This window comes from Pinus tabuliformis, chromosome 8 (genome assembly GCF_031772625.1).
Source record: "Pinus tabuliformis cultivar Carrire ecotype Pingquan chromosome 8, CPIR1, whole genome shotgun sequence".
In the NCBI taxonomy this organism is placed as follows: Eukaryota; Viridiplantae; Streptophyta; class Pinopsida; order Pinales; family Pinaceae; genus Pinus; species Pinus tabuliformis.
Genome location: NC_142294.1, coordinates 1,393,283,499 through 1,393,860,214, shown reverse-complemented (window position 1 = coordinate 1,393,860,214; position 576,716 = coordinate 1,393,283,499). Strand labels below are relative to the sequence as shown.

Sequence of the window (576,716 nt, the reverse complement as noted above, 5' to 3'; positions counted from 1 at the left end):
TAGACTGATGGTTACATGATTATGTGCTTATGTATCATATGTCTATATGTTGTTATGATTATGTTATACATGTATCACGTTGATTTGGTGATCTTGCAGATGAGATATCCTCCCTGAACTATGCTAAGGTACGTTGGTTTATTGTGATTTGGTTTAGCTGACATAGTATGCCTTGTAGGAAAGAGATCAAAATGGATAGCAATATGGTAGACTACAAAGACTCTCCCTATGAATTTATGAGCAACATGGTGTTGGGCTCTCTTTTGATTTGGCATATACATTAAGAAGCTTGAAGAAAGAGACAAGGAGTTGTAAGGTAGACAATGACACGATCATGTAGGCACAAGAGAAACAAGCAGAGCTTAATGCAATATTATTTCAAAGTTCGTCAAAATTGCAGCAACATGGACCACTTCGGAACAACCATGAGCAGGAGGACAAAACTAATGGGGCATATGGAAGTAGGTCTTATGTTGGTCACAGGTCAGACAAAGATGACAGAATTAGAGATGGTAGGTTGTTGGACACTCCAGATAGGAGAGGTGATGGACATAGGTATTATTCTACTTCTGGTTTTGATAGGCATCATGATCGTCATCGTTATCATCCTTACAAGAGGAGTGATAGGGGATACTTGTCAGATGAGTTTAAGAAAGCAAAGCCACCTACATTTGATGGAGATATGAAGAAATCACAGGATGTAGAGGCATGGTTGCTTGGTATGAAGAAGTTCTTCAGATTGCATGACTATTCATAAAACATGAAAGCAAAGATAGCCACTTTCAATCTCAAAGGTAAAATAGATATTTGGTGGGAAGATGTGAAAAATGTTAAAGGTATACATGAGGACAATTTGATTGGGAATGAGTTTGGGAGGCTTTTAAAGAAGAATTATTTGTCGAAGAGATACTTTGATGATAGAGCTAAGGATTTTTATGAGTTGTGGATGGGTTCCATTACAGATGATGAGTATACTAGTAGGTTCTTGGAGTTGTTGAGATATGTTCCTTACCTCAAGGAGGAGAAGGCCAAGGTTAAGAGATTCATCAGTGGACTGCCAGTAGCATACAAAGACCAAATTGAGTTCAATGAGCCTAGATCATTGAAGGAGGCCATCCGAAAGTTGAAACATTGTTATGAGCAGTTGAAGCGCAAAGTTGAGCATAAGCATGACTTGAAAAGAAATGAGAAATTTAAAGGAAAATGGCCACCAAAGCAAGGAAGACCTTAAGATGCAAGCGAGAAAGAAAATGTAGTTCCTTACAAGAGGTTCAATACAACTGAGAAAGGACATGGAGAACAACAACCTAGAGGTGGTGGTAAGGAACCATTACAATGTTGGATATGTGGTAAGGATCATTGTAAGAGGGATTGTCCATAATATTAGAGTGGTGGTATACCCCAGATCTACAATGCTCAGGAAGCGCATATAGCTGGTGATGTGGGAAATAGCATTCCTCATATCTATGCAGCTGTGGAAAGCAAGCAGGTGGATCATCAGGCATCTATCATTGAGATGGACGATAAGCTTTGTGATCAAGTTGTTTCTATTTTGATTGATATTGGATCTAACTATAGTTATATTAATCCTGACTTGGTGGATAAGTGTGGTTTGAGAAAAGAAGTGCATGCAAAATCTTGGTTGGTACAGTTGGCTACAGGTACAAAGAAGAGAGTTCACCATTGGGTAAGAGCTTGTGCATTTGAGTTAAATGGTATGCCTACAACAACACATTTGAATGTACTACCATTGGGATCGTATAATATGCTTTTGGGTATGGATTGGTTGTACCTTCATAGGACCAAAGTGGATTGCTTCAACAAGGCCATTGAGTGTGTGGATGATAGTGGGGAAAAGAGAACTTTGTAGGGGAAGAAGAAGCCTACATCAGTGAGGATGGTTACCGCTATGTAGGCTAAGTGTAGTTGCAAAAAAGGTTGTGTGATGTTTGCAGTGCACATTTCTAGTGACAAAGGTAAGGAAGTTGGGGATGAAGATGTTTTGAGCAGATACTCAGTTCTACAACAGTTTCAGAATGTATTTCCTGAGGATATTATAGAGTTTCCACCTCACAGGGAGGTAGACTTTTCTATTGAGTTGGTGCCAAGGGCAACTCTAGCATCAAAGGCACCTTACTGGATGAGCACACCTGAGTTGGTAGAGTTGAAGTTACAGTTAAAGGAGATGCTTAACAAGGGATACATTAGGCCATGTGTATCGCCTTGGGGTGCACTAGTTTTGTTCGTAAAGAATAAATATGGTACTCTTATATTGTGCATTGATTACAGGCACCTGAACAAGGTAACGATCAAGAACAGGTACCCATTATTGAGGATCGATGATTTGTTTGATAATTTTAAGGGAGCAACGATGTTCTCTAAGATTGACTTGAGATCGGGATACCATCAGGTACACATCAAGGAAGAGGATATTTTCAAGACTGCGTTTAGGACCAGGTATGGGCATTATGAGTTTGTTGTTGTTCCATTCGGTTTGACTAATGCTCCAAATACATTTATGTGTTTGATGAATAGTGTGTTGCGTCCTTATCTGGGCAAGTTTGTTATTATGTTCATTGATGACATAATGTTATATTCTAAAAATGAGGAAGAACATGCCGAGCATTTAGCAACAGTGTTGAGATTACTAAGAGAGCATCAGTTGTATGCTAATCTTAGAAAGTACAACTTCTTTCAGACTGAGGCACATTATGTGGGGTATGTTGTCTCCAAGGAATGGATTGCAGTAGATCCAGAAAAGATAAGGGCCATCACGGAGTGGGTAGCTCCTAACGATGTGGATGAGGTGAGATCATTCATGGGATTGGCAGGTTACTACATGAGGTTCATCAAGAACTTCTCACACATTGCATATCCTATCACATCATTGCAACGGAAAGTTAATAAGTTTGAATGGACAGAAGAATGTGCAACTAGTTTTGAGAAAATCAAGCAGTTATTGACACATGCACCTGTACTAAAGATTGCAGATTTGGACAAAGAGTTCGTAGTGTGTACAAATAATTGAAAGAGAGGACTTGGTGGAGTTCTCATGCAATAAGGATAGGTAGTGTGCTACGAGGCACCGAAACTGAATGAGCACGAGCATAACTATCTGATGCATGATCTTGAACTAGCAGTGATCATACATGCATTCAAGATGTGGAGGCACTATATTCTTGGCAGGAGGTATGTATGAATGAGTGATCATATTGGGTTGAGGTATTTGTTTGACCAGCCAAATTTAAACGCCAGGCAAGCAAGATGGTTGGCCACCCTCAGTGAGTTTGACTTGGAGATCAGATACATCAAAGGGAAGGAGAACCAGGTTATGGATGCTCTTAGCAGGAAGGTACATGTAAATCATATAGCAGTTATGAGTTCTTATGGGATAGAGTTACAGGATAGGATCTTGGAGGCATGACAACGGGATGACAAGTTCATGGAGATCATGCACAAGTTACAACATAGTATAGGTATAGGTACATGTATAGGTGATCAGGATGTAGACTACTCGTCTCGTGGCATATGGTTTGGTGAGATTCAGGGACATGATCTATGTATCGAATTGCAGTGAGCTCAAGAAGCTTATCTTGAGGGAGTTTCACATCAAGCCATACTTAGGTCACCCAGGATATCAGAAGACATTGACGGTGGTAAAGAAGTTCTACTATTGGTTGAATCTGAAGAAGGAAGTGGCAGAGTTCGTGGCTAGATGTTTAGATTGTTAGTAGGTAAAGGCATAATGTAAGCATCCAGGTGGTCTACTACAACCTATATCGATTCCGAAATGGAAATGGGAGGTCATTTCCATGGATTTAATTACAGGTTTTCCAAGGATAGTGAGACAACATGATTATATTATGGTCATGGTCGACAGGTTGAGTAAGGTAGCTCACTTCATTCCAATGAAGACTACATATTCAGCCAGTGAGGTAGCACAATTATTCATCAGAAAGATAGTTAGATTACATGGTGTTCCGAAGAAGATTGTGTCAGATCAGGATGTGAAGTTCACTTCCAAGTTCTAGAAGGAGCTATTTGCAAGATGGGGTACAAAGTTGGCGTTTAGTACAACTTATCATCCGCAAACAGATGGTCAGACAAAGATGGTCAACAAGATCTTGGAGGATATGATGAGGATATATGTTATGCACCAACAGAGGAAATGAGAGGAGTATCTTCCATTGGTTTAGTTTGCATACAACAATGGTCATCAGGATTCATTGAGGATGAGTCCTTTCGAGGCATTGTATGGGAAAAGTTGTAATACTCCCATCAACTGGAATGATCCAATGAACATGATACTTATTGGACCAGATATCTTGGCAAACATGGAATAAGAAATGCAAAATCTAAAGGCAACACAGGATAGACAAAAGAGTTATGTAGATCAACACAGGGTGTTCAAGGAGTTTCAAGTTGGGGAGTATGTGTATTTGTGCATCAATATCAAGAAGAGCTCTTTGAGGATTGGATCATGTGCCAAGTTGGCACCATGGTATTGCGGACCTTTTGAGTACTTGAGAGGATTGGACCAGTGGCCTATCGACTTGCATTGCCTCCAATAGTGAAATTCCATGATGTTTTCCATATTTGATTGCTTAAGATGTATATAAAGGATGTTGATCATTTTATTGATTGGTATATATTGCAGGTGGAGAAAGAATGATAGTTCTAGTCGGAGCCTCAGTGCATATTGCAGCGGAAGCATCTCCTTCTCAGGAATAGAGCCATAGAGCAAGTTAAAGTGCAATAGAAGCACTTTGGGCCTAAAGAAGCTACATGGGAGATGGCAGATCAGATGTGGGCCCTGTATCCTTCATTGTTTGTCGGTTGAGGCAAAGAAATTTTGGTTTGATGTGGTATATGTTTGGAATATTTTTTGTTAATGTTTTGGTATATGTATGTATGTATATGGATGTAAATACCACCATAAGCTATGTTATAAAGCTCCAATAAGCAGCATGGTTGTTATCTTGTCGTGTTGTCATGATGATTTGCTTTTGAGCAAGTCTTTCATTGTAAATACTACAATGAGCTAAGTTATAAAGCTCCATGGGAAATATGTTTGTTTTTGAGCGGTTTTGTTGAGGTCTTCATTTGGTTTAACAACGAGGATGGTGTTTCCCAAGGGGGAGGGTTTTGTAACAACCCTGGTGAAAATTTCATGTAATAAAATTCAATAAAGGCAAAATAAGACCACGGTTAAGGGACACTTATACCAAGCTTAATGTTGGGCAAAGATATCTTAGTGGGCATCACTAAATGTGTTTTTGGCTAAGGAAATTGGAAAAGTGTTATGAAACCAACTCACAAAAAGATAGAAAAGAAAGATCAACGCCTTAGAATTTAACCTCTTCGAGGGGGCAACCTCCTTTACATTACACAAATGAACAATTATTAGATGATACAAATGACAAAACCTGCTTTCTATATATAGGAGTCTAAGGGGTCACAATATAACCAAAGTCGACCTAACAATAATAATATAAGGGCACAAAAATAAGAATAGTGGGCTTCAATGGGGCACAATAATAACAACATGGGGACAATAGGGGCACAACAATAACAATAAGGGATACAATGACAATAGTAATGGGGGAATCACTAGTATTATAGGGACCTAACATGCCCCTCTTCTTCAAAAAAGTGTTGTCCTCAATGCTTGAGTAGTTTTAGATGCTTCTGTATAAAATTCTCATCCTCCCATGTGGAATCTTCAACGGGTAAGTTATTCCACTTGTTGAGATACTTTGAAATTGATAGATTTCGTAGCTGTCGAGTTCTTGTTTCTTTGACTGCTTCAGGTTTCAATATTATTTTTCCTTCCTCATCAAGTTCTGGAAATATTGTTTAAACTGGGAGCTTGTCACCTATAACCTTCTTTAAGCATGACAAATGGAAAACTTGGTGCACTCGGGAAGCTGCAGGAAGCTCCAATTTGTATGCCATGGTACCTATCTTTTGCAACACCTTGTACGGACCATAATACTTTGGTGATAATTTATTATCCTTTTTAGCTTGCTTGAGGGACATTTTTTTATATGGTTTTAGTCGTAGGAATACCCAATCACCTACATCAAAACTTCTTTCACTGTGATGTTGATCTGCCTGTTGTTTCATTCTATTTTGCGCCAAGGTGAGGTTATGCTTTAAGAGTTGGAGAACTTGTTGTTGATGCTTGATGCGATCTTCCACTGCTTGAACCTTAGAATTTAAATATGATGTGATGGATGGTGGATGATATCCATAAAGTGCCATAAATGGGGTCATTTTTGTTGTTGTATGGATGGAAGTGTTATACCACCATTCAACCAGAGGAAACTATTTGATCCATTGTGTTTGTTTATCAGATACAAAGCAACGAAGATATCCTTCCAAACATTTGTTTACTATCTCAGTTTTCCCATCAGATTGAGGGTGATAATACAAGCTATGAGCTAACTGAGTACCAAGACAAGAAAATAATTTTGTCCAAAAATTTCCAGTGAAAATGGGATCTCTGTCGCTTACAATAATATTTGGGTTTCCATGTAGCTTATGTATTGTTTCCATAAATGCAATAGAAATTGTACTTGCTTTAAATGGATGAGATAATGCACAAAAGTGTGCATACTTGGTAAGTCTATCAACTACCACCATGATAACACTCTTTCCTTCGGACTTGGTTAAACCTGTGATAAAATCCATTGAAACTTCCTCCCAACGTTGGCATGGAATGGATAAAGGTTGTAATAGACCTGGGGTCTTAATTGTTTCAACTTTATTTTGTTGGCAAACCAAACATTCCACCACAAACTTTTGAATATCCGATTTAAGGCCATCCCAAAAAAATTCCTTCTTAACCCTGTGGTAAGTTTTTAGAAATCCTAAGTGCCCTCCTAAGGGAGAGGTGTGTAATTCCCTAAGAATATTTTGTTTGAGTTGGGAATTCTTACATAGGTATAGCTGATCATTGTACCATAACGAATCATTTTTCCAGCTAAATGTATCAAATGTACTGGGATCTTGTTGTAACTTTTGAATGAGTGCCCACACTTCTTCGTCATTCTTCCATTCATCCCCTTGCTTCGTTTATCCAATCTTGTTGGATAATAGAAATGGCACAAAGAAATGCTTCCACATTCTTATCCTTTCTTGAGAGTGCATCTGCCACAACATTTTGCTTCCCTTTTTTTGTAGATGATTTCAAATTCATAACCCAACATCTTTGTGACCCATTTTTTCTGCTCTTCTAAAGATAATCTTTGTTCTAAAAAGCATTTAAGACTATCATGATCTGTTTTTACCTTGAAGTGACTTCCCATTAGGTAGGGTCGTCATTTATTAAGTGCATTTAGTATTGCCAACATTTCCTTCTCATAAATAGCTTTGTGTAAATACTTTCCTTTGATTGGACGGCTTTCGAAAGAAATGGGTCTTTCTTCTTGCATTAAAATAACACCAATTCCATTTCCTGGGGCATCACATTCCACAATAAAGGTTTTTGTGAAGTCTAGTGTAGCTAAGACCGGTGCTTGGAACGTTGCCTCTTTAAGATGTTTAGAGGCCTTCGTTGCTTTTGGAGTCCATGAGAATGCATCTTTCTTCAATAATGTTGTTGGAGGTGCTTCTATTCTCCCATAATTCTTAACAAACCTGTGAAAATACCTTGTCAACACGAGAAATACTCATAGATACTTTATGGATGTGTGGATTTTCCATTCCCTAATGGTTTTAATTTTGCTAGGGTCTACCTGAACACCTTCATGAGATACAATATGACCTAGATATTCCACCTCTTGTACTCCAAAGAAACATTTGGAGCTTTTTGCATATAATTGTTTATCTTCCAATAGTTTGAGCACCCTGTCAACATGTTGAACATGATCCTTCCAAGACTTGTTGTAGATTAGTATATCATCAAAAAATACTAACACAAATTTTCTAAGGAAGGGTTTGAAAATGGAATTCATCAAACCTTGAAATGTAGAAGGTGCATTGGTAAGGCCAAAAGGCATGACCAAAAATTCATAATGACCCTCATGAGTTATAAATGTTGTTTTTGGAATGTCTTCAGCCTTCATTCTAATTTGATGATATCCTGAACGAGGATCCAACTTGGTGAAGTAAATTGATCCATGCAATTCATCCAATAATTCATCAATGACAGGAATGGGAAATTTATCTTTAATAGTGAGCTTGTTGAGCTCCCTATAATCTGGACACATGCGCCATGATCCATCCTTCTTGTGAACCAGTACTATTGGAGCAAAGAAAGAACTTTGACTAGGTTGAATTATACCTCCCTTAGCATTTCTGAAACCATACATTCAATTTCACTCTTTTGGGCATAGGGATATCTGTAAGGCCTGATGTTTGAAGGAACACTTCCTGGAATCAAATGAATAGCATGATCATGATCACGAATAGGTGGGAGGCCTTTGGGAGTCTCAAAAACCTTGGAATGATTGTCCAAGACTTTTTGGAGATCTGGAGAAATAGATGATTTCGATGTGGGAACTTCTAGTGAACATAATTGTGCAATTATGCCTCATTGTTCTTTCTTTAGAAGTTTTGTCATTTTGTTAGAGCTGATTATCCTTCCATGTTTCCTTGTGATACCCCTTAATTCAACTTCCTTTCCTTTAGAAGAAAATTTCATGAAAAGTTCTTGAAAATTAAAAGCTATTGAACCCAAGGATTGTAGCCATTGGACTCCTAGTACAACATTAGCACCACCCATTGGAATGGAAAGCATTGGGCTATTCAATACATATTCTCCCATGGATAGCTTGATATTATGGCACTCTCCTGAGCAAGTTATGGTTCCTCCACTTGCAACCATCACTTGACACTCTAGTGTTGGATATAGGAAGCAATTCAATTCCTTGGCTATCTTACAATGAATAAAATTATGGGTACTACCCGAATCAATCAACACTATTACCTCTTTCTTCTTGATATTCCCTCCTATATTGATAGTTTGAGGAGTGGTAATTCCAGCCAATGCATTACAAGATATGGTCGGATTCATTTCTTCTTTCTATAGGGTTTGTTCCTGGTGTATATCCTCTTCTTTTGATGTTTCTTCTTCCTTTTCTTCCTCCTCTTCACAATCTATGTAAAATAGTTTCTTCTTAGCACACTTATGACCTTTAGTGTATCTTCTATCACAACTGTAACAAATCCCTTTTGCTCTTTTTTCTTCAAATTGTTGTGGTGTCAACCTTGTAGGTTGTGGATGGCTAGGGGAAACAACACTTCCATCTTTATGATTGTGAGTGGTAGGCTTCCTTATTGCCATAATTTTGCTTTCCATTTTTCTTGCCAACCTAAACGCCTTCTCCAATGAATCAGGTTCCCAAAGGCGAACCTCATGTTGGATGTTATACTTTAAAGTCCCTATGAACACATCAATCCTATGCTCCTCTAGAATATCTTTTACCCTTATATTCAATTTTTGGAAGTCCTCAATATGCTCCATCATTGAGCCCTTTTGTTTGAGATTTATCAATTGGCTAAAAAAATTATTGTTTTTATATCCTCATAATGTGCTATCATTTCATCCATAAAAATAGCCCAAGTGACAATTTGTTTACAAGAGCAAAGCCATCAATACCATACAAACTGATTTGGTTCCAAATATAAAGTTGCAATGCGTACCTTTTGTGTGTTTTGGACATTATGGAGATCAAAAAATTGCTCCATTCGTAGTATCCATGTTGCGGGATCCTTGCCATCAAACTTCCTCATATCGATCTTTGGGACATGGTGGTTCTTCGATCCAACGTTAGAGTCTATGAAATCATGATTAACATTTATTTTGTTCTCATCATGTGTTTCCTTTACTACCCTTTCGCCATTAGTAAGCCTTTATTGTAGAAATTTTGTCAAATCTTTCATCTTAGCTTCCACGCCTTTCTTTAAATCATCCATCTTAGCTTCCACGCCATCCATCTTAGCTTCCACGCCTTTCTTTAAATCATCCATCTTAGCTTCCACGCCATCCATCTTAGCTTCCATGTCATTCATCTTAGCTTCTATGCCTTTCTTTAAACCATCCATCTTAGCTTCTACGCCTTTCTTTAAACTATCCATCTTAGCTTCTACGCCTTTCTTTAAACTATCCATCTTAGCTTCTACGTCTTTCTTTAAACCATCCATCTTAGATTCTGTTACTTTTTGTGCAAGTGAAATTTGTTGCACTTGGTCTCGTAATTTTGACATATCATGTTGCATTTCTTCCTCTTCTTCATGAGTCATGCTAAAGCTTTTAGGTTGCTTACTAGGTGTTTCCATTTTATTTCTTTGGGGCATCAATTACTGATAATAATGCTTCACTATGCCCTTTGAATTCCTTCAAACTAATTTTTCAAACCAAACTTATGCAATTTTTTTTTAAAACTACACACATTTTTTCACCTTGTAGGAGCTCAATATTGAAACGGCTGTAACTCTGTAATTTCGGATCTCCAAGGTCTAAAATTTTGACCTACAGTATCCCTCTATGCCCTCTTTCTAATGCCACCAGTCTGATCGAAATTGGATTCTCCAAGAAAGAGTTATACCCCACCTCCCAAGATGACCTGCTTATATAATTTTTTAGTAGCGCGAAATTGTATGAAGTGCCACGTGTTACTGTTTCAACCTTCGGATTTAAAAAAAATATACAGAAAAGTAACGCCCGTCCTCTTTCTGTAGCTTCTTACTAAATTTCAATTTGATGCTCAAAGAGAAAGTTATGACGATTTTCCCAAGGTCACTTGTTTAGAATGTAATTTGGGAGTCTGCAAAAACCCTAACTTCCTCAGATTATATCTATGAACATATAGCGAGACAAGATCTAAAATGCGGACCCTAGCTTCACCAACATTTCGACTCAAATGGGTTTTAATTTCAGAGTCTGAAACTTCGTAGAAAAAACGTTATAGCGAAACTTCCACGATGACCTGTTTGAGATGAAATTCTAGAGCTTTCAAAACCCCTAACTTCATCAAATCATATCTCCGAACATATAGAGAGACAAGATCTGAAATTTGGACCTGAGGTTCAAACCGATTTATTCTCAAATGGGTTTTTTTTTAGCTTATGAAACTTCGTAGCGAAAACGTTATAGGGAAAATGCCACGATGACCTGTTTGGAGCAGCGAAACCCTAGAATCCAAAGCTCTGATACCAAATGTTATGAAACCAGCTCACAAAAAGATAGAAAAGAAAGATCAATGCCTTAGAATTCAGCCTCTTCGAGGGGGCAACCTCCTTTAAATTACACAAATGAACAATTCTTGGATGATGCAAATGACAAAACCTTCTTTCTATATATAGGAGTCAAAGGGGTCACAATATAACCAAAGTCGACCTAACAATAATAATATAAGGGCACAAAAATAAGAATAGTGGGCTTCTATGGGGAACAATAATAACAATATGGGGACAATAGCGGCACAACAATAACAATAAGGGATACAATGACAATAGTAATGGGGGAATCACTAGTATTATAGGGACCTAACAAAAAGGCTAAGGCAAAGGCCTTAAAAGGCATTTTTGGCACATTTATTTATGAAAATAAAGGAAATTAGGAGAAAAGTAAGGTGAAAGGTCACATGTTGCATGTGAGGAGGAAAATTAAGGAAAATAATGGAAAATGAAGAAAATAGAGGCCTCATTAATAAAAATTCTTCTGAGGATAAGTTGGTAACCTTTTGTCAGTTCAAGTTTTGGTTCTCTCTCATTACTCTTTCTCTCTCACTCTTGGTCACTTAGAGTTTTCTTGGAGCACTTTAGCTTTGGATCAAGGAAGGAAAAAAAAGAAAATGGAAAGCAAGGATCAAGGAAGGAAGAGCAAGATTAGGTAGCTTCAACAGGAATAATTGTCGGTAACATATTTCATGTGTCATTTCCTCACTAGTTTTGACATGCATGGCTTTGCATGTTGGTCTAGGGTTCTCTTGTTGTCAGTTGCATGGTTTTGTCGGGTTATGACAGTGGTTTTTAGCATAGCCTTGCCTTTTTTCGAATGCCATGGTATGTTGGGGCATTTATATCGGTTTTTGAGATTTGGTTTGTTGTATGGATTTCAGAATCCGGGCCAGAGGTGGTCTCAATGTTAATTCCCAAAGGCCTAGGAATCCCTTGACAGTTTTTGACGGGATACACAATAAAGCCTGAGGGAGAAGTCTTGGTTTAGGGCCTAGTGATCCAGGTTTGGGTTGTGGTAAATCCTGATAAACTAGTCTTCGTTTAGGACCTATTTATCTGGGATTGGATTGCGGTAAAGCCTGAGAGACAAGGAGATGGAAAATTATCAAGGATAGTGATGGATTATGGATGGCATTCCAAGTTCAGTTTGGTTGTGATCGGAGCACTGGTTTTGGTGTGATCACGGTTTGGTGAGAGTGTAGGTGGTTTAACCTCTGGATTCCCTTGTTTTTTTTGGATTCGTTTACCCATAAGATCCCACATTCATGCTTGGAATATGGCACGGGTGTGACTAGCTGTAAGAAAGAATTGGTTCAACCATGTCTACGATCGGGTGGAATGTGGAAGTCCTGAACTTGGTCAGATTTGCCTATGATTACTGAAAGCTAAGTTCTCTTACTTTTTCACCTATTTATATGTGGATTTAATGGTTGTTATATCTTTGTTATTTACATGTTTTTATGTTGTGTATAATCTTGGTTAAATGACTGGTTCATGTCACGGTTATCTCATGTATTTATTTGTAATTTTTAAATTGATGGATGCAAGAACTAATTGATGTTATAACAATTAAATGGAGAAGGTGGTGATCCTTCTTTCCATGTTTCATAGGTGTTTTAAGTCATTCATGCTTAGTCTTGTATCTTATACATGTAGGTTGCATTGATGCCAAGTGTTTGACAGAATGTTAGTCCTGGTTTGGGATGGTTGAGCCTAGTCCCGAGGCTGATTTTCGGTTTAGTAGTCTTGTCATCATGTCTTTGATGGATTATGAAAGTTATAACAAGTTCTGGGCAGTGGCCAAAATTATGGGCTAGAAAAGTGCTTTGAATGTCGCGGACGCTGGCAGAGGTCTAATGGGAAAATTCCCTAGACGGTGGCTTGCAGGCCTGTGAGAGCATCCAAAGGTCCCTCGACGTTGGCATGCCTATAGCATGAGAGTGTCCAGAGGTAAAGAGGCATAAAAGATCAGTGGGACCTAGGGGCAGGATGTCTGAGTGGCCGATATGTCTCTTGGGGTTGTTGTTTTCTAATGTGTAAGGTTGGTTGATGTGTTCCGTCAATTCCATTTCCTTAAGGTCACCAAGGAGGTTGAATCCCTTAAAGTGGCCTCTCTCACTGTATGTTTGCCCCGGTTGGTCAGATACTTGGGTAGATCTTGGAGGAGGGTGGTTACATCCTCCAATATCCTGTTGCCCTCTCTGTCTGTCCATCTATCTATAGATGATAAGTTGTGCTGAAGGCAAAATCTATCCCCGGACCTACAAATAACTCCTTCGAAAACTTGGAAGTGAACTTAGGATCCCTATCTAACACAATATTCCTTGGAACACCATGAGATCTCACTACATCTCTAATGAAGACCTATGCTACATCATTAGCTGAATAAGTAGACTTCACTGGAATTAAGTGCGCTACTTCTGTCAACCTATCAACCACAACCATGATGGAACCATGTTGTCTAGATGTCCTCGGAAAACCTATGATGAAATCCATGGAAATGACCTCCCATTTCCACTCTCGAATCGAAATCGCCTGAAGCATCCCACCTGAATGCTTACACTCTACTTTCACATGCTGACAATCTAAGCATCTAGCCACAAACTCTGCCACTTCCTTCTTCAGATTCGGTCGATGATAAAAATTCTTCACTGCTTTCAACGTCTTCTGGTATCCTGGGTGACCTAAATACACTTTAGCATGAAATTCTCGCAAGATAGTCTTCTTGAGCTGACTGCCATTCGATACATTGATCATGTCCCTAAATCTGACCAAACCATTTGCTGTAAGACAATAGTCCACATCCTTATCACTTGTACCCTGTTGTAACCTATTCATAAGCTCAATGTACCTGTCATCTTGTTGTACTGCCTGTAAAATCTGATCCTATAAGTCTATCCCATAAGATCTCATAGTTGCTATGTGATTCACCTATACTCTCCTACTAAGAGCATCTGCAACCATGTTCTCCTTACCCTTGATGTACCTGATCTCAAAGTCAAACTCACTAATCATGTCCAACCATCTAGCTTTCCTAGCATTCAAATTTGGTTGGTCAAATAGATACCTCATTCCACTGTGATCACCCATTAATAGAAATCTCCTACCAAGAAGATAATGCCTCCACATCTTCAATGCATGGATGATCACTGCCAACTCAAGATCATGTGTCGGATAATTATGCTCATGTTCATTCAGTTTTTGTGACTCATAGCACACTACCTGTCCTTCCTACATTAAGACTCCACCAAGTCCTCTCTTGCAGGCATCTCTACAAACCAAAAACTATTTGTCTGGATTTTCAATATTTAAAATTGGAGCATTTGTCAACAACTGCTTCACTTTCTCAAAATTGGTTGCACATTCCTTGGTCCATTCAAAGTTCTTACCTTGCCTCTACAATGACATAGTATGATATGCAATGCGAGAGAAGTTCCAAAGGAACCTCCTATATTAACCTGTTAGCCCCATAAATGATCTTACCTCATCCACATTTCTCGGAGCCACCCACTCCATGATATCCCTTATTTTCTCTGGATCTATTGTTATGCCTTCCTTGGAAAAACATGTCCCAAGTAATGTACCTCTATCTAAAAGAAATTTCATTTACTAAGATTGACATACAAGTGATGCTCTCTGAGTAATATCAACATTGTTGCTAAGTGCTCGACATGACTTTCCTCATTCTTGGAATATATCAATATATCATCAATGAACACAATAACAAACTTGTCCAAATAAGGACACAACACACTATTCATCAAGCACATAAAAGTAACTAGATCATTAGTCAAACCAAAAGGAACTACAAAAACTCATAATGCCCATATTTGGTCTAGAAAGCAGTCTTGTAAATATTCTCTTCTTTATCCGTACTTGATTGTATTCTGATCTAAAATCAATCTTTGAGAACATCGTTGCTCCCTTCAACTATTCAAACAAGTCATCAATCCTCTACAATGGATACCTATTCTTGACAATCACCTTGTTCAACTACCTATAATCAATACATAACCTGAGAGTACCATCCTTCTTCTTCACAAACAACACCAGTACATCTGAAGGTGATACACTTGGACTTGCATATCCCTTGTCAAGCATTTCCTTCAACTGAAACTTCAACTCTACTAACTCTGGAGTGCTCATCCTATACAGTTCCTTCAACGCTGGTGTTGCCACTGGTACCAACTAAATGGAAAATTCCACTTCTCTGTGACGCGACAACTTTGAAATCTTTGTTGGAAAACATCCTGAAACTACTGTAAGATTGAGTACCTACTTAATACCTCCACATCCTTACCTTTATCACTGGAAATATGTACTGCAAATAATATACACCCTTTTCTATGATTGTGCTTTGCATGCATAGTTGTCACCATCCTAATTGATGTTTCCTTCTTCTTACCCTGCAAGATTCTTAGTTCTCCATTGTCATCCAAATACTAAATGGCCTTGTCATAACAATCCACTTTGGTCCTATGAAGATACAATTAGTACATACCCAAAAGCATATTATATGATCCCAACGGAAATACACTCAAATGTACTAAGGTAGGAATACCATCCAACTCGAATTCACAAGCTCTCACCTAGTGATGCACTATGTTCTTTGTATATGTAGCCAACTTCACTAACCATGATTCTGCATGCACTTCTTTATTCAAACCACACTTATCCACTAGGTCAGGACTAACATAACTATAATTAAATCCAAGATCAATAAAAATAGAAACAACTTGACCACAAAGCTTACCATACATCTTGATAATATATGCCTGGTGATCCATCTGTATGTTATCCAATGTTGCATAGATATAAGGAATGCACTTCCCAAAATCCCCAACTGTTTGTGCCTCCTTTGCACTATATATCTAATGCCTACCATCCTGATTCTATGGAAAATCCCTCTTAAGATGCTCCTTACCACATGTCCAAAACTGCAACCATCCTGTACCATCACCTTTATTTTGTTGCCATCCATGTTGTGACCCATTAAACTTCTTGTAAGGTGCAACATTTTATTTTTCACCTGCATCCTGAGGCCTTGTTCTTTTTGGCAGCCATTTACCTTTAGCCTTGTCTTTCCCTTTCCATCCTTGCTGATATTTTGTCTTGTTGTTTGATTGCTCATAACAATGCTTCAATTTCCCAATGACTTCTTCAAGTGATCGAGGCTCATCATACTCAATATGATCTCTAAATGCTAATGGGAATCCACTGACAAATCTCTAAACTTTGTCCTTCTCATCCTTAAGATACGGTACATGCCTTAATAACTCCATGAACTTGGTCATGTACTCCTCATCTATCATCGATCCCATCTTTAGCTCATCAAACGTCTTGGATTTATTGTCGTAGTACCTCTTTGACAAGTACTTCTTCTTGAAAATATCTTGAATTCATGCCAACTCAAGTCTTCTGTCATGATGTATCTCACCCATTTCACATCTTTCCACCAAATGTCTACTTTCCCTTTGAGGCTGAAGATATCTATTTTGGCCTTCATATTCTCTATGTATTCATGAAACTCAAAGAACTTCATCCCAAGTAGCCATGCCTTTTCATCCTTCGGCTTTTCAAATCTCCATTAAATGTAGGTGACTTAGATTTCTTAAACTCATCTAGAAAATATCCCATGTCACTCCTCTGATACAGATGATAACGATGACGATCATAGTGTCTGTCAAAACCAGAACAAGAATAGAACCTGTGTCCATCACCTCTCCTATCTAGAGTATCTAACATCCTACCATCTCGGATCATGTCATCCCTATCCGACTTGTGCCCACCATGAGATCTACTGCCATATGCCCCATTAGTCTTGTCTGTTGGTAGGATAAATTTCTCCATTTTATAGCCCTTTTTCCCTTCAAAACCATAACCTTATGCCTCTGTTTTAACCTTGCAAACTCCCTTATTCCTGCGCTAGTCCAAGAATTGTATCCCTTCGTGCACTAGATTTATGTTTCATGTTTAAGGGTTATGAATGTGCTTAATTAATCATTTTCATAGATTTTATGCCTTTAAATCTTTGCAACTAATAATTCTCTTCCTAGAAGTATTTGATGGGCAATGAATTAATTATCTTATTAGCATGGTCGAGTGCAGGTAGGATTCCTGCACCACTGGCGAATCTTCAACTACCGTGACAGCTCACCACTCCATGCGGACGCCGTGTTCTGGAACAATTAACTCCAGTTGGGCTCGGAGCATGGAGGAAAATTAGGGATATGGTGGAAATTAGGTCGCCAACTAAATACCTAGAATAGTGTTTTGTTATAGCCGAAAGGCTTAGCATGAGTTGTAGTTGTTATTTTGTTATAGCCAAAAGGCTCAGATTGGAACACTTGTAATTTGGTTATGGCCGCAGGCCTGCATGAATGTATAAAACATAGGAATCAAATAGAAAATGGTAGCAAGCGATAGATATAGCAAGGATACTGTGATTTTGTCCTTTTGTAATTTTGTTTATATCGCTCTCGTTCCGAGATGAATTTGAATTCATGATGTATATTTTCTTATCATTAATAGAAAGGAACTACGCCATGTTTTCTCAATCTTGCACTATAACTCTGTGTTGATGCGTTGATTAAAGAGCCGAGTCTTTACATTTCCTAAATAGGGAAACGAGCTGGTTGGCTAGGGCCTAGCCAACCCAGCTCGTTCTCCCTTGTGTTCTTCTCTTTTTTGATTAAGGTGTGCTAATTATTTTTAATGAAAAGTGTGAAGTAAGCAGATGTTTCTTTTATCTTTCTACAAGGTTTAAATCTGATTTCATTATAGTGTGACGGATCCGTGGTGTGCGAGTTCGATTGAAGTTTAATCTTATGATTTCCTTCTTTGAAGTTTAATCTCGTTTTCTACCTGGATCGTGCAAGCACGCATTCCTGCACTAGTGTGTTTGTAGTTTCGCATATTGATTCTTCCGGTTCATTATAGTAATGGTCTTTTGTTTTTATTTGATAAGTCTTAATGCGATCCTGAAGAGTGTGATTTTTATTAAGTCTTAATGCGATTCTGAAAAGCGTGATTTCCATTCTGAAGTTCTTTTGATATTTTGAATTAAATACACTTCTGAAACAAAACATTGTTGCGACACACACTGGTCTATGCTTGCACTTTATGCTATTTAGGAAAGATTTGATTCATGCGTAATAATTCTTAAAGGAAATATTTATGTGTTTAAAAGGTTATGCATGCAGATCAGTAGTGTGGATAGCTATTACAGGATTGAAGCCTACTGTCACATTTAAATGATCTCTTAGATTACATGCAGAAGTTCCTTAATTAAAAATGTGCTTTGACTTTGGAATTAATTCTTGTTTTAGACATTAAAATATTAGTTGAAGCATCTTTCGGTTTGAGGAATTTACTTTAAAAGTTTTGTTCACCTTTGCAAGCTATTTTTCTTAGTTAACACATTCTTTATTTTCTCGAAAGAAGGATTGGAAAGCTTGGTGCAGGAACCTCTATCACAGTACAGAAATTGATCTCCTGATACAGGAACAGAGTGCTCTAGCCTTGAGGCTTAGATTTCACAATAAAGACATAAATCTTCAGTACAAGTGTAAAATATACTCCCAGCACTTAAACTTTGTTCTGGTACTAGTGCAAGCACATTGCAGAAGTACAAGAATAATAACTTAGTACAGGGAGGAAGATCTAAAAGAAGCCAGATATCTTCAAGGGTCCAATTATTAATCTGGAACACAACTATACTGAAGATAAACATAGATTTACATTTTCAAATATTGTTGCAAGAGGTTTTGAGAATTCGTTTCATTTGTTTTCCTACAAAAGTACTTTCTTTCATATTCCAGCACTAGAATATCTTTGGTGTAAATTGTCGGGTGATCTTTTCTTTTTTATTCTGCAATATTGCAATTAAGGAAGTAGGAATAGAGTTTGGAAAAGTTCATATCATTTATGGCATTTCCTGTGCTTCGTCTCTAAGTTTACGAAACCCCTGGGTTGACAATTAAGTGTTGAAGGAGTCTGCTTGACAACAATTCCTGCACCCAACATTTTGGCGTCGTTGCCGGGGAGGTGATTTGAAATTGGTAAGAACTTTCCATTTTTCTGCAATAGGGGTAAGTCTGCTATTATTTTTTCTGCAGTATGCTTCTATTGTTTTGAGGATTTTACGAGTGCTGATTTTCTTTTCCATTGCAGCAATTAACAGATTCTTTTTCTTTTATAAGCATTTGAATTTTGTTTTTGGATTTGATTTTTTTTAAATGAATGCCTAAGAAAGGTAGGGGTCTGAAGCCCAATAAGGGCCGACAAAATACTGAAAGATCTAAAAACTCTTCTCATATTGGACCTTCTTTTGCAGGTAGGAAGTCCAAGTTAACGCAAACTCATCACGCCGGAACAGTCCACTTGGATTCTAGACACAGTGATTCAGGTGTGACACAACCCGAAAAGGGGAAGAAGGAGGCTAAAGGTGATCGGAAAGTTCAATTCAGCATTAGTCAACCTTCACCTTCTAGAAGTAGTCCGATTGGAGGCACAACAATGGCTGATCATGAAGACCATGCAGAGGGGTCTGGCGAGAACCAGGTAAATGACGAGCAGTCCACTTTTGGATTTCCAATAGTGAACTTGGAAGAGAATGTAAAAATGAAGAATATTTCACCTTTAGCTCTTCCACACTTTCATGGTAAGGTGCATGAAGACCTAGATTCATTTCTTTTTGAATTTGATATATTATGTTGGAGTTATGATTATTCTTCTGATGCCCAGAAATTAAAGTTGTTTCCTACAACTCTCAAGGATTCAGCCTTGCGCTGGTTCATGGGACTAGGAGGAAACACTATAAGTTCTTGGGACCAAATGAAGAGAGTATTTTTGAATAAATATCAGGAATATTATAAAACTACAGAAATGTAGGACGAGATCTTCACCATTGTACAAGGTGATGATGAGATCTTGGAGGATTATTTAGAAAGATTTTTGTATATACTCCAAAGGTCCAAACACAAAATTGATTTAAGTACTATTAGAACCTTGTTCCTATGAGGACTGAGGATTCTAGACATGATCTAAATTTTTTAGGACAAGGAGACATTGCTCAAAAAAAAATTGAACAAATTTGTGACTTGTGCAAGAAGTTCTCCATAAGCCAATCTAGGTCCACTAGTGGAGGTCGAAGCAAAAATAACAAACTGGGATCTACAGATGCTATGATCATTGGCTTGGAGAATAAGATGGACAACATGAAAATTGAAATAATGAATATTGTTAGAAAACAAATAGACTCTTTGAAATTTCAGTAAAAACTAGAAAAAGAACAAGAGTCATTGTCTATTTTTTGTCCAAAGTGTAGAAAGAAGCATCCTTTAAGAGAATGTCCTGCTGATATGAAAAGTGCTAATAAATGTGTGATTTGTGCAGAGAACCATGCCACCGAGGATTGCCCCTCCATACCAGGATTAAAAGTTGTACTCGAAGGAGAGCATTCCGAACCTGAGTCTTTACATGCCATGGGAGCATGAAGGAATTGGCCTCAGGTATGGCTCATGAACCACATTTTTATGGCTATAATTCATCTCCATATTCCTATAATAATAATAATAATAATCACTCTCAACATTGGCATCATGGGAACCATTTCCATCATGGACAGTCCTCTCAACCTTGGCAACAAGGATGGAGAGGGCCAAACCATTCATATCATTCCTATCCTACTCAGATGCCATCATATCCTCCTTCTTATGCACCACACCATATGTCACAACCATATTTTCCCTCTCTACCTCAGCAGAGTTAATCATTGCCACCATTGCCTTTGCCACCACCATTCAGACCACCTCAACTACCTGGTCAACCGGTATCGAATCCTAATAATAATGTGGTACAAATGATTCATTTGGTTGAACCATCCCCTTCCCTACCTATCGAACCTTGTCGGTTGGGATAAATGAGCTTCAATTGACATCAAGAAGGGTAGTTAAACAAGAAAAAAACAAAAACAGTCAACGGTGATTATTAAGGAGAAAAATGAGGAGGTAACTCCTGATCATTCAAAAAACAATATCACCCTCCAGCCCATTCTCATACCTTCAGATTTACAATCTTCTTCAAACCAACCCCCTATCCAGAGCGATTGGCCATGGAGAAGAGCGACCTCAAGTCCACCTTGGCTTCTGAATTAAGGAATCTTTGTATAAAGGTTCCTTTACTTTAGGCTATTCGATAAATTTCCATCTGTACCAATATCATTCGGGAATTATGTCTTAAAAATCTAGGGAGGAAGAGAGTAGAACCTCGGACCATTCAGTTTGTTGGTAGTACAGTTGAGTTGATGATAGGATGTGTATCGATGGAGAAATATACAGATCCTGGAAACCCAGTTGTTTATGTCCAGATAGGTGATATCCTTGTCTCTAATGTATTAATAGACCTAGGGGCGGCCATCAATGTGATGACCAGGAAAACCATGGAACAACTTGGGTTGAGCCACATTCGTCCTACACCTACTGTGCTTGAACTTGCAGACATATCTAAAATCAATCCTAGTGGAGTATTGGATGTCGTGGTTGTCTCTATAGATTCATGGGAATACCCCACGGATTTCATTGTGCTTCAGCCAAAGAATCCCGTGGGAGGACATCCTTTGATTTTGGGGCAACCATGGCTTGCCACAGTTGATGCCTATATTGGATGTCACTCCGGTGACATGTACATTTTACATGGAGACTCTACGAAAAAGGTCACCTTATACCCACCTGCTAGATCTATTCGAGAAGTCAAGGATACCTTATGGTTAGATTATGACAGTAGTGATGAGGAGACCCGACCTATTTCTTCGATTCAGCATCATACTGAGTCTGCTCAAGATGGTGAACTGCGATATTTCTTGAACAATCTAGACACTATGCCTAGTTTTGATAAACTTCATCAGATCTTTATTCTAGATTTTCAAGAAAACTTTGATTCCTAACCTTCCTTATCCTATACTGTGGCATCATGTTCCCGTACTCTTGAGCATGAGACTACTCTTGTTGAAATCAGTCCAGGAAAATCCTTACACATTAGTTCAGAAATGGATTCATCTCAGCCAGAGCAACTTATTACCTTGTTGTGAGATCATTTGGATGCATTTGCTTGGAGTTATGAAGATAGGAAAGGCATTCCTCCTGAGACTTGTACTCATAATATCTATATCCAAGAGGGAGCTTGACCTGTCCGACAACCCCAGAGACGAATGAATCTCACACTAAGAGATATTGTTAAGGAAGAATTACAAAAACTATTAGATGTTAATTTCATCTACCCCATTTCTAATAGCTAATGGGTCTCTCCATTAGTGATAGTCCCTAAGAAAGATGGGAGATGGCATATTTGCATTGACTATCGAGAATTAAACAAAGCCACTCTCAAGGATTACTTTCCCCTTCCTTTCATTGATCAGGTGCTAAATACCCTTTTTTTTTTTAGACAAAGTTCGGGTGCTATATATTAATCTGAAAAAAAGAGAAGGTAGTTCGCCATACATATAGTGCTTCTTGAGCATGCTGGATCCAAGGAATTACAAAAAGTTTCTCTTCCTTGATCCTTTTTCTAGTATTCCTGCCTCTGAGGCTTCTTAAACTACTGTAAATCCGGACAAACTGCAGACACCAAAATTTACAACTACATAACATAATTAATCTATCTCTATGTGACTGATCTTCCTAGCAGTGGACGCTTCTGGGTTAGGATCTGGCTCATTCTGTTTGGCACTCGAAGAGGAAGGAGCATCTTTGAACTTCTTGTCCATCATGGATTTGAGGAATGTAATCGATTCTTCAGCATGGCTACATCTATTGGCTAGGCTGTTAAACTGTTCATATAAGGAGCTGACTCTGTGAAGGAAGAGATTTATCTCAGCCCGATATTTCTCATTAAGAATTCGGTATTGGTCTTCCAGTCTTGTCTCCAGACTTCGCACTTGATCCTCCAGAGCCCTCTGTTGAGCTCGCAGTTCCTCAAATTCACCCTGTAAGTCTCTACAGTGAAAGTAGTCTTCTGAATGCTCCATTGACGCCGAATGGGTCTTGCCTTTTCTGTTCACTACTTTAACACAGGAGCTCAGGTCTCTCTGCTTGTTGTAAGCAACTTCCATAGCGCGCGCAGGGCTGCTGTGATTTTGTTGACTCCCATGGACTGCCTGAGGATAGGCGGATGCAGTTTTGCTCTTCTGCTCGTGGGCAAAGGCTTTCTCAATGTTTTGGAGAGGCATGTAGCCCGATCTATAAATAGAAACTATCCGCAGGCCAGAGGAGCAGGAAGGAGCCCATTTACATCTCCCGATGCTCCAGCTCATGGTCAAAGACTTATCATGAATTGCACAAGTGGTCTGCCGACGAGGACGATTTTCACCTGCGATTCGCTTGATTCCCATACTCTGAGTAGATCTCCCAATCTTGTTTCTGATCAAAATCTTGCCTACCATACCTGTTCTGCCAACTGAATTGATTGTTTGTCTGCTGTCATAGATTCTGTTATCCACGGTACACCTGCTGTTGACTAGATGTGGAATATTCATGGTAACGGTTGCAGGGAGGAATTGTTGTTACAACTCAAAATACCTTTGGGGTGCTCGCAAGCTCTGTTGGCGCACTTGTCAGCCTCCTTATTCAGTCCACGGAGGATATGATAAAAGGTGACTTCTTCCAATGAGGCGCTAAGGATCTGGTTCCTATAGTTTATCTGCTGAAGAAGGATGTTCGGCGAGCTCAGCCTCTGCGCCATGAGTCTAATGATAATTGCTGAGTCCCCAAGCACTATTACCTTCTTTATCCCTAACTTAATCAGCTGAGAGAGGCCCTGGTACAAAGCCAACCCCTCTGCCCTGTTGTTGGACAGCTCCCCCAGTCCCCATTCGAACTGAAGTATTCTTTCTCCGTTAGCATTGCAGATTAGACCCCCTGCACCGGCTTGGCCCGGGTTTGATTTTGAGGCGCCATCAAAGAATAAGTAGAACTTATTACAGTTTCTCAACCAGCTTGCAAATTCCGCTTCCTTTAGTCTCAGCTTCCAACCCCTGTTTGTTTCTTTCGTTTGAGTCTTTCCTTGGCTTAAATCCTGTGCGCTAGTTATGTTCTCTTGGACATAACTGACCAGGTTCCTCTCTTCCATGCTGTAGTTATTCGTCTCTATCCTACCTTTGATGTGGATTGTGACTGTCTCCAACGCTAAGTGCTTTGCCTTGTGACAGATAGCTCTGATATTATAGCCTTTCTCCTGGAAAACCCTTCTATTTCGTGCCAACCAGATGCGCCATAGGAGGGTTAGAGGAATGGCATTCCATATCCTTTGCGTCAATTTGCTACTTTTCTCTTTCCATGGACAATTCTTTCTCCATTTGTGTATTGTATCTGCAATAGTTGCCTGAGGCTCCCATGGAGCATCCCCAATTGAGGCCATCTGTCTCCAGCATTCATCAGCAACCGGGCAATCTATAAACAAGTGTTGTATTGTTTCCTCTGACCTGCAGCAATTCGGACATCTTGATGGTCCCATTATGCCTCTTTTCTTTAAGTTTTCTGCTGTTAGTATTTTCCCTTTCAGAAGCAACCAAATGAAGAATTTGACCTTGGGGGGTGCTTCTGCTCTCCAAACAAGTTTCCATTGGTTCCATATATCCTGAGGGAAGGTGTTGTCACATAGATGCTGGTGCCCCGCTTTGGCCGTGTATTGAGTTCCTGTTGGGTCCCAACGATAACCATCTTGCTTGCCTTTCTGAATCGGTGCTTTGCTGTGAAGGAGGTTCTTTAAGGCAGCAAGACTGGTTTCTAGCTCCCTGGGGAAATCCGGGAACTTCCAACCTATCCAAGCTTGAGATTGGGTGTCCCATTGTGATATTTGATCTAAATACCATATTCCTTTTCCATTTAACCAGTTTATGGCAGGGATTGCCTCCACTTTTGATTCAATTGGATGCTGTCCTAGAATTCTGTCTGTGGAGAAATTGATGCTACTCCCCCCTCCTGGGACTTTTGAGATATTTTGAGACATAAAGGGTATGGCTTTCTTGCAGAGTTGCCAAATTTTTGTACTATCTCTGCTTGGAATATTGGTTTCCAGAAGTTGTTGCCTTGAGCTGTTCAAGTATTTTGCCTCTAATACCTTCTTCCACCATGCTATAGGTCCTGTGATCATTCTCCATATTATTTTAGCTCCAAGAGCCAAATTCAGCAATTTTGGGGATCTTATTCCTAGCCCTCCCCTTTCCTGAGACTGGATGACATTCTTCCAGCTGACAAGGTTGAATTTTCTTTTTTCCGTTTTCCCTCCTTGCCAAAGAAAATGTCTGAGAGCTCTTTCCATTTTAAGATGGAAAACAGCAGGGGCTTGGCATAAAGAAAAACGATAAATGGGAAGAGAGGCCAAACCTAATTTGAGAAGAACAAGCCGTCCTGCTGGGTTCAGCCACATGGTGCCCCATTGTTGGATTTTTCTCTTTATCTTGTCAAGGATTTCGTTCCATGTGCTAGCTTTCAGCGGTCCCATACTTACTGGCATCCCAAGATAGGTGAAGTGGCTCCAGACAAGCTTGTAGGAGACTCCTAATATACTTGCAATGCTATGGATGGTGTGAGTTGAAGTATTCCAACCATATATGCAACTTTTTTGCTGATTGATCTTTCCCCCTGAGTATTCCATGAATTGGTCTAAGATCTTTTTGAAGCACCTTGCTATAGTGGTGGACGCTCCTCCAATCATGAGGGTATCATCCGCAAATTGAGAGTGGTTGATGTTCTTTGTTCCTTGCTCAAATTTGGTGCCCGTGATTAGACCTATTCTCCTATTGAAGTCCAGGATTTGGCTAAGGGACTCGGCCATGAGGATAAACAAGTAAGGAGACAAGGGACAGCCTTGCCTAAGGCCTCTAGAGGATTGAAAGGTAGCGCACGGTCTCCCATTGATCAGAGGAGAGATCCAGGGTTCCGATATACAGGCTTTTATCATAGTGATGAAGGAGGAGTCAAAACCCATTTTGTGAAGGACAGCAAAAAGAAAGGAATGCCTTACCCTGTCAAAGGCATTGGCAAGGTCCAGCTTTAGAACAAATCCTTTCTCCTTTCTGCTTATACTTGAGTGGATAGCCTCTTGCACAAGAAGGATAGAGTCAGAAATGTGCCTATTGGGAAGGAAGCCTCCTTGGTTTTCTGAGATCAGGGATTGAAGATGGGGCTTGAGCCTAGTTGACAGGATTTTTGTGATTATTTTGTATGCTGAATTACATAGAGATATTGGCCGAAATCTTGAAAAGGTGGAGGGTCTATTTTCTTTTGGGATTAAGGCTAGATAGGTGGAGTTGGTAAATCCCCCCATTTTACCTTTCTTTAAAACCCAGCGTATCATCTTGGCGAGATCTTTTTTGATCAGCTGCCAATACTCTCTGTAAAAGCTAATTGGAAACCCATCAGGTCCTAGAGCTTTATCTGGGTGAAGATTCCAAATCGTTTTTTGGATTTCTTCTTCTTCAACTTCTTTCTTGAGTTTGCTGTTCATTTCTTGTGTGACTCCTTTGGATAGATGCTGTAACAAACTTGAGTAGTCCTCCTCACCTTTATCCTCAGTCAGAAGGTTCTTGAAGTGATTGGTGGCTGCTTCCTTTATGGAGTCCTGGGTATTGTAGTTGTACCCTTCACTATCCTTAATTGTGCTCACAGTGTTTCTAGCCTTTCGAACTATAGCCTGCTTATGAAAGTAAGAAGTATTTTTGTCTCCCTCCTTGAGCCAGAGCTGTCTTGACTTCAATCTCCATTTTGTTTCTTCGTCCTTTATAGTTTGTCTCAGCTAAGAGTATAATTTTTGTTCATTCTCTTTGGTTTGCTGGGTCAGCCCAAAGGCTTCAATGTTTCGCTGCACTTCCTCCAGATCATGCTTAATTTTCTTTTTGTTCAACTCAGGCTCTTGGTAACTATTCTTTGCCCAATTTTTTAAAGCTTGTCTTACTCTCTTTAGTTTTGTCTCCCAGATATAAGTTGGGGAGCCTTCCACGTGTTGTATCCAAGCCTGCCACACCACGTCATTTGCTGTGGGAATACGATTCCAAATGGAACAGTATTTGAAAGGAAGAGGTCCAAGCTGACATTGACTATGCAGAGTGAGCGTTATTGGATAATGATCAGAGGCGGAGACATTGAGGATATTTGACTGACCAGTAGTGAAAGTGGACAGGTAAGCTATGCTTATGAGGAACCTGTCAAGGCGCTCCATGATATTGCCGACTCCTATTCTTCTGTTGCTCCAGGTGTATCTTCGATTCTTAGGCCTGATATCTACAAGGTCTTGCTCCTGCATAATGCTCTCAAGTCGATTTCTGAAAGGATCTGGGGTGAAATGTCCCCCTCTTTTCTCGTTTGCATGCAATACCAAGTTTAGATCCCCTGCAATAATGAGATTGTTGTCCCGCTCTTCTTCTATACTAGCTTCCAACGCGTTCCAGCATACTTCTTTCTCTCTATACTGGTTCGGAGCGTATATATTGTAGATTACCACCGCTGCTCCATCTGTCTTACTTTCTAGGTTAGCACGGATCCAGTTCTGGTGTATTCTGGTGGAGTTGCAGTTCCATTTATTACTGTCCCACATTGTTAGAATGCCGCCTGAGGCTCCTCTTGCTTCGCTTGCACATCCACTGTAACGCTTTTGCTGGTTGATGACTTTATTAATTTCTGATTGATCTTGTTTTGTTTCTTGGATAAGAACGATTTCAGGATTTTCACTTTGGATTAAATCCTTGAGGGCTGCTATCTTGGAGGGGTGCCCTAATCCCCTGCTGTTCCAGGATAGCATTTTCATCATGATTTACTGGTTACATGGAGAGGTGCTCGCCTCTCTTTGCCCTTGTTATTATTTTCTTTATCCGAGTGCCCAAGAATAAAGGATTCTATAGGAGTCTGAGAGCCCATTGCAATGTCTTTCTGGGTACTTTCTTCTCTCTGTTGTTTGGCCGATTTTCTGCCAGGCCCATGTTTCTTTGGAACATCGCTGGGCGCCCCATGATCCTTTGATGAACTTCTGGTAATCCTGGTGGAGGGGGAGTCAGGAGAGGGGTGGGAAATGAGGGGGGGAGAGGGGTGAAGAGGAGGGTCAGAGGAGGGGAAATCAGGCACTGATTCTTCCTCAGAGAGGGAAGCGAAGGGATTAGAGGATGGAGGGATGGGAGGATCGGGAATCCGAGGAGGGGAAGAAGGACGATGTAAGGGGGGCTGCTGGGAGGAGGAAGAGGGATGCTGAAGGGAAGAGGGTTGGAGGGGAGGATGCTGATGGGAAGGACCAGGGGCTTCAGAGTCCGAAGTCTTGAGGGGAAGGGATGATTTCTTCCTTTTAACAGTTTCCCATTGCCCATCTTGCTCTTCTGGTTCAACATTAACTATTTTAGGACATCTATTTGCAAAGTGACCATATTCGTGGCATACCTTGCATTTGAAGGGTATTTGCTCGTAATCCAGCTGCTGAATATGGCACCAGTCATCTACTTTCAGTTTGATTGCTTCCGGCAGTCCTCGACCCAGATCAACCTCAACGCAGATCCGCGCACAAGCCTGCATGTTGTCTTTGGGTTCACTGCGGTCTATGTATTTTCCAACCGCGTTCCCTATTGCTTTCACAGAGTCATCCCCCCAGCAGTGAAGCGGGAGATGAGGTAGTCTAACGCAGACTGGAACCGCACTTGGTATATCTAGTTCAGGGTCGAAATCCGGGGTCCATTTATTGAGATAGAGGCCCCTGGAATCCATAAATTAAGGCCCGTTTCTGAATATGAGATATTTATCCTCTTTGGTTTCAAAATGGAAGGTAAAATATCCTCTACCACAGAATCTGATGGATATTTTGCCCTGGATCTTGTCCGACCAATTTCTTTCGACCCATTTTTGCACTGTCTTGGGTGATGGCCATAATCCTATAAATTGTCCGATTAACCCTTTCTCTGCTAAGGAAATGGCTGCCATGCGTGGAATGGTCGAAGGCAGAAGGACTTCCTGTAATACATCCAGCTTCTTCACAAACTTGGTTGTTGTTGGTCTAGGTCTTTGCGGAGGGAGAGATTTCACCAGGTTTGAGAAGGCTCATTGCAGCTCCGGATCCCCACTGGGCGATCCGGAGGATCCATGGTTCAACTCGATCAGTCGGCTCCAGGCAGGCTCAGGCGCAGGCTTCAGGCGCACGCGCAGCAGCAGTCTTCTTTCATACTATTTTACATAACTCGAAGTCCGAAAAAGTACAGATACTACACTTGATCTTAGCCAAAAGGCTGAGAAAGGTATAGGTGCTAAATACCCTTGCCGGTAAAAAGTACTTTTCATTTTTAGATGGATTCATTGGGTATAACCAAATCCAGATCGCACCTTCAGATCAAGACAAAACCACCCTTACACGCCCTCGGGGTAGATTTTCCTATCGAGTGCTTCCTTTCGTGTTGTGTAATGCACCCGCTACCTTTCAAAGGGTTGTGCTGGTTATTTTTGTTGATCTTGAATGTGTTGAGATTTATATGGATGACTTTTCTGTGTTTGGTAACTCATTTGATGAAGCTCTTAAAAATTTAGAAAAAGTGCTTCTATGTTGCCAAGAGCCCATCTTGCTTTGAGTGATAAAAAATGTAGATTAATGTGCAAAGCAGGAGTGGTTCTTGGTCATTTGATTTATGACAAAGGTATTCAGGTAGACCCCACTAAAATTGAAGTTATTATTCGTCTTCCTGCACCCAAAACTCAAAGGGAAGTGAGAGGTTTTCTAGGACATGTTGGTTATTACTATAGATTCATTGAATTTTTCCAATATTTCTACCCCCTTTTTCGACTACTAGCTAAGGATAGTGAATCCACTTGGTCCACAACTTGCCAACAATCATTTGAAACATTGGAGGAAAAATTAGTACAAGCACCAGTTTTGAGAGGACCAAACTGATCCCTACCATTTCATATTTCCTTCGATGCTTCAGACACTGCTATTGGTGCAACCTTAGGACAAGAAGAGAATAAACAATCCTATGTTATTTACTACATCAGTAAAAATTTGTCACCTGTCGAATTTAACTATACAGTGACTGAGAAATAATTTTTAGCCGTTATTTTTGTTATTAATAAATTCAAACATTATATTATAGGATATTAATTTTATGTGCATATTGATCATTCTGCTATAAGATATTTAATGAATAAACCTTTAACTAGTGGTAGAGTGACTAGGTGGTTACTTTTATTACAGGAATTCAATGTTACAATTGTTGATAGGCCAGGAAAGTCTAACGTTGTAGCTGATTATCTTTCTAAATTAAATAATCCTAGCGAAGCAATTCCTATTGATGATGATTTCCCTGACGAACATCTTTTTTCTATGTCAGCAAAATCTCCATGGTTTGCTGACATAGCCAACTATTTAGTCACCAAAAAGACACCACCTCACTTATCTGCTCGTGAAAAGCAGAATATTATTTAGAAACGTGCTTCATATTCTTGGATATAGAGAGACCTCTTTTACACCAGACCAAATTTTGTTATTCGTAGATGTGTAAGAGAGGAACAAATGTTTGATATTTTAAAATCTACCCATGATGAATCTTGCAGTGGCCATTTTTCTGACAAACGAACTGCATATAAAATTTTACGCACTGGCTATTTTTGGCATTCTTTGGTTAAGGATGCCAAACAATATGTTAGACGTTGTGATAGGTTTCAACGAATGGGTCAACCTGTTCAAGCCAATGAAATGCCTTTATGTCCTCAAGTCATGATTAAGCCCTTTGAAAAATAGGTTATTGATTTTGTAGGACCCACAAATCCCACATCTTTAAATAAAAATCATATCTTGGTTTGTACTGATTTTGTTACTAAATGGGTAGAGGTTAAAGCTGTTTCTTTTGCCACTGAAAAAGTTGTTGTTGATTTTTTGTTTAATGAAATTTTTACTAGATCTGGTGTTCCTAGAGAAATTGTTTCTGGCAATGGACTGCAATTTGTTTCTAACTTGGTACAGGAAGTCATGAATCAATATAAAGATTCGACACAGGAAATCAACACCGTACCACCTGTAAGCAAATGGCCAGGTGGAATCCACAAATAAGGTGATTGAATCCATCCTCACCAAAACAATATACGTGCACATGAAGGATTGGGCTAGTCGGTTGCTTGAAGCCTTATGGGCTTATCGAACCACTTGGAGGAACAACATGAGGCATACACCATATGAGTCGGTGTACGGAAAACAAGTCCTTTTTCCGATTGAATTTCAGATAAAGACTTTCAGGACTGCAATTCAGTTGGGTCTAGATCTCTCGAAAGCACAGCAGTAGCGTCTATTATAGCTAAAAGAATTTGATGAATTTCGAAGGGATGTTGTTCAACAGAATATTTTTGTGCATGACACGCAAGAAATGGCATGACAAGTTTATCAGGAAAAAGCAGTTCCAACCAGGTGATTGGGTACTTCTCTATGATTCTAGATTTAAACATTTTAAAGGGAAGTTCCATACTCGTTGGATGGGACCATATGAGGTGATTCAAGTCTTCGACAATGGGGTTGTAGAAGTCAAAACCATCGATGGGCGAGATTCAGTTTTCCTTGTGAATGGGCATAGGCTTAAAGTATATTTTTAGCCCATCACAAAGGAAGACTTCATGCAGCAAGTGCAGTAGCAGTCTGAACTTCAGTTGGTAGGTGGCTATGCCAGCCTATTATGATCTGATTTCTTCTCTCTTGAAATGAAATTTAAGGAAAATCCAAAAAATTATATAAATAATTAAAAATAAAAATAAAAATATTTTTTCCTGTGATTGTGAAAATTAGTTCTACTAACATGATTGCAGAAGGATCAACCTGAAAACCAACTTGCTGGTAGGAAGATCAATTCTAATAAAATGGGACTGTTGCTTCATCTTTAGATGTGTTAACTGTCACCAAGAAGAAGCAGGTTTAAGTACAGGAATCGGGACCTTATCCAAGTTTGGGATCGCTGGCAAGGAAATTTTTATTTCAGGCAACACTCAATTCCCTTTGCATTTATTTTATGGATCATCACTATGCAGGCAGATATCAGGTGAAATTCTGCCTTTCTTTTATTCCCATTTTCGAGAAAAAAAAATTCCCTTATTTTCTTCTTTTTATCCCAAAAGTTTAGCATCCCTTTCTTCAAAGAAATTTCGCTATCCGATTTCGTATTTCCCTATTTTTCCTTGAAATTATTTCCCCAAAAATCCCTTTTCGATTTATCCCTCTTGGTGGTTTCGCTCTTGAATTCCATGTCGTAATTTCCTTCCCGTTCTAAAAATTTACCCTTTTCCCACTTCTTTTTCTCCCTCATGGATTGATTGCAAGATCTGATTTTAACCTACAAATCAGATCGAAAGACATATGTTAACACCAAGGAATGGCGAATAAAATCTCCTTTATATATTCAACAAATCTTTTTTAATCCATTCTATTAATTGTATTCTATCAAACTTCTCTTTTGGCTCCTATTATGCTACAAATATCCCTAGTGTAGGAATGTGTGTTCAAAGTGCAAGCAGATTCGGTGCAGGCATGGGTAGTGCAAGGATGTCTAAAGTGCAAGCACGCTCGGTGCAAGCACGATTCAATGCAAGAATCCTCACTGCTAAGCACGCCCAATTCAAAACACATGTTTCGGTGCAGGAACACCTGGTGCAGAAAAAATGTGTAGTGAAGCTTATCTTTTGTTTCATGAACATTTGTACAGGCAAAACATTTTTGCCACCTGTAGATCATGACATTCAGTTTATATTATGATTAATGCTTTGTTTCATCATTTACTAGATTAGGGTGAAATCATTTAAGTGCAAGGTTATTTTAGGCTATAAAATCTCATCTTTTTAATGAGCACTAAAGTATGTTTTATGTGAAATCATGGAGTAAATGCGAAGCAGTACGATTCTCCTAGAATTTGATATTTACCTTCCCTTGAAAAACTCATCACCTGATAATAATAGCCTCACCCCATGTCTAACCTTGCATGACCGTTATGTGAAATTATTGTCTAAACCGTCGCCTCTTCTAATCATTATAGCTTGCCTGTACCGGCACCAATTCACGTTCGCATCCATGTAATTTTAATGATGAAGCACGACCCTTTGGGGAATGGTTGATATAACGGCGGGTGTGTAGGTCGATCACCATTTGAGTTACTTTTGTTGTAATATATTTTCGAAACAGGGAGTGGGTGAATTTGAACAAACATGGTGCCTGTAAAGATCGAGCCACGATCCATAGAGATGGAACAGACAGCTGAGTACAAGAATAGTCTTGTAATGTTGTAGGAATTCGAGTTCCTCCCATTTCTGCAGAAGTTCGATGGGTTTGACTCAGTTGCGGCAATAGAATTTTTCCGGACCTTCGATTCATTAGAATTTTCAGTAATAGAAGAATCAATATCTCAGGCTACAGGGTTTCCAGTAGTAGGGGAGAAATGGTTCAAGAAGGAAAAGTTAGAAAAGAAACTGTGGCATCGGTTCGTGGTCAACCCAAAGCAGAAGGTAGACTGGAAGAACAACCTCCAGCGAAATGCCATGATAGGGAAGTGGAAGGATCTCCTATATGTGTTGCAGAAGTTCCTTACTTGCAAAGGCCGCTATTCACTAACTTTCCTCTACCACATACGCCTACTCTTACACTTTGAGTCCGGTAAGCTCATCAATTTCCCATATTATTTGCTCAGAAGTTTAGAAAAGATGGCGAAGGGGGTTCAGAAAGGAAAATCCAATCAGGTCGCATGCAGATTATATCACCACGGGCTGATCACAATCTTAGTCAAGAAGGAACTGGAAGCTAGAAGTATGATTTGGGAGGAATTTTTGGAGGAGTTTTGGGGGGCGGAGTGTAGAGAAGTTGACTCAAAAGAGTGCAGAGAAGTTGACCCAGAAGAATAGTGCAGAAAAACTAAAGTCGGCTTTGAAGAGGAGTGCAGGCAAAAACGAGAAATCAGAAACGATGACCCTACGTCCTACTGAGACCAGGAGATCATCCAAGCGAAGAACTACCTCCTCAAGGGCAGGTCGCATTTAATCGACCTTTCTGATACTCTTAGATGACTCACCACCTGCTTCGCCAGGTAAAGATAATATTTTGGTTCTTGCTAAGGCAACAACTCACATAGTAATTGATGGTGACTATGTGGAGAAGGAAGACGACACACCCTTATTGGTCCTCCTTGGCAGAATGAAGAAAAGAAAGGTGATGTTGAGTACAAGTAAGGACCCGATAGAGGGTTAGCTGGATGACAAGGCACAGGGTGCTGAAACCCCCAACGATTTTGAAGAGCAGGGTACTGAAACCCTTGACATGATGAATGAGCAGGGTACTAAAACCCTTGGCACGATGAATGAGCAGGGTGCTGAAACCCTCAATGGTTTTGAAGAATAGGGTACTGAAACCCTTGGTGAGATAGATGAGCAAGGCACTGAAGCCCTTAATAACTCTAAGGAGCAGGGTACTGAAACCCCTGATAAGGTAAAAATGCAGGGCACTGAGACCCTTAGTAACATTGATATTTCGGGTGTCGAAACCCTTGATGATATTACAATGCAGGAATTGAAAGGTGGCCAGGATAATTTCAACCTTGATAATGATGGCACATGTCTAGAGTTGACTGCTGAAAAGTCGGTGCCCAAGGAATTGAGAATGGAGAACTCCACCCTCTGCTTGAACAATCGTATAGAAGAACTCAAGCAACATGTTTATGGCTTGGAGGTGTTAAACCGAGCCATGAAAGAACAACATACATAGCAGAAACGAGCAAACGCAGAGTTGGCAGGGGAGGTGAAGGAACATAAGCGACAAGTTAAGATATGGAAGTATTGGGCTTCGAAGTGTTATGAGCGTCTTAAGAAGGTGACCAAGAAACTTAAAAAGGTTCGAAGCAGGAAGGCAAAGATAATGAAAGCAAGGATCAGTATACAAGTTCAGAATTAAAGGGAGGCCCTTCTGTTTTGTTTTTTTGCAGCAAGGGTTGTGTGAGGAACCACAGCAACTTAAGGAGGGGAGGATGTTGGTAGGATAAATTTCTCCATTTTTAAACCCTTTTTCCCTTTCAAACCACAACTTTATACCTCTGTTTTAACCTTGCAAACTCCCTTATTCCTGCACTAGTCCAAGAATCGTATCCCTTCCTGCACTAGCTTTATGTTTCATGTTTAAGGGTTGCGAATGTTCTTAATTAATCATTTTAGTAGATTATATGCTTTTAAATCTTTGCAACTAATAATTCTCTTCCTAGAAGTATTTGATGGAAAATGAATTAATTATCTTGTTAGCATGGTCGAGTGTAGGTAGGATTCCTGCACTGCTGGCGAATCTTCAACTACCGTGACAACTCACCAGTCCATGCGGACGCCGTGTTCTGGAATGATTAACTCGAGTTGGGCTCGGAGCATGGAGGAAAATCAGGGATATGGTGGAGATTAGGTCGCCGGATGAATACCTAGAATAATGTTTTGTTATAGCCGAAAGGCTTAGCACGAGCTGTTGTTGTTATTTTGTTATAGCCAAAAGGCTCAGATTGGAACGCTCGTTGTAATTTGGTTACGACTGCAGGCCTAAATGAATGTATAAAACGTAGGACTCAGATAGAAAATGGTAGCAAGCGATAGATATAGCAAGGATACTGTGATTTTGTCCTTTTGTAATTTTTCTTATATCACCCTCATTCTGGGCTAGATTCGAATTCATGATGTATATTTGTTGATCATTAATAGAAAGGAACTATGCCATGTTTTCTCAATCTTGCACTGTAACTCTATGTTGATGCGTTGATTAAAGAGCCGAGTCTTTACGTTTCCTAAACAGGGAAACGAGCTGGTTGGCTAGGGCCCAACCAACCCAGCTCGTTCTCCCTTGTGTTCTTCTCTTTTTCGATTAAGGTGTGTTAATTATTTTTAATGCAAAGTGTGAAGTAAGCAGATGTTTCTTTTATCTTTCTGCAAGGTTTAAATCTGATTTCATTACAGTGTGATGGATTCGTGGTGTGCGAGTTCGATTGAAGTTTAATCTTATGATTTCCTTCTTTGAAGTTTAATCTCATTTTCTGCCTGGATCATGCAAGCACGCATTCCTGCACTAGTGCATTTGCAGTTTCGCATATTGATTCTTCCGGTTCATTATAGTAATGGTCTTTTGTTTTTATTTGATAAGTCTTAATGCGATCCTGAAGAGTGTGATTTTTATTAAGTCTTAATGCGATTATGAAAAGCGTGATTTCCATTCTGAAGTTCTTTTGATATTTTGAATTAAATACACTTCTGAAACAAAATGTTGTTGTGACACACACTGGTATGTGCCTGCACTTTATGCTATTTAGGAAAGATCTAATTCATGCGTAATAATTCTTAAAGGAAATCTTTTTGGGTCTAAAAGGTTATGCATGCAGATCAGTAGTGTGGATAGCTATTACAGGATTGAAGCTTGTTGTCACATTTAAATGATCTCTTATATTACATGCATAAGTTCCTTAATTAAAAGTGTGCTTTGACTTTGGAATTAATTTTTGTTTTAGACATTAAAAGATTAGTTGAAGCATATTTTGGTTTGAGGAATTTACTTTAAAAGTTTTGTTCACCTTTGCAAGTTATTTTTCTTAGTTAACACATTCTTTATTTTCTCGAAAGAAGGATTGGAAAGCTTGGTGCAGGAACCTCTATCCCAGTACAAGAATCGATCTCCTGATACAGGAACAAAGTGCTCTAGCCTTGAGGCTTAGAGTTCCTGCATAAAGACATAAATCTTCAGTACAATTGTAAAATATACTCCCAACACTTAAACTTTGTTCTAGTATAAGTGCAAGCACATTGTAGAAGTACAAGAATAATAACTTAGTACAGGGAGGAAGATCTAAAAGGAGCTAGATATCTTCAAGGGTCCAATTATTAATCTGGAACACAACTATACTAAAGATAAACATATATTTACATTTTCAAAGATTGTTGCAAGAGGTTTTGAGAATTCCTTTCATTTGTCTTCCTGCAAAAGTACTTTCTTTCATTTTCCAGCACTAGAAGATATTTGGTGTAAATTGTCGGGTGATATTTTCTTTTTGATTTTGCAAGATTGCAATTAAGGAAGTAGGAATAGAGTTTGGAAAAGTTCATATCATTTCTTGCATTTCCTATGCTTCGTCTCTAAGTTTACGAAACCCCCGGGTTGACAATTAAGTGTTGAAGGAGTCTGCTTGATAGCAATTCCTGCACCCAACACTGTCCTCTTGCCCATGGTTTATCTGAAGCGGTCCCTGTCTTTGCAATTCTGACAAAATATAAAGGATTACTTCATTGACTTATGCTTGTTTCTCTTGTGCCTGCATGATTATGTCATTATTTACCTTGCAACTTCTTAGTTTTGCCTTCAAGCTTCTCAATGTGTCTACTATATCATAAGAGTGTCCAACACCACGCTACTCATCTAATCCATAGGGAGAATCTTGTGAACTGTAGTCTACCATCTTACTAGTCATATTTGATCTTATTCTGACAAGTATACCATGTCAGCTAAACCAAAACATAACATAATCGACATACCTCAATATAGTTCAAGGGAGGATATCTCATCCGCAAGATCAACCATATTATCGAAATACATGTATAAACATAATCATATCAGTATATAAACATCATTTCAACCACTATCTCGTTTCCATGCATGATTGTACCATAACCATGACAATGCATGCATAACTATATATAGACACTGACATGTATATCAATGCATAACCGACATGTAGTCACGACATATACACCCAAAAACAACACCATCAACTTTCACATGGCAACACAACTGCAACCATGTCTACACAACAAGTACATAGACCACAAGCATAAGAACACATATGCCAATCACATGTATGCATTACCAACACATTCCGCCCATCCAGTTCAAGGGGTGAATCATGCTCTGATACCACTCTTTAACACCCTCCTCCCATATTTACCCAAGATAGCCGATCTACTCGGGTAAACATGTGATGAGAGGCTACTATGATGTGATTCAACTCCCCATGTACAGTTAAGGAAGTGGAACCGACAAAACAAAACCATTATGACCTTCCACACATGCTATAGAACCTTCAGGAGCCAACCAACCCTTCCAGGTGACCAACCCCTGAGACAACTTGACATTTTACTGATCTGGACCCTCAGTTGCTCCCATGACAAGCCATGCATGTGATTGAGGTCTTCCAGTCATTCCCACAACAAGGCATTCTAGCGACTATGGAATTTTTCAAACAATTATGTGCCAGCGACCCCAAATTCTGAGCCACTTTTTTAGGGCTATGTCTCAGGCCATTGCTCAGAACTTCATGAAACTTTCATAAATGATAAATAATAATGGAATAAGGCTGCTAATACAATCATTGGTACAAGTACTTGATCTGACCCCTACTAGCCATAACATGAATTTCATCAAACATGTCACAAATATTTAAGCTATAGGTCATAACATCTTAGCATAGGGGTCTCATACTTATATGAGATTCATAGAGAAGCATTATTGCCTTATCACAATAGCTACATTATCATCTATTAGGTCAAATATTTAGTGTACATTCATTTGCTAATCAAAACATGATACGAACCATACATCAATTCTGTCATACAACATACTCATAACCAGCATATAACCAACATAAATGACAAGGATACAACAACCATAAAAATCACATATGAACCAATACATTTACACATGAAATACCAAGGAGAAAGATCTCTTATTAATGAATGCATAATCCAACCAAGTTTGGGACTACCACGAACCACCCAACCATAGATTGGGTTGAACCATATATTTATTTCAGCCAATCACCCCCGTGCCATATTCCAAGCATGAATGTGGGACTCACAAGAAAACCAATCCAGGTTTCCTCAGGCTTTACCGCAATCCCCACTAGATCACTAGGCCCTAAACAAGCATGGATTCCTCTAGATCTCTCCACCTACACCATGAGGAATTTTACTGTCTCCTAGTCTCTAGGCTTTACCGTATATCTTTCCATTCACCAGTCGAGGATTCTTAGGCCTAATTGAGGCTCCACATCCAGGATTTACTGTATATCTCGCCATTCACTAGTCGGGGATTCATAGGCTTGATCGAGGGCACACACCTCTAGGATTTACCATATATCCTGCTATTCACCAGTCGAGGGATTCCTAGGCCCATCAAGGTACATAAAATTTGGCTTTACCACAATCCCACCTTCTCTGGTCCAGGGAATCCTATGCCTTGTGTTCTTCTTCGGAGAACACCTCACTCAGTTTCAAAAACCATCCGACAATCCAACTTAACCAAATAAAAGAGAACCCATCACACCATGGCTTTTGGGAAATGGCAAGGCAAGGCTGAAAATCATTGTCACACTTGGCAGAACCCATGTCAATGGCAGTAAGAGAACCAAATACACACATGCATGTACCATGCATGCCAAATATAGTAAGGAAATCACACGTGCAATTCGATACCTACAAGTAATCTTGTCGTTGCTGCTTGATCCCGCTCTTCCTTGCTTAATCTTTGCTTCCCTTTGCCTTCTTTGCCCTTCCGTTGATTTCCTTGATCCATTGCTATAGTGCTACAAGAATGCTTTGTGTCCAAGAGTGAGAGAGAGAGAGCTCCAAAACTGATATGACAAAAAGGTACCAATTGATCCTCATAAGCCTTTTTATTAATAAGGCCTCTATTTTCTTCATTTTTTTATTATTTTCCTTCATTTTCCTCCTCACGTGCAACCTGTGACCTTTCACCTTCCTTTTATCCTAATTTCTATTATTTTTGTAAATAAAATGCCAATTATTGCCTCATTCCTTTCCAAAACCTTTTCCTTTGCCTTTGCCAATTGCCTTATCCATAATAAACCAAATGAACACCCACACTAGGATGTTTTTCTCAACATTCATCTTGGAATAAGTGTCCCATGACCTTGGTTATTATTTTGCCTTTATTAACTTTATTACATGGAATTTTGACCAGGGTTGCTACATGTCACCTTCAACTCTGCATCCTTATTTACCCATCCCCATGGAAATGGGTTTGGATGATCATGAACTTCTATCCCCAACTTCTTGACCAATTCTACTGTAATGAGATTCGCCTACGATCTTGATTCAAATAGAGCATCAATCTTTGCCTTCTTGACCTATATCTTTATATGGAAGAGTTATGTCATTTCTTTCTCTTGTCGTTGCTAAAGACTACTGAAATTCACCTCCTTCTGCATTGATGTACAAATGCTCTTCTCATCCACATCTAAGCTACTTTCAACTTGGTTTCTTGAGTCAATGGCCATGAGTTTCTTCTTCTTCTTATCTTTATTTTTGTTCTTTGGGTTCAACTCTGGATACAACTTCCAACACTCCTCTTCTATATGGTTTTCAATGCTGTAGTGCTTACTGGGATCTTTGCATTGGTGTGCTATGGTTGTCATTTTTTTTTATCTTTCCCCCTTTCTGCTTATTCTTCCCCTCCTTAGAAGTGTCTTGTTGTTCCTTATTCTTTGATCCACTTGATTGAGCTCTCTTCAAGCCTACATTCTCCAGGTATTGTGCATGTACCCAAGCCTTGTCCAGTGATTTGGGCTTGATCAACATCACTTGCTCCCACATATGGCATTGTAGACCCCCGAAATTCTTGAGGAGTACATTTGGGTTATTAAGGGAGATACCCAACATTATGGCCATCTTTCTGAACTCTGTGTTGTACTCCTGCTCGCTTTTCCCCGACTTTTTCCTGAAGTAGTGCCATCAGATCCACTAGTCCTCTACGTACCCAATAGGGTAAGTAAAATTGTGACTTAATGATGGTTTTGAAGTCCTCCCACTTAGCCATTGGAGGCTCTCCCTCCAACCTCAGGGTATCCATGTAGCTCTCCCACCAAATCGAGGCATGGACCTCTAACTTTAGTTGTGCAAATGAGATTTTTTATCCTTCCTCGATTTGATGGATGTTGTAATACACTTCAAGTTGTTGAAACTATTGATTCGGCTTTAGAGCGTCGAGCTCATTATGGTACAACTTGATATCGACCTTCGCTTCCATTTTAAACAGGGGTTGTGATTGATTCACAACACTCAAACTAGGTTGATCTTTTTCGGGTTCTTTCTTCGGTCGATTCTTCATTTCTTCCCAATCTCCTAATCCCCCCTTTGATTTGTCCTTTGCATTTGAACCCCCATCTTCTCCAAATATCCCAAACTAATTTCTCAAGGCTATCATGAGGAGATTTACATTATGATTTATATCAGTGACTTGTTGTTCCAACAGTGAAAGCCTCTCCTTTGTAGGATCACAAGGTTTATTCATGTTGCTAGCCATGATTATGGTTTTACGACTTTTGAACTAGCCAATCTAGATCCCCTGTAGATCTCCACAATACACCCAAAGAAACCTGCTCTAATACCAATATGATCTGTAAACTATCGTGGATATTTCACTAGACAATTCTTTGAAATAGAGTTAATAAAATTATATTTAAAATCTAAAATTATACACTATCACATTTTTATTATATTTCTATATCTGTAGATTTATTGTTAAAATTGCATGCATGTGAACAAAAATTACGCAAAAAATAGAAAACGGAAAAATAAAAGCTCACACACACATTTGACCCAAGATATGCTCTAGGAAACCCTTTTGAGAGAAAAAAAAATTTGAAGGTGAGACCGCTCCGCTTTCTTTCTCTAAATGAAAATATGGATGTAAGTACAAAGAAATATGGCATGTGGCCCGTGGGATGCTATAGTGCACAAATCCTCTATGTGTGCTCTACCTCCTATCCCTCCTGACTATTTTGCTTAGTTATGGAACAAATGCAATCAAAACAATGGAACCCACTTTCCTCGTAGTGGCTCAATTATAACACATCCCAATCAATGACCAATTTAGAATCACCCATTACTTGTAGCTTTTTTAACCCCCTTTTTGCATGCTAGCTCTAAAAGGAACCAAAGGGTTATGAACTCGGCCTTGTTATTGAAGCCTCTAACTAGATCATATATACTGTACATAAAATTAGATTGGCTAGAATATCATACTACTCCCACAACACAACTAAGTGGGTGGTAGTGACTAGCCATGTCGAAAAACCCCCATGGCACGTCAAAATCCAATTCAAGCATGTGAGTTTTTCTTATAATTTTTTTGCTTTGGCTCTGATATAAATTCCATATTGAGTAAAATGATCCTGGCAGCATAATATTTAGGAGGATCATGTAGGTCATACAAAAGGCACAAATTCCAAGCTCTCCATATACAATTTACAAGTATGTAAGGCAAGCCTTCATAACATCTGATTGACTTGTTTGATGACCATAATCTAAAACAATCTGCAAGAGAATGACCAACCCAAATAGATTTGGGTTTAAATTCTCTCCAGTGATAGTCTGAGAAACATAGCTACATTGAGAAAACATATGCAAAGAATATTTCTCTAGGGATTTACACAAAGGACATATGTTAGGCATAATCCAAGCTCACTTTAAAAGAACATCCCGGGTAAGAAGTTTTCCACTTAGAGTTAGCCAAGAGGAAAGTTTTGTTTTGAATCGATCTCTGACTTTCCAAATCAACTTCCACCTCCATAATTTTGTATCATCCTAGTTAACTTGAATGAGCTTTTGTACCCCAATTTTGTAGTGAATTTCCCAGTTGGTGAATTCTTTGACCAACAAAGTGAGTCTAAGGCATTGCCCTTTAAATGAATAAAGTTTGATGCTAGTAGGTCGATGAATCAACCCTACTCTAATGCAATATTTATGACTAGGCCCACTGAGAGAGCCGAATTCCATCCACTTCTACCTCTGAGCTCAAGAGATTTTCCCTTGGCATCATTTAGAAAGAAAATGTTCTCTTGATGGATCACTTAAAGGAAAAGCTTAGTTAAATGATAATCCTTTCCAGCTCTGATATAAGGGTATTCACTATAACCATCTCCCACCCAATAGCCTAACCATTTTCCAACCAAAGGAATGGCACCCATCAATGCCTTCCACACTGTAAAGCCTTTTGGTGGACTTGTGGGGTTGTGACATCATTGGGAAATACTTGGCTTGAGTTACTTTGCTCCAGAGAGAGTTACCTTAAGAGAGTATCCATAAGGTTATACCTTCAAGAGCTTGGTAAAAGACAATTTTTTTTAACGCCCCATCCATCAAGCTCCTTAGGGGTTGATATTTGAGTACACTTAACCAAATATAAGCTTTTGTAACTCCTAGCATTAGACCATATGAAAAGAAAATTGAATTCTTCTAATCAAGGAAACAATACCTTTTGGAACATGTACAATGTAGGCCAAATAAACTAGAATTCTTTCCAGTATCATATTCATCAAAACCAAACAGCCTCCATGAGAGAGAAATCAAAGTGCCTAAATAGAAACACTTGTTTCCACCTTTTTCACCATTTATAGCCAATTAACCTTCCTGTATTTGTTTTCTTTCAAAAGGAAACCCAGTTACTTGAGTGTGTCTTTCAGCTGCCTTTTTGGATATGGAAAAATTGTTCTTATCTATGAACTTAAGGCCTCTAAAGTTCCATGAGTAGTCAAGCAAGATTTTGTGGCATTAACTTCCATGCCTATGTCTCCTTTTGAATATTTTATGACAAATTAGGTCTCTTTAGCCACTCGAACACAATAAAGAACATCATCAACAAAAATGAGGTCGAAAACTTGAACGAACTCCAATAAATTGATTCCATGTAGAGTACCCAAGGTGTTGGATTCATAAATGAGTCTACTTAATGCTTCGACAAAAATACGAAATAATAAAGGAGAGAGAGGGAAACCTTGACAAAGAACTTTAGAGGCTTGAAAAGATCTAAATGGAGCCCCATTATTAATAACAATAAAATAAACAGACTATATACAACCCATTGTCCAATTACCCACCAAAAGAGCCAAACCCATCTAAATAAGAACAAGTCAAAGAAAGTCCAATCAACTTTGTCATGTGCCTTAGATAAATCTAACTTCAGGATAGCAACACTTAGACTCAATTTCTTGATAGAGTGGAAGAATTTTTTAACCACTACTACTGCATCATGGATTTTCATGTTCTGTCAAAATTCTCTTATGAAATGAAGGAGCTTAAGATAGGTTTTAGCCTTCTAGATATGATTTTAGAAATAATCTTGTAAATAACATTACACCAAGTAATTAAATTGTAGTTTGAGAATGAGGTCCCATCCTGTGTCTTTGGAATGAGATGAAGAAGAGTAGCATTGAAAGAGGCCAATACCTTACCTGGCACCTGAGATTATTTAATTAGCTTAACCAATTCATCATTTATAGTATCAAAGAATCCTAAATAGAATTCAACAGGAAAACCATCTAGTCCTAGGATTTATTTTATCTTTGCATCTATCACAATGCCTCCAACACCTTCAATTTTGTAACTTCTTCAGTCGAGAAAAAAATCTTATTCTTTATAAGTATTGAGGGAAATTTTGAAACAATTTGCATAATGTCATGAATTGGGAAACCTCTAGGAGAATGAAATAGGGATTGGAAAAAATAGGCACCCTCTTCACCCTTGTCATAAAAAAGAGTTGAGGAAACAATCACCCACATCTTTAATTTCCCATATAGTGTTTGCCTACTTATTGAAATTAGCATACCATTAAATTTTTTTTGAATTATTATCCCCCAACTACTCGACATAGCCCTCCTATTTAGTCTCCAACATTCTTCCTAATGGAGAAATATAATGTGTCTCTACTCCTCAAAGGATTTCAACTTGGATAAAGACTTAGAGGAAACATCACCTGATTCTAGTCCCCTATGGGCATCTTCAATTTTCTTCTCCGCAGTTGATGAGGAGGCTAAATATTTGGCATAAAAGTATTTTTTCCCATACCTTGGAGGCTTGCTTGGCAGTCGATAAATGTAGAAAATCCTTGAAATCTTGCAATTTCTAATAAGAGCAAACTAAACACAAAAGACACGAGATTTCTTTACCAAAATTCTGTGGAAAGAAAACAATGAATAGAAACACAATCATGCACGTATAACACAAAATATATCAAGGGAACCTAACCAGGAAAAATCCCTCTTGATTGTTTTAAATCAATTGAGAAATCTAATCTATTACATAGAAATTTCTTCAAGCTTGAAGCTCTGTGCAATACTGATAAACTCTCTCTTAAGGCTTGCCCAACACTTAGGAAATTCATCCTTGCTAGGAGCCTCCTATTTCCTAATGCAACTTTGCCCCTATAGAATGGGAATTTCGCCTATTTCCTTGTGCAATTCCCAAGAGAAATTGTTTTGCTTTCTTCTCAAGCCTCTACACAAAAACCTATGTACAATGAATAAATATATTTGTGCCTTCATTCATTCTCAATAGACAATTCTAATTGCATGACCTGATAGGGCTAAACTAGCAGTTGCAACTGTTACTGTTAACTAAGAGTTAGTTGAGTTAACACAAAGTCAACTACTTAACTAAACTCATGTCTATCTATATTCTAGAACTAGATATGATTCAATTGATAGACACTAAAGTTAACTCCACTAGATAGCTAATTTTATTCATCAATTAGTCCACAACTCACTTAAATCCATCTAACTCGAATTAACTAACAATAACTTAGTGATAGGCCACATCACACATTTTAACTAACAAATAACTCAAGTAACTATGAGACTAAATTCAAATTACTGTATTCAACTAAGGCAAAAGTCAAAGAAGTCATGCCCTGCTACATTTTCAACACTCCCTCTTAGTGAGGAAGGGATTCTTGGAAGATACTTGTCCACTTGGATCTATCTTCAACTCTACCAAGTTCTCCATTATTGTAGTTGCTCCCTATGAACTAGAAGACTTCCCTGCTTTCTTCTGCAAAACTTGCTTTGAAGACCTGTTCTTTCCCACCATGCTCTATGACTTCACCACTTTAGTCATAAGTTCCATGCACCTTGTGTACTTGGGTGTTTGCTTCTTGATGTTAGGAGACCAAATTCTCTTCTAATCTCCCTTAACCAAATCCTTTGTCCATTTGGCTTGTAATATTATGATACTGGAAGTCTCTAACTAGGCGATTTCCTCTACTCACCCTAGGTCATGGTACTCATCATCATCATCATGTTGGTCAGCCCAACTGCCAACTAGCTTAGACTGAAACTTAGATACTAGCTAAGGCTCCATCTTGAGAGCTCTATCCTTCTCTCGCTCAACCACCACATCTCTTCTCTTAAAACTATTTTCCTTGCTACTGAAGGCCATACATGCATCAACCACAAATTTATAGAGGTTGTCGATTCTAACACCAATATGCTTGACTTCTCCTGAAGAATAATGGTTGAGGTAGGCCTTCCCTTTGTTGAATACAACATCGTACACTTTGTCTTCAAGGACTTCTACTGATACAAGGTTTTCTTCAATCCAGGAACGTACATCACTATCTTGAGATGGAGAAGGGAACCATACTCCCTCTTAAATCTTACTGTACCAACTCCTTTAGTCATATATCTTCCATCATCTCCCAGCTTGATATGGAATTGCATGTATTTTTACTCCAAATTATTGAAGAAATATTTATTCCCTGTCATATGGAATGAAGCCCATGAGTCAATGTACCACACATTACCTCAAACTAAGTTTTCCATACAAGTTATTAGAGAGAAATCCAATTCGAATTGAGAAGAGAGTGCTTCTCCTTCTACTGTTGTTGCAACATGCTTGTTGGATTTATTGTTAAGACATTTTGTAGCATAATGTCCAAATTCATGGTAATGAAAACACTTGATCTCACTAAGATCCTTCTTTTCCTTGCCTCCATTCTGACTAGGCTTGATTTGGCCTTGGGGCTTCTTTCCCTTGGATTTCTTCCCTTTGCCAGCTAAGGAAAATTTCTCCTCATCTTTTGTCCAAAATGAGACTTCATCCCTTGTCTTCCTCCTTGTCTCTTCCTACAAACAATCTTACCATAGTCTCTCCCAATTAGGGAGCTTATCTCTGCCATTCACTGCATCTTGGAAACTCTACTTAGATTTGTGGAGCCTAAGAAGAGTAAGGCTCACAAGCTCTGTTGATGGAATTGTCTCTCCAACACCTCCAAGTTTATCCCTCACTTGAGTAAACTTGGATAGATATGTAACAATGGGCTTATCCTTTCCCATTCAAATGTTCCTCAATTTGTTCTTTAATGCTAGTTTTATGGCATCACTACTAATTTCTAAGATATCAGTAAGGGCCTTCCACATCTAGAATGGCATCTCCTTCCCATGAAAATTTGGAACAATGTGGTCTTTGACTCCTTCTAGGATCATCCTTCTAGTTTTGGCAATGTACTTCTTCAATTGAATCAGTTGTTGTGCATCTGATGTAGGAGGTTTAGAATATCAGTCTTGATGTATTCGAAAACCCCGTGATCATTTAACACAACCTCCATTTTTTCCTTCCATGCACAAAAATTCGAAGTCCCTTCTAGGGCATGCTCTGCCTTCAAACCATAGGATGACATGATTCATGCACTTGTAGAATTCTTGCACTAACTAGTCTCCTCTCCAACGCACTTTGAATCTAATCAAGGAACTTGATCTCTATCTTGTTTTCTACTATGATACCATGTAAAAAAACCTTGAAATCTTGCAACTGGCAATGAGAGAAAACTGATCACAAAAGACACAAGATTTCTCTACCAAAATTTTGAGGAAAGAAAACAATGAACAGAAACACAATCACACATAGAACAAAGAATATATCTGGGGAACCCAACTCGGAAAAACCCCTCTTGCTTGTATTAAATCAACTGATCAATCTAATCTATTACATAGAAAATGCTTCAAGCATGAAGCTCTGTGCAATACTTATCAACTCTCTCTCAAGGCTTGCCCAACACTTAGGCAAATCAGCCCTGCTAGGAACCTCCTATTTACTTGTGCAATTCAAGAGAAATTTCTCATCCTACTTCTCAAGCCTCTGCACAAAAACCTATGTACAATGAATACATATATTTGTGCCTTCATTCAATCTCAATAGGTAATTCGAATTGCAGGACCTACAAGGGATAAATTTAGCAGTTGCTAATGTTAATTGAGACTTAGTTGAGTTAACACAAAGTTAACTACTCAGCTAAACTCATGTCTATCTCTATTCTAGAACTAGAGATCAATTAACTAACATACACTAGATTTAACTCCAATAGATAACCGATTTTAGCCATCAACTAATCCACAACTCACTAAAAGCCATCTAACTCGAATTAACTAACAATAACTTTGTGATAGGCCATATCACCCATATTAATTGCAAGCTAAATCAATTAACTATGATACTAAATTCGAATTAGCATCTTTGACTAAGGCACAAGTCAAAGAAGTGATTCCTTGCTACATTTTCAACAAAAAATTATTAACAATTTGACTCATAAGGAGGATGAGGATGACTGAACCAATACCTCCAAGAATTACAAACTAAGGATTAGTAATCATCTTCTTCCAATCACAAGGTATTGAATCAAAAGGGAATGGATTTGGAGCCTCCAAGAGGAGAGAAAGAAAGTAGGATGGGTATATAATCAAAGAGACCCTCTAAAGCCACTGAATACTTTAAACTACACCTTGAGTTTAAAAGGCCTTCCAAAACAAGAAATTGGTCTAAATTCTTGGATACATTATGGTCATTTGAATGCCCATTACTCCATGTGGGCAATAATTTCACCATCTTAATATATATAAGACAATGTTTAATCAAAAAAATTGTTAATAACAAGCTTTGAGGATCTATTCAAGGGCTAGGGCCCCATACTTCCCGTAAAGTGAGTGTAAATTTTAGGTTACTGCCTATGATGGTAAAAGGATCATCCATCGCACCTACAAAATACAAGTTTTCCAAATAAGGAATATGATCAACATAGGGCCCGTAAACGTTAAGCACAAAGAAAGAAAATCCACAATCTTTAACATCCAAGTTTAATAAAATAAGATACAAAAGGATAGATGAAGAAATGTCCATTTAGGCATGGCTCCACCCTATAATTAGATCTCCTAGTAGGCCATTCGCATCAACATGAAAAAAATTCCAATTCTTTAAACTAGACTCGGGCACCTGCCTAACCTTGTCGCCAACACTTATGGTCTCTTAAATTAAAATCAGATTTGGTTTACAACTAGAGATGAGCCTTTTGAGTGCTAGAATGTTGGAAGAATCCCCCAACCCTATCACATTAAAGGATAGAAATATCATGTTCTCCCTTTAGATAGGGAATTTCTAGCTCTAAAGGCCTAGGAGGTAGACACGTGTTTAGCATGCTTGATTTCCACTACTACTTTTTCTTGTGCTTTGTGGAGGTTTGATTTGAGACTACAAAGGTTGTAGGGACCTGGTCCAAAGCCAAACCACCACTATAAGAAATCACCTCCTTCATCTTTCGCTGGGGACAAAGAGCATAATTGTTTTTATTCCCCATATGGGCTTGTAAAAGAGGAACTAATGACAGGTAAGGGGTTGGGGTCAAATCAAAGGAAATAATGGGCTCTAGGACCTCAAGTTAAGGAGAGGATGGGGAAATACCCCAATGGGGCCACAAAATAGTATATCCCTATAGATTTGTGGCAGAGCCCAAAAGGGGGAGACAAAACAAAACTAGAAATAGGGGAAATAGGAGAAAGGGACAAGGGAAGTTGAGCAGAAGAGCACACAACAAACTTCATGCAACCATCTAAAGATAGAGGTGAGGAAGACACCACAACTTTTGAAACAAGGGCATTCAAACTTGATGAATAACCCCTAGGATCCAAACTCGAGACCTCCCTCAAGAAAATGATTTTAGTATGGCATTATGAAAAAAGGGTCAACCTTGATACACTTTGATTGCAAGTTCCCCACCTTATGACAAAGAAAGCACTAAAAGGGAAGTTTCTAATAGTTGACTTTTTAGGTCTAGGTATGATTGTTGGCTTGTTGGGGCCTGACCCAGGTTCAGAAGTGATTTAGCCAAACAAATCCCGAAACTACCGGCCCTTTCGGCAACAATCCGTAGTGTGCGGACTGAGGTCTCACTCGAGGTCGTATGGGAGGGTGCTAGAACCACGTTTCCGCACCCTAGGGATGTCTTGATGAAGGCTGGGAAGTTCGCGAACCAATCCTGCGCACTTGCACTGCTCCGCGCAGCTGTGTGACCTTCGCGTAGGTCTGTAAAGAGTGCGAAGAGGCGCTATCTATATCCCTTGTTCTTACTGTGTTATTAATATAGATTTGACTTAATTTTGTGGGCCCAGTATTCTCATTAATCATTCAACATTTATAACAAGTGCGCACAATCATAAACTGTAAAGAGATGCATAAAAATATAACAGAAGCATAAACATACAGATCTACGAGCAGATGCACAATATTCTAGAATCAACTTATCTTTTATTAACTTATGTTCCGTTACAATCCCAACTCCGCCCTGCGCACTCAGCTGTAGGGGTCCGCGCACACAACTGCGGACTCTACCAGGCCTCTGCACACACAGTTGCAGAGCCTCTTCCTATTCCTACAACCCAAGACTCGGACTTATAGACTCAGATCGAACTCCTTATTCAAAACCCATAACACTTTTGACCAAGACTAAAAACTGACTTCTACACTTAGAGCCTCGCTCTATTTATACATTCAACCATGGGTAGGCCGACACATTCTATATTAAATTACAATGTTTTAGGGCGGACAACCCTAGACTTGCGCGCTCCGCGCCCGCATTTCACGGGGTCTTACATTAATTTTGACCAAAATTCGGGCTACAAGCCCCAAAAATCCACTATGGTGGGGTCCACTGCCCAACAATGACCATCTAGAATCAAGTTGATCTTAGGAAGGAGAACATCCTTTAAATTGACATCAATTTGCGCCTAAGCCCATCTGCATTCCTTCTTGGATTTCCAACTAGGTTCCATGTTGACTAAAGATACAATATTGTTGCCTATAGTAGTCAAAGCCTTAATATTCCAAAAGGGTGGGGGAAAGCTAAGTAGTATTGCCCAAACCTTCAAGACCTCCACTGGTTCCTAAACTAGATCAAAATTGATTGTGCACCTACAAAGAGACAAACTAGTATGATCCCAATTCCAATCTTTTTCCATAATGCAAGAACAATCCATCTCATTATGGAAAATAAAAACTAACCAACCTCTTATCAAAATACGATATGAGGGAACATAACCTATCAATGGTTTCCAAAACTCAGCAACCTAGGAGCCCAAAGTAGAAGCCTTAACTACTTTGTCATAAAAACGACCAACTAGATTCCAACCAGAGTATTCCATTAATTGGGAGACCGCAATGTCTTTACCAACAACTAATCTGACAGACCCCTTGTGATTTTGAATGCACCTTCTCTTCTTTTTCTAACCCTTGCCTTTGATTGTAAATTGGTATTTTCTTCTTCGACCGGGTTGTGACTCTCAGAATCAGAGCTACATTGCACTAAAGATTCCAAATGTGATCCTTGAGTTATACCTTCTAAAGGAGAAGACTTGGGGATAAGACAACTCTCGGGACCACTAAATGTAATAACTGCATCGAGGCCATCTAATAGAAAAGTGTTAAAAGAGGAATCCCTTGGGAAATATATTGCAAGGATTATCGACAAAAATGAAGGGTGTGAAGGATGCTTAGTTTGAGAGTGGAAAACATGATCATGGCTTGGACTAGCTTCATAGTCCATAGTGTTAGTGCACTAGTGATTTGGACCCACTCATCCATAGGATGTCGCTCAGTCCAAAGATCTTTCCAAGTCCATCACAATTTGAACTCACTCATTAGATAGTTATGTGCAATAGGGGAAGGGATTCATCGAAAAGAAAGACATAAAGGAAAAGAACAAAGATAAAAATATGGCCTTGCAAAAAGATCATATTGGTGTTGTGTTGTATCTAGTATCTTTTTTCTTATTCTCAAATAAAAAATGCAAAAAATAAAAATAAATAAATAAAATAATAATATAAAAGAAAAAGAAAAAAGGGGAAAAAAATACTTTTGTATTAATGTTTCAAAAGGGCTAAGCTATGTAAAGTAAAGCTTAGTTTCCACAGTTTCCACATGATTTAATAGTTCAAATAAAAACAAATTATTTAAATAAGAGTGGGCCACCCTACTCGTTATGCAGAGAAGCTAGAGGACACGTAGATATGCACACGCATCGCTATGGTGTGTGTCAGGCTTTGTTTATAACAAGTTCGATGACACAAACCAATTGGATTTTATGCACCAGGGTGCCCCCGTGGACGAGATACACGAAAATCGATGACACAAACCAATTGGATTTTATGCACCAGGGTGCCCCCGTGGACGAGATACACGAAAATCGTTGTTGGGGCAATCGACGGCGGAGATTCACCCCAACAACACTTCCCCGGCTTGCTGCTAACCACCATCGATGCCTCCTAGTAATAAGCGTTTTCCTCCTCTGCAACATCTATACAACAAGCGAGCATGTTATTCACATTAGCATTCAACATCAAGACTTCACTTACGCCAGCCATCCATGTCATATCTCCCATGTCATCATTCCACGTCATTTTCCATTTCATTGGTCCTCTCCATTAATTTCATTTTTTCCCTCCTTGCCTATAAAAAAACCCTCGTTTTCCCATTTGCTTTCACTTTTTACTGTTGTCACACCAGATTTTATTGTCTTCCACAACAACTTCTAGCTCATCACCCAACGTCTACCAATTTTCATTATGGATTTATCCAATAACTTTCCTCTATAAAATTTCCAAAGAATTTTAAAATGTAGAAGAGACTCTCCCTCGTTGGCTGGTCAACCCACGTCCCTCTTAGGCAGTTCCTATTTCTTATCCCATAGAAAAGTTAATGCAGTCTGACATGCAAGGGGAATAGCAGTTTCATTGCATTTATATTTCCCTCAAAGTTGACTTTGGCACTTTAGCAGCAAGGAAACTGCTATTCCCCTTGCATGTCAGACTGCATTAACTTTTCTATGGGATCTGAAATAGGAGTTGCCTCCCTCTTATGGATATGGAAAAGGTTGTTTTTTACCATGTTTGTCGAGTCAATTTAATGAAGTTTCCTCAAGATATCTTACTTAGCCAATTGGAATCAGAAGTGTTCTCCAGGGTATTTAAATAAGGTCTTTTCACTACAATTGTTCCTTAAACGTACCATTTTCCTTAATTTATCACTTGGATAACCTCATCCCTGTACTCCGAGAAGTGTTATGTAATGAATTCACTGGGAGAGAATGTTTTTCAAGTTTCTTCATTATTAATTCATCAAGCTTTGGATTTTCCGCAGTGTGATCAATACACCCCCTTTTCCGATGAAACCCTGTTGTCCACCTTCTAGAATTTGTCAACACAGGATCATAGTAAACTATATGCATACATTATGCCTCTAAGTGAGACTTTGTCTCTAAAACTTTCACAATTCCCTATAACTACTTTTGCTAAGGGTGTTAAACTAGTTTTGCAGATGATTATGAGGATTTTGGGAATGCATGATGATTATGAGGATTTTGGGAATGCATGAGACCTTTGCCGTTGATCGTCAAGCTATAGGAATGTTTCATTTAATGATGTAGTCCAATGTAGTTCTAGATATACCAAGTTTTTTGGAATATTTTGTCCATGCACAACTCTTGAATTCAATATCACAAGGTGTTTTAGATTCCCTTTACTCTTAGTATACCTTCTCTTGTATGTGCATGTGGAAAAATTCATGAACCAGGGCCTTCCTCAAGCAATCTTGCATAATAATCTCAAGTGATTGAATAGAGTCAAAGTATATAGTTTATTTTAAGATATTATATTTTGTAACTTCAAATCATGACATTTTAATTTCTAAGTTTAGTTTTTGAGTCCTCATAAGGACCTAGTAGAACTAGAAGTAGTTTTGAAAGTAGTTCTTGACCGTTAACAATTTTGGTAACTATTCTCAATGTAATATTTCTTTTAAAAGGACATGAGGAACCATTAGAGGAGGTTCTGAATTTTGCCTCAAAGAAGAAAATTTTGTTGGGTAATGTCTCAATACTTTCTTGGAGCAATTAATAAAATCTCTTAGCGATTCTAGATATTTGCAAAAAATGATATGTTCTCTTTGTGTTTCTGTAAGTCATTATGTGTATTTCTTCATATGAGAATGTGTAAAGAAGCAACAGGTCTTTAATAATAATTTACTTTTTCTACTTTTGCTCAAGATAAGTTATAGTACATGTACATTTTTAATTAAAAAGACCTTAAAGAGAACTCCATATTCTAAGCACTTCATCCTCTTAATCTTTCATAATTTTTTGCGAAGCTTGGTGTACAATATTCTGTAATTACAACTTATGCGTTAAGTTTTTTACATCTGTTCTTTCTGACACTCTACTGCAACTTCAAAAATCATTTTCACAGACAGCGTGGCTATCTGGGGAGGATTTAGTTTATCTCCAATAATTTTTCCTGCATTACTTTATAATAAATCATCTCTAAGCAAACCAAGTGAGAAATGGTCAAACAATTTATTTTTTTCATTTTGTTTAATGCGGATGTCCTAGGAATTGGCCTCTTCTCAACCAGAGGTTGTCTCTAAGGAAACAACATGTTGAAAAATCTAATAAATAGTCGACAACCCGGAAAAATAAAGCATCCCATTCTGAATTAACCCTTTGCTTCCCAAGTTAATTTATTAAATAAGAAATCGAGACATGTGTATTCTATTTTGCGATTGTTATAATTTGAATTCAAATACCTCTTTAATTTTATTAAATAGTGTGTTATGAACCTTGTTTTAAATCAGGGAGATTTGGAAATCACATGAGCCTTTCATGGCATGAGATGAAACTTCTATAGTTTTATTATTTTTTTTGGGGGGGGGGGTTGATATAGGAAATGAGAATTGAATGAAATGTTTTTGGTTTATGTATATTCGCTATAGTTATAATTGTACATTTTGCTTTCTACTTATATGTATATTTTCTTGTTTTTTACACTTATGACTATAGCTTTTTAAGCTAGCCATTCACTCAAGAATAACTTAATATCTAGCCATATAGTGGTTGTAAACTCCCATTTTATACATCATTATTTATTTTTATGTGGCTAAGTGATGTTTCCCAATACTTATTTATTTTTAGTAATTGAGAGTAGTATAGATAATACATAGTTAACACTATGGTATTGTGAATAGTTGACAATGTTTAGGAGTAATTCAAGTTTGTTGATATGAATTGTGAGAATTAGAGGCATATTATTTTTCACGTAAGTAAATTTGATTTATTCTTAAAGGATTTAAATAGGGATTTACACCTATTCACTTATAATGATAACATCGAAAACCTCTATCATGACTTTGTTGCGACTCTCTATGCTTCTATAAATAAGTTCTATATAAAGATGTCATTAAAAAGAATAACAGAAGTATCAACCCTTGTATGGTAATGATTGTAAATTTGCTAGAAAAGCAATTAGGTGTGCTACTAATGAATCTTTAAGGGTTGATAAGATAAATACATACAAATATCTTATTAAAAGAAAGAAAATGTACTATACGAGCATCCCCCAAATTGGGGGAAAGGGAACGTCAAAGTAAATTTGGGTGTTTATGTTGTTTCAGGATTGCATAAACATGAATGGGTGTATGATGGGATGATGTGTTGTAGAAGGTGGCTAAATACATGTTCAACATTAAATCAACCTCAATTGTTGTTTCTAATGGAGCTTTCAAGAACAATGTAATGGTGATATATAGATAGAATCCCAAAGACTATCAGATTAAGGGGAAATGGAGTTTCTTTATTATGTATCAAGACATTTTTATGGGTCACTAGTATAATTTAATTAAAGGTTGAAAACCAATGGTTCAGGTGAGATATATAGTCCAAATTGCACAAGAGAGCCATCACCTCAATAATTTTCAAGAGTCATGACTCATTGCCTCCCAATGACAAGCTATCAAGAATAGGGTTCCATCCATAATGAATATGAAATTCACCCATAAATTGATAAGGAAAAACCTTCTAGTTGAGTTAACTATTGAAGCACCAAGTTTCCCAAGTACTCTCTGTATTATTTCTTATTGTAATCAAACTATTCACACAATTTCATATAGAATATTTAAGACATGAATAATTGAATAGTTTCAAGCCTCTTCTATTTGTGTTATAAATGTATGAAGATAGTATGAGAAAAAATGTTATGGAGAACTATGTTTGTGGGCTCACAATCAAGTTATTTGGTCAAGTTTTGTTTGAGCCACATTCTAGGATACATCATTGTTCAAACCTTTTTCATCAAAGAACATTGAAGAAAGAAAATGACCAATAAATGAAAATAACTCTTTTCAGTTGTGATTTTGCAATCATTTTTACTTCCTAATTTATCAAAAATGTCAAGAGATGATTGGATTGTGAATGATAAATAACTTATCCATCTCAAACTGAAAGGGTTTAAATTCTACACTTGTTCCGTAGAAAAATATTTACCGTAGAGAAGTGCCTTTTGTGAGACAATGATACATATGTAATGTTCCATGAGTGTGGTGTTTGAGAGGGGATTTTTGTGTTCTTCTGATTTCCAATACCACCACCCTAAATCTATAAATGTCACACTTCTTTGTTTCCCCTCATAATGCAAATATATACGATATTTTGTATTATATAAAATTATAAATAATAGTAATTTAAAGAGCAAGATGAAAGCACACAAATCATGTGATAAAAAACTCATATTATGAAAATCACTCCAAGTCCATGTTGAAGCTAGACATTGTTCAAGAAAAACCTTGAAAGAGGTTAGTTGTGATGTCCAATGGTTCTAGTGCATCGGAAATATAGGGGTCCATTGGATGTCAAGACACATTATTTATCATGAACAATTCTACATCATACTATTAAAACATCACACATACTCATCAAAACCCTTTAATTCTATCTAATTGAACAATTAGAGAGTTCAAAAACCTCAAATGACTTTCGAAACACTATCATTGCTATGTTTTAATGATAAAAACAAGATTGAAACCTTGGACATTTCCTTTTTAATACCATATCTCACATTTAGAGCAAATAATTTGTTTTACACATCACCATAATATAATGAGTTCAATTGACATTAATATTATGGATATTTAGGATTCATCTCAAATTACTAAAGTGAATAAGGAAAAACGTGTCCAAATCACTTGAAATGAAATTACCTTAATATTTGGAATCTACGAATAAAATTTTATTTAATTGATTATACATAAATTCTAGAGAATAAGGCATATACATAAACATTATAAATGGCATACATCAAAACTATTAGAATTGATAGTCATGTACAACCATAAAGTTATAGGGAAATGCTAATGTTTTTAATAAGCATGGTATTAATTTGGCAAGTTCTAAGATAAGATGTATTATAAGAGTTACCTAAAGAAAATTTGAAAGTTCAATTCTTGTCGAAATTTGGCAAAACCAAAAATCTAATTAACTTGATTCCAGTTGACGATATTGATTGATTCATAAGTCATGAAAATCCCTTGGATGTGGATGAATGTTTCCCTAAAACTTTAATTCCATATAGCTATAATGAACTTTCAAATATCAAATTAACCTATTTCATTTATTAGAAAAGAGGGAATTTTGATAAATTATATGTGTTATATTAGATGAATGGTTGAAGGTGAGAATTTGAGATCCCTTCACCAACATAGGCAAGATGATTGTTGGTCCTTGTGACCATATGCAAAGCTATAAATCTTTCGTTATTGACATTATTAATATTTTTCTAGACCATAATGCATTTGAAAGTGGAACCAATTTTTATTTTATTGACATGGTTGATATTTGGTTGAGCCATCATGCATTTGAAGTTGAATCATCATTGATATTATTGTAGTGCATGTGGATTATGCATGGATTATGGTGTAGGATAACCATTGTTGATATGAAATTACATATGTTATATTGTTTGAATGGTTAAAGTGATATATTGGATGAATGGTTGAAGGTGGGAATTTGAAATCTCTTCCCCAACATAAACAAGATGATTATTACACCTTGTGACCAAATAAAAAGCTATAAATATTATGTTATTAACATGGTCAATATTTTTGTTGGACCATCATGCATTTCATGGGATCATTGTTTGCATCATTCATGTGGTCTATATTTTTCTAAACCATCACACATTTGAAAGTGGAATCAACATTGTGATTGTAGTAGCGCATATGGATTATGTTGTAGGATAACCCATTGTTCATATACAATTAACAACTCTTTGCAGTTTTGTGAATTGATTCTAGTGCACATTAAAACATAGATGGATGAAGTGTATGTTAGAACTGAGTCATAAGTTATTTTATAAGATGTTTTAAGGTTTCCTGAGGGTACACCAAGTAAACATGAGTAAGTGGATGTGGGTGGATCATTCAACAACTCAATTCCTATGAGATTCGTATTAATGGCATAACTTTTACCACTAAAATATAAATTAATTCATTAAGCCATCGTCCAATTGTAAATCACATAATGAGTTTTGAGGCATCATCCAAGTGATTCAAAATAACTAAGGAACAATTTATCCTTTTTAATATCATGTACATCCATTTTTTATTTCTTTTCAATGCTAGGTAGTAAATAAAAAGTCCATTGATGAATGTTGTAGTTTATTCAGTTAGTTGGGTCTAGGTCAGGTTGTTGAGAAGAGTGTTATCCTTCCCACCAAGGTTCAATTCGTGAAAGTGAATTGTTTATTTCCAAATAAGTATATTATTGAGATGAATTTAAGCCATGTTGTTGACTTAACAATATGACTTGAATAATTTAGGTTTTACCCTAGGTAGATCATCCTTGGAATGAACGAACTATCATGTTGTAGTTTTTTAAACATTGATCCCACCTCAAAGCACTCTCAAAACTTTTGAAATTGTTCATTCATGATTATAAACTTTTGTTAGCTCAATAACATAGCATACATGTCACCCGGATGCGGGTGCTCCCTCCAGTTATCAATGCTAATCCTCACCGATCCGACAGCTGGCTCCATGGCTGGCAGGACGGCGTACTGCATGGTACAGGACGCAGGTAGAATTTATAGGTTCAAGGTGAAGGCATTTACTCTGATGCAGTCTCGAAATTGGCTTGAATTTATTTCAAGCATGGCGACTATGACCGCTCTCTGGTTCCGGGTTTTGAAACAGTGTTATGGCATCAATGCATCAGAGTTTTATAGGGCCAAGTTGCTTCTGTCTTGGAGCATTATCATTTGGGTTTGGCGCGGGAGATGCCCTGAGGTTTCCAGAGTTCTCTCTGCTCCTGGTCATTTGCCTTCCATCTGCCTTCATCGGCTCTCTGCTCTCGCAAACATGAAGCGTAGACGTGGCATCCCTCGGAGGGGCAGCAATTTTGGTAACAGGGGTGGTAGAGCTCGTCCCGCGCCTCCGACTGTTGATCCTATTTCTTCTATTCCGCCCTCATCTCCGTTGTTGGAACCGGATAGGGCTCGTCCGAACAGCTCGTTTCAGACATCTAGTTTCTCTTTCCAGAGTGAGGTTAATAGGCCCATTGTGACAATCAATTTCACTGTTTCTGTTTCTGAAGAGGAGGGTAATTCTTCTAGCTCGGCTCCTTCTGATTATGCTCCTTCTCAAGATGATAGCATCTTGCTCGGGGACCTGTCCGGACATGTTTATCGTGTGGACCGTCGGCAAGAAGACCCTCCGGCTCCTGAACAGACTCAGCACCCGAATCCAGCTCAGGAAAACACCCTGGTTCCGGAACAGATTCAGAATTCAACTCCAGCTCAGGAAGATGCTTTACCTTGTGGTCCCTCTCACAGATATTCCGGAGTCTTGCACCTGGTTACTCATCCTAATGGCGAGCCAGTTCTGGATGAAGATGGCTATGTTACCTGGCTGGCATCCCCCAGCCCGGAAAAGGAGGAAACGCCACCGTCGCCGGATCATGTCGGTTCAGCACAGTAACTTCTTGCCGGGAGGCTCTCTTGCTCTTATGTTTTGTTTTTTTGTTCTCAAGGTTTTGTGTTGGAAGTTAAAGGTTCATGACTGGTCTACTCTGTCATCTGATTATGTTTATGTCGGAGATTTTTTTGTACTGGCCGTCAATGTAGGTCAAGAAAATTTTAAGAATGCTAAATCTAGTCTGCAGGACCACATTGTAATTTTGACTGAAGGGCTATATTGTAAAACCCCTGCTTTTCTGGCTGAGGACTAGCTTAGGCCTCCTTTGAGGATGTAACCTTTCTGTACATATTTTTCACTTTCTTAATAGAATTAGCTTTTACCCAAAAAAAAAAAAAAAAAAAAAAACATAGCATACATGTCAAAACCCTTTCACTATACTAAAATTAATTGTTAGATGTGTGTGTACACAATACTTATAAAACAAAATGAATAATTGTTCACCTTTATATCATAGTATTAAATACACGCACACACACAATTGCAATTAGTCCAATGAGTTAGTTCAATTGGTTGTTGTGAATGTTCTTAAACATTTCACTATTTCTATGCAAGCATGTGGTAGGGTCATATATATAAAAATAAGTTATGGGTGGGATGCAACAAAGAAAAATTTAGAAGTTCAAAATTTTCATTTAATTAGTTCTTAATTTTTCTTCCAAAAAAGATTTGTGTAGATTCTATATAATAAAATTATTTTGGTGATGGGTAGGTATATCATTTTTCCATTCATCATTAAGGTTGGCCTCAAATTAGACTTAAGTTAGCTCTAATGATGATAATAATAATAATTTTACTTAAAATATATCCAAAATTTTCTAAAAACTACATAAAATTATTAGAAATTTGGTTTATAATAATTGCATCAAAATCACATTTTATAGTAATCTATAAAGTAAATTATTATGTTGGATGAATGGTTGAAGGTGGGAATTTGAGATCTCTTCACCAACATAGACAAGATGATTATTGCTTCTCGTGACCATATGCAAAGCTATAGATATTACATTATTGACATAGCTAATATTCTGTTGGACCATCATGCATTTCATGGAATCATCATTTTACATTGTTCACATAGTCAATATTTTGTTAATCCATCATGCATTTGAAAGTAGAATCATCATTGTGATTGCAGTAGTGCATGTGGATTATGGTTTAGGATAATCCACCATTGATATGAAATTAACAAGTCTTTGGAATTTTGTGAATTGATTCTAGTGCACATTCAAACATAGATGGAGGAGGCATACATCCAAACAGTGCCATGAGTTATTTTATAAGATATTTTAAGGTTGTCTAAGGGTACAACAATTCCATTTGAGTAAGTGGATGTGAGTGGATCATTCAACAACTCAATTCTTATGATAGTCAAATTATTGACATAACTTTCAACGCTACAATATAAACTAATCCATTAAGCGATCATTCAATTGTAAATCACATAATGAGTTTTGAGGCATCATGCAAGTGATTTGAAATAATCAATAACAATATATCTAATTTTTAATATCGTTTGTACCCATTTTGATTTTTTTCAAAGTTAGATATAAAAATGAAAATACCATTGATGCATGTTGTAGTTTATTTAGTTTATTGGGTCTAGTTCAAGTAGTTGAGAGGAGTGTTCTCCTCCCCATCAAGGTTTAATTTCAAAAAGATGAAATTTTGATTTATAAATAAGTATATTGTTGTGATGACTTTAATCTGTATTGTGGACCTAACCTTATGACCTGAAGAATTTAAGGTTTACCCTAGATATCATCACAGCTATGAGCAAAAATGATATGTTGTAGTAGTTTATTAAACATCGATCCAACTTAAAAGCACTCTCGAACTTGTCAAAACCGCTTCACTATACTAAAATTGATGGTGAGATGTGCGTGTGAATAACACCTATAAAACAAAATGATTTTTTTTTTAACCTTTGTATCATAGTATTAAACACATGTGTGCGCGCACACACACACAAAATTGCAATCAGTCCAATAAGTTCACTCAATTGGTCATTGCAAATGTTCTTGACAATTGTAACCTAGATTTTGCTCGAAATCATACCAGAATTTCTATTGCTTTCCAAGCGAAATTGTGGTATGTTTAGATGTTTTAGTAATAAAAGATCCAAGAAAAAAAAGATCTAATCTTCGAATATATAAATTTTATATTTTTATATTAAAAAAGTTTGCATTAAAAAAAGTAAAAACTTGATCCTTAGAGATACTATAATGGATTATGATCATTATATGTTTAATTTTTTATAATTTAAATTGTTTAGATACTTAATAAAATTTACATTTTGAAAAAAATCCATTTCTTTATATAATTATAATTCCCAAAATGTCAATAATGATTATAAATCAAAATGAAGAGCATACAATTTAAACTAATAATTTATGCATTTTAAATTAAAATGAATTTATATTTTAATTGATAAAAAATAATAATTGCAGAAGACTTTTTATTTCAACTTAAGGTGGATGAGGATCAATTGATTTTTATTTTTTTTAATTGAGGGACTAGATTGATTTTCAATGGAATATGCTCAACATATGTTTAGTCTTAATGCTTATCAACGATTGTAGTGTATTAAAGAGTTTGTTAGGTTGCATTGGCTTTTAATAAATTTAAAAATTTATATTCATGCCATGTGCCTCCCCACCCATCAATTCCTTAGGGATTTGAGATTATTCCAATTCTAATAAGTTCCTCCATTATAAGTTTCTAATTATTTTTATGTCACTACTTACACAGTGACATGTATGATCGGTTTGAAGTTATTAGTTTGTCCGCACTAGCGCAAATTTTCAAATCTCCATAGTTAACATTAGGCTTTTGGCTGAATGTTTTGCATGATTTCAGCGCGACACCCCAGCTCCAGAATTCGAGGGTCGGCGTCATCCTACCATGCACGGTAGATCAAATTTGACAGTATAGATACAGGGAAGGGCGATCCTTCATACATTTGCGAGTTAACTTGGGTAGCTTTGAGCTTTGGTCATGTTAATATGGTTGATGGATCATCGAGAGGCGGATTTACCTATTTTTGTTGTTCAAAGTGTTTGTTTTATTTTTTTCTTAGTGTTGTGGCACTTATTGAGTTTGGATTTGTTGTTTCTTGCTTTACTTCTTGTTGTCAGGCTTTCCTTGTTATTTTATTTTTTTATTTTTTTTTCTTTTTGGGTGGGTGCAAGCAATAACCTTTTTGTGTGGAATGCTGAAGTTGTTTGGCTATGTAGCAGGACACAGGTTTGCCAACCTCCTCGACGACGATTTGACAAGTGAATGTATGAACATTATTTTTTGATTTAATGGTCGTGGTACATAATCTGGAGTTCTAATGGTTCATTGTTTCACAGAATTTGCAAGTGAGGCGTTAAAATTTAGAGCATAAGAGTTGTTCGGGGTAAGCGGATTACTAGATTGTAGCGGTGGAAACCTGGTAAGTTTTTGAGTTCTCTCTGCAACAAAGTCTGGTTTAATGGGTCATAAGTGTTAAATACATTTTCGGCTCAAGTTTCGATGGTTTGGATGCAATGTTGTAGGAATAAACCAATATTGACTAACCAAAATTAGGTCGCAGGTCGACCCATCTTTGCATTTGAGGAAGTCATGTGTGCAAGGTGTAGAACCTGATTCCATATGTTCTGGTTTTAAATTGTCTGCTAACCCCAATTCCATGATTTTCTGTAGCGGTTATGGTGAATATTTCTCGGAATTTACTCTGAAACATGCAAAGTCAGGAGTATAAGGATCTTTACATTTTCAGAAGGCTCATGAGTAAGGTGGTGGCTTTGTTTTAGATATTCGGGGGGTCAGAGTTCTATTGGAATAAACAACTAGCTCGGGAAGAAGATAAGTTTGACCTCAGTCGGGCATGACGCTTTGTGATTTCATAAATTGAAGCATGTTTGATGAGCCTAGGTATTGCAACAATAATGTTGCAACTCCCAGGGCTACTAGCTTTACTTATCAACCCGGGGTTCATAAAAACTTGGAGGTGACAGTGCTATATGCACAAGTAGAAGTGAAGGTCCCCCTGTTGTCACTGTTTATAGAGTTAGAAGAAACTTTAATTCTTTGATGGAAGGAGAGCAAACATTATTCTAAGAGAGAGCTACTTCTATTGTAGTAATGAAGAAAACAACATGAAAGGCTAAACTTGCATCATAACCTAACTTAATAAACCAAACAGTTATGCTAAGCAGAATTGCTAATTTAACATTAACCTAAGGATAATTATCTATGTTTGCAGAAGTAAAAACATAAAAACTAGACTAAGGAGTAACAAAGAAACTTAGGCTAAGTCGGGTTTCAGGCGGAAAAAGTGATCGAAGGTTGAAATTAGTGAAAGGAGGGCGTGAGGGAGAAACAACGCATAAGAACCGTTGGATCAGTCGGGTGAAAGGTAATGAACGGTGGAGATTTGATCGTGGAAGGTTACATAGGTAGATGGGTGAATAGGGTTGCTAACAGGATAGACGGTTAAGATCTTATTGCGAAGGTTTTAAGTGAAGGGATGGACGAACAAGGGAGCAAGGCGGATGAACGACAGAGATTGTTATATACCTAGGGGGGATAATATGGGGTACCAAGGGTGGTACCCAAGGTAATAATGTAATAATGGGATGGGCCATAGTAATAAATAAGGTGGTTAACCCATGTCATGTAAGGGACCACAAGTAGTTAATAATAATGTAATGGGCCCATGGTATTAGTTGATGGTATGAGGGAACCATGGTAACGACCCATGGTATTGTATGTATGAGGCCTATATAGAGGCTAAAGACTCCACATGGAGGATAGGAAGAGAAATATTATTGTATGAACATGCATATGGCTTGTGGAGTATTCTCCTTCCTTAAGGAGTGAATGTATGGTGTTGCCCTACCTTAAGGGTTTGATCAATAAAGAAGCATTTCTATCTATTTCTATCTTGTTATTTATTGGGTTATTTCTGTTATCATAATATTTTTGGGTTAAATCTACAACAGAGATCGTGTCGTGAGGGATTTAGGTGGGTGGATGGACGGATAGGGGAACAAAGGAGATGAGTGGTTGAGCTTTAATCGCGCTGGTGAGGTCAAGAGATGGACGGGCGAGACTAACAAGAGTGATGGATGGCTACGATCTTATCGCGCAGGTGAAGTTTAGAGATGGACGGGGGAGATCACATCGCGGGAAAAGCAACATGCAGAAATGAGGGAGCGGGTTTCTAAGGCGGAAAGTAGTTTCTCGCGCGCCCTTCAAGTAGTAAGCAGTTTTCAGAATTTTCACGTGATTAGCCTTACTGCGTGACACGTAGCATGAGAAAACCACTTTTCTTGCGTGCTCTCGGGAGGATAACTTTCGTGCATTAATCCGCGCGAGATTGCGCCAAAGCCGTTGGATCAGGCGGGGTTGATCAACAGTGGAGATGAGCCAAGCTAGTTGGCGATCGGGTGAAGCGATAGTCATTGGATGAGGCAAGGCAGATCGACGATGGGGATTTAAAGTTCATAAAGTGAATGGTGGACCAAATGTGAGGTAGCAATTGAAGAAAATAGTGAATCAAACGGTGATTGTGAAGGTCTGTTGGTGATCAGATGGTGAGGAAGCAAAGGAGGGAGAACGTGTTGGAGGCGGTTTCAAAGGAAAATAACAGAGAAAACTAGTGAGGGTATACAACTAAATGCATTCAAACAACGAACTCCATAGCCTATGCGAGAACCAGAAACTGTGTTTTTGGGGTTGCTGGCAGGTCTCTACCTCAAGTCATGGTCCTAGAGGGAGGAGATGAGACCAAGACACCTGCGCACAACCTGATAGTAATCTTTTCCTCTAATCTGACCTGTGAATTAAAAAAACACAAATGGCAGTAAACTATGGTAAATGCAACTACTAAAACAAGTGAACAAAAACAGGAAGTTATTCGAATAAATGAATAGAACCAGAAAGTTGCTTAACCAAATGAATCAGAACCAAAACTTCTTGAGCAAATGCATCAACAAACCATGAAACTACTTAAAAAATAAACATAATAGAATTCTATGCTAGAATAATAGTACAGTAAAAAGATGTTGTGGCTGCTTGGGTCGGGCCCTAACCCAAGAGCTTCAGCCCTCGAAGTTTAACTCAGAGCTGGCTTAAACAGAACTCCTCTTTATTATAGAAGCCATGGATTACAGAGCAAATTCACAAGTCTTTGCAGTTCAGAAAAGAAAACAGAGTTTTACAAATGAAGTCCGAATCTAGTGAGGTCCTAAGCCTGTCTATTTATACATATGAAGTCTCCAACAACTTCCTCTCAAATTAGGGTGGTTTGGCTCCACACTCAAAATGAATTGTTTTCTGTCCTTTTCACTTGCTTAGTTGTCTTTTTTAGTCCTCATGATGTGGTTGTTTGCACTCTGAGCCGGTGGAGGAATATTTGAATGGAGGGGTAGTAGATGAGGAGGATTAACCTCCTATAATTCCTCTACCTTGTCCCATTCGAGTCTTGACCAAGATATTTGCTATCGTTTTTTGCTTTTATCCTTTATACCTGCATTTCTCCTTGCATTTATCCTTTATTCCTGCATTATATGCACATTAGACCACAAAGCCAAATATCCAACTCTAACTCATTTCATAAACAAAATATAACCAAAAGCATGCAATAAGTTGTGAGAATAATTGGTTTGACTAAGCTAGTAGGTGAATTAAGGCCAATTAAGGCCCACATAATTACTCAATATTGAGGCTCATCAATGTTTTTATTTTAGGGGAATCGTGTATGCAAATTTTTTATATGCTTTTCACATTCCAGACTCGTATGCGAGTTTTTATAGGGGCTATAGTCTCCATTTCAGTTTTTTTGTTTTATTTATAGTCAGAGGAAACCCATAGTTGAGGTCGGGACCGACTTCGTGGCTAGGTAGTCAGTGTCTCTTTGGAGAAGAATGATAAGGAAAAGGCTAAGCTCTTAGCCATCTTGGAAAAGGCTGAGGTTCGAGCATTCTTGAAGTTGTAACTAATGTTTAAGTCAGTTGTTTTTTACTTTTGTAATTTATCAACCATTTTCATATTGTTTTATTCTTTAGATGAGGACTGGCAGGTTCATATCTTTTAAGCATTTTAATCCTAATTTTCTTTTAATTTGTAGGTAGTTTTTGGATTTGTTATCTTCAACTTTTAGATAGGAAGAATAATAATATTTCTGTAAAATCGCTTTAAATAAATGTCTTATAAAAATATTTTTTTGAATTTATTTATTTGTTTATCGAAGAATAGGGTACTTTAAATTACATTTATTAAATAATATTTTATGTAAAAAAACAAAATAATAAATTATAGACACATATGTTAGTTTTGTGGGGCTTCATAGAAGCAAGTCGGAGGTCGTGTTAAGGATGAGGTCAGAGGTGGTTGTTGTAAACACTTGTAACTATATGCATATATTTCTTTTGTGGCTCCTACTGAAAGCAAGTCGGACATCGGCTCCCATTATGAGATATGAGGTTGGCATTTTTGTTTGAATGGTCTCTCTAGACACTCCCAACTATTGAAACTCCCTGACCAATTCGGCTCAAAATTTAGGTCCATTGTTGTTATTATTATTATTTCTTATAAACGACTTAAATGAGGTCTATGATGAAGTTTATCATGTGTTGATATGTTATAAATGTATTATAAAAATAATTTGTTGAATTTATTTCATTATTGATAAAAGAATAAATTATTTTAAATTACATCTATTAAATAATATGTTATGTGAAAAAACAAAATAATAAACTAAAGACACGTATGTTTTTTTGTGGGCATTTGTAGAAGCAAGTCGGAGGTTGGGTTGACTATAAGGTTATGCGTAACTATATGAACATATTTCTTTTGTGGCTCCTACTGATAGCATGTTGGAGGTCGGGCCTGAATATGAGATTGGAGGTCGGAATTGTGGTTTGAATGGTCTCTCTAGACACTCCCAAGTACTGACACTCTCCGGCCAATTTGACTCTAGCTTCAATATTTCATGTTTTTCTTTAGATAATGGGATGCCTGGTTCCCATATTTTAAACATTATATCTTATAAGTATAATTTATTCAATTTATGTTTTTATTGACCAAAAAAAAAATGTTTTAAATTAATTTTATCAAATAATATGTAATATGATAAAAACAAAATATGAAATTATAAAGAGGCCAATTAAGGCCAAATATCCAACTCTAACTCATTTCATAAACAAAATATAATCAAAAGTATGCAATAAGTTGTGAGAATAGTTGGTTTGACTAAGCTAAGAGGTGAATTAAGGCCAATTAAGGCCCATATAATTACTCAATAATGAGGCTCATCATCACCCCCTACTGAAAGTGTTGCTCATCCTCTGAGCAACTTAGTGGCTCTGGTAGCCTCTTTGACATCCCATGCTTCTGTTGTGGTCTCTTCTTCTTGTTCATAGAAGCATGCTTTCCTTTCTGCTTCTTCCCACTGCCTCTTTTCCTCTTCTTCTTTTCTCCGATCTTCAAACTGTGTGGCAGTGTGTTCTATTTTAGCAGGCATGTATATTATCATCTCTTAGCAGCTTAAATATATCCTGAAAATGTGAAATTGCTTGCCCTTGGGCAGCAAGATATCTAAGTGCCAACTGAGGATCATTTGCAATCAGATTATGGGTGCTCAGTAGGGCCATGGGATTTTATTGTTTAGTTCTGATGAAAAGAGGTACATTTTGCTCTCTCGCTAATATTCTTTCATCTCTGCAGCCCTTGACTTCTCATGTTTTCACCATGATTCCAAAGCCTTTAATTGTAGATCTCCTAGCTCTGCATTAGGATCCCAATTATTCATGTCTATGAGGGCCATGTTATGCAAGTAAAACTCAACCATTTTGGCCCCATCCTTTAGTGCACTTTGATCACAAAGATAAATAAACTGTCTGCAGTCCTGAAATGGCATGGTGCTCCTTTGTGCTAGTGTTTTAATATGAAATTGCAGCCATTGTTCTCTGAGGTAAAGAGCATAGGATTTAGCTAGCATCTTAAACTGGATGGCCTCCAAAGAGAGGTTGGCCATACCATGCTAGCTGGTTTTCGTTTTCCTGCAGTTGTCCTCTCTGTTTTTCTTATCTTCTTCCTTTTGTTGTTCCTTTGCATCTCCATCAGTTTCTTCCTTTGTTTCCTCCTCTTGTTTTAGCATCATCTTCCTTGTCTTCTTTTAGCATGTTCCTTTGTATTAGTTCTTATTCACCCATCTCATCCCAATCTAGATCTGTATCTCCTTCTTCTTGTCTTCCCCCTCCTCACTGACAAAAGGACTAACATCATAGGTGAGGGTTTTGGTTTCATCTTCTGCTGGTAAGTTTCTGAAGACTGACCATGTTATGGGGATCCTGAGGCTTTGGAGGGCATCCTTAATGAGGATCCTAATCAACCCATGGTGAACCAACTGCTGGGAATTTCCTTCCTTTACTTTGTTGTTGGAGTCTATGAGTGATTGCATCAAGAAATAGGGTATGTTGAGTCTTTGGTGAACTGGTGTTTCTACCCCAAATCTTAATTCTTCAAGAATTCTCAAATGGTTGCCATAACAACACTGTATCTATGGACTCTTGCATTTTCTTTTGACTTATTAAATAATTTCCTTTTTGCCACCTTTTCACTTATAAACCAATCAAATGATGCATATGAGTGAGTGAGTAGGATACTTACTTGTGGTCTTGATGCCATGTTGCAGCTGTTAAAGATCAGAGGTGCTACTAATCCTCATTCTTCTTCCTCCTCTGTTGTCTGTTGATGGTTTATTAGCTTTTGCAGGTGTTTTTGATTGAAGATTTGATGTTGTTGCTGCTGTTAGAGTCAGTCTAGTAGCCCTCCATCAACGATCAAAACTCTTTGCATTTGCATAAGTAGGTGTCTCATCAGTGTCAATTTTTGCATTCCATTAGGCATGCCATAACCCTGATGGAGGAGCTAGTGTTTTTGTTCCCCTCTTGGCATTGCTGGATCAAAGTTGTTTCAGTCCTTAAACTCTTTTAAAGCTTACTTGTCTTGTCTTGAAATCAAATTCTAGGTCTAGGGTTGAGGTCAAATTTGTCTTCAAGGTCATGTCTCTGAAGGTCAATAAGTGCCCAGCAAGCCAGAGGGATGATTTTCAAAGTGTTTCTTCGAAAGATTCTATCTTGTACAGTTAATTTTCACCTTGGATTTAAAAACCCTGTTTTTAAAGCCAAGGTCATTTCTCAAAATTTTGTAAAAATTGTAAAAAATTCAAAATGATTCAAAGGACAGCATATAACCCTGGCTCCCTTGCCAAGATCCCTCAGAGCCTATCCCTGCAAAAATTATCAAAGAAAAGCATCAAATCAATCAGTTTCAGGACAAAAGGAAACCAAAAAGTCAAGTTTATAAAGTGTCATGGAAAAACATTATAAAGTGGGTTATGATATGAAATCAATTCAAACAAGGCTATAAAAGCCCTAATCTCCCTCTATCAAGCCTCATTATGCATCCAAGTGATAGAGCAACTGATTGCAAGAGAGTTTGAGTGAAGCTTGTGAGTTGGGAAGGCGCACGACCCGTCAGGCAAATTGCTCAGGATTTCAGCCTACAGCTCAGCAAAACGCAGTTTTGACTATGTTTGACTTTTTGGAGTTGATTTTTATCCTCCTTGTTGTAATTAATGTACTTTTATGACACTTTTACACTTATGTACCTCTTCTAGAAGATTCATTCATGAAAAAGGTGAAAATTAAATGAATGAATTGGTTTCCTAGCTTATAGAGGCAAGTTGTTTTGACTGCCTAGTTTGTAGTGCTTAGTTTAGAAGTGGTTGAAACAACTCCTAGGATAGTGAGCTCGACCCATGGAGGCAGGGAAAGAGGTTAGATGATCTATATTATGTACTTTCTTTCTCATTTTCATGGTTGGACTCTTGAGGGAGAAGCTATCATTGTATTATTCACTGTATCTCTGCAATTTTTGGCTAAGGAAGACCAGGGTTTTGCAGTCCTTTTTGGGATTCTTGTGGTTACATGTATTGATGGTGTGTTTCTCTATGTACTTGTAAGTGTGTTATGTGAATCATTTCCTTTCTTTTCCTTCTGCACATTAAGCAAATGAAGTGTTAAAGTAGAACTCATGACTGTCATGCTCTGCTTTTAAGTTTGTTTAATTTCAATGTTTTCTATTGTTTAAGGAGAATTCAAAGTTATTGTTTGCTCTCCTTAGCTCCTCACCTGTCTTTCTCATCCATTCACCTCAATCTAAGGCATCAATACTGTCTCCTATCTCGCCCCAAAGAACCCCCTGCAGAAACTGTGTCCAATCCCCACACCCAAAATTGCCATTTCTTCAATTTGCCACCAAAAACCCTAAAAATCCCAAATCAACTCTTTGATCAGTTTACTAGCCTAAAATCAGTGTTACCTTATTGGTTATCTCGCCCATTGAAGATCTTCATCGAGATAGACCGGAGAGAGCCCTCTCCAGCCCTGTAGGGCTAGCTACGAGGCTAAGTTGTTTGATGTTGCCTTGAGGTTTACCTTTCTCAGCCTGAGGTGAAATTTCAAGCGCTAACATATTGGCGACCATACTGGGGAGAACAAAATTGTTTGTGGATTGATGTGTTTGCTTCATAAGTCTTAGACGGAGCCTGAAGTTATGCCAGGTAGCCTTCGAAACGCTTTTGCTTTGCATAAGCGGAAGTAGATAAACGCTGCTCCAGTCAATCTCCGTGAGCTTGTGAATACAGCATTTCATTTTCATTTTACCCCAGTACATGTATCAAGTTTAGATCTGATTGTTGATGGTGAACAATGATCAGACACTTGACAAGGCTGAAATCATTCACTGGCGACTCCTTCACTGAAAAATCCAGAGATCAATGCTTCATGGTGACTTCACTGCAGGAAGATTAGTAGCCTTGAGATTTTCAAGATGGATCGGATTGCAAGAAGATATGCTCCCTTGAGCCGAGATCACATCCCTGGTTTTCCAAATAAAATTCCAAAGGTAGATTGATCAAGGAATCTGCCTATATTTAATGATGATGGTAAGAAGGATGCTGCTCTTCATCTAGTTAGATTTCATATGCATATTCGCAAATTGAAGGTGGAATTTCCTGAAGATTGTTTGATGAAGATATTCTTGGCCACTCTGGAAGGTGCAGCTCAATCATGGTATGAAATTTTGCCGCCTGCTTGTATTTACTGTTTAAAGGGTTTTCATGCTATGTTCATTGAAAGATATATGGACTTTTATCTATCATTAAATTTAGTTCAAGACTGTTGCAAGCATGCTTATAGTTTTATTGAAAGCCTTGAGAAATTTTATGAAGATGATAATTTTATGGACTATGAGATCATGGAGGCTCTGTATGAAAATCCATTTCAGCAGCACACAAAAATCTTAGAGGATACTTGTCAAGATCAGCAGGCTGAAGATGGTCATATAGTGGAAGATGATGAAAGAGAAGAGCTTATTTCAGATCTGCCCACAGAAGAAAACCAGATTGCAGAATGTGATAATGTTAGGACAACTACTTCAGAACAACATTTAGATTATGATGACTAGGAATATCTTGTGCTGAAGCCCATCAAAGAGAGCTCTACTGTTGAGATCATAGACAGAGTTTTGGATTCAGATGTTCATGAACAGCAAGGTGAGATCTTTGTGCAAGTAAGTGATGAATCTCCTTTCAATAATTCAGTAATAAATGATAGTTTGAGTGCCTTATCATATGAAGATAATTACTGTTTAAGCAGAAGAGAACAAAAGGCATTGTCTCCTTTGTCTGAAGAGGAGATAGATCAACTTTTGAAAGGTCTTGTTACAGCCCAAGCTACAGCAGATTTGCAATGCACACATAGTCAGGAAAGTGTTGGGGAAACTTCTTCCTCTGTTGAAGAAGATGATTGTCTTGTAGATCAGCAAGCAGATAATGTTTTCCTTCACAAAGATGATAATCCGGCTGTGATATCATATGAAGATGACCTACCATATTGTCAGATTACAGAAGATCATAGCATACAGGATTACCTTTCAGATTCCTCATATGTCTCATGTTTTGAAATGTTATTTCAAGAGGAGATCTGCTCATCTACTTGTTCAGAATTTTTTAATGCCCAGGAACATACTCTTTCCGAAGCACATGATGAAGGCAGATCAGAATTTGAAGAAGAGGATACCTTGTTCTTTCAGCAGGAGGTGGCAATGTCAAGTCTTCATGTTTTCCAGGATCCAATGGCAGATTTGTTACAGTCAGCAGTGAAGATGATTATTGCAGTATTTAGTGATGAAGGAAAATATGGTCGACTATATTTTTGGATGCCCAGTTACCAGTATTCATTGTTGACCAGAAGTTCTGATAGGAAGAATCAATCAAGAAGGCATCTGCGTGATTGGTTGCATTGGCATTTTGATATAATTTGATGTATATTGTCTTGTAAGAAACACAGGTGGTTGTCATCATGATTTCAAATCTTGATGGACTGCTGCCCTTCAATAAGCTTTGTAAGTTTTTGTTTTAGTTAAGTCAGTCATGAGTCATTTGTGAGTCAGTTTTCAGTCATGTAGGTTTCATAATTGTGTCAGCTTGAGTCAGGTTTCAGTCAATAAATGAGTCAAGGTCGTGTATTGTTTGTCAAATAATGACTCCATCGCCCAATGGTTGAAAGCACTGGTCTGCTCTCCCAGAGGTCTAAGGTTCTTGGAACCTCCAAGGAGCTACCATCCCCATTGGAGCCAATGTTAGAGTCGGTCTAGTAGCCCTCCATCAGCGATCAAAACTCTTTGCATTTGCATAAGTAGGTGTCTCATCAATGTCAATTTTTGCATTCCATTAGGTATGCCATAACCCTGATGGAGGAGCTGGTGTTTTTGTTCCCCTCTTGGCATTGCTGGATCAAAGTTGTTTCAGTCCTTAAACTCTTTTAAAGCTTACTTGTCTTGTCTTGAAATCAAATTCTAGGTCTAGGGTTGAGGTCAAATTTGTCTTCAAGGTCATGTCTCTGAAGGTCAATAAGTGCCCAGCAAGCCAGAGGGATGATTTTCAAAGTGTTTCTTCGAAAGATTCTATCTTGTACAGTTAATTTTCACCTTGGATTTAAAAACCCTGTTTTTAAAGCCAAGGTCATTTCTCAAAATTTTGTAAAAATTGTAAAAAATTCAAAATGATTCAAAGGACAGCATATAACCCTGGCTCCCTTGCCAAGATCCCTCAGAGCCTATCCCTGCAAAAATTATCAAAGAAAAGCATCAAATCAATCAGTTTCAGGACAAAAGGAAACCAAAAAGTCAAGTTTATAAAGTGTCATGGAAAAACATTATAAAGTGGGTTATGATATGAAATTAATTCAAACAAGGCTATAAAAGCCCTAACCTCCCTCTATCAAGCCTCATTATGCATCCAAGTGATAGAGCAACTGATTGCAAGAGAGTTTGAGTGAAGTTTGTGAGTTGGGAAGGCGCGCGACCCGTCGAACCAGGCGCGCGACCCGTCAGGATTTGGCGCGCGACCCGTCAGGCAAATTGCTCAGGATTTCAGCCTACAGCTCAGCAAAACGCAGTTTTGACTGTGTTTGACTTTTTGGAGTTGATTTTTATCCTCCTTGTTGTAATTAATGTACTTTTATGACAATTTTACACTTAATGTACCTCTTCTAGAAGATTCATTCATGAAAAAGGTGAAAATTAAATGAATGAATTGGTTTCCTAGCTTATAGAGGCAAGTTGTTTTGATTGCCTAGTTTGTAGTGCTTAGTTTAGAAGTGGTTGAAACAACTCCTAGGATAGTGAGCTCGACCCATGGAGGCAGGGAAAGAGGTTAGATGATCTATATTATGTACTTTCTTGCTCATTTTCATGGTTGGACTCTTGAGGGAGAAGCTATCAATGTATTATTCACTGTATCTCTGCAATTTTTTGCTAAGGAAGACCAGGGTTTTGCAGTCCTTTTTGGGATTCTTGTGGTTACATGTATTGATGGTGTGTTTCTCTATGTACTTGTAAGTGTGTTATGTGAATCATTTCCTTTCTTTTCCTTCTGCACATTAAGCAAATGAAGTGTTAAAGTAGAACTCATGACTATCATGCTCTGCTTTTAAGTTTGTTTAATTTCAATGTTTTCTACTGTTTAAGGAGAATTCAAAGTTATTGTTTGCTCTCCTTAGCTCCTCACCTGTCTTTCTCATCCATTCACCTCAATCTAAGGCATCAATACTATCTCCTATCTCGCCCCAAAGAACCCCCTGCAGAAACTGTGTCCAATCCCCGCACCCAAAATTGCCATTTCCTCAATTTGCCACCAAAAACCCTAAACATCCCAAATCAACTCTTTGATCAGTTTACTAGCCTAAAATCAATGTTACCTTATTGGTTATCTCGCCCATTGAAGATCTTCATCGAGATAGACCGGAGAGAGCCCTCTCCAGCCCCGTAGGGCTAGCTACGAGGCTAAGTGGTTTGATGTTGCCTTGAGGTTTACCTTTCTCAGCCTGAGGTGAAATTTCAAGCGCTAACAGCTACTATTGTGGAGCTCTTGGATTTGATGTTGTTGATGTTGTGGAGCTCCTAGATTACCACTTGACAATGTTTGGTGTCTTCCTTAGAATTCTTGATCATGTTATTGGATGGTGTTTTGAGGATATATTATTGAATGGACAGAGGGAGTAGGAGTGTATGTGGATGCAGGGATGATGGTAATGGTTGAGGTGATTCTGTTAGAAAACACAATCTTCACCTGAATGGAAGCAATGAAGTGAAAAAACAATAGAATTGATGGAGGGATGCATTGGTAAGGAGTGGAGGAGATGAAATATATGTGAGGCAAGGTTCCCTTTGGATCTTCTCTTTGCTCCTTAGTTGTCTTTCTCACCCACCTGCACATAACAATTATGTTTTTTTTTTGTCTTATATATATATATATATTTAAACAAAACACCTAGGCTGCCTCAGAGAGGTTTTCACCCTAGATATCTGCCCTGGGTGCCTCAGGAAGGTTTTCACCCAGGGATCTTCTTATCCTTTTCATTTTTCTCATCTTTGGTCTGCCTCATGAGGTTTTCAACCCAAAGATGGGAATCAAGCGCCTCATAGCGGTTTTCACCGTAATCCTTGTTCTTTTTCCTTTTTCAGTAACCAGATGAGGGAGGAGCTGGAACTTGCTCCATCATCATCACTGTCTTATTAATGTTGTCAATGAACTCTTGTCTTGATAAAGGCCTCTTGTACATTTTCAAATTGTGTCCATTAACTAGCAATGGAGTGGCTTCTTCATTAATAGTCCTGATTTGCACTGAACCATTGTCTTAACATCTTTCCACCACATAAGGTTCGAGCCATCTTGTTCTTAACTTTCCCTTAAAATATTTAAACCTGGAATCATATAACAATGCCCAGCCTCCTTCCTAAAATTGTTTCTCCTTGATGTGCCTGTCATGCCAAACCTTCCTCTAAAGCTGAACTATCTCTGTATGTAGGAGGGTCTGCTTTCTGAATTCATCCAAGCCATTCAAATGCAACAACCTTTCTTTCTGTGCATGACTGAGATCTAAATCTAGTTGGGTTGCCACAACATAGCCTTTTTACCATAAACTAGCTCATAGGGTGTAAATCCAAAGGTGGTCATCCATGTTGTATTATAGGCCCAGGTGGCCTCAACTAGTCTCTTTGCCCAATCCTTCCTGCTACTGCTCACCACCTTGGTTAAGATGTTCTCCAGTGCCCTATTGGTCACCTCCACTTGCCCATTAGCTTGTGGATGATAAGGAGTGGAGGTCTTATGCTTGATTTCGTGGTGGCTGAGCAGTTCTTCAATTCTCCTGGAGGTAAACTGGCTGCCTTGGTCTATGACTAGCTCTCCAGGGTACCCAAATTTGTAGAATATATTCTCCCTTTCTGTTGTTGTCTTAATTGCCTTGGTTTTAGCCCATTTAGTCAAATAATCAGTGCACACAATGATGTGTTGTTTTTGCTTTGAAGGAGGGTTGATAGGCCCAATGAAGTCCATGGCCCACTTGTCAAATGGCTCGAAAGTCACTTGAGGTTGTAAGGGAATTTCATCTCTCGGAGTAGGCTTTCCCATCCTCTGGCATTGATCACACTGACTAATGTACTTCTTTACATCCTGATGAAGAGTAGGCCAATAATAACCTGCTTGTAATACTTTGAATGTTGTCATCTTTGCCGTAAAATGACCTCAACAAGGCCCATCATGATAGGTCAGAAGGATGTCAAAGACTTCCTCTTCCCTTACATACCTTCTTAAGATTTGATCTGGGCCAAGTTTGAACAGATTGCCCCCAATCCAGGTGAAGGGGGCACTCTTTCTGATTGTCTTGCTCTTTTCTTTGGAGGGCAAGTTTGGTGGGAACTGTGATGATACCAGATAGTTTGCTATATCAGCAAACCATGGGGAGATAACTTAAATAGCAACAGATGCTCATCTGGTAACTGGTCATCCACTGTTCCTTCTTCACCTGCAGGTAGATTTATTCTAGATAGAAAGTTAGCAACAACATTTTCCTTACCAGGCTTATCAATAATGGTTAGATCAAACTGCTGTAATAGAAGCAACCATCTTATAATTCTAGCATTTACATCTGGTTTGTTCATTAAATATTTGATTGCAGCATGATCAATATGCACAAATGTTTGATAGCCTGTAATGTAATGCCTAAATTTGTTCAATGAATGCACAACAACTAGGAGTTCTTTTTCAGTCACAGTATAGTTTATCTCAGCCTTTGACAGGTTTTTACTGATAAAATAGATGGCATAAGGCAATTTCTCCTCTTCCTAACCTAAGGCTACTCCTATGGCTTTCTATGAGGCATAAGCATGAATATGAAAGGGGAGGGCCTAGTTTGGTCCTCTAAGGATTGGTGCAGTAGTCAACTTACCCTTGAGAATGTCTAAGGCCTCTTGACAGTTCTTTGACCATATAAATTCAGAATCTTTAGCCAACAATCCAAACAAAGGAGAGGTCAACTTGTTGAAGTCCTTTATGAACCTCGGCAGTATCCATCCAATCCTAAGAAACTTCTGACATCTTTCGACTTTTGTGGAGGTGGGACCCCTTGGATGGTTGCTATTTAGTTTGGGTCCACCTACAGTCCTTGCTGAGATATTGAATGACCTAACACAGTCCCTTCAATCATTAAGAATTCACACTTTTCTGGACTGAGAGACGGATTCATTTAAATGCATTTGTGTAATACTTTGCCTAGGTTAGTAAGGGCTTCTTGGAAATCACATCCATAAGGTGTAAATTCATCCATATAGATTTCCACCGCATCATGTACTAATTCAGCAAAGATACTCAAGACTGCTCTCTAGAAAGTGGCAGGATCATTGCATAGGCCAAAAGGAAGGACCCTATAGGCAAAAGTACCCCAAGGATAGGTGAATGTGGTCTTGTCCTGGTCTTCTGGGCAGATTTGGATTTGGTTATACCCATTGAATCCATCTAGGAAAGAAAAGAATTTCTTCCCTGCCAGGCCATCTAGCACTTGGTCAATGAAGGGTAGGGGAAAATGATCCTTCTTGGTGGCTTTGTTCAACTCCCTATAATCCACACAAATCCTCCACTTACCATTTTTCTTGGGTACTAATACTAAAGGAGAGACCCACTCATTGTCTGAGATAGGGTAAATAAATCCTGCATCTAGCAGTTTTTGCAGTTCTTCCTTAACTATCTCTTTAAGAGCTAGATTCATCCTCCTTTGTGGTTGCCTGACTAGCTTGCAACCTTCTTGGATGTAGATGTGGTGAGTACACACTGAGGGGTGTACTCCCTTCATTTCCTTATAGCTCCAAGCGAAGGCTTCTAGGTTCTCCCTCAGCAGGTTGCATAATTTTTCCTCTTCCAAAGCAGAAAGAGATGGATTAATTTGCAAAGCTTTCTCTGGGCCAAATTCTATGGTTTTGACACGGAGTGGGTTTGAATTGGCCAGGCATAAATCAATTGGATGTTTTTTCAAGGTTTCCCTTACTTTTTCTTCTAATGGCAGGGAACTAGGAGTTGGATTTTGGAGCAAGTGTTCAATTAAATCATCCTCATCTTGTTGTCCTCCTCCTATGATTGCTTCCAAAATATAAAGTTGGGCAAAGTAACCCTCATCTTCTTCCTCCTTCTCTAACCATAAAGGTAAATCATGTTCTAGCGAAGGTTGAGTAGGAGGGTATAAGACTATTTGTTTGGACTTATGCTCATTCTTGATGGTCATATTCCCAGCTCTGCAGCTAATGTAAGCATCAGTTGTGGCTAGCCATGGCCTCCCAAGGATGAGAGGGTAACCAGTGAGCTTAGCCTTAAGCTAGAGAACTAGGAAATCTGCAGGGTATTCCCACGAATCAATGGAGACCATCACATCCTTTACAATTCCCTCAGGGGTGATTGTGGAACGGTCTGCAAGTTGCAGCACTGTTGTGGTCTTTCTCAATGACCCTTGGAGGTTGAGTTTGAGCATGGTGTCCTTAGTCATCACATTAATGGTAGCCCCAAGATCAATCAGAGTGTGTGGGACAATGGTGCCATTGATGTGTACATCTACTATAGGGCTTCCAGGGTCCAAATATTTTGGACATATTACCTGCCCCAGCATTAAGTCAGACAACTGCCCAATGACGTTAATGGTAGGGGCATACCTTTTTCTTCTTCCTGGATGCTTGAAGCACTTCTCCTTAATCAATTTATTGTAAATAGGCACATATTTGATTGCCTAGAGAAGGGGGATTTTACACATAGATTTTTCAATTCTCCCAGAAGTTCAGGTTATTCTGCGGTAGGCTGGAGTGGTTGGGCTAATCTTTGAGGAAAGGGTGGATTTACTTTTAGGTTGCTTTCCTCTCTTTCTTCCTCAACCTCCCTATGTGGAGAGAGAGGTTGGTTATCAAGGAGAATTCTCCCTGATCTTAGTTTGATCTCCTGGATTTCTACAACATAAGCTAGGTATGATTTCTCTCCACTGTATGCTTGTTGAGCATGCCTATTGTTTGGGTTCAGATTTGGTTGGGCAGGCATTTGGGGTTGCTTGGGTGGAGCAGAGTGCAGGAGTTGTGGTTGTGCAGGTGGTGGAGGAAATAAGGCTGGAACATTGTTGAATTGGGGTCTCCACCCCTGGGGTGGGGCATTCCACTGATGTTGTGGCTGAACATAAGGTTGAAATGGTTGGTTGGTTGGCTGGGATTGATACTGAGATGCATAGGACCAAGGAGGGGGTGTAGACCAGGAAGGATGAGCAGGGGGTCTCCAAGAAGGTATAGTTGTGCCTTGGTTGGGGTTGTAGTATACATGGATGACCCTTGCATACCCTGCTGGTATGGTCTAGGCCCAGGAGGTCTCCTTTGGTTGATGTAGCAAAGCTGCTTAGTGACCCCTTCAGCTCCTTGACTCATAACCTAACTTAATCAACCTAACTTAATCAACCAAATAGCTATGCTAAGTAGAATTACTAATTTAACATTAACCTAAGGCTGATTATATATGTTTACAGAAGTAAAAACATAAAATCTAGACTAAGGAGTAACAAAGAAACTTAGGCTAGGTCGGGTTTCAGGTAAAAAAAGTGATCGAAGGACGAAATTAGTGAAAGGAGGGCGTGAGGGAGCAACATCACATAAGAACCATTGGATCAGTCGGGTGAAAGGTAATGAACGGTGGAGATTTGATCATGGAAGTTTACGTCGGCAGATGGGTGAACAGGGTTGCTAACGGGATAAACGGTTAAGATCTTATCGCGAAGGTTCTAAGTGAAGGGATGGACGAACAAAGGATCAAGGCGGATGAACGGCGGAGATCGTGTCACGAGGGATTTAGGTGGGTGGATGGACGGATAGGCGAAAAAAAGGAGAGGAGTAGCTGAGATTTAATCGCATTGGTGAGGTCAAGAGATGGACAGGCGAGGCTAACAGGAGTGATGGATGGCTAGCGATGGACGACTACGATCTTATTGTGCAGGTGAAGGTCAGAGATGGACAGCAGAGGTCACATCGCGGGGGAAAGCAACGTGCGGAAATGAGGGAGCGAGTTTCTAAGGCGGAAAGTAGTTTCTCGCGCGCCCTTTAGGCAGTAAGTAGTTTTCAGATTTTTCACGCAATTAGCCTTATTGTGCGACACGTAGCACGAGAAAGCCACTTTTCTCTCATGCTCTCGGGTGGATAACTTTCGTGCATTAATCCACACGAGATTGTGCGATAGTCGTTGGATTAGGCGGGGTTGATCAACGTTGGAGATCGACTAAGCTAGTTGGCGATCGAGTGAAACGACAACCGTCGGATGAGGCAAGGCAGATCGACGGTGGGGATTTAAATTTCATAAAGTGAATGGTGGACTCCACGCGAGGTAGCAGTTGAAGAAAATAGTGAATCGGACGGTGATTGTGAAGGTTTGTTGGTGATCGGACGACGAGGAAGCGATGGAGGGAGAATGTGCTGGAGGCGGTTTTAAAGGAAAATAACAGAGAAAACCAGTGAGGGTATACAGCTAACTGCATTCAAACAACGAACTCCATAGCATATGAGAGAACCAGAATCTGTGTTTTTGGGGTTGCTAGCGGGTCTTTGCCTCAAGTCATGGTCCCAAAGGGAGGAGATGAGGCTGACACACTTGCGCACAACCTTATAGTAATCTTTTCCTCTAATCTGACTTGTGAATTAAAAAAACACAAATGGCAGTAAACTACAACAAATGCAACTACTAAAATAGATGAACAGAAACAAGAAGCTATTCGAATAAATGAATAGAACCAAAAAGTTGCTTAACCAAATGAACCAGAACCAAAACTTCTTGAGCAAATGCATCAACAAACCATGAAACTACTTAACAAATAAACAAAAAAGAATTCTATGCTAGAATAACAGTACAATAAAAAGGAGTTGTGGCTGCTTGGTTCGGGCCCTAACCCAAGATCTTCAGCCCTCGAAGTTTAACTCAGAGCTGGCTTAAACAAAACTCATCTTTATTACAGAAACCATGGATTACAGAGCAAATTCACAAGTCTTTGCAGTTCAGAAAATAAAACAGAGTTTTACAAATGAAGTCCGAATGCTAGTGAGGTCCTAAACCTCTCTATTTATACATATGAAGCCTCTAACAACTTCCTACCAAATTAGGGTGGTTTGGCTCCCCACTCAAAATAAATTGTTTTCTGTCCTTTTCACTTGCATGGTTGTCTTTTAGTCCTCATGATGTGGCTGTTGCACTCCGAGCCGATGGAGGAATATTCGAATGGAGCGGTAGTAGATGAGGAGGATTAACCTCTTATAATTCCTCTACCTTGTCCCATTCAAGTCTTTACCAAGGTATTTGCTATAGTTTTTTGCTTTTATCCTTTATTCCTACATTATATGCACATTAGACCACAAAGACAAATATCCAACTCTAACTCATTTCATAAACAAAATATAATCAAAAGTATGCAATAAGTTGTGAGAATAGTTTTTTTGACAAGCTAGGAGGTGAATTAAGGCCAATTAAGGCCCATATAATTACTCAATAATGAGGCTCATCAATGTTTATATTTTAGCGGACTCGTGCATGAAAGTTTTTAATATGCTTTTCATGCTCCAGACTCATGTATGTGAGTTTTTACAGAGGCAATAGTCTCCATTTTAGTTTTTTCGTTTTATTTATAGTCAGAGGAAACCCATAGTTGAGGTCGGGACCGACTTCGTGGCTAGGCAATGAGTGTCTCTTTGGAGAAGAATGATAAGGAAAAGGCTAAGCTCTTAGCCATGTTGGAAAAGGCTGAGGTTCGAGCATGCTTGAAGTTGTAACTGATGTTTAAGTCAATTGTTTTTTACTTTTGTAATTTATCAACCATTTTCAGATTGTTTTATTCTTTAGATAAGGACTGGCAGGTTCATATCTTGTAAGCATTTCAATCCTAACTTTCTTTTAATTTGTAGGTAGTTTTTGGATTTGTTATCTTCAACTTTTAGATAGGAAGAATAATAATATTTCTGTAAAATCGCTTTAAATAAATGTCTTATAAAAATAATTTTTTGAATTTATTTATTTCTTTATAGAAGAATACGGTATTTTAAATTACATTTATTAAATAATATTTTATGTAAAAAAACAAAATAATAAATTATAGACACATACGTTAGTTTTGTGGGTCTTCATAGAAGCAAGGTGGAGGGCGTGTTAAGTATGAGGTGGGAGGTGGTTGTTGTAAACACTCGTAAATATATGCATATATTTCTTTTGTGGTTCCTACTGAAAGCAAGTCGGACATCGGCCCCCATTATGAGATCTGAGGTCGGCATTTTCGTTTGAATGGTCTCTCTAGACACTTCAAACTATTGAAACTCCCCGACCAATTCGGCTCAAAATTTAGGTTCATTGTTGTTATTATTATTATTTCTTATAAACGACTTAAATGAGTTCTATGATGAAGTTCATCATGTGTTGATATGTTATAAATTAAATGTATTATAAAAATAATTTGTTGAATTTATTTCTTTATTGATAAAGGAATAAATTATTTTAAATTACATTTATTAAATAATATGTTATGTGAAAAAACAAAATAATAAACTATAGATACGTATGTTTTTTGTGGGCATTTGTAGAAGCAAGTTGGAGGTCGGGTTGACTATGAGGTTACACATAACTATATGAACATATTTCTTTTGTGGCTTCCACTGAAAGCATGTTGGAGGTCGAGCCTGACTATGAGATCGGGGGTTGAAATTGTGATTTGAATGGTCTCTCTAGACACTCCCAAGTACTGACACTCCCCAGCCAATTTGGCTCCAGCTTCAATATTTCATTTTTTTCTTTAGAGAATGGGATGCCTGGTTCCCATATTTTAAACATTATATCTTATAAGTATAATTTATTCAATTTATGTTTTTATTGACAGAAAAAATAAATTGTTTTAAATTAATTTTATCAAATAATATGTAATATGATAAAAACAAAATATGAAATCATAAAGAGGCCAATTATACATATATGTTTCTATTGTGGACACTTCCAGAAGAAAGTTGATGGTCGGGCTGACTATGAGATCGGAGGTCAATATTGTGTTTTGGACGGTGCTATGACATTCTGCCACCAATTGGCCTCCTTGTAAACACACCCAACTATGTGTACATATTTCTTTTGTGGTCCCTACTGAAAGTAAGTCAAAAAATGGTTTGACTATGAGGTTGGAAGTCAGACTTGTGGTTTGAATGGTCTCTCTGGGCACTCCCGACTATTCACAGTCCCCGACCAAATTGGCTCTATATATAATACTACATGGAAGCACCTTAACTCAATTTTGTTCTAAATTTGAAAATTATTTATTTAAATTACAATTTTAGAGAATGGATTCTAAAATATTAAGTATATTTAGATTCTCTCTCTCTCTCTCTCTCTCTCTCTCTATATATATATATATATATAATACAATTTTATCAATTTATATTTAAATAATATGTTATGTGAAAAAACAAAATAATAAATTATAGACACGTATGTTTGTTTTGTGGGCCTTTGTAGAAGCAAGTCGAAGGTCGGGTTGACTATGAGGTTACACATAACTATATGCACATATTTCTTTTGTGGCTTGCACTGAAAGCAAGTCGGATGTCAGTATCAACTATGAGATCGGAGGGCGGCATTGTGGTTTGAATAGTCTCTCTAGACATTGCCGACTACTGACACTCCTCAGCCAATTCAGCTCCAGCTTCAATATTTCATTTTTTTATTTAGAGAATGGGATAACAGGGTTGCGTCTTTTAAACATTTTATCTTATAAGTATAATTTATTCATATTATGTTTTTATTGATAAAAAAATAAATTAGTTTAAATTAATTTTATCAAATAACATAAAATGATAAATTATAAAGAATCCAATTATAGATATATGTTTCATTTGTGGGCCCTGCCACAAGAAAGTCGGTGGTCGAGTTGGCTATAAGATCGGAGGCCGACATCGTGTTTTGGGCGGTGCTGTGTCATTCCACAACCAATTGGCCACCTTATAAACACACCCAATTATATGCACATATTTTTTATGTGGTCCCTGCTGAAAGCAAGTGGAAAGGCGCGTCTAGCGATGAGGTCGAAAGTCATATTTGTCGTTTGAATGGTCTCTCTAGACACTCCTAATTATTGACAGTCCCCGACCAAATTGGCTCCAGTTATAACACTGCATGGTAGCATCCTAAATCAATTTTGCTTTTAAGTTTGGAAATTATTTATTTAAAATACAATTTTAGAGAATGGATATATATATATATATAGAATAGAGTTTTATCAATTTATATTTAAAATACAACTTTGTAGTATATCTAACTTTTGGTCTATAGTACATTTTATATCAAGATCTTTTTTACTTTATTTGTTGAGCATGTTCTTTTTTTTTTGTCCTAATTATTTGTAATTGTGGCAAGTGACTAAATTGTTACGTTTTATTGTTTTTTCTTAAAATTGTGAATGGTTGCAAAATGAATTAAAGTTTCAGTGAGTATTTTGATTAATTATAAAGTAAAGGGGATTTTGTTTAAAGTCATGTGAATGTGAACTTAAAATTTATTTTATTCATGTATTTTGTAAATTAAGTATTTGAAATATTAAGTAATTAATTAAATTTAAAATTATATATATATAACATACATTAAAATTTCAATAATGTTGTATTTTTTTAATTGTTTACATAATGCTAAAATGCTTTATTATCAAACTTTATTGTTTTTATATACAAATAAATAGAGTATTAAGTTATTATATTAATTTGTTTTATATTTTCCTATTTTAAATTCCATGGATGTTAAAATTGCTTATTCAGCTAGTATTCTTGGACATCATTGTGATGTTGTGTCATTTATATTGGATTTAATGACATGTAAATAAACATGAAAATTGCAATAATTTAATAGTTAATAAATACATTGTCTTGTATTATATATATATATATATATATATATATATATATATATATTGTTATTATTAAGTGATGTAGAGTTAGAAACATGTTTTATTTTTATTAGTGATTTTTTAAGTCATGATATTGCTTGATATTCATTGAACATATTTTATTGGTAAAAATAAAATGAAAATAAAAAAAATAAAGATTGATTTGAGCAATAAAATTATGGAGTCATGGATACAAATTGTTAATATACATTATTTTATCTAGGTGTTTTATGTATATAGATCATGCATTGGTTTAATGTCTTCATAATGTTTATGATGGGCCTTTGAAATATGTATTTTTAGGATTTGATAAAATAATTGTCATATTAGCTGAGAAATATTTGATTATATATGTGCTTTTTATTTTATAGGTATGGGATTGTAATGTTTAGGATGTTCTAGACATTTGTGCAATTTTGAATTTGCTCTAAATTTTAAAGTGTTGAATACTTTTATTTAGATGGAGCAATATCCAAAACTTGATAGATTTTTTAGAAATTTTAAATGAACTTTATTGTTGTCCATTAATTTGGGATTAAATTACATGTTACTTGTGGCTAGATTGCAAGTTAAGCTTTTAAAGATTTTTTGAATTATGGAATAATATTATTGTTTTATGTAGCAATTATGTGATTCTTCGTTTTTTCAAAACAAGTGGAAAGCAATAAAAAAAACAAATGGAAACTAGGAGGAATTAAAGAATGTTACAACCTTTGTTATTTGTAATTGTGGTGTTTAATAGTATTTAATGTCTAAACACTTAAAGACAATTATAAGGGTTTTCAAATACTTTTAGATACTTAGATGTTACTTCTTTTCTTCCAATTGACTTTTGGTATGATTTGAAGTTCAACGTCTAATTTGCTTACAATTGAACATCTTTGACTAATTAAATTAGTTTTTAGAACACTTTTTCCTGGCATTATTTATTGTACTTGATACTACTAAGCCTTTAAAGAGTAGTATAATTTACATTGTAGAATCATTATTTGACTTGATGATATACTGAATTCAGGTAATGTCTGCTAATTTGGGTGGAATCTATTATAGAACAATGCTATGCAATTGTGAATGATTTTGAGTCATGGAATGTGTAGTGGGATTGTCAAAGTCGTTGCAACAACTTATAATATAGGAGGAGTATGATAATTAGAAATTGCATTCAACAAATAAATCAGAGAAAAGGAAAAACAATGAGCTGTTTGAATGCAATTTTCGTGGCAGGTGGATTAGTTGTGGTTTTAATTGGTGCAAAGGTTTATGTTTTTGCATGCAATATATTTGTTCAAATGTAGAGAAAAAGAATGATTGCCAAATTCCAACATGTAAGATTTTTTTGTGTGATTTAGATGTTAAATTTGTTGATTCACTGTGTCTCAAGTGAGAAAGAATTTCCATAGAATGTAATGCAAAAATCAGGAGATATTAAATGTACCTCTAGATATCATAGTCATTTTTGTTGTGTACGTCTACTTGGAATCCGTATTCCAAGATGAGTGGTTATGGAAGCTTTAATTATTGCATTTCTAGACAATTTTGGTGCAATATGTTTTGTTCAGATTGACACATTTACTAAAGTGCATATCCAATTTAATGTTGTTATAGAACTATGACTAATATTGAGTGATGGATTTTATTTGCAATTACTCTAGCCATATGTGGCTAGAATGTTGTTTGTTATTTATGGCATAGTAGATAACGATTTCAATTTCTAGCGAACAATATGATACAAAGTTAGCCTACCCACCTTGGTTTACAATTTAATGTAGTTATAGTTCTATAATTGCAATTGAGCAATGGTTTCTTATTTGTTATCTTAAATTAGAGTTGTTTAATATAGAAAGCTATATTGTAATTTGTTTTTGAAGCTGATAATTGGATTCTATTTGATTTATACATTTTGAAACAAATTTAGAGTTGTTGTCAAAAATTATTTATGAAATTTTGGAAATTAAATATTGTGTTTTGAGATTTGTTAAAATGGCAATAATGCTTTTGTTGCTATTATTTTAAATTTCATAAATGTCTTCAGTTTTAAAGTATATTTAAATTAACAAAAAATGCAATGTTCAAGATTCCTTAGGGCATTTTCATCCACTCTTTTGTCACAGTGCTAGGTCCCTGATCCAGATTTAAACATGAACGCAATAAAATACAAAGATAACCATAAAGACAAATATGCAGTGGAAATAATACTTCATTTCATTACTGTAAAATACTGAAATATGCTTACAAATAGAAATCGAAATAACCCAGCTAGGGCGATGGTAGCTTATCTCTGAGAAGAGATGTGTTGGCTACATGCCTCTGAACAGTTCTCCAAAAAACTGTGTTACAATGAGGCTCGAGGGCCTATTTATTATTGAGAAACAATGGAAAACCCTTCACATTCCAAAACCTAACCCTAGAAGATGAAACGCCAAATTGTGGGCCCCGTTTTTGGGTAAGTTGGTACATCAACTTCCCGGGGTCGGGAATTGGTCGTACTATCTCCGTTTGACGCGCATGATAGCCCGTTAGAAAGATCTCTCTGAGGACTACGACGGAAAAGACGATTTTTAGTCAGAAAAATCGCTTAGCGGTGGATTTCCCAAAAAACGTCGTTTAGGGCCTCAAAATGACTCCGGAAGTTTAGGACCCAAAAAACTGCTAAAAACAATAAACTGTTCTATAATTAAGGAAACATAAAAACTGAAAGAGACAGTTGTGGGGGTCCAAATGGGATAGGTGGGTGGCCACCAACATCCACCTGGATCATTCCTCCCCCCTTAGGAAGCAATGGTCCCCATTGCATTGAGTTCCTCCCTGAGATGAGGAAGCTTCTGCTGAGCTGGGTCTCTGGTGAGCAGTTCTGCAATCTCTAATGTGTCCAGAAATGGTGGGGAGCATGGTCGGCGACGGTCCACATTGAACACTCGATGCAAGCGAAGGAATGGAGGAATGTTGTGCTTCAAAGCATTGTTTCCCGTAGCCTTGTTACTGGTGTAAGGACCATGTCGAAGTGGTCTGAGTTTCTGATGGGTTCTGGTAAGGCGCTCCCTCTGCAAATGTAACCAAACTTTGTCGCCCACCTGAAACTTGTGTGGTACCCCTCCGGGTAAGGAGAAGTTGTTCCTGTGTTCTGTCACGACTGTATCCCTTTGTTGTTGTTGCTATGTGGAGGAACCCTTCGTGGGGGTCATGGATGTAGCAACGATCTTCCCCTTACTTTGGGAGCGAACCAGACAGAAAATAAATTTCCTAGTCTATGAGATGAGCTTGCTGCCTTTCTTAGCAGTGATCAAAGAGGTGGCGGTAGGTGGGGCTACCTCCGGTATCCTGTATAATGAATTATCCAAAGAAATGATGACAATGCGAGGCCTTGACTCATACACAGCATGTCGCCTCCACAAGTATGGCTGGCATAATAGTACATCACAAACATCTAGAGGTGTAACATCACACAATACCTCGTCTGTGAAGGGCTTGATGCTGTAGGGAAGGCGGCACTGCTGGCGAACTTTGAGATCTCGTCCTTCGTGAAGCCAACTGATACTGTACGGTTGTGGGTGTGGTGTAGTTAGTAGGCCCAACCGCTTCACGACCTCTGCTGAAATGAGGTTCTTTTAGCTGCCACTGTCGACAATGAATTGCAGTGGCGAACCCTTCACCCACATCTGTGAGTGGAAAAGAAGTTCCCCCTCCTCTGGATCTTCGGGCTCATTTTTCTGGATCTTGGCAGTAGCAACAGTGGCGCTGGGATCCGCATCAATGATCTGCTTCCCTTTGTCATTCCCCTTGTCAGGTTCTGACTCAGAGTCGGAACATGCATTTGATTCGGAAGCCTTCAACTCGGCCACCAGTGACTGCTTGGTCCGACACTCACTTGTGTTATGAGTGGGACTCTTGTGGAACTCACACCACTTTCCTGTGTCCTTCTTCGGCTTCGTGGTGTTGTTCTTTTCTTGCGGCTTCGACGGGTTGTCTTGGGTCACCCCGCCTTGGCTTTGTCCTTTGGGCTTCGGATTTGCAGATCCAAAGTCTCGCTTCTTCTGTTTGAACTTTTGCTCGATTTTGACAGCGTATCGGTACGTCGTACCGAGCGAGGAGATGTTCAAGAACACCATCTCTTCCTGGATGTATCTGTGTAGGCATCCACGGTATTTGAGAACCAGATGCAACTCAAAATCTTTGATACCTAACTGTGTGTGAAGGGTATGAAAAATGTTTTTGAACTCCGACACATCTTGGTCTCGTCCCTGCCGCAGTGTGGTCCATTTGATGTATTTGTCCTCATAGCTTTTGACAGGGTAGTACTGCTCCTTGATGGCATCCCGGAAGTCATTCCAAGTGGGTGCGGCTGAAAACAGTGAGCCTGTACTTTCATCCTTTTGTTCGCAGTAGGTTTCCCACCAGTCCTTGACGTGGGGGGCTGCTTTGAGAAGAGCGAAAACAATCTTTTCCCGACTTGAAAATTCATGAACAGAAAAATACCCATCGAGCAGATTTAACCATTTATCTACGGCATCTGCGTCTATTTGACCCTCGAAGATGGGGATTTCAAAATCAACTTGTACCTTAAACGGTGTTGCATTTCCAGAGTAGCTGTTGGAAGCTGATGCGTCGCCTCTAGGTAGCCGCTGAAGGATTTGGGCAAAGCTATCCATCATCGCGTTCCTTTGTCGCTCGAGGGCTTCTTCAAGCAAGATTTTGATAGGATCTCCTGCCCCCTCGTTTTTCTTCTCATCCGCCATGGGAGGTCGTCGAGATTTGCGAGGCTGGTCTTGCAAAGGTTCGACCAGTTCCAGACCTAACTCCTTATATCCCGACCTCGTTGGGGACATGCAAAGAAAAACAGAGAAAACGCAGATCGCTCTGATACCACTGATCCAGATTTAAACAGGAACGCAATAAAATACAGAGATAGCCATAAAGACAAATATGCAGTGGAAATAATACTTCATTTCATTACTGTAAAATACTGAAATATGCTTACAAATAGAAATGGAAATAAACCAACTAGGGCGATGGTAGCTTATCTCTGAGAAGAGATGTGTCGGCTACATGCCTCTGAACTGTTCTCCAAAAAACTGTGTTACAATGAGGCTCGAGGGCCTATTTATTATTGAGAAACAATGGAAAACCCTTCACATTCCAAAACCTAACCCTAGAAGATGAAATGCCAAATTGTGGGCCTTGTTTTTGGGTAAGTTGGTACATCAACTTCCCGGGGTCGCGAATTGGTCGTACTATTTCCGTTTGATGTGCATGATAGCCCGTTGGAAAGATCTCTCCGAGGACTATGACGGAAAAGACGATTTTTAGTCAGAAAAATCGCTAGCGGTGGATTTCCCAAAAAATGTCGTTTAAGGCCTCAAAACGGCTCCGGAAGTTTAGGACCCGAAAAACTGCTAAAAATAGTAAACTGTGCTATAATTAAAAAAACAGAAAAACTGAAAGAGACAGTTGTGGGGGTCCAAATGGGATAGGTGGGTGGCCACCAACATCCACCTGGATCAGTCCCATTGTCATAAATGTTCCTTGTAGTTTAGATGGAATTCTGAGAGCATTACTAAGAGAAATTGATGACATTATGACAGTGGGAATTATGCTAAAAAGAAAATTGGAATACAAGAGTATCTATATGTCTCAAAATATTTGACCCAAGAAAGTGATGCATTCATTACATGACTTGTGCAACACATATGTATACAAAAGAAAACAAATAGAAATTACCTATGAATGGAAAGAACATTTTGATCGAAGTAGATGTTGAGGCCTCAGATTTCTGCTACTCCAACATGGGGGATAACCACCCGGTCCGGACCTTAAGACAACTCCTTTTCCGTTTAAAGTGGTGGTTCTGACTAGGGATAATGGGACCAGTTTCCCAGTATGGGTTTTAAAATGAGAGTGGGTGGTTTACGAATGATTGCAATAGAATAATGATAAATTAAATGACCTATTATACCATGCAAATCTCTAGCTAACTTAATCTAATATGAACCCGGGTATTTCAGTATAATATGCGATCTACAAAGATATCTGCTTGACATGTGATAATAAAGATCAATCACACATAAAATAGAGATGATAACGTGTAAAGATAAATTATTTGACTAAATAGTTAGTCAAATAAATGTATAAACTATATATATATATATATATATATATATATATATATATATATATATATATATATATATATATGTATATATGTATATATATATATATATATATATGTATATATATATATATATATATGTATATATATATATATACATATATATACATATATATATATATATATATACATATATATGTATATATATGTATATAGATATATATATACATATATATATATATACATAGATATATATATATATATATATATATATATATATATATATATATATATATATATATATGAAATCAAATAATCTCAGCTATGCATCATACAATAGTGCATTCTTTACAAATGTTTTTGATAAAATTCTGGACCCTTCTCTAAATGCATGAGAAGGGTATAAATATTATCCTAACTAATGTTCAAAAATAGATTATACAAAAATTTGAGTTGTTAAACAACCTTCCTCCTAACTAGTTAACTAACTCTAAAAATAAAAAGTGACTTGATGAGCAGAGGCTATGATGATGATTTGTTATCTGCCAGCTTGTCCTTCAAATCTCATATATTGGCCATTGGTTTGACTTGAGGAGGTGCCCTAAACTGTGTTCTGACCTGTCCTGCAAAGATTGCATCTGTGAGAGGTGGCAGCATCCACTGATTTGAATGGAGTGAGCAGTTAAGGGTCATGATTTGACTGTGTGGCTTGACGAGTTATTGCAAATATGACTCCCAGTAAGTCTTTTCTAATTTCGCGATTGCTTCCCTTTGAGTTTTCGCTCTTTCCTTCCATCTATTATGCAAGTCATTTAGATCGGGCAGTTCTTTCAGGTTGCCTTCTTTCACCAGGTTAGTGGCAAACAAACTATGGTTTACCGCCTTTACTATGTTCTTTGACACCTCGGTCGCTCCTGCCACTGCTAGTTTGGCTTGTTTGATCCTTGCATCCCAATCCGTGAAAAGAATGTCCTTGTGTGTCTCCTCAATCTCATATTAGCTTTCCTCCCCTCTTCTATTTCTTGCCATTTGATGAACTCTGAGATTCTTGTGTTTAGATCAGTAAACTCAGTTCTCTGGTCAATCACTTTATCCGTCAGCTAGTCACTAGTGATCAAATAAGGGGCTTTATGTGACATCTTTTGGCAAAATTGTTCTTGTTGTTTTAATAAGAGAGAATTAAGCTCTAGCGCCTCTTTGATTAATTCCTTGACTGTAGGAACATCCTCATATTTATCCATGGCTTGTTGCAAGTCTTGGAGTTGCATGTTTTTAGCCGATATGTCTGCTTCGTGGCTTATCTTCAACACCTCCATGCTCTGTTGCAATTGGGTCAACTGCTCAGCAACCTGCCTGTACACACTTGCCTTCTCTGTTTTGAGTTGCTTCTCGAGTTGTGCAATCTTCTCTTCCTTTTCCTTCAACAAAACAGATATTTCGGTAGCTTTGTCCATGGTGGCAGTTGCATACGCTCATGTAAATTGTGACAATCTAGTCAAGTTTTCAGATGGGTTGGAAGGGATGTCCTTCCAAATTATGTCCATTGACTCATTCCCAGGTGGGAGTTCGGGTGTTTCTATCCTTCTCCTTTTCCTCTGTCTTCTTACTACAACCTTGTGCAGCAGGCTATAGAACACATCAAGAGGAGGGATTTCAGTCACCTTCAAGACAATTTCCAATGTGGGCAGAGTGGGGATGATTTCGGTTTGCTGAGACGTTGTCGCTTACTCATCCATTGGTTCAGACTCTGTATTCTTATAAACATACAGAGTAGTTTGATACTCCTTGGTTTCCTATGTATCTGTTGTCTTGGGAGTGTCTTGCAGTTTCTTATTGAATTGATCCCACTCCTGCTCCAAACTATTGCTTTTGATCTTTGAACCGATATCCTTGGGTGGGGTACTCATACCCTGCTTTTCGACTGACTTCCTGCTGGATTCTATTGCATTCTCAATGTCTTGGGCCTTCCCTATATTCAATGCTTTCCCTGTATCTACCTGAGACTCTATGCAAGAATTAGGTCCCTCGCTGTTGATAGTCACACTGGCCGTAGGCTTGTCCTCGATTTTTAACAAATGTAGTGGGATTACCTCAAGCATTTTGTTTTTGAACTCCTGAAAGTTTTCAATATCTCCAAGACTTAGATTTGTCCTTTCCCATTCGAACGATTGTTCGAAGGATTGAGCCAACTGTAAAAGGTCTTCAAAATCATTAGCCTCATGTTTATAAGGCTTGATCTTTACTGCAGTAGTGATGTTATATGCTACCTTGTCTGGATAAAATTTCCTTTTGGGCAAAGTATGGAGCCTGAGGCTTTCCAGGCTTACTAACTCCTTTATTGCATAGTTAAAATTTTCTAATGAAAATGAACCGCACCTAATAGGAAAGGATGGCCATAATAACTTCATGCTTTTGTTCAGGACTTTGGTGAAGACTTTTCCCACGGTATGGTGGGCTATTTCTCTTGATAAAAATTTATCAAAGACATACAAAGGGAGGACATGTGGGTCTGTTGTACAACCAAAAACCCTAATGTATGTGAACCATTCTTCAACAAAATATTTGCCGACAACAAGAAGGTTTGTAGCGGCTCCTTGGGAAAACCTGGGGGCTTTCTTATTGAAAATTAATTGATGCAATGGCAGAATAACAACATGGCATATTTTATCCCGGATCCGGGTGTCTGACGGCACTAAAGGCGCGTGGTTACTTTGTACAACCACATATCCTCTCGAGGCTCTGGTCATCACTCCCCATTTGCTCCAACTTAATGCGTCTTTAATGACGCCAGGACAGTCATTTACTCCAGCTAATTTCTTGATCATGGCGCTACTAACCCGCCATAATCGCGTTTATCCTCTCCGCTCTGGCTCCTCCTCCATTGCAATTGCAGCGGCTTGTCTTCGACCTCTCTCAGGAGCAAACCAGGCTTTGGCTGGCTGGAGGAGCTTCTGGCTCTGCCTTCAAACCATCCTCTGTTCCCCCTGCTCTTACGCTCACCACCCGCTTGCTGGCCTGAGCTCTATAACCAAGTTAGTTTTCTCCTTTCACTACTTCCTTCGTCCTCCAAGAAGCCAGGTTCATCCCGCCCCTCCAGCCATGCAAAATTGCGAAAGCGGATGAGCTGCAGAAGAGGCAACTCTCGCGGGCAAACTGGGCGCCAGGCCACCTCCTCCATGACAGACTCTTCAACTTCCGGCCCGGACCTACGCTCGGATAGATATCCTGCCACTCGGAGCGGACGGGGTAGGGGCAGAGGTTTACAGATACCAGTACCAAGCTCCTTCCATTCAATGACCAATGCCGCTCGGTTACGTTTCCCCTGCAGTCATGGCTCTTCCACCTTCATGGCCACGGTCACCATTGAGCTTAGCGAGCTCAATTCGAGTCATGGAGCTGGCTCCCTCAGGGCGACTTCGGACAGGCCGGTGGCAGACAATCCAGGTCCCATCCAGGCAAACCTCGATCAGAGCAAAGCTTCAGGCTCTGGTAAAGGCAAGGCTTCACAGAGCATGGAGAATCCAGCGAGCTCCTCTGATGACGACGATGATTACAAATATGGATGCCGCATCACCGAGGAGCCGCCTGATCCCTCTCCTGATGCTTAAGCAGGTTGGTTCTTTTTGGTTCTGTTGGATTTCTACCAGCTTGAGAAGGTTCACTTATCACTGTCCTAATTATGATTACAAACGCATTAGCTCATACTGCCAGTTTTTTATATGCAAAGGGTACTCTGTCAACCTTCATATTCCATTTTTGGTCGCAGTCACAGTTACCTCTGTTTTCAGCTATGGGTTGTCGTGTTGCTGGTCACAGCTACCAAGTCTAGTCTTATTGTCTGGGTTGTCGTATAGATCTAGTTTAATTCCCAATTCCAAGTTTTGGTTGTCGTACAGCTCAGGTTCAACTCTCAATTCCAAGTACAACTATGGGGCTTTCTGTATTTTTGCTTTACTCAGGAACAGGTTCTCTTCAGTACTGGAGGGCAATACTCTACTGGATTTTGGCACATAGATTCGCTTTGCTTGTAATCATGCCGCAATTCTGGGCTAGCTCTATGAGGTCACGGCCTCGGTGTAAAATATTTTTGTATTAATATAGAAGTAGCCTTATTAAAAAAAAAAAAAAACAAACAAAAACAAAAACAAAAAAAACAAAAACAAAAACAAAAAAAAACAAAAAACAAAAAAACAAAAAACAAAAAACAAAAAACAAAAAACAAAAAAACAAAAAACAAAAAACAAAAAACAAAAAACAAAAAACAAAAAACAAAAACAAACAAAAAACCAAAAAAAAAAACATGGCATATTTTATAAGAATGGGGTATATAATGAGATTCCCAAATTTTTTTATGGCTGAGATGGATAGGGTAGGGGTCATGCAAGGTCCATTTCCAACCCATGATTGGAAATTTAGTGCAGAAACATATGGCATCCATAATGTAGGCACCAAAATAGAATGGAGGAAGGTTCTCTGGAGAGGAGGATCTCTTCTGTCGATATTCGGTGATGACAGTGGCTAGGTTATCAGATAGGCTGGTGGCCCAATTCATAATGTGGGAATTAACATAGGCATCAATCAAAGGAATCCATTCTATGAAAAACTTAACATTATTAGGTAACCCATGTAGTATGCATAACATAGCATATGCATAGTTGTAGGGGTTATCAAAAGAGGCTACAGGATACATGCCCGTTTTATTAAATTTGAACTTGTTCTCTAGTACCCTCCAGCCCTGGATCATCTTGAAAGGTTCTTGGTTCTTCTTTGCGAAGTTGGCCATGTATGATTTATAATATATATCCTGAGGATCAGGTATATGGTACATTTGCTTCAAGTTTTCCTTTTGAATGACCCCATGAGTTCCATTCTTGAGTTCCTGAATTGCCTATCTTCAATGGTGAGGTTTTCCACCACCCACCTAATCATATAAGTGTATGGGATGATTTTTTCTCTCGCTCCTATTCTGTGAAGGAAAGAACAAGCAACATCCTTGAATTAGAGTCCCGAAGGTTTTATTGAGTCTTCCGTCGCTTTTGTGACAATAATCTTGGGACGCTCATCCTCAAGCCTATTGTATATGACCTCCTAACTTGTTGCTCCCCCATTGATGTTGTAGATCGTATCAGAGAATATATGAGACATTTATGTTAGCTCGGACTCTATAATGCTCTGTTTTTCTGTTTCTGCATCACCTTCCGCAATGACATGTCTTTTGTAGCTTGCCTGAAATGGACGAGATATATCAGCGCATAAAATATTGGGCAATTAAAGCTGAAAGCTTTGTGAAATGACTTTGAATCGTGGAGGATTTCAAATGAGATACTCAGCGTTAACTAGCCATAACTTGGAAAATCATTACCTCTCCTTGGGCCGCTAAACATTAATTACCCTATCAAACCGTTCATTATTATATTAAAACATAGTGACTTCCCACGCTTGCTGCTTTATTTGTGCATTGCAGTTTTTAAAACGATGTTATATAGCGTTGCCTGCTTATAATGCGAAATGCGATTGTGAATATTGCAATATCTCATTTCGCAAATCATTAACGAATGTCATAGTGGCACATCTTATTTACTTGCGACTCCTGTGAAATGTGATTGTGAATTCTTAAGGGGTTTTTATCGGTATGTCGTAGCGGGAGGTTTGATCACATGTCACAATTTATTTAAGGTGTTTATGATCTCACATGGGAAAAATGCAATTTGCGATTTGCGATTTGCGATGAGGATCCTAAAATTGGGTCGTTTTATGAGTTTTCAAGGCAATTTCTTAGAGTTAGGATTTATTTTTTAAAGACTAAAAAAATTAAAAAGGGTCCACATTTATATATCTAACATTAGATATTACGATATATAAATGGGGGGATTGTTTCATAGTACAACAGTAGACAATATCATTAGAATGATAGTCCAAAAATGAAGGAACTAGACTCACCAAATGCAGATAATGATATAGAGCAAGAAACTGAAAGCTAGCGACTAGAGGACTGGAGGTAGCTGCGACCTAGAAATGACGTGACAAAATGGTGTTGTAGTCGACTGCTTGAGCCCCCTTTGCGGATCCTCGGCCCCTCTGTTTGGGCTTCGGCCTCTCTGACCTATCTCTTGTTTCAGTGTTCTGGGTGCTCAATAGGCGGAAACGTTGCTTGCATGTTGGAGCCTTCTTGAAGCCTGTTTTTGCTCCTCTTAGGTAGTGTTGGCTTCCTCAATAGAAAATCCCGCCTGGTTGGTGTCGTTGCTTCAAAGATTGTGGCCTTCAATGTTTTGGTTGCTTCAAATCCAAAGTTCAGTGAGCATTGTGAGTCTAATTTTGTGAAGAATGTGGAGGAGATCGCCAAGATAGATATTTTTTCCCCTCAGGCCCGCTCTTGCGCCCTACAGCTAGCTAAGAGAGGTCTCATTGGACAGTTTATGGGCCTTTGTTCATCTCCTAGGATGGTTAGAACCTGGGTTGAGAAGAACTGGAAGCCTCTTATTAAAGGAGAGGTTATCTCCTCCTTCTGTGGAAAAGGCTTCTATAATTTTTACTTTGAGAATAGGTTGGACAGATATTTAGTGTTCAAGAGTGGTTCATACTTTATGGGGGCCTAGGGGTTGTATCTAGATCATTGGTGTCCTAGCTTCAATGCAAAATGTGATGTTCCATCCTTGATTCCAATCTGGGTGAAGTTTCCTTACCTCCCCCTTCACTGCTGGAACGATGCGACTTTCAAGCTCATTAGGAACTCCCTTAGGAAGTACATTGATTTCTCTGAGCCAAAAGATGGCCTCTTCTCTTGTGCTAGGATTTGTGTGGAGGTGGACTTAGAGAAAGACCTCCCTGCTTCTATCAATCTATGCATGGACAGTTGGATGCATGTGCATAAAGTCGATTATGACCAACTTCCCTTTAAACGAAAATTGTGCCATGAGTATGGGCACACTGCTAAGGGTTGTCCAAAAGGTTTGGATTCTTTGAATAATCAGTCTAGGGACCATAAAGAGCATTGGAAGCAGGTTAAATGGTGGAATAACTTGATAAATTCGATCCCCGATGACTCCCTTGGCTCTATTCCAGTGTCTAAGGATTGCTGGTTCTGCCCATCCGTTTCCCTCAGGCTCGCCAATAGGGGGAGGATCGGGTCTAGTGTCGAAGAATATATTTGGGGTTCTAAGATCTGTTTCTGATGCATAATGTTTTGTCCCCCCCGCCTTCCTCCTCCTCCTCTGAGCAGGTCCCAACCTCTCTATCAGCTCCCCTGGGTCAGACCCCAAAAAGTCATAAACCTGCAAGCTCTAGCTCAGACACTGATATTAGTTCCAAAGAATCCTCAAAAGAAGAGGAGGATATGGAGGGATTCCTTAGATCTCGGAAGGTATGGGGTCATCTATGCAACAGATTTTTGATGATGAAAGACCTAAAAGTGCAAGCACAAAGAAACCAGAAAGAAAAGGGAAAAGAGCAGGAAGAAAAAACAAATAAGGAAGTCAAGAAGGAAAATTTTGGAAAAAAAGAAAAATAGTTGGGAGTCCAACACACTATCCCTCTTAAGCTAGTAGGAGTAGGGAACAAAGGAGTGTGGGGGGGGGGGGAGGAAATAATATGGGCCCTAACAAGGGGGCGAAGAATATAAAAAAGTGATTAATAAATATAATCTCCTGGGATTGTAGGGGACTGGGATCAATAAAAAGAATAAATACTATTTATAGCAATGCTATTTTTAGCATTTCCATTTTTTCATTCCTTGTTGCTATGTCCAAGACTGATACCTGAAATGCTATTTATAACAATGTTATTTTTATCATTTCTTGTTGCTATTTCCAACACTCCCTCTCAACAAGAAATGCATTCAACTTGAACCTGATCCTAAACCTTTGGAATGTTCTACATGCAACACTTCTCCCAAGTGTTGTTGCTACAACAACTCTAGAAACAAAAAAATCTCCCAACTGACCTCCTTGTTGGGCTAGAAACATCCTATGGTGCTGAAGCTTCATCTGCCGCTAACAAGTGCTCCCTCTGTGACCTCTGAGCTGCTGTAACACCCCATGCATCTCGCAGCATTGCACACCTCTTTGTGCCATCCTACATTGGTGCAACACTCCTGTGCCTCTCGCATTGTTGCAGCCTGCTAGCTCTGCATTGTCTTGGGATTCCTGCAGTGTAGCTCTCACTGCTGCTCCATCCGCATTTGTCTCTACCCACTCAGCCAGTCCTGCTACTCCTCGGCGGGGATCCCGTAGCAAATTCTAATTAAAGAGGTTGGGTACCTCAATGATCCTGCCCCTATTCCAGCCTTCTTGGGACTGTCACTCCACATCGCCCCACCTCCTACCTGGAGGTATGGATGCATGTGATCCCTTTGCCCACTTGGCTCGAAATTTTCCCCTACTAGAGATCTCTACATGAGTGGATGCCTCCACTCGGTCTCCTCTCAACTTCTCTAGTTGTGGCTACTCCATAACCTCCTGAAGCTGCTTCACCAATTGTGGCTCCTCCAAAATTGTCTGAGACTTCTTCTCGCACTGCATGTTGAGAGGTAATGTACTCTCCCTCTCAACCACCAAGTATCCAACAGTTGTCTTGCTCTTAAAGGCTTTGCATGCATCTTGAACCTCAAGAGAATACAGGTTCTTGACTCGTGAACCGATCTGCTTCACCTGTCTCGTGGTGATGTGTCTAAGGAAAACATTTCCCTTACTGAAGACTACATCATAGCCTTTGTCTTCCAGCATTGCGATCGATACCAAGTTTTTCCTCAGTCTTGGCACATACTTCACATCTATCAAGGTAATGCGAGCTCCATGCTCCCTTTGAAAAACAACTGTGCCTACTCCTGAGACACTATACTTTTCATCATTACCCATCTCTATGAGTATCTGGAGATCTTTCTCCTCCAAGGTACTGAACAAACTCTTATCGTCGGTCATGTGGAATGAAGCTCCAATGTCAAGAAACCAACCACATCCCACCATGGATGAAACCATGCATGCAATGAGGGTGAAATCCAACTCGAACTGTGAGGCCAGTGCCTCACCTTCTGATCCTTCCTTGGATCCCTTCTTGGATTTCTTCAGTGGACAATTTGTAGCAAAATGGCCCACCTCATGACAATGAAAGCATCACACTTTCGATTTGTCAAACTTCTTCCCACCATAGGAAGAACTCGATTTGGGATGAGAATCCTTCTCCTTCCCTTTCTTTTCCTTACTCACTAAGGCACAATTTTCTTCATCCTCCTTGGATGAAGAACCATCTCTAGTGCTTCTCCTTATCTCCTCTTGCATCAGATCCTACCATAGTCGTTCCCAGTTTGGCAATTTCTCTCTTCCATTTACCGAGTCTTGGTAGCTATCCCAGCGCTTAGGAAGGCTAAGGAGAGCAAGACTCACCATGTCATCATCGGATGTCGTGATCCCTACACTTCCAAGCTCATCCCTGCAGGTGTTGAACTTGTTCAGATATGTAGAGATTGTGTCGCCCTTTACACACTTGATTTTCCGAAGCTTGTCTTTCAGCACCAACTTCCTCTGATCGTTGTTGTTTTGATATAGATCTTCCAATGTTTTCCACATTGAAAATGGTGTTTCCTTCCCATGGAGGCTTGAGACAATGTGGTCTTGAACTCCCTCCAGGAGGATTCTCCTTGCTCTAGCCACACATTTCTTCCATTCCACCAATTCTGTAGCATTAGTCGTTGTTGGCTTGGGGACTTCTTGATCAATGAAGTCCTTTAGACCGTTGTCCTCTAATACTACTTCCATGCAATCCTTCCAGGCTATATAATTCGAGCTGCCATCAAGGGCATACTCGAGTCTTAAACCGTTGAATGCCATTGGTGAAATTTGAGATGTGATAAGAATTCGAATTCTATAATCAGGAACTTGAAACTTCGAACTTCTCCCTTCTTTGTATATTGTTCTTCGCTTTGATCACCTTTGCTCTAATACCATGTAGAAATTCTCACTGTAGATCACCTGATAATGCAATATACTAAAGCAAAATACTTGATCTACTTCTACAAACAAACTTGCGGAAGCTTAATCGATTTTGAGCAAGATAAAATAGAATACATATAACAGAGAATGAGAAATCAATCACACATGAACACAAAAGAATACTCTGGGGAAAGCCTCAGCTAAAAACCCTGATCTCTATATTATCATACAAGTGGAAATATGTCCGGATTACACAGAGCGTTAGCTCACAAGCTATCATTCTCTCAGTACAATCCCTCTGCTTCTCATAGACAGTTAAAGGCTTCTCACAAACCTTCTCCTCTACCCTCCAAGCCTCCTATTTCCTTACGCAGTTTCTCTTGGGGTCCAATGCTACCACCTGTGTGAATTGGCCTCTCACACTGCTCAATAAACTTAGAAGTAACTGTGCAATCCTGAAGCAGATAATTCCTTTTGCATGGATGAGTTTCCTATATAGGAAAATTCCTCCAACTGATAGTACATTGTCCCATCATCTGATCTCAATTGGGTCTTTGACTGAACTGACATGCATGAGTTATTTATGAAAGAATATTCAGTTATCTGAAGTGCAGCAGTTACATGCATGCATGCATTAACTAACTGAACTCACAATTAGTTAAACAAATTACTTGAACTAATCTAACCCGACTTAACTCAGTTAACTGAGCTAACTAATTACAACTCAAAGTACAACTCATCCTGATCAAGGGATAACTTCCTCAATCAATGGAGACACTGTTTCATGTCTTCACATAGACTTCATGTTTGTTTTTCTCCAACTAATTAACTCAAGATGAATTAATTAACTATTTTACAAACAACTACTAAGATCAAATTCGAATTTTAATTCTCAATTTTAGTTCAAGGACTAACTAAAATTGGAATCTATCCCAAAATACTATTTATAGCAATGTTATTTTTAGCATTTCCAGTTTTTCATTCCTTGTTGCTATGTCCAACACTAGTACCTGAAATGTTATTTATAGCAATGCTACTTTTAGCATTTCTTGTTGCTATTTCCAACAGATATCACGCCTTCACTCTTTTTTTATTAAAGGTCATACAAGAGTGCCCATTATGAACCTTCAATCCTCCATCACTGATCACACATGTGGGATTTTGTGGGGGTTCTTTTTAACACTGGAATTGCAAAGCTCTTACAAGTTATTGGCTGCAGAAGTGATCGTTCATGTAAATGCAAGTGATGGCTATGGGAATTCAAGATCAATTGGGAAATTAGGTAATTCCCTATTCATAGTTGTGAACCATCCCCCTTACAAAGTTGAACTTAAGGAAAATTGTGCTAGTTATTGTTGTTCTTTGCACTTGCTAGGAGTGGTTTCTTGGGATTTTGTCTCTCATAGGAAAATCTCCTCCCAACAACTCCTCTTGTTTACTTATCGGTCATGACATAAATTTCAAGATTTTACTATTGCCTCCCCTTGCTACAAATATAATACGAGATCTCTTGTGGTATGACCTAAAAGGGGCTCTCTACTATCGAAGTTTGGAGTTTTCTATCAACTATAAGAGCAGCTCCAAAGTGACCTGTATCTGTAGTAAGGCAACTGGTTTGGCCACTGCGGTTCTCATGTGTCTTGCTCCAGATTCTTGATGTAAATTAATTCCTTTAGGGATGAGGTGATTTGAAGGAGGCAGGAAGCCTTTTCCTTCAAGGTGGAAGCACATGGAAGGTGATAGAGGAGACAATTGACACTAAAAACACGCGAATAGTTGACAAGGTAACTCAACAAAATTGGAAGATTAGAAAGAAAATTGAGGAGATGATTAGTGGTAGAGAAAGGCCTTATTGCTGGTCCAATTGGGCGTAAATTAACCTTCTGAAAGCTCAACTAAACTGTAACATCCCAGGTTAAAATTTAATGTAATAAAAGTTAATAAAGGCAAAATAAGACCGAGGTCATGGGACACTTATTCCAAGTTGAATGTTGGGAAAAACATCCTAGTGTGCATCACTTGTTGTTTATTATGGCTAAGGGAAATTCGCAAAGTCAATGGCAAAGGCTTTGAAAAGGCAAAGAGGCATTAATTGGCACCTTTTTTTTTTATGAAAATAAAGGAAATTAGGAGAAAAGGGAGGTGAAAGGTCACGGGTTGCATGTGAGGAGGAAATTGAAGGAAAATGATGGAAAAATTAAGAAATTAGAAGCATCAATAATAAAAAGACATCAGAGCATCAGTTGGCAGCCTTTTGTTAGTTCAATATTGGAGTTAGTCTCATAGAGGAGAAGAGCACCAAGAGGACAAGGAAAGCAAGGATTAGGCATCTTCAACAGGAATACTTGTAGGTAACAGATTGCATGTATGGTTTCCTAGCTGGTTTTGGCATGCATGGCATATGCATGTGTATTTTGGTTTCTTTGTTGTCAGTGGCATGGATTTTGTTGGGTTTTGACAATGGTTTCAACCTTGCCTTGCCATTTCTGGATAGCCATGGTGTGATGGGATTATTTCTTGATTGAGCTATGGATTGTTGGAAGGTTTTGGATCCAGGTGAGGTGGTCTCAGGAAAATCCCAAGGGTTGGGGTGGAGATGGTTTTCTCTGGGAAGCCCTCAACAAGTGGGTGGAGACAGGAAAATTCCTCAAGGGATGGTGAAGGAATTTTGAGGCATCCAAGCTCAGTTTGGTTTTGTGATCTCAGGATCGGTTTAGGTGAGATCACAATATGGTGAGGGTGGAGGTGGTTTAACCTCTGGATTCCCTTGGTTGTTTATGGATGGTTTTATCCCATGAGATCCCACATTCATGCTTGGAATATGGCACCGGGGGTGATTAGCTGAAAGAAAGATTTGGTTCAGCCCAATATATGCTTAGGTGGTATGTGGAAGTCCCTGACTTTGTTGGCTTTTGCATATGGTTAATAAGAGCTAAATTCCTCTTCTTTTGACGAGTAAATGTACTTGTTATTATGTAACTTAAATGATTATTCTATCATTGTTATTTATCTGGTTATAAGCATGGTTAATTGATAGACCTAAGTATGGCTCTTACCACATTTCACTCAATGAATGTCTGGTTAATGAATGTATGACCTAACTAGTTTTATGGCAACTATTATGAGAAGACATAAACCCTTATTGTTAAATCTCGGATAAGTTTTCAAATCCTTATGTTCAGATATGCATTCATGACATGTAGGTTGCATATTCATGTGTTTGACGGAATGTCAATCCTAGTTGGGAGGGGTTAGGTCAAGTCTTAGTTTATAAGTTTTATTTCTATGTCATTTATCATTTATGGAAGTTTCACTGAGTTATGGGCAGAGGCCTAAGTCCTGGCCCTAAAAAGTGGCTCAAAAAATTCGAGGTCGGTGCCATATAATTGACTAGAAAAGTCCACAATCGCATGGAGGCAGGATTATCAACAAGACTAAAGGGCTAGAGTCACTTGCATGCCTTGGAAAGGGAGCGACTAAGGGTCTAGGTTAGTGAAAAAGAGAGTTATCTTAGGGGTTGGACACCTAGAGGGGTTGGGTTGCTCCTAGAGGTCCTATATTGCTTGAGGGAAGCGGGTAAGGTCTTAAGTTGTCGAATCCATTTCCTTAAGGTCATATAAGAGGTCGAGTCTTATCATAATGACCCTCAACTCATGTTTACCTCGAGCAAACCGGTGAAAGTGGGTAAAATGTGGGAGGAGGTGGTTACAGGGTGGTATGAGAGTGGGTTACATTCTCTTTGGGTAAAGTCTGATGTTGCCATGATTATGGTTTTCATGCATGGGGTCATGGTGAACAATTGGTATGGTTATGTATGATGTTGTTATATTGACGTGATTATGATTATATATGTATCACGCTAATGTGGACTGATCTTATAGATGAGATAAGCCTCCCCTGAACATCAATACGTTACGGCTTTTATTTTGGCATCTATTTGGTTTATCTGACATGGCCTACTTGCAGGAAGAAGAGAATCAAAGATGTCGAGCAAAATGGTAGACTACAGTTCCAGTGACTCTCCCTACAGATCATTTGGGCAACAAGAGGAGAGCATTCTCCTTGTCTAGCAGATACATCAAGGAGTTTGAGGGCAAATATCAGAAGTTGCAAAGCGGACAATGACAGTTGGTTGAGGCTCAAGAAAGACTTGCAAGGGATTAGGAGAAGCAGGTAGAGGTCAATGCAATGATTCCCAAAGCTTGTCATATTTGCAGAGATAGGGGGAGTTGAGCATCAATCAAGAGCGGGAAGAGAAAACTAATGGAGCCTATAATAACAGGTCTCGATCTCGATACAGGTTGGATAAAGGGGATACAGTTAGCGGTGCTCGATCACTAGATACACCTGACAAGAGGTTTGGTATGTATGGGCCTCGCTCTAGTTCCTCATCTAGGAGACATCATCACAATCATCACCATCATCATCCTTGTAGGAGGGGTGATTACTTACCTGAGGAATTCAAGAAAGTCGAGCCACCTACATTCGATGCAGAGATGAAGAAGTTAGAAGATGCAGAGGCATGGTTGCTTGGGATGAAGAAATTCTTCAGATTGCATATCTATTCAAAGAACCTGAAGGCCAAAATATCCACCTTTAGTCTCAAAGGGAAAGCATGTATTTGGTGGGAAGATGTGAAGAATGTCAAGGGAATTCAAGAAGAAGAGTTGTTTTGGGATGAGTTTGAGAGACTCTTCGAGAAGAAATACTTGTTTGAGAGGTACTATGATGATATAGCTAAGGAGTTTTATGAGCTGTAGATGGGTTCTATGATAGATGATGAATATATTAGCATGTTCTTAGAGTTGTTGAGGTATGTACCTTATCTCAAGGATGAGAAGGCTAAGATTCAAAGATTCATTGGTGGGTTGCTAGCAACATATAGGGACCAGATTGAGTTTGATGAGCCTAGATCATTAGAGGAAGCCATCAGAAAGCTATAGCATTGTTACGAGCAATCAAAGCACAAAGTTGAGACTAAGCGTGACTTGAAAGGAAATGATAAAATTAAAGGGAAGTGTCCACCTAAGCGAGGAAGACCTCGGAATGTAGGTGAGAAATAAAATGTGGTTCCTTACAAGAAGTTCAATGCCATTGAGAAGGGACATGGGTTGCATCCTGGAGAGCAGCATAACAAAGGTGATGCTAGGGGACCATTGCAATGTTGGATATGTGGAAAGGATCATCGCAAGAAGGATTGTCCATTGTACCAGGGTGGTAGTGCTCAGGAGGCACAGATAGTTGGGGATGTTGGTCATAACATTCCTCGCATTTATGCAATTGTGGACAAAAAGCAAGCAAATCATTAGTTGTCCATTATTGAGATGGAAGGTAAGCTTTGTGGTCGAATTGCTTCTATTTTGATTGATCCTGGATCTAATTATAATTATGTTAATCTTGACATAGTGGATAAGTGTGGCTTGAGAAAAAAAGTGCATGCAGAGTCTTGGTTGGTGAAGTTGGCTACAGGTACTAAGAAGAGAGTTCATCACTAGGTAAGAGCTTGTGCATTCGAGTTGAATAGTATGCCTATAACAACACCTCTAAATGTACTGCCACTAGGATCATATAGTATGATTTTGGGTATGGATTGGCTATATCTTTACAGGACCAAAGTAGATTATTATGAAAAGGCTATTGAGTGCCCGAATGATAATGGGGAAAATATAATTTTATAAGAAAAGAAGAATCCTACATCAGCGATGATGGTCACTTCTATGTAGGCTAACCGCAATTGCAGGAAAGGATGTGTGATGTTTGCAGTTCATATTTCTAGTGATAAGGGTAAGGATGTTGAGGATGCAAAAGTCCTCAAGAGGTACCCTATATTAAAACAATGTTAGGACGTGTTTCCAGCAAATATTCCAGAGTTTCCTCCCCATAGGGAAGTGGACTTTTCTATTGATTTGGTACTAGGGGTAGCACTAGCATAAAAGACACCTTACAAGATGAGCACACTAGAGTTAGTAGAGTTGAAGTTGCAGCTGAAGGAAATGCTTGATAAGGTATACATTAGGCCAAGTGTATTGTATTGGGGTGCATCCATATTGTTCGTGAAGAAGAAGGATGGTACTCTCAGGTTGTGCATTGATTACATGCATCTGAACAAGGTGATGATTAAGAGCAGGTACCCATTTCCAAGGATCAATGACTTGTTTGATCAGTTGAAGGGATCAACAATGTTCTCGAAGATTGATCTGAGACCAGGATATCGTCAGATACGCATCAAAGAAGATGACATCTACAAGACTGCTTTTAGGACTGGATATGGGCATTATGCGTTTGTTGTAGTTACATTCGGTTTGAATAATGCTCCAACTACTTTTATGTGCATGATGAATAGTGTGTTGCGTCCTTATCTGGACACGTTTGTTATTGTATTCATTGATGATATCTTGATATATTCTAACAATTAGGAAGAGCATGCCGATCATTTAGAAACAATGTTGAGATTGCTAAGAGAGCATCAGTTGTATGCCAAGCTTATCAAGTGCAATTTCTTTAAGACAAAGGTGCATTACTTGGGACATGTTGTTTCCAAGGAAGGCATAATAGTAGATCCAGAAAAGATAAGAGCTATCATGGAATGGGAAACTCCTAGAAATGTGGATGAGGTAATATCATTCATGGGTTTAACAGGTTATTATAGGAGATTCAACAAGAACTTCTCTCAGATTGCGTATCCCATTACATTTTCTAGAGAAAATGAAAGAAATTTGAATGGACAGAGGAATGTGCAACCAATTTTAAGTAGTTATTGACAAATGCTCCAGTTCTTAAGATTGCAAATCTAGATAAAGAGCTCGTGGTGTGTACATATGCCTGTGAGAGAGGACTTGGTGGGGTCTTGATGCAGGAGGGACAAGTGGTATGCTATGAGTCCAGGAAACTGAATGAGCACGGGCATAACCATGTGACTCATGATCTTGAGTTGACAACTATTATCCATGCATTGGATATGTGGAGACATTATCTTCTTGACAGGAGGTTCGTATTGATGAGCGACCAAAGTGGATTGAGTTGCCTATTTGACTAACCAAATATGAATACAAGGCAAGCTAGATGGTTGACCACCCTTAGTGAGTTTGACTTTGAGATTAGATACATCAAGGGTAAGGAAAACAAGGTTGCAAATGCTCTTAGCAGGAGAGTGCATATGAACCATGTTGTAGCAGTGAGCTTATATGGGACAAATTTACAAGATTGGATCTTACAGGTAGGACAACAGGATGACAGTTACAGGGAGCTTAGGCATAGGTTACAACAGGGTATAGGAGATGAAGATGTGGACCACATGTGGACTATCATCTCATGGCAGATGGTTTGGTGAGATCCGGGGACATGATTTATGTGTCGGATGATAATGGGCTTAAGAAGCTTATCTTGAGGGAGTTTCATGTCAAGCCTTGTTCATGACACCCAGGATACCAGAAGACGTTGACAATAGTGAAGAAGTTGTACTACTGGCTGAATTTGAAAAAGGAAGTGGTAGAGTTTATGGGTAGATGTTTGGACTGTTAGCAGGTGAAAGCAGAGTGTAAGAATCTAGGTGGATTGCTTCAGCGTATTCCGATTCCAGAATGGAAATAGGAGGTCATTTCCATGGACTTCATTACAGGTCTTCCGAGGACATCGAGGCAACATGATTCTATGATGGTTGTGGTTGATAGTTTGAGAAAGGTAGCTCACTTCATTCTAGTGAAGACCACTTATTAAGCTAGTGAGGTGGCACATGTTTTTGTAAGGGAAATCATGAGATTACATGGTGTTCCAAAGAATATTGTGTCGAATAAGGATGCTAGGTTCACTTCCAAGTTTTGGAAGGAGCTGTTTGTAGTTTTGGGGACAGAGTTGGCCTTCAGTACAACTTATCTCTGCAGATAGATGGACAAACATAGAGGGTCAACAAGATTCTGGAGGATATATTGAGGATGTATGTGATGCATCAACAAAGGAGATGGGAGGAGTACCTTCCATTGGTTGAGTTTGCTTATAACAATGGTTATCGAGAGTCACTGAGGATGAGTCCGTTTGAGGCATTGTATGGGCAGAGTTGTAATTCTCCCATCCCTTGGAGTGATCCAGTGAACAGGGTATTGATAGGACCGAACATGTTGGAAGACATGGAACAAGAAATGCAATTTATAAAGAAGAATCTAACGGCCACACATGATAGACATAAGAGTTATGCATACCAACACAGAGTAGTTAAGGACTTTCAGGTTGGGGAGCATGTGTATTTGCACATCAAGCCTAAGAAGAGCTCTTTGAATATTGGATCACGCGTCAAGTTGGCACCACGAAATTGCGGGCCTTTGGAGATCCTTGAGAGGATTAGACTAGTGGCCTACAGACTTGCATTGCCTCCAATAGTGAAAGTCCATGATGTTTTCCATGTTTCATTGCTTAAAATATATGTAAAGGATGTTGATCATGTTATTGATTGGTCTGTATTGTAGGTGGAACCAGAAGGAGAAGGAGAATTCTAGCTGCAACCTCAGTGCATATTGCAGCGGAAACAACTCATGCTCTAGAACAGAGCAATTGAGCGACAAAGAAGACCATGAGTTGTGTTATAAAGCTCCAATAAGCAGTATGGTTGTCATGTCTGTCATGATGGTTTTTCTTTTGAGTAGGTTGTTCATTGTAAATACTGCAACGAGCCGGGTTATAAAGCTCCATGGGCAGTATGTTTTTCTTTTCAATGGTTTTTCTAGTTGTAGGTGTCATAAAACATTGAAGACAATGTTTCCCTAAGGAGGAGGGGTTTGTAACAACCCCAGGTTAAAAGTTCATGTAATAAAAGTTAATAAAGGAAAAATAAGACCAAGGTCATGAGACACTTATTCTAAGCAAAATGTTGGGCAAAGCATCTTAGTGGGCACCAATTGTTGTTTATTATGGCTAAGGGAAATTGACAAAGGCGATGGCAAAGGCTTTGAAAAGGAAAAGATGCATTAGTTGGCATATTTTTTTAATGAAAATAATGGAAATTAGGAGAAAAGGGAGGTGAAAGGTCACATGTTGCACGTGAGGAGGAAATTGAAGGAAAATAATGGAAAAATGAAGAAATTAGAGGCATCAGAGCATTAGTTGGTAGAATTTTGTCATTTTAGTTTTGGAGTTAATCTCAAAGAGGAGAAGAGCACCAAGAGGAGAAGGAAAGCAAGCAAGCAAAGGAAGGACAAGGAATGACAAGGAAAGCAAAGGAAAGCAAGGATCAAGTAAGGAAAGGTTGGATTAGGCAACTTCAACAAGAATACTTGTAGGTAACAGATTGCATGTATGGTTTCCTAGCTTTTGGCATGCATGGCATATGCATGTGTGTATTTTGGTTTCTTTGTTGTTAGTGGCATGGATTTTGCTGGGTTTTGACAGTGGTTTCAACTTTGCCTTGCCATTTCTGGATAACCATGGTGTGATGGGGTTATTTCTCGGTTAAGTTATGGATTGTCGAAAGGTTTTGGATCTAGGTGAGTTGGTCTCAGGAAAATACCAAGGGTTGGGGTGGAGACGGTTTTCTTTGGGAAGCCCTCAACAAGTGGGTGGAGACAGGAAAATTCCTCAAGGGATGGTGAAGGAATTCTGAGTTATTCAAGCTCGATTTGGTTTTGTGATCTCGGGACTAGTTTAGGTGAGATCACGATATGGTGAGCGTGGAGGTGGTTTAAGCTCTAGATTCCCTTGGTTGTTTGTGGATGGTTTTATCCCATGATATCCTAGATTCATGCTTGGAATATGGCATGAGGGTGATTGGCTGAAAGAAAGATTTGGTTTAGCCTAATCTATGGTTGGGTGGTATGTGGAAGTCCTTGACTTGGTTGGCTTTTGCATATGGTTAATAAGAGCTAAGTTCCTCTTGTTTTGATGAGTAAATATACTTGTTATTATGTGGCTTAAATGGTTGTTCTATCATTGTTATTTATTTGGTTATATGCTGGTTATAAGCATGGTTAATTGACAGATCTAAGTATGGATCTTATCACATTTCACTCAATGAATGTATGGTTAATGAATGTATGACCTAACTGGTGTTATGACAACTATTGTGAGAAGGCATAAACCCTTCTTGTTAAATCTCAGATAAGTTTTCAGATCCTTATGTTCAGATATGCATTCATGACTTATAGGTTGCATGTTCACCATGTGTTTGACAAAATGTCAGTCCTGGTTGGGAGGGGTTAGGTCAAGTCCTGGTTCAAGTTTTGGTTTATAAGCTTTGTTTCTATGTCATTTATCATTTCTGGAAGTTTCACTGAGTTCTGGGCAGAGGCCTGAGTCTTGGCCCTGAAAAAGTGGCTCAGAATTCGGGGTTGCTGGCATAGAACTGACTAGAAAAGTCCACAGTCACATGGAGGCAGGCTTATCAGTGCGACTGGAGGGCTACAATTGCTTGCATGTCTTGGCAAGGGGAGCGACTGAGGCTCTAGGTTAGTGAAAAAGAGAGTTATCTCAAGGGTTGGACACCTGGAGGGGTTGGGTTGCTCCTGGAGGTCTTGTAGCACCTGAGGGAAGTCAATAAGGTCTTAAGTTGTTAACTCCATTTCCTTAAGGTCATATAGGAGGTTGAATCTTATCATAGTGACCCTCAACTCATGTTTACCTCGGGAAAACCAGTGAAAGTGGGTAAATGTGGGAGGAGGTGACTACATGAACTCTCAACAAGAGGTTATAATGCTCATAGCTATGCACCAACATAAGCAGTGGGAGACATAATCTTCAATACTCATGGAACTTGTTTGTCTTTAAGGAGTGATTTCACACTAGATGGATGAGTTGGATGTGCTGAGGCAATAAATAGTGGTCTTACATGATCATCTGTAATCCATGCAAGCTAATGCCATTGAGCGCAACGCAGGATGTGAACATGAGATAAATTGGCTCCTGGACATCAATAGATTGCCAGAGGAGATCTCCAACTAATCTATGCAAGGATGTAAATTTAGTTGCATTTTAGGCATCTTCTATTGGTTGTATACCTTTCGCCACGTAGGCGCTTATGTAAAATTTTGTGACGCAATAATTTTTCTTGTAACTGATAGATATCATAAGAAACCCCAACTCTATGAAAAAAGATGTAATCCTCGTGTATCTCTATAACCAGACACACTAATTTTTTGAATAATAAAAATACTCATTCTAGTTAATTTTTTTTTATAAATTTAAAAAATAAAACACATATTCTTACCTATAATAAGCTTTTAAAGTATGGTATATAAAAAGCATTACCCCATACAGGAATAAAATATTATATCTTAAAAGATGAATGTGTTAGTAATCTTATACCCACATAAATAAAACATTATATCTTAAAAAAATGTGTTATTAATCTTTCACCCACACATTAATGCGTAATTTTCAACTTTGTGTATCTTAAAGGGTCATAAACTTAAATTCACTATTAAAAAATCAATTGCTATACTCTTGGTTTGCCCGGACTAATAAGGGTAGTTTGGCAACGTTAAAATTTAAACTAAAAGCTCATTTCATTGACGGTGACACAGAGGAAGTAAAACGTGTGGGTGATTTTCTGTTGTATGTATATATATGTAGGGAATTTTTTTGGGAAAGTAGCAGGTAGAACTGAACAGCGGACTAAACCCCTTCATATCACTCTGCAATTTCCCTCTCGTTTTTTTGAAAATTGATATCCCGTCGTTCCATCGAGACGCTCAGGGCTAAATTAATTTTGCATAGACGCGAAGGAAGCAGAGGAACAGGACTGTGGGTTTTTCTCTCCACCGCTTGTATAAAGGAACGGCAATGGAGCAATCCGAGCGAATTCTTGCGGTTAGTTCTATTTATTGTTATACAAGAATTTTGCTCAAGTAGGCTAGTAACGTCAGTTAACACCCGAAATCCTTGCAATAACTTTACACAATCTGAAAATCGTTTGCAAGAGTAGGTTTATGAGAAGAAAATGAGAGACTATAACATTGCGTGGGTCCTTTTCTAATTCGGTTGTAACATGGGAGATTGGAAACAAATAGTTCGAGGTTACAAGCGATTATAACCGTTTGCGGTGCCTCTATCGTAGAAACTTAGAAACCGAAGCTTCCAGTTAAGACGTGCAAGCAACGACTCCTTTATTAGATTTAACAATGGAACAGGCACACCCTGCCATGAATTATTTTTTCAGCTAAGCAGCTACAAATAAAGGTATTTATTCTGTCAAAATTGCCTAGGACTTGCACATGACCCACGTGTGTTTTGCAAGCGGGAGCATTAGCACAAGAGGATCAGTGAGAGGCTTGAAACTTGGTAGGGGTGATAACAACATCTCGGTTTCGGCGCCCCTTTAAGCACCCTTTGCCAGAACCAATCAAATTTTAATTGTCCTGTTTGTGAAATGATAATTTGAACGGCGTCCTAAAACTATTCAAATGTCAGGACATAGTTTCTAGAGCTACCAAAATAATTCAACATTTCGTAGAAGCAATGGCAGAGCCGAATTTCCAAAAAATGAAAGGGAGATGTTGTCCACAGCTTGAAAGGCACCAAAAAACAGTGCCCCTCAAGATGGTTAAGCATGGCAAATAGCCATTCTTGATTTCTGAGACAATATGCGATAGGTACTCAGTTACAAAACATAAGGCCACAAATGATCTTTGCTTACAAATACAGAGAGGCTACAAAAGATATAGTATAATTCGCTGACAAAATATTTTGATGCACAGTTGCCTGTATTTAACTGGTTGGCAAACTGTGGAAGTTTCATGAAATACAAGTGCCTTGTTTACTCCGTAAAAATAGAATAAATAATCATGAAAATGTGTAAAGAACAGTAGTTCATTTACAGAAATATCCAACATAAGGAGGACAGATAGTTGAAATCCATATAAGGCAAATTATATAAATCTAATAATGATTGAGTGAGATTTGAGATTGATAGAATGAACCTAGAGATGATATGATTATAGTCATTGACTAGTCATGAATGAAATTTGAGATTGATAGAATGAACCATGATATGATTATAGGCATTGACTAGTCATGAAGGAGAAATGTGATCCTTGCTTTATGCCTTTTATTATTTTTGTTGTTATATTCATTACATTGCTTCTCCGTTCAAGGATGCTTTGTCCTTGGAGCATAGAAAAGTATGTATTCATTTTTGCTTGTAATGCTTTTACATGATACCCTGTTCATGATGTTTTCATAGTTGAAGAAATGAGGTAGTATGATTTTTGAAGTACTAAACAGGATTGTCTTATCATTTAATGATGAATACAACTGAGTGCAATCTTTCGTGGAATTTTATGTTTACAGGGTTCATGGAAAGAACCTTTTGTATTGTGATTCCAAGAATGATTGTTATTTTGAGACCAAATTGCATTGGAATTGATTGTCTTTGAAATACAGGTCAAATATTGCCTTTGTTCAGAATGATGCGGATGCGTTGGTTGGTTAAAGTCTCAGTTCTTGTGGTCTAGATGTCAATAATATGTCCTCGTAACATGATCTTTCCTTTATCATAAATTTAGAATTTATTTTATTCACCTTTGGTATCATATCATCTTCACACACTTGTGTCACTCACCCTATTGATCATTGAATTTTTATCAGTAGATTCTTGGATTTGATAGGGTTTTTGTTTCTATCGTTTGTCATTCGACATCCTAATTCACCTAGATTGGTAGTTTTTCTTTGTTGATAATTTGCTTTGGTTCTTCCTATTACTCTTTTTTCATTTTTTTAGCTTCTTTAATTTTGTGATGAAGCATTGCTCATAATTCTTAAGATGAGAAATTTGTTCATCTTTGTTAGTTACAATCTTGTCAAGTTTTTTCTGGAGATCTCACATCTTTTGTAATGAATTTTGATTAACTTGAAGGATAAAATATGATACATCTTTTAGGTCTTCTGATACATCTGATACTTTTTTGCTATGCATATATGTACCGTTGAATTGGGTTATGAGAATATAGATGTCAATTCTCAATGGTAGATTGTTTATTTTATATTGTTTTTTGCCACACAAAATTCATCTTTTCAATTACACTTGACTTGGGATCTAATAATTGATTAGCAATATCAACATTAATGTATTGTCTTGGTCGTGCTGGCAAATAGTGATGCTAAAATATTTCTCTTGAGAAGTCTCTTTAAATTATAATAGAGCAATAGCACTTTTTGTACAAATGTTAGGAAATCTTTGTTTTATCACTAAGCTTCATTTTGTTTTCGTTGAAATTTCCATTAAAAGATCACATCATGATGAGACTTATATCTTCTTCATAATTACCTACCACTAGACCTTAATAATAGCCATCTTGGAAACTAAGTAATATTTGAAATGATATTCTTTCTTATCTTTGTCTTTTTTATTAAAAAAGACCAACTTAGGAATATCAATTTCTTCTTATACCACTTAGGCTATTAATACTTCTTACCCCTCAATATAACCTTATGAACATGATATATAAATACTAGCTTGTCAACCTTATGTTTAAATATTATCATATACTTCATTGTATTTTAGTCCTTTTCACTAAAGGAGTGATTTAAAGTTTGACAACTCTCTTTGTCTACACAATGCAACCTTTCCTATAATAATCGTGCAACTGTCAAGTTGTGCTAGTATTCTTTTTCCGTGCAAAAGTTTGATTGTCGTGTTGAATGACAGATGAGATGTATTAGCAGACCAACTCGAGGTGCCTGCTTGGTGCACACTCGGGTGATTTACGGGGTCCCTTTTCCCTGGGCGATTCTTGTCAATAGTGCCTTTGGCAGCTATTACAGGTGGTGATTTAATCATCAGGGTATGGTGGCACTCTACTAATTTTGTCTATTATGTTGCCCTATGTTGGTAATTGGCACTGATAATGCCACTTCATGTGGATTGAATCTCATTTGTTAGGCATTGTGTTGTTTTTTTGCTCTATATGTTAAGTTCTATCAGTTCATACTTCAGAAATTACTCCTAAATGCAGCACGAGTCTATGATTTTATTTTTCATTATATAACGTTTGATCCAATAATTATTTCATTTTAGGCCATATTAAATTGCAATTTATGTATTGTCTTTAATGTTTGGCAATGGATACTGATAATTATAGCTTGAGTAGGAGCTTCTTGCACAGGTTAGGTATGAATGTGTCAGTAGTAGTTCGAGACAACTTTTAGTGACCACTTAGTAAAAATGGGAATTAATACTATCTTGTCATTTCATTTAAATTAATAAAAGTGAGTCAAATTTCCTATATTCTTCTAGTCTTAGAAATCTGAATGAAATATTCTAGAGATTTTAGAATATTAGTGAATTAGATTTATTCTAAATTTAGATGTATGCCTTATTGTTGAGATAAAGTGGTTGTTAGGATTAAGGAGATTAATATATAGGATATTACTTATCTCTTTCAAAGCATAAATAGGACAAGATGGAAGAAGTTGAAAAGCACATGAGAATATTTGAGAAAGGCAAAGACCAAGAAGAGGAGAAAGGTGTTGAGCCCTTGTAGCAAACAACAAGAGGGAATTTGTACAACAACAGCATCGTACAGTTGTACAGTAGTAGCTATTGCCTTCATTCTTCGATAAAGACATACTTCTATTTCAACAGGTTATACTTCTTTGTTTTACAGTAATTTTTGTTTACTGTATAGCTGCTAAGTTATATCAGACTGTGGAGGTACCTTGTAAGCTTTGATTATTGGAATGATAAGCTGGTTTGAAGAGAGAAATCGCTATGCATGTGTGTTATTCATTGATCGCTTCTACTGGTCATTTTTTCAGCCATATGTGTGATTGTTGTATGTTCAGAAATATTCATTTCTGTGATAAAATACTTTTAGATCTGATCTATTTAATTAAGAGAAACACAAGACAACAATCATCTAGGGCCTTTGGAAATTTTGACAATGGATTGAACATTTTGGTTCTTTAATGTATCACAACCGAGTTTTCTTCAGTAGAATTTTTGAAATTTAAATTTCCAAAGTCCAATTATGGTCAAAAACTTAGTAGTTAGAGTAAATTTGAAAAATTATGTGTGGCCAAAAGTCATATTAGGCAGGAGTTGATAAAAAGTGTGGCCAAAGGTTGGAATCAGATTTGGCTCTGATACCAATGTATTGAACAAGAATTCATTTATGGAGATATAAGAAGGACAAATAATTGAAATTCATATGGGAATAGTAATATTTATTTGAATAATGAATCACTGAGTTAAGATATTTATTATTGAAACAATGAGCCTTGTGATGGTCTACTTATATGCATCGATTAGTCATGAAGGTGAAAGTTTTTGTACCTCAGGTTTTGCCTTTTATTATTATTGGTATTATTATTATATTCATTATAAAGTGCCTCATCATTTATTACTCCAATTCTAAAACTTGGTTTGGAGTAAACTTTTCACATTATAGTAGGTGTAAATAGAAGTGGTAAATGTGACAGGTTGACTTTTGATTTGATTTAAACAAGCACCTCATCCACTGGAATCTTGTTTCCCATTATTGTGCAACACATTCACTGTAAGAATTATATGTATAAATATAAACAAGTGCCCCACCTTCTAGCTTGTCAGCAAGGGTGAAATATTTCTCATGGCTCACGAAGAGCATCAATCAACAATTGGCTCGTAAAGAGCAAAATGTCACAATAAGGATTTGAAACCCGATGGGGTTGATAACAATTATATATATATATATATATATATATATATATATATATATTGCCATTAGGGAGGCCATAGGTCACAGGGTTAAAGTCCCTTAAGTTACCAGCTATAATTGTGTTTGGCATGAGTTTGGTGGTTGAGTTGTTGTCCTGTTAAATTTTTATAGGGCTAGATTGTTCTTTGTTGAAGATATTTGCATTTTAAATATTTTCAACATTTACTACATTCACCCCATAACATCATTATCAACATTAGCAATTATGTAGAGAGAACAATAAACAACGAAACAGGAAATATCAACAGAAGAAAAGCATGCCCAATAGAGACACCAGGGTTTAGGTTAAAGACCAAGGCAAAACCCCATAAGGGGGAAAACCCAACCAGATTCTTCTTCTATTAGATTCATCAATTGTTCAGCTGAGATACAAAGTACATCCATAAGTAATACATCAATCACATCTGGCCTCCTAGGGCCAGCCCAAGTCAGTTCACAACCTCATTTATGAACTGCATGAAACGAGTCCAAGAGAGCTACTAGCACATTATTGTCATATACTAGATTACTTCTGCCATAGAGAAACTGTCACATCTGTCATCCATACTGTCATATCATTATCATAGAGGACATAGACCACATTGTCGCTGCCAAACACGAAAGGTCACATGATATCTCAGGGTCACTGTCGTGTACACATATATCTTTGTCATATATAGTGAGGTTACTGCAATATACTTCAAAGTCACTGCCATATAACCATATAGATCTCTGAAGAACACTGTCACATCTTAAAGTCACGACTCACAATCATATAAGTCAATATCATCCATCAAGGTCAACAAGGTCACTGCTGTATCGTAATCACTGTTATCAAGAGTCTTGTATACATTCAAGTTCCAAGATATCTAAATCAATGTCTCAAGATGCTGCCCAGGCAAGCCATAAAGTATCCTGTAACCAGTTATATAGTTAAAAACTTAAAAGATGCAAGCCACATGGAAATATAGTGTAGTTATGTGAGCCACAACAACATTGAAGGTGAGTGACATGCAATACGATGCCACTGCATATAACAATATTACTATTATGAATGATGAATGATGCCACTGTATATAAATGATGCCAGTGCCACGTCAACATAATTTGATGCCAATGCCACGTCAACATAATTTGTTGCCATAGAAATATAATATAGGAGCGATGCTGTTGATGGCATAAAATAAATGATCCATTATATATTGTAATGTATGCCCTAACATTGATCAGGCCACTGTATATAATTGAGCCTTACCACAGAGCAATGCGGACCACCATATATGTAACCACGCCTTACCTCAGAGCAATGCAGCTTACTACAGAGCGATGTATCTTACCACAAAGTGGTGTAGCTTATCATAAAGCAATTTGGACCACTATATATGCAACCGCTAAAATGTGACCATGCACTGTGCATATGTCACTGATGCCACAGTGTGAGAAGTGCGAGAATGTTACTGAGCACTATACAAAAAAAAGAGTCACTGTAAAAATTGATTTTTTAAGGAAAATCAAATTAGTGGACCAAAGTGGTTAAGTGAATGGGGATTTCTTGAGGAAAAAAATTCGAAAAATATATTTTTTGGACTGCGATCAAAGCCTTCAAAAAATTTGAATTTTTTCTTCCAGATCAAGGGCCAGGATTAAATTTTGGCATGGATCAAGTTTCAACTAGCTGTTATTCTCTGGGATCAAGTCAAATTTGTGCACTTTGTTGGACCTGGCCATTTTCTACTTGGAGAGGCATCTAGATCTCTCATTTTTCTATAAATTGAGCCTAAGACTCTTCATTGTAACATCTTTGGATGGTCTAATTGGCTTTAGAAGCTCTATACTGTAATATTTTTCTGATCAATAAAAGCAAAAGTCTTTGGGGGCAAAGCTATGGTGTATGTCTTCAGTTTGTTATGGTAATGTTATTTTGATCAATTGTCCTTAAATTTTCTACTAATGTTTTAACTTGTTATTTTCATTAGCCTATCGGATTTATTGTTGCTTGTTTGCACCTTTATTTGGATTGGGGAAACACATTTGATTGGGCGGATTTGGTGGATTCTTGCTTGAATCACTAGACTTCCTTCTTGCTGTGCCATCTAATCCCTATGAAACCAACAAAATTTTCGAAGATTGCGTAGAAAATATCTTATGTGATCCGATTTTGGGCATTTGGAATAATTCTTGTTTGAATCGTCCATCTCCTCAAGTCAAGCATTTGGAGAAATTCTTGTTTGAATCATTCAATTGCTTGACACATAGCAGCTAAGAACCCATAGTGGGATTTCTCAAAGACTTATCATTAAGACATCTTTGAAGGGAGTTTCTTGCCTTTTATTCTATCAAGATCATCTATTTACAAATTTATCTCATTTATTTTCAAGTACTCTTATTGAATATCTGCTATTTGAAGAGCTTATTAATTGATCTAAGGGCGGAGGTGTCTTCATACCCTTAGATTAGCCTTGTAAAATTATTTTGTAAATATTTCGTATATAACCCTTGTGTATATATTATTTATTTATTTTGTGAATATATATTTGGGATTTTACTTCACTGTTTGCTTGCAGATTTGAAGGGTAGGGCATAGATCTCTTAAACAAGTTTTTACAGGTGGATATGGCCTCATAAGAAGAGAAACAAATTAATTTTTTAAAGGGCAAGCCCCCCTCCTCCTTTGTGGCCTAAGTTATCAATTTTTTTTGGGAATTTTTGAGGGCTGCAGACCTTTCCTAGTCTCTCTATAAAGCCACAAGCCTTCTAAGGCTACCCTCTGCTCCTAATTGAATTTTCTTTCAAGGGTTTTAAGTGTAATGTTTCTTTTGCAATTTTTTTTGAGGTTATTTCTCATCGGGTTTCATTTTGCAGACCTGAGGTAAATTTTCTGGTGAGACCGCAGGCTCTTTCTCACTTCCAAAGTCCGAGATCTGTGACTCTGCATCTTATTTGGTGGTTTTATAAATTTTTTTGAAGCCTTTTCTAGCAGGCCACAAGGATTTTTGAGTGGATTTTGGCATAGTCGTAAGTGCAAAGGGTTTCATTTCTATTGAAATCAATTATTCCTAACCCTCGTTTTTTTGTAGTGAAACCTAACCATTTTCATGGCAGGGCTTTCATCATATTTTGGGCCAAGGATCCATTCTTGAAACATTTGATTCATTGGAATTTTTTTGGAGAAGCTGCATAGATTTCAAGGCCTTTTTCCTAAAGGCCGAGAGTTCCAGGGAGTTTCTCTTTGGACTGGTGCGAAAGGGCTAGTTGAAGGAGGTTTCAATGATTTTTTCTGAGTGGCTTAAAGCCCTGAATGTTATCAAATTCCACCATAAATTTTATATAAACTTCAAATCAAATTTTGTGATCATTTCTGGGCTAGACCGAGATCCTTTGTAGCCTCTAAATCACCAAGGCTGTGAGCATTTTTGACTGTCAATTTATCTCTTGTTGAGGGCCGTGAGCTGGTGAGGGTTTGATCAATTGTTTTGAAGAATTTTTAATTGCAACCATAGGTGGATCGACTTTGTGGCTCAGGGAGAAAGGTGTTGTGAAGATCTTTTTGTCATTGTAATTCTCCTTAGAAGCCCTCCTCTTTCGTCTGGAGGGCTTCCTCTCTGTAATATCTAATAAAAGGCATCATTTTGTTTGAGGGAGCGTGGGATTTTCCCATGGTATCCTTGCCTCCTTCCTAGGAGGAGTTACTTGTGGTTCTGACTGACTTTCCTTTGCTTGCATTGGTTAGCTAGATCTAGATCTAACTGTCATAGTTTTAGATCTGATTTTTAATTCCTTTCATTGCTTTCATTAGATCAGTTTCACGTGCATTGCATTTCAAATCTAAACTCCTCTTTGGATTGCTATTGATTTGATCTTATTGCAATTTGAATCTGGTTTACATATGAGGATCTCTTGTTTTGTCTCATTTGTGCCTAGGTCTTAAAATAGTATATTTTCAAAACACATTAGCAATCTCATCTGCCATCTAAAATAACTACTTGTGCTTACATTTGCTCTCAAAGCCTCCTAAGATATTTCATAAGCATTAACTCATTCCACCCAGGAGCAATTTCTAAATTAAAAGCACTTGGATTGGCATTATTCTCTAATGCTTTGTTTTATTGAGTAAACCTTATATGCTTCATTGATTATTTGGATAATCTAATCTTGTGTTATAAGTTTTATCATCATCTTGTGAATTAACATTTCTTTATTGAAGCGTATTGATTTATCTTGTATCTCATTGAAGCATTGCAGTTTTACATCTCATTTTGCATTTTAGAGCTAGATTTGCATTCTTAAAATCTACCTCCAAGCATAAGCTTGGTTGAATAGAAAGATAGGGCCACCTTTTCCACCATTCAATATGATGAGCTTGACCCTTAAACATGGTTAAAACAGGTGACCTTGCAGTTCTCTTGTGGGCAATCCCTTGTAGGAACGGAGGCACTTGGGTCATTAGAAGTCTTGGGTAGGTATCGTTAATGAGGCCTTAGCCTCCTTCCCCAACACTTCTTTCTACAACCTTGTTTAAGACTAGTTTCTAACAATTGAGGAGAAGGCCTTCACCTTAGATTAGGCATTGTAATTAAAATTTACCATGATCCTTGCATCTCACATAGATAGATCTTGCATTTTATCATCTCATTTGGGCATATTGTTAATTGTGAGCATTTTACTCTACTTGCAATATTTCATTACTGCTCCTGTACTTGTCATTTAATTCCTTGCTCATTGTCCATTGACATTGTCATATCTTATTTGAGCCTTTCTCTTGAAGTGGAGTGCAAGCTTCTTTCATCTTTGCAAGCTATATTTTTTGCTCATATTTCAATATTGTCCTATCTTTTGTACTAACACTTGCCTTGTAGCATTGTTGTTATTGTAACTTGAAGGATTCATTTATTTGCAAGTATCTTGATTCATATTTGAGCACCGTTTCAAGGCATTGGTCTATCATTTTTTACATCTTGAGTTTGTCATAATCTTAATTGAATCTATCTTATATACCTTGCTCATAGACACTTACACTTGCTCTCATTGATAATCAAGTTACATTAATAATAATTGCCTTGCCCTTAGATCTCTTAGACTTGTTGTTGCAAAAAGTTTCCCATCCTTTAGGGACTACCCCCCTTAGCTTCCCTAGGAGAGAGCTTAAACAAAGTGAGTAGGGAATAGGTGACAACTCTTGCTCTGAGCGTTGTGCCTTAAAGATTATACCTTGTGGGTTTGGAAACTTTTCCCACACTTAGGTGTACATCTTAGGTGACGACATTGATTAAACTTGTATCTAGGGACTTTTAGGCTAATATTAGAGTTTGTCCCTCTCATACAAATAGAGGAGAGGATCATGTCATTTGAATCATCATCACTTGGACTATTTCGACTCTCCTTAGGAGATGTTCGACTTCTTTTATCTTTGGAGAAATGTGACCTATGGATTACTTTGCATATTGGAGCTACTTCCTTGTCTTTGGAGAAGTTATCTTGGATCAATATTGGATTGTGCATTCATTTCATCTTGTAAGCCAGCTTTGTTATTGAAGAATTTTTTATTTGATGTCTAATGTATGGAATGTATTGGTTATCTAGGTTTTTTCTATTGCACCATTGATAATTGAAGATTAATTGTAAAAAATCTAGATATTCTCATTGTATGCATTATTCATGTATGGAATGTGAATGGTAATCCCCTTGTTGAACTCTTGTTATAACTCTCCCAAGTGTCTGGATCCCTCACAAAGATAATAGCTAGGGTTTTGTGCTAGGGCATCAAAAAATCATTACTCCTTAGCAAGATTTAGCTAATCTTTAATCCATAGATTCCATCCACCCAAGGACTAGGCGTCTAATTGGTGATCAAACTTTATCTCATCCACAAATTGAATTTCACTCTCCTTTTCTCTCTATTTTCAGCGCTCTTAAGGATAAGTGACCCCACTTAGGGCTTGGTGCAAAATTGTCTATGAGAGGAGTTTTTAGTATTGAAAGGATTCAACATCAAGAGTAGGATTGGTTGCCGCAAAATCATCCACCTTGGTGGCTAATCCATCCATTTTTCACCTTTTTTCTCTTTCCCTAGTTAATTTACCCTCAGAGAAAGCCTAGGTTGGTTAAGCTTCAACTTGATGACCTTTTGAAGGTTTCATTATCATATACCATTGGTTTGCTAATATTCATTGTTGGAAACCTTTTCCTTGGTACCTTGGTCCTTGACCTCAGGATTTTCCATTTTGCATGCTATCACTGAAACTCTAGGTCTAGCATGCCCTCACTTGGCCTCTCTAAGGGATGCAAATTACCCTATTCTCATTGGTTGAGCCTTCTACCTAAGTAGAGCCATCCTTTGGAAGCCTATTGTGTCACCTTAAACCTCTAAGCCTAGAATATATCTCACAAGTGACCTATCTACTGGGAATCCTCCCATTGGTGAAAATCCATAAAGAGTAGGGGGTAGTGGTTGTGGTGATAATGGACCACACCTCATTGTTGTCACTTAGTCTAGTGCTTGCATTGTAGAGCATCCCTCTACAAGGCTTGCTACATTTTGAGGCAACAATACCTAAAGAAGGTAGAGAGAGAAAACTCTTGAATCCCAATATAGGCATTGATAACATCCTCTGATCTCATATTGTGGGGGCACCTATAAATAATGTGCATCTCTGTCTTTGGCTCCTATAGGTGGCATATTTGGTAGATCTTATCCAAGCATGGTATATGGTGCTAGAGTTTATGAGAACCAACTCAGAATTGTCCCAAAGGGATCCTAAGCGAATACATCCAATTTCTACACGTGTAAGGGGGGCTGACTATGATGCCATCTTGTTTTTCCAAAAAGTGCTCTAAGTATAAGGACATCTTTGAGCCCATGTTCATTAGAAGTGAGGTCCAAGTGACATCAATGTAAAATCCGTAGATATCCTCTTTGATGTTCTAATTCAGTGTTTGTTGAGTCAGCAAGAGATGGCTCAGTGCATCAAGGGATAATTTGAATGGGGAAGGCGCTATGGTGAGACAATGACGAGAGAAACCAAGATACCTCTAAGAACCAACCTTGAACACTTCTTGAGTGGGGGGAGGCGGGGGTGGCAGTTTGAGGCGAGTGCCTCCGATGAGCAAGGAGCAAGACAGGGATAACTCTCTCTTTCGGTGGCGAAGTCTTTGAAAAACTCGACTCTATGGAGGAAAAATACCAAACGAAAAATGACCTCAAGGCAAAATAGGCGGACACCGAACTCTGTTTGAATGATGGATTGTGGAATTGTCCTCTTACTACGGATGATGCATTTGAGAAGCAGGGCCTGGACTCTCTCTAAGCTGACTGACCTAATCTGTCTGTAGCAAAGATCCATCAAATATAAAAAAGAAAATGCTCAATCTATCTTCAAATAGAAACTAATTCACCAAGGACAGTGTGGCACTCTCAAAATATTAAGAGACCAAACCCATATAATAGAGTAGTAATATCCATATGATTCTTTCTCCATGCAAATCTCAAAATATGTGAAGATTCTTATAAAAATAGTAGTGTGCTCAAGTACCAAATCAAATATCCTCATCAAGATTAAAACAAGATGTGAACAAAACCCTTCCAAAGTTGGAAGTTGATTATCTAGTGGTGCACACCACCTAAGTTAGTATGCTTAGATAATGGTGAGATAAAATAATGATTAAATAAAATGGAATTGGACATGAAGGGAGGGCACATGCATAACTAACACTCAAAAACTCAAACTCCTCAACATATGTGTCAAATGAATTAAACACTCCATCAAGGTGTTATGTGATTGTGAACAAGCCATCGTAACCCTAATGAATTATCATGAGGGTAACCACTTTCTATTTTTGTTGTTGTTGTTGTTGTTGGGTGTATTGCTTGAACATATGTGCAAAAGGGGAGTGATACCCTGAAGTTATGTTCCTTGTGCATAATAAGTTGTATTTCCTATTTTTTTGGGTTAATTTTTTTTTGTTAAATTGAAACTCAGAGAATAAGGCCTTGATTGAGGTTTAGAACCTAGAAATAAAATAGGCCAATAATGTAGCACTTTAGCCTTATGTTTGGGTTTGTAATCAATCGTAGAAATATCCAAGCCACTTTTGCACATCTACACATGGAAAAATATGTTTTATTAAAATATGCCAAATGAGAGTTAAGTTGTCAAGGAAAACTATATCGAAATTAATGAAAATGGGTTGTGTGCCCATCATGAGTGGGTGGGTAAATGATGGAATATGAGTGTCATGAAAATTCTTGTGCTGATAGGTACTCTATAGCTCAATATGGGAGAGATGATGTCACGTAACATTGCATTTAAAAATAGTAAAATAATAATTTAAGTTAACAAATTAAAAATAGTAATAACAAAAGAAATTAATGTCGACCATAATTAAAATACATCAATTTACACCATAATTTTACATAACTTTATATATAGATATAAAGTAACTGAAAGTAAGAAAAAATAATTTACCTTTTAGTATGAGGAAGAAATGCAATTTCTTCACTGCTTAATATGAAGATGAGTTAAAGAAAATTAATTTACTTGTTACTACGAAGGAGAAATGCAATTTCTTCACTACTTAATATGGAGATGAGAGGAAATAGTATTGTTGATGTTACATGATGTGTAATTCATTCTATGTTCCGTTTACATGTGACATATAAAACAAAATTATATTAATAACAACAAATATTTTACTATCAACCATAAGTAAAATATTTCAATATCCATATTAAATAACATAATTTTATATCTACTTTATATATAGAGAAGAATAACATAATTTAAATTAAATTTTTTCTTACATTTTCACTTTCCATGACTATGACTAGGGAGACGTGTAATTTATTTCATTTCTAATATGGAGTTGATATATAAGATTTTAAAAATATCAATAACAAAGAAAAATTTAATGTAGGTTATAAATAAAATATTTCAATAAGCAGGTTGAGTAAAAGATTTTAACATGAAACATATATATAGAGAGAAAGATTGAGAGAATTCTTATTCCATTAATAGTTGCTTTCTAATTCAATGTATGAGAATATTTGTAATTCTTTCAATGCTTAATATGGATTTGATATGTAATATTTTAGAAAATATTAATAATAAAAATAATTAAATGTATGCATACAAGAAAAAAATATGAGGGGGCATGTTTTAATATTTTAATGTGGAGAACGTGCTATTGAGCCATGGTATTGACGCATGGTATTCATGTGGAATATAACCTATTTAAAAGGGGAAATTAAGCCAGCCTAGATCCATCTTAATTTCGGATCTACCAAGTGCTGAGAGAGATCAAATCTCTTGATATGCAAACCTCTTTTAGAGTGAAAAGAGATTTGATCCCTCTCGGTGCTTGGTAAATCCATAATTAAGATGGATCTAGGTTGGTCCAGGTAAAATGGAAATATGATAGCATAATGGGTGGTACTAAGGACATATGATGGATGGATAATGAAAAGGGACATGCATTTAAACACACCACTAGGAGATACACCACCAAGCTAGAGGACACTACAACTAGGAAAGCACTTGAACCCACTAGGAAATGACGAAGAGAAAAGAACAACAAGAATATAATGAGCACGAGCTGAGACAAGAGATTTCTACATCAATAATTAGTCATGGAATAGCATCACCAACAAGATGATTATATGTAATATGTTGCTGAAGCAACCTCCAATGATACAATATATGACCATTAAATTTGATAAGCTGAAATGAGCAAAGGAACATGAAAATAATACTGCAAAGTCATCCTGTAATAATACCACCTCCCCTGTTGGTTGACCAAGGGTTAGGTAAACATTGAGGGTAGCACAAAATAGCATATGTGCAATAACAAAATCGCCCTAGATCTGTAATTGCTACATAGAAAGAGTCTGCGGGTATCATCTTGGAAGGTGTCATGAACTGATCCTCAGACATCCCATACAATATATGGTGTAACAATTGGTTGAAGAGTGTGAGTGATAATTTCCAAGCATGATTGTTTAGACAGGGAAGAGTGGTTTTTATGTTGCACAATGTGGGTTTACTTAATTTAGAAGTGTGGCTAGGGGGTTCAGTCTCCTCATTCTTTGTTGAATTTGTTGTGGACCATGGTTTCTTGCGTTGGGTAAGCCCTAAGGTGTTGCTCATCTACAATGGTTATAAATATAAGGAATATGTGCTTGCGTGAATGTCGGCTAGTGGCAAGCCTTAGGGTGGTCTGGCTTGCATTAGTGTAGAGATCTAGGTTGAAAACCCCCAAATGGGGCAAGGATGATGAGGCCAGGTGCGTTTTTGGGGTGACTTTGACAACATAGATATGCCCTCCATAGTGTGGTAGCTTAAGCCAAAGAGACTCTAGGATTTATTTCTTAAAAAAATAATTAGTATGTAGTGGTTTCACAAAATCCATAGTGGTGTAGAGCATGTACAAGTACATAAGGGAAAAAAGAAGGGGCATATCTCGAAGCTCTTTTAAATGATAGAGATTAGAATCCTTTAGTGATTTAAATTTAACCTAGAGAAATTTGTTGGTTGAAACTATTCAAGAGTGTTTTGACTTTTGAGTGAGCCAAGTAAGATGATACTGAGATTGCAAATTGGTGTTTATTGAGAGCACGATTTGACCAACAAGTGTGGATTCATGCTATTGGTACACCAATGTTGCAAAAGGTTGTTTGCATAGAGTTGGCGTAGAAGAATGTTGTCTTCGTGGTGTTGGTACTGCAGAAGGTTGTTTGCATGGAGTTGGCATTGAAAAATGTTATTTGCACTGTGTTGGTATTGCAGAAAGTTATATGCAGGGTGTTGGTGTCACAAAATGTTGTCTTATATGCAGGGCGTTGGTGTCACAAAATGTTTTCTGCATGGTGCAAGTGTTACAAAAAGTTGACTGCATGAAGCTGTTGTTGCATGGAGTTGCTGTTGCAAAATGTTGTCTGCTCAGAGCTAGGATTGAGTGGAAGTACACACATGACAATCTTGTGGTAACAAATGTGGTTTTTGTACCTGTCTGACCCCATGTTTGGACTCTAGAGTGATAAATAAAGTGATGTTGCATAATGCAAAGGGTAAATTGTTGTAAAACTTGGCGTGACATGCATTACCCTTGAAGTTTTTGGTCATGTAGGGCGCGTTGCCCACCATTTTGTGGGTGATATCCCTAGGAGAAAATTATCTCCAAGATGGTCCTCAGCCGACAGCCAATAACCCCTTGTAGCCACCAACTAGCTTGTTGTGCCATTTCTCTGCCACCTGAGCCAGCCATGTGGTCCCTCGCCCATCTGTCTTGATCGTATGTTTGAAGGTGGGCCTCTCAAACCTAAAGGCATGCCTTGTCATTTGGTAATTGAGTATTGTAGTTTACTTATAATGGAAACTTTTGGGCACGAATTAATGGGGGATTCGGTGGAAAGAGTGGGCTAGGTCTGTTCCTCTGTCCCCTAGACCTTGTTTGGATGTTACCCTTGGACCCTAGTCCCGTGGGATCTCTTTTACTGACCTTTGGGCTCTCGGGATGGTACTTCATTGGAAACCTTGATTTTGGTTGCGTGGTCCTGCCCCGTCATCCACATACATTACTCCCCCTTCGCTTATTATAACCCCATTAATCATTTCTCCCACTTGGGTCCACATTCCTCCATTGGGTCCACATAGGTTTAGCCTCCCCTTCCCCTTGCCCACACCTTGGGTTGGGCCTGGAATGATGCCCCCGAGGTTGATGCAGCTGAAAAGAAAAGTAAAAACATTTTTGTTCACATTCAACAGGAAAATGTACCACAAAATGCAAAAGATGGTCGGGACAAACATATTTAGCACATGGGCAAAAACCAATGCATGAGCTCTACCCCATTTTCATGGCCATCACACTGGTTTCTATAGGCCCTAGATGAGCTTCTTTTATCATTCAGGAACCCATGATTGTCCCAACCCTTGGTGGGCAATGAATTGCCCCACCTCAAAGGGGATATCCACTGCTATACTTTACACATCATGCTCCCGAGCAGTTAACCAAAGAAAAATCATAAAAGGCAAAAGGCATATGAAGAAGGGTGGAAAAATCAAGGCTAGGGTAACTCATGTACCACGATTGCTCCCTCTTATACATTATATACCCAAGTGTGGGCTTCCCCTTTATTAGCTACCCTTGTACCTTGGCATGTGACCCAAGATTGCCCCCTCCATCCCCTACTCTGTTCCATCACTTTATCACATGCCACCACCATTTGAAGGATGTACCTTGGACATATCATCCCCTTTAAAAGTAGAAACCACCTAATAGGGTACTTGGTTAACCCCCCTTGGAGCTTGGAGACATTAGCACATGCCAAAGCCCACTATGGAAGGGCATGCCATTATGAAGTACCCACCTGTTGTCCATGGTTTGTAAGCTCTTTAACTTGATTCCTTCAAATAATTTGTTGTACTGGAAGACAAGGGGATGCATTGGATCTTATGTAGGATTGCAGATGGTCTCCATTTTGGGTTTGGTCTCCCTATACGGGGTCCTAACTCTCTAGAGGGCTACATTGGCACATGTTAGGGTTTTTAGAGAGCCATGGGCCTCCACAATTGTAGACAACATTCCATGGACCCCCAGAGATGTTCAAAGATTGCTTGAGTTTCATCTATTGGACAAAGAAGATGCACCTGGTTCCCCATGCCTAGCTGGCCCCACAGTTGTATCATGCACTTGGCAAATGACCCAGGCCTTGCATGATGATGTGGCATCACTTATGCCATCATCCGAGCCCTTGCAGATGGTCTACAGGCATCTTTGATCTATTTGGAGACCCACGAGGACACTTGTGTGCCCCAACACCCATTGGGAGCACCACAGGTTTACTTTTCGGAGAACAAAGGGCCAACCCCTTGTCCACTACTTTCGGGAGTCCTATTTCACATTTTGGCACCTATGGACTTCATTAGGCCTCCTCTTAGGCCCAACAACATGCATTATTGATCATTTGACCTCTTGAGATGCTTATTCTTTTGTTTATGAGCTAGTTTTGTGGGCTTGTCACCAAAAGTTAGTTATTTTGTATGTTATTTTATTTTAGGGGCTAATTAGGCCTAATTAGCTAAATCAAACTCATTTGATGTGTATAAATACAAGTGATGTGAATTCATTTTAGCATCATCACTTAGATTGGACCTGTATCTCTCTAGAGAACTTCGCTAGCCTTCTTCGAGGACAAATTTTGGAGCATGGAATGAATTTTGATGTTTGGATTATTTTCTCGTCTTGGAGCTTCTTGATTGGCAAATTCTTGATGGTTGTATATACTCTTAATACATGTAAGTGCAATTTAATGCTATTTTCTCTTTCTATTTTTGTCACATACATTGTTGCTAGGATTTAGCTATACTAGGGCTAATTTACTGCATCCATTTATGTGAAGTTGTGGAAATCCGGTTTCTAGATAGTGATGCTTCATGGATGGGCCATGTATTATGAATGAATGTTCTTAGAGATGCTTCATTGGAATTCATTGTTAAGCCATAAATTTTGCAAAACAAAGTATAAAGCTCTTGAAGCTGCTTTTGTTGCTGCCCTAATGCTATGCAGAGTTATCTTTGAGGTCTCCTTGACACAAGAAATTCAATATCCATAGTCACAATTACTCTTGACTCCAAATATCCATAGTCACAATTACTCTTGACTCCAAATCTCCCCAAAGGATTAGGCACTGGTCCACCATAAAGGTGATCACCTTAAACTTATTTTCCTTCTCTCACCTTTTCTTTTCTAGGTCTAGCCCTCTAGGTATCCTAGGGCATCATTTATCTTGCAAACCACCCACTGAAAAAATTTGATCTCTTGGCATCCTCTGCGTTGGGGTTTCTCCTAGGCACCCTCCAATTTTGAAGCAATTCTGACGGTGGGATTGTGAGATACCTCAAGCCCTAGCCTCAAGATCAATCTTGCCCTTGGTTTCCTTAGGCTAAAGACCTCATTGGGATCCTCACATTGTCTTGCACTAAAAATTCTTCCTTTGGTCCCTTTCTCCCTCTGGAATAGGTCAAGCATATCCTTGGTTGCTAAACCCTACCCCCTTGACCTAACCCCGGTTCCACTTGGTCCCGTGTGGTCCCATACACTATTAAGGATAATCCTTCAAGGATCACTTGGAATCCAAGCTTTCATAAGAATGTTAAGGCCTAGGGACTTCCATTATAAGATACATACCCTAAACTTAAACCTTGAAATTCACCTTAAGCCCTTCCTCGAGAGCTTACAACCTTGCCTTCCAAAGCAAGCAAGCCACATATTTGAGCCACTTGTGAATAGGCTTCTAGGATCACCCCTCACCCTATCATTGGTCCATCCATTTCGTGATCCTTATCACAACGGGTCTCCTCCCATCAGGGAAAGTTCGTAAAGAGTAGGGAGCCTTAGCCGAGGTGACAATGGGTTATTGCTCCATTGTTCCCCTTAGCCTAGTAGTAGCCCTTCAAGGATCCCCTTTTAGGACCCCTACTTGTTTGAGTGGTAACACTTCTGGCACTGTTGCCGGGGAGGAAGCAGGTCTACCTCCCTAGTGAATCATTAAGGAATTGATTCATTGACGACATCTTGTAATATTCCTCTGGCGACTCTACAAACATCCTTCTTAGAATGGAAGACCCTGAAACCATAACCTATCATCGAAGAAAGGATGAAGGACCCCACACTCCATTCTTTGATAAAAGGATTAACATATTGAAACAAAAGCACAAGTTCTTCATTCCTCTCAACCTTTCAAATATGATTGGGGCCCTATTTAGTTCTTTGCCTGAAGATCCTGATAGACCTAAGTTCATTGGAGAGAAAGATCCCCAAGAGCATCTTTTAAAGTTCGAATACCAAACATGTGATGCATCTTACAATGAATGTAGCTGTATGATTGCCTTTGCCACAACCTTAATAGGAAAAGCCCAGGTATGGTATCTATCCCTTCCCTTGTCCTCCATCTCTTCATGGGAAGGATTTGTTGAAACATTCGAAAAGGGATGGTACCATAAAAAAGACGTAGTCCAACTATACAAGGGTCTCCTATCCACTGAGAAGGGTAATGATGAATCCGTTGCCGAATTCAACCACAGGTTTAACATGATTATTCGTTCTATTCCCCAAGAATTAGCTCCTCCAAAAGAGGTGGCCTTAGCTGCTTACTTCAACGCTTTCACAGGGAAATTGGCCTTCGATTCTAGGAACAAGAAACCCACTAGTCTCTTCCAAGCTCAAAATATCGTGTTTGATCTGGATCAAGCCATGAGGCAAACTTCCATCAACATGTTACAAGTTGAAGAAGACAACTCATCTGATGATGAAGATTTTTACCATAACAAGGATAACACATTACCCAAAGATAAAGGAAGAACAAAGAAGGGCCACAAGAAGGAGCCCCCTGATCTTGCCATAAGAATCCCTCTAAGGTTAGCCTTGAATATGAGTGATCCCTTTTACATTGCTTTTGGAATAAACGACCACACCTTAAGAAATTGTATTCTAAATTCTGGTAGCCCAATTAACATCATGTCCTCAAGCATTATGAGGAAGCTTGGACTTAAGCTCTCAAAGGAATGTCCCACTAAGATGATCCTAAATTGTGATGAGCTTAAAGTATGTGGAATAGTGGAAGGAGTAAAGGCCTTTTTTCATACATATCCAGAAAAAGAATTCTCCATCAACATAGTCATAGTCGAAATGAGCCCTGCATGGGGGATGATTGTGTCTAAGCAATTGATTGAAGATCTAAACTTATCCATTAGTGAAGATAGCTCCATTATATACCTCCCTTGGAAGGAGAATTCCTATGTATCTATTCCTAGACATGTATTTTCTGCCCCCATGATTGCATCCTCCCAAGAAATTGACAATGATTTAGAGGAAGAAAATTATCAAATTGGGGAATGGGGGATTTTCAAGAATGGACATACCAACACTCCGCCCCCTCCTGGACTGTGGGTGATGTATTTCGATGGAGCACACTCTAAATTTGGGGCAGGGGCAGGCATTGTAATTATCTCCCCATCTGAAGAAAATTTACTATTTGCCCTAAGACTCCAATTCACTTGCACCAACAATATTGCCAAATATGAGGCCCTATTATTAGGACTTGAAGCAGCCAAGTCAAGAAAAATTCAACAACTACTCATAATAGGAGACTTCGACCTAGTGATCTCGCAAATAAGGGGTACCTTTGATACAAAAGATGAAAGAATCATTCATATGATCGAGGATTTTAAAGAAATATCTTTCCGAGCCCTAGATCGACGCCTGAACATGGCCAATGCCCTAGCTATAGCTGCATCTACTTCCTCAATCATTCCTAGTGATGTTTCAAAAAGAGGAAAATGTATAATCGACACAATCCATAGACCCTCTGTCCCTGATTATGAGGACCATTGGCCCATTTTTGAAGATGACCAAGACATAAACAACTTCCTTCAAGACCATGAAGACCCTCTTAGGAGAGATAAGGATATAATCAATGAACAACATTTTGATAGGAATGATATCAGCATAACCAAGCATGATGACCAAGAACCACCTAATACGTTGGACCTCAACCTAGGATCCGAAACTTCCCCTCAAATTATCAAAATTGGAAGAAATCTATCCAAAGAAGAAAGAGATGAACTCGAGAAACTGTTAAGAGAATTCAAGGATGTTTTTGCTTGGTCTTACGATGATTTAAAGGCCTATAGCCCCAAAATCATTCAACACACCATTCCTCTCAAAGAAGGGGTGAAACCCGTCAAACAAAAGTTGAGGCGAATAAATCCCAAGCTTGCTCCCTTGGTCAAAGAGGAACTCCAAAAAATGGTTGATGCATGAATCATCGCCCCCATACGACACTCATCTTGGATTTCCAACCCTGTGATCACTCGCAAGAAGACTGGTAACATTAGGATGTGTATTGACTTTAGGGATCTAAATTGTGGGTGCTTGAAGGATAATTACCCTTTGCCTAACATGGAGAACCTCCTGCAAAGAATAACTGGGTCTCAAATGATGTCATTTTTGGATGGTTTCTCTGGATACAATCAAGTCATTGTAAAAGAAGAGGATCGCCTGAAAACCACCTTCACTATACCATGGGGAACATACATGTACCTTAGAATGCCCTTTGGTCTCCTTAATGTTGGGTCTACCTTTCAAAGGGCCATGGATTTTGCTTTCAGGGACCTCATTGGAAAAATCATGGAAATTTATCAAGATGACTTGACCGTTGCTTCCAAAGAGAGGAAAGACCATTGCAAACACCTAAGGAAGGTATTCGAGAAATGTAGACAATACAACATATCTCTCAATCCTAAGAAGTCAATCTTTGGTGTTGACAAAGGTAAATTGCTTGGGCATGTGGTCTCCAAGGATGGGATTAGTATTGACCCCGAAAGGATCCAAGCAATCAAGGATATCCCTCCTCCCAAAGACCAAAATGCTCTAAGATCCTTCTTCGACAAGATCAATTTTGTAAGAAGGTTTATACCAAACTTTGCCGAAATTGTTAAGCCCATGAATGATCTCCTAAAAAAGGATACTCCCTACATATGGAATCATGCAACAAATAAAGCCTTCAAAGAAATCAAAGAAAGGATTGCCTCTGCTCCCGTTCTAGTTAGCCCTGACTACGCCAAGGATTTTATCATCTATTCCTTTGCCTCTAAAGATACTATCACAGGCATACTTATGCAAAAGGATGATGAAGGGAACGAAAGGCCCATAACCTTTATGAGCAAACCATTGCGTGACACTGAGACAAGGTACACAATCACTGAAAAACAAGCATATGCCCTTGTCAAATCTATCAAGTATTTTAGGGCTTATGTGGGGTATAACAAAATATATGCTTATGTCCTGTATCTTGCTTGTAAAAGATGTGCTGTCACAAACAGACTGCCTTGGATCCAAGGGAAAATGGGTATCTAAAATCCAAGAATATGACCTCAACATTTGTCCAAAGAAAGTCATCAAGGGACAAGGTCTTGTTGAAATGTTGACTGAAAGCAACAATGAGGCCATTAGGGAAGGAGAGGAAGAGCAACTATGTGCCACTACTATCGAGCTTGAAGAGGATGAATGGTATAAGGATATTGTTTATTACTTATGCAACTTGTCTGCCCCTCCTCACCTACTTGACCACAAGAGGAGAGCCCTGAGATTAAAAGCATCTAAGTTCTGCCTTACCCAAGATGGACTTGGATGGATGAGTCCTGACGGGGTAATCCTCAAATGTGTTAGTAGGGAAGAATCTGAAAAACTGATAAAGGAGTTCCATGCCGGGTTTTGTGGGGGACATCTACTACTCACAAAATCTTAAGGGTTGGTTACTATTGGCCCACCATCTTCTCTGATACCTTGAATTTTGTAAAACAATGCCAACCATGCCAATTCTTCACTGGAAAACAACATTTAGCTGCCATGCCCTTAGAAAATGTGGTGGTGGATGCCCCTTTCCGACAATGGGGCTTGGATTTTATTGGTGAGTTCAAAGATAACTCGAGCCATGGGTATAAGTGGATTCTCACGACAACTGACTATTTCACTAAATGGGTTGAAGCCATACCAACCAAGAAAGCAATTGATCAAGTGGTTATGGATTTCCTTGAGGATAAAATTATTACCAGGTTCAGAGTTTCCACCAAAACTGTGACCAACAATGCTAAAGCTTTTAACTCTACGACTCTCACATCCCTATGTAATAAATATGGTATAATATTGTTGCATTCATCTAACTATTACCCTAAGGGGAATGACCAAGCTGAATCAAGCTACGAAAACCTCATAAGAATTATCAAAATAACCATTGGTGATCCTAAGAGGGAATGGGATAGCAAGATCAAATATGCCCTCTGGGTTGATCGAATCACAATGAAGGCATCTACTGGATTTAGCCCATTTCAACTAGTATACGGGTTTGAGGCCAAGCTACCTATGCAACTCCAGTTACCCACCCTTGAGTGTCTAAAAGCTTTCCTCGATCAACAAGATGCTATACAATCTCGTATTGATCAAATCATTGAAAGCAATGAAAATAGAAGGAAAGCCCTTGACCAGCTTGCCCGTAGTCATAATAAAATGAAAGCTTCTTTCGACAAACACACACAAAGCAAAACCTTCAAACCTGGGGACCTTGTGCTCTTATGGGACAAAAGAAGGGAGAAGCCTGGTATGCACAAGAAATGGGACAACCTATGGGTAGGCCCGTTCAAGATAGTTGACATGGCAGGGATAAATTCATACCATTTAGAAACCTCGCAGGGAGAATCCGTTCCCCTTCTCGTGAATGGACAACTCTTAAAGGAGTATTTCCCCAAGGGCACTTGACACTGTACCACATGCATGTTAGAGTAGGATGCATTGCATGCTGATTTTTGCATTAGAACTAATGTCATATGATATTGCTCATAGTAGATTAGCTGCATTTAGATTAAAATTTGCACATTTTATTATTTGTTGATTTTACGGCCTAACATTAAGCATGGGTGATCATAAGACACCGTACAAACATGCTGCCCCATGGGTTTAGTCTTTGATATGTACAGGTAACAGGTCTACGGTAACCAAGAGATTGCTGGTGTTCACGTGACCTCCCATTCGAGTAGCTTTGCCCACTTTTCGTGAGATCATGTCCCAATTGAGCCAGATGTTTCCACCATTTTGTGGGTGATATCCCTAGGAGAAAATTTTCTTTAAGATGGTCCTCAGTCGGCAGCCAACAACCCCTTGCAACGACCAACTAGCTCGTTGTGCTACTTCTCCGCCACCAACTTTGATGTTTTGATTATGTTTATGAACATCAAATGTCTCTAAGCATATTGATCGAGAGTGAACAATTGAATTGTTACATTCTCTAAAGAGATACAAGTCCAATCCAAGTGATGATGCTAAAACGAATACACATCACTTGTATTTATACACTTCCAATGAGTTCGATTTAGTTAATTAGGTCTAATTAGCCCTTAAAATAAAATCAATGAACTAACTGGCAGGCTAAGTGAAAAGTAACTTTAATTTTATAAAGTGAAAATATTATAAAGTGATTTTATAAAAGTTAAAAGGGTAAAATGGCGGCAAAAGTGGCCACAAGTTTATAAAAGAGAAAAAATGAGGAGTCTCTTCTTATTCTTTCACATGCATTTTCAAAAAATAAACTCTTGGAGAGTTTTGGAGAAGAAACTTAGGGTTTGAGAAACACTAGCCGCCATAGCTAGCTTCGGTGTTGAAATTAGACACTCTAGTTGGTCTAGAGGGTGAAATCACTCAGATTTTACCATTGTGCTTCAATGGAGTAAAGGATTTGCAAAAGATTTCGAGTTAAAGAGGTCTTATTAGTTGATTTTATGTTCTAATATCGTGTTTATCATATTTCTTGGTAGATTGAAGGAAACCCGTTGTCGCACAAAGTGTCTAGGCACCGCGACAACACTCAGAGTAAGGGCTGTCACTCTAATCCTTACTCACTTCGTTTCGACTCTGTCCTAGATAAGTCAAGGGGGGTAGTCCCTAAGGTAAATGGATGAGGTGGAACACGAGCTCTAGGAGATTTTAAGGATGAACAACTTGATGAATTTAGAATAAGTCTCGGTCAATTGAGATAGATAGACACAATCACAAGATAAAAATGACTACATACCAGTGCCTTTAATTTGAATTAACCAAAGACTAAATAAATGACAAGTCACCCAGAGCAATTTATAATGTGGCAAAGCGACGATCATGAACAATTAAACTTAAAATGCTCAAAACTTTAACATGCAGGATAATCTAGCAAAATTATCTTTCTCCAACAATCAATATGATTTAAAACATTTATCGCACCTTGACCATAGAAAAATCATGAGAATTGCATTTAATCACCAAATAACACCAAGGAACTTTAAATTAGAATTTTAATTATTCCTTAGGAAATTAGTTGAATGAAGAAATCAAAATATGACAAAGTAAATCAAAAGGGTTAATAAATTGAAATTTTAATGGGCCATAGGCCACATTAAAATTCTTAATATGAAAGTGCAAATCCTCTTTTAATTTAATATTCCTTGCTCACCAAATATTCTTTTTTAGATTCTTTAAATGTTTTAGATTTTTTTCTAAAATGTTTTCGATTTTTAATTTTTAGAAATTTATATTTTTAAATGTTTTAGATTTTTAATTTTTAGAATTTTAAATAAAAAAAAGAAAAAAGAAAAAATCAAATGTCAAAAGACTATATATATTTTTTTAAATTTTTTTTTTTTTTTTAGATTTTTGAAACTTTTATATTTTTGAATCAAAATCAAAATCATAAATTAAAAAATAAAAATGAAAGGAAATCGAATCAAAATAAAAGTGAAAACAAAATCAAATTTTTTAAAATTTTAATGAATCTAACTAAAAATTTGTTTAAATGAAATCGAAAATTTAAGAAGAAAGAACTAAACCTAAATCCTAATGAAATATAAGAAATAGAAATAAAAAAAAGAACTAACCAAATGTATATACATACAAATAAAAAAATCGAATGTTTTGTATTGGCTGTGCAGGTTAACGACAGTGAGGGCAGTGACGATGGAGGAGAATAAACACAACGATAGGAGGCTGAGGGAGCTGGTTTGGAATGCAGATCGGGTTAGGTAGTCACGATTTGCAGGTTGAGGAACATGGAGCATGGACAAAATTTCGAAGGATTATTGTAGATTGAAGAGCGTGGGTGTAAAGGATCCGACAGAAGATGGAGCTGCGAGGGGATAGGTTGCAGCAGCGGAAAAAGGTTGTCGGCCTTAAATTTTTTTTCGATATTTTTCTGCAGAACAGAAATGAAAACCCAGGAAGCAGAGAGGTAGCCAAAGAACCGAAGATAAATTTCCAGATCAAGATGTTATATTTTTGCTTGAGATTTACCAGTGAAACCCTTAAAAATTTAAATTATTTACAGGTAAAAAAAAAAGAAAGAAAAAAGAAAAAAAAACCATTGGACTGCAAAAATGTGGATAGAATCCCTGCAAAAATGATGTTGATGGACCCCAGAGATCTAGATCTTACCCTTCGGGGCCTAGATCTGCACTTTACACAGATGTCTTCCTCGTATCTGCAGTTGCACGACAACAAGAAACACCCAAACGATATATACAATGATAAAACTAAAACCCAGAAAAACCCAAGTCAGAAAACCAAAAATAATTTATAGATTACAAAAATAGTAGATCTATTAGATCTGAGGAGTATGAGTCCAACTCTGCTTCCAGATCTGATAATCTAAGGCTCTCAACAACCAGATCTATCAATTTCCTACATAAAAAATTAAAATTTTAAATTTTAAAGGAGGTGCTTAGCTCAAAACCCTTCATGCATCACCAATAAATATCTTATGTTGGGCGCGAGATCCCCCAAGAGTAGTTTTGGGGCTAAAAGCCTATATTTTAGTCAAATTTTGTAATCCAAGTGTAAAGACTCCGCATATTGTGGTCGCGGAGCGCGTAGGTGTTAAAGAGTCATAGGGTTGTTCGCCCTTATTTTGGAAATGTAATGTCGGTTGTAAAAGATCTACCAATGGTTCGCGGACCATGGAATTGTATAACAAGAGCTAAGCTCTAAGTAGATAAAGAGACATCGAACATGTAAGAGAGTCATAGCTTAGAGCAAGAAGTCTAAGTTTGGGTCGTAGCGTAGGTAGAGGCTCTGCGGTTGAGTGCGCAGAGGCCTAGGGTAGAAGTCCACAGCTAAGTGCGCTGACCCCTGCAGCTGAGTGCGCAGGGCGGGTCGAGTTTGTAATCGTCTGGAATTATCAATAATGGGAAGTATTCTACAATTTTTGCGTCTTTATTTCCTGTTTATGCATTTTTTTATGTTGGGTATGAATTTCATTTATAATGCTTATATGATGCGCGAATGTATGTAAATGTGTTGGATAAGTGAACACAAGTAAGAACATCTATTTATGCGAAGCTAACTAAGATCGATTAATAAGATAAGTAAGACACTTAGCCTAGCTTGGGAGATATCGGAGTTCATTGCCCTAGCAGCGTGAAAGTCCCTGAGCCGCAGGTTAGGGCTGTGCGAAAGCTAATTGTACCCTTCCGCGAAGGTACTGAAGGGTGGAACAGAGGGCTAAGCAACTTGCGTGGAGGCAGGTATAGTCGGAATAAACCGACATCACAACCATCTCAAGGGTGCAGAAATTTGGTTCTAGCATCTCCCCATACTGCTTGGGGTGAGACTTCAGTGCGCGCTCTTTGGGCTGATGCCAAAAGGGCTATTAGTGTGGGATTTGTTTGGCTAACTAGCGCTGAACCTGCGTCAGACCCCCTCAACCCAACAAATGGTTTCATTGCCGAGAATGGAATCTGCGTAAGAGATGTTTGACGTCGTATCACTAGAATCCAACTAAGAAGGAGATTGGAGACTGGTTGGATAGAAAAATCCACGAATTCGCGGCACAGGAGAATAGAAACCCGCAACTGACAAAGGAATAGTGGTTGGACCAGTACCTGTATACAGAGATCCACGAGATCTTTTTCTGCTCTTTCCCTATTGAGCTATACGAGTGGATCACGAAGCTAGCAGATAGCCAAGGAAGGTGGAAACTTGATAGTCCTATTGTGTGGACCCCAGAGCTAGTGCGAAGGTTGGAAGCATCAGAGGATAAGATCGCCTGTGCTGTTGATCATTGGCTCGATTGCGTCATAGGAGGATTTGTTACTGAATTCGCGGTCGACACCTCAGTCAGCTATAGCGAGGCAGAGCGACGCTTTTTCAAAGGACCGCAAGGTAAGTACGTAAAATCTTTGAATACTTGGATTAAAATGCTGTTGTGTGAAAAACAGGTTATGCAGCTACCTTGATGTTCGGGACTATGCGAAGTGGAAAAATTTATAGAAACGAAGGAAATAAGGGTCCAGAGTATAGTCCCTTGATTTCACCTCCGTGAAGTGAAGAAGAGGCGATAGCAAAGGTTTCTCACGAAGTGCTATTCAGTTAATAAGACAAGGATTCTCGTGAATACCGCCTCCGCCCACACCACCTCCGACTTCACCGCCATTGCCTCCAACTTCACTCATACCACTTCCACCTCTATTGCAGTTCAGTATGGCAAATACAATGAAGTTGCCTTTGTTCAAAGGCTTGGGAAATGAGGACCCGGACCAATTTTGGTTCGTTGTGAGCGCTGTATGGGAAGTTCAAGGTGTTACAAATGATCACATAAAGAAGGCGACACCGGTTAGTGCTCTGCAAGATCGCGCGCTAACCTGGTATATTAAGTACTTTAACAATAACCCGAATGCTGGAGTAGCAGACATCCAAACAACACTAAATAGGGAATTTAGCAAGCCTAAATATGAGGCGCAGTCGATTGTGGGATTCCAAGAGATTGTGATGTGACCAGACGAGACGCCTTGGGAACTAGATCAGAGGTTGAAATGTACAATCTGCGAAGCCAACATGAATTTGACAGATGGACAGCATCGCGAGTGGTTTGTGGCTTCGCTACTACCACACTTAAGGAGTGCGCTGTCGCAGCAGAAGATAACAACTCAGGCAGAGGCCTTGGAGATTGCCATGAGACTACATGAGACTCTGATGCAAGATCCTAATCTAGGAGTTCAGTAGATCCATGCGCAACTGAAGAATTTGTGCCTTGAGATGCAAGGTCTGAAGCAGGACAGGATGGTTCGACCAGAGGTACGCGAGGAAGTATGGTGCTTGAAATGCAAGAGTTAGGGTCATGACAAAGACCATTGCCCAGTCTTTGCGAATTACCTTGCAGGGGGAGGACTGATGCCTTTAAGGCCGGAAGCTCAAGCAGGACCTAGCGTGGGGCCTGCATTATGGTGCGCTATTTGTCAGGTAGCTGGAAAACATGCCACGGATAACTGTCACTTGCTACAGAAGTATGTACAAGCACTGCAACAACTGTTCTGCAACTTTTGTAGGTCGGTAGGACATGATGAGCGTACTTGCAGGAGCTATGAATTGATGATGGATAGAACTCCCGCCTACAGGGTTCAGGCCGAAACGCGACCCCTTGAGTAGCATGTAGGAATGGCGCGGATAGGATTTCAGGTGTGCGGACAAGGCCGAGGCAGAGGAGGACCTGGTAGAGATCGATGATAGTTGATTTGCTACAATTGCGGAGGACCAAGACACTATGCCTGCGATTGCACTAATCCAACGCATCCGTCGTGCAAGTATTGCACGCTGTTTGATCATGAAACAGAAGATTGTCCTACGCTGATAGCTAGGATACGAGACAAAGGGGCACTACCACCTCCACCGACTCAGAACCTTCAGATGATGAGGTTTGAGCTGTGCGAGGAAAATCCGAATGTAAATATAGTGCTCAGGAGTGGGATCACGACAGGGGATGACAAGGGAAAACAGCCAGAAGACAGTACATGGGTTCGCAAAGCCCCGACGAAAGAGGTTGAGTTTGATTTGGAGCGCGCTCGTGAAACCTTCATGGAAGCTAAGAAGAGCTTCGTTGAGGCCTCCACCTTAGGAAGCAAGGATAAGCCTGAGCTGGAGATGGACCCCTCTATGCTCACAACTTTCCTGGAAACCTGTATGAAGTTACTGCGCGATAGTAAGGTTGTGAAAGGGTTACAAGAACTCATCAATAGATGTGTTGGGACCGCGCTAGGTGAGCCGCGTGTAGTACGAAAAATTGGCAAGCATAAAACGAGGACGGGACGGGAGATGAGACTGACCGCACAAATAAGAGAGTATGAAATGGATCAGGTCATTTTGGACCTGGGGTCAGATGCGAATGTCCTACCAAAGCAGACTTGGGAGCGAATGGGGAGACTTGCGCTGCAATGGTCTCCGATTCAGCTAAGGATGGCGAATCAGCAGAAAATCATCCCCATGGGGCGACTGCAGGGAGTGACTGTGGATATTGAGGGAGCGAGCACGCTGGCGGATTTTGAAGTAATAAAGATAGTGGATGATAGCAATCCCTACCCTGCGCTCCTGGGAATTGACTGGGCTACTGATATGAACAGGGTAATCAATCTGAAGAAGTGAAAGATGATCTTTGAGAAGAAATCACTGCACGTAATAATACCCTTGGATCCTGTTGAAGGATCGCGCTATATGGAACCAGTCCGTGATTATGAGAGTGATGATGATCTGGACTGCATCTATAAGATAACAGCGCGAGACCAAGACTGGGTGAATCCCACCGCGGATGGACGGATTACATGGGATCGCGAGAGTTCCTGCACTTCGGACTTTGACGAAGAAATAGAACATTGGCAGAATCGGTTACACGAAGTAACTACGCTGAATTGCAACATGATGACCCGGTTGCTGCGCTGTGTGTCGTCAGAGGCAAGAAATCTGCCTATTTATGATGGTCTAAATGAGGTAGATATATTTTTGGATGCATTTGAAAGGGAGGTACCAGAAAAGCAACGCTTCCAAGCCTTGAATTGGGCTCTGCGCGCTACGCCCGCAAGATGGTGGGGTACGTACAAGGGAAGCTTTGATGATGGTGCGAATGTAGGAGGATGATGAGAACACGATTTGGGAAGCCTAAGATGCGACTGATAGACAAGTACGACAGGCAGAATGATCCGTGTGAGCATCTGGCCAAATGGACGCAGGGTTATGGAGAAAAGCCCCAACTTGAGTGGGTGCACCTGTTCTTCATACCCTGGATGTTATCCCAATGAATTGGTATGTAGAAATAGAGCTTCGCCATGGGACAGGCGACTGGATATCCTATGCGAAGGATTCATGATGACATTCAGTTTTGAGAACGGGTTTGATAGTATTGATGAAGCGCTACAAGAGGTGAAAGCAACCATCTTTAGGATATTGCAGGATCCTTTAGACCTAATTCAGTGTGAATGGGCTACTTAGTTGAGTCACGCGCTCGAATGTTATAATGTAACCATGAAGTTGAGGATGAGGATCCGCGGAAGATTAACATTCCGGAAACAAAAGGCCACCGTGAGGTTCAAGGACCACAGATTGAGAACCTTGATATAACCGTGCCGGTGAAAACAAAACAAGTGAACATTGGTACGGAGGCAGAACCCAAATTCGCGAAGATTGGAGACTACTGGGACAACGCGACGGTGGATAAGGTCGCTGAATTGCTCCACGAATACCAGGACTTATTCCCTACCAAGTTTACGGATTTGAAAGGAATAATCGAAGATCTAGGAGTGATGAAGATCACGTTAAAACTCGACGCGAAGCTAGTTAAGCAGAGGCCTTACCGCCTCAATCCGAAATACAAGGAGAAGGTCCGCTCAGAGCTAGATAAGATGCTAGCGGCAGGCATCATTGAGCCTGTGGAAGAATCTGATTAGGTAAGCCCTATGGTGGTGCAAGAGAAAAAGCAGAAGGATGAGATAAGGATATGTGTGGATCTCAGAAAACTGAATGACGCTTGTGTGCATGATCCTTTCCCGACTCTGTTCACGGATGAAGTGTTGGACAATGTAGGTGGCCAGGAAGCATATTCCTTCACTGATGGGTTCTCTGGGTACCACCAAATCAAAATCGCGCTGGAGGATAGGAGCAAGACAACCTTTGCGACTGAGTGGGGTTGTTTTCAATACATCGTAATGCCGTTTGGATTGAAGAATGTGCCTGCAATCTTTTCGCGCGTGGTTGTTGCGGCATTCAAGGAATTTATTCATAAGTTCCTGGAGGTATATTTTGATGACTGGACTGTATTTGGGCTGGTTAAGCGCCATGTAGCAAGCTTGCGCCTGATGCTAGATACCTGCCGAAGATACCAGATCGCGCTCAATCTCAAGAAGTGTTTATTTTGTGTTCCTTTTGGGAACTTATTGGGGCATGTGGTTTGCAGACAAGGACTGATGGTAGACCCCGCGAAGATCGTGGTGATACTGAACTTGGAAGCGCCGAGGAGTGTGAAATAGCTACGCGCTACTCTGGGACATACGGGATATTACAGAAAGTTTATCAAAGGCTATGCCCAGATCACTGCGCCGATGGAAAAATTGTTGAAGAAGGATGTCACGTTCTGCTGGAACGATGACTATAAGAAAAGCTTGGATATATTGAAAGAAAAGATGGTTACCGTGCCGATTCTAATCTTCCTGGACTGGAAGAAAGAGTTCCATGTACATGTTGATGCGTCATGTATAGCGCTGGGGGTAGTACTAACACAGGATGGAGGCGAAGGCTTGGACCATCCTATCGCGTTCACAAGCCGCAGATTATCCAAAGCAAAGAAGAACTATTCTACCACTGAACGCGAGGGGCTAGCTATGGTGTATGCGCTCCAGAAGTACCAACACTACTTGCTAGGAGGCCATTTTAAAATGTATACGGATCACTCCGCGCTGAAGTACCTGGTCAATAAGCCTGTGTTGGGGGGGGGGGGGGGGGGGGAGTGCGAATCTGCAGATGGCTCTTATTGTTCCAAGAGTACGATTTTGAAGTTGTTGTGAAGCCTGGACGATTGAACGCGGGACCAGACCATTTGTCGCGCATCGAAACAGGGGAGGAACCTACTAACTTGGAGGAAGGATTGCTTGACGCGCAGCTATTTGTAGTATGTGTCGCGGATGGTCATTTCGAGGATATAATACACTTCCTAACAATATGAACTGCACCGGAAGGATACTTTGTCCAGCAAAAGAAGGAATTAGTGGTGCGCGCAACATATTTTTCTGTCATTGATGGGCATCTATACAAGATGGGACTGATGAGATATTGTGACGGTATGTATCTGAGTTCGAACGAAGCAGCATCCTCGTGGACGCTCATGGGGGCACTGTGGGAGGACATTATGCAGGGAGAGCAACTGCGCAGAAGATTCTACGCGCAGGGTTGTGGTGGCCAACCCTTCATCAGGATTCAAAAGCATATTGTAAGGTGTGTGATGTATGTCAGCGAACAGGAAGGCCATCATGGAGGGATGAAATTCCTTTGAATCCACAAATGACATTGCAACCTTTCGAGAAGTGGGCAATATATTTTGTAGGACCCATTCAACCACAAGGGAAGACAGGGGCACGGTATATCATCACCGCGACGGAGTATTTGACACGATGGGCAGAGGCACAGCCTGTGAAGGATTGCACAGGCGCGACGGCTGCAAAGTTCCTATTTGAGCATGTATTGACGCGATTTGGATGTCCAAAGATTTTGATGAGTGATTGGGGTACACACTTTCTAAATGAAACAATCAGCGCGCTAACAAAAGAATTTCAGGTATATCACCAGAAGAGCACACCTTATCACCCTCAGGCTAATGGGACGGTGGAAGCATTCAATAAAGTGCTGGAGAATGCGCTGACCAAGGTTTGCAACGCTCAACGAAACGATTGGGACCTACGCATACCTGCAGTGTTATGGGCTTATCAGACGACGTGCAAGAAGTTAATGGGACAGACACCCTTTAGGTTGGTATACGGGGTTGAAGCGGTGATGCCTATGGAGTACATTGTGCCTAGTCTGCACATAGTGGCGCTCACGGGTATGACAGATCGCGGAGCCCTGGAAGAAAGGCTCGCGTAGTTGGATGAGCTTGAAAAAGAGAGATTTTTGGTGGGATTTCACCAGCAGGTCCAAAAGCGGCGTGAAAAGGCATGGCATGACTGACATATTAAGCTGCGCACCTTTAAGGTGAATGACTTGGTGCTATTGTATGACAGTAAGTTTGATAATTTTCTAGGGAAATTTAAAATGCCCTAGTTAGGGCCCTATGTTATTAAGGAGATTACTGACGGTGGTGTGGTCCAGTTGGTTAAGTTGAATGGAGATCCCTTGTTAGGAAAGGTGAATGGCAGTCGATTGAAGCCATACACAGGTGGCTCGACCATCTGACTATGCGATAAAAGCACAGTCTTAGCGCTCCAGGCAGCTGAAAGGAGGCGCGGGACTATAAACTACACTGCCCGGGTTGGGGAGCTACGCGATTTCAGGACTGCGCGAAGCAGGGAAGTGTCACAGGGTCCGTGACAACGCGAAGGTAGCTGCACTACTCGTGGAAATAATGCGCAGGTCCACCAGAAAGTGACCGTTAAAGTCATTGTTCACAATTTGATGGTCGAATTGTGGCCAAATGGAGCGGCTGACCGACATTTAAGGCGAAATTTATGGGCTAGATTATTGAAAATCTGCCGCTAATCTAGCATAAATGGGCCGAATGTGGGGGGAACGGTCAGATTTGAATTCAAAAGGCCCTATAAATTACAGGTGGCTGTCCAGTGAAAAACACTTGGCATTTTGAAAATTCAGTTGTTGTGCTATCAGGTGTGTATGGACCGTGCGAACTTTGAGGCTTTGAGAGCAAGTTCGGCATTTGAGAAATTGCCAAAAGAGACGCAGGACCTCCTAGATAGAATGATGTCGACATCCGCAGAAGCCGCGCAGGAAATTGAGGTAGTAGAAGCTGCCCCAGAGAGTGCCAAAGTGGTAGTCAAAGTCCCTAAATCACCTAGGACACCGAGACCAAATAAGGATAAGCAGACTATGCTACTGGTGTGCATCGCACCAAGAAAACCACATTGGACCAAGCTCACTTTGCAGGAAAAGGGGGAGGCCTTTAATCTGGAGGTAGACGAGGAAGAATTTGAAGAAATCCTGGTGGATGAGGAGGATTTGGAAATGGAAGTTGAAACCCAGGGTGCGGACCCTATTACCAGGTTCCCAGAATATGTTCCTCCGCATAAAGGCAAAGCTAAAGTGCCAAAGGACATAGACAAGAGCAAGAGCTCCCTGGAAACTCCGTTGCTCTCGGATGACATTGTTTTTGAGGGGTCCCGCTTAAGGCGGGTTCCAATACTAAAATTCGAAGATTGGGACCTCGCACATCGCGAGAAATTCCCGCATTTAGCGACTGAGCAGTTAATGCGCCGACGGATTGATATGACTGCTGGAATGATCAAATTAGAGCTGCGGAGATGGCTCAAGGGTGTAGAGAAAGCTGGGCTGCTCAACCTTCTCTGGGTACCGCATTACCACCACGCCCTAGTGACCATCTTTGTCATCAAGCAACTGTTCTGCTTGGTGCATGATGGGTGTTTGTGGCTGGAGGAGCCCATTCCCATCACAGACCACTTGATTCATCGGATCACACGGCTGCCTTACTCAGGGGAGAATCTAGCCAATATATCAGAAGGAAAAGGTGGTGAGTTGGCCCTCGCGAAAGTTATGAAGAAGAAATTCAAGTTGGAGAAGAAGTAGGGATATACCATCTCCAACATTAACAACCCTGCAGTCAAGGTAGCAACACAAATATTAGCAGGGAAGGTGATGCGGAAGTGCCGTGCAGATGAGGTGCCCGCGCCTGTGATTGCACTAGCAGCCCAATGCGCTGAAGGAGTCTAGTTCAATTGGGCGAATTATCTATGCGACGAGTTCCTTGCGAATTGTCGCGAGGCACAGGAGCAAGGCAAGACGTTCCACTATGCGTGGCTCTTGCTATCGATTGTATTGGTGGCATGGGAGCTGCTAGAAGACAACGAATTCCCTTTGGTTGCGCCGAACCTTCCAGAGGTAGCCAACTACGCTTCGTTGTGGGCGACCAAGGACGCACAACGCGTAAAAGAAAGCAAGATCTTTTGGATCTTGATGGAGATGAGTATCTGGATGGGGATCAATCACAAGCCGCGGTTGTCGCCCATAGTATACGCTAGTTTGCAGAGCTTTGTAGAGTTCAAAGTGGATTTCCACCATGTCTTTATCAGGGTGCGAAAGGACCCTACGAAGACATGGCATAACTTACCATATCTAGCAACTGATGATGTTATCTTTGCAATCCTCGAGTCTTGGTCGTCGGAGTGGCGCGCTGCAACAGGCTCCATGGTGGAAACAGACAAGTCCGTCGTGCAGCGTAAGAAGGAAGAAACAAAGCTCAAAATGGCGCAGCTGGCTGAGAAGCGCAAAAAAGAGGAAGCGAAGGCTAAGACCCAGGCAGCGCGCAACGCCGCGAAATTGGCAGAACAACAGAAGACAGGAGGAGAAGAGCACGAAGGACAGAAGTCACCTTCGCCTGGCGCTGAGGCAGAAACAGAGGAGCCAGCAGAACAAGGTGGGCTTTTCAGAAAACACGAATCAGGAGTTGGCTGGTCCAACTGAAAACTTCCCCAAACGCTCGATGATCTTAAAATCAAGACTTTTCTGCAAAACTCAGTCCAACCATCAAAATAGAGCGAGAAAATGATTATAAAATTAAGATAAATAGAGATGCCTGCTATTACATTCTAAATTTAAATTATCACTTAAACCCTATCGACTGAGCAAGATACCTGTACTCAAATCACTCTTCAAAAGCTATCATCAATGGCTAAAAAAAATTTACGCATGAAAAATGACACATCTTATGGTATTTCCATGAAGAGTAAAACCGACGAAAATTAACCCCAAAGTCTTTTTTTATTATCCGAAAAAATATACAAGAGCTTTTCGCTTAGCACACGACTAGGTCGGATTAATGGACTGACAAATGACTTCCTATTTAAAGATAAATCCTCCAACAGCTAGTTCGAGTGATCCTCGTCAAAGCAATCTCGATTGTTGGTGAGGATTAAATTTTTTTTTAATCTCATCTGTCGAAACACTAAATTCTTTAGGAAATTCGAATTTTTCAATTAAATGCATTTTAATTAACTCAATTTTTTTTTTGAGTTAATTTCCTCAAAAATTTGACTTTGACTTAACCCCTAGTGACCAAAGGCTTAAAATTTAGCAAAATAATTAATTTACCTTAGTCCCGAGACCTTTTAAATTTTGATTTTTAAGGACCGACGAATTTTGCCTTTGGAGAATTTAAATTTACCTAGGACCTAGAATTAATTAAATTTCTGGCTTAGGATTTTAATTAATTTTTGGTTAGAAAATTTAATTAATTAACCTATGAGGGGATAAATTATTTTTCCAACCCTCAAGACACTTTACATCATGATTTTCATATTTTTTACATCTCAAGGGGGAAAACCCATTTGTAAAAGACCCTCACAGACTACCCATTTTTGTGACACAAATATAATCCAACAGATCAAGTAATTTGTAATAAAATAACCTAACCAAATAGTTAGGATTATTCCCAAATCACTTTTACATAGACTCGCCTAAGATCCCAGTGACAAAATCCATTCCGGATTTGGAGCAAGACTGAAGGAAAACTCTGTCGATCATTCGTGAATGGATCAGTGAGACAAAAAACCTCCCGAAATGTAGATCGTCACCAGAAAGTAGGTTTACTAGGCAATTACATACACGACATAGATCTGCTGAGATTATTTACATCATATATATGCAGAATGGGTTTACATTATAACATCTTGGTCAAGCTGATGATGATGGCTGGTCGGCACAGACACATCGATCAAGCGCTATTCCTTTTGCAAAAAAATAGGGTGTATTGTTATGGGTCGTTGACACGTAGTGGTCAACAAAATCCATGAAGAGTCCCAACTTCAATATCATCCCAATGTGTTGATTTTGTGACCAAGATTGATTTTGCTAAAGGGAAGGAGTTCGTGGTTAATGTCAAGTTTCCCATCTAGTGGGAGGAGTTTTCTCTTAGCAGAAGTGTGCTTATTGTTGGTTGTGGGTTATCTATTCAGTTGGATGAATTTTGGGCACAAGAATAGTGTCTCTCCTAGCTAAGCTGAGCCCCTAAGATATACACAAAGGTGACTTTGTTTATCAGTTTGAGGTCAGCATATGTAGAGGGTCGTTCCAGGCTTGAGGAAGACTGAGTTTATAGTACGTTGGCTTGTTGAATACCATCCTTTCTCTTTGTCTGTGTTGTATTCATTTCCCTAGACGAGATTGTAGTGGATGGAGGTTGAAATCCCTTGGAGTTGAGCAAAGCAAGAGCTGAGTTTAATGGTCCGTAGTTGCTGTGTGTATATGCTGACAAACACTGATTTATGAGAGTTGGAGCACGCTGAAAACATGATTATTATACTTGCTGGGTGCACATTGGAGATGGGAACAAATTTATACCTGTAGATGAGTGAGAGCTTTGAGTCTACATTGTTGGATATAACTGATAAGAACTGATAAATATAGCTGTTTTCTCCTGGAAGAATATTGATATTCAAAGGGTTGCTTTGCGGAAGAAAATATACCAAGTTCCCCTTTTCCTCTTACTCTTTGTATGTATTCTTATTAAGTGATTTATAAAGCTGTCTGTTTTGAGATTTATGGTCCCTAATACATTTATTTCAAATTTTCCTAAGTCGCTTCTACACTAGTCAAGAGTTCTTTGAGACTTTCTTACGGCATGCAACAGTTACTATATACGTGTTTGAATTAAATTGTTAAGAAATTTACACCTACGGTAGCACGTATTCAAACTGTTTGACGAAAGACTCCACTGGAAGTTTGTACGCATTTTGAAAAATACAATTGTCACTTTGGGAGAATTTCTAAGTGGGAATTTTACAGTGGTATCAGAGTATGTTCTTGGACAATTGTGAGGTCTAAGGGCAGTTTGTTAGTGATGTCATGACAGAGGAAAGTCCTTTTAGAGGGATAACTTACAGGAGGAAATACTCACATAGAGAACCCACTCCTATTAGAGAAGAAGATATTCTAGATAGTGAGAGTGAAGAAACACCAGAGAAAGGGAAAGGGGTAGAAGAAACACCTGAGATAGAAGAGCCAAACATGGGTGACAAGGAGGAACAAGCCTTTAACAATTTGCTCAGGGCAATAAATGATTTGGCTAAAGGCCAAAAGGAGATGGTAGACCTGATGAAAGGGATGACAAACAAAGGAACTTCCACCAAAAAGGAACCAATGAATGGAGAAGGGTCTAATAGTGTAGAGGGCAGTCAGGCCCATACTACTACACAGAGCCATTCATGCTCATTTAGCAAAACACCTAGACCAAACATGCCCCAATTCTTATATGAGACAATTGGGGACCAAACATAGCAGTCTAGTCACGGAATTCGTTATGCAAATTATATGGAGGAATATAGAGCATTGGGACAGGAGTTCCAAGTTGCCATGAGTTTCATTGATTTCTGCCACTTTTAGTTTAAGAGCAGACCCAAACCATTCCAGAAAGCTGTGAGGCAGAACAATGAACTGAAAAAGATATTGGGGAAGGTGACCATCTCTTGCTTTGACGGGTCATCCAAATGCTTAGCGCGATCATGGGTACATAAATTGGATACATATTTCCAGTTGCATCAGATGACAGAGGAGGAGGCTATTAAGCTAGCCACATTACACTTGGATGGCGAGGCCCATGAGTGGTGGTACCATGGGTTGGTGACTATGGGTCACAACAACATCACCTCATATACTGAGTTCACTCAGAGACTCATTGAGCGGTTTGGGAAGAAGGATCCAACGCTTCATTTTAGAGAGTTGGCAGAACTCAAGTAGATAGATCGTGTAAAGGCTTACATTTTAGAATTTCAGAGACAAGCAGTTATGGTCATAGATATCTCAAAGATGCTATTTGTAGAGGGGTTCGCAAAACCTCTACGTGGATGGGTCAAAGGATTTGAACCCACCACTCTTTGTGCAACAATTAACAAGACCAAGGACATGTAGGATGCCACTTCTAAAAACAAATTCACTCCTAAACCCTCTTTCCCTGAGAAGAATAAAGATGTCAAACCCTTTTAGGAGTGGACCGGGAAACCAAAGATGGATGAGGAGATATGGAAGGAGTTAAGAAAGAAGAAGCTCTGTTTCAGCTATTAAGAGCCGTGGGCACTGGGGCACAAGTGTGCAGGTAAGGACAAGGCAGGCAAGGCCCACTATATTGAAGCGTACTTTAAGAGTGATAGTGATGGTGGAGATGAGGAACCGGTGCAGGGATAGGCCCAAGGACATATACATCAGACAATTAGTGGTGAGAATTCACATGCAAAGGTAAAGCCCCTATCATTGCATCCATGTCAAGATTCCCCAGGTATCATACCTTCAAAGTCAGAGGGGTTCTAGCAAGACATAAGGTGATGGTATTGATCGATAGTGGAGCTTCCCACAATTTCATAGATGCGGCCATGGTAGAACGAAGAGGGATTCCTACTGAGGAGTTTGATGGTTTTACGGTCGTCATACCTGGTAACCATCAGATGGACTGCAATAGATACATCCACAAACTGCAACTAACTATGGGGAACTACACAGTGACTGAGGACTTCTTCATGGTGGATGTGCCAGACACTAATGTGGTGTTAGGTTGTCAGTGGCTCTACTACATTGGGAAGTATACTACGGATCAACGAAACATGGAGATGGAATTCAAAGATCCAGTAGATGGCAAAAGGGTAGTTTTGAGGGCCATGCATCAATACCCACCGAGACTAGTATCATCCAACAACATGGAAGTAGTATTTGGGCGGGGCGATTTTGAGTGCCATTTTACAGATAGCAGACAACCAGACCAACCACAACAACATCCTGACTACATATAGGTATTGCTTCGTAAACACCATTATTTATTTATTTTTTTGTTTTGACATTCCTCTAGGTAGACCACCAGATAGGGGTTTAGAGCATATTATAGAATTAGAGGAGGGTGTGCAAGCGGTTATTACCAACCCCTACAGACATCCCAAGGTTTACAAAAACGAAATTGTGAAGGCCATCAAGGAGTTGTTGATGTTGGGTCACATTCGACCTAGCCCCAGTCCTTTCACTTCTTTAGTAGTCATGGCTATGAAGGATGGTACCTTGCGGATGTGTATTGGCTACTAGGCTCTTAACAAGAGGACGATTAACCAAGATAAATGAATTGATGGATGAGCTGAGGGGAGCCAAATACTTTTCAAAGATTGATCTTCATTCAGGCTACCACCAGATTTGAGTTTGGGAGTAGGACATCTCGAAAACAACTTTCAGGTGCCATTATGGGCACTATGAGTTCCTGGTCATGCCATTTGGGTTGACCAACGCCCCCACAACTTTTCAGTCATGCATGAACCATGTGTTCAATAAATAGCTGTGTAAATACTTGTTGGTCTTCTTTGATGATATATTGGTCTACAACAAGACTTGGGAGGACCATTTGATGCACTTGGACAAGGTTTTGGGGATTTTGGAGGAACAAGAGCTTTATGCAAAGGAGTCCAAGTGTGAGTTTGGTATGACAAAGATGCTCTACTTAGGGCATGTGATTGGGCATAATGGGGTTCAGGTCCACCAAGAGAAAATCCAGGCAATCATTGAGTGGCCCACCCTAAAGAACGTAACAAAACTGAAGAGCTTCCTTGGCCTCTACACCTATTATAGGAAGTTTGTTAAGGGGTTCTCACAGTTAACAACACCTCTAACATACCTCACCAAGAAGGGAGCCTTCAGCTGGTCAGAGAAAGCACAAGAAACATTTGAGAAGATGGAAGTAATGAGTACGTGCCCTGTGCTTGCGCTACTGGACTTTACCCAACCATCTATGTTGGAATGCGATGCTTTGGGGACAAGAATAGGAGCAGTTCTTTTGCATAATCATCACCCCATAATGTTCAAAAGTCGCAAACTCAAAGATTATGGGCGACACTATTTGATCTACGACAAAGAGATGTTGGCCATCATGCATGCATTGGCCAAATTCAGGCAATATCTGGTGGGGAACAGGTTCAAAGTAAAGACAGATCATAACAACCTGAGGTTCCTCATGGAACAAAAGGAGCTGAGTGAGAGGCAACAAAAATGGATCAGTAAATTGCAGGCCTATGACTTTGAGATAGAGTACGTCAAAGGCAAAAACAATATAGTGGCTGATGCTCTTTCGAGGATGCCACCCACTCTCTCACTCATACAGGTGGTAGATGATTGGAAGTTGCTGCTGCGTTACCACTCAAACTAGCAGGGGACCCAAAGGGGATCCCTAAAGGGCAAATGCAAGGCCAAGGGAAACAATGGAGACTTAGCCCACTATCACCTCGGCTAAGGCTCCCTTCTATTTATGGACTTTCACTGATGGGAGGAGACCTGGTATATTATGGAGTCATCGATGAAGAATAAGTCAGTGAAATGATGTGGAGTGATCCCTATAATTCCTTTCCTGGAAGAGTTAGAAAGATAAGGCTTGCTTGCTTTCTAAGCAAGGTACAATGTCTTCTAGGGAAAGGAAAGGAGGATTTAAGGGTTAGGTTTATGGGATGTGAATTATGAAGGAAATTCCCAATCCCGAAAATCCTTATTGTAATTGGTATCCCGTATGGTCCTTGAAGAATTGTCTTTAAGAAGAACGAGACCACACAGGACCAAGTGGACCCGGTCTAGGATAGGAGGAATGAGTATGGCAACCAATGATGCTCTTACCCTAAACAGGGTGGGGAAAGGATGAAAGAAAGAATTTTCACTTGAAGGTGTTGATTTGATCGTATGACGCACTAGCCTTGGGGATGCTAAGGCAAAGTTTGATCCCGGAGCTAGGGCTTGGCTTTTCTCCCAACTCCACTATCGGAATGGCTTCAAAATTGTAGGAGACCTTGAGGAAACACCAACGCAGGAGACCCTAAGAGATCAAACTTTTTGGAGGGCTAGCTTGTTGGGAAGTTGATGCCCTAGGTGCCCCAACTTGGCTAGACCTGAAAGAAGGTGAAAGGATGTGATTTTTTGGTGACCACCTCTTGGTAGATCAGTGCCTTAGTCTTGGGGGAATGGAGTCTATGATGAAATATGAGTAGAATTCTTGATTCTTAGTCAAGGAGGCCTCAAGACCACTTCGCTAGCCTTGTAGGTCAAGGAGAAGCAATCTTGCAGTTTTTATACTTCGATGTGCAAATGAGATGGCCTATCAAGGTCAAATTCTTTGATAGAGTTACCCCTAGGAGATTTCGTTCACATTACATGGCCCATACATTGAGAGATGCTATAATAGAGACAAAATTCCACAATTTCAAGCAGTAAATGCATGCAACAATTAGCCCTAGAAATAGCGAAAATCCAGTCCAATGTATATGACAAAGTAAAACAAGAATAACATTAAAAGCGTGTACTTACATGTAACAAAGTATATCCAACCATTTACAGTTGACAAAAGAGAAGCTCCAAGATAAGATAGACCAATATCCACACATCAAAATTCATCCATAAAGCTCCAATTCACCCTCTAGAAACAGTGTGAAATTCTCAAGAGAGAGGAGATCCAATCCAAAGTGATGATGAGCAAATGAGCTCATTTCACTTGTATTTATACACAAATGAGGAGTTCGAATTAGCCTCCTTGGCCTACATAAGCCCCAAAAATAAAATAATGTTCTAATAATTCAACTTTTGGTGACAAGCCCACCAAACTAGCTCATAAATGAAAGAATCAACCTTTCAAGAGGTCAAATAATAATCTATGCATGTTGTAGGGCCCTTTAAGAGGCCTAATGAGGTCCATGGGTGCCATAATGAAGAGTAGGACCCTCAAAAGTAGTGGACAAGGGGTTGGCTCCTTGTAATAACCTGTGGTGCTCCAAATGAAATGTGGGGGCGCACAAGTGTTCTCATGGGTCTCCAAACAAATCGAAGATGCCTGTAGATTTCCTGTAAGGGCTAGGATGATGGTGTAGGTGGTGCCACATCATCGTGCAAGTCTTGGATCATCTGCCAAGTGTATGGTGCAAATCTGGGCATGATGGATCGCGTGCATCTTCTTCGTCCAATAAGTGAACCACGAGCAATCTCTGAATCGCTGTAGGGATCCATGGAGTGCAATCTGCTACTGTGGAGGCCCATAGCTCTCAACGCATACCTTACATGTGCCAATGTAGCCCTATGGAGGATTAGGACCCAGTATAGGGAGACCAAACCCAGGATGGAAACCATCTGCAATCCTGCATAAGATTCAATACGTGCCCTATCCCCTTCTAGTACAACAAGTCATTAGAGAAATCGAGTAAATAAGCTTACCAGTCATGGACCATAGGTGGGGACTTCATAATGGCTCGCCCTTCCATAATGGGCTTTGGGATGTGCCAATGTCTCCTAAACTCCAAATTGGTTTAACCAATAATCCTATTAGGTGGTTTTTACTTTTAAAGGGGATGATATAGTCAAGGTACATCATTCAAAAGGTGGTGGCATATGACAGATAGGTGAATGAAGTAGGGGATGAGAGGGGCAGCCTTGGGTCACAAGCTGGGGTCCAAGAGTAGCTAATAAGAGGGAAGCCCACACTTGGATTTATAATGTATAGGAGGGAGCAATCGTGGTACATGAGGTGCCTCGACCTTGATTTTTCCACCCTTATTTATATGCCTTTTGCCGCCTTATGATTTTCTTTGATTAATTGCTTGGGGCTCAAGGGGTAAGAGCAATGTTGCACGAAGCGGGGATGAAACGAGGATGTTTTTTGGAAGCGGGGACACGGAAGCGGGGATGAAACGGGGATGTTTTTTGGAAGCGGGGACACAGAAACATCATTTTCCAAAAATCTAGGAAGCGAAGCGTTTGCTATATATATATATATATTTTGCATTTATATTCAAAACAAACATCCCAAATACCAAATTAGTCGTAGAAGACATGAAAACATGCATATTTTTGCATAAATCAAGATAGATATGGCATCCATGATTCCCTTGTAGTTACTAGTATGTCGTATGTACATCAATGATTAATTATTCGAGCATCAACCATTTATATTCTAGCAATTACAAACATACATCAAATTTTTAAGCATATTATAAAACATAAAACATGTAAGCATATTATAAAACATAAAACATAGAGCATATTATGATTTATCTAGCAAGTGAGCAACTGTCAACATTTGTCATGTCCAAAATTCAAATAATAATGTTTACAAAATAGGTCACTTGGTCACCGCCAAGCCAAAAAGGTTCAAATTCACAAGCCTACAAGTCTAATGATTAATCTATGACAAAAGTAGTAAATTGTGAATATATCTACTAATCTCTCCTCCTTCCACCACGAAGAGAACGTGGCAACGGGTCTCCACGTGGTGGCAATGAAGAAGATGGTGCCTGTGGAAGTTGTGGCAGTGAAACTGATGAAGACGAACCCCTTGTTGTTGGTGTTGAACCATGGAACCTAGGAACCAAGGGACCAGATGGGGGTGGCATCTCAACACGATCATCATCATCCTGGAATCGCTCAAAAAATTCATACAAATTTTTTTTTGAGGAAGCTCGCGATCCGTACGCTTCGTACTTCGAAGCTTGACGTTTCGTACGGCCGAAGCGCCATCCGAAACGTGTTTTAGGAAAACTGAAATGCGTTTCGGGCACATGCTTCTAGAAATTTCTAGGAAGCGTGTTTATTAGCCCGAAACGCGTTTCAGTTTTTCCGAAACGTGTTTTGATGGCGCTTCCCCCACACATCCGTACGGATCACGGATCGGGGTTTTGATCTGGGGGGACGTTTCCTACAACACTGGGTAAGAGCATGATGCATGAGATATAACAGTGAATACCCCCTTTTAAGGTGGGGCAGTTCATTACCTACCAACGGTTGGGACAATCATGGGTTCATAAAACCTGTAGGAACCAAGGTGATGGCCATGATGATGGGGTAGAGCTCACGTATTCGCTTTTGCCTATGTGCTAAATGTGTTTGTCTCGACCATCTTTTGCATTTTATGGTACATTTCCCTGTTGATTGTGTGGCCATATATGCTTTTATCTTTCTTTTTAGCTGCATCAACCTCCGGGCTTAATTCCAGGCCATGACCCAAGGTGTGGGCAACGGGAAGGGGCATGCTAACCCTATGTGGACCCAGTGGTAGAATGTGGACCCAGGTGGGAGAAATGATGAATGGAAAGAGAGTAATATAAGCAGATAAGGGAGCGGGACCACGCAACTGAAATCGAGGTTTCCCATGAAATACCATTCCTAGAGCCAAATGGCCAATAAAAGAGATCTCACAGGACTAGAATCCAAGGTTAATACCTAAAAAGGGTGTAGGGGACAAGAGCACAGACCAAGCCCATTCTTTCGCGAAATCCTCTCATTAATCCATGCCCAGAAGTGTCCATGATAAGCAAACTACAATCCTCAATTTCCAAATGACAAGGCATACATTTAGGTTCAGGAGGCCCACCTTCAAACATATGATCATGGCAGATGGGTGAGGGACCACATGGCTAGTTCAGGTGGCGGAGAAATGGCACAATGAGTTAGCTGGTGGCTGCAAGGGGCTGCTGGCTGCTCACTGAGGACCATCTTGGAGAAAAAAATTCTCCTAGGGATATTACTCACAAAATGGTGGGTAACATGCTGCTTGTGGAATATTCGATGAATAAATTTGTCTGTGAGATTATGGAGGGGTTGAATAATGATGACAGGTACCGGGTTGTGGATGATATCATTTACTACAAAAACTGGATCTATTTGGTGCTAGAATCATAGCTCAAGGAGAAAATTATGTAGGCAGCTCACAACTCACCCTTAGTAGGGCACCCAAGGTACGTAAAGACCTACAAGAAAATTAGGGAGAGGTTCACTTGGAAGGGCCTCAAGATGGATGTGTTGAGGTTCGTGAAGGAATGCAACACTTTCCAGTAGAACAAAGCAGAACACACTCATGCATGGTACAATTGCTATAAAAAGTACATGCATGCATAAGTTACTACCTCTGAGATGCCCTGGGACGAAATCCCTTGCTTTAGCTTACGCTTCAAAAGGTAAATCAATAGGAATTGAGCAGAAAATTATTTGAAATCGGCAGCATCAAAATGTACTAAAGAAAGAGGCTGGGTTAACAATTCATTGAGAAGAAATAATGAAATAGCACTGCTTAAATATAAATATGGATCAGAATATGTTTAGAAATCATGGTTTCAAGTTGCTTCATTCTTTTAGCACAAGTTTTTAATGGTGATATTGGAATGTTGAACCTTAGTTTTGCCATCGTAGCACCTTTCTGTGACAATGCCTTTGCTTGGTTCTTTTTGAACAGTTTGTGAAAAATACCAGTGTTACCAAAATCCTGATAAAATCCCCAAATCATAAGTTTTTCAACCAGATGATTTTTTCAACCAGCCTTTTTTTAATTTTGCTGAGTTTTTCGATTTTCTCCCAAATTTCATGACTTTTTCAAATTTTCGGACCCTTGCTGATTTATTCCCAAGTCTGACTTTTGCAACATTGAAAAATACTTGAAGAGAATGCTTGTGGTACAATACTGGACTTATGTATGCTTTGGGTTGAACAGAGTGCTAAGTGATACAATAAATCATGGCACTTTCAAATGGTTGGATGTGACACCTTCCATATCAATTATTTAGTGAAACTTCTAGGAGTTTTCATTGCAAAGAGTGTAAAAAGGTGCCATGCACACAATTTTAGCTACTTGCTGTTAATGCTGACTAACAGGCTTTTATAATTCAAGGATTTGAATCATCACTTGTTTCAAAACCCCAAGGTTTTTCTAGGAAAGAAGGAAACTTAAGTGGGATATATAGTTAGATTAAACTATTTGGGGGTCATGGATTGCTTGCATACACAATCAGTGTTTAAACTTCACAGCATATATAGTACTAATTAATAAATTAAATACCAGGATTGGTCCATATTGAATACTTAGCTCTCAAACTGAAGGATTACTGATCAATTAAAGGCTTTGTGACTGAAGTTTGAACTATGTTTCTATACCAGAACATATCAGTAGTGGTCCACACTTGGAACTTATAACTTGAAAGAAGGAATAATGATCAACTAAATGCTTTATATTGAACTATACCTCTCTAACATAAGAAACCAAGGTAGTATTTGAATAGCGATTATTATTTATAAGGATATGTGCCTTCTTAAGATTGGGAGACTTTAGGTTTCTCAATATCTTTGTAATCACATATTGAACACAAGAGAAGTTTCATGGATACTTTTATACTCAGCTTTTCTGCCTTTCTGGTCCACAAAGCTTGCTAAAGATGGTGCATAGATGACTGGAATTGATTTTTTATCTTATTTGATTTCAATTATATGTTAACATAAATTTCAAATTTGTTAGAACTTAGAAGTGTATTAAACTGTGTTTAGTTTCTGAGAATGATTCAATTGTTTCATCTCTAGAGTAACAGCCAAAAACCATAACCTTGATTCAAAGAACGTTTTAATTTTTTTGGTTTGTTTATCAGACACTACAGAGGGACCTAAATTGTTTGGTTGATCCTGACCGAAGCACAAGGAGAAGAGCTCTGGAGAGGCTGCAAAAGCAATTGCTTCAGGGTGAAGCAAACAATTCCCCAGCTTATTTGGCAGACCTTCAGGTCAATTTCATCATTCTTTTTGCAGCTTTATCTAAATTGTGTTGAATCTTATTTTGTAAAGTTATATTTTTTGTCTGTGGAAATTAGTGCTGCTATCTGTGCTATCTGGTGGGTTATGCTCCAGATTTTGTTTAGCTTCGCATAGGTTGTTATTTTCAAAGTGTTATTTGGAGCCAGTATGGTCTGTCTTGTTTCTATTATTGCGATTCATAGATTTGCTTTCTGCAGCTCTGATAAGTGTACAAATGGAACAAAGATGGAAAAGACTCAAAAAACATCCACAATGAAAATTAGGATAGAAATTTGCTTAATAATATACAGGAATGCATTACACAAATTCTAAATCAGTTAACAACAATGCAAGGTGGCCTTACATAAATGCATTTTAGAAGCTTTCACTATCTATGTAATGCCATGTATGAATGGTTAGGGCTTCTAGGATGAATTCCTTGAGCATGATATTGACTCTCTCGCACCTTACATTCTTCACCATGTTCAATGTTCATTACAGTGAATTTCAAATTTGGTAATACCATGAGGCATAAATGTTCGGGCTCTAAATGGCCTCTAGTGTCCAAATATCGTCATAATATAATCAAATCACTCGTGTTTGCATATCTATGTGGATCATAGGATCTATGATGGTCTACCAGGTTTTGTTTGCATAATCTTGAATTGTGAAATTCTGAAAAAAGTGTTTTTTAAGTATTCTGAAAGCTGAAAAACACCCCAAATACTGTTTTCGGTGTGAGGGTTAGCGGGGTGCTGAATACATCACCAAACACCCTGAAAGGAAAGTCCCACTTTGACGTTTAATATTAAAATGTGTTAATGTTGACTGGTTTTTTTTCCAAGGACAAAAGATTGTAATATTAGATCTCTACTGCAGAAAATGATGTAACATTCAGAATCTTGATTACATAAAGCACCAGAAAGGAACCAGAGAGGCTCATGTAACTGATAATACCTTCCCCATATCTCTTCTTTAATAACATTCCCATTTATCCATCTGTTACACACTTTACAAAATACGTCTTCAAAACAGAAAAAACCAGTTGGTTATCAGCCATCTTCATTATCTTCATTACTTGTAAAAACAAGTTGAATTATTTGATCAAAGAACTATCATGGTATATTAAAACTCAGCGAAACAGTGGTTCTTCAGAATTACTCATCAATTTCAGAAACCAGTTAATGGCTTCCTTCATCATGCAGGGTCATGACTCATAAGAAGAAACAAAGAGGATATTCAGTCAGAACACCCCATATTCCATGAGTTTTAACATTCCAAGGTGCATTTACTCTCCATCCTTTGACTGTTTATCTGCCACCATATTATGCTCACAATAAACATGCTTGTAAGAGACAAATGCCAGTCGATCTCTCCAAAGTGAACCTGATCAATCAGAGATTAAACGCTCATGTTATGAAATGGCACAGAACCATTCTTCCATTCAATAATGAGCTTTGAATCTCCCATCACCTGGAATCTTTTTAAGCCTTTTTCCACAGCTTTCCTAGGAAAAGTTAGAAGGGTATAGCCAAATTATTTGTGCCAGGTCCTGAGCTAAGGCAGATAAGAGGTAATAAGAGTAGGACATATACATAGCTTCTCCAGCTCCACAGGGACCTGGGTTCTCCTATGAGGCACCATCAAGGATACTCAATGCTGTCAATTCATCCACTTCCAGTGATCCGATCTGTCTTGTAGTCTACTAGGCTGAATCTTTTCGATCTCCCTTATACTCTCACAGGCATACCTAATTGTAAAGAAAACCTGCATAGGGGATATGGAAGCATCTGGAATTCTGGGCTTAACATATTGTCCAACAAACAAGAATAAGGAGACTGATAAGGAGACAGTCGAGCTCCTCTATAGTGGCATACTCCAGTCAAACTTTGAAAATCTGTTCCATGGTCTTTCCTCCTAGTAAAGTTTTTATTGCATCCCAAACATCTTTTAGAAAATGACAGTTTGCACTCTAAAAGAGGTTTGCACATCAAGGGATTTTATCCCTCTTGGCTTGAGAGATATGGGGTTAAGATGGATCTTACGCCGGTGATAGCAATAACTGTGTTTCACAACAATAAGACTTTAATTCTCTACATCAATAAAATGATACACAAAATAAATTTTAATGTATTGCCAAAGTAAGATAAAAGTTGATTTGGTGAATATTGTTCGAGTTGTCTTTAGTGAGACTTTTTGGAAGCTTTTCCGGTCTAATTTCTCTAAAATCTGGCAGGAATTTATTGAAATCACAAGCTTGATGGTAGCCCCTGCACACTCGAAGTGCCCTAGGGGTTTTTCAAGGTGCTCAATCCATATATACAGTGAAAAAACGAGTTTAAATAACACAAATCAAGATTTCACCTCAAAATTTTCCACTGGATGCCGGCACCAGAAAGTCCAAAAAGTCACACTAAAGACAAATAGTTATATAGTTTTTTGTTTTGAATCTAGAGGAATTGGAAACTGGGCTTGTTTCATACTCCTGTGACATTGGGTCGATTCCAACAGCTACCACTGTAACCTCTAGGTGCTTACGTATGCCCTTTCCACCTACACGCATTAATTGGATGGATTTGAACCTCAGATCTCATGGTTTACATAATACTTCATAACACAGAGAGCTGATTCCCAGGGTCTAGTTAAATACTTAATTTCAATTTTATTGCTTTTTAATTTTTAATTTTTGCATTTTTTTTACATTTTATTTTTAACTAAACTCTCATGGTTTAGCCATCTTTCTCTTTTTAAAAGAGAGATATAAACTACCATACAATATTTATTTTATAAAAAATAATTTTTAATTTTAATTTTATATTTATTTGAATAAATTATTTTTAAAATAAAATTATTATTAATTTGAATTTATAACTATAAAAAATAAAGTGAAAAATAACACTTTAAATAAATTATAACCTCCTTCAAATTTGATCCGAGTCTGCATACTACCTCTTACACAATATAGTCATCAATGATAATATTTGTTTTAAAACCCAAAAGCAATTTCATTAAAGTTTCATGCAAGCAATTTCATCAAAGTTTCATGCAAGTTTTATTTCTGGAAGATATTCCAAATAAACTTCGACTTTACATGTCATTCTCCACCCAACTGATATGGTCATCGCTAACGCCTTTAAACATTGTTGTTGTAAACTAAACATTATAATCGTAAAAATTACTTTTCCAAACTAGATTTTTCTATTGGGTGGATGCCTGAGGCCAGCTAACTGTTTGATTTGACTGATTACCAGTTCAGATTGGCCAGTTCGACTGGTTACCGGTTCAGACTGGCTGGTTTGTAAAACTATGCTTGTGACAATGTTCATACAGGGGGAGTGGACCCAAAGGAGAACATGGGTTAGGAGTGTTGGAATTTGTGTGCGATTGTGATGGAGGGGTTTGGACACACTTTGTGTAGTTACGTCTTCTTGGAGCCCTTATTGTGTATGGCATCATCTTGGAGCATGACACGTGTACAATTGGAGTGGAGCACTTCTTGTGTAGGCATACATGGATTTATTGGGAGGTTCCTTTGAAGGGTCTGGGCCCACATTGTATTGTAGGCATTCCTTACCTCCCATATATATAAAGGAAAGAGACAGGCCTTCTCATTTTCATCATTATCACACTCTTTTCTTTGTACTTAGCTTCGAGGAGGAAGTCTCTAGGGTCTATGAGGAAACTCTAGGAGTTCTGAAGTCTAGAGAGGATGTCTTGGCTTGGAGTTAGGTCTTTGTGATATACTAGGGTTTACTTATTTGAAGAAGATGGTGGTGATGATCTTTCTCTCTCTCATCTCTTCATTTGTACTGTCTCTCTTCCTCTTGGACTCGCTAGGGTTTCATGTTATTCTCAGAGTATCTTGAAATCTAGGGCTGGGGTTTCACCCTTTTGAGGTTTCAGATTAGGGTATTGTTATGAAACCCTAGGGTGTATTTGGGGAGAAAGAAGAGAAGAGGACATCTGGCCTTGGAGGACTTGTCTGAATGATTCATGCATGTTGGAGCTCCTTGGTTGAGCTAGGGTTTTCCATTTTTTTTCCTTGGGTAGCATTTCAGAAAGCTAGTGGCTCGTTCTAGCCATGTGATAAGGCTATGGTATGTACAACAACTTCATCGTGTATGTTAATGAAGTTTTCAGCTGTCTATAAATTGTGTAAATTGCAGATTTTAATTTCAGCCATGTATGTTCTTCATAAATTGTTATTTGCATGTATATATTTCTTGTTGATTTGGCATAAGTAAAGGGTAATTTGTTAAAAGTGATTTAACATCATAATGGAAGAAGTTAAGGGCTCTTTTACTGCTGTTATAACTGCTTTAAAAGTGAGTTTGCAGATTGGGTTTCTGTATGATAAGATTGACCTAGAGGGTTGACGCTTATCAGGACACATTGGTATCTTCTCTCAGATTTTGAAGAAGATTTCGTTGTTAAGGATTGAAATATGTTCACTTTCCACCTCTGTTTTTTTCTATATTTCATAACAGCCCTAAGGCTGAAAATTCAGAAGGTTAAGATCTGAGAAACCTCTAGTCAAAAAGGTCAAATTTCTGTTTTGCATTAAATTTTAAAACATTGAAGTTTGGAGATTTCCACAATTTCAGTGTCCAGCTAGTGGTTTATAGAAATACCAATCAACGGCCCCTTGCAGATTTGTAACAAACAATGATGCATATCCCGGCTTTACTTTCTAAGTACCTTTGGTAGGGGTTTTTGATCATGTGAGTTTATCCTTATCCACTTGAATTCTATCTTCCCCATCTGCAAGTGCCATGTATATGAACTTTTTCTAGCTGATCCCTTAGGCCTAATTACTTTCTTGACAACTATCCTTCTAGCAAGTACTTCTCTTTGGAGAAGAGACATCTTTAAGAAAGAAGAAATTTTGATTTTGCAAAAGTATATGTAATAAACATAATAATAGTAAAACTAATAAATGACAATAATAATAAAAATAATAATTAGGGTAATGAAAGGTCAAGTGCCACACACCCCTTTGCCCTATGACCATTCAGTGCATATGTAAGTATATCACCATGAGGCTTATTGTAATTATCGTTTCCTATTAATCAATGAATATTCAATGTTCGAATGTACAATTGCAGAAATATTTTGTCAATTGGTAATGTTGAGAAAAAGTATACCGAGGAAGTGTTTCCTAGTGCCTTTTTGCCTTTGGCTTGTTACGACACAGTCTAGTAGGGCCCTAGGAGGGGAAACCTAAGGGACAACTACTAGACTAAGTGACAACAACGGGACAATGACCTATTGTCACCTCAGTCGATGCCCCCTGCTCTTTACGGACTTTACTGATGGGAGGAGCCTTGGTAGGTAGGAAATCACTTGGAATGGATAGGGACTTAGTGATTTCTCAAATCCAATTCAAGGACAGGCACAATAAAGGTTCAATGCTTCAAAGAAGCTAACACACTCTCCAAGAAAGGCCTTGGGGAGAGAAGATCAAGAGTTAGGGTTTGTGATATACAATGGTAATATGTATTCCTAAGGTCAAGACTTTAGGGGATGAGGTAGGGCCTCTCAAAGGAGCTCTATGTGATAATTTAACACTTCTAAAAGGCTCTTCACTCTTTTTGAAAGACCTAAGCAAGCTTGCACTAGACCTAGGTTTTATGAATAAACGTGGGAAGAAATACTTCCAAGGTATTTGCTAGGTCGAGGGAAGGGAGGAGAAAGAGCTTCTTATGATTTATTCCAGTGAATACTAAGCCCATACTGTTGAAAAGTGTAACTAGGTTTGGTCTTCATAATGACATGTGTAATTGTGATATTATGTAATTAATGTAAAGAAGAAAATAAAATTATTTTTGTAATACTTGAATCATGGCTTTCATGATCAAGGAATTTAATTTTAGTTACGGTTTTGTCATCAAGTCATAAAAGTCAAATTGAGTCAATGTCATGTATGAATAACCCTTCTTGGGCATGTTACATTTGTATGAGTCATTGAAAGATTTAAAGAGACCCTCCAAGACCAAGCGTAAGCACCTCCATCAAGTCGACCCTAAATGAAATAATGATGCCACTCCAAATGACATGTCAGCCTAGAAAACTAGCAAGTCGGCTTATTTCTCATGGGCAAACCACTATAAATAGGCAGCTCGACCTCCATTTGAAGACAAGAAATTCGGTCAAGCAATTTGAAGTAGAGAAAGGTGCAAAGATCACAAGAAGAGCCTCCATCCAAGAGTTGAAGAAAGAACAAGAAGCTGAGTCATTCTTTGGATCCGTTTTAGGGCTAATCTCTCCACACGTGCGAGATTGCAGGATTGTCTATTATAGCAAAAGGACCGAAGCATTTTAGTCATCTTGGGTAACCAAATTGGGAGAAGGTCAAGTCAAAAAGGGAAACCGAGTTAAACAAGAAAGAGTCTCTATCCTAAGCGCAGAAGCCAAGGGCACTATTTAGAAAATGACACTTTCCAAGTGCTGCAAATAGGGTTTCTGAATTAAGGCCAAAAAGTTGCAGGTTTGAAGCAGAGAAAAGGAAGTTGAGATCTGAAGGGTAGCCGAGGCAGAATAAGAAGCTTGGTGTCTTGGTCTTGAAGAGGTAAAATAGGTCAAGGGTCTTGGTCTTGGTATTCTTCAATTGAAGTATCCGTAAGAAGAAGAATTCGTTTGGGTTTTCCTCTCAGGTGGGAGAGGTTTTGGTTTGTTGATTTCTGTAGCATTAGATGTGCTCTTAACTCGAGATTTTGCAGAGAGGCTAAGACACATACATTCTCCAAAACCCAGAAATCGTTTCTGAAAATTCGACCTAGAGAAGATTTAATTAAAATAATTAACTTTTTTAAATGGTTCCCTAAGTCTAAACTTAGGAAATCTGGTTAATTAAAGGGTATTAATTAAATTAGGTGTGAATCTTCTAGAAGAAGACGATGATCAACTCCAAGTTAATCTTAGCCATTGATTATATTTTAATCCTGGCCGTTGGAGCTCCAACGAGAGATTATAAGGAGTTTGATGTGGTTGGAAAAAAACACTTGTGCAGTTTGATTTTGCTAGAGAATTGATTTCCTGAGTAGCAACTCTATGTTGCCAGAAGTGATTCAGTAAAGTCGAAGTAGTGAGAGAGGGGCAGGGATAGTAGACCGGAGGAAGTTTTCCAGATTCAGGGAGTGCAAGGTAGAGAAGGCAGAGAGTAGTTTAGTGAGGTAGCGCAAAGCTTTAGAGGGAGTTCGAAATCCAGTTGGGAGAGACAAGATTCAGTTCCAGAAGCCGGGGTGTGAGACCGGACGACCAAGAGGTCGAATTTCTAGACAGCAGGTGGTCAACAGAGGAGGTGATGCAGAGCCCAGCCAGGGTGACGCAGATCTGCGTAGGATTGACGTTGAAGCTCCGGAGAGGCAGTGTGGGGCCAATTAGCCAGCCCCTGATCAATGTCGGATCTCCCAATTCAGTGTGAGATTTTTCTCACTACCTCTTTGCCATCATTTCTCTGTATTGGATAACCAGTTTAGGCATCCAATGATTTGTACTCAAATTCACTACTGCATAATAATTAAAACTCGCGGCTGCTGCACCGGTTTTCCCACATTGGGTTTTTTCCGGGGACATTGTCCAAAAACAACTATGTTGATGTGTGTGTTTATTTCTCTCCAGTGCAGTATTTAGTTTTCGTTGTATTTTATTTTGTGTAGGCTGCAATGTATGTATTTCAGGTTTTGCCATAGAAAACTGCAAGTAACTTGTTCAAGTAATTTAACAAGTAGGTGAAATATTATCAGTTTGTTGCAGTAGGAACCGGGTATCTGATTTGTCACATGGTATAGGAGCACAAATCGTAAGTCGGAGAGCTCAGAGCAGAAGAGGAGAAGGAGGTTTGAATTCCTAGATAGGCAACATTTCGAAACCCCAAGGGCAGTGCATTTCCTTGGCCAAAAGGGTTAGTGTTTTGTGGAAATTTTACTTCTCTGAGTGAGTCCACAGAGAATAAAATTTTCCAGATCGAAGAGTACCAGAGGTAGAGGGAGTAGCAGTAGTTTCCTTGAAGAGCAGATCTTCAGCTGGGACGCAGATTTTGCAGTAGTTTGCTAGTGCAAATAGCGCCAGGAGGAAGGAAGAGCACACACTGAGGGAATTCTTTCCTTAGGGGACTTCTAGCCAAGAAGTTCGAATTTTCCAGCAGAGCAACCGTAGTTGTGTGCAGGATTTCTCACTCTAGAAGGGAGTGTGAATAACAGGGTAGCAACTGCGCAGAGGAGAAGAGGAGGAATTCGACATTTTTCAGAGAGATGGCATCAACTGGGTTGAGAGATCAAGATCGGTTGTACGGAGCCTCCAACTATGCGATCTGGAAGGCTAGGATCTCCTGCCTTCTAGATGAACATGATCTCAAGACTTATATTGAGTGTGGTAGTTGTGCCCACAGATGCAGATCCGCTTAAGAAGTACAAGAAGGAGACGACGAAAGCAAAGAGGCTGATTCTTGATGGCGTTCGAGATCACGTAGTATCTCACATAGCTGGCAAAGATACTGCCTGATAGATGTGGGAAGCATTTGCTACGCTATATGAAGGATCTTTCGAGCAACGGAAGACGTATCTTGAGAATAAGCTGAGATGCACGAGGATGCATAAAGGGGAGCATATAGACGCCTTCCTTACTAGATCTGCAGTAGGGTCAGCGCCTGAGCCTACAGAGTTGGTGCGGTTTGCCCTCAACAACGTTTCCGAAGATTGGCAAGTCGTCATCCAAAGTATTATGAGCAGAGAAAAGTTGCCAGATTGGGATTGTATGTGGGCTGACCTGCAGCAGGAAGAGATGAAGTGAGATTTGGTGAAGACCACCATCACTGGCAGCAGCAACAGTGATGGGACGAAGTAAGTAAAGGAGGAGGAAGATGTGGTCCTTGCATCAAAGGGGTAGCAGGAACAACATAGGAGGAAGAAGGACATTTCCAAGGTGAAATGCTTAAGATGTGGTGAACTTGGACACTACAACACTCAATGTATTCTCATGAAGAAGGACAAGGAGGAGAAGTAGGATGAGCAGGCTACATCCGCTGAAATCGACAGGCTATCCTCTAGATTGGAGGAAGAGTTTGCCATGATTACCGAGATACCTCCAGGGATGAGGTGGGGTGATCTAGAGTTGTAGCCTTAGAGAGCTACAGGATGCGCAAGATCCTTGAGGAGTCCACCTCTTGGATCAAGACCTTGCTACTGGAGCACATAGTCAGCAGTAGCAGGACGAACCAGTGTTAGGTGGTGCAGTCAGGTGCCAGAGTGATAGATGCAGTGGTTAGTAGCGATCAGATACTGAGAAACGCAAAGCAGAGTTGGCAACAGTGCAGTTGGCATAGAGCAGAGTCAACAATAGCGCAAAGGCTTCAGTGACAGCGCAAAGGCTAGCAACAGTCAGAACTCAGACGACAGATGCATCATACTTAACACAATTAGTTCAATATTTTGGATGTTTTTCCGTTGCAGATGTTGCAGTTGCAACAACAACAGATGGAGAGGGTTGTAGTACAAATGCGTTAATTGACAACAGTTTAGCAGGGTCAACAGCAACACAGATGCAACTCATATCAGAGTTTCGCATTAGAGCCAGACATTAGCAGCGCAATAGGAGGTGTTGCAGAGTCAAAGTGATGCTTCAGTGGATTGCAGCACTAGAGCACATTGCTCGCTAAGAGGCAGTGTTGATTTTTGTAGCATCGGTTGTGCTTTTGCCTCAAGATTTTGCAGAGAGGCTAAGACACATGATTCTCCAAAGCCCATAAATCGTTTCTGGAAATTCCACTTAGAGATGATTTAATTAAAATAATTAACTTTTTTAAATGGTTCCTTAAGTCTAAACTTAGGAAATCTGGTTAATTAAAGGGTATTAACTAAATCAGGCGTGAATCTTCTAGAAGAAGACGAGGATCAACTCCAAGTTAATCTTAGCCATCGAATATGTTTTAATCGCGGTCGTTGGAGCTCCAACGAGAGATTATAAATAGTTCGATGTGGTTGGAGAAAAACACTTGTGCAATTTGATTTTGCTAGAGAATCAATTTCTTGAGTAGTAGTTGTAAGTTTCCGAAAGCGATTCAGTAAAGTCGAAGCAATGAGAGAGGGGTAGGGATAGTAGACCGGAGGAAGTTTTCCAGATTCGGGGAGTGCAAGGCAGAGAGCAGTTTAGTGAGGCAACGCAAAGTTTCAGAGGGAGTTTGAAATCCAGCTGGGAGAGATGAGATTCGGTTCCAGAAGTCGGGGTGTTAGACCAGAGGGCTAAGAGGTCGAATTTCCAGACAGCAGGAGGTCAACAGAGGTGGTGATGCAGATCTACGTAGGATTAATGCAGAAGTTGCGCAGAGGCTGCGTGGGGGCAGCGAACCAACCCCTGATCAATGTCGGATCTCCTGATTCATTGTGAGATTTTTCTGACTAACTCTTTTCCAACATTTCTCTGTATCAGATAGCCAGTTTAGGCATCCAACAATTTGTACTCAGATTTACTATTGCATAATAATTAAAACCCTCAACTGCTGCACCGGTTTTTCCACATTGGGTTTTTTCGGGGACATTGTCAAAAACAACTGTGTTGATGTGTGTGTTTATTTCTTTCCAGTGCAGTATTTAGTTTTCGCTGTATTTTATTTTGTGTAGGCTGCAGTGTATGCATTTCAATATTTGCCGTAGAAAACTGCAAGTAACTTGTTCAAGTAATTTAACAAGTAGGTGAAATATTATTATCAGTTTGCTGCAGTAGGAATCAGGCATCCGATTTTTCACATGGCCCTGGCTGATAGCCTACATTTTGTCTCTTGTCTCGTTATTGTTTATGCTTTGGTAGTTGTTTAATGAAGAAGAACACTATAATAATCTAACTAAAGAGAAGATGCTAATCTATTGAAGTAAAAAACATTCACAAGCAGTTATCATTAATAGAGAAATCACCTAATCTTGATGCCCTAGATTTCTCAACATGGTTTCAGAGCTAAGCTGACCAATTCAAGGAAGGGCATCTTATCAAGGGACATTCAAGGATCAAATCTCAAGAAAGACATCAAAGCAAATCTAAGAAGATCATAAACAAAGTCAAGATCTACAAGGATCGAAGAACCTCTAGTCATCATCGAAAAACCACAAAGACCCTCATCAAGTTGAAGAGATCTACAAATCAAGGTAGTTTGAAGTTTATTCATTCAAAGGAAGCAAATGACGTTGTCGTCGTCTTCAAAAAGGCTCCAAGTCCCTCTCGTTGAAGCAAGGATCTCATCTCAAAGGAAAATCCTTATCCTTAAAAGCAAATCATCCAAGGAGTATCAATACATCATCAAGGCGTCATCATAAATCATCACAAAAAGCGATCTCTCTCTCTGCGAAGGATCATTCTTGAAGAGAACTATTTTCATCAAGGAGAAGTTTTCTATTGTCTATATCATCATCAAAGCAGCAAGTGGAAGAAGCATCTTAACAAGTAAGTATATTTATGTCCACATCTGAATCTGTCAAAATGTATTTTTGCAAGGAAAGCAACGAATTTGTTGGGGCTTCAAACTATCTAAGAGGACAGATCTAAATCTCATTGAGAATGAGGTCATGGATCATGTCAAAGGATCTATCACCAAACCAACGAAAGAAGATGATCAAGCACTTGCAAAGTTTATGAAAGGGGAAGTTAGGGCTCAAAGGATTCTCATAGAATCCATTAAGGATTCCCTTATTCCATATGTATCAAAACTCAGAACTTCAAAAGAAATATATGACAAATTGGTAGAGTTGTATTTCGTAAGCACTACAGGAGAAGTCATCTCATAAAGGCAAGAACTCTACAAGTAAAGATGTCAAAAGAAGAAGGAATAGCCTCATACTTTATGAGGATATCTGAAACCAGGGATCAACTTCAAGATCCGGGGGAAGTCATGTCTGATAGAGAAATGACTACAATAGTACTAAATGCATTACCGAAGGAGTGGGGTAACTTTACTTCAAGTATGTACGAGAAGAAAGAAGCTACTCCATTCCAGGATCGATGGTCACTATGCAAGATTGAAGAATCTGGGTTAAAGGCAAAATCTGATGTAGGATCAGGTGAGCAAAATCAAGCTTATGCTACAATGACAAAAGAAAGGGAAAATTTGGACAACTTGGTTCTCAGAAAAAGAAGAAGAACATGGCTAAGATTCAATGCTGTGGATGTCAAGAATATGGGCATTACAAGAGAGATTGTCCTAAGATCAAGAAGGACAATAACAGAAGAGGGAAGCCCACAAGAAGTGGAAGTAAAAGATCTCTATTATGATTGAAATAGTCTTCCTCACCTAGCTCTTTTCAAATTCTGTTTTCAAGTTTTCCTGTTGTAAAGTATAACTATTAGGAACCATTAGAAAAGAGCATCATAAGAAGCATTAGAAGCAAGAGATCGTGACATCATAAATGATAGATGAATTAGGTCTATCAAAGGATATAAATCTTGGTAACCTCATTCGAAGGACTTATGGGAAAAGGAAAAAGGAAGTATCTGGTACAAAGCTCATCATACATCAATTAAGAGGAAACATCTGTTGAATAAGGATACTTAAGATCCTCTATTGGAATCTTCATCGGAAGGTTTACCAAACAAAAGGGAGTAAGTGTTTCATCAAGAATTTCAACTTGGAGGAATTCATGAAAGAATGGTATGATGTCAATAAGCTGGTCAAGGGATTGAAGTTTTCAATCAAGGAAGTTGCTGAAGGAAGATGACCTAAAAGATGAATAAGGTATGTATGCTTTTATTTGATAATTTGGAGTCATGTCATATGGTTGTAGATAACATGGATAAATGCTCTACTTTGAGAGCATGATCTAAAGAAAAGGATCTCCTCCATTGAAAAGATGCAGGAAGGCATGGGTCACACATTGACTAGATGAAATCAACGTAATATGTCCTCATATGAAATATGAGGTGGTTGACATTAATTGGAGGAACTATGATCAGAGGTTCTTGAAAGGAAATGTGTGAAGAAAGAAAGGAAGAGATCGTGAAATAAGCAACTAGGAAGAAGGCAATCAACATCCAAGGACTGAAAGATTTAACTGTGATATCTCCATGAAAGATATGAAGACTCTGATGAAGTTTGAAAAAGGAGATCCTTGACAATGTATATCTTTTGGAGATGTCTCAATATGTATGCAGGACGCTGATGCAAACCGAAAGATGTCATGATGAAAGATCATCACAAAGGTAATTTTGATTTAGTGGTCATTTTCTTGTTTGTGAGCAAATATTTGGATGGGCTTATGCAGGGCTTCTAATGGAAGAGTTATGTATATCTTCCACCACTGATGACCATGCAGCTGGATGAAAGATCCTTAAGGAAACATGGCATGAAGAAAGCAACATGGTATGAAGGAAGGCCGAATATGCATTGATGGATCACTTTCTGATGAAAGGAATAACGACATGACCAATGCATGGATGAGAGTGATGGATGGTCTATGCCCTATGAAGAAGTCCCGGAAGATGTAGACTCTATATCGAAGAAGAAATTTATGACATCAAAGGAAGGAGTTCTACGAGCAACTGGTTGTCCCATGATCTCCACCTAAAGAGCTGCTAGAAGCATGTCCCTGGTCAAGAGGGAGCTTGGTCAATTCCTGTTAATTTTTGGTATGTTCTATGCTTAAAGCAATTTATTTCTATTTTCACAGTTAGCTCAATACCTTTTCCAGATTATCAATCACATCAACATTAAAGTAAACTGCAGATAGAACATAAACATAAATCGCAGAAGACTAGCCAAGACAAGAGGACACAAGATGTGGCGCTAGCCAGGGACAAACCCAATGTGGGGAAACCCTTGATCAATTCTTCTTATATGTTCTTCAATAGTTCAGCACAGAGAGAGAGAAAGTACATTTACAACAAAAGTCAACACTGACTTATCTAAATAAGAGCATAAATCATCTCAAAGAAGATGATACATGAGATAGTTGAGCTCAGTTGAAGACATGCTGCTTCAACTGATTCTTCAAGGTGACTCCTTCACCTATCATTTTGCTGCACCTCGTCATCATGCTGCACCTCATCGTGCTGCACCCATCATCACTAAGCTGTACCTCATGACTATGCTGCACACATCATACTACTGCACCTGATGCTGCGACTGCTGTCCCATGTGCCATTGTTGCATCGTATTGCCATAGTTGTCCCATGTGCCATAGCTGCATCATGTTGCCACGCTGTTGTCCCATGTGGTATGTTGAACCATGTTGTCATACAACATGTCTCATGTGCTTGCAGCACCATGCTTGCCATGTTGTCCATGCTTGCCATGTTGTCCATGCTTTCCATGCTTGTCATGCTTGCCATGCTGTCCAAGCTTGCTATGCTTGCCATGCTGTGCATGCTTGCTGTGCTTGCCATGCTGTCCAGCTTGCTATGCTTGCCATGCTATCCATGCTTGTTGCTGTCCCATGTTTCCCTTAGCATTCCTTTGCTGTCCCATTTACTATGTAGCTGTCCCATGCAGCTCCATGCTTGCTGTTGCCTAGTTATATTGCTGTAGTTGCTGTCCCTAACAGTGTTTCCATGCCTTGCTGTTCATCACTGATCTGGTTAGGGCACTAGGCAGCCCTACAGTCCTCGAACAACCCTCAAGAAAACTGCGGTATACTTTCATGAGACACCTCCCTTAGCACGCTGTTGTTCAGGGCATGTTTGAACCCTCAAAATATCCACGTTATCCCTGTTTTGGGGTGGTTAGGATTGCGGCCTACCATAGTCCCACGCTGTCACCTACAACCCACGTTTTCGTTGCCCCAAACAACCCTTCTTCAACTCGACCTACCCTCGGCCTCCTTCCAGTAGCTCAGTGCCTTGTTTTGGGCCTAAAACAGTCCTCCTTTTCAGCCGCATTAGTCCTGCATCTAGGGCACCATAGGTATGTTTAGTATAGCGTTAGGGCTGCCTTCTAGGACTGTGTTAGGGATGCCTTAGGATAGCGTTAGGTTCTTCCTTGAGCTCCTTTAGGTCAACGCATAGAACCCTTCCATCGCTTCGCTGACTTGCCTTCTTTGCTGCGGCTAGGGCAACCTCTTTTCCTCCAACGTCTAGGGCTTACACTCCTACATTTCTTCCACTAAAACCCAAGACAAGTGGAGAGAAATCAAGATAGAAGTGTGTGTGAAATGACTCTCAAGTCATCTCCTTTTATACTAAAAGGTTGAGCACATGTGGGGTTTATTTGGTTGCTGGCCGACCTTGACGAATTGTCTTATAACACAAATAAATTCATAACTCCATGAATACTTATCGGAATCGGATGATCTTTAGATCAATCCTACACCTCTCGATGAGAGGGATCCAAGAAAAGTATTAATTGCCATAAATAAGATGACCCACATAGAGTTTGGCCCTAGTTGCTAATTTTAACAAGTCCCTAGTTAAGAGGGAGTTTGGGTACATTCCTTCAGTGGGATGGGTGTGACCTCCCTTGGTTGAGGGAGAGATAGACACATCATTCTTGTCTTCACTTGGGAAGACAGAATGGAGGATTGGGTAAACATCTGGCATTTGATACTCTTTGAGGATGAGTTAGGGTATCCAAGATAAGAGTAGTCGTAGAGGGCCGATATTCTTTGAGGACTGGGAATCCAAGATAAGAATAGTCCTGGTGGAACACACCTTGAGAACCCGGGTGGGGTATGTTCTGAGGGAGACAATGATGAGGGTGTCTATACATCATTGGTCTCACCAGCATTATACTCTGATCTTGTGGAGAGATAGAGCGGTTAGTCAAGGCCTTGCTATGTGACAATGTTGGTTGATATGATGCTATACAAATGGGTTACCAATCTGACTCTTATGAGAATTCTTTAGATCGAGAATGTCTAAGTACCTTGTATCGATTATGAATACCTCCCTAGTTGAGAGGGAGTGTTGAAAAGTGTAACTAGGTTTGGTCTTCATAATGACATGTGTAACTGTGATTTTATGTAATTGATGTAAAGAAGAAAATAAAATTATTTTTGTAATACTTGAATCATGGGTTTCATGATCTAGGAATTTTATTTTAGTTAAGGTTCCCATTGTGAGCCTTTAGGTTTTGTCATCAAGTCATAAAAGTCAAATTTAGTCAATGTCACGTATGAAGAACCCTTCTTGGGCATGTTACATTTGTATATGATTCATTGAAAGAGTCAAAGAGATCCTCCTAGATCAAGCACAAGCACCTCCATCAAGTAGGCCCTAAATGAAATAATGATGCCACTCCAAATGACATGTCGGCCTAGAAAACTAGAAAGTCGACTTATTTCTCATGGGCAAACCACTATAAATAAGTAGTTCGGCCTCCATTTAAAGACAAGGAATTCAATCAAGCAATCTGAAGTAGAGAAAGGTGCGAAGATCACAAGAAGAGCCTCCATCTAAGCTTTGAAGAAAGAACAAGAAGCTGAGTCATTCTTTGGATCTGTTTTAGGGCTAATCTCTCCACACATGCGAGATTGTAGGACTCTCTACTTTAGCAGAAGGATCGAAGCATTTCAGTCATCTTGGGTAACCGAATTGGGAGAAGGTCAAGTCAAAAAGGGAAGCCGAGTCAAGCAAGAGAGAGTCTCTATCCTAAGCGAAGAAGCCAAGGGTATTGTTTAGAAAGTGACACTTTCCAAGTGTTGCAACTAGGGTTTCTGAATTAGGGCCGAAAAGTTGCAGGTTTGAAGTAGAGAAAAGGAAATCGAGATCTGAAGGGTAGCCGAGGCAGAATAAGAAGCTTGGTGTCTTGGTCTTGGAGAGGTCAAATAGGTCAAGGGTCTTGGTGTTGGTATTCGTCAATTGAAGTCTCCATAAGAAGAAGAATTCGTTTGGGATTTCCTCTCAAGTGGGAGAGGTTTTGGCCCTGGCTGATAGCCTACATTTTTTGTCTCTTGTCTCTTTATTGGTTATGCTTTAGTAGTTGTTTGACGAAGAAGAACACTATAATAGTCTAACTAAAGAGAAGATCCTAATCTATTGAAGTAAAAAGCATTCACAAGCAGTTATCATTAATAGATAAATCACCTAATTTAGATGCCCTAGATTTCTCAACACATACAACCCTCAACGAAGTTCCCAAGGTGAGGGAGAGAGACCTCGATTTTCCCTCTTGGAGTGGCACCTAGGGCAAGAGATTTTCTCCAACCAGAAAACTATCCCTGCCCCTCACTGCAAGGAATCTCCTCGATGACTTCTACAACTGTTGCGTTGCTCTCTTGAGAAATTGATCTCTTGATCTCCCTCAATGTGTGTTTCCAAATGCCCATCAAGCCTCTTCTTATAATCTTCTTGTTGATCAATCAACGACCCAAATTAGATTCTAATCAATGGCTCAGATCATCTTGACTTGATCCTCGTCTTCTTCTAGAAGATTCACACCCAGTTTAATTAATACCCTTTAATTATTTTAATTGCCGAAGTTTAGACCTAGGCATCCATTAAAAATAATTAATAATTTTAATTAAATCTCCTCCGGGTGGAATTTCCCAAAACGATTTATGGGTATTGTGGAATGCATGTGTCCTAGCCTCCTTGCAAAATCTTGAGGCTAGAGCACATCCGATTCTACCAGAAATCAACATCTTTGACTCGTAATAAATTTCCTTTTGACTCAATAAACTCTATAAAGCATGAAGAACATGCTTTGACTAGAAATAAAAATAATCATAATCATAATAATCTCTTTTCTTCTTTTGTTTTTACATGAAATACATATTGATACAAGTACAATGATAATTATGAAGACCGAACCTAGTTGCATTTCCAATAGTATCCACTCAACGATACAGAAGACATAAGACCATGCACATCAGAGTGTATCAAATCAAGGATACTTGCTACCCTGCTATCTTTGCTCGGGAAATGTGACTTGGTTTACTTTCCCAAAGCACACGCCCTACACGCATCATGATGTTTAGTACTAAAATTTGGTACAACAGTAACACTCTCCCTCAACATCCTGAATGCTCCACAGTGCAAGCGTGCCATCCTCCTGTGCCATAACTTGCACAAATCGCTGCTGCTGGTCGTAGCCACCAAGGCTCTGGTAGGCTGAAACATAACACTATAAAGTCTCCCACTGTGGAGTCCAATCACTCTAGCACAAGTATACTGGATCCATTGGAATACATAAGCACTTGTCCATCCTGAAATACCAGTACATATCACCTATCCTCAATACTCGAGACTGAAATCAGGTTCTTCTTCAGCCCTGAAACATATAGAACCTCTGTCACTTTCAAGGGAGGTAATGACTCCCTCTAAAAGGATACAATCCCCACTTCTGTTGCTCTGACCTTGGAGTTATCTCCAAGTGCCTCCTCCAAGTCAATATCATCCTATGTAAGACCCGTAAAGTGCTCTCTCACTCTAGTCATATGGTGGAAAGCTCCACTCTCTACAAACCACATACTTGAGGATGTAACACTAGTGGAAAGACTCACAACTAAAGCAAACTCTGTATCAAACGTGGTGGAAAATTCATACACCTCGGCTGAAGTTGCATCACCCTTCTTCTTCCCCTTCTTATTGGGACACTAAACGGCATAATGGCCCATCTTCTGACAAGCAAAGCATCTCACTTTGTTCATGTCCTTCTCTTGGGCCTTTTGCTTGGCCCCACTAGAAGACCCCTTCTTGGTCTTCTTCTTGCCCTTAGCTGCAAGGGAACATTCTCCTCCTCACCTACCCCACCACTCTGGTTGCCACTCTTGGCACTCTTCCTGGACGAAATCATTCCACGTTCTCCAACCAGGAAAATGCTCTCTGGCAACAATGCCATTTATGAATCCTTCCCACTGCTTGGGAAAACCATCCAATGTCGTCTTGATCGACTGGTCCTAAGGGATAATCCCTCCCACTGCAGCCAACTCATCTCTCACCTGTGTGATCATGGTAAGCTATGAGATAACCATGTCAGTCTTGGTCATCTTGGCATTTCTTAGCTTCTCATAGAACATCATTTTCCTGTTCTCATTGGTGCTCTGGTAAAGTGTGATCAAGGACTCCCACATCTCACAGGCATACTTCTTCCCTGACTCATGATGTACAAGATGATCTTTCACTACATCTAGATAGTGATACTCCCATTGATGGTCCCGATGCCTTCATAAAACAGATGGATGCAAGGGACTGGTCAATGGCATTGACTCTTTCATGCTCATCTGATGCTGATTTCATTTAGCTACTTTTATTTTTTGGCATTCGCCCTCTATTGTTAATTTTAACTTTTAATTTTTGACTCTAGATACCAAGTATTGAATCTTTGACTCATCACTCTATTTTTTTGAGTAATTTTTAGTTTACTATTTTATACTTCAGTATTTATTTTGTTTACGTTTAGTATTTTAGTTTTACTTAGTACTATTTATAATCTGAATCAATGTATTTGATTTCATTTTAAGTTATAAATTTGAAATTTTGGTGTGCATGTATTATTGCTTCAATGTGAAATATGATAATAACAATGGTGATTTATGAATAATGTTTGTATCATTAACAAATTTGAATTTAGTATTGACATTGCCCAATGATGAGTTGTTTTTGCTCGGATTTTTAATTCTTTTTATAGTTTTAGAGATGAGGCCCCTTATGCTAGGGATCCTGATGTACCCTTGACCCCCATGAATTTCCCAAAACATCTAAGGGGTGTCTCTGTATGTCATCGATGTGTCTTTCCTTGCTTGTCTACTCCTGCATGTCCAAAAGTTGGAAGAATTTTGCAAAAAAGTTGTCCAGCCTTTTTCTGTTTGGATCAAGTGTGGCATCCCAATCCTTGTCTCTTGGAAGGATGGATCTAAAGTGGTAGGGCAATTGGAGGATGCTTTGAAGCAAGGGTTTCAGGTGCCACCAGGGTGGGTAGGGATGTTAGAGGTTCTGCTTGTCTCCCTTTGAAGTCTTTTGCTTGCTTTCTTTGCTGTAATGACTACATCAATTGTTGCCATTTATTTTTCAAAGTTTTTATTTTTTCATAGCCTCTAATGCGACTTAAACGTTATTTCAGCCTATGTAACCCTGCTCTTGTTTGACTTGCTCACAATCATTCCATTCTCCTTTTTGTAACGAATAAAGTTCATATACTCAAAGGAATGCTCTGGTATCAATGTAACAAACAAAGTTCGTATACGCAACAATAATCTTTAGAATACTTCGAAGACAAAGACATCCATTGAAGGACAAACAATTGTATATTGAATATTGTATAAATGAACTAATGTGATGACTATAATGAGGGTGAGGGTCTGCTTATATACCCTAGGCAAGTGTCCCTTTATGAACGGTAATGTCCTTAGGGACATACCTCTTCATTAACTAATCACTAATTAATCATTATTTTTGATGTGTTATTATTATTTATAATTAGATTTATTTATATCTATATTTTATTCATAACATTGCCTTCTTCTTCAAAAAGCTTTGTCGAATCTTGCCGATGAAAAGACTTGATCTCTTTTTCTGTTTCGAATGTCTTCTCGTCTTGAAACTGTCATCTTCGTTGATACTAGTTGATATGATCCTTGGAGTGATAAATAAAATTGTCGAACTGAGAAAGGATCTGACCATCCTAAGTCAATCTTCTGAGGAACTTTGCAATTACTTGATAGTTGAGATAAATTGTTATCGTTAGACTGGATTGTGCTGAAATCATTAATCTTTGGAACACAAGTCTGTTGTTTCTGTTTTGAATCATACAAATACACGGATTGATTGAATTGTCTGCTCTTGTGATTCGAATGTCAATAAGGAATTCTTTTGGTTTGAATTCCTCTATCAAGTGTGTTGCAATTTTTTGATTTATTTCAGGTACTAAGATTGTTGAGTTGGTTACAGAATCTTCACCTGAAATTTTCATTGTTTGAATTGCAACATCTGAATATGTTTTTCCATCAACTGGTTTGTTATTTTCTTGAGTTGTGATATTGACTGGATCAGTGTTCGCATATTTCTTCAACTTGGACTGAAGTCTTCGACACTTATTTCGTGATAAATTCTTCTAATTTTTGTTTAATGATTTCTTATCATTTTTAAGTTTATTAATTTGAGTGAGTAGACTTTGATTATGATTTTTGAGCTGTAAGAGTTCCTCGTTTTCTAAGTCGATTTTATTTTGGCATTCAAACTAATCATTTTTTAAACACTTAATTTGTTCTAACATTTTTTGATTAAGGTTCTTTAAGAGTAAATTCTTTCTCTGACAAACTTTCGTTGAGCTTCTTGTCAGAACTTTCCTTTTCTTGTTCTAACTTGTGCTTCTTCATTTTACACTTTTTGATTTGTGCTAGTAGTTTCTGGATATGATCTTTTAAATGAGAATTCTCTTCGTTTTTATTGGATATGACCTCTTCAAGCTCTTTTTGCTTCTTCGGTATTGTGTTTTGATTCTTTTGAGGTATTAATTTTGTAATATCTTTAAAGTCTTCTGAAGAAGGCATTATCGATTCTGACTTCATTGTCATGTTTCAGAATGTGATCATCCTTCCCTTATAATAAAGTCATTTTTTTATATGTTTAACATGAGCATACCCAATTCTTTAAACCAAGGTTGACCAAGAATTATGTCAACCTCTCTATCATACATGGTTACAACACGAAATTGAGATACGTACTCATAATGATCTACTGTCACTTGTAAATCATTAATTTCATATTTTTTACCAAAAATATCTTCTGTTTCGCCTACATTGGCATCTGAGATTAATAGTTGATTCGCCAGATTAACATTAATGTAATTTTCGTCGTTGCTTGTACTGATAACGATATTAACTTTTTTCCCTTGGATGTTCCCTTTTAATGCAATTATTCTGTAATCTGTGATCAAAAAACCTTTATAGGAAAATCTTCCTTCCTTTATTTTCAAATTAGACTCCATTTTGTGTTTGTCGCGATGAACTTAGGGTTTTTAAAGTACCCTTTTTTCTTTATAAACCTTCAAAACTTAAATATTTTTTTTCCTTTTAATATAATTTGATCCTCTTTTTTGTACTTTATACACATTAACCTTTTTCCTCAATGCATATATATATATATATATTTTAATGGCCAATGGCCTGACGGCAAGATGGAGAATCTCCAAACACTTGTATAGTGATACACTTCAACTGCACGACAACAACGTTGACACAAGGTTGATGGCCAAAGGTCGGGTCAGACTGTCTATGTGCAGCGGTTGAGTGGCCAGAGGATTGAACAACATTGATACCAATGTAACAAACAAGGTTTGTATACTTAGAGGAATGCTATGATACCAATGTAACAAACAAGATTCATATACTTGGAGGAATGCTCTGATACCAATGTAACAAACAAAGTTCGTATACGTAGCGATAATCTTCAGAATACTTTCAAGACAAAGACATCCATTGTAGGACAAGCAATTGTATATTGAATATTGTATAAAAGAATTGATGTGATGATTACAATGAGGGTGAGGGCTTGCTTATATACCCTAGGCAGGTGTCCCATTATGAATGGTTATGTCCTTAGGGACATACCTCTTCATTAACTAATCACTAATTAATCATTATTTATGATGTTTTATTATTATTTATTTTTACATTATTTATATCTATATTTTATTCATAACATTTTCCAGGAGCTCAAATATTGACAGTGGTTCCATGCATGGTTCTTCTACCTTCTTGAAGTGATGTGATTGTCTTAATAAAAATATTTTTGCAATTTGAACTACAATGCTGTCTTAGATTTTAAATAATAATTCAGCAATTTCAATGAAAAAAAATGAGGGCTTGAAATGGAAAAACTTATGTCCAATTGTGCACCAGATTTTGGCAAAAATATTCCTTGAATCTGGTAGTAAATTGTTAGACAACAAATGCAAATCATTTCCCATTGAAACCAGCACAACTTTGAATCTACTCCAATTCTAGGCAAACAATTTGTGAATGCTACCAACTGGTAATATTCCTAATGGAAATATTCAATGATAAACAAAGCAAACATAACCAAAAACACACTGAAAAATACTCAATCATCAGAACACCATTTTAAAGCCAAAAGTTGCATTGCTGAGCCATTTTATTATAATATGAAGAGCGTACAATGAGGTGCTGGAAAGAGTGCACCTAGGCTTGCTCAAGGCAAGCTAGCTAGGTTCAAAAGACTAAGAAGAAGTCCCCCTCAAATATGCTGCTGCTCTATCTCCTGGCTCTGTGCGGAACTGTCCAGAAATACGTTGCTGGGTGTGAAGATCTGCTGCTAGGGCCTTCTCTGATGCTTAGAAAATTCTGGGAAATTAACCTCGACCTCTCCACCAATAACCCACAAAAACCCACGAAGGAATTGGCCAAATGTTGACCTTAGAATTTCGGCCCAAATTTCCTCTAGCTCCTCTAGCTGCTGCTTGGATTGGAACCCTTGTTTGACCCCTCAAATCTTCCCAGAAAATTTTCCCAAATTATTTATGAGGTCCTTGTCAAAAACCTAGAAAAACCCAGAAAGGATTTGTCCTCGTTTTGACAGTCCAAAATTGACCCCAAATGCTTGGCCTTCCTCCACAAGAAAAAGATGTAGCCTATAGCAAATGCTGCATTTGCTGCTCTGCTAAAATGCTGGAAAAACCCCCACAACACTTCCCCTAACGCCGCCTCAAGTTTTAGGCCCAAACGCCCTTCACTCGTCAACTCCCAAGTGTGTCTCCTCCAAGTACTACGTAGTCCCTATGCTGCTGCTAGTGTCTCCTCCACACAAACTCGCATTTCCATTGCTGGAACAATCGGGAAAGGATGGAACTCCCTCCTTGGGCTAACACTTGAAGTCCACAGAAGCGAGGGTTGAGATCTTCGCTCGGAGACACTCGTGTGGTAAACAACACTTGCAGACTTGGCTTTTGCTCAAGCGTGCTATGTCAAAGACATGTTTCTAAATAGATGAATGAATGCCCAGAATGAGTGCCTCTTGCTCTATTTATAATTCGTGGCTCCTTCTCTCTGTGTTCCCCACTCTTTCTCTCTCTCCTAATTCGCACTCCCTTCTCTTTCCTCTCTCTTCCAAGAGTGTTAGTTCCCTCCTTGGGTTGAATTTCTCTTTCTTGTGGTCCCCACTTTCCACTAGAGCCGCAATATTCTCTTTTCCTCTTAAGTCCCGGTGCCGGAATTGTGTTCTCTCACCAAACTCATCTCTAGTGCTGAAAATCAAAATTGGGGATATTACACAACTCCAAATGCTGCAAATGCTTACAATGAGAAGTGTGTGAGTTAAAAGTGTAGGGGTGTATTTATAAGGAGGAGATGAGGGTTTTATGTGGTTAGTTTCTTTTTCCTTGGTTGATTGGGCCTACATGTAGGTGGTCTAGTTAGCCCTGTTGGATTTGATTGTTGGCCAATTTTGGTGCATCTTTGTAGAATTAGGCACTAACTTGCCTGCCTTAAACCAAGTCATTGGTTAACTCCTTCGGTTGAGTCAACCATTGGTTTTGGCTGTTTTTTTCTCAAATCCCAGTCACACTCGGTAGAGTTGAGTAGACTTGGGTCAGCTTGATAACACTGATTAAAACATTTCTTTTGGAGATCCCCTTTTCTATCTAATGTGGGGTGTAGGGATGGATCTATTTTAACAATCCAGTAGTAAATCCTGTGATTTATGTATACAAAGTCACAAACATTCTCATTTACATATACTGGCTTTTGATATTTACATGCAAGTTGCAGTTTTCCTCTTTGGTCATTGCCTTGATAAACTCATGCATAATTGAAGCATTGATACCCAGAAAGTCACCCACCTAGGCAGTTGGGACAGAGATATTCTTGCCCTTAGACTGTACTGATCGAATGGAATTCTATCATTCTATCTTCGAGGCTGTATTTATTATGTTATTTTCTCTATTCATGGACATATAGTAATATACCTATGAGGTAGGAACAGCCTTATGTCAACTAGGTCTGACACTATTAAAATTTAAATGATTCAATCCAGGATATTAAGCCTATATACAAAAGCCTTTTTGAAATTACAGTGTTGCGTTCATAGATGCCATTTGTTTTCCGATCTTGTGTCTATTTTGTTGTAGAAAGGTGCTGGCATTCACGAATTCTAAAGCAGTTTTATAAACAGAAGAAAATTGTTTACATTGCTATTTTCTTGTGTTTGATATCGAAGATTTGGTCTGTTTCATGTAAAGGGCTCATACAATGTTTTTCTCAAAGGTCTTGAGTGCACATGCATGGTTTGCTCTTTATTGTTTGCAGGTTGCCTGGGATGATACAATTCTTAAGAAAGTGTTGAAAGCTCTCTGTGACAGTGTTGAAAAATGCAGGGAACTGGCTATTCACCTAATAAGTGGAGTCGTAAACAAGATTTCTAAGGTAGTCAGTTAATTCAAGTAAAACATTTATTTGTTGTTGTTGGATGGTGGTTGTATTGGGAATGTCCATATTCACGATCTGTAATTTTTGATAAGTCTCTTGAGTTTAGTCCATTTATGGATCTCTTAATATAACATATTCCTCTGGATTGTACGCTCTTTGGGTGTTCATTAACAGTGGAACTCTTTAAGAAAAGAGTATTCTGGGATGATAAGAATGTAATTCTGAGGAAAATAGCATATCATTTATTATAAATTTGTCCAATTTAGAGTAATGAATTGATCAGGATATGAATTCTATAGACTTTTGTCACTTAATAAAAAGCTGTAATTTCACGTGTGGTGTTTTCTTGTATTATTTAGGTGGATCAAACAGTGGCATTGGTTGTACCATTAATAGCAGAAAGAATGGGTATTTACGGCATTTTAACCTTTAGCCTAAACGTTTTTGTGGATGTACTTTATATTCAAGTATCTCAACCTTAGTTGTATCTTACTTTTAGTTCTTTTATGACATGTTTATGGGTTGAAGCATTTACAACGTGTCTAGATATTATATTTGGTTAGATCAAGGTCTGTATATTGTCATTGACTCATTATGGCTTCCTTTCCACTATTACGGTCATTTCATTTGTACTTTTGTTGTTGTTGTGTAGAAGACTCGGCTGTGAATAATAAATATAAACCTTTATTGTTTTGTGATTTGTTCTGTGCAGGTCAGCTTCCATTGCTTGAGAAGTCAGAAGAGGTCCGCCTAGAAATGATAAACTTTCTCGGAAGTGAGTGCATGAGACGATGCTCTGGAGATACTCTTAAACTCGTAGTGGGACATCTTATCCAGGTAAAGGAGATTAACTCGAGATTCTGAGATGGAGATTTTTCTGCAAGATGTGCTGCTTCTAACTGATTCTTGCGCGCCCTTGTAATTAATTTTAGTAACTGATATCCAGGGTGGCTCTCATAGGTTTTGTGCATTTCCCTTGGAGATCAGTTTCATGAAATTAAAAAAGGTGCATCTAGGGCTATTGTTATGCTTACAGAGCTTGCAGGCGAGCAGTTCAGTGAAATGTCAGAGAAACTTCTGAGGGCTCTTCTGCCTAATATTGGCCATGCACATTCTAAGGTAGTTTTTTCGATTCTAGGTTCCTTTGATTTTGTTGATGCTTGAAAGAAGTGGTTGCTGGTTCTCCTGTTTAGCCAGTGAGTTTGCTTGCAGATCTGATCAGCATGATCCCCATTTCTTCTTAGAAGACAATGTGTATTTTGCAATGTATTTTTGTGTAGTTTTCCCGATTTAAAGTTTATACATTTCCTTGTATGGGAAAGTAAGCAAAGAGGCCCAGTTCCGTAATTGTATAAAATTAACTTATCCTCGCGTGTATAGTTATTGTCATACCCTGTGGAACTTCATTGATATTTTTATAGCCTTTTATTTCTGACAATACATAAGAATATATTAGAACAGAGTCAGTAACATGGTCTTTGCTTCTTTCATGTCTCTTGGAAGTTTTATGATGCTTTTTGTCAATGTTTACCCGAGAATGGGATCAACCAGTCTTTTTTCATGTTATAAAGAATCAGGGACAAAAACCCATTGTTATAGAATATGTTACCTCTCTGATAATCATCGAGATTCTTAATGGCAAAGAAACTTGGTCCTAGAGTTTGTTTGATTGGAGGAGGGAAATAGATGTCCTGAACTTAAAAATGTTAGAAAATATGAGGTCTAGATGAGAAGCTTATGGGGTGCACGTCTTTGGAAGCATGTCAAAAGATTTATGAAAAATTGAGAAGATGCAGGTGAACCGATCTTATGATCGATCAACCTTTTGTGGTCATTCATTGGACATTAACAGAATTTAGCCTATCTTTTTCAGAGTTAGAATAATGAGAAAACATCATATGTTTTGAGGACATATGCCAGTATAGTCACAAGAAAATGGGTGTAGGCAGCAGTGGATTGTGACTTGGAACTTGACACACACATCTTAAGTACCTGTTGTGCTTTTAATACAATATGAGCGGCCATAGTTTCCAGAACATTGAATTTAGTTTTTGGTGTAAGCCTGTTAGTTTGTACAATCATGGTAAGAAGTTGAGAACTTGAGATATCTTTAATTGTATTCCTGGGGATCCTTGATTATCTTATCCAGATGGTTATTAGCCCATACCCTTTGAGTCTATTAGTTGAACTAGTTATCTCTTGTTGGAAACCAGGAAAATACTTAGAGGGAGGGGGTGAATTAGTACATTATAAAATTTAATACTTATTTAGCCAATCAAACACATTCAACAATACAACAATGCATCAATCACATAAAGCTTGAACATATGATATTTATGTGGAAACCCATACGGGAGGAAATCACAAATATTCTTTTAATTTTAATGTAAATGCAAGCACCAACTTTAGTTTACATTAGATTTTGTAGGCATTGTTACTAACCAAATCTAAGTACAATTCTTGGATGCTCAACTAGCAATCCGATACAAGGAGAAACTGGACAAAACAAATGGTGAAGTGCTCTCACCCTGTCATTGGGAGAATCTGAGTTTGATCACGCTGAATTGGAGCCTCTGTGTAGAACTGTGTCACTCCCACGCAGTTTCTGTGTCACCCCTGCTGGGTATCACGCTGCTCTTTCTCTGGACACTCTGCTGGCTGGAAAATCCGAATCTCTGCCTCCTGGTCTCACACCCTAGCTTCCGGCTACTGAAACTCGATTTCCTTAGTAGGAATTCGATCTCCCTCTAAGGCCTACGTTGCCACTGTGTCAACACAACGTGGGCCAGCGTCTACCTCTCTCTGGACGTCGTTTTTCCCTTCTCTGCCTTGTACTCTCTGGCCCAGGAAAACTTCCTTCTTCTGGATACTCATTGCCCCTCACTGCAAAAGCTCACTTCGAATCTGTCTCTAGCAACTGCTCTGCTTCAGAAATTCGATCTTCTGAACTCACTTGGTGTGTTTTCCAAATGACCCTCAACTTCCTTAAATAATCTTCTCGTTGACATTCAACAACCCAGATTAAAAGCTCATGAATGGCTAAGATCATTTTAGCTTGATCCTCATCTTCTTCTAGAAGTTACACTAACAATTAGATTAATACCTATTAATATTTTTAATTTCCTAAGTTTAGACTTAGGGGCCCATTAAAAAATATTAATTATTTTAATAAAATTATTTCTGAGTGGAATTTCCCAAAACGCTTTCTGGGTTCTTTAGAATACATGTGCCCAAGCATCCCTGCAAAATTAGAGGCCTAGAGCACATACGATGCTACCCCAAATCAACATTTTCTTGGGCCGGAGAGTACAAGGCAGAGAGGGTAGAACAATGTCCAGAGAGAGGCAGACACTGGCCCACGCAGAGCTGACGTAGTGGAAGCATAGGCCTTAGAGGGAGATCGAATTCCTGCTGAGGAAATCGAGTTTTAGAAGCTGGGAGCCAGGGTGTGAGACAAGGAGGCAGAAATTCGGAATTTCCAGCCAGCAGAGGGTCCGAAGGAGGGGCAGTGTGATTCCTAGCAGGGGTGACGCAGAGACTGCGTCAGGCTTACGCAGTTCTGCGTAGAGGCCGTGCAAAGGGGATGGAGAGGCTCCAATCCAGCGTGATTAGACTCAAATTCTTCCAGATACAAGGTGAAAGCATCTCACTAATTGTTTTGTTCAGTTTCTCTCTGTATCGGGTTGCTAGTTGAGCATATAAGGAATTGTAGTCAGAATTACTACTGCATAATAATAAAACCCTAAGATCTACTACACCGGTTTTCCCGCATTGGGTTTTTCTGCGGACATTTATCCAAAAATAACGGTGTCATTGTGTTGTATTTTCTTTCTTGCTCAGTATCTTGTTTCCGCATATAAATTAATTAAGTGAAGGCTGCAGAGTATGTATTTCAATATTTGTTGTATGAAACTGCAAATAACTTGTTCATGTAAATCTAACAAGTAGGAGAAATATCATCAGTTGCTGCAGTAGGGATTCCGGTTTAGGATTTTTCACATGTTGGAGCACCAACGACCAAGATTAGAACTTAATCAATGGTTAGGATCATATTAGAGTCGATCCATGTGAGTTTCTAAACGATTCGCACCTTGAGTTAATTAATTCTGATTAATTAACTAGTTTTCCTAAGTTTAGACATTGGAAACATTAAAATTGGGTTAATAATCTAATTAAGTCATCTCTAGGTGGAATTTCCAGAAACGATTTCTGGTTTTGGAGATCTCATGCATTCTACCCTCTCCACCAAATTTCGTAGCTAGAACACATCTGATGCTACAGAAACTAACAAATAATAGTTAATTAAACAATGATTATTTATGAAGAGGCATGTGTCTAGGGACATGACCATTTATGAAGAGGCACCTGCCTAGATATATAAGCGTGCCTCATTTGTTACACTCACCATCTCTTTTGTACATTTCTTATATAATATATTTGTCCTACAATGGATACTTACATATACCAAATATTTTGAGTATTCCACTGCGTATATGAACTTTGTTCGTTTCAGATGATGAATTTTGGTGCACTTCAAATCTGCTCTCAGATCTTTTATATGTATGGTCTAAGCAATCTGTTCAAGTGTTTAGCTTCTGTATTTATAGTTTACTGTGTCTATTACCATGGGTATTGATCCATGGTTTTCACCCATGGTACTGTGAGTTGACCTTAAAATTACCTTAGCTGTTCTACACATCCACAACAGTTACATTGTTAATTAACATGTGAACAGCTCAAAGTCACGTCATTTTGTTTCCTTTAATACCCATTGGTATTAGACCGCTTTAGCCCAATTCAAATTCTCTTTTTAAAATATTTGGTGCCTGAGACTGTGAAATTTGGCCCTAGCACTTAGGCTCTATATCTCATCAACGCACATGACTTAGGCACTAAAACCATAGGCTTATCCATTGTTGGCATTTACAAATTTATAGACTGGCTAGTTTTAGTGCTTGAGCACCAGGGTTCGAAGTCGGGGTTCCGGTGGTCGATAGGCCCTTAGGCACTTATCTGCCAAACCCCATGAGATCGGGGGCTATGACCTTGGGCTGGTCCTCTGCCAGATCACCGCCCGTTAGAGTTGGCGTCCAAACAACGATCAACTGCTTGTCTTTGAGTGATTTGATAGACATAGATGTCAATTGACGTGGATCGCTTCTCATTAATTGTTGCGACTGATCCCTGTTTGCCGCCTGTTGCTTGTTGGCCATATCTCGCAGATGGATACAACATCCTCCCAGTAGGTGGTCAGATAGATGGACTCATCAATAGATAATGATCTCCGCGTTATTAGCTATATTTATTCCTTGTTTTGTCGGCTTGTTGGCTACACTCGTTTGCTGCAGTTATGAAGTTTCGATGGCTCGTTGCTCAGCAAGGGACTCGCATGCCACATCACCTGCCAAATCATGCATCCACGTCATTTGTTGCAGCTAATAAGAGTTTGCCTTGAGTTTACCTGCTCACATGTCACTTTCCATCTATACATTTGGCCACCCAAAAGTGTTGAATTCACTTGACACATGTCACATCCTTAAAGCTGCAATGTGGTGCCCACGTCATCCACTTGTGCGTGCTGACCGCTCACCGTCCAAGTTCGCTTTATGTGCAAAATCCACATGTCAAGCGGTTTGATAGACCCCGGGGCGCTCACTGTCAAGCCCCTTGTGACTGGGTGCTGGTTGGTAGACATGTCACTTCTCGTTGATCCTGCCCTGATAGTTGTTGTAAATTGTTTTCCTTATGTCGACCACTGCTTGTTGGCCGCATTCGCTTGTCATCTACAACATCGTTGAACCAAGCAGTTCGATATGGGACCCACCTAGCCATGTGTTCTACCACCTGTGTTGCCATGTGGTTTTTCATGCCCTCTGTATTGACCAACTAGAACATGCCATGTGTCAACTGCCATCTATCCAATTTGGCCACCCAAAAATTGCTAAAGTGGTTGCCATGTCTCATCTCCTCAAGCTGCCACGTCATCCAAGCCACTTGGCATCCATGTTATCACCACTTGTTACCCATGTCACCTGGGGTTTGTTGCCGCCTGAATCCACACTTGGGTTATGTGTAGAAAATATTTAACTCCACTTCGTGTGGCCTTGGGGACAAGTCTTCAGTTGAGCAACTATCACTCAAATCTCAACTCCTTCGTCTAGGCTAACCTTATGAGACAAAATATTAAGGCTTGATTAATTTATGTTAAACAAGTTGTACGAGTTTAATGGAATTGCAAGACACAATCCACCATTAATGAGATAAATCATATATTAAAAAAAACCAAAAACAACAACAAAATCGATCGTCCTACTGCAACCAATGGCTACACTTGCCTCTACTAGCATTGTACAACTTGCTGTATCAACGCCAAATCCGTGCCCAAAAAGGTTTTGTTATGAACCAGCTCACAAAAAAGATAGAAAAGATAGATCAACGACTTCAAAATCAGCCTCTTCGAGGGGGCAACCTCCTTTACATTACACAAATGAACAATTCTTGGATGATACAAATGACAATACCTCCTTTCTATATATAGGAGTCTAAGTGTTCCCAATATAATCAAAGCCTACATAACAATAATATTGTAGGGGCACAACAATAACAATAGTGGGCTTCTGTGGGGTACAATAATAACAACACGGGGGACTACATGGGCACAACAATAAAATAAGGGGGTTGCACTAATAACAATAAGGGGCTACACTAGTAGTATAGGGACCTAACATGCCCCTCTTTTTCAAAAAGTGTTATCTTCAACGCTTGAGTAGTTCTGGATGCTTCTGTATAAAATTTTCGCTCTCCCATGTGAAATCTTTAGCGGGTAAGTTCTTCCACTTGATAAGATACTTTGAAATTGATCGATTTCGTAGTTGTCGGGTTCTGGTTTCTGTGACTACTTCGGGTTCCAATATGACTTTTCCTTCCTCATCAAGTTCTGAGTTCTGACAATATTGTTTGAACTGGGAGTTTGTCACCTATAACCTTCTTTAAGCATGAAACATGGAGAGTTGGGGGCACTCGGGAAGATGCAGGGAGCTCCAATTTGTATGCCATAGTACCAATATTTTGCAACACCTTGTAAGGACCATAGTACTTTGGTGATAATTTATTATCCTTCTTAGCTTGCTTGAGGGACATTTGTTTATATGTTTTTAGCTGTAGAAATACCTAATCGCCTACATCAAAACTTCTTTCGCTGCGATGCTGATCTACTTGTTTTTCCATTCTATTTTGTGCCAAAGTGAGGTTATCCTTTAAGAGTTGGATAACTTCTTGTTGTTGAGGGTCTACCTTAACACCTTCATGAGATACAATATGACCCAAATATTCCACCTCTTGTACTCCAAAGAAACATTTGGAGGTTTTTGCATATAATTGTTTCTCCTCCAATAGTCTGAGCACTCTATCAACATGTTGAACATGATCCTTCCAAGACATGCTGTAGATTAGTATATCATCAAAAAATACGAACACAATTTTTGTAAGGAAGGGTTTGAAAATGGAATTCATCAAACCTTGAAATGTAGAAGGTGCATTGGTAAGGCCAAAAGGCATGACCAAAAATTCATAATGACCCTCATGAGTTCTAAATGTTGTTTTTGGAATGTCTTCAGTCTTCATTTTGATTTGATGATATCTTGCATGAAGGTCCAACTTGCTGAAGTAAATTTCTCCATGCAATTCATGCAATAATTCATCAATGAGAGGAATGGGAAATTTATCTTTAATAGTGAGCTTGTTAATCTCCCTATAATTCAGACACATGCGCTATGATCCATCCTTCTTGTGCACCAATACTACTGGAGCAAAGAAAGAACTTTGAATAGGTTGAATTATACCCGCCTCTAGCTTTTTTGCAACCATACGTTCAATTTCACTCTTTTGTACATAGGGATATCTGTAAGGCCTGATGTTTGGAGGAACAATTCTTGGAATCAAGTAAATAGCATGATCATGATCACGAATAGGTGGGAGGCCTTTGGGAGTCTCAAATACCTTGGAATGATTGTCCAAGACTTTTTGGAGATCTGGAGAAATAGATGATTTCGACGTGGGGACCTCTAGCGAACATAATTGTGCAATTATGCCACGTTGTTCTTTCTTTAGAAGCTTTGTCATGCCGTTAGAGATGATTATCTTTCTCGGTTTCCCTGCGATACCCCTTAATTCAACTTCCTTTCCTTCTGAATTTTTTTCAAGAAAAGTTCTTGAAAATTAAAAGTTATCGTACCCAAAGATTGTAGCCATTGGACTCCTAGTACAACATCAGCACCACCCATTGGAATGGAAATCATTGGAATATTCAACACATATTCTCCCATGGATAGCTTGATATTATGGCACTTTCCAGAGCAATTTATGGTTCTTCCATTTGCAACTATCACTTGACACTCTGGTGCTGGATATAGGAAGCAATTCAATTCCTTCGCTATCTTACAATGAATAAAATTATGGATACTGCTTGAATCAATCAACACTATTACCTTATTCTTCTTGATATGTCCTTCTATCTTGATAGTTTGAGGAGTGGTTATTCCGGCCAATGCATTACAAGATATGGTCGGATTCATTTCTTTTTTCTCTAGGCTTTGTTCTTGGTGTGTATCCTCTTCTTTTGATGTTTCTTATTCCTTTTCTTCTTCTTCTTCACAATCTTTGTAAAATAATTTATTCTCAACACACTTATGACCTTTAGTGTATTTGCTATCACAACTGTAACAAAGCCCTTTTGCTCTTTTTTCTTCCAATTGTTGTGGTGTCAACCTTGCAGGTTGTGGAAGGCTAGGGGCAACAACGCTTCCATCTTTATAGTTGTGATTGGTAGGCTTCCTTGTTGCCATAATTTTACTTTCAATTTTTCTTGCCAATTTGAATGCCTTCTCCAATGAATTAGGTTCCCAAATGCGAACCTCATGTTGGATGTTATCATTTAACGTCCCTATGAACACATCAAGCTTATGCTCTTTTGTAATATCTTTTACCCTTATATTCAATTTTTGGAAGTCCTCAATGTGCTCCACCATTGAACCTTTTGTTTGAGATTTATGAATTGGCTAAAAAAAGTGTTGCTTTTTGTATCCTCATAACGTGCTATCATTTCTTCCGTAAAAATTGCCAAAGTGACAATTTGTTTACGAGAGCAAAGCCATCGATACCATACAAACTGATTGGGTTCCAAATATAAAGCTGCAATGTGTACCTTTTGTGTGTTTTGCACATTATGGAGATCGATATATTGCTCCATCTGTAGTATCCATGTTACGGGATCCTTGCCATCAAACTTCCTCATATCGATCTTTGGAATATGGTGGGTCTTTATTCCAATGTTAGAGTCTATGAAATCATGATTAACATTTCTTTTGTTCTCATCATGAGTTTTCTCTACTACCTTTTCGCCATTAGGAAGCCTTTCTTGTAGCAACTGTCAAACCTTCCACGTTTTTCTTCAAATATTCAATGTTGTCATTCTTCGAATCATCATTAACATTTCTTTTGTTCTCATTATGTGTTTGCTCTATTACCTTTTCGCCATTAGGAAGCCTTTCTTGTAGTAGCTTTGTCAAACCTTCCTTCCAACCTTCCATGTCTTTCTTCCAATCTTCAATGTTGTCTTTCATACCATCCATCTTATCGTGCACGTCTTTCTTTAAACCATCCATCTTAGTTTCTGTTACTTTTTTGTGAGAGTGAAATTTGTTGCACTTGGTCTCGTAATTTTGATATATCATGTTGCATTTCTTCCTCTTCTTCACGAGTCATGTTAGCGCTTTTAGGTTGCTTATTAGGTGTTTCCATTTTCTTTCTTCGGGGCATCAATTAATGATAATTATTCTTCACTATGCCCTTTGAATTCCTTCAAACTAATTTTTCAAACCAAACTTATGCAAAATTAAAAAAAAACTACTTTGTAGGAGCTCGATATTGAATCTGTGTATCTCTGAAATTTCGAATCTCCAAGGTCTGAAATTGCGAACTGTGGTAGCCCTCCGAGTCCTTTTTCCAACGCCACGAGTTTGATCAAAATTGGTTTCTCCAAGAAAGCATTATGCCCAATCTCCCAAATTGACCTGATTATACACTTTTTTAGTAGAGTGAACTTGCACAAAGTGCCACGTGTCATTGTTTCAACCTTCGGACCTGAAAACGATGCACAGAAAATTAAAGCCCATCCTCTTTCTGTAACTTCTTATGAAATTTCAATCTGATACTCAGAGAGAAAGTTATGACGATTTTCCCAGGGTCATCTGTTTGGGAGGTATTTGGGAGCCTGCAAAACCTTAACTTCCTTGGATCATATCTTTGAAAATATAGTGAGACAAGATCTGAAATTCGGACCCGAGCTTCATCAAGATTTCGGCTCAAATGGGTTTTAATTTCAAAGTCTGAACCTTCGTAGAAAAAGAATTATAACGAAAATGCCACAATGACCTGTTTGTGATGGAATTTTGGAGCTTTCAAAAACCCTAACTTCCTCAGATCATATCTCCGAATATATAGCAAGACAAAATCTGAAATTCAGACCCGAGGTTCAGAACTATTTCAGCTCAAATGGGTTTTTTTTAGCGTCTGAAACTTCGTAGAGAAAAGGTTATAGCAAAAATGCCATAATGGCTTGTTTTGGAGCAGCGAAACCCTAGAATCCAAAGCTCTGATACCAAATGTTATGAACCAGCTCACAAAAATATAGGAAAGATAGATCAACTGTGAAAATTTCTAAACATAAATTCTATTACTGTAGCAACTAATTTATATTACCTACTTATTTTCCAATAAGTTATTTACGAAATCCCTTCAATAAATACTAAAATAAATTCTATTGCAGATATCACACCATTATACAGAAACAAATACATGCACAAGAATCAAACACATAAACACCATTAGTTTTGGACAATTGTCCCCAGAAAAACCCAATGCGGGAAAACCGATGTAGCAGAGGAGGGTTTTATTAATCTTCAGCAACAATCACTTTTACAGAAAATTTATGCATAGACACTGGGAGAAAACACTTGAAGCTTTTCTCTGAGACTTTCTGATACCCTGGAGGACTTCCTTTCCCTACTGTGTCAACCTTGCGTCATTCTGCTTGGCTTTGCGCTGCTATGCCCTTCACTGCGTCATCCACTGCGTCTCTGTGATTTGCATCTCCCTCCGCGCTGTCTCCCAGAGTCCCTGCGACACCTCTTCTGAGCTTCCTGATTGTTGCTAATCACCCCCTCTTCCTCCACCTTGCAACTCTCCCTCTGAAATCGATTTCCCCTTTCTCTTAAAAATCAATTTTCCTTGGGATACTGAGTATCTGTTGGTGTATCTCCAAATGACCCTCAAGTCTTCTCTTATACTTTTCCTGTTGATGAATCAACGACTGAGATTAAGTCCCTAATCAACGACTAAGATTAAAATAGACTTGATCCTCGTCTCTTAGAAGCTTCTCATCCTTATCTTTATTAATACCCATTAATGTTTTTATTTTCCTAAGTTTAAACTTAGGAACCCATTAAAAATATTAATTATTTTAATAACTCCTCATCTGGATGGAATTTCCCAAAACGATTTTTGGGTTTTAGAGATCTCATGCGCTTTAGCCTCTCCACCAATTTTCATGGCTAGAGCACATCCAATGCTACCACAAATCAACACTCCCTCTTAGCGAGGAATGTGCTCTAGTAATGTTCCACCACTGAACATCACATTGATCCTTCCGCACCATTACCTGTGCTGATGCTGGGCTTGCTACCCTACATCTACTGCACGGCTGCCCCCTGTACTGCTACCCATGGCTCTACCACTGTCACTGCTACATCTGTACTGCAGCTCCTTCTGCATCCATGTTGCTGCTGGTCCTTCCTCCCAACATTGCATCTGCATTGCAACTCTCTCTCAAATGCTGCATCATGCTGCCCATAACACTGCTAATTGCTGCACTGCAACACCTGACACTTATCCATATCTGCTACTGAAATGGATTCTTTACCATCCCCATCTTCTCCCTGAAATAAACGAACTTGGTTCTTCCAAGGGCCTTGGTAAGGATGTCCGCCACTTGTTCTCCTGTAGGAGTGTAGTTCAACTGTACAACTCCCCGTTGGACACAGTCTCTAAAAAAGTGACACCGAATATCAATGTGCTTCGACCGATCATGAAATACTGGATTCTCAGAGAGCTTGTTGCAACTCTGATTATCACACATGATCTTGGTCGCCTCCATCCTTCTTCTGAATAGGTTTACAAACAATTTTCTAAGCCATATGGCTTCGCATGAAGTTATGCTAGCGGCCATATATTCTGCTTGATCTGAGCTCAAAGCTACAGATTTCTGTTTCCCACTGCACTAGGAGGTCATCCCCAATCCAATGTTGAAATAGTACCTAGAGGTACTTTTTCGATCTACTGAACTTCCAGCCCAATCTGCATCAGTAAACCCGCTCAATCTGATATCATTACTTTTGGTGTACGATAGTCCATACTCTCTGAGAACATGTTTGGCTGCTGCCTAATGCGCCCTCTTAGGTTCCACCATGAACTGACTGAGGGTGTTGATAGTGTAACAAATGTCTGGCCTGGTATTGCCCAGATACATCAGGGACCCTATGAGCTGCTTGGCTAAGGTGGGATCAACATCTTTTGTCTTCTGAATCCTGATGCATCAATTTTCTTCTAGTTGGTGATCATTGGAGTAGCCATAGGCCTACAGTTCTGCATCCTGAATCTCTTTAGGATTTCTATAGCATATCTCCCTTATCCAAGGAAGATATCACTCTTTCGCTACCAAACTTCCAACCCCAAGAAATAATACATCTGTCCCAAATACTTCATGTCGAATTCTGTGGCTAGATTCTTCTTGCAGTCCTCGATGAGCCTGGATGATCCTGTTAGGAAGAGATCATCCACATATAATACTAGGACTAGAGGCTCATTCTCTACAACCAGATAATAGAGATTGGGATCTGCATCACTCTTGACGAACCCCATCTTCTTCAAGTAGCCATCAATTCGACCATACCATGCTCTAGGTGCTTGTTTGAGCCCATACAAGGCTTTCTTCAATCTGCATACATGAGATTTCTTCTCATGTGTCTCAAAGCCTTCCGGCTGTTCAATATACACTTACTTTTCTATCACCCTGTTCAAGAATGTCGTTTTGACATCCATGCAATGAATCTCCCACCCCATCTGTGCTGCAAGAGATATCACGGTTCTAATAGATGTATACTTGGCTACTGGGGTGAAGGTCTCTTCGTAGTCTATTCATTCCTTCTGAGCATACCCCTTAGCCACAAACCTGGTTTTGTATTTTTCCACACTGCCGTCTGCAGCGTATTTGATTTTGAAGATCCATCTTGAACCTACCACTGATCTGTCCTGAGTCCTAGGCACTACTTCCCAGACATCATTCACCATTATAGAGCTGTATTCCTCCACCATCGCATCCATCCAAACTTGATGTTGAGTGACCTCCTGAAAATTGGAAGGTTCCCCAACTTGAGCTACTAAGGCCTGATATCTATCTCGCTCTCTTCGCTCCCTTTTACTGTTCTTGGGTGCACCAATGAAATCTTTTGCATCCCTTAGAATCTGTCGGAGCTCCCGGCTCGTTCTTCATCTGGTAGTAGGTGCATCTATTAGCTCTTCCTCTTCCTGTGATTCCTCCTGTTCTGAAGGAGAATTTCTGGTACTGGCTTCCGTTGGTTGAAGTGGTTTGACCAACGACTCATCTTTTGACTGCTCCTCGGAAGGCATTTCTCGAGATTTTCTGAAGGCCCTATCTTCCATGAACTTCACATCTCGCCGAACTACTACCTTCCTGCTCCCTAGAAGATAGATTCTATATGCCTTAGCATTCTCGCTATATCCCACAAGATATCCTTTCTTTGTAGTTTGATCTAACTTCTTCCTCTTCTCCTCGGGTATACGACAATATGCTAAGCTGCCAAATATCCTGAAATGACTAACTTCAGGTGTCTTCCTGGTGAAGAACTACTCTGGAGTAATCTTGCCCAATGTCCTATGAGGAGTTCTATTTTGGACATAGATTGCCGTGCTGCATGTTTCTGCCCACAGGAATTTTGGCATATCCTGATCATACATCATAGCCCTAGCTGCTTCCACAATAGTCCCGTTCTTCTTTTCTGCTACTCCATTATGCCCCTGATTGTAGGGAGCTGTCCACTCTCTTTTGACGCCCTCCCTAGCGCAAAAATCGGTGAAGTCCTTGTCGACATACTCTCCACCATTGTATGAGCGCAACACTTTTATTTTCTTTCCTATGAAATTCTCCACTAGAGCCTTGAACTTTTTGAATCGACAGAAAACCTCATCCTTGGTTTTCAGAAAATAGATCCAAGTCTTCCTGGAATGGTCATTGATGAAGGAGACGAAGTATTCGACACCACTAAGAGATTTTGTGGACATCGGTCCACAGACATATGAGTGTATCAATCCTAATCCACCCTTGGCCCTATTTTTACTTCTAGGAAACGTTGCTTTGGCATACTTGCCTAAAGCACACCCTCTGCATACATCATCTCGTTCAGTACTAAGATTTGGAACTCGTGATACAGTTTTCCTGAGAATTCTCAGAGCCCCATGGTGTAAATGTACCATCCTTCTGTGCCATAGTTCATTCAAATCCTTGTCTTTATTATTGCCTATTAGTGCCATTAGTGATTCTAGATGCAACCTGTACAACCTGTTACTTCTGATTCCGATCTATACCTTCTTTTTCCAACTTGGGTGTTTGATGTATACTTTCTCCTTAATGAAGAAAACGTCATAGCCCTTGCTTTGAAGTTGAGATACGGAAAGTAAGTTCGTTCCCATTCCTGGCACATGTAGCACATTGGTAGCTTGAAACCGCTTTTTTGTTTCTGTTTGAAAAACTATAGTACCCTTCCCTACTGGAGTACACTTTGCCTTATTCCCCATGGTGATCTGAAAATTCATTCTTTCCTCTTGATAATCTAAGAAACATTCCCGGATTCCTGTCATATGCTAGGAGGCTCCACTGTCTATATACCATACCCTTGATGATGCAGAGCTTGCTACGCAAGCAACTTCTTCTTCCAATCTAGAAGCCAGCATAGAGAAATCGAAATTTCTATCTCTTGTGCAATCTTCTGAAAATCTGCATGAGTCTCCTGACGTGGATGCCTCTGCATCATGATCTTGACCCATAATTGATTTTCCCTTCCTGTCTCTGAATCTTTCCTCTGATACCATGTGAAAATTTCTAAACAGAAATTCTATTACTGCAACAACTGATTTATTTTACCTACTTATTTCCAATAAGTTATTTACGAAATCCCTTCAGTAAATATTAAAATAAATTCTACTGCAGATATCACACCATTATACAGAAACAAATACATGCACAAGAATCAAACACATCAACATAGTTATTTTTGGACAATTGTCCCCGGAAAAACCCAATGCGGGAAAACTGGTGTAGCAGAGGAGGGTTTTATTAATCTTCAGCAACAATCGCTTTTATAGAAAAATTTTGCATAGACACTGGGAGAAAACACTTGAGACTTTTCTCCGAGACTTTCTGACACCTTGGAGGACTTCCTTTCCCTACTGCGTCAGCCTTGCATCATTCTGCTTGGCTCTGCGCTGCTCTGTCCTTCACTGCGTCATCCACTGCGTCTCTATGATCTGTGTCTCCCTCTGCGCTGTCTCTTAGAGTCCCTGCGTCACCTCTTCTGAGCTTCTTGACTGCTGCTAATCACCCCCTCTTCCTCCACCCTGCAACTCTCCCTCTGAAATCAATTTTCCCTTTCTCTGAAAAATCGATTTTCCTTGGGATACTGAGTATCTGCTGGTGTATCTCCAAATGACCCTCAAGTCTTCTCTTATACTTTTCTTGTTGATGAATCAACGATCGAGATTAAGTCCCTAATCAACGGCTAAGATTAAATAGACTTGATCCTCGTCTCGTAGAAACTTCTCATCCTTATTTTTATTAATACCCATTAATATTTTTTTTCCTAAGTTTAGATTTAGGAACCCATTAAAAATATTAATTATTTTAGAAACTCCTCATCCAGATGGAATTTCCCAAAACGATTTCTGGGTCTTGGAGATCTCATGTGTTTTAGCCGCTCCATCGATTTTCATGGCTAGAGCACATCCGATGCTACCACAAATCAACATCAACGACTTCAAAATCATTCTCTTCGAGGGGGCAACCTCCTTTACATTACACAAATGAACAATTCTTGGATGATCAAATGACAATACCTCCTTTCTATATATAGGAGTCTAAGTGTTCCCAATATAATCAGAGCCTACATAACAATAATATTGTAGGGGCACAACAATAACAATAGTGGGCTTCTATGGGGCACAATAATAACAACATGGGGACTACATGGGCACAACAATACAATAAGGGGGTTGAACTAATAACAATAAGGGGCTACACTAGTAGTATAGGGACCTAACAGGTTGCCATTCGACGATTGAAGGGATTGCTGGTTTTAGAATCCCATTTACTACAGAACTCAGACAGTGAAAAAAAAAACACGCAACTGACAAGCTGCTACAACCCTCCACTTGTTGCCACTGCCACTGCTGCCACATTCTGTATGGAACGCAACCACTACTTGCTCTTTCGCTGCTGCCTTGTGTCATTCGCTTCGATCGACATTGTCATTGGCTTGTGTGCCGCTCGACAAACCCTTGCCATTCAGTTGCTGCCACCATTTTCTTTCTGCCTTGTTGTCGCCGCCGTTTCCTTTTTGCCTTAGCTGCCGCCATCATTCTCGATCTGGTTACATTGTTCGTTCCACCGCTGAATGCCAACAATGGTAAATTAAAATTCATCACCGTATCACAATTGAATTACCGTCCAATCCATACTGTCAAATTAAAAAATCAATTGTTGTACCTATTTGTAACGATGAATCCAAACGCTTGCTATTATTAACCATTAGTACATTAATAATTAGTGGACTGAAATAAATATTAAAACGGCAGAAGAGAATTTATCACCGGAAATTTAAGGAGTCATAAATTTTTTATATAAAGAAAGAAGAGAGAGTATTAAAAAAATCACTAAAATCATAAAGTATTAAAGAAAGATTATAAAGTTTAAAAGGCTATATTATTATAGCCTAGTGGATGCTAAACACTTAACAAAGTTTCATAAACAAAGTATCATTTGACAAAATTATCAACAAAATAAAAATGAAGTCAATCACTACCGAGAAGGAAATAAAATCTGTAATGAAAGGGAAAGGAAGATTTCTAGAAACTTCATATAACTATTCTTTAGGACTTTAAAATTAAAGGGAATCTTGTAGGAAAAGATGTTATTTCTATATCGACTGCCGAAAATAAAAATTATATAAACCCTAAAATTGCAAACCAATTGGTGATTCTTGAGTCAAATATAATGGAAAAATTAGACATATTGGACAAAAAACAATATGATGCAATTGATTTACAATTAAACATTAGAGATTGTACTTTTATATCACAATTCTCTGTTCGTTACATTGATATGATTGTTACAAATGAGGGCCTGCTTATATACCTAGGTAGGTGCCCCTTCATAAATGGTGATGTCCTTAGAGAGTCGAGACATGCCTTTTCTATACTAATCATTATTTAATTATTATTATTATAATATTCATAACTATCTCTCACACGTAATACTCATATGACCATATCAAGTTGGTGCCTAGTGCAACTGTAATGATTATTCTGACTGTAAAGGTACTGGTGAATCATTTGAAGCACACATAGCTCTCCTGCCATAATAGCTTCAAAAGAGAGGCATCATGACAGCAAGGAGCTGCCCTGACATAGTATGCTTTGTGAGGAGGGGACTGACTACCATAAAGGGCTTTGACAGGGATCCTACCATGATAGGCTAAAAATTGCCATAGAAATAACCTATGACATTCGAAATATAACCAATAGTAACATTTGTGCAATATGAGCAACCATCATTTCAGCAACATGCCAATTAAGCCCCAAGGGTTAGCTCAACTGGTCGAGTCCCCATTGTTAAGTACCTCGCCGATCGGGAGGTCACAGTGTCAATTCTCCTCGACGACCTTGGGGTTAGGCCCTGCTACTCTGACCGATGGGCTTTAAAAGATTCCCTTCGGGGTTGATCTGCCCAGATTTTCCGTGGATGTAGCGGCCACCCATGAACCACCCAAAAAAAAAGCAACATGCCATTTAATAGAGTTTTAGGCATAGGTACTTTGTGTTAAATTTTACTACTGACTATTTATATTCTAGTAAATAACTTGCTTAAATTTGTTAACTGCAGATCCACTGAATAAAAGCACTGCTGGAATTTTAACCGGTAAATAAAATATTAAACAGTGGAAGCAAAATAGAGCCAATATTACACATGCACACAGAGATTTCTGGCCTTCAAATATGCTGTTTCATTAATTTAATCTTCAGCATACAAGGGCTCCCTTACTAGGAAAATGGTCAACAAGAAGAATTTCGCTGGAAAAATTACAGCAAACAAAACCTGGCAAATCTGCCCCTTGAAGATATCTAATCCTACAATTCTGCTGTTCTGTACAGGCCTTGTATGGCCTTATAAAAATCACAGAACATTCGAATCCCTGGTAAGGTCACTTCAGCACTTGTAAGAGACTCATGCTCGCATGTACAGCCGCCCTGATAGCGTATGGCCTGTACATCCTGTGCTCTGTCCACTGAGCCTGCATATAGATGAGTATGATCCACAACTGCTTCTCACCCAGCATACGACCTGTACAGCCTGCGCACAATTCTTTCTGTTTTTCTGTTCGTACGGCCTGCAAACTGTACTCCTGGCTCTTGCAAGGTGTGCTTATCAAACTGGTACTGTTTCCACCTATTTTCTTGACGATGGAATTATCTTCACTGCTGCTTGTTTCCTTTTCCTCTTAGCCTCCACACTTGTGTGAATGTCCTTTTCCTCCCAATCACTAAGATCTCAGTATCGTGAAAATTTGAAGACTCAAATTTCTACTGCAGCAACTGATTAAGTTTCTTCTATTTGTTAAATAACTGAACGAATTATTTATTGTGTTCTACGGTAAATATCAAAAGCAATACACTGCAGCCTTCACTAATTAAATTATATGAGGAAACAATAACTGAGCAAGAAGTAATACACAACACACAATGGACACCTTTGTTTTCGGACAAATGTCCCCGGAAAAACCTAATGTGGGAAAACCGGTGCAGCCGCTGAGGGTTTGTATTATCAAGCAGTAGTTTTCTGAATACAATTCTTCAAATGCCCTATTTGGCAATCCTATACAGAGATCTAACTGGGCAAAAAGGTAGTGAGATGATCTCACCCTGTCACTAGAAGATCCAACACTGATTTGCGCTGGAGATGAGCCTTTCTGCTGCGTCTGCACAGCGCTACGTCACAGCCACACAGTCCTTGTGTCATTGTTGCTAGGACTGCGCTGCACCTCCTCTCGACTCTCTGTTCGTTGGAAACTTTGGCCCCTTGGCCACTCGATCTCATACCCCGACTCCGACACTAGATCCCGACTGTTCCTCAGCAGAATTTCAGACTCCCTCTGAAGCTCTGCGCTGCCACAACATAGCTCTGTGTGGCCCTGTGTCAACCTCTGTGGATGTCTTCCTGCTCTCTTTGCCTTGTACTCTCAGGATCAGGAAAACTTCCTTCGGAAACTATCCCTGCCCCTCACTACAAGAAATCACCTTGATCACTTCTCCAGCAACTGCTGTGCCACTCTCTTGAGAAAATTGATCTCCGATCTCTGATCTTTCACTTGATGTGTTTTCCAAATGCCCATCAAGCCTCTTCTTATAATCTTCTCGTTGATCAATTAGTGGCCCAGATTAGATTCTAATCAATGGCTAAGATCATTTTGGCTTGATCCTTGTCTTCTTCTAGAAGTTTCACCCCCATTTTAATTAATACCCTTTAATTATTTTAATTTCCTAAGTTTAGACTTAGGCATCCATTAAAAATAATTAATTATTTTAATAAAACTGTCTCTTGGTGGAATTTCCCAAAATGATTTCTGGGTATTCTGGAATACATGTGTCCTAGCCTCCTTGCAAATTTTAAGGCTTAGAGCACACCCGATGTGTTGAAAGAAATTTAACTAAGTTCGGTCTTCATAAATGTACTTTTGATATTTGTTCTTATTCAAGAAAAGAAATATTATTTTTATATGTCAATGAGTTTCTTGTGCATTGAAAGAGGTCTAGCACATGTTAAGTGCTATATGTGAGTCAAATAGTCAAAGGAAATGTTGAAGGCCTTAAGGGCATGTTACACCATGTATTAGGGTCAAGAGAATACTTCCAAGCAAAGTCAAGTCCCCTCCTATGCAAAGGCACCATCAAAGAAGCTCTTTCAAGCATGTTACACCATTGAAGAAGCCATCCGAATCAAGCACAACAAGTCGGCCTACAAACTGCCCTCAAGTCTGCCTTCTAGTCGACCTAAAAGGAGTGACAATCCTCTATATATAGAGTCTGTCCACTCCACCAAAACGCACTTACTTACCTCTGCAATCAGCGCAACAAATGAACAAGTAAAGGGTGAAAAAGAGACGAGAAATGGAGCCTCTAGTGCACCATCGAAGGAAGAACACCGAATCTTAAAGGACTGTTTATAGGGAAATCTACAGTCACACGTGTGAGGACAGGGAAGGTTGCCTGCGGTCATAACAGTAGAAACCCACAGTTGGCATATCTCCGTAATTGGGCTAGGAAACTAGACCTATAAGGTCTCCCAATCAAGCAAAGGAGAAGGACACACAAGTGGAGGAAGAAAAGAGCTTGCCATATCAAGGAAATCACCACACATGCGGAAATCTAGGGCAGCAGGACAATCATATAAAGTCTGCGCCTACACCTTGAAGAAAGAGCTCATTTGGTCAAGTAGAAGAAAGGGATCATCACAAGAAAAGGGACTTATCAAAAGGTGTCTCTTCTAAAGCAAGTGTAACAATGTCTATCAACAATTGAGAGAAGAACGAACTGCCGAAAGGAGGTCGAAGTGCCGAAAGGATGAAGTGCCGAAGAAACGAAGTGCTGAAAGTGAAGATTAATCACATAACCATATCACAAAGCCATATGCACAACAAATTAACACACAAAAAATAAATTGGCGGAAAAGGCATTTAGCCATCATGTGGTCTCTCATACTCATGTAATTCTCTCTTATTCAAATAATTTAATAATACATTTAAATACATGAGCAAGTGGTCTTAAGATAGTACATTTATCTTAGACTCACTTGGTTGAGACATTTTCTCAAGTTACACACTAATTTAGGAGAGCTAGTTGGAGAGAATCTCTCATCCAGTCTAGAATCCTTGGTTTGAGGAATTCTCATGATTTTATTTATTTAATTGGATTTATTATTGATTTTTAAGAGAGTGAGGTTAACATTCCCCCCCCCCCCTCAAGGATAAATCCAAAATGAACAAAGAACCATCTTCCAAGTTCTCAAGTTGATCCTCAAAAAACATTTGCCTGAAAAACCGCGAAAGCTGTATGCTGAAAAACTCAAATCTGAAGAGAACATGAATCAGTTGCATGACTGATCCATCTTTGAATGTCGCTTGACAACTCCATCATGTGCCAAGCCACAAAAGGATCCAACTGTCCTTTGCTTGAAACAACATCCGGTGTCCACTGACACAATTTGATGAACACCCACTGGCGTATTTGCTGATGATGATCGCCCACTGGCTGATGAAGATGTCGATTGGCTGCTTTGTTGATGTTGTCGAGACTTTCAGTCTGACAATCACTTGTCAATTTCATTGACATTTTCCCCGCTTTGTCAGCTGAAAGGAGAGACAATGATCTGTATTTGATATCGAAACTCCCCCCTTCAAGTGTAGGAGAGTTTCACTGTTGTACTCCCCCGTTCAACTGCACGAGAGTACCATCATTATTTGATTGTTGGCTGCAATATGTGTGAGTGAATCCGATTGTAAAACTTGTACAATCTTCTGGCTGTGGATGACCATTCCCAGGGATCAATCCATGAATAATTTATCTTCAATCTGGCTAGCTGTTGTTGGTTGCAACATTTCTCTGATGTATGATTTGACTTGCCGTAATGGCTACAAGGATGGAGATCAAAACACTGATCTTCCAGATGACCAGTTCTTTGACAATGAGCACATTTCGGTTTGTCTGCGACTTGAGTTTGCATGCATTTCTGTTTGTCTGCACTTGCAGTTTGTGTGCATTGATGTCTGTCTGCAACTTGCGGAGAACTTGCTGAGGTGATTTGTTCAAGTAATTCAGCACTGACGAATGAATGAGCTTTGGATAATCAGGGATATGTAAGTTTTCGTTATCTTTGACATATCCTAAGCCGCGTCGATTTCGATTACATTGAATGTCTTCCCATGGCTTGATGATGGGTTTGGAAGAAACTTGAACTGGAACAACTTCAACACTTGACGCTGGTTGGATGAATGAAGTCGAATGATCAGCTGTCTCTAGATTGGTCAAAGACTTGGAAGCAACATGCTTCTCTTGCAACTCATTTCTCTGCAGTTGCGACTCCAGTTGAAGGAACTCAATCGTTTCATGTGCATGTTGAAGATGCACTTGAATGTCAGCAAGAGTGGTTTTGCTGATGTGCACCATGTCGTCGGTTGATGATAACATTAAATTGTGAAGAATTTGAGACAGCTGAATGTGTGTCGCCATGTTGTCTTGCTTACTTTGAAGTCAGGCTTGCTTGGTGTAGAAGTCGTGCTTGAAAATTGCGCACTTGAGTTGATCACTGAAATGACAGGCTCGCTTAAACACTTGCTTGAATTGTTGACTTGACGCTCGCTTGATGACGATCACTTTGCTTGAAAGGAACTTTATGAATGCTGTAATGAACTTTACACAGGCTCGCTTGTTGTGCGTTGAACTGTTGCACTTGATTTGGTTACTTGACACACTCACTTGCTTTGATTGTTTGAATGACACGCTCGCCTGATTTATTGCTTATTGCTCACTTGAAGAATAGAATACACTTGTTTTGATGATGATTTCTTGCTAGATGACTTGCTTGAACTTGCTTGAGTGATTACTGACACTTTGTGCTCTCTTGAAGGTACTTACTGAATGTGATGATTTTTAAAAAAATGAAGGGTGTCGAACACTGTCGAAAATGCACCCAAGAGTCAAATGACAAGTTCAATCTTGATGACTCAGTTGAAGACTTACTTGACTTAATGTATTCACCTGGTTTAATTGATTCCCTATCAATTCAAAGCGTGGGTGTCGGTTTCAACCGAGAATGCACGCTTACAATTCAACTTAATTTGACTTTGATTACAATCCAAATTACAAATAATGATTTGTAAGTTACAGTTTTGTATTGAGCTTATTAAAAATTAGTGCAAGTGCAATTGCCAAAAAATTGTTGTTGAATGGCTGCAAAAATTGTTGATGGAGATGACAGCTTGATTGGATGTTGATGTAGAAAAGTCGTCTTGGCTTGAAATGCTTGATTTTTGTAGCGTCCTTAACTTGATTTCTTTGAGTACATAATGTGAAATGTGCTTGCTTGGAAGATCATCTTATCAAGTTGATGATGTGATGCGTTGTGCTTGTGTACTTATGTGCATGTAGTTGTTTTAAGCATAAGACAAAGAGATAAGTTGAACACAAGTCATGCACATGCATTCATTACACACTGTGTACCTAAGATACCCTTATTCAATTTCGGGCAGATCTAGGACACAAGCACTACAAAAAAGATATGTTTTTATTAAGTAGTGAATTACATCAACCTTCACCTTCACAACATCATGAATGAAATTTCTCCAACAATGAGAATGCCAAGCTCATAAATACTTGAAGCAACTTGTCTTCAAAAATAAAAGTACACTTTGCTAAAAACTTTCTTCAAAATACAACAATGAGCTTCCCTTTAAAAATCTTCACTTATCACTCCAAAAATTTATAAAATAGGCACCTTATGACTCCACAAAATAACCTCAAAGAAATTCACACTTATACCTCCACTAAAAAAATGCACTTCTTCACTCCATTAATAAACTTTAATAAAATAATTTAATTCCTTTTTAAACTCCCACTTAAAAGAATTTTATGGAGTCCCTTTAATAAAGTGAATTAAAAATTGAATTCAGGGTTAAGGAGTCACTTTAAAAGTGAACGAAATCTCCTTTTTGAAAAGTCAAAGCACACTTAATTCATAAAGCGCACCTGCATTCACTTGTCCTCCATGCAAGTACTCCTCCACGCTAGACATTTGTTTGGTCAACGTTGGTTGTTGCTGGCACATGCTGGCTGGCTTCTTGCTGGCTTATGCTCGCTGAAAGCGTCCAAAGGCAGCTTTAAAACTTCTTAAATTGCTCTCGATTTCACCAACAGTTTGAATGTCAAATCCCTTTGCCATACTGTGCAAGTTGCGGGATTTGCTTTGAGGAGTCATCTGATATGTTTGAGGGCAGTCTTTGCTTTCAACGGTTTTGCGAGCCGTGCATGACGCGGTACATCCACTCGATGCTCGAACAACGGAGGCATCAGATATATTGCCCGCATGAATCTTGCAGAGAAGCATTGACGTTGGATGAGTGCAGGTATTTTCTGCTTGCAAAGATCTTTGAGCAGTGGTCGGCTGTAATGGTGGGGATAGAAATTCCCGAAGCCCTGAAAGTATACTGCCCCTTTTTCGACTGCTCTGGACTTCTTGTCAAGGAAAGTGTTGGAACCTTGGATGTGGAGGACGTGGAAATGGCGGAATGCCCCTTCTGCAACAGGTTGTTCTGCGCGCGCTGCAAGGCTCCGTGGCATGCAAATCTACAGTGCTGCCTGCCACTGACAAAATTGAAGCGGATTTTCTGCTTCTCAAGCTTGCCGAGGATAGTAAGTGGCGCCGCTGTGGAAAGTGCAAATCGATGGTTGAATTGATCTATGGATGTAATCACTTATTTCTAAAGGAAGATTTATCACCAGTGCATAGATTCCCAGATGATGTCCAGACCATATACAAGAAAATATGGCAGGCCTTGTGGGTAGAACTCTCTTGTTGAGAACACCATTCCCTTCGCTCACTGTTACCTCGAATCGTACGCACTTGATAACCAGAAGCTTAAGCGATTCGAACCCAACACCCGTTCCAAGGAGGAAACTGGTGCTCTATAGTAAGAAAGAATGCTGCCTCTGCGACGCGCTCAAGGACAAGCTACACACTGCATTCATGATTGGCGGCAATCATTCTCTCACCGACTTCAAACTTGAGGTGAGGGACATCTCCACAAATCCCCAGTGGGAGAAGGCGTACCAATATGAAATCCCGGTCTTGGCACGGATACTTGCTGATGGCTCCGAGGAAACCCTCCCCAGAATGTCTCCATGTCTCACCGCCGAGCAAGTTCAACAGAAACTGGTAGCTCTATTGACATAACTCACAGATTTAAAAAGCACTGATTAAAATCATTTTACCTCTGTAAGAGTATTTGAGCTTTGTTCCTGTTCCTAGTTACAAAACGCTAATCTGTAGTATTAAAATTCCTAAGCATTCATGTTCGTTTTTCTTTTGCCATAAGAAGGCCAACATGGCTTCATATAGTTGTAGTCATTTATGGCAAAGTAATCGATTTGGACAAAGTACTGAAGAAACAAAAGACATTTCACCTGAATTTGTAAAGCAGCTCTGATACCACATGAAGATTAATCACACAACCATATCACAAAGCCATATGCACAACAAATTAACACACAAAAAATAAACTGGCGGAAAAGGCAGAGAGCCATCATGTGGTCTCTCATACTCATGTAATTCTCTCTTATTCAAATAATTTAATAATACATTTAAATACATGAGCAAGTGGTCTTAAGATAGTGCGTTTATCTTAGACTCACTTGGTTGAGACATTTTCTCAACTTACACACTAATTTAGGAGAGCTAGTTGGAGAGAATCTCTCATCCAAACTAGAATCCTTGGTTTGAGGAATTCTCATGATTTTATTTATTTAATTGGATTTATTATTGATTTTTAAGAGAGTGAGGCTAACAGAAAGAATGAGGTCGAAGTTCCGGAAGGAGGAAGTGTCGAAAGAAGGAGGTCGAAGTGCTGGAAGGAGGAAGTGCCGAAGAAACGAAGTGCCAGAAGGACTTGACTTGTGCTTGGAGGATATTCAAGTCAGGGGTCTAGGGTTTGGCATTGATCAATAAGAAGCTTCAATAAGAGAAACTTACTGAAAGGTTTTCCTCTCAAGAGAAGAGAGGTTTTGGCCTTGGTAGAGAGGCAACATCTTGTGTTCTTGCTCTTATGTTTTGGTAGTAGTTTGATGAAGTACACACACATGCATTAATAATAATAAGAAGAAGATTAAGCTAACAAGAAAAAGTAAAATGACTCCACAAATTGTTATCAAGTAACGAAGAATCACACAACACTTATTTGCCCTAGATTCTTCAACATGGCATCAGAGCTAAGGTGACACATCAAGGAAAGGGCAACTCAAGAACACTCTACAAGGTTGAAGCATCAAGCCAAATCTACTCAAGGAAAAGAAGCCTACCATAGCAAGAAGAAGAGCCAATCTATTGTCTAGCCACATTCTTGGCCAACCTATTGTTCTCTATAGTTAGCCTCATGAAACCTTCTATTAGCATTGACCTTCTCCTGTAGGCCCTGGGCTCACTCCTTTAGCCCTATGCCACCTTCAATTGTTATTCCTTATCTTGCTGTGACCTCTCCTTGCCTTTGACTACCTTGTGTATGCCTCGACCCACCCCCTTTTCTCAACGTGTTGCTACAACAATCCTCAGCGTTTGGTGGACAGTGATTTTCCTCCTTGGTCTGACCTTACAAAGCTCCAAAAGACCTCTACTAAGGCTGGTATGCTTTGTGGCCTACTAACTAGTCCTTTGCTGTTGTAGGCCTCAACCTCCCCTTTTTTCTTTGCTGCAACAATTCTATGTGAAAAATCCTTCTATTGCAGCTACTAGAAATTATTATTCTAACTCAAAAATTAATTATGCTGTTTATTTGATACGACAAATAACGAATAAAATCACTGCTATAATTGTCACCATAAAAATATTGTGGAAAATAAAATATTGGAAACTGAGAAATTCTAGCACACACAATAAATTTGACAGTTATTTTTGGACAATTGTCCCCGGAAAAACCCAACTTGGGAAATGGATGCAACATTTGAGGGTTTTATTATTAATGTTCAGCAACAAATCTAAGTACAATAATTTAGATGCCCAACTGGCAATCTAATATGAAGAAAATACCGGCAAAAATATTGTGAGAATTTTCTCTAACCCCACAGTTATTTTCTGCCTTCGAAATAGCTTCACCAGCCTATGCTTGAGATGCTTGCGTCACCCTCTCACAGTGCCTACGCTGGCCCTTTGAAGATTTCAGCCTTCCTTCGATTCTTCCGAGAATTGAAAAACTTCCTCCCAGAATGCTATTGCTCTCCTCTTGCACCTGGTACTCACCCTTTGGCTCTATCTTCTCTGCTGAGCTGTTGCTACTAAGAAAATCGAACTGCTTGGGCAACTAAGTATCTGCATTGCATGATCTCCATCACCAGATCGACTTTCTTTTATATTCCATTGTTGGAGCACCAACGACCAAGATTAAAATTTAATCAATGGCTAGGATCATTTCTGGGTCGATCCGTGTGAGTTTCTAGATGATTCACGCCTTATCTCAATTAACATTGATTAACTAACCATATTCCCTAAGTTTAGACTTAGGAGATATTTAGAAATCGGTTAATAATCTAATTGAGACACTTCTAGGCAAAATTTCCGGAAACAATTTTTGGGCTTTGGAGATCTCATGTATTCTAGCGTCTCCACAAAATTTCGTGGCTAGAACACATTTGATGTTACAAAAACTAACACTTCCTCTTAACAAGGAATGTGTTCTAGTGTTGCTGCTTTCTGTAGCAACGCCTTGCATCTGCATCATCTCCTGTTATGCTGCTGATGTATGGCCATTGCAGCCCACCAACTACTGCGCAACTCTGATATACACTGCATATGTTCTACAACTGACCCTGCCATACTGCTGCCAACACTGCATCTACACTGCAACTCCCTCTCATCTGTTGCTGCTGTAAGTCCAGTGTTCCACGGGGTCTCGTTTCCCCACCTGGGGGTCGAGTTTCCTAGCTCCCTCGCGCATCGTGGAATTGGGGACAAGAGGGGGTTGTTTCCCCACGCTCCCAAAAAACAGGGTACGCGAGGAAACTTGAAAGGGGTTGTTTCCTCCATTTTTGGGGTCGTTTCCTAGGCGAAAGGGGCCTTAAGGGGTGTTAAGGTGTCGTTTCCCTAGAAAAAATTCGCAAATTGTTTTTATGGAACAAAAAAATCGGAAGTTTTAATATTTGTTGACCGATTGGGAAGCGTTTACATTATGTTCATTTCACATTTCATTTTTTGTTTGCTCCTTCATTGAACTGAACACCGCCGCCATCGCCACGCAGCCTTCTGTCTGCTCCTTTGTTGAGCGGGACGCTGCCGCCATCGCCAAGCAACCTTCTGTCTGCTCCTTCGTTGGACGGATTATGTTGAGCAATTATGCTCATTTATCTTTTGATATGTTCTAATGTTATTTTGACTCTATAAAATTACAAATTTTGACTCTTGATGTATCAGACTTGACTTTTATAATTTTATTTCAATATTTCAGTATTCAGTGTTCATAGTTGGAAGTGGAACATCAATATGGTTTAAAGTTTAAAGTTTAAAAGTTTAAACATTTATAATTTTATAACTTATTTTCATTGTGCATTGTTAGTAACTTAGTAGACTAGTAGTTACACTATATAGTTGCAAACAATGTTTTAAAACTCCGACTCCGACTCCGACTCGGTATCGACTCGGCCGGCTCGATTTCAATGACTCGGTCATTGTAAAAAATACATTAAATATTTATTTTTTATAAAAACACATAATTTTAAAGATTTTCATTCATGTTTCCAAACACACAGCATTAGAATATAGATAGAAGACAACATATGATCAAAGTAGGCTCATGAATATATCCATTATATCAAAATGGCACCCCATTGTCCAATACATACACGATGATGATATAGAGATCAAAACAAAAACACATAACCAAGGAGGCTATAAATGGCCTCTACAACAAAAGTCTGTGACCAGTACTACTGGCTATTGCTAGAGTTGCCAACATCATCTGGCTCAGTGTTACTTGGAAGTTGGGAGCAGGAGCGAAAGTGGGGAGCGAGAGCGAAAACGGGAGCGGGAGCGACATTTTCAGAAGCTCCTAGTTTGGGAGCGAATCCCAGAGGAGTTCGACAACCAATGTCACTAACATCAAGGTACATAGAGGGATTGGTGCTCTTGATTAAATACGAGTTCCATACCCTAATACATGACAAAATTCAATGGAAACATTGCAATCCTCCAATCCTGAAATCTTGAAAAACTAATAAGTCTGCTGGATTTTGAATGAAATCTAAAATTCTACTTTCTCCATATGAAATCCAATGAGGCCGAAACCACTCTCAAACATCCTGAGTCATTTCATGGTAATGTTAAAAATTTAAGTAAAAGGATGAAAATGAAGATTAAGGAAAATGTCACTTTTACTTTAAGAATTTAACATTACCATGAAATTTGAATAGCATATCAATAGTAGAGAGCATTTGAGTGTGTTAAATAGGGTTTGGGAGGGGGAAATGGACCCCAAATAACATTTAACTAATTCATAAAACACATTGGAGTTCAAACCAATCAGCAAACACTTCAAAATTTCATTAAAAAAATGTCAAATCGCTGTTTTGATGGGGTTACAGGCCACTGGTTATGACTCGGCCGAGTCAATACAGAAACGGCCGAGTTGGCCGAGTCAGCCATGACTCGGCCTACTGAACCGTTTCCTCCACCGAGTCACATTTCTGGGCAATGAAACGGATCAACTCGGCCGTTTCCGTTTCGAATCGGCCGAATTTTAAAACTATGGTTGCAAACTTACATGTATGATGTATGATTATAATTTATATGATAATGATATCAATGATCATGCTTTTTGTTTTAAATTTGTTTCAGTTATATGATTCATCGATTTATATTTTATATTTATAAGTTTTTAAGACCCAGATGTCCCCCCACGTTTCCTAAAAATTGGTGGGGAAATTTTCCATAGGCTGCTCCTGCGTATCCTCCTCTGTCGCCTCCTCATCTCAGAAACTTGGTGGAACATTGGCTGTAACTGCAACATTTGCAACATCCAAAATAGTCTGTCCCTGCTACTGAAATGGGTTCTCCACCATACCCATCTGTTATCTGAAATAGACGAACTTAGCTCTCCCTAGAGATTTCGTTAGTATATCTGCGACCTGCTCTTCTGCGGGAACATACTATAGCTGGACTGCTCCTTGTTGTACACAATCTGAATATCGATGTGCTTCGACCTGTCATGAAACACTGGATTCTCAGAGAGCTTTATGCAACTTTGATTATCACAATAGACACTGGTCGCCTCCATCCTTTGCTTGAACAAGCTTACTAGCAGCTTTCGAAGCCATATAGCTTTGCACGTAGCTGTGCTGGCTGCCATATACTCTGCTTCTGCAGAGCTCGGTGCTACTAACTTCTTCCTGCTACACCAAGAAAATATCCCTGATCCAACACTGAAGCAGTATTCGGAGGTACTTTTCCTGTCCACTGAATTGCCTGCCCAATCTGCATCCATGTATCCACAAAGTATGACGTCATCCTCTCGATTATATTTCAACCCATACTCGAATGTGCCACGAATGTACCTCAAAATATGCCTTGTTGCTGCCCAGTGTACCCTTTTCGATCCCACCATGAACTGACTAAGGGTATTGACTGCGAAGCAAATATCTGGCCTAGTGTTGACCAGATACATGAGAGATCCAATGAGTTGTCTATACCTAGTGGGGTCAACGTCCTTATCATCTGATGCATCTATCTTCTTCCAGTTAGTAATCATGGGGCTAGACATGGGTCTGCAATCATGCATTCTGAACCTCTTCAAAATATCTGTAGTGTATGTTCCTTGCCCAAGGAAGATCTCCCCATCTTACTACAACACCTCCAATCCTAGGAAATAGCGCATCAACCCCAAATCCTTCATGTCAAATTTTGCTGCCAAGTTCCTCTTGCAATCCTCTATGAGCCCTGATGATCCTGTCGTGTCAAGAATATACCATCTACATACAAAACTAGAATGAGGGGCTCATCCTCTACCATCAAATAGTAAAGGTTGGGATCTGCGTCACTCTTGACGAACCCCATCTGCTTCAAGTAGGTGTCAATTCTACCATACCATGCCCTGGGAGCCTGCTTGAGCCCATATAGAGCCTTCTTCAATTTGCACACATGCGTGCCCTTCTCCTGAGTCTCAAAGCCTTTTGACTGTTCTATGTACACTTCCTCCTCTATCCCTCCATTCAAGAAGATTGTATTGAAGTCCATATGGTAAATCTGCCATCCCATTTGAGCTGCTAGAGATATAACTGACCAGATAGAAGTGTATCTGGAAACTGGGGCGAAGGTTTCCTCATAGTTTAGCCCTTTTGTGCATACCCCTTTGCTATGAACCTAGCCTTGTACTTTTCCACATTGCTGTCTATTTCATATTTGATCTTATAGATCCACCTCGAACCTACAACTGATCTGTCTTCTGGCTTGGGCACTACCTCCCAAACATCATTCGTCATGATAGAGCTATACTCTTCTACCATGGCATCTATCCACACCTGATGCTGTGCGGCCTCCTGAAAGTTGGAAGGTTCTGCAACCTGAGCTACCAATGCTTGGTACCTGTCAGGCTGTCTGTGCTCTCTTGCTTGTCCTAGGAGTTCCAATAAACTCCTCTGCATCTCTTAATGTCTGACGAACTTCTCTGTTGGCTCGACCACTAGTCGTGGGAGGTTCTGCCAGCTCCTCCTCATCCTGTCTTTGCTGCTCCATTTGTTGAGAACTCCCCAGATCTCCAGCACTTGAGGAAATATAGGTACTGGTCACAGTTTTAGACCCTTGTGACTGTCCCCCTGCTTGTCCCACAAGCTGCCCCTACTGCTGGACTAAAGGAGCCTCCGCTGACTGATTCTGATCACCTGCAGGCATCTCACAAGACCTCCTGAAAGCTCGGTCCTTCGTGAACTTCATGTCTCGCCTTACTACTATCTTCCTACTGCTAGGAATGTACATTCTGAATGCCTTTGAGGTTTCACTGTACCTAATGAAAAACCCCTTCTCTGTAGTCTGATCCAGTTTGGTTCTTTTGTTATCTCGCATGTGACAATATACAACGCTGCGAAAAATTCTAAGGTGACTGACTTCTGGCTTCTTCCCTTTGAAGACTCCTTCTGGCATTTTCTTCTCCAATGTTATATTAGGAGTCATGTTCTGAATATACACTGCCGTGTTACATGCTTTGCCCACAGAAATCTGGGTAGATCCTGGTCATATAACATAGCCTTTGCAACTCCAACAATGGTTCTGTTTTTCCGCTCCGCTACACCATTTTGCTGTATATTATATGGAGTTGTCCATTCCCTCTTGATGACTTCCTTCGCACAAAAATCTGTGAAGTCTTTATCAATATATTCTCCACCATTAACTGAGCGAAGCACCTTGATCTTCTTCCTTGTCTCATTGTCCACGAGAGCTTTAAACTCTCTGAAACAATCAAAGACCTCATCCTTGGTCTTTAAGAAGTAGATCCAGGTTTTCCTAGAATGATCATCAATAAAGGTAACGAAATATTCGGCACCGCTGAGAGCTCTAGTGGACATCGGGTCACAAATATCTGAGTGTATGAGTCCTAACACGCCATCAACTCTGCTGTCACTTATTTGAAATGCCGCCTTAGCATACTTCCCAAGTATGCACCCTCTGCACACGTCATCCTGTTCAGTTCCAAGTCCAGGAACTTGTGTTATGGTTTCTTTGAGCATCCTGAGGGCTCCATGGTGTAGACGTCCCGTTCTTCTATGCCATAATTCATTTAGCTCCTTCCCACTGCTACTGTCACTACCTATCAGTGCCATTGGAGAATCGATTTGTAATAGATATAATCTGTTGCTTCGGACTCCAATCTGTCTCACCCTTTTTCAGCTGGGGTGTTTGACATACACTTTCTTCCCCACGAAGTGAATATCATACCCCTTATCTTGTAATTGGGATATTGAAATCAGGTTCATACCCAATCTTGGCACATGCAATAGATCTAAAGCGCTGGTGCTTGCTCCTGACCCCCCCAAAAATCTATGGTACCTCTCCCTACTGGAGTACATTTCGTTCTGTTTCCCATAGTAATATGGAAATCCATTTGCTCCTCTTTGTAGCTAGAGAAATATTCTCTAACCCTAGTCATGTGAGCTGAAGCTCCAATGTCTATATACCAAACTCCTTGTGAAGCTGATCCTGCTAAGCAAGCTGTTGGGAATCATGATTTTCGTTAGACCAAAACCTGCAGGTGTTAGTCAACGATCGCATCGCTAGAGATAAGGATCCACGAGAGGCGGTTAGTCCATGTCGCGAAACACACGGGGAGCGTTGGTTTATCCAATGTCCAACAATCTCCCCCCCCAACGCGAGCCGAGTGTGTATCAAGCTCGTGACCTACGCTTTGATACCACTTGTTGGGAATCACGATTCTGTTAGACCAAAACCCGTAGGTGTTAGTCGAGGATCGCATTGCCAGAGAAAAGGATTCACGAGAGGTGGTTACTCCTTGTCGCAAAACACACGGGGAGCATTGGTTTATCCAATGTCCAACGCAAGCAAATTCGTCTTCCAATCTGGAAGACAAATTTGAAGTCACCTGAATGTTACATTTGTCTTTTTCTCCCGACACTGATTTTTCTCTACAACTTGTAGCAAAAACTTTCTGCGTCCAATCAGGATTCTGCTAAGCGAAAATTTGCGCTGCCACTGCTCCCTCTGACTACTGGAATCACTAATTTGGGCAATTTGATTTTCTTGCCTCCTTTCAATTGAAAAATCGAACTGTTGCCCTAGAAACTCGAACTGGCTGTTCTGGGCTCTGTGCAGGTTCTCTGGGAATTTCGATCTGTTGCTCCCTCTGAACAACGAAATTCCTTTCTTTGCTTCTGAGCTTCCTGGTTGATCAATTAAGCTCCGATACCATGTGAAAATTGTGAAAATTCCTTAGCCGGAATCCCTACTGCAGCAAACTAATGTTACTTCTCCTACTTGATTAAATCATACAAGTTATTTACTTTTTTCTACGGTAAATTTCGAAGTAAATACATTTGCAACCTTCACTTAATTTACATATTGTTGGCATTATGACACAGGTTTGGAACAGGTTTGGCTCTATGACATAAGTGTTGTCCTTGATGGCAACTCACTCAAATGACAAATCTCAGTTCAGGCTCTCAGAATGAAAGAAAATGAGTTATACACAGGTTCCTTGTAACAAAGTCGCGTATACACGTGGGTGTACTGATCAGAAGGCGCGTATACGTATGCACGCACTTTCATGCAAAGAAAAGCGCGTACATGTGGGAAAACTTATGATTGGTCCATGGTATTTAGTCCGACATATTGGAACCTATGGTTTTGGTACTTGGTATTGCATTTAAAGTGTTGAACCCAAGTATTGGGTCCCTAGTATTAGTTCTCAATGGTTTTGGACCATGGTTTGAGTAAGGTCTAAGACTATAAAAGGGAAGGAGATCATTTGGTAAGTGTATTGACTTATGTGTTGAATATCTTGAGAGGAGCAAGATCTGGAATACTGGTGATTGGTTGGTGAGTTACAGCTGGATCTGAATCAAGGAGGAACCTGAGCATTACACGATGGTTAAGATCTATTGATGGGTCGAGATCTCAAGGCTTGAATAGTAGTATCATTGTGTGATTTTGATCTATTATATTTGGCGCATGATTAGATCTATAAATCTGATAATCTGGGTATAACTGATGTCTGATTAAGTAAAAGGATAAATTATCTTTTATAGATCTGTACGCAGGTTCGACACAGTGGAGGCGCGTATACACGCAGGTTAAGCAAGTGAAGACTGCGTATACGCTGGTTGGCTTTGGCATAGCTGCGTATGTACACAGGTTTCTATTGGTGAAGTAGCGTACGTCTCTTGAAATATGTTTTAGCTGCTTTTGTTTATTGCTGCAGTGTTCTGGGTTCAGAATTGGTGTCTGGTTACTGGTACTGTTTTCTGGTTACAACATTCTGAGAAGTTATTGGTTGATTCAGTATTTGTACAAAGGAGATTGGTTGTTGTAGATCTACTTGATGTTTGATTGATATTCATGGATCCAGTCTGAAAATTTATGAAACGTGGTCCCTGGAAGAAAAGAGAAGGTTGAAGCCTTCTGTAGGTCAGCACCTACGTACTAGTACCTCAGCTAGTACAAGAGCTAAGGGGGTTGTAGCTCCCTTCCAAGAGAAGCTGGAGAACGAGAGAAGGTTGTAGCCTTCTGCAGGTTGAAGCCTGCGTGCTGGTATAAGACTGCACTAGTACAGAATCATTGTAAAAAGAAGTTTCTAATTGAAAGAAGATAGAGACATATTGCAGCAGGTGGTTTTCACCCACATTGGGTTTCCACCTTATATCTTGTGTTCTTTTGTGTGATTGTCTGCTCTACTTTTCTGTTCCTGCTTACTGTTATATGGTTCTGACACACAGATTAATGATCAACATCTGAAGAATAAATTAAATTATAAGTCTGGAAGTTATACGCGAGTTTCATTAGTCAGAGTTGCGTATACACGCTGTTTTCATTAACTGAAGTAGCGTATACAAATCTTTGTATAAATTGAAAAAGAATTTGACTTAATAATACTGATTCACCCCCCCTCTCAGTATTATTTTCAACACATATATGCAAAAACAAGATACTGAGCAGGAAAGAAAAATACAACACATAGGACACAAATATTTTTAGACAAGTAGTCCCCAGAAAAACCCAATGTGGGAAAACCAGTGCAACAACTCTGAGGGTTTAATTATTATGCAGGAGAAATTCTGAGTACAATTCTAGGATGCTCAACTAGCAATCTGATACAGAGAGAATACTGAACAAAAGACTGGTGAAATGATCTCACCCTATCACTGGACAATTAGTGATTGATCCTTCAGCCCTGGGGGCTCTGGCGTCACCCTCCGCATGGTGCGCAAAACTGCATCACCCTGGGCAGCTTTTGCAATACCCATCCTGGGTATTACGCTGCCTCTCCTCTGCTGGCTGAGAAATCGACTTTATGCCTCCCAGACTCACACCCTGGCTTCCAGCAATTGAATTTCGACTTCCCTCAGCAGGAACTCAACTTCCCCTCAAGGAATGTGCTGCCTTTGCGTCAGCACTGCGTGGGCCAACGTCAACTTTCCTCTGGACGTCTTTCTATTCTCCCTCTTCCTCGTACTCTTCGGAAATTCCTTCTCTCGGATTCTCATTGCCCCTTTGTTGCAAGATCCCCTCAATCGATTTTCCTCCTGAGAACTTCTCACTTCAAAAAATCAATTTTCTCAATCTTTCCTTGTGTTTTCCAAATGACCCTCAAGCCCCTTCTTATATCTTCCTGTTGGACAACCAACGACCTAGATTATGTCTTAATCAAAGGCTCAGATTGTGTTGACTTGATCCATGGTTTTTTCTAGAAGTTTCACCCTTGATTATATTAATACCCATTAATATTTTAATTTTTCTAAGTTTAGACTAAGGAACCCCATTAAAAATATTAATTATTTTAATAAAATCACTTCTCGGTGGAATTTTCCAAAACATTTTTTGGGTTATTTGGAATACCTGTGCTTAACCCTCCCTGCAAAATTTGAGGCTTAGAACACATCCGATGCTACCCAAAATCAATACTCCCTCTTCGCGAGGAATGTGCTCTAGCAATGCGCTGCCTCTTTGCACACTGCTCTGACTCTGAAGCATCATCTCTGCATTGCTGATGTCTGACATGCTGTCCATCAACCACTGCGCTGTTGCTGCTACTGTACTGCTGCCTTTGACACTGCCACTACCAATGCTACTTTTGTACGGTAGCTCCCTCTGCATTTGTGCTGCTGTTGGTCCTTCTTCCCAACACTACATCTGCACTACAACTCAATTGCTAAGAGAAGCCACTGAAAACACCCAAAACTGGACAAGTATCTAGTGGATACTCCTTGGTGCTAATATCCTTACTGGTGCTAGTCCCATTCTGCCTCTGAATCCACTGCACTGCTGAAGCTCTGCACCGTGCCTCCTCGCACTGCTGCCTCTCTGTTCTGCGCTGCTCAGTCTCTGGCTCACCTAGCCACTGCTTCTGTCGAATCAACACTCCATGGAACCAACTGAAACTCCACCATCTTGCTACTCCTGATCATTGGCTCCTGTAGCAAGGTGATGATCCAAGACGTAGGCTCCTCAAGGATCCTACTCATCTGCAGTCCTCCAGACTACAGTGCTATATCAGCCCAGCCCCCTCCTGGAGGTATCTCCACTGTCATGGTGAACTCTTCCTCATTAATCTTCGTGGCTGCAACCTTGGGATCATGCTTTTCGTCCTTATCCTTTTTCTTCAAAGGACACTAGGATGCATAGTGGCCCATCTCGCCACATTTGAAGCACTTCACCTTGGAGACGTCCTTCTTTCGTCTCTGTTGCCCCTGCTATCCCTTCGATGCTAGGGCCGCGTTATCCTCTTCCTCCACTTTGGGCTTTAACCCATTGCTGCTGCTGCTCCTGTTAAGTTTGACCTTGAGCAGGTCTCTCCTCAACTTTTCTTGTTTCAGAGCTACCCACATCTCGTCCCAATTTGGTAATGATGCTCTGCCCAGTATACTCTGGACAGAGACTTGCCACTCATCTGAGACAAAATTGAGGGCTAGTCTAACCAACTCTAAATCCTGAGGTGCATGTTTTGCAATTGACAACTCATCATGGGTCTCCTTCAATTTTGTAAGGAACGGATCCACTCGCTTCCCCTTTTGCATCTGAGCAGATCTCAACTTCTGTTCTAAGTACATCTTTTGCTGCTTGGAATTTCCTTGATACCATGTGGCTAAGGCATCCCACATCTCCTTAGCGGTCCCTTTGCTTGCAACGTGGCACACCACATGATCGTTAACTCCATCCAGGATCAGCCTCTTCTCCTTAGCCATCTCAGCCTTGTACTTTTTCAGCGGATCTGCATCTGTAGGTTTAGCGACCACATTATCAACGTACATCTTGAGGGCATGCTCATCTAACAGGGAGGTCATCTTAGACTTCCAGATGGCATAGTTGGAAGCCCCGTCCAACCTGTCCTGATCCCTCAAGCGACTGGTTGCCATCTCCTCCGAAAACTGTCGAACAACTCCCTCTTTCTCCCTACTGCGTAGCTCCTAGGCTGACTTATGCACTCCCTGATGGAGCTGCTAAGCTGTTGCTCCTTTGCAACTCATTGATTGAGCAACGCTGATTTCCTCGGCAAGAAATCACTGAGGAAGTATTCCCTCACTAGGCTCCACTGCTTCTTTCTTTTGACGCCTTTTTAGCCCGACAAAGCTGCCCACTGAAAAATCTGTGTCTACCAATTGCTCCTCACGCTAAGGCTCAACTCTGCTCCCTCTACCACGACAAAATTCGAACTGGAAGCTCTTTCTCTCCGTCAGCTAACTCGGAGAGAAACTACCTTGAATTTTCGATCCTCTGGCTAGAACTGCGCAAACCCTTTAGGGTTTCGTCTTGCTGCTTCCTACAGCTTTTCGATTTCCCCTTCTGCTCAGCTCTGGGGTTTCAGGTTCTGCTCTTCTTGTCTCACCTGCACTAGCTTTGATACCATGTGAAAGTTCCTAAGCCAGAATCCCTATTGCAGCAAACTGATGTTACTTCTACTTGATTAAATCATACAAGTTATTTACTGTCTTCTACGGTAAATTTCGAAGCAAATACATCTGCAGCCTTCACTTAATTTACATATATGTGGAAACAAGATACTGAGCAAGAAAAAAAAATACAACACATAGGACACAATTATTTTTGGACAAATAGTCCCTGGAAAAACCCAATGCGGGAAAACCAGTGCAGCAACATTGATGGTTTAATTACTATGCAGGAGAAATTCAGAGTACATTTTTGGGATGCTCAACTAGCAATCCTATACAAAGAGAATACTGAACAAAAAACTGGTGAAATGATCTCACCTTGTCATTGGAGAATCAGTGATTGATCCTTCAACTCTGGAGGCTCTGCGTCACCCTTTGCATAGAATTGCGTCACCCTGGGCAGCTTCTGCGTTACCCCTCCCGAGTATTATGTTGCCTCTCCTCTGGATCCTCTGCTGGCTGAGAAATCGACTTTCTGCCTCCCAGACTCACACCCTGGCTTCCGACAATTCAATTTCGACTTCCCTCAGCAAGAACTCGACTTCCCCTCAAGGACTGCGCTGCCTCTGCGTCACCACTGTGTGGGCCAACGTCAGCCTTCCTCTGGACATCTTTCTATTCTTCCTCTGCCTTGTACTCTTTGGAAATTCCTTCTCCCGGATTCTCATTGCCCCTCTGCTGCAAGATCTCCTCAATCGATTTTCCTTCTGAGAACTTCTCACTTCAGAAAAATCGATTTTCTCAATCTTTCTGTGTGTTTTCCAAATGACCCTCAAGCCCCTTCTTATATCTTCATGTTGGACAACCAACGACCTAGATTACATCTTAATCAAAGGCTCAGATCGTTTTGACTTGATCCATGGCTTTTTCTAGAAGTTTCACCCCTGATTAGATTAATACCAATTAATATTTTAATTTTCCAAAGTTTAGACTTAGGAACCCCATTAAAAATATTAACTATTTTAACAAAATCACTTATGTGTGGAATTTCCCAAAATGCTTTCTGGGTTCTTTGGAATACCTGTGCCCAAGCCTCCCTGCAAAATTTGAGGCTTAGAGAACAATCGATGCTAAACCAAATCGACAAAAAATCCCTTTATTGCAGCTATTGGAAATTATTCTTCTTACTCAAAAATCAATTCTGCAGTTTATTTGCACGACAAAGAACGAATAAAATCATTGCTGCAATTTTCACCATAAAAATACCGCGGAAAATAAAATACCGAAAACTGAGGAATTCTAGTACACAATAATTTTGATAGTTATTTTTGAACAATTGTCTTCGGAAAAACCCAACTTGGGAAAACTAGTGCAACAGATGAGGGCTTTATTATTAATGTTCAACAACAAATCTGAATACAATAATTTCGATGCCCAATTGGCAACCTAATCTGAAGAAAATACTGGCAAAAATATTGTCAGAATTTTCTCACCCCACAGCTATTTTTTGCCTCCGAAATAGCTTCACCATCCTCTACTTGAGATGCCTGCATCACCCTCTGCGAAGTGCCTACGCTTGCCCTTTGAAGATTTTGGCCTTCCTTCCTTCGACTCTTCTGGGAACTGAAAAACTTCATCACAGAACGCTGCTACTCTCCTCTTCCACCTGCTACTCACCCTCTAGCTCTATCTTGTCTGCTGAGCTGTTGCTACTGAGAAAATCGAACTATCTGGGCAACTGAGTATCTGCACTGGATGATCTCCATCACGACATCAACTTTCTTTTATAATCCGCTGTTGGAGCACCAACGATAAAGATTAAAACCTAATCAATGACTAGGATTATTTCTGGGTCGATCCGTGTGAGTTTCTAGATGATTCATGCCTTATCTCAATTAACACTGATTAATTAACCATATTCCCTAGGTTTGATGTAGGAAATATTTAAAAATCGGTTAATAATCTAATTGAGACACTTCTAGGGAAAATTTCAGGAAACAATTTTTGGGTTTTGGAGATCTCATGTATTCTAGCCTCTCCACAAAATTTCGTGGCTAGAACACATCCAATGCTACAAAAACTAACATTCTAGGGCATGGGCATTACTCACTAGCTATGTGGCCAGCCTAATAAAGGCTGCGATTGACTTTCAGCCAGCTAGATGACCCTCTTATAGGGGTCGACCCTTCTTCCCTTGGCTACGGGTGGCCTTACCAAGCCTCAACCTTCTCTACATTGACCCGTGGCTGGAATGATTAGGCTTGCGGCCTCATCCGTTGCTGCAACCTACTCTTGGCTGTCCAAACAAGCCCTTTTGGTCCTCCTCCAAGAGCCTTCGGCCTTGCTTCAACTAGGGGCCTTGCCTTGAGCACTTAAGTCAGCCCTCCAGCCCTACTTGGCCTTCAAAACTGAGAAGACTCCTTTCCTTGCTTGCTGCCTAGGCTAAGTCCTTTTAGCCTCCTCGCAAGAAGAATGCCCATTTCTCCTCCTTGTCAACAAGCCTCTCTGGCCTTCTTTATACTTGTCCAAGGGTTATGAAAGCCTAAGTAGTGTGTCCCTTGGCCTTGTTGGCCAACTTGAGCTGACTTGAAAGTTGACACTTTAGCCAACTCATAATTAAATAAGAACTATACATGTTTTTCCTTGGGTTCCAAGCCCAGTCCTTTGGGTTCAAAACCCCAAACTTTGGGTGCAAAGCTCATTAACCAAACCAAAATACCCCAAGGGAATTTCCAACTGGAAATACCTTTTGACCTAAAAAATTTCAACAATACTTTGAGGACACATTTTCCGTTGTTCTTCATCACCATGCCATTCGCTGACGCAACTTCTAGGTTCCGGGAAATTATTTATTTTGCATGTAAACTCTTGGTTTGGTTTAATAAAATTTGGCTGGAGCATTTGGTGTCTACATGGGTGTATTTACTCTGTAAAATTAATTAGCAGTCGTGTCTTAATTTTTTTGTGTAATGTCTCGCATGCAAATCGTTTGAATCAATAATTGCTTGCAAAGTGTTTGACAAAACTCTTGAAAGAAAATTTGAAAAATTTGCAAGTCAAATCAGTAATATCAGCAGGGGGATATTACATTGAGGAGGTGGCTTTGTTAGTTAATGAGTCAGTGTGTGAAGTAAAATCTCTCAGAATGACACTAATCAAACCATTTACCTCCTTGTTGATTTGAGCCATAATAGAAATGAGCTTATTGTTTGATGGAGTTAATATTATACATAATCTCAACTGTAATGGAATAATGACAGTAGGATCATTAAGAGACAGCCCAGCACAAAAGAGACAAATTTTACCCTGGGAAAACCCAAACTCCGTTAAACCCCAACAATCTTTTCTTAGGAGAAATTGTTCAATTCAGCAAAAAGTGCAATTTGATTTTCAAGTAAAACTTGGTCAAACAGACCAAAGAAACCACATAGGTCAAACCTGGTCAAATAGGCCAAAAATTCGGACTTCCTTCTGCTGCCTCAGAATCCAGTCAACCTCAGTCAATTGGGCCAAACTTTGGCCTCTTGCAGCTGCCTTAGAATTTGGTCAACCTCAGTCAGCTTGGCCAAACTCTGCCTCAGAATCTGGTCAACCTCAGTCAACAAGGCCGAATTTCAGCCTCCTGTGGCTGCCTCAGAATCCAGTCAACCTGCCAAGAATCTTAGTCAAAGTCTGCCCATAAATTTGGTTAACTCAGCCCAAAGTACTTCGGTCAACGCAGGTCAAACTAGGCGGCTCCAGAAACTTGTGTTCCGTAGAAATCCTGCTGTTTGACTCATATGTGTGATCAGAAGAATAGATGGTGTGTTGGTCTGAATTGGTCTCCAAATGAGGAGGTCGAGTAGGTATAAATTGTGTTCTAGTGGGGTGCCCAAGGGGCACGTCTCCTTGTGCTGGGCCGACCTGTGCTTTGGGTCTGACGTGACTTTTTGGAGGCAAATTAAATTCAAAATTCAGATTTAAATATCTACCTTTTGATTTCCTTTTAGGGCTGAGTTGGAGTAGCTGGGAATACTGACCACAGCTACCCAAAAGATCAACAGATTTGATAGCGACACTTGAGTCCGCAATGGCAATTAAAGATTTTATTTTGAGTTCTTCTGTGAGGAGGATGCTTTCGAGAAGAACATAGGCCTCGACTAGGTTTTTTTTTGTAGATATTTCTACTCACCAGGCAAAAATTATTTCCATTTTTCCTTTGGGATACGATATGATCCCTCCCTCAACTGCCACCTCTGGAATGTTAATTTTTAATATCAGGTGTGATTTATTTTTGTCAACAATTATTTTATACTCTGAAATTATTTCACCTAGTAAATTTTTTTCTGAAACTGCTGAAAATAAATATACTGGTATTTTAACTTCATAAAATAGAATTTGCAGCGGAAATAAAACAGAAAATCAGCCACAGAATCAACAGAAATTTCTGCTCAAAAGATTCTCCTTTAATTTCAATTGTCTCAGGAAAATTAAGGCTCCCTTAAAAGGGAAATTGACGTAGAATACAAAGAATATACAACACAATAGAACCTGATTTTTGCTCCCCTAGGAATTTCGGCCTCCTGAAGAATTCAGCCCACTGAAAAAAATCACATCCCTTGAAATAACTCGGCCTCTCCACTTGCAAATCGCCCTCCTCTTCCTCTTCCTTAAACTGAATTCACCTTGCTCACACCTTTCTCTTCTCTTCAATCTTGAGTTTCTCACTCAAAATGATTTGATGTGTCTTCATCCTCTTCCTTAGGCCTTTCTTATAATTCATCTTGAGCTAAATCTTTAACCCCCAATCTCCAAAGTGATAGATGGCAAATATTAATTTCTAAGCGACTTAGATCAGTGGTAGAGATTTGATATAATTCAATTAATTAAATTATTTATCCTTAGAGACAGCCCAATAGCCAACGTTAATCGATTAAATTAATTAATGTGCTTTTCCTAAGGTAGACTTAGGAAAGAAATCGTATTAATAATTTATTCCTCATGAGCAAGCACCTAAAAAGGATTTTGGACATCTTCTGCATGCTTGACACCTAATCTATGTTAGTTTTTGTAGCATCGGAAGTGTTCTAGCTTCGAAACTTTGTGGAGAGGCTAAAACACAAGAGTTCTCCATAACTTAGAAATCGTTTCTGGAAATTCCACCTAGAAGTGTCTCAATTAGATTATTAGCCTATTTTTAAATATTTCTTGAGTCTAAACTTAGGAAAATATGTTAATTAATCAGTATTAATTGAGAAATACGTGAATCATCTAGAAACTCAAACGGATTGATTGGGAAATAATCTTTTAGCCATTGATTAAGATTTAATCTTGGTCGTTGGAGTGCCAACAAAAGATTATAAGAAGAAGTCGATGGGTAGATGGAGAACATACACACTTGAGATTGATTTCCCGGGAGAGTTCGGTTTTCCTGAGGCAACAACAGTTGCAGGAAGATATTGAGCCAGAGAAGGGAAGCAGAGACAAAGAGGCGCAAATATAGTGATCTGGAGGAAGTTTTCCAGTTCTGGAGAGGCAACAGTGAGAGGCTGAGTTATTCCCAGTGAGGCAGCGTAGAGGACTGCACAGGCAGCTTCAGAGGGAAATTTGATTTAGCTATGGGAAAATTCGATTCAACTTCCAGAGGTCGGGAAAGTCTTCTAGAAGGCTAGAGAATCGTTTCCAGTAGCAGAGACAGGCATAATGACTCGATGAGAGGCAGTTTCAGATTAGAGGTCAAAGGGTCTACGCAAGCACTATGCAGATGATCCAGGTGGATGAGTTTTGATTGCACAGGCAGCTTCAGAGGAAAATTCGATTTAGCTATGGGAAAATTCGATTCAACTTCCAGAGGTCGCGAAAGTCTTCTAGAAGGCTAGAGAATTGTTTCCAGCAACAGAGACAGGCATAATGACTCGATGAGAGGCAGTTTCGGACTAGAGGTCAAAGGGTCTACGCAAGCACTACACAGATGATCCAGGAGGACGAGTTTTCTGAAGTAGATTTGTGTCAGGGTTACTTGTGGAGGAAGGGAAATTCCCCTAGATAATTTCGGCCAAATTTTCTTGTTGTGGATTGCCAATTTTCGGCATCCAGATTGTACTTAGATTATTTCACTGCTGCTTAATAATTAAAACCCCCAGCTGCTGCATCGATTTATTCAAGTTACGTATTTCCGGGGACATTTGTCCAAAAATAATTGTGTCAATTTTTATGTGTGTTAGCATATTTTTTAGTTTCCAACGCTATTATTTTCCGTAGTATTTTTGTGAAGATTTCAATGTGTTTTTTTCGTTGTTGTTGTAACAATAAATTGCTAATTTAATTAACAATTAGAAGAAATAATTTTAGTTGCTGCAATAAGATTTCAGTAGTGAAATTTTCACATGGTATCAGAGTGATTTTGATCAGACGGGGAAGCTCAGAAGTGAACGCAAAAATTCGTTGTTCAGAGGGAACAACATGTTGAATTTTTGGAGGCTACGCAGAGCCTAAGCCAGGCAGTTTGAATTGTTGGGTAGATCGATTTTGTAAGTGCAGGTTGGCAAAAAAATTCGGCGACAGAGGGAGACGCAGTCCAATATTTTTGCTGGGCAGATCCCTTGTTTGGGCGTAGAAGGGTTTTGTAGCAATTTGCAGTAGCAAAATCAGCGTCGGGTGGAAGAGAAAGTCACACAGAGAGAGAATTTCTCTCGGAGGGTTTCTAGCCTAGAAATATGATTTTCCCAGTTGCAGTTGGTAGTTGCTATAGACAGTTTTTTTCACTCTAGAAGGGAGTGTGAATAGTAGATTCAACAACTAAGCAAAAGAAGAGGGGGACTTTCAGATTCAGATATGGCCACAACTGGGCTCAAAGATCAAGTTAAGTTGGAGGGAGCTTTCAACTATGTCATCTAAAAGGCTAGGATGTCCTTCCTACTGGATGAATATGGGCTAAAGTCCTATGCAGAGAATGTGGTGGCAGTCCCCAAGACCCAAATTAACTGAGGGAGTACAGGAAAGAGATGGCGAAGGTGAAGCAGATGATCTTGGATGGAGTTCGAGATCATATAGTCTCACATGTGGCAGGCAAAGGAACGACCAAGGAGATGTGGGATGCTCTCTCTTAGCTATATCAGAGTAATTCTAAGCAGCAGAAGATGTTCCTTTAGGAGAAGTTGAGGAGCATCAAGATGCAGAAGGGCGAAATCATAGAGGCCTTTGTCACCAGGATTTAGGAGGTCCATGATTAGCTTGCAGCTGTTGGGGAGGCACCTCAACCAACAAAGCTTGTTCGTTTGGCACTAAATAGTGTCTCAGAGGAGTGGCAAGTGTTTGTCCAAAGTATCTTGGGCAAAGACACATTGCATAGATGGGACAAGATGTGGTCAGACCTACAACAAGAGGAGTTGTGGCGAGCTCTGTTGAAGAGAAACATCAGCGGAAGCAACAACAAGGGCACGAAGGGTGAGAAGGAAGAGGAGAATGTGGCCCTAGCATCAAAGGGTCAAGGGGAGAAGATGAAGAAGAAGGACCTATCTAAGGTCAAGGGCTTCATGTGTGGCGAGTTTCGCCACTACCGTACGTAGTGTCCTTGTAGGAAGAAGGACAAGGAGGAGAAGGAGGCCCATGCGGCAACGTCCACAGAGATAGACAAGCTGTCCTCCAAACTAGAGGAAGATTTTGCTATGCTTGCAGGCTACAGCTATACCTCCAGGAGAGAGGTGGGGCGATATGGAGCTATAGTCCCAGAGTTGCAGAGTTTGGGAAGGGTCCATTGAGGTGTCCACATGGATCATTACCTTGCTACGGGGGCCTACAATATGTAGTGGCAAGATGGATTAGTGTTAGTGATGTAGTCAGATTCCGAGTGACAGTTGTAGACTAGTTGCAGACAGGGGCTGAGGAGCGCTGTGTAGTGTTGACAACAGAGCAGGTGGCTTAGTGTGCAGTTGGCAACAATGCAAATTCCCTAGTGAACCATGCAGAGGCTAGTAGAAGTCAGATACTCAGGAGACAGATGCAACACAGACAATTGATTCAGTATTTTGGATGCTTATCAGTTGCAGTAGCAACAACAATAGATGAGAGGGAGTTTCTCTGCAGATGCAGAGTTGGCAGCAGTATAGCAGTGTCAGCAACATCACAAATGCAGCATCACAGTTGTGCAATGGTTGGTGGGCAGTGGCAGGGAGTCACAGGTGCCAGACATTAGCAGTGTGACAGAGTGTGATACAGAGACAAAGTGTTGTAGTGGTGGTGCAGCACTAGAACACCTTCCTCGCTAAAAGGGAGTGTTAGTTTTTGTAGCATCATAGGTGTTCTAGTCTCGAAACTTTGTGGAGAGGCTAAAACATAGGAGTTCTCCATAACCTAGAAATCGTTTATGGAAATTCCACCTAGAAGTGTCTCAATTAGATTATTAGCCTATGTTTAAGTATTTTCTAAGTCTAAACTTAGGAAAAGGGGTTAATTAATCAATATTAATTGAGAAATTTGTGAATCATCTAGAAACGCTCACGAATCTACTGGGAAGTAATCTTAGCCATTGATTAAGATTTAATCTTGGCTGTTGGAGTCCGAACAAAAGATTATAAGTAGTCGATGGGTAGATGGAGAACATACACACTTGAGATCGATTTCCTTGGAGAGTTCAATTTTTTTGAGGTAGCAGCAGTTGCCGGAAGAGTTCGAGCCAGAGAAGGGAAGCGGAGACAGAGAGGGGCAGGGACAGTGATCCGCAGGAAGTTTTCCAGTTCCGGAGAGGTGGCAGCAATAGGCCGAGTTATTCCCAGTGAGGTAGCACAGAGGACTGCGCAGGCAACTTCAGAGAACATTTCGATTTGGTTGTGGGAAAATTCGATTCAGCTTCTAGAGGCCGGTAAAATCTTCCGGAAGGCTGTAGAATCGTTTCCAGCAGCAGAGACAGGCATAACGACTTGATGAGAGGCAGTTCCAGGCTAGACGTCAAAGGGTCTGTGTAAGCATTGCACAGAGGGTCCAGGTGGACGAGTTTTATAGAAGCAAATTTGTGCCGGGGTTGCTTGTGGAGGAAGGGAAACTCCCTTAGATAATTTCGGCCAGATTTTCTTGCTGTGGAGTTCCAGTTTTCGGCATCCAGATTGTACTCAGATTATTTCACTGCTGCTTAATAATTAAAACCCTCAGCGGCTGCACCAGTTTTCCAAGTTGGGGTTTTTTGGGGGATATTTGTCCAAAAATAATTGTGTCAATTTTTATGTGTGCGCTAGCATATTTCTCAGTTTCCAGCACTATTATTTTCCGCAGTATTTTTGCGAGGATTGCAGTGTGTTTATTTCGTTGTTTCCGTAGCCATAAACCGCTAATTTAATTAACAGTTAGAAGAAATAATTCCAGTTGCTGTAATAGGATTTCAGTAGTGAAATTTTCACAGTCTATGCAGAAGCACCTGTCTGAGCTATAAACATCAACATGGAGTTCTTTGTGTGTTGCAATGGCATCATACTTGAATATAATTTGGCAAACCTTGAGATTTCCTGAATCTGACATGGATGATGTTGAACTTTTGTTAACATATAGGATGGGGTGTTCTAAGATTTTCAGGCCAATGATTTTTAGACTTTCAAATTCATGCATACTCAATGTTGTTAATTTTATTTATAACTTTAACATTGATGGTAGATAATCTGGAAAGTTTAATAATGGTAAAAGTTAAGGCCGGCTACAGGACTATTTTGTCAATCTCCTATTCTTTAAAATTTAAGTATTATGCTCAGATTTTTAGAGTTCATTGATGTGTATTTTCAATTTGGTTGAATTTATTATCTTTTTGGAGCCTAACTTTTGTCATATATTGATATCTTGTCCCTGTGCCTATTCATGTATCAGTATTTCTTTCTGTTTTTTTTTTCTTCCAAAAGTGTCATGCTGAGGAGTTCTATCCTAATTCATTGAGGCTTTAATTAGTAGGGACTGGAACGGATCAGAATAAACAGGGACAGCTACACCATGTTGATTATGTTAGTTTCTTTGTATCATTCTTATGCTATTTTTAAATTGTTAAGGTGCTTGTCATAAGAGGTTTTACCTATATTGTGTTATGATCTTATAATTTGCTATTAAGGCCAGCAGTACTCAACGAAACAGGTATAACTTAGTATTTAAGCGAGAAGAATCATAATGCTTTTGGAAAAGAAGGAGAATAACTCTAGTGCTGGTGTTTTCGTCTTTTGAGATTGCTACCAAATTTGACACTGTTTGGTTCTATGTTTTTGATCAGGTTAGGATAGCTACCCTTGAGGCTATCAATTCTGTTGTTTTATGTGGATTGCCGGCTGGCATTGTTGGAGATGTATTGGTTCCTGCTGTAAGGGTACTAGGGATGGATCGAACAATAGCAGTGCGTGAGGTATGTCTGGAAATATGCCTTATTTTTTATTTGGATTGCTAATATTACCTGCACTTTTAGATATTGTTTTGGGTGGGGAAGCTAAGTCATGAACGTTGAACATTGAGGTGGCTCATAAATAAATCCCATGGTCCAACAAGTTCTTGGTGAAACCTGATTCATTGAGGTTATCAAAGTCTTGGAGCAATCTCCATGGACAGCCTTGCTATGTGACACAACAGCAGTGGATTCATGGTGTTGTAGGGAAAGGAATTACACAAGTTTCCTTTGAGATGCCACTTGTTCTTGATTTTCATATCTCTAAACCGGATTATTTGCTGCCTTTGCGCAGTATCTGAAATCTTTTTCCTACACTCATCATTTGAATTGTTGTTAATATATAGTACACATCACATAGCAAGAAACAGAGTTGGTATCGTCTTGGAGAAACACAGGGTTATGCGAAAATTATAGGCATATATAGTATTATAGACACCTACTATGTACTGGGTACTCGATATCATATTTTGCTCAGTAGTGTTCTTAGATTTTTGTTCGCTGTACGAAGTTGACTTTGAAATTTGAACACTAAAGGCCACTCCTGTGCATGTCTTAGGTCATAGGAAAGTGACAACATTGACAGGTCAATCCACATTATTTTCTTAGGCATTTTTGTTACTTGTTTCTTGGTCCTTTTATTTCTAGCTGGTCTCACGTGACATCTCTCGTTTTGTGTCACCCCCACCTCTGGTCCAATATATCCTCTTTCTCCTAGTTGGTCCCACCTATTTCAACTACTCATAGATGGCCAACCGGGCAGGAGGCATCCCAAAATAGTACATGCAATGAGAATGAGCCATGGGAAAGAAGACTAAAATTTAAATGTTGATTACAGACTCAGGTTCGGACCTCATTCATGCTGAGCATTCATTTCAGAGTTTCAAGTAGAAAACTATATCTCTCTTTTGTTCCATAGCTTGAGCACATGGAGAAAAACTAGATGACCATAATAATGAGCCCATCCAGAGGTGCTTACTAAAAAACAGTTGAATGAGGCTTACACCTGTAATCTTGTTCCTTTGTTTCTACTGTTATTTGCTCTACCCTTCAGCTTCACAAGAATCTTGTGAAATACATTTAAGCACAGAAAGAAACAAGCATGGATTAACTGTTAAATTCAGGGGATGATTCTGGTATTTATATTGCAATTTTTTTTATATACACAGGGATGTGGCTTTCTAGTACTGATGTTTTTCAGAAATTACATGTTCACCAGCAGTGGTCTATGTTTTTCAAGAGGCTCTTTCCCCCTCTCATATATTTTCTTGCACTTAGTATAGAATCTAGATTTCTGCACCATAAGTTTCCTATTAGATTTTCAAAATTTTCCCTGACATGATAGGCAATTTGTAAGACAATGGAAATTTCTTTGAAATGCTTTTGTCACTGTATATTCTTCAAACTGGAAGTAGCCAACATGGATATTATTCCACTGTATTACTTGTGGTACTCATATTATATGTTGGGACCTTGTTCTTTTTATATTTGTTTCCTGAGCAAGCTATATTATCTGGGTTTTGTAAATGGCTAATGTTTTTGTATTCTCTCAGACATTTTTTGTATATATTGCGGGATGGCTCGGATATAGAACTGATAACAAAGGCACAGAAAACCTTCGGTGCAATGAAAATGTGGTGGATCCTAGAACTTATGCTCCACAGCTGCTTCCCTTGTTATTATTAGGTCTTTCAGACGAGTCTGCTGATATTGCAGAAATGACACTTAATTTTGTGGAAGGTGTTGGAGAAGTGTACCTGAAGTTTGATTACTCTAGTGCATATATGCATGCAAAGGTGTGTCTTCATGTGAAATACTGTGTTCACTTCTTTAAGTTAGCATCACTTTTTCTTCAAAAGGGACATTGTTTCTTACAGAAAACACATGTAGGATAATCTGGTTGAAAAGTCTGAGACCTTATAATTTTGCTACTTGTACAAAAGTAATATCATACCATTTGCTGAAACTGTAGTTTCTTTTCTGTTTGCAAGTAATCCTGCTTAAAGAAATCTTCATGGTGAAAACATATTATGTAGCTGCAAATCTAGATGTTTTGAATTGAGAAGATTTTGTTAGACAACAAACAGAAAAATAGCCTGAAAATAGTGAGAGAAGTAGCTCCATGCCTTGTGAAATAGATATAAAAATGAATGTAAGCCACTCCAATGGGGCAACTTCTTTTTCTCAACAGAACAAATGTACAAGATGAGATGATTCTAAGTCTAGGTTTCCTTGGTATATAAAAGACAAAGGGTACAATTATAATTAAAGTGTCTAGCTGACAACGCTTCTTTAACATATAAATGTATTATTTAATAACTCAATTTCTAGGGCTTATAATTGGTGTTTATGCTTAACATGGGGCTCTTTTTAGGGCGTAACATGCCCCTCCCCTTGAAGCAAGTGTTGCCCTCAACGCTTGATCAGTTGCAGTTGTTTCTGCATGAAGAATTCATCTTCCCATGTCAGTTCTTCTGCTGGTAGGTTCTTCTACTTGCTAAGGTACTCGATAATTGCTTAATTCCCCAGCTGCTTAATCTGGTTTCAAGGATTGTTTCTGGTTCTAGCATGGTTTTCCCTTCTTCATTAATTCTGACAAGTAGTTTGAATTGGGATCTTGTCACTGATTAACTTCTTTAAACAAGAAACATGGAAGATTGAATGTATATGTGAAAATGGAGGCAACTATAATATATAGTCCATTCTTCCAATCCTCTGCAACACCTTAGAGGTACCATAGTACTTGGGAGCCAAATTAATGTCCTCCTTTTGTTGCTTGAGGGACAATTACTTGTATGGTTGTAGCCTCAAAAATACCGAATCTCCAACTTCAAATTGCCTTTCATTGTGATGTTAACCTAATTGTAGTTTCATCCTATTTTGTGCTATAACCAAGTTTTCCTACAGTAGTTTGAGAACTTCTCGTTGATGCTCTATTTGATTCTCCACATCTTGAACCTTTGATTTCCTTCGCAAGGGTGATGTGATGGATGGAGGATGATATCCATAAAGTGCTATAAATGGGGACATTTCTGATGATGCATGGAAGGATGTGTTGTACTACCATTTTGTCAAGAGAAAACACTTCACCCATTTTGTTTATCTATCAACTGAAAAGCAAAAAAGATACTGTTATAGACACTTATTTACAATCTTATTTTTCCCATTGGATTGAGGATGGTAAGAGGAGTTGTGAAATAATTGAGTGCCCAAACAAGAAAATAATTTAGTCAAAAAAATTCTAGTAAAAATTGGATATATATCACTTACAATAATCTTCCGGATTCCATGTCGCTTCTGAATTGCTTCCATGAAAGTTGCAGCTACTATATTTGCTTTAAAAGGATAAGTGACAGAGCAAAAATGGGCATACTTTGTGAGTTGATTGACTACTACCAGGATAACATTTGTTCCTTCAGACTTGGGCATATCTATAGTAATATCCACTGAAACTTTTTCCCAATGTTGAGTTCGTATGGCTATTGGTTGTAGGAGCCCTCAGGTGTTAATTGTATCTCCCTTATTGCTTTGGTAGATCACACATTTGGCCATAGACTTTTGAACATTAGCTTTAAGACAGTGTTAGAAAAAATCCTTCTTGATCTTGTGGTAACTTGGTAAGTTTTCAAAACCCTGAATTTCCTCCTACAAGAGACATGTGCAATTCCAGAAGGATCTTGTGTTTGAGTTTTGAATTTTTGCATAAGTATAAGCAATCTTGATACCACAACAAATCATTTTTCCACAAAAATTATCTAATGCACTTGGGTCCTTTTGTAGGTGTTGAATGATCTTGCATACTGTTGAAAATGTAGCAAGTAAAGGTCTTCTAGCTTGTGCCCTAGCCAGTGAAGGCCTCGATTTGTCCTTCTCCAAGTATGAGTGCGAGCTCATGAGTTAGACTTTAGTTAGGATGAGTTAGTTCCAGTTGACTGGAATAATCATCAAGATAGCATGCGTAGAGTTGGAGCTTCAATTAAGTGAAATCTTCATCAGTTTGACTACAGAACGAGGTGGCAGTTACAAGCACAATATTAAAAATTGGAACTGGTGACCGGACTAGTCCACCTGATAAACTAGGATTCAAATTGGAACTGGTCAAATCGGGACTAGCTAGAACAAGAACCGGTTTTAAAAACACACATGAAATAATTAATTTTTAATGAAAAAACTATTTTAAAAATTTAAAACCACGATTCCAAATCAATAGACACAAATTATTCAAAGTTTTCTCATATATATACCATGTAAAGGTGAATATATCAAAATGGCATCAAGTGTAATACATATCAACAACAAAATATATAATCAACGAGGCTCTAAATGGCCTCTAGAGTCCAAAAACAAAGCCTACAAGCTATGAGGTCACTGGCCTACTACAAGTCTACATATATGATATTAGTGATCAACATTATCACTTGAAAGTCGAAACTTCTCATCGTGATCAAACTCAGTTGGTTGAGTCTCGACTCCCAAACTTTGCAACTGCTTGAGTCACAAAATTCTTTGCTGGTTCAGTGACTTGAGTCCCAAACTTCTAAAGGTATTTTGCCCTATTACTTCATTTGGTGCTCCACATGGCTTTACATGGCCTCCTATACTAGCCAAGTGTTGTTTGAACCTGTTAATACCCCCTCCAATAGATTTTTGGCAATATTTGTGGATCATTTTGCCGTCAACCATATCACAATGAGCCCATGCACTATCCTTGTCTTTTGGAGGCATGGTGGCTATTACTTAGCTCAAACTCTCTGTTGTTCCACGGTCCACCACCCCAACAAAAACTCAACACTCTCCAAGCTCACAATGAAGCTAAAAAAAAAACTCTAAATGAGATGTGCGAGGCAAATGAGAGGGGAGACCTCCTTTTATTGGCTTGGAGGGGTTGTTTCCCTTGGAGAGAAACAACCCTTATTTTCCCTCCAAACCATCTCACAAGCCTCCAAGAATGCCTTTGGTGGGTCCGTGTTAAAATTGGCAACTAGGGAAAAACTCCATGTGGGTCATCTTATTCATGGCTGATAATATTTTTATTAGATTCCTCTCGTCGAGAGGTGTAGGATTGATCTAAAGATCATCCGATTCCGATATGTATTTATGGAGATATGAATTTATTTTGATTATGGAATAATTATCAAGCCGACCAGCAACTCATGTAGGCTAAAAAACCCAATAGTTGCATCTATTCAATCATCAACAGTTGTGTATAAATACAGGAGGTCTTTTCCTCATTTGGACACACTGATCATCACATCTCTCTCTCTCTGGTGCACGGAGAAATTTTGCACTCGTGTGCAGTGAAATCTAGCATTGGTGCGCGGCGAAATCTTGCACTGGTGCGCGGCGAAATCTAGCACTGGTGCGTGGCGAAATTTTGCACTGGTGCGCGGCGAAATATTGCATTGGTGTGCAGCGAAATCTTGCACTGGTGCAGGACGAAATCTTGCACTGGTGCGCGGCGAAATCTTGGACTGGTGCATGGAGAAGTCTCAGACTGGTGCACGGTGAACGACTCACTGGTGGAGACTTGACAACTTTGATCTAAGGTTTGCTGCCCTAGTTTAAGGCTGATCTGGGGTTTGGTGCTGTAGATGTAAATCAGATTTATGTACTATTTCTCTCTGCTGAATTATTGAAGATAAAAGAAGATTTGATCAAAGGGTTTCCCCATATTGGGGTTTGCCCCTGGCTAGCCGCCACATCTTGTGTCTCTTGTCTTGGCTTGTTTTCTATTGATCGTTCAATGTTCTATCTGCACTTTACTTATGCACATGTGATTGCTAATCTGTGAATAATAATAAGAAATAGAAGTAAATTGCTTTAAGCATAGAACATACCATAAATTAACATGGTATCAGAGCTGAGGTGAAGACAAAGCTCGAGCAAAGCAAGAGCAATCACCAAAGAGAAGATTGGCAAGGCTATCCTAAAAGAACTATGGGGTCCTCAACGCTCTTCCCTGCTGAAGACAAGCTCCGTGAGAAAGCTGACTATCACGGATGGAAGATGTCTATCGATCTAACCTTAGAAGATCAAGGAGTTTTGGACCATGTGAGAGGCAATATTGTTGAGCCTCCATCAAATGCACCCGATGCTGCCAGGAACAAATGGAAAACCGGCGAAGTCAAATCAAAGAAGATTATCCAGGACTCTATTGACAAGCGCTTGGTGGCCTACATCTCCGATATGAACACCTCCAAGGAAATCTACGATACACTGGTGAGTTTATTTAAATTTAATGATGCAAATCAAGTTCTGTTTCTTAGAAATTAGCTGAAGGAAATTAAGAAAGGCAAAGATGAGAGTATGCAAGCATACTTCTTAAGAATCACTGAGATCAGGAACGATCTCCTATCTGTTGGGGAGACTATTACTGATAGGGAAATGGCACTCACAACTCTTGGAGGATTACCATCCGAATGGTACGTGTTCAGGACTACTCTTTTGAACAATAATGTAATTCCTGGTTTCAAGGAATTAATGGCTAGATGCATTCAAGAAGAAACAAGGGTAGAAGAGCAAGAAATGCCCATGCCTAAAGGTCCTCCTGCTGCCTTTTCTTCTCATGCTAAGAAAAGAAATAATTCCGGGACTAAATAAAAAAGAAAGGCTGGACCTAAGGGTGGAAGAAAAGGACGATGTTACATTTGCGATAAACCAGGTCACTATGCGAAGGAGTGCCCTGATAGAAAGAACTCACACCGGGACGATGATCAAAATTCCTCTCATGGCAATCAAAGGAATGGCAAATTTAATAGCAAAGGTAAAAGGAGTGCTGGTAATCAAGGAAGAGGACAACCATTCAAGAAGGCTAGAAATTCCAGGTATGAATCCAACATTGTTGAAAATAAGCAGGATGAATATTATTTACCAGCTGCTCTATCTACCTCTGCTCCTTCGGAGTCAATGGGAATTTGGCTCATCGATAGTGGTGCATCAAGGCACTTCACTGGTTACAAAGAAGTTCTCCATAATCTAATAGAGAAAGAAACTAACTTGGAATTGTCCTTGGAGATAATATGAAATATCCCGTGAAAGGTGTAGGCAATGTCTCTCTTAAATTGAATCAAGGTAATACGATCCACTTACAGGATGTATTATATGTACTTAACCTCAAGAAGAACCTGGCGTCCATCTCAGCAATGGAAGACAAAGGCTACAAGGTGACCTTCAGCGATGGCAAAGTACGTGTATGGAAAAATAATGTTAAAAATGCCTTCACTCTTGGGTTTCGAGTTGATTCATTATATCAGGTTGGTGGAAGTCCGCTAGGTGTCATGTCTTGTGACACATCTCTTCAGTTTGAACTTTGGCATCGAAGGTTTGCCCACCTTCATTATAAAGCTCTACTCGATGTAAGACAAATGGTAACAGGGATGCCCGTATTCCGAGTAGAGAAAGAAGGTGTATGTTCGGGATGTGTCGAAGGAAAGCTCAAAAGGGGGACCATTCCCCTCAAGCCAAAGCAAGACCTCCGATATATTAAACTGGTTCACTCAGACATATCTGGTAGGATGCTTGTGAACTCCTTGGGAGGATATTTATATTATCTTACTTTTATAATGACTATTCTCGAAAGACTTGGATATACTTCTTGAAAAGGAAGGATGAAGTGTTCTCTTGGGTTCGACACTTCAAAAGCCTTGATCGAGAATCAAACCGAAAAGAATATCAAGATCTTAAGGACTGATAATGGGACTGAATATGAGTCTAACGAGTTTCATGACTTTTGGAAAGAGGTTGGCATCAAGAGGGAGACTACTACACCATATACTCCTGAACAGAATGGTGTGGCGGAAAGGAAGAACCATATGATTGTGGAAGCTGTTCGTGCCATGCTCCATGATCAAAGACTTTCGAAGTTTCTATGGGCCAAAGTTGCTAACATCGCCGTATATGTACAAAACTGATGCCCTCATCAAGCATTGGGTTCCAAGGCTCCCGAAGAAATGTTCACCGATAAGAACCTGACGTATCTCATTTTAGAATTTTTGGAAGCCCTGTATATTTTCATGTGCCGAAAGAGAAAAGGAATAAATTGGGTGCATCTGGAAAGAAAGGAATCTTCGTGGGCTATGGTGAAAATACTAAGGGTTATAGAATCTATGTTGCGGTCAAAGGGAAGTCGTGATTAGTCATGATGTCACCTTTGACGAAGATATGGCCCTCAGCAAGGTGGACAACCTTCCGACTTTGAGGAACTCTCAAAAAGCCGACACCGGGGAACCAAAAGAGAAGAATGATGAAATAATGCTTGATGTGGAAGAACCCATGGATCCTGTTGATCCACCTGAGCCCTCCTCTTCCAGGAAGAGCCCCTCTTGGCTTAGGGGGCTACTCGATGATGCTGAAGGACACACTGTACCCCGAGGAACCTTCCATGAAAGTAAGAAACCCAACAGATATCAGGGTTACCTGACCATCATGAACACGATCATACAAAATGAGCCTTCATCATTCTCAGATGCCGTCAAACATCAGGTATGGAAAGATGCTATGATCGAAGAATATGAGTCTATTATGAAGAATGATGTTAGGAAGTAGTTCCCAAACCCCAGGACAAAACAATTGTCACTTCTAAATGGATTTACAAGATAAAGCATGCAGCAGATGGAAGTACGGAAAAATATAAGGCTTGTTTTTGTCGCTCGTGGCTTCTTCCAGAAGGAAGGTATAGACTATGACGAAATATTTGCACCTGTTTCCAGATATACCACCATCTGCTTGATCATAGCCCTTGCGGCTTCACAAGGATGGAATCTACATCAGATGGATGTCAAGACAACGTTCTTGCATGCTTCGATCAAAGAAGAGGTCTACGTGGAGCAGCCCGAAGGATTTGAGATTCATGATAAAAAATCTCATGCATGCAGGTTGAAGAAAGCTCTCTATGGGCTGAAGCAAGCACCCCGAGCATGGTATGAAGGGATCGATAGCTACTTGATGAAGCTGGGATTCCCTAGGAGTGAAGCCGACCCTAACTTCTACCTCAAGGTTGAAGATGACAAACCTCTCATACTAGTGCTGTATGTGGATGACCTCTTCCTAACAGGTGCAGACCCTCTCATTCACAAATGCAAGAGGCATTTGGCTTCTGAATTTGAAATGGAGGACCTAGGAATGATGCACTATTTCCTAGGACTTGGAGTTTTGGCAGAAGCCAAGGGAAATTTTCCTATCCCAAGGAAAATATGTGGTGAAGATATTGGAAGATTCGGTATGGTAGATTGCAAGCTTGTAACTACTCTGATGGAGCTTGACTTTAAGAAGCTAAGCGGTAGCGCTGCTGGACCTGTTTTACGAAATGCCACCGAGTATCGTTAACTCGTCAGAGCATTAATGTTCTTAGTGAACTCCCGTCCAGATATATGCTTCGCAATGAACACGTTGAGTCAACATATGGTTGAACCTCACCACATACATTGGATTGGTGCCAAGAATCTGTTGAGATATCTTCGTGGCACAATCACTTATGGGTTAAGATACACTGCCGGAGATGTGAGACTACTTGGATACACTGATGCTGATTGGGTAGGCAGTGTGGTGGATCGTAAGAGCACTTCCGGGTGTTGTTTCTTTGTGGGATCTGCTTCGATACGCTGGATGAGCAGGAAGCAGAAGTCGGTGGCCTTGAGCATCGCCGAGGCAGAGTATATTGCTGCTAGCATGGGCTCCTGTGAGGCAGTTTGGTTGCAGAAGCTCTTCAGTGAGCTGTTTGGATTTACTCTGGATACCACCATGATCCTATGTGACAACCAGAGTGGGATTCGTTTGTCAGAGAATCTCGTATTTCATGATCGCTCCAAGCATATCGATATCAAGTATCATTATATTCGAGATATGGTGTAGCGGGGAGCTACAAGGCTCCAACATATCGGTATAGATGAACAGGTCGCCGACATTCTGACAAAACCCCTAGGAAAGGTCAAATTTTTGACTTTCGGAGAACGACTTGGTGTCGTTCAGAAACCCTCTAATGAGGGTCCTGTATGATGTATGGAGCTCTTGTGGCTCCAGGAGGGGATGCGGGGTACTTCTTGGAGCGACATATGACCACAGGGTAAAAGAATCAAAACTTTCCCTGTATCACCCCGTGGCGACTATGTAGCAGGATGATTAGTTCTCCTGTGAGGTCTGGATGTTGTGTTCTCCATGACAAAATGTAGCAGGATGATTAGTTCTCCTATGAGGTTTGGATGATGTGTTCTCCATGACAATTGTAGCAAGATGATTAGTTCTCTTGTGAGGACGGGATTGATTAAGTTCTCCTATCGAGGCATCCTATCCATGCAGTCAGGGACTCATGGGAAGTACCTCTCATCTGATCAATTGGCAGGGAAATGAAGATGGGGACCATAGTATTACCGATGGATGCATCACTGTATCTACTGTACTCCCTACACTAGGATGACCTTCATTGATCTGGGATCAATGATATTGGTTTGGGACTAGTGGTAGGAGTTGTACCCACTATGACGTTGACTTCGGGTTGGTTGAGACTGGTCTGGGACTAGTGGTACACACTCTGAGACCGACTTTGAGCCAGTGGAGGATGATACTGGTCTGGGACCAGTGGTAGGAGTTGTACCCACTATGACACTGACTTTAGGTCAGTTGAGACTGGTCTGGGACCAGTGGTACACACTCTGAGACTGACTTTGAGTCAGTATGATACATCCTCGATCATTTCTTCTTCTTCATAATTCGGACAAAAGCAGAGTAGAGCAGGCAGGATAGAGCAGAGCAGAGTAGGGGTCTAGCTATACAGGGCAGTGCATTTGATGGATGAATAGTAGCGACGAACAGACAGATTACAGATAGAGTTCTCCCTAGTTGTTAGGGAGTGTTAAAATTGGCAACTAGGGCCAAACTCCATGTGGGTCATCTTATTCATGGCTGATAATATTTTTATTAGATTCCTCTCGTCGAGAGGTGTAAGGATTGATCTAAAGATCATCCGATTCTGACAAGTATTTATGGAGATATGAATTTATTTTGATTACGAAATAATTATCAAGCCGACTAGCAACTCATGTAGGCTCAGAAGCCCAACAATTGCATCTATTCAATCATCAATAGTTGTGTATAAATACAGGAGGTCTTTTCCTCATTTGGACACACTTGATCATCACATCTCTCTCTCTCTAGTGCACGGCGAAATCTTGCACTGGTGTGCGGCGAAATGTTGGACTGGTGCGCGGCGAAGTCTCAGACTGGTGCACAATGAATGACTTACTGGTGGAGACTTGACAAGTTCGATCTAAGGTTTGCTGCCCTAGTTTAGGGCTGATCTGGGGTTTGCTGCTGTTGATGTAAATCAAATTTATGTACTATTTCTCTCTGCTGAATTATTGAAGATAAAAGAAGATTTGATCAAAGGGTTTCCCCATATTGGGGTTTGTCCCTGGCTAGCTGCCACATCTTGTGTCTCTTGTCTTGGCTTGTTTTCTGTTGATCGTTTAATGTTCTATCTACACTTTACTTATGCAAATGTGATTGCTAATCTGTGAATAATAATAAGAAAGAGAAGTAAACTGCTCTAAGCATAAAACATACCATAAATTAACAGTCCGCGACCGACCTGGCAATGAACCGACTAGTTTATGACATAATCGATCGGTTTATGGGAAAACCAGCCGATTTATGCTCGGGTTGTCTAAAAAGGGACGAATGAGGGCTATTGACCAGTTCAGTTGGTTTGACCAATGAATTAACCGGTTTCTGGTTCAAACTGACCACTTTTTAATAATATGGCTACAAGTTTAGTTAGGACGAATTAGTCTTCAGTCTTGATTGAAGGAAGAGCGAGATATTCTCCAGTGTTGATTGGAGATAGAAGAGTTAAGAACTCCAGTGTTGATTGGATAAAGGAGGAGAATAATTCTTAGTTAGGTCTCAATCAAAACTCGACTTTTAAAATAGAATTAGGCCTCCTTGCATGTTCAAATTGGGTCTATAAAGAAGAGGACGAAGGAACAAGAAATTATAGTTTTGTGCACAAGGTTTGTGAGATATGACAGATCACGGGTGCGTGAGAGTGGAACTAACAAAGTTCTTTCTTAAAGTCAACTACTCCAAAAGACTTGGAATATGTAGATCTCCATTGATATACAAGAATATATATTAAAATGTATGAATAAGAATGATGTTACAAATGAGAGTGAGGGGCTGCTTATATACTAGGTAGGTGCCTCTTCATGGAGACTCATGTCCCATTTAGACATGCCTCTTCAACCTAATTACTAATTAACTAATCATTATTACAATTATCATCATTATTTATATTTAATATATTTTATTCATAACATTGCCTTCCTCTTCAAAAACCTTTGTCCTCAAAGCTTGCTGATGAAAAGGCTTGATCTTTTTTGTTGCGAATGTCTTCTTGTTTCAGAACTATCATCTTCATTGATACAAGTTGATATGATCCTCTAAGTGATAAACAAAAATGTCGCACTAAGAAGGGATTGAACCATCCTAGATTAATCTTCTGTGGAATCTTGCGGTGATTGGAAACTTGTGATGAATTGTTATCACATGAGTGGATTGCACTGACATTAGTATTCTTCGAAACATCAATTTGTTGTTTTTGTTCTAAATACATAGCTTGATTGAGTTGTCTACTCGTGATTCGGATGTCAATAAGGAATTCTAGTGATTTGATTTTCTCTTATCTTGTTTGTGTCGTTTTCTTGATTTATTTGAAGCACCTGATTTCCTTTAGTTATGGAAGTTGAATGGTTAATTTCTGGATCTTCACTTGAATCTTTTGTTGTTGGAACTGCAACTTCTGAGTACATCTTTACTTCAACTAGTTTGTCCTCTTCTTGAGTTGTGTTATTGACTGGATTGGTATTTGTTGTCTTTTCGTCAACTTGAATTTCTACATTTGATGCTTCCTTCTCGATAAGTTGTTGTACCTTGTTTTCTAATGACTTCTTGTCCTTCTTAAGCTTCTTAATTTGCGTCAATAATTTTTCACTATGGTCTTTAAGCCGAGAAACTTCTTCATTTTTGTCAGTGGTGATCTTGTCAATTTCTCTTTGCATATTTTGTAGTACTTTTTTACCTTCTTGAAAAATTATTTTTGAAATATCTTGTATGTCTTCTGGTGTTATCAAATTTTTCTTCAATGCAACATCCTGGAGTGTTATTTTCTTCTTCCTGTAGGAAAATGTTAAAAATTTCTTTTTCATATTTGAGATGAAGGATCCTAGACATCAAGGGTGAACCCAAAATAAGGTCACTTTGATTGCTCCATAAGGTTTGAACAGAGAATTGCGATATAAATGTATAATCCTCAATGTTTAACTGTAAATTGGTTATGTCATATTTTTTGTTGCCAAAACAGTGCAATTTTTCGATTATATTTGACTTCGGAATCACCAATTGGTTTGCGATTTTAGGTGTTATATAATTTTTGTCTTCGGCAGGTGAGATAGCAATAGTGACATCTTTCCCCGCAATAGACCCTTTAATTCTAAATAGTGCTGAAGTATAATTATGTGAAGTTTCTGGAAATCTTCCTTCCTTCAATTCCGAATTAGACTCCATTTGTGTTTATCGAGGTGAACTTAGGGTCTTAAAAGTAGCCCCTTTAATCCTTCAAAACTTTTGAATTCAGCTTAGAGTTTTAAAAGTAATCCTTGTAATTCCTATGCTATTTTCGCCTATAATATTACCCTTTTCTTTATATGTAAACCTTGACTTGTTGAATCTTAAAAAATTCTCTTTATATGTTTTTGACTTGGACTTTTCTCTTTTCTTTATCTTTCTTAAAATATTCTTGTTCTTTTATATTTAACCTTCAAATATATATAACACTCTTTTTTATTTATTTTTCTTCTTTAAAAATCGCCAAGGGCCTCTGACGAACTCAACAACAAAGAAACTCCAAAAGTTTGTAGCGAAACGCTTCAACGACAACGAAGTTGACGAATTTCAATGGTCAAAGACCTGGATCAGAGAATGAGCTCTGTGCAGCGATTGAGTGGCCAGAGGATCGAACTGCTCTGATACCAAATGGAATGAATAAAGTTCGTTCTTCAAGTCAAATATTCCGGAAGACTTGGAATTTGTAGATCTCCATTGAGATACAAGAATATATATTAAAATGTATGAATAATAATGATGTTACAAATGAGAGTGAGGGGCTTACTTATATACTAGGTAGGTGCCTCTTCATGGAGAGCCATGTCCCATTTAGACATCCCTCTTCAACTTAATTACTAATTAACTAATAATTATTACAATTATCATCATTATTTATATTTAATATATTTTATTCATAACAAAGAGTATCGTTGGTTGTGGAGAGCATAGATTTTGTGTCCTAAGAAACAAGAGATCACAAGTGTGCTAGAATTTAGGAAATTGGCTATGCATAGTCTTAAGGAGCTAGTGTCCTAAGAAATAGGAGGTAGGAAGTGCGCAAGGAAATAGGCAGATTTGTGCAAGAATTTAGGGGCTTCATGTGCGCTAGGAAATAGGGACCCAATGCGCAAGGATTTAGGAGGCTTCTAGTGTGCAAAGATCAAGGAGAAGAAGAGTAGGTTTTGCAGAGCAAGTCAAGGAGGCAACATAGGATCAATTGCGTGCTAGAGGGCCGAGATCAAGCAGTGATCAAGGCAACCCGAGTTCAATTGTATCAGCTGAAATTTGTAAGAAGTGTTGAAAAATCAAGATGCTTAAGATTAGGGAAGATTTCTCTTACTTGATTATTACTTGTGAATGTTTGTTGGCTTCTTATTAAATTTTATGTTCTCTTCTTTATCAAGCAATGACCAAAAATACAAAACATGGAGATCACAAAAGACAAAGAGCACAAGAAATTAAGCTCCAAGATAGGGCCAAAACCCACAAAGGGGAAAACCCAAGAAATTCTTTTGTTACAGATCTAGATCAAAGTGAGATATCCAAGACCAAAGACTAAGACCAACACTGCCACAAAGACCTAAGTCAACCGTCTTCCAAGCCATCTGCAACAAGTCATGGTCAACAAAAGTCAATGCTGGACAAATCTATGATTTTTGGTCAATCCCTAAAATTTCAGCCCCTAAAATTTTGACACTGTAACAACCTTAGAAAACTGCAGAAAGTACTCGCATGTGTCAACAAAATTGGGGCATAAATCAATTAATCTTCTCTCTCCTTTGGCCTCCTCTCTCCTTTGACTTCACTGGTTTTCTTCTCATCTGGGCACAAAAATCGATGTGGATGATAATTGATCAAATGAGGTCGAATTGCCTTGTATTTATACATGTCCAGGAGGTCGAATAACTGCCTCTTTAGGCTGACTTGGTATTGTGGATGACAAATTGTCCTTTTTGACTCAATAAAAATTCTTTTTCTTTTTCTTTACAAAAGTCCAAATGGGACTTTGACTCAATTACATTACTTTGACTCATAATAAATTTTTCTTTTGACTCAATAAGCATGAAGAACATGCCTTGACTAGAAAAATAAACAATAATAATAAATGAATATAATAATTGCGACAACAGTGCATTTTAATTTCATATGAAGACCAACACTAGCTACATTTTCAACAAGAAGCATAACACTTTCTCATAGAGACATATAGCTTTGTAATAGATCTAATTACTCAAGAACAATCAATAAAATTCCACATCAAGGAAGCAAGTTTTCCTTATTGGGTTTCTTGAGAAAACAAGTGTGTTGTGCTTTTTATCTTTGGTGTTTTTATTCTGCTACTTAAGAACTTTTAAGAAACTTTGTATCTTGGTGAAAGTAAATTAGTTTTCAATTATTTATCTAAGTAGTAGCAGAGTTTGATGGAAATTTAACACATACCTTCTGATCTTTCTTCCATTTTATCCTTAGATCCTCCACCCAATCCAATTGTGGAATAGAAATAGCACGTAGTAAACCCTTAGCGTCTTCCTCTCTCGTTGAATGTGCGTTTGCCACAATATTTTGTTTTCCTTTTTTGTACATATTGTCAAAGTAATAACCTAGCATCTTTGTAACCCATTTTTTTAGCTCTTCTGAAGATAATCGTTGTTCCAATAAGTATTTCAAAGTATCATGATTTTCCTTTACTTTGGAGTGTATTCCTATTAGGTGAGGGCACCATTTCTTAACTGCATGTAGTATGTCCCGTTGCTGCAAAATCTTGCACCTTGGTGCAAAGGCTCACTAGGCAAGGGAGACACACAACAATATAAGGGTGTTACCACTATCACCTCAACAACTACCCATCTTTTATTTCTTGAAGTTTTTGTAGTTTTGGAAGGTCTTCTACATAGGCTTGGTGCCTTAGCATGTAGAAGATATTTTAGTGCCCCTTTAGGTGCTTGCTTGGTGGAGTAAGTGATATTATGGGAGAGGTGAAGACACATTTGTGGAGGAAGCAATTTTATCTAGAGTGAGAGGCTCAACTAGACTAAAGGGAAGTGAGGAGAAGTGCAATAGGGAATTTCAGGAGAAATTCAAGGAGGCCAAGTTTTGGAAAGAGGGAAGCCAAATTGTTGAAGTCGAATTATCTAGGGAGGTCGATTTCTCTAGTGTGTAGGGGCCGTATGAGATAGGTAGGTCGATTTCTCTAGTGTGTAGGGGCCGTATGAGATAGGTAGGTCGATTTGTTGGTGAGACGGGTTAATTCTCCACCGCCAATTTGCTTCCAATGGTTAGATTTCTAGAGGTTAAATTCTTTGAGGCTGATTTTCCCAGTGGGGTTCAGTTTCTAGGTGTCCAACAATTTTATTTTTCTATGTATTCTATGTGGGTCTAACCGATTTTTTTTCGAGAAATTTAATGAAGATTGTATTGGGTGTAAATTTGTTGTTGTGGTGTGATTGATCTCTTCATTTTATTTCTATTGCATTTTTCAAGTTAATATACCAGTGTGTTTATTTTTTGGGAAATTCAAAAATATTTGTGATAGATATTTTCTAGGGTTTCTAATAAATTGTTGATGTAAAATAAATCAGATCTCGTATGAGACATTATTTAATGGTGACAAGCAACCACTGCAAGGGAGGCTTCTTTGTAGGACTTGGGGATTAAATGACCCTAGAAAGGCTAAAGCTAAGTACACCCCAAGGATCCTACAAACTAGATCCGCTAACTCGAGTTTATAAAGGTTGCGATAATGTGGAGATTGAGTAAAAAGAAAGCAATAGGGTTCATAAGACCTATGGGTCAATCCTAAATTTATCCAAACCAAATAGGTATCAAATAGAGTCTCGAAACATGCCTAAAGCTTGCAAGACACTTGGTTGCTCTAAACTATGTCAAAATCCGCAGGTTTGGACAAAAAATAAGACTTAACTATTGTTAATTTTTGGTAGCATCGGAAGTGCTCTAGCCTTGAAAATTGGTGGAGAGGCTAGGGCACATGAGTTCTAAAGAACCCATAAACTGTTTGGTGAAATTCCACCTGGATTGTATTTTATTAAAATAATTAATATTTTTAATGGGGTTCCTAAGTCTAAACTTAGGGAAATTAAAATATTAATTATTAATCAAAATATGGGTGAGAATGATTTAGAAGGCGGATCACGTTATGTTTTAATGTTAGCCGTTGATTAGAGACTTAATCTCGGCCGTTGAAGACTCAATAAGAAAAGTATAAAATGAAGGCTTGGGGTTCATTTGGAAACACACACGGAGAGAACGAATTGATCTAGAGTTCGATTTCTAGGGCTAGGAAGTTGAGAAATTCGAACTAAGTGATCATTCAGCAGCAGAGGGGCAGTGAGAATCCGGGAGAAGGACTTTCCAGAGAATATTGACAGAGAGGCGGAGAGCTTGCAGAGAGGCAACGCAGTAGCCGGGAGTGCTGACGTTGGGCCAGTCTAGGCCCACACAGTCCTGACGCAGAGCCAGGAGGGCCAGCGCAGAGCATAAAAGATGTCTGTCACGCAGAATCCAGAACTGCCGGGAACAACCGGAACTGCCGGAATAGCGGGAGAGCCGACGTAAAGGGTAGAGAAGCTGACGCAGGGCTGACGCAGAGCCTGAAAGGCTGATGTAGAGCCTATGCAGGGCCAACGTAGAAATAGCTGGGGTTAGCCAGTCTTGTGCCAAATCAGCTAGAATTCTACCGGGTGAAGTGCGGTAAAACTCACTTAGATTTACCGCTACTATTTTCTCTGTAAAGGATTGCTAGATGAGCATCCTAGATTTGTATTCAGATGTTTTTCCTGCATAATAATAAACCCTCAGAAATGCTGCATCGGTTTTCCCGCATTGGGTTTTTCCAGGCACTATTGTGTCCAAAAATAAGTGTGTCCTATGTATCTTGTTCTTTCCTCTACTTTCTGTTTCATGAGATCAAATATTTAATTAGCGTAGGCTGCAGAAGTAATTTGCTTCAGTATTCAGAAGAATAACTTTATGAATGTAATTTAAAAATCAAGTAGGTGAAGTAGATTCAGATTTGCTGCACTAGAGGTTCCTTGAGGATTAGGAATTTTCACATGGTATGAGAGCATTGATTTTGAAACAGGAAGAGTATACCCAATGCTGAGCAATGAGGCCGAAAGCTGCACTTGGCATCAATTCAAATCCCCTTGAAGGGATTGCGCAGTCCTTGCCGGGAAGCAGATCCCAGGAAATCTATCTCTGAGTGAGACGAGAGAGAGGTATAATTTCTAGTTCGTGAGTTAGCGTAGGTAGAGGGAGTGACGTAGAGCCTCAACACAGTGCTTGAAGGGCACAGTTTCTGTCGGGGCAGAAATCCACTAGAAAAGAATGAAGACACGTAGAAGGGGAATTTTCTCCTTGTAGAACTTTCCGCTAGAAAGTTCGAATTTCTCACTTGCTGAGCAGTGCTAAGCAGTGACTAGAGGAGTCAGTTCGACAGTTGGGTGAGATGGCATCGCATGGGCTCAGAGATCAGGACAGGTTGGAAGGAGCTTCCAACTATCTCATATGGAAGACCAAAATCTTAGTTGTTCTGGAGGAATATGATCCCAAGGCCTACGTCAATAGCGTTGGAGTTGTTCTTGCTGACAACGATCAAAAGAAGAAATAGAAGGCCGAGCAGGGAAAGGCAAAGAGACTCATTCTCGATGGAGTTCGAGATCATGTGGTCTCACACTTGCAGGGCAAGGATACAACCCGAGAGATGTGGGAAGCCTTGTCTTCTCTGTATGAAGGCTCTTCCGAACAACGGAAGATGTATTTGGAGTAGAAGTTGCAGCGGACCTTGATGTAGAAAGGAGAAGGGGTGAACCTCTATCTTCAACGTCTTTAGGACACTAGAGACCAACTTGCTGCAGTGGGGTCCACTCAGCCAACTGCGATTGTGAGGATAGCCCTAAATGGAGTCTTGGATGAATGGCAAGTTTTTGTCCAAAGCATATTGGGCAGAGAAAAACTACCTTCATGGTAGGTCTTGTGGGCGGCTCTTCAACATGAGGAGTTAAGGAGGGACCTAGTGAAGGTCAACCTCAGTGGCAGCAGTGGGAATGGCACAAAGACGAAGGAGGAGGAGGAGAATGCAACTCTAACATCAAAGGGATAGCAGAAGTCGAAGCGAAAGAAAGACATTTCGAAAGCGAAATGTTTAAGTTGTGGCGAGATGGGCCACTATGCATCCCAGTTTCCTTTGAAGAAAAAGGACAAGGATGAGAAATATGACCCTAAGGCTGCTTCAACAAAGATTGACGAGGATGAGTTTGCCATGAATGCCCACACATCTCTAGGAGGGAGATGGGGCAATATTGAGTTGTAGTCGGGAGGACTACATGTGGGCAGGATCCTTGAGGAGTCCACCTCTTTGATCAATTCCTTGCTACGGGAGCCCAAGATTCAGTAGTAGCGAAATGGACTTAGTGTCAGATGATGCAGTGGATTGTTTGGAGGACAAATGCAGTAGCTTGGGGACCAGAGACTGATCAGCGTAGAGCAAGGTTGGCAGCAGTGCAGTTGGCACAGTGCAGAAGTCAGCAACAACGCAAAAGATTCAGAGGGTCAGAGACTAGTAGTAGTCAAATTCCAACATTCATTGTAGTATGTTGAACACAGTTAAGTTAAGCTAATTTTGGATGTTATTCAGTTGCTTCTCTCAGCAACTGAGTTGAAGTACGAATGCTTTGTTAGCAATGGCAGTGCTAGTAGCATAACAGAGGCAGTGTTGAGGGAGCTGTAGTACAGATGCAGCCGTGGCAGTGGCAGTGTCATGGGCAGTAGTACAGTAGCAACAACAACATAGTGTTGGTGGCAGCAGTAGTGCAAAAAGGAGGTGCTTCAGAAACAAAGCAACATGCAGGGGGATATTGTTGATAGAGCACTTTCCTTGCTAAGAGGGAGTGTTAGTTTTTGGTAGCATCGGAAGTGCTCTAGCCTTGAAAATTGGTGGAGAGGCTAAAGCACATGAGTTCTAAATAACCTAGAAACCATTTGGTGAAATTCCACCCGGATTGTATTTTATTAAAATAATTAATATTTTAATCGGGTTCCTAAGTCTAAACTTAGGGTAATTAAAATATTTATGGGTATTAATCAAAATATGGGTGAGAATGATCTAGAAGGTGGATCAAGTCATGTTTTAATCTTAGCCGTTGATTAGAGACTTAATCTCGACCGTTGAAGACTCAACTGGAAAAGTATTGAATGGAGGCTTGGGGTTCATTTGGAAACACGCACGGAGAGAACGAATTGATCTAGAGTTTGATTTCTGGTGCTAGGAAGCTGAGAAATTCAAACTAAGTGATCATTCAACAGCAGAGGGGCGGTGAGAATTCGGGAGAAGGACTTTTTGGAGAATATTGACAGAGAGGCGGAGAGAGCTTGTAGAGACACAGAGCCAAGAGGGCCCACGCAGCGCTGACACAGAGCGAAGAGGGCCAGCACAGAGCAAAAAAGCTGCCTGTCACACAGAATCCAGAGCTACCGGGAACAACCAGAACTGTTGGAACAACCGGGAGAGCTGACGTAGAGGGTAGAGACGCTGACGCAAGGCTGACGCAGAGGGCAGAGAAGCTGACGCAACGCTGACGTAGAGCTTGAAAGGTTGATGCAGAGCCTACGTAGGGCCAATGCAGAAATAATCGAGGTTAGCCAGTCTTGTGCTGGATCAGTGGGAATTCTGCGGGGTGAAGTGAAGTAAAACTCACTCAGATTTTCTGCCAGTATTTTCTTTGTAAAGGATTGCTAGATGAGCATCCTAGATTTGTATTCAGAGATTTTTCCTGCATAATAATAAACCCTCAAAACTGCTGCACTAGTTTTCCTGCATTGGGTTTTTCCGGGGACTTGTACCCAAAAATAAGTGTGTCCTATGTATCTTGTTCTTTGCGCTGTTTTCTGTTTCATGAGATCAAATATTTAATTAGTGTAGGCTGCAGAAGTGATTTGCTTCAGTATTCAAAAGAATAAGTTGATGAATGTAATTTAAAAATCAAGTAGGTGAAGTAGATTCTGATTTGCTGCAGTAGGGGTTCCTTGAGGATTAGGAATTTTCACAATTATAGCATCAAATCTAACTATTCAAAATGTACAAAAGGTACATGCAATGAAAGGTTATAAAATTAGCAACTTAGGAAATAAAATTCTACAATTTTTCACAGTTCAATTAACCAATAAATGCAATTTAAATAATGATGTCAACATTAATAGATTGCAGAAAATTGCATGAAAAACCGTTAATATGCCTCTTCAGTGCACCTTAAAATGATTCTATACCATAGGATATTTATCAAAGAGCATTATTAAACCAATAGAACACATTTTAAGTGAAATTTATCCCCAATACCAAGGCAATTAAACAAAAGAGAAATTATAATTAAACCAGGGTTTTGCAAAATTAAAATAAAATTTGTAGCCTATCCACTATTTGAAGAAAGACTAGTGCCTTTTCTAGCTAGGGCAATGGAGGTTAGGATACAAACCAAACCTAGGGCAATCTAAAGGGGAAAAGCCTATTTCTAACCTAATTCTTTGTCCTCTGGTTCCTTAGTTTGCCGATCTCTTTAACCATGTGGTCCATACATGTTTTCCATTAGCACGGTCACGTCACATCATTTACCTGATACATAAGCCAGGACCCAACTTTGATCCCAATAACTACAGGTTGATCATGGTGGGCCACACGTTCTCAAAACTCTATGCTCAATTATGCACTTGAAGCTCTCTAAGGAGTTTAAGTGACAACATCTCAAAGCTTGGGGACATGTTGGTTTTTGACTTGCGCACCAAACCATTGATCACATCCTTACACTTAGAGCCATCATTGAGTAAGCTTGTTATCGCACTTCGAAAGTTTGTTGTTTTGTAGACTTTTCGAAAGATTTTGATTCTGTCCCTAGGGAGGCTTTATTCTATAGACACAAAGATGTTGGCTTCTCAGAGACCCTATTGTTAGCCTTCATGCATCTGTATGAGTCAGTCCTTGGTTTCTTGTGCATGTCACCTGGCCTATTAAATTTCATTCAAAATACTTTTGGGGTTAATAGAGTTTCCCCTTTCCCCATACGTAATTTGTGATTTACATTGACGAGTTGGAGTACTTCTTGGCCAAGCACATCTGAGATGGTGATGGTTGCCTTATACACCATGTCCCTATCTTTATCCTTTTGTTTGTAGATGTTCCTTCTAGCCTTATCCCCAAATAGATTGCAACGACAACTAGATGCCATGGCCCTTCTTTGTGATATTCGTTAATTGAATGTTAACAAGGGTAAAACCAAGGTCATGATCTTCAACACATTGAAGAAGATTTTTTTTGATCACCACTTCTTCTGATCGAGATCACAACCACATATACTTATTTAGGGGTATTATTGACAGGGTCTCACTTTAGTTTGTGGCATGCACTTCAACCCCAAATCAATAAACGTTATGGGTCCTTGGCTCTTCTAGAGAGACAATGTTTATAACATCACTTTCAAGACATGTCATCTAATATGTTGCTTTTGGACACTCTTGTGCACTTGTTAGTTATATATGGATCTGAGGGTTGTGGACCTTGTTTACTAGAGTCTGATTGGCCTTAGTGGAGAGAGTACAAACTCTCCTCTTTCATCGCCTCATTTGATGCAAATAGACAATTCCTCTGCCCATCATCTTTGCATAGTGTCATGTCCCTTCTCAAACACATAGGGACTTAGGGGCCAAATCGACTTTATTTAGTTGCTAGTGGAATGTGGGGGCCACCCACATAGGAGTTCAAATTAGCCATTCGATATGCATGGAGGGAAAATCGAATGGGTGGATGGAGGGGCTCATATGAGGCTATGGGGGCCCAAGGAGTTATAAAGAGTGATCAACTCTCATTTTGAATATTTGACAAACAAATTCACTCTTGTACGCTCTGCTGCTTAGCGAGTTTAGCCACGAGTCTTCGCAGGGAAGATTCAACCTCTACTTCGGGGGACCATCCATGCCCACCCTAGGGAGGTTGTTCCATAGAGATTGTAGGAGTTTCCAGCAGCGATTCATAGCTCATCCAACCACGCAGAGGAAGGGACTGCGTGTTTTCTGGGCAGCCAGAAATACGCAGAGGTTGATTTAGCCACCCGAGAGGCTAAAAATCCAAAGTCAAAACCAGAGAAATTCCCTTCTGGGTTTTTTTTGGGTTTTGTCCAAGGAGTCTAAGGCTAAAAGGGTAGAATTTTCTGGGCAGTTTTTGGGTACTTTTTAGCAGGCTGAAAGTCAGCAGATGTATGTGGAGTACAGCGCCAAAAAAGCCGAAAATCCAAAGTCAAAATTAGAGAAATTCCCTTCTGGGTTTTTTTGGGTTTTGTCCAAGGAGTCTAAGGCTTAAGGGACATAATTTTTTGGATAGTTTTTGGGCACTTTCCAGCAGGCCGAAAGTCAGCAGATGTAGCCGGAGAGTAGCTCCCAAAAGCCCGAAAATCCAAATTCAAAATTCGAGAAATTCCCTTCTGGGTTTTTCTAGGTTTTGTCCAACAGTTTAAGGCTAAAAGGGCAGAATTTTCTGGGAAATTTTTGGGCATTTTCCAATAGGCCGAAAGTTAGCATATGTAGTCCAAGAGCAACTCCCAAGAGGCCGAAAATCCAAAGTCAAAATCAAAAAAATTACCTATTGGGTTTTTCTGGGTTTTGTCCAATGAGTCTAAGGCTAAAGGGGTAGAATTTTCTGGGCAATTTTTGGGCACTTTCTAGTAGTCTAAAGTCAACAAATCAACAGTTCACTCGGACAACGCAGAGCATAGTAGAGTAGCAGCTGAACATCCATCTTTCCAGCTATTCTACCACCTGGGTTTGGTCCAACATTTTCTTGAGACAAGCCCAGGTGCACTACTCCATTTATATAGTGTACTCATGCTCTCATATTTCATAATATATGGCTCAATAGTTCTAGTATTACAGTGTTTCATGGGTGTTTGCAAAATGCTTTTAATTTTCCACTGTTGCACTGTTTGTTTAATTGGTTCATCACTTAAATTCCTGTTGAGGAACATTACAGTGGTATCAGAGCCATAATCTTGGCTCATCGTGTGAGAAAGATTAGAATCAAACAAGATGGTGGTCACTTGGAATGAGGTGGTGAGGATACAACAAATGATGATTGATGTGGGGAAGAAGTTGGTTCATTCCTCAGTTGGGAATCCAGACATGATTGCAACTGATGTGGACTTATTGGGGGAAAACTGGAGGGCATACCAATTATTGGGTCATGGCATTCAGGCGTCCCTCTCTTTCTGGGAATTCTGTGAACTAAGCAGTATGCACAAACCAATGGAGATTCACTGGGATTTTGCAGGGATGATGAGAAGTATTAAGAAAAAAAGATGAAAGAGTAGTTGAAGGGGCCATGGTTGGCAAAGATTTAGTTGAGCATACACCCATTGATGAGGCGTCATCCATTGATGAGGTATTCGGGGTTGTGACCGAGTTCTCAGGTGATAACAATGCACCATAGGTCGGTGAGGTGCCGGAAGACAACTCCACTGTTGTTGAGGAGCCGATAGGTACAGAGGCCTCCAGATCTATGACAGAGTTTCCAGATGATAGTCGCCTACAACTGACTAGTGAGCATATCGTGCATATTGGGTTGTCTATGGAGGAGCAGTCGAAGGCTCATGTTGAGCCCGTGATGGAGGAGGATGTGTAGTCATCCCTTGGGCTAGCCATTGATGAGGGGCAACATAGAGACCACACGTTGGGATTTCAACACAGTTCACTTCAGAGGCACACTGACAGGATCTACAGCGCTATCAGCCCATCCTTACGCATTGGATTGAGAGAGGCGGAGTTTTCTAGACATACCAAAGGGGATGACTAGGTTGGCAGCACTGTTGGGTCACCTTTGCCAATTGGAGAGAGAGAGAGAGAGCTACCTAGTCAGATCTTATGTGTTGACCTGGGTAGTGGGATGAGACAGTCAGAGTTGCACAAGATGCAACATCCGCATGTCAGGCTTGTTCTTTGTGCTAGAGTTTGTGCATTCGATCCCTCTCTTGGGGTTGGATGGCGGTACTCGGTGGAGTGAGCTAGACTCATGGAGATGGTCGTAGTTCAGAGTAAATCTTAGTGGGAGCTCTCAGACATTGAGGGTGTTGAAGGCCCAAATTGGCATTGGGATCCAGGCGGGGCTTCCTATCTAATATCAGACATGCGGGATGGCTATGGCATTAATGAGGTAATCAACCCCATGCCTGAGCGCATGCATTCCTTAGGGGAGCTCCAGTTGACGCTAGTGGCCAGGTGGTTGGGAGCAGAATCTATTGGCTGTTTTGGCATGTTGGTTACGCATGGGGGCGCAGGATGATTAACATTCTCTGGCAGAAGCTGGTTTGAGGAGGTGTCATGGGTAGGCCACCAGACCGAATATTGTATGGAGACAATGTTGTCCCATTGAGGTTTAGGACTCGGGGGTCATAGACGATCGGCCCAACGGAGATATGCCCCCTAGCAGGAGTGGAGTTAGGGTGCTCAGGTCTACCAGAATGGACGAGGGGACATGATGCATGTCATGGTGGGGTCACTCTCAGAGTGGCAGACACTTTGGCACATGCATGATACCATATGTTACAGGGTGGTATGATAGTAGGCAGTGGTACACAAGACTACACAGAGTCAGGTCATAGCGTTCAGTGTTATATAGAGGGATGTGGCCTGATGCATACAGACCCAATTCTAGGCCATAGCACCCAGTGGTGTGCAGGGCTATGTAACGAGGAGTAGTGGTCTGCAGAGGAGCATGGAGATACATGGTGGTATACCATAGCATGCCGGTTTACACTGTGGGGTAGGAGGAGTGACTCGCATCGCATTGAGGATGTGTGGGGAGTGACAGGTGCAGTGACACAGGCAGGACACAAGAGGGTACAGGATGGTATAGTCGTAGTCGGGGGTATCTAGTGGTGTACAGGGATAGGTTGCGGCATACAGTGGCATTTCATGGAGTGCGGTGGTACTTGGTGGTATGCAGTGACACATGATGCGATGCAACGGGCTCTTGGAGCTTTGCCTCTAGGGAGACTTATGGACAGGGATAGTAGGTGTACCATTGGACGCAACTCACCTAGGATCGATGAGGACATTGTCGAGCATTTGGGGACACCATGTTTAGTGGAGGCAGGGCCTCGAGGGAGTTATCAACAGTTCTGAGGCAGAGAGAGGGTCATTTGTAGGATTACTCTTGAGCATTCCGATAGACTCTTGATCATACTCTTTGGGACATACCCACCCATCATCCTCCAGTGTTGCTTACAATCACAGAGAGTTTGGTTGTTTCACTTTAACACTCTCCATTCAGGGAGCAGGGCATGGGGACTCACCCTAGGCACTTGGATGAGAGACCACGTGTCATGGGCCGAGAGGAGACTCTCCAGTTGAGACACTTGGTAGGTGAACGAGTTGACAGTTACAGACTTAGGGATGGCATGGTTGATTGTCAAGGTAGCATATGTTCCACCCTAGGTTCACACTTGGGGAGGTGACCGAGAGGGAGTTACATGGTGCTTTTTTAGTTGGACTGCTTAAGGCATTAGGGGAGCATGAGGTGCGAAGGACAGTAGTCCTTGTTGGCAAGATGATGCCTAGGCTTTTGGCAGTACTCGAGCACATCATTAGGAGCTGGGATAGCAGATCCCGCTATGTGATTTGGCAGGCACAAAACAACTGGATATTTGTGGCACGGGTCCTTGATGCCCAATACCTACTTATTGGATACCTACAGGAGGCAGAGACGGGGCACAAATGGGTCCTAACAACTAGCAGCATATCACTGCAACAAACAAAGATGATTGGGGTTTGTGGACCTCCAGTATGGTTATGGGATCCAGGGATCTAATGGATTGGTGGGATACTCCACTCAGTGAGCATGGTCGGGATAACAAGCGAACTGATTCGTTCATAGGCGGACACATGGGCGATCACCGAAGTCCTCACTATAGGACAAGGCAGATTGTTGCTCAAGGTTTGGGCTAGCCATGGAGTAATAGGCGCTCGCATTGTTGAGTCACTTTGGCAAGATTGGCCTAGCCTCGATCATCGCATAGATTATGGCCGAGAGTTATGGGAGAGGAGGTTCTGGTACGAGCATGCTAGGTAGTCATTCATGACCAGTGTGACATGATGTCATTTTGATAGGTTCCTTTTGCGATGGACAGGGGATTTTTGCATAACAGGGCTGAGCAGTTCAACTACTCGTAGAGGTGAGCTGGTTTCTATAGGGGAGGGTCATGCAGATCTTCCATTTGGTTTTAGTGATTCATTGATGGTGTGGGGAACTTCACTGGTGTGGCAGGGTGATTGACAGGAGGAGATCAGGGGAAGCCTAGGTAGACGAGGGTTCAATTTCAACAGGATTGGATTCCATCTTCAAGCGTTTACTGTTGTAGTGCATGAGATGGACTATTCAGTAGAGCAACTTCATGAGGATTTGGGCAGAGTTTTACATCATGAGGATGCTCTACTTATTGGTGATAGACACAGGTTCTAATGCCCATATCTGATAGGATAGTGAATGGAGCAAGGGGGGCTTCGCGTTGATCAGGTTGGCTTGGGATCCTGGTATCAGGGGACTCCTTCACTATAGGATAGTACAACGATCAGGGATGATCCAATGGCACATTTGGGACCCTGGTGAAGTTTGCAGTGATAGTGGGGGTCCACAGTCAAGGGAGGGTGTTTGTTCAGGCATTGCTTGAGGACAAGCGATGTTTGGTGCATTGGAAGAGCTTGCCAGATGAGGATGCGATCTGGGAGGGTGAACATATTTTGGAGCACCCAACTTTGAGGTTGCTTGAGGGCAAGCAACATTTGGGAGGGGAGGACTGTCATGTCCCTTCTCAAGCACATTAGTAACAGGGTGCTATTACACAATTTTGCACATTTTTGACTAACGAAGAGAGACAAAATTGATAAACGATTCTTAAGCTCTGACAGTTCAGATTTGCCTTCGCGTAGATCCATATCCTTCTAGGGCTCGTTACTATAACTAGGGTAATATGGCTTTTAGACCTTCGCGAAGGTCTATGATCAGTCTTTGCAGACCTTAACCAAATATTTTATCCACTTCCATAGATCAATATTTAACGCTAGATCTGAATTCGCACAGATTTACCCAATTCATCATAAATCATAACATAAATAGTCTTTAACTTTGCGAAGATAAATAATTACTCATATCATGCATAATTAAGATAAATTCAGGGATTTCGCACAATATTCATTCATTATTTCATAAAACCATATCATTAAGCAACATAATATAACATAAACAAAGATGCTCAGATTGTACAGTAATGTTCAAAATTGGTCTTTACTAATCTTCAATGTTCAGATTACAGACTCTTCTACCATGTGTACTCAGCGGCAGGGGTCCGCGCACTTAGTTGCCGACTTACCAAGGCCTCCTATGCACTCAGATGCAGGAGCCTTCCCCTTCTCGCTTAAGTACAGGAAGAAGAGCCTTCTTGACTTGGCTTACTACTATGCCATTTTTATGTTATATCTAAGACTCGCTATGACTCAACTATTTATAGCCTTCTCAATACAATACAATGGTCTGCGAAGTTTTGTATATTATTTAGGAGAGCTGAGGGGCATTGTGTCTATTGGCGCCCGAGTTAGGAGAGCTGAGTATTTTTTGAGCATCTGTTGACATTGATATTAAATTGCAAAGAAGTTTTTTGTTCTCTTTGAGTTATAATTGTATCAAAAATATTTGAAATAAGCTTGTGGTTTAATTGTAATATTTTTAGGGGTTTATTTTTAAGTCTTCATCCAGTAAAGTGAACATTTCATTTTGGTGATTGAGGGATTTTGCGTTTCTAATCCTCGAGTCTAACTTTATCTCATCATCTAGTGCATTTGCATATAAGTTAGCTTTGGATAACTAAAATTTACTTCCAAGCATAAGCTTGGTCGATAGAGAAATAGGTATCCATCCATCTGTGCTTGAGAAGGCTGCTTTTAATAGTACTTAAAACTATGACCTTGTAGTCGTCAGAGCCACAACTCTCTGTAGTGTCGGAGGCATCGAGTATGTTAGATTTTCATGAGAGGTATCATTAATCACACCTTAGTGTGCTTCACCTTATCTTTTCTCTGCCAATTACTACGAAATCAGGCTCGACACAGAAAGGATCGAAGGATTCAGATTCAAATAGGCATTTAACTAAAATTAACTAAGATTCTTGCATCTCACATTAGTTTTAGTATCTACATTTCATATAAGATAGTCATTCATCTAAGGAGCAATTGCTAATCAATTACTTGGTCTTAATTTCCCTAGCAAGATCATTGACTCCATAAGGCATTGGTATAAATCGTTTAAAATCTAATCAAATCCTATAAGTCTTGCTAAATCTTAATAAAGTACTTGGTCGCTTCACTGTGTCTCCCGAACTGGTTGGTTCCCAACTAGTTCTTCTTCATTCCATTTTTCTATAGGGTCTACTCGTCTTAGCCTGCGGTAGGGAGATAACTTAAACGGAGAGAATGGGGATCAGGGTGACAACCCCCGATCTGAGCCGTTGTCGTGGTGCCTAGACATTTTGTGCGACAACAAAACCCATTAAAAATATTAATTATTTTAATAACTCCTCATCCGGGTAGAATTCTTAAAATGATTTATGGGTCTTGGAGATATCATGTGTTCTAGCCTCTCCACAAAATTTCGGAGCTAGAGCACATCTGATGCTACCTGAAATCAACAAACAAGGTGATTTAAGGGATTGAGCTCTAAAGACACTGGGACTATTTTTCATCAGACAAACAAACGGAAATTTAATGTTCTCATTTCCAATGATTCATCTCATTAAATACATGCCCTAGTAGTTGATGGTAAGATTAAATTATTAAGCTAAAAGAATGAAAAGGAAAGTCTAACTTTCATTTTCATCCTTTTACTTGAATTAACATTACCATTTTAATTGTTTTAGGATGTTCGAGTGTGATTCCAACCTCATAGCATTTCATAAGGAGAAAGTAGAATTTTTGATCCCATTCTAAATTCATCATACGTAACAGTTTTCGGGGTTCTAGGATTGGCAGGATTGTAATGTTTCCACTGGATTTTGTCATGTATGAGGGTATGGAAGTGACATTTAATTAAGTTCACCAAGCCCTCTATGCACCTCATTGTTGGTGGCATTAGGGCTGTGGGGGAGGGCCCCCCCCACCCCCTGCACCTGCTCTCGATGCGCGCTACAAATGAGAGCATTTTTCATGAGCGCACTCTTGGAGATCAAAAATTCACTTCCTAGCTTTTCAGGAACATTAGGGGAGCGTCACTCTTGGAATGCTCTCGGATTGCTCTTGGATCATTTTTAGTGCTCGGGGAATGATCACTCCCCGTTGCTCCCCAAACAAAAAATCTGCTCTTGCCTCCTTTTGTTGAGAAATCAATGTTGTTGTAGATTAGGATTGATTCCTCTTGCGTGATAACTACTTGTGAAATTTGTTGGCCTCTTATTACTTTATTATTTCTTTTTCATCAAGCAATTATCAAAACATAAAATGCATGAAGATCACAAAAACGTAAAGAACACAAGATATAGGATCCAACCCAAGGAAAAACCCCTCTAAGGGGAAAAGCTAGAAATAATTCTTCTCTTCTTATAGAATCAAATCAAAGCGAAATATCCAAGACACAAAGACCAAGACTAAGACCTCCTTAAGCACAAAGTCAACCCTCCTTCAAGCTTCCTTCAACATGTCAAAGTTCACAAAGTCAATGATAGTCAAATCTTGTCCTGCTCAAAATTTCGGCCCTGCAATTTTTGGTTCTGTAGTTCTTATAGTTGCCATAGAAACTCACACGTGTGAACTAGGTCAAAGCAAAAATTAGATTTTTCTCTTCTTCTTGGATTTTCTCCTTCCTCCTCGATCTTCGCACTTCTTATCTTCTTCTCTTGGTTGAAGATCGAACTTGTTGAGGAAAATTGCTAATGAGGATGAAGTCTTCTCCTTTATATAGCCTTTCATGTGGTCGAATTAGGCCTCTCTAGGCCTACTTCTTCTTCTAAGGCCAACTTGGTGTTGGGGGTCACAAAGACTCTTCTAGGCTCAAAAGTAATATTTTCTTTTGATTACAATTTGCGTAGAAGGGACTTTGACTCTTAACAAAATAATATCTATACTCAATTAAACCCTAGAAGCATGAAGAACATGCTTGACCTAGAAACTAATTTGACTTGAGCATGAAATCCATGCTTGAAAAATAATATTTCTTTTTATCCTTTTTCTTTTTACATAAAATATTTAATAACACAAGTACGATGATAATTATTAAGACCAAACCTAGTTACAATTTTTTACACCTTTCACCCAATGTTGCATTCATCATTATCGTGATTAAATCGGCGCGGGGGAAAAATCGTAAAAATCGGGAAAAAATCGGTAAAAATCGCGAAAAAATCGTAACATACAAAAATATTCATTTTTTTCAAATTTTTTAATATCTAAAGCATCTACAACATAAAATAAATACATTGACACATAAATATGATAAAATGACTAATATATAAGATGTTTAATATCATTTCTAGTGCCACATCACACATAACAGTGAATCATGTCCTGAATAGTAAGTCCTGACTCATGACTCCCAACTCAACCTCAAAATATCAACAAAAAATATAATAATGTATCTCATATCATTAGTCATAATGTCATATACGATGAAATGAACCAAATAACTAAAGTCTAATACTACTGATTTCCTTTGCCCCTCTAGATGTAGATGTCGGTGGAGTTGGCAGTGGACTCTGCTGTGCTCTAGAAGCTGAAGAACTAGGAGCTACAGGAGGTAGAACAAGTCCTCTACTGGTGATGGGGGTAGCTTGGGTAGGTTGTGTCACCTCCTCTTCATAATTTTTTTTTTGTTCATAAAAATCGGTGAAAAGAAATTTGCGATTTAATCGGCCGATAATATCACCAATTTGAAAAAATCGCGATTTTCCAATTTAATCGCGATTAGTGCAACACTGCTTTCACCCACACATGACCCAATATTGGCAAAATTGGTTTTTGGAGGGAAATGGGAGGGCCAAGGGGAATAAAATGCCTTCTCCCCTCCCACCGAACATTATTTTATGAGTTTGTGTGAGAGATTGAGAGGGTTTGAGCCTTGAGGAGAAGATTTGAGAGGATTAAGAAGATAAGATTGTGGTAGCTTGCAAGGGAGATTGAAGGATGCCATTTGTGAGAGTTTGGGAGATTGAAGGCTGCGACCACCATTGGAGAGCCAAAGAGGTAGGGTCTAGTTGCATTTTTTTTTTTTCTTTGCATGTAACATTTGTGTTTGTTATATGTTGAATGAATCAATTAAATCTAGAAGTAGAAACTGGTCACTGGAATCTAGATGTTCTCTTCTCCTACTCTTTCCCATTCCTTCCTCATTTTATTTTAGGCAAGAATCTTAATCTTCATCAAACATGATGGATATATGGCTTAGCCTTATCTTGTTGGTTCCATTTTTATGATGATGGTGTTGGGATACAAAAGAAGAAGAAGTGATCAGGATGATGAAAAGTGGGTAGTTGTGGATTAGGACTGGAGAATAAGAGGAGGAGGATAATGAGATTGAAGATGTTGATGGAAAGAAAAACCAAAATAACGAAACAGCTTTGTGGAAATATTTTACAAGGCTTGGAGGAAGGAAAGGTGGTGGAACCACTAAATTTATATGCCCCCGTTTCAAATCTAGTTACGCAGGTTAATATTAAGATAAAAGTACCTGAATACAAATGGATTGGTCCATTGTACAAGAGAGGCAAGTACATGATAAGATTTATTACCAATCATAGTAATGCCCATGGCCTTTTCCGCAGTCACTCAAGGTTGGGGCTATTGAAGATTGCAAATACTAGATTTGCTAGCTATTACCTGATCTTCAGGCACCTTTTGAGGTAAGAGAGGCATTGGCTAGCATGCTATCAAGTGAATCATGGTAGGTATTAAAAAACATGGTCACAACTACATTGGACAGGGAATATTATCATGAGGTGGAGGACACCGTTCTTGATGGTCAGTTTTGTGCAAGTGTGAAGAATGTTTTGCAGTTCACCAAACCCATTTATAACGTGATTCACTTTGCAGATATAGATGTGCCAGTGATTGGGGAGGTGCATGAGCAAATGATTAGCATGCTAGGGCAAATCAAAGATATTGTACAACCGAAAGATGCCATCTTGTATGATCATATTCACAAACATGTGGTCAAAAGGTGGGATAATCTTAATGTTCCACTTCATGCCTTGGCATATGTCCTTACAAAAAAATACTACTCTCCATCTTTGTTGGCCAAACCTGCACTTGGGGGTGGGGTTAGGAGAAAACCCTGTACAGATCTATAGTTACAAAATCGGTATATGCTTACATTAGACAAGCTGGTCCCTGGCAGGGAAGAGTGTGTTATATTGTGTGGAAGATAGAGCAAATACTTTAGTCAATCTAGAATGTTTGGTACTTAGCATGCAATTGAAATTTGATGATTGAGATAGATTGAATCTCGTTGAATGGTGGAACATGTATGGCTCCAGGGGACCTTTAGAAGAATTGGCAGTTAAAGTCCAGGTGATTAATACTTCTTCTGCAGAGAGGTGTTGGAGCACCTATAGCTTCATCCACAATGTCAAAAGAAACTGCCTCAATGAAAACCGGGTAGAAAGCTTGGTTTATGTACACTACAACTTGAGGTTGTTGACACATTATTGTGAGTGGGCTTGATTTGATAGGGCATATATCACTTAAAAATGCAAACATTGATAAAAAATATCGGTAAGAATCGGCAAACATCAGCTAGGCCAAAAAATCGTGAAATCGGGACGTTTGCAAAACTGATGGCCAATAAGTTATATTTCAGGGCCTTCCCGAGAATGAAAAATGTAACATTGGTTCTAGCATAAATGCAAGTACTGTTGATTCTGGTAATTATTGTTGAATAGATATGCTAGTCAGCCAAGCTCTGTTCTACTCTTGACACTTGTGGCACTTTTACTTTTCCATTGAACTTATTGTTAACAGTTTGAATTTTATCTATGCCTGTTGAAGTCTCCCTGTGCTCCACTTGCACTTTTCTTATTCCTTAGTTGTATTTCAAGGCTTTGTTCTTTCTTTGTTAGTGTGTTTGCGTTCATGAAGTGAACATATCAAGAACCTGCAAAGTGCTAAATTAGAAATATTTCAGAGAAGACTGCTTAATACACGATCAAAAGAAGAAAATGAACACTACTAAGAGCAAACAAGGGATGAATGGGCTCAGGAAAAGGAGAGAATCAGATGAATTAAAGTAATTAAAGGCTTTCCTTACAATTTAATAGGCAATATGTGAATAAACTAATAAATGAAGATATTTTTAATGGCCTTCACTTTTGCTTTTTCTCTAATGTTATGTCAAAGAAATGTCATGTCATCTGTTTATGAAAGATATGATTATCATATGATCATTTTTAAAATAAACGAGAGGTACAGTTATAAGTAAAGTTAGATATTTGTTCTTTGGTTTTGTGTGCTAACTGGGATACCTCTTTCTTTCAGATGGCAGATAAAGAGTCTGTCAGCATACCTGTAGACAGCGACAATTTTAGTGCAGACAGAGATGGACTCACTGGAAATGACCAGATGAGGGGGGGAACGAAAAATCATTTTCAATCAAACTTTGTTGAACTTAAGCTACCTCCACCATATAAAGGAAGACCTGGTAGAGGCTGTCGTCTGATGATTCAGGTCTCTCTCTCTGGCTTGTACACTGCAATTTTTGTGCTGCCATTGAAATTGTGCCTTATTGTATTTTTTGTTGTGGACCACAGACAGTTCCTAGTCCATCATTTTCTACTTTCTCTGATTAATTTTTATTTTCAGTTTTGCTTGATGTGCTGCATTACAGTATGTAAAAAGCCAAAGAGTTACAGGAATATAAAATATGCTAACAAATGTAGTTATTCAATTTTCTGAAAGGGGTGTATCCAAATATAATTTGCAGGCTATGATTATGCATAGCCCCTATGACGGTTCATTTCCTATTTAGGTGATACCTCTCATAGCTGTGTTACTTTATTATACGAATTCTCTCACACATCTTTTTGTTGAAAAATGTGTAACTAGGTTTAGTCTTCATAAATATGAAATGTACTTTAGAGTCTTGTATATTGTAAAATAAAAGGAAAATCATTATTGTTATTTTTGAAGCATGGGTTTCATGCTCAAGGTCTTTTATTTTAGAGGTCAAGTACCCATTGAGTGCTTCTAGGGTTTTTCCTAGGTCAAGCACCCATTTTGTGCTTGTAGGGTTTGTCCTAGGTCAAGAATTCAAAAGAATCATTGTCATATGATGAAGACCCCATCAGGCACATTGTAACTTGTAAAAAAAATTATTTTTGTATTTAAAAAGTGTTAAAATACTCTCCAAGACCAAGTCGGCCTGCTAGCTAAGAAGTCGACCTAATTTGGGGTACTTCGTCCACCTTGGAAGCATATATAGGAGGAAACTCGACCTTCTATGGACACAATTAGCAATCAAAGGAGAAGAAGAAAAACACTAGCAAAGGAAGAAGGTTGAAGATCAAGTAATTGTGTTATATATCTCTCTCTCATCACACTTGCGAAGGAAGGAGACAAGGGTTTCAACTACTGGCTTAGGGTTTTGCTGTCATAGGGTTGAACTTGGAGAAAGTGCAGAAAGAAGGTTGAAGGAAGGCTCATTAGGTCATCCTCAAGCCCTAGAAGAAGAAGGAACTCAAGCAAAGGTCTCAAGAAGCCTTGGAAGTCCTAAATAGCTCACACGTGTAGAAGCAACTGTTGTTGGAAGGACCGGAAATTTTAGACCTGCAATAGAGGACGAAATTCTATTGCTGGGGGTCGAAGTTGTTGGAAAATGTAACCAGGTTTGGTCTTCATTTATTGTATTTGAGTCATCATGTAATGTACTTGTCAAAAGAATAAAGAAAAGAATTATTATTATTATTATAGTGACTTATTAAAGCATGGGTTGCATGCTTGGGTCACTTTGTTTTAGGTCAAAGTCCTCGTTGAGGACTTCTAGGATTTATTCTAAGTCAATAGAGTCATTGTACTTTTAAAAAGACCCTTCTTGGGATTTTGAATCATGAAAAAGGTTGAGTATTGAGTCGAATATGATTAAAGTATCCTCCACATTAAGTCGGCCTAAGGACACTTATTCGACCCACAAGATGTTGATTTTTGTAGCATCAGATGTGTTCTAGCAACGAAATTTTGTGGAGAGGCTAGAATATATGTATTCTCCAAAACCCATAAATCGTTTCTGGAAATTCCACCTAGGGACGACTTAATTAAAATAATTAACTTTTTAAAATGATTCCCTAAGTCTAAACTTAGGAAATCTGGTTAATTAAAGGGTATTATTTAAGTCATGGTGAGAATCTTTTAGAAGAATAGATGGATTGACTTCTAGTTAATCTTAGCCATCGATTATGTTTTAATCTTGGCCGTTGGTGCTCCAACAGAAGATTATAAGAAGTCGATGGGTAGATGGAGAATGCACCAGGGAAGATACTCAGTTGCCCAAGAAGATCGATTTTCTCAGTGGCTGAAGTTTGACAAGAGAAAATCAAGCCAGAGAGTGATTTGCAGGTGGGAGAGAGAGGGCATCAACATAGTCTAAGAGTGTAGGACGAATCTGGAGGAGGCAACACAAAGGAGGGACACAGGTTAGCGCAACAAAAGGGTTGACGTAGGGCCCACGTAGTCACTGCGTAGAGAGTGATGCAGAAGGGCCAGTGAAAGAGGCAGGAGGTCCTCTTCAGGGTCAGAAAATTGCTGTGGAGTGTGAGAAATTCACCAGTAAATTTCTCTCAGTGACTCTTCCTCTATTTTGTCTTGTACAAAAATTATTGTTGAAGATTAATAAAAGAAACCCTCATCTGTTGCACCGGTTTTCCCACATTGGGTTTTTCCGGGGACAATTGTCCAAAAATAACTGTCACTGTGGTTATATATGTGCTAGTATTTTCCTTGTATTTATTTTCCGCAAAATTTTATTTGTGAAGGTTGCAGTGTATGTATTTTGATATTTTCCGTAGAAAACTACAAATAATTTGTTTAAGTAATTTAATAAATAGAAGAAATATTATGAGTCACTGCAGTAAGATTCAGGATCACCAAATTTTCACATGGTATTAGAGCACTGGTAAAGCAGGAAGAACTCAGTTGTAGACGGAAGAAGGATTTCGCAAGTATTGCGTAGGCAGCAGTTCGAAACCCCAGAGAGGCTGCGCAGTCCATTTTACTAAGAGAGCAATTTCTCGTGGAAAAATAATTCTCTGAGTGAGTCGACAGAGAATAAAAGTATCCAGATCTAGATTTGTCAGAGGCAGAGGGAGCGACACAATAGTTTCCACGCAAAGCAGCGAATTCAGTATTGAGAAGGAAATAACACAGAAAATTATGGATAATCAAGAAGCCTTTGAATTATCTTCCAGATTGGAAGATGAGTTTGCATGTCTTTCAGGATCAGTTTCAGTTGGTGTTTGGTATATTGATAACAGAGCTTCATCTCACATGACTGGAGTAAGGGAATATTTCTCAAGCTATCAAGGGGAACAAATGGACTTCCAGATCACTATGGGCAACAAAACTAAGTGTACTCCAGTAGGGAGAGGCACCATTGATTTTCAGATGGAAGTAGGAACTAGTACCAGTGGCACGAATGTATTGCATATGCCAGGATTGGGCATGAACCTAATTTCAGTGTCCTAGTTGCAGGACAAGGGATAAGATGTATACTTTGTGGGAAAGAAAGCATATGTCAAGCATCCTACTTGGAAGAAGGTAATACAGATTGGAGTTCGAAGCAACAGGCTATATAGATTGTAGATCGATTCTCCAATGGCACTGATAGGCAGTGATAACAACAGTAGAAAGGAGTTGAATGAACTATGGCACAGGAGGATGGGACACTTGCACCATGGAGCACTCAGGATGCTCAGAGAGACTGTAACAGGAGTTCTAGCTCTCAACACTGAGCACAATGATCTATGCCGAGGATGTGTACTTGGAATTGATACACTCAGATATTTGTGGCCTTATGTCCACCAGAGCTCTTAGTGGTGGCGAATATTTCATCACCTTCATTGATGACCATTCCAGAAAAACCTGGATCTACTTCTTAAAGACTAAGGATGAGGTCTTTGATCAGTTTCGAGAGTTCAAGGCTCTCGTAGAAAACATGACAGGGAAAAAGATCAAGGTACTACGTTCAGATAATGGTGGAGAATACACAGATAAAAACTTCACAGATTTCTGCGCAAAGGAAGGTATCAAAAAAGAGTGGATTGCTCTCTACAATCTGTAGCAAAATTGAGTAGCAGAGCAAAAGAACATGACGATAATCAGGGCAGCAAAGGCCATGTTGTATGATCAGGATTTGCCTAGATTCTTATGGGCAGAAGCGTGCAACACAATTGGGTACATTCAAAACAGGACACCTCACAGGGCTTTGGGGAAGAAAATTCCAGAGGGAGTCTTCTCCACGAAGACACCGAGGTAATTCATTTGAGGATATTTGGGAGTGTGGCCTATTGTCACATTCCAGATGAGAAGCGTAGTAAGTTGGATCAGACTGCAGAAAAAGGGTATCTTGTAGGATATAGCGAGACCTCAAAGGCATACATAATCTACAGTCTTGGCAGCAGGAAGATTGTAGTAAGGCGAGATGTAAAGTTCATGGAAGATAGAGCTTTCAGAAGATCTCGAGAGATGTTTGCAGGAGATCAGTCATTAGATGTTCCTTTAGTCCAGTAGCTACAGGGTCCGCAGGTAGAACAAGCAGGGGGACAGTCAAAGGGTTCGAGTACAATGACCAACACTAGCATATCCTCAGGAGTAGGAGATCTAGGAAGTTCTCAGCAGACAAAGCTGCAGGTACAGGTAGAGGAATAGATTGAACCTCTCACCACCAGGGGTAGAACCAGTAGGGAAGTGCGTCAGACCTTGAAGGACGCAGAAGAGTTTGCCAGAGCTGCTAGAACCGATAAGAGGCAGCGTAGGCGACTTGACATATACCAAGCCTTGGTGGCTCAGGTTGCAGAACCCTCTAGTTTTTAGGAAGCCACACAACATTAGGTGTGGGTGGATGCCATGGTAGAAGAGTACAGTTCTATCATGACAAATGATGTGTGGTAGGTGGTGCCTAGACCAAAGGATAGATTGGTTGTGGGTTCCAGGTGGATCTACAAGATCAAATACGCTGCAGATGGCAATGTAGAAAAGTATAAGGCTAGATTCGTGGCAAAAGGGTATGAACAAAAAGAAGGAATAGACTACGAGGAAACCTTCGCCCCAGTTTCCAGATATAGTTCTATCAGATCCGTCATATCCCTAATGGTGCAGATGGGATGGGAAATTCACCAGATAGACGTTAAGACAACATTCTTGAACGAGGTGATAGAAGAAGAGGTGTACATAGAGTAGCTTGAAGGCTTCAAGACTCATGAGAAGCGCACTCGTATGCAGATTGAAGAAAGCCCTGTATGGGCTCAAGTAGGCACCCTGGGCATGGTATGATCGGATTGACAGTTACTTGCAGTAGTTGCGATTCATCAAGAGTGATGCAGATCCCAATCTCTTCTATTTGATGGTGGAGAATGAGCTTGTCACTCTGGTTTTATATGTAGATGATCTGTTTTTGAGAGGATCATCGAGGACTGCAAAAGGAACCTTGCAGTAGAATTCAACATGAAGGATGTGGGGCTGATGCACTATTTTTTGGGGTTGGAAGTATGGCAGAGGAATGGGGAAATCTTCCTTGGGCAAGGGAGATATGCTACAGAAATTCTAAAGAGATTCAGAATGCAGGATTGCAGACCCATAGCAACACACATGATTATCAACTGGAAAGAGATAGATGCTTCGGGGGACAGGGAAGTCGACCCCACCTTGTACAGACAACTAATTGGGTAACTCATGTATCTGGTCAACACCAGGCCAAACATTTGTTTCGCTGTCAATACCCTTAGTCAGTTCATGGTGGAACTGAAAAGGGTAGATTGGGCAGTAGCTAGGCACATTCTTAGATATGTGCGTGGAACAATCGGACTTGAGTTAAAATATACTCGAGGAGATGACGACAGGTTGAGCGGGTTCACAGATGCAAATTGGGCCGGTAGTTCAGTAGACAGGTAAAGTACCTCTTGGTACTCCTTCAGTGTTGGATCAAGGATGATCTCTTGGTGCAACAGGAAGTAGAAGTCAGTAGCATTGAGCTCAGCAGAAGCAGAATATATGGCGACTAGCACAGCTACGTGCGAAGCGATATGGCTGAGGAAACTGCTAGTGAGTTTGTTTAGGAAGAAAATGGGAACGACCAATGTTTACTGTGATACTCAGAGTTGCATAAAACTCTCTGAGAATCCAGTATTTCATGATAGGTCAAAGCACATTGATATCAGATGTCATTTCATCAGGGATTTTGTTCAACGTGGGGCAATCCAGTTGTAGTATGTCTCCACAAGAGATCAGGTGGTAGACATACTCACGAAAGCTCTAGGAAGAGCTAAGTTCATCTAGTTCAGGGAACAAATTAGTATGGTGGAGAACCCGTTTCAGTAGTAGATGGATTCTCAGTTGCAACAACAACAAATGAGAGGGAGTCACAGTGCAGAGGCAGTAGTTGACAACAGTTTAGTAGGGTCAGCAACAACACAGATGCAACTCATATCAGAGTTGCGCAGTAGTGATAGGCAGAAAAACCAGACATCAGCAGCGTGACAGGAGGTAAAACAAAGATAGGGTGTTGCTTCAGTGAGTTGCAGCGCTAGAACACATTCCTCGCTAAGAGGGAGTGTCGATTTTTGTAGCATCAGATGTATTCTAGCCACAAAATTTTGTGGAGAGGCTAGAATGCATGTATTTTCCAAAACCCAGAATCTTATTCTGGAAATTCCACTTAGAGATGACTTAATTAAAATAATTAACTTTTTAAAATGAATCCCTAAGTCTAAACTTAGGAAATCTGGTTAAAGGGTATTAATTAAGTCATGGCGAGAATCTTCTAGAAGAAGGTATGAATTGACTTCTAGGTAATCTTAGCCATCGATTATGTTTTAATCTTGGCCGTTGGTAGATGGAGAATGCAACAAGAGAAAATCGAGTCAGAGAGTGAGTTGTAGGTGGGAGAGAGAGGCATTAGCATAGTCTGAGAGTGCATGACGAATTTAGAGGAGGCAACATAGAGGAGGGATGCAGGTCAGCACAGCAAAAGGGTTGACACAGGGCCCACACAGTCACTGCGCAGAGAGTGAGGCAGAAGGGCCAACGAAAGAAGCAGGAGGTTCTCTTCAGGGTCAGAAAATTGTAGTGGAGTGTGAGAAATTCAGCAGTAAATTTTTCTCGGTGACTCTTCCTCGATTTTGTCTTGTACATAAATTATTTGCTGAAGATTAATAAAAGAAACCCTCATCTGCTGCACTGGTTTCCCATATTGGTTTTTTTCGGGGACAATTGTCCAAAAATAACTATCACTGTGGTTATATATGTGCTTGTATTTTCCTTGTATTTATTCTCTGCAGAATTTTATTTGTGAAGGCTGTAGTGTATGTATTTTGATATTTGCGATAGAAAACTGCAAATAATTTGTTCAAGTAATTTAACAAATAGAAGAAATATTATCAGCTACTGCAGTAGGATTCGAGATCATCGAATTTTCACACAAGAAGCCTATAAATACAAGCTAGTCAAAGTCATTTGGAGCATCACTCTCTCATAAGAAGTTCGATATCTCTTGTAGCTAGGAAAAGTGCGAAGTCTGTTGTCGGGAAGCTGAAGTGAGTGCGAGTTTGGGGAAGTCTAAGGAGAAAGGAAAAATCGAAATTTTGGTGCCCCTCTCTCTCGGTTTCGTGTCCTGGACTGGGAGATTGAAGTCTTCCAAGTTTCTTTGTTGTCGGAAGCTGCTGCTTAGTCGAAGTTTTTTTTTTTCCCTTAAGGAAAAAGTCGTAATTTCTATTAATAAAAGGAAATTACATTTTGTAGATGCTGGTCGCATATTCATATGAGGCCAATGGCCAGTCTGTATACAAAAAACTTGTAAGATCTGGATCTCCACGCAGGGAGTCTTAAAGTTTTGGCTGTGTAAAACACCCACAGTTTTTTTCTCAAAATCTGCTCTGCGCTAAGAGCGCTAATATAGACAGTTACTGAAAATAAAAATATACAGTATAAGTACGTGTATCAAAATTGTCTAAGATGGCTGTGACTATTTATATGCGGGTCTAGGACCCATTTCTATTGAGGTCCACAAAAGGCCTGTGATAGTATTGATGGAAGGTTCCATCAATCTTCTCCTGGATCAGCCATTGATCTAGATGGCTATGCGCTGCTTCTTTGGAAAGTTGGTCCGCTTCTGTATTCTGTTCCCTGTAAATATGGCGACAGACAAAAGATTCAAAAGATGATGTCAGTCTTTTGGCTTCGTCAAGTATGTGTCTCAAAGAGTATGCATAACAATGAGATGCAGAATTCAGCCAATTGCAAACAATCTGTGAGTCTCCAAATAATTGTAGGTGTCTGCATTGTTTTTGGTGTGCAAAATGAATGATGTGTTTTGCTGTGCTTAATTCAGCGAAATTGTTGGTGCCATTTTCAAGTTTGATCTGGATCTTGTAGCAATGCTGCTTAGTCGAAGTTATTGGAAAGAGGTCGAAATTTTGGGAGGCTGACTTGGTGTGGAAGGAAGGTTTGGTCTTGGTCTAGGGTGAAGAGTCTCAAAGAATACTATTGAAAGGAAGAATTTCTTGACTGGGTTTTCCTCTCGAGGGGGGCTTTGCCTTGGCATAGTGCCTACATTTGGTGTCTATTTTTTTATGTGCTACTTCTTCGGTAATTGCTTGATGAACTAAAAGAAAGGAGATATAAAGAATTGTAATAATAAGAAACACCACAAGTAATTATCAAGAATAATAAATTCTTTCTACCTTTTTAATTTTCTAACAAAAGTTGTGTTGCTAGAAGAGATTTGACTGGTTTGACTTGGACAAAGGTGTTAGTTTCTGTAGCATCGGATGTGTTCTATCCATGAAATTTGGTGGAGAGGCTAGAATGCATGAGATCTCCAAAACCCAAAAATCGTTTTTAGAAATTCCACCTAGAAGTGACTTAATTAGATTATTAACTATTTTTTTTAATGTTTCCTAAGTTTAAACTTAGGAAAATTGGTTAATTAATCAATATTAATTAAGTCAAGGTGAGAATCATCTAGAAACTTACTTGGATTGATTCCAAGATGATCCTAGCCATCGATTAAGTTTTAATGTTGGTTGTTGGAGCTCCAACAATGGATTATAAGAGGAAGTCGATGGGCACTTAGAGAAGACACTTGTGCAGTTCGATTTTCTTGGCAGATTGATTTCCAGAGAGCAGCAACAATTGCCAAAGAGCCAGAGATCAAAGTAGGGTCAATGAGGGGCTGAGCAATGATCGAAAGGAAGTTTTCTTTATTCAGAGAGTCAACAACAAGGAGGCTGAGTTATTCCTAGTGAGGCAGCGCAAAGGACTGCGTAGTTGCTTCAAAATCAACTCGATTTTGCTGGAGAGAAATTTGTTCTTACCAATGTTGCAGTAATCTTTATCGGGATATTATCGGCTAGGGGAAAAAATCAGAAAAAATTGTAAAAATCAGGAAAGATTAAGTAAAAATCGGGAAAAAATCAATAAAAATCGGGAAAAAATCATAACATACAAAAATATTCATTTTTTTTTCTCAATTTTTTTAATATCTAAAGCATCTACAACATAAAATAAATACATTGACACATAAATATGATAAAAGAACTAATATATAAGATGTTTAATATCATTTCTGGTGCTACATCACACATAACAGTGAATCATGTCCTGAATAGTAAGTCCTAACTCATGAGTCCCAACTCAGCCTCAGAATATCAACAAAAATATAATAATGTATCTCATGAGTCATAATGTCATATACAATGAAATGAACCAAATAACTAAAGTCTAATACTACTGATTTGCTCTGCCCCTCTTGCGAGAAAATGCAATAGCTTTCCCTTTCCCTCTAGATGTAGATGCCGGTGGAGTTGGCAGTGGACTCTGCTGTACTCTAGAAGCTGAAGAATTAGGAGCTATAGGAGGTAGACCACGTCCTCTATTGGTGGCAGGGGTAGCCCGGGTAGGTGGTGTCACCTCCTCCTCCTGTTGCTCCGCCTCCTCCTCCTCCTCCCTCCTCCCCCTCCACTACCTCCTGCTCTAACCAATCATCGACAGACTCCATGAGAGGCCTCTCGGCCTCAACCCTCCATGCAGCAGTGGTGTCAATCCCATCCAATGAGATGGCCTCCATATCAGGTATCCTCTCAAGTTGCCTCACCCACAATCGAAGATTGTAGTAGACGTAGACCATGTCATTAAGTCGCTGGGACTCCAACCTGTACAAAGATCATGAAATAATAATTATAAAAAAAATATTGTTTAATGAATTCAAAAAATTATTTGGAAATTTGCAATATTTTAAGTTTTAAGTTTAACCTGTTGCGCTTCTTGTTGTGTATTTTTTCAAATACACTCCAGTTGCGCTCGCATCCTGAGGAGCTACATGTTTGGCTGAGGATTCGAATGGCAAGCTTTTGCAGAAGGGGTACCCTGGCACCATACATTCTCCACCATGCATCTATAACAAAATTACAAATAATATTTTAAATCAACATAAGAAAAAAATGAAATTTGAAAGTTGAAGCAAACTATGAAGTTATGAACTTGAAGAGACAATGAAATTTGAAATAAACTAAAAAATACTTGGCATTTTAGTCGTCCTATCAGTGATAGCCATGTCAAAGCCAAATGTGCCACCTGCTATCCTGTATGTCTCAATTTCTTTGGAGATTTCTGTACGTTCTGCTGGAGATCGCACCATCCTTTGAACACAAGTTAAGAATCCATCCATGATCTCAGCATCAAATACGAACCCCCATGGGTAAGAAAATGCGGGGTTCAGGTAGATCCCTGCAGCATGAATGGGACGATGGAGTGTGTTATTCTATCTTTCATCAATCACTTCCCATAGTAGGAGTTGTCTCTGAAACCCCTAATCTCCCTTATCATTGTGGTAGACACGAATGGATTCTTTCGCTCTGTCCATGGCCTCATACAAATAGCCCTTTACGAGCTTCTCACCATCAACTAATCGAAGAACCTTTACCAAAGGTTCAGTAATGGTGCACATCTCCTGCACTCCCGCCCAGAAGTCTTTCTAGTATGAAACTAATCCGCATATGGCCTCTCCCTCTGGTTTGCAGCTCATTGTCAAAGCACGCCACTCCTTTGAAAGAAACATTCTCTTCACATCCCACATAGAATTCAAGAGGGATTGAAGAGATATTAAATTGGTGGCAAACCGTGTAATGGCGGGGCACACCAATTCTTTGTTGTTGGTGAATTTTCTCATCAAGCTAAGCACAAATGTATGATTATATATAAATTTTGTAATGCTTTTTGAGGACTCAACAATATCTTTGAAAAATGAAATTTTCCTTATGTCCTCCAAAATCAAATCAATACAATGTGCAACACAAGGTGTCCAAAATAAAGTAGGATGCCTCTCCATAAGCATCCTGCCAGCAACAACATAATTTGCAGCATTGTTCGTTATGACTTGGACAACATGTTCTACACCCACCTCCAAAATAAACACATCTAGCAAATCACATAAAGTTTTTGCATCTTTGATATGTGAAGATGCATCAACAGATTTCATAAACATTGTCCCCTTGGGACAACTAACCAAGAAGTTTATAAGGGTTCTCTCCTTTTGGTCAGTCCAACCATCTGACATCATAGTGCATCCTGTTTGTGCCCACCTCCAAAATAAACACATCCAGCAAATCACATAAAGTTTTTGCATCTTTGATATGTGAAGATGCATCAACAGATTACATAAACATTGTCCCCTTGGGACAACTAACCAAGAAGTTTAAAAGGGTTCTCCCCTTTTGGTCGGTCCAACCATCTGACATCACAGTGCATCTTGTTTGTGCCCATGATGCTCTAAACTCCTCCAATATTTTGGTGCAGTCAACCTTTTCATTTTGAAGAATCTGACCTCTAAAGTCATCATAAGAAGGGATTTTGTACCCTGGGCCAACAGTTGCAATAGTATCAACAACACGCTGGAAAAATGGATTATTCCTTGCAACGCTGAAAGGAATATCACTCCAAAGGAAAAATTTGGCCAACAACTTGTCAGGTTGTTCTTTCTCAGTTTTTTTAAGCATTGAAGTGATAGATCGTTGTGAACCAGGCGTGGTTCTAGGAACAAAAAATGATGAGGCAGCTGCCGGGTTGGTTGTAGATATTGATGCTGAAGTAAAACTAGTGCCACTTCCTTGTTCACCTGAGCCTAACACAGTCTTTGTTAGTTGCTTCTTCATTTCTGCTTTGGCCTCTCTATTGTGCTCTAAATTTTCCAATGATTTCATGGCTTTGCGGATGATTTCTGCATTTGTATTTTTGCAAGGCCCTACATCAAATCCAGGGATTTGTGCAAGGTGATACTTCAATCTATAAACCCCCCCTGACATATGCTGCCCACACAACTTGCAAGACAAGTTTATTCTATCAAACCCTCCATCAGGTTCACCAAATTCCCACAGAGGGTCCAATTTCCTTGGCATGTTTGTAACTTGGTTGAACTCTTGACTCTTGAGTTTTAAATTTGTAAGATGAAGTTTGAAGTTTGAACTTTGAAGTTGAATGGTGAACCTATGGCAAAATAAGGATTACAAGTTACAAAAATTAAAAAAAATTACATACATGAGTAACATGACAAAACACATGGAATTTTTGACAATTTAACAAACAAAAACCCCATCAAATCAATTCAAAAATATTTGATAACCCATTGAAATATTTGATAAACAATGGGTTATCCAGATTCCAAACCCAACCAAAAACATAAAAAAAAAACCAAAACAAAGTTACAAAACACAAAAATTTGGTGCCCATACCGGTTTGCTGGAGAAAATTCCTCTCCTCCTTAGCTCTCAATCCATTTTTCTCCTCCAATCAACTCCCAATCGACCATGGTTTTTCTCCTAGGTCACCCCAAAACCACATCGCTTCTGCTGTTTGTCCAAATGAATTTAAAAAAAATCATTTTTTGTTCTTATAAACGCGTTGTCCACCGGCCCAGCGATAAGTATGCATTGAATCGCGATTTTTTGGTTGTTATCGCGCTTATTTCAAAAAATCACGGAGAAAAAAATCGTTTAAAAGTCGGGCGATAAAATCAGTGAAAATTGGAAATCGCGATTTTATCGTGATTTTCGCATCACTGGTTCTTAGTTCCAGAGGTCGGGGAAAGGGTCCAGAGTGTCGGAGAGATGATTTCCTCAGGAGAGGTAGGCAGAACGACTTCATCAGAGGTATATTCAAGCCACATGTGTGGGAGACAATGCAGAAGGGCTCACGCTATGTTTGGACGACCAATTTTCTAAAGGGATGTTGTGTTGCGTTTGCTTGTAGAAGAAGGTAATTCCCTTAGATAATTTTGGCCAGATATTCTTGTTGTTTGGATTGCCAGTTGGGCATCCATAGATTTTACTCAGATTTAACTACTGCATAATAAAAAAAAACCCTCATCTACTTGACCTGTTTTTCCAAGTTGGGTTTTTCTGGAGACAATTGTCAAAAAATAATGATGTCATTTTTATTGTGTCTGCTAGTATTTTCTCAGTTTTCAGCGCTATTATTTTGGCAATTTTTATTTGTGAAGGTTGCAATGTGATTTATTTGATATTTGTCATAGCAGATAAATTGTTAAAATAATTAACAATTAGAAAAATGAATTCGAGCTGCCGCAATAGGATTCCAATTTTGGAATTTTCACATGGTATTAGAGCGTAAGTGATTAGCTGAGAAGCTTAGAAGCAGAGGAGAAAATTTCGCTGCTCAGAGAGAGCAATAGGCTGATATTTTCAATAGGTGGAGTCTTAGGAAGGGGAGGAGCAAATAGATCTACCCACTACTAGTGGAAGAACGAGTCGGGAACTTCAACAGATACTGAGAGATGCAGAGGATTTTGTTGGAGCTCTTAGGAATGAGGAAAGGGAGTGTAGACAGTCAATAGGTACCAAGGCTTGGTGGCTCAGGTTGGAGAATCCTATAGTTTTCAGGAGGCCGTTCAACATCAAGTATGGGTAGATGCTATGGTGGAGGAATACAGTTCCATTATGGTCAATGATGTCTGGGAAGTGGTGCCTAGGCCTCAGGACAGGTCAGTTGTAGGTTCGAGATGGATCTACAAGATCAAATATGTTGCATATTACAGTGTGGAAAAATACAAAGCTAGGTTTGTGGCTAAGGGGTATGCTCAGAAGGAAGGGATAGACTACAAAGAGACCTTCGCCCTAGTAGCCAGGTATGCTTCTATTAGATCCGTGATATCCCTTGAAGCACAAATGGGGTGGGAGATTCACCAAATGGACGTCAAGACTATGTTCTTGAACAGGGTGATAGAAGAAGTATACATTGAACAACTAGAGGGTTTTGAGACACATGAGAAGAAATCTCATGTATGCAGTTTGAAGAAAGCCATGTATGGGCTTAAACAGGGGCGTAGAGCATGGTACGGTCGAATTGATGGTTACTTGTAGAAGATGAGATTCGTCAAGGGTGCTCTAGCTCCGAAATTTTGTGGAGGGGCTAGAATACATGAGATCTCCAAGACCGAGAAATTGTTTGGAGAAATTCCACCCTGATTGTGAGTTATTAAAATAATTAATATTTTGAATGGAGTTCCTAAGTCTAAACTTAGGAAGATAAAAATATTAATGGGTATTAATAAAAATATGGGTGAGAAGCTTCTAAGAGACGAGGATAAACTTTGTTTTAATCCTATCCGTTGATTAGGGACTTAATTTCAGACGTTGAATCATCAATAGGAAAAGTATAAGAGAAGACTTGAGAGTCATTTGGAGACACACTGGGCAAATACTTAGTAACCTGAGGGAAATCGATTCTCAAGGAGAAGGAGTTTGATTTTAGAGGGAGAGTTGCAGGGTGAAAGAAGAGGAGGGCATTAACATCAGTCAGAGACTGAAGAGGGGGTGACGCAGAGCATCAGAGGGACAACGCAGAGGGAGATCAGAGAGACAGCGCAGCAAGGGACGCAGTCCTCTCGCATGCCTCACGCAGAAGTGACGCAGGGTTGATGCATTGAAGGCTGAAGGGTCTCGGGGTGTTAGAATTTCTCCATAGCAAAGGGAAAAATTGTCTCAGGTGTTTCTCTAAAATGTGTCTCTATATTTTGTAAAATCGTTCCTTGTAAAGAGATTGTTGCTGAAGAATAATAAATATACCCTCATATGCTACACCGAGTTTCCCGCATTGGGTTTTTCTGAGGACAATTAGCCAAAAATAACTGTGTTGATGTGATTGATTCTTGTGCTTGTATATCACTATTATTTTCTCTATGCTATTATGTGACAACTGTAATAGAATTTATTTTGATGTTTATTGAAGGGTTTTGTAAATAACTTATTTAAGTAGGAGAAATAAATCTGTTACTGCAGTAAAATTTCGTGTTAGAAATTTTCACACTCTATGGTAGCAAGTCATCTCAAGAAGGGCATCAAGGCATTGTGGAATCTCTTATTTATCAAGAATGATATGACCAAGACATCTACAAAGGACGAAGGACTATTCTCAGCTCTTACTGACACATTTGAAGATGAAAACATTTGAGTAGTCAACAGTGGAGCATCAAGACATATGTTTGGTGACCACAAGCAACTAAAGACCTTATCAAGAGGAAAATCTTCTTACTCTGTTGAGCTTGGTGACAAGATGAGTTGTCCTATAAGAGGAATTGGACCAACCTCATTGGAGCTAGAGAATGGAGGAAATATTAATCTCAACAACATCCTATTTGTTTAAGGTTTGCAAAATAATCTACTTTCTATTTCATGTCTAGAAAATAAGGGGGATATAGTTGCTTTTATAGATGGAAAGGTTGTAGTATGGGATAAAAATGTGAAAATTTGGAAGACCCAAATTTCTACTGCAGCAACTGATTAAGTTTCTTCTATTTGTCAAATAACTGAACAAATTATTTACTGTGTTCTACGGTAAATATCGAAATCAATACACAACAAACTCCTAATTAAATTAATACGCAGAAACAAGAATCTGAGCAAGAAAGAAATAACACACAAGTGACAATTATTTTTGGACAAATGTCCCCGGAAAAACCCAATGCGGAAAAACCGGTGCAGTAGCTGAGGGTTTGTAATATGTATTATTACGCAATAGTTTTCTGAGTACAATCTTTGGATGCCTTACTGGCTATCCAATATAGAAAATATGACTGGCAGAAGATTAGTGAGAGATACCTCACACTATCTGGCGATTCGATATTGATCCAGGCCTTGGATGGCTGGCCCCACGCTGGCTCTGCGCAGCTACTGCATCAGCCTACGTAGTTCAAGTCAACCTCTCTTTGGATCTGCGTCACCTCTTCTCGGATCTCTTACGTTCCTCTGGATCTTCGGTCTCACACCCCGTCTTCTCGCTCTGGAACTCGACTTCCGAGCTGAATTTCAAATTCCCTCTGAAGCTCTGCATTGCCTTTGCTTGGCCCTACATTGCCCAACATGGCCTTTGCGCTGCCTTTTCTGGATCTCTCTCTGCTTCCTCCGCGATGTATTCTCGGATTAGGAAATTATCCAACCAGAACAATCCCTGCCCCTCACTGCAAGAAATCACTTCGATCTTCTCACGTGCAATTGTTGTGCTGCCCTCTCTGAGAAATTCGATCTCTTGATCTCTCTCCGATTTATTTTCCAAATGCCCATCAAAGTCCTTATAATCCTCTAGTTGAGTAATCAACGGCCCAGAATTAGATTCTAATCAATGGTTCAGATCTCCGTCTTCTTCTAGAAGTTTCACCCTTAGTTTGATTAATAGCATTCAATTATTTTAATTTCGTAGGTTTAGACTTAGGCACCCATTAAAAATAATTAATTATTTTAATAAAATTGGCTCCGGGTGGAATTTCCGAAAATGATTTATGGGTATTGCGGAATATATGTGTCCTAGCCTCCCTGCAAATTTTGAGGCTTAGAGCACATCCGATGCTACCAGAAATCAACACTGCCTCTTCGTGAGGTATGTGATCTAGTAATGCAACCTGGAGAAGCATCACTTGGACTCTATAACATCTCCCTCTGCATTGCTGATGTCTGACATTACTTCCCATCAACCACTGCACAAATGCTGCATCTGTACTGCTGCTAACCCTGCCACTACCAACACTGCATCTGTACTGCAACCCTCATAACTTCTACATCTGTGCCGCTGCTAGGACTGCCACTGCCAACACTGCATCTGCATTGCAACCTTCTTCAACTGCTGCTGTTACTGCATTAGCAACAGAAAAGCATGCAAAATTATTGAACAGGTGTTCAACATGATGCATCTGTTGCCAGAGTTTTGACTGTTGCTAGTCTCTGCGCTGTTACTGAAGCCACTGCGCTGTTATTGACTCTGCTCTATGCCAACTGCACTGCTGCCAACTTTGCTCTGTGCTGCTCATTCTCTGACACTCTTAGCCACTGCAACTGTGACTCCGACACTCCTCTGCACCAACTGACACTGGTCCATCCTGCTACTTCTGATCTAGGCTCCCGTAGCAAGGTATTGATTCGAGAGGTGGACTCCTCAAGGATCCTGCCGTTCTGTAGTTCTTTCAAACTTACAGTTCTAGATCACCCCACCTCTACCTTGGAGGTATCTGGGCAACCATGGAAAAGTCCTCCTCGATCTTTGCGAATGCAGCCTTTGGATTATGCTTCTTGTCCTTGTCCTTCTTCTTGAGAGGACACTGTGTAGCGTAGTGACAAAATTCTCCACACCAGAAGCACTTGATCTTCGAGACGTCCTTCTTCTTTCTCCGCTGCTCCTGCTGCCCCTTTGATGCAAGGGCTGCATTTTGTTCCTCTTCCATGGGCTTCGTCCCACTGCTGCTGCTGCTGCTATCAAGTTTGCACTTGAGTAAGTATCTCCTCATCTCTTCCTGCTGAAGAGCGGCCCACATTCCTTCCCAATCCGACAATCTTTCTCTGCCCAGGATACTCTGGACAAACACTTGCCATTCTTCTGAGACTGAATTCAAGGCCATCCTAACCATCTCAGTGGGCTGAGGTGTTGACCCCACAGTGGGCAACGAGTCTCGGATTTCTTGAAGCTTCGTTAGGAACGGATCAATACGTTCCCCCTTCTGCATTTGCGTGGATCTCATCTTTTGATCCAAGACATTTTCCGTTGCTCGAAAGATCCTTCGTATAGCGTGGCCAATGCTTCGCACATCTGCCGGGCAGTATCCTTGCCGACAATGTGACATACTACGTGATCTCTCACTCCGTCGAGAATAAATTGTTTGGCCTTTGTCATTTTAGCCCTGTATTTCTTCAGCGGATCTGGATCCACTGGTACAACTACCACACCATCGACATAGGTTTTGAGATTGTTCTCATCTAGAAGGTGTGAGATCCTTGCCTTCCATATCACATAGTTGGATGCACTATCCAATTGATCCTGATCTCTAACCCACTAGCTGTCATATCTGCCAACGAAATGTCGAACTGCCTCCTCTCTCCTCTGCGCAACACTAGGCTAGCCTACGCACTCCCTGCTGGAGTTAGTAGACCTGCTCCTCTTTGTTGCTGCTCAACAATAGGGAAATCAAATTCCTTGGCTAAGAATTCTCCGAGGAAGAAATTCCCTCAACAATGTCTCCTTCTTCCTTTTGACGCTTTTTTGCCCTAGCAACTGTTGCAGAAAACTGTGTCTCACCAGAAAACTGCTCTGCGCTAAGCTTCTACGCTGCTCCCTCTCAGACTGTCAAACTTCGATCTAGAAATCTCTCTCTATCGACTCACTGAAAGAGAGATTTTCCCTCGAAAATTTTGCCCTCCTGCCTGGACTGTGAAATCCCTCTGGGAATTCGATTTGCTGCCTACGCAACACTTCTACTTCCCTCCTTGTCTTCAGCACTGGGTTCTTCCGACTTTGCTCTCTTTCTTGGCCCGTTCTTTGATACCATGTGAAAATTTGGAAGACCCAAATTTCTACTGCAACGACGATTAAGTTTCTTCTATTTGTCAAATAATTGAACAAATTATTTACTGTGTTCTACAGTAAATATCGAAACCAATACACTGTAGCCTCCACTAATTAAATTAATACGCTGAAACAAGAACCTGAGCAAGAAAGAAATAACACACAAGTGACAGTTATTTTTGGACAAATGTCCCCGGAAAAACCCAATGCAGGAAAACTAGTGCAGCAGTTGAGGGTTTGTATTATTAAGCGGTAGTTTTCTGAATACAATCTTTGGATGCCTTACTGGCTATCCAATATAGAGAATATGACTGGCAGAAGATTAGTGAGAGATACCTCACACTATCACTGGTGATCCGAGACTGATCCAGGCCCTGGATGGCTGGCCCGACGTTGGCTTTGCGCAGCTACCGCGTCAGCCTACACAGTTTTGCGTAAACCTCTCTGGGGATCTGCGTCACCTCTTCTCGGATCTCCTGCTGTTTGGAGCTTCGTTCCTTTGGCTCTCCAGTCTCACACAATGTTTTAAAACTCCGACTCCGACACCGACTCGCCGAGGGTCGACTCCGACTCCGACTCAGTATCGACTCGGCCGGCTCGATTTCAATGATTCGGTCATTGTAAAAAATACATTAAATATTTTTTTATTCATAAAAAAACATAATTTTAAAGATTTTCATTCATGTTTCCAAACACACAGCATTAGAATATAGATGGAAGACAACATATGATTAAAGTAGGCTCATGAATATATCCATTATATCAAAATGGCACCTAGTGCACTGTCCAATAGTATATGGTAGTTTGGGGCTCTTGTTGAGTCTGTCTTGGTGGAGGAGGTCTATTTGACTCAATTTACATAAAAAACCAATTTTCTTCTTTGACAAATAAAGCCCAAGAAGGATCTATTACATGAAGACATGGACTAAGACTTATGACATAAACCCTCTAAGCCTACAATGGAGGCTTTGACCTAATAATAAAATAATAAAGCATGGAATCCATGCTAAATAAATCATTTTTCTTTTATAATAAAATTTATTTTTCTTTCTTTTGAGTCTTGACAAATAAATTACATCACGACTCAAATACAATTATGAACACTGACACTAGTTACATTGTTCAACATTTCCAACTTAGGGACTTATCAACATAGCAACAGTGATAATGAAGACACACTAATTTCTTCAAATCACTATCTTTCTCCAAACGTTAGGTTTGTCATGTCCAAAACAGACTTACTCCAACAAGGTCTGCTATATGACAGAGATCCTTTTTCAAGTTTTGACTACTTTGGGGTGTAAGGAATAGACTCCATGACTTAGCATCCATGCTTCATTTTTGCAACGTAGATCTCATACTTGACATTGTACAAGACTTCGCATATACTTACAAAATGAGTACTAAAAATTGCCAAAGCCTCCTCAATAGGAGGTCAATACCAGCAACATGTACTTCATGGATTTGTATACTATTCACGGCCTCTTTTTCTAATATATGACATTAGCTTGTTTGTAAGATAGCTAAGTAAAGACCTTGAGTATTGTACACATGATCCTTTAGAGAGCTTTACAAAAACTTCTCTGCCTCCAATTAGCAAGATATGGTATGTCGTGATTCTTGAAAGATGATCCAACATCTATTAGATGCTTTCACTGTCATCAAGCTTGTAATGACCTGCTTTTGAGCATGTGATACATTAGCTTAAAAAAAATATTTGTTAACTCACACTTAATTTTCCAGTATTGGTCTTTGAGTAAGAATCTAAATTATAATGTTGTCATTTGAGATATCAAATTTGATAGATCATGCGTGATTCCTTCAATAGTCATCAATAGTCAGCAATTAATAATTTTTTTTAAAAAATCGCAGTTTTTTTGGTGCTTGGGCCGCTGTACGTAACCCGGCCGGTTTGATACGGACTCGGCCGAGCCGGCCGAGTTGTTAGACAACTCGGCCTACTTGGTGTTAACCCGGCCGGTCGAATCTATTACTTGGCCGAGTCACAAAATTGAGGCCTGGCTCGGACCAACTCGGCTGAGTTGGTAACGAGCCGACCATTTTTTAAAACACTGGTCTCACAGATCAGCTTCTGGCTCTGGAACTCAACTTCCCAGCTGAATTTCAGACTCCCTCTGAAGCTTTGCGCTGCCTCTGCGTGGTCTCTGCACTGCCTCTTTTGGATCTCTCTCTGCCTCCTCTGCGATGTATTCCCATATCAAGAAATTCTCCAACCGGAACTATCCCTGCCCTTCACTGCAAGAAATCACTTCGATCTTCTCTCTCGCAACTGTTGCGCTGCCCTCTCTAAGAAATTTGATCTCTTGATCTCTCTTCGACGTATTTTCGAAATGCCCATCAAAGTCCTTATAATCCTCCAGTTGAGTAACCAACGACCCAGATTAGATTCTAATCAATGGCTCAGATCATTTGGACTCGATCTCTGTCTTCTTTTAGAAGTTTCACCCTTAGTTTGATTAATACCCTTTAATTATTTTAATTTCCTAAGTTTAGACTTAGGCACCCATTAAAAATAATTAATTATTTTAATAAAACCGTCTTTAGGTGGAATTTCCCAAAACGATTTCTGGGTATTGTGGAATACATGTGTCCTAGCCACCCTGCAAATTTTGAGGCTTAGAGCACATCCGATGCTACCAGATGTTAACAAAAAACTCTTGCATCGAAAATGCAAAGATGATTGGGATTCGTGAAGGAAGACTCTACAGATTGCTGACTCCTCTCTCTCAAGCTTTGGTTCACATTGAAGTAAGCCCATGTGAACTTTGGCATAGAAGGTTTGGTCACCTTCACTACAAAATCTTACCAACTCTAAATTCAATGGTGAATGGCATCCTTGAACTCAAGGAGGATCATGAAGGAGTATGCAAGGGATGTGCATTAGGAAAAAATATCAAGAGACCATTTGGAAGCAGTGCTTCAAGGTCAAAAGAAATTTTGGATCTCATTCATTCCGATGTCTGTGGTCTTATGTCTACAAAGTCTCTTGGAGGTCATCTATATTATGTGACATTCATTGATGACCATTCAAGGAAAACTTGGGTTTATTTACTGAAATCCAAGGATGGAGTATTCATCAAATTTCAAGAATTCAAAGCTGAAGTGGAGAACTTTATAGAAAGAAGAATAAAGATTCTAAGGTTCGATAATGGGAGAGAATATACTTAAAAGGAAATCATAGCTTTCTGTAAGGAGTCTGGGATTAAGAGGGAGATGATAGTCCCGTACAATCCCAAACAAAATGGAGTTGCAGAATGAAAGAATCGATCTAAGGGAGAAAGTGTAAGAGCTATGTTACATTATCAAGATTTGCCAAAATTTCTTTGGGGTGGAGCAACAAAGACTGGTGTATATATTCAAAGTCGAAGTACTCACAGATCACTAGCCAACATGACTCCTGAAGAAGCATTCAGTTGGAAGAAACCAAGCATGGACCATCTACGAATATTTGGCTGTCCTGTCTGTTGACCACTACGTGTCCACGACCCATAGTAGTACACCTCCTTTTTTCGCAAAAGGGATAGCGCTTGATTGACATGTCCGTGCCGTTCAGCGATCATCATCAGCGTGATTATCATGTTATAGTGTAAACCCATTCTACATGTGTATAATGTAAATAATCTCAGCAGATCCGTGTCGTGTATGTAATTGCCCAGGTAAACCTACTTTTCTGGTGATGATCTACATTCCGGGAGATTTTTTGTCTCACCGATCCATTCTCGAATGGTCGACAGAGTTTTCCTTTAGCATTACCCCAAAGCCGGAATGGATTTTGTCACTGGGATCTTAGGCGAGTCCTAATGTTCTAAATCGAGTCTATGTAAAAGTGATTTGGGAATAATCCTGACTATTTGGTTAGGTTATTTTATTACAAATTGTTTGGTTTGCTGGATTATATTTATGTCGCAGAAATAGATAGTTTGTGAGGGTCTTTTACAAATGAGTTTTCCCCCTTGTGATGTAAAAAATATGAAAATCATGATGTAAAGTGTCTTGAGGGTTAGAAAAATAATTTATCCCCTCATAGGTTAATTAATTAAATTTTCTGGTCAAAATTTAATTAAAATACTAAGCCAAAAATTTAATTATTTTTAGGTCCTAGATAAATTTAAATTCTTCAAAGGTAAAATTCGTCGGTCTTTAAAGAATCAAATTTTTGATGGTCTCGGCACTAAGATAAATTAATTATTTTGCTAAATTTTAAGCCTTTGGTCCCTGGGGTTAAGTCAAAGTCAAAATTTTGAGGAAATTAATTCAAAAATTTAATTTATGAATTAATTATAATGCATTTAATTGAAAAATTCGAATTTCCTCGAGAATTTAAAATTTCGACAAATGAGATGAAAATAAATTTTGATTCTCATCAACGGTCGAGATTGCTTTGACAAGGATCACTCAAATTAGCCGTTGGAGGATTTATCTTTAAATAGGAAGTCATTTGTCAGTCAATTGATCCGATCTCTGGATCATGTACTAAGCTCTCAAGCTCTCTTGTATATTTTTTTGAATTAATGCAAAAGTCTTTGGGGTTTCAACGTGCTGTAGTGTTCCTCTTCATGAATTTATGATAACATTGTTTTAATTTCTGCTTAATATTATGTGAAAACTATCAATCAATAACTGTCTTAGAATAATCTGAATATAGGTATTTTATTCAGTTTGTTGGATCTAGGGTAACATTTTTAATTTTGATTGAAATAGCAGGTATCTCTATTTCTTCAGAATTTTATTGTTGTTCAATTTCTCTACTTGATTTGATGGTTGATCTAGTGTTTGCAGAAGATCTCTCAGGTTCTCATTGAGCGTTTGGGGATAGTCTTTAGTTGGACCAGCCAACTCTCAATACATATTTTCTGAAGAGCCTACTTCATATAAGCCTCGGGATTTTCTAACGATAATCTTTTTTCTGAAGGGTGTTTTTGGGCTAGTATCTTTCTAAAATTTTAAAATCTTTTAAATATTTTGTGGAAATTTTGATAGATCTGGCTATTAAGAGCTTTAGATTATCATATCTGGGAGCGGAGTTGGACTCATACTCGTCAAATCTGGCTATTAAGAGCCTTAGATTATCATATCTGGGAGCGGAGTTGGACTCATACTCCTCAGATTTGGGTACTAAGAGCCTTAGATTATCATATCTGGGAGCGGAGTTGGACTCATACTCCTCAGATCTGATAGATCTGTAAATTATTTGTATAGATCTGTTATTTACTTGTATAGATCTGAAATTTTGTAACATAATTTTGAATTTTAACACTTGCGTTTTTGGGATTTCTTTTGTTTTTGTACATATTGGGTATTATGTTTTTCTCTTTTCACTTGTGCAGGAATAGATTTGAGAAATCAGCGAAAAAAGTCTTCAGATCTGAGCTAGATCTAGACCCTGGAGGGCAAGATCTGGGCTCCAAGATTGTTTGCAGGAATAGATTTGGGAAATCAACCAAGTAAATCTTCAGATCTGAGATTTTTTCAAGCAGATTTGGGGGTTTTGATACAGATCTAAGCCCTGGAGGGCAATATCATGCCAAAATATTTTTGTAGGGCCAACCATTAAAGATGTTGTGATAAATTTGAAGATTTGAAGCAAAATAATTTTTCAGAACAGGGGTTTCAAGTTTTGGTGCTCCTAAGCCCAGATCTGCCTTCTCCTAGCCCAACGCTAGTTCTATTGGCCCTGTGCTAGCTCTCATTGGCCCTAGATTCCCCTTGCTCCATTTCTGATCTGAATATTTAATTTTTTGAAAATGATCATTGGTGGGTTTTTGCAGAAAATTGTGTTTCAGGTATTGTATTTTTTTTAGGCAACTTGGGCAAGTGATCCTCAAGGCCTAGGGCTTAAGTGTTTGATCTCTAAACCATCTTTTTCCTCACTGCTTGCTACAATAGTCATATACCTTTCTAATAGTGGTGAAAAACACATCTAAGTGGTCTGAAATTAACTAAAAAAATTGCTAAATACATTAATAAGTCATTTATATTTGATGTGTATCAAAAATTTGGCTTAGATCTACATTTTGGGTGACTGTTATCTCTGAATAATTCTCTTTCTGAAGTTTGAAATATAACGTGGCAAAATTTCATCTGAGTTAGCCTAAAATCAATTCCTAGTTGTCTAATACATTAAGGAATTAATTTCTTGAGTTGGACATTCATCATTAGGCTTATTTCATGTTTTAATTGCTGGTTGTAATAAGTATATCAGATTTGATATATTTATGGAAATCACATCAAATAGGTTGAAAATTTTTGATAATTCATGTGGACAAGTTTGGAAAAATTTCAGTAAATTTTTGGGATAAAGATAGCATTGATAACTTACTGTTTTCATTGTCATATTGCTGCTGTCATAAAGTTCTTCTTATTGCTGTCCTAAAAACTAATTTCTGAAAATTAAGTACTTTGTCATGGAATTGTGATAAAATGCACATCTTTTGTTTCATAAACTGAGTATTTTTCGAGCATCTGATATTAATTTGTGAAGACGCTTTTGTTCTCTTTGAGCTATAATTGCATTTGAAATAATTTAGAAGATTTGAAGTAAGCTTGTGGTCTAATTATGATATTGCTAAGAAGTTTATCTTTCAATCTTTGTCTAGTGAAGTGAACATTCATTTTGACAATTAAGGGCTTTGATATATAACTCTGAATTAGATCATAGCATAAGCACTTTTCATCCTTGAATCTAACTTCATCTCATTTTCTAATCATCTCGTGCGTTTGCATATTTAGTTTTGCATAACTAAAATTTACTTCCAAGCATAAGCTTGCTCGATAGAGAGATAGGTATCCGTCCATCTTTGTTTGAGAAGCTTGCTTTTAATAGTACTTAAAACGATGACCTTGCAATCGTTAGAGCCACAGCTCTCTGCGGCGCTGGAGGTACCGGGTATGTTAGATTTTCAGGAGAGGTATCGTTAATCACACCTTAGTGTGCTTCACCTTATCTTCTTTCTGCCAATTACTACGAAACCAGGTTCAATATAGAAAGGATCGAAGGGTTAAAACTTAGATAGGCATTTAACTAAAATCAGCCAAGATTATTGCATCTCATATTAGCTTTAAGATCTGCACTTCATATAAGATAGTCATTCATCCAAGCAACAATTGCAAATCAATTACTTGGTCCTAAATTTCCTAGCAAGATAGTTGACTCCATAAGGCACTGCATCAATCGCTTAAAAGTTAATCAAATCCTATAAAACTTGCTAAATCTAAATCAAGTACTTGGTCGCTTCACTATGTCTCCCGAACTGGCTGGTTTCCAACTAGTTCTCCTTCATTTCATTTTCGTAGGGTCTACCCATGCTAGCCTGCTGTAGGGAGACAGTTTAAACGGAAAGATTGGGGATTAGGGTGACAGCCCCCGATTTGAGCCATTGTCGTTGTGCCTAGACATTCTATGCGACAACACTGTCTATATTCACATATCGAAGGATAAGAGAAAGAAGTTGGATCCTACAAGCATGAAGGGAACATTTGTTGGCTATAGTAATACTTCAAAGGCATATATGATCTACATAAAGGAAGGAGACTAAATAGAAGTTTGTCGAGATGTGATATTTAACGAAAGTATTACATTTAAGTAATCAAAAGATCTCCCAATGGACTTTGATGACGAGGAACTTTCTATATTTGAAGAGGAAGATACCAGGGAGGAAGAAGATTCAAATCATGAAGATGAAGGTCCTAGTGAAGTTGTGCAAACTGTGGTCATCCTTAAATGTAGAAAGAGACCTAATTGGTTGAAATCTACTCTTTTAGATGAAGAAGGACATGGAGCAGCCAAAGGCACATTTAGGGAAAGTAAGAAGCCCAAAAGTTATTCTGGGTATGCAACCCATATGACGAAGCTAATAGAAGCAGAACCATCCACCTTGGAAGAGGTTATCAGACATCAAGAATGGAGAGATGCCATGAATGAAGAGTATCAATCAATATTGAAAAATGGAGTTTGGGAGACCGTACCTAGGCTTGAAGACAAATTTGTGGTAACTTCCAAGTGGCTCTACAAGATTAAACATGCAGCAGATGGAAGTATTGATATATACAAAACAAGATTTGTGGCTAGGGGCTTGTCTCAATAAGAAGACATCGATTATGAAGAGACATTTGCACCTACAACAAGATATACAACTATATGTTCACTGGTATTTTTGACAGCATTGATGAGATGGAACATCCATCAAATGGATGTCAAGACTGAAGACTGCATTCCTCAATGGCACTAGTGATGAAGAAGTCTATATAGAGTAGGCCTTGGGATTTGAAGTCAAAGATAGAGAAACTTATGTTGGTAGGTTAAAGCAGGCATTGTATGGCCTTAAGCAAGCACCAAGGACATGGTATGCAAGGATGGATGCATACCTAGAAAGATTGGGCTGCTCAAAGAGTTCTGTTGATCTGAATCTCTATATCAAGGTTGTGAAGGATGAGTTCATAATCATTCTTCTGTATGTTGATGATCTTTTCATGACAGGTGCGGAAGGTCGTATCCAAGAGTGCAAGAAGCAATTAGCAACAAAATTCGAGATGAAGGATCTAGGGTTGATGCACTATTATTTGGGACTCGAAGTTTTGCAGGGACCTGATGAGAGTTATCTAGGTAAAGGAAAGTATGTGATCGAGACGCTGAAGAGGTTTGACATGATGGATTGCAAACATATGACAACTCCCATGATCACAAACTTGAAAAGGCTAAGAAGTTCTGAGTCAAGCCCAATGGATCCGACCAGGTATAGACAATTGATTGGCTCGCTGATGTAGTTGGTGAATAATAGACCAGACATATGTTTTGCAGTGAATGTTCTTGGTCAGTTCCAGGTAGAGCCCAAGCATGATCATTGGGTAACAACCGAGCATAGACTGAGATACCTGCAAGGAACAATCCACTACTGCCTGAAGTATGATAGGAGGAATGATGTCCACTTGATTGGATATACAGATTCCGACTGGGGAGGCAGTGAGCAGGATGGAAGAAGCACTACTGGAGGATGCTTTAGTTTGGGATCCTCCATGGTCTCCTGGATGAGCAAAAAGAAAGAATCAGTTGCTTTGAGTAGTGCTGAGGCTGAATATATTGCAACTTGTGAAGTAAGAAACGAAGCTGTTTTGTTGAGGAAGTTGTTGTCCGACTTGTTTGAAGGACCATTGGATCTTGCGGTGATACATTGTGACAACCCCAGTTGTATAAGGTTGTCTGAAGACCCAGTGCTTCATGGAAAGACAAAGCACATAAATAACAAGTATCACTACATTGGAAAGTTGGTGCAAGATGGAGTGTTGCAGTTATGGTATATCTCCACTAATGAACAGTGTGAAATTTTCTAAATAGAAATCCAACTATAGTGATCAATACTATTTATTCTACTTATTGTCTCAGAAATAAGTTATTCACAATATTCTTACGGAAAATATAAAAAAAATTCTATTGCAGCCTTCATAATTAAAATATTGGGGAAAGTAAATGCAAGGAAAAATACCGGCACAAATACAATCACAATGACACAGTTATTTTTGGACAATCGTTTCGGAAAAATCAATGTGGGAAAACCAGTGCAACAAATGAGGGTTTCTTTATTTATTCTTCAGCAAAAATCTCATGTACAAGTTACAACCAACAAAACATAAGTGAGAAAATTTATAGACATTTCCTGACAAATCTCTAATCTAGGAGAAGTACTCCTCTTCCCTTTGAGTCCTTCTGCGTCAATTTTCCCACATTCGCCTAGCGTCAAGTTGCCCACGTAGTTCTACTGTCAACCTGCCTTTGCGCTACCTCTTTCGGTCTCTCTTTGCTTCTGCATTGTCTCTCCCTGCTCTACGTCTTCTTGCCTTGCACTCTGGAAAGATGCTCATGCCCTCTCTTCCTTTCTCACCTACAACTCTCCCTCTAATTCGATTTTCTCTTGCCGAACTTCGATCAGTGAGAAAATCGATCTTACTCGGGTAACTGAGTATCTGCCTCTGGTGTGTTCTCCAAGTGCCCGTCAAGCCTTCTCTTATAATCCTCTTGTTGATCAGTCAACAACCCATATTAGAGCCTAATCAATTGCTAGGATCATATTGAATTGATCTCTGTTTTTTTCTAGAAGTTTCACCCACAGTTTAGATTAATACCTATTAATTATTTTAATTTCGTAAGTTTAGACTTAGGGTCTCATTAAAAATAATTAATTATTTTAATAAAACTGTCTCCAGGTGGAATTCTTAAAACGATTTCTGGGTATTGGAGAATGCATGTGTCTAAGCTTCCCTGCAAAATTTAGTGTTGATAATATTATCGACAAAATATCGGCGAGGGTCGAGAAAACATCTTATCCGCAATATCAACGAAAATATCGGTAAGCATAAAAAATGCATAATATCCTTCATTTTTTTTTCCAGATTTTTAAACATACAAAGTCATAACAATATGAAATAAACAGATTGGCACATAAATATGAAGAAAGCAGTGATATATATGATGTCAAATAGAAGTTATACATCAGAGGCGATACCAAATCATGTTGATCCGTGATAACTGTCCAATCAAGGACTCAAATGTGGAGAGCCAATACAAAATAACATCACATATAAAAGTATCTCATCATCATGAGTTATATGTAGCAAAATAAATAAAACTAAGAGCTATCTACCTGAAATTAGTGCCCTCTCCCTCTTATACGGGAAAACATGATGGGTTGTTTGCCAGGCCTGCCCCAAGCAGTAGAAGGACGTGGCTGTGCCCCTGCACCTAATGTCAAATAATGAGTGCTATGTATGGAGTTGTGCTCTCCTATATCTATAACAGATGGTGTTGATGCCGATGCTCCCTCTGTCTCCTGCTCCAAGATGGGTGACTCCTCAGACTCCAGCCTCCACTGAGACAATACATCAATATTGTCCAAGGAAATGGCATCTAGATCCATTGGTGCTTCTATTTGCTTCACTCGAAGTCAGATATTGTAATGCACATACACTAAATCATTGAGGCGTGCGAACTCCAACTTGTAAGGGTGTCAAAAAAACTAATGAGTCTTGAGTCTTGACACTTGAGGGTCATAAATAAAAAATTTAAAATTACAATAAATGTAATTTCTCAACTGAAGGTTGAAGCTCAAAGATATACCTGTTGCACTTTTTTGAGTGTATTTTTTCAAATACACACCGATTGTGCTCACACCCTGAAGAGGTACATGTTTGACTCAGGATTCTTATGGCCAATTTCTGCAAATTTAGTTCCCTCGCACCATAGCTTCGCCACTAAATATCTACAACAAAATAAAGAAATAAAAAAGTCAAAAACTTAAAACATAATTAAACTTTCAAATAAAAGTTACATAATTGAATTTTAAAAATCTAGAATTATAAGTAAGGAAATTATAAATTGAAAATTTTAATGAGTGATGACTTGTCACTTACATGGCATGAAGAGGGTTCTTTCCCTAATATCATCATCAAAGCCAAATAGGCCAACACAATCCTGATAAAACTGTATCTCGGGATTGATTTTGCTACGAAGCTCAGGATCAGGTACCATCCTATGAATGTAGGAATGGAGCCCTTCTATCACCTCGCCATCAAAATCAAAGGTGCATTTGTATGAAAATGCTGGGCTGAGGAAGAGTGTTGCTGCATGAATGGGTCAATGACGCATTCCTGCCCACCGACTATCAATCACATCCCATAACATCATATGCCTATCAAGCCTAGCAGAACCCTTGTTTGCATAATAAGAAGAAATGGACTCCTTCTTATCTATGGCCTCATACAAATAAGCCATTGCAGGCTTGTCCCCATCTACCAATCTCATAACCTTTACTATAGGTTCACTAACTGAGCATGCTTCTTCTACCCCCTGACAAAAGATGTCAGAGTACACCATTTTTGCAATGGATCTCCCGTCCTGTCCCCTGTTGTATCTACAACCACGCCATTCATCAGAAACAAACATTTGCTTCAACTCGCACTCACATCGAAGCAAAGACTGAAGAGTAATAAAGTTGGTGGCGAAATGTGTGATTGCAAGACGCTGCAACTCCTTGTTTCTAGTGTACCTCCTCATGAGGCTAAGAACAAGAGCATGGTTATAAATAAACTTGGGGATGTTCCTAGCCATATCAATCACCTCCTTGATGAAGGAGTGTTTCCCCATAACCTCAAGTACCAAATCGATACAATGCGCTGCACACGGAGTCCAAAACAATGTGCGGTGCCTCTCCATAAGCATCCTGCTGACAGACACATAATTAGCTGCATTGTCTGTTATGACTTGCACCACATTTTGCATGCCAATCTCCCGAATGAACCCATCTATGATTTAACAACTCACATATCGTTGCTGCATCTTTGATATGTGCTGATGCATCCACTGATTTAATAAACATGGTACCTTTAGGACAATGTATCAAGAAATTTAGAAGCGTCCTACCCTTCCTATCTGTCCAACCAGACATCACTATGCATCCAGAAACTTCCCATGTTTGTTTCAACTCCGTCAATCTAGAGTTGATGTCCTACTTTTCTGCTTGAAGAATTGTCCCCCGCAACTCCTCATATGTAGCACTTTTGTACCCTTGGCCCACAACAACAATAGCATCACACATTGGCTACCAAAATGGATTGGTTTGGTGATGTTGAGAGGTAAGTCACTCCAGAAAAGACACCTCCCCATAACTCTATCTCCTTCTTGCTTCTCCTTTTTTTAACAATTGATTTTATGGAAGGTTGTGCTCCATGTCCTGTTCGTGGAACAAAAAATGATGACCTCACACTAGCTATAGCAGGTGATGCTGTGGAGCCCCTCCCACTACCCTCAGCCTCAAAATCAGAAGAAGGTATCCCGAAAGATCTACTTGCACGTTTAACCTTGTTTCTTTCTGCCTCTTCCTTCTTTTTGTCTTTTTCATCAATTGCTTCAAGAGCTTTTTGTATAAGCTCCGGACTAGAAACTGTAGAAAGCCCAACATCATGTCCAGGCAGTCTAGGAAAATGGTATTTCAATCATGTAACCCCTCCTGTCATCCTGGTCCCACACAATTTGCATGATAGATATGCCTGATTTGTCCCACCATCAGGCTCCCCATACTCCCAAAATGGGTCCAAGGCTTTTGGCATATTTGTAGTGAGCTAATTCAAACCTAGGGCACCAAAAAATCAAAAAATTGGAATTAATGATTGAAATTATTCCACCCATACACAAAAATTAATAAGTAATAACCACTTGATTTTACAAAATAATTTTTTTGCTACATCATTTGCAACGTGAATTCAATGAAAAATGACAATAAGAGGGTGCATTTGAGAGTTAAAAAAAGAAATGGAGTTTACTGTCCAAATAAGGAGAAAACCCTTGCATTGGTTCATGGGCATGGCAATCACAGCCAATGGAAAAAAGAAGAAGAAAAGTGTTGGTAGGCAAAGAGGCAAGCAAGAATAACCCTAAATCTATCAAAAAAACCATTAACATAGGGGGTTTTTAGAACATACCTGTTAATGGGTAGAAATGAAGTTTGTCTCACTATTCTTCAATCTTTGATCAACAAAAAATTCGTAGTTGGTGGTGATAATGGCTCTTCGATCCTCAATTCCTCCTTGACAACAACCACAACACTCTCCCCTTCCTTCTCCAAGACTCAGAAAACAAAGATGAGCAAAAAAAAAATGATTTTTCCCTTTTCTAGCTGCGACCCAGCCGGACAGATGATATTTCACATCGTCGCGCGATATTTTCGCGAGATATCGGCTATATCTCGGAAATATCGCGATATTTTCACGGGAGCGAAAATATCGCTATATTTCCGAATATCGCCGATATCTCGGAAATATTATCAACACTGGCAAATTCGAGACTTAGAACACATCTGATGCTACCAAAAATCAACACTCCCTCTTAGCGAGGAATGTGCTCTAGCAATGCCTCCCACTGAAGCATCACCCTGTTCTGTAACATCTCCCTTTGTGCTTGCTGATGTCTGACATCCTGCCCACCAACTACTGCGCAAATACTGCATCTATAATATTGTTGACCTTGCCACTGTCAACACTACATCCGTACTGCTTTATCTTTGCCACTGGAACTGAGAAATCACTTGTTTTTGCTACTGAAACGGATTCTTTACCATACCCATCTGCTCTCTGAATTGAATGAACTTAGCTCTTCCTAGATCCTTTGTGAGTATGTCTGCTACCTGATCTCCTATGTGGACATACTGTAGCTGTACTTGCCCACGTTGAACACAGTCTCTGATAAAGTGACATCTGATATGAACGTGTTTCGACCTATCATGAAATATTGGATTCTCGGAGAGTTTGATACAACTCTGATTATCACAGTAAACCTTGGTCGCTTCCATCCTTTTTTTGAACAAGTTCACAAGCAGTTTTCTAAGCCATATAGCTTTGCACGTAGCTGTGCTAGTTGCCATATATTCTGCTTTTGCTGAGCTCAGAGCTATTGACTTCTTCTTCCTGTTGCACCAAGATATCATACCTGATCCAACACTGAAGCAGTACCTCGAGGTACTTTTTCAGTCTACTGAGCTACCTGCCCAATCTGCATTTGTGAACCCATTCAATTTGACATCCTCCCCTCGGGAGTATTTCAACCAATATCTGACTGTTCCATGCACATACTTGAGAATGTGTCTAGCTGCCGCCCAATGCACCCTTTTTGGTTCCGCCATGAATTGACTAAGAATGTTGACAACAAAGCAAATGTCTGGCCTAGTGCTGACCAGATACATTAGTGACCCAGTGAGCTGTCTGTACAAGGTGGGGTCCACTTCCTTGTCTCCTGATGCATATATTTTCTTCCAGTTGGTGATCATGGGAGTAGCCATGGGTCGACAATCCTGCATTCTGAATATCTTCAGAATTTCTGTAGCATATTTTCCTTGCCCAAGGAAGATCTCCCCATTCTTCTGCCAAACTTCCAACCCTAGAAAATAATGCATCAACTCCATGTCCTTCATGTTGAATTCAGCTTAAAGATTCTTCTTGCAATCTTGTATGAGCTTGGATGACCTTGTTAAAAACAATTCATCCACATACAATACCAGAATAAGTGGCTCATTCTCTATCATTAAATAGTAGAGATTGGGATCAACATCACTTTTGACAAATCCCAACTGCTGCAAGTAATTATCAATCTGACCATACCATGCTCTGGATGCTTGCTTGAGCCCATACATGGCTTCTTTAGTTTGCAAACATGAGTTCTCTTTTCATGAGTTTCGATGCTTTCGGGTTGTTCTATATACACCTACTCTTCTATCACACCATTCAAGAATGCTGTCTTGACATCCATCTGGGGAATCTCCCATCCCATTTGAGCTGTTAGGGATATAACGGATGTGATAGAGGTGTATCGAGCAACTTGGGCGAAGGTCTCTTCATACCCTATTCCTTCTTTTTGTGCATACCCCTTTGCCACGAACCTAGCCTTGTACTTCTCTACACTGCCATCTGCAGCATACTTGATCTTATAGATCCCTCTTGATCCTACAACTGATCTATCCTCTGGTCTAGGTACTACTTCCCAGACAACATTTGTCATGATAGGGTTGTACTCTTCTACCATGGTGTCCACCCACACTTGGTGTTGAACGACTTCCTAAAAGCTAGAGGGTTCTTCAACCTGAGCTACCAATGCCTGGTATATGTCAGGTAGTCTATGTTGCCTTTTCTCTGTTCTAGGAGCTCCAACAAACTCCTTTGCGTCCCTCAGTGTCTGCCGTACTTCTCTGCTTGTCCTACCACTGGTGGTGGGAGGCTCAATCAACTCCTCTTGATCTTGTTGTTCCATCTGCTGAGAACTATCTGGGTTTCCCCCTTCTGAGGAAATACTAGCACTGGTCAATGTACTTGATCCAGGTGTTTGTCCTCTTGCCTGTCCTCCTTGCTGCCCCTGTTGCTCCTGGACTAGTGGAACATCTCCTGACTGATCTTCTGCTAGCATCTATCGAGATTTCTTGAAAGCTTTATCCTGCATGAACTTTGCATCCCGTCTCACTACAATATTCTTGCTGCTAGGAATGTAGATTCTGTATGCCTTTGAGGTGTCGCTGTATCCTACGAGATACTCCTTTTCTGTAGTTTGATCCAGTTTACTACGCTTCTTGTTTGGAATGTGACAATATGCCACGCTTCCGAATATTCTGAGATGACAAACTTCCGGCTTCCCTGAGAAGACTCCTTCAGGTGTGTTCTTCCCCAATGCTCTATGAGGAGTTCCATTATGGATATACACCGCTGTGTTGCAAGCTTCTGCCCATAAATACTTGGGTGGATCCTGATCATACAACATAGCTTTGGCTGCCCCAACAATAGTTCTATTTTTCTTCACTGTTACTCCATTATGCCCCATATTATATGGAGCTGTCCACTCTCTTTTGAAGCCTTCCTTTGTGCAAAAATCTGTGATGTCTCTGTCTGTATATTCTCCACCATTATCTGAACGCAATACCTTTATCTTTTTCCTTGTCATATTTTCAACGAGAGCCTTAAAATCTCTAAATCGATCAAAGACCTCATCCTTGGTCTTTAAGAAATAGATCCAGGTTTTTCTAGAGTGATCATCAATAAAAGTGACGAAGTATTCGCCACCAGTAAGAGCTCTTGCAAACATTGGACCACAAATATCTGAGTGTATGAATCCCAATACACATTTTGCTCTATTGTTACTCTGGAAAAAGCCGTTTTAATGTACTTCCCTAGCACGCATCTTCGACATAAGTCATCATGCTCACTATTAAGGGCTGGTACTTCTGTAACAGTCTCTCTGAGCATCCTCAGTGCTCCATGGTGTAAGTGTTCCATTCGCCTATGCCATAATTCATTTTGTTCCTTTTCACCATTATAGTTGTTGCCTATTAGTGCCATTGGTGACTCAAGCTGCAACCTATATCCTATACAATCCGATAGTCACGATATGTTCTAGACATGAAGTGATCCGACAATTCATTCTCTCCTTAGTATTACCGACACTTGATTCGTGACTTAACACCCGATTGGTCCATGATCTCTATTTAAAGAGCATGGAGGGTCATTTGTCTGGTGACCTTTATGAGAAAAGCTTATGTAATTTTTTTGTTTTTGTTACATTAATAAATTGTCTGAAGTGGCTGCGTTGGCTCAGGCCGTGGACTCTTTCCCTTTTTGAGGGTTTCGACCACGTCAAGAATACTAGTGTACTAATCTGTGATCTGTTTGTGAGTGGTGTCATTTAGTGTTCTATTTAATGAACTTACCTTGTAAATTCCTACATGGTATCAGAGCTATTCAAAGGTCACATCTATTGGTGATCCAAATCCGAAGCCAGTACAACTGCATCCGACTGTCGTTTCCTAGATCTATTGTTTTTCACTGCTTTCGGGCCGAGAGGACTGCTCTATTGTGTTAGGAGCATTTGTTCCACTGAGGAACCCCTTTCGTTTCACGCGAAAAGGTTTCTGGTAGTCCTATGACCTATCTACGTCATTTTTAAGCTCTGGAGGTATACAGTCGTTATTTGCAGTTATAGTTATTTATTTCTCTATTTATTTCGGTTTATTATCCTATATAATCCTTTTTTTAGTACTAGATCTATATTTTTCATTTCTGCGTATGCTCTTTGCCTCGCGACTTTGTGCGATTTGGGCAAACAAGAAACAAAAAGAAATGATTTTTCTCACGCGTATGCTCTCTTCCGCTGCGCCTTAATGTGGTCTCGAAAATCAGAAGCATTGAGGAAAATATATACTTTTCGGCCAAATCTAACCGTAAGACTTTGATACTTTTGTTTGTTCGTTTGGTTTGTGTGGTTGATTTTCTGTTTTGCAGGAAAAAATGGTTTTTTTCAAGTAAGCACGCACCCCAAAGCTTCAGTGAGCAAAAAAAAAATTCCATTCCTGCTTTCCAACAATTACTAACTTTTTAACGTAAATCACTTGGTCTAAAGTTACTTTATGAAAATAGAGATCTTGCGTTCAAGTCTTCCTTTTTGTTGAGTTAAAAGCACATGTAACTTATGTTTTAAAGCTACATTATGTAAGAGCGTTTTCACCCATTATAAAGAGTGAATCACTTGTAATTCTAAGTCACTTTATGTTTTATTTAATTTACAATTTAGTGGATAGTTCATAAAGTACCATTGTAAAAATGAATTTCACTTATTTATAAAAGTGGGTCACATAAAGTAATTTTTTTTTAAAGTGAACTAAATTAGATTAAGTTTGGAAAGGGGGGGAATTTTTTTAATTATAACATTATCATCAACTTCCCAACATTCACGTTGTTCGTTGGCATTTTCAACAATTTTTTTCAAAAAACCAAAACCTTATCCAGAAGCCATTTGCAGAGCCGTTTTTTTTTTTGAATCGGCCTAATTTTTCGAGATTTTTCTATTGGAACACTTAGTTTCAGCATATACAACTTCAATTTATTTTAAAATGACGCAGAGCCAGCAACGGCTCACGCAGGGTTTGCTAAGAGAGATAGAATTAGTGATCGGGAGAACAGTTGAGGGGCATTGAGTACAGAGAAACAGAGAAGGCAGAGATTGTGCTGAGAGAGCAGCCCAGCAGCTAAGGAGAGTGACGTAGAGCCAACAAGGGCTCACGCAGGGCCACACAGGGGCAGCCAAGTGCTGCGCAGAGCACCATAAAGGCCAGCGTGTCTGATGCAGAGGCCTAGAAAGTTGACGCAGGGCCTCCTTGGGCTGACGCAGGGGCAGCGTGAGACAGAGAGCGGCTGACGCGGTCTAGATTGGGCAGACACTGGGGTTGTAGAGCAGTTTTGTGCTAAGGAGCTGCCGGAAGGATTTTCTGGGGTTTCAACAAGGAGATTTCTCTCAAACTGTGTGGTATAGCTGCTAAGGAATTTCCTTGTTGGGTAGGCCAGTTTCGGCACCCAGATTGTACTCTGATATTGCTTAATAAGAAAACCCTTAGATCGCTGCATCGGTTTTCCCGCATTGGGTTTTTCCAGGGACACTGGTCCAAAAATAATGGTGTCATGTGGTGTGTTTGTTCTTGTTTTTTTTAGTTGCTGATTTGTAATATGTTGAGCATGCACTGGTGTTTATTTTCAGTATTTACTTTGTAAAGAATTTGTTAAAGAAAAATAACAAGTAGGTAGGAATAAATTAGAAAAAGTGCATGAAGGGGTTTTAAACTAAGTAAACTTAGAAACTTCAACATGGTATCAGAGCGTGATTGCAGATCATAAGAGGACTAAAAGATATCAGCTGAGCGGAGCAAAAGCAGCAGAAAACAACTGTCCCGAGGTGACAGACGCTGTTTCTAGCAGCGCAGAAGCTAAGAAGTGTGACGCAGAGCCAACCAGAGTCACGCAAAATAAGCCGGGAGTTGTGCAGAGCCTTAGAGAGGGCAGCGTTGCTGACGCAGAGGGCTAGAGGGCTGACGCAGGGCATCCTAGGGCTGACGCAGGGCATCCCAGGGCTGACGCAGACCCATCTGGGGTGACGTAGAGCCAGCGTGAGGCAGAGAGGGGCTGACGCAGTTCACAGAGAAGCAGTTGCTGGAGTCTAGAAGGCTGCAGAAATATTGCAAAGTGGAGCTAGTGAGGTACTGTAGTTAGAACAGTACCTGACAGAGCAGGGCCAGAGGAGTTGTTACCAAGGGTTTCTAGCTGAGGAACCTAGATCAATAGTGCAGTTGCTCAAGACGATTATAGTAGGGGGCATCTCGACAAGCGTCAGAAGGATTTCTCGGAGGGAAATTAGGACTCAGAGGGAGTCCAGAAGAGAACTTCCAGATGGGAAGTAGAGACTCAGAGGAGTTGAAAAGAGAATTTCTAGGAGGGAAGTAGAAGAGCGTCATGGCACTACACGGGGTAAGAAACCAAGATAGATTGGACGGAGCATCGAGCTTCGCAGTCTGGAAGGCCAAAATCTTATCAGTGCTTAACAGGAATCGTGTCAAGAACTTCGCCTTGAAGGTTATAGATATCCCAGTCGACCCTAATGATAACGACAAGTACAAAGAGGCGAGGGCGAGGGCGAGGGCGAGGGCCAAGTGCATTATCCTTGACGAGGTCAAGGATCATGTGGTACCACATATAGCTGAGAAGAAAACAACAGTTGAGATGTGGGAGGATCTCAAGAACCTGTACCAGCATACTTCTGTGCAGAGAAGAATGCTGCTCGAGAACTAGATGAGGTCGTATCAGATGAAGAAGGGTCAATCGATTGACACCTTCATCGGAGGACTGAATGAGATCTGAGACCAGTTGACTGCTATAGGCGTGACACCAGATCAGGAGCTTATGGTGGGGACAACCATGAATGCTATCTCAGAAGATTGGGAAATGTTTGTCCAGAGTATCCTGGGCAAAGGGACCCTCCCACCTTGGGACGAGATGTGGGCAACTCTTAGCCAGGAAGAGATCAGACGACAATCGAAGACAGGTAGAAACAACAAAGGGATCAAGGTCAAGCAGGAGGTGGAGGATGTGGCCCTAGCATCTGAGGGAAAGCAGGAGAAGCGGAAGAAGAAAGATCTCTCTAGGATCAAGTGCTTCCACTATGGGGAGCGGGGTCATTATGCGACCCAGTGTCCAAGGAAGAGGAGTAAGGGAGAGTCTTCCGAGACTAAGGCAGCACCAGCACGAGTAGAGAAGGAGGTTTTGACAGACGATGACTGTGCCATGAGTGCACACGCACCACTTGAGCGGAAGTGGGGAGACATCGAGCTTTAGTCAGGCGAAGTACAGGCGATGAGGGGCAAGATCCTTGAGGTACCCAACCTCTTGGATTAGACCTTGCTACGGGAGCCTCGACGAGGAGTAGCAGGACTGGTTGAGTGGGTAGAGATGGATGCGGATGGAGCGGCAGAGAGATCTACAATGCAGGAATCCCGAGACAGCGCAGAGCTAGTAGGCTGCAGGAGTGTTGCACCAATGCAGGAAGGCACAGAGAGGTGTGCAACAGTGCGAGATGCAGGGAGTTGTTGTAGCAGCGCAGAGGTCAAAGAGGAAGCACTTGTCAACGGCAGAGGCAGCTTCAGCATCAGTAGGTGTCTCTAGCCCAACAGGAAGGTCAGTTAGGATATCAGTTACTTACTTCTCAGTAACTGAGTTGCAATGCAGCAGTGGGCAGCACGATGCAACATGATGAGAGGAGGTGCAGTGCGGATGCAGTGTTGGCAAAAAGGACCCGCAGTAGCACGGATGCAGTGGGAGCTGTCGTATAGATGCAGCAGTGGCAGTGGCAGAACCATGGGCAGCAGTACAGGAGGCAGCAGTGGCAATGGTAGAACCATGGGCAACAGTGCAGAGGATGTTGGGCAGGAAGGCCTAGCATCAGCACAAGTACTGATGCCGGATGATCAGAGTAATACTCAGTGAGGAGTATTGCCAGAACATAGTCCTCGCTAAGAGGGAGCGTTGATTTGGGGTAGCATCAGATGTGCTCTAGCCACGAAATTTGGTGGAGAGGTTGGGGCACATGAGATCTCCAATACCCAGAAAGGGTTTGGGCAGATTCTAAACAGATCAGGGGATATTAAAATAATTAATATTTTTAATGGAGTCCCTAAGTCTAAACTTAGGAAAAATAAAATATCAATGTGTATTAATATGAATTTGTGTTAGAGTGGTCCAAAATACATAAGCCAACCCCTTCCCCCTTTTAGTCCGTAGTCAAACTTTCAGTCACTTGTACTTCCCTTGAAGTTGATGCTACCTTATACCATAAAGTTGTTGGAAAACTTTTGAATCTGACCCATACTTGTCTTGACCTTTCCTTTGCTGTTGACCTTGTTGCTCAGTTTATGCAAAAACCACATGAAAGTCATTGGAAAGCAGCTAAAAGAATACTTTGTTATGTTCGAGGTACAATTTAGTTTGGGATTCATTACAACGCAGAAGCATCTCCTCTATTGGTTGGTTTTACTGATTCTAATTGGGCTGGTGATCCTGATGATCGGAAGTCTACTGCAGGTTATGTCTTCACTCTTGGTTCTGGACCTATTACATGGGCTTGCAAGAAACAAAGTGCCATTTCTCTTTCTTCATCAGAAGCAGAGTATCGTGGTGTCGTTGAAGCAAGGAAGCCCTGTGGCTTCGTCAGATCCTGTCAGAGTTTGGTTTTCAGTAGTAGCATCTGAATACACTTTCGTGTGATAATAAAAGTGCCATTCAACTATGCAAAGATCCAGTCCAACATCAACGTAGCGAACACATTGAACTACACATGCACTTCATCAGAAAACTCATTCATGACCATGTTCTTGGAGTGCAATATTGTTAAATAGAGGATTAAGTTGCAGGCATCTTTACAAAGGCTCTCACAGAGGCGAAGTTTACTAAACTTCGATTTATGGTTGGAGTTCAGGAAGTTGTCACTAAGGGGGGATAGGTTTTAATGCCTCCTTTCTTCTCCAATTGTGTCATTTTGTACATCCTTCAATCCTCTCCCAAGTTGTTCTTAAGGGGGGATGTTAGGATATTCTGTTAAAATTGGCAACTAGGGCCAAACTCCATGTGGGTATATTTATTCATAGCAGCTAATATTTTTCTTGGATTCCTCACGTCGAGAGGTGTAGGATTGGTATAAAGATCATCCGATTCCGATAAGTATTCATGGAGTATGAATTTATTTGTGTTATGGGACAATTCGTCAAGGTCGGCCAACAACCAAATTGCCCCCACTTGTGCTCAACGTTTTAGTATAAAAAGACGTGGCTTGGTAGTCATTTGCACACACACTCTTCTTGTGATCTCTTCCTCTCCAGTTGTCTTGGGTTTTGGTGGGAGGAGAGATCCTAAGGATATACGCTGCCCTAAGGGGAGTTGCCCTAGATGCTGCCATGCGAAAGAAGGATCTACGCTGCCCTAGCCCCTAATGTTGGAATGGAGATAAAGGCTTAACACAGTCAGGAAGATGGGCTTCTAATGCTGTTCTAACGCTGCCCTAATGAAGCCCTAGCGTTGCCCTAATAAAGAAGCCTTAACATTGCCCTAACAAAAATACCTAGTCGCAGTCAAGTAGAAGGTTTCTATACCCAACAAGCTGCAGTCCTAATGGGAGGACTACAGTCTTACCCTAGCCGCAGTAAATGACAAGATTTGGCCGCAGTCCTAGGGGATCTCTAGAGCTACAATACACTGCTTGAATGGTTCCTAATTTGCAGTCTCAAGTCTGCCCTAGCCGCAGTAAAAAGAGAAGGTTACAGTCACCAAAATAGAGGACTATAGCAGCTATCCATTTGTGCTTCTAACCACAGTCAAAGGAGGGCTAGTCTCAGCCCTCAAGGAGGTCATCATGGCTGCAGTTGGAGAGGACCCTATTAGCCAAATGATGAAGGAGACGCTGTAAGGAAAGTCAACTATCATTCTGGAGGATATGTCCTTATGCCACTTTGCTGTAGGTGACAACGTGGCTCATTTAGGAGTGCTGAAGAAGGGTGACCGTAGCCTTGGGAGGGATGTTGCAATTGATGTGAGAAGGCTGGTAGGACTTCATTGATGCCCTATCTGGTTCATTGTGAAGGCTGTCTGAATTGTTGTTTGAGTCCTGCGATGCAAGAAACAACAACACGATAGACAACATTGTACTAAGGTACAACATGATGATGAATGCTGCAACATGATGATGCGCATAGTAATGAAGTGTATCATAACATGATGAGTGCAGCACAATGATGCTGAATGCTGCAATGAGGCGCAACATAAAGATGATGAATGCTGTAATGAGGTGCAGGAGTATGATGTATTGCAGCAACAAAAGTGTGATATATTGCAGTGTGCTTTAAGTGCATACAGGGTACAACATAGTGCAACATGAAGGATGCAACATAATGTTGATGAAGTATAACATGATGGGCACAACATGATGATTGGATGTAGCTCAGTGATGAGAGAAGCATAGTGATGAAGAGCAGCTCAGTGATTGGGTGCAACACAATGACGGGTGCAACATGATGATGAGGTGCAGCACAGTGATGGGTGCTGCATGGTGATGGAGTCACCTTGGAGGATCAGTTGAAGTAGTATGCCTTCACCTGAGTTCAGATCAACTACCTCATGTGCCATCTTCTTAGAGAAGATCTCTGCTCTTATTTAGATAAGTCAAAATGTTGACTTCTGATGTATATGTACTATCTCTCTCTGCTGAACTATTGAAAAACATATAAGAAGAATTGATCAGGGGTTTCCCCACATTGGTGTTTGTGCTTGGTTGGTGCCACATCTTGTGTCCTCTTGTCTTGGCTTGTTTTCTGCGATTTATGTTTATGTTCTATCTACATTTTACTGTTATGATAAATGTGATTGCTAATCTGGAATTGATATTGAGCTAATATGAAAAATTGAAGTAAATTTGCTCTCAACATAGAACATACCTAAAATTAACATATTCCAACACATAGGAAATAATTAAGTATAACTTGGTCTAATGTATAGTTAGGTAAAGTGTGTTTCTTTAGTATGCACTTTTTGTAACTTCAAATCCAATGGTCACAATATGTTCTAGATATGAAGTGATCCGATGGTTCATTCTCTCCTCAGTATTACCGACACTTGATCCGTGGCTTAACACACGATTGGTCCATGATCTCTATTTAAAGAGCATGGAGGGTCATTTGTCTCGTGACCGTTCATGAGTGAAGCTTATGTAAATTTTCTTTCTTTTACAGTAATAAATTGCCTGAAGTGGCCGTGTTAGCTCAGGCCGTGGATTGTTTCCCTTTTTGAGGGTTTTAACCACGTCAAGAGTACTGGTGTACTGATCTGTGATTTGTTTGTGAGCAGTGTCCTTTGTCCTTCTATCTAAGGAACTTACCCTGTAAATTCCTACACTATACAATTTGTTGCTTCGAATCCCAATTTGTCTCTTCTTCTTCTAGCTTGAATGCTTGACGTATACTTTCTTTCCTATCAAGTATACATCGTATCCCTTGTCTTGTAATTGGGACACTGAAATCAAGTTCATTCCTAATCTTGGCACATGCAGAACATTTGTGGATCGGATGCTGGTCCTTGCTTTCGTTTGAAATGCTATGGTGCCTCTCCCTACTGGAGTACATTTCGTTTTGTTTCCCATAGTAATCTGGAGGTCCATTTGTTCTTCTTGATAACTCGAGAAATGTTCTCGTACTCCAGCCATATGAGATGAAGCCCCACTATCAATGTACCAAACATCTACTGATGCTGAAGTTGCTAGGCGTGCAAATTCTTCTTCTAATATGGTAGACAACTCTGAGACACTTCGAGTATATATCTTGTGCTATTTTCAACTGATTTCTGACGCTATCCTGCCCCAACAACTGTCGCAGCAAAAACTACGTCCCACCTGAGAAAACACCTCTTCACTAAATATTCTGCTGTGTTGGTCCCTCTGCTGCCGATAGATTTCGATCAGGAAATCTTACCTCTCTGTGGACTCACTCAGAGAGAGCTTTACCAAGAAAATCTAGTCCTCCTGGCTTGAACTGCACAAACCCCTTGGAGATTCGAATTACTACCCCTGCAGGAATTTCAAATTCATTTCTTCCTTAAACGCTGGGTCTTCTGGCTCTTTTCTTCTGCTTTACCTCAACTCCGATACAATGTGAAAATTTCTAAAAATTAGAAATCCAACTACAGTGATTAATATTATTTCTTCTACTTATTATCTCAGAAATAAGTTATTCATAGTGTTCTTACGGCAAATATCGAAATAAATTCTATTGCAGCCGTCACAATTAAAATATTGGTGAAAGTAAATGAAAATAAAAATACTGGCACAAATACAATCACAATGACAATTATTTTTCGACAATCGTCCCCGGAAAATCCCAATGTGGGAAAACTGGTGCAGCAGATGAGGGTTTCTTTATTTATTCTTCAACAAAATCTAATGTACAAGTTACAACCAGCAAAACAAAAGTGAGAAAATTTACAGATGCTTCCTGACAAATCTATGATCCAGGAGAAGTACTCCTCTTCCCTTTGAGTACTTCTGCGTCAATTTGCATCAATTTTCCCATGCTGGCCCAACGTCGAGTTGCCCACACAGTCCCAACGTCAACCTGCCTCTTTCTGCGTCAACGTGCTTCTACATTGTCTCTTCCTGCTCTGCGTCTTCTTGCCTTGCACTCTCGAAAGATGCAGATGCCCTCTCTTCCTTTCTCACCTGCAACTCTCCCTCTGATTCGATTTTCTCCTGCCGAACTTCGATTAGTGAGGAAATCAATCTTACTTGGGTAACTGAGTATATGCCTTTGGTGTGTTCTCCAAGTGCCCATCAAACCTTCTCTTATAATCTTCTGTTTGATCAATCAACGACTTAGATTATAACCTAATCAATGGCTAGGAACATATTGGCTTGATCTCCGCCTTCTTCTTGAAGTTTCACCCACATTTTAGATTAATATCCATTAATTATTTTAATTTCCTAAGTTTAGACTTAGGGTCTCATTAAAAATAATTAATTATTTTAATAAAACTGTCTCCGGGTGGAATTTCCCAAAACAATTTCTGGGTATTGGAGAATGCATGTGTCTAAGCTTCCCAGCAAAATTTGAGACTTAGAGCACATCCGATGCTACCCGAAATTAACAAACATGTAGGTAACATCTTGAAAAAATATCTTCCTAACAAAAAGCTTGCGTACCTGAGAACAAGTTTGGACTGGTTGATGTATCCTCCCTAGTTGAGAGGGAGAGATAGACACATCATTCTTGTCTTCACTTCTGATAGAAAGAATGGAGGATTGGGTAAGTATTTGGCATCCGATACTCCTTGAGGATGAGGTAGGGCATCCAAGATAAGATTAGTTGTAGAGGACCGATATTCTTTGAGGATTGGGAATCCAAGATAAAAATAGTCCTGAAAGGATATATCCTCTGAACACCTGAGTGGGATATGTGCCTTGAGAGACAATGATGATGGTGTCTATCAGTGATTGGTCTCGCTAGCATTGTGCTTGGATCTTGTGAAGAGATAGAGCTGTTAGTCAAGGCCTTGCTATGTGACAATGTTGATTGGTATGTGTTAGCTTTTGCAACATCGGATGTGTTCTAGCCTTGAAATTTTGTGGAGAGGCTAGAATGCATGAGATATCCAAAACCAATAAATTGTTTATGGAAATTTCGCCTAGAAATGACTTAATTAGATTATTAGTCGTCTTTTAAATATTTCCTAAGTCTAAACTTAGGGAATATGACTAATTAATCAGAATTAATTAAGTTATAGTGTGAATGTTCTAGAAACTCACACGGATCGACCTCAAGTTAATCCTAGCCATCGATTAAGATCTAATCTTGGCCGTTGAAGTCTCAAGAAAGGATTATAAGAAGAAGTCGATGGGGCTTGGCGAAATCACTTGTGCAGTTCGATTTGCGCAGTGGGAGAGGGGCAGAGACAATGAAGCCAGAGGAATATTTCCAGATCCGGTGAGTGCATTTGCAGAGAGGTAGAGGAGCCACAGTGAGGCTGACACAAAGCAACGTAGTAACCTCTAGAAGCAAAGTTGAATTGCTGGGGAGAAGAAGAATTTCAGTGCCAGAAGCTGGGCAGAGGTTCAATAGGCCAGGAGAGACGTTTTCCCAGACAACAATTGGTCAGACGACTTGAGGAGAAACTGTTCCAAGCTAAGAGCAGTAGTAACTACACTAGGGTGATGCAGTGACTGCATAGAGGCAGTTTGGATGGCTCAATTTGAGCTGAGGTCAGTGTTGGGATTTGCCTGTGGAGTGAGGAATTTCTCCTCACTAGATTTTCTTGCTAGTATTTCTCTGTAGGATTGCCAGTTTCAACATCCAGTTGTACTCAGATTATTTCACTACTGCATAATAATAAAACTAAGTTGCACGAAACGGGGAAACGGGTATGAGTTTCCGAAATGGGCATGGGTACGAAACGTGACCCCCCCAAATTTTGAAAACGGGGAAACACAATGTATATGTGTGTGTGTGTGTATATATATATATATATATTAGGACATTTAAGAAATATGTGCAATCATAAAGCATACATGATACATTCTAATTTATTACGTTATGATTAAATTGTCAATTGTCAATGAATAAACTATAAATCTCTAAATTTACATCACATTTACTCATGAATGATCACATAATGAAAATAGCAATATCCAAAATCAGCCACGAGAAATTTATAATTTCTTGTCTCATGCTTGATTGGGAGTCTCCTCCTACATAGTCAAATGACCTTAGTGCTTTTGATTAAATACAAATTCCATACCGTAGGTGCTCTTGATTATTGGGAGTCTCCCCTGCATAGAGGGCTTGGTTCTCTTGATTAAATACAAGTTCCAGAATCCATACCCTAGTACATGACAAAATCCAATGGAAACATTGCAATCCCCCCAATCCTGAAATCCTGAAAAACAGATAAGTCTGCTGGATTTTGAGTGAGATCTAAAATTCTACTTTCTCCATATGAAATCCAATGAGGGTGAAACCACTCTCAAACATCCTGAGTCATTTCATGTTAAAAATTTAAGTAAAAGGATGAAAATGAAAGATAAAGGAGAATGTCACTTTTACTTTAAGAATTTAACATTACCATGAACTGCATATCAACACTAGGGCCATAGGCTTGAACATTAGGCTGTTCCACTAAATTAGAAGCGAAAAAATAAAAAAAAATAAAAGAAAACGTCAAATGTTAACTGGAAACTCCGTCGTATGGCCTGGAAACTCATTTCTGGCCGTACTGGCCACATTTCCCCAGTGTCAAACGGGCCAGTACGGTTGGAAACGAGTGTCCAGGCTGTACAGTACAAGTTTCCTCATTTCCGTTTCGTTTCCGGTCGAAAACAGACCCCTGGGCAACGTTTCTTGCAACTTAGTAATAAAATCCTTAGCTGTTGCACTGGTTTTCCAGAGTTGGGTTTTTTCGGGGACAATTGCCCAAAAAATAACTGTGTCATTTTATGTGTTTGTGCTAGTATTTCTTCCAGTGTTTATTTGTGTAGGTTGCAGTGTGATTGATTCAATATTTGTTATAGTAAAAAATAAAGAAATTATTAAGAATTAATTTAACAATTAGGAGAATTATTTCCAGTTGTTGCAATAGGATTTGGGTTTCCGAATTTTCATAGTATGATGCTAAACAAATGGCTTACCTATCCAACTCTTCTTATGAGATCTCTTCAGATTGAGAATGTCCATGTACCATTTATGAATACCTCCCTAGTTAAGAGGGAGTGTTGAGAAATGTGTAACCATGTTTGGTCTTCATAAATATGAAATCTACTTTTGAGTCTTGTATATTGTAAAATAAAAGGAAAATTATTATTGTTAGTTTTGAAGCACGGGTTTCATGCTCAATGTCTTTTAGTTTAGAGGTCAAACACCCATTGAGTGCTTCTAGGGTGTGTCCTAGGTCAAGAAGTCAAAAGAGTCATTGTCATATGATGAATACCCCATCAGGTATATTGTAACTTGTAAAAAAAAAATATTTTTATATTTCAAATGTGTTAAAATACCCTCCAAGACCAAGTCGGCCTAATTTGGGGTACTTGTCCACCGTGGAAGCCCATATATAGGAGGGTACTTGACCTCTTGTGGACACAATTCATTCTCTCATCAAACAAGCAAAGGAGAAGAAGAAAAAGGCTAACCAAGAAAGAAGAAGGTCGAAGATCAAGTAATTGGGTTATTTCTCTCTCTCTCATCACACATGCGAAGGAAGGAGACTAGGGTTTCTGCTATTGGCTTAGGGTTTTGCTGCTACAGGGTCGAACTTGGAGAAAGTGCAAAAAGAAGGTAGAAGGATGGCTCATTAGGTCATCCTGAAGCCCTAGAAGAAGAAGGAACTCAAGCAAAGGTCTCAAGAAGCCTTGGAAGTCCTAAATAGCTCACATGTGTTGAAGCAATTGTTAATGGAAGGGCCGAAAATTTTAGACCTACAGTAGAGGCCAAAATTCTGTTGCTTGCGGTCAAAGATGTGCTGCTGGAAGAGATTTGACTGGGTTTGACTTGGACAAAGGAAGCACATTATCAGGAAGGTCAGTCTTGGTCTAGAGGTCTTGGAATTCGTCAATTGAAGAATCTATAAGAAGAGAAGAGATTTGTGGGTTTTCCTCCCAAGTGGAGAGGTTTTGGCCCATGGCTTGCAACCTATATTGTGTTTTTGTGTATTGTTGATCTTCTTGTTTTGGTAGCTGGTTGATGATAAGAATAATAGAATAATACAAGAAGAAGCTAATTACTAAGAAAAAGTAAAAGGACATCACAAGCAATTATCAAGCTAAAGAGAAATCAACTCATCTGTTGCCCTATAAATTTCTCAACACTTTTGCCTCCCTTAAATCATAAATTGTAATGAACAAAGTTCGTATGTGCAATAGAATACTCAGAAGATCTGGTATATGTAAATATTCATTATAGGACAAATATATTATATAAGAATTGTACAAAAGATATGAGATATGATTGATTACAAATGAGGCTCTGCTTTATATACCTAGGCAGGTACCCTTTCTTGAATGGTCATGTCCTTTGGGGACATTCCTCTTGATTCACTGATTACTATCTAATTAACTATTATTTTTATTATATATATATATATATATATATATTTTATTCATAACATTGCCTTCCTCTTCAAAAGCTTTGTCCTCAAAGCTTATTGCCGATAAGGCGTGTCATTTGTTTCTTTGTCTTGGAATTTAGTTGTATCTTTCATAGTTCTTCAAGTTGTCATCTTCGTTGATACATGATGATAAGATCCTCTGAGTGATGAGCAAAATTTTCGTACTGAGAAGTGATCTGACCATCCCAAATCAATCTTCTGCGGAATCTTGCGATTATTGGAAACTTGAGGTGGATTTTTATCACAAGATTGGATTGTGTTGACATCAAAAATTTTTGGAACATAAGTCATTTGTTTATGGTTTGAATGATATGGATCTACAAACTGGTTAGATGTCTAGTTTTATGGGCGCCGATATGGAGTTCTTGTGATTTGATCTCCCCTTAATCTCTTTGTCGTGATTCCTTGGTTTATTGCAGGTATCTGATTTCCTTCAGGTACATAAGTTACTTGGTTAATTGTTGGATCTTTACTTGAAAACTCTGTCGTTTGAATTGTAACATCTGAATATGTTTCCACTTCTACCGGTTTGTCATTTTTTTGAGTTGTGATGTTCACTAGATCAATATTCGTTCCTTTTTCTTTAACTTGAGTTTTTTCGAAGGTTTCAACGTGTCCTTCTTAATAAGCTGTTGTACCTTGTTTTCCAATGACTTCTTGTCCTTCTTAAGCTTCTTAATTTGCGTTAGTAATTTTTCACTATGGTCTTTAAGCCGAGAAACTTCTTCATTTCTATCAACAACGATTTTGCCAATTTCTCTTTGCATATTTTTTTACCTTCTTGAAAAATTGCTTTTGAAATATCTTGTATGTCTTTTGGTGTCGCTGAATCTGGATTCAATGTAATATATTAATATTGTAATGTTATTTTTTTCTTTTTGTATGAAAACATCAAAAAATTTCTTTTTCGTATTTAGGATGAAAGATCCTAGGGTTTCCATCCAAGGTGAACCCAAAATATTGTCACCTTGATCGTTCCATAGGTGATGCTCCGCTGGATTAATGCTTGGCTTTCTTTCTGAAATTTGAGCGATTCTTTTATGCTTCATTTGCTTTTGTGTTGTAACTTGTGACTTGCATTCAATTTGAGACAGGTCTAATAGAGATTCTTTTTGTTGCTCTTTCCAGTCATCTGACAAAATGGTCATCTTGTAATATAATATTTGTCTAAGGTTGTTGCACAGAATTTTATTCTACTAATAAATTTTGCAGAATGCTAACCTTTCAGGGTTTAGATAGGGATAAGCAATTGATTATATAAAGAGTAATAAAGTGATGGCCATATTTGAACTCGTTGATAAATTTGAAGCTTCTTGCCATTTTGCAGCATTACTTAGGACAGTTGATTTATCCTGTGAAGAACGATCTCAAACAGTGGACTTCCAATGTTCGTTTAGGCGCTGCATGCATGTTGCATGCGTTGCTGGTTTGTTTGTGCTCCTTTCCTCTAAATTATTTATCAATTGAACACTTAAGAGATGTATCCTAGGTATAGTAGTGGTACTATTCTTGGGGAACTCTCTTGCTATTTTCATATATGAGAGTATGTTTGTAGGGTGAGGGGTTCAGGATCTCTGAATTATTCTTTCTTATTGTCGGAAACAGGATTTTCTGCAAGAATAGCTGGTTGCTGACTTTTTGTTCTATTTAAACTTGTAGATTCTAGGAGAGGAGAAGGTGGTTGATTATTTGGACACTTTAGTGCCATCCCTTTGCTGGTTAGTTTGGCCAGTTTTGCTGCTGTCTTCTTGATTATCCTGTATTTGTATATTTCACTTATTGTCATGCTTTTATTGATATTGTGGATATTTTTACTGACTGCAGTGCTGTAGGTGATGATGATTTAGCTGTTGCACGGAAAGCCATTGATGCTATACATGTTTTGGGTTACAATGTTTCACCCGATTATTGGCTGTCCTTGGTGCTAGATCAAGTAATACCTTCTACATTGTCTCACGCAGAGGTCAAAATCTAGTAAAACTCAATCTTATTAAATAAATATTTTATACGTACATCATTAACTTCTCTGTTCAGAAACCTGGGCCAGAAATATTTTCTGTCTGCTTGTACTGTGTTCATTAGTTTTCTCCAAGAGCATGCTTCCAACTATCCTATTGGCTACAAGAATACTACTTGCACATTTTATCAGCTTGTAAGCTATTTGATCACTTTTCAGGTAGCCAATGGAGTTGTTGTACTTGCTAATCTACTCTATGGAACACCTGTTCAATCCATAAAGGAAGGCACCGTGGGTGAGGTGAGTCATCTGATATAAAGGTTAAATGCAATTGACATCTAGTGTACAATAATTATAATTAAGTTAGGTCTTTCTGAGTTTCATTCATACCAGCAAAAAGAAGCCCAGTACAAGCTGCAATTGCCCCTTTCTTACTTCGGCAAATAATACATTTTGCTTGTTTATGGTGATGGGTTGAGAAGAATAAGTAAGAAGTGGATAATGCATTGTTTTTGTATATTTGTGTCTGTAGTTCGTATTTTTATTTTTAGGACACACTTTCTGGTCTTATCTATCACTCCACCTAACTTTTCAATAACCACCTACAACTTTATGCACTTTTATTATTTATCTGGAACAGAGAGTGTACAATGTACAGTTTGTGACAAAGTGCATTTTACTTTCTTATTAAGTGTTTTAATTGCTGTCACTTTCATGCATACATTGGTTGGCATCAGAGATTCTGATTTGTGGTTTCGTGTAGACGGTTCTGGCCATTTCATCCAGGATTCTCGTACAACATCTTTGACTTTTATTTTTCTTCCCATTATTTATCCACAAATTTCATTGCAAATTCTGCAGAATGCAAGTGATTCTCAACCAACGATACCTTCCCTGCCATTTTGAAGTTTTTACTCACTGGATGCTTTTATCACTTGAATTATTGGTCAATTTTTCTTGCAGTTTTCAGGTTCCTGCAAAATCTACATTTTTTTGATGCAGATGTGTGATATCTGGCATTTATCCTGTGGCAGTTTCGAGACTCGGCTTTCTGAAAACTGTTGGATAGGAAATGGCCGCTACGTTTAAAAAATTAAACTCCTCGACGTTCATCAAATGTGAAGTTTGGCCATTTGATAAACTTGGCTACGTTGGGCTATGATCCGGCCATTCCAAACGCTTTTCTGCCCCACTCTAAAATTCGACTTGGCCCATTTTAAAATTTATAATAATTACACCCTAAAGCAATCACTTTCCGCTCAAAATTAACTTGGCCAAATATAAAAAAAAAATTTCTTTGAGTAGTTTTGTCAAATGATTATGACGAAACCAAATAAAAATTTGGCTAGCAGTTTGGAATATAGATTTTGTAGAATAGTTAATGCCCACGACAAATTTCTCCTGTAAATTTTATGAAATTATGGCTCCGGCAAAATAGAAGACTCCCTACAATAATCCTGCAACCCTCGAACCATAATAGCTGCAACTGAAACCCACAGGCTGAGCCAAGACCAAAGCTCTGATACCACTGTAATGTCCCAAATGAAGAAAAGTTGGGACAAGCACTTCAAATCAGATTATCATGCATTTACCAGAAGATTGTCATGTAAAACCCAAGGCATAAATCCATAATGTGTAATCTCATTAAAAGATCACCACATGCGGAACAATGAGACATGCAACAACAAAATCTAGCTTTATTATAGAAATATATGCTAATACAATAGTTGGGAACGACCCTCCAAGATATGTAATAATACCGACACCGGCCTACAAACTAAACATGAAATCAATCACTACACCTGTGGATTTTGAATGAATCCACCAAGGGGAGATGGGTGCTCGCCCAATCTCTCTAAATCACCTGAGGGTTTTTGTCCTGGGCTACAAATGGAGTAGAGAACCACGTTCTTGAACTCACATACAAAAAACACTATCAACTCCAAGATGATCCTCCAATGGCCTCCTCCTCTATTATAGATCTGATGGACCCCTCTAGAATCTCCTATTTTATTATTATTTTAATCATGTTGCACTTTTCCTTCTTTTATTGTAATTAAAATATTCTTTTTAATTCGGGAAAAAGGGTAAATTGGCCACCATGTCTCCTCAGGTCACCGAAACTCTCATCTAACCATCTCACCATGTAGATCTTCTCGTTCTGGTTCCAACGAGCTATTGCACTAAGGTGTTCTGTCAAGTATTCCTCCTAGAGTGCCACCTTAAGCGTAATTAATTGTGTCGGGCCCAATAATAACTTTGTTTTCTAAAAGTTGTCAGAATGCACTGGAACGAAAGGAAAATTGTGCGGATGACGGAATATACCAAGTGAATGCCATCAAACCTCATAGAAACTCCTTAAAACCCCTCCACAAGCCCCTGGGAGATTATCATGCATTTACCAGAAGATTGTCATGTAATAGTAAAACCCAAGGCATAAATCCATAATGTGTAATCTCATTAAAAGATCGCCACATGCGGAACAATGAGACATGCAACAACAAAATCTAGCTTTATTATAGAAATATATGCTAATACAATAGTTGGGAACGACCCTCCAAGATATGTAATAATACCGACACTGGCCTACAAACTAAACATGAAATCAATCACTACACCTGTGGATTTTGAATGAATCCACCAAGGGGAGATGGGTGCTCGCCCAATCTCTCTAAATCACCTGAGGGTTTTTGTCCTGGGCTACAAATGGAGTAGAGAACCACGTTCTTGAACTCACATACAAAAAAACACTATCAACTCCAAGATGATCCTCCAATGGCCTCCTCCTCTATTATAGATCTGATGGACCCCTCTAGAATCTCCTATTTTATTATTATTTTAATCATGTTGCACTTTTCCTTTTTTTATTGTAATTAAAATATTCTTTTTAATTCGGGAAAAAGGGTAAATTGGCCACCATGTCTCCTCAGGTCACCGAAACTCTCATCTAACCATCTCACCATGTAGATCTTCTCGTTCTGGTTCCAACGAGCTATTGCACTAAGGTGTTCTGTCAAGTATTCTTCCTAGAGTGCCACCTTAAGCGTAATTAATTGTGTCGGGCCCAATAATAACTTTGTTTTCTAAAAGTTGTCAGAATGCACTGGAACGAAAGGAAAATTGTGCGGATGACGGAATATACCAAGTGAATGCCATCAAACCTCATAGAAACTCCTCAAAACCCCTCCACCTAAGTTGCACAAAACGGGGGGAAACGGGGAAGCGAAACGAAACGCGACCTCCCCAAATTTTGGAAACGGGGAAACGCGAATATATATAATATATATATATATATATATATATATATTAAAAACATTTAAAAATTATTAGTGTGATGAGAGAATGAGAGGCACTGCTCTTTTATAACTTTAGAAATGGTTTCTAGAACAACTTAGAAACCCTAAAAAAATTTACAAATTAATTAGAAAAAAAAAAAAAAAATTTAAAAACAAGTGATTTTTTGGAGGAAACGGGGCCCGTACGGCCTGGAAACGCGTTTCCGGCCGTACGGGCACGTTTCGATTTCGGGAAACGTGCCCGTACGGCCGGAAACGCGTTTCTAGGCCGTACGGTACGCGGAAACGCGTTTCCGTTTCGTTTCCGTACGGAAACGAACCCTCCCCCTGCGTTTCCTGCAACTTAGCCCTCCACAAGCCCCTGGGCCTGCGGATGACACCAACCTGCACCTGTGACTTGTCTGCCCCCAGCTCTGAAAGTCCATCCTAACCATGTCATAAGGAATACCATAAAAAAGAACGTTAAAACATTTCAGCAATTACTTGTGCATATTTTACATTTTACATCGCTGATATAAGCATTTGTTTTCACATTTTTTTAGCGTCAAGTTAAACAACATTTAAGGCATATTTCAGAAATTGATTTTAGGCCCTCATTTAACTAAAATTAGCCAAGTCCCTGCATTTCACATAGCTTTAAGTTTTGCATCTCCATATAAGACAATCAAATCATTCAGTAGCAGTATCCCATCTTTTACTTGGACTTTATTTCCTTCGCAAGATAGTTGACTCCACAAGTCACTGGTATCATTTTCCTTCAGTTAAATTGAATCCTTCAAAATTTTGTGCAATCTAAACAAGTATTGATAACAAGTATTGGTTGCTTTGCTGTGTCTCCCGAACTGGTTGGTTCCCAACTACTTTTCATTCATCCCATTTCTTTAGGGTCTACCCCCCTTAGTCTGCTACAGGGAGACAACTCAAATGGAGGGATTGAGGATTAGTGTGACAACCCCCGATCTGAGCCGTTGTCACGGTGGCTAGGCATTCTGTATGACAGCAAGGCCACATAAGTTTAAATGAATAAGTTCAAGTTTTCTATGTGCTCTGGAATGTGAATCATGAAACCACTATTTGTTTTGCTTTCCTAAGATACAAGCGTCACATTGCTTAAGTTCCCTGTTGATTTGGGGTAGCATCGGATGTGCTCTAGCCATGAAAATTGGTGGAGAGGCTAAAGCACATGAGATCTTCAAGACCCAGAAATGGTTTGGGCAGATTCTAATCGGTTTGGGAGATATTAAAATAATTAATATTCACAATGGAGTTCTTAAGTCTAAACTTAGGAAAAATAAAATATTAATGGTTATTAATATAAAACGGGGTTATTTTCGAAGGCAGACCAGCCAAATGGCACTCCAAAGCCGTTTCAGGTAGACAAATCAGAGGAAATTCCCTCCATAAATTTCTCTCATCCTGAGATTGAAAATCGCTACCAGATTCTTGCAGAATCAGCACTCATATGTAGATTTAATGGGCTGTGGCCTCGCACAGCAGATCTTTACCAATGGGTCCATTCCTCTTGGACTAAAAAATGCAAGATCTTCTTATGTTCAAAAGGATTCTTCTTGGTGGTTTTTGACTTAAATGAAGACTACTAGAAGGCCTTAACGAGAGGCCCTTGGTTCTGGGGTTCGGCTGGGCTTTTTCTCACCCCTTGGTTTCCAGACTTCGACCCTTCTACAGCTGTCATCTCCAAGCTTCCCATTTGGGTCAGGCTCCCGAATCTTCCGGCTCATTTATGGCATTACTCTGTCTTCTTCGCCATTGGAAATACTTTAGGACACTTCCTGGCTACAGATACCTCAAGAAAGGTAAATGGTCTCTACACCTACGACAGACTGTGTGCAGAAATAGATATCAGCAAAGGACTGCCGGATCAGATTAATCTCAAGTTTGGAGATTTCCACTGGACTCAGCCCTTGGATTACGAGAACACAGCTTTCCGCTGCCGCCATTGTCATCAAACGGGGCACCTCCAGAGTACATGTTCCCAGTTCATCGATAAAAAGAAGAATCTGAATCGCAAGCCCAAATCCAAGCGTTGGAATCCTTTTGAGCCTCCCCGTCCTTTGGATGATTTAGATTTCTCTAGTTCGGATGAGGAGGAATCTGAAGCAGATGTGCAGAATAATGAGGAAACTGAAGCTGATATGCAGAATGATGAGATTCCGATGGACGCTCCCTCGGTCGGTCCGGCGGTTCCCTCTGACCCTCAGATTTCTCAGAAACATTCTCATTTATCTTCGTCCTCAGACTCTGATAAGGATATTCCGCCGCCAGTGCAAAATAGTCTACAACTTGTTATGGCTTAGCCAAACTCCTCTGGGTGGGTCAAAGTGAGCAAGAAAAAGGCAAAAAATGTTGTGTGGCAGGAACTAACTCCTCGGGGTAGCTTTCTTTGCTAAGTTCTATCTTTTTGTATTCCAGTGTTCTCTATGGCCCTTTCCTTGACTGTCTCTATGGAGCGAGGTTGATAGCTTATAACCTCCGGCTCCGTTGCTTCTCTACTTTGCTTGCATGCAAGCTTGTTTGTACTATACTTTTCTTTTCTTAATTGATTTAGTCTTTATTCAGAAAAAAAAAATATAAAACTGGGTTAGAAGGGTCAAAAAGTCATAGATCAAGCCAAACCTGATCTTAGCCGTTGATTAGAGATTTAATCTTGGCCATTGATGGACCAACGAGAAAAGTATAAGAGGAGGCTTGAGGGTCAGTTGGAGAACACACTGAGGGAGACCAGTTAGTTCGATTTCTGGAGCGGGGTTAGCTGAGAAATTCGAACTAGTGGTCTAGAGAGCAGCAAGAGGTAGCAAGTATGGAACAAAGAGTTGGGAGTAGCACCAAAAAACCAACGCAGAGGTTGGAGAGGCAGACGCAGAGGCAACAACAAATTGCGCAGTCACTGGAAGGCCTGCGTGGGTGATGTAGAGAGGCCTAGTGCTGGCTCAGAGAGGCAAGGGCTGACGCAGAGTGTCTAGGAGCTACACAGAGGTCAGCCAGGCCAACGCTGAGATTGGGAGAAATGCTGGAGAATTTGTCTCTCTGTTGGGTAAGCCAGTTTGGCACTCTGTTGTACTGCAGAATTGTTGAATAATAAAAATCCTCTCTTACTGCACCGATTTTCCCACATTGGGTTGTTTTGGGGACTGTTGTCCAAAATATCTGTGTCGATGTGTTGATTCTTGTGCATGTGTTTGTTTCTGTATTATGGTGTGATATTTGCAACAAAATTTATTTTAATGTTTATTGAAGGAATTTCATAAATAACTTATTGGAAAATAAGTAGGTAAAGTAAATAAGTTGTTGCAGTGATAAAATTTTGACATGGTATCAGAGCAAGTAATCAGAGTCGAAGGGAAAATCAATTATGGGTCGAGAACATGAGGCAGAGGCATCTACGTTAGGAGACTCGCACAGATTTTCAGAAAATTGCACAAGAGAAAGTGATTTCGATTTCTCTATGTTGGCTTCCAGGCTGGAAGAAGAAGTGGCTTGTATGACTAGTTCTGCATCATCAGAGGTATGGTATATAGATAGTGGAGCCTCTTGGCATATGACGGGAATCCGGGAATGTTTCTCAGATTATCAGGAGGAGAAGATGAACTTTCAGATTACCATGGGAAACAAGGCAAAGTGTACTCCAGTAGGGAGGGGTACTGTAGTTTTTCAAACATAATCGGGAAAGCGGTTCTGTGCTACCAATGTGCCGCATGTACTAGGATTGGGGATGAACATACTTTCCGTGTCGCAACTTCAAGGCAAAGGCTATGATGTCTTCTTCATCAAGGAGAAAGTATACGTCAAATACCCGAGCTGGAAAAAGAAAGCGCAGATCGGGATCAAAAGTAACAGGTTGTATAGATTACGGCTAAAATCACCAATGGCACTAATAGGCAGTCATGGAGACAAAGATTTAAACGAACTATGGCACAAAAGATTGGGACATTTGCACCATGGGGCTCTGAGAATTCTCAGGAGCACTGTAACAAGAGTTCTGGATCTTAGTACGGAAGGAGATGATGTATGCAGAGGATGTGCTCTAGGAATGTATGCCAAAGCAACATTTCCTAGAAATAAAAATAGGGCCAAGAGTGTACTAGGATTGATACACTCAGATATCTGCGGACCTATGTCAACTAAAGCTCTTAGTGGTGCCGAGTACTTCCTTACCTTCATTGATGACCACTCAAGGAAAACTTGGATTTTTATTTTGAAAACCAAGGACGAGGTTTTCTGTCGATTCAAAGAGTTCAAGGCTCTGGTGGAGACTCTGACTGGGAAGAAAATAAAAGTTTTGCGCTCAGATAATAGTGGAGAGTATGTCGATAAGGATTTCACTGATTTTTGCGCTAAGGTGGGCATTAGAAGAGAGTGGACAACTCCTTACAATCCGGAGCAGAATGGAGTACCAGAAAGGAAGAACAGGACTATTGTGGAAGCAACTAGGGCCATGATGTATGATCAGGATATGCCAAAATTCCTGTGGGCGGAAGCATGCAAAACAATAGTCTATGTTCAGAACAGGGCTCATCGGCCATTGGGCCAGATTACTCCAGAGAAAGTTTTCATAGGGAAAACGCCTGAAGTCAATAATTTCAGGATATTTGGGAGTTTAGCATATTGCCATGTACCCGAGGAAAAGAGGAAAAAGCTGGATCAAACTGCGGAAAAAGGGTATCTAGTGGGTTATAAAGAGAACGCTAAGGCATACAAAATCTATCTTCCAGGGAGTAGGAAGGTAGTGGTTCGACGAGATGTGAAGTTCATGGAGGATAGGGGTTTCAAAAAATCTCGTGAAATGCCTTCTGAGGAGTAGTCAAAAGAGGAGCCACTGGTTAAACCACTTCAACCAACGGAAGTAAAGAATTCTTCCTCGGGTCAGCAAGATTCAGAGGATGAGGAGGAGCTAACAGAAGCACCTGTTGGCAAAGGAAGAACTAGTAGGGAACTTTGTTAGATTCTACGAGATGTAGAGGAATTTATTGGCGCACCAAGAAACAATAAGAGGGAGCGAAAACAACTAGACAGATATCAAGCATTAGTAGCTCAAGATGGGGAGCCTGCCAGTTTCCAGGAGGCATGTCAACATCAGGTTTAGCTAGATGCGATGGTAGAGGAGTACAACTCCATAATGGTGAACGATATCTGTGAGGTAGTGCTAAGGCCTCAAGACAGATCAGTGGTAGGTTCGAGATGGATCTACAAGATCAAATACATTGTAGACGACAATGTAGACAAATATAAAGCCAGGTTTGTGGCTAAGGGGTATGCTCAGAAGGAAGGAATTGACTACGAAGAGACCTTCGTGTTGATTTGGGGTAGCATCGGATGTGCTCTAGCCATGAAAATTGGTGGAGAGGCTAAGGCACACGAGATCTCCAATACCGAGAAAGGGTTTGGGCAGATTCTAAGCAGTTTGGGAGATATGAAAATAATTAATATTTTAATGGAGTCCCTAAGTCTAAACTTAGGGAAAATAAAATATTAATGTGAATTAATATAAAAATGTGTTAGAATGGTTTAAAAGTCATGGATCAATCCAGATCTAATCTTAGCCGTTGATTTGTCAACGAGAAAAGTATAAGAGGAGGCTTGAGAGTCAGCTGGAGAATACACTAAGAGATCAAGATTTCGACTTTCTGGCGCTGGGTTTGTTGAGAAAGTTGAGAGAGTGATTAGAGTTGCAGCTGAGGGGCAGTGAATACAAAAGCAGAGAGGTAGAGATAGTGTTGGGAGGATCAGCGCAGCAGCTGAGGAAGCTAACGCAGAGGGTAGAAGCCGGAACTACCCGGAAAGCTGACGCAGAGGTTAGAAGCCGGAACTGCCCGAAAAGCTGACGCAGAGGGCAAAATCCAGAAGTGCTGGGAACTGCTGGAACAACCGAGAAAGCTGACGCAGAGGGTAGAAGCCAGAACTGTTGAGAACAGCCAGAATTGCCAGGAACTGCCGGAACTGCCAGGAAAGTTGACGCAGAGGGAAGCAGCCGGAACTGTCCGAACAACCGGGAAAGCTGACGTAGAGGGCAGAAGCCAGAACTGCTGAGAACAGCCGAAACTGCCGGGAACTGTCAGAACAGCCAGGGAAGTTGACGTAGGGCAGAAGTCGGAACAACTGGGAACAATCGGATTTTCTGAGAACTGCTGGGAAAGATGACGCAGAGGGCAGAAGCTGGAACAGCCGGAATTGCTGGGAAAGCCGACGCAGAGGGCAGAAGAGGCTGACGCAGTCCCTAGAGGCTGACGCTGGGGTTTTTCGTGGGGCAGATTGGAGCTGCTGGAGCGTTTATCCGGGGTTTCAGCCGGAACTTTTGTCTTAGATTGAGAGGTGCTACTACTGAGATTTTTCTTTGTTGGGTGAGCTGGATTTGGCACCTAGATTGTATTTTGAAACTGCCTAATAAATCAAACCCTCAGATAGCTGCACTGGTTTTCCCGCATTGGGTTTTTCTGGGGACATTAGTCCAAAATTAACGGTGTCATTTGTGTGGTTGTTTCTGTTTCCTTCAGTTGATGATCTGTAATGTGTTGAGCATGTACTTATGTTTATTTTTAGTATTTACTTTGTAAATAGCTTGTTAATAAATCAGAACAAGTAGGAAGGAATAAATCTGAAAGTACATGAGGGGTTTCTAACAGTTAGACTGAGAAATTCCAACACTTCGCCCCGGTAACTAGTTATACATCTATTAGCACTGTGATATCTCTTGCAGCACAGATGGGGTGGGAGATTCATCAGATGGATGTCAAAAGGACATTTCTGAACGAGGTGATAGAAGAAGAGGTATACATTGAACAACTAGAGGGCTTTGAGACACATGAGAAGAAGTCTCATGTATAAAAATTGAAGAAAGCCTTGTATGGGCTGAAATAGGCACCAAGAGCATGGTATGGTCGAATTGATGGCTATTTGCAGAAGATGCGATTTGTCAAGAGTGACGCAGATCCAAATCTCTACTATTTGGTTGTAGAGAATGAGCCGCTAATCCTAGTATTGTATGTGGATGATCTCTTTTTGATAGGATCATCCAGGCTCATAGGGGGCTGCAAGAAGAATCTAGCCACAAAATTCGATATGAAGGATTTGGGACGAATGCATTATTTCCTAGGGTTAGAAGTTTGTCAGCAAAAGGGAGAGATCTTCCTTGGGCAATGGAGATATGCTACAGAAATCCTAAAGAGATTCAGGATGGAGGACTATAGACCCATGGCTACTCCCATGATCACCAACTAGAAGAAGATTGATGCTCAGAAGACAAGGATGTTGATCCCACCTTATACAGGCAACTCATAGAGTCCCTGATTTATCTGGTCAATACCAGGCCAAACATTTGCTACGCTATCGACACCCTCAATCAGTTCATGGTGGAACCGAAGAGGGCGCACTAGGAAGCAACCAAAGATGTTCTTAGATATTTACAGGGAACCGTTGATTATGGACTCTTGTACACTAGGAGTAAGGATATCAGATTGAGTGGATTTACTGATGCAGATTGGGTAGGAAGTTCAGTGGATCGGAAAAGTACCTTTGGGTACTGTTTCAACATTGGATCAAGAATGACCTCCTGGTGCAGTAGCAAACATAAGTCCATGGTTCTGAGCTCATCTGAGGCAAAATATATGGCGACGACCACAACTTTGTGTGAGGCCATATGGCTCAGAAAACTGCTTGTGAACCTATTCCGAAGAAAAATGGAGGTGACCAGGATCATGTGTGATAATCAGAGTTGCATCAAGCTCTTTGAGAATCCAATGTTTTATGATCGGTCAAAGCATATTGATATCCGATGTCACGTTGTCAGAGACTATGTCCAACGAGGCACTGTACAGTTGAGCTACACTCCTACAGGAGAATAGGTGGCAGACATCCTCACCAAGGTCCTTGGAAGAACAAAGTTTGATTATTTCAGGGAAAATATGGGGATGATAAAGAATCCATTTCAGTAGCAGAAATGGGGGTGATGTTGCAGTGCGATAGCAGTCAGTAGTAGCATGGTGCAACATTGCAGAGGGAGCTGTCGTACAGATGCAATAGTGATAGTGGCAGGACCATGGGCAGCAGTACAGGATGCAACTGTGCAGAGGACGTTGGGCAGGGAGGCCTATCATCAACACGAGGGCCGATGCTGGATGATCAGGGTGATACTCAATGAGGAGTATTACTAGAGCACAATCCTCGCTAGGAGGGAGTGTTGATTTGGGGTAGCATCGGATGTGCTCTAGCCATGAAAACTGGTGGAGAGGCCAAAGCACATGAAATCTCCAAGACCCAGAAATGGTTTGGGTAGTTTCTAACCGGTTTGGGAGATATTAAAATAATTAATATTTTTAATGGAGTTCCTAAGTCTAAACTTAGGAAAAATAAAATATTAATGGGTATTAATATAAAACTGGGTTAGAAGGGTCCAAAAGTCATGGATCAAGCCAAATCTAATCTTAGCCATTGATTAGAGATTTAATCTCGACCGTTGATGGACCAACGAGAAAAGTATAAGAGGAGGCTTGAGGGTCAGTTGGAGAACACACTGAGGGAGACCAGTCAGTTCGATTTCTGGAGCAGGGTTAGCTGAGAAATTCGAACTAGTGGTCTGGGGAGTAGCAGGGGGCAGCAAGTATGGAACAAAGAGCCAGGAGCAGCACCAGAAGACCAGTGCAGAGGTTGGAGAGGCAGACGCAGAGGCAACAACAAATTGCGCAGTCACTGGAGGGCCTGTGTGGGTGACGCAGACATGCCCATTGCTGACTCAGAGAGGCAGGGGCTGACATAGAGTGTCTGGAAGCTACGCAGAGGTTAGCCAGGCTGAGGCTGAGACTAGGAGAAGTGCTGGAAATTTTTTCTCTTTGTTGGGTAAGCTAGTTTGGCACCCTGTTGTACTGAAGAATTGCCAAATAATAAAAATCCTCCCTTGCTGCATCGGTTTTTCCACGTTGGGTTTTTCCGTGGACTGTTGTCCAAAATATTTGTGTCGATGTGTTGATTCTTTTGCATGTGTTTGTTTATGTATTATGGTGTGATATCTGCAACATAATTTATTTAAAAGTTTATTGAAGCAATTTTAGAAATAACTTATTGGAAAATAAGTAGGTAAAGTAAATTAGCTATTGCAGTGATAGAATTTCCAGATTTCTTAGGAATTGTAGGCAAACCAATAACACCACTTTTCTTCAACATACGCAAGTTGTCATAATTCAAGTGTGCAAATCTAGCATGCCATAAAAGACTTGATGGAAATGTACCTTCATCATAATGAGAACAATATGAAAAGTTTTGTGCATGAGCATGTGAAAATTCCTACACTCAAGGAACCCCTATTGCAGCAAATCTGAATCTACTTCATCTACTTGATTTAAATTACATTCATCAAGTTATTCTTCTGAATACTGAATCAAATTACTTCTGCAGTCTACACTAATTAAATATTTGATCTGATGAAACAGAAAACAGAGCAAAGAACAAGTACATAGGACACCTATTTTTGGACACAATAGTCCCTGGAAAAACTGAATGCGGGAAAACCGGTGTAGCAGTTTTGGGGGTTTATTATTATGCAGGAGAAATATTTGAATACAAATCTAGGATGCTCATCTAGAAATCCTTTATACAGAAAAAAAACCTGGCGGAAAATCTGAGTGAGTTTTACCTCACTTCACCCGGCAGAATTCTGGTTGATTTGACACAAGACTGGTTAACCCCGACTATTTTCTGCGCTGGCCTTGCGTGTTGCTTTTTGGTAGCATCGGATGTGCTCTAGCCATGAGATTTGGTAGAGAGGCTGAGGCATATGAGATCTCCAAGACCCAGAAATCATTTGGTTAAATTCCACCCGGATGAAGAAATATTAAATAATTAATATTTTTAATGGGTCCCTATGTATAAGCTTAGGAAAATAAAAATATTAATGTGTATTGATATAAAATGGTCGAGGAAGTTCCAAGTGACGAGGATCAAGCCAGTTCTAATCTTAGACATGGCTTAGGGACTTAATCTCGGCCGTTGAATTGTCAACAAGAAAAGTATAAGAGGAGGCTTGAGGGTCAGTTGGAGACACACCAAGAGAGATCAAGAATTCGATTTTCTGGGGTGAGGTTTGCTGAGGAAATCGAGTTAGTGATCAGTTGCAGCGAGGGGTAGTTCAACAAGGGATTTTCATCGAAGACTGAAGAATACATAGCAGAGAGGCAACGCAGTGCAAGAGAGACAACGCAGGCCCTAGAAGGACTGACGCAGAGGCAGCAGGAGCTGATGCAGAGGATGCATGAGGCCGTAGAGGCTGACGCAGGCAATGCAGAGGGCTGTAGAGGCTGACGCTGGGCTTCAGAGGCAATGCTGCGGAGTTTTTGTGGGGTAGACTGAGAGCAGATCAGCCGGGAGAGGGTGACACAGTTCCTGAAGGGTGACGCAGATCCAATGCAGTGCTTGGAGAAGCTTTCATTGTCCAACACAAGGAACAGACCGAGTCATTGTGGGGTTGATCGTTTGGTTGTGATTTGCCGGAATATCTCTCCGAATAGAGGTACTACTGCCGAGGACATTCTCTGTTGGGTGAGCCATTTCTAGCACCCTAGTTGTATTCACGAATTTGCTTAATAATAAAACCCTCATATCTGCTGCACCGATTTCCCGCATTGGGCTATTCCGGGGACGATTGTCCAAAAATAACGATGTCCCTTGTGTTATTGTTTCCTATTACTTCCTTGCATGATTTGTGTATCTATGAAGGCTGCATTTATGTTTAATTGATATTTATGCAATTAAATAACTTGTTAATGTAAAGAACAAGTAGAAGATAGTAAACCAGAAATTGGAGTAGGGGTTTCTGATGTGTTAGACTCAGGAATTTTCACACTGTGTAGGCTCTATGTCAGCTTCTTTGCCTTCTGTGTTAGCTATCGCGGCTGTTTTGGTAGTTCCTTGCAGTAATAGCTATTCTCGACAGTTCTTGATTCTACGTGACATACAACTTTTCTTCTCTACGCAGGTCTTTTTGGCTCTGCGTGGACCTAGATTGGCCCAACGTCAGCTGTACCGGCTACTACGCTGTCTCCATAAGCTCTCTCCACCTCTCTGTCATTATTCTCTGGAAAGTCCTCCCAGATTCTCTTCGCCCCTTTCTGCTGAATTATCACTTAGTTCGAATTTCTCAGCTTCTTAGCCCCAGAATTCGAACTGTAGATCAATTCTTTCTCTCTATGTGTGTTTCCAAATGAACCCAAAGCCTCCATTTCATACTTTTCCTGTTGAGTCTTCAACGATCGAGATTAAGTCTCTAATTAACAGCTAAGGTTAAAACATGACTTGAGCCGCCTTCTAGATCATTCTCATCCATATTTTGATTAATACCCATTAATATTTTAATTTCCCTAAGTTTAGACTTAGGAACCCCATTAAAAATATTAATTATTTTAATAAAATACAATCCGGGTGGAATTTCACCAAACAGTTTCTGGGTTCTTTAGCACTCACGTGCCTTAGCCTCTCCACCAATTTTCAAGGCTAGAGCACTTCCGATGCTACAAAAAACTCTTAGCGAGGAAAGTGTATTAGCAACAATGTCCACCTGCATGCTACTCTGTTTCTGAACCACCTCCTTTCTGCACTGCTGCTGCCACCAACACTGTGCTGCTGCTGCTATTTACTGCTGCCGCTATTGCACTGTTGCCCATGACACTGCCACTGCCATTGCTGCATTTGTACTACAACTCCCTTTCAAATGCTGCATCCGCTATTTTGCTAGCAGTTCTACTGCTAACACTGCATCCGTATTGCAACTCAGTTGCTGAGAAAAGCAAATGAAAAACATCCATAATTAGTTGAGCTTAACTGTGTTCAACATAATACAATGAATGATGGAATCTGATTGCGGCTGATTCTGACCCTCTGAATCTTTTGCATTGCTGCTAACTCGTCCATTGTGCCAACTGCACTATTGCCAACCTTGCTCTGCTCTGATCAATCTCTGGTCCCCAACTATTGCATTTATCCTCCAAACACTCCACTGCATCATGTGACACTAAGTCCATCTAGCTACTGCTGAATCTTGGGCTCCCATAGCAAGGAATTGATGCAAGAGGTGGACTCCTCAAGGATCCTGCCCACATGTAATCTTCTCGACTACAACTCAATATCACCCCATCTCCCTCCTCGGGATGCGTGGGCACTCATGGCAAACTCATTCTCGTCAAACTTTGCTATAGCAACCTTAGGATGCATAGTGGCCCAACTTGCCATAACTGAAACATTTGACCTTCGAAATGTCCTTCTTTCGCTTCGGCTTCTCATGTCGCTTTGATGCTAGAGCTACGTTTTCCTCCTCCCTTCGTCTTTGTGCCACTCTCACTACTGCCACTGAGGTTGACCTTGACTAGGTCCCTCCTTAACTCCTTCTGTTGAAGAGCCGCCCACATCTCCTCCCATGAAGGTAGTTTCTCTCTACCCAATGTGCTTTGGACGAAAACTTGCCATTCATTTGAGACTCCATTCAGGGATATCCTCGCCATCGTAGTTGGCTGAGGAGTGGACCCCATTACAGCAAGTTGGTCTCTAGTGTCCTAAAGACATTGAAGATAGAGGTTCACCCCTTCTCCTTTCTGCATCAAGGTCCGCTGCAACTTTTGCTCTAAATACATCTTCCATTGTTCGGAAGAGCCTTCATACAAAGAAAACAAGGCTTTCCACTTGGGCTATATCCTTGCCCTAGAAGTGTGAGACCACATGATCTCGAACTCCATCGAGAATGAGCCTCTTCGCCTTCCCCTGCTCGGCCTTGTATTTCTTCTTTCAATGCTCTGATACCATGTGAAAATTCCTACACTCAAGGAAACCCAACTGCAGCAAATCTGAATCTACTTCACCTACTTGATTTAAATTACATTCATCAAGTTATTCTTTTGACTACTGAAGAAAATTACTTCTACAGACTACACTAATTAAATATTTGATCTCATGAAACAGATAACAGAGCAAAGAACAAGATACATAGGACACACTTATTTTTGGACATAATAGTCCGCGGAAAAACCCAATGCAGGAAAACCCATGCAGTAGTTCTGAGGGTTTATTATTATGCATGAGAAATATCTGAATACAAATCTAGGATGCTCATCTAGTAGTGTTTTACAGAGAAAAAACACTCGCGGAGAATTTGAGTGAGTTTTACCTCACTTCACTTGATAGAATTTCGGCTGATCTGGCACAAGACTAGCTAACCCTTGCTATTTCTATGGTGCCGCTGCGTAGGCTTTGTGTCAGCCTTTCAAGCTTTGTGTCAACCTTGCTTCAGTTTCTCTACCCTTTGCGTCAGCTATCTTGGCTGTTCCAGCATTTTGCGACAGTTCCGACAGTTCTTGATAGTTTTGGATTCCGCATGACTGGCAACTTTTTTGCTCTACGCATGCCTTTCTGGCTCTGCGTCAGCATTGTGTGGGCTCAGCATCAGCTCTCCCGGCTATTGTGTTGTCTCCACAAGCTCTCTCCACCTCTCTGTCAGTATTCTCCGGAAAGTTCTTCTCCCAGATTCTCTTTACCCCTCTGCTATTGAATGATTACTTAGTTCGAATTTCTCAAGCTTCCTAGCCACTGAAATCGAACTCTATCTCAATTCTTTGTGTGCCTGTGTTTCCAAATGAACCCCAAGCCTTCATTTTATACTTTTCCTATTGAGTTTTCAACAACCAAGATTAAGTTTCTAATCAACGACTAAGATTAAAACATGACTTCATCTGCGTTCTACATCATTCTCACCCATATTTTGTTTAATACCCATTAATATTTTAATTTCCCTAAGTTTAGACTTAGGAACCCCTTTAAAAATATTAATTATTTTAATAAAATACAATCGGGGTGGAATTTCACCAAATGGTTTCTGGGTTCTTTAGAACTCATGTGCCTTGGCCTCTCCACCAATTTTCATGGCTAGAGCACTTTCGATGCTCTACCAAAAGCTAATAGAGCAGAGGTACCTTGCAACTTTAGAAGTCTTTCTTCTCCTATCCCTGTCATGACAAGTGAGTTATCTGATGATTTTTCGACCTCAACCTTGCTATCGAACATATGAATGGAGTGTCCTTGCTGGCGGATGTGGACCAAAGACAACAAGTTTCTCCTCAGCTTCGGGAGATATAGAACATAATGTAGAAGAAAGTTTGGAAGACCAGACAATTTGAACCTGATGGTGCCAAGCCTAGATGGCTTGAGTTTTGACTTATCTGCAAAATATACGCACAAATGACATAGTTGTTTTTGGACAAATGTCCCTGGAAAAACCCAATGTGGGAAAACCAGTGCAACATATCTGAGGGCTTTTACTATTAAGCTGAAGTATTTCTGAATACAACTGTTGGATGTCCTCCCGACAATCCAGTTACAGAGAAAATCACTTAGCAGAGGAAACTGGTGAGATTACCTCACTTTAGACTGCAAGTCCCGACTGATCCGATAGCTGAACCATGAGTTCATGGATTATTTCTGCACTGTCCTTGCGTGGGCCCTGCGTCAGTTGAACTGGGAATCGATTTGCCATCAGAAGCCTTTTCCAGCCCTCTCAGCTCAGAAACGTCAGCTTCCCAGCAAATCTCGAACTTCTGCTTGAAGGCCTTTGCGCTGCTTTGCGTGGGGCCTGCGTGAGCCCTTCCTGGTTCTGCGTCACCCTCTCTGGCTTCTGCACTACCTCCTTTGTGTGTCTCTCTGCCTCTTTGTTGAGTATTCTTGGCTCTGAAGAAGATCCTCCAGCCAAAACTCCTTCTGCCGTTCTCTGCGCGATCACTACAAATCACTGCGCTACCTTTAGCTCCAGCAATTCGATTTGATTGATCAATTTTCTGTGTGTCTTCCAAATGACCCTCAAGCCTCCTTAAATAATCTCCTCGTTGACATTCAATGACTCAGATTAGAAGCTAATCAATGGCTAAGATCATTTCTGCTTGATCGGTGTCTTCTTCTAGAAGTTACACCCACAGTTAGATTAATACCCATTAATTATTTTAATTTCGTAAATTTAGACTTAGTGTCCCATTAAAAATTATTAAGTATTTTAATAACACTGTTTCCAGGTGGAATTTCCCAAAACGCTTTTTGGGTTCTTTGGAATACATGTGGCCAAGCCTCCCTGTAAATTTTTAGACTTAGAGCACATCTGATGCTACCATAAATCAACACCTCTTCCTCTAGAAGAATCTTGTGCAGGATTCTTCTCTCTATTGCAAGACACCAAACTTCTTCAGAAGACTGAGGAGTTGCCTTCTTTCCAAAAGCCTTCTTTCTCTCAGCAAGCTTCTTCTAAAGGGAGTCAAAGGTAATCTCCTTGAGGTTTCCACGTGCTTGCAATGACTCAAGATAATTTGAATAAGTGGGATATAGTGCCTTGACATAAGCTATGAGAGGAATGTGTATTTGAACACCTGTGGTTTTTATATCACGCATAATGGATCTTACTTTTGATGCTAAAGCAAGATGGTCATCGTTTTTCAATTCAAGACTGAGCAATTTAATCATCAATTAGACAACTTCAAGTTCAGAGTGTGAATCATACAATTCCTTCAACTTCTGTAAGTTTTTAAAAGCATTTGAAAATGGTGAAATATGATGACTCACCTCTTCATTTACAGATGCTGCAATCAAGGCATAGGCCTTGTTGTTCTTATTTTCCCAAATGGAAATCTCCTTATCTGAAGTGGGCTTTGTAGGTTCATTATCTCCTTCTCCTTCACAAACTCCTCTCCACAACTCATTGAAAATGAGAGTGTGTTTTATCTTCCTTGACCATTTAGGATAGTTCTCTTTTCTAGAGAGAACTACTCCAACAATTGATATCAATGAATGCATTTAAAAATATGTGTACCTTGTAAAAAAAAATGTGCTTTGCTGGCAATATACTGTAAAAGGTTGCACTTTTAGTGGAAAAAATGCACTTCTGGTGTATATATATATATATATATATATATATATATGACAAAGGTATTATTTGGGGAAGGGTTATATAGGGGAGGTGGTGTATAGGGAAGGGCATATATGGAGGAGGAGTTGTATGGTAGGGTTATAAATGGGGGAGGTGTTAACTGGACAGGCAGAGGGGCGGTGTTATAACCGGAGTGGGGAGGTATTAACTGACGGGATTCAACGTATTGAACCCACCTCCCACCAATGATTAAGTGCCTCAAATAACATGTAACAACCATGCCTGCTATCGATGGGCCACGCTGGAGGAAGTGGTATGGGAGGGAGGTGGTATGGTGGTTTGGCATATGACTAGAAATTTACATCTAGTGAACCTTTGCACGATATGTTACAACATACCACTCAACATACCATTCAACGTATATGACCAGTCGCCGTTCAACATATATGTGATGATATATCACAACGAAGAGATATATGCAGTGGTATGGTGGTCGATATGACCAAGGTCGTAAGGTGGTATAACGCTAGGTGGTTGTAGCAATGGTGGAGAGGAGGCAGTATGGTGAAATGTATGTTATATAACGGACATCGTAACTAGTGAGTCGGAGTCAATGATGGTCCATATGCTAGTATGCATTATGGAATATGGGGATACCACAATGGAGTCGAAGTAATACCAATGGTGTTATATTAGTCAGAATAATACGATGTAACAAATGTGATACCAATGGCATTATATCAGTCAGAATAATACGATGTAACAAATGTGATACCAATGGCCATGGAATGATCTTCACGCAGGAAAACCGCTGGTATTATATATATATATATTTTTAACATATCCCAAACCTTAACGCAATCACGGTCGCAACGCCAACCACAACATCACGCTTCGTGCTCTGTCCTCTGTCCACCTCTCAACGCAGAGAATGGATCATGTATAACCAGAGAAGTGTACACGGCCGACAATTCAACGCAATGTCGCTTCAACAAAATTGAAGGATACAACACACAAAACTCTAAATGGGAGCAAAGCACTCGCAGAATATAGGAGTTACAAGTCTAAAATGGGACGTGTGCTCTGATACCATGTTAGGCCAGGAGGTAACTCCTCAAATGAATTATGTTTTTGAATTAAGGCTGATCATAGATATATACATGGAGGGAGAGACTCTTGGGCTTCATCTCCCAGCGTCTCTTCATATTCCAATTCTTTTTATTTTCTATTTACACTTTTTTACATGGATTCACCTAATCTCAATGATTAGGTGTCAACAAGGGATGTCTACAATTACGATGTTTATGCATTGGTGTACGTTTTGGTCTGATGAAACACAAATAATAACATTTTTGACCTCACCAATTCCCTGGACTAATGATCTGCCCAACTGAATGATTTGTTCATCAGTTTTATCCCGTTTAGCCCTACTTTTCTTAGTAATAGATAATGGCATTAGATTTGCATATGCACTCGAATCAACTAAACAATTATGGACATTGTAAGTAAAGATTTCAAAAGTTAACAGAAATGGGGGTAGAGAGTGTTAGTATCTAAATTTACAACATTAACCACAAATTCGAGAGTTCTAAGAGACTTACCAAATACTGTTTGAGAAATAGAAGCTTTGTCACCTGCCGAAGGCTGTGACAAAAATGCTTGGACAACTAGTTCATGCTGGATTGTTATCTTCGCGATATCAAAAATTGAAATGTTAGCGCAGGTTCTTTTCATATCCTCGACGATGTTATAATCAACACTTTCATTTCTAACAGGTAGTGCTGAAGTGTCTAGAGGTGTAGCTCTATTTGAAACTTCCGGAGTGATAGACTTGTTTTTACTACTGGTGGAAGTGTTCTTTGTAGTAGCATTTCCAGACTTTTTTTGTGCATTCTGAGTAGGATTGGTTGGTGGTGAGATCCTTCTTAACAATTGCTTTTTCAACTCTTGTTTTATCAAATCCTGTTTAGAAATGGGCCCTTTGATCCTCAAATTATAACGATCGGTTAATATCCTGAGGAGGGGCTTCACTTTCAGGTGGGTTTTCAACACTTTTCTTGTTAGTATTGAAAATGAAATCAAAGGCATTAAATGAGTGTCCAATACCTGTACTTTACTTAGCGGTCGCAGGCTCATTTGTTTCTTTTGCCTACTCGGACTAGTCATTTGCTAGTAGAGTATCGACAATATGGGTTGCCATAGGAATCATGTTGTGGTTCCATTGTGGGCAAGTTGTCTCTGAATGCCATTCTTGATGGATGGTACAGTAGTTGTCCATGCCTATGCTTTCAACATTCAACACAAAATTTGAGCTCTGGGCAGATTTAGCCGATTGGTTATTGTTATTCCTTTTGAATAAGAAAGACTTAGAGGGCTTGGCATTGGTGGATGCATCACTCGACTTTCTCTTTAATTCAGATACTTCCTTAGTGAGTGGCTTTAAAGATTTAGTCAATCTTTCAATATCAACAAATTCCTTTTCTTTAGCCCTATTTGAAGAGGCTAGAGACCTCTTGCCAGTCTCCTTGGAGTCTTTAAATTCTTCATCATCAGTGATAGCTCCAATGGCGTGCAAGTCTTTCTCTGCGACAATTGCTTCTGCAAAGTTTAAAGCCGATGTCTCCTTTGCAACTCTCTTAACGAATACATAAATGTTTGTTGGCAAGGCATCTGTATAATATTCTATAGTAATAATGTTAAGAAATCTAGGGCATTAGTATTAGGTGATTTCTCTTCGATTAGTAACTGCTTGTGAATGCCTTTTACTTCTTTAGATTATGATCTTATTCTTCTTAGATTATTAGTGTTCTTGTTCATCAAACAGTAACCAATACTTGAACATAAAGAGACATAGAGTGTAGGCTATCACCCTTGGCCAAAACCTCTCACTCTTTGAGAGGAAAACCCGCACAATTTATTCTTATAGAGATTCCAATTGGTGAATACCAAGACCAAGACCCTTGACCTATTAGCCACTCCAAGACCAAGACACTAGTTCTCAAATTGTACAGGCACTGCGACAACGACTCAGAGCGGGGGCTGTCACTCTGATCCTCGCCCACTCCGTTCTAGCTGTCTCCCAACAACAGGCTATGGGGGGTAGTCCCTATAGAAGAAGGCAATGAGAGACCAGTTGGCAACCAACTAGTCCGAGAGACACGATTGAGTGGCCTAGCTACTTGGTTAATTTTAGCAAGATTTAAAGATTAGATTAGATTTGAATGTGAGACCAGAGCCTTATAGAGTCAACTTCTTGCTTATTATTAATTAGATGCCAAGTAACTAGATGGACAATTGCTGCTTGAATGCTCAACTATCCTATAGGCTATGCAAATCCTAAGATCTAGGTGTGATGCAAGAATCTTGGTTGATTTTAATTTAATGCCTATTGTAGATGTATCCTTTCCCTTAACTATTTTGAAGCTAGTCTCTAGAGTAGGTTGTGGGAAAGAGGCCAACAGGAAGAAAATAATGGCTTGATTAATGATACTTTCTGTTAGGTTCTAACAACTCGATGCCTCTGGCGCTGCAAAGACTATGGATCTAACGACTAAAAGGTCACCGTGTTAACCACTAAAGAGTTGCTAGACTCCTCAAGCTAGATGAGAAAGGTGGCCTTACTTACTATCAACCAAGCTTATTCTTGGAGATAAGTTATTAATGCAACTAGACTTAGAATGCGTGTGCAAGGGTTATGATTGATTCTTAGGTTAAGATTGCTTAATGCTCAAGTACTTTAGTTATGATTGGCCTTCAATTATGACAATGAGTACTTATTGATGAAAATTAAGAGGCAATCTTTTAACCACAAGAAGAATGTGCCAATTTAATATGTGCCAACAAGATACGACAATGCCCACAATTATTCAACAATTACAGGATGTGCCAAAATCCCGTAATAACTTATTCAATGATAATCGAAGCACTTAGAATAATTTAACCAATGCTTGACAAGATACCAATGATTATTATCACAACAAGTTTATCAATGCTCACAATGCCACAATGATTATTACTTGAAACAATTAGAGATCTCTAAAGATATTTTAACAAGATAAATTCCAATGTTGCTTAACTCCAATTATCAAGAGCTATTCAATTAGATTAGGAGCCTTTAAGTAAATATAGCTTAGATGCCCAAAAGATTACAAAGATTGCTCAATGAAAATTTGAAATGAGATGCTGCAATGCTTAAACCAAAATTGCCTAAGACAGTCGAGTTCATACCAAAATACAAGCAAAAATAATAAATTGAGGTGACACAAAAAAGTAACATACATTGGTCAGAAGGCGACGAATAGGATAACAAGGTATGGCTTCTAAGGTCAAAATGGTGAGAAGGATAGGCAAAATGGATACAAAAAGGGTGCCAACTCCACGTCCCAATATCAGGTATGAGGATTTATGGTGCCAAATCCCAAAGAAGCAATGGTCAGTTGAACTGAAGAAGGGAGGTGGAATATAGGCTTGTAATGTGAGATGGAAAGTGGTAAGTATGAAATAAGGCGAGATGGGACTATGCTACCTCAATCGAGGTTTCCTAAGTAGTTCCCTTCCTATACCCATTGGGCCATTAGGGAAGGTTCCAATAGACTAGGGTTGAAGATTAGCACCCCATTTAAATTCTAAGGTGAGGGAACAAGATCATGGTCAGAACCCCTTTTCCTTCCAGGTTACTCCATAATCCATGACAAACGCCCAATACTAACAAGCATAAACACCCGATTGCAAAATAAATAAAATACCTTTTGATTGGAAGCCCACCTTCCAACATGTGGTCTTCCCAAATGGGTGATGAAACATATGAGTAAAGGCAAGTGGTGGAGATATGAATGGCACATCATCATTGGGTAATAGTGGCTTTCGTCCTTAAGGGGCTGTTGGCTGGCCGGATGGAAGATGGAAAAAATTCTCCTATTGGGTCGCCCACTTTTGGTGGTTAACAAGCCTAATTTACTCAATCATATTTAAAGCATTGTAATCTATATTTTCTTCAGTTGGGCCTTTATCCTGGGGTGGGAACCCAAGTAAGTTTTGAAGTTAGTGGAGAGCTGTTGATTGGGAAGAATTTATTTGTGTCGTTGTGATTGAGATTGGTAATTTTTTCTTTCGCTAATTAAGTTATAAATCTAGTTGTGCTTTCATTAAGTAGATCTGTAATCTTCTAGGCCAATGAATTATCGAGTCACGAGTGCTAATTTTGCAAGGAAATTAACATTGGGTTTGTTCTTAAATAAGGAGGCTGCCCAATGATATTTGTTTGACACAAGAATGTGGGTTCATATGAGGTCCTTGGATGTGCAAAGCTCGAGGACTATTTTTAATTCATTAGAAGGGGTGTACACTAACTACAACAAAAATAAGACAAGATTTCCTTTTAACAAATAGAAATTGATGAGATTTGGTCTAGTAAACATGTATGGACGTCTATTATAGTTGTATTCTATGTTGCAGGTAACTCCTTACCCCCTTGCATGTCCACCGTATGGAATGCAAAAAAATGCAGGAATGCATTGGAAATGTGTTGAAACATTTGAGTTCGCATTTCTTAATTTGGTAATGTTAATATAAATACCATGCAACATTTCAAGTGTGTTTTTCCTTATAAGGCTTGTGTTTCATTGTCTAGAAATCACATTTCCGTTGGGGAAATTAATACTGGTTCTCATGACACACACAAACAACTAAGCTTGCTAATAAACCTTTGATATGACGCTTAGACTCTAATTTTACTTTAATGACAACAAGAAAAGAAAATAAACTTCTAGAAATGTTAGTGTTTATTTTGAGATAATGTGGAATTTAAAAAAAATTCCAATTTTGAAATATTTATATCTTTGTATTTTGAATACCATGTTTCTTTGTTTCCAAATTTTGGGGAGTCATGTTCCTAGTCTATACCAATTTTAGAAACTTGTACATTTTTCCTTATACTAGGCAACTTAATTATTCTTTAGTACACTTCTAGTTGATCTATTTTGTACTTCATCTATTATCTGTTTGGGTGACTATGTCTAAATTAATCACATGGTTACTTTATGTTGATTTCTGGTAGCATCGGATGTGCTCTAAGCCTCAAAATTTGCAGGGAGGCTAGGACACATCTATTGCAGAATACCTAGAAATCGTTTTGGGAAATTCCACCGGAGAAGGTTTTATTAAAATAATTAATTATTTTTAAAGGATGCCTAAGTCTAAACTTAGGAAATTAAAGTAATTAAAGGGTATTAATCAAACTATGGGTGAAATGTCTAGAAGAAGACGAGGATCAAGCCAAAATGATCTGAGCCATTGATTAGAATCTAATCTAGGTCATTGGTTACTCAACGAGAAGATTATAAGAAGAGGCTTGATGGGCATTTGGAAGACACATCGGCTGAGAGATCAAGAGATTGATTTCTGAAGAGAGCAGCACAACAATTGCTGGAGAAGTGATCTAGGTGCTTTCTTGCAGTGAGGGGTAGGGATAATTTCTGGAGGAAGTTTTCCTGATCCGGAGAGTACAAGGAAGAGAGGGCAGATAGACGTCCAGAGAGGCTGACGTAGAGCTTCAGAGGAAGTCCGAAATTTTGTTGAGGAACAGTTGAGATCAAGTGCCGGAGCGAGGGTGTGAGACTGAGAGGACAGAAGGCCGAAGTTGCCAGCCAGCAAAGGATCAGAGGAGGTACAACGCAGTCCCAACAACAGTGACGCAATGACTGCATGGGTGTGATGCAGTACTGCGCAAAGGCATCGTAGAGGCTCATCTCCAGTGTAGATTAGTGTCGGATCTTCCAGTGATAGGGTGAGATCATCTCACTACTTTTTTTGCCCAGTTAGATCTCTGTATAGGATTGCAAGTTTGGCATCCGAAGAATTGTACTAAGAAATCACTGCTTAATAATAGAAACCCTCAGCTGCTGCACCAGTTTTCCCACATTGGGTTTTTTCGGGTACATTGGTCCAAAAGCAACGGTGTCAAGTGTGTGTGTTATTTCTTTCTTGCTCAGATTCTTGTTTCCACATATTATTTATGTTGTGAAGGCTGCAATTGTATTTACTTCAATATTTATAGTAGAACACAGTAAATAACTTTCATGGATTAACAAGTAGGAGAAGTAATATTAGTTTGATGCAGTAGTGATTTAGGGATCCTCGAATTTTCACACTTTATTGTATTTATTGCAACCCTAGGAGTGTTTCACCAACTTGATAACACTAGGTGCTTTCTTGCAGTGAGGGGTAGGGATAATTTCTGGAGGAAGTTTTCCTGATCCGGAGAGTACAAGGAAGAGAGGGTAGATAGACGTCCAGAGAGGCTGACGTAGAGCTTCAGAGGAAGTCCGAAATTTTGTTGAGGAACAATTGAGATCAAGTGCCGGAGCGAGGGTGTGAGACTGAGAGGACAGAAGGCCGAAGTTGCCAGCCAGCAAAGGATCAGAGGAGGTACAACGCAGTCCCAACAACAGTGACGCAATGACTGCATGGGTGTGATGCAGTACTGTGCAAAGGCATCGTAGAGGCTCATCTCCAGCGTAGATTAGTGTCGGATCTTCCAGTGATAGGGTGAGATCATCTCACTACTTTTTTTGCCCAGTTAGATCTCTGTATAGGATTGCAAGTTTGGGCATCCGAAGAATTGTACTAAGAAATCACTGCTTAATAATAGAAACCCTCAGCTGCTGTACTGGTTTTCCCACATTGGGTTTTTTTCGGGGACATTGGTCCAAAAACAATGGTGTCAAGTGTGTGTGTTATTTCTTTCTTGCTCAGGTTCTTGTTTCCACATATTATTTATGTTGTGAAGGCTGCAATTGTATTTACTTCGATATTTATAGTAGAACACAGTAAATAACTTTCATGGATTAACAAGTAGGAGAAGTAATATTAGTTTGATGCAGTAGTGATTTAGGGATCCTCGAATTTTCACACTTTATTGTATTTATTGCAACCCTAGGAGTGTTTCACCAACTTGATAACACTCCAACACTTTTGTACCTCTATAAATATTTTAGTATTATGAAAAGTGTACCCTATATTTGTAGTTCTAATGATGCACTTCTAATATTTGTATATTTGCTTCATTTTGATTCGGTGTATGTGTATATTGTATTGATATCAACGATTTAGTTAGGATTGCTTTTAAACCTTAGCTAGAGCTATCAACAAGGTGGAATATTTGCACAAGCAATTGAAATAGATAAACTTGTTGAAAAATGTAACTAGGTTCGATCTTTATAATTGTATTTGTGTCAATATATACTCCATGTAAAGGCAAAAATATTATTATTATTAATTCTTATTTCTAGTTAAAAGCATGTTGTTCATGTTTCAAGGATTTGTTGAGTCAAAAGAGAATTTATTACAAGTCAATGTAATGTACTTAAGTCAAGTCCCATTTGGGCCTTTGTGAAAGAAAGAAAATTTATTTTTATTTTTCATTTTAGTCAAGGAGTAAAAAACAAGACCAAGTCAGCCCTCCAAGAATTACAAGTTGGCCTACCCTAAAAAGATGTGACTTTTGGTATAAACAGACAACTATAAATTGGTAAGAAGATTCATCTTCTGCAACAATTTTTTGCGAGATTTTCTAAAGAAAGTATACGAGTTTCCTGAAGTGATAAAGTGGGAAATGTGTTTGAAGTTCTGCTCTTTGAAAGGTATTCAAATTCTGCTCCTAGTATCTGAGTTCTACTCATGTGTAAGGCTAGGTTTGTTATTGTTTCTATTGAAGTCTATCCGAGTTCTGCAATAGACATACTATCCAAAATTCTGAGGAAAGGCACCAAGACTACTGTGATATGATACTATATACTATTGTGAAACAATCCTGTAGAAGGTTGAATTGGAAGATGCTAACCTAAGCTGATGAACAGTTGGAAGAATTCTTGGAAGGAGGGTTGACTTGGTTCTTCTGGTGGTCTTGAGTCTAGGATATCTCACTTTGATTTGATTCTATAAGAAGAGAAGACTTTTTGAGTTTCCCCCTTGTGGGGTTTTAGCCCTGGCTTGGAGCCTATAACTTGAGTTTCTTGTTTTTGTGATCTTCATGTTTTATATTTTGGCAATTGCTTGATGAAAGAAAGAACACAATTATAATAACAATAAGGCAACACTGATTTCACAAGTAATTATCATATAAGGAAAATCCTCATCATTCCTTGTCTACTAAGAATTCAGATTCGTCCTAAATCCTCTGCGTGTCCTGAATTAGTCGAATTGGACACGATTCGGTGGGACACATGTCCTCTGATCATGTTCGGTTGTGTCTGGGGAATGAGTCCATCGTGTCCCGATTCTAGGACATGTGTCCCTTGATTTGATGGCCCATAAAGGTTTGTTTTGGGTCATTTCTCTCACTTTTCTCCATCTCTCTTGCTATGGGTGTGTGCAAGCGAATAACAAAGGGTTTGGCAGCGTTTTGGAGGTGGTTTGTCTTATTTATAAGCAGAGGGATGAGTGGTTGAAGGGAAAGACAAAGATGTGGGATGTGTTCCCTGATGATATGGGTTTGGACAATAGTGTTGAGTTGGCATCGACCAACTTGGATCTTAATGAGCGAGTGCTTGAGCCTGTCACTTTTGATGATGGTGATATTGTTGAGGGGTCATCCTCCACACCAGTAGATGCAGAGATGACATTGGATACAAAGGAGGAGGATGCAACAGAGGAGAGCAGTGGTGAGCATGATGATGACAGTGATGCGGATTTTGATGATGATGATTGATGACTCATGAGCTACCTACTGCCTTGGGGCTTGTATTTGTTTTGTATTTGCTATTTCTATTTGCCATTGGCATTGCTACTACATATGTAACACATTTTGATTTTGATGACTTGATGAGAAAACTGTAGTTTCTTGTCTTTCTCCTATTGGATCATTGATGAATTTGTCATGTCCCTTCCTAAATTGTTTTGGAACAAGATTAATTTTTGTATTATGGGGCCAATTTTGGAGCTAGTGGACCCCATTCGATTTTATTAGGAGATTAGACTTAGGAAAAGTTATTCCTGTTGTAGTTAAGTTAAACATGGGGGCCACCCTCACTAGGGGAATACACACTCCCTAGTTCGATTTGCATGGAGGTGGTTAAGTTTGGCATGATGTTGGTTAAGTGAGGGTCCAGGATGGGGGAAGAATTGGAGGGAAAAGTGCTTCATGAAATCTATATAAGGAAGGCAACTCTCCTCATCTCATTCATGTTTTTGGGTATATCGATTTCTCTTGGTTGCTTGAGCTACTTAGCCGAGTCACTCGCTGTTTAGCATGAGTTCTTCAAGCGAAGAGCTCACCCTTTCTTTGGGGGACTTCGAGTGCCACCCTAGGAAGGTTTTCTGCATTTCTTCAGGAGGAGGATCTCATTGTGATTTCTAGCAGTGGCATTCACTTCCAGGTGGTGCGTGTTATTGGAGGATGCATTGAAGAGGAGGCCGAGTTTGTTGTTGGTGTCTTGCAGCAGAGTTTGGGCGTGAGATTTTCTAAAGAGGAGGCTAGGGAGGATTGTCGACATTTGGGAGAGTTTGGGAGCTGGTTGAGCTTGTTGCTTGGCAGTGTGACTTTCGCACTACCTAGGCCAGCGCAGAGGCAGTACTGGGAGCTCACTTGGTGGGTAGAGTATCAACCCTTGAGGCTGAGCTTGCCATGGAGGTTAGAGGAGATACTTGGAGTGGTGTTTGCTTCCCTTTCAAAGCTTGGAGGAGGATTTTGTGGCCATTTCTTGCAAGCCGTATTCTTGGAGCAGTTTGGAGGGCGTAGCTGTAGAGGAGGTCAAATTTTGGAGGTTGGATTCAGGTTAAACCCTTTCTACGTTTTTGTGGGTTTTGGCCAAGGAGCATGGGGTTGAAGTTTCATCATTTTCTGAGTACTAGAGATGGGGTTTGTTGCAGTTCCTTTACAACGACCAGTGTAGTTATTGGGAGACAACGCAGAGCATTAGAGGAGAAGTTATCTTTCCAGCATTGTGATTATTGTTTGACACCTCGGTTCTATCAAGCTTGCCCTTGAGGCAAGCCCAGGTGCATTTCCATACTATTGTACTTGCTCCATTGCATTAATAAAATGGATCAGCTGATTCTCATTTCTGATGTATATTGAGTATTTGCTGATCGTTTTTATTTTCCTATGTATGAATCGTATTTGCTTTTGCATATCACTGTTTGTTTAAGATTAGAACATTATAGAATCTGTCACAATTGTATTTGTATGCATAATGTTGCTTTGTAAAACTTACATCTAGATGAAGATCTATGTTTGAATCAATGAATTTGCATCTTGTATGAAAATTTGTGTAAGAAATATCTAATTTCTAATCTATATATATATATATATATATATATATATATAACATGTATAAACGTGTCTTGTTATGGGGTGTCAACGTGCTCGAGTCAGACACTCGAATCCTCGCGTCCTTCGTGTTCCGTGTCAGGTGAGGTAGCCTGTCTATTGATTTTTCAACATGGTATCAGAGCAGAGGTGTTGGAAAAAAAAAGGCAGTTTTGTTGGCGTATCTCCAAAACAAGTTCGTTGATCTTTTTGGTAAAGGTTTCTGTGGTAATATGCAAGCTTCTAATATGGATTCATGAGGCTTAAATCCGTGTAAGAATTCTGGATCTCTTGAAGAAGTTATTTGTAATACGAGTGATATGAGAATGTACTTTTGTGATTTGAGACAACTCCTCTGTAATATGAACATATATTACTCTGTGGTTCAAACTGTGATGCAAATACAGTCATAGGATTTCCTCCATAGACTGAAATCCGATTCATCTCCTTACACAACAGTGATGCGAAGACTTGTTCGAATTTCTGAGGCTACAAAATTGTAGTTTGATGCGGATGTCTTCTTGACTTGAATGCGAGGTTCTGTAATGGCATATGTTCTGAATGTGATGCAAGGTTCCTCACTATGTTACAACAGAGATGCAAGTCCTTTGGACTATGTTACGAGTTATTCTCCTCACATAGCAAAGATTGATGCGAATCCATCTACTTAACTAGACTGTGGTTCTCCTCTAAAGTATAACTGATTTCTTGGGTTAACCTTGATATGAAGCAGGGATCCAAATTCCTACTTTGCCCAGTGATCCAAATCAATTGTAATGCAAGTCATCTCACAAGACATCACTGTAATATGAGACTGTAATCTAAGTTGTTCCTTGATCCGAGTTCCTCCTTCTATGCAATTTTGACATGATAGTCATACGAGAAGTCTCTTCTACTTGGACAATGATGTGAACTAGTGATGCATATAGTATTGTTCCCTCCTTGGCTTCAACTATAATACTAATCCATGGACAGAGATATGTAATACCTATAATACAGTGTTGCAAATTTACCTTCTGGGCATAACAATGATACAAAGAGACATAAAGACTAAAGCAAGTAATTTTGACATAAACATAAGAAAATCCTTTTGGGTTATACAAGTCCTCTTTTTAGATATAATGCAAGCCTTGAAGTTAAGCATCCAAGTGTGGATGGTATGAATTCCTGAGGCGGGGTTTATACAAATCTACAGTCCTTCAACAATGAGAGTTCATTTAGCTCACATAATAGTAGCATTTCCTTGACATAACAATAATGCAAAGACTGATAATAAAGATTAGAAGGTCTCCTCTTCCTACTCTTGAAGTCTTTTTGAAATCTGAAATTCATCCGAGTTTAGCTAGAGATCTGAGATGTATCTTTTAAGCGACCTAAGATGCCTCTCTGTGGTTTGTTGCCACACGATCTAGCGAGGGTCCTAAAGGGTGTTAATTTTTGTGGAGAGGCATCAGATGGTGTTCTAGTCTCGAGACTTTGTGGAGAGGCTAAAACACATGAGTTCTCGAAAACACATAAATTGTTTCTGGAAATTCCACCTAGAGATGGGACAATTAAATTAATTGACCATAATTAAAAATTTCTGTAAGTCTAACATAGGAAAAGTGGTTAATTAATTGAGAAAGATGTGAATCATCTATAAACTCACATGGATTGACATGGAAATGATCTCAACCATCGATTAAGTTTTAATTGTGGCCGTTGGAGTCCCAACTGGAGATTATAAGATGAGGTTGATGGGTAGATGGAGAACAAACCAGTTGCCTACGCGGGTTGAATTCCTAGCAGCAATTCGATTCAACAATGGAGGTCTAGCAAGTGGGTGAGTAGCAGGTGGTAGAAGAGACAGTGATCCGTAGAAAGTTTTCCAGTTCTAGAGAGTCAGAAAGAGGAGGCCGAAATTATTCTCTAGCAGGCTGTGTGGAACCTTAAGTGAGCAGTTCGATTTGGTTGAAGGGGAGGATGTTTTCAATTCCAGAGGCTGGGAAGATTTTCCAGAGGGTTGGAGAAGCATTTTCCCAGTTAACAACACGCAATATGGCTAGATTGGCAATAGTTCCAGATCAAGTGTGTGAGGGTCTGCACTAGGGTGACATAGGGCTTGCGTAGAGTAGGTGGACGACTTGCTTTTTAGAGGCACTCAGGTTCTGGGATTGTTCGGAGAGGGTAAAATTCGTCAACACTTTTTGCTAGTATTTCTCTTGGGTAAAATTGCCAGTTTGGCCACATTTCTATTGTACTCAAAATTTCTGTTGCATAATAATAATATAAACCCTCAGCTGTGACAACCGGTTTTCCCACATTGGGTTTTTCGAGGGTCTTTTGTCCAAAAATAGCGTTGTCATTTTTTTGTGTGTGCTAGCATTTCTCAGTTTCCAGTGCTTTTATTTTTTGCAGTGTTTTGTTTGTGAAGATTGCAATGTGATTAATTTGTTGTCGCCGTAGCAATAAAGTGCATAAGTAATTTTACAGTTAGAAGAATTAATTCCACTTGTTGCGCTAGAAATTTCGTTGAAATTTAACATGGTATCAGAGCGAGTTTGACAGATGGGAAGCTCAGAAGTGGAGAAAGGAAAATTTGCTGTTTAGAGGGAGCAACAGGATGAATTTTCTGGGGCTGTGCAGTGCCTGGCCAGGGAGTGTGAATTGCTAGGAAAGGGTTTGATTTTCCAGGTGCAGTTGGAAAGCTTGAATTGTTTGGAATAATGATTCTAGCAGGCAAAGGGAGTAGCAGCAAGTCAGTATTTTCGCTGAGTAGATTTCTTGTCTCAGCTCGGAATGGTTTTGCAGTAGTTTGCTAGAGCAAAATCAACGCCAGGTGGAAGAGAAATAACACAAATTTATACTCAGGATGTCTTCTATAAATTTTCCAAAATTCTCCAGTATGGCTACGGACACAATTAATATTCAGGGGGCTTCAAAATTTTCTTCTAGATTGGAGGACGAATTTGCTTGTCTAAATAGCTCAACTTGATAGGGTGTTTGGTACATAGATAGTGAAGTGTCAACTCACATGATGGGTTAGAGAATATTTCTCTACATTCAATGAAGAGCAGATGGACTTCCAGATTACGATGGGAAAGAGGATGAAGTGCACTCAAGTAGGGAGAGGTACCATTGACTTTCAGAGGGAGTCAGGGGCAAGTACAAGTGCTACATATGTATTGCATGTGCTGGGATTAGGCATAAACCTGATTTCAAAATCCCAGCTACAGGATAAGGGATATGATGTTTACTTCTTAGGGAAGAAGGTGTTTGTCAAACACCTAGTTGGAAGAAGGTGAAGTAGATTGGAATTCGAAGCAACAGATTATATAGGTTGCAGCTTGATTCTCCAATGGCACTAGTAGGCAGCGACAATAGCAGTGGGAAAGACTTGAATGAGCTATGGCATAGGAAAATGGGACATTTAGATCATCCAACACTTAGAATGCTTAGGGAGAATGTGACATGTGTTCCAGAACTTGGCAGGGAACATGATGATGTCTGCAAAGAGTGTGTGCAAAGCAACATTCCCAAGAAGTGACAGTAGCGCTGATGGCATGTTGGGATTTATACATTCAAATATTTGTGGCCCTATGTCCACTAGAGTTCTTAGTGGGGCCGAGCATTTCATCTCCTTTATTGATGAGCATTCTAGGAAAACTTGGATCTAGTTCTTGAAGACCAAGGATGAGGTTTTTGGTTGCTTCAAGGAGTTTAAGGCTTTGGTGGAATATGCTACAAGGAAGAAAATCAAGTTGCTTCCCTCAGATAATGGTGGAGAGTACACAGATAAAGACTTCATAGATTTCTGTGCGAAGGAAGGCATAAGAAGAGTGTGGACAACTCCATACAATCTACAACAGAATGGGGTAGTGGAGCAAAAGAATAGATATATAGTTGGGGCTACAAAAGTGATGTTATATGACCAGGATTTGCGCAATTTCCTATGGAGAGAGGCATGTAACACAAAAGTGTATATCTGGAATAGATTTCCCCATAAGGCATTGGGGAAGATAACACTAGAAGAGGTCTTCTCAGGAAGGAAGTCCGAGGTAAGTCATTTTAGGCTCTTTGGTAGCATAGATTATTGCCATGTGCCAGATGAGAAGTGTACCAAGTTGGATCAAACTGCAAAGAAGGGGTTTCTCATTAGGTACAGTGAAACCTCAAGGGCATACAAGATCTATGTTCCTAGCAACAGGAAGTTTGCAGTGAGAGGAGACATAAAGTTCCTGGAAGAGAAAGCCTTCAAGAGTCTCGTGAGATGGCAGCAGGAGATCAGAGTGAGCCAGTAGAAGCTCTATTGGTCCAGTAGCAGGGGCATCCAATTGGACCTCCAATAGGACAGTCACAGGGATCTAGTATAGTGACTAGTACTAACATTTCCTTTGGTGGAGATCTAGTGAGTTCACAACAGACGAAGCAACAAAGGCAGGATGAGGAGGAGCTGGTTGAACCTTCCACTACTAGTGGTCGAACCAACAGAGAGGTTCATCAGACATTGAGAGATGTGGAGGGGTTCATTGGGGTTCCTAGGATGAATAAGAGAGAGCGCAGACAACCTGACAGGTACCAAGCATCGGTGGCTCAGGTAGTAGAACCTTCCAACTTTCAGGAAGCCACACAACAATTGGGTGTGGGTAGATGACATGGTAGAGGAGTACAACTCTATCATGACGAATGATGTTTGGGAGTCAGTGCTGAGGCTTGAGGACAAGTCAATTGTAGGTTCTCGTTGGATCTAAAAGATCAAGTATGTTGCAGACGATAACATGGAGAAGTACAAGCCTAGATTCGTGGCAAAGGGGTATGCACAAAAAGAAGGGATAAATTATGAGGAAACCTTTGCCTCAGTTGCCAGATACACTTCTATTCGGTCAGTTATATCCCTAGCAGCTCAGATGGGGTGGTAGATTCACCAAATGGACGTCAATACCGGATTCTTGAATGGGTTGATAGAGGAGGAGGTGTAGATAGAACAACCAGAGGGCTTCGAGACTCATGAGAGGCACACTCATGTGTATAGGCTGAAGAAAGCTCTATACGGGCTCAAGCAGGTTCTCACGGCATGGTATGGTCTGTTGGAAAATGTAACTAGGTTCGGTCTTCATTAAATGTATTTGAGTCATCTTGTAATGTACTTGTCAAAAGAATCATTTTTTTTTATTAGTATTATTGTGACTTATTAAAGCATGGGTTTCATGCTTGGGTCACCATGTTTTAGGTCAAAGTCCCCATTGAGGACTTATAGGATTTATTTTGAGTCAATAGATTCATTGTACTTTTAATGAGACCCTTCTTGGGGTTTCGAATCATGTAAAAAGGTTTAGTATTGAGTCAGATATAATTTATGTATCCTCCACATCAAGTCGGCCTAGAAGAGATGAAGTCGGCCTAAGGACATCAATTCGACCTCCCTTGAAGACGATAAATAGAGGCAAGTCGAATTCATTTGGAGTATCTCATCTCAAGCATGTTCCATATCTCTAAGTAAGCCAAAGAAGTGCAAGGTGTGTCTAAGGAAGCCAAGAGAAGTGCCAGTTGGGTGGAGTTTAAGGAGAAAAAGAAAAACGAAATTTTGGTGCCTCCTCTCTCTTTGTTTCGTGCCCTAGTTTGGGAGATCGAAGTCTTCCAAGTTTTGCTGATGCGGAAAGCTGCCTGATGTTGGAAGCCGCTACATAGGCGAAGTCACTGGAAGGGAGGTCGAAGATCTGGGAGGCTGACTTGGTGTGTAGGGAAGGTTTGATCTTTGTCTAGGGTGAAAAGTCCCAAAGAATACTATTGAAAGGAAGAGAATTTTGACTGGGTTTTCCCCTTGGGGGGGGGATTTGCCCTAACATAGTGCCTATATTTTGTGTCCATTGTTTTATGTGCTTTTGCTTTAGTAATTGCTTGATGAACTAAAGGAAAGAAGATAAAAGGAAAACGTAATAAGAAGTCAAGAACATCACAAGTAATTATCAAGTATAAGAAAATCTTGAAAAAACTTGAAGGAGCCTCAAATTATAGATCTTGGAAGAAGAGGATTGACCTCATCCTTGAAAAGAATAAGGTACTAGACTTGGTCAAAGGAAAAGTAAAGAAGCCTACAAACGACTCTAGTGTTGCTAACAAAGTAAAATTCAGAGAATTAGCATTGGTGGCCATGACTCTAATGGTAGAAGGAATGAAGGACAATCTTGTCCCATTTATAGCCAACATTAATCATGCTTAGGAAATGTATGAAGCCTTGTCAAAGTTATTCATCATTAAGAACATTGGTCAAGTGGCAATCTTGAAGAATGAACTAAGGACCAGAAAGATGACTAAAGAAGATATAGTGGCCTCCTTCTTTGTGAAGATAGCAAGAATCAGAGATGATCTTTTGACCATTGATGAAATTGTTCCAGACAAAGAACTCTTGATCACCACTCTATTAGGATTTCCACCGACTTGGGGTGCATTTGCTACAGGACTTAACAGTTGGAAGGAAGCTCCCACTTTTGAAAAACTATGGACTACCTGCAATCAAGAAGAATTAGGGATCTCATTAGTTGCTAATCTTGAAGGAGTTTCAAATGCCTACATTGCTCAACATAAAGGAAGGAAATCGAAAGGACCAAGGAAGAAAGTTGACATGTCTAAGTTAGAATGTTATCAATGTCATAAGAAGGGTCACTACAGAAGTGACTGTCCCGACAATCCAAGAAACAAGAAGAGAGAAAGGGATCAAGCCAATGTTGCTGAAGAGAAAGAACTAAAGAAAGACAAACCCGAAGAATCTAACATAAGGGACTTACACTACTAAGTCCTTTGCTTGTCGGTTTAGATATCTTATTTTATATTTTTGATGTTTTAGAATTTATAGGTTTTTAACATGTTTTTGTAAAAATACATTTTTTTGTTTTTGTAAGTTTATAGGTATCCCTCATGCTTTGGAGGGAGTCCCCAACAACTCCTAAAGATATGTATCTCATTTCCTTTAAATTTTTGGTTTCATGTACTCATTTAGTTGTGATTATATTAAATACTTATCATCATTCTCCCTCTATTGCATTGATTAGGAAAACATCTGCTATATTCTCAAGGAGTATGAAAGAGGACCTCTCAAGACAAGGTTTGTGAAGGAACAAAGTTATGCTTTAAAACATTGATTTCTTTATAATAAATGTTTATTCATTTGACAATCTATTACTAACATTGTTGTGACTAGCTATAGTGAATCATATTGATTCTTATTTTGGGTGCTTCATCACTTGATAAATCTACCCCCCTTCATATTCTTAACTGATTTTATAGAACTCGAAAAATGTTCTTTGGAAAACCCTAAACAAGGGTATGCTAATGTGATTGTTTGAAACCCTAAACTACTTAGGGTTATTATGAATTACTATTTGAAGTTCTTTTTGAAGATGTCATGTTTGGGATTTCAGTATGATGATGAAATCTTAACTTAGGGTTGAATGATAAAGTCTAAAATCCCGAACCTTTGATGTTTTGGTAATTTTGGGTGTGCTATGTTCTTATGTTGAGACCCTAACTAATTAAGGTTTGGTTGAATTTGTAAACAAGACCCTTATAATGTCTTAGAAATGATTTCCTTGAAATGTGTGATCAAACCCTAGTTTGTTGATATTTGTGAAGTTGGGTTTGACTAACACATGATATGAAGTGCCTATGCATGATGATGAAGTCCTAGATCTATGAGTTGACCTGTTTGTCAGTGGTCTTGGATCATAGGGATTGGAACTAAGTCAAAGTTTGTTTTTCTAGGATGATAGTATTTGTGAAATTCTAGGGTCTTAGAGTTGAACCTTGGTAGAAGTAAAAATCTTTGATGTATGATAACAATATGATGATTTGAGATCTGTGTAAGATTGTTCAAATTTGAGTTTTAGTTGGAATTGATGTTTCACTGAAAATCTAGCGTTTGCAACTAACCTTGGTGGAAGCTGGTTATGTTAATGACTATGCTATGATTGTTTTTAATTGATTCTTTTGTATTAAATCTAGGATTTGTATGAATCCCTAGTCGAAAGTCTAACATATGAATTCTGAAAGTTGTTAGATGCCTTGTAAATCTATATTTGTTTGAATTGTTTCTAGGGTTTGCTATATGTTGTAGTAGGGTATGTCACACCTTTGAAAGAAACATTGAAACCCTAGATGGAATGGAAGCTTTTATGAAGTAGTTTATAACAAAGTCCCTAACAAGATGTTGAAGAGAATCTGTCTCTCGTTTAAGTTTGGGTATCTGATATATGTAAGGTTGAAATGCTTCTGTAATTTTGATATGGCTAACTTCACGTTTCTATTGATTTGGTTGTACTTGCAATCTAAGTTGTGTAGGTACACAATCTTCAATATGGTGAAGATGTTCATTGATGTGATATGCATGATGGGGATGATGATAACTCTGATGAAAATGGTTAGAAACCTCGAAAGATTCTTCGATGATGAAAAGAAGAAACTGATCTCCCTGAGATTAAGAGGGAGTCTGGATAAAGAGATGCTCCTTGGTTGATTGGGAGGGCATAACTTGGTTTTGATTGAAGAATGAATTTCAGAGGGTATGTTGCTGCATGAGAAGTAGGAAAGGAAAGTGTATGATTAAGGAATCTTTTGTTAGAGATTTGGTCGATAGTTCTACTGTGAAAAGATGAGAAGCAACATCAAGTTGTCTGGAAGAGCTCGGAGGTTTGTATTTCATTATGTACATATGAAAGTATATTATTGATTGGGGTTGTGTTTGTACAAGTGAATCTCTCGAAGGTATTGATAGCACGCTGGTTACCAATCTGTTTTATTGAGAGAGATTGGTTATCCTTGATTTGCTCGATCAAGAAGTGTTGAGGCTTTGCGAGTGAAGCATTTCCTGGGAAGACATCTGGCCAACACTTTGTGTTGATGTCTAGGTCCCGAAGTTGGAAAGGTGGTGTTGATTATAGAGCTCTATTTTTGGATGCACACTTGGATCTTTGGGTTGGTGGTTAGCAAGTAAGCCTGATGGTACCTAGAGAGATTGAAATCTTGAGTCCATCTTAGTCCCACCTAGTTTAGATTGGTTGCCTTGGTCAAGAATCTAGTCGATGGCATTGTGGTGCCTAAAGTTCTTCATGGTTCATATAGTTGAGATCTTCCTTGTACTTGTATATGATGAATAGCTCCCTAGTTAAGAGGGAGTGTTGGAAGATGTAATTAGGTTCAGTCTTCATTAAATGTATTTGAGTTATCTTGTAATGTACTTGTCAAAAGAATAAAGAAAAGAATTTTTATTATTATTATTGTGTCTTATTAAAACATGGGCTTCATACTTGGGTCACCATGTTTTAGGTCAAAGTCCCCATTGAGGACTTCTAGGATTTATTCTAAGTCAATATTTATTCTAAGTCAATAGAGTCATTGTACTTTTAAAGAGACCCTTCTTGGGCTTTTGAATCATGTAAAAAGTTTTAGTATTGAGCCAAATATAATTTATGTATCCTCCACATCAAGTCAGCCTAGAAGAGATCAAGTTGGCCTAAGGACATCAATTCGACCTCCCTTGAAGACTATAAATAGAAGCAAGTCGGATTCATTTGGAGTATCTCATCTCATGCAAGTTCGATATCTCTAAGGAAGCCAAAGAAGTGCAAAGTGTGTTTAAGGAAGCCAAAGGAAGTGTGAGTTGGGTGGAGTTTAAGGAGAAGAAGAGAAAAATAAATTTTGGTTCCTCTCTCTCTTTGTTTTATGCCCAAATTTGAGGGATCGAAGTCTTCCAAGTTTTGTTGATGCCAAAAGCTGCGACATAGTCAAAGTTGCTAGAAGAGAGGTCGAAGATTTGGGAGGCTGACTTGGTGTGTAGGGAAGGTTTGATCTTTGTCTAGGGTGAAGAATCTCAAAGAATATTATTGAAAGGAAGAGAATTTTGATTGAGTTTTCCCCTCGAGGGGGGTTTTTCCCTGGCATAGTGCCTATATCTGGTGTCCATTGTTTTATGTGCTTTTGCTTTGGTAATTGCTTGATGAACTAAAAGAAAGAAGATATAAAGAAAACGTAATAAGAAGTCAAGAGCATCACAAGTAATTATCAAGTATAAGAAAATCTTTCTTCCTTTCTGAATTTTTTAACATGGTCAGATTGGCAACTACTTGCAGCAAATGGGATTCGTTAATAGTGACGCAAATCCCAACCTCTACTATTTCATTTTAGAGGATGAGCCACTTATCCTAGACTTGTATGTGGATGACCTCTTCCTTACAGGGTCATCAGGGCTCATAGATGACTGCAAGAGGAACCTGGCAGCAAAGTTTGATATGAAGGATTTAGGGTTGATGTACTATTTCCTAGGATTGTGTTATGAATATAATTCATAACAAGTAAAGAAATAAAATAAATCTGAATATTAAATAAGCAAATATTGATTAGGTTAAATAGTCATTAAGTTAAGTGAAAAGGCATGTCTAAAAGACATGTCCAATCACGAAAGGACACCTGCTGAGGTATAAAAGTAGGGTCCTCATTGTAACATTCATCAACTTATACATTTTATATATAATAAATTATTATTACATAATACCTTTTGTGTATTTTTACAAGCAAGTCTACAAGCTATCAGTCTTTATGCTTCAGTGGTATAGGAGCCATGGTGCACAATATAATGATGCGAGTCTTTGAACGTTGTTCGCCGCACAATGCGCCATTACGTTCACATCTTGAATATGTTGAACAATTTAGTGAAATTCAAGAAGCATTTCAGCGACTAGAAAAATCATGTGCAGAAGTTGCAACATGTCTAAAGGAAAATTATGCAGAGGAAGATGATAGCGATGGTGAAGAAACAAAACAAGAGGAAGCAAAAGAAGGAGATTTCGATCAAAATGATGATAATGATAAAGAAATAGAAGATGATGAAAAATAAAAAGAAACTGAAGATAATGACTGTGATGGAAGTCTTTCCATTATGACAGGAACCTTGGACCAAGTGGATGATGAAATTATAACACAATTTTTGAAGCAGGAGGACAGAGTTGAACCATGGAAAAGCAGAGGTTCCAGTCGCAGTCTCCTCCTATTCAATTTGGGGGTGGAAATCCACAAAGTCATAACAGTCGTGTTCCAGCTCTTGGGCAGAAGCCGGATGTCTACGGCTCAGCTGTACCTTCTGTATCTTCCAACGGGCTTCCTAATTTAAATCCCGCTCCATCTCAAGGTGTTAAAATCTTTGTCAAACTTTTTGTGGGATTTGTTCCTAGGAATGTAACTAAAGATGATATATGGCCAATAATCGCTGAGCATGGGAATGTACTTGAAGTTGCTTTAGTTAAAGATAAGATAACTGGCGAACAACGAGGATGTTATTTTATTAGATATACAACTATTGAGGAAGCAGACAGAGCTATAAAAGAACTTGACAATAATTATACAATACCTGTGAGTACAACACCAATAACGGTCAAATATGCTGAATCTATGAAACACAGAATTGGATCAGATGCTCCTAATCTTGTATTTGGACGACAGGGGTTCGGTTATGGATCAACGGGAGTGAGAACTGTTGCAACCTTTCGTCGTGGCAGAGGAAAGTGTCCACCGAGAAATGCACGCCACATGGGTGGACAAATACGGGGTTCTTCTTCATTTGGAAACTCTTTTCGGCATGGAAATCCTGTAACTTCTAGATGGAATCCTTTGGGCACCGTTCCCATGGTGGGAGCAATGAATGGGCCTAGAGTTCAAGTCCATGGTTCTGCGTGGAGACCTGCATAGATGGCCCCACAGATGACTGGTCTAGGATCAGCACTTCAACGTCGCGTGGGCAGGCCTTCAATGCAGCTCCTATGCAACCACAAAGTCATCCATATGGTCAACAACTGCCTCAATTACATCAATAGGTACAAGACGAAAATGGGGGGATAGCCATGACACTGGTTTTCTGCATGCAGCAAGAGCCACGGGTGTGGATGGTAGCTGTGTACGATGTGATCAGATGTGGGTCTCAGCTTTTAATGGTCTCCGTCAACCTTGAGACAAAATTGTTTATTATTTGGAAACTCCATAAAAACTCCCCACTAATACGCCGCGATTGTTGGTCATACACTCGTCGGTTTGTTAATAAGGTTTTTAAAATATATATATATATATATATATATATATACATACAATGTTTATATAACTACATAGTATATATAAACTATAGCCTTATAATGTGTGTATATATATAGTGTTATATTTATAACTATTATATAAAATTATATTTATAACTAATATATTATAATTATAATTTAATTAATTAATATATTTTAATTAATTAAATTATTGTTTAAAAAAGAAGAAGAAGGGGAAGACAACCTTGGACTCAAAATAGAGTTACTAGCGAGCCACCAGTGACAAAGACTTTCCACCTTCCATATGCCGAGACGACAACAAGAAAGACAATTGCCAACAATATAGCTTTGAGGACAAAGCTTCTGAAGGAAGGGGCTATGTTATGAATATAATTCATAACAAGTAAAGAAATAAAATAAATGTAAATATTAAATAAGCAAATATTGATTAGGTTAAGTAGTGATTAAGTTAAGTGAAAAGGCATGTCTAATAGGCATGCCCAATCACGAAAGGACACCTGTTGAGGTATAAAGGCAGGGTCCTCATTGTAACATTTATCAACTTATACATTTTATATATATATTAAATTATTATTACATAATACCTTTTGTGTATTTTTACATTAAAGTCTACAAGCTATCAGTCTTTATGTTTCAGATTGGAAGTGTGGCAGAAGGACGGGGAGATCTTCCTTGGTCAAGGGAGATATGCTACAAATATTCTTAAGAGATTCAAAATGTAAGATTGTAGACCCATGTCTACACCCATGATCACCAAATGGATGAAAATTGATGCCCCAGATGACAAGGACGTGGACCCCACCTTTTATAGACAACTCATCGTTTCTCTCATGTATCTGGTCAACACTAGGCTAGATATCTGCTTTGCGGTCAATACCCTCAGTTAGTTTATGGTGGAACTCAAGAGGGTGCATTGGAGAACAATGAGGCACATTTTGAGTTATGTGCACGACACAATACTGTATGGTTTGAAATATTAACCGAGGGGAAGACACCAGACTATGTAGGTTCACAAATGTAGATTGGGAAGGCAGTTTAGTGGACAGGAAATGTACCTCTAGGTACTGCTTTAGTGTTGGACAAGGATGGTTTCTTGGTAGGAAGCAGAAGTCAGTAGCACTAAGCTCTTCAGAGGCAGAGTATATGGTACCTAGCATAGCCACATGCAAAGCTATATGGCCTCGTAAGCGGCTAGTAAGCTTGTTTAGGCAGAGGATGGAGGCGACCGGTGTCTACTGTGATAATCCGAGTTGCATCAAGTTCTCTGACAATCCAGTGTTACATGATAGGTCAAAACACATAAATATTCGGTGTCATTTCATCAGAGATTGTGTGCAGCGTGGAGCAGTCTAGCTACAGTATGTTTCCACAGATGAGCAAGTTGCAAATATACTCACGAAAGCTCTAGGGGGAGCTAAGTTTGTCTATTTCATAGAACAAATGGGTATGGTGGAGAACCCGTTTTAGTAGCAGGGATAGAGTATTTTGAATACTTCTTAGTTGTAGTAGTTGCAATAGCAGCAACAACAATTGAGAGGGAGTTGAGTTGTAGTGCAAATGTAGAGTTGGAAGCAATACAAGTTATACAATGCAGTGTCAACAACAACACAGATGCAACATGGTTCAACAATAGTCAGCGGCAGATGAATCAAAGTTAGCGCAGTAGTTGGTGGAAAGTAGCAAGCAATTGCAATTGTCAGATATCAGCGGCATGGTTGGAGGATTTTGCAGAGACAGGGTGTTGTGACAATTGTGCAACAGTAGTTGGAGAGAACACCTTCCTCGCTAAGAGGGAGTGTTAGTTTTTGCAGCATTGGATGGTGTTCTAGTGTCGAGACTTTTTGGAGAGGTTAAAACACATGAGTTCTCCAAAACCCAGAAATCGTTTCTAGAAATTCCACCTAGAGATGGATCAATTAAATTAATTGACCATAATTAAAAATTTCCTAAGTTTAACTTAGGAAAAGTGGTTAATTAATAGGAATTAATTAAGAAAGGTGTGAATCATCTAGACACTCACTCAGATCAACTTGGAAATGATCTCAACCATCGATTAAGTTTTAATCATGGTTGTTGGAGTCCCAACTGGAGATTATAAGAAGAGGTCGATGGGTAGATGGAGAACACACCAGTGCAGATACTCATTTGCTTAGGCTAGTTGAATTCCTAGTAGCAGTTTGATTCAGCAGTGGCGGTCGAGCCAGTGGGTGAGTAGCAGGTGGCAAAAGAGGTCAACAATGATCCGAAGGTAGTTTTACAGTTCCAGAGAGTCAGAAAGAAGAGGTTGAAATTATTCTCCAGGAGGCAGTGCAAAGCCTCAAGTGAGCAGTTCGATTTGGTTGGATGGGATGATGTTTTCAGTTCTAGAGGCTAGGAGGATTTTGCAAAGGGCTAGACAAGCATTTTCCTAGTGAGCAACATGCAGTTTGTTTAGATTGGCAGTAGTCTTAGACCAAGTGTGTGAGGGTTTGTGCTAGGGTGATGCAGCGCCTGTGCAGACCAGGCAGATGACTTTCTCTTCAAAGGCAGTCAAGTGCCGGGGTTGTTCGGAGAGTGGGTAAAATCCCTCGTTAAATTTTTGCCTGTATTTCTCTTGGGTAGAATTGCCAGTTTGGGGACATTTCTATTGGACTCAAAATTTATGCTGCATAATAATAATATAAGCCCTCAGCTGTTGCAACCGATTTTCCCACATTGGGTATTTCTGGGGACTTTTGTCCAAAAAGAACGATGTCATTTTTATGTGTGTGTGCTAACATTTCTCAATTTCCAGCGCTTTTATTTTCCACAATATTTTATTTGTGAAGATTGCAGTGATTAATTTGTTGTTGCCTTAGCAATTAATTGCATAAGTAATTTTACAGTTAGAAGAATTAATTCCAGTTGTTGCACTAGAAATTTCGTTGAAATTTTAACAAAGGGGAACCTAAAGGGACAACTACTAGAGCACAACAACAATTTGGAACAAAGTCCCACTATGACCACAACCTATGCCCCCTTCTCTTCTTGGATTTTCACCAATGGGAGGAGTCCTAGTGTCCCTCCCTTGCGATAGATATTCCCTAGGATAAGTATGAAATGAGGCAAGATGGCTCATTCAATGGAAAGGCTCAATAAAGATGCAAGCTTTGGGTGAAGCTAGAAAGGCTTTCCACAAAAAACCCCGTGTAATAGATAACTACATGAGACTCAGGGTTGATGTGTATGCCAATATATGGGTTCATGCAAGGTTAGGGTAGCTAAGAGAAAAGGCTTCATATGATGTACTTCAACAAGCAGTTAAGCATAAACCTTCAAGAAATCCCCAAGTCAAGGCAACTTCAAGGCTTTCCATTTGGTACGAAGGCTAGGGCATTAAATATCTTGAAATTCAACCGTATGAATGACCCCCAAACTAGAGGAGACTTAGAAGAAATACTAGCACGAGAGACTATTGGGTTAGTTTTGAAATATCTCACTCCTAAGGGATTTCGCACCAAGCCCTAGAAGGGCTACCTATTCTTGAAGGGACGAAGAATGAGGAGGGAGAAAAGAAGGTGAAAATAATGATGTTTCATTAAGTTGATATGATCACCAAGGATTTCTAGACCAGTGCCTGTCTATTGGAGAAAATGGAGTCAAAATTTACTTCAATTTAGGAATTTCGCTCAAACAAGGAGTCCTAATGCAGCTTTCACTAACCTTAATGAGGCAACAACAAAACTACAATAGAAATTTACACTTCGTTCACAATGTATAATGGAGTTTTGAGGATGCAAAATGCAATATAGCCCTCTAGGAACATTCATTCATCTTCATCAATGAGTAATGCATGCAATGATTCAAATAACCATAAATGTTCTCATAAATTCACATCAAATTAGGGCACATTCAAGATCTTGAAATGTCATTCCATACATTAGACATATAGCAATGTAAAATATAGCATCAAAATGTACTTACTAGACAAAGAGAATATATCCATCCATCGCCATTGTGAAGAGGAAGCTCCAAGAATAGACAAAAAAAATTCCATACATAAAAGTGCATTCCAAACATCGAAAATTCATCCAAATTGCAAGTCCAAGTTCTTTCTCAAGAGAGATCGAAATCTAAAATAATAAGTTACAAAGGAAGATCATCTCTTATTTATACGAGCCTTAGGGAATTCGATTTTGTTCAATTAGCCTAATAAGCCCCTAAAAATGACTTTAATGTGCACAAAAACAATCCCATTGGTGACAAGCCCACCAAATAGCTCAAAAGTACTCAACAAGCCTTCCAAATGAGGGCGAATGATAAAATAATGGTGCAAAAGGGCTGTTGGAAGGCCTAGATGATAAGTACTCCATGTGCCAAGATGAAGAGCAGGGCTCTCAAAATAATTACCAACGGGGTGGCCCCTTGGTTTCCAAGCAAAACATCTGTGGTGCTCCCAAGTTGCTGTGGGGCACAATGAATGGTCTCATGGGTCTCCAACTGGATTAGACATGTCCATGCTCGATCAATAAGGGCTAGAATGATGACGTAGGCCCTCCCATGTCTCTCTGGATGAGACAAAACCCCTTCTGGGCCTTGGATCAGTTACGGAGTGTGTGGCCGACTGGGCAATGTGGTCCAAGTGCATCATCATCTCTGAATACCTGGGGCACGAACAAGTGGTACGTTGTTATGAAGAAGCCCATGGCATGACAATCAATGCTCTATTGTGGTGGAGGTCCATGGCTCTCAACGCTCACCCTATAAGTGGCATCATGACCCTCTAGAGGGATTGGATCCTGTATAGGGAGACCAAGTCCAAATGGAGACCCACCTACAATCTTGTATATGATCCAATGCGTCCCCTCACCTTCCAGAACAACAATTCATTAGTGTAATTGAGTAAATAAGCTTACAATCCAAGGGCAAAAGTGGACACATCATAGTGGCATGCCCTTCCAAATGGGCTTTAGAAGGTACAAGTGTTTCCAAGTTCAACAAGATAGGTTAATAAAGGACCCTATTAGGTGGTTTCAATCTCTAAGGGAGTGATATGTCCATGGTACATCCATCAAATGGTAGGGGTCATGTCAAATAATGATGTAATGGAGAGGGGAAAAAGGGAGAGCTCCAAGCCACATGCCATGGTACAAGGGTAGCTATGATGAGGGCAGCTCACACATGGGTGTATAGATGTAGGAAGGAGCAATCCTAGTACATGAGTTACCTTGACCTTTGTTTTTTCCACCCTCATTCATATACCTTTTTCCTTTTATTGATATTTCTTTCTTTTAACTGTTTGGGGCTACAGGGAATGAGAGCATGATGTGTATGATAAAGCAATGAATACCCCCTTAACGTTGGGCAGTTCATCGCCCACATGGGGTTGGGACAATCATGGGTTCCTTAATGATGTAGGGGGCACACAGCGTGATGGCCATAATGATAAGGGGTAGGGCTCATGTTTGGCTTTTTTCCACATGCTAAATTTATATGCCCTGACTGCCTTTTGCATTTTATGGTACATTTCCTATTGATTATGGCCAAATTATGCTTTTAAGTTTATTTTTAGCTGCATCAACCTTTGGGGGATCGTTCGAGGCTTGACCCATAGTGTGGGCAAGCGGAGGGGGAGGCTAACTCCTTGCAGACCCAATGGACAAATGTGGACCCAGATGGGAAAGTATAGAAAGGGGTTATAACGAGCGGAGGGTAGTGAGATGTGTGGTGTCAGCAAGTAGGACCACACAACCAAAATTAGGGTTTCCCATGTACTGCCACTCCTAAATCTAGTAGCCAATAGAGGAGATCCCACGGAACTAAGATACAAGATTAACCACCAAGCTGGGACAAGGGAATAAGAGTACAATCCAAGCCCGTTCTTTCCGCCGAATCTCACCACTAATCCTTGTTCAAATGTGTCCAAGGAAAGCAAGAACACCTAATTACATGATAAAGCCATACCCTCAGTATCGGAAAGCCCACCTTCAAACATACGATCATAACAAATGGGTGAAGGCACATAATGGCTGGCTTAGGTGGTGGAGAATGGTGGCACATCAAGTTATCTGGTGCCTGCAAGGTGTTGTTGGGTGCCGACTGAAAACCAAAGTAGAAGAAAAATTTCTCCTATGGGGATCACCGAGTGGTGGTGGGTAACATCTAGCTCCAATTGGGACATGAGTTCTCAGTAGAGTGTTCGAACCATGTACTTGATGGGGAGAATTGCAGGCACATAATGAAGATTGTCAAGATTGTGGAAACAAAAGAGAAATATTGAAAGAATCATAGCGAGAGGCTTTTCCACAAGAAAAAAGCAGGCATCAAAGTCTTATGGAAGAAAGGATTACATTCATCATAAGAGGAAGATGAAAGTCAAGGTCTTGATTATTTGAAAATAATGTTGTATAAACCCTAGCCAAAGGGTTGAACTAAAGGGATCTAGGGTTTATACCCTAGGACTTATTGCTTCGACTAACATAAACCCTAACCCATGAATGATGATCTGAATGAGGCTGTTTTACTAGATTGTAGGATGAAGCTGACAAGGTGGATGCATGAAGTCCATGGATTAAGGGACTGTTTATCTTCAAAAGATAAGTACTTTATATCTCATTTGTTATCTTTATGCCTTGTCCTTTTTGTTCTTTCATGATCTTCTAACAAATGTTGCAGGTCAAGATAAGTTCTTTTTAAAGCTTGACTAGCAGAAGGAAAAAGCAGAGGAACATGGCATACCATGAAGATTGTGAAGAGCATGAAGGAAAACTCTGTTGCAATATGAGATAGACCATGCAAAGGAATGATAACCTCAGAGGGAGCAAGCAATAAGATTATGACGAATTCCACATCTTGACTAAAGGATTTTGTGATTTGGCAACTCTGATAATGTTGCTATATGATTTGGCTTCCTGAAATAAGTTATTGCAGGAGTATGTGAACAGGCTGAAAAGATAGCTTGTTTGATGATATTGCAGCTGCTATTTGATTCGATTCAGAAGCACATGGATTGAGTGGATGACACTGATGATGATTTGGAAGAACATGAAGACCAACTATTGTTATGCAAGGATAGAAGACATGTGCTAGCTATTGTGAGGAAGTTTGGCTCCTTGAAGTTGACAGATGAACAATTTGTTGACAATGTTGTTTGGTGATTGACAAGATCTAGGAGGCTCGAAGTTTGATATGATGTGATGCTGTTAAGAGCCGAGAAACCCCGTCGTAGGGATAGAGCGTGAAAGAGTTTGGGTCCATAAATTGTTTGACATCTAGGAAGATTGAAACTTAGGTATGATGTAATGTGAGGAAGGAGCTATGTAGCTACTACTAAAGATCTCCACGAAAGAATAGGTAGCCAGTGAGCGAGACAAAATGAAGCTTATGGTTGAGTCTCCCTAGTTGAGAGGGATGAAGGATCTATTTCCTGTTTGAGATGGAATGAGAATTACCTCCCTGATTGAGAGGGAGTGATGAGGGACACCATATTCTTCATGTGTCATGCACTAGACTAGGACTAGCAATCGTAAGTCTTAGTGAAGGTATTGTTAGGGAGAATGGATGATTAGATAAGCGTCTAGGGCTGGTACTCCTTGAGGATTGGAAATCCAAGATAGGAAGTAGTCCTGTGGACCGACACTGTTTGAGGATCAGATAGGGTATCCAAGATAAGAGTGGTCGAAGAGGACAAATATTCTTTGAGGATTGGAAATCCAAGAGAAGAATAGTCCTAAAAGGACATACCTGGTGAACATTCGGATGGGGTATGTGCCTTAAGAGGCTATGGTGTTGTCCATATGTATGCCTCCCAACATTGTGCTCTAATCTAGTGGAGAGATAGAGCTTGTTAGTCAAGGCCTTGCTATATTGCTATTTGACAACGCTAGTTATGATGTTGATGCTTGAGGATGACTTATCAATTTGACTCTTCTTATGAGAATATTTCAATTTGAGAGTATACTTGTATCAGGTATGTAATTATGAATACCTCCCTAGTTAAGAGGGTGTTGAAAAATGTAACTAAGTTCGATCTTCATAATTGTATTTGTGTCAATATGTACTCCATGTAAAGGAATAAATAATATTATTAGTAATTCTTATTTCTAGTTAAAAGCATGTTGTTCATGCTTCTAGGATTTGTTGAGTCAAAAGGGAATTTATTATTAGTCAATGTAATGTACTTAAGTCAAGAGCCATTTGGGCCCTTTGTAAAAGAAAGAGAATTGTTTTTATTTTTATTTTAGTCAAGGAGTCAAAAACAAGACCAAGTCGGCCTGCCTTAAAAGGATGCAACTCTTTGTAAAATTAGACAAGTATAAATTGGCAAGAAGATTCGTCTTCTCTAGCAATTTTTTGCGAGATTTTCTAAAGAAAGTTTAAGAGTTTCCTGAAGTGATAAAGTGAGAAATGTATCGAAGTTCTGCTCTTTGAAAGGTAATCAAGTTCTGCTCCTAGTATCAGAGTTCTGCTCATGTGGAAGGCAATTTCTGTTATTGTTTCTGTGGAAGGCTATCCGAGTTTCTCAATGGACACACTATCCGAAATTCTGAGGAAAGGCACCAAGACTATTGTGATATGATACTAGATATTGTTGTGATACATTCCTATAGAAGGACGAATTGGAAGATGCTGATATGAGTGATTTCTGGTAGCATCAAATGTGCTCTAAGTCTCAAAATTTGCAGGGATGCTTAGACACATGCATTCTCCAATACCTAGAAATCGTTTTGGGAAATTCCACCTGGAGATAGTTTTATTAAAATAATTAATTATTTTTAATGGGACCCTAAGTCTAAACTTAGGAAATTAAAATAATTGATGGGTATTAATCTAAACTGTGGGTGAAACTTCTAGAAGAAGGCAGAAATCAAGTCAATATGATCCTAGCCATTGATTAGAATCTAATCAGGCTTGTTGGTTGATCAACGAGAGGATTATAAGAGAAGGCTTGATGGGCACTTGGAGAAGAAATAGAGAGAGTTTAGAGAATCGATTTTCTGAAGCAAAGCAGCTGCTAGGAGATTTTCGATAGTGAGCTTTTGCAGTGAGGGGTAGGGATAATTGGGTTGGAGTATCTTCTCCAAGACCCAGGATCAACAACAGAGAGGGAGAGAGACACCAGGAGGAGGCAGCGCAGACCTAGGAGGGCTTGACGTTAGACCAGAAGGGCCCACACAGAGTTGACGCAGAGCTAGAAGGGCTGATGCAGAGGTAGCGTAGTCTTCTAGTGCAAAAATCCAAAATCTGTCGGGGAGTTGAGATTTCTGAGTCGGGAGGGCTGGAAATTGCTGCAGAGGGCAGACGCTTCCCAGTTGGGTTGATGCAGAGCCTGTTGAGGTTGATCTAGGCCTATGCAGGGCCAGCATAGAGATAGATAGGGACAGTTGGTTCAGCTACTGGAACAACCAAAATTGCTGGGTAGAGTGAGGTAATCTCACTAAGTTTTTCTACTAGTTTATTTCTCTGTAACTGGATTGCCAAAAGGGTATCGAGAGTTTTATTCAGAAACTACTACTTAATAATATAAAACCCTCAGAGTTGTTGCACCGGTTTTCCCATATTGTGCTTTTCCGGGGACATTTGTCTGAAAAATACTGTGTCACTTGTGCATCTTTCTCTATTTGTTTTATTCTTGTATTGGGCAAATTAATTAATTAAGTGAAAGCTGCAGTGTATGTATTTCAACATTTGTTGTAGGAAACTGCAAATATCTTGTTCATGTAAATCTAACAAGTAGAAGAAATATCATCAGTTGCTGTAGTAGGGATTCCAGTTTAGGAATTTTCACATGGTATCGGAGTTGCAGGTGGAACAAGAAGAGCAATGCTAGGGAACACAGTGCTGAGCAGAGGAGGGAGTTCGAAAAAGCTGTAGGAGGCAGCAGTTTGAGACCCCAGAGGGTTTGTGCAGTCCTAGTCGGAGGGTTGATTTTCGAGGCAATCTCTCTCTAAGTGAGTTGACAGAGAGGAAGGACTCCCAGTGCGACAGTTTGTTGGGGCAGAGGGAGTAGCGCTGAAGCCTCAGTGTGAGGAGAAGCTGGTGGGAAGCAGATTTTCAGCAGGCAGATTGCTGGGCTAAAAGACGTTAGAAGAGAGAGGAGAAGCATGGTTGAGGGTACTTGCCTCAGTATACTTCCTGCTAAGAGGTTCGTTTTCTTATTGGTTGAGCAACAACAGTGAGAGCTGGGGAGGAGATTTTTGACATTTGTGGTAGAGATGGCAATCAATGGGTTGAGGGATCAAGATAGATTGGATGGAGCATCCAACTATGTCATTTGGAAGACTAGAATGTCATTCCTTCTAGATGAGCATGCCCTCAACACATATGTCGACAGCATGGTGGCTGTGCCTGCAGATGCAGATCCATTGAAGAAATACAAGGCCAAGATGGCCAAGGCAAAAAGAATGATTCTCGATGGAGTGAAGGATCATGTTGTCTGTCACATCGCTAGCAGAGGGACTACTAAGGAGATGTGGGATGTGTTGTCTATGTTGTACGAGGGATCTTCCGAGTAGCAGAAGATGCACCTTGAGCAAAAACTAAGATTCTGCACAGATGCAAAAGGCGGAGCATGTGGATCCATTCCTCATGAAGCTTCAGGAGACCCGTGATGAGTTATCTGCTGTGGGGTCTACACCTGAAGACTCAAAGTTGGTTAGACTAGCCCTCAATTTGGTCTCAGATGAGTGGCAAGTCTGTCCAGAGTAACCTGGGCAGGGGGGGCTTTACCGAATTGGGATGAGATGTGGGCAACTCTCAAACAAGAGGAGCTGAGGAGAGACTGGTCAAGTGCAAGCTTGACGGAAGCAACAACAATGGGTTGAAGCCCAAGGAGGAGGACAATGCAACCCTCACATCGAAGGGACATCAGGAGCAACGAAGACGTAAGAAGGACGTGTCGAAGATAAAGTGCTTCAGGTGTGGTTAGATGGGTCACTATGCAACTCAGTTTCAGAAAGAAGGACAAAGATGAGAAGCATGATCCGAAGGCTGCGCCTGCGCAAATCAAGGAAGAGGAGTTCTCCATGACAACCGAGATACCTCCAGGAGGGAGGTGGGCTGATTTGGAGCTGTAGTTCGAAAGAGCTATAGATGGGCAGGATCCTTGAGGATCTCACCTCTTGGATCAATACCTTGCTACGAGAGCCCAATTCAGTAGTAGTAGGATGGACTAGTGTTGGATGGTACCGAGGAGTGTCAGAGAGACAGTTGCAGTGGCTAGGAGCGTCAGAGACTGAACAACACAGAGCAGAGTTGGTAGCAGTGCAGATGGCACAGAGTAGAGGTCAGCAGCAACGCAATAGATTCAAATGGTTAGCACAGAGAAGAGCAGCAGTCAGGCTTCAACTTTCACATGGTATCATGATGAACACAGTTAGTTTAGTAATTTGGGATTTTTTGTTGTTGTTGATGGAGTAGTAGCAATAGTTTGTAGTGCAGTGGCAATGGCAGTGCTAGCAGCAGCACAAATGCATCACTTGAGAGGAAGTTGTAGTACGGATGTAGTGTTGACAGTGGTAGTGTCAGCAGCAGTACAGTTGTAGCAGTAGCGCAGTAGTTGGTGGACAACATGTCAGACATCAACAACACTAAGGATGATGTTATGAAGTTAGGGTGATGCTTCAGTGGGAAGAATTGCTAGAGCACATTCCTCACTAAGAGGGAGTGTTGATTTTTGGTAGCATCAGATGTGCTTTAAGTCTTAAAATTTGCAGGGAGGCTTAGACACATGCATTCTCCACCACCCAGAAATTGTTTTGGGAAATTCCAGCCGGAGACAGTTTTGTTAAAGTAATGAATTATTTTTAATGGGACCCTAAGTCTAAACTTAGGAAATTAAAAGAATTAATGTGTATTAATCTAAACTGTGGGTGTAACTTCTAGAAGAAGGCGAAGATCAAGTCAATATGATCCTAGCCATTGATTAGAATCTAATCTGGGCCGTTGATTGATCAACGAGACGATTATAAGAGAAGGCTTGATGGGCACTTGGAGAAGACACAGAGAGTTCAGAGAATCGATTTTCTGAAGTAGAGCAGTTGCCGAGAGATTTTTGATAGTGAGCTTTTGCAGTGAGGGGCAGGGATAGTTGGGTTGGAGTATCTTCTCCAGGACCCAGGATCAACAACAGAGAGGCAGAGAGACACCAAGAGGAGGCAGTGCATACCCGGGAGGGGTTGACGCTGGGCCAAAAGGGCCCACACAGAGCCAGAAGGGCTCACGCAGGGGCAGCATAGTCTTCTAGTGCAGAAATCTGAAATCTGTCAAGGAGTTGATATTTTTGAGTCGGCAGGGTTGGAAACTGCTCCAGTGGGCAAACTTTTCCCAGTTGGGTTGACGCAGGGGCTACGGAGGGCCAACACAGAGATAGCCAGGGACAGTTGGTTCAGCTGCCGGAACAGTCAGAATTGCTGGGTAGAGTGAGGTAATCTCACTAAGTTTTTCTACTAGTTTATTTCTCTGTAACTGGATTGCTAGAAGGGCATCCAAAGTTGTATTTAGAAATTACTGCTTAATAATATAAAACCCTCAGAGCTGCTGCAGCAGTTTTCCCACATTGGGTTTTTCTGGGACATTTGTCCAAAAAATGCTGTGTCACTTGTGCATCTTTCTCTATTTGTTCTGTTCTTGTTTTGGGCAAATTTATTATTTAAGTGAAAGCTGCAGTGTATGTATTTCAATATTTGCCCTAAGAAACTGCAAATAACTTGTTCATGTAAATCTAACAAGTAGAAGAAATATCATCAGTGGCTGCAGTAGGGATTCCGGTTTAGGAATTTTCACAGATCTGAGCTTATGAACAGTTGGAAGAAATCTTGGAAGGAGGGATGACTTGATTCTTGTGGTGGTCTTGAGTCTAGGATATCTCACTTTGATCTGACTCCATAAGAAGAGAAGACTTTCTGGGTTTCCTCCCTTGTGGGGTTTCAACCCTGGCTTGGAGCCTATATCTCGAGTCTCATGTTTTTGTGATGTTCATGTTTTGTTTTTTGGTAATTGCTTGATGAAGAAAAGAACACAATTATAATAACAATAATCCAACACTGATCTCACAAGTAATTATCAAGTAAGAGAAATCCTCATCACTCCCTGTGTATTGATTTCTCAACAAAACTCTCACTTAGCTTAGTTTTGGGAGATGTTTAGAAATTTGAACTATTGTGTAGATAAAGGAAACAAGGAGAGAAGAATTAGTAATGCCTTGGTCCATGTGTTGAACATGTCATGTAGAGAATTGGAACATTGCATGTGCACAATGAACACACTGACAACTTAGTATTAGTTGATAGTCCAAGGTGAGTTGACAACATTAATATCCTTAGCAAATGGACACTTGGAATACATAATAGCCAACTAGTAGGAAAAAGACATTAATGAATGGAATGTAGGAAAATGACCAAGAGCGTAGCGATAGCAATAAATCGATGATCCTTATATTACCATTGAAGACACATGATAGTTAAAAGCAAGCAGAAAGCCAAAACAACAAGGGATCTCGAGAATAATAACTAGTAAGAGATTATCAATTGGAGACATGGTGAAACAAAAATAAAAACCCTTTCTTGAGCTCTTGCCTACAGTCTACCAAATTGGTCGTTTGCTGTTGAAGTTTATTTGGATATTTTATATGTTAAAGTTATATTTCATCAAACTATCAACAGTAACACAAGTTGTAGTTACATTATTCAGAGCCCTGATAGATAGGGTATTTGCTTTCATTGTTAGTAAGATATTGAGGTTGTGCACCCAATGGAACAAGTGGGACCTCATGACTGTGCTGTTGCATTTTGTTCGTAATCTGTCATAGTTTATAGCATTTCATCTAGACCAAACAAAAGCAAATCTTCCAACTGCTCCAAAAATTGACATTGTATCCTTACAGGTATCCAACCTGTTCTATCTCTTGGCCTAACAGAAGCCAATGTGGAATAAATTTAAGTTGATCAGTTGAAGTAGAAACAAGAATGGATGGTGAAAAAACAACATTAGCTTGTGAAGTACATACAATGGTTGGTCGAGAAAAAACAACAAAAAAATGAGTTCTAGCCTCTAGGTGAAGCTAATGCAGGACATGTTGTCCATGTTTCAACAGATGACAGTTATTCAGTGAGAACTAAAACAAAACAAACTGATGCTCATTGTCAAACCTATTACAAAAAAACCATTCAAGCTAGAGTCTAAGATTTCAGTGCTTTGATTTGCTGAATTTGTCAATCTCAGTAACTCGGATGCCATCTAGAATCCTATTGAATTAGATCAACATGACTAGATGTGATAATGCTGTGGCCTGTAATGTTCAAATGTCAGTGCAAGTCCTCACACGGGAACAAACCAACTCTCAGTGGTTGGCATCTTCTAGCCAACAACTTGTCATTTGCTAGGATCAGTTCAAAGTTATCTCTCACAAGTAATTCTAACCTCTTGGATGCAAGGAATTCTTACTTCCATGGTACCTTCAATTTCAACGAATTCTTGAGTAGATGAAACAATTGTAGATGAAGTAGTTCAACCACCTATCATTCAAACTTTAGGTACAAGACTGTTATGGCACTGTAAAATTAAATGCTTTTATTGTCTATTTCTTCTTTGAGATAAGAATTGGAGCTCCTTCCTATCAGTTTGAAGTTTAAAGATTCTTTCTGGTTCTTTTCCAAAGCAGTACAGGCTTCAATGCTTGGCTACTCATATCTATGCTGATGGTGATATGTCTGTCCATCACCTTCTACCGTCGTTAATATACTACTTAGACACTTTTGGAGCCATAAGAAGGCTTAGTTAAAATACTTTCCTGCAGTTTTGAATATACGTTGATGGATCGAAATTTAGCATTGATTACCATCTGATCTGCTTATTAGAAAGCAGTCAGAATGAGTCTGGAATTTTCCCTAGACATAGCTTGGCTTTGAAGGTTCTACGATGTTATGTAATATAGTTAGATAATCATAGTTTAATAATTCGAACAAATCTCCAACGAGGGATATGCTACTTTGATTTTTACTAAGCTTATAGTTAAAAGGGCATCAAAAATCAACAATCACAAGGGGACTAACAAAGCACAAAGAGCATCAGCATTATGTGATTCACTCAATTATGTTTTGTTTGGCATTATGATTGGTATCTTTGGCCCAACTAGCAAGACATGTTTGTTTGTTATAATTTTAAGTTTTAGCTGCTTCTGCAGATAAGCAAACAACTTTGTTGTGCAAACTTGGGGTTGAGGGATCATCCAGCAATAAAACAACAGGTGAAAGGAATTGTAATTTTCCTTCTTGTTGTTCTCCTACACATTACATTATTTCTTTTATAATATTTGTACTGGCATATTGATTTATTATAGATTGCAGTGAGCTTTATGTAATAGACTGTTTGTACTTGGTATTTTCTATGATTGTTGGCAGTTGCTAGCAGTACTGGAAAATCTGATAGAGAAAGGAGGAGCATTATGCATGCCATCTTGTTTGGAAATATCGATATTACTGCTTCAGGTTTGTCCTCTTATCGTTCAAGTGATTGATCCCACATAGTGGATATATTTTGTAGCAATTGATGTGATGCATAGGAAGAATATATGTTGAGCATGGACATCGCTGGAATCAATAATTTGTGGAGGATATTTGGGATAATCAGTTTTATAGCATTTTGGGAGCATGGGCACAATAGTTGGTATCTTATGTGTTGACAATAGTGGGTGTCTTTTAGGGTTGGAACTTAGAAGCATATTATTTGTAAGCTCTAATATTTTTTGACAAAGAAGCTAGCTGCACAATAGAGCATGGGCATCACTCTATTAGTCTAGCCTGAATATGAGAGTGATTACTTTCATTATATCATGATGACATTCAATTTCAAATTGTTGATACACCACCATTTGAGATGCTCCACCATCAAACATATTGTTTTATGTTTCTGTATGGATGGAAGCTCAAGAGTAGAATGCAACTGGATAGAAGTGTTTCTTTTACATGTATGTGCATTTCATGCAATCTACTTTCATTAGGGTCAGATTGCTTTTGCTTTCAAGGAAATCTATGAGAATTGGATAATGAGTTGAATTTTATTTGCGCAGACTTTTGAAGTGATATTCATAATCTTGACTATTTTTAATGTTTGCAGCTTCAGTCTTTTGATGATGATAGACAAATACAGCAACATGCTGCTCTGTTGATGAATAATCTTGCCTGCGCGGTTGGGTTGGTTTCTGGAAAAGAATTGTATGCAAGGCATACAGAAGCTCTTCTTGGAGTTGTTACAGCTGGCTATTCTGAATGGTCGGGGAGTTCATCTGGAACATTTCTCTTTAAAGCATTTATTCAAAATGCTGGAAATTGTGTAAGAGTTACAAATAACTTTTACAGATTCTTCTCTGCCCATACCTGATATTTCCTATGTAATCATTACCATGCTTGTCAGTTGAAGTGATAAATTTCAAATATTGTACAACTTAGGTGGGTCCATATCTGGAAACATTGTTGCAAGTATTTTCCGATTGCTTGAATCCAGAGAAGGATCCTGCACTACGGTTATGTTTTGTGGAGGTAAGTTTTCTGTGAATTCTTAGGTGAATTTTGCTTGGTTTCTTTCTTTTTTCATTGAATATTGTGTACAAATCAAAGCCTTTGCAGAAAGATGAAAAACTGGGAGAGAAACTACAGTATAAAATATAGCTTAGTGTGTATTGACTCTTGAGTTGCAGACTAGTGGCTGATTAAAATTGCAGTAGTCCTTTTCCCAGTCCTATGATATGTAACCCATAGAACTGCGAAGTATGATTGATGCCATTTTTGACCCTTTCACGGAGTTTAAAATTGAACTAATTGTTATGAATTCTGAATATTTTCCGAGTGGTTAATAGAAACTTTAGTAGTCCTTTCTGTTGAATTTTGGAGTAGCTGTGGTCAGTATTCCCAGCTACTCCAAGTCGGACCATAAAAGATATATAAAAGCAAGAAATTTTGAATTTAAATTGCCTCCAAGGAGTAAGAGTCGGCCAGCCCCAAAAGACACACCTATTCGGGCTAATGAGATGACGATATATAGGCTACTCGTCCTCCTTAAGGCACAAATTCAGGTCACACATCAAACATATTCATCTGTTCATCTATTCGAAGGAGAGAGAGAAAAAGGAGACCGAAGTTGACCAAAACAGTCCAGTGTTGACTTAGCTATCTTATCTATGTTTTGACCTCAGTTTGACTTCACCCCTGTGGAGAGAGGCCGAAATATTTCTGGGAATTTTGTTGGGCAGCAGATCGAATTTTCTGTGAAGGATCAGGAGGCTGAAATTCGGCCTAGTTGGCCATAGTTAATTGAAACTTTCTGAGCAGCAGTTTCACTAGGCTTGTGGACAGTTTGGCCTGGTTTGACTTAGGTTTCGTTGCTGGTCAGTATGACTTTTTTTTTGACTGAAAAGATCAGATTGTATCTCTTGTTGAATTGAATAATTTCTCTAAGAAAAGGTTGCTGGGTTTTTCCCTAGAAGAGGGTTTTCCCAAGGTAAAACTTGTTGTGTCTTTGTGCATCATTGTTCTATTGTGATTTCCACTGTCGTACTGCTTTTATGGTTGAATTTCTGAAGTGTAATTGCTTAATGATAAAATTGAAGTGCTAAAGATAATATCAATATCATTAAAAGTAATTATCAATATCAGGAATTTGTGCTTGTATCTATTGCACTTGAAAAATCAACATGGTATCAAAGCTTTTGGTAAAGAAAAGGTATTGAGATCACTCTTGAAAGATACAATTTTATGATCAAATCCTTGTCCAGGAGGGTATTTGTATAAAAAGAGGAGGGCCAAGCTTCTTCAGAATCTGTGCTTAAGAAGGAGGCTGATCTTGTCTATTGTTTGAGTAAGAGAAGAAGAGGGTCAATTTCTGTTTACTGAAGCCCTAGTATAGGGCTTGTTATTGCTCAAACTAGCAAGGGACATAAGGGGGATTCCTAAAGGGAAAATGCTAGACCAAGGGCAACAAATGGAGACGTAGCCCACTGTCACCTTAGCTAAGGATCGTTTCTATTTATGGAATTTCACCAATGGCAAGAGAACTGATATATTATGGAGTCGTTGATGAAGGATAAGTCAATGAACGGATGTGGAGTGACCGAAATAATCTCTTTCCCAAAAGAGTTAAAAGGATAGAGCTTGCTTGCTTTCTAAACAAGCTATAATGTCTTCTAGGGAAAGGAAGGGAGGATTTGAGGGTTAGGTTTATGGGATATGACTTGTGAAGGAATTTCCCAATCCCTAAAATCCTTGTTGAAATTGGTATCTCGGATGGTTCTTGAAGAATTGTTTTTTCAAAGGAACGGGACGACACGAGATGAAGTGGACCCGGTCTAGGATAGGTGGAATGAATATAACAACCAATGATGTTCTTACCTTAGACAAAGTGGGAAAGGATCAAAGAAAGAATTTCACTTGAAGGTGGTGATTTGATCTTATGAGGCACTAGCCTTGGGGATGCTAAGGCAAAGTTTGGTCCCGGAGCTAGGGATTGGCTTTTCTCTCAACTCCACCATTGGAATGGCTTCAAAATTGAAGGAGACCTTGAGGAAACACCAACGCAAAAGATCCTAGGAGATCGAACTTTTTGGAGGGCTAGCTTGTCGGGAAATTGATGCCCTAGGTGCCCCAACTTTGCTAGATGAAAGGAAGGTGAAAGGATGTGATTTTTGGTGACCATCTCTTGGTAGATCAATGCCTTAGCCTTGGGAGAATGGGGTCTATGATGAAATATGAGTAGGATTCTTGATTCTCAGTCAAGGAGGCCTCAAGACCACTTCGCTAGCCTTCTAGGTCAAGGAGAAGCAATCTTGCAGCTTTTATATTTCGATGTGCAAAGGAGATGGCTTATCAAGGTCAATTCATTGATAGAATTACCCCTAGGAGATTTCGTTCACATTACATGGCCCATACATTGAGAGATGTTATAATAGAGACAAAATTCCACAATTTAAAGTAGTAAATGCATGCAACAATTAGCCCTAAAAATAGCGAAAATCTTAGTCCAATGTATATCAGAAAGTAAAAGAAGAATAACATTAAAAGCATGTACTTACATGTAACATAATATATCCAATCATCCACAATTGACAAAAGAGAAGCTCCAAGATAAGATAGACCAATATCCACACTTCAAAATTCATCCATAAATCTCCAATTCATCCTCTAGAAAAGTTGCAAAATTTTCAAGAGAGAAAACATCCAATCCAAAGTGATGATGAGCAAATGAGCTCATCTCACTTCTATTTATACACAAATTAGGAGTTCGAATTAGCTTCCTTGGCCTACATAAGCCCCAAAAATAAAATAGTGTTTTAATAATTCAACTTTTGGTGACAAGCTCACCAAACTAGCTCATAAATGAAAAAATACGCCTCTCAAGAGGTCAAACAATAATCTATGCATGTTTTAGGGCCCTCTAAGAGGCCTAATGAGGTCCATGGCCCCTTGTAATAACTTGTGGTGCTCCAAATGACATGTGGGGGCACACAATTGTTCTCATGGGTCTCCAAACAAATCGAAGATGCCTGTAGATCACCTGCAAGGGCTAGGATGATGGTGTAGGTGATGCCACATCATCGTGCAAGTCCTAGATCATCTGCCAAGTGTATGGTGCAAATCTAGGTTAGCTGGGCATGATGGATCAGGGGCATCTTCCTTGCCCAATAAGTGAACCATGAGCAATCTCTGAATGGATTTGGGGATCCATGGAGTGTTTTCTCTTGCTGTGGAAGCCCATGGCTCTCAACGCACACCCTATATGTGCCATTGTAGCCCTCTGGAGGATTAGGACTCCGTATAGGATCACCAAACGCAAAATGGAGACCATCTGCAATCCTGCATAAGATCCAATGCGTTGCCTAGCCTTCTAGTAGAGCAAGTCATTAGATAAAGTGAGTAATGAGCTTACCAAATCATGGACCACGGGTGGGGACTTCATAATGGCCTGCCCTTCCATAATGGGCTTTGGGATGTGCCAATGTTTCCTAAACTCCAAATGGGGTTAACTAATAATCCTGTTAGGTGGTTTCTACTTCTAAAGGGGATAATATAATTAAGGTACATCCTTCAAAAGGTGGTGGCATGTGCCTGGGTCACATGCTGGGGTAGAAGGGTAGCTAATAAGAGGGAAGCCCACACTTGGGTTTATAATGTATAGGAGGGAGCAATCGTGGTACCTGAGGTGCCCTGGCCTTGATTTTTCCGCCCTTCTTTGCCTTTTTATGATTTTCTTTGATTAACTACTCGGGGCTTAAGGTGTAAGAGCATGATGTATAAGATATAGCAGTGAATACCCTATTTTAAAGTGGGGCTGTTCATTGCCCACTAGGGGTTGGGACAATCATGGGTTCCTATATGATGAAGGAGTTTCATAGAACTTGTAGGAACCATGGCGATGGCCATGATGATGGAGTAGAGTTCATGTATTGGCTTTTGCCCATGTGCTAAATGTGTTTGTCTTTACTATATTGTGCATTTTTTGGTGCATTTTCTTGTTGAATGTGGCCAAATATGCTTTTATCTTTCTTTTCAGCTGCATCAACCTTCAAGGCATCATTCCAAGCTTGAACGAAGGTGTGGGCAAGGGGAAGGGGTGAGCTAACCCTATGTGAACCCAATGGAGAATGTGGACCTAGGTGGGAGAAATGATGAATGGGGTACAAACCTAACCCATTCTTTCCGCCGAATCTCCCCCATTAATCCATGCCGAGAAGTGCCCATGATAAGCAAACTACAATTCTTAACTACCAAATGACAAGGCATAAGTTTAGGTTTGGGAGGTCCACCTTTAAACATACGATCATGGTAGATGGGCGAGGGACCACATGGCTGGCTCAGGCAGCAGAGAAATGGCATAATGAGCTAGCCTGTGGATGCAAGGGGCTGCTGGCTGAGTACCATCTTGGAGAAAAGAAATTTCTCGTAGGGATATCACCCACAAAATGGTGGGTAACAGGGCTGAAAGACCTCGAAGAGCAATGACGAAAAGACTGGGCCAAGACTACAAGTCCTCAGGAAAAAGGGTTGTAGAGCCTAAGGAGGAGGATGAAAGGCCCCAGGAAGTAAACAAAAGGGCTAAGCGACCTTAGATCCATGTATAGTAAGAACGTAAGATTTGTGTAAAGGTGAACAGTAGATCCGCAAGGCTAGTCTGAGTATAGGTTGAAATTAATCAAAGTCCATGACCAAAGCTAAGCTAAGATACCAATGCTGGTAGAGGGTTAGTTTAAAAACAATGAGTAAAATCATGCTTCATTATGATTCGATCTATGTCATTGTTATGATTCATTGTCTCCTTGGCTCGTCACATCAGAATTATGATTTGTTAAATTAAGTTCATTATGATCCAAGCCTGTTCTATCTCAAATTGATAAGAGACATAATGATGTAGTCTGTGTTGACAACAATCTTGGCAAAATTATAAGGGCAGCTATATATATATTTAAAGGTAGAGAACAACTATAGCCATTGACTGAAGAATCCAATCTCGGGGAGAGTTAAAACATGATTAGATAGAAGCAGAAAAAAGTTTTGATGGAATTTGAAAACGAGTAATCTTTATACATATGTATAATAGATTCTGACAAAGGTTATATCCAAAGAAGATACATAGCCGTGTCTCGCCATTGACACAATTTGTATGCCATCATCTTACATTATTTATGTAACATGGATTGAGTCATGTATTTGATACATGTACAGCTTGACCATTCCACACTAATCATTGTATTGTTATGTGGGCAATGTGATGCTAGGTTGTACAACTATGCAAGCAAATACCAAGTCAAAAAGAATCAATTGTTGATTCAAATGATTTCCTCTCCCATTCGTGGTATCACTCAAAAGGACATGTATGCCATCAGATGTGCTGTCGCAGACACGATAAAAGTCTTTGGTTGTTGGCTCAAACTTAATCGTAGTCAAGAAGAGTTTTGGCTGAAACTGCAGAAAAAATATGCAGTTGGGGTCTCAGTATAGTAGTCCAAATTGCAGATTAGACAAGGAAGAGGATCTCTGGAATCGAGAGAGTTGGCCCATGATTATTTGAAGTGGAAAAACGTTGTTAGATGGATAATGTTGATTTGTGGTAGCATCGGATGTGCTCTAGCCATGAAAATTGGTGGGGAGGCTAGAGCACATGAGATCTCCAAGACCCAAAAATGGTTTGGGGAAATTCCACCTGTTTGGAGAGATTAAAATAATTAATATTTTTAATGGGGTTCCTAAGTCTAAACTTAGGAAAATTAAATTATTAATGGGTATTAATATAAAACTGGGTGAGAATGTTCTAAATGACATGGATCAAGCCAAATCTAGTTTTAGCCATTGATTAGTGACTTAATCTCAACCGTTGAAGACTCAACAGGAAAAGTATAAGAGGAGGCTTGAAGGTCAGTTGGAGATACACCAAGATTGATCAATCAGTTCAATTTTCTAGAGCGGGGCTTGCTAAGAAAATTCGAACTAGTGATCTATTGCAGCAAGGGGCAGTGAGTACATAGCAGAGAGGCAAAGATAGTGCCGGAGGGTTAGCACAGAGATTGAAGAGGTTGACGCAGAGGCAACTAGAGCTACGTAGAGGCAGCAGGAGCCACACAGAGGCAACTAGATACTGCGCAGAGGCTAAGGGGCCTGCGTGGGTGACGTAGAGGGCCAGAGAGATGAAGCAAAGAGTCAGAAGGTTGACGTAGTGGGCCAGAGAGATGACGCAGAGAGTCAGAAGGCTGACGCAGAGGGTTCAGGAGCTACGTTGAGGCTAGTAGGGCTGACGCAGAGGGTTCAGGAGCTACGCTGAGGCTAGCAGGGTTGACGCAGAGCCTTGGAGAAGTGCCAGAAGGATTTTCGTGGGGAAAACTATTTGAATATCTGTCTTCGAGAAGAGGTATTACTGCCATGTAACAATCTCTGTTGGGTGAGCCATTTCAACACCTTTGTTGCACTCAAGAAATCTGAATAATAATAAAACCCTAGGAACTCCTGCACCGATTTTCTCGCATTGGGTTTTTCTGGGGAGGATTGTCCAAAAATAACGGTGTCCGTTGTGTGTTTGTCTCAGTATTTCAGTTGATGATCTGTATATGAGTTAAGGATGCATCTATGTTTATTTTCAGTATTTATAAATAACTTGTTAATGTAATAAACAAGTAGGAGAATTTAAACCAGAAGATGCAGTAGTGATTTCTAACGGGTTAGACTTAGAAATTTCAACATGGTATCAGCGTGTTGCAGATCACAGGAGGACTGAAGGCATCAACGATATCATAAATTTGCAACAGTAACAACTGTCCCGAGAGACAGAGTTGCTCCTAAGCAGAAGGCGACAGAGAAGGAGTGAGGCAGAGGGCTTGCGTCATCATTTCGAGGTAGAGAGAGGGCGAGCGCAGAGGCAGAGAGAGGCAGAAGAGGCTCACGAAGAGCCATGTCATCCTACTAAGCTAGGTAGGCTTGACGCTGTTGGCCAGAGGAGTGATTCAATGTTTGTCGGGATTGCGTAGAGCTGGAAGGCTTAGTTTCTTTAGTTGCCGGGGGCCTAGGGAGCTGTGGGAAAATTGTGGATTGGAAAGCTCGTTGGGTGATGTTTCTGTTGAATCAGAATAGTACATAACGGGACAAAACCAAGGTAGAGGGAGTCGCTACCTTGACAGATTTCTAGCCAAGAAATCCAGATCCGAGTTGCAGTTGCAAGAAGGATTGGAGAGGAGCGGATCGACAGTTGGCGGGAAGATTTCCAGCAGGGAAATCAGGACTTAGAGGGAGATTTCCAGGAGAAATATCGAAGCTTAGAGGGAGTCCAAAAGAGGAGCGAGGATGGTAGTGAATGGATTGGGGGATCAGGACAGGTTGGATGGGGTTTCCAACTTTGTCATTTGGAAGGCCAGGATCTTGGCAGTCCTGGATAAACATTGCATCAAGGGCTTCGCCTTGAGAATCGTGGCTATTCCAGTCGACCCAGCTGATAATGAGAAGTATGAGGATGCAATGGCGAGGGCAAAGTGCATAATCCTTGATGGAGTCAAGGATCATGTTGTACCACATATTGCCGAAAAGAACACAACAAAGGAGATGTGGGATACTTTGATGACATTGTATCAGGGCACTTCCGTGCAGCGAAGATTCTATTGGAGATTTAGCTGCAGTCGTATCAGACGCAGAAGGGGGAGCAGATAGATCTATACCTCCTCAGATTGCAGGAGATTCGTGACCAACTTCCATAGGGGCCACGCCAGATCAGGAGTTCATTGTGAGGACCTCCTTGAATGCAGTCTCTGAGGAGTGGGAGACATTTGTCAAAGGCATTTTGGGTAGAGCTACTCTTCCAGGATGGGAAGAGATGTGGGCAGCTCTTCGCCAAGAAGAGATCAGGCAGTTGACCAAGGTGGGGAGTAGTGGGAAGGGAAGTCGAATCAAGAAAGAGGAGGAGGAGGATGCGACTCTAAAATCTACGAGACAACAACGAAAGAGGAAGAGGAATGATATCTCCAAGGTGAAGTGCTTCCATTGTGGGGAGCTGGGTCATTATGCATCCCAGTGTCCCAGGAAGAAGAACAAGGGAGAGGCTTCTAACTCCAAGGCAGCTCCGGCTAAGGCGGAGAAAGAAGTCGAGACTGATGACGACTGTGCCATGAGTGCTCATGCACCTCTAGAGAAGAGGTGGGGTGACATCGAGCTGTAGTCAGGAGGACTACAGAAGATGAGGGGTAGGATCCTTGAAGTGCCCAAACTATTGGGTCATATCCGGCTATAGGAGCCCTTAACAACAGTAGCAGGATGACAAATATCGGGTAGAAGCAAGATGCGATGGAGCGACAAGGCAGTGCTAGAGTGCAGAGGTATGTAGCAGCGCAGCGGGGGTTGTAGCAGTGCGAGGGGCACAAAGGTGTTTGCAGCAGTGTGGGAGGCACAAAGGGGTTGCAGCAGTGCGAGAGGCACAAAGGTGGTTGCAACAGTGTGAGAGGCACAAAGGTGGTTGCAACAACATAGAGGTAGCAGAGGGAGCACAGGATTGCAGTAGAGGTAGCTTCAGTATCAGGAGGCTTCTAGATTGACATGGATGTCAGAATTTGGGTAGATCAGTTACTTCTCAATAAATGAGTTGCAGTGCAGCAGTTAGCAGTGGCAGTGCTATGGGCAGCATGTTGAGACGGAGCTGCAGCACAGATGTTGCAGTTGCAGTGGCGGTGCCGTGGGCAACATTACAGGAAGCAGTAGTACAGTGGATGTTGGGCAGCAGGCCAAGCATCAGCACAGGTACCGGTGTAGAAGGATGAGTGTGATGTTCAGTGGTGGAGCATTACTAGAGCACATTCCTCGATAAGAGGGAGTGTTGATTTGCGGTAGCATCACATGTGCTCTAGCCATGAAAATTGGTGGAGAGGCTAAAGCACATGAGATCTCCAAGACCCAGCAATGGTTTGGGGAAATTCCACCCGGTTGGAGAGATATTAAAATAATCAATATTTTTAATGGGTTTCCTAAGTCTAAACTTAGGAAAATTAAAATATTAATGGGTATTAATATAAAACTGGGTGAGAATGTTCTAAATGACATGGATCAAGCCAAAACTAATCTTAGCTGTTGATTAGGGACTTAATCTCGACCGTTGAAGACTCCAGAGGAAAAGTAGAAGAGGAGGCTTGAGGGTTAGTTGGAGATACGCCAAGATTGATCGGTCAGTTCGATTTTCTGGAGCGGGGCTTGCTGAGAAAATTCGATCTAGTAATCTGTTCCAGCGAGGGACAGTGAGTACATAGCAGAGGGGCAGAGAGAGTGCCAAAGGGTCAGCGCAGAGACTGAAGAGGCTGATGCAGAGGCAGCTAGAGCAACATAGAGGCAGCAAGAGCCACGCAGAGGCAGCGAGAGACTGCGCAGAGGCTGAGGGGCCTGCATGGGTGACGTAGAGGGCCATAGATCTGACGCAGAGAGTTAGAAGGCTAACATAGAGAGTTCAGGATCTACGCCGAGGCTAGTAGGGCTGATGCAGAGCCTTGGAGAAGTGTCGAAAGGATTTTCGTGGGGCAAAGTAGTTGAATATCTGTCTCTAAGAAGAGGTATTACTGTCGTGTAACAGTCTTTATTGGGTGAGCCATTTCGACACCCTAGTTGTACTCAAGGAATCTGCATAATAATAAAACCCTCAGAACTATTGCACCAGTTTTCTCGCATTGTGTTTTTCCGGGGACGATTGTCCAAAAATAACAGTGTCCCTTGTGTGTTTGTCTCCGTATTTCAATTGATGATCTGTATATGAGTTAAGGTTGCATTTGTGTTTATTTTCAGTGTTTATAAATAACTTGTTAATGTAAAAAACAAGTAGGAGAATTTGAATCAGAAGATGCAATAATTTCTAGTGGGTTAGACTTAGAAATTTCAATAGCTAACGAGGAAACTAGGGCAATAAAGAGAAGTAAAGTACAAGCCTTACATATACTATCATTGAGATTGATACATTTTAGTGGAATGATATTGATAGTTTAACTGAATTGGAACATCCTTGATTGAATGATAATGTGATATAATAGAAATGTACAGAACTCCAGAAAACAAAGTAGCAGGGGCCAAGCTTAATCTTGACAAGGGCTCATGTTTAGGCTTTGTTATCGCCTAAGATACACACCTCAATGTGGGCAAAGTCCTCAAACCCACTAGGTGTGGTCTTTATGATGCAACACTTAGAGAAGGGGCTGTCATCTATTCACAACTCTCTTTGCTTAAGCTCTCTCCTAGTTAAGGGGGGTGGTCCCTAAAATTGATTATCGACGGAAATCTTGTTGAAGACAACAAGCCCTAGGAGATAGAGGGCAAGGCAATCACCATTCAATTATAGCTTGAATTTAAAGATGAATTAGCAAGTATTAATATTAATGAGAATGTGAATATTGATGAGATGGATCCAATGAAATCAACAAGACATCCAACAAGATAAAGAATGAGAGAACAATGCCTTTGGATAATGCTCAAAGATAAATTATGCTACTTGCAAATGAAATGATTATCCAAGTTACAAGAATAGCAATGCCGCAAGACAAGCGTTAGTAAATTAAAACTCACAAGAGATTAATGTGCAATTTAGAGATATGAGCAATAAATGAAAGTAAAACTTGCAAGGTAGATAAAACTTGTACTTTAAAGAGATGATCAAACAAGATATGACAATAAAGGACAATTACATGAGCATTAAAATAAATAAGTACAAGGAAATGAGATGCTTGCAAGTAAGAAGAAATGGCTCACAATCTAAATGACACAATAACCAATGCAAAGATGAGAGAATGTTATGTGAGTGTGTGAGGTTAAGTGGTCTTGGTAACTCATAATTATATGCCTAATTTATGGTGACACTTGTTGGAACATGTAACTAGTTTCGGTGTTCATAATTGTCTATGTACTCATGTCGTTATGTATATCTTATGTTACAAGAAAAAGAAGAAATAAAAATATTATTTTTAAGCATGGGTTTCATGCTCCATTTTGATGGTCGTCTAGGTCAGGCATGTTCTTCATGCTTCTAGTGTTTGTCATGTCAAAAGAATATTTTCTTGAGTCAAGAGACTCCTTGTCAATTGTATAAGACCCTATTGGGCAAGTTGCAACATGTAAAAAATATTGATTTTGAGTCTAGAAAGTTCTACAAGCCTTCTTGCACTAGTTGGCCCTGCCAGCAAGAAGTCGGCCTAAAGGAGGATAGTTGAACCCCTTAGATGTGTATAAATAGAAGCAACATCGTCCTCATTTAATGCCATTCCGATCTTTCTCAAGAAGAAGTTCGATCTGAAGTTGGGAACAAGGAAAAAGCAAAAGCAAAGGTCTAGGAAGCAAGGAGAAACCAAGAAGAAGAAAGAAAGTTCGTTTTTGAGCTCTATTCTCTCGCACGTGTGAAGGTTATGGTTTCTGTAGCTTCTGGAAGGCCGAAAAGTTGCAAGTCTGAAATGCATGTCGAAATTGCAGGTAGAAGCCGAGGGCTGAAATCGTAGTTGAAAGCTGGTTGAAGCAGAATTGATCCTCGCTGATTTGGTTGATCTCTGACTTAATTGGAAGGGTTGACTTGGTGCTTGGAGGAGGACTTGGTCTAGGGTTTTGGGTCTTGATTTTCTTATTTGGAACAAATTCTATAAGAAGAGAAGATATTTTTGGGTGTTCCCCTTGCAGGGGTTTTGCCCTGGTTTGGAGCCTAATTTATGTGTCCATTGCCTTTACTATTTTCGTTCTATTTTTGGGTTTTCTCCTTGGAGGGGTTTTGCCCTGGTTTGGAGCCTAATTTATGTGTCCATTGCCTTTACTATTTTCATTCTTGATAATTGTTTGATAAGAAGATCTAATAAAGAAACACAAGAAGATAAATAAAGTTGACAAACAATTATTAAGGTTAAGGAGAAATTGAATTAATAACTACCCTACAATGTTCTCCAACATGGTATCGGAGCTAAGGTGAACAAGAGAAGGCAACTGGAAGATCATATTAAAGGGTTTTTCAAGGGGAATCATTTGCAGAAGGACATAAGTAAAGAAGAAGAAGACCCATTGATCAAGCTTTCGTTGAAGAAGACCTCATCGTTAAGCTCTCATTGAAGGAAGGAAAGGAAAACTTTTGCTGAAGATTCTTCAGTGCATCATCCTGAAGAAGAGGAAGCATCAAGGAATCTTGGTATCATCTTTCACTCTTTGAAGTTGTTCAAAGACACCGTTGTTGAAGGCATCCTAGAAGTTATCAATCTAGGGCATCATTGAAGTCTCCTTGAAGATCTTGAAGACATCAATATAGTTGGAAAAATCATCAAGAAGGAGGACTCTTGACAACTAAGTGTTATATTGTCTTCAATATCTCAATCTACAGATCATATGGCTACATTTTGCAAGGAAAACAACAAGCTTGTTGGATCAACAAATTTCCTAGCATGGAAGAAGAGGATTGACCTAACACTCACATAAAATGAATTCATGGAATATGTTCTTGGTGAAGTTGTTGAACCAAGCAAAGAAAAGACTCAAGAATTAGTAAAATACAAGAAGGGAGAAGTAAGAGCACAAAGGCTTATTGTTTAATCCATTAAAGATCATCTTGTTCCTGTTATTGTTGATCTGAAGAGATCCAAGACTATTTATGATAAGTTGGTAAAGTTGTACTCTATAAGTACATCAGGTCAAAAGATTTCCTTGAGGAATCAACTATATAGAATAAGGAAGTCAAAGGATGAAGACATGACCACCTACCTAATGAAGATCTCACAAATAAGAGATCAATTGCAAGGGCTTGGGGAAACTGTTTCTGGCTCGAAAATGACCATTTGTGTATTAAATGCTTTGCCACTTGATTTGAGTAGTTTTGTAACTAGTATCTACTCAAAGAAGGATACTACACCGTTTGATGAGTTGTGGGCTCAATGTATCTTGGAAGAATACAAGATCAAGGCAAAAGTTGACACCGAATCAAATGAGAGGTCTCAAGCTTTTACAACAAGGATTAAGAAGATGAAGAAAGGGAAGTTTGGAAAGTCCAAGAAGGAGACAAATTTGTCCAAGATTCAATTCTTTGGATGCAAGGAGTATGGACACTTTAAGAGGGATTGTCCAAACAAGCAGAACAAGAAAAGAAAGGAAAAGAGTGAATCTCACGTAGCTGAAGAAGAGGGAGAACTTGAGAAGACGCCTAAAGGAGAAGATCCCAAGGATCTTTACTATTAAAGGAAGCTTCATTCCTTCCAGGTTCTTTACAATTTGTCTTTATTTTATTAAGTAGAAAGTATAGCAACATGCATTGTTGGATACTATAGAAGAGTCTTGGTTTCTGTAAAAGCATGGCATCATAGAATGAAGCACGTGATAGTAGAAGAATTAGAGTCTGCCTGATCAAGTTACTTTGATAGGAATCATCTAGCTTTCAAGAATGAGAAGATTGGGACCATATTGCATATTGTAGTTCATCCAAACATTTTCTAACATCTTGTTAGAGGTAGTCATTTTGCGAAGAGGGATCATCAAGATCCTATAAGAACCATCATTTTGGAAGTTTCTTGGAAAGAGCATTATGACATGACTGATATATATTCCATCTGGTATGGAAACAATACTCGAGAAGGATGAAGGATTGTAGATGGTCGAGTCGCAGTGTGAAGAAAGTCTTTCTACTTCTAGAAAAGAAACCTATCCTTGACAGGTATAGGAATCAAACTCGTTCAAGAAAAGTTGGCTAGATGGTTGTATGGAAACAAAGGTATGCATATTTTGTGAAAATTTGGAAGTCCAAATTTCTACTGCAACTACTGATTAAGTTCCTTCTATTTGTTAATTACTGAACAAATTATTTATTGCTTCCTACAACAAATATTGAAACTAATACACTGCAACCTTCACCAATTAAAATTATATGCGGAAACAAGTAACTGAGCAAGAAAGAAATACACAACACATTACACTATTACTTTTGGACAAATGTCCCCAGAAAAACCTAATAGGGGAAAACCGGTGCAACAGTTGAGGGTTTGTATTATTATGCAGTTGTTTTTTGAATATAATCTCTGGATGGCTTAGCGGCTCTCTGATACAGAGAATCTGACTGGCAAGGAAATTAGTGAGTAATACCTCACACTATCATTGGTGATCCCGACTGATTCAGCCCTAGAATGGCTTGTCCCTTGCTGCCTCTACGCTGTGCAGTCACTCCGTAGGCCCAACGTCACAACTTCTAGGGATAGCATCACCCCTTCTACTGATCAATTTGCCTCTGAGACTTCGATTCTGTCCTCCTGGTCTCACACCCCAGATTCCAGCTTCAGAAATCGACCTCTTCAGCAAAAAAAATATGAATCTCCTCAAGGCTCTGCGCTGCCTCTGCATAAACCTATGCTGCCCAGCGTAGCCTTTGCACTGCCTCTCCTGGATCTCTCTCTGCCTCCTCTATTGAGTATTCCTAGATCAGGAGAAATCTCCAACCGGAACTATCGTTGCCCCTTACTGCAAGAAATCACTTCGAACTTCTCCCGGCAACTGTTGCAGTGCTCTCTTCAGAAATTCGATCGCTGATCTCTCACTCGATGTCCTTTCTAAATGCCCATCAAGCCTCCTTTTATAATCTTTCTGTTGAGAACTAACGACCCAGATTAGATTCTAATCTATGGTTCAGATCATTTTGGCTTGATCCTCGTCTTCTTCTAGAAGTTTCACCCACTGTTAGATTAATACCCTTTAATTATTTTAATTTCCTAAGTTTAGACTTAGACCTCCATTAAAAATAATTAATTATTTTAATAAAACTATCTTTGGGTGGAATATCCTGAAACGATTTCTGGGTGTTGTGGAATACATGTGTCCAACCCTCCCTGCAAATTTTGAGGAATAGAGCACATTCGATGCTACCAGAAATCAACACTCCCTCTTAGCGAGGAATGTGCTCTAGTAATGTAACATGCTGAAGCATCACCCTTCTCTGTAACACTTCCGTCTGCACTGCTGATGTCTGACATCGTTGCCCATCAACTACTGCGCAAATGCTGCATTTGTACTGGTTCTGACACTGCCACTGCCAACACTGCATCTGTAGTGCAACCCTCATAAGTTCTGCATCTGTGCTATTGTTGGCACTGCCACCGCCAACACTGCGTCTGCACTGCAATCTTCTCCAACTATTGCTGCTACCGCATCAATAATGGAAAAGCATCCAAAATTACTGAACAACTGTTCAACATAATGCATTTGTTGTTGGAGTTTTGACTGCTGCTAGTTTGTGCATTGACCTTCTGAAGCCTTTGTGCTACTGCTGACTCTGCTCTGTGCCAACTGCACTGCTGCCAACTCTAGCTCTGCGTTGCTTAGTCTCTGGTGCTCCTAGCCACTGGAACTGTCACTTCGACACTCCTCTGCACCAACTGACATTGGTCCATCCTGCTACTTCTGATCTGGGCTCTTGTAGGAAGGTATTGATCCATGAGGTGGACTCCTCGAGGATCCCGCCCATCTGTAGTTCTTTCGAATTATAGTTCTATATCATTGCACCTCTGGGCAATCATGTCAAACTCCTTCTCGATCTGTGCGGATGCAGCCTTCGAATCATGCTTCTCGTCCTTGTCCTTCTTCTTGAGAGGACACTGTGTAGCATAGTGAGCAAGTTCACCACACCAAAATCACTTGATCTTCATATCATCTTTCTTCTTCGTCTGCTGCTCCTGTTGCCCCTTAGATGTGAGGGCTGCATTCTCATCCTCCTCCTTTGGCTTCGTCCCACTGCTGCTGCTGCTACTATCAAGTTTGCACTTGACTAAGTCTCTCCTCATCTCTTCCTGTTGAAGAGCAGCCCACATCCCTTCCCAATCTGGCAATCTCTCTTTGCCCAGGATACTTTGGACAAACACTTGCCATTCTTCTGAGACTGAGTTCAGGGCCAGCCTCACCATCTCAACAGGCTGAGGTGTTGACCCCACAACTGCCAATGAGCCTCCTCTCTCCTCTATGCAACACCAGACTAGCCTACGCACTCCCTGCAGGAGTTAGTAGATCAGTTCCTCTCCACTGCTGCTCAACAAATGAGAATTCAAGCTTCTTGGCTGGAAGTCCTCTGACGAAGAATTCCCTCAATAGTGTCTCTCTTCTTCCTTCTGACGTTTTTCTGCCCCAACAACTGCTGTAGAAAACTGCGTCACACCAGAAACCTCCTCTTCACTGAAGCTTCTGCATTGCTCCCTCTGACACTGGCAAACTTCGATCTGGAAGTCTTACCTCTCTATCGACTCACTCAGAGAGAGACCTTCCTAAAAAATTTTGCCCTCTTGGCCTGGACTGCGCAATCCCTCTAAGGATTCGATTTGCTGCCGACACAGCACTTTGACCCTCCTTCTCTTCCGTGTTGGTTTCTTCCGACTCTGCTCTCTTGCTTCACCTGCAGCTTTGATACCATGTGAAAATTTGGAAGCCCAAATTTCTACTGCAACAACTGATTAAATTCCTTTTATTTGTTAATTACTGAACAAATTATTTACTGCTTCCCACAACAAATATTGAAACTAATACACTACAGCCTTCACCAATTAAAATTATATGCGGAAACAAGTAACTGAGCAAGAAAGAAATACGCAACACATTACACAATTATTTTTGGACAAATGTTCCCGGAAAAATGCAATGCGAGAAAACCGGTGCAACAGCTGAGGGTTTGTATTATTAAACAATAGTTTTTTAAATACAATCTCTGGATGCCTTACTGGCTATCCAATACAGAGAATCTGACTGGCAGAGAAATTAGTGAGAAATACCTCACACTATCATTGGCGATCTCGACTGATTCAACCAGATAATGGATTCTCCCTTGCTGCCTCTGTGCAATCATTGCGTAGGCCCAACGTCATAACTTCTAGGGATAGCGTCAACCCTTCTGCTGATCGATTTGCCTCTAAGACTCCGATTCTGTCCTCCTGGCCTCACACCCCGGCGTTCGGCTTCAAAAATTGACCTCTCCAGCAAAAAGAAAATATGAATCTCCTCAAGGCTTTGTGCTGCCTCTGTGTTAGCCTACGCTACCTAGCGTAGCCTCTGTGTTGTGTTGATTTTTGGTTGCATTGGATGTGCTCTAGCCATGAAAATTGGTGGAGAGGCTAAGGCACATAAGATCTCCAAGACTTAGAAATCGTTTGGGGAAATTCCACCTAGATGGAGAGATATTAAAATAATTAATATTTTTAATGAGACGTTAAGTCTAAACTTAGGAAAATTAAAATATTAATGTGTATTAATATAATATGGGTGAGAAAGTACTAAATAACAAGGATCAAACCAGATCTAATCTTAGCGGTTGATTAGGGACTTAATCTCGGCCGTTGAATTGTCAACAGGAAAAGTATAAGAGGAGGCTTGAGGGACAGTTGGAGATACACCAAGTTGATCAAGAATTCGATTTTTTGGGGTAGGGTTTGCTGGGAAATCGAGTTAGTGATTTGTTGTAGTGAGGGGCAGTTCGGCAGAAGGCCGAGAATACATAGCAGAGAGGCAGAGAGAGTGACGGAGAGACAGTGCAAAGCTTAGGAAGGCTGACACAAAGGTAGCAAGGGCTGACACAGAGGTTGAGGAGGCCAATGCAGTGGACGCAGAGGGCTAAGAGGCTGACACAGAGGGCCTAGAGGCTGACACAGGTAGCGCAAAGGGCTGCAGAGCTAACGCTGGGCTGAAGAGGCAGCGCTGAGGAATTTTAATGGGGCAAACTAAGAGCTAGTTAGCTGATGTAGAGCCATAGAGGGTGACAGAGTCTCTGGAGGGTGACGCAGTTCGTGAGTGTAGATTGGAGCAGCTTTCGCTGTCCAGCGAAGGGAGCAGTCAAAGTCACTGTGAGGCTATTCATCCGGTTGCTAATTAGCCAGAATACTTGTCTCTGAAGAAAGGTACTTCTGCCAAGGAAAATCTTTGAAGGTTGAGCCATTTCTGGCACCCTAGTTGTATTCAAAAAACTGCATAATAATAAAACCCTCATATCTGCTGCACCAATTTTCCTGCACTGGGTTTTTCCGGGGATGATTGTCCAAAAATAACGGTGTCCCTTGTGTTGTCTCAGTTATTTCAGTTGTTGATCTGTATGTGTGTGAAAGCTGCATTTGTGTTTATTTCAGTATTTATATTGATAAATAACTTGTTAATCAAAAGAACAAGTAGGAGATAATAAAATAGATAGTGCAGTAGGGATTTCTGATGTGTCAGACTTAGAAATTTCCACGCGCTACCTCTGCGTTAGCCTACGTTGCCCAACGTAGCGTCTGTGTTAGACTACGCTGCCTAGTGTAGCCTCTCTGTCAGCGTACGCTGCCCAGCGCAGCCTCTGCGCTTCCTCTCTCCGATATCTCTCTGCCTCCTCTGCTGAGTATTCATGGATTAGAAGAAATCTCCAACTGGAACTATCCCTGCCCATCACTGCAAGAAATCATTTCGAACTTCTCTCTAGCAACTACTGCACCGCTCTCTTCAGAAATTTGATCTCTGATTTCCCACTCGTTGTCCTTTCCAAATTCCCATCAAGCCTCCTCTTATAATCCTTCTGTTGAGAACCAACGACCCAGATTAGATTCTAATCAATGGCTTAGATCATTTTGGCTTGATCCTCGTCTTCTTCTAGAAGTTTCACCCACAGTTAGATTAATACCCTTTAATTATTTTAATTTCCTAAGTTTAGACTAAGGCCTCCATTAAAAATAATTAATTATTTTATTAAAATTGTCTCTGGGTGGAATTTCCCAAAACGATTTCTAGGTATTGTGGAATACATGTGTCCAAGCCTCCTTGCAAATTTTGAGGCTTAGAGCACCTTCGATGCTATCAAAAATCAACATATTTTAAGCAACTTTTCTCTAGGGAAAGGTTGATATCTACTAGAATCTTGCAAAAGGAGTTGGATATAAAAGTGTGCTTGGTAAGTCTTTCATATGGCTGCATGATGCTCGAAAGAGGAAACTTGACATACTTTGGAATGGATGGAGATCAAGACTCTCTCACAAGATTGCATGGCATAAATATAACAATGTTGATCAACATCAAGTATAGTCTTTAGAAGAAAGAAAGGGAGTTAACAATGACAACTCCAAGGAAGATATTGTAGCTTGGTAATCAAGTTCGATCCATGGGCACCTTGATGAATGCATGGAGAAATATTCTTATGGAGATGATTCATGTGATAGGATGTTGATCTCGAAGGATTCAAGTAAACAAATACTTTGATAAAAGCGGCCATCATGATAAGGTAAGTTTAATATTAATAACTTGATATTGGTTATTTGGTTAACATATTTTTTTGCTACTTGGAAAGACACTGTAAAAATACATAATGACAGTTGAGGTAAGTTCAACTATTAGTATTGTACTCGATCCAAAGAATATATGGATTGAGTAAATGGTTTTGACAATCCTTGAAGGGTTATGTAGTCAAGGTGTTCACATCATGACCTTGGGATTGAAAGGTATAACATTATAAGAAGATAACTTGATGTTCATCAACGAAGATCTCTTTCATGTTTAAGAGGGAGCTATGACTAACTTGAAGTTTGATAAGGCTCAATATAATGCCTTCATTGATGATGACTAGATGAAAGTGATAGGCAAGATTAATGACCTCAATCTTATCACAAGTTTGAAGGAAGAAGATGGCTCTTCAACATCCAGGAAGGAAGAAAGCTCAATATGATGATATACAAAGAAAAAGAAGGAGCCATCCAACTATCTCTATGAAGAACTAGTAGTTGATACTCTCATGAAGATAAGCTAGAGAACTTGTGGGTATGAATTCCAAATTAAAAGGAAGTGAAAGAATCTCCTCTATATTTGAGAGGGAGTAAGAAGTCTTCTTGAATATTTGTGAAGGAGCAAGTATCTATTCCCTAAATCAAGTGGGAATAGGGATCTCCTTTCTTGTTGAGAGGGAGTGATGATAAACATCACATTTGTATTCTCTTCTTCATGTGTCATGCACTGAGCCAGGACTAACAAACGTGCGTCTAAGTGAAGGCCATGGAGAGAGAATGGTGGATAAATGATTGGATAAGCATCTGTGACTTCCTCGAGGATAGAAAATCCAAGATAGGAAATAGACCGACACTCTTAGAGGATTGGACAGGTATCCAAGACAAGAGTAGTCGAAGAGGGCCGATATTCTTTGAGGATTGGCAATCCAAGATAAGAATAGTCGTAAACGAACATACCTAGTGAACATTCGGATGGGGTATGTACCTTGAAGAGGTAGTGCGGTATCTCACGTAAAGCCTCCCAGCATTATGCTATTGTATAAGAAAGAGCTTGTCAAGTTAAGGCCCTACTATATTGACAATGCTAGTCATGATGTTGATGCTTAAAAGATGGCTTACCAATCCGACTCTTCTTATGAGAACTCTTCAGTTTGAGAATAACCTTGTACTAGGTGTACAATTATGAATACCTCCCTAGTTAAGAGGGAGTGTTGGAAAATGTAACTAGTTTCAGTCTAAATAATTGTGTATGTACTCACGTCATTATTTATATCTTATGTTACAAGAAAAAGAAGAAAGAAAAATATTATTTTTAAGCATGGACTTCATGCTCCATTTTGATGGTCTTCTAGGTCAAGCATGTTCTTCATGCTTCTAGGGTTTGTCGTGTCAGAAGAATATTTTTCTTGAGTCAAGAGAGTCCTTGTCAATGGTCGAAGACCCTATTGGGCAAGTTGTAAGATGTAAAATATATTGATTTTGAGTCTAGAAAGTTCTACAAGCCTCCTAGCACAAGTCGGCCCTGTGAGCAAGATGTTGGCCTAAAGGAAAGGAAGGTATTCGAACCCCTTAGATGTGTATAAATAGAGGCAACATTGACCTCATTTAACACCAATTCGACCTCTCTCAAGAGGAAGTTCGATCTAATGTTGGGAACAAGGATAAAACAAGAGCGAAGGTGTAGGAAGCAAGGAGAAACCAAGAAGAAGTAAGACAGTTCATTTTTGAGCTCTATTCTCTCACACGTGTGAAGGTTAAGGTTTCTGTAGCTTCTGGAAGGCCAAAAATTGCATGTTGAAGTTGCAGGTCGAAGTTGGGGGCCGAAGTTGTAGTTGGAAGCTAGTTGAAGCAGAATTGATCCTTGTTGATTTGGTTGATATCTAACCTAATTGGAAGGGCTTCTTGGAGGGATGACTTGGTGCTTGGAGGAGGACTTTGTCTAGGGTTTTGGTTTTTGGTTTTCTCATTTGAAGCAGATTCTATAAGGAGAGGAGATTTTCTGGGTTATCCCCTTGGAGGTGTTTTGCCTTGGCTTGTAGCCTAATTTTTGTGTCCATTGTCTTTATTGTTTTTGTTCTTGATAATTGTTTGATAAGAAGATCTAATAAAGAAACACAAGAAGATAAATAAAGTTCACAAGCAATTATTAAGGTTAAGGAGAAATTGAAATAATAGCTGTCCTATTGCATTCTCCAATAAGACTCCCCTTCAATTTCTCAAAACATGGTAAGGATTGAGGTGAACTGCAAGAAGGCTATGAGGACGTGCTTAGTCCATCATTAATGATACCTGCCTAGGCTCCTTGGCAACCCACGCGTCTTCATTCCTACAAAGGCTAGGCCACAAGAGAACTGCGAGGTCACTTGTTTTGACCTTTGCTCGAAACTAAAATTTATCAAAATTAATGATAAAGTTCTGTTCAATGATGATCTTGAACAAATTCTCGTTTCGCTTCTCTTGCTCTCCATATTCCTTGGCTTGTGGATCTTCAGTGGAGGGGAGCTTAAGATGCTTCTTCAACGCTTCTATATCCGCATTCTTGTTCCTAATGATTTCTTTAGTTGCCTTTACATCGTTGGGATCATATCCCAGTTTAATGACCAAATCCTCCAAATACTTTATCTTTTTGTCTTTGGCCCTAGAAGAAACTCCTTCTAACTTTAATTGTGCTTGAATATTATTTACTGAAACCTTAAGCTAAGTTGTTGCCATAGATGTGTTTGTAATGGTGTTGTAAAGCATTTCTCCAGATTGCTTGTGGAAGTCCATTTGGTTGATGGGATTGATAGTATTTGTGTCGAAAGAGAAGATAGATTGCTTGTAATCTTTCGCTGATTTGGACTAAGCAACTTTAGGCTCCAAGAAGGTAACCTACGTTTTCCTCTTCTCTGCATTAAAAGGTGATAGAAACCTGTGCTGGGTGGTGGCTGTTTGTTTCCAAAACTGTGAAAAAGTGGTGGCCTTGAGTGCCTGGTTCTTTGCTTTGATTTCCCTGTAAATGGAAAAAATGTTTTGATCCTTATTTCTCTGGTCTGCCTCTCTTGATGGTGATGAAATTGGTGTATCTGTGGTCATTGGGGTCATCAGAGATGTAGGAATAATCTCCTCTCTCCTTGACACTGAAGGGATACAGAGACCTGTTAGAACGATGGGCTGTTGCTGTTCTGTATTCTGTTGCTGAGTTTCCCCTGTATCTATAGTCTTCTGTTTCTTGTTATATACTATAAAATCTTTAGCTGAGATCTCTGTTATTGAAGGGGAGATACTTTCCCTTGGTATTTTCTCTATCTTTTCTCGAGGTAATGGATTTTGTGAAGTAGATAGTACCTGCTCTTCGGCCTCCTGCGGAGTATTCCCCTGCTACTCCTCTTGGTTCATAAGCTATTCTATTTCTGGTCTAGGAGTATGGGTGTAGGGAGCATAGTTCTGTTCCATTCTTAATTTAGAGATTTTTCCAAAAGGGTCATAAGACCAAGTAAAGCTATGTTTTAAATTCATCTGCTTCAGGATAGCCTCTGCCTCTTGTCCTGCTGACCTTGCATTGCATATAAATGGCCCAACTTGTGTTTTTATTTTGAACTGTGCCTTCTACTTGGCTGCCAGGAAGTGCAACTGATCCATGTTCTATTCTATTTCTGGTCTAGGAGTATGGGTGTAGGGAGCATACTTCTGTTCCATTCTTAATTTAGAGATTATTCCAAAAGGGTCATAAGACCAAGTAAAGCTATGTTTTAAATTCATCTGCTTTAGGATAGCCTCTGCCTCTTGTCCTGCTGACCTTGCATTGCATATAAATGGCCCAACTTGTGTTTTTATTTTGAACTATGCCTTCTTCTTAGTTGCCAGGAAGTGCAGTTGATCCATGTTGATCATTTGCCTGATAAAATCCAAGGAAAATATTCAAATAGGTACAAATTTAGGCAGTTTATAGGGAGGCAATTCACAGCCATATATTCTGATCTCTGTGTAAGATTGGTATAAATACCAGTCCCCTCTCTTGGTCTCATCACTCAAATGCAAAATTCTCTTTATCTCTGGATGTATTCTGGGCTCTGCATCACTGTTTAACAAATTGGCTACCATGTGTACAAATTGATCTACAAAATCACTGAATGTAAATTCAGTGCTGTTCTTCGTGACCAAGGAGGTCCAGTGAATGATTGACTAAGGGTTCCCTTGACTGTTTTGTAGATGGAAAGGGAACTTGTCTGATTGAGAATAAATAAATAAATACACCAAAATGGATGCATATCTAAAAACTCCTTCGGTTGAGAATTTCATGAATTTCTCATGAATCATCTCTGCCAAAAATTCACTGTAACAGAAAATAGTTGGTGGCTTTTCACCACTGGAAAATATAGAGAGAAATGCAAAAATGTTTTCATCTACCCACTGGTCAGAGTAGTATCCTAAGATGCAAGAAACCATGGAGATTATTTGTTTGGCCTTCTCAGGAAAAATAGAAGCAGGGTAGGGAGGGTTTGTTTTGGGCAATTGAGAATTATTAGGCAGGAAAGTTTCAAACACTTTGGCTCTCTGAGGGAAATCCAATTTGTTATATATTTCTGTAAGGAAATCTGGGTGAAAAGGTTGCCCTGGGTCAATGTTTATTATCTGGAGCATCTTTGAAATTGAGTGGCCATTAATGGCAAAGAGAACTTCACCATTCTGGGCCACTACTGTTCTTTGGCTAGGCATATAGCGAAATTGGCACCAGGTTACAAATTCAAGGAAATAGTAGGTTTGTGGGAAAATGTATTGGGGTAGGAAGGAGTCCCACAATCCCAATTCATCACTGAGGTCCAGATGGTTTTGTTTGAGCCAATTGTGAAGTTCGTACAAGTCGAATTCACAATTGGTCTCTGTAACCTGATAGAGTTGATCAACTAAAGGTTGGTGGTCCAAATCTATGGTTGGGGGCAGCATGGGATTCTCTTGGGGAACATATTTCTTCTTGGAAGACATAATTGAACAGGTTTAGTCAATGGTTAGCCTAAAAATACCTGGTTAAGCAACTGGATGGTCGAGCGAGGAATTGGACAGGCCTATGAATGCGTTGAAACTGCTGGGAATGGCGGGGCTCTGAGAGAAATTGCAGCGATAATTGAGACAACTTTGTGATAGTAAAAGAGTAGAGAAGGGTTCGCCATCCGATAAATCAGACCTTTATATAAAAAAACAGTTACCGTTTATTTTGGCATGGGGGAATGGAGTTAATGAATAACGAACCTCTATAACGGATAGGGAAAAACGGATATATTATAATGGCGGTGGGGGGGGGATAGACACTTGGCTTTCGAGGATTGGGGGATATATGATGATGTGTGAGCCTAGGGGGAAGGTGCAGGGGTGGAGCGGTAAGCAGGAGCATGGTGGAGAGGGAGGAGGTACGTGGCAGTAGGGGAATGGATGTGATGGGAATGTGGCGCGGTGAAACGACGGGAAGAAGACGAATAGGCGGTCAACGGAGGTGGAAAGCAGGTTTGAGGGGAACCCGGAGAGGGGTGTTAGCGAGAAGTGGTTTTGGAGGGGGGGTGGAGTGGAGTGTATAGAAGGGTGCCACGTAGCGCCAAGTGGGTTTGTAAAGACCGCTTCCTCGTACCCCCCCGTCAGATAATCTTCGGAAGCGCAAGGGGGGGGTGGAAATGATCCCCCGCCATTCATCCGGGCAGGCCAGATCATGACCGTTGGAAAATGTTTGAAATTTTATTGCATCCCGACAAATTAACTTTATGCGCCAAACATTTTATTACAATTGTTAATCTTGCTTAAATAACACGATTATGTATTCTAGACTCCATTAATCTTTCTTAAACTTGATTAATTAACTCCAAATGAGATTAATTTATCCCAAAGGTGCATTTTGATTTGCTAGCCCTTTATTACTTTTTTTTAAGGATTTTCAATTTCTTTTTATGTTTCTTGCCAATTAACCAAGGCTAAATAATTTGGTTAATCCTTTTTATTCTACCTAATCAATTTCAGCCAAGATTACACTAGATGGTTGATGTATTCACTAATCTAGACTAACTTTATTTAACTTAGTTTATTCATGTTTAAACAATATGATTAAACTAGCTAATCTATTTCTAACTTTGAGGTAGCATTTGAACACGCTGCACACTTCATTGAAAATTGCAAAAGTAATATTGATGTATTATCTTTGAGTGGCCTTTAGACTTTCTTACTTTCATATATATTTTTTATATGGGGTATTTTCATCATCATTTTTTCTTTTTATTCTATTTTTCTTTATTTGTTTTTCTTTCACTTTTTTTTTTTTTTTTTTTTACATATACATTTTTTTATACCCACTTTTGTTTTTGTTTTTTTATATATTTATTTTTCCATTTTTGTAAATCATTTGCAGAATACAATATTATTTACAATTTCATCAATTGAAAGATAATAGCCAATCATCATTTGATCCTACGAATCATAGGACCCTAACAGAAAATTAGGGAAGTTTGTCCTAAAATTGCTATCAACAAAGCTTATGCTTGGAGGTAAATTTTAGAGATGCAAATCTAGATCTATATCTAAAGTGCCAATTAGATATGAAGGTTAATACAATGCTTCAATGAGATGCACTTAGAACAAGGTGCTTCAAAAAATTGAAATATTTCAAGATTTATCAATATATTAATCCACTTATGATCAAGATTATTATAAGCACCTTGAGCACAATTTATTCTACAATAAGATTAACTTATGCCAATGATAAATGAAGCAAATATTTTTTTTTCAATTAAGGATTGCAAAATAGATCTATGAGAAAATAAAACAATTTTAATGGAGATACCGATTAGCAAATTAGATCAACTAGTGAAATGCAAATTAAATTAAATAGCTAGTGAAACCACCATATAGTTAGATCAAGGCAAAAATAAGTGATTCAAAAGCTATTAGATCTGAATTTAACAATTAGATGCTATGAATTTATTAAATGCAAAAATGAACAAGTTAGTAATGGGATCTAATTACTATGTTAATAAGTTGGGAGACAACTTAAATGGAGGGGGAAGGGATTAGAGTGACAACCCCTACCCTGAGTGTTGTGGCATTCTTGTGTACAATTTGAGTGACAACAAGACCGATTTGGAATTCCTTGATAAAAAATTTATTTTCTTTCAAACTCTTATGAAAATTTTGATTAAAGGCAAGCAGATTCTTCTCCTAAGCTTTCGGCTTAGACATAGTGAGCTTCCAATTGCAAACGAGCTTCAGAAATAAAACTATCTGCTAGGAAGGAGAGGATGACTCAAAATTTAATTCGATCAGCCATAAATCCTACCATCCAAGAGAAAAAGAAAGTGAGGGTTTGAGGAAGGAGCAAGTGTCTAGCTTCAGAAAAGTTATTTAGTCTTTGTTCCCCCAACATTCACCTGCAACAAAGGAAAATATGAGAGTTTTCCAAGACAAGCGCTTTCTTCTGTATCTGTAAGAAAACCAAGAAATGTATAGAAGATATATACAAACTGAACAAAACTATATACAAAGGGTTAGAAAATGTATAGAAAATTTAAAGATCTATAAGCCCAAAGAGTGTGAGTAAAAATATGCTCTTGGGTTATAAAATACAAGCTCTAAATAGCCAGGTCTATTCTGTAAAAGCACAGTATTTGAGGAAAATAGATTAGAAATAGATTACATCACAAGCTAAGGCCAAGAAACCCTTACAAAAATTTCGAATGATAAGCCTTCAAAGGAGATCCGTATGGGTTATTCTAGATCTATGGTTTAGAGTTGGTGGTTCAACCAAGAACGTCGCTAAGTGCTGAAGATCTAATTCAATAAATTGATTTCCACACACTTTCGAAAATATTTGTTAGATTCACAAGGGATTGGATGGCACAACAAGAAGGAAATCTAGGGGTTCAACTAAAAGCCCACTAGATCTGCCCAATCTAAAGTGTTTCTCCAATCCAAATACTAGTGCAAGATAACTATACACTCTTAAATCCACAAAAGCAAATAGAAATAACAATTAATAGCAGTAGTAGAATATCAAGCACAGTAAATCAATACAATATTACCATCGATCTGAAAGAATAACACCACATATCCTTGCCCCCAAAGATTTTCTTTATTATTCAGAAAAAATGAAGTACATAAACCAACAGAGCTTCCATAGCCAAGAGCTCAATCTGATAATGATACAATGAGGAGCTTAGAGCTTCCTTAAATAGGGCACAAAAGATTTGAGAAGACATTCCATACATTAATCATGTAGCATAGTAAAGAAAGCAACATGAAAAATAACACTTACAAGAGAAAGCAAGTATATCCATCCATTAAAACATCAAATAGAAGCTCCAAAATAAGATAGCGAAATTTTCAAATATCAAAATGCATCCAAAAACATCCAATTCGACCTTCAATTGCAGGTCCAAGTTCTTTTTCACAAGATATATTGAAATCCAGGTGATGATGAGTTACAAATGAGGCCTCACTTGTATTTATATAAGCCTCTAACAATTCGAATTGGTCAAAAAAACCTAATGAGCCCCTAAAAATGACTCTAATGTGCAAAATAACACCCTAATTAGTGACAAGCCCACCAAATAACTCAAAAATATAGTAATAAGCCTTCCTAATGAGTCCTAAATGATAGAATCATGGTGCGAAGGGCCATTGGAAGGCCAATACATGTCCCTCATGTGCCAAAATGAAGAAGAGGGCTCTCAAAATCATGACTTAGGGGGGGCCCTTGGTTTCCATGCAAAATATCTATGGTGCTCCAAAGTGGCTCTGGGGCATAGTGAATGGGCTTATGGATCTCCAACTGGATCGAACATGTCAATATTCCATCCATGAGGGCTAGAATGATGATACAAGCCCTCCTATGTCTCCCTAGGTTAGGAGAAACCCTATCTAGGCTCTGGATCAAATGCTAAGTGTTTGGTGCAAGTATGTGGTTGACTGGGAAATGTGATCCAAGTGCATCATCATCTCTACATGGGTGGGGCACAAGCGAGCATAATATGGTGATGAAGAATCCCATGGTGTGTCAATCAATGCACTGTTGTAGAAGAGGCCCATGGCTCTCAATGCTCAACCTACAACCCTCATGACACTCCAGGGGGCTTGGATCTTGTATGAGAAAACCAAACCTAGGATGAAGACCCACCTACAATCTTGTATAATATCCAATGCGTCTCCTCATCTTTCAGTGCAACAATACATTAGTGCAATTGAGTATGTGAGCATACAAATCAGGGGCTCAAGTGGACACTTCATAGTGGCATGCCCTTCCAAATGGGCTTTAGAATGTACAAATGTCCCTATGCTCAAGAAGGAGGTTAATAAAGGACCCTATTAGGTGGTTTCAAGTTTCAACCTTTAAGGAGGTGACATGTCCATGGTACATCCATCAGATGGCAAGTGTCATGTGAAATAATGATGGAATAAAGCAAGGCAATAAGGAAGGCTCCAAGCCACATGCCATTGTACAAGGGTAGCTATAATGAGGGAAGCCCACACATCGACGTATAGTTGTAGGAGGAAGCAGTTGTGGTACATGGGTTACCTTGACCGTTGTTTTTCCACCCCCCTTCATATGCTTTTTGCCTCTTTATTGATTTTTCTTTCTTTTAACTGCTCGGGGCTCCACGGAATGAGAGCATGATGTGTATGATATAACAATGAATTCCCCCTTAAGATTGGGCAGTTCATCGCCCACCAGGGGTTGGGACAATCATGGGTTCCTTGATGATGTGGGGGGTGTTACCGCTCAATCTAGCAGGGGACCTAAGGGGAATCCCTAAAGGGCAAATGCTAAATCAAGGGCAACAAATGGAGGCTTAGTCCATTGTCACCTCAGCTAAGGCTCCCTTCTATTTACGGACTTTCACCAATGGGAGGAGATCCGATATGTATGGATTCACTAACGAATGATAAGTCAATGGATATGAATGACCGAGACACTTTCCGAGAAGGTTTTGAAGGATGGAGCTTGCTTGCTTTCTAAGTAAGGTACTATGTGCTTCTAAGGAAAGGAAGAGGATTTTGGGCATTAGATGTATGAGAATAGGGTTTGAAAGGAGTTCCCCACATCCTAAATCCTTGTTAAGGTTGGTATCCCGGATGGTTCTTGAAGAATGGTCCTTTGAAGGAGCGGGACCACACGGGGCCAAGTGGACCCGGTCTAAGTTACGAGGATGGTATGAAATAATTAGTGTTTTTCTTACTCTAGACTGGGAAGGATCAAAGCAAGTATTTTTACTCAATGATGTTGCTTTGACCCTGGAAAGAACTAGCCTTAGGGATGGCAGGGCAAGTTCTGGTCCCAGAGCTAGGGCTTGGATTTTTTCCCTACTCCACCTTCGAAATATCTTCAAATTTGGAGGAGGGATAGAGGAAAGGCCAACACATAAGACCGTAGGAGATCAAACTTTTTTAGTGGTTAACTTGTTGAGAAATTGATGCCCTAGGCACCCCAATGTGCCTAGACTTGGGAGAAGGTGAAAGAAAAGTGTTTTGGTGACCACCCTCGGTAGATTAGTGCCTTAATCCTTGGGAGAATGGAGTCGATGTTGATTATGTGTAATGTTTCTTGGTTTCCAGTCAAGGAGGCCTCAAAATTACTCACAAACCCCTTTAGGTCAAGTGAAAGCAATCTTGCAGCGTTTATACTTCAAATGTACAAGAGGAATGGCTTATCAAGGTCAGGTTTACCACTAGGAGATTTCACTCATAGTACATGGGCCAATGGAGAGAACGTTATAATAGAGACACTCTCACAATATTAGGCAACAATTTGCATGCAACAATTAGCCTTAAAACAATGAAAATCCCATCCAGCATATGTGACAAAAGTAACAAGATTAACATCAAAAGTTCGTACTTACATGCAGTAGAGTATATCCAACCATTCACAAATGATAATAGAGAAGAGCCAAGAGAAGATAGACCAATAACCATACATCAAAATTCATCCATAAATGCTCCAATTCATCCTTTAGAAAAAAGTGCGAAATTCTCGAAAGAAGATAGAGTTCCAATCCAAAGTGATGATGAGAAATGATCTCACCTCACTTGTATTTATACACATTTAAGGAGTTCGAATTAGTCTCTTTGGCTTACATATGCCCCAAAAATAAAATAATGTGCTAATAATACTTCTTTTGGTGACAGGCCCACCAAACTAGCTCATAAATGAAAAATTAAGCCTCTCAAGAGGTCAAATAATAATCTATGCATGTCGTAGGGCCCTTTGATAGGCCTAATGAGGTCCATTGGGGCCACAATGAAGAATAGGACCCTCAAAAGCAATGGACAAGGGGTTGGTCCCTTGTAGTAACTTGTGGTGCTCCAAATGACATTTGGGGGCACACAAGTGTCCTCATGGGTCTCCAAACAAATCGAAGATTCCTGTAGATCGCCTGCAAGGCTAGGATGATGGTGTAGGTGATGCCACATCATCGTGTAAGTCCTGGATCATTTGCCAAGTGTATGATGTAGATCTGGGGCCAACTGGGCATGATGGATCAGGTGCATCCTCCTCGTCCAATAAGTGAACCACGGGCAATCTCTGAATGGCTGTGGGGATCCATGAAGTGCAATCTGCTGCTGTCGAGGCCCATGGCTCCCAACGTTCACCCTACATGTGCCAATGTAGCCCTTTGGAGGATTAGGACCCCGTATAGGGAGACAAAACCCAAGATGGAAACCACATGCAATCCTGCATAAGATCCAATGCATCCCCTAGCCTTCCAGTACAAAAAGTCATTAGAGAAATTGAGTAAATGAGCTTACCCAATCATGGACCACAGGTGGGGACTTCATAATGGCATGCCCTTCCAAAATGGGATTTGGGATTGTGCCAATGTCTCCTAAACTCCAAATGGGGTTAACCAAGAATCCTATTAGGTGGTTTCTACTTCTAAAGGGGATAATATAATTAAGGTACATCCTTCAAAAGGGGGTGGCATGTGACAAATAGGTGAATGAAGTAAGGGATGAGAAGGGGCAACCCTGGGTCACATGCTAGGGTACAGGGGTAGCCAATACGAGGGAAGCCCACACTTGGGTTTATAATGTGTAGTGGGGAGCAATCGTGGTACATGAGGTGCCCCACCTTGATTTTTCCACCTTTCTTTGTATGCCTTTTGCCTTTTTATGATATTCTTTGATTCACTACTCGGGGTTCAAAAGGGGTAAGAGCATGATGTATATGATACAACAATGAATATCCCCCTTTTAAGGTGGGGTGGTTCATTGCCCACTAGGAGTTGATGTGAAAATTTTTGAATCTACGCATCATAAATTGTTAAGTTATGGTATGTTCTATGCTTAGTGCAATTTACTTCAATTTCTTCTTATTAGCCCAATGCCAGTTTCACTATTTAACAATCACATTAACATAAAGTACAATGCTGATAAAGCATAAATAAGTCAACAAGAGACCCCAGACATGGTGGCTAGCCAGGGACAAACCCCAATGTGGGGAAACCCTTTGATCAATTCTTCAATAATATTCAATAATTCAACAGAGAGAGAGAGAGTACAAATATACAATTCTGTAATTTTATTACAGCAGCAGCAAAACCCTAACCAACAAAGTCAAAGCTGGTCAAACAAGTCAAAATTGACCTCCAATCAGCTTGGTCAATATCCCAGTCAACTCGGCCTCCAACAGCAAGAAGAGGTAGCCCAAAAACAATCTGAAAACTCAGTCAAACAAAGGTCAACAAAAGTCAACCTGCAACTAGCAATTAGGGCAGTCAACGCTGGTCAAACCTGAGGTCAGATCACCTCGGTTTGTGTGCCAAAATCTGCGGCCTGCCAAGGAGAAGCAACCACACCAAATCCACAGTCCAAGAGGTTCCACGCTGGTCAAAGTGTCTTTCGACGGCCTTGGTCAAACTCGGTCAACATAGCCCTAGCGAGAAATTACTTCTTCCTTCCACACGTGTCAGAGAGATGCTGCTCCTAGATGTGTACCCAATCAAATAAGGAGAGAGAAGAATGTGTGATGAGAGATGAGTGAATAATGCCACAAGGTGTCTTCTATTTATATGAATCATTGAGGATGTGTGCCACACATTTTGTTGTTGGCCGACCTTGACAAATTGTCAAGTATATACAAATAAATTCATATCTCCATAAATACATGTCGGAATCGAATGATCGTTAGATCAATCCTACACCTCTCGACGAGAGGAATCCAAGAAAAATATCAGCTGCCATAAATAAGATGACCCATATGGAGTTTGGCCCTAGGTGCCAATTTTAACACTCCCTCTCAACTAGGGAGAACTCCATCTGCTAATCCATCTGACTATCGATACTATCTCTGTCATCAATTGCATCGCCCTGCTCTGCTGAACTATGAAGAAGAAGATATGATCGAGGATGTATCATACCATCCTTTGCTGACCTGAAGTCAGTCCCAGATAAAAGAGAGTGCTTAATAGCGCTCTTACTGACTCGAAGTGAGTTCCAGAGAGTGTGTCATACCACTTTTACTGATCCTAGATCAGTGCCAAAAGAGAGTGAGCTATATCACTCTTACTGACCCGAAGTCATTTCCAATTGATCCCAGATCAATGTTGGTCATCCTCGCATAGGGAGTACGCTAGATACACGATGCGTCCATCAGTACTACTATGGTCCCTAACCCCATTTCCCTACTCATTGGCCAAATGAGAGGTACTTCCCATGAGTCCCAGACTGCATGGGAAGGATGCCTTGACAGGAGAACCACTCATCCTGTACATAAGTCGCCATGGGGTATCACAGGGGAAGGTTGAGCCATTCACCCTGTACACAACACACCACTAGGGGAGGGTGAGTAGCCCTATGCTCGCTTGTCGCTCAAAGAAGTACCCCAAGCCCCCCGGAGCTCCCAGAGCTTAATGCATGCATCATACAGGACCCTCATAAGAGGGTCTCTCAATGACTCCAAGTCGTTCTCCGTAAGTCAAGAATTTGACCTTTCCTAGGGGCTTCGTGAGAATGTCAGTGACTTGCTCATCTGTACTGATATGATGGAGCCTTATTGCTCCTCGCTGTACCATATCCCGGATAAAGTGGTACCTGATATCGATATGTTTGGAACGATCATGAAATATGAGATTCTTTGATAAACGAATCCCACTCTGGTTGTCACAAAGGATCAGAATAGTATCCAATGTATATCCAAATAGCTCACTGAAGAGCTTTCTCAACCAGACAGCCTCATAAGAGGCCATACTTGCAGCAATGTACTTTGCCTTAGCGGTGCTCAAAGCCACCGACTTCTGCTTCCTTTTCATCCAGGATATCGAGGTAGATCCCAGAGAGAAACAACACCTGGAAGTGCTCTTTCGTTCCACCGCACTGCCTGCCCAATCAACATCGATAAATCCATGTAGCCTCATATCTCTGGCAGTGTATCTTGACCCGTAAGTGATTGTGCCTCGAAATATCTTAGAAGGTTCTTGGCACCAATCTAATGTGAGTGGTGAGGCTCACCCATATGTTGGCTCAACGTGTTGACTGCAAAACATATATCTAGATGGGAGTTCACCAAGAACCAGTGTTTTTAAAATCGGAACCGGTGACCGGACCGGTCCACCTAATGAACCGGTTTACCGACCGGAACCGGTCTAACCGGGACTGGTTTGGTCTAAACGAACCGGTTTTAAAAAAATACATTAAATAATTAATTTTTAATGAAACAAAACTATTTTTAAGATGTAAAACCATGATTCCAAGCCAATAGAGACAAAATATGCAAAGTTTGCTCATTTATATACCATGCAAAGGTGATTATATAAAAATGGCACCGAGTGCAATACATGTCATCGACAAAATAGCAAAATACATAAGAAATGAGGCTCTAAATGGCCTATAAAGTCCAAAAACAATGCTGCAAGCTATGAGGCCATTGGCCTACTACAAGTCTACAGTGTACACATGATCAATCATCAAGTCCATCACCACTACTAGACACAGGATCATCATCAGGAGCTACATAGACATCATCTGGTTCAGAGTCTGAGGATGCCTCAGCCTGATCTGCAACCTCAGTATCAATGCCACCAATGACATCAAGGAGAGTACACAAGAATTTGCTCAGCAATAAGCTCAGTTATGTATAATGTACATCCAACATTTAGCAGGTAAACCTGGAAGGTAGTACAAGACTCCCCAAGTCTAAAGATATGCAGACTAAGTCTGCAGGGGTCTTCAGTTTCCTTTACAATCAATCAATTCACACATTCATTGCTGCTCTATGACTGCTGCCTACTGCTATTCTCACTGCATCTTCCTTTTGCACTTCCTGCTCCCTCTATGCAACTGTTCACTGCTCCCACTGATCCAACTGTCCACTAACACTGCTGTCACTTGCTTACTCGTAATACCAGGTTACTGCCATCAAGAGGATTACTGTGTCATTGCCACTTTCACTGTCCATAGATCATAGCCATACCTCTCTGTCATGCTGCAGTCATCACTGTTGCACTGTTTGTGAAGTCACTGTCATGAGTCAAGCCATACAATCCTGTCATAAGAGTCTTTACAAGATCTCTGTTTTCTTGTCATGAAAGCTTTGCCATATTAAGGTAACTGCCGTGCCAGGGATTATGGTGTTATGTAAGGTTTGCAATCATATCAAGCATGCAACCCAAGGAATAATGATATATGTTTCAGAATCACGTCTAATTGAGGTCCCTATATTCTGCTTAACAATCATTATGTGCCATGATAGAGTCCTGCACATACTGTTGTAATGTGATATCTGAAAGATGTCTTAAGTGCTGAAACTTGTGTTATCTGTTACTTCTCTTGGCTCCTCTCTTGGATTAATTATTACCTTAGGTTTGTATGTATCCAAAAAAACTGCTACTGAGCTGCTGGTTCAAATCTTTGATCACAGATTCACAGGTCACAAGTTGTGCCTAAAACCGGCCGGTTTGTAACAAACCGGCCGGTTTTGTCCTAAACCGGCCGGTTTTTACCGGTTAGGTCAAAAAATCGGGCAAGTGATGGGTTAAACCGGGTTTTTAGGCCGGTTCCAACCGGCCAGTTAGCTAACCGGCCGGTTTGACCGGTTACCGGTTTTTCAAAACGGTTTTTAAAACTATGCCAAGAACATCAATGCTCCTATGAGTTGACGATACTCGGTAGCATTTTCCAAAGCTGGTCCAACAACACTACCGCTTAACTTCTTGAAGTCAAGCTCCATTGGGGTAGTCACGGGCTTGCAGTCCACCATAACGAATCTCTCCAATATCTTCACCACATATTTTCCTTGAGATAGGAAAATGTTCCCTTGCTTCTGTCAGACTTCCAGCCCTAGGAAATAGTGCATCAGTCCTAGGTCCTTCATCTCAAACTTGGAAGCCAACTCCCTCTTACATTTGTGAATGAGAGGGTCTGCACTTGTTAGAAAGAGGTCATCAACATACAACACCAGTATGAGAGGCTTATCATCTTCAACCTTAAAGTAAAGGTTCGGATCGGCTTCACTCCTAGTGAATCCTAGCTTCATCAAGTAGCTATCGATCCTCTCATACTAAGCTCGGGGTGCTTGCTTCAACCCATAGAGGGCTTTCTTCAACCTACACACGTGAGATTCCTGATCATGAATCTCAAATCCCTCGAGTTGTTCCACATAGACTTCCTCTTTGATTGAACCATGCAAGAATGCGGTCTTGACATCCATGTGATGTAGGTTCCATCCTTGCGAAGCAGCAAGGGCTATGATCGAGCGGATGGTGGTGTATCAGGCAACAGGTGCAAATATCTCGTCATAATCTATACCTTCCTTTTGAGAGAAGCCACGTGTGACAAAACAAGTCTTATACTTTTCAACACTTCCATCAGCTCCATGCTTTATTTTGTAAAGTCATTTCGAGGTGACAATTGTTTTGTCCTGGGGTCTGGGGACCACATCCCAGACATCGTTCTTCATGATGGACTCGTATTCCTCAGTCATGGCATCCTTCCATACTTGATGCTTCACGGCCTCTGTTGATGATGAAGGCTCATTTTGAATGATCATGCTCATAATGGTCAAGTATCCTTGATACCTGGTTGGCTTCTTACTTTCACGGAAAGTCCCTTTGGGTGCAATGTGTCCTTCGGCATCATCAAGTGTCCCCCTAAGCCATGAGGCCCTCTTCCTAGAAGGCTCTTGCAGAGGGGGATCAATAGGATCCATAGGTTCTTCCACTTCGGGCATCGTCTCATCTTCCTTCTCATCTGACTTCTTGGTGTCAGCTTCTTTAGTTTTCCTTAGAATAGGAAGATTGTCAACTTTGCTAAGAGCTACGTCTTCGTCAAAGGTGACATCATGACTAATCTCGACTTCCCTTTGAACAACCACATAGATTCTATAGCCCTTAGAATTTTTGCTATAGCCCACAAAGATTCCCTTCTTTCCAGATGCACCCAAGTTATTCCTTTTGTCTTTCGACACATGAAAATATACGGGACTTCCAAAAATTCTAACATGAGAGACATCAAGTTTCTTATCAGTGAACATCTCTTCGGGAGTCTTGGAATCCAATGTTTGATGAGGACATCGGTTTTGAACATATACGGCGGTATTTGCAGCTTTGGCCCATAGAAACTTTAGAAGTCTTTGATCATGGAGCATGGAATAGACAACTCCCAAAATCGTACAGTTCTTCCTTTCCACCACACCATTCTGCTCAGGAGTGTATGGTATAGTGGTCTCCCTCTGAATGCCAACCTCTTTGCAAAAGTCATGGAACTCATGGGATTCATACTCGGTCCCATTATCAGTCCTTAAGATCTTGATCTTTTTCTCGGTTTGATTCTCGATCAAGGCTTTGAAATGATGAAACTAGGAGAACACTTCATCCTTCTTTTTCAAGAAGTATATCCATGTCTTGTGAGAATAGTCATCTGTAAAAGTGAGATAATATAAATATCCTCCTAAAGAGTTCACAGGCATCATACTAGATATGTCAAAGTGAACCAACTGCAAGATGTCGGAGGACTTGCTATGGCTTGAGGGGAATGGTCCCCTTTTGAGCTTTCCTCCGACACACCCCGGACGTACACCTTCTTGCTCCACTTAAAATTATTGCATCCCGGTCACCATTTGTCTCACATTGGGTAGAGCCTTATAGTGAAGGTGGCAAACCTTCGGTGCCATAGTTCAGACTAAAGAGTTGTGTTGCAAGACATGACTCCCAACAGAGTTCCTCCAACTTGATATAGAGAGTCAACTCGAAACCCAAGAGTGAAAGCATCTTTAAAATTATTTTTACATACACGTACCTTGCCATCGATGAAGGCCACCTTGTAGCCTTTGTCTTCCATCGGCGAAATGGACACCAAGTTCTTCTTGAGATCAGGTACATATAGGACTTCTTGCAAATGAATTGTGTTACCCTGATTTAATTGAAGAGTAACATTTCCTACACCCTTCACAGGATAGGTGGAGTTGTCTCCAAGAATAATCTCTAGGTTGGTCTCCTTCTCTATCAGATTAGAGAGAGCTTCCTTGTAACCAGTGAAGTGCCTTGAGGCACCACTATCAATAAGCCAATTGCCCAACGAGTCCGGAGGAGAAGTAGTAGAGAGGGTCGATATCAGATAATATTCATCTTGCTTATTGTTAACAACATTAGATTCATACCTGGAGTTTCTTGCCTTCTTGGAGGGTTGACCACTTCCTTGATTTCCGACATTCCTCTTTCCTCTGCCATTGAACCTACCATTCCTTTGATTCTGGTTGGAATTTCCTCGGGAGTGATTTTGATCATCGTCATGAGATGTGTCTTTTCTATTTGGAGACTCCCTCGCATGGTGGCCAAATTTGTTGCAAATGAAACATCTTCCCTTCCTTCCACCTTTCGATCCGGCCTTTTCTTTGGATTTAGACCCAGAATTATTTCTCCTTTTAGCATGAGAGGAGAAAGCAATGGGGTTGCCTTTAAATGCAGGCATTTCCTGCTCTTCCATCCTAGTCTCTTCTTGAATGCATCTTGTCATCAATTCCTCAGATCCCGAAATTACATTATTGTTGAGAAGAGTGGTTCTAAATACATACCATTCGGATGGGAGCCCTCCAAGAGTTGTGATAGTCAATTCCCCGTCAGGAATGACTTCCCTAATCGATAGAAGATTATTCTTGATATTGGTGATCCTTAAGAAGCAGGGTTGCATATTCTCATCTTTGCCCTTCTTAATTTCCTTCAGCGTATTTTTGAGGAACGAAACTTGATTTGCATCACTAACTTTAAACAAGCCTACCAGTATATCGTAGATCTCCTTGGAGGTGTTCAACTCAGAAACATAGGCCACCAGGCGCTTATCAATTGAGTCCTGAATGATCTTCTTTGCTTTGACTTCACCCTTTGTCCACTTGTTCCTTGCAGCAACCGGTGCATTTGATGGAGGCTCAATAATTCTACCTCTTACATAGTCCAACACTTCCTGCTCTTCCAATGTCAGATCAAGGGACATCTTCCATCTGTGATAGTCAGACTTCTGATGGAGCTCATCTTTGGTGGGGAAGTGTGATGAAGAACCCATTAAGTCTTATGACTTTTTCAACAGTCTTGGGTGATCGCTCTTGCTTTTTCTCTTGCTTGGGCTTTGTCTTCACCTCAGCTTTAATACCATGTTAAGTTATGGTATGTTCTATGCTTAGTGCAATTTACTTCAATTTCTTCTTATTAGCCCAATGTCAATTTCGCTATTTAACAATCACATTAACATAAAGTAAAATGATGATAGAACATAAATAAATCGACAGAAGACAAGCCAAGACAAGAGACACCAAATGTGGCGGCTAGCCAGGGACAAACCCCAATGCGGGGAAACCCTTTGATCAATTCTTCTATAATCTTCAATAATTTAGCAGAGAGAGAAATATAGTACAAATATACAATTCTGTAATTTTATTACAGTAGCAGCAAAACCCTAACTAACAAAGTCAAAGCTGGTCAAACAAGTCAGAATTGACCTCCAATCAGCTTGGTCAATATCCCAGTCAACTCGACCTCCAATAGCAAGAAGGGGCAGCTCAAAAACAATCCGAAAACTCAGTCAAACGAAGGTCAACAGAAGTCAACCTACAACCAACAAGTCAGATCACCTCAGTTTGTGTGCCAAAATCTGCGTCCTGCCAAGGAGAAGCAGCCACACCAAATCCGCAGTCCAAGAGGGGTCCATGCTGGTCAACGATGGTCAAAGTGTCTTTCTGCAGCCATGGTCAAACTCGGTCAATGCAACCCTAGCCAGAAATCACTTCGTCCTTCCACACGTGTGAGAGAGATGCTACTCCTAGATGTGTACCCAATCAAATAAGGAGAGAGAAGAATGTTTGATGAGAGATGAGTGAATAATGCCACAAGGTGTCTTCTATTTATGTGAATCATTGAGGAAGTGTGCCACACATTTTGTTGCTAGCCGACCTTGACAAATTGTCAAGTATATACAAATAAATTCATATCTCCATAAATACATGTCAGAATTGGATGATCGTTAGATCAATCCTACACCTCTCGACGAGAGGAATCCAAGAAAAATATCAGCTGCCATAAATAAGATGACCCATATGGGGTTTGGCCCTAGTTGCCAATTTTAAGAGAAATCCTACAACAATCACTGGTTTATCATCTCCTACTTGTTATTACATTCAACAAGTTATTTAATTTATAAATAGTGATGAAAAATACTACTGCAGACTACACTGACATATAGATCATAAATTGAAACAAATATGGGACAAACACACAAGGGACACCGTTATTTTTGGACAACACATCCCTGAAAAAACCCAATGCGGAAAAACTAGTGCAACAGATAGAGGGTTTGTATTATTAAGCAAGCAGAATCTGAGTACAACAGGTTGCCTCTCACACTGACTAACCTTTTAGAGAAATCTCATTAGCAAGATACACATATGAGGGTTTGCCTCGTTCTCCAAGTCACAACTAATCCACTGAGTGGCCTGACTCCGACAAGCACTGCGAAAATCCTAGCGCAATCTCTACTTGGGCCAACGTCTTGCCTCTAGGAGACCGCGTCACTCCTTTTGCTGGAGAAAGACTTCTGTTCAGCCCTCCCCGGCTCAGTATCTAGGTTCTCTGGCAAAATCTCGAACTTCTGACGAATATCTTTCACTGCCATTGCAAGAGACCTTCTTGGCCTGCGTCTGTGTAGGCTTCTGCGCTGCCTCTTTGATGCTACTGCTGCCTCTCTGCCTGGTAGTCTTTGTCTCAAAACTCCTTTCCGATCCAAATCTCTGCTTTTGCCCGTCTTACTACAACTCAGATCACTAGTTCGATTTTCTCATCAAACCAAACCCCAAAAAAATTGAACTGATGTGATCACTCGGTGTATCTCCAAGTGACCCTCAAGCCTCCTCTTACACTTTTCTTGTTGATGAATCAATGATCAAGATTAAGTCCCTAATCAACGGCTAATATTAAAACAGACTTGGTCCTCGCCTCTTAGAAGCTTCTCATGCATATTTTTATTAATACCCATCAATATTTTTATTTTCCTAAGTTTAGACTTAGGAACCCATTAAAAATATCAATTATTTTAATAACTCACAATTTGGGTGGAATTTCTCCAAAGGATTTCTGGGCCTTGAAGATCTTATGTATTCTAGCCCCTCCACAAAATTTCGGAGCTAGAGCACATCCGATGCTACCGAAAATCAACACTCCCTCTTAGCGAGGAATGTGCTATAGCAATACTCCCAATAGAAGCATCACACTGATCCACGACATCGGTCCTCTGTGCTGTTGATGCTTGGCCTATTGCCCTCCATCCACTGCACTGCTGCATCTGGTACCGCTGCCCATGACACTGCCACTGTCACTGCTACATTTGTACTGCAACTCCTCAATACGCTGCATCATGCTGCCCATAGCACTGCCACTGCTAACTGTTGCACTGCAATTCGGTCGCTGAGAAGTAAGCAACTGAAAAAGCATCCCAATAGCTGACGTACTGGTCAGTCTGGATACCTTGTGATGTTGAAGGTACCTCTGTTGATAATCTGTGTTGACCCTTTGCTGCTATTGCGCTGCTGCAATTTGCTTTATGCCTCTCGCATTACTGCAACCTCCACTGCACTGCTTTAGACTTTGGCACTCTAGCTCTGCCACTGTCGTTCCATCATGCCTCGCACCAACTGACTCCTATCATTCTGCTACTGTCATTAAGGGCTCTCGTAGCCGTATGGGATCTAAGAGTTTTGGGCACCTCAAGGATCCTGCCACTGTGTAGTCCTCTCGACTACAACTCTATGGCGCCCCACCTCTTCTCCATAGGTGCATGAGCACTCATGGCGCAATTGTCGTCAACATTGTCCTCTGAAGCTTTCGCTGGAGCAGCATTCGAGTCAGAAGCCTCTTCCTTGCCCTTCTTACGAGGGCACTGAGTGTCAAAATGTCCTAGTTCCCCACACTTTAAGCATCTGACCTTGGATATATCCTTTTTCGTCCTTTTTTGCTGCCCTTGCTGTCCCGATGATGCGTGAGCTCATCGTCCTCCTCATGCTTTTTGACCCAGGTTCCTCTGCCGCTACTCCTTGCCTTGGTCAGGCTCTTGATCTCTTCCTGTCGAAGAGCTGCCCACATCTCCTCCCAACTAGGGAGAGAAGCTCTGCCCAAGATACTCTGGACAAATGTCTCCCAGTGTTCGGTGACTGCATTCAGGGCAGTCCTGACCGTGAACTCAGGATTTGGTGTAGACCCCACGGAAGTTAGCTGGTCTCGAAACCCTTGCAACCTGAGAAGGAAGGGATTGATCTCTTCTCCCTTCTGCGTCTGGTATTGTCTTAGCGGATTCTCCAATAGCATCTTCCGTTGAACGAAATTCCCCTGGTACAAGGTGGTTAGCATCTCCCACATCTCCATTACTGTTTCCTTCTCAGCAATGTGTGGGACCACATGATCTTTGAACCCGTCTAGAATCATGCATTTTAGCCTTCGCCTGGGCCTCCTTGTACTTCTTCAGCGGATCAACGTCGACTGGAACAACAACTACCTTCAAGGCATAGTCCTTGATGTGATTCTTGTCTGGGACTACCAGGATGCTGGCCTTCTAGATGACAAAATTGGATGCTCCATCCTATCTGCCCTGATCCCTTAGTCCATTGACTGCCATCTTTGCTCAACAAAATGTAGGACTGCTTCTCTTCTCTCCCTCTTGCTGCCATTCCAGCAAGACTCGGATTTGGATTTCTTCGGCGCTAGAAATCCTCTAAGGAACAAGCATACTCCCTCTAAGTCCTGATTTCTTTCACGGAAATCCTCCCGCCAAATGTCGAATCACTCCTCTCTAATCCTGCTTTGCTGCTGTTCAGGAACCCGGATCTAGATTTCTTTGGCTAGAAATTTGTCAAGGCAGTGACTCCCTCTACCTTGTCTTTGTCTCCACAGACATTGTTCTGTACCAACAACAACAATGTTCCACCAGCTCAGATCGAATCTTCACTGTTCCTCCAGCGTCGACAACTGACTGATTTGAGCCTCTTAGGCTCTGCACTGGCCCAGAGAGCTGACGCAGTCATTATGTGAGCAAGATCAGCTCCTCCTGGCCACTGCGTCACTCCTTCCTAGTTCAGAAAGATGACGTGGCTCTGCGTGAGCCTGATCTTCCACTCTCTGGTTATGTGTTAGCTTAGATAGCTGACACAGTTACTACGCGAGCTCCTCCCAGCTACTGCGCCACCCTCACTTGTCTCAGAATGCTGACGCAGGCACTGCGTGAGCGTCTATGTCACCTCTTCTGCACTGGGTCACTCTCCCTCTACGTCTCTTGCTCTGGAACAACGCTGTCAGTGGGGACAACTGCCTCTTTGCAGTAGATTTGCTTGATCTCCCGGCTGATGGCTTTTGTATCCTATGAACTGCAATGCTCTAATACCATGTGAAAATTTCTGAATCTCCACATAAGAAATCCTACTGCAATCACTGGTTTATCATCTCCTACTTGTTATTACATTCAACAAGTTATTTAATTTATAAACAGTGATGAAAAATACTAGTGTTGAAAATATCGGTATCGGCAAAATATCGGCGAGGGTCCAGAAAATATCTTATCGGCAATATCGGCAAAAATATCGGCAAAATATCGGCAAATATCGGCAAGCATAAAAAATAATTTTTTCAAATTTTTAAATATAGCCGATATTTTCAAAATATCGCGATATTTTGCCGATATTTTCCGATATTTGCCGATATTTTGAAAATATCGCGATATTTTCAAAACAGAAAATATCGCGATATTTTCTCGGCGATATATCGTTTTGCCGAAAATATCGCGATATTTCCGAATATCGCCGATATTATCAACAGTGAAAAATACTACTACAGACTACACTGACATATAGATCATAAACTAAAACAAATATGAGACAAACACACAAGGGACACCATTATTTTTGGACAAAACGTCCTTGGAAAACCCAATGCGGGAAAACTGGTGTAGCGGATAGAGGGTTTATATTATTAAGCAAGCAGAATCTGAGTACAACGGGTTACCAAGGAGGTCCAGTGAATGATTGACTAAGGGTTCCCTTCACTGTTTTGTAGATGGAAAGGGAACTTGTCTGATTGAGAATAAATAAATAAATACACCAAAATGGATGCATATCTAAAAACTCCTTCGGTTGAGAATTTCATGAATTTCTCATGAATCATCTCTGCCAAAAATTCACTGTAACAGAAAATAGTTGGTGGCTTTTCACCACTGGAAAATATAGAGAGAAATGCAAAAATGTTTTCATCTACCCACTGGTCAGAGTAGTATCCTAAGATTGAAGAAACCATGGAGATTATTTGTTTGGCCTTCTCAGGAAAAATAGAAGCAGGGTGGGGAGGGTTTGTTTTGGGCAATTGAGAATTATTAGGCAGGAAAGTTTCAAACACTTTGGCTCTCCTAGGGAAATCCAATTTGTTATATATTTCTGTAAGGAAATCTTGGTGAAAAGGTTGCCCTAGGTCAATGTTTATTATCTGGAGCATCTTTGAAATTGAGTGGCCATTAATGGCAAAGAGAACTTCACCATTCTGGGCCACTACTGTTCTTTGGCTAGGCATATAGCGAAATTGGCACCAGGTTACAAATTCCAGGAAATAGTAGGTTTGTGGGAAAATGTGTTGGGGTAGGAAGGAGTGCTACAATCCCAATTCATCACTGAGGTCCAGATGGTTTTGTTTGAGCCAATTGCGAAGTTCGTACAAGTCGAATTCACAATTGGTCTCTGTAACCTGATAGCGCTGATCAACTAAAAGGATGGTGGTCCAAATCTATGGTTGGGGGCGGCATGGGATTCCCTTGGGGAACATATTTCTTCTTGGAAGACGTAATTAAACAGGTTTAGTCAATGGTTAGCCTAAAAATACCTGGTTAAGTAGCTGGATGGTCGAGCAAGGAATTGGACAGGCCTATGAATGCGTTGAAACTGCTGGGAATGGCGGGGCTCTGAGAGAAATTGCAGCGATAATTGAGACAACTTTTTGATAGTAAAAGAGTAAAGAAGGGTTCGCCATCCGATAAATCAGACCTTTATATAAAAAAACAGTTACCGTTTATTTTGGCGTGGGGGAATGTAGTTAATGAATAACGACCCTTTATAACGGATAGGGAAAAACGGATATATTATAATGGCGGTGGGGGGGGGATAGACACTTGGCTTTCGAGGATTGAGGGATATATGGTGATGTGTGAGCCTAGGAGGAAGGTGCGGGGGTGGAGCGGTAAGCAGGAGCATGGTGGAGAGGGAGGATGTACGTGGCAGTAGGGGAATGGATGTGATGGGAATGTGGCGCGGTGAAACGATGGGAAGAAGACGAATAGGCGGTCAATGGAGGTGGAAAGCAGGTTTGAGGGGAACTCGGAGAGGGGTGTTAGCGAGAAGTGGTTTTGGAGGGGGGGTGGAGTGGAGTGTATAGAAGGGTGCCACGTAGCGCCAAGTGGGTTTGTAAAGACCGCTTCCTCGTACCCCCCCATCAGATAATCTTCGGAAGCGCAAGGGTGGGTGGAAATGATCCCCCCCATTCATCCGGGCAGGCCAGATCATGACCGTTGGAAAATGTTTGAAATTTTATTGCATCCCGACAAATTAACTTTATGCGCCAAACATTTTATTACAATTGTTAATCTTGCTTAAATAACACGGTTATGTATTCTAAACTCCATTAATCTTTCTTAAACTTGATTAATTAACTCCAAATGAGATTAATTTATCCCAAAGGTGCATTTTGATTTGCTAGCCCTTTATTACTTTTTTTTAAGGATTTTCAATTTCTTTTTATGTTTCTTGCCAATTAACCAAGGCTAAATAATTTGGTTAATACTTTTTATTCTACCTAATCAATTTCAGCCAAGATTACACTAGATGGTTGATGTATTCACTAATCTAGACTAACTTTATTTAACTTAGTTTATTCATGTTTAAACAATATGATTAAACTAGCTAATCTATTTCTAACTTTGAGGTAGCAATTGAACACGCTGCACACTTCATTGAAAATTGCAAAAGTATTATTGATGTATTATCTTTGAGTGGCCTTTAGACTTTCTTACTTTCATGTATATTTTTTATATGGGGTATTTTCCTCATCATTTTTTCTTTTTATTATATTTTTCTTTATTTGTTTTTCTTTCACTTTTTTTTTTACATATACATTTTTTTATACCCACTTTTGTTTTTGTTTTTTTATATATTTATTTTTCCATTTTTGTAAATCATTTGCAGAATAAAATATTATTTACAATTTCATCAATTGAAAGATAATAGCCAATCATCATTTGATCCTATGAATCATAGGACCCTAACAGAAAATTAGGGAAGTTTGTCCTAAAATTGCTATCAACAAAGCTTATGCTTGGAGGTAAATTTTAGAGATGCAAATCTAGATCTATATCTAAAGTGCCAATTAGATATGAAGGTTAATAACTTAATACAATGCTTCAATGAGATGCACTTAGAACAAGGTGCTTCAAAAAATTGAAATATTTCAAGATTTATCAATATATTAATCCACTTATGATCAAGATTATTATAAGCACCTTGAGTACAATTTATTCTACAATAAGATTAACTTATGCCAATGATAAATGAAGCAAATATTTTTTTTCCAATTAAGGATTGCAAAATAGATCTATGAGAAAATAAAACAATTTTAATGGAGATACCGATTAGCAAATTAGATCAACTAGTGAAATGCAAATTAAATTAAATAGCTAGTGAAACCACCATATAGTTAGATCAAGGCAAAAATAAGTGATTCAAAAGCTATTAGATCTGAATTTAACAATTAGATGCTATGAATTTATTAAATGCAAAAATGAACAAGTTAGTAATGGGATCTAATTACTATGTTAATAAGTTGGGAGACAACTTAAATGGAGGGGGAAGGGATTAGAGTGACAACCCCTACCCTGAGCGTTGTGGCATTCTTGTGTACAATTTGAGTGACAACAAGACCGATTTGGAATTCCATGATAAAAAATTTATTTTCTTTCAAACTCTTATGAAAATTTTGATTAAAGGCAAGCAGATTCTTCTCCTAAGTTTTCGGCTTAGACATAGTGAGCTTCCAATTGCAAACGAGCTTCAGAAATAAAACTATCTGCTAGGAAGGAGAGGATGACTCAAAATTTAATTCGATCAGCCATAAATCCTGCCATCCAAGAGAAAAAGAAAGTGAGGGTTTGAGGAAGGAGCAAGTGTCTAGCTTCAGAAAAGTTATTTAGTCTTTGTTCCCCCAACATTCACCTGCAACAAAGGAAAATATGAGAGTTTTCCAAGACAAGCGCTTTCTTCTGTATCTGTAAGAAAACCAAGAAATGTATAGAAGATATATACAAACTGAACAAAATTATATACAAAGTGTTAGAAAATGTATAGAAAATTTAAAGATCTATAAGCCCAAAGAGTGTGAGTAAAAATATGCTCTTGGGTTATAAAATACAAGCTCTAAATAGGCAGGTCTATTCTGTAAAAGCACAGTATTTGAGGAAAATAGATTAGAAATAGATTACATCACAAGCTAAGGCCAAGAAACCCTTGCAAAAATTTCGAATGATAAGCCTTCAAAGGAGATCCGTATGGGTTATTCTAGATCTATGGTTTAGAGTTGGTGGTTCAACCAAGAACGTCGCTAAGTGCTGCTATTGCGCTGCTGCAATTTGCTTTATGCCTCTCGCATTACTGCAACCTCCACTGCACTGCTTTAGACTTTGGCACTCTAGCTCTACCACTGTCGTTCCATCATGCCTCGCACGTACTGACTCCTATCATTCTGCTACTGTCATTAAGGGCTCTCGTAGCCGTATGGGATCTAAGAGTTTTGGGCACCTCAAGGATCCTGCCACTGTGTAGTCCTCTCGACTACAACTCTATGTCGCCCCACCTCTTCTCCACAGGTGCATGAGCACTCATGGCGCAATTGTCGTCAACATCGTCCTCTGTAGCTTTCGCTGGAGTAGCATTCGAGTCAGAAGCCTCTTCCTTGCCCTTCTTACAGGGGCACTGAGTGTCAAAATGTCCTAGTTCCCCACACTTTAAGCATCTGACCTTGGATATATCCTTTTTCTTCCTTTTTTGCTGCCCTTGCTGTCCCGATGATGCATGAGCTCATCGTCCTCCTCATGCTTTTTGACCCAGGTTCCTCTGCCGCTACTCCTTGCCTTGGTCAGGTTCTTGATCTCTTCCTGTCGAAGAGCTGCCCACATTTCCTCCCAACTGGGGAGAGAAGCTCTGCCCAAGATACTCTAGACAAATGTCTCCCAGTGTTCGGTGACTTCATTCAGGGCAGTCGTGATCGTGAACTCAGGATTTGGTGTAGACCCCACGGAAGTTAGCTGGTCTCGAAACCCTTGCAACCTGAGAAGGAAGGGATTGATCTCTTCTCCCTTCTGCATCTGGTATTGTCTTAGCGGATTCTCCAATAGCATCTTCCGTTGAACGGAATTCCCTTGGTACAAGGTGGTTAGCATCTCCCACATCTCCATTACTGTTTCCTTCTCAGCAATGTGTGGGACCGCATGATCTTTGAACCCGTCTAGAATCATGCATTTTAGCCTTCGCCTGGGCCTCCGTGTACTTCTTCAGCGGATCAACATCGACTTGAACAACAACTACCTTCAAGGCATATTCCTTGATGTGATTCTTGTCTAGGACTACCAGGATGCTGGCCTTCTAGATGAAAAAATTGGATGCTCCATCCTATCTGCCCTGATCCCTTAGTCCATTGACTGCCATCTTTGCTCAACAAAATGTAGGACTGCTTCTCTTCTCTCCCTCTTGCTGCCATTCCAGCAAGACTCAGATTTGGATTTCTTCGGCGCTAGAAATCCTCTAAGGAACAAGCAGACTCCCTCTGAGTCCTGATTTCTTTCACGGAAATCCTCCCGCCAAATGTCGAATCACTCCTCTCTAATCCTGCTTTGCTGCTGTTCAGGAACCCGGATCTAGATTTCTTTGGCTAGAAATTTGTCAAGGCAGTGACTCCCTCTACCTTGTCTTTTTCTCCACAGACATTGTTCTGTACCAACAACAAGAATGTGCCACCAGCTCAGATCGAATCTTCACTGTTCCTCCAGCGTCGACAACTGACTGATTTGAGCCTCTTAGGCTCTCCACTGGCCCAGAGAGCTGACGCAGTCATTGTGTGAGCAAGATCAACTCCTCCTGGCCATTGCGTCACTCCTTCCTAGTTCAGAAAGATGACGTGGCTCTGTGTGAGCCGGATCTTCCACTCTCTGGTTATGTGTTAGCTTAGATAGCTGACACAGTTACTACGCGAGCTCCTCCCAGCTACTGTGCCACCCTCACTTGGCTCAGAATGCTGACGCAGGCACTGCGTGAGCGTCTATGTCACCTCTTCTGCACTGGGTCACTCTCCCTCTACGTCTCTTGCTCTGGAACAACGCTGTCAGTGGGGACAACTGCCTCTTTGCAGTAGATTTGCTTGATCTCCCGACTGATGGTTTTTGTATCCTATGAACTGCAATGCTCTAATACCATGTGAACATTTCTGAATCTACACATAAGAAATCCTACTGCAATCACTGGTTTATCATCTCCTACTTGTTATTACATTCGACAAGTTATTTAATTTATAAACAATGATGAAAAATACTACTGCAGACTACACTGACATATAGATCATAAACTGAAACAAATATGAGACAAACACACAAGGGACACCATTATTTTTGGACAAAACGTCCTTGGAAAACCCAATGCGGGAAAACTGGTGTAGCGGATAGAGGGTTTATATTATTAAGCAAGCAGAATCTGAGTACAACGGGTTGCCTCTCACACCGACACCGACACCGACTCCGGCAAGCACTGCGAAAATCCTAGCACAATCTCTGCTTGGGCCAACATCTTGTCTCTGGGAGACTGCGTCACTCCTTCTGCTGGATTGATTTGCTGGAGAAAGACTTCTATTCAGCCCTCCTGGCTTAGAACCTAGCTTTTCCAACAAAATCTCGAACTTCCAATGAATATCCTGCACTGCCACTGCAAGAGACCCTCTTGGCTTGTGTCAGCACTGCGTGAGCCCCTTCCTGGGCTGTGTAGGCTTTTGCGCTGCCTCTCTTATGCTACTGCTGCCTCTCTACCTGGTACTCTTTGTCTCGAAACTCCTTTCCGATCCAAATCTCTGCTTCTGCCCCTCTTATTGCAACTCAGATCACTAGTTTGATTTTCTCATCAAACCACGCCCCAGAAAAATAGAACTTATTTGATCACTCGGTGTATCTCCAACTGACCCTCAAGCCTCCTCTTATACTTTTCTTGTGGATGACTCAACGATTGAGATTAATTCCCTAATCAACGACTAAGATTAAAACATATTTGATCCTCACCTCTTAGAAGCGCTTCTCACCCATATTTTTATTAATACTCATTAATATTTTTATTTTCCCAAGTTTAGACTTAAGAACCCATTAAAAATATTAATTATGTTAATAACTCACAATCCGGGCGGAATTTCTCCAAACAATTTCTGCTTCTTGGAGATCTTATGTATTTTAGCCCCTCCACAAAATTTAGGAGCTAGAGCACATCCGATGCTACCCAAAATCAACAGTTGGGACATTCATGGGTTCCTATATGATAAATGAGACTCATAGAACCTGTAGGAACCAGGGTGATGACCTTGATGATGGGGTAGAGCTCATGTATTAGTTTTTTCCACGTGCTAAATGTGTTTGTCCTGGCCATCTTTTGCATTTTGTGGTACATTTTCGTGTTGAATGTGGCCATATATGCTTTTATTTTTCTTTTTCGCTGCATCAACCTCTGGGCTTCATTCGAGGCCATGACCCAAGTTGTGGGCAAGGGGAAGGGGCATGCCAACCCTATGTGGACCCACGTGGGAGAAATAATGAATGGGGTAATAATGAATGGAAAGAGGGTAATATAAGCAGATAAGGGAGTGGGACCCATGTTACTTGGGAGCGGGAGCGACCATTTTCAGAAGCTCCCGGTTTGGGAGCGAATCCCGGAGCGATTTTTTAAAAATATATATATGTTTTATATTTTTTAATTTTTGATACATATATGTCAACAAAAACATGTAGAATGATGAATTAGATATAAAAAACATAAAAAAGCATAGATTGAACCATATAACAACAATCATCTAGAAGTTATAATCTTCATCAACCACGTCCGCAAGTTAGTAACATAGTAACATACAACATATTGAGTCTCATGATTCATCAGTCTTAAAGTTTCAAGCTTTCAAAATTCAATATATAACATTTATCATCATTGATCACCAAAGTTGTACTTGTAAGCTAAGTGTAACCATTACAACAAATACTATCTAACATGAAATGAAATGTTATAAAATGAAATGAAATGAGACAACTTTCAACTTTCATGAAGCATCATATTCATAATTCATTACTAATGAGTTATAATTGCCAACTTCAAACTTAAATTGTCATATATTGTTTAAAAAAATATCATAATAAATATGAAAGAGTCAATAGTTATAAAAGCTACTAGAAACTAGAAAAGAGAAGTAAATCTATTATCTATTTCTTATGCTTGGGCCTCTTGCCACCACGAGAAATGTCTAATTTTTTAGTCTTGTTGCAAAATCAGGGTCTTTGTCATTAATATCACCCTCCAAGCATTAATATCCAGAGGTATCTTTGTCATTACCTTTGTATTTGTATAGGGATCTTTGTCATTAATATCACCCTCTAAGCATTAACATAAGATAGAAAAAGCATAACATGTCAAGTCAAGATTTTGTTTGAGTGATGCGTACATTTTTAGAAGGGTCATGATAGAGGAGTTCGACAACCAATGTCACTAACATCAAGGTACATAGAGGGATTGGTACTCTTGATTAAATACGAGTTCCATACCCTAATACATGAGAAAATTCAATGGAAACATTGCAATCCCCCAATCCTGAAATCCTGAAAAACTGATAACTCTGCTGGATTTTGAATGAAATCTAAAATTCTACTTTCTCCATATGAAATCCAATGAGGACGAAACCACTCTCAAACATCCTGAGTCATTTCATGGTAATGTTAAAAATTTAAGTAAAAGGATGAAAATGAAAATTAAAGAAAATGTCACTTTTACTTTAAGAATTTAACATTACCATGAATAGCATATCAATACTAGGGCCTAGACTTGATCATTAAGCTGTTCCACTCAAAAACTATTTGTTTCTTTAAAAAAAATTGCATTTCGAACATTACTACAAAAAAAAAAAAATGCAAAAAAGGCAAAACGCTCCTGAAAAGGCAGGGAGCGAAATTTTTTTTAGGGAGCGCGCTCCCGACCCGCTCCCGAGTCGCTCCCGCCCGGAGCGCGGATTGGGAGCGGGAGCGAGGGGGGGGGGGCGCTCCCCCGCAACACTGAGTGGGACCATGCAACCAAAATTGAGGTTTCCCATGAAATACCATCCCTAGAGCCAAATGGTCAGTGAAAGAGATCCCACGAGACTAGAATCCAAAGTTAATACCTAAAAGGGGTCTAGGGGATAAGAGCAGAAACAAGTGGCCATGATAAGAAAACTACGATAATAATTTCCAAATGACAAGGCATAACTTTAGGTTCGGGAGGCCCACCTTCAAACATTTGATCATGGCAGATGGACGAGGGACCACATGGTTGGCTCATGGGGTGGAGAAATGGTACAATGCACTAGCTAGTGGCTGCAAGGGGCTGCTAGTTGCCAGCTGAGGACCATCTTGAGATTTTTTTTCTCCTAGGGACGTTACCCACAAAGTGGTGTGGGTAACAGGGGGCTAACATAGCGGTCCTAATAACCAGGGTGATGGCCATAATGATAGGGGTAGATCTCATGTTTGGCTTGTGCCCAATTTTTTTGTGTTGGCCATCTTTTGTAGTTTATGGTACAATTTCTTGTTGTAAGTGGCCAAATTATGCTTTTAACTTTCTTTTTAGTTGCATCAACCTCTGGGGCATCGTTCCAAGCCCATCTTAAAGTGTGGACAAGGGGAGTTGGAGGTTAACTCCTTGTGGACCCGAATGGAAAAAATATGGAAAGGGGTTATAATGAGCGGAGGGGAGTGATGTAATGACCCGAATCCTATTATTAGAGCCTTTATTTCGTTATACACTAACATATCTATTTTCCTGTTAATTTATAAATAATAAAAGGAGCTTGCTGACCTTTTCACATATCTTTAAACATTTAACATCTAATCATTTTATCATAAGCAACATAAATTAAGGTGAGCATTCCATTGATATCAACTTAACAAGAGTAGTCCATGGAAAAATACCTGTTCCGGCGGTTGATGACGATACCTTTGTCTGATAGCTCCAGCTGAACGCTCCTTCTGGCTGACCCAACCGGATTTACCTCCCAGCCAACTAGGAAATAAATTCCTAGCCCAGGAAACCTCCACAGGTTCCCTAACCCTCTGTGCCCAAGTCCAACCAGATATAGTGTGTCCTCAAGAAGAATGTGCAAAACTAGATAATGATACTTTCCTCCTCTCAAACCCAAGAAACCTCCACAGGTTTCCAAGGTCTCCCAAAATCATAACAAGGCCAAACAATCACAACCAACCCCCACAATCCTAAGCAAGACTCCCCCCCCTCTTCTTCCTTCCCCCTTCCCTTTTATACCCTCTTTCCTCAACCACCTCTCATTAATGTCATTAACTCTCACCCATCCTTGGTTGACTTCTCTTCCAAGCTCGAGTACATTTGGAATTGTGATATGAATTTAAAATTGAGAATTTAATGGGGAAGGATCATGTCTTCACCCAAGTAAATCTGAAAAGTACATTTGGGAATGTGAAATGTAATTACATGGGGAGGACTATGTCTTCTCCCAATTAAATGTGAGGGTACATTGGGGAATGTGAAATGAATAAATATATATTGATGATAAGATGGAGAGGACTTTGTCTTCTCCTTAGTAAATGTGAGGGTACATTGGGGAATGTGAAATGAATAAATATATATATATTGATGATAAGATGGAGAGGACTATGTCTTCTCCCAATTAAATGTGAGGGTACATTAGGGAATGTGAAATGAATAAATATATTTCGAATTAATGGAAGGAGACCATATCCTACACAATATTCAAATTGAGAAGGTAAGTGGGGAATTTGAATAATGGAAATCATAAATTTATTTTAGACCAATATTTCTCAATATTTTCAGATAATGTAAATATTAACACAATTTGTAGGATAAGATTTAAGTGGGGCATTACATACACCCCTCCTTCAGAAAACTTCGTCCCGAAGTTAGAATGAAAAGATACAAGGAGTTTGAAAGCATAGCAAACCAGAAAGAGTTATAGCATTAAATTTGATAAGTCAGACAATGACATTACTTCCCATCAAGAGTTTCCAACTGATCTATATCCTCCTATCCACCTTGACCTACTTCCGTTCCCACCCTATCCATCCTCTGCTGCTCTATCAGTGGCAACGGCCATACTAACCACTGATAAAACCGACATGGTGGAAGTGTCGAATACCTCGACCGAACTTTCCCCAGCAGGCATCTGGCAATCGTCATCACACGTCTAGGGGGAGCGTTCAGCTGTCCTCCCCACGATTCCAGGTTTCGGAGGATACACGGTGGGAAACACCTCCACCCCTCCTTCAGAGCACGGACCACACTACAGAGCTGGTTGGACTTGTCATCGAATAATCCAGTCAGGTCGTCTTGCCACCTGTCATTTGCATTTTACTCGTGTCATAAGAGTGTATATCAAGTAGATACCAAATGCAATAGAACAATGTACATCGTACCTTTCCTCATTGGTTGTCTCGACCTTCCCCAATGGAATAGTAGATCTTGGCTATCATATGGTTCTTTCCAATCTGTAGTTTAGTTCTCATCCATGCATATATATAACCACAAAATAGATATAGATACATGATCTTAAACATCATGTTTATTAAGCCCAGTGTCCACTTGTCAATTTTTGTTGTTCATACTGGAATTAAATCTTACATCAGATGAATCATAATTTCACTAAGTCATTGATTAGATAAATCATATCTATATAAGCCTATATGACGTAATAATAACTTTGACAAGTCATGCACTAGATAAATTGTAACCAAGTAAGTCATACATTTGGTTATACATCCAACATTTCCATCATCATTACCAAATCCATCAATTGATTTTCAAGTGTCCAATCAATTTTATATAATGTTCATAAATAACAGCATGGAACTGCACAATAGAACCTTAACATATGTGGCTATCTATGTTAAAATGGGCATCATAAACGCTCATGTGTCATCCTCGTGGAACCCCTCAATAACAATTAGAGTTGAAAAAGATTCAACTGTCCATCATGGAAAATAGAATTTAAACCCGTATATGCTATAAGGTGGTACCAAAACCAAGATAATAGCAAGCAACAAATTAGTGCACTATCAATTCCACTAGGAGGTGTTAGTATAAGTTTTATACATATAATTTCTTTAAAACCTTAGTGAATAGATAAGTCCCACTCTTCCAATTTGATGGATTTTTTTTTTTTTTTCATCTTCCAAACCCATTTAATTAATCTTGAAAATAAAATAAAAACTCCAAACTTCAGAACTGTTTCCAACATGATTTTCATACTTTATTTTTTTTTTGTAAATTGAGAGGAATGTCCTGTAAATGTCAAAAGGTTCAAATTTATTATATATTTAATCATTGTTTACTAGTACTAAAACAATCTTGTGATATATATTGCAGCTCACAATATGACCAGACAATTGAAAAATAATTAAATGAACGGAATAATTTCCTTTTCCCTGTTGCTATTAGTATTTCCTCTAAATGGCACCGCATTTCTAAAGATGCCTACTCCTTTCATAAGTGGCCAGTGACCACAAAGTTGCGAAGAAAGTTGAGGGTCTTTTTATCCAAAACTAGCAACACATTACTTTTCACGATATTTTTATTCAACACTAGAATAAGGGTAAAAGTGTATCCTAATATTTTCACTAGTCTTTTATTGACTAAATAAGCTTCCATTCTAAAATCCCAAATTCTCTACGAATTGATCTTCTCATTCAATTTAAGATCATTAAAAACAACTGTCAAAGTAAGCCTTACACAAGCCCATAGTATTCAATCTATATTTTCACTAGAAAATTCTACCCCACTAGACCATCTTTGTAAGGCCTCCATCTGTTATGCACCATGCAATAATTGTTGGCATCCTCTTTTCCTCAACCTTAGATTACATCATGTCAGACCATTTTTCTTTGGATTGTTTGCTTGCTGGTTTTATTGTTTTTCCTTGTTACCTGTACCTATTCATTATTAACTAATTTCTTGATTACTTTCTAGATTTCTTCGTCTTAATAACAAATAACATGACAAAGCATACTTAGTTACAAGACTAGGCTTAATATGTATGGATTAGAAGCAACCGTTACATTGAATCTCACCATGCTAGATTGATGCATTCTAGTGAAAATCGATTTACCTGATTGACTATTTATCATATTTCCTTAAAACTGCAAAGCTTGGTTCAAAGGTTTGAAACTTCCATAGGCAAACACATAATGCAATCATCAAAGTTTCCAGATAAAATCGTAGACTCAGTGGAAACAACCACATTGCTTGATAAAAGGATGTTACAATCCCATTTCTGAGTAAGCTATAAATTGATAGTTCTCATCTGTATTTTAGTAAAAATTTGCTACTATTATAAGTCAAAATCATGATGAAAATGCGGTTTTAGATTTTAGATGGTGCAACTAAAATAACAATATTGTTTTGTCAGATTCATAAAGCTACTTTGTGATAAAAGTGACTATTTCAGGTATTTTAATTGTATTGAGCAAACTATTGCACCATCACATCACCACTTCCACAGTAACGATGCATCAGGAAGCACAACATAAGTCTATTTCCCATTTAATCAAGTTTCGTATAAATCATAAGCACTTACGCATTATGTTTCTCTTAAAATGCACAGCTAATGAAGTTTAAATTTTCATAGAATGTTCTGTGAGTTTCAATCTAGCTAAAGTGGTACATTACAAATGACCAGTTAAACTTCAATCTAATCCCTCAAAGCCTTTCAAATCAAGAAATTCTCATGACTTGTACCTTTTCTAATTGAGCATTAAAACACAGAGAAATTACACCCCCTTTTTTTTTCTGCTACCGTCTAATATCGTGTGAATTTTTCAAACTTCAACGACCACTGCAATATGATTTAATCTTCAACATAAAAGGGGGTAATGGACTATCTATATGAATGATCACTGATATCCCTCATGTCAGAAAGTTGAAAAAAAGGGGTTATAAAGAGGAACAAATGTGGCCCCCTGAGCTTGATAACAGGCCAAGGAAAAAGGATAGAACTGTGCTCCCACTCTAAATCTCGGCAGTTCTTCAGCAAAGGATAAGCATATTGCAGAGGGCAACATTCCACAAAGTTACAAAGCAAAAGATGGATCTCAGTTAAAGGCTCAAAATCAATAACCTGCAAGGATAAGCAAATGAAAGAGGAAAGGATCTACACAGACATCAGTGTAAGGTAAATCATCAGAGGCTCTGAAGCATATGACGAAGATCAGGTAAAGGGTCCAAAACCATACATCAATACAGATCAAGCAGGCTGCAGAGAACAACACCATAAGTAGAACACACATTATTGACATCTCGGAGGCAGAGGATGGACATCAACCAAAGATTAAAATACAGTAGCCTGATATTTATGCAAGTAGTCATAAAGAGACACAGACCACGCAGGGAAATAAAGTCCATTGAAGAATAAGCTATGAATTCAGTATTAGAATATATCTCTATATCTCTATTTAGTAATGCTCAGTCTCTTAGATGTTTCTATTCTTATTCTTTTAGCAGTTTCTTAGATGAAACTATTTGTTCGATATTCTACATAGAAACCTGATGTTTCTATTCTTGTAAATATCTTTGTATTATCATTGAGCTGTTTGCTCCATGTGAATTAATTCATTGAACATTCTTTTATGGTATCAGAGCAAGGTTAAGAGATTTCTTGAACAATAATTCTCTCTGCATCGTAATCTCTTGAGTCTTTTCTAAGGTCGAGCCCTCTGTAAGCCAGGCAGCCTTCACTGAGTCTTAGCCTCGGCTTTGCTCGCTGTGATAAATGCTTACAGTCGTCCATCTCGATACAGAAATAGATTCTTCCCTTGCATGATCATTTTTTTTAAGGAAATAACTCTGTGGAGGTGACTGTTGTCGTGGAAGCGGAATTTTTTTTGTGGCTGGCCAGTTTGCTTGGAATCGTGAATCCAGCTATTTTCTTCGACCACAACGTGGCATTCCTCAGCGATCGTGATCCAGGTGTTTTCTCTCATTTATAACTCATTTAAAATCAGAGTCATGGTCTGAAAATTCGATCTGCGGGCAACTGTCTATTTTTTTTTCAAACGCTGTCAAACAAGTGATATACGCTTGTGTCTTCAAACCCGTGGATGGTATTACCATTGAAATCCGTGGATATATATATTTCAACACCCGTGAATATATATTTGAAAATCTGTGGCGTAGATATCTGTCAAACCCGTGGATATTTGAAACCCTGTGATACGCGCGTATTTGAAACTCTGTGGCGTGTATTTGAAACTCTGTCTTGGTACGCGTGAGGAAACACTGTGATACGAGTGTAATTCCAAAAAAACCCGTGGATATACGCGTGTTTTGTATTTTAAGTGTTATCAGAATATATTTCAAAACCCGCGTATTCACAAGCTGTGATAACTCTGTGGCGTGGATATACGCGTGTTATATTTCCAGTATTTTCAGAACCGTGGATAAGCTGTGATAACTCTGTGGCGTGGATATACGCGTGTTATATTTCCAGTATTTTCAGAACCGTGGATATACGCGTGTTATATTTCAAGTATTTTCAGAACCGTGGATATATTTCAAACCTGAGTATTCACCTGTGGATCTATACCACGTAGCTGAGACGTGACGTGAAGCTTTTGATAGCTCACGTGGGCCAATTTTCAGATCTTAGTATTTGTTTTATCAGCGTTTTCAATCAGCGGTGTGTGTCGCTCAGTGTGTTCCCAAACAGCATTTTTTTCTTATTTGTTCCAAATCAGCAGTGTGTTCCCATTACAAACTCAGACTTGAAATTATCTGTTGTCACTCGGTTTATAGTGCTAGCTGTGGGATCGGATTATGGTGGAGCTCCACGGACCTGAAGCAAACCTGTGGGAAACTATATTCTCAGACCTGTGCTTATCTTAGGACAAAACTCAGATCTGGACAGAGAAAGGAACCTCAAATTTTTTTATGATTTAGATCTGTCACTGTTAAAGAAAAGGATTTTTTTTGCAGCAGGATTAAAGGGGACAGTTTCAGCAGTATTACTATTGTTTTTTTGACTGGAGAGATATTTTTGCTGACTTCTGTATTTTCTCTGGGAAAATGGCCACGCTCACCAATTTGATGTTAGAAGGAAATCAACGCTTTAATGGCAGCAACTATAACATTTGGAAACAAAGACTGCTGACCATTTTTTAGTACAGGCGTCTTGATCAACTCATTTTGGGCAAAGAGCTTCGTCCAGGTACAGCCGGGACCGATCAAGATAAATTTGATGATAGAAATCGAGAGGCTGTTATGCTTCTCAAGCTCTCTGTCGCTGATGATCAGTTACCACAGATCCCTTTTGGCAAGACAGCTGCTGAAATCTGGCAACAGTTGAAAGAACTGCATGAGACATCTGATAAAAGAAGAGCTTTTTTTCTAAAAAATCAGTTGTTCTCCATCATGATGGATGAACATATGTCTTTACAGGAACATCTCAACAAAATTAAAGACATTCGAGATCAGCTCGACGCCATTGGTCGGACCATGGAGGAAGAAGATATGGTAGTCATTACCCTGAAGAGTCTACCAAAATCTTATGAACACTTCATTGAAACACTCAACATTACAACCACAAATGTTGATCTGAAGTTTTCAGATTTATGTACCAAACTTCTGCAGCAAGATAGGTGGAAACAACAGTTTGGTAGTGGTACTGCATCAGTGCCCTTGGAGAATGCATTTGCTGCAAAATATCAGTCCTCTCAGTCTTTTCAGCAGAGAGGATCATCTCAGTCTTTTGATCCTAACAGGAAGAAGAGTGTACAGTGTAATTACTGTCACAAGTTCGGTCACATGAAGAAAGACTGCAGGCAGAGGATTGCTGCTGAACAAAAGAAACAGGGAGGGTCACATCAGACAGCGAATGTTGCAGAACATTCCGAGCAGATAGATTCTGCCTTTTACGCCTTTATGGCTAAAAGGTCTTCAGAACATGTTCCTTCCTCTGCATGGTACATTGATTCTGGTGCATCACGCCACTTCTCTCACAGGCGTGACTGGTTTATTGACTTTTCACCTTTCAGTGATTCAGTTGTATTTGGTGGAGGTGAAAAGTACACTGTTGCTGGCAGGGGTACAGTTCAAATTCAGTCTGGTGGACGCACGCTCATATTTCTAAATGTATACTATGTTCCTGGTATGGAGATTAATCTGCTCTCTGTCAGTCAGATTATGAGGAATTCTCCTCAGCTTGATGTTGTGTTCAGTGCACACAAGTGTTCCATCATTGACAGGGAGACCAGTCTGACAGTTGCTACTGGCCTCGAGGACCATGGTCTATACAGGCTACTTGACACCGGTGACTTTCCAGAAGTGGCACTAGCAGCTCGTGTCTCTCCCATCAGTACTCTATGGCATCAGCGATATGGGCATCTCAATATGCAGTATCTCTCTCAGCTCTCTCGGGAGGGACTTGTGTCAGGATTACCTGATATTCAGACTCAGCAGTTGGGGGTATGCAGCGCCTGTCAAGCAGGAAAGCAACATCGTTCGTCATTCAAAAATGGCGAATCTTGGCGCGCATCCCAGGTACTTCAGTTACTTCATGCTGATATTTGTGGTCCTATGAATACAGCTTCTATAACTGCTTGCAAATACTTTTTACTTATTGTAGATGACTTCAGTCGAAAGATGTGGGTGTATTTTTTAAAAAATAAATCTGATGCTCTTAGTACCTTTCAGAAGTTTAAAACTTTAGTTGAAAACGAATCTGGTTGTAATATCATGACCCTTAGGACCGACAATGGGGGGGAATTTTGTTCCTCAGCTTTTGCCAACTTCTGTGATATTCATGGCATCAAACGTCAATTCACCACACCTTACACTCCCCAGCAGAACAGTGTTGTCGAGCGTCGCAATCGCACGGTTGTTGAAATGGCTCGTTCCATGTTACAACACCGGAGTGTTCCAAACAAATTCTGGGCTGAAGCAGTATTTACTGCTGTTTACCTTCTTAACCGATCCCCTACTCAGGCTGTTAAAGGGAAGACTCCTGAAGAAGTGTGGTCTGGTCGTAAGCCTAAAATCAGTCATCTCAAAGTTTTTGGCTCAGTTGCATATGTTTGGATTCCATCTGCTAAGCGATCTAAGTTGGATTCCAAAAGTCAGAAACTCATGATGACAGGTTACAGTGATCATCACAAGGCTTATAGGCTGATAGATATAGCCACTGGTCGACTTAGCTTCAGTCGAGATGTAGTATTTGATGAAGACAGAGGATTCTTTCAGTCTTCTTCTTCTGAGCAGCGTTCTGAGGATCCGCCTCACAGTGTTCTTCTTCCAGTCAGTCCATCTGATGGGAGGGATGATGTAGCATCAAGATTTGATACTACTCTATCTGAGCTTCCTCCAGAAGCTAATCCCCCTCTTGCTGTCCCTATTGCTCTTGAGCCTGCCTCTCTTCCTCCTGACATTGGTCCCTCTAATCCTGATATTGGTTCTTCTTCTCTTCGGCCAAAATGGTGGGCTAAAACCATAGGTGATCTCCGGGATGATGAGCTCCTTGAAGGTAGAACTTCTAGGCATAAGAACAGACAACAGTCTACAGTCAATTTTGCTCTTATGGCTAACCTTCACAGTACTTTTGAGCCTCAAACATATTCAGAAGCTAAGGGTATATCTGAGTGGGAACAGGCTATGGAAGCAGAATTTCAGAGTCTTCAGAAGAATCACACATGGACTCTTTCTGATCTTCCTGCAGACAAAAAACCCATCGGCTGCAAATGGGTGTATAAACTTTAAAGTCAAATACAAAGCTGATGGAACCTTAGACAAGTATAAAGCTCGGCTTGTGGCTCGAGGATTTTCACAGCAGGAAGGCATCGACTATGAGGAGACTTTTGCTCCTACAGCCAAGATGAGTACTATCAGGCTTGTGCTTGCCCTAGCAGCTCAGTTCAATTGGAAAGTTCATCAGATGGATGTAAAAAGTGCTTTCCTAAATGGTGATCTCCAAGAAGAAGTCTACATGACGCAGCCTCCAGGATTCAAGGTTGCTGGTCAAGAACAGAAAGTGTGTCGGTTAGTTAAAGCAATCTATGGATTGAAACAAGCTCCTCGGGCTTGGTACATAAAAATTGATCAGTATCTGACAGATCAGGGTTTTCAGCGGAGTCCATCTGATGCAAACCTGTATATCAAGCATACTGATGATGATATCTTGTTTGTAGTTGTCTATGTGGATGATCTTATCATTACTGGCAGCTCTGCACATTTGATCCATGGGATCAAACAAGATCTATGCAGAACTTTTGAGATGACAGACTTGGGACTTCTTCATTACTGTCTGGGGGTTGAAGTGTGGCAGACTGAAAATCAGATCTTTCTTTCTCAGTCCAAGTATGCCAAAAATCTTGTGGAAAGGTTCAGAATGCAGGATTGCAAACCGGCCACGACTCCTATGGAACCAGGGCTCAAACTTTCAGCACAGTCATCCTCTCCTCTTGTGGATGAAACTTTATTCAGGCAATTAGTGGGCAGTCTCATCTATCTTACTGCTACCAGACCTGACATCAGTTTTGCAGTAAGCTACATTTCTCGCTTTATGTCAGCTCCTAAAGCTGATCATTGGATAGCAGCAAAGCGGGTGCTACGATATGTGCGTGTTACTTCTGATTATGGCCTCTTATATACTCACAGCTCCACTCCTATTCTCAGTGGCTACACTGACTCTGACTGGGCCGGTTCGGTTGATGACCGTAAATCTACAACTGGGTATGTGTTTAGTCTAGGATCTGGAGCTGTTACTTGGACTAGTAAGAAGCAACAGGTAGTGGCTCTCTCCTCAACAGAAGCAGAGTATCGGGGAGCAGTTAAGGCCGCCTGTGAGGCAGTTTGGCTTCGTCGTATGCTTGCAGATATGCATGTTTTTCAGACAGGGCCTACTTCTTTGTTTTGTGATAATCAGGGAGTGCTCAAACTTGCCAAGAATCCTGTCTTTCATGAACGAACAAAGCATGTGGAAACTCACTGCCACTACATTCGACAGCTGGTTGAAGACGGCTCAGTTCAGTTGCACTATGTTCCCACCACAGAGCAGCCCGCCGATATTTTTACCAAGCCTCTTGGTCCTGATAAATTTGTAAAATTTCGCGGGTCTATTGGTGTTGTAAATAGATTGAGCATTAAGGGAGGGTATTAGAATATATCTCTATATCTCTATTTAGTAATGCTCAGTCTCTTAGATGTTTCTATTCTTATTCTTTTAGCAGTTTCTTAGATGAAACTGTTTGTTCGATATTCTACATAGAAACCTGATGTTTCTATTCTTGTAAATATCTTTGTATTATCATTGAGCTGTTTGCTCCATGTGAATTAATTCATTGAACATTCTTTTATTCAGTTTGTCTAAAGTGATGCTTTCTGCAAGTTTCTGAGCTTACAAAAAAAATTTGCCATGACCACTGTATTCATTGATGATCATAACAATTAAACCAGAACCTACTGCCACTCTATACATCTTCATGAGCATGTCTGACTAACGGATATTGGTCAGACAATAGTTTTTCCGCCATTAGGAAACAACATCATAGTAATTGTGACTACATCTCCAACCCACATATGTTTAGATGGTGCAATAGTGATCTAAGAGTATTTATAAGGAATGCTCAGCCTATTTAAAAGGGTTTTGGATATATTCCAAAAGAGGTCGCTCTTAGATTTAAAAAGGATCATAGCCAACGGCTTTTGGCTCGTAGTTTTTTTTTTGGACATGGTTTTGAGTAGCTGATGGTTTCTCAAACACATGGTGTCTGTGCCCCTGGTTTAAGCATGTTACCACTTAAATAATGCAGTTTAGATCACACAAGTCAATAGGATATGAATCAATTACTTTCTTTAAGGGAACGCAGAGGATGTGAGGAAAGACATTTTTCATTTGAATGTGACTTTTGGGAAGAAAGGACATAATTATGTTGTGTTTCTCCAATAAGTACAGGTATACCATACTGGATTCAAAGGTGATCTCAAAATTTCTTTATGGGGAAGCATGCTGCATGAATAAGGCTAGAAGGCTTGGAGGTGCAATTCCCACTCTTTTGACTTTGAAGTGCACACCCTTACATTTGAATATATGGAAGATAGGCAGAGTTGGACTCTCATGAGGGAGGTTTGGTGTGTGTTGATCTGACAACATCAAATGTGATAGTTCACCGGGACTCCAAACAATTGGTCCTGATTGACTTTAACGTTAGTTCACATCTATATTGCTAGAAGATAAGGCCCTGGATTTACATTGTTCTGGAGAGATCGTTGTAGCGAATGCATTCTTCTAATGGGAATATTATGGAAAAGTTGTTTGCTTCCTACAGAGAATAAGTAAAGCAATGGTCAGCTACATTGACATCCGAATCAGTCTCTCAAAAAAAAAAACCTAAAGAGTTTTTCTTTTGGAGATTATGAACAGATTAGTAAATTGAACATAGGAGTTGCATCTCAAGCACAGGATTTTATGAAGGATGGTGTTCATGGCCAGTGTTGTTTACATTTTTATGTGCACACACCGGGAAAGTAACATGCATAACTGTTACCAACTTTACAGTTTGATTGTTAATGTATCCGAAGACTATGGTGTTATCTACTGATACTTTAGCAGCCTTGAATATGTAAGGAAGCTGTTAAAATTCCCAGTGCCAGCTTTAGCTGTAAATGCAAACAAAACGACCAGTGAGGTGGTAACAGCAGCTGGTGTTGTGCCTGCTGTATGCAGCATAAACTGTGATTGCTTAGCTAAATACTTCATAATGACCTTAATATTTTACCATCTTCAGTGAAAGATGTGAGGATCTTTTAATGAGATCACTTTTATGCTCTTTGGGGATAAAGCAAATGGACTGGGTCAAGTACTCCTGTAGTCCAAGGTGCATCTATTCTCTCAAGGTTTTTATTGCAGAATTTCTCAAGCATTGATGTCCAAGATTTCAAAGTTTGGAGACACTTATGAAGCCCTATTAGCAGCCCTGTAAGAAGGAGGTCTTCGTGGCCTTTTAGAAGATGATGAAGCTGCACTGAAGCAGATCGTGCATTTTCTGGACAGGGTGTTTGAACCCTCTTGAAGATAATGGTATGCCAGATTTGAAATAGAACCTTGAGGTTCTTTCAAACCATGATGGCGTGCATGCTTTCCAAAAAGGGCAAGGAACAGATGATTGTGCTGATATTCCAGATCAAGAAAGGAGCTTTGAAGCTGGTTAAAAGGGCATGCTGGATCAGACACTTGATGAAGTATTTGGTGAAAACCTTGACTGCGTAACAGATTCAAGTTCTACAAGTTTAGCACTATTTGATGACAAAGATCTTGCTGCTTAGGAATCCCTACAGACTATGAATACAGGTGATAATTCTGTGGCAGAGAATGTGTGCAGTATTAATGATAACTTATGTCAATCAGTATATGTTACTATCCTCGTCTTCCTAGGCATGAAGATGAAATATATAAACGTGATAAGGTACAATGTATGCAAACAAAGAAGTCAGATGTAGTAAGAAAGGGTTCAGGGAAGCTATTGTGACAAACTGTGATCCTAAATCTGATCAAGGGAACATTGATGAGACTTGGTTATGGCTTTTTGGTAAGGATTTTGAGTAGAATTATGTGGAGAACAATAAGGTATGTAGTAATAAATATTTCGCTTCTTTTACTGACTTGAATCCTGAACATACTCCTCAGGTCGAACAGTTATGTCTTGATTCCCCTCTTAAATTTAGCATTGAAAATGACTGTGATAGAATTGAAGACAAATCGATGCTTACGCTGGATGCACGTGATGAAATAAAGAGACCTTTTACTTGCTATTAATGAGGATTCTGGAGAATTCTTGGATGAAATTGATGATGATCATCTCTCTGGAATCAAAGAAACACTTTCTGGCCATTCTGGTTTGACTGAAATCAACCCTAATGTTCATGAAAATGAATATGGGAAGGAAATAATCATTGATGAATTCGATCTTGAAGAAGATGCCTCGGATTCTAAGATGAGTAGTATTTCTGGCCACAGTGTTGAGAAAAAGAACTCTGAAATTGAAGTGAACTGTCACAAAACCCATTTTCTTCATGTCAATGGCTGCCTAATTTATGATAGAGAGAAAATGTGGAACAGTAGCAGCGTAATATGTTTCACATAATACTCTCTCACTCCCTTAATGGTGAAGATAATGAAATCATTAAATGGAAGTTGGAGAACCATTGCACCAAAATATTTTTAGCGCTGGTATTTTTTTTTTTATGTGTATCTTTTAATTGTGGTAATATTCATTTTGTATTTTATCTGTTCTCTTTTTTTGAAATTATAGCCATATTCTAAATTGCTCTTAAGCAGTATAAACTCAACGCACAAACTAGATAAGAGAATCGAAATTACAAATAGAAAAAATCACTACAGTTTTGATTGATTTTTGAGCAAGCTTGACCATGTGTAATGACCCGAATCCTATTATTAGAGCCTTTATTTCGTTATACACTAACATATCTATTTTCCTGTTAATTTATAAATAATAAAAGGAGCTTGCTGACCTTTTCACATATCTTTAAACATCTAACATCTAATCATTTTATCATAAGCAACATAAATTAAGGTGAGCATTCCATTGATATCAACTTAACAAGAGTAGTCCATGGAAAAATACCTGTTCCGGCGGTTGATGACGATACCTTTGTCTGATAGCTCCAGCTGAACGCTCCTTCTGGCCGACCCAACCGGATTTACCTCCCAGCCAACTAGGAAATAAATTCCTAGCCCAGGAAACCTCCACAGGTTCCCTAGCCCTCCGTGCCCAAGTCCAACCAGATATAGTGTGTCCTCAAGAAGAATGTGCAAAACTAGATAATGATACTTTCCTCCTCTCAAACCCAAGAAACCTCCACAGGTTTCCAAGGTCTCCCAAAATCATAACAAGGCCAAACAATCACAACCAACCCCCACAATCCTAAGCAAGACTCCCCCCCCTCTTCTTCCTTCCCCCTTCCCTTTTATACCCTCTTTCCTCAACCACCTCTCATTAATGTCATTAACTCTCACCCATCCTTGGTTGACTTCTCTTCCAAGCTAGAGTACATTTGGAATTGTGATATGAATTTAAAATTGAGAATTTAATGGGGAAGGATCATGTCTTCACCCAAGTAAATTTGAAAAGTACATTTGGGAATGTGAAATGTAATTACATGGGGAGGACTATGTCTTCTCCCAATTAAATGTGAGGGTACATTGGGGAATGTGAAATGAATAAATATATATTGATGATAAGATGGAGAGGACTTTGTCTTCTCCTTAGTAAATGTGAGGGTACATTGGGGAATGTGAAATGAATAAATATATATATATTGATGATAAGATGGAGAGGACTATGTCTTCTCCCAATTAAATGTGAGGGTACATTAGGGAATGTGAAATGAATAAATATATTTCGAATTAATGGAAGGAGACCATATCCTACACAATATTCAAATTGAGAAGGTAAGTGGGGAATTTGAATAATGGAAATCATAAATTTATTTTAGACCAATATTTCTCAATATTTTCAGATAATGTAAATATTAACACAATTTGTAGGATAAGATTTAAGTGGGGCATTACAAGTGAGATATGTGGTGTTGGGAAGTGGGAGCACACAACGAAAATTGGGGTTTCCCATGTAATGCCACTTCTAAAGCTAGTAGCCCATAAAGGGGATCCCACGGAACTAGGATACAAAATTAACCACCAAATTGAACAACGGTACAACAGTACAAACCAAGCCCATTGTTTCTGCTGAATCTGCCCTCTAATCCATGTCCAAATCTGTCCAAGATAAGTAAGCAAAAGCACCCAATTACATAATGATAAGCCATACCTTCGGGGTTGGAAGACCCACTTTCAAACATACGGTCATAATAGATGGGCAAGGTAACATAATCGCTGGCTCAGGTGGTGGAGAATGGTGGGACATCGAGCTATGTGGTGGTTGCAAGGGGCTGTTGGCTGCCGACTGAAGACAACTATAGGAGAGAATCTTCCTATAGGGGTTGCCCATTGGTAGTGGGTAACAATGTCTTAAGTGTGATGATGATCACATGTAATGAATCACTTCCCTATTTATTCAATAGTAGCCCTACGATTTACTCCAAATTAAGCTAAAATCCCCTAAAAACGTAAAATCTATGATACGTCATGGATAAATTATCAAACTAACTCCTAAAATAGCCTCATCAGTGATAAAATCTAACAAATATCCTCAAATTAATCAGCATGTGTGAGTTAGAGTGCTTCCAATGGTGATGTTTGTTGATTTTTTGTAGCATCAGATGTGCTCTAAGCCTCAAATTTTGCAGGCAGGCCTGGGCACATGTATTCCAAAGAACCCAGAAAGTGTTTTGGGAAATTCCAGCCAGAGATAGTTTTATTAAAATAATTAATTATTTTTAATGGGTTCCTAATCTAAACTTAGGAAATTAAAATAATTAATGGGTATTAATCTAACTGTGGGTGTAACTTCTAGAAGAAGACGAGGATGAAGCAGAAATGATCTTAGCCATTGATTAGCTTCTATTTTGGGCCGTTGAATGTCAATGAGGAGATTATATAAGGAGGCTTGAGGGTCATTTGGAAGACACAGAAAGAGTTCAGAAGATCGAATTTCTGAAGCAGAGCAACTTGCCGAAGAGAAATTCGAAGTGAGCTTTTGCAGAGAGGGGCAGAGGGAGTTTTGGTTGGAGGATCTTCTCCGAAGCCAAGGATACTCAACAGAGAGGCAAAGAGACACACAAAGGAGGTAGTGCAGAGGGCAGAGAGGGTGACGTAGAGCCAGGAAGGGCTCACGCAGGCCCCATGCAAAGCAGCGCAGCAGCTTGTAGCGCAGAATTCCGAGTTTGCTAAGGAAGCTGACGTTTTTGAGCCAGGAGGGCTGGAAAAGGGGCTTCTGAAGGTAGATCGATTCTTAGTTGAGCTGACATAGTGACTTAGAGGCTGATGCAGGGCCTATGCAAGGGCATCGCAGAAGTAGCTGGGGAACTCGCAGTTCAACTGCCGGATCAGCTGGGACATGTAGTGTAGAGTGAGGTAATCTCACCAGTTACTTCTGCTAAGTCGTTTTCTCTGTAACTGGATTACCGGGAGGGCATCCAGTAGTTTTATTTAGAAATACTTCAGCTTAATAATAAAAACCCTTAGATCTGCTGCACTGGTTTTCCCGCATTGGTTTTTTTTGGGGACATTTGTCCAAAAACAACTATGTCATTTGTATATCTTTCTTTATTGTTCAGTTTCTTGTTTCGGCATATTATTTAAATGGTGTAGGATGTAGTGTATATATTTCGATATTTTCCATAGGAAATTGCAAATAACTTGTTCGTGTAAATCTAAATAGTAGAAGAAATATCATCAGTGTTGTAGTAGGAATTCTTGGGTTTAAGGAATTTTCACATTGTTAGCTCAAAGTAGGGCTAATAATAACCCAAAGGTCATGTCTCATCATGAAAATGTGCATCTCCTTTTCTAGGGGGGAGCTTTCCTTAACCCAAAGTCACCTCCAATCATCCAAAAGTTCTCTCAATTGGACATCATCCTCTCTCACACCCGCTTAATAATCTAGGGTACCATTTCATCATCTAAGAGCAATTTCTAGCTCCAATAGGCAACATGCTGTGAAAATTCCCTTGAAATGCAACAGCTGGAATTAATTCTCCTAACTGATTCGCAATTTATTAATTTTTTGATTAATATCGAATTAATCACGCTGCAATTTCTTCAGCAAATAAAATAAATGTTGTGGAAAATAAATATAGGAAACTAAGAAATATGCTAGCAGACACACATAAAAATGACAAATTATTTTTGGACAATTGTCCTCGGAAAAACCCAATGTGGGAAAACCGATACAACAACTGAGGGTTTATTTTATTATGTAGTAATGAAATTATGAGAACAATTGGATGCTCAAAACTAGCAATCCACTACCAGAGAAATATATGCAAAATTCTGGTTACAGGCTCCCTCTGAAAAATTATTTGTCAAACCCCTGCATAGGCCTTATCAAAAGAATCCGCGCATGCGTTGTGGTTGTATCAAGCGATCTCACACGACCTTCTCTTTTGACTCTACTGGAACTGGAAAATTTTCCTCCGAATTCATTGTTTGTCCCTTTGACACTTGCTACTCATTCTCTCCTACTGAATCACCTGCAGTAGAGAATCAAATTGTCTAGATCACTGAGTATCTACACGTGTGTATCTTTGCTTCTCTATCTACCCATTGACCTTTTCTTATAATCTCCAGTTGAGACTTCGACAACGACGATTAAAACTTAATCGATGGTTGAGATCGTCTTTAAGTCTATTTGTGTGAGTTTTTGGAGAATTCTCACCTCTCAGTTAATTTAATTGATCTATCTCTGGTGGAATTTCCAGAAATGATTTCAGGGTTTTGGAGAACTCATGTGTTTTAGCCTCTCCAAAAAGTTTTGAGAGTACACCACCATCCGATGCAACAAAAACTAACACATCCAAGGTGCCACAGGTGTAAGAAAATCCCATGGTGCATGCATCAAGCTCAACATCCATCAATTGGGGTGCAATGTCCAAGGAACATTGGAAGGTTCTCTATAGGGGTGTACCATCAACGTCTAAGAAGTGAAACTTCATCAATGTTATCAAAAGTAATTCGAACATGTCTAGATCATCATCAAGTATGAGCTCAAAGTGTCAACTAAGATCAAGTATCGTTGTTACAAGAGTTATTTAAGCATGAAAAATGGACCATATTTAATGTCAAAGTCATGCAAGTATATTACAAAATTTAGCCTCTTCAAATTTAACATTGGCTTAAGACATCATACAAGTTGCCAAATTTAGGTATGGAGGACCATTAATTGCCCCTCTTAGGTGCTTCTAGACCTAGGGTGAGGAAAATTCCTAGGACGACCTTTCAATCAATAGGTGTAAGTGATAAGAGACATTGTTTGGGGTGTGTTACCACTCAAACTAGCAGGGGACCTAAAAGGCGTTCTTAAGAGGGCAACTGCTAGGTTAAGGGCAACGATGGAGGCTTAGCCCACTGTCACCAGAGCTAAGTCTCCTTGCTCTTTACGAACTTTCACGGATGGGAGAAGTCTTGGTAGTGTAGGGATCACTCGTAAAGTATATGTCAATGGATAGGTGGAAAGTGACCCTGAAAACCCTTTCCCAAGGATGGAGTGAAGAAATGGAACTTGCTTGTTCTTGAAGGGTGAGGATTAGAGGGTTGAGGGAGAAGGAATAGACTTATAGATGAGGTTCTCAATCCCTATAATCCTTGGGAAACTTGGATTTCCAAATGGTCCTTGACAAATAATCTTTATTGAGGAGTGGGACCACACCGGGCCAAGTGGACCCAGTCCAAGTTCGGGGACGGAATGTAGCAACCAATGATGTTCCTATCATGGGCAAGGTGAAAGGAAAGGATCAAACAAAAATATTTATTTCAACAGGTTGAATTGATCTTGTTGCAGTCTAGCCTTTGGGATGCCTTGGCAAGATTCGATCCTAGAGCTAGAGCTTGGGATTCCTGGAGATTTCACTGTTAGAATTGCCTCAAATTTGTAGGAGAGGAGGGGACCCACCAGCACAGTAGCCTGTAGGAGATCAAAATTTTTCCTTGGGTCAATTCCCAGGAAATTGATGCTCTAGTTGACCTAATGGGGCTAGACCTAGGGAAAAAGGGGAAACGGGTAAAAAGAGGGTTAAAATGATCACCCTGTATGAGGGATCTGTGCCCAATTCACTCGGGGATATGGAGTCAAGGATGATGATGAGTAAGAAGTTGGTTTTTGATCAAGGAGGCCCGGAAAGTCAACTTCATCCAATGTTGAAAGAAAGAAAAGAAAAGTGGCCTTAAAGCATTTATACTTCAAAGAAAATGATGCACGCTAATCGAGACAAATAATTTGTAGGACATTTCATTCATATAACATTGACCCATACATTAAATTAGCTAAAACATGCTTAATTTCACATTTCAATTATGCAACAACTAGCCATAATTTTAGCAGTATGCAACAACAAGAATAACAACGTCAAAATTTACATACAACGTTATATAATATATCCAACTAGCATTTCGTTTGCAAGACAAAGCCCCAAGAGAAGAAAAATAGCCCAAATCCGTACATCAAAATTCATCCATCTCCAAAAAATATCCGCCATGGAAAAAATGCAAATTTATCTATGATTAGAGAGATCCCAAGTCAAGTGATGATCCAAATGAATTCATCTATCATCAATATATAGCCTCTTAAGGAATTCGAATTAGCCTATGGGCGTACATTAGCCCCTAATGATAAAATAATGTGCAAATAAAACCCCTATTGGTGACATGCCCACCAAACTAGCTCACAAGTGTAAATATAAGCCTCAGAAGGGGCCAAATAATAATATGTACATGTCGCGGGGCCCTCCAAGGGCCTAATAATGTCTTGAAGTGCCATACTGAGGAATAAATTCCTCGGAATATGATGGACAAGGGGGTGGACCTGTGTTCTCCAAGTAGTAGACCTGTGGCGCTTCGAGTGGGTCTGAGGACACATAAATGACCCCATAGGTCTGCATATGAATCAAGGATGCTCTGCAAGTGTCCGAGGGGTGGAATGAATGCTGCCATGACATCGTACAAGTGCTGGGACACCTGTCAAGAGTGTGGGGCTCCTGTTGGGGCCTGCTGGGCATAATGTACCAAGCATATCATCATCATCTCAAAAGAGGATCGCTAGTAGTCTCTGAGCATTGATGAAGATCCGTGGAGTGCTGTCTGTTGTTGTGGAGGCCAATGGCTCTCTATGCACACCCTATATGTGCCAATGTGGACCTCTGGGGGTTAGGATCCCATGTGGGGAGACCAAACCCAAATGGTAACCACCTGTAATCTTGCATAAGATTCAATGTGTCCCCTAGGCTTCTAGTACAACCAGTAATTAAAATAATCGGGTAAAAATGTTTACAAATCATGGACCAAAAAGTGGGCACTTCATAATGGCATGCCCTTCCGTAGTGGGCTTTGGCATGTGCTAGTGTCTCCAAGCTCCAAAGGGGGTTAACCAAGTACCTTATTAGGTGGTTTCAACCCTTAAAGGGGATAGTATGTCCAAGGTGCATCCCTCTAATGGGGGTGGCAAGTGATAAATAAGTGGAATGGAATAGGGAATTAGAGGGGCAACCCTGAGCCACATATTGGGGCATAGGGGTAGTTGGATAAGGGGAAGCCCACACTTGGGTATGTAATGTGTCGGAGGGAGTAATTGTGGTACATGAGGTGCTTTGGCCTTGATTTTTCCACCCTTCTATATATACCTTTTACCTTTTATGAATTTTATTTAATTAACTGCTCGGGGCTCAAAGGGCAAGAGCATGCTGTGTAAGATATAGCAGTGATTACCCCCTTTAAGGTAGGGCAGTGCATTGCCCTCCAGGGGTTGGGACAATCATGGGTTCCTGAATGATAAGGGAGGCTCTTCTAGGGCCCATGGAACCAAGGTGATGGCCATGGATTGGGGTAGAGCTCATGTATTATCTTTTGCCCACGTGCTAATTATTTTTTCCCGACCATGTTTTGCATTTTGTGGTAGAATTTCCTGTTAAATGTGGCCAATAATGCTATTTTCTTTTTCTTTTAACTGCTTCAACCTCTAGGGCATCATTCCAGACCTGACCCAAGGTGGGGCCAAGGGGATAGACAGGCTGGCCCTATGTGGACCCAGAATGGAAATGTGGACCCAGGTGGGAGAAATGATGAATGGGGTATAGTGAGTGGAAACAGAGTAATATATGTGGATAAATGAGCGGGACCACACAACGAAAGTCGGGGTTTCCCAAGTAGTACAACCCTAGAACCAAATGGTCAATAAAGGTGATCCCATGAGACTAAGATCCAAGGGTAACATCCAAAAGAGATCAAGGGGACAAGAGCACAAACTATGCCCACCCTTTCTACCAAATCCCCCCATTAATCCATACCCGAGAGTATCCATGATAAGTAAACCCAATACTCAATTACTAAATGACAAGACATACCTTTAGATTCGAGAGGCCCACCTTCAAACATACGATCAATATAGGTGGGTGAGGGACCACATGGCTGGCTCAAGTGGCTGAGAAATGGCACAATGAGCTAGTAGGAGGCTGCAAGGGCTTGCTTGCTGCTGGCTGAGGTTCATCATGGAGAAAAATTTCTCCTGGGGATATCACACACGAAGTGGTGTGTAATAGGGTGTACTTCATGAGAGCTTTCATAGTCTTATACTAGGTTATACTAAATCGATGTCCATGAGTGTCCTTGTAGAGGAAGCACTTGCATCTACTTGAGTTACCCTTTCCTCAGCATTACTTAGCACTTTATTTATTTTATTTTATTTTTGCTTTGATTTTGCTTGCTTAGGATAAGGATAAGGTGGTTTATTGCTCATCGAGGCTGGGATGTTTTTATACTTTTACTTTGATAGGTCTGATAAATGCCGAACCAGGGTGATGTCCTCATTTGAGGGGGTGGAGCTCAAGTTAAATTGGCTTTTAACAATCATCTTTTGCCATTCTTTTGCATTTTGAAATTTTGGTATATTCTTTTATCTTTCTTTCTTTTGCAATTGCATCAATCTTTGGGCAATTTCCAAGCCCTTCTTCTCATTGAATGAGGCAAGCAGGGAACCAATATGAGCAACTAACAACATCCAAACAAAAGAAGGGATAATAGATTAAGGGAAAATGGTGAGTGTGAGGCATTAAAGGATATGAACATGTTATTTCAATCATGGCCTCCTATTTGTGCCCTTCCTAAATGGTGAAAGAAAAACCCCAAGCGGTACACTTGACTAGGAAGAAAGAACGACCATCAAGGTGAAATAAGGGAACAAGTACAACTTGTAAGCATATGTTTTATAAAAAATTAATTATTCTATAACTATTAGTTTAATTAAGGCAAAGGGCATGATCTTTGATCATGCCCATTTACCAAGAGGCACTTAGGGCTGTATTTAAGCCAAGGCCTATGACTGTGTAAACCATTCATTCATTCACTATTAATAAAATATATATTTTTGCTGATTATTGCTGAGTATTTATACTCCATCTGGTATCAGAGCTTGGCGGTCCTCGGTCCGTCTACTGTTGCACCGGTCACGTCCTTGTCTCAATTCTTCATCTGCTGTGCGTTTCTTCATCTGTCCGCTATCTTCTCACACCACGTCCTGCATCCACTCCACTATTCCTGATTTCCCCGTCTGCTGTCTTCTCGCACCACGTCCTCTTTGTACGCGCCGCTCCATCTGCTGTCAACACCACCACTATTTCCGCTTTTCTTGTTCGCTGTTTACGTGCGTACATTCACTCGTCGGGCGATCCTTGGCGCGTTGACTTCGTGGAATTGGCTGGAATGTTGCATACGTTCACTCGTCGACTGATCCCTGGCGCGTTGGCTTCGTGGAACTGGCTAGGACGTTCCAATTATATAGTATTTAACATTCAACTGTCCATCGACGCTTGGCGCCACCGTGAAGTTGGTTGGAACACATATAATAAATAGTATATACAATTAGATAGTATAAGTCAATAACACTATATAGTTAAAAAGAAAATTAAAAAATATATTTAAATTAATTAATTTAATTTAACTGTATAAAAAAGAAGAAGAAGAAGGTAATGCTGGATAAGTATACTCCGCCGCATACCAGATGAATGGCTGCATCAATGCCGATGGCCGATTTCAATAAAAAATTGATAGATCTTGAGCCTAAGGTGACTGGACATGGTGAAACAATCAAAGCGCTCCAAGACACGATGAAGAGAATAGAGAGTCAGCTCGAGGAGAACAAGAATGAAATTAAAAAGGAGCAGGCAAACCTTTCAGTTAAAGTGGATAAAGCGATGGTGATGTTGACCTGTATTTGTAACACTATGAAGATTACACCCGATCAAATACCCCAGAATAATGAAGCTACTCAACATCTCAATTCTCCAGATTCGTCAAACTCGTCAGACTCACATGAGAAGCTCGAGTCTCCAAAGACATCTTCCACACCTAATCAAGGAAATAGTAACACGAATTTTGAAAATAGGCAACTCTAGAATCCATACACCAATATGTCATTTTCAAATCAATACCCCTTCTTTGCTCCGCCGATAGCGACATATCAACGAAGAGCAAAACTTGAGCTATCCAAATTTGATGGTAACGAAAAATGCAGCGTTGCTTGGTTCAATAAAGCAGAAGAATATTTTGAGATTTACGGTATTGACAATGATGACAAAAATATCAGGCATGCTCCCATGAAGATGGAAGGCGAAGCATATAATTGGTATATGTGCTGGAAAAAGATGACACTTGCTATCAGTTGGAGGAAATTCAAAAATGCGTTCTTTCAAAGGTTCCAAGGTGTCAAAGATGAAGAGTTCTTCTCAACACTCACCAGATTGCAACAAAAAGGAGACGTGGACGAATACACTCAAGAATGGGAAACTTTGGCCACACGATTACCTAGGTTATTAGAAACTTGTTTGATTCAGTCATACATCACAGGACATAAACCCGATATTCAGGCTAAACTTGAGGTTAATGACATTACATCTATAGAGGTAGCTAGACAGAAGGCAAAAGCTGTTGAAAAGAAGCACGAAAAAATGTAGTGGCTGAAGGTTGAAAGAGTATATTCAAGACGAAGGTTTCCCAAGCTGCGAACACGGATAACACAAAATATGTTCCACCACATCTTCATGAAGGAGAAAAAACTAATGTGGAAATGCGAAGGATGAAAGAGGGCAAGTGCAAATGTTGTGGTGAAAAATGGGACCCTAAACATAGGTGTGCTAAAGGAAAAGAGACCAAAAACCTGTATAAATGCGAAACAACTAATGATTCAGACAATGATGAATCAAACATAGAAGAAATTGAAGATTCCTCGGAATTCTCTCCAAAACTAGATGATGAGAGCATTCCACATGTTTCATTATTGACCATGACAAGTATATCACAGTCCCAGACATTAAAATTAAAAAGACATATCAAGAAGAACAATGTAATGGTTCTGATCGATACTGGTAGCACCCACAATTTTCTAGACTCAACCATGGTGAAGAGACTCAACATTTTCTCATTTTCCATGCCCAACATGAAGGTTATGGTAGCTGACAGTAAGAAAATTGAAAAGGTAGGGAAATGCCATAAAGTCAAATTGCAAATTCAAGACTTTAATTTAGAATCCCGTTTTACACTGTACCATTAGGAGGAGTGGATGTGGTCTTAGGTATCCAATGGCTACAAACCCTCGGTACTTACTCTGCCAACCATCAAAAGCAATTTATAAAATTTAAATGGGAAGGGTAGAAATACAAATTATATGGGTTCCAGCCACCTGAGAACCAAATTGTATCATCATCCCAGATGATGAAAATGATTCAGAAGGGAGCACCAACTTATGTAGTACAGTGTCATCAATTAGAAATGTTAACTTCGAGTATGGTCAACGAAGAAGCACTAGAAGTCCAAGAGCTAATTTCAAAGAACAAAAAAGTATTCCAAGACCTTCTGATGAAGATGCCTCCTAAAAGAGAAATTGAGCATACAATAGAAGTCAAAGCAGGATCAAATCCCATCAACATCAAACCATATCGATATCCACATCATCAAAACACTGAAATTGAGAGATTAGTCCAAGATCTTTTAAAATGTGGCATCATCACAAAAAGTAAAAGTCCATATGCTGCTCTAGTTGTGTTAGTTCGAAAGAAAGATGGATCGTTCAGATTATGCGTCGACAGGACTAACAAAATAACAATTAAAAACAAGTTTCCAATTCCTTTTATCGATGAAATGTTGGATGAACTACATGGCGCTAAATACTTCTCAAAATGGGACCTAAGGTCAGGATATTACCAAATCAGAATAAGATTGGAAGATGTAGCAAAAGCTGCGTTCTGAACATGTGAAGGTCATTACGAGTTTAAAGTAATGCCTTTTGGTTTAACCAATGCACCGACAACATTCCAAGCTACTATGAACGAGCTATTCCGTCCATATCTAAGGAATTTTGTGTTAGTGTTCTTTGATGACATTTTAATTTACAGTAAAACTTGGAAGGAGCACCTACAACATTTGGAGAAAGTTCTTACTGTGTTGGAAGAGCAACAGTTCTATGCCAAGAAGTCCAAATGCACTTTTGGGAAGGAAGAAGTAGAATATGTCGGACATATAATATCCAAAGGAGGAGTAAAAGTAGATCCTAATAAGATCAAGGCTATAAGGGAATGGCCAAAACCAGTTAATATCTCCAAGCCAGGAGGATTATTAGGATTGAAAGGGTATTATCGAAGATTTATCAAAAGCTATGCCCATATAAGTGCACCCTATCAAACCTTCTAAAGAAGAACTCATTTCGATGGAATGATGAAGCTGACAAGTGTTTTGAAAACTTGAAGGAAGTTATGTCTAATGCCCCTGTATTGGCAACTCCAGACTTCTCAAAACCGTTTATAATTGAATGTGATGCTTCGGGTTTTGGCATAGGAGCAGTACTAATGCAGGATGGTCACCCAATCGCGTTTGAAAGCAGAAAGCTCAATAAGCACGAACGTCTCAAGTCTACATACAACAAGGAAATGCTTGCTATTATGCATGCATTAGCCAAATGGAGACAATATCTCTTGGGAAGTAAGTTCTTAATATGAACATATCATAATAGTCTTCAACATCTCCTCCAATAGAAAACACTATCTACAAAACAACAAAAATGGATAGAAAAAATCGCTACCTTTGACATGGATATATTACATAAGAAAGGGAAATATAATGTAGTAGCTAATGCGTTGTCAAGGAAAGACGAAGAACCATCATTACTTGTAGTTTCAGTGGTTGTGCCCGAATGGCTTAATGAGATTCGAAGTGAATATGCAAAAGACCTGGAAACAAGTGATATAAACAATAATCTTCCTCAAAATTCAAAATTTGAATGGAAGAACGATATTCTATGGTACAAGGGAAGAATTTATCTGAATGCAGATTCCAAATTTAAAGCCAAGGTTCTCAAAGAGTCGCATGATTCACTGTCACTCGAACATGTAGGATTTTTTAAAACCTACTATAATGCACGACAGTCATTCTTTTGGAAGGGAATGAGTAAGGATATTCAAAAATATGTAGCCAAATGTGATAATGCCAAAGGAATGAAAATGAAAGTATTATGACACCCGGACTACTTCGCCCCTTAAACATCCCAAATTAGAAATGAGAAGAAATATCAATGGAATTTATTGAAGGGTTACCTGTGTTTGACGACAAGGATAAAATTATTGTAGCAGTAGACAGATTTACCAAGTATGCTCATTTTATTGCAATGAGAAAATCAGACTCAACAAAACAAATCGCTAAGATATTTTGCAAAAATGTTTTCAAATTACATGGATTTCTCGAGGTCATTGTAAGCGATAGAGATGCCAAATTTTAGGGTATTTTTTGGAAGGAAATTTTCAATCATATAGAAACCTACCTCAACATGAGTTTTGCTTACCACCCTCAAATAGATGACCAAACAGAGGTTGTCAATAAATGTTTGGAATCCTACCTACGTTGTTATGCCATAGACAAACAAAATAAATGGGTTCAGTGGTTACACCTCGTTGAATGGTGGTACACTTCTACTTACCACACATCAGCTAAAATGACTCCATTTCAAGCTCTGTACGAGTACAAACCTCCGAAATTGAAGTACTTTGCTATTGTCTAGACAAAACTACCAGTGGTTAAAAAACAGTTAGAAGAAACCCAAAAAGTCATCCAAACTCTAAAAGAAAATCTAAATAATGCAAGAAATCATATGAAGCAGCGAGTTGACCAAAACAGAACAGAGAGAGAATTTGAAGTTGGAGAATGGGTATTTGTCAAACTTTAACCATACAAGCAACTGTCCTTAAAACAAAAAGGAAAAATTAAATTGGCACCAAGGTTTTATGGACCATATCGAATCAACAAAAAGATCAGCCAAGTTGCATACAGTTTAATCCTTCATGATAAAAGTCATGTTCACAATGTCTTCCATTTATCTTGCCTCAAAAAGGAACTTGGTGAACATCAATTAGCACAGACAACATTTCTGACTTTAGATGACGAAGGAAGGGTTATTCTAGAGCTAGAAGGTATCATATCTAGCAGGGAAAGGGAGCTGTGATCACGAGTAATCAAAGAATACTTGATCAAGTGGAAGGACATACCAAAAGAAGAAGCTTCTTGGGAGACTGAAGCATTTCACCAACAACATCCGTCATTACATATGCTTTAAGGACAAAGCATCTTTTTGGGAGGAAGGCTAAGTTGCACGAAACGGGGAAACGGAAACGAGTTTCCGAAACGGGAAGCGATACGAAACACGACCTCCCCAAATTTTGGAAACGGGGAAACGCGATATATATATATATATATATATATATATATATATATATATATAAAAATATTTAAAAATTATTAATATATATATGTGCAATCATAAAGCATTAATGATACATTTACATTATATGATTATAATTTATTACATTTAAACATTAAGATTAAATTTACATCACATTTACTCATGAGTCATGAATAATCACATAATGAAAATAAAAATATAGGAACTGGAAAATCCAAAATCAGTCTTTATTTATATTAGTATATGAGGCTGCAAGTACAATAAAGACTATAAGGCTGCAAGAACTGTAGAGACAAGTCACAAAAGACTAATCCTCATCATAACAATCCTCATCAAAAATAGAAGCAGCAGAATGCTCAACAGTGGATGGTGGTGCTGAAGAAGATGATGCACCAATTCCACTTCCAGAATCGTCCTCAATATTCAGGGCAGCAAGAGAGAGATCCAAATCAGGAGTTTCTGCATCCACATCCCATTCTTTAGAAGGACAACTGTTGTATTCTGGACCCTTACGAGATGCAAGGCGAAGGTTGGAGTGCACATAAACAAGATCCTCTGCTTTCTGTGAGCCCAACCTATTGCGCTTCACAGAATGAATAAAACCATAAGTGTTCCAATTCCTTTCTGCTGATGAAGAGCTTGCCACTTGTGAAAGAATATGAATGGCAAGGCTTTGCAAATGTACACCATTTGCTCCATGACAAATCCACCACCTAACTGGATTCATGGTGCTTCTCTCCTCCAAAGCTGATATATCTGCATAATCATCTATTCCTGCAGCAAAACTGGCAAATTCCTCCTTTACCTCCCTATGTAGATGAGAAGGAAACATTCTCATAAGTGCTTTTTTCACCCCAGTAGCCACCTCTCTATCCTTATGGGGTGCCTTCCTCTTCCCATTGCTTTTAGCAATAAGCTCCTCATCATAAAATCTGGGGTTCAAAGCATGTGCTAAAGTGTGCAATGGTGTATTGAAATTGTTCCACCTGTCAACAATGATTTTCTTGATCAAACCAGCAAAATGATCATCAACAAACAAAAGTTGTGGAGACTCCTGCGAAATGATTTCCATAGTTTTCTCAACCATGGAATCCATGCCATCATATACCTCTCCCAAGAAAGGTTGGTCAGTGTCAGCACTCCGGAGAAGCTCAAATGCAGGGGTTGTGAACTTTAGCAAGAAATCTACCTTGCTCCACCAATCCCCATCAAGGCACAATCTACGCACCATAGATCCCCGCTCTGAATCTGCTTGTCTCCACTCAATCCAAAGTTGACTCAGCACCATAGAAACTAATGCATGCTTAACCTCAACAAGGCGGCGCAACATCACGAAGTTTGAGGCATATCTTGTCTCAACAACTTTTAACCAATGTGGAAAAAGTCGCTGTCGGGATTAATTCGGCAAGGGTCCAAAAGTTGAAAAACTCGGCAAAGTCGGGAGTTTTTTGAAAAAGTCGGCAAAATTAAAAAAACACAAAATTATTCATTTTTTTTAATTTTTTTTAACATCTAGAGTATCCACAACATCAAATAAATGCATTTCCACATAAACATGTAAAGAAAGCTAATATATAATATGTATATGAAGTCTAGTGCTGCATCACATATCAAAATAGTGAATCCACTCCTGAATTTTGAGTCCTGTCTGAGTTTCAACTCTCAAGAGTCAAAATATCAACAAAAAATATAATAAATGTACATCATGAGTCATCAAGTAATCACTAATCAGTCACTGAGATCCTCTTCCCCTTTTACGGGAATAGGGAATGGCTTTGCCTTTTCCTCTAGAGGAAGAAGACCCTGCCCCTGAGGATACAAAAGGAAATGGACTCAATCGTCCTCTAGAAGCTGATGGAAGAGGTGGCCTCTGTGCTACGCTGCCGCTGCTGCTGCCCACCCTAGATGGTGTCACCTCCTCCTCAGCATCCTCATCCAGCTCTGCTACTGCCTCCTGACCCTGATGTTGCTCCGCCTCCTCCTCCTCTATCTCTAGCTCTCCCTCCTCTGCAACTGCTACATCCTCTAGATCCACACCTAACCATTCCGGGATCGTGTCCAAGATTGGCCTCTCAGTCTCGACTCTCCATGCAGCGGTGGTATCAATATTGTCCAATGAGATGGCTTCCACATCAGTAGGTTTCTGAAGCTGTCTCACCCACAATCGAAGATTGTAGTAGACGTATACCATGTCATTGAGGCGTTTGGATTCCAATCTGTATTAGGGTCATAGATTGTAAATTAGTACTTAGAAAATTTAAATATTAAAATTAATCAAATGAATTCAAAAAATTTAATTTGAAATCTTTTTAGTTTTTACCTGTTGCGCTTTTTGGAGTGTATTTTGTCAAATACACTCCAGTTGCGCTCACACCCAGAGGAACTGCATGTTTGGCTGAGCACTCGAATGGCAAGCTTTTGGAGATTTGGTACTCTGGCACCATAGCTTGTCCACCAAGCATCTACAAGTTAAAAGAAAAATGAGAAACATAAAAAAAAACATTGAAATTCTAAACTTGAAAATTTGAAACAAACTGAAACTTACCTGGCATTTTGGTCGTCCTATTCTGAATAGCCATGTCAAAACAAAATGTGCCAGTGGCCATCCTATAGACCTCCATTTCTTTAGAAATCTCCTCACGTTCTCGCCTAGATGACACCATCCTCTCGACACAAGTGAAGAATCCATCCATCACCTCGGCATCAAATCTGAAACCACAAGCATAAGAAAATGCAGGGTTGAGGTAGACACCTGCAGCATGAATGGGGCGATGGAGGGTATTGTTCCATCGCTGATCAATCACTCCCCATATGACCTGTTGTTTCTCCAACCCCTCGTCTCCCTTATCTGCATAATAAGCACGGATGGCTTCTTTGGCCCTATCCATGGCCTCATACAAGTAGCCCATTGCGGGCTTCTCTCCATCAACCAACCGAAGAACCTTTACCAAAGGTTCTGAAATGGCACACACCTCCTCTACTCCTGCCCAAAAGCTCTGATCATATGAAACTAGTCTGCATATGCCCTCTCCCTCCGGTTTGCGGCTAATAGATAAAGAACGCCATTCCGCTGAGAGAAACATGCTCTTCACCTCCCACATAGAATTCAACAGAGACTGAAGAGATATGAAAGTAGTGGCAAATCGTGTAATGGCAGGCCGCACCAACTCTTTTTTGTTGGTGAATTTTCTCATCAAGCTAAGCACAGATGAATGATTATAAATAAATTTTGTTATGCTCTTGGATGATTCAACAATATCCCTCACAGTAGGAATTTTACCTATATCCTCCAACATCAAGTCAATGCAATGAGCAGCGCAAGGTGTCCAAAACAAGTTAGGATACCTCTCCATAAGCATCTTGCCAGCTGCAACATAATTTGCAGCGTTGTCCGTTATGACTTGGACAACATTGCTTGGGCCTACTTCCTGAATGAAGATGTCCAACAACTCACATAATAAACGTGCATCTTTAATGTGGTCAAATGCATCAACAGATTTCATAAACATTGTCCCCTTGGGACAACTAACCAAGAAGTTAAGAAGGGTCCTACCCTTCTGATCAGTCCAACCATCTGACATGACTGTGCATCCAGTGTGCTCCCATGATGCCCTAAACTCTGCCAATCTAGCAGTGCACTCAGTCTTTTCATCTTGAAGAAGAGGCCCTCTCAACTCTGCAAAGGTGGGGGCTTTGTACCCCGGGCCAACGACAGCAACAGCATCAAACATAGGCTGGTAGAATGGGTTTGTCTTGGCAATGTTGAAGGGAACATCGCTCCATAGAAGACACCTACTGACCAACTTGTCAGCTTCTGCCTTTTCCTTTTTTTTCAATGATGATCTAATCCCAGGTTGTGAACCAGCTGCTGTTCTAGAAACAAAAAAAGATGAGATAGAAGGATGAGTACCACTACCCAATGTACCCATGGGTGAGGAAGGTGATGCTGCTGTAGAAACATTGCCACTCTCAATTCCCCCCACTCTTGAGCCCCCTGCAATTTGGTTTCTTAGTGTTGCCCTGGTGTCTTTTCCTTCCTCTTTATCCATCAATGATTGAATGGCCCGTCGGATGATTTCTGGAGTTGTCTCTTTGCAAAGTTCAATATTTTGGCCTGGAATTTGCCCCAAATGGAATTTTAATCTGTTGATGCCTCCTGACATATGCTTTCCACACAATTTGCAAGTCAAATACATTCTATTGACCGTCCCAGTTTCAGGTATAACATCAGGCTCACCAAACTCCCACATAGAATCCAAAACCCTCGGCATTTTGTTTTAAACTTTGAGCTGGAATTTAAAGTTTAAACCTAGGCACAAAAAGAATGGAAACAAATTCAAATCAGCAAATTATAATTAGTAATTTACTAATTTGTATTGCACTCAGAATTTAGAAACAAATTAGTAAATAATAAATATTAAATAATAAATCATAAATGTATGTACAGTGAAATAATTTATTACAGTCATAATTTATTACAGTCATAAATATTAAATAATAACAATAAAATAAATATAAATAAATTATGTTAGACATAAAAATCCAAATTTTTTAGTAACGAGAACATTTACAAAACACTTGGAATCCCTTCAAACTGCAACAGTTAGTGATGAGATTCAAGTGGCAGCAAAGAAGTCAAGAAACCAATGATCACAACAGTGAGAGAAGCAGCCCAAATCACACAAGAAAACACTTACCCAAGATGCAAAAGATGCAAAGAGTGAATGCCCAATGAGACAAGATGACTGTCAACTAGTCTATTCTTTACACCACTGTCATGTCTATGATCAGACCTTACAGTGCCTATATCAGACCTCAAATTAGAGTAACAGTCCTCCCAAAAATCTCAAGAGATGCCAAGTAATGCAAGCTCAACCAATGCAAATGATATGCCAATGAAAATAGACGACTGTTAATTAGTTTTATGCCACTGTTACATATTTATGTCACTGCTGTATGTGACTTACTGTAGCTGTAGGTGATATATCAGACCTCTGAAATGTCTATGTCAGACTTGTAAAACTCTGAAATTTAATACTTCAGTTCTCTACAAACCATGAAAAATGCCAAGATGAACAAACTAACCAATGCCAATGATCTTATGATGATTGTCAATGAATTTTATGGCACCTTTGTGTTACTGTATGTGTTATTTAGGACTGTTATAAGACTGTAATACAAAGTTCAAAGTTTAGACCTGACTCTTCTACCCAACTTCGGACCTCTGGCAAAAGATTTCAGGACAGTCACTATAACTCAAAGTTCAGAGTTCCATATGGTGGTATCTTATGTGATACAGAGTTAAATTTCTTTAAACTTTCATGATTAGAGATTTGCTTGAGTGTTTTCATGATTAGAGATTTGCTTTGAGTGTTACGTAACAGTTATAAAGTATAAACTATAAACATTAAAGTTTTAAACTTACCTTGTCACCTTGCCGGGCTTGACGGCGGACGCTTGCGGCTAGCAAATGCACACCCACGGGCCACAACTTCTTCGAACTGGAAAGTTGGAAACCCTCGTTTCTCCTCCACAGCGAACAAGCCAGCCCAAAACACAATTAAAAAATAAAACGACGAATTCTGGTTTTTATGCCCGCGGACGAAATTTTTTTTAACTTAGCCGATTTTTTGCCATCGACTCCCGATTTAATCGGGAGTAATTCGATTTAATCCCGATTTTTTCATTTTTTAAAAAGTCGGCAAAAAGTCGGCCGATTTAATCCTTTTTTTGAAAAAATCGCATTTTGGGGAATAAATCCCGATTTTATCGGGACTTTTTCCACACTGCTTTTAACAACTCCAATTTGGAGTACTCTCGAAATATGGCCTGAGACTGGTGGTGGTTGGTGATGAATTTGATAATCTCCCTTGCTTCCCCTGTGACTTCCTTTATCCAGGAAACTTTGTTGTCGATCTCCTCTAAGATCAGATTCAGATTATGGACAATGCATGGTGTCCAAAAGATGTGGTCATACCTCCCCTCAATAATTAAACCTGCAGCTTTGCAAACTGGTGCATTATCCGTGATAACTTGCACCACTCTGTTAGGCCCTATTTGTTCAATAGCTTATATAATAACATCAGCAATGAACTGTGCATCTTTCACCTCTCCTGAGCAGTCTTCTGCCTTGATAAACATTGCTCCTTTGGGGGAAGTGGCAATGATATTTATCAATGGTCTGCGCCTCATATCTGTCCAACCATCTGAGACTATGGTAACCCCAGAGCTACTCCAGGAAGAACGAATTGGAGCTAAAATGTCTTCCACAAGTTCCTTCTCATTTTTGAGAAGCTGGGTTCTGACTTTCTCATAGTTGGGCCCCTTGTACCCTTGAGGAGCTTTGTTAACTGCCCTTATCATATCTTGCCAGTAAGGAGAGCGAACAACATTGAATGGGATACCACATGCATAAATGCACCTAGCCACTCTGGAATTAGCTTCTTCTCTTGCTTGCACATTCACCAATCTAGCAATTCTGCTATCCTGAACTGAATGGGATGCCCCTGGGCCTCTGGTATTTTTGGGTGCTGGTTGTTCATGTTCTTGAGTGTGACTAGCTCTCCTCTTTCTTGCTTCAGCTACAATCCTTGGCTCAATGTTAGATGGAGCTTGAGTAAGGTCATCATGCCTTCTCTTAGTACCATCCGCCTCATCTTGCTCTCTTTGATATGCCCTCCTTACCAACGGATCTGATGTTTTTGTGCAACCTGAAATCCCCTGTCCTCCTCCATGCAATAGATGCACCTTCACTCTTGGGTAGGAGCCCTTGTACGTATTATTGCAAAGATTGCATCGCCATTCCCATGAGCCACCACCTCCACATCTTTGAAGCTTCGTCACATGCCTCCAAAGAGGATAATATTCAGCCCTTGGGTTGGCCCTAGGGCTTGAAGTTGCAGCTGCACTTTGGCTGGAAGCCATTGCTGCAAAAATAAATTAAAAAAACAAATCTGTAAATAATAAAAACGTTTTTCATATTTTTGGATGTATAAACCTTAGAAAAATTAAAGAAATAGTAAGAAAAAAACTAAGAAATGAATGTGGCTTACCCAAATTAATTTTCTGTGGCTAAATCTACCCTAAAATGCCAGAAAAGAGGAGAAATATGGCTGTAGCTGAGCCAAATCTGCTGCAAAAATAAATTTAAAAAACAAATCTATCAATAAAAAACGTTTTTCATATTTTTGGCTGCCTAAACCCTAGAAAAATTGAAGAAATAGTAAGAAAAAACTAAAAAAATGAATGTGGCTTACCCAAATTAATTATCTGTGGCTGAGACTACCCCGAAATGCCAGAAAAGAGAAGAGAAATATGGTTGTAGCTGAGCCAAATCTGCTGCTACTGAAATCTCCTGCTGAAATCTCTTTCTCCTGCTGCTGAAATCTCTTTCTCCTGCTGCTGAAATCTCTTTCTCCTGCTGCTCAAAACACCCTAGCTGAAACAACTGCCAGTCTCCAAGAGAAACGACTTGCTGAATAGTGTGATGAGAGAATGAGACAAACTGCTCTTTTATAACTTTAGAATAGGTTTCTAGAACATCCTGGAAACCCTAAAAAAATTTAAAAACAAATTAAAAAAAAATAAATTAAAAAACAACTGTTTTTTTGGGGAAACGTGGCCCGTACGGCCTGGAAAAACGTCCGTTTCCGGCCGTACGGCCACGTTTCCGTTTCGGGAAACGTGGCCGTACGGCCGGAAACGCGTTTCCAGGCCGTACGGTACGGGGAAACGCGTTTCGTTTCGTTTCCCCTGGGGAAACGACCCCTAGGGCCACGTTTCCTGCAACTTAGGAGGAAGGAAATGTTATATAAAAAATTAATTATTTTGTAACTAATTATTCAAAGATCATGCCCATTCACTAAGAGGCACTTACGGTTGTATTTAAGCTAGGGCCTCCCACTCTGTAAACTATCCATTCATTCATTATTAATAAAATATATATCTTTGCTGATAATTGCTGAGTATTTCTACTCCAGCATCATGATCCACTATTTAATTTCAATTTATGATCCTTGCTTAGATGCCATAAAACATCAAATATAAGCACTTTGTATGAGACAATGCTTAGTGTACATCATGGTCGTTGACCTACCATCATCTAGCAAGCAACCTATTCGAGTGGATGAGCTAACCAATGCATGGGTGAGATGCATTTGAGAAGTTGCTATCTAAGTATCACATGAGGTGCTGGCTGGAAATTTGTATCTTAGGAGAAAATATTTCTTGTAGGGTTACCCATGTATATGGATGAGTAACAAGTATCAAGCACTCCATCAATGTCAATCTCTCTCATCCCCAACATTTTACGAGGCTTTGCAAGCTTGGCATCACTTAGGCATTTGGTGAAGACTTAGGCAAATTTCTCCTTTGTTATACATATTTCGAGTTGACTTTTCTTTTCTCGTAACTTCTCCCTCACATAATGATGAATTTTGACATGCTTTGACCTTGCATGGGAAATCAAATTCTTTGCCAATCAAACAGTGCTTTGCTGTCACAACAAAGTGTAGTAGCATCATCATTTGGAAGAAGATCCTATTATCAGGTAGCCTTCTTAGCCACTGGTTATGAGCCTTCAGTTTGTAGAAACCAATGTTCAAGCATTGTTTTGGGATCTGATAGATATAGGTTGTACAATAAAATATTTTCTAGGGTTTGCATCATACATTTCTTTTCTTTTCCTATATCTTCCTCTTTTCCAGTCTCATCAGATTGCATAGGCAGTTTATCAGTTCATTATTCTTATTTGCTTCAAGTCTGGTGCCTTTATTCTCATATCCTGGTTTGGATTTTATTTCGCTGCCACATATATGCATTTACATTCTGAAACTAAATCTTAACAGAATTTGATTTGAGTTGAATACTTAATGTGTTTCTTTCTCATGGTATCTATTGGAAGTGTAGTTATTTAGTAATGTCTTGAAATATGTCTTTGCATTTCATTTTTCCACAGTTACTGGATAAGTTATTTGAGATGGATGAATTGGGCATTTGGTGGCAACCACATGCATTACAGACCATTGGTGGATTACTGCTGCCCTGTTCAGTGTGGCATATTGGAAAGGTAATAAGAGTTTTGCTGGATTTTTCTCATTCAAAGTATATCTCGTTGCTGCTTTTAGCTTCTTGTTTTTGCAAAATTGTTGATGTCAAGAATCTTTATTGTCGATGTAGCACTGCTTGTATTGCTCCTAAATACCCAAATTAAAAGAGAAACATATAAGTTGAAGAGAAACTATATATAAAAAAAAGAGACTAATACTTTCTTTCTTGTTTTTGTGTGTTTCTTGTGATCAAAATATATGCTCGTTTAGGTTGCAGCAGAGATTCGACATCGGGCAATGAGTGCTCTTGGGACATTTCTAAGACGAGATCTGTGCAGTAAGGTTTGGAAAATAAAAGCTTGTTTTCCTTCTGATCTTAGATTTGCTTGTTTTTCCAGAAGTCTCATTGAAGTACAGATCATGACACAGACATTTTATCGTGTTGGGTGCCACCTTTAGAAGTAAGAGATGGTCTTCAAATGAGAATACATACTGTGATTTTAATTAAATAGTTCATCATCTAGCAAATGGTACTGCAATATGCTTGTTTTTCACCATCATGACGCCATGACCATCTGCATGATGTTAGCAACCTTTTTGTTTATACTAGGTTTTCTTCTCATGTAACTTTTTCTTTGAGTTTTAAAACGTCTATGACCAGTTGTTTCTTTATTGAAACTTACTTTAATGTGTTTGATATCTTGCAATTTTTTGAGTTGAAGCTAGTTTATGACTTCCATATGTTCTTTTATTGTTTAGTTTTTGGCATTCTATATTGCACTTGTATGAATCTCTTCAACAAGCAATTGCATTTCTTGCATTTGTGTCAATAAACATAAAGATATGTCCCCAATGAAGAATGCTTCTCCCTGCTTTGACAAAGTTTGAAATGTACTGGGGACAGATACTCGTCATATTAGAGGAATTGCTGAGTAATAATATAGTAATCACCAGGAATGGTAATTCCATAGTTTGACGATGAAATGTTGAATACGTTAGTGTGACAAACTGCATGACTATGTTTATGTTTATAGTTAGTGGTTGCTAGTTGTGATGTTTAGTTAGTTCCTTATGAAATACACACACGTGATAGAAATATATGATCATCTTGGAATGTTTAATCCTCTCATTTTTCATTGTTTAACCGCACCTATTTGGCATGATCTGGTCTCATTAAAAGTATATCAAGGGCGTTGATAAAATTTGCCAAGGCAGCATTTTTTTGTTTAGGAATAGGAATAGGTGGTGGGAAATTTTGGCTTCCTTTTTGGCAACAAGTGTTCTTTAGGTGTTGTTACCCAGAATTATTATTTTTTCAAATTTAGTTTTGATTTTTAACTCTATTGTTGCAAAAAAATGGATCATATTCGTCTCTAGAACCCTCTTGGATCTGAGGAGAGGAAGAAATCACTATCTACAAATAGAAGGGTGGAGAGCAAAACAGCATGTAGACAACTCTCATATATGTGGCAGCTCTAGATATTCTTCTTGTTGATGTACCATCAAGTGACAAGAACTTGTCAATGAAAGGGCACATCATTGTTTAACACTAGTAGCATTCTGCAATGTTCCATCAAGTTTCCAGGACATGAGAGCGGGAAAACAGATCTGGGGGATATGTAGAAGTACTCCCCACATATTAGCTGTGCTCCACAGGGGTGTGTCCGCCATGGTGAGGGACGTTCACCCCACATTTCCCACTCTCAGAGGATGGGGAGACACATGGAGAAACATTTCCCCATGTCCTCCTTTTGGGGAAATGTTGGAAACACAAGGGAAAATTTTTCTGCAATGGGGGGAACACATTTCCCCGAAAGGGGGACTTTTGGGTGCCCGTCTAGGAAAGGGGTGTTTCTCAGGATCCCCCAAAAAAAGGGTGCTTTTGGGCGTCCCCCCTTGAAAGAGGGATTTATGGGCATCTCCCCCAATTTTTTGCCTATTAAGGGTTTTAGAAAAGAAAAGTAGAAAGCAAAAGTGAGAAAACAACCAACATATAAAAAAATCCTACCTCACTTTCACTTCTTGATGCTGATTTTAATTTCAATGTCCATTGTCTATTGTTAATTTGTAGTTTGACAGAAGTTTGCCCCTAGGCTGCACCTCCGACCATAAGGTTCCCGAGTTCCCTCTTAGGTGTGCAACAACAATGTGTTTTCTTCCTAATGGCTTGACCAACTTAGGCTTACTAACACGTGGACTACACCTTTAGCTTATGTGCCTTTAACGAGATTGCTATCAACTTGTGGAATTAGTTTCATATGAAATCACCCAATAGCCCTTCAAAAAGTTTCAACGCTTAGCCATTTTTTCAATTCACTTCATTAACAACTTGGTTACTTATCTTCAATAGTAACATAAATAACTTCACAAATAGAACTTCAGCAGTAAAACAATGTGCAACAATATAAACAACAACACAATGTACAACAACAATATGCAAACGGAGGGGGAACTCCAAAAAAGAACTCCCCTTACTTCAATTAACTTCGGCTTAAACTTCAGAATATTCATACTCTTGTTGGGCCAAACCCTTGTATGGATCATTGCCAAAACTTCAGCAGAACTTCAAACAGGTTTCTGCAGCCCTTAGCTCGCATGATCGACCATAAACCAAGACTCATGTAGCCCCTTGGATCACACGTCCAACCAGAAACCAGAACTAATTTTGTGTGTAGCTATGCACTGACTACGGGCTTCCTATGTTGTGCTAATATATGATCATTTTGAGATAAATACATAGTGTTTGCAGGTACTTTAGTCCTTGGTCTCCAAGTTCACAAACTTTGCGCAAGGATCATTTTCGCTTGGATCCTGAATATTTATGTGGTGGATTAAATTTTCTTTAAGGCTATAGTGTGCATGGAGTTTCTGAAGCATTTTTAGCCATTTATCAAAGAAAATAGCCATAAAAATTTATTTCTCAAAAAAAAAAATTTTTCAAAATCCTTGTTTATTTGTATATTTGTAAATTATTTTGCCTAATTGGGGTTTTGAGGTTTTAAGGTTTTGTATATATTTGGGGTTTGGGTGTTTTATTTTCATGTTTGCAAGTTGAATCAAGAAATCAAGCTGAAGTAGAGATATATCTAGGCCCTTGAGGGTAAGATCAAGTCTCTAGAATTTTTTACAGGGCTACCCATTGAAGATTTTGCAGCAAAATTCAGATCTAGAGGATAATTTTTTTTTGTTGAAGTGAGGGTTTCACTTTTCAGGCCTCCCAGGCCTAGCGTCAACCTCTTAGGATCCTGCGTCAGCCTAATGACCCCCTGCATCAGCTTTTTCGGCCTCTTGGAGGCAGGCCGTAGCCTCCAAGGGCCTTGACCCTCCCTTCAAGCCCCTATGTTGGGGTTTTGAGGCCTTAAGTGGTCTAGCCATGGGCTTAAGGAGCCTCGACCCCCCTCTGAGACCCTAGACGACTGCCTTAAGGGTAGCCGTGGGCTTTTTAGCCCCTAAACCCTAGCTGTCTTGCCCTCTAAGCCTCAACGTCCAGCCTTTGAGCCCTTATCCATCCAGTGTTGCCCCATTTTGGTCTCCTCTACCTCCTTTGACCCCTAATCTGCCATCCTAGCCTCCTAAGCCCCTAACGCTAGCCCTATTGGGCCTAGCGTTGGCCCTCTTTGGCCTATTTTGCCCTAGTTTTCCCTAGTTCGATATCTGAAATTTTCAAGACTGGCTCTTTGGTGGTGTTGAAAGAGAAATTTGCTCAAAAACTTGTGTTTTCAAGTGCACGATCATTGGAGAAATTTTGGGCTACTTGGGCAAGTTGATCTACAAGGACTTGGGCCTAGGGTTTGATCTCTAAACCCTCATTTTGCCTCTATTTAATTACAATAGTGATAACATTGATATAATAGCCCTAAAATCACATTTGAATTGGTCAAAATCACTTAAAATTTCAAATTTTAAATCTTCCTAAATCTTGGCCACTTGGGCAAAATAGATCTAGCCTAGATCTAAAAATTTGCTTGCTACAATTTACTGCTTAAATTACTGAATCAAGTCTACAATCTTTTGAATCACACATCTAAAGGGAACTCGGAATTTGATTTTTTAAGTCTTGGTAAATTTTCCTATTTTTTGGGCATATTGGCATTGGGTTTAGCATCATTAGCTTGTTGATCTGTTGGTTTGTTTACTGCTGTAATAAGTTGTTTCAGATCTGATATATTACTGAATACATCATCATAAAGTGGGCTAAATACATAAATTTACATTTGCTAGCCATTGGAAAATTTTATGCTTTATATGTTGGGTAAATGCTATGATCTAAAGTGACTTCATTGCTGCTGTCATAGGGCGAATAAAGTGCTGAAATTTTCTGAAGTATTACTGCTGATTTGGTTTTTGAGATCTAACACTTGCTTGTTGGAAAATGTAACTATGTTCGGTCTCCATTAATGTACTTGAGTCATCATGTAATGTACTTGTCAAAAGAATAAAGAATTTTTTTATCATTATTATTGTGACTTATTAAAGCATGGGTTTCATGCTTGGGTCACCTTGTTTTTGGTCAAAGTCCCCATTGAGGACTTCTAGGATTTATTCCGAGTCAATAGTCATTGTACTTTTAAAGAGACCCTTCTTGGGCTTTTGAATCATGTAAAAATGTTAAGTATTGAGTCAAATATGCTTTATGTATCCTCCACACCATGTCGGCCTAGAAGAAGATCAAGTTGGCCTAAGGACCCTATTCGACCTCACATGGAGCCTATAAATACAAGCTCATCGAATTCATTTGGAGCATCATTCTCTCACACAAGTTCAATATCTCTTGTAGTTGGGAAAAAGTGCGAAGTTTGTTGCTGGGAAACCGAAGTGAATGTGAGTTTGGGGAGTCTAAGGAGAAAGGAAAAATTGAAATTTTGGTGCCTCTCTTTCTCTGTTTCGTGTCCTGGATTTTGAGATCGAAGTCTTCCAAGTTTCTCTATTGCTAAAAGTTGTCAGTTGCTGCCTAGTCGAAGTTGCTGGAAAGGGGTCGAAATTCTGGGAGGTTGACTTGGTGTGGAGGGAAGGTCTTGTCTTGGTCTAGGGTGAAGAGTCTCAAAGAATACTATTGAAAGGAAGACTTTCTTGACTAGGTTTTCCCCTCAAGGGCGGTTTTGCCATGGCATAGTGCCTACATTTGGTGTCTATTGTTTTATATACTGCTGCTTTGGTAATTGCTTGATGAACTAAAGGAAAGAAGTTATAAAGAATCTTAATAATAATAAACATCACAAGTAATTATCAAGGATAAGAAAATCTTTTTGCCTTTATGATTTTTAGCATGGTTTCAGAGCTTTGGTGAAGAAGGAAGTAAAAGGCAGTCTCAAGCACTTGATCAAGGAACCATTCAAAAGGACTATCTCAGGAAAGGGATCTACTATATTCGAGGAAGATGTCGAACACAATCAAGGGAGAGAACAAACTTGAAGGGGCCTCTAACTACAGGTCTTGGAAGAAGAGGATTGACCTAATCCTTGAAAAGAACAAGGTATCAGACTTGGTCAAAGAAAAAGTAAAGAAGCCTACAAAGGATTCCAGTGATGCTGACAAAGTGAAATACAGGGAATTAGAATTGGTGGCCATGACTCTGATGGTAGAAAGAATAAAGGACAACATTGTCCCATTCATAGCTAACATTGATCATGCTCAGGAAATGTATGAAGCCTTGTCGAAGTTATTTACTATTAAGAACATTGGTCAAGTAGCAAGTTTGAAGAATGAGCTAAGGACCACAAAGATGACTAAAGAAGACACTGTGGTAACCTTTTTTGTGAAGATAGCTAGAATCAGGGATGATCTCTTGGCCATTGATGGAATTGTTCCAGACAAAGAACTCGTGATCACTGCCCTATTAGGAACACCATCCTCTTGGGTGCATTTGCTGCAGGCCTTAACAGTTGGAAGGAAGCTCCCACTTTTGAAGAACTATGGATTGTTTGTAGTCAAGAAGAATTAAGGATCTCATTAGTCACCAATCCTGAAGGAGTATCAAATGCCTACATTGCTCAACACAAAGGAAGGAAATCGAAAGGACCAAGGAAGAATGTCGACATGTCCAAGATAGAATGTTATCATTGCCATAAGAAGGGTCACTACAAGAGTGATTGCCTCGACAATCCAAAGAATAAGAAGAGAGATAGAGATCATGCTAACTTTGCTGAGGAAGGAGACTCAAAGAAAGCCAAGCCTAAAGAATCTGACATTAGGTACTTACAATACTAAGTCCTTTGCTTATAGCTTTAGATATCTTTTTTTATATATTATAGAATTTATAGGTTTTTAACATAGTTTGGAAAAGACGTTTTTATTTTTTTATAAGTTTGTAGGTATCCCTCAAGGTTTGGAGGGAGCCCCCAACAACTTCCAAAGATAAGTATCTCATTTCCTTTCAGTTTTTTGTTTCATGTATTCATTTAGTTTTGATTATATTAAATACTAATCAACATTCCCCCTTTATTGTCTTGATTAGGAAAAACATCTTCAAGAAGTATGAAGGAGGACCTCTCAAGACAAGTTTGGTCAAGGAACAAAAATATGCTTTAAATACATTGATTTATTTATATTGAAAGGGTTATTCATTTTACAATCTATTACTAACATGGTTATGTCTAGCTATATTGAATCATAGTGATTCTTGTTTTGGGTGATTCATCACTTGATAAATCTACCCACCCTAGGTATATTCTTAATTGATTGTGTAGAACCCTAGACAGGTCTTGGAAGACCCTAACCTAAGGGTATGCTAATGTGAATGTCTGAAACCCTAAGCTGCTTAGGGATATTGTGAAATGTTGTTTGAAGTTTTTGTTGATAATGTCATGTTTGGGATTTTGGTATGATCAGGAAAACCTAACTTGTTAGGGTTGAATGATAAAGTCTAAAATCCCGAACCTTTGAAGTTCTGGTAATGTTGGGTTTGCTATGTTTCTACTTTGAAACCCTAACTCATTAGGGTTTGGTGGAAAGTGTAAGCAAGACCCTTATAAAGTCTTAGAAATGATTTCCTTGGTATGGGTGTGTTTGTTTGATCAATCCCTAGAATAATGAAGTTTGTATGTGTAACTCTTATTTGATATTTTTGTGAAGTTGGGTTTGACTAACACATGAAATGTCTTTGCATGATGATGAAATCTAGGCATATATAGATATGTCCTTTTGTTCGAAGCCCTAGCTTGGTCTAGGTCAGATGTATTAATGTTGTCAGACATATGATATGCTTATGAATGATTATGAATACCTAGATATGTGTGTTGACTTGGTTATTGATGGTCATAAGTTTTAGGATTTAATGGAAGTCCTTGTCTGAGATTCTAGGATGATGATATTTGGAAATCTAGGGGTTGGCAGCTAAACCCTAGTAGGAAGTAAGTTCTCTAGTATGTGTAATATAACAATCAAGAGATCTATTCATTTAATGATTGTTGAGTTTGTGAAAATGGAATTCTAGGGTTTTGGAGTTAAACCTTAGTAGAAGTAAAAATCTCTGATGTATGATGACAATATGATAGTTTGAGATTGTTGAAATCTGAGCCTTCGTTGAGATTGATGGCTGGTCAGAAATCTAGGGTTTGCAACTACCCTAGTGGAAGCTGGTCATGTTAATGACTTAGCTGTAATTGACTTTGATTGATTCTCTTGCATGAATTCTAGGATTTGTATGAAATCCTAGTGAGAGTCTAACATATGAATTTTGAAAGGCTGTTGGATGCTTTATATTTGTTTGAATTGTTTTCTAGGGTTTGCTATATGTTGTAGTAAGGTATGTCATACCTTTGGAAGAAACATTGAAACCCTGGATGGAATGAAAGTTGTTGTGAAGTAGTCTAGGGTTTATGTCTCTTGTTTGTAATTAAGTCTGGGTATCTGATATGTATATAGTCAAAATTCTTCCGTAATTTTGATAAGGTTCACTTCATGCTTCTATAGATTTGGTTGTACTTGCTATCTAAGTTGTGCAGGTACACAATCTTCAACTTGGTGAAGATGCTTGATGTGACAAAGCATGATGAGGATGATAATAACTCTGATGAAATGGTTGGAAGCCACGAAAGATTCTCCGATGACGAAAATAAGAGGCTAATCTCCTGGAGGAAGCTTGCTTAGAAGAGATCTCCCTAAGATTAGGAGGGAGTCCAGACGAAGAGGTGCTTCTTGGTTGAGAGGGAGGACATAGCTTGGTTTTGATTGTGTGAAAATTCCTAATCCTCAAGGAACCCCTACTGCAACAAAACTGAATCTACTTCACCTACTTGATTTTAATTACATTCATCAAGTTATACTTCTGAATACTGAAGCAAATTACTTATGCAGGCTACACTACTTAAATTTGATTTGCATGAAACAAGGAAACTGAGAAAGAACAAGATACATAGGACAATTATTTTTGGACAAAATAGTCCTCGGAAAAACCTAATGTGGGAAAACCAGTGCAGCAGATATGAGGGTTTTATTATTATGCAGATTTCTGAATACAACTAGGGTGCCAAATCTGGCTCACCCAACAGAGTATAAGCTCGACAGAAGTACCTCTATCCGAAGACAGATATTTTGGCGGATCCAACAACTGGATGAACAAACCCCACAGGTGACTGCGTTGTCCCCAGTGCTGTGCAGTGATGGCTACTCCCAGCTTTGCGTTGGGACTGCGTCACCTCCTCTAGGAGTTGCGTCACCCTCCCGGTGAGCCTTCCCGACTCAAAAGTCGATCTGCTGAATTGATGCCCAATCTACCTCACAAAAACCCCAGCACTGCCTCTATGTGACTGCGTCAGTTCTCCAGCTTTTGCATCACCCTCATGGAGCTACGTTGTCTCTCCTTGGTGCTGCACTGCTTCTCTGCTATGTATTCTCGGCCTTGGATGAAAGTGCCGCTGGCGAAATACCCCTCTCTACACTAGAAGCTTACTCCGAGATTCTCAACAATCCACGCCCCAGAATTTCAATCTAGCTCTAGTGTTGCTCTCTATGTGTGTGTTCTCCAACTGACCCCAAACCTTCCTTTATACTTTTCCTGTTGAGAAATCAACGACCATGATCTAATCTCTAATCAAAAGCTAAGATTAAATTAGACTTGATACTCGTCTCTTGGAAGCTTCTCACCCATATTTTCATTAATACCCATTAATATTTTAATTTTCCAAGTTTACACTTAGGAACCCCATTAAAAATATTAATTATTTTAATAAAATACAATCCGGGTGGAATTTCTCCAAACGATTTCTGTGTCTTGGAGATATCATGTGTTCTAGCCCCTCCACAAAATTTTGGAGCTAGAGCACATCCGATGCTACCCAAAAATCAACACTCCCTCTTAGCGAGGAATGTGCTCTAGCAATACTTCCCAGCTGAAGTATTAAACTAATCCATGACATTGGTCCTCTGCGCTGTTGATGCTCGGCCTGCTGCGCCTCATCCACTGCGCTGCTGCAATCTGTACTGCTACCCATGACACTGCCACTGTCACTGCTATATCTGTACTGCAACTCCCTCTCAATATGCTGCATCATGCTACCCATAACATTGCCACTGTTAACTGCTGCATAACAACTTAGTTGCTAAGAAGTAAGCAACTGAAAAGCCACCCAAAGCTGACATGCTGGTTAGTCTGGATGCCCTATGACACTGAAGCTACCTCTGCTGCTAATCTGTGCTAACCCTTTGATCCTACTGTGTTGCTGTTGTATTTTATGTGTGCCTCCCGCACTGATGCAACATTCCATTTCATTGCTTCAGACTTTGGCACTCTAGCTCTGCCACTGTCGCTCCATCCTCCCTTGCACCAATTGAATCCCGTCATTTTGCTACTATCATTAAGGGCTCCCGTAGCCGTATGTGATTCAAGAGTTTGGGCACCTCAAGGATCTGGCCTGTCTGTAGCTCTTTCGATCTACAACTCTAAATATCCCCACCTCCCTCTTGGAGATGTGGCTACCATCTCTGCCAAATAGAAATGTCGAATGACCTCCTCTCTCCTCTACACAGGACTACGTACTCCGTGTTGGAGCTTGTAGATCTGTCCCTGTCCGCTGTTGTTCAGCAAGTGAAAATTCAGACTCCTTGGTTGGAAGTCCTTTGAGGAGAAAATTCCCCTTCTATGTGTCTTCGCTCTTTTCCGACTGATTTCTGCCCCGGCAGAAACTGCACCCTTCAAGCACTGTGTTGAGCCTCTGCGTCACTCCCTCTGCCTCTGCAAACTCTTGAACTAGAAATCATACCTCTCTGTCGACTCTTTCAAAGAGAGATTTCCTCGGAATCTCTACTTCCTGGCAAGGACTGCGCAATACCTTCAAGGAGATTCGAATTGTTGCCAAATGCAACTATTGACCTCTCTGCTTAGCGCTAGATCTGCTCTTCTTGTTTCAAAATCAATGCTTTGATACCATGTGAAAATTCCTAATCCTCAATGAACCCCTACTACAACAAAACTGAATCTACTTCACCTACTTGATTTTAATTACATTCATCAAGTTATTCTTCCGAATACTGAAGCAAATTACTTTTGCAACCTACAATACTTAAATTTGATTTGCATGAAACAAGGAAACTGAGCAAAGAACAAGATACATAGGATGCAGTTACTTTTAGACAAAAGTCCCCAGAAAAACCCAATGTGGGAAAACTGGTGCAGCAGATATGAGGGTTTTATTATTATGCAAATTTCTGAATACAACTAGGGTGTCAAATCTGGCTCACCCAACAAAGAATAAACCTGGCAGAAGTACCTCTATCCAGAGAGAGATATTTTGGCGAATCCAGGGATTGGATGAACAAACCCCATAGGTGACTGCACTGTCGCCAGTGTTGTGCAGCGATGGTAGCTCCCAACTTTGCATTGGGACTGCGTCACCTCCTCTAGGAGCTGTGCCACCCTCCCGGTGAGCCTTCCCAACTCAAAAATCGATTTGTTGAATTGATGCCCAATCCACCTCACAGAAACCCTAGCGCTGCCTCTATGTGACTATGTCAGCCCTCCAGCCTCTGTGTCACCCTCCGGGAGCTGCGTTGTCTCTCCCTAGTGCTGCACTGCCTCTCTACTATGTATTCTTGACCTTGGAGGAAAGTCCCGCTGTCGAAATGCCCTTCTCTACACTAGAAGCTTACTCTGAAATTCTCAGCAAAGCACACCCCAGAATTTCGTTCTAGCTCAAGTGTTGCTCTCTGTGTGTTGTGTTCTCCAACTGACCTGAAGCCTTCCTTTATACTTTTCCTGTTGAAAAATCAATGACCATGATCTAATCTCTAATCAACAACTAAGATTAAATTAGACTTAATGCTCGTCTCTTGGAAGCTTCACACCCATATTTTCATTAATACCCATTGATATTTTAATTTTCCTAAGTTTAGACTTAGGAATCCCATTAAAAATATTAATTATTTTATAAAATACAATCCAGGTGGAATTTCTCCAAACGATTTCTAGGTCTTGGAGATCTCATGTGTTCTAGCCCCTCCACAAAATTTTGGAGCTAGAGCACATCCGATGCTACCCACAAATCAACAGATTGAAGAATGAATTTCAGAGGATATGTTGTTGCATCGGAAGTAGGAAAGAAAAGTGTACGATTGAGGAATCTTCTGTCAAAGATTCGACTGATAGTCCTACTATGAAAAGTTGAGAAACAACATCAAGTTGTCTGGATGACCCCGAAGGTTTGTATTTGATTATGTACATATATTATTGATTGGGGTTGTGTTTGTACATGTGAATCTCTCAAAGGTTTTGATAGCATGCTGGTTACCAATCAATTTGATTGGGAGAGATTGGTAATCCTTGATCTATTGGATCAAGGAGTGTTGAGGCTTTATGAGTGAGAAGCATTGCCTAGGAAGACATTTGGCCGACACTTTGTGTTAATGTCTGGGTCTCGAAGTTGGAAACGTGGTGTTGGTTATTGAGCTCTGTTTTGGATACACGCCTGGATTTCTGGGTTGATGGTTCACAAGTAACCCTGATGGTACCTAGAGGGGCTGAAAGCTTGAGTTCATCTTATTCCCACTTCGATAGATTGCCCTAGTCATGAATCTAGTTCGTGGCATTGCACTACCTAAATTATTGAGAGACTGGATGGATAGATTGCCTTGGTCAGGAATCTAGTCTGTGGCATTACGGTGCCTAAATTGTTGAAAGACCACTTGGATAGATTGTCCTGGTCAGGAATTTAGTCCATGACATTGTAGTGCGTAAAGTTCCTCATGGTTCATATAGTTTGAGATCTTCCATTTGTATTTGTACATTATGAATACCCCCTAATTAAGAGGGAGTGTTGGAAAATGTAACTATGTTCGGTCTTCATTAATGTACTTGAGTCATCATGTAATGTACTTGTCAAAAGAATGAAGAAAAGAGTTATTATTATTATTATTATTATTATTATTATTATTATTATGACTTATTAAAGCATGGGTTTCATGCTTGGGTCACCTTGTTTTTGGTCAAAGTCCCCATCGAGGACGTATAGGATTTATTCTGAGTCAATAGAGTCATTGTACTTGTAAAGAGACCCTTATTTGGGCTTTTGAATCATGTAAAAAGGTTAAGTATTGAGTCAAATATGATTTATGTATCCTCCGCACTATGTTGGCCTAGAAGAAGATCAAATCGGCCTAAGGACCCTATTCGACCTCACATGGAGCCTATAAATACAAGCTCATCGAATTCATTTGGAGCATCATTCTTTGACACAATTTCGATATCTTTTGTAGCTAGGAAAAGGTACGAAGTTCTCTTGTAGCTGGGAAAAAGTGCGAAGTTTGTTGCTGGGAAGCCGAAGTGAATGCGAGTTTGGGGAAGTCTAAGGGGAAAAGAAAAATTGAAATTTTGGTGCCTTTCTCTCTCTGTTTCGTGTGTTGGATTGGGAGATCTAAGTCTTCCAAGTTTCTCTATTGCCGGAAACTGCTAGTTGTCGGAAGTTGCTGCCTAGTCGAAGTTGCTGGAAAGGGGTCGAAATTTTGGGAGGCTAACTTGGTGTGGAGGGAAGGTCTTGTCTGTTGAAGAATCTAGGGAAAATCAAGTTTAATATGATTCTTCTCACCATGATAACTATTTGTGAGGTATTTTTAACTTTTTCTTCTTAGCACAATCGTCTCTTGATATTATTAGAGTGTGTCTTATTAGTTCATCAAATAGTTACCAAAACAAAAAGGGACAAGGACACAAGATGTTGGCTTTTTGCCAGGGCCAAAACCTCTCACTCCTTGAGTGGAAAACGCTCACAAAATTCTTCTTATAGAGATTCCAACTGACGAATACCAAGACCATGACCCTTGACCTATTTAGCCACTCCAAGAGCGAGACACCAATCCTCTTCTTTGTCATTGTTGAGATCATCATCACTGCTACTGAAGTCTAAAGTCACCACTGCTGCAATACCAAGGCCTTCACTACTCTACCACCTAGATCATTTGCATCTTTGTTGCACTGAGATCATTGCTACATCACCAAGATCTTCATTAGAACACCACCAAGACCATGATTGCATATTGCAACTATACTGGGATCACAACTGTGTCTATAAGGCATGCCGAGACATAGTGTTTCACTGTATGATCACAAAGATCCTCTCCATCATAAATATACCAAGACTATGAGACAATTATCACCAAGACTGTGACTGTGTCTACAACATATATGCTGACACAGTGAGTGTCACCGAGATCCTTCTTATAACATGTCTTCCAAGACTATGACTATGTCTTTAGTATGCCTAGATAGTGTTGTGAGGAGACCGAGATATTCCTGAAAAACACAGAGATCTTTCTCCTCCGCAATACTGGAATATTGTACTCATCCAAGATTTCCTGAGCCATTGTACTTGTTCGAGATTTCAGAGGATCCAAGTTCTGCTCCTCTTTTGCGCAGACCCTAGCTGGTTATATATAGTAGTTTGTCCTCCATATTTAGCCGACATGAACCAACGAAGAGATGTGTCATTTCAAGTGAGCCGACATGAGTGTATTTAATTCCTTTTGCAGGCCGACATGATGAAGAGGATTGTGCTTGTCATTTGGAGGGATTCTTGACATTTCTATAGACCTATATACATTAAACATAGGCTCAATAAGAGCTTCTTCATACATGACATTAACTCTTTGACTTAAAATAAATCCTAAGGCTCTCAATGGGAGCCACTAATAAATAAACCTCTTGCTCATGAAACCCATGCAGCAAGGCATACAAAAATAATTTTGTTCTCTTTATTGCATCATTTACATCAGTCATAATTACATGTCATTATGAAGACCAAACCTAGTTACACTTTCTTCAACATTGTCTTGGTCTAGGGTGAAGAGTCTCAAAGAATACTATTAAAAGGAAGAATTTCTTGACTGGGATTTTCCCCCCGAGGGGGGTTTTTCCTTGGCATAGTGCCTACATCTGGTGTCTATTGTTTTATATGTTGCTGCTTTGGTAATTGCTTGATGAACTAAAGGAAAGAAGATATAAAGAATCTTAATAATAAGAAACATCACAAGTAATAATGAAGAAGAAGAAAATCTTTCCACCTTTCTGATTTTCTAACAGTGGTCTCATTCTAAGTTTACCAAAAAAATCTGAATTTTGCACTAAAAGCACTCCTACACTTAAGCTCTAAATATCTGATCTTTTGATTGGTATAAGTTGCTTTAACACTTGAGATCTAATCGGTATCATTGTGTTTGACATCTATTTGAGACATTGTTAAGAAATCATTGGATAACTTCTCTAAGTTAGAGATCATAATCTTAAGAGGTTTTAATATCTTGGTTGTCTATCTTAAGCACTTGGCATCTTAAGTTTCATTGGTTAAACACCTTGTGGAATATTGTTGAACATTGACACTTGTGTCTTTAAGCACCTATCTTGTCTTAAGATTGTTATCTAATCATTGTTAAGTACTCTTGCTATAAGGTAATTTACACTAAGTACTTAAATAACATAAACAATCTTAACTCAAGAAGAATTCACTCAATCTATCTTGCATAAGCATCCTAGGACTTAATTTGCATTAATAATTTACCTCCAAGCATAAGCTTGGTTGATAGACTCCTAGGGAAATCCTTTTCCAATTAGCTTGAGAGATTCAACTGTGCTTAGTGGTTAACATAGTAACCTTGGATTCGTCAGAGCCACAGTCTCTACAGTGCCGGAGGCACTGGGTGGGTGGAACACAAGGGGGAGGTATCGTTAATCAAGCCATTTCCTGCTTCCGATTGGCTTCCATTTCACAACCTACTCTGAAGACTGTTTCTCAAAACAATTAAGGGAGAGGTTCTACTTAAACTAGGCATTTAAGCTAAAAATAACCAACATCCTTGCATCACCCCTAGCTCTTAGGAGTTGCATATCATATAGGATAGTCTATCATATTAAGCAACGGGTGTCCATCTAGTTACTTGGTTTCAATGTATAATAAGCAAGAATTGTGACTCCATAAGACACTGGTCTCATCTTAAAATCTAATCTAATCATTAATCTTGCTAAATTCTACCGAGTAGCTAGGCCACTCATTTGTGTCTCCCAAGCAAGTTGGTTCCCAACTTGTTTTCCTTCACCTCATTCCATAGGGACTACCCGCGATAGCCTGCTGTTGGGAGATAGCTAAAACGGAGTGGGCAGGGATCAGATTGACAATCCCTGCCCTGAGCAGTTGTCGCGGTCCCTATACAATCTGGGCAACAACAAGGCCCGTGAGAATTTTTCACTCCTCATCTTCTCTCAGACTTGTTGTTCATTTCTCTATGAAAGGGACAAGTCGTCACTTGCCCTGTCAGCTCCATATATGTGTTGTCCCAAGTATTCGCACCAACAACCTTCATAGATGTCCATGTCCTCCTTCAAGTAGGCTCTCCATCGAATGATGCAGACATGATTCTTCTTTAGGCTTGTCACATACAACACATCTTGTAGAAGAATGGTTTGACCAGAATGTAAATGAAAAGAAGCAGAGCTAGTCCCTTTGACATCATGAGTAGAATTATCCCCAAGTAAAATTTTCAAATTGGTCTCCCTCTCAACCAAATTTGAGAGGACTTCACGATATCTAGTGAAATGTCTAGATGCCCCACTATCCACCAGCCAACTATCAATGCTATCCAAAGAAATGCTAGAAAGAGCAGCAACAAGAACATATTCAAATTGAGAATTTGCAACATTATTAGCATACCTTATATTTCTTGATCTCTTTTAGGGGCGTTGGGGCTCTTCAACACTTGTATGGGAAGTAGAGCCTCCTTTCCTTCTTCTATTGTTGAAGTTGTAGTTGTTTTCATTGTTGTTGTTGTTGGTGGAGTTTCTTTAAGCATTTCTTCTTTTAGGGGAATCTCGGGCCATGTGGCCAAATTCGTCACACTTGAAGCATTGGACTTTAGAGAGGTCCCTTATATTATTGTTGAATGGAGGAGCAGGCTTCTTTGGCTCCTTTTGAAAAATATTCCTTTCCCTTTTCCTTTCTTCACATTGGCTGCAAATGTTGTATGCTCTCCTTCATCTTGTTTTTAAATTCTCCCTTTGAAAAGGAGCCTAGATTCCTCTTGAGTGCAAGAGCGCAAGAGTTCATCTAATGAAGGAGGCTCCTTTCTACTACTATGACCTGCAATGAATGACTCCCAAGACATGAGGAGTCCACCAAGGGCCATCTGCACAAGTTCCCTATCAGAACTTTCCATTTTGCCGCAAAATATAAGAAGCACCATGTGTCAGTCAACCTACCCCCAAAGAGCCAGAGGGAATGGCTCGACACAAAGACAGCACAAGGCGCCTCTTGCTCGCCAGACCTCATCCTGGATGCAACACAATAGACATAGAATGATCAGCAGCTTCTTCCTTTTGGCCTCGGATGTTAGGAGGAGCACTCGCTCATCTACTCCCCCTATGATCATGTAGTTTGATTTCATGGCTGTTCTAGGGTACCTGGACAGGGAGAGATTGCCTTGCTCGCCTCCCTCGCCATCGGCCATCACTTTCGGACATGCTGACCTCATTGGCTTCATCTTCAGCTCCCCCCTCGCTTCTTTGGAGTTGCACAATCCAGCAGCAAACATACTTCACATTTCTCATTTTTGGTCATCTCATATGACTTTATACATTCTCTATTTGTACTTTTATTTCATGTCAGTCCTATTTTAGTCATATCTTAGTCTTATTAGCTTTGGAGTTACAATGGAGTTGCATTTGCACTCCCACATGTCTTGTACTTACATTGGATGTATCCTTTAGTCCCATTGACCTACTCTTGTGGTCACTTGAGGACATTAATATAATTATCTTATCTTATTAATTGCATGCAACAACTTTAAAGAAATCTGATAAGGCTACTGTTTGTTTCTTCTCTTTTCCCAACACTAAATGCTTTTGCACTATGCCCTAGTTTTTGTGTCTCACAGGCCACTTCATTAACATGAGGAATTCATGTAGGAGTTCTCAAGTTCTTTGACTGGTAGTCATAGCCTTCTAATATTGTGCATTGTGTTGTATCTTTTTGAATTTTTCCATGTCTTTTTGCTTCATAGAAGGGCATGCTTTTATTCATGGTCGCTTGATATCCGTGCAATGTTCTTTTCCTCGAGAATAGGAAGCAGTGTAAACTTTTTTTTTGCAAATAAATGTGCAGTCAAATTTGCTGGGCCCTCTTTCTTTTTCCTTCTAGTGATCGTTTATGCATACACCAACATCTCCACTCTTACCATGGTGAGAGTTTCTGTCATGCTACCCACTTCTTTGTCTATTCTGCCTTCATTTCTGCCAGGGTCAGCATCCATTTCCTGATAGGAACAAGCAGTAAATGAAGCAGATTATGTCATCCTGATTCCCTATTAAGAGTATTTGATCAAAGGTCTATAAATAGAGAATCACCCTGCAGTAGAAAAACACCAACGGATGAAACAACAGAAAAGGTTTATAGTTAATGCTTGGGTCTTTTGTAATGCTGTTTTAAGTGACCATTGTTGGATGCAGTCTTTTTTCATGAGAAAGCCCTTCTGTCATTGAAAATGTTTCCTGTCAGATTGGAATCTTTCTCAGCATGTCTATAGACAATTTAGGTCTCATGGGAAATCGTTTGGGCAGTGGGTAGCATTTCCAGTCAGCGAAGGACACTGTTGATTGTCAAAACATGGATTCATATGCAATTCTGTCAGGATTCCTTTATTTTGAAATGATTCGGAATTGGGAGCATCACCTTTTGCCTGTGGTTCAGGCTTTATCATATATCCTATATTTATTATTTCGACATTTCCTATTTGTAAAATTCACACTTTGACATCCCCCAATCTTTTTTGCAAATTGCATTTTCTACTTGTTGGGTCCTTTTAAGCTATAGCTTGTCTTACTAAGCTATGTGCTTATTTGCATTTTCTTGTAAAAATGTTTTAGCTATATCATTAGGGGCTATCGTTTTTAAGATTTTATTTTGATATGGTGATCTTTCATTGCAGGAGCATTTAGTAGTTTTATTACACTCGCAACAATTGCTTCTCGTTGTGACAGCTTGCTTAGAAGAAGATTATTACACTGATACACGTCGTGTTAGCTGCTGTGTTATTGAGCATATTGTTCGGAAGGTTGGCTCTGTTCTGGATGGTATGTGAAGTTAAAACCCAATAATTAGTAATAACTGACTGTTTTTACAAGGAAAGTGACATTTTGGCATTTGCTTTATTCTTGTCTAGGGTATTTTGCGAGTGTTCCAATTTCCTTGAACGTCAGTCAAAGATATAAATAAAAGATACATTATTTGTTTTGCTCAAGGACATTGTAATTGCAATATAAAATAGTCAATATTCAGATTGCCTTTACACAATGATAGGAGGTCTACCTTTCTCCAACTAGTGATTACACATGATTCATTCAAAAAGCTGAAAATATTGATTAATTTTTGAGGTCTTGATCGTATAATTCCTGCAAAAATTGTGAAGATCAATCTAAACTTTTCAGGTTTTGAGTGTTGAAATTCATCATTCATGAGTTAGAGTGTTAAAACGAAAGTTACATGAACCATGTGTTCCATCAAAATCACAGAAGATTACAGTATCGGTACAGTACTCATCCACAGATTAGGAATCAGGATATCTGAACTCTAACCCCAATTATTTTTTACAAATATATTTTTAAATTTAAATGTTACATTGGAAAAAAGATAAAATGAAATCATGATTAAATCATATCAACTGTTTAGCTTTCACATTCACTTTGGGGAGTGAGATTAATCAACGGTAAAGAGTAAATAGTAAACTAGCATCTGTTGTCCTCATCAAATTCTAGTCTTCTAGTCTCAAAATAGTCGTAGAATCTTGAAAAAATAATTAAGACACTTTCTTCTCAATGAAGAATGATTTTAAAAAGTGGCTTTTTGCTTTTATCTTACCTGATTTTGTGGTTCACTGAATTTGATTCAACTTCATTTAATCCTGCCTGGTCTGTCTCATTGACTCACCATGTTTTACTAGATTTCAGGGGTACTCATAATTTCACCTATGCATATCCAGGATGCCAAGTCAAAGAGTATCAGTAATGAAGTGACTGAAGGGCCTGCCAAAGGTGCTAAAATTACAATTAGCTTGGTGAGCACATGTCCACTTGGCATGACTGCTTACCCAGGCAGTATGGTAGGTGTTGCGGCACCATAAGGACACCTCAATTAAAGTTGTGGTGAGCTTGTTATATTGATGGTGCACATTGTTGATGCTGAAATCTGAATGATTTGTGAAATCTGCTACAATTCTGTCACTGTAAACAAATCCAATTATATGGGAAATGTATCTGATTTGAAATATACAAAAATCCCAATAATCCAGTACATATCCGAGATTTGATGATTCCGAGAAGATTTGGATGTAGGTGTGGGGTGTCCTAAGTTGAATCCAGAAACACTGATGATAACACATCACATTCAACTGATAGATGCTAAAGAAGACACCTTGTATATTTTTCACTAATGTCTATAGTAGTACTTACATGTGAAATATATTGTAAAGGATGAATTAAGCATCTTTGTGAACCCATGTACCCTGACCAGAATTTGGTTATGCTTTTTTTCTTTTCTTTTTTTTTAAATCTTTGGTAATGAAGTTAAATTCTATTTTGTTTCATTAAGGAGGCCAGACATTGCTCATCGTAAGTCTTGCATTGTTTTGTGAAATTTCGGAAGGCTTTGGATTTGGTGCCAAGGTTCTTCTTTGAAAGCCTTCATGACATTGGCGTATGTGATTCACTCAACGCTGGATCTACCGACACTGCTCTTCTTGCTTCACCTGCAGCTTTGATACCATGTGAAAATTCCAGAACCGAAATCCCTACAGCAGCAACTGATGATATTACTCCTATTTGTTAAATTCCTTCAAACAAATTACTTCTTGTTTCCCACAACAAATATACATACACTGTAGCCTTCACTTAATTAAATATTATGCAGAAACAAGAGACTGAGCAAGAAAGAAAATACACATAATTGACACCGTTATTTTTTGACAAATATCCCGGGAAAAACCCAATGCGAGAAAACTAGTGCAATAGATCTTAGGGTTTATTATTATTAAGCAGTAGTTTTTGAATACAACTCTAGATTCCCTCCCGACAATCCAGTTACAGTGAAATACAATTGGTAGAGAAGAATTGTGAAATTACCTCACTCTACCCGGTTAATCCTAGTTGTTCCCGTAGCTGAATCAATCGTCCCCGGCTACAACTACGCTGCCCCTGCGCAGTAACTGTGTGGGACTGCGTGGAGCTTTCCGAGGCTCTGCGTCAGCTCAACTGGGAAACATCTTGCCTTTTGGAGCAGTTTCCAGCCCTCCTGGCTCAGAAATGTCAGCTCCTCTTCAAAACTTGGACTTCTGGGTGATTGAGCTGCCTCTGCGTGGGCTGTTTTGGCTCATCGTCAACCCCTCTGGTGTCTCTCTGCCTCTCTTTGTTGCGTATCTTGGGCTCTGGAGAAGATACTCCAACCCAACTATCCTTGACCCTTAACTGCAAGAAATCTCCTCGATCATAACTTCCTCCTGAGAACTTCTCACTTCAGAAATTCGATCTCTTGATCTCTCGATGTGTTTTCCAAATGACCCTCAAGCTCCCTTAAATAATCTTCTCGTTGACATTCAACGACCCAGATTAAAAGCTAATCAATGGCTAAGATCATTTTAGCTTGATCCTCGTTTTCTTCTAGAAGTTACACCCACAATAAGATTAATACCCATTAAAATTTTTAATTTCCCAAGTTTAGACTTAGGGTCCCATTAAAAAATATTAATTATTTTAATAAAATTGTCTTTGGGTGGAATTTCCCAAAACACTTTCTGGGTTTTTTGGAATACATGTGCCCAAGCCTCCCTGCAAAATTTGAGGCCTAGAGCACATCCGATGTTACCCCAAACAAACAAAGATCAGTGACAACAGATATAGGCACTCAACTAGGGCAAAAACCCCTATGAAGGGGAAAACCCAGTGAAACTCTTCCACTAGTAGATTCAAATCAAATTGAGACAATCCAAGACCTTAGACCTAGACAAAGAAACTTCTTTTATCCACCAAGTAGGTCTTCCAAGATGAGTAGACAAATTTCAATAGTCAACCCTAGTCAAACAACTTCAATCCTGCAACAACCCAGATTCCAGCCCTTCCAACTTCAGAATTTTTGCCCTACTGTAGACCTACAAGTTCGACACTCCTGCAACAGTCCAGACAAAAGAGAGAGAATTACTGCTTGTTTTTGTTTGACAAGTGTCTCCTTCTTCGCTAGGGTTTTCTCCTTCTTCTCTAGGTATTTCACTCTTCTTTTCTCCTCTTGCAACTGCAGATCGATCTTCCTTGATTGGAGTTTCAAATGAGGTCGAGTAGTTGCCAATATCTAGTGGTTTGAGGCTCCTAATTAGGTTGACTTGTCTTCTTTGAGGCCAACTTGGTGGAGGAGGCCTATTTGACTTATTTTACATCAAAATAATATTTCTTTTTTGATATACGAAGCTCAAGAAGGGTCTATTACATGATGACAATGACTAAGACTTAAGACACAAACCCTAGAAGCCTACATTGGAGGCTTTGACCTAAAAAAAAACGCATGAAACCCATGCTAATATATAATTTTTCTTTTATAATAATATTCCTTTTTCTTTCTTTTGACAAATACATTACATCATGACTCAAATACAATTATGAAGACTGATACTAGTTACATTCTTCAACAACGTTGAGTCCTCAAATTGCCATGATGAAGAGGAGGGCTCCAAAAGTGATGGTCAAGTGGGTAGCCCCTTGATTTCCTAGAAAAACATCCTGTGGTGCTCCCAAGTGGTTGTGGGGTAGAATCAATGGTCTCATGGGTCTCCAGTGGCTCAATAACAAGTCGATGCTCCATCAATGAGGGCTAGAAGATGATGCATGCCCTCCCCTATCTCTTCGGATGAGACTAAACCCCATCTAGGCCCTGGCTTAGCTGCCAAGTGTTGGGTTCAAATGTGTGTTCGGTTGGGCAACGTGGTCCAAGTGCATCATCGTCTCTATATGGTTGGGGCATGAACAAACAATATTTGGTGCTCAAGAAGCCCATGGTGTGGCAATCAATGCTCTGTTGTGGTGGAGGTCAATGGCTCTCAACGCTCACCCTACACATTCCATTATGACCCTCTGGAGGGCTCATATCCCGTATAGTGAGACTAAGTGCAAGATGGAGACCTACTTGCAATCTTGTATAAGATCCAATGTGTCTCCTCCCCTTCCAGTACAACAATCCATTAGTGCAATTGAGTAAATAAGCTTGCTAATAAGGGGAAAAGTGGACACTTCATAATGGAATGCCTTTCCAAATGGGATTTAGAAAGTACAAGTGTTACCTTGCTCAACAAGTGAGGTTAATAAAGGAGCCTATTAGGTGGTTTCAACCTCTAAGGGAGTGACAGGTCCATGGGACATCCATCAAATGGCAGGTGTTATGTGAAATAACAATGGAACAGAGAGGGGGCAAGAGGGAAGGCTCTAAGCCACATGCCATGGTACAAGGGTAATTATAATGAAGCACGCCCACACTTTGGGTGTATAGATGTAGGAGGGAGAAATCGTGAAACATGAGTTACCCCGACCTTTGTTTTTCCACCCTTCTTCATATGCCTTTTTCCTTTTATTGATTTTTCTTTTTTTACTGCTCAGGATCCAAGGGATGAGAGCATGCTCTGTATTATGTAGCAGTGATTACCCCTTTATGATTGTGCAGTTCATCGCCTACTAGGGGTTGGGACAATCATGGCTTCCTTGATGATGTAAGGGGGCCCTGGGAACCAGGGTGATGGCCATACTGATAGGGGTTAGAGCTCATGTTTGGCTTTTGCCCACATGCTAAATTTTTATGTCCCAACCATCTTTTTCATTTTGTGTGACATTTCCTGTAGTAAGTGGCCAAATTATGCTTTTATCTTTCCTTTTAGCTTACATCAACCTCTGGGGCATCGTTCCAGACCTAAGCCAAAGTGTGGACAAGGGGAGACGGAGGCTAACAACTTGTGGACCCAATGGAAAAATGTGGACCCAGATGGGAAAAGTGTGAAAAGGGGTTTATAATGAGTGGAGGAGATTGAGATATATGGTGTTAGGAAGCGGGACCACACAAATAGAATAAGGGTTTCCCATGTAGTGCCACTCCTAAAGCTAGTAGCCAATAAAGGAGATCCCACGGGACTAGGATACAAGACCAACAACTGAGTTTAGGCGAGGGAACAATAATTACTTTGGATATAATGATCTGACTCGAGCTAATGCCTCTTATTAAATATTGTCGTATGTTGGAGGATCTAACAAAGAAGGCACATGATAAAAAAGGATCTGTGTAGGCTATGTTTCGAAAACACTAAGGATCAACAATCTCATGTCAGACTTTTAGTTTTTGATTGATGAGACTCAAAAACCATCTTCTATTCCTTATTTATAGTTAAGTGGTAGCTCTTAGTAAACTCAAAAAGATGGATTGCCCCTTCAGATGCACATCAAATATTTTAATTATGTGTGAGGTTTAATTGTGGAATAACTTCAAGTCTTCAACACATTATTTTTAAATAAAAAACATTTTATATATTCATTCAATTGCGACCTATGAGATTCATGATAGTTAAGGTTCCACATGTTGAAAATGGTACCAAGGAGGTGTTTCCTAGGCATTTCTCCTTTTGGACTGGAGAGACACATAAATCACCTTTTGTTTAACTGATATTATGAGTTTATTAATACCGAGGGGGCTAAAGTACTTTTTATGTGGAGTAGTATGTACTTTTAATTAGTAAAGTCACTTGTGTTTTAAAAGTTACTTGTGTAAAGTATTAACGTACACTATTTTATTAAAGTGCCTTATGTTTTAAAAGCCACTTTATGAGAAAAAGTTACAAAGGTACTAAAACATCAAAAAGTATTGAATGAATGAATGAAATTTTAATGTCCACAAGACTAGCTATAGTCAATGGGACCACTAGCTTCCCTGCTTTTTTCCTTTTGCAATTCAATCCTCTTATTATTCAAATTAATGATGAGCTGACCCAACCTTCTAACAATCCCCTCACTGAAAAGGAAATGCCAAGGAACAGATGTTAACACACTGTTGTAACTGTCTCTGATGTCTCTGAAAGCATCACATTCCAAATTGAAATGTTTTTCTGATTCCACTGCCCCAGAAGTGCAAAAAGTACACACCCGCTCTTCCCAAGCTTCTCTAGGTCTTTTCCACCGACCAGTTTCACACCGTAATTGATGCGAGTTAGTTCTTAATTGAGCAATAAGAATCTTTTCTCTCCATGGAATGCTAGCTGTAATGTACTCTTTTTGTTGGAGATCACGCGTGGAGTTTAATTCTTGAACATAATACTTCTTCTTTCTACCCAACTCTTTCCCAATATATGCTTACGAAGCCTTTCCATAACATAACTGTTCAAATCCTTGCTATTTGTGGGACATGCATTGATGTAAATATTCCCTTTTTTGCATCCATTTGTTGTTTTTTCTCATCCATAATTTCTTTCTTTCACTCATTCCTTCATTAAAGATAACTTTAGGCCATCTACCTTTTCCCATTTGCTCAATTCTTTGAAGATACCTTATGAGACGCACCATAGCCATTGCTTCGACGCAAGTTGCTCATGTTTCACTCAGCATTATCTCATAAGAAACCGAACTTTTTATTTTAAACTTGCTCATGATCAAGCGTTTTTGGATTTTCTCAATTTGCTTCCATTTTGAGACAGGGATGCTGCTAGCCCACAATTCACACCCATATAATATCACTGGACAAACTAGGAGCCCAAAAAGCACTTTAATTGTTTTCCAATCCCATAAATCTGTCTCTCTACATCTGTTTTGAAGAGCATATAATGCTTTCCACCCTCCTAAAATTCTCTTCTTTCTGCAGTGCTCCCAATTAAGCTTGTTGTTGAAATCAATCCCGAGGTACTTGTATTCATTTACTTCTTCAAGAATGTTGCCTTCAAAGAAGAACGTATGTTGGCTCTGCTTCTTTTTATTTGAGAAAATCATTATTTTGGTCTTGCTGGTATTGACTTGCATCCCCACTGCTTTACAAAAATGCTTAAGGGCATATAGGTGCATCTGCAATCCTTGGGCTGATTTAGCAATCAATACAAGGTCATCAACATATAAAAGAAGCTCTATACTAGGGAGGCTCGTTAATAGAAAGGGGGACCACATGAGGAGGGGTCATGTAGGGAACAAATCTCCACCCTTGATCTAAATGGTTTGAGATTAAATCTCAACCATTAGGTCTTAGGGATAGGATTCCTATGTTATTGGAAAGGCAAAAATGGATGAAAGGAGGTAGAGCTCATTTCATTATTCTCATGAGTATATTGAGAAAAGAGGAGAGCAGCTTGAGAAAGGAGGAGCAGATTCGAAGAAGAAAATGCTACAGCAGCGATTCGAATCTCTAGAGGCCGAGGTATAGCTTTTGGAGAGAGGCTCGAATATCCAAGGAGCAGGCGTATTAAATCTCCAGCACCCAGATCGAATCATTTTCCTAGCTTGAAGCTGCGTGCACGCACTTCATGTAATACCCTACAGTTAGCCACAAGGAGCCCAAGAATCTCCGGCCTGAAGTGTGAAGAGTTTGGGCCAGTTAAAGCTTATTACAGCGAGATTTTTTTGCAGACTTGAGTGTGGTCTTTCTGAATGCATTTTGGCTCAGATTCTGGGTGAGAGCTGTCAATGAAAAGGGCTGTGTGAAAGCTGTGTGTTAGACCAAGTTTCAGAATAAAGGGAGACAGTTCTGAGATCTATTCACTGTGCAGAGAGAGCTGATAGGAGGCCGAGTTCTTTGCTGGAAGGAGAAGACCGTGAGAAGAAATTATCAGTGATAAATTTCAGTGTAAAAGGAACCTATGAGAAGCAGCTAAAGGGAAGAGATAAGCATAACTCTTCTTGTATTTTGTTGTACAAATTTCTTTTAAGAAGCAAAATAAAACTCCTCCAGCCTGCTTTTCCACAACAGTGGGGCTTTTCCAGGGTCAAGTTAACCAAAAACTTTTTTGTCTAATTTGTCCGAGCTAGCTATTTTTCTTTAGTTTCAGTTTGTGCAAAAATAATTAGTAGATGTACTCTTTAAATGTTGCAAATGGATGCATGACATTTTGTATCAGCATGTCAAAACATGTGGCTTGGGTCTGAAAAACTCTTGCAAAATTTGTAAACTGGGAAAGGGTGCAGATTATTCAAATTTTCTACCCCACAGACATATCTTACATTTTGATATTGTTGTTAAATAGGACACATTCATTTTGTCCTAAAGATTTCCAGAAGGGTAGCATGTGATGTGCTAATTACTCAAGTCTCCCTCTCTCTCTCACCACACACACATTTATAGATGGATAGATGAGATAAGATGATCAAGAGTTATAACCTTGTGCAAAGGAATTTTAAATATATAAATAGTATGCATTGGCATTCTTATTGGGCGGTATGGTGTGCATATTACCCATCTTTTACATCACGAACCATAACATTCTTAATAGGTAATGCTCCCAGAAATATTGCAATCTTTCCAAGCTATGATGAAAAAAGATAGTATCATAAATTTAGTCATAAACAAGCAAACCGCCAGATATTATAATGCCTATCATACTGACTATCGCCTTTCATGTAATTTACATATCTTTTCAGTAACACCTTTATTATTAATGAGAATGATGCCTGAAGTTTAGTGCAGGATCTTTCAAGGGAAATCTGGCCACCAACTGAGCCAGTTTGGCTGCCTAGGAGTATATAGCTATATGTATTCTCTCATAGAGAACTATCTTTACAGAATTTCCAGTGCTAAACATTTTGTTTTATGTTTTGGTAAAATTTAATACATTTTGTATAAAATTTCCTTCTTAGTAATTATGCCATTCATTTATTGATAAGATGCAATAGTATAGGCCATTCTTTTGTTTATAATGAGCAATGGTACAGAGACTTCGAGTTACCGTAGAAGACATAAAGCGAATGTCATTACTTTTCCATTTTTTTGATAAGTTCACTATCGTTGATGGTTTGATATTTTCCATAAATAATAGCTACCTAGATATATTTATCTTAACTAGGAAGGGATGATTAAATTATGTAATGCAAAATATGCAGGCTAAGTTTGTTACTTTCAAACATCGTGATCACTGAATTTGAAAGCATATTACTATACTGTTAGTTCATTCACAGTTCTAAATTGAGATAGATATCGGGTTTGTGCAGATGAACAGATAACAGTAGTGAGCAAATCATTACAAAAGCGGTTAGATGACAGCAGTGATGCTGTTCGTCTTGGGATATTACCTGCGATTTCAAACTTCCTAAGTGTAGCATCTTCATCAGCTAGAAATATTGATGTAAGCTTCTAATCACTATTTTTTTTTTGTCATATTATAGAAATGCACTTGTTAATAGCTTAATATGTTCGTAAGTTGATCATAAAAATCTTGTTGCATAAGTAGATATCACGGAGCTAACTATGTATATGTAAGAGTTGATTACCTGTATTCACCTTTTATTCCAGATAAAGGGTTTTCTCAGCAACCTCATATTGCATATGGATGACCCAAATGAACAAATTCAGGTATTTCTGACTCTGAGCGGCATGATCCAAATGAAAATTTGATTTGATGCTCATTTCTTATTCATAATAAAATCCTTTTCACCTACAAACATAACCATATTGCCTGTGTAATTTGTAAAAATGGAATTAGTGTTATTGTCTTTCTCCCATTTTTTTTCTCTTTTTTATTTCTTACAAAACTTGGAGTGCTTCATATCTGCACATTGTTTTGTGGACACATTTGGTGAAAATTACAGATCCTAACTCATCTTGACAATAGGTTTTTTGACAAATTTTAGATTTTCTATGTGATTCTGTGCTTTATAGTGCATATGTTACAGATATTTATAGATTCCAAAGTGATTTTGTGTCCCCATTATCATCTTTTGGTTAAAAACACGTAGCAGGGAACACAGGCTAGGAATGTTCTTAAACTGCATCCTCTCAGAAAGGGCTATAAAAAAAATGTCTCTGAAAAGATTTGCTTGCCATTTCTGAAATATTTCTAAGTTGCACTGAAACGGATACGGGAACGGATACGGACATGGTGTTTGAAACGGATATGAAAATTTTCAAAAAATCCAGATACGATACAGCAAGGAAATGATATATATATATATGACAACAAAACTTTCATACTACTATCCATCTTTCAGAATCTAGATTCTATATTTAAAGATACATAATCATAATCATGAATTCAACATAAACAAATCATCATTATTTCAATTCAGCATAAACATTGTCATCATCTTTAATGATTATTATAACATTCCACATATCATCAAGTTTCTGTTTCCAATTTCAATCATCAATATCATCACCAAAATTTATAATGCACACTACGTAGTACAAATTACAAAAATGAGCTGACTGGCAATCTACTATCATATGACATATTATGGTATTCAATGTTTATTGTTCAAAAGTTTAAAACATCATCATAAATTACATTTACATATCATCAAATATGTCTTCATCCATGTAATTAAGATCCACTGCCATATCAACATTTGAGTCCTCTCTAGGAGCAGGAGCATTGCTGCCATGTCCACTTGAAGATGCAATTATTGGTGCCTTTTCATCAAACAAAATCATGAGACATGTTATTCAACATCATATCCAAGTCAGGCAACTCTGGTTCCACATTCCATAGTTTGGTGGGCCCAAATTTGTATTTGTCACTCGTGTTGACAGAAAACAAAGGTTCAAATGAACATATTGTTGAAAAGTGTTACTAGGTTCGGTCTTCATAATGACATGTAATTATATTTTTATGTAAGGAGATGAAAAGAAGAAAAATAAAATTATTGTAATACTTGCATCATGGGTTTCATGAGCAAGAGATTTTATTTTTGAGTCAAGGCTCCCATGGAGAGCCTTTAGGAATTTTGTCATCTAGTCATGAAAGAATAAAAGAGTCATTGTCATGTAATGAAGTTATTGTAAAGAGTCACACTTGTCTATGTAAAATCATCCTCCAAGACCTTGTCACTATCCCTTATGATGTCGGCCTACAACAAAGAGATCTATCTAGAAGATGAAGTCGGCTTCCCTCCACGAGATCTTGTCAGCCTAGAGGTCATGACCAAACTTGTATATATATCCTTACTCAGCGTCATTTGGAAACAACGAATTCAGTGAAGCAAGTCGAGAAAGAAGTGCGAAGTATACACCAGAAGAAGCCTCCATATCAACGCAACAAAGAGGAAGAATAACGAAGATAGTGAAGCATTGGTTTTGGGTCAGTTTGTCCTCCCACATGCGAAGATAACAGAACCGAAGGTATCCAGAAGAAATCGAAGGAGCAACTGTCACTTTAAGGTGTTTTGTTTGGGTATAGAGCCTCGCTAGGAGAAGCCGAGTCAAGGTGCAAGAAGTCTCTCTCTTGTAGAGACTATAAAGGAAGCAAAGATAATATAGGGTTTCTGTGGTAGGGTGACAAGCCTACAAGAAGAGACTAAGAATAAAAGGAAGCCGAGATCAAGAAGAAAAGGAGCCGAGATCGAGAAGGGAAAGGAAGCCAAGAAGAAGATTAGGAAAGCATCGTTGAAGAAAAGGGTAGTGACTTGGTGTTGGTAGGACACTAGAGTCAAGGGTCTCTATCATAGTCTTGGTATTCATCAATTGAGGACGTATAAGAAGAATTTTTGATTGGGTTTCCTCTCAAAGAGTGAGAAGTTTTGGCCCTGGATGACTGGCCTACATACTGTGTCTCTTGTCTTCTATTGTTTATTTGGTCATTGTCTTGTTGGAAAGAACACAATAATAACATAGCGAAGAGAAGATCATAATTCAAGAAGTAAAAGTATATCACAAGCAATTATCAAGAAGAGAAATCTCCTTACTTCTAATGCCCTAGATTTCTCAACATGGTATTGGAGCTTAGGTGCTAAAAGTCAAGAAGGGGCACCTAATCAAGAAGACACATAAGAGTCAAGTTTCAAAGAAGGATCAAAGCAAGAGATCAAGACCTTCATCATACCAAAATCATCTTCAAGAAGGAAGCAGGAAGAAAGACCAAAACCCTAGAAGTATTTCCGAGATCATCATCTAAGGAAGCTCTTCAAGGTCGAAAGTAGACTGGAACATTCAAGAAGGATCGTGAAGCAAACTCTCTCTCATCAATCCTTCAAGGAGTAGTCCTTTATCAACATCAAGATTAAGGAGGAAGCGAGCAACAAATACTCAAGTTTGTTTATGACTTCATATGATACTATCAAAATGTCTTTTTGCAAGGAAAGCAACAAATTGGTTTGGGCTACAAACTTCCTTGAATGGAAGAAAAGAACTACCTAAATCTCATTGAGAATGAAGTCATGGACCACATCAAAGGGCCAATAACTCAACCTCCCAAAGAAGATACTCAAGCACATGCTAGATTCATGAAGGGAGAAGTGAGAACCCAGAGGATTCTCATAGAATCCATCAAAGATTCTCTCATCCCATATGTATCAAAATTAGACACTGCAAAAGCTATATATGACAAATTGGTAGAGTTATTTTCTGTAAGTACTACTGGAGAGGTAATCTCTAAGGCAAGAACTTTACAAATTAAAGATCTAAAGGGAAGAGAGAATAGCCTCATATTTTATGAGGATTTCTGAAATAAGAGATCAACTTAAAGATCTGGGTGAAATAATGTTTGACAAAGAAATGACCACTGTAGTACTAAATGTACTACAGGAGGAATGGGGGCAACTCCACTTCAAGTATCTATGGGAAGAAAGAAGCCACTCCTTTTCAAGATCTATGGTCATTGTGTAAGATCGAAGAAACCAGACTAAAAGCAAAGTCGGATGTAGGAACAAATGAGCAGAATCCAACGTATGCTATGTGAAAATTCCGACACTCTAAAGGAATCCCTACTGCAAATCTGAATCTACTTCACCTACTTGATTTTTAAATTCCATTCATCAAGTTATTCTTGTGAATACTAAAGCAAATTACTTCTACAGCCTACGCTATTTAAATATTTGATCTCATGAAACAAAAAACAGAGCAAAGAACAAGATACATAGGACACACTTAATTTTGGACATAATAGTCCCCGGAAAAAACCCAATGCGGGAAAATCAGTGCAGCAGTTCTGAGGGTTTTATTATTATGCAGTAGAAATTTCTAAATACTCATCTAGCAATCTGGTGCAACAGTGCTCGAATGCTCATCTAGCAATCCTTTACAGAGAAAACACTGGCGGAAAATATGAGTGAGTTTTACCTCACTTCACCCGGCAGAATTTCGGTTGATCCGGCACAAGACTGGCTAACCCTGACTATTTCTGTGATGGCTCTACGTTAGCCCTGCGTCACCTTCTCTACCCTCTGCATTAGCTCTCCTGGTTGTTCTGGCAGTTCTCGGCAATTCCGACAATTCCAGACAATTTCGGTTGTTCCAACAGTTTTGGAATCTGCGTGACAGACAACTTTTCTGCGTCATCTCTCCCTACTATTGCGCTGCCTTTGCGTCATCTCTCCCGGTTGTTCCCGACAGTTCTGGATTCTGCGTGACAGGCAACTTTTTAGCATCAACTCTCCCAGCCTGCGTCACCTCTCCTGGCAGTTCTAGAAGTTCCCAGTAGTTTCGGTTGTTCCAACAGTTCTAGATTCTGCGTGACAGGAAGCTTTTCTGCGTCAGCTCTCCCGTCTTTTGTGCTTCCTCTCTGCAAGCTCTCTCTGCCTCTCTATCAGTATTCTTTGGAAAGCCCTCCCGGATTCTCACTACCCCTCTGCTGCAAGATCTCCCCAATTGATTTTCCTCCTGAGAACTTCTCACCTCGAAAATCGATTTCCTCAATCTCTCTGTGTGTTTTTCCAAATGAACCCCAAGCCTCCATTTTATACCAATGTTGCAGTAATCGTTATTGGGATATTATCGGCGAGGGGAAAAAATCGTAAAAATCGGGAAAAAATCAGTAAAAATTGGGAAAAATTCGTAACAGACAAAAATATTTATTTTTTTTTCAATTCTTTTAATATCTAAAGCATCTACAACATAAAATAAATACACTGACACATAAATACGATAAAAGAACTAATATATAAGATGTGTAATATCATTTCTAGTGCTACATCACATAACAGTGAATCATGTCCTGAATAGTAAGTCCTGAATCCTGAGTCCCAACTCAGCCTCAAAATATCAACAAAAAATATAATAATGTATCTCATATCATGAGTCATAATGTCATATACAATGAAATGAACCAAATAACTAAAGTCTAATACTACTAATTTCCTCTGCCCCTCTAGATGTAGATGCGGGTGGAGTTGGTAGTGGACTCTGTTGTGCTCTAGAAGCTGAAGAACTAGGAGCTACAGGAGGTAGACCACGTCCTCTACTGGTGACAAAGGTAGCCTGGGTAGGTTGTGTCACCTCCTCCTCCTGTTGCTCCTCCTCCTCATCAAAAACATCGTCGAAAAAAAAAACAATTTTTTCCCCAAAGATTTTTTCCCAAAAAATCGCGATTTTTTTCAATGTTTTGTGAAAAAAAATTAGCGTAAAAATCGGGCAATAATATCGCCAAACTCAAAAAATCGCGATTTTCACAACACTATTTTATACTTTTCTTGTTGAGTCTTCAATGACCGAGATTCTGTCTGTAATCAACGGCTAAGATTAAAACATGACTTGATCCACCTTCTAGATCATTCTCACCCATATTTTGATTAATACCCATTAATATTTTAATTTTAATAAACTACAATCTGGGTGGAATTTCACCAAACGGTTTCCGGGTTCTTTAGAATTCATGTGCCTTAGCCTCTCCACCAATTTTCAAGGCTAGAGCACTTCCGACACTACCAAAAACTAACACTCCCTCTAAGCGAGGAAAGTGCTCTAGCAACAATGTCCAGCTGCATGCTGCTTTGTTTCTGAAGCACCTCCTTTTTGCACTGCTGCTGCCACCAACACTGTGCTGCTGCTGCTATTGTGTTGCTGCCCATGACACTATCACTACCACTGTTGCATCCGTACTACAACTCCGTCTCAAACGCTGCATTTGCCATGTTGCTAGCACTGCCACTGCTAACACTGCATCCGTACTGCAAGTTAGTTGCTGAGAGAAGCAACTGAAAAACTAAGTCACCGGATTCGTCTTAAACCCCCTATGTATCTCGAATCCAGCGAATCCGACATGATTCGGTCTAGATTCGTGTCCAAATCATATGACACGTCGTGTCCTTTTCCGACACGTCGTGTCCTTTTCCGACACGTCGAATCCGAGGTCGTGTCACGATTTTCAAAAGCGTGTCGCGATTTTGGGAAACGTGTCCTGTTCATGGTAATGTTAAATTCTTAAAGTAAAAGTGACATTCTCCTTAATCTTCATTTTCATCCTTTTACTTAAATTTTTAACATTACCATGAAATGACTCAGGATGTTTAAGAGTGGTTTCGGCCTCATTGGATTTCATATGGAGAAAGTAGAATTTTAGATTTCATTCAAAATCCAGCAGACTTATCAGTTTTTTAGGATTTTAGGATTGGGGGATTGCAATGTTTCCATTGAATTTTGTGATGTATTAGGGTATGGAACTCGTATTTAATCAAGAGCACCAATCCCTCTATGTACCTTGATGTTAGTGACATTGGTTGTCGAACTCCTGTATCATGACCCTCCTAAAAATGTACGCATCACTCAAACAAAATCTTGACTTGACATGCTATGCTTGTTCTATCTTAGGTTAATGCTTAAAGGGTGATATTAATGACAAAGATCCCTATACAAATACAGAGGTAATGACAAAGATACCTCTGGATATTAATGCTTAGAGGGTGATATTAATGACAAAGATCCTGATTTTCCAACAAGACTAAAAAATTAGACATTTCTCGTGGTGGCAAGAGGGCCAAGCATAAGAAATAGATAATAGATTGACATGTATTTGAATTTTGTATGTACTATGCATGCTAATAGCTATAAATGAAGATCTATGTTTGAAATCAATAAATTTGTATCATTAATTAAAATTTGTGTAAGAAATATGATAATATCTAATTTTTAATATATATATATATATATATATATATATTTTAATAAAATAATATATAACGTGTCCTGTTCCAGGGGGTCAGCGTGTCTGAATCCGACACCACGAATCTCGAATCCTACGTGTCTCGAATTCCCGTGTCAGGTGACTTAGCTGAAAAACATCCAAAATTCGCTGAACATAACTGTGTTCAACATAATACAATGAATGTCTGAATCTGACTGCTGTTGATTCCGACCCTCTGAATCTTCTACGTTGTTGCTGACTCCTGCACTATGCCAACTGCACGGCTACCAACCTTGCTCTGTGTTGATCAATCTCTGGTCTCTGGTCTCCGGCCACTGCATCTGTTTCTCCAAACAATCCATTGCATCATCTAACATTAAGTCCATCTTGCTACTGCTGAATCTTGGGCTCCTGTAGCAAGGAATTGATCCAAGAGTTGGACTCCTTAAGGATCCTACCCATCTGTTGTTCTTTCGAACTACAACTCTAAATCTCCACACCTCCCTCTTGGAGATGCAGCTGCCATCTCTGCCAAATGTCAAACTGACTCCTCTAGTCATTGCTTAGCACTGCTCAGCAAGTGAGAAATTCAAACTTTCTGGCGGAAAGTTCTCTGAGGAGAAAATTCCCCTTCTATGTGTATTCGTTCTTTTCCAGCGGATTTCTACCTCGACAGAAACTACGTCCTTCAAGTACTACGTTGAGGCTCTGAGTCACTCCCTCTGCCTCTGCAAATTCACGAACTGGAAATTGTACCTTTATCATCTCACTTAGAGAGATGTCCTCGGATCTGCTTCCCGGCAAGGGCTGCGCAATACCTTCAAGGGGATTCGTATCGCTGCCAAGTGCAGATTTTGGCCTCACTGCTCAGCACTGGATCTACTCTTCTTGTTTCAAAAACAATGCTCTAATATTAGCCGTTGATTAGGGACTTAATCTCAGCCGTTGATTTGTCAACGAGAAAAGTATAAGAGGAGGCTTGAGGGTCACTTGGAGAACACACCAAGAGATCAAGATTTCGACTTTCTGGGGCTAGGTTCGCTGAGAAAGTTGAGAGAGTGATCTGGAGTTACAACTGAGGGGCAGTGAATACAGAAGCAGAGAGGCATAGATAGTGCCGGGAGGATCAGCACAATAGCCGGGAAAGCTGACGCAGAGGGCAGAAGCCAGAACTGCTGGGAACAACGAGAACTGCCGAGAATGTTGACGCAGAGGGCAGAAGCCGGAACTGCTGGGAACAGCCAGAACAGCTAGGAAAGTTGACGCAGAGGGCAGAAGCCAAAACTGTCGGGAAAGATGACGCAGAGGGCAGAAGCCGGAGCTGCTGGGAATAGCCGAAACCGCCAGGAAAGCTGACGCAGAGGGCAGAAGCCGGAACTGCCGGGAACTGGTGGGAAAGATGACACATAGGGTAGAAGAGGCTGATGCAGTCCCTAGAGGCTGACGCTAGGGTTTTTCGTGGGGCAAATTAGAGCTGAGGAGTTGCCGGAGTGTTTATGCGGGGTTTCAGCCGAAGCATCTATCTCCGAAGGAGAGTTACTACTGTCGAGATTTTTCTCTGTTGGGTGAGCCAGATTTGGCACCAAGATTGTATTCTGAAACTGCTTAATAAATCAAACCCTCAGATAGTTGCACCGGTTTTCCCGCATTGGGTTTTTTCTGGGACATTAGTCCAAAAATAACAGTGTCATTTGTGTGCTTGTTTCTGTTTCCTTCAGTTGATGATCTTTAATGTGTTGAGCATGTACTTGTGTTTATTTTCAGTATTTACATGGTAAATAACTTGTTAATTAATTAGAACAAGTAGGAAGGAATAAATCAGAAAGTACATGGAGGGTTTCTAATTGTTAGACTTAGAAACTTCAACATGGTATTAGAGCGTGGTTGCAGATCACATGAGAACTGAGGACATCAGCCGAGCATAGCGGCATCAACAGAAAACAGCTATCCCGAGTGACAGAAGCTGTTCCTAGCAGCAAAACAACAAGGAAGGAGTGATGCAGTGCCTGCATCGTCAAGTTTGGGCCAAAAAGAGGCTGCGCAAAGGCTAAGGGAGGCAAAAATAGGTCCGGATCAGTGGTGCGGTTGCGTAGACGATCAAAGTAGGGGGCATCTCGACATCAGCAAAAGGATTTCCAGGAGGGAAATCGAGGCTCAGAGGGAGTCATATCGAGAACTTCTAGGAGGGAAGTAGAAGAGCAGCGGAATGGCACTACACGGAGTAAGAGACTAGGACAGACTGGACGGAGCCTCAAACTTCGTAGTCTGGAAGGCTAGAATCTTATCTGTACTTGACAGTAATCGTGTTAAGCACTTCGCCTTGAAGACAATAGCAGTCCCAGTTGACCCAGCTGACAATGACAGGTATGAGGAAGCGATGGTGAGGGCCAAGAGTATCATTCTTGACGGGGTCAAGGATCATATAGTACCACATATTGCCTAGAAGAATACGGCACGGGAGATGTGGAAGGCCCTGACCAAGTTGTATCAGCATACTTCTGTGCAGAGGAAGATTCTCCTAGAAAATCAGTTGCGGTCATACCAAATGCAGAAGGGAGAACAGATAAACACCTTCCTCGGTCGATTGAAGGAGGTCCGAGATCAGTTGACTTCCATAGCCACACCAAATCCAAAGTTGATGGTGAGAATAGCCCTGAATGCAGTCTCAGAAGACTGGGAGTTGTTTGTCTAGAGCATACTGGGCAGGGCGACCCTTCCAGATTGGGAGGAAATGTGGGTGGCTCTTCGCCAAGAAGAGATCAGGAGGGTGACCAAGACAGGAAGCAGCAACAAGGGGATCATAATCAAGGAGGAGGAGGTGGATGCTACCCCAACATTTGAGAGTAAGCAAGAAAAGCAGAACAAGAAGGACCTCTCCAAGGCCAAATGCTTCCACTGTGGGGAGCTGGGTCATTATGCGACCTAGTGTCCGAGGAAGAAGAGCAAGGGAGAGGCTTTCGAGACCAAGGCAGCACCAGCAAGGGCAGAGAAGGAAGTGGAGACAGACGATGACTGTGCCATGAGTGCACACACACCACTTGAGCGAAAGTGGGGAGACATCGAGCTGTAGTAGGACTACAGAAGATGAAGGGCAGGATCCTCGAGGTACCCAACCTCTTGGATTATACATGGCTACGGGAGCCCTGAAGAGGAGTAGCAGGACTGGCGGATGTCGATAGAGACGGATGAGGATGGAGCGGCAAAGAGAGCTACAGTGCAGGATTCCCAGGACAACGCGAGGCTAGCAGGCTGCAACAGTGCAAGAGGCACGGGAGTGTTGCACCAGTGCAAGATGGCACAGAGAGGTGTGCAACGGTGATAGATGCAGGGAGTTGTTGCAACAGCGCAGAGGTCAGAGAGGGAGCACTTGTCAGTGACAGAGGGAGCTTTAGCATCGGGAGTGTCTCTAGCCTGACAGAGATGTCAGAGTTGGGAGATCAATTACTTACTTCTCAGTAACTGAGTTGCAATGCAGCGGTTAGCAGTGGTAGTGTTATGGGTAGTACGATGAGAGGGGTTGTAGTGCAGATGCAGTAGTGGCAGTGGCAGGGCCATGGGAAGTAGCACAAATGCAAAGGGAGTTACAATACGGATGCCGCAGTGGCAGTGGCAAGGCCATGGGTAGCAGTACAGGATGCAACAGTGCAGATGCTGGGCAACAGGCCTAGCATCATCACAGGGACTGATGCCAGATGATCAAGGTGATACTTAGTCAGGAGTATTACTAGAGCACAGTCCTCGCTAAGAGGGAGTGTTGATTTGGGGTAGCATCGAATGTGCTCTAGCCACAAAAATTGGAGAGGCTAAGGCACATGAGATCTCCAATATCCAGAAAGGGTTTGGGCACATTCTAAATAGTTTGGGAGATATTAAAATAATTAATATTTTTAATGGAGTCCCTAAGTCTAAACTTAGGGAAAATAAAATATTAATGTGAATTAATCTAAAACTATGTTAGAATGGTCCAAAAGTCATGGATCAAGCAAGATCTAATCTTAGCCATTGATTAGGAACTTAATCTCGACCGTTGATTTGTCAACGAGAAAAGTATAAGAGGAGGCTTGAGGGTCACTTGGAGAACACACCAAGAGATCAAGATTTCGACTTTCTAGGGCTGGTTTTGCTGAGAAAGTTGAGAGAGTGATCTGGAGCTGCAGCTGAGGGGTAGTGAATACAGAAGCAGAGAGGCAGAGATATGCTGGGAGGATCAACGCAGCAGCTGGGAAAGTTGATACAGAGGGTAGAAGCCGAAACTGCCGGGAAAGCTGACGCAGAGGGCAGAAGCCGAAACTTTCGAGAAAGATGACGCAGATGGCGGAAGCCAGAACTGCTGGGAAAGCTGACGCAAAGGGCAAAAGCCGAAACTACCGGGAAAGCTGACGCAGAGGGCAAAAGTCGGAACTGCCAAGAAAGCTGACGCAGAGGGTAGAAGAGGCTGATGCTGGGTTTTTCGTGGGGCAGATTGGAGTTGAGGAGTTGCCAAAGTGTTTATCTAGGATTTCAGCCAGAGAATTTGTCTCCGAAGGAGAGGTACTACTACCGAGATTTTTCTCTATTGGGTGAGCCGGATTTGGCACCCAGATTGTATTCTGAAACTGCTTAATAAATAAAACCCTCAAATAGTTGCATTGGTTTTCTCACATTGGGTTTTTCCGGGGACATTAGTCCAAAAATAACGGTGTCATTTGTGTGCTTGTTTCTGTTTCCTTCAATTGATGATCTATAATGTGTTGAGTATGTACTTGTGTTTATTTTCAGTGTTTACATGGTAAATAACTTGTTAATTAATTAGAACAAGTAGGAAGGGATAAATCAGAAAGTACATGGAGGGTTTCTAATTGTTAGACTTAGAAACCTCAACACCTTGCAGCAAGATGGGATGTTGATGCTGAGGAGGCTTCTCAGATTGATGATGGTGAGGATAATCCTTCACTAGATGGAGGTTTAGTTGGCATACCTTTGGGTAGCATTGTAGGTGATTTTGATATTGATGCTAGTGATGATGAAATTGGAGTGCCTAGCGAGGCTCAAGGTTATATGGATAGTGTTGATGCTGAAGATTGCACTTTATGATCATCTTCAATTTTAGTCTTTAATGTTATGTTTTGGCCTTCGAGCATTTTTGGACCATGTATTACTTTGCCAATTTGGGCATTTGTCATTTTTTTTTACTATGTACTACATTGGGAATGCTAGCAATATGAATATTAATATGATGAGTTCTTTGATTTTCACTATTTTTCTTAAATTCAAAAGTGCCTCATGAATCATTTACATTTTTGAATTTGATATTCATATAATGAATTAAAATTTTAAATTGATTTTAATATTTGAAATATTTTAATTATTATATAAATTATGTAATTAAAAAAACAATTTTTATATTTTTATTTTTTATTTTTTTATTATATAATATTACCGCTCCCACTTAGCCGTTTCCTGGAAATTTTGGGGAAACCTCTAGCCGTTCCGGACACTCGTACCCAAGTTCCCAACGTTCCCAAGTTCCAGAAACTAGTGCAACATAGAGAGGGAGTATTTGTTCATTAAAATCAGAAAAGTCCCTTTTACATTTATACGAGTGAAGAGGAAAAGAAGTTACATAACAGAACATATTTCCATTAATTTAATCATATTTTAATGTACTTTTATTTACATAAAGTAAAAATCATATTTTCTAAAGAATGATCATAAATATTAATCACTAACAAACGTGAACCTAATGATGATTTGGAATTAGCCTCTTGGTTATCTCCTACTATTTAAAATAGTTATCTGTTAATCTATAGATATATATTATAGATCAAAGGGTTGCTCAGAGTGTGTCCAAGTTTATTTTCCACGAGTCTCTATTTATTTTTCTAAATTTTTCCTGGGAGCAGGGGGGATACTGCTTATGAAAATAGATGTCACTTGCTAAGCTGCTGTGCTATGAGGGGAGAAACCATGCAGTCAAAATTACTTAGGACTTGCACTTGGCCTCATCCAACCCACTGAATCAAGGGGTTTTCAATGGGGTCTCTACATTAATAGAAGCCTGATCAACTTTCTCCTTGGTGCTAGACCACACTCCTGTTGGCAAGCTTTTCCCTCTTAATTGCATTCGCAGAGACGAGTTTGGTTTGATTTATAAGAAATTAAACCCCCCCTATCATCTATAAGTAGCATCCTAGAAACAATCTTAATTGTTGATTCTGCTAAAACAATGTTCAAGAATCAATCACCCGGGAAATCCCTGAACTAGAAACCATGAAACCAAAACACAATTCAAAAACTAGGACTATACTCCGTGAATAATTCTCAAAGTGGGCTACTATAGATAATTGTTCTTAAAACAGTTGCTGTCCCTTCTTCCTGAAGAAAATATTTTCCTGAACTCTTGATTCACCCATGTTCTTCTGAGGGACATCTCAATCCTTGGTGTAGTATTTTACACTAGGGATGTCGATAGGTTTGACTGTTTACTTTCCAATCTTTTGCTTTGTTGCTGGAGGAGGAATGTGGTTTAGTTCAATCCGTGGTTTAATCCAAGGATTGAATTGTAGTAAACATTCCATACATGTTTTATAAATTATTTGTATCTTATATTTTTTCCAGGAAGCCGTGTATGCTGTAATTGAAAATTACACATCGCAAAGGCCGGAATTGGTACTCGAAATGGTGAAAAGTGCTCGGGAACGCCATCAGAATGTCAGATGTGATCAATTGTGGGAACTTGCAATTTCAATACAAAGCAGATTTGTACAATGATCATGATATTTACTATGTTTTCATGTCTAGACCTACTTCTTATGCTAAACCTTTTCCAATTGGAGGATCTCATGGAGTCCTGGAAGGTATCTCAGTTGTATGTTCTTTGGGTGATCTGGAAGTTTACAGCAGATCACTGTTTAATATTAAGCTGTCCATTCTTATTTTTTTATGCAATAATTATGAGTTTTAATGTCATTGTTTTCCCAATAAATACCGTGGCTACTGATGCTTCCAGATGATAATGATACAACGTAATGTAATGATATTGTGCCCTGTTTGTGTTATGGAACCATCTGGCTTCACAATATTTGATCATCATACACGGGATGCCAGCAGTACTTGGATGGATCAACCTAATATAAGAATGCTGACTGGAAACTAGGCCTCTTTTCATGACTGCACTGGCTTCAATTTCTGAGATTTATTATTGTATTGCAAATGTTTCTAATGTCTGCATATGAACTTAGGCTTCTGTGTAGCTTGTTTTCATAGCAAAAAGAAAATCTCACAAAATATATTGCAAGACTTTGTCACAAATACTTTCTTGAACAAATCTTACATAAATGTAGTTCTAGGCCCTATGGAAACAAACCACACAACGCAAGTTGATCATGGGTTGTGAAAGTCCACTAAGAAAAAAAATACCATGCAAGTAACAAATGCAAATGTTACCGACTTTTTAAAGTGGAATCCCCAATCTTCTCATGCAACTTCAGAAATCAATATGTCCTTATGCATGCTTAAATGGGATAGGCAATAACAAGAATGGATAAATATGTTACATGCATCCCTAGTATAAATTTTCACAATAACCAAATGTGGCCACATCCTGTTACAATGTTAAATCTGCAACATTTTATGAGATCAACATTCTCATCCTTTAATACACCCATTGATGCATTACAATCTATTGTTCCTATTGAATTAAGAATTTTAGGAATTTAGGAAACAACCTTGTGGTGTGATGCCCTACAACCTTTTATTACTTACAAATATAGTGTTTACGAAGCAATCTCTTGTGGCAAATTTATTACTTTGTAACCACAATTAGTTTTTTCGCTTGTATGCAATTTTTATGTAGAGTTTCATTGCTATTACATTTTGATAGATCATGTGTTTGTACATTTTAATACTGATTTCAAGGTGAGATTTCTTCATCAATTATGCATCTCTGCATGTGCAGAGCTCACAAATTCGTTGTACCAATTCAGGGTGTAATGACCGTGGCTATGGCTGCTATGGACTACGAAAGAATATTAGAACTAAATGTAGTGGCTACAGCTATCTTAATAGTATTTTAAATAGGTAACGACCACAATTTTCATGTTTGCATATGATTTTAAATCTTAGGCATAAAATTATTGAATCAACCAACTGAGAAATAAATGACATAAATCACACACATGCTTGTTAAAATTTTCATAATATTTTCACAATACTCAACACTAGTGATAATACTTAGATTTTGATTGGGTTGATAGATTTTGATTGGAGCTAAATTGCACTTCAGTCTCAAGATGTTCATAGGTGTGTTACAGTCCTCAACATAGGTGATCCAGCCTCAAATAAATATATGAAACGTATACAAATATTAAAATAAACTGTTTTTATTATGCATTGATCACAAATTGAAAACTTATAGAATTAATGACATGCAATGACAACCATAATCTAAGTGCCAATTACAAAAGTAAAAAATAAATAAAATAAAATAAAATAGGAAAACCAATTATCATTATGTTTCTCGCTATAAAGTGACTGATATTCAAAACAAACTAAGGCAACAATGATACATCACGCTCCATATGATTCTTATTATGGGAGTCATCATTTTAAAATTGCAAATAACTAATAAAGACTTGGTCAATAGTGTCATAACAAAAATCAACAAAAAAACTGAAAGAGAGATGGAACAAGCTACTAGCCTACTGGTCACGCTAGCCTCTATGCAGTTCTTTGCATCCATTTGCTGCAACAAGCAATCACTATCATCCATCCAATTGTCACTGTCAAAATCAATGATATACATCTAATAATATGTTCATTGGCAGCCCAACCAACTCCTAACCCTATTGCACCTTATTATCAACTTCATATATATGTGCATCATCATTTAACTCCTAACCCTATTGCACCTTATCATCAACTTCATATATATGTGCATCATCATTTAGATAGACACCCTAACATGTCATTGGTGATTTCGATATTTGATGTCTTATGTCAAAGACGCAAGGCACTACGCATTGTGAATAGCTTCTCTAATTTCTTAGAGGTAAGCTTGTTTCTCTTAATCAATATTATCTGATCAGGGCAAGTGATCAAACTAGTTGACTCAAATTGTGACCCATATTGTGAATAGCTTCTCTAATTTCTTAGAGGTAAGCTTGTTTCTCTTATTCAATATTATCTAAACAGGATAAGTGATCAAATTAGATGACTCTAAAATTGTGACCCATATTGGAACGAGAGAAAAAAAAAATGCCATATAAAAAAATTGGTTGACCAAAATACATAAAAAAAATTTCAAATTTTGTAAAAAAACATATACATCAATGTTCATCTATATGAATTTAAATAATTATACCTGAATCATCTATATGAATTTAAATCATTATACATGAATATGTGAAGTTTCTAGTGTATATAGTAGGTAAGGTTGCAAATAACCAAAATAGTAGCAAATGCAATCCATCTTTGAACTAAAAATACAACGGGAAAGAGGTTAGAGTCCAAAAAAAAAATCATAGTACAACAGTAACTCCATATCATCAAAATCTCCCCTAAATCATGGTTGCGCCAAGAGGCACTCTACAACTCTATATGGGGTAGATGTGTTGGCATTAAAGGTTAGATGTGTAAATGTTAGATATGTAGGTGTTAGATGTGGAGTTAAATATGTGAATATTTTTTAAATGTTGGGCTCATAAGTATGCCTATGTTATGTTATGTTTTGTAAACATTTTGACTTGGTCGAATAATAAATAATAAATTAATAATTAAAATAAAATTGTAAATTTATTAGAGGTTTTTGGGCTCCAAGTTTTCACAACTCGTGGTTTTTCCCATGGTATTCTTCTCTAATGGTAAAATTACATATAAAAAATTAAAATTAAAAATAATAATAATAATAAAATAATTAATAATTTTAATAAAATTGAAATAAAATAGTGAACTTATGGATGAAGGCTTATGTTTTCACAACCCATGCTTTTGCTTCTGTAATGGTCAAATTATATTTAAAAAAAGAAATAAAATAAAATAAAAAAATAATTAATAATGAAAATCCAATTGAGATACATTAGTAAAATCTAAGGATGAAATTGTTTGGGCTCCACACTTTCACAATCTACGATATTTCCCATGGGATTCTTTATTACAACCTATTTGAAGCCATTATTTGCTAATGTGGGACATCCATTGCAATAAAATATTTTAGTTAGATGAAAATAAATCCTAATTTCCACAACAAATGTTGTAATCTTGAGCAATTTTCATATTTGAGTTTGCAAAGAAAACCACTCAATAAAGGCACACTACATGAAGACTTTATAGCTTTGCACATGCATGTCTTCTAAGTAGAACTTGGAGAAAATAGTCTTGCTCACTTTGTTATGTAGCTTTCAAAGATTAGATTTTTCCAAGTCGTTTTGTAAGTTATTCATTTTATTTTTAATGTTTGAAATTTTACTCAAGTGTGAAGAGACATAGGAGTGCGAAAAAAAAAAGGTAAAATTTGGTGCATGCAATTCTACATTTTGTTTATATTTTTTGTTTGCAGTTGCTTAGTTTAGACTATGTCAACCATTGATTTTAACCTCCACATGTAAAATCATTGAAATATGTTTGTCATGTTCATAACAACTTAGTTCATATATAATTGTTATGGAGTTTAATCTAGGAGATCAAAGGATAACATTAAAAATAAAATTAAACCAAGGATAGGTAATATCCTTGACTCTTGCGAAGATATAGGTATATATTTTTATTGTGTTTTACTGTATATTAGAGGACCTTATTAGGTTTTACATAAGAACAGAGCTTCAAGTAGATTCTTTTAACTACCAAGCTTATATATATCAAACCAACCTAGATCCATCTTAATTGTGGATCTATTAAGCACTGAGAGGGTCAAATCTCTCGAGGTGCAAACGTTTCCTCAAGTTTTGCACTCAAAAAGAGGTGTGCACCATGAGAGACTTGATCCCTCTCGACGCTTAATAGATCTAGAGTTAAGATGGATTTAGGTTGGTGTTCATCACAAATATCACCCTCTAAGCATTAATATAAAATAGAAAAAAGTTAACGTGCCAAATCAGTAATTTTACTAGGGTGAAGAGTACATTTTTATTAGGATCATGACAAAGGAGTTCAACCAACAATGCCACTAACATCGAGGTACATAGAGGGTTTCATGATATGGATAAATGTCAATTCCATACCTTCGTACATGACAAAATCCAATGGAACATTGAAATCTTGAAATACTGAAAACTATTAAGTGTATCGAATTTTAAATGGAATTTAAAATTCCACTTTTTCGATATGAAATTTAGTGAGGTTGGAACCACTCCCAAACACCTTGAAACAATTAATGGTAATGTTAAAAATTAAAAATTCGATTTTTTCACTTTAGGAATTTAATATTACCGTTAATTACTTCAGCGATTGCAATGAATGTGAAAGGGTCTCCTTAAATAGCATTAATGGGGCCTTGGGGTTAGATATTATGCTTGCAAATAACCTAATTTATTATATTTTAATTAAGTTTTTGTGGTCCCCAGACACATGGTATGACATTATACAAAACCAAAACCAATAGGCTCAACACTAATCTGACCACCTGGGTGAAAAAAGGGTGGTTAAGTATTGAACTAGTCAAAAATGGTCTAGAGCACTGATTCAAACCAATTTTTCCTTAAAAACAATTAGTTCCACCGATTCCATCTTAGTTCCAATAACACTACCCTTAATAGAGTAGATGAAGTTATAAGTGGACCATTCCCTCTATATATGTAAGTTGTTTCTCTTAATAGAGTAGATGAAGCTATAAGTGGACCATTCCCTCCATATTATGTAAGATTTTTCTCTTAATATAGTATATGAGATTGTAAGTAGACCAATCCCTCTCTATTGTGGATGAAGTAGCAATTTTGGATAACAAGTAAACGACAAGTTGTTTGAGCCTTTAATGTCCATCTCTATAAACCCTCCACCAACCAAAGCATGGCATCTAAATCTAAATCTTGGGAATCCATAATCTCTTCAATGCTCTTGAAGGCACTGTTACCCATCCATATGCATGGATAACCCTAGTAGAATTTATTTTCTTGTGATGCACTTTTCCAACCAATTACCTCACCATGATCCGTGGATAGTAGCGTAAGATGATTGATGCCCACTATTGTTTAACTTGTCCACTTTAGTAGCTTATTTAGCCAATGAAGGTCAGGTCATCAATTGTGAGGTGCATTAACCATTTTTGCATGCAAGCTCTTTCATTTAATCTTTGACATTCTAGTATGGATCATGGTTTAAAATTGAATGATAGATCACGAAGCTTGGGATGTATACTTGTTCCCTTATTTCTCCTTGGTGGTTGTCATTTGCTCCTAGTCCAATGTGACCTATAGGTATTTTCATTTCATTATTTAGGAGGAAATAGGAGCTTTTGATTTTGGTAGTGTTCCATATTACTTATACTTAACACTTGTCATCATTCCCTTATTCTTTCTCCCATCTTTTGATTGGTTTTTGTTGGTTGCTCACATTGATTCCTTGTATATCTCATCTTATGAGAAAAAGAGGTTGGAAATGCTTGAGGATGGTGTAGCTATAAAAAAATAAAAAAATGTATAAGCTAAATGTCAAAATGCAAAAGAATGGTAAGGGATTAAAAAATTTCAAAATCTAATTCTAGTTAGAGCTCTACCCTAACTTATATAGCCACTTGCCCCCAAGTTTCGTGCATATTTCACATCTATTAAAGTAAAAGGAAATTGTAAAAGAACATCTTGAACCCGATGAAGCGATAAAATGTCCATTTTTAAAGGGATATCATCATTATTACATGATAATCAACAAGGCTTGTTAAAAAACTAGATGAAAACAAGAAAAAGGCTAATTAAATGGGTTTAGAAAAGTAAAGGCGCTCATGGATGATGGTCTTGCATAACCTAGTGTAAGATTGACACCTTTCATGAAGTAAACCCGAGATGATAGCATTTATCACTTACACATATCATTTGAAAGGGTTGGCTTAGGAACTATTCCTCCCCTTAGGGTTGGAAGCACCTAATAGGACCAATTGATAACCCTCTCATACCTAAATTTGGCAACTTGTATACACATAAGCTAGTGAGATATTTGAATTTGACACCTAATAAGAGATATTTTGATGCCTTTGACATTAAATATGGTCCACATTGATGCTCTTATTGGTTCTTGTACATATGATTTTGATTTCACTCGATTCTCCAAGTTTGTGTTAGATGTTATTCTAGATGACATAGGACACTTGACAAAGGACGTTGAGCACCTTTTGAGGAGTGTTTCCCTTGATAATGGTTTGGCACAAACATTGAGACCCTCCTCTAGTTCCATGACCTTAGACACTGACCTTTTAAGCTAGGGCCTTGCCATGGGAGTCGTGTGTGCCCTTAAGATCATATGATGCGATGGGTGGTGCACTTATGTTGATGATGATAGATGATGATGTCATACCTTAACCATGTATCACATTTGATGATGATGTGGGCATTTGAGGATGATGTTGGGCTTGAGAGGAATATTTTTGGTAATGAGGAACCACTTTTGGATGAGACATACCCTTTGCACCATGGTGATGTCATACCTTAACCTTGTATCACATTTGATGATGATGTGGGCATTTGAGGATGATGTTGGGCTTGAGAGGAATATTTTTGGTAATGAGGAACCACTTTTGGATGAGACATACCCTTTGAACCATCCATTGTACCTTTTCATGGAGAAACACGGCTTATGGAGATGATGACACCCTTTGGAGGAGCTTTTACTCATGTGTGTGGGTTCTTTGAGACTATTTTTCATGTTTATCCACTACAGAGGCTATTTTTGGGCTCTAGCTTGATGACCTATCTACCTTGTATCATGGATGATGTATTTTTAGGGGTTTTCAACTTAATTTAGAGATAAATCACTTGGTCACCCTCATATGTATAGGAAAGGTATTCGTCTCTTGGATTTATTGTTACACTTGAGATGATTCATCTCTTGGATAGTAGTCTTTCTCTCTTATGTGATATGGAGCATTAGTTGAGCAACTTTTCTTGGGTGTGCTTGTGGTGTGGAGTGATCTCTTTTCATGGATGAATGTGTGGTGAACTAAGTGTGTTTACTTGTTTTGTCTTGGTTTTAAGTTTTATTGGATGGATGTTTCATGCATTAAACTAGTTTGTTTGGTATCCAATGCAAGTATACATTTAATTGGAGAGTATAACTTGTATGGCGAGGTTGATTTATCTTGTTGCCGCTCAGGATTGAGATTGACAGTGGATGGGTAGACATTGACATCATGGAGATGCCTAGGTAGGATAAGCTTGGCCTTCACAAATATCCCACCAAGTTTTTAGAGGGGAGGATACAGTTTGAGCATGATGGGAAGTTTGTCATAGTCAAAGTGGCGCAACATCAGCATGGTGGCACCCTTTTGAGACTGACATGGTATTCGGGTACAAGATTTGGCGGTTCATCTACCCTAAGGGGTAAGTTTCTTTCTACAGGGGGAGATCATTTAGATATTCCATTGGAATCTGGTGATTCACTTTTGACATGGGGATCGTCACTAGTATGGCAAGATGTTCAACAACGAGGAGTGGTCCAATGGCACATTTGGGACCCTAGCATTGGCTAGGCCAACGTTTGGAGCAACAGGATATTGCTTCAAGACAAACAATTTTTGGTGGGGAGGATTGTAATGTTCCCAATTTTTGTGAGTGCAAAATTGACTTAAGGAGTTTTGCCAATTTTTGGTGATATTAAATAAAAAGGAGAAAATATTATTTTGTGGGAGAAAAGTGGAAATTATTATTTTAATGAATAATGGAGGAAAAGTAATATTTTATTAGTGGAAGGTGGGGACCACCAAGGGAGAGGACTAGCAATTATAAATAGAGCTTGGAGGCCTTCATTTGGTATCTTTGATCATTTGACAATTCAACATTAGTTCTCTTGAGTTGCTTAGCCAAGACAACTGTGTTTGGAGCAACAGGGACAAGCAATTTTTGGTGGGGAGGACTATAATGTTCCCAATTTTTGTGAGTGCAAAATTCAATAAGAAGTTTTGCCAATTTTTGGTGATATTAAATAAAAAGGAGAAAATATTATTTTGTGGGAGAAAAGTGGAAATTATTATTTTAATGAAGAATGGAGGCAAAGTAATATTTTATTAATGGAAGGTGGGGACCACCAAGGGAAAGGACTAGCAATTATAAATAGAGCTTGGAGGCCTCCATTTGGTATCTTTGATCATTTGACAATTCAATATTAGCTTTCTTGCGCTGCTTAGCCAAGACAAACGTGTTCTTCAGCACATGGAATTTTCTGAGCGGGAATTCCACCCTCATTTCGAAGAACTTCGATTGTTTCCGAAGTGAGGCAATTTGGGGAGCTCAATTTAGAGTTTCCATTAGGCATATTTGCAAGTTATTTCAGCTGGGCTGAGTTGAGAGAGTTATTGGGGCCAAAATTCTACATTTCTGAAGTGCACAGGGGTTGGAGGAATAGAGGTTGAGGAGAGATAAAGGTCAGAGATTAGAGGTATTCCTTAGGGGAGAATTTAGCCAAACCTGAGAGAGATTTCCAGTGGTGGATTTGGGCTTAATTCAATAGTATTAATTTTGTGGGGCGTTTTCTGGCCAAATTGGGCAATTTGCACTTATTGGGGGTCACTGGGGATTGGTGGATTCAGCCAAAACCCTTTCTGGGTTTTTGTGGGTTTATTGAGAAGAGTTTATAAAAAAATATACAGAATTTTTCGGGCAATATTCGGACCTGAAATCATAATTCTTATAGCAAGGCGAATTGCTAGTTAGCTCGGGAATTTGCACCATTTTGTGGGTTCGAATTTGGCTTGGAGATAGGCCAAACCATTTCTGGGTTTTTTTGAGTTTTGGGCAAGAAACACTCCTAATTTTATAGAATTTTCTGGGCCCTCTAGAGTGGGAAAAATCAGGTTTGGAGTAGCAACACGATTTTCTAGAAGAGCTTGCTATTATAGTTGTTGAGATTTCTTGTATTCATCATTTGGTTCTCATAACTTGCCTTTTAAAAGTCTAGGTGCATTTTCTGCCACTCATTTGTACCACAACACTATTATTAATAAAATCCTTGCCAGTTTGTGGATTTCGAGATATTTCTAGTTTGTGTATGCATTTTTGAAAAATTCTATGTTATTATCTTTGCATGACTTTGTTATCATTGTAAAATTTCCGTTAGAAATATTAAATGTTCCTTCCAAAGTGGAATGACTAATAAAATATTGAATCCATTAAGTTCACATGGCTTCCCATTTTTAGTCAATTTTCCTTCAAAAGACTTTGGCACGAGGATAGACAATAAATATTCTCCATTTGTTACAATAGATGTTCCTTCGAAAAGCATTGACATGAGAACAAACATTTTAGTGCACTAGTACTTTAACACCTCTTGAATATTGGATTTCTAGATTGTGAGGATGCATTAATATAAGTTTTCTAGATTCAACCTAAGACTATTAAACCTATAGATGAATCTATGGCAATGAAAGAATATAGTTTGGTCTACATCATCCAAATTGACAAGGATTGAAAGGGTAGGAGCTTCTTGAACTTAGGAGCTCGGAGATTGGAGGTATTCCTTGGGGGAGAATTTAGCCAAACTTGAGAGAGATTTCCAATGGTAATTTGCACTTATTGGGAGTCACTGGGGATTGGTGGATTCAGCCAAAACCCTTTCTGGATTTTTGTTGGTTTATTGAGAGGAGTTTATAGATAATTTTACAGAATTTTTTGGGCGATATTCAGACCTGAAATCATAATTCTTATAGCAAGGCGAATTGCTAGTTAGCTCGAGAATTTGCACCATTTTGTGGGTTCGAATTTGGCTTGGAGATAGGCCAAACAATTTCTGGGTTTTGGGCAAGAAGCACTCTCCTAATTTTATAGAATTTTTTGGGCACTCTAGAGTGGGAAAATCAGGGGGCAAAGTCAAGCAGTAGTGTAGTTTTGGAGCAACAACGCAATTTTCTAGAGGAGCTTGCTATTATAGTTGTTGATATTTCTTGTAATCATCATCTGGTGCTCGTAACTTGCCTTGTGAAAGTCCAAGTGCATTTTCTGCCACTCATTTGTACCACAACATTATTATTAATAAAATCCTTGCCAGTTTGTGGTTTTGGAGATATTTCTAGTTTATGTGTATGCATTTTTGAAAAATTCTATGTTATTATCTTTGCATGACTTTGTTATCATTGTAAAATTTAGATTAGGAATATTAAATGTTCCTTCCAAAGTGGAATGACTAATAAAATATTGAATCCATTAAGTTCACATGGCTTCCCATTTTCAGTAAATTTTCCTTCAAAAGGCTTTGGCATGAGGATAGACAATAAATATTCTCCATTTGTTACAATAGATGTTCCTTCGAAAAGCATTGACATGATAACAAACATTTTAGTGCACTAGTACTTTAACACCTCTTGAATATTGGATTTCTAGGTTGTGAGATGCATTGATATAAGTTTTCTAGATTCAACCTAAGACTATTAAACCTATAGATGAATCTATGGCAATGAAAGAATATAGTTTGGTCTACATCATCCAAATTGACAAGGATTGAAAGGGTAGGAACTTCTTGAACTACATGGACTTACTTTTGAGGATATAGGGCTTGAATTTAATATTACCATTAATTACTTCGGTGATTGCAATGAATGTGAAAGGGTCTCTTTAAATAGCATTAATGGGGCCTTGGGGTTAGATATTATGCTTGCAAATAACCTAATTTATTATAATTTAATTAAGTTTTATGGTCCCCAGACACATGGTATGACATTGTACAAAACCAATAGGCTCAACACTAATCTGACCACCTGGGTGAAAAAAGGGTGGTTAAGTATTGAACTAGTCAAAAATGGTCTAGAGCACTGATTCAAACCAATTTTTCCTCCAAAACAATCAGTTCCATTGATTCCATCTTAGTTCCAATAACACTACTCTTAATAGAGTAGATGAAGTTATAAGTGGACCATTCCCTCTATATTATGTAAGTTGTTTCTCTTAATAGAGTAGATGAAGTTATAAGTGGACCATTCCCTCCATATTATGTAAGATGTTTCTCTTAATATAGTATATGAGATTGTAAGTAGACCAATCCCTCTCTATTGTGGATGAAGTAGCAATTTTGGATAACAAGTAAACGACAAGTTGTTTGAGCCTTCAATGTCCATCTCCATAAACCCTCCACCAACCAAAGCATGGCATCTAAATCTAAATCTTGGGAATCCATAATCTCTTCAATGCTATTGAAGGCACTGTTACCCATCCATATGCATGGATAACCCTAGGAGAATTTATTTTCTTGTGATGCACTTTTCCAACCAATAACCTCACCATGATCCGTGGATAGTAGCATAAGATGCTTGATGCCCACTATTATTTAACTTGTCCACTTTAGTAGCTTATTTAGCCAATGAAGGTCAGGCCATCAATTGTGAGGTGCATTAACCATTTTTGCATGTAAGCTCTTTCATTTATTCTTTGACATTCTAGTATGGATCATGGTTTAAAATTGAATGATAGATCACGAAGCTTGGGATGTATACTTGTTCCCTTATTTCTCCTTGGTGGTTGTCATTTGCTCCTAGTCCAATGTGACCTATAGGTATTTTCATTTCACTATTTAGGAGGAAATAGGAGCTTTTGATTGTGGTAGTGTTCCATATTACTTATACTTAACACTTGTCATCATTCCCTTATTCTTTCTCCCATCTTTTGATTGGTTTTTATCGGTTGCTCACACTGATTCCTTGTATATCTCATCCTATGAGAAAAAGAGGCTGGAAATGCTTGAGGATGGTGTAGCTATAAAAAAATAAAAAAATGTATAAGCTAAATGTCAAAATGCAAAAGAATGGTAAGGGATTAAAGAATTTCAAAATCTAATTCTAGTTAGAGCTCTACCCTAAATTATATAGCCACTTGCCCCCAAGTTTCGTGCATATTTCACATCTATCAAAGTAAACAGAAATTGTAAAAGAACATCTTGAACCTGATGAAGCAATAAAATGTTCATTTTTAAAGGGATATCATCATTATTACATGATAATCAACAAGGCTTGTTAAACAACTAGATGAAAACAAGAAAAAGGCTAATTAAAATGGTTTAGAAAAGTAAAGGCGCTCATGGATGATGGTCTTGCATAACCTAGTGTAAGAATGACACCTTTCATGAAGTAAACTTGAGATGATAGCATTTATCACTTACACATATCATTTGAAAGGGTTGGCTTAGGAACTATTCCTCCCCTTAGGGTTGGAAGCACCTAATATGACCAATTGATAGCCCTCTCATACCTAAATTTGGCAACTTGTATACACATAAGCTAGTGAGATATTTGAATATGAAACCTAATAAGAGATAATTTGATGCCTTTGACATTAAATATGGTCCACATTGATGCTCTTATTGGTTCTTGTACATATGATTTTGATTTCACTCGATTCTCCAAGTTTGTGTTAGATGTTATTCTAGATGACGTAGGACACTTGACAAAGGACGTTGAGCACCTTTTGAGGAGTGTTTTCCTTGATAATGATTTGGCACAAACCTTGAAACCCTCCTCTAGTTCCATGACCTTAGACACTGACCTTTTAAGCTAGGGCCTTGCCATGGGAGTCGTGTGTGCCCTTAAGATCATATGATGCGATGGGTGTTGCACTTATGTTGATGATGATAGATGATGAAAAGTTGAGATTTCGTTGGAGGGAACTTGACACCTTCTACCATGGTGATGTCATACCTTAACCTTATATCACATTTGATGATGATGTGGGCATTTGAGGATGATGTTGGGCTTGAGAGGAATATTTTTGGTAATGAGGAACCACTTTTGGATGAGACATACCCTTTGAACCATCCATTGCACCTTTTCATGGAGAGACACGGCTTATGGAGATGATGAAACCCTTTGGAGGAGCTTTTACTCATGTGTGTGGGTTCTTTGAGACTATTTTTCATGTTTATCCACTACAGAGGCTATTTTTGGGCTCTAGCTTGATGACCTACCTACCTTGTACCATGGATGATGTATTTTTAGGGGCTTTCAACTTAATTTAGAGATAAATCACTTGGTCACCCTCATATGTATAGGAAAGGTATTCGTCTCTTGGATTTATTGTTACACTTGAGATGATTCATCTCTTGGATAGTAGTCTTTCTCTCTTATGTGATATGGAGCATTAGTCGAGCAACTTTTATTGGGTGTGCTTGTGGTGTGGAGTGATCTCTTTTCATGGATGATTATGTTGAATCTTGGATGAATGTGTGGTGAACTAAGTGTGTTTACTTGTTTTATCTTGGTTTTATGTTTTATTGGATGGATGTTTCTTGTGTTAAACTAGTTTGTTTGGTATCCAATGCAGGTATACATTTAATTGGAGAGTATAAGTTGCATGGCAAGGTAGATTTATCATGCTGTTGCTCAGGATTGAGATTTACAGTGGATGGGTAGACATTGACATCATGGAGATGCCTAGGTAGGATAAGCTTGGCCTTCACAGATATCCGACCATCAAGTTTCGAGGGGAGGATTCAATCTGAGCATGATGGGAAGTTTGTCATAGTCAAAGTGGCGCAACATCAGCATGGTGGCACCCTTCTAAGACTAGCATGGGATTTAGGTACAACAAGATTTGGCGGTTCATCTACCCTAAGGGGTAAGTTTCTTTCTACACGGGGAGATCAATTAGATATTCCATTGGAATCTGGTGATTCATTGTTGGCATCGAGATCGTCACCAGTATGGGAGGATGTTCAACAACGAGGAGTGGTTTAGTGGCACATTTGGGACCCTGGCATTGGCTAGGCCAACGTTTGGAGCAGCATGATATTGCTTCAGGACAAACAATTTTTGGCGGGGAGGATTGTAATGTTCCCAATTTTTGTGAGTGCAAAATTGACTTAAGGAGTTTTGCCAATTTTTGGTGATATTAAATAAAAAGGAGAAAATATTATTTTGTGGGAGAAAAGTGGAAATTATTATTTTAATAAAGAATGGAGGCAAAGTAATATTTTATTAGTGGAAGGTGGGGACCACCAAGGGAGAGGACTAGCAATTATAAATAGAGCTTGGAGGCCTTCATTTGGTATCTTTGATCATTTGACAATACAACATTAGTTCTCTTGAGCTGCTTAGCCAAGACAACTGTGTTTGGAGCAATAGGATATTGCTTGAGGACAAGCAATTTTTGGCGGGGAGGTTGTAATGTTCCCAATTTTTGTGAGTGCAAAATTCACTAAGAAGTTTTACCAATTTTTGGTGATATTAAATAAAAAGGAGAAAATATTATTTTGTGGGAGAAAAGTGGAAATTATTATTTTAATGAAGAATGGAGGCAAAGTAATATTTTATTAGTGGAAGGTGGGGACCACCAATGGAGAGGACTAGCAATTATAAATAGAGCTTGGAGACCTCCATCTAGTATCTTTGATCATTTGAAAATTCAACATTAGTTCTCTTGCGCTGCTTAGCCAAGACAACCGTGTTGTTCAGCACAAGGAATTTCTGAGCGGGAATTCCACCCTCATTTTGAAGAACTTCGAGTGTTTCCCTAGTGAGGCAATTTGGGGAGCTCAATTTAGAGTTTCCATTAGGCATATTTGCAAGTTATTTTAGCTGGGTTGAGTTGAGAGAATTATTGGGGCCAAAATTCTACATTTCTGGAAGTGCACAGGGGTTGGAGGAATAGAGGTTGAGGAGAGATAAAGGACAGAGATTGGAGGTATTCCTTAGGGGAGAATTTAGCCAAACTTGAGAGAGATTTCCAGTGGTAATTTGCACTTATTGGGAGTCACTGGGGATTGGTGGATTCAGCCAAAACCCTTTCTGGATTTTTGTTGGTTTATTGAGAGGAGTTTATAGATAATTTTACAGAATTTTTTGGGCGATATTCAGACCTGAAATCATAATTCTTATAGCAAGGCGAATTGCTAGTTAGCTCGAGAATTTGCACCATTTTGTGGGTTCGAATTTGGCTTGGAGATAGGCCAAACAATTTCTGGGTTTTGGGCAAGAAGCACTCTCCTAATTTTATAGAATTTTTTGGGCACTCTAGAGTGGGAAAATCAGGGGGCAAAGTCAAGCAGTAGTGTAGTTTTGGAGCAACAACACAATTTTCTAGAGGAGCTTGCTATTATAGTTGTTGATATTTCTTGTAATCATCATCTGGTGCTCGTAACTTGTCTTGTGAAAGTCCAAGTGCATTTTTTGCCACTCATTTGTACCACAACACTATTATTAATAAAATCCTTGCCAGTTTGTGGTTTTGGAGATATTTCTAGTTTATGTGTATGCATTTTTGAAAAATTCTATGTTATTATCTTTGCATGACTTTGTTATCATTGTAAAATTTAGATTAGGAATATTAAATGTTCCTTCCAAAGTGGAATGACTAATAAAATATTGAATCCATTAAGTTCACATGGCTTCCCATTTTCAGTAAATTTTCCTTCAAAAGGCTTTGGCATGAGGATAGACAATAAATATTCTCCATTTGTTACAATAAATGTTCCTTCGAAAAGCATTGACATGAGAACAAACATTTTAGTGCACTAGTACTTTAACACCTCTTGAATATTGGATTTCTAGGTTGTGAGGATGCATTGATATAAGTTTTCTAGATTCAACCTAATACTATTAAACCTATAGATGAATCTATGGCAATGAAAGAATATAGTTTGGTCTACATCATCCAAATTGACAAGGATTGAAAGCATAGGAGCTTCTTGAACTACATGGACTTACTTTTGAGGATATAGGGCTTGAATAGGACTTGCTTCAACTTATAGGTTGGACATCACCACCTGTGAAATTGGATTGAAGACTCCTCCTGGAGTGCAACTAAATTAGTAGGCTTTGAGATGTTGATGAGGGACATTTAACAAGACAAATGTGATGATCTTTGGGGTATTCTCACACTAGAATAAGTGCTAGGATGGGCCATTATAACAATAAAGAAGAAGCTAGCGCTTTTTCATTGTCTCCATATACTATTATTATTAAGGAAGAAATTTTTGTTTAATTAAATAAATTTTTGTCATAGTAAATACTAAAAATTTGATCTAATTATTCTATTATTTTTTAGCATAATTTCAAATGATTACACTTCAATTTGTTGTAGCGGCTACAACCACCCTCCAAAACTTTGCCTTAGCTTCATTTTGGAGCCTCCCTACCAACCTTTCACAGCACCTTGTCTTGCTTCGTCATGTACACAAGCTTCAATGTTTTTCTTGCACAAAGACAACATGTCGATCAAAGATTGATGCATTCCCCTCACAGGTTGTTCATCCGGACTTGGTCCAGCTGTAGGCTGAGAAGTTCCCCCAAGAAATTGCACAATTATCGAGGGCAACTAGCCTTCCCTCCAGAAATTGCAGAATTCTGTCTGGCAGCCTGTTGGGCTCTAGAATTGCACAATCTTGCCAATCAGGCTTCACCCAGAAAATTGTGCAATCCTTCCCAACAGGTCTGCTCAGCCCAGGAATTGCGCAATCCTAGGCAGCAGTCAACTACTTTGCCCAAAAATTGTGCAAATCTCCTGGGAAGCTAGCCCAGCTCCCATCCATAAATGCACATTTTCTCCAGCAGTTGAGCAGCCTCATGCATGAGAAGTTGGGTTGACCAGTTCCACCCGAGCCCAAAGAAACTTGACTTGCATGCATGACTTTCCTTTTCTTGGAATAGCGAAAGGAAACATGCAAAAAGCATCCCATGATACAGGGAGCTATTTTTAGCAACTGGAGGTTACATGCAAAATCGTTTTAGAACCTTTCTTCCAAGTGTCGATTTTTCCTAGATTTGTGGCATGCGCGTCATGAGCTCAAACTTATTTATTTGATGCATCAGAGCTAATTCTTTCACATCGATCTTGGATCTCTGACATCACACAGCACATCCAGGACTCTTTGACACATCCGACTCAGTTATTCATGGGCAAGTGGTCTCAACTTGTATTTTTTAGCATTTCTATCGCTTTTTGTGTTTTCTCTTGTGTGAGTTTTGTTTGGTTGATTTCTTTGAACGCTTGCTGTCGTTTACATGTATACTAGCTTGTACTAGCACCGTTTTAGTTTTTGTTGCTATCTCACTATTGTTGCATGCATGAAACTGTTTTGCACGAACGGTCGTTGATTCAGCGACTCGCTTCACCCACATGCATGTTGATCTGTTTACTGAATCTTTCATTCAATGTTTGCATGCACGATCAATCACTTCTGCTTTCACTTAGTGTCGTCGTGCACTCACTTTCACATTTTCTTTCAGTTACCCGTCGACAAATCTGGCCAGCCTTGGCGTGGGCTCTGCCTCACTGAGACAACATTACGCAATCCGGGGAAGGAAGGCTCTGTCTTCCTCTACATAAATGCACATTTCTACCCCGGAACTATCCTCCAGGACTGCTTTGCGCATTTCTAAGGGATAGTGACTGCTGGCCCAGAAAATTGCACAATGCAGTCCTTGAGCCTACAGTCATTGCCAGCTGGAATTGCGCATTGCGCAATCCCAGCAGTAAATAGTCAGTCTGGATTGCACATTTCACAAATCCAATAGCCAATCTTGCCTCCCAAATAGCCAGATTGCCTTTTTTCACAGTTCTGGTAGCCAGTCATCCATCCTCCCAGAAGAAATTGTGCAATCTTTGCTTATCATTCCCTAGGTGTGTTTTATGTCATGCCCCAAATTTGATTTGTTTTTTGCTGACATGTTTCTTTCCATGCATGTGTCTTTGTGTTTATATCTTTCAGGTATTCATCTGCCTCTTAGCAGTATAGGATCAATGTCCTCCAGGAGAGCAATACCAAAGGACATTGATAGAAGTGCAACTGGAGCAATAGTTGAGCAGGTGTCTGCATGTCTACTGATCTATGAAGATACCAAGTTGTTTTTGGACAAGGACATCAAGCTGAAAGGGAAAGAGGTCAATGAAACATTTGTAGGCACTTTTAGGGAAGACCTCGAAGATCGCTAGGTGTATGTGAACATTCACAAGTCCGGCTTTTACCGGATTGCATGCAGATACCCCGCATTCCCATGCGCGGACATGATACACCGGGTCGTCTCACACACTGATTCCGAGACGATGACTTTGAGAAGTGTTAGCAGGACGAAGATTGCAACCTTCTGCGCATAGGATTATGATGAGATGTATCAGATGTCGGAGCCCGTGACTATCATGGAGATTCCCTTCAGCTTACCTAACAACAATTCCAACTCCAGAGACATTCTTAAGAATTGGGTAAAGGAGCATACTAGATTCAGAATGACACCAACCAGATATACAAGACGAATATACTGCGGAAGGCATATCAATACTTGGTCATATTTTCATGTCGATTGTATGGCCAAGAAAGCACAGAAACCTTCCCACAAAGTTGGGTGATCACGCTAGACCAACTGGCTAGAGAGGGCAAGCCATGTAATTGGTCTGGCATGTTGGCTCATCAGCTGAAGGAACAGGTAACGAAGGGTCAATAGTCACCTGGAGGTATTCAAGCAAAGATCTACATGTCCGTCTACATTTTAGATGTAATCTGTGCCTGACGGGAGTTCCCGAGCTTGGAGTGGGCATGGTCACCGACGAAGATTGTTGTGAATGCATATTGTAAGTTGTTGTCCAAATGCAGCTTCAGAGGAGTTATAACACATCTGTCTGATCATTTTGTCACCCCAGTTTACAAGATGATATTCAAACAGGATCCACCCTGCATATCGAGGGTAGAAATGGAGGCACCGATAGACATTGCTGATTGGTATGCCTCACCGTCCGGCACCTTCATACGAATGTTCAGCACGAAGAAGCCTCTGCATGTTCTACCGAAGTTTGCCTTGGACATACTCGTCATGCAGGAAGTATCATATCACATCTCGGCAGGATTGACAACTAGACTGCATCAGAAGAAGGCACCTTGGCCCACTCTTCCGTTGTGGATTAGGTTATATGAGATCCAGAGTTTCAAGCAAGCGGATGTCGAAGCAAAACAAATAAGGAAGTATCCATTTGACCTCTAAAGTTACAATCCATATGACCCACATTGTATTGTGAAATATAATTGCACGAGAGTATAGTTAAACTGGATCCACGGGGCATTTCATTGGGCCAAGGAGGACCCATGGATATGCTACAGTTTCTCCAGACCTAATGAATAGGTCAGCTTCGTCGTGGAGTGGTTAGCGAAGCAACATGAAGCAGCATCCTGGAGAGCACTATCACCAATAGCAGTAGCAGCAGAGGCAAGCATACCAATGCACGACAAGGGCAAGAGGAAGATTGTCGATCGCATGGAGGAAGAGAAAAACTGCAAGTTCCGAGTAGATCCACTGGTAGAAAAAGCATCTTTGGCTATGTTAGATGATCCAAAAATAAAATATTATCATAGGTTGGAATAAAATAATTATTAATTTAAGATATTAAATTAATAATTATTATTCTAGAATATTTAATTATTTAATGGAGACATTTAGAATTAATATATTGTTGTAACAAGATCGTATCTTAGGCTCTATTTTAGGAGATTTTTTAGCTAGTTGTTTTGAATAGCATTTATTGTAAATGGACACTTGTTATTTAATAAGTGATCCATAATTAAAGGTAGTTAGGACATTGAGCTTATAAATAGCTCGTTGCAAGAGTGTTTGGTTGTTTGGGTGTAAACTCTTGCAAAATCAAATATGTAATTGTTTTTTCTAATTAATAAAATTACGTGTCTGAGGACACTTCTACCATTATTGTAGTATCAGAGCTCCAGTAATACTACAGTGGATGTGAGGAGGAGATTCCAGCTCTACAAGTTTTTGGAAACTCCATTGAATTATTCAGCAAATGATTGGTATGAAATTTTTCAAGTTTTTTGTTCAAAAGAGAAGAAATTTTATTATTTTATTGATTTTAGATTTTTAAATCTGAAAATCAATTTTTTGTATTATTATTAAATTGTTGTGTCTTAAAGTTCTATTATTTTCTCCGCTTCAAACCATTTTAGTGCCATATTCGATGGCTTGTTCTGTGTGAAATGTGCCATTTGTGCCAGTGATGCCCTAGCAAATGATCTCGGGGTGGGTTTGGATTGTATGCATGGCGGCGAGCCTGTGGATGGGCAAATCGTGCTATACACTCCCTCCATTTCCATTTTTTCTTTCAGATTTTTCTTCCTCTTGTGTTATGTAATTGCGACTCAATCAAATTGGACTGAAACTCTGAAATTCAAGGGCTGGCTGGGGATCTGGCCAATTAATTGCAGTTTCTAACACCAAAACCATATATATTTTGACCCATCGAGTTTCTTTCGAAAGGCAGGTAGAGGCCCATGGACCATTTGTCAGGATTCCATTTCTTTGCCAGTTTTCTGTAAGCGCTGCGTATCTCAACATCAGATGAATCTTTATTATTTCGATAACTAGTACAAGCAATGATTGCAGAATTGAATGCAATCTACATTAGAAATCTGCATTAAAGTCTGACCAGTTTACGTTGGAAATTTGTATTGAATTTTGAGTTTAAACTGCATCGCAGGAGCTTGTAGTCTGTGCAGGAACATTTTTGTGTGGGGTATATTTGTGTAGCAGAGCGTGGAGACCAATGTTGAGCATTGAATGACTATGTAGTTCACTGCTGAACAGTTTGGCGTTGCTGAAAAATAATAAAAAAACCAGCGGTGAGGAACATTTAAAACGTTTGGAGAGAATTAATTTAATAAAATTATATGTTTGAGTGTTTCCTTATGTAGCCAGCCAGCGTGAAGCCAGAGTGAAGCACTCAGCCTAAAGCTAGACTGAAGCACCCAGAGTGAAGCCAACGTGAGCCAGCTAGCGTGAGCCAGCCTGCCAGCAAGAAGCCAGCATGCACCGAGAATTATTTTAAATGGTCAAAGGATGTGATTTTTTAAAAGGCATGATGTATGCTTTAAAGTTCACGTAAAATTCACCCTTTTTTTTAATGGGAGTTTTAAAAGATAATAATTTTTTTTTGTAATGGATAAATAAGGTGGTTCATAAAGTTTTTTTTGTAACGGAGAAATAAGGAATATTGTATTTTGGAGAGATCTGGTGATTTTTTAATTTTGGGAATTTATTGTTTGTGGAGTAATAAGGTGATTTGTAAATTTTTAGAGTAATAAGGGGATTTCAATTGTAATTTTTTTAAGGGATAAGTGTAACTCAAAGTAATTTTACTTTGAGGGGGGGTAACTTTTTTTTTACCAAGTTTTGCAAGAGCATCGTTGTAAAAGTCAAATTTTGAAAGTTACCTTGTAATTTTTGAGAAATTGACTAGAGCCAAGTGCAAAGCTCAGTCATTTTTCTCCTGCTTCAACGACTATACGAGGGTCAAGGCCAAGCGTCGATAGATCGTGTTTTTTTCGTGGTGTGTTGCATGTTGTGTTGCCCATCTTGACATTTTTGTTCTGATTCTTGCTACGAAGCTTAAACACTACAATGTCCAAGTTAATTAATTTGTTCTCTAATTCTGACAAACTTGAAGGTACAAAATCCTATAAAACATGGCACCGCCTCATCGAAAGCACTCTCAGTTACAATGAATTATGGCAGGGTATATGTGATGGAGATATTAAGCCAAATAAAACCATAGATGCAGCTGCACTAGCAAAATGGGAAGTTAAGAATGCCAATAAATCTTCTGTCAATGATGAAATGTATGTCCATATAGAAAATGCTACAAATGCATGGTCTGCTTTGAAAACTTTTAAAGACCTCTTTGATACTCAGCCTGAATCAAAGAAAGTTGATCTACAATTAAAATTGTTGCAAAAAAAATTGACTGAAGGAGGTGATGTTCTTGAATATATCTCAAGACTTAAGAATATTAGGCAGGAAACCATTAATGTTGGTTTTCTAGCAATAGATGATAGCTTTATGGTCACAATTGTAATTGTTGGACTTCCTTCTTCCTACACACATTTTTTGGAGACTCTACAATTAACTGGGAAATTAGAGAAACTAAAGTTTGATGAGCTCTGCGAAATGTTGACCCAACATGATAAAACCTTTGGGAAGAAGAAGAAAGTTGGTGAAGATGTTTTTTTCACAGAGGCCAGCACTAGTAAATCATCAGCAGACAGTTCTCGAGGCAGAGGCAGAGGGAATTTCAATCAGAATCAAGCAGCACATAATGTACAAAGTCGAGGTTGAAGCCAAAGCAGAGGAAACAACTTTAATAGAGGCAACAGTTTAGGAAGGAGTAATTTTCAAGGTAGAGGAAACAACCAAGGAAGAGGCAATTTTCAAGGACAAGGAAATAATAATCAAGGTAGAGGACAATCTCAAAATAGAAGTCAAAGTAGAGGCAGAGGACAATCTTCAGGAAGAGGAAGAGACTTAAGTCAAATTGTGTGTCGAAGATGTAACAAAGTTGGCCATTATGCTGAAGATTGTTGAACATCTCTTAACAAAATTCCCAAGTTTCAGCAGCACTCAGTGCAATTTGAAAATAATCAAGATGATGATAACTCAAAATATGTTTTTACTTCCTCGCCAGCATCACAATTTTCATCTCATCTTAGAAGTGATTATGAAGATGCCTGGATCTTGGATTCAGGGGAAACTCAGCACATGACTTGTCGACGTGATTTTTTTTGGAATTTTCAAGATTGCCAACTTAATTCCATTTTTCTTACAGATGATACAAAACATACTCCTTATGGAAAAGGAGCAGTTAAATTTTTTCTCCCTGGCATCAAAGAAAAAATGATTTCAAATGTATGGTATGTACCAACTTTTAAGAAAAAATTGCTCTCTTTAGTCACGATTTGACAAGCAGGACATCAGGTGATTATGGAAGATGGTTTAGTCAAGATTAATTCAATCAAACAGAGCTTGAAAAATGTCATGATAGGTTATGAAGATGGAAAACTGTTAAGGATGAAAGGGACAGTTATTCCAAGGCATTCTGATTTTGCAGGGGCGGTGACTACAGGTATTTCACCTGTAAGACTATGACATGTAAGATATGGACATTTAAATTTTGAGAGTCTTTCTCAATTGCAGAAACAAGGAATGGTTAAAGGACTTCCCACTTTCAAAAGGGAAAATGAAAAATGTGAAGCTTGCATTTATGGCAAACAAATTCGAGAAAGCTTTCCAACAAGTTCATGGCGTGCAAACAAGCGGCTACAACTAGTTCACAGTGATGTTTGTGGACCACTACAAACTTCATTTGGTGGTTTCAAATATTTCTTACTATTCATTGATGATTTCAGTAGAATGACTTGGGTTTACTTCTTGAAGAACAAGTCAGAAGCATTTGAGAAGTTTAAAATTTTTCGCCAACTTGTTGAAAATGAAGTCAAAGAAAAGATAGGTACTCTCAAGACAAATAATGGGGGAGAATTCACTTCAAATGAATTCAAAACTTATTGCAGTGAAAATGGCATAAGGCGAAATCTTACTAATGTTTACACTCCATAGCAAAATGGAGTAGTCGAAAGAATGAATTGCACCTTGTTAGGAATGGCGAGATCCATGTTAACTTTCAAGAGGTTCAGTCCAACATATTGGGCAGAAGCAATACATACAGCTGTCTACTTAAGAAACAGATCTCCAACTGCTTCTTTAGACGGAATCACACCTTATGAAGCTTGGTTTGGTTACAAACCTCGAGTTAAACATCTTCGAGTTTTTGGATCAGTATGTTATGCCTTAGTTTCGAAAGAAAAACGAACTAAGCTTGACTCAAGAAGTTTAAAATGCACAATGATGGGCTATTCTGATGAGAATAAAGGGTATTGTCTTTTGACTAATGGAAAATTTATTGTGAGCAGAGGTGTAATCTTTGATGAAACAGAAAGTAAGAGTGTTGAAGAAATCGAAAGTCTTCTTCAAAAGTTAGAAACTAAGGGCAGTAAAAGAAGAGGAAAAATGCTAAGTCAACCAACTTCACCAAATTGGTATGAACTTGATTTTCGTTCCTCTGAAGATGAGTCATCCAGTTTGTTAGCGCTTGAAATTTCACCTCAGGCTGAGAAAGGTAAACCTCAAGGCAACATCAAACCACTTAGCCTCGTAGCTAGCCCTACGGGGCAGGAGAGGGCTCTCTCTGGTCTATCTCGATAAAGATCTTCAATGGGCGAGATAACCAATAGGGTAACACTGATTTTAGGCTAGTAAACTGATCAAAAGGGTTGATTTGGGATTTTTAGGGTTTTTGGTGGCAAATTGAGGAGATGGCAATTTTGGGTGCGGGGATTGGACACAGTTTCTGCAGGGGGTTCTTTGGGGCGAGATAGGAGACAGTATTGATGCCTTAGATTGAGGTGAATGGATGAGAAAGACAGGTGAGGAGCTAAGGAGAGCAAACAATAACTTTGAATTCTCCTTAAACAGTAGAAAACATTGAAATTAAACAAACTTAAAAGCAGAGCATGACAGTCATGAATTCTACTTTAACACTTCATTTGTTTAATGTGCAGAAGGAAAAGAAAGGAAATGATTCACATAACACACTTACAAGTACATAGAGAAACACACCATCAATACATGTAACCACAAGAATCCCAAAAAGGACTGCAAAACCCTGGTCTTCCTTAACCAAAAATTGCAGAGATACAGTGAATAATACAATGATAGCTTCTCCCTCAAGAGTCCAACCATGAAAATGAGCAAGAAAGTACATAATATAGATCATCTAACATCTTTCCCTGCCTCTAGGGGTCGAGCTCACTATCCTAGGAGCTGTTTCAACCACTTCTAAACTAAGCACTGAAAACTAGGCAGTCAAAACAACTTGCCTCTATAAGCTAGGAAACCAATTCATTCATTTAATTTTCACCTATTTCATGAATGAATCTTCTAGAAGAGATACATAAGTGTAAAAGTATCAAAAAATTACATTATTTACATCAATGAGGATAACAATCTACTCCAAAAAGTCAAACATGGTCAAATCTGCGTTTTTCTGAGCTGTACAGTGAAATTTTGAGAAAATTGCCTGATAGGTCGCGCGCCTCTGCCTGACGGGTCGCGTGCCTTTGAGGGAACTTTTTGGGTACTTCCAGGTGTCCAAATTGGGCAAGAGTAGGCTTGTTGGAAAGGTCTGTGAGTCTACTTTCCAACCCAACTAGAATTTCTGAATTTGGTGGTCATTTGCCCCTCCAAAATTGCAATCTCCCAAGACTGCTTTCTGTGTCTCAAAAATGTGGCAGAAAGTCATTTTTTGCTTGTTTTTTGACTTTCTGGAGGCCCAAAACTTCACAAAATCTCTTGGCAATGGATGAGCATATGTAACTTTTCATGACAAATCTGGAAATGCTGAGTTTTTGCAAAATGGAGTTGCCAAGAGAAAGGGTCGCGCGGGGGGTGAGACCCGTTAATGGACAAAACCTGTAAATTGCCTGAAAAAACCAAAATTGACCCAAAATGTTCAAAATTTCTTGGTATTTGTGTTGTGGCTGAGCTATTTAGTGCCTTACTCCTTCAAGGAAGCTTCGGCCAAAATGTGGAGGGGATCGGGCCTCTTTCTCCTTTTTTGTGCCTTGGCCAACCGCCTTTGGAACATCTTCATCTTCGCCTTGCACACGTGCATCCACGCCCAATAATGGTTCTTCATGTTTCTCAACAATTTCTTATCTTGGTTGGCCTTAGCCAATAGCCTCTCCAAGTGGGCATTGAGCTGGATAAGCATAGACTCTCGCTCAGCGGGCAATGGATCACCGGGTCTTCTTCGATTCAAGTTGCGGTCACTACGGATCCTCCACAACTCATCAAGAGCTTGCTCATCCTCCAACTGTTTGTTGCGCTGCTCTAGATATGAGATTGTCCATTGTGCCCCCTCTAATCTCCTCTACAATGCATCATTTTCAGCTCTAAGGTGCTGAATGATCTCCTTTGACTCTCGGCTAGGAGAACTGACATCAAGATCAATAAGCTCTATATCTGGAACACCTGATGGTCCCTCATCAATCCTGGGCTGCTTGCCCCTCTCTGATACCTGTGCTGCTGAAGAAAACGAGGCCCCTTCCACCTGATGTGGAGATAACACTTGCTGAGCCGATGAAGAAGGCGAGACCCCTTCCACATGCTGTGGAGAAAGTACTCGCCGAGCTACTGCAAATAAGGCCCTTTGGCCTCTCTGATAGGTGACCAATGGTGAGGAGCTGACATGTCTAGTCACGGGGATGTCATGCTGCTGTGATGGTCCTCCCTCCTCGTGAATAACCTCAGGATGTGGTGGTGGTGGTGCTGTGAAAAGCTCACGAGAGATAAACTCCTCCCATGAGATGCCCTGCTGAGCCAACTGATGTAATACCACAAGCTGAATCAAACCATAATGGTAAAGGCTCCTATACTGCTGTGCCGGGCTCTTCCTCTGCATCATGGACACCATCCTCTCAATGTTCTGATAGAAGAAAACAGGGATGTTCATCATCCGTACCCGTGTGAAGTGCATCAATAGGCGAATATGGTACGAATATACCTGTGAAAATCTGCCCTCATAGGTAAAATAGAGCATGATGAGCCTCATCATGGGAGCATACTCACTCCTGAGAAATCTGAAGGGGAACACACCTGTCAAGTGTCTCATGAGTGCGGGTCTAACGAAAGGCTCAAAATGAACACTGTCCAACACCTTGCGCTTATTCCATACCTCTCCGACATTAGGTATCCCTGTGGCCTGTGCAATCATCTCGGGTGTCAATGTAAAGTCCACCCCGGCAAGGTTGACATGTCCATCATGCAAATGTAAAACAAATAGGCGAGCTAACTCTCTGTGATGTTGAATCCGAGAGATCCTCTCGCAAAACTCATAACAAAACATATACTGGAAACATGAAACTGCCATAGGACAAGCCTGTAAATCTGTCAAAGAAGTGGGCTCCTCTCTCTTATGATGACCACCCTTTCCACCCTTATGAGGCCTCCTCTGTACCTCAAACTCTGAAGCTGATGCCTGGTCATCACTCTGCTCATAGGTTTCGGTTTCTGACATTGTTTAAGGAGCAAAGTGGCCAAAATGTACTGCTGTTTCTGCCTTGCAAAATGCTGATCTATATGTTGTTTCAAGGGGACAAGGAGCACGAGGGGAATGTTAGGGGAGGGATACTTTTAAGGGAAAATGGGAATAAATATATAAAACAGGGATTTTGGGAAAAATCATTACAAAATCATTGCATATGCATCATTACATAAATTTGTTTACATGGGTATTATGAGAGGTAGGATTAGGGCTTGATTTTTTTTTAGTTTTTAGGGAAGAGGGGTAGGGTTTAGTTTTTCTTCACAAATTTAAAAGGGAAATTTACATAGGAAGACAAGGAAAATGAAATGGGAAATGGGGAAAAATGATTACAAGGGAATACCCTAAAACAGCATAAAACCCTAGGCATATTTTACAATATTAAACCACAGCCACATGGAGATTTTCTCTTGCACAATGAGATCTTTAAAAATGTATTCATGATGTCTTTAACCATAACAAGCAGCAATTTGTAAGTTGGAGGGCCTACCTTAGGCAATTTGGCGATTTTGTTGGCTCCTTGGATGAATTTGCAGGCGATTTTATAAGGAGGGCGCTGACGGGTCGCGCGCCTCACCCAACGGGTCGCGCGCCACTGACGGGTCGCGCCCGTTAGAAATTAACACTGCTGGAAGGCGCTTGACGGGTCGCGCGCCTCTGACGGGTCGCGCGCCTGGTCTGACGGGTCGCGCGCCTGTCAAGCTCCCAAACTCAGCTCGAAATCACTTGCAAGCACTTGCTCAACGACTTGGATACACAATGAGGGTCGATGGAGGGAGATTGGGCTTTTATAACTTTGATTTGAATTAATTTCATGCCCAAACCCACTTTATAATGTTTTTCTTTGACACTTTATAAACTTGACTTTTTCTTGGTTTCCTTTGTCCTGAAATTGACTGATTTGATGCTTTTCTTTGATGCTTTTTGCAGGGATAGCATCTGAGGGATCTTGGCAAGGGAGCCAGGGTTACATGCTGTCTTTGGAAGCCTTTTGAAATTTTACCATTTTTTACAAAAATTTGAAAAATGACCTTGGCTTTAAAAACAGGGTTTTTAAATCCAAGGTGAAATTTAACTGTACAAGATAGAAATTTTCGAAGAAACACTTTGAAAAACATCCCTCTGTCTTGCTAGGCACTTATTGACCTTCAAAGACAATGACCTTGAAGACAAACTTGACCAAAACCCTAGACCTAGAATTTGATTTCAAGACAAGACAAGTAAGCTTGAAAGAGTCTAAGGACTGAAACAACTTTGATCCAGCAATGCCAAGAGGGGAACAAAAACACCAGCTCCTCCATCAGGGTTATGGCATGCCTAATGGAATGCAAAAATTGACACTGATGAGACACCTACTTATGCAAATGCAAAGAGTTTTGATCGTTGATGGAGGGCTACTAGACCGACTCTAACACAGTCCATCTACATCAACAACATCATCTGGGTCTTCTAGCAGTTCATCCGCATCTCCAAGCAGCAGTAGTTCTTCTGACAGTGATTCTTCACTTGAACGAAGAACATCAGTTTATATTAATCCTCTTTACAATGATGGAGACTTTTCAGAATCGCAAACAAGTGAGCATCAACTACCGAAATGGGCAGTTCAACTTTTGAAAGATGTAAAACCTGATGAGCATAATTAAACAAGCACCAGTAGGGCACATAGAAGTGAAGGCAATTTTGCCTTGTTAGCAAATGATTTTACTGAACCTTCCACATACAAAGAAGCAGTAAAACATAAAGAATGGCAACAGGATATTGTTGAATAATATCAAGCAGTAATTGATAACAACACTTGGAAACTTGTTGATTGTCCATCAAATGTTAAACCCATAGGATGCAAATGGGTTTACAGAATTAAGTATAATCAAAAGGGAGAACTTGAAAAGTATAAAGCACGACTTGTCGCAAAAGGTTTTGCATAGCAGGAAGGCATTGATTATGAGGAAACTTTTGCTCCTACAGTTAAATGGAACACCATCCGATTAACACTTGCATTGGCCGCTCAGAAAGGATGGAAAGTTCATCAAATGGATGTGAAAAGTGCTTTTCTCAACAGGGATTTACAGGAAGAAGTGTATATGACACAACCACCAGGTTTTGAAATTGAAGGGCAAGAACATAAAGTCTGCAAATTGATCAAGGCTTTATATGGATTAAAACAAGCTCCCTGAGCTTGGTATGCAAAGATGGATGAATACCTTAAGAAAGTTGGTTTTCAACGAAGTGAATCTGATGATACTTTGTATGTGCGACAACAGGGAAAATATCTGGTAATTCTTGTTATGTATGTAGATGATTTGATCATTACTGGCAACCATGATGATCATATTGCATAGGTGAAAAAGGAGTTACATGCAGGTTTTAAGATGACAGATTTGTGATTACTTCACTACTATCTTGGAGTTGAAGTCTTCCAATGTCCACATCATATTTTCATTTCTCAGAGTAAGTATGCAGCAGAGGTTCTTCAGCGATTTGGCATGTAGGATTGCAAGCCCATTCTCACCCCCATGGAGCAAAACTTGAAACTTTCAAAATTTGAAGGGGGGGAAAAGGTGGACAGTACTACTTACAAACAGTTGATTGGCAGCTTGATTTATTTGACAAATACTCGCCCTGATCTATCTTATGCAGTCAATATTCTTTCACGTTTTATGCAGGAACCACAAGACAGCCACTGGAATGCAGCCAAAAGAGTTCTTCGATATATCCAAGGAACAAAAGATTTTGGTATTCTTTACACAAAGACTAAAAACTTTATACTTGGTGGATATTCTGATGTCGACTTTGCTGGAAGTATTGATGATCGAGCATCAACACCAGGTTATTTAATGAACATGGGGTCAGTAGCAGTATCTTGGAGTTGTAAGAAACAAGCTACAGTGGCCACTTCTTCAGCAAAAGCAGAGTACATTTCAGCATGGGAAGCAGCATGTGAAATTGTTTGGTTGTGCAAAATTTTGCAGGACTTGGGCATTTCTCAGGCAGAAGCTACATCATTATTCATTGACAGCCAGTCAGCCATCAAACTTGCCAAGAACCCAGTTTTTCATTCAAAGACAAAGCATGTGGACACCAAGTATCATCATATCAGATCTCTCATTGCCAAAGATGTCCTCAAGCCAGTTTATTGTCCTTCCGAAGATCAGATCTCCGACATTTTCACGAAACCGCTTGGCAGAATAAAATTTACTAAGTTCAGGGATGAACTTGGTATCTGTTGTAATGTATCTTTGGATCATGGGGGGAATGTTAGATGATCCAAAAATAAAATATTATCATAGGTTGGAATAAAATAATTATTAATTTAAGATATTAAATTAATAATTATTATTCTAGAATATTTAATTATTTAATGGAGACATTTAGAATTAGTATATTGTTGTAACAAGATATGACTCTCCAAATGTGTCGTATCTTAGGCTCTATTTTAGGAGATTTGTTAGCTAGTTGTTTTGAATAGCATTTATTGTAAATGGACACTTGTTATTTAATAAGTGATTCATAATTAGAGGTAGTTAGGACATTGAGCTTATAAATAGCTCATTGCAAGAGTGTTTGGTTGTTCGGGTGTAAACTCTTGCAAAATAAAATATGTAATTTTTTTTTCTGATTAATAAAATTACGTGTCTGAGGACACTTCTGCAATTAGGATATAGAGGTAAAGAGGCAACGACGCAACAAGCGAATCGCGCAAAGGCAGAGGGAGAAGAGAAGAATGGAGGAAACAGAGGAGTTGCATAAGCTGAAGGAGAAACTCCAGAAGGAACAAGAGCTGCACAAACAAGAGAGGGAAGCACATTAGCAACAAGTACATCAGGGGGCGCAACATGTGCAAATAGATGAAACATTGCCCGTACTAGTAGTGGAATCATCAGAATAGTTGGCATCAGGCAGACAGGGTGAACCATCGTAGGAGCAGGACTTCACTCGTGAGATAGAGCAAGCACTTCAATAGTTGGATACGGATATGGAGCAACGAGAATTGGAACAGGACATTGACCTTATGCCTCACCACCAAGAGGTCGACTTACCTACTTCACCGCATCCAGATGATGATCAAGTCTCAAGCGACTGAGGAGGCACTGAGATCCTCGGAGATCAGTCGAAAGGAGAGATGCACAACATCTCATTTGACGAGTCTCAACATAGAGTTGTGCAGTCTCATAGAGTGTCGACTCCGGATGACCATACATCTCCTACGCAAGTTGAGGAACGAGTGATCATGTCTGACGTGTGCAAACATCCAACAGCCTTGGCCGATGCCACCAGAGTGTATGCCGAAGCCACTAGCTCAAGTGTTTGATTTCTAATAGCTTAGAATGAGTGAATGGCTAAGGAACTACAGATGACCAATCAAGGAGGAGAGTTGGTGACAGGTTCCGCCCGAGTTAAACTGAATAAGGAAATACTAGATGAAGTATTGTCCCTTGACACAATTATGTGAGCATTGTACTCCAAGTTTGGCACCGTGCATAAGGCAGTCATCCATCTTAACGGATGGAAATAGCGATGTGCTAGAAGAGCACGTATCTTGACAAACTTGCATGCTGTTGTTGATTACATGCAAACATGGATGATGAGATACAAGGGAGCCCCACTTCACTTGCCTAAGATGATGAAGGCTAGTGCGGTCGATATGAAGGCACGTATCCGGAGTCAAATCCGGAACTATGAAGAGCTCCCGCAGTTCATCACTAGTATACAGGCTTCCCATGCACGTATGTTCAAGAGTATGGATGTTCTGGTGCGCGCACATGTGATCCCATTTATTGGGACTCTCACCCAGGCAAAGAAAAAGACACGGGTCCGACAAGAGCTTGACTTGTACTTCGACAAGTTGATGTGCATTTCCACCAGCCCAGACTTACCCATCAGTGTAGACATCATGCACAAGTATGTCGTTGGTCCAGCCGCATTGAAGACAATGATACACATACTCACTGACAAGTTGGATAGAGGAGCCCGAGAAATGTACTTGGATGTTATGGAGGTAAGAGTCAGGTTCCAGAAAGATGTCATCTTGGAGCACACGGAAACCATCGCGAACTATCGATCTTGGCATTAGTACGTTACTATTGATGAGCGTGAGGATGTTGAGGAGTTGGACTTCCATGGTTGTTTAAGTCATAGTGATATCTAGCATGGCTTGCTCAAGCCATTTCTCTCACATGGGTACATGTGCATTGTGATGTAATGTCTTATCAAGTGTAAGTCAAGTATCGATAGTTGGACGTAACAATCATAGAGTAGATGAAGAGTCATGAGGGTAGTTGAACTGTCAAAAACGGGAATGTCAAGGGCCACCCCACCCTTTGCTATAAATAGTCCCTCGTAACTCATTGTATAGGATTTTGGTCAGCCAAGGTTCTGATAAGACTATCTTGGAGAGAGCTTGGATAGTATTGTAACGAGCCTTGGCTTCTCCACTGCGCAGAGCTAGTACATCTCTTTGGAGGAACAGGCAGTTGTGGCTGTAGCATTCCGCTATTGGAGCTTGTGGTTGGACATGGATGTATTGTATGACTGAAACTTACATTTCTTAATATGGCAAGATCCGCCACATTTCATGCATATGTTGTATTGTATTCTATGTTATATGGTTTACTCTAAATGATATATGTATCTATTTACTCACGCATGCATGTATAGCTATCTATATATGTATGTATGAATCTTTCTGAAATGTGTTGGTTGTTTAACCATCACTTTGTAACTTTCCTTACATGTTGTGATGCATCTTTGATCGTGTGTTCCCTTCTTAACTACGTCCTATCGCAGGTTTCCAAGGGGCACACTCATCTCGACCCCCTTGTGTTGGAACCTCTCATGCGCCTTCCTTGGCTCACTGCAGCTGTCACACCCTTTCTACCAACAGAGTTATCTTACTTTCCTCTACGCGAAATCGCAGTCAAGGCATTACCATACAATCCAGTATTGGGACTCCTACACCAAACGGTCTGAGGTCTAATTGGGACTTCTTATCGGGGAGATCCCTTGACATGTTGGCGGGTCCAGCACCGTCAACACAATCATATTATTTCTATTGAAATTTGAAATAATTCCTTGTAAAAAATTATTTACCAATTAACCACAGAGGAATGCCTTTTTGGTTTCAATTGCATGCCATTTTAATCAACATAAAGGGATGGGAAACTAAATGCAAATAGAAGGAAAAGTTGTTAAAAATATTTCATCTTGCTTTACTCAATGATCAAAATCCCATTTTCCACAAGAGGTTTAACTATTGGCTTGAAGCATTAAATTATAATTGGTGGATTGTGGTTTTCTCTTTTAGCACAATCCAACCCGACCCTACATTTCATTTAGAATAAAGTAATACGAAACTAGGAAAAATATGTTGGATCACATCAAGGATAGTTTAAAGTCACAGTGAAGACTTAGAAAAGAAAAAAATGAACTGGATTGGCTGAATTAGGATTGTCAGATCATGCTCTTCACCTTCCTTTTTTTGTTGTGTTCATCTTATCCTTATTTATCTAAAACCCTTGATTGTTGTTGGACTTTTTAGTGCACAAATCAGCTATACAAAGTGCATAAATTGTAGATAGTACATAGATTCCACTCTCCAATTAAATGCACACCTTCACATGGCTTCCTACATGCAATAGATGTTACTTCAAAAGTGTAACATGAAACCCCTTGAATTCACTTGGCATTCCCACTTTCAATAGGTGTTCTTTCAAAAATATTTGGCATTAAGACAAGCAATAAATATTCTCCCATCTAATACAATAGAGGTTCCTTCCGAAAAACTTGGTCTGAAGGAAAACAAAAAATATTGTCCCATATACTACAATAAATGTTTCTTCAAGAGACTTTGACCTGAGGACAAATGATAAATATTTTTTCATAGACTACATGTTCTATTATTATTAATTGAAAAGCATTATAGTAAGAAAATCGAACTCGTCACCTCATATTTAAGATTCTAATGTGTAACCAACATACCACTCATTGTACCTTAAAAATTGAAGTGCCTCTAATACATTCGTGGGTTATGAACAAATTTTATCTTTAGCCATCAACTTAATCTCAAATTGAAACTCTTTGGAGAAATCCATATCTACATAAAGTGTGGGAAGTTGTGGTGATTTTCTTCTACAATATCTCTATACTTTAGAAGTGGAACTCGCCAATGGCATTTCCTATCTCTTGTAAAAGTTTCAATAACCCAAATTGAATGAGGAAGGTTAGTGATCCTAATCTAGATGGAGAAGGACTTTGTAGAGGGGTTAAAGATTGAGATACATGGCTTCATGAGTAGACTAGGCCTTCCTGAGAACAATGGGCTTGAGTTAAGGATGAGATGTCCATTTTTGGATATATCAATATACACTACAAAACTCTTTATTGCATTGTCATATGAACATGTCTTCCTAAATATTTGTTTTCTAGGTCGTAGACATCCATTAATGTGAGTCGGATAACTTTGTACAAAGATCATTAACTTTTCAAATGATTTTGTGGTAGCAAAATAGTTTAGGCTAGTCTACATCACCTAGATAAAAAAGGACTGAAGGAGCAAGAAATTCCCATGCCGCATGGACTCACTTTTCAGGAGATAGGGCTTGAATTTGAGGTGCTTCAACCTACATGCTATACTTTACTACATATTTGGATGGATTCATATTTTGTAGGATTAAAGGATTTTTTGGAGGGGAACGAACTAGTGGACTTCAAGAAGTTGATTGGGGATCCTTAATGAAACAAACTCGAGGATCTTGCAGGTATCTTTACACTAGAGGAAGTGATGGGTCATTATGACAATAGAAAAGAAGCTAGGGCTCCCCCCTATGTCTCCATATATTAGTTTATATTAATAATCATTATAATAGAATAAAACATTTATTTTAAATTGATTGTTATTAAAAATATTTTTTATTAGTCAAAATGTTCACATTACATTTGAAAAAAAATAATATCTAATCATTATAATATCTGTAATCACAATTTTAAAATGATAACATTCCAACCATATTTATTCTATAGCATTATAAATAATTATTTGTGTCATGAAATTATTATTCACCAATTAAGCACTTTCAGTAAACGTTCCTTTAATCCTTTATCGTGGTGACAACTATCCATAATGATGAGGGTGAAGCATTCGAACCTTGGCTCAAGGCCATATCCCCTCCAGCGTGTCACACCGACTACTGTGATAATAACTCTCACATTATATGAAGTTTTCACCAACTTGTATGCCACCTCGCATTGAATGTGTTCATGTTGGGGTGGGGGGCTGGGGGAGGTTATGGGGGGAGCCTCCATATCCTTCGCAATAGTATCCATCTCCAAGGTCATGGTCATAATTTCTATTTATACTCTGGTCTACATCCTAGTGTTGTTTCCTCTAGTTACCATGACTTTAGGTTGCAATTACTCCTTGCTCTAGTCGTCATATAGGCATTTTTTCCCGCCTTTCCTCTTTCCCTCATTGGATTTGAGAGTGGGAAAAACACAGTCTAAAATGGAATTTGATTTGGATTTCACTCTCCCATAAGGCATCATACTTTTCTTTAGCTTTCACCTCATCTACCCTTAAACACTGGGGATTCTCTGTCCAGACTACTTCTTTCTTCCCTCGACCACCATTACTAACAAAGAGACAAAATTCATAGAGGAGGTGGTGGATGTAGTAGTGTGAGGGGTCGAACATCTTGTTTTTAGGTCGAGTTCTCTACGTGACATTATCAGGCCATATGCCCCTTGAGATTCAATGTTAATTTAACACAATTGAGGATAAGGTTAGACATGAGAGACATGTTATTTTGAATTTAAACATGATGAACAAACTGGCTGCCTAGATTCCTGACACTAGAAATTCCAAAGGCATACAAAATTGCTATCTCTATATTGTGGATTTATATTAGCACATCAAACTTCTCTTGTGAAAAGTGTTGGTTGACCAACAAGAGGCTAGGGATAATATTTTACATAAGTTGGATGAATTGAAGCTACTATTGATGGACATTGAAGGAAGGCTTGCTTGCCTCAAGATAGGTTCACCTCCAAGCCCAGTAGCAACACCCAACTATAAGGAAGAATATTGTCATGTTTACTTGGATACTCTTTGTCTTCATGATTACCAAGTTTATTTTATTTCTAGTTATATATATATGATACTCAGAGCTTTTATTGTTTTTAGTTCTTACTTGCTTGACTTATTTTTCCTATCTGTGGGACGACTATTTTTTTGTTAATACATTGCTGGTAAACTCTAGACTAACTCTCTTAGTTGGTTTTCCCAATAGTGGGATAGCTCTTATATTTCTCAGTTGAATGCTAATATACTTATTTTATTTTTGGAAGTTTCTTGATAAATAGTTATATTATCTCTAGTCTAGTTTCCCCAATGGCGGGCTAGAGGCAAATAACCTCTCAAGAATTTTGTAATTTTATGACATAGTAATGGAAACTCTAACTTACAAAAAAAAACATTCCTTCAAAAGCAGAAATATAAATTAAAATATCAAATCCCTTAAGTTTCCATGGCATTCCACTTATGATAGATGTTCCTTTAAAATATTATGTCATGATGAAAAACAATAAATATTCTCTTATCTACTACAATTTTGATCAAATATAAATGGAAAAGCATGATAGTAAGGAAGTCGAACTCATCATCTCATCCATGAAATTCCAATCTATATTCAACCCACCATTCACTTTGCCTTGGAACTTGAAATGTGAATGTAGCAATGCTTGTTGGTTGCAAACAAATTTAGTCTTTACAAAACATCTAAATCTTGGCAATAAATACTTTGGAGAAATGCCTATATGCGTAAACTATGAGTGCGTGTGGCAATGTTCTACCACCTTCTGTCTATACTTTAGAAAGGGACCTTTCCCATGGCATTTCCTATCTCCCATGAAAGTATCAAAAGTACAAAATTGAAGATGAAAGTTAGGGATGTTTACCTAGATGGAGAGGTATTCCAAAGAGTATTTATAGGTTGGGAACCAAAGATTCATGCACATACAAATCCTTTCAAAGAACCATTACTTTGAGTTGTGGTTGAGGTCCCTATCTTTGAATATATCAAATTCTGTTATCCAAAACTCTTGAGAAAACATGTACATGAATGCCTCTTCTTATATCAAAAATTTCTAAGTTACAAAGATCCATTGATGTAATCTTGCTATCTTTATCCAAATATCATTAAACCTACATATGAGTCTATGGTAATGAAATAATATGGCGTTTCCTACATCATCCTAACTAGCAAGGATCGAAGGGGTAGGAGATTCACAAACCATGTGGAGTCACTTTTGAGGTGATAGGGATTGAATCAAAGGTGCTTCAAAATACGTTATGAACTTCATCATGTCTTTGAATGGATTCACATGTTGTGGGATTCAAACTAGTAAATGGATCATAGGGCATTGATCATCACCTTTTGCACTTACACCTAACAACCAAGAATTCCCAAGAGCTCAACCATCCCAAGACTCCTTTGGCTTAAGAAAACTTAATTGTGGAGTGTTTCCTATAGTCAAACACACTTAGCTTGCTATGACAAGTATGGTGCCTTATGAATTGATTCTTTTGACATTTTTAAAATTTTTGTGTCACAAAATTATTACTTTCCAATTAACTACACAATTTATTAAAAAACATTATGTAACCACACTTTTTATTAAAAGTATAATGTATTTTAAATATAAATCATGTGTATGGATATTATTATGGTTTCATTTCATGCAACTTTAATTAAAAAAGGGGGGAGGGATGATTGGATCCAACTAGAAGGAAGGATTGTTTGAAAAATATCACCTTCCTTTACTTAATGGTAAGAAAACTTTACCCTTTCGAATAGATTGAAATGAATGGCTTACTTGTGAATGGTCATAATCCCACATTCCATAATAATTTTAGATATCTATTTTAGGAATTGTTACCCATGTTATTAAAGTGTAAAACTAGGAGAAATTTTTTCTCCGAAGATGCAGATTTTGAGTGAACAACCTGTTGTCGCTACTACAACACCCTCCAAAACTTCACTACATACAAATTTTGGAGCCTACCAAACTATCATATCAAGTGTCTCTTTGCTCATCAAGTGTCATTTCAAGTCATTCCACATGTTTCAAGTATTCTTAATCATTCGCATGTGTCGTCGCATTGTTTAGAACATCCCTAGCACACTTCATGGTTATAATACCTTTGTTTGTTGTAAAACAACACTTTTGGTCGTAGTCGCACACACTTTTTTTTATTATACTTGGGGAGTGTTTATAAACTGGAGTTTTGATGTTTATTTCTCATTGTTCGATCATGTTTATGTCTTATTTATTAGGTATGGAACCTGATTTTCTTCTTGATTCATAGGTCTCGTTTTAGCCTTATTGGATCCCAATTCCTAACGAGGTGGTAATGCCACCTCTAGTATCGCCAACAGGTGGGGCAGGGGGGTGATGGTGATTTTATGATCCCCTCCTTGGCAAGGGTTCGGGGGCTATGCCCCTGAAGATAAAAATAGATGAAAATTTTCCTTGTAAAATATTGTAATTTGATAGTCAATCTGGGTCATTCATTAGGCCAATGATCTGACAGTAGAAGTTATGTTAATTTAGGGATTCTTTCCCTAGAGGTAACCCTCGATTTATATGATAAAAATTGTATTGCATCTATGTATTATTATTATGTGTGAGAAAGAGAGAGGAGATTGTGTGAGAGAAAATAGGAAATTACAATAGATTTGCGGTAGGTTGTATCTCTTCATTTTGTTGGATAATATAAAAGGAAGGCTTGGATGTTTCTCCATGGACGTAGCCCAAATTGGGTGAACCACGTATATTTGTGTCTCTCTTGTTTTGTGTTTTTTAGCATTTGTGATTTCACAATATTTTATGTGTTCCATTGCTCTTTTATTTAATTTCTAACAACTGGTATTAGAGCCGAAGGTTTATTTGGCTAAAAAACTCATAGGGAAGAAGGGTTCTTGGTTCGAGTGGTAGAAATGGTAGAATATGGTAGGTTTAGGGTTGAGTAATTCAACGACCAAAACTACCAGCTATAGAAGATGCAAATGGAGGACTATTTGGATCAAAAAGATCTTTATCTACCATTGAGATAAAAATCAAAGAAGTCGACAAGTATGATGGATGCAAAATGGGATATTCTTGAAAAAAAGGCACTTGGAACTATACGGTTATGTTTGGAAGTGTTAGTGGCATTTAACGTTTCAAAGGAAACAACCACAGAAGGTTTAATGTCAGCATTGTCCAAACTATATGAAAATCCCTCTACCTCAAACAATGTATTTCTTATGAAGCGTTTATTTAATATGAAGATGTAAGAAGGTGGATCTGTTGTTGATCATTTAAATGAATTTAATACAGTTACTAGCTAGTTAAGCTCTGTAGGGGTAAATTGTGATGATGAAGTTAGGGATTTGTTATTTTTTTACTCATTGCCAGAAATTTGGAATGGCTTAGTCATGGTTATTAGTAACTTTGTCTCTGGATCTAGTACTTTAAAGTTTGATGATGTTGTTGGTACCACCCTTAGCAAGGAAATGTGATGAAAAAGCTTTGGTGAGACATCAAATAATGCTTTGAATGTAGAGACTAGGGGAAGAAAAATGGAAAGAGAAAGGAGCCCAAGAAATAGCAGTAAGTCAAGAAAAGGAAGATCCAATTCCAGATCATGGATAGTGTGCTAGAAATGTGGGAAGAAAGGACACCTAAAGAAATATTGTAAGTCTTGAAAGGGAAAATAAGGAGATGGACAACAAGAGAAAAATCATGAAGCGAATGTAACAAGTGATGTGTTGCAAGATGCACTGATTTTTTTCATTAGAAAATATTATTGATGCCTAGGTAGTAGATTTAGGGGCCTCATTCCATGCCACACCTGATAGAAAACATTTTCATGACTATGTTCAAGGAGATTTTGGACAGGTTTCATTTGGGTGATGATAAACCCTATAAAATCATTGAAATGGGTAAATTTTTTATAAATCAATAGAATGGAAACCAATGGCTATTAAAGGAAGTAAAGCATGTTCTAGATCTCAAAAAAAAAAAAAAAAAAAAAAAAAAAAAAAAAAAAAACACATAATTTCAACAGGGTATAGTTGGGAGGTGAAGGTTGTGTAACTACTTTTACAGACAAAACCTGGAAGGTCACTAAAGGAGCCCTAGTAATAGCAAAAGGAGAAAAGGTTGGAATATTCTATTTATTCAATGGTATTTCTAATTCGTTGTTAATGATTTAACCTCCATAGGAGAAAATATGGCACTCTAGCATCATAGGATCAAGCACATGAGTGAGAAGGGGATGTCGATTCTTCACTTCAAGAATTTTTTTCCAGGTTTGAAGCATGTTGATTTGGATTTATGTGAGAATTGTGTTTATGGAAAATAGAGGAATGTTATATTTCTCAGAGTTGGGAAAGAAAAGAAGACTGAAAAATTAATGTTTGTGCATACAAAGTATGGGGACCTACTCAAGTGTCATCTCTCAGTGGCTCTCGCTATTATGTTACTTTTATTGATGATGCAACTAGGAAAACTTGGGTATATTGTATTCGAAATAAATCTAATGTTTTTGATACATTTAAGAAATGGAAAGATTTGGTTGAGAATGAGACAGGAAAGAAGTTGAAGTGTCTCAGATCAGATAATGGAGGTGAATACTGCAACAAGGAGTTTGATAATTACTATTCAGAGCATGGAATTCATAGAGAGAAGATAGTTCCAGGAACACCACAAGAAAATGGTGTGTCGAAAAGGATGAACAGAACAATCATGGAGCATGCAAGGTGCATGAGATTGCATGCAGTATTACCCTTACAATTTTGGGCAAATGTTGTAGATATTGTTGTTTATATAATAAACAGAGGGCCTTCAAGTTCCTTGGATGGTGGTATTCCATAGGAGGCATGGACAGGTAAAAGGTATACTCATTTCTAAAGACTTTCGGATGTGAATCTTTTGTCCACATTAATAAAGAAAATAGAACAAATCTTGAGGAAAAATCAAAGAAATGTACCTTTATTGGATATGGTGTTAGTGATCTTGGTTATCGCTTATATGATTGTGAAAATCATAAAATCATTAGAAGTAGAGATGTCATATTCAATGAAAAAGCCGTGTATAAGGATTAGATGTAGGGGAAAAAAAAGGAAAACAAAGAATACACAGTGCTTGATGTTATCACAGAAAATGTAAAGGTTCCTGAAAATCATAATGATCAGAAGCCACAACAAGAACAACAACCACAACAGCAACAGGCACCTCAAATGCTTGAAAGTGGTTTTAGAGGATCTATTAGGATAAGTAGACCCTGAATGATACTCTCCGTCACTATATTATGTATTTTTGACTAATTTTGGTAAACCATAATGTTATGAAAAATAAATGCGGGTAGAAACCAAAAAGAAGTGGGAGCAAGCCATGAAAGAAGAGATGGACTCCTTGGTACATAACCAAAGTTGGGACTCAGATTACTTGCAAGTAAAACAACATTGCAGAATAAATGGGTTTATAGGTTAAAGGAAGAAGATTGAGGAAAACAGAGGTATAAGGCTATACTTGTGGTGAAGGGGTTTGCACAAAATAAAGGCATAGACTTTGATGAAATATTTTCTCCTGTTGTTAAAATAACTTCAATCAGAACCATTTTAAGTTTAGTGGCAATAGAAGATTTTCATCTTGAACAATTGGATGTAAAGACAACCTTTTTCCATGTAGATTTGGAGGAAGAGATTTATATGAAGCAGCCATAATGGTATGAGGTCAAAGGGAAGGAAAAATAAGTATGCATGTTGAAGAAGACCTTATATGTCTTAAAACAAGCTCCAAGGTAGTGGTATCTAAAATTTGACAGGTTTATGTCGAAACAAGGTTATACTAGATGCCACTCTGACCATTGTGTTTATCTTAAAAAGAAAAATGATAGAAACTATATTATATTGCTATTGTATGTAGATGACATGCTTGTTGCAGAGTCTAACATTTAGGAAATAAATATTCTCAAAGGAAAATTGGAAAATTCATTTGCAATGAAGGATTTGGGTGTTGCAAAACAAATCCTTGGTATGAGAATAACTAGAGATAGGAAAAATTGCAAATTAACATTGTATATGACTGAGTACATAGAAACGGTGTTGGAAATATTTATTATGCATGATGCAAAACCAGTTAGTACACCTTTGGTTAGCCATTTCAAACTAAGGAGATGTGTCCCAAGACCTAGTAAGAGATGGATTATATGTCTAAAGTTCCATACACATCAGTAGTTGGAAGCTTAATGTATACAATGGTGTGCACAAGGCCTGATATTGCACATGCGATGGGAGTTGTCAATAGGTATATGAGAAATCTAGGAAAAAAACATTGGATGGTAGTGAAGTGGATTCTTAGCTAGTTTAGAGGTACCACTAATCAAGCATTATGTTTTGGTGATTCAAACATTTCTCTATAGAGATATGTTGATGCAAATATGGCAGGTGATAGAGATAGAATGAGTAGCACCATAGGGTATGTGTTTACTGTAGGTGGAATAGTTGTCATTTGGGTTTAAAAAATTCAAAGTGTTGTTGCACTTTCAACAATGGAAGCATAGTATGTTGTTGCTATAGAGGCCATTAAAGAAATGATTTGGTTGCAAAAGTTTATGAATGAATTGGGTAAGAAGTAAGAGATGGGCAGGTTATACAGTGACAACAAAAGTGCCATTCATCTTGAAAAGAACTCAACATTTAATTCCAAGACTAAACATACACATCTCAAGTACCATTTCATACGGTTAGTTTTGGATGATGGACAATTGAAGCTAGAAAAGATACACATTAGCTAGAATCCTACAGATATGTTAACAAAAGTTGTAACCAGGGAGAAACTAAGATTCTTCTCAGTTTCAATTGGCCTTCAAGTATAATGGTGAAGATGAGAATCATCCAGGTCCAAGTGGGAGATTTTTCCAGCAAGTGGAGCATTGGTGGAGTTGCTATAATTAGTCTCGAAGTGGGAGATTATTGGGTATGGAGCCTAATTATCTTCTTGATTCAAAGGTCTCGTTTTAGCCGCATTGGAACCCATTTCCTAATGGGGTGGAAACACCATCCGTTGTATCACTAATAGGGGGTCCAAGGTGGGGCATTAGTGATTTTATGAGCCCCCTCCCAACGGGGGTTGGGTGGCAGTGCCCCCGAAGCTAAAAATAGATGAAAATTACCTTGTAAGATATTGTAATTTCGTAGTCAATCTGAGTTGTTCATTGGGTGAATGATATGATGGTAGAAGTTATGTTAATTTAGGGCTTTTTCCCCTAGAAAGTAACCCTTAGTTTATATGATAGAAATTTTATTGTGATTGTGTTTTATTATTCTATGTGAAAAAGAGAGAGGAGATTGTGTGGGAGCGAAGAGGAAATCACAGCAGATTTGTTTTAGGTTGTATCTCTTCATTTTGTTGGATAATATAAAAGGGAGTCCTAGCTATTTCTCTGTGCACATAGCCCAAATTAGGTAAACCATGTATATATATGTCTCTCTTGTTTTATGATTTGTAGTGTTTGTTATTTCACAATATTTTCATCTTCCATTTATCCGTTATTTAATTTCTAACATTATTGATCAGTTGGTAACTGTTGCACTTGATTTTGTGTGTAAACTTGTTGTGTTTGTCCCTTGTCTTATCTTTTAGACATAGACAAATTTAGGTTGCAAAAGTTAGCCCACTAGGGATAGGAGAGCACATGCTGCACTCTTAAGCCTTAGTTGGGACCCCTTCCTTGTTTTGAAGTGCACCCTCATAGAAATCCTTCCTCCTTTTTGAGCGCATGGCACAATATCGAAGCAACATCATGACTCCTTCGTCCTTCATACTTGCACCCTGCACCCTCCTTGGCTCCCTTTAGTGTACAACGCACTTGGGAAGGCCAAATCCTCATCCCTTCAGCCTTAAGACTCGCGCCCTATGCCCTCTTGGCTTCTCTTGAGCGCACAACGCACTTGGGAAGGCCCAAGCATGATCCCTTTAGCCTTCGACGATGCACCTTACGCTCTCCTTGGTTCCCTTGAGTGCATAGAACACTTCCAAATCTTTAGTGACCTTCCCTCACCCCTCATACTTGCACCCTACACCCTCCCTTGAGATTCCTCTCTCCATTTGAGCACACAAGCATATTTTGAAGCCTTGAAGCACTCAGTCCCTCCCCCTTTGGTAGTGCGCCCTACACCTAGAAGTTTCCCTTTTTCTTCCCAAGTGCACTGTTAAGTCATGAACAATAATTTGCATGGGACATGTTAGAATAGGAGATTTTTTAGGCTGATGTTTTCTCACCATGAGTGATCTCAGTTGCAAGTATTCCATGACAACATGTCTAATATACATGAAGAGATCGGGCAAATGGGGTAGTCAAAGGAATCATTCAAGAATGAAGAACACATGACATTACAAAAGGAGGAACATTGAAATCTTGATGATCGAAGCAGCCCGAAAGACTCCATATGATAAAATACCCTTTGGAGGGTGAAAACATCAACAACATGGAAGTTGCATAAAATATCAAAGATAGAAGTCGTAGCAATGTCACCTATCAAGAAAGTCCATGTCATCAGTCACTATGATCCATGTCATCAGTGACTTGTCATGTTCTCACCACATGATGATGTGGAAACCGCAATGAAATCATGTAATTATTATAAAGACAAAGAAGTGGAATTCCAAGGGCCATGTATGGACAAAAGAGCCACGTGAAGATTCCAAAAGACATGTAATTCCAAAAGTCATTGAGAAGTACAAGAGTTGTATAGAATTCCAACAATCATTAGAAGTTGAAAAGTCATAAAAGAAACTCAAGAGTCATGGGGATATGAAAGGTCATGCCTCAAGTTATAAAAGGAGCCTCATTACTCAAGAAAGGGACATTTTCACCTTTGCTTCTCCCACAAGGCATTATAGAGATAGAGATAGTACTTTTGGGGAGAAAGTAGTGGCTCTAAAACTCCATTATTGGAGCTAGTGATGTTCATTGTACTCATGTATCTTTGAAAATTTTATTAGTACTTGAAGCCATTTGGTTAGCACATTTTCATGCATGCTTTCTATATATTTTGATATTACTCTTCTAATATTTGTGGTTTATGTTGGATTTCATATGTACTAAAGTAATTGAACTATTTCTATGACTTTGGTGCTCAACTTGTTGGAAATGTGTTGTCATCATTTTAATGATCATTGCATCTATGTGAACTATTTCTCTTGATGTCTAACAATTCTTCCTTGTTTATGTGTGTGTGTCTCCACTAGATTAGTACTACTACTTTTCATTTAGAGGCTCACTCTTTTTCCTTGCAATGAAAGAACCTTGATACATCTACAATTGAACATTCCACAGGGCACACTCTCTTGCTCATTCATAAGCACATGCACGCTACTCTCTCATTATAATTTCTTAAGCCAAGGAAAATGTCTAAGTTAATGGCATTCCAACACCGTATGTTGGCGGGATCCAGTACCATCAACATTCTGGCGCTAGAAGGAGGGCATCCAGTTTTTTATGGCTAATAACTCATCACATCTGAATCGTTCATCTTTTGGACAAGGAAGTTATATCCCGCGTACCACCCCAACTCCTATTCCCAAGGGAGGAGGTTCTTCTCAACCTTGTCTGAAGTTACCTACGAACAACTCTGGACAATTTGGCCTATTACTTGTCAGTTTACAAAAGCTATTGGTTTACTCCCTATTGCCAATAATCTTCCTCATCATCCCAAGAAGAAAGAAACAACTTGTATTGGTGCATTAGTTACATCAGTGGAAGATTTGGTTTTCGCGACTCTTGAGGATTAGCAGAGTCTTCGGAAGACACAGTTCAACAAGAGTCGCTTCCACCTATTCACAAAGAGTATGAGGAATATCTTGTTCTTTTTGTTGGAGAACAACCGACAAGTGATTTTGAGTTTAACGAAGGCTCGAACAGTGAAGGAGAAGGCTCATCAGACTCAGAAAAGGAGGAGGAATAAGGAGACGAAGGCATGGCTGATCAAGACCTAGATTGGATGGCCCAAGGCCCACTCTCTCTTCTAGATAACCTTCATATAATGCCTAGACATCCGGATAATTTGCTATCTAAGATTGATCGTGAAAAGAAGACTAAGGCAGAGGATCATATTGATGATTTATACAAGCATCTACGAATGCTAGAGGTACAATACGATGATGTTTATTTTAGGTTTTCTCCTTTCACTTTAGAAGGTAGAGCAACAACGTGGTATCATAGTTTTCCTGTTAATTCAATCCATGGTTAGAGGGAGTTTAAGAAATTATTTTTGGATAAATTTGTTGATGACAAGACCCGCACCATGTTGTTAAAAGAGCTTGAAACTATCAAGATGGGGGAAATTATAAAATTGAAGATTTAAATCAAAATTTCAACTGTATATTGACCAAGTTCCCTCCAAACACGCAGCCTCACGATTCTATCACTATAGATTTTTATACAGTTTCCTTGCCAATAAACATTTATGTTTTTTTTAAGAGAGATGCAAAGGAGACATTGGCTTTAAACTTTGCAAAAGCAATTGTGATGGAGAAAGAAATGCATGTCATTGGAGTTATTATTGATGATGAAGAATCTAAAGACTCCAAGGAAATTGGAAAGAAGTCTCAAGCATCTTCAAGTAAGGCTAAAGAAAAATATTTTGTTGATATTGAAATCTTAACTAAATATTTAAATTCACTCACTAATGAAGTCTCAGAATTAAAGACAAAGTCAAGCAAGATCTCTACCAGTATCAAGCCCCCTAAGTCTTTCTTATTCAAAAGGAATAACAATAATCAGCCGGATAAATATTCCCAAAGCTCAAACGTTGTATTGAATTTTGAAAGCATAGGCATGGACAACTATTGTTCCTTCCGTCAGGAATGGAATTCAAGAAAAAAAATAAAAAAATTGCCAACAATAGAACCACAACATGAATTCTCTGGCAACCCATATTGTTGATACTTTACTAGTAGATCAACAGTCTGAGCAGACAGAAGAAACAAATGAGCCTGCAGTGGCTGAGGAAAGTACAAGTATTGGACACTCAATAGATACTTTTGATTTCATTCTCAATATTAACAAGAAAAGTGCTGAAAAACCACCTCAAAGTGAAACCCCTCCTCAAAAAAAAATTGGTCGTTATAATTTGAGGAGAAAAGGTCTTGTTTTTGAACAGGAAGTGACCAGACAAGGGCTAAAGAATAAATTTTTAAGAAGGATTTCACAACCAGTCAATCCTACTCAAAATGCACAAAACAAGTCTATAAATGATATTGCTTCTAAGAACACTTCCACCAATAGTAAAAACAAGTCTATCGCTCTGGAAGCACTCCGGAATTTTCAAACAAACCTACGCCTCCAGACAATACAACACTACCTACTAAAAATGAAACTATTGATTATAATATCATTGAGGACTTGAAAATACCTGATGCCAACATTTCCATCTTTGAGCTCGCAAAGATAGCAGGCTAGCGAGAACTACTTTTCCAAGCCTTCTCATAACCTTCATCGAGTGACAAAGCTTTTACTTATCAAAAGGTGTCTGGTCAGTCTCTTGGAACTCTTGAATCTGTGGTTATTTTTGTAACTTTATATCATAACAATATTTTCCCCACACTTTTGGTAAATTTTGAAATCTTTAATTATTACATTCATAATTGTTTGGTTGATTCAGGTGCATCTGTGAACATAATGCCATTATCTATTGATAAGAAAATTAATGCTAAATGGGATAGAACTGATGCACAAATCATTTAGCTGGAAATATCACTTGTCCAGGCCATTGGTGAATTAGGAATGTTATTATCTGCTTTTCAACAGACCAAAGGGTACACCAATGCATAAACATTGTAATTGTGGACATCCCTGAAGCCTGTGGCTTACTTTTGAGTAGAGATTGGTCTAGTAAATTACAAGGGTATTTTGCTACAGATTGGTCACACTTATGGCTTCCATATAAAGTGAAAAAACAACCAAATTTGAGTAAAAAATGAACCCTACATGAAATATACTGTGACACCACTTGAGGGTCATAATGAGCCCATTGGATTTTCAGACATAATCTTTGGAAATCATTTCTTTGGAAATTGATCACGGGCATTATCAAGCAGATACATTGTATCTTTGGAAATCCCTAAAGCATGTGGCTTACTCTTGAGTAGAGATTGGTCTAACAAATTACAAGGGTATTTTGCTACAAATTGGTCACACTTATGGCTTCCATATAAAGGGAAAAAACAACCAAATTTGAGTAAAAAATGAACCCTACAAGAAATATACTGTGACACCACTTGAGGGTCATAATGAACCCATTGGATTTTCAGACATAATCTTTGGAAATCATTTCTTGGAAATTGATCATGGGTGTTATCAAGCACATCCATCACCCGTCCCATTAGATAAACAGTTGGAGATCCTTCCTTTTACTCTAATTGGTGTTAATGAATCTCGTAACATAGATGTACATAGTAATAATAGTGGATGAACTAGTTTAGTAGTTGACAATATTTGGAATTTGTACTTTGATGGTTCAAAAACTCAGAATGGCTCTGGAGCTAGTTGCATTCTCATAGACCCGCATAACAAGAAGTACATCCTATCATGCCATTTGGAGTTCGAGTGCACCAATAATATTCTCAAATATGAAGCACTTGGTCTTGGGTTAAACAAAGCCATCAACCTGAAGGTAGAACTACTCAAGATAATTGGTGACTCAGAAGTGGTTACTCGCCAAGTATGGAACACTATCCACTATGTTTCACCAAGTTTACAAAACTACCAACATGAGGTATGACAACTTATCACTTATTTTAAAGCTTTTAATATTATTTTTGTTCCTAGAATTAGAAATGCCATAGTTGATACATTAGCTAATGTAGCCGCTAGAATGTCGCCTTTAAAACTATCTATATATATATAATTATATATAAACCATATGTGCCTGATAACGTAACTAATTTTCATGTTTTTAATGATGACCAGGAGATACAACATTTTATGGCTAATGCAGATGTGTTTAAAGATGTAGCCATCAAAGAATATGAGCACGATAAGGCTTTCTAGTAAGTAACTGATGAAGTAAAAGGTAATACTAAGCCTAAAGGTGTAGTGTCCCTGGAAAAATTATATAACCTACAAAACAGGTTTAGAGGACCAATTAATACTATGACTCAAAACTCGAAGTTTTCATTTGAACAAGTCAACTCGAGAACTCAAGACAATCTGAAATAATCTCGGTACATGTTGTTCTCCATAAGAGCAACAAGCATTCATATGCCTGTTCAAATAGTATCGATATGTGTTTGCATGGACTTATGATGATTTAAAGACATACGATACTCAAATTATCCAACATGTCATTCCCATTAAAGAAGGGGTAACATGTCATTCTCATTAAAGAAGGGGTGAAACCTTTTCAGCAAAAGCTAAGGAAAGTTCATCCAATGCTCGAGCCCCTAATCTAAAAGGAATTAAGGAAGTTGTTGGATTCTCAGATCATTTTTAAGGTCGTACATTCAACTTGGGTTTCAAATTTGGTCCCTATCAGGAAGAAGTCCAGTCAGATAAGGTTGTGTGTCTAGGTATGAAATGTTATCAGTGCTAGATTGTTTTTCTGGCTACAATCAGGTGCTAATAGCATAACCAGACCACCTCAAAACCACTTTCAGGACCAAGTAGGGAAAGTTTTCCTTTAAGTGCATGCCATTCGGGCTTATCAATGTTGGAACTACATTTAAAAGAGCAATGGACATTTATTTCCGTGGCCTGATTGACCAAATTGTAAGTAGTCCATCTAGATGATGTAACTATATTCTCTAAAAGAAGAGCAGACCATGTGTGTTATCTAAAACAAATATTTGAGCAATGTTGTAAGTATGGGATTTCTCTCAATCCCAATAAAATCACCTTTGATGTGTCATAAGGAACTCTCTTAGGACACATCATTGCCAAGAGTTGAATGAAACTAGATCGAGAAAGGGTCAAAACTATAGCTCAAATCCTTTTCCCTGTAAATAAGAAGGATATGCAATTTTTCTTGGGGAAGATTAATTTCTTGCAAAAGTTCATCTCTAACTATGCTTAGATAGTTAAACCATTATAAGAGATGATAAAGAAAGATGTGATCTATAAATGGGACAAAAGAGAGAAGGATTCTTTTGCTCATATCAAACAAGCTATTGTTGACATGCTTGTATTGTTTAGTCCTGATTATGGCAAGTTTTTCTTGCTTTACACTTTTTCTTCAGACCGTATTAATGCATAAGGATGTTGAAGGAAATGAATGACCTATTTATTTCATGAATTTTGGATTATAGGGGTCGGAGTTGAACTACCCTATCATTGATAAACGATCTTATGTCGTGTATAAGGTAGTCAATCATTTCAGGCCCTACCTCCTTAAGGATCACACAATCGTATATGTGCCTCATCTAGTGGTCCAAATTTTGTTTGTGCAACAAGAGATGGATGAGGAGGGAAAATTGGATGACTTGTTTGCAAGAATATGATCTGGAGCTTAAGCCATTTCATGTTGTTAAGGGTCATGGCCTTTGTCAACTTGCAACCAAAGCGATAAATATTACAGAGCAAGTTCTTTCAGGATAGGAGCAGGAAATAGAGATGTATAATGTTGAACAAGTTCCCTGGACAAGATCGATAGCACCATGGTATTTAGATATACGGAAATTATCAGTGCACAACACCTTGCCCACATATTTATCGAACAAACAAAAGAAGGAAATCCACCTTAAAGCTCTACTTTATCCGCTCGTTCATGGAGTGCTTTTCAGAAAGCACCATAATGGTGTCTTGCTAAGATGCCTAGAGCCTCAAGACACACAAAAGGTATTAAGATATTTGCATGACGGACCGACAGGTGGACATTATGCGGGCGATACAATTGCACATAATGTAATGAGGACTAGCTAGTATTGGCCCACCTTATTTAAAGACGCTCATGCTTATTCCCATAAATGCCCAGTTTGTCAGAGATCTGTCAGTCGAGACCAGAATTCAGTCGCCCCACTGCTACCAGTAGTAGTTGAGTAACTTTTCCAACAGTGGGGACTAAATGTTATTGGATAAATATTTCCACATTTGTCAAATAAACACTCATGCATCTTGACAGTGACAGATTATTTTACTCAGCAGACCAAAGCAATTCCTTTTAGACAAGTCAACGACCAGGAAGTCATCCAATTCCTAAAGCAGAACATTATAGCCAAGTTCTGCGTTCCAATGTAATGTGTCTTATTTCTCTTCATTTAAACTTTATGAGTTCGAATTAGAAAATGGTATCGTATTAAAGCATGCATCAAATTATTACCCATAGGGAAATGGTTTAGCAGAATAATAATAATAAAAAAAAAAACCCATTCGTATAAGAAAGAAAATTGTTTTCTTTGAGGAAAGGAACTTGCACAATGTTGTGGTAAATGCATTATGGTTTGACCGTGTAACTCCTAAGCCTTCCCTCAAAATCTCACCATACTTCTTGGTATATGGTAAAGAAGTTATCTTGCCTCTTAACCTGTATCTCCCAGCCTTGTGACTCTCCCAAGAGTCCCAAGGAAGATCATGCCTTATGGTTCAAAGCAATATAGATACTTTGTTTAAAATTTAGGAAGAAAGGATCAAATCTAAAGAAAGATTTGTCATTCACCAAAATTGTATTAAGCGTTGGTTCGATAAAAAATCTACGGGGACTAATATTTTTGATGTAGTTGGCTTAGTATTGAATTGGGACAAATCCCATGAAGAGAAAGGAAAACACATGAATTTCCAATCCCTATGGATAGGCCACTATACCATCAAAGAGAGACTCAGCCATAATGCTTTTAAGCTGAAATATTTAGATGGGAGGAAAGACGCTCTTCTCGTTAATGGATGAGACTTGAAGCACTTTTTCTAGTAGCAGCTCTAAGTTTTGTTTCTTGTACAATGTATTTATTTATCATTTATTTCCAGTCTTATGTTTGTTGTGTCGAGTCATGTCCTGTCTTGTTTTGTGTCTTGGTCATTGTACATAAATAAGACCTTGTGTGAAAGAATGCATGGCTCAGAATGGATTTGTGGTGCAAAAAAGAGGAAATGTGACAACCACAATGCTTGGCTATCTGTTAGTTCTTCTTCTTTGTTTGGGAATATGCCATAGGTTGAGCTAAGTCTGGACGGAAAATATGATACATCCAAGAAGAAAACCTTGAGGGAACCTATTAGATCTGCATCTATTCTAGTATCCAAACTCCTCAACTTGGTGTTAAATCTACTTGGTGTTGTTACATGCTTATCCAATCTAGTAGAGAAAGGATAAGGGGAAAATCTAAAGTGAGAAAACCAATATCATAGGTTATATTAATACTTATTTGAAGGGGAAACCTCTTCTACTCTCAATAAGTTTGGATCGCTCTATCGTCCATTGAAAAAAATAAGTACCGAATCACAGTCCTATTAAATATAAATAAATAAAGGGTTAAAGAAGAGAAAGGTTTCCTGTACAGGGAGGTGAAGAAAGTGACTTCGTCGGGGTACTATTCAATATTGTTGGCAGCGAAGCAATGCTTGTGCTCCTATAGTGACTTTGCCAAGGTACTGTCCAAACCTATTGGCAGTAGAGCGACACCAGAGATGAAACTCATACTATTAATATCTTAATCTCTCTGCGGATATTACCCTTTCCTAGATTGAAAAAATTGTGATATGGCATGTTTTTTTTGTGTTTGAACCAATCAAAAGGAAGTAAGGTGCTATGTAAACGACCGGGTCAAGGGGGGAAGTCAAGGAAATCTAATTGGTGAATCAACACTTCTTGAAGGACTAAACCTTTAAATGAAAATTTATTCCTAAACGGAGAAGTTGAAGTTCGTCCAATGTGTCGCCAAGTATTTTCGCTGCTACAACACCCTCCAAAACTTCACTTCATTCAAATTTTGGAGCCTACCAATATCAAGTGTTTCTTTCGTTGTCAAGTGTTGTTTCAAGTCATTCCACACTTTTCAACTATTCTTTATTGTTTCTATGTGTCGTCATATTGTTCAGAACATCTATAGTGCACTTCATGGTTATACTACTTGTTAGGATTCCAAGAAACTCTCCTAGGTTGTAGCTCGAAGATGCCTGGTAACATATAAATTCAAATATTGTTGCAGGTTTAATGGAAGGAATGATGATTTAGTTCAAGCTAGATAACCACTTCTACTTTGTTTCACTCCAGACATGTGTGAACACCCTCAGACTACAAGGCTTTAGACCACCAATGCTCACAGTTTCAAATATTAGGTGAATATGGAGAATACTAACCACACCAGCAGATGCACAAGACCATGTGATGTCCGGCTGCAACTAGTAAAGAAACATGTAAATCTAATCTACTAATGCAAAGACAGGATGACAGCTCTCCTACATTAGATAGAAAGAAACCTGGGCAACCTATTCAATGATGCATACAAGATTCTAACACAGAGATAAGATGACAGTTATCTAGTGCTAAACATCAAGAACACAACATATCAGGTACAAGCTTGGAACATAGGAAAATGGAAAGTGAGCAGTTGACAGCAAAAGAAGCTTGTAGTAGCTGAAAATGAAGACGAGACACTGCAAGTGACAAAGTATCTACAGTCTCCAGAAGTTGAACCTTACATCAAATGCCAACCTGATTACATCTTGCTTCTGGATATTTATAAGTTTACAATACTAGGGCACTTGGCCGTTTAGGTATGGAGGGGTCATAATTGACCACCAATCGCATTTAACTGCCTGATGGAGTCTCTGAACATGTTTGCTTGCTTTAGTGGGTGAATAAAGTCTGTTCAGGTGTTGTATTGTCCTTTTAGGCTGTTGGAGTGCTCGTACCTGTGGAGTCCATAACTGATAAATTCAATTATAGAGTCGTGCTTGTCCTTTTCTCCTTTCGGCCATGCTTTCTATTAAATATGGTGGTTGGGAGTTTGACAGTGACTGATAATGGCATAGCTGGTCATCTCCTTCTTCGGGCAAATAGAATGGTCAAGGACGTGGGATGCATGGGCAAACGGACAATCGGGATGAGAGGGAAGGATGACCGTCGAATCGGGAAAATGGATGCCAGAGATGGTTCAACAGAAGCTATCGGCCGAGGTGAGTGGGGTGAGTTGGGGCCGTTAGATCTGCAGCGGACAGATCAGATGGTCATCGAGTTATGGAGTTGCATGGACGTTTAACGAGTGGGGTGGATTGGTTGGGCCGTAATGGTATTCATCGCACCACTTTTGGGCGCTAAGCGGTAAAAGCCTGGTTCGCGCGATTCCATTCAGTGATCGGTACGTAGAAGCAGATGAGAGAGAAAAACCGCTCTCATCGTGCGCTAACGCTCGATTAAGTTGTCGGCGCGATGAGAGCGAAGACCGTCAGATCTTGGCGGAGATGATCTGACGGCGGAGAGTGGTAGAGTGGGTCACCTTTATCGGGTGCGACGGGAGCCGTTGGATCGGCGGGGTGATCAACAGTGGGGATGAGGCACGATGAGTTATGAATGCACGAAGACATATGGTAGGGTTTTATGGTAGGTTTGGGGTTTAGTGCTTGGGGCTAATGCCAAAGGGGGCTAATCTGTTGGGTTTAGGGGAAAATTAAAGGAATGGAGGTGGCAGAGGGAAAGCGAGGTAGAAGGAAAAGGGGAAAATGACCCATGTGAAACCCCTTCCTTGGACGTAACAATCAGGCCATGATCCTTTCTGATCTTAGAATATCAGTGTTGCATAATAGAGCTAACACTGGCTCCTTCTGGGGATGAAATCCCCCCTGTGGGGTTTCAAGAACCATAGACCACTGCCTTCATACAAAACAAGATCAACAATACTTCCTAATGTTCCATTGGGCATGGAGTCTAATTAAGCCTACACTAAAACTTGTAAAAAATAACATATTTACAATGCTGAGGCCTAAAGGCGTTAAACAACATAAACCTTCAAAAACGCCCATTGACTGGGCCATCAAAAACTGTTACTCCTTCCATGCTTTGCAGTATGAAAATGTTGTTCCCTGGACCTGAGCAATGACAAAAGGTCCAGTCCACAGAGCATCGAACTTCCCATGATTGCCTTTCTTTTCCTTCAGTGCATCCCATTTGAGAACCAAGTCCCAAAATTGAAAATTGTCCATATTTTCCTTTCTATCAAAAGCTTCCTTGATCCTCTTTTGATGAGCTGCAGACCTTTCTATCAATTGATCTCTGATTTGATGAACTTCAGCCAAGTCACTAATCCTCTTTGCCATGTCATTTTCCTCATTCTGTTCTTCCTGTAAGAATTTTGCCACAGGTAGGGTTACCTGAATTTGGAATATAGCCTCAGTTCCATATACCATCTTGAACGGAGAATTCCTTGTGGATTTCTTGGTGGTCGCCCTGTCAGCCCATAATGCAAATTTAGTTTGGAATCCCAGTTCCTCTTGTTTTCCTCCAACAGCTTTTTGATTATCCTTATCAGGCTCTTGTTGGATGATTCTGCTAGACCGTTACCTTGAGGGTAATATGAGGTGGAATGTACTAGCTTAATGCCCATTAAGTCACACATGTCCACCAATTCTTTTGCCCTAAAGGCTGTTGCATTGTCTGTAACTAATTTATGCGGACAACCAAATTTAGTGAAAGTATTTTCTGCCAAGAACTTCATGACAACATGATGATCAGATTTCCTAGTAGGGATGGCCTCAATCCATTTAGTGAAGTAGTCAGTGGCTACTAAGATCCATCTGTGCTGGCCACTAGAATGTGGATTAATTTCCCCTATGAAATCCAAGCCCCACTGCTGGAAAGGACCACTGGCATGTATGGGCTTCAAGGGTAAGGATTTCAACTGCTATTTTCCCTCAAACCTCTGGCACTTGTCACAAGATCTTACAAATGAAAAGGTATCAGAAAACAAAGTGGGCCAATAATATCTGGCTCTGAGGATCTTGTGGGCTGTGCTTTTCCAATAGTGATGTCCTCCACAGATGCTGGAATGAAACTGATGCATGACCTCCACAGATTTCTCTTTGTCCAGACATCTCAAAAGGATTCCAGATGGATCCCTCCAATAAAGCAAGTTTTCATGAATATGGAACTTGGTTTCCCTGAGCTTTATAGTCCTGGCTTGGCTTGAACTAAGGCCTGGAGGAATTTCTAGCTTCAGCAAAAATTGAGCTATTGTAGAATACCATTGACAAGAAGCTAGTTTTTCAGCCAACAACTGGTCATGTCCTACTATTGCTTCTTCTGTCTGTCCATCCTCTGAATTTGTACCCATGCAGTTTATGTCAAGAATTTTGTAGTTTTCTTCATCCGTCAGCTGAGCAAGGCCCTAACCTCTGACAAGCTTGGTGGGCTTCAATTCTATGTTGAATTCAATAAGCTTTGCAATCCACTTAGCCCTTCTTCCATCAACATCTGGCTGCGTTAGGACATCCTTTACCGATGCAGAGGACACATATGCAATTATCTTGGAGTACAGAATGTAGATTCTAAAAGCTTTAAAATATTTTATAAGAGCACAAGCCTACTTTTCAATGATATCATACCTTAGCTCAGCATTCCTTAATGTCTTGCTGAAGAATTCCACTGGATTCTCTAGACCTTCATCATCTTTCTGCAATAAGACTGTTGCAAGGGTGTCACTAGAAGAAAAGGAGAAGATATGGAACTCCTTGCTGTAATCTGAGCTGATCAAAGTGGGAGCTTCCATAATAGCTCTTTTGATGGCTTCAAAAGATTTTCTAGCTACATCAATCCATTTGATTTCTGACCCCTTTTTCAGCATGGAGGTGATGTGTTTTACCAATTCTGCAAAATTAGGAATAAACCTCCTTACAAAATTTATTTTGCCCAGAAAGGATTGGATATCCTTTTTCGATCTTGGGACAGACAAGGTCTGTATTGCTTTCACTCTTTCTGGGTCAATCTTGACACCTACAGCAGAGACAATGTGTCCTAGAAGCTTGCCCTCTTCTAAAGAAAATTGTGACTTCTTAGGATTCACTGATATCCCAAACCTTCTGCACTTTAGAAACACTTTCTTCAAATGTTGCAAATGATCTTGATGGCTACTGGAGTATACTGTTATATCATCTAGGTAGACAAGGACAAACTTATCCTTCTCTCCTACAAACGCTATATCCATGGCCCTCTGAAAGGTGGCTCCAACATTCATCAATCCAAATGGCATCTTGGAATAAATAAAAGTGCCCCAAGGAGTGGTGAATGCAGTCTTTTCTTGGTCGTCTAGATGTATAGCAACTTGGTTGTACCCTAAAAATCCATCCAAGAAATCCATCACTTTGGCTCCTGAGACTTTCTGCAACAAATGCTCCATCTTGGGCAGGGGATAGTTATCTTTCTTAGAGCATTTTTTCAGGTTCCTGAAATCAACACATAGCTTGATTTCTCCACTTTTCTTCCTCACCACTACCAAGTTGGCTACCCACTTTGAATATCTCAGAGGAACTATGATTTTGGCAGCCAACAACTTCTTGATTTATTTTTCAATTAGAGGGAGGAGTAAGGGATTAATGGGTCTCAGCTTCTGCTTGAAAGGGATGGTGTCTTTCTCTAATGGGATCTTATGCTGGATGATCTTTTTGTCATAAGTTTTAAGATCGTTGTATTCCCAGGCAAAGACATCAGCAAATTTCTTCATTAAGGTGTCGTACTCAGAACTTTGGGCAGCAGACAAATGGGTGGACAGATTTATATACTTTGGATGACCTGGACTCCCTATGTTATGCCTATGGAGTGCAGACTGATCTTCTTTTTTGGCAATCTTATGAGGCACATCATTATGGTCAAACAACTTCTCTAGGGGCACTAGCCCTTTAGGTATATGATTGCTAGGAAATTGTACAATGTTGTCTTAGCCAATTCTATTCTTTACCTGGGGCTGGGGACATTCCTCCAAGGTTTTATTCTCTTGATCAATTTGCATGTCAGAGAATTCATCAATGACTTGCAGAAACCTTTTTACTTCATCATCATCCTCAAAGACTTTCCAGTGCTGAACATTATCAGGCAAGGATGGTCTATATTTTATCTGGACTTCATAGGCCAATCTTAGGGGCATAGGAGGGATGAACATGCTAGCAGACACAGCATGGGAATCAACAAGCTGATTTTTTACTGTCAGAATATATGAGATACAAAAACTATCAAAAGCATCTTTGAGTCTCCATACCTCGTCTATGTATGCTTTCAGCCTTGGGTGCCTTGCTTGGAATGTTTTGTTCACTTGTTGAATGATGAGATCAGCATCTCCAAACACCTTTATGTCTTTGATTCCCATGTCTTTGGCAGCGTTTAAGCCCAATATCAGAGCCTCATACTCTGTTATATTGTTGGTGACCTGAAAAGTCAGCTTGAAAGACAGATGTGTGCTTTCTTGTTTTGGAGACACCAGCACCACTCATGCTCCTGCAGTTTCCTTTGAACAAGCTCCATCAAAGAACATATCCCAAGATTTTGTCCCTTCTTCTTCCATGGCCTGGCATACTGGTTTCTTGAGTTGCACCGAGGCCTTATGAGATTCTTCAATTTGGAGAATACATGCTCCAAAATCAGTGTCCACAGCGTAAATGGGATGATTAGTGGGATTCTTCTCATCACTAATGATATAGGCCAATTGGGCTTCCTTGTACAATCTTCTGCTTTCTCCTCCAAAAACTGGGACAGTGGCATAAGATAAGTCATTTTGCAATGTCCCACCCAACCTCTTAATCCATCCTCTGGAAAGTAGCATACCAAACTTAGGGGGAAAATTAGCTACCACAATATCATCATCATGCTTTTCATGGGCAGCTGAGTTAGGGTGATAGCTAAGTCTTTGACTAACCCCAGACATTTCACCTTCCTTGAATCAAAGGAGAATAAATCATGATAGGGTCTGGTGATATCAAGGCCTAACTCTTCCATGACAGCTTTGGGCATCAGATTATGGCTAGCTCTTGTGTCTAGCAGACAGTTGTGGAGGATTTTATCATGAATGGTCAAAGATACATAAAATGATGGGGAATTGTCATCAGCAGGTTCAGTCATGGGGCTAAGCACAACTACAAGCTTATCATCTTGTAAATTCACACAGTCATTGGATGCTAGTGTGGCTTTCAGCACAAGGGCATCAAGGATGAGCTTCCTAAAGGCCTCACTCTTTACAAGTTCTATCAAAGGTACAGATATTTTCAACTTCTGGACTACTGATTCAAAACTGAAAGGGGAAAGGGACTTGTCAGGTCCTCTTACCTCTTGAGCTAGTGTTTTGAGGATGATGGGATCAGTTGCTGGTCTCTTCTGCTTGCTGACCTGCTGCTCTATGGGAATAGCAGCTCTTTAGGCAAGATTCTCTTTGACATTACTTTGTCTTAACCTCAAGTTATATCTTTGCTGGTCTTCAGTCTGCAGAACAGCTTCTCTGTCCCACTCTTGAATGGTCTGGTCCCTAAGTAATGACTCTTCATAGGTAGCTAATGTCAAAAAGGTAGCACTGCCCTTGTCTTCCATGTAGTTAATATCATCCTCTTCGTCTAGTTTTTCCTCCTCCATGACTACGTTCTGGAAAGCAGTTTTAACCCTTTGTTCTTCACTGGCCTCTTTGCCCCTCTGAATGATCTGCAATTGTTCATTTTCTCTTCTGAATGGGTTTGGGTTCTGTTGTGCTCCACAACAACCCCCCATTTCATAACATTTTTATTCCCAAAATTATCATATGAAATGGGTCCCTTAGAGTTTAATTGGTATCAACATTGTATCTTTCAAAATGGTCCGAAAACCAAATGAATACATTATATAAAAACCTTTTGAAAAACCCATGTGATCAAATAAAACAATCCTTTTTCATTGCGATAAAGCGATCGCAAGATCGCATATCGCAATGACATAAGGGAGCATAAGTAAGTGGCACATTGGTCTCCGCCGATGCGATATCGCTATCGGCTATCGGCTATCGGCAATACTTCATGCACATTTTAAAGCGCCCCCATGCCATTAGCCCCGATGCGATGCGCAATCGGCGATCGGTGATCGGCGATATATAATACATATCTTATGTGATGCCAATACCCCGATGCGATGCGATATCGCAATCGGCAATCGGCAGTATTTCATCCACATTGTTAATGCGCCCGGGTAATGTATTTCGATGCGATGCGATATCGCAATTGGCAAATCGGCGGCAGGCTGTCAATATTATATATAATCCTCATTCTCCTGACGCTATGCGATATCGCTATCGGCGATCGGAGGTTTTGAATAGTGTCAATACAAAAGGTTTAAGGTTGCCCCGATGACCGATTGCGATAAAGCACAATTTTCGAAAAAGCCGTTAAATGAAGGGATATCATGATTTGTTTCATATTAAAGGCTTGATCCGTCCAACAATGATTCGCCTGCGCACAACCGCCAAAATTCCCACAGCACGCTTAAATGAATCATTCGACCGATTAACGATATAATGGGCATTTAAGATTGGCAGGTTTTAAACGGCCATTTAATGTGATCGTAAGTCCTAAAATCCTCCCATGGATTGTGTCTGCGCCCATTTTAAAAGCTAATCCCTTATTACGCATCTGTCAATATTTCTCATCACTTGCAAGTTTTCATTGCTATTTCTCTGTATTACGTATATTTGCGCCTCTGTGCAGAATTCATCCAAAGAAGAAAGCTCAAGCAAAATGGGGAAGAAATCCAAGAAGACCACAGGCGCTTCCACTACGCCAGTTGCAGGACAGGTTCTGACTGACAAGAAGAAAGGATTAATTTCGGATACAACATGTTCAGGTCTCGGCAGAACTACTTGGCAGGGTACCTACAACTTAATCGAAATTGAAGAACCTACGGTGACAATAGTAGAAGCCACTGCTGATTCCACTCGGAAATCTGAGTGCACTCTTAAGGATTTAGCCGACTCCTTCCTTCACAGGATAGCAGCCAGGGAGCAAATTCTCCCATACACAGACGTAGTGCGGTGGGCGATTGAAGAAATCCCAATCTTGGATAGAACCTTCAGCACCAGAGACGGGAGGATATTCGGATCGTTCAAAGCTGAGGACTTGAGGCAAATGTACCATTTGCCTAAGCCAGAGAAGATATACAATAAGGCGTTCCTGGAGAAATTCGCAAATGAAAATGAAGTTGAATCCGAACCCATCCGGGATTGGAGACAAAATCTGGCCAAGCACAAACATGAGTCTTCTGGTAAGTACTCAGTTGATTCCCTGGCTTCTCCTTATTGCTACGCTGGAATAATGATGTGTAGATTGTGGGGATTGCATGACTCCTCTAATTTCACCATAGAGATGGTTCCTTTAATGGAAGCTGCAGTGAACAGTCAAATAATGGATTGGGCCACTATTCTCTCAGATAAACTAGCCAAAGCTGTTCTTGATTTTAGAAATCAGACTGTCATCTCTGAAAGGAAAATTCCCCCATTCTATTACAGTGCATATATTTTAGATACATTATGTTTCAATTCTGAATTTCCCGTGCTCGGCTGGAGGTGGACGCCACAAGATCCCACGGCTATCCACATATACCATTAGAAATTATGGAAGTCCTCTTACAAGCACCACCTATACCAAATCTGCAATGGCTTTATGGTGCCTATTTATTATTCTATTTTTGATAAACCCATTCCCAAGATTTCCTATCAAGCTTCGTTTGATTTAACAGCGGTAGGGAGTTGGTTTGGAGAGGAGAGATTTACCTACATAAGAGTTTTCGGCAGCCAAGCCAACCCACATGTTCTCCCTTTGTACATACCAGATAAACTGCTAGCAAGAGAAATTGCTTATCAGATTACAGCTGAGAGTGTTACACAGACTCTCAAGAAAGAAAAGAAGAGGGGCTGGCCCTCTTTTCCCTTGAGGTGTGGTGTCTATACTCTGCATGATCTCAAACATGCAGAAAAGGAAGCCACAAAGATTCAATCCTTAACTCTGGCGACTATCCCAAATAGGCACTTTGATCCAAAGAAAGTTGCCTATAATGCACTAGAACATGCCAAATTGACAAAATTTGAGCATAAAGAAGATATGTTTGACGACCTGTTCGTTTCAGCCGAATCAATAGGTCAGGCTAAAGAATTCGCTAGAATGAAATATAATGATGAAGGGTTGACTGAGTTTAATAAACTTAGAGAACAGAGGTTGCAAACTCTGCCTCTAGATTTACTAGCAACAACCCCGGCGACATCATCAAGCGAGCCTGATCGGAAACAGAGAAAAGAACAGGAAGAAAGTCAACAGAGAGAACAGGAGGAAAGACAGAAGAAAGAGAAAGAGGAACAGCAAAAGAAAGAGCATGAGGAAAGGCAAAAGAGAGAACAAGAGGAACAACAGAAGAGAGAGCAGGAAGAAGTGCGGAAGGAGTCCCAAACTGAAAAGCAAAAACAAACCACCATTGATGTCAATATAGATACTCGTATTGACCCCAAATTGCTCCAGGAATGGAAGCAATTTGACTCTATCATCAGTGGGTTGGAATGTTCCAAGGATACAGACACTTCCAAGACAAACGATACACAGGACATCACTTCACCACATGTTCTAAGTGGAACCAGCGACCCACCCATTTCTAAGGATGTTGAGATAATACCAAAAGATCCCTCCGACCAAATCATTCTCTAGGTAGAAGATATTCCTCCCCTGGATGTTTTCTACAGTCCGAAGCATAAAGCAGTGGTAAAACGACAAAGTAAAAGAAGGAGGATTGATCAACCTTCCCTTTTTCCAGAGCAAACTGTTACGGGCAGCGTGGTTTGGAAGGAGGAATTCGACCCCTCCGATGACCTGACAAAACTATCACAGTATGCGGGAGCCTATTCGGCAACGACAATCGATAAGGCATCGGAGGTAAGTCTTCTACTGAAAACCAAGGATCAAGAAATTTTCACATTACAGGTAGAATTGGCTGAGACAAAGCAGAAGGCAGAACAGGCAGAGCAGCAATTGTTGACACAACAGCAAGTGAACAGTCAATTAACTCAGCAATTGCAGGCAGAAAAGCAAAGGATCGACCAAAGCGCGATCCAGAAACAGAAGGAATTATCAGAGGCATTGGCACAATTAAGGGCAGCAAACGAGCAAATGATGAAAACAAAGGATGAACAAATCGCTCAATTGTCATCGCAGCTCGAAATAATAAAGGGCGCTCCACATGTGGCAGAATTCAGAGCAGAAGCATTACAAATAAACACTGCGTTAATATTGTAGAGCCTCTACTTTACACCTTATCATCCATCATTACCTACTGTTTTCATCACTTTCCTCTCTCTTTTGCCTCATTTTCCACCCAAATCATTACATTAGTTGTCATTAAACATGATCAAGTGAGCTTTGCTAATGGGTGACTGTTTTGTTTAGTTTTTGACATATTTGCAGAGATTCCGCAGCTGTCTGGCAATTCCGCAGCCATTCAGCGATTCCGCAGCCATCTGATGATTCCGCAGCCATTTTGTTGATCTCAAGGTTCCACGTGCTATTTTGCAGAACGAGCCACGTGGGCATGTTGGAATATATGTGCTCGAGGTTCCTGTGCCATCAGTTC

The 576,716-nt window shown here is 39.5% G+C and overlaps 2 protein-coding genes and 1 pseudogene across 9 annotated transcripts; 1 reads left to right on the top strand and 2 right to left on the bottom strand.

The window, feature by feature from the left end:
- Window positions 1-29,363: 29,363 nt before the first annotated feature.
- Window positions 29,364-29,456, bottom strand: LOC149240763 (U2 spliceosomal RNA; annotated as a pseudogene).
- Window positions 29,457-113,492: 84,036 nt separating this feature from the next.
- Window positions 113,493-513,256, top strand: LOC149240761 (uncharacterized). 8 transcript variants are annotated; one of them, XM_089373808.1, is made up of 23 exons: window positions 113,495-113,761; window positions 162,585-162,716; window positions 187,899-188,015; window positions 188,378-188,426; window positions 188,731-188,855; window positions 188,979-189,137; window positions 236,995-237,123; window positions 238,713-238,955; window positions 272,089-272,277; window positions 322,523-322,621; window positions 322,855-322,913; window positions 323,020-323,158; window positions 323,372-323,452; window positions 380,844-380,918; window positions 381,073-381,159; window positions 381,788-382,003; window positions 382,120-382,209; window positions 471,532-471,642; window positions 471,893-471,964; window positions 490,019-490,163; window positions 499,287-499,420; window positions 499,588-499,647; window positions 512,723-513,256. In XM_089373808.1, exons 1-23 carry the CDS (start codon window positions 113,735-113,737, stop codon window positions 512,873-512,875), a joined length of 2,691 nt encoding a protein of 896 aa, XP_089229934.1. In that variant the 5' UTR covers window positions 113,495-113,734; the 3' UTR covers window positions 512,876-513,256. The 8 variants fall into 8 exon arrangements, 5 of the variants coding, with proteins under 5 accessions (XP_089229937.1, XP_089229934.1, XP_089229936.1 ...); XM_089373809.1 differs by having other exon boundaries at window positions 113,496-113,761; window positions 380,856-380,918; XR_016246545.1 differs by lacking the exons at window positions 499,588-499,647; window positions 512,723-513,256 and adding an exon at window positions 491,069-491,188 and having other exon boundaries at window positions 113,493-113,761; window positions 499,287-499,366.
- LOC149240762 (uncharacterized) lies at window positions 464,293-466,846 on the bottom strand. Its single transcript, XM_089461025.1, has 4 exons — window positions 466,275-466,846; window positions 465,121-466,100; window positions 464,896-465,037; window positions 464,293-464,791 (listed from the first exon to the last, which is right to left on the bottom strand). The coding sequence occupies exons 1-4, from the start codon at window positions 466,844-466,846 to the stop codon at window positions 464,308-464,310; spliced, it is 2,178 nt and encodes a 725-aa protein (XP_089317151.1). The 3' UTR covers window positions 464,293-464,307.
- Window positions 513,257-576,716: the final 63,460 nt, after the last annotated feature.

Bases quoted from the DNA above. Each gene is read 5' to 3' on its own strand.
- LOC149240761 (XM_089373808.1), top strand. From the start codon at position 113,735: ATGGAGCAATCCGAGCGAATTCTTGCG. The intron at 238,956-272,088 runs GTGTGTCTTCAT...TCTTTCTTTCAG, and splicing joins GTGCATATATGCATGCAAAG to ATGGCAGATAAAGAGTCTGT. The intron at 272,278-322,522 runs GTCTCTCTCTCT...GCCATTTTGCAG, and splicing joins GCTGTCGTCTGATGATTCAG to CATTACTTAGGACAGTTGAT.
- LOC149240762 (XM_089461025.1), bottom strand. From the start codon at position 466,846: ATGCCGAGGGTTTTGGATTCTATGTGGGAGTTTGGTGAGCCTGATGTT. The intron at 466,101-466,274 runs GTACAAAGCCCC...CTTCTTGGTTAG, and splicing joins GTTGCTGTCGTTGGCCCGGG to TTGTCCCAAGGGGACAATGT. The intron at 464,792-464,895 runs GTAAAAACTAAA...ACCCTAATACAG, and splicing joins CACTCCAAAAAGCGCAACAG to ATTGGAATCCAAACGCCTCA.